The sequence below is a fragment of the Platichthys flesus genome, chromosome 6 (genome assembly GCF_949316205.1).
Source record: "Platichthys flesus chromosome 6, fPlaFle2.1, whole genome shotgun sequence".
NCBI classification, from domain to species: Eukaryota; Metazoa; Chordata; class Actinopteri; order Pleuronectiformes; family Pleuronectidae; genus Platichthys; species Platichthys flesus.
In genome coordinates, this window is record NC_084950.1 from 6,859,284 (window position 1) to 7,432,250 (window position 572,967).

At 43.6% G+C, this 572,967-nt stretch overlaps 29 protein-coding genes and 1 long non-coding RNA gene across 51 annotated transcripts; 17 read left to right on the forward strand and 13 right to left on the reverse strand.

The window, feature by feature from the left end:
- The first annotated feature begins 10,966 nt into the window (after positions 1 to 10,966).
- Positions 10,967 to 19,182, forward strand: si:ch73-62b13.1 (Carbohydrate sulfotransferase 1-like). Its single transcript, XM_062390373.1, has 3 exons — positions 10,967 to 11,100; positions 15,704 to 15,875; positions 17,317 to 19,182. Exons 1-3 carry the CDS (start codon positions 11,098 to 11,100, stop codon positions 18,441 to 18,443), a joined length of 1,302 nt encoding a protein of 433 aa, XP_062246357.1. The 5' UTR covers positions 10,967 to 11,097; the 3' UTR covers positions 18,444 to 19,182.
- Positions 19,183 to 44,164: 24,982 nt separating this feature from the next.
- On the forward strand, positions 44,165 to 49,158 carry etfbkmt (electron transfer flavoprotein subunit beta lysine methyltransferase). Its single transcript, XM_062390829.1, has 3 exons — positions 44,165 to 44,501; positions 46,383 to 46,513; positions 47,335 to 49,158. Exons 1-3 carry the CDS (start codon positions 44,206 to 44,208, stop codon positions 47,682 to 47,684), a joined length of 777 nt encoding a protein of 258 aa, XP_062246813.1. The 5' UTR covers positions 44,165 to 44,205; the 3' UTR covers positions 47,685 to 49,158.
- Positions 49,159 to 49,414: 256 nt separating this feature from the next.
- On the reverse strand, positions 49,415 to 61,420 carry si:ch211-106e7.2 (uncharacterized). The gene is made up of 3 exons (XM_062390625.1): positions 61,156 to 61,420; positions 51,393 to 55,633; positions 49,415 to 49,912 (listed from the first exon to the last, which is right to left on the reverse strand). Exons 2-3 carry the CDS (start codon positions 55,585 to 55,587, stop codon positions 49,812 to 49,814), a joined length of 4,296 nt encoding a protein of 1,431 aa, XP_062246609.1. The 5' UTR covers positions 55,588 to 55,633; positions 61,156 to 61,420; the 3' UTR covers positions 49,415 to 49,811.
- A 7,581-nt stretch (positions 61,421 to 69,001) lies between these two features.
- Positions 69,002 to 76,143, reverse strand: slc41a2a (solute carrier family 41 member 2a). The gene is made up of 10 exons (XM_062389674.1): positions 75,781 to 76,143; positions 75,418 to 75,525; positions 74,344 to 74,415; positions 74,054 to 74,198; positions 72,757 to 72,903; positions 71,792 to 71,939; positions 70,998 to 71,077; positions 70,366 to 70,497; positions 69,758 to 69,906; positions 69,002 to 69,682 (listed from the first exon to the last, which is right to left on the reverse strand). Exons 1-10 carry the CDS (start codon positions 76,141 to 76,143, stop codon positions 69,518 to 69,520), a joined length of 1,509 nt encoding a protein of 502 aa, XP_062245658.1. The 3' UTR covers positions 69,002 to 69,517.
- A 2,781-nt stretch (positions 76,144 to 78,924) lies between these two features.
- Positions 78,925 to 90,299, forward strand: washc4 (WASH complex subunit 4). 2 transcript variants are annotated; one of them, XM_062389431.1, is made up of 33 exons: positions 78,925 to 79,062; positions 80,031 to 80,170; positions 80,278 to 80,331; positions 80,428 to 80,493; positions 81,166 to 81,211; positions 81,314 to 81,381; positions 81,464 to 81,546; positions 81,747 to 81,789; positions 81,886 to 81,989; positions 82,210 to 82,330; positions 82,909 to 83,032; positions 83,126 to 83,253; positions 83,529 to 83,689; positions 83,806 to 83,932; positions 84,119 to 84,244; positions 84,326 to 84,433; positions 84,548 to 84,694; positions 84,802 to 84,881; positions 85,187 to 85,292; positions 85,414 to 85,530; positions 85,735 to 85,903; positions 86,132 to 86,286; positions 86,464 to 86,538; positions 86,622 to 86,726; positions 86,822 to 86,956; positions 87,314 to 87,422; positions 87,500 to 87,566; positions 87,758 to 87,844; positions 88,059 to 88,206; positions 88,556 to 88,652; positions 88,735 to 88,931; positions 89,095 to 89,191; positions 89,352 to 90,299. In XM_062389431.1, exons 1-33 carry the CDS (start codon positions 79,002 to 79,004, stop codon positions 89,414 to 89,416), a joined length of 3,516 nt encoding a protein of 1,171 aa, XP_062245415.1. In that variant the 5' UTR covers positions 78,925 to 79,001; the 3' UTR covers positions 89,417 to 90,299. The 2 variants fall into 2 exon arrangements, with proteins under 2 accessions (XP_062245415.1, XP_062245416.1); XM_062389432.1 differs by having other exon boundaries at positions 89,355 to 90,299.
- Positions 90,300 to 90,491: 192 nt separating this feature from the next.
- cnot2 (CCR4-NOT transcription complex, subunit 2) lies at positions 90,492 to 97,460 on the reverse strand. 3 transcript variants are annotated; one of them, XM_062389434.1, is made up of 15 exons: positions 97,408 to 97,460; positions 95,884 to 96,012; positions 95,640 to 95,772; positions 95,341 to 95,488; positions 94,597 to 94,779; positions 94,421 to 94,500; positions 94,047 to 94,172; positions 93,703 to 93,827; positions 93,468 to 93,585; positions 92,949 to 93,105; positions 92,670 to 92,731; positions 92,528 to 92,577; positions 92,338 to 92,438; positions 92,061 to 92,205; positions 90,492 to 91,959 (listed from the first exon to the last, which is right to left on the reverse strand). In XM_062389434.1, the coding sequence occupies exons 2-15, from the start codon at positions 95,998 to 96,000 to the stop codon at positions 91,873 to 91,875; spliced, it is 1,632 nt and encodes a 543-aa protein (XP_062245418.1). In that variant the 5' UTR covers positions 96,001 to 96,012; positions 97,408 to 97,460; the 3' UTR covers positions 90,492 to 91,872. The 3 variants fall into 3 exon arrangements, with proteins under 3 accessions (XP_062245418.1, XP_062245417.1, XP_062245420.1); XM_062389433.1 differs by lacking the exon at positions 97,408 to 97,460 and adding an exon at positions 97,102 to 97,391; XM_062389436.1 differs by lacking the exon at positions 97,408 to 97,460 and adding an exon at positions 97,102 to 97,390 and having other exon boundaries at positions 95,700 to 95,772.
- Positions 97,461 to 100,606: 3,146 nt separating this feature from the next.
- Positions 100,607 to 102,641, forward strand: lrrc10 (leucine rich repeat containing 10). The gene is made up of 2 exons (XM_062390446.1): positions 100,607 to 100,794; positions 101,024 to 102,641. Exon 2 carries the CDS (start codon positions 101,166 to 101,168, stop codon positions 101,988 to 101,990), a length of 825 nt encoding a protein of 274 aa, XP_062246430.1. The 5' UTR covers positions 100,607 to 100,794; positions 101,024 to 101,165; the 3' UTR covers positions 101,991 to 102,641.
- Positions 102,642 to 104,672: 2,031 nt separating this feature from the next.
- Positions 104,673 to 107,467, reverse strand: LOC133955689 (seipin-like). Its single transcript, XM_062390663.1, has one exon. It carries the CDS (start codon positions 107,191 to 107,193, stop codon positions 105,922 to 105,924), a length of 1,272 nt encoding a protein of 423 aa, XP_062246647.1. The 5' UTR covers positions 107,194 to 107,467; the 3' UTR covers positions 104,673 to 105,921.
- A 13-nt stretch (positions 107,468 to 107,480) lies between these two features.
- On the forward strand, positions 107,481 to 115,522 carry fnbp4 (formin binding protein 4). Of its 4 annotated transcripts, none has more exons than XM_062390659.1 (17): positions 107,481 to 107,590; positions 108,197 to 108,271; positions 109,014 to 109,147; positions 109,819 to 109,993; positions 110,254 to 110,401; positions 110,513 to 110,612; positions 110,706 to 111,062; positions 111,191 to 111,383; positions 111,524 to 111,717; positions 111,802 to 111,906; positions 112,228 to 112,361; positions 113,400 to 113,563; positions 113,712 to 114,004; positions 114,095 to 114,209; positions 114,419 to 114,618; positions 114,725 to 114,882; positions 115,007 to 115,522. In XM_062390659.1, the coding sequence occupies exons 1-17, from the start codon at positions 107,578 to 107,580 to the stop codon at positions 115,092 to 115,094; spliced, it is 2,646 nt and encodes an 881-aa protein (XP_062246643.1). In that variant the 5' UTR covers positions 107,481 to 107,577; the 3' UTR covers positions 115,095 to 115,522. The 4 variants fall into 4 exon arrangements, with proteins under 4 accessions (XP_062246643.1, XP_062246640.1, XP_062246642.1 ...); XM_062390656.1 differs by having other exon boundaries at positions 107,514 to 107,710; XM_062390658.1 differs by having other exon boundaries at positions 107,514 to 107,710; positions 111,524 to 111,663.
- A 2,106-nt stretch (positions 115,523 to 117,628) lies between these two features.
- Positions 117,629 to 124,945, forward strand: agbl2 (AGBL carboxypeptidase 2). Its single transcript, XM_062390665.1, has 23 exons — positions 117,629 to 117,709; positions 117,896 to 118,013; positions 118,351 to 118,524; positions 118,717 to 118,824; positions 119,098 to 119,248; positions 119,353 to 119,608; positions 120,030 to 120,431; positions 120,588 to 120,730; positions 121,030 to 121,189; positions 121,433 to 121,559; positions 121,654 to 121,754; positions 121,914 to 122,014; positions 122,114 to 122,189; positions 122,269 to 122,388; positions 122,483 to 122,563; positions 122,684 to 122,734; positions 122,867 to 122,933; positions 123,154 to 123,303; positions 123,418 to 123,448; positions 123,528 to 123,748; positions 123,863 to 123,998; positions 124,496 to 124,696; positions 124,804 to 124,945. Exons 1-23 carry the CDS (start codon positions 117,674 to 117,676, stop codon positions 124,859 to 124,861), a joined length of 3,069 nt encoding a protein of 1,022 aa, XP_062246649.1. The 5' UTR covers positions 117,629 to 117,673; the 3' UTR covers positions 124,862 to 124,945.
- Positions 124,946 to 125,089: 144 nt separating this feature from the next.
- On the reverse strand, positions 125,090 to 126,637 carry tmem17 (transmembrane protein 17). Its single transcript, XM_062390664.1, has 3 exons — positions 125,749 to 126,637; positions 125,512 to 125,655; positions 125,090 to 125,422 (listed from the first exon to the last, which is right to left on the reverse strand). The coding sequence occupies exons 1-3, from the start codon at positions 125,806 to 125,808 to the stop codon at positions 125,345 to 125,347; spliced, it is 282 nt and encodes a 93-aa protein (XP_062246648.1). The 5' UTR covers positions 125,809 to 126,637; the 3' UTR covers positions 125,090 to 125,344.
- Positions 126,638 to 128,640: 2,003 nt separating this feature from the next.
- Positions 128,641 to 131,888, forward strand: LOC133955688 (E3 ubiquitin/ISG15 ligase TRIM25-like). The gene is made up of 6 exons (XM_062390660.1): positions 128,641 to 129,266; positions 130,139 to 130,234; positions 130,317 to 130,550; positions 130,639 to 130,795; positions 130,887 to 130,925; positions 131,008 to 131,888. The coding sequence occupies exons 1-6, from the start codon at positions 128,673 to 128,675 to the stop codon at positions 131,526 to 131,528; spliced, it is 1,641 nt and encodes a 546-aa protein (XP_062246644.1). The 5' UTR covers positions 128,641 to 128,672; the 3' UTR covers positions 131,529 to 131,888.
- Positions 131,889 to 132,191: 303 nt separating this feature from the next.
- slc15a5 (solute carrier family 15 member 5) lies at positions 132,192 to 136,206 on the reverse strand. Its single transcript, XM_062389241.1, has 9 exons — positions 136,020 to 136,206; positions 135,064 to 135,286; positions 134,203 to 134,372; positions 133,888 to 134,108; positions 133,626 to 133,812; positions 133,019 to 133,207; positions 132,750 to 132,881; positions 132,532 to 132,640; positions 132,192 to 132,333 (listed from the first exon to the last, which is right to left on the reverse strand). The coding sequence occupies exons 1-9, from the start codon at positions 136,189 to 136,191 to the stop codon at positions 132,192 to 132,194; spliced, it is 1,545 nt and encodes a 514-aa protein (XP_062245225.1). The 5' UTR covers positions 136,192 to 136,206.
- Positions 136,207 to 137,966: 1,760 nt separating this feature from the next.
- Positions 137,967 to 141,452, forward strand: ccdc34 (coiled-coil domain containing 34). Of its 2 annotated transcripts, none has more exons than XM_062390797.1 (7): positions 137,967 to 138,243; positions 138,374 to 138,667; positions 139,398 to 139,542; positions 139,681 to 139,788; positions 139,906 to 140,064; positions 140,151 to 140,280; positions 140,839 to 141,452. In XM_062390797.1, the coding sequence occupies exons 2-7, from the start codon at positions 138,390 to 138,392 to the stop codon at positions 141,039 to 141,041; spliced, it is 1,023 nt and encodes a 340-aa protein (XP_062246781.1). In that variant the 5' UTR covers positions 137,967 to 138,243; positions 138,374 to 138,389; the 3' UTR covers positions 141,042 to 141,452. The 2 variants fall into 2 exon arrangements, with proteins under 2 accessions (XP_062246781.1, XP_062246782.1); XM_062390798.1 differs by having other exon boundaries at positions 138,377 to 138,667.
- A 176-nt stretch (positions 141,453 to 141,628) lies between these two features.
- LOC133955250 (ras-related protein Rab-19) lies at positions 141,629 to 145,062 on the forward strand. 2 transcript variants are annotated; one of them, XM_062389988.1, is made up of 5 exons: positions 141,629 to 141,749; positions 142,157 to 142,257; positions 142,772 to 142,960; positions 143,443 to 143,626; positions 144,471 to 145,062. In XM_062389988.1, the coding sequence occupies exons 2-5, from the start codon at positions 142,207 to 142,209 to the stop codon at positions 144,743 to 144,745; spliced, it is 699 nt and encodes a 232-aa protein (XP_062245972.1). In that variant the 5' UTR covers positions 141,629 to 141,749; positions 142,157 to 142,206; the 3' UTR covers positions 144,746 to 145,062. The 2 variants fall into 2 exon arrangements, with proteins under 2 accessions (XP_062245972.1, XP_062245973.1); XM_062389989.1 differs by having other exon boundaries at positions 142,850 to 142,960.
- A 4-nt stretch (positions 145,063 to 145,066) lies between these two features.
- On the reverse strand, positions 145,067 to 149,195 carry hdhd5 (haloacid dehalogenase like hydrolase domain containing 5). Its single transcript, XM_062389987.1, has 8 exons — positions 148,887 to 149,195; positions 148,055 to 148,270; positions 147,855 to 147,967; positions 147,305 to 147,398; positions 147,193 to 147,226; positions 146,926 to 147,100; positions 146,612 to 146,800; positions 145,067 to 146,513 (listed from the first exon to the last, which is right to left on the reverse strand). The coding sequence occupies exons 1-8, from the start codon at positions 148,995 to 148,997 to the stop codon at positions 146,090 to 146,092; spliced, it is 1,356 nt and encodes a 451-aa protein (XP_062245971.1). The 5' UTR covers positions 148,998 to 149,195; the 3' UTR covers positions 145,067 to 146,089.
- On the forward strand, positions 148,190 to 149,514 carry LOC133955251 (uncharacterized). The gene is made up of 2 exons (XR_009920865.1): positions 148,190 to 148,695; positions 148,865 to 149,514. It is a non-coding gene; the product is annotated as an uncharacterized LOC133955251 (long non-coding RNA).
- A 357-nt stretch (positions 149,515 to 149,871) lies between these two features.
- ccdc77 (coiled-coil domain containing 77) lies at positions 149,872 to 154,224 on the reverse strand. The gene is made up of 12 exons (XM_062390134.1): positions 154,129 to 154,224; positions 153,199 to 153,247; positions 152,614 to 152,800; positions 152,385 to 152,527; positions 152,109 to 152,205; positions 151,909 to 151,999; positions 151,601 to 151,689; positions 151,340 to 151,488; positions 150,930 to 151,194; positions 150,637 to 150,762; positions 150,392 to 150,544; positions 149,872 to 150,139 (listed from the first exon to the last, which is right to left on the reverse strand). The coding sequence occupies exons 2-12, from the start codon at positions 153,231 to 153,233 to the stop codon at positions 149,993 to 149,995; spliced, it is 1,482 nt and encodes a 493-aa protein (XP_062246118.1). The 5' UTR covers positions 153,234 to 153,247; positions 154,129 to 154,224; the 3' UTR covers positions 149,872 to 149,992.
- A 510-nt stretch (positions 154,225 to 154,734) lies between these two features.
- On the forward strand, positions 154,735 to 173,491 carry ush1c (Usher syndrome 1C). Of its 2 annotated transcripts, XM_062390766.1 has the most exons (20): positions 154,735 to 154,870; positions 157,335 to 157,402; positions 158,645 to 158,788; positions 158,918 to 159,056; positions 160,015 to 160,123; positions 160,224 to 160,248; positions 160,351 to 160,408; positions 160,716 to 160,904; positions 160,989 to 161,048; positions 161,293 to 161,349; positions 161,960 to 162,102; positions 162,562 to 162,627; positions 162,717 to 162,850; positions 162,993 to 163,069; positions 168,765 to 168,806; positions 169,312 to 169,365; positions 169,452 to 169,551; positions 170,397 to 170,506; positions 171,360 to 171,415; positions 172,693 to 173,491. In XM_062390766.1, the coding sequence occupies exons 1-20, from the start codon at positions 154,835 to 154,837 to the stop codon at positions 172,703 to 172,705; spliced, it is 1,680 nt and encodes a 559-aa protein (XP_062246750.1). In that variant the 5' UTR covers positions 154,735 to 154,834; the 3' UTR covers positions 172,706 to 173,491. The 2 variants fall into 2 exon arrangements, with proteins under 2 accessions (XP_062246750.1, XP_062246751.1); XM_062390767.1 differs by lacking the exons at positions 154,735 to 154,870; positions 157,335 to 157,402; positions 158,645 to 158,788; ... (9 more) ...; positions 162,717 to 162,850; positions 162,993 to 163,069 and adding exons at positions 163,793 to 164,416; positions 164,751 to 165,536; positions 166,087 to 166,140; positions 166,271 to 166,399; positions 167,402 to 167,467.
- Positions 173,492 to 177,387: 3,896 nt separating this feature from the next.
- abcc8 (ATP-binding cassette, sub-family C (CFTR/MRP), member 8) lies at positions 177,388 to 220,730 on the forward strand. Its single transcript, XM_062390280.1, has 38 exons — positions 177,388 to 177,987; positions 180,146 to 180,287; positions 181,399 to 181,520; positions 183,405 to 183,571; positions 184,854 to 185,096; positions 188,825 to 189,013; positions 189,918 to 190,082; positions 190,184 to 190,339; positions 192,651 to 192,785; positions 193,343 to 193,505; positions 194,277 to 194,317; positions 194,806 to 194,951; positions 197,160 to 197,274; positions 197,544 to 197,663; positions 198,155 to 198,227; positions 198,351 to 198,456; positions 203,212 to 203,244; positions 203,710 to 203,748; positions 204,086 to 204,184; positions 206,321 to 206,405; positions 206,705 to 206,785; positions 207,416 to 207,553; positions 208,021 to 208,146; positions 208,279 to 208,375; positions 210,061 to 210,305; positions 212,585 to 212,751; positions 213,422 to 213,649; positions 214,195 to 214,287; positions 215,014 to 215,116; positions 215,463 to 215,567; positions 215,934 to 216,054; positions 216,602 to 216,732; positions 216,826 to 216,904; positions 217,001 to 217,109; positions 217,710 to 217,813; positions 218,981 to 219,114; positions 220,019 to 220,081; positions 220,443 to 220,730. Exons 1-38 carry the CDS (start codon positions 177,840 to 177,842, stop codon positions 220,578 to 220,580), a joined length of 4,749 nt encoding a protein of 1,582 aa, XP_062246264.1. The 5' UTR covers positions 177,388 to 177,839; the 3' UTR covers positions 220,581 to 220,730.
- A 1,150-nt stretch (positions 220,731 to 221,880) lies between these two features.
- On the forward strand, positions 221,881 to 223,803 carry kcnj11 (potassium inwardly rectifying channel subfamily J member 11). Its single transcript, XM_062390281.1, has one exon. The coding sequence runs from the start codon at positions 222,374 to 222,376 to the stop codon at positions 223,529 to 223,531; it is 1,158 nt and encodes a 385-aa protein (XP_062246265.1). The 5' UTR covers positions 221,881 to 222,373; the 3' UTR covers positions 223,532 to 223,803.
- Positions 223,804 to 224,736: 933 nt separating this feature from the next.
- On the reverse strand, positions 224,737 to 282,803 carry mob2a (MOB kinase activator 2a). 6 transcript variants are annotated; one of them, XM_062389504.1, is made up of 6 exons: positions 256,536 to 256,961; positions 233,183 to 233,312; positions 232,004 to 232,164; positions 230,221 to 230,314; positions 226,769 to 226,893; positions 224,737 to 226,557 (listed from the first exon to the last, which is right to left on the reverse strand). In XM_062389504.1, exons 2-6 carry the CDS (start codon positions 233,191 to 233,193, stop codon positions 226,238 to 226,240), a joined length of 711 nt encoding a protein of 236 aa, XP_062245488.1. In that variant the 5' UTR covers positions 233,194 to 233,312; positions 256,536 to 256,961; the 3' UTR covers positions 224,737 to 226,237. The 6 variants fall into 6 exon arrangements, with proteins under 6 accessions (XP_062245488.1, XP_062245489.1, XP_062245487.1 ...); XM_062389505.1 differs by lacking the exon at positions 256,536 to 256,961 and adding an exon at positions 239,838 to 239,979; XM_062389503.1 differs by lacking the exons at positions 233,183 to 233,312; positions 256,536 to 256,961 and adding an exon at positions 282,277 to 282,803.
- Positions 282,804 to 296,394: 13,591 nt separating this feature from the next.
- dusp8a (dual specificity phosphatase 8a) lies at positions 296,395 to 339,400 on the reverse strand. Of its 3 annotated transcripts, none has more exons than XM_062390074.1 (7): positions 339,145 to 339,400; positions 332,435 to 332,832; positions 322,709 to 322,847; positions 301,318 to 301,484; positions 301,048 to 301,207; positions 300,566 to 300,689; positions 296,395 to 300,179 (listed from the first exon to the last, which is right to left on the reverse strand). In XM_062390074.1, the coding sequence occupies exons 2-7, from the start codon at positions 332,669 to 332,671 to the stop codon at positions 298,955 to 298,957; spliced, it is 2,052 nt and encodes a 683-aa protein (XP_062246058.1). In that variant the 5' UTR covers positions 332,672 to 332,832; positions 339,145 to 339,400; the 3' UTR covers positions 296,395 to 298,954. The 3 variants fall into 3 exon arrangements, with proteins under 3 accessions (XP_062246058.1, XP_062246059.1, XP_062246060.1); XM_062390075.1 differs by lacking the exon at positions 339,145 to 339,400 and adding an exon at positions 338,818 to 338,936; XM_062390076.1 differs by lacking the exons at positions 322,709 to 322,847; positions 332,435 to 332,832; positions 339,145 to 339,400 and adding an exon at positions 306,982 to 307,676.
- Positions 339,401 to 341,286: 1,886 nt separating this feature from the next.
- ptpn5 (protein tyrosine phosphatase non-receptor type 5) lies at positions 341,287 to 357,204 on the reverse strand. 2 transcript variants are annotated; one of them, XM_062390460.1, is made up of 15 exons: positions 357,084 to 357,204; positions 353,715 to 354,117; positions 350,882 to 350,991; positions 349,693 to 349,968; positions 348,615 to 348,737; positions 348,385 to 348,480; positions 348,005 to 348,261; positions 347,694 to 347,886; positions 347,265 to 347,349; positions 346,897 to 346,976; positions 346,573 to 346,710; positions 346,334 to 346,444; positions 344,913 to 345,073; positions 344,450 to 344,563; positions 341,287 to 343,754 (listed from the first exon to the last, which is right to left on the reverse strand). In XM_062390460.1, exons 4-15 carry the CDS (start codon positions 349,960 to 349,962, stop codon positions 343,661 to 343,663), a joined length of 1,722 nt encoding a protein of 573 aa, XP_062246444.1. In that variant the 5' UTR covers positions 349,963 to 349,968; positions 350,882 to 350,991; positions 353,715 to 354,117; positions 357,084 to 357,204; the 3' UTR covers positions 341,287 to 343,660. The 2 variants fall into 2 exon arrangements, with proteins under 2 accessions (XP_062246444.1, XP_062246445.1); XM_062390461.1 differs by lacking the exon at positions 357,084 to 357,204 and having other exon boundaries at positions 353,715 to 354,846.
- Positions 357,205 to 365,179: 7,975 nt separating this feature from the next.
- ptprja (protein tyrosine phosphatase receptor type Ja) lies at positions 365,180 to 399,355 on the forward strand. 3 transcript variants are annotated; one of them, XM_062389336.1, is made up of 42 exons: positions 365,180 to 365,430; positions 377,184 to 377,205; positions 377,575 to 377,763; positions 378,010 to 378,270; positions 379,426 to 379,686; positions 380,823 to 381,083; positions 381,922 to 382,176; positions 382,289 to 382,546; positions 383,283 to 383,549; positions 383,686 to 383,949; positions 384,364 to 384,627; positions 384,872 to 385,132; positions 385,224 to 385,487; positions 385,941 to 386,207; positions 386,434 to 386,694; positions 386,786 to 387,049; positions 387,543 to 387,809; positions 388,036 to 388,296; positions 388,388 to 388,651; positions 389,123 to 389,389; positions 389,616 to 389,876; positions 389,968 to 390,231; positions 390,699 to 390,974; positions 391,201 to 391,461; positions 391,552 to 391,815; positions 392,145 to 392,420; positions 392,508 to 392,768; positions 393,037 to 393,303; positions 394,049 to 394,198; positions 394,390 to 394,594; positions 395,123 to 395,241; positions 395,344 to 395,431; positions 395,537 to 395,581; positions 395,682 to 395,690; positions 395,826 to 395,913; positions 396,138 to 396,228; positions 396,422 to 396,498; positions 396,677 to 396,811; positions 397,147 to 397,263; positions 397,371 to 397,531; positions 397,690 to 397,825; positions 397,942 to 399,355. In XM_062389336.1, the coding sequence occupies exons 1-42, from the start codon at positions 365,362 to 365,364 to the stop codon at positions 398,083 to 398,085; spliced, it is 8,442 nt and encodes a 2,813-aa protein (XP_062245320.1). In that variant the 5' UTR covers positions 365,180 to 365,361; the 3' UTR covers positions 398,086 to 399,355. The 3 variants fall into 3 exon arrangements, with proteins under 3 accessions (XP_062245320.1, XP_062245321.1, XP_062245322.1); XM_062389337.1 differs by lacking the exon at positions 395,682 to 395,690; XM_062389338.1 differs by lacking the exons at positions 391,201 to 391,461; positions 391,552 to 391,815; positions 392,145 to 392,420.
- A 3,289-nt stretch (positions 399,356 to 402,644) lies between these two features.
- On the forward strand, positions 402,645 to 438,726 carry osbpl5 (oxysterol binding protein-like 5). Its single transcript, XM_062389861.1, has 23 exons — positions 402,645 to 402,890; positions 412,169 to 412,230; positions 425,475 to 425,630; positions 425,874 to 425,947; positions 427,100 to 427,180; positions 427,509 to 427,610; positions 427,853 to 428,056; positions 428,679 to 428,763; positions 428,862 to 429,024; positions 431,657 to 431,870; positions 432,087 to 432,271; positions 432,398 to 432,479; positions 433,292 to 433,390; positions 433,561 to 433,657; positions 433,777 to 433,875; positions 434,386 to 434,483; positions 434,616 to 434,705; positions 434,874 to 435,010; positions 435,409 to 435,588; positions 435,724 to 435,853; positions 436,150 to 436,264; positions 436,561 to 436,663; positions 436,985 to 438,726. Exons 3-23 carry the CDS (start codon positions 425,495 to 425,497, stop codon positions 437,118 to 437,120), a joined length of 2,610 nt encoding a protein of 869 aa, XP_062245845.1. The 5' UTR covers positions 402,645 to 402,890; positions 412,169 to 412,230; positions 425,475 to 425,494; the 3' UTR covers positions 437,121 to 438,726.
- Positions 438,727 to 457,476: 18,750 nt separating this feature from the next.
- On the reverse strand, positions 457,477 to 458,706 carry phlda2 (pleckstrin homology-like domain, family A, member 2). The gene is made up of 2 exons (XM_062390762.1): positions 457,966 to 458,706; positions 457,477 to 457,844 (listed from the first exon to the last, which is right to left on the reverse strand). The coding sequence occupies exon 1, from the start codon at positions 458,421 to 458,423 to the stop codon at positions 458,007 to 458,009; it is 417 nt and encodes a 138-aa protein (XP_062246746.1). The 5' UTR covers positions 458,424 to 458,706; the 3' UTR covers positions 457,477 to 457,844; positions 457,966 to 458,006.
- An 11,049-nt stretch (positions 458,707 to 469,755) lies between these two features.
- nap1l4a (nucleosome assembly protein 1-like 4a) lies at positions 469,756 to 479,207 on the reverse strand. Of its 3 annotated transcripts, XM_062389547.1 has the most exons (15): positions 479,117 to 479,194; positions 478,163 to 478,200; positions 477,737 to 477,809; positions 477,257 to 477,401; positions 476,631 to 476,717; positions 476,277 to 476,411; positions 476,107 to 476,178; positions 475,872 to 476,011; positions 475,535 to 475,680; positions 473,578 to 473,597; positions 473,370 to 473,489; positions 473,189 to 473,224; positions 472,981 to 473,037; positions 471,872 to 471,906; positions 469,756 to 471,491 (listed from the first exon to the last, which is right to left on the reverse strand). In XM_062389547.1, exons 2-14 carry the CDS (start codon positions 478,176 to 478,178, stop codon positions 471,901 to 471,903), a joined length of 1,053 nt encoding a protein of 350 aa, XP_062245531.1. In that variant the 5' UTR covers positions 478,179 to 478,200; positions 479,117 to 479,194; the 3' UTR covers positions 469,756 to 471,491; positions 471,872 to 471,900. The 3 variants fall into 3 exon arrangements, with proteins under 3 accessions (XP_062245531.1, XP_062245528.1, XP_062245529.1); XM_062389544.1 differs by lacking the exon at positions 471,872 to 471,906 and having other exon boundaries at positions 479,117 to 479,207; XM_062389545.1 differs by lacking the exons at positions 471,872 to 471,906; positions 479,117 to 479,194 and adding an exon at positions 479,024 to 479,088.
- A 12,716-nt stretch (positions 479,208 to 491,923) lies between these two features.
- Positions 491,924 to 498,569, forward strand: th (tyrosine hydroxylase). Its single transcript, XM_062390099.1, has 13 exons — positions 491,924 to 492,095; positions 492,530 to 492,733; positions 493,426 to 493,600; positions 493,709 to 493,797; positions 493,910 to 493,977; positions 494,081 to 494,131; positions 494,715 to 494,860; positions 494,980 to 495,115; positions 496,280 to 496,349; positions 496,436 to 496,492; positions 496,987 to 497,082; positions 497,199 to 497,332; positions 498,257 to 498,569. The coding sequence occupies exons 1-13, from the start codon at positions 492,012 to 492,014 to the stop codon at positions 498,414 to 498,416; spliced, it is 1,470 nt and encodes a 489-aa protein (XP_062246083.1). The 5' UTR covers positions 491,924 to 492,011; the 3' UTR covers positions 498,417 to 498,569.
- Positions 498,570 to 500,998: 2,429 nt separating this feature from the next.
- On the forward strand, positions 500,999 to 509,415 carry igf2b (insulin-like growth factor 2b). The gene is made up of 4 exons (XM_062389365.1): positions 500,999 to 501,268; positions 502,231 to 502,381; positions 504,082 to 504,263; positions 505,756 to 509,415. Exons 1-4 carry the CDS (start codon positions 501,194 to 501,196, stop codon positions 505,993 to 505,995), a joined length of 648 nt encoding a protein of 215 aa, XP_062245349.1. The 5' UTR covers positions 500,999 to 501,193; the 3' UTR covers positions 505,996 to 509,415.
- The last annotated feature ends 63,552 nt before the right edge of the window (positions 509,416 to 572,967 follow it).

Below are 572,967 nucleotides of genomic sequence, written 5' to 3' on the forward strand. Positions count from 1 at the left end.
GGAGGAGATGAAGGGTCTCGTGGAGGTCAGAGACCGAGGGGCCAGTCTCGTGATTGACACGAGCTTGTTGAAGAGTTCGCAGCACTTTCACTGTCTTGTGATTAAAGGTAAGAAATGCCTCAGTTTCCAAGACATGTCCTTTCAAGACCACAGCGAGAGCATTGCAATATTTGTGTCACACGGGGACAGAGTGGTGCTGAAGTGCCCCTCTGAGGGAAAGAACCAGCAATGGGATACACCACTGGAAAAGATCAACAGCAGCAGCACGAGGAGCAGTGAGATGTATATATCAACTGGTGATAGGTCAGAGGACTTTTCGTTGATAATTCCTGCCGTCACTGATGAACACGTTGGGGATTATTCATGCGTCTCCACCTCATCTGAGCTGCAGTTTTCGCTGATGCTCTGTCCCAAAGAGAAACCCCAAGAAAAAAAGGACTTTGGAGGCAGGAACATCACTTTGGAATGTAAAGTTATCTACAGCGATTCCCAGAGAGTGCTGTGGTACCGCACTGAGACGTCAGGGGAATATAACCTCATCCTTGACTCAGAAGACAAGACGGCTCCCAGCCTGGAGGATCTGAACGGCAGGGTGACTCTGTCTGACAACGGCTCCACGCTGATAATCTCCGGCGTGCAGATAGACGATGCAGGCGTGTACTGGTGTGCTGTTTTAAAAGGCCCTGACTTCCTGGATGATGATGATGATTTCACATATGATTATGATGCGGATGATGCAGATGATCCAGATGAATATGGTGAGGTCCATTTCTGGAACAGGTGCATTTTGAAACAGGAGACCATCCTGACATTAATCAATCCTGTGACCTCTAATCCGAAGACCAGAAAACTTGATGCCAACCCCACTGCTGACCCGCCGCCGGCCTCTAACGTTACTGCTTACGCAGCGGGGGCAGGGGTGGCGGCGCTGCTGGTGGTTGGAGCGATTGCTGCATTCGTTGTAATCAGGAAAAAAAAAGAGGCAAAAACTCGTTCTGGAATAAATAAGGCAAGCGAAATAAAAATGACTGAGGATCCTGGTTGTACTAGGAGATTAACTGGTGATGAATGTGGCGCTTAACAGCTTCTGTAAAGTAGCTCCGAGGTATTTTACATCCAACTGACATTAACTGTGCGATGAAATATGTCCATAAATCATATCTTTATTGAAATGTTTTCCATTATGAAATGGTTGTTTTTATACTCTATGGTTGTTTTTGTACTATAGTTAAATCTGCGAAAATGCGATTTTGCTTTTTAAAACAACCCATGAGTGAAAATGTCCATATTCCATCCTGTTACAAAGTGTCTCTTCAGTTTTAATCACATAGTTCTCGTAAACAGTGATTTTGACTTATCTGATGGACGGAGAATGTCGTTGGGCTGTAGGCTGTGATTAAGTGATGACTTAAAACCAGTCAGGCTGCTCAGCTGTCAACAGATTGTTTGGTGGCAATAAGGTGGAGCGACAGAGAAAGTACCTAAAGCTCCACTGCCTAAAGAATTATATCATTGTACCGTGTTGCATATTAAAGGAATGTGACTGTTAACAGCTCAGGAGATGTTTGTTCAGTTAGAATTGGGTTTCTATGACCCTGCCAACATTTGCTCCTTTTTGGTCTCCACCATTTCCTGGAAGACCTATCTGCTTCTTTATATACAAAACAGTTTGCTCGATGCCAACTGGGTTAAATCTGATTTTTTGGCACCTGGTGGTTTGTTAAAGCTTTTGAGCTCAAAACAGCTGAGTGAACAATGAGTGAATCTGTGCCTAAACAAATCTGAAGATGCCAAAATGTACTGTAAAGCTCAGAGGAACAAAAGGCTGATGCTAAATGTCTGCATTCAACATTATAAGCAAACGCTTCACATTACAAACTTTGATTTGATCCAGTGTGAATATAAAGATATTGATTAGTGCAGCTTGGAAGGAGCAAAGTGGATTTTACCAGAAAGATGGCAGACTATCGTGCAAAAAATTAGCAAAAGATGAAAGTCATTATTGCATATTCATATACTGTGTAAATATAATGTATGTATTTAAACTTTCAAATGATCTCCCCTTCTGTAAGTGCTCGTTTTAAATGCTTTATTCCCCAAATCAGGAACCTTGTTGCTGCATGTATATAGATATTTTTATAATGATTGAGGGGGGAAAAAGTGCCACTAATACTTAGGTCTTTCCAAAAGGCTGAAATGTCCATTTTGAATGTGAAATGCAGGCTTAACAGATAAACACTGGACATGACACATGTTAAAGTATCTTACATCTCTGTGTGTGGGATCTATACCTGAGGCCGTCTCATCCAACACTACACACATTAACTGTGATATTCAATCAATATGTGCTGTAGCTGAGTACTGAGCGAGTTAAGCAGCACACTGCTGCAGAGCCAAGCGTATCGATCCCAGATTGCAGTTTATGTTTGCAAAACACAAAATGGGATATAGAGTATAAAGTGATTATAAGTATTACCGACTAGCTGACTGTGTTCTTATCGATTATCTTGTGCATTTTATTGTACGCGACAATGTACAGAGGGATGTGCAGTTTATGGTTTAAGAAAATATGAGCGGCTGCCTCAGGGTCTCATGGTGTCACGCTCAGGAAACTGAAACGCTCCAGGTGTCTTTTGTAACAAGCTCACATGAATTTGAATAAAGGTTTTTAAAGCAGAATCTGAAAAATGTCTCCTCGTCATCTAATCTGAATTGGATTTGTGTGGCTGGAGAAGATGTTTCTTTTTCATTCTTGCATTTGGACAAGAGTGTAATTATCCATTTGTTTAGTGCTGTTACGCAGGTTGTTGAGCTGCTGAAGGTGAGCATGTCCACCCTCCCACACACACACACACACTTTGTCTGTAATAACAAGGTGTGGAGAGGCTCCGATTCTCTTCTCACCCCCTGACCTCACTTCACATCAAACATGAATAAGTCACAGTGTCTTGAATTACGCTATTTATGAGTCAGGAAAAAGCTAAATATGCCAGAATAAACCAATGCCCATAACAGTCACCTTATGAAACCACATTTAAAATCTGGATCTGCAGCAAATTAACACAGTCATCAATATCAGTTCACTGAATAATCCTTAAACCCGCGAACCCTATATCTAGATCCATGAATTATTCTTTAAGGAATCAAGAAAAAAGGGGAGTGAAAACATAACTAAACAGATGATTCAGATTTTTCATCTACAACAAGTGGAAAAGATGTGACTTTGTGAGAATTAGCTGCAGACAGTAAAAACCGAGTCATCTGCCTCTAGATCTCCGGTAAAGACGTCAGCAAACAGAAAATGTTCCACAGCACACACTTGATGCTGGTGTGTTGGTGCGACGGGGGACAGGAAAAAGTGAGGAGAAGCTGAGAATGTCAATTAAGTACATGATCAGACTGTGTCAGCAGGAACAATCAGTTGACTATCTGCAAGAGAGGGATGTTACAGCAGTGGGGATGTGGTCAGATGAGTCATCCTTCAGAACATTCTCCAGTGGCGGGCGAGTGCATATGTGTGGAGCAACGACAAGGGAGCGGTGCCAGCCTGAATGCTTGACCCGAGTGACCTGAAAGGGGACAAGTGGACCATGGTTTCAAGTCCACTTGTCCCCTTTCAGGCCATGTCACTGCAAATCAACACGTTTTAATTCTACCCTGACGGGAGCTGCCTCTTCCAGGATGACAATGCCTCCATCCCACAGGGCACATAGAATTCCTCGATGGTTTTGAGAAGGATAAAAATGATGTGGATCATAAGATGTGGCCTCCCCAGTCACCAGCAGTGGATTGAACAGGTCTGGGAGGTTTGATTTCACATCTCCAATAGAATTCTGAAGGCTCATCTCACCAGAGTCTGCAGAAACTGCTGCTGATTTACAGCTGTAGGTTGTTCTATGTTGTGTAATTATACGGCCATAAGGTCTTTATTCACTGAGCAGTGAATAATGAATCTTGCACATGCTGCACAGTCATATAAAATGAAATGAAAGGTGTTTCAAATATTTATCAAGCCTTTAGAGTGAGTCACTTGATTTCTATGCTGCTTATGTCACCTGGAATGTGGCTTTACAGTTTATCCATGGAACTGCAAAATGAGGAAATATCAGACTGTGTTTCTCTGTCTGAACAAATGCATTGCATTGAATGCATTGAGGAATAGTGCATTTTGGGAGATGTGATATTTCGCTTTATTACTCACAGTAAAAAGTAAAAACGTATAGTACTCTCATGTCCGTACAGCAGGTATGAAGCTTTGCAGGGAGATTGGAAACAGGAGGGAAAGTTTGTGAATTCTAATAACATTTATGTCGCTTTTGTTTGATCCATACAAGAATCCACATGTAAAAAGTATTTTGGGGGGGTTTCGAGTTAGGGTTGGATGTGACTGTTAACTGTAGACATATAATATAACAGTATACATTAGACAATACCTTACTGAAAATAAATAACGTAGCATAAACTCACTTGTGGAATGAGAGTGAATAAATGTCCCAATAGAGACTTTGCCGCTGCCTCCACCATCTTGAATCAACAACACGGCTTCTGATGGTGTTTCTGGTGTCCCCCCCCCGAGCCGCAACATCAGCCTGGAAACAATTGTTTTCAGTGTCACTGCTTTAAAAAGACATGTTTACATTTGTCATTTTTATTTCCATGGTTGTCGTTGCTCAACATTTTCACACTATGAGCCAAGAAAAAAAAGCAGAAACACATCTTAGTGATGTTTGATGATGCGAGGGCCATTAGGTGGCACCGTGGATTTATGAAGCTATTCCATCATGTAAAACAATCCGGAGATGTTGTGCTTCAGCAGTATTTTCAGCTGCCAGATTCTATCACTCCCACACACTTAACCTTTGGAGCCCTGATAAATATTTATGAACAGTGCCAGTGCGTCCTAAGAGGAAATATGGCTTCCGTTAGGAAATATTTGCTCAGCTGCTACAAATAAAACATTAAATCACACTCCATATTTGTTTTTAAATTGATGCAGAGCCAATATGTGATGTGGAAGCGGCTTCAAACGGATGAACCGGAAGACCGAAGATCAAATTCTAAACTGATTGCTTTTCTTTAGCTGATGTTATGTCATTTTGCTTTATATTTCTTCAAAGCTGATGTATTAAAAAAAATAGATAATGTGGTGTCCTTTACAAATCATGTATTTTTCTGAATTACCCTCTTTATGTGTTGTCTGCTTTCAAAACCCTGAGATTCCGATGAGTACAAAAGAAGAAGGGGAGGAGGAAGCAAAGAAGGTTTTCCATATTTTCCATTTAGCTCCAAACAGCAAGCTCCTCTTCATTCGCTTTGATTGATGGCGACACAGATGTGGAAGAGGAGCAGCTGTTACTCTCAGGTGTAATTAAGAAAGGGCTCGGTCACAGCCCGAGTGGCCCCAGGAGGGCCGACACGGCGCCGAACAATCAGAGCACCTCGGAGAACACCGGGATCCAGCAGCAGGCTTCTTTCGGCTTATTACGGCGAGAGACTTTAAATGGATCTTCTTAATTGTCGAGGCATCTCCAGACCATCTGTGTTGTGTGGGAGGGCGTGTTTGAGCTGCAAGTGCATGTCTGTGTCGGCCCCGAGCTGCACGCGGGTTCAAGTTTAACCAAACTGAGGCGAAGAAAAAGTTACGGAAATAATCAATGAAATCAGGCAGGAAATTGTGTTTCAGACCAGTTGTTCCTCAGAGTCTCCCGTGTTCACTTGGGCTAGCGCAACTTCTGCAGAACACACGTGTGACCAGACTTCCAAATTGAAGATTATCAGAAGTTCTCTCTCTCTCTCTCTCTCTCTCCCTCAAGCTGACACACAAACACACACACACATACAAAGATCCTACTTCTTGCGCCCATGCTAAAATCAAAATCCCAGAGAGTGGATATGTCAGCACACTGCCTCTCTCTGTGCGATCAGGGGGCCGTGCTCGGTGGAATCAGCTCGTCTGCTGCATGCTCCCTGGCGGCTGCGGGGTTGAGCCTGCCGAGTCCCAATCTGCTGTAATTTGCCAGGCCTATTACTCCCACAAATGTGATGGCTGTGCGCCCTGTGAGTGTGAAGCAGTTGGTGGGGATAAAGAGCTAGAAGGACTGAAAGAGAGAGAAAGAGAGAGAGAGAGAGAGACACTCACTGTTGCTTCCGTCTAGCCACAGTGTCTGGGAGCGTGTGATGTGTTCTGCTAATGGCCCCAATTATGCACCAGAGAGCTCCGCTGATGGTTTTACAGTGAAGGTGCAGGGGGATGAAACAGTAGCAGCAGGAGGCCTCTGGGTAAAAAACAACAGCAACAAACAGAATGTTAGAGACAAGCCACTTGGGGCTTTTTCTCCACTAATAGCGGTCTGCTCGCTCTATACCCCGACATGTGGACGTGTCTGATCGGATCGCAGCCATGCAGGAATTTATGTCTGTTATTTTCAGAGGGCCACTCCAAGCAGGACTGGGACCAATCAAATGCTCCCAATAAAAAAAACGGCTTCCCTCCGGACTTCCTGTCCAGCAGATTTGATTTGAAGACTACAGCGTGGAATCCAGAGGGCGTGAGGCGGAGACGCTGTGATAGTCGATAAAACTTCGGCTCCCCTGTGTGATGAAACCGTCGGAGAACAGAAGGAGCATCGCAAATACTCGGTCTGGTTTTTTAATCCCCTGCTCAATTTGTGACGTTTACAAGCAGAATTTAGTTTATCCGCCTTTTTATTAGTCGGTGTGATGTATCATGAGGGAAACATTTTGTGAAGAGGAGCTATCAACCGGTTGGACCAGAAAATACCTCATTATGTAATCGGTTCTCTCTGGTATGTAAGAAGCAGAAAAGGAGTCCTCTGTGGAACTCCTGATGGAGGCAAGGAGGAAAGTAAAAAAACAGGAAAAAGTTTTAATTTCATTGAAGAGGGACCTGCATGTTTATTGCAGATAATTACAAGTCTTTTTTTTTTCTGTACATGGCAGGGATCCCCGATGCAAGCCGAGGCGACTTGTTCACTCATGTGCAGAGTCTGTTGGATAAAAGCTGAAATAAAAAATCTCAGCTGACAGGAGGGTGAAAATGAGACCATCTATATTCAAGAGATCTCTCGTTCATAAACAATCACTCCGACGTGCGTCGCCAGGCGGCACAGCCACACCCATGTCGCACAGATGGAGTGTGTAAACTTTCTCGCTCGCCCCCTACTCCCCAACACTCTTCCTTCCCCTCATCATCCCCCATGTCACTCAGCGGAACTCTCCCATCCTGCCAGCAGTGAAGCACCTCACCGCCGGTCCCGTCAAAATTTAATAAATGGAGCCCCGCGAAATTGGCAAGCCGGGTGGGAACGAGGCGGCAGGGTAAATGTTAGCTGAGAGATTTGGTTTGTGAAAATGGTCGGCCGGAGTTTTCATCGAAAGCCGACGGGTGAGACACCAGGCGGCGGAGAGGCGCTTCGGGTCAGGAGGTCTGTGAGCTTCAGGATAACAAGCAATCAAACCCACTCAGACACCGAGTCTAATTGGGGTCAGAATCACCGATTCATCATTACCCCCCATTACGAGTCGGGACATGTTAGGGGGGAAAAAACATTGGGGAAAGAAACCTGTCATTCAACTAAGCTAACGCCATTAGCTCATGTTTCGTTAAATTGTTTTATATTCCATCTGGTTACTTTTGGTTTCACATTGTAATTCATGGAACAAACTACAGAAGTTAGTTCGAGATACATCCGTCCATTCGTCACTGCCTACATGGGCAGCGTCTGCCTATACCTGACATTGATTGGTTTGTAGACGAGGCGTGTGTCTGACCTTAGCGTATTGTCAATGTGTCAGGTGGTCTGACAGGAGACAATGAATGAACTATGCACCGAGCATCTCCAGCTTCAGGTGCAGAACTAGTTTGAATGCACAAAATTAACGTCCTTGCTGGACCAAACAACATGGGTGTGATATTCAGGATCCATGCCCCAATGCTCACTGTGCTTAATGTCTGTTTAACTCTTAATGGGACCATCTTGTTTAATTGAAGAGGCTTGAAAATAGAGAATGAGACTATAAACTTTGTATGATAATGTAAAAAAGTAGGGTCATGCTCTAGTAGACTTCAATAGAAACTGAGTTATTTTTGTAGCAAGTTGCATTGCCCTCTGCTGGTCATTTGAGGGATAACAGGTTTCAGGCACTTCCTCGTTGGCTTCACTTTCTGGACCCACGATCGACGTCTCCATGGATCTTTTCACCATTGGACAGAGCGAGGCTGTTCCCCCTGTTTTCATTGTTTTCCTCAGCTACGAGCTAAACGCCTCTTTCCTCTATTATCATATCAATCTTCTCACCAAACCCTCAACGAGAAAGGAAATGAGCGCATTTTCCAAAGTGTCAAACTCTTGCTTTAGATTAAATAACTGCTATTACTGAACAAGCAACAATAACTGCGGAGAAGTTCTCAGAAGTTGGCTTTGCAATACCACTGAGCATAGACCAAGTGTGTCGGGTGGTTGTTTGGTGAATTAAATTTAGCTGTCTCTGCTGGCATACCAGTGGGTGAAATGAGATTTCTTTTCACCTGCTTATTGCACTTATAGCGAGGGAGGGCTGGAATAAGCCTCTTGCCTTTCTTCCCCCTCACTCCTTCAAATGAGATGTTGTATATAGAAACACACTGACTTTCCTCCACAGGCAAAAATGCCTCCCTTAGATAACTTCTGCGAGACGTGCTTTCCCTCGTGACAAGCTGCCTGAAGGATTGCATCTTTACAAGAGAAGTGGAAGGTGTAGAAGTTGCCCAACGAGGTATACAGAGACAAGGTTATTCAAAAACAGAAGTGAATGTTTTTCATCCACGTTGTGATAAAAGACAGCTGTCATGCTACAAATCAGATATGGGGTGGATCACTGAGACATGGGGAAGAAAGCGTGCGGAGTGACGATGCATTTGTTACGAGCCCGATGGTTCTGGGAAAACAACAAAGGGAGGCACTGAGTCCCTCACAGGTTTGATTCTGTGCTCTTTGCATTTGTGCGTGGTGGAGGAACCAGTGTGGGTATAGCTAAACAGGGAGGTCCTTGGAGGACTCAGATTCCGCTCTCTGAAAATTCAACTTCTTCTTATTGCCTGTTTCCATTCTCACCAAGAAGGTGTGGGGGCGTTTGGCTCCCCAGAGCCGGGGAATCGATGCTGTGGGCGGGCGGAGCGAGGGCTCGGCGCAGGGAGGCGTGGAGCACAGGACGCTCTTGTATCACTCACCGGGAGTTCTTGGCAACTTATCGTCGTTTGTCGGGTAAAGCCTTTTGCTGGTATTGTCCCTCAGTGCCTCTGGTGAGACAATTGTTGTCTGCTTTTGAATTTGTGTATTCTGCTGTAGCCAACACTGCCCGAGTTTAAACACAAGTTAAGCCATTCTGCTCAAAAACAATGCTTATGCCCCCTAGCTTGTGGAGGCTTTTGTCTTCGTGCTAATTTCGTCTTCATCTTCATTATTTTATGAGTCTAGACGCTGACAATGAACTTTTTCTGGGACACAACATTCCACACGTTAAACTTCCAGGCATGGTGCGAAAAAATCGCCAGAAATGTTTGTGTGTTTATTGTTTTTTTACATATTGGAAAAGCAACAAAATGTTTGTATCTTGCAAGACGCAACAAGCACGAGAAAGAAAAAGTGAGAGAGTGTCTCTTACCCCAAAAAATTAGAGAGTATACACAGGTTGTTTAAACATAAGTGAAACTGCTTTAAAAAAGTATATCAACTGAATTTTCACTGCAGCCGTTTACCTTTCTGTCTTTTTGCCCCAGGTGAGTTATGTTCGACATCTCAAACGCACCAACAACTGAGGCGCTCTCTCACCTCGCTATCAAGATAAGCACGTTCACCTGGGAATCACGTTTCCATCACTGCTCCTCAAAACCCCCTGTCGGCTGCCGAGTCGCCAATCAAGTCCATTCACATTGCAGACAAAAGCCAGATGTTATTGGGTGTTTCGTGGAAAAAGGATTCAGCTTCCGGCAAATTTGTGACAGAGAGTCAGACTCCTCTTGAAATGGGGCAGGGGTCAACTGCCTTTTTTAGCGGGTTTATTCCTGTTTGAAATAATCTTGCGTATACTTGGTAATTTTGGTGTGAAAGAGGTTTTAGCTAGCTGGGAAGACTAATGCCACTCTGGAGCTTTACGGCAGCATCTCAGGTCTCATCTCAGGTCTCATCTCAGGTCTAGATGAGCTGCTGCCGCCACATTATTTCACCAATCCCTCATGTGAATCTCAGTGAAGACACTCTTTTAGCCGGCGTCACTCTGCCTCAGGGGATGGAGGGTGGCTGGGGGGGGATAAATTCCGTTCCCATTCCCAGGAGTAATGCAGCTGTCAGTGGGTAAAACTGACCCCACGGTAACCCCCAAGGGGCAATGATATGGCACACATCCCTCCTCACTGGGGGAGTCATCTGCGAGTAAGGGGTGACAGCAGCCATCCTCGGTGGAATGAGCCGAGGTAGAGGTCAGTGTGTGTTGCTGTTATCTCAGGGGACAAGTGTGTGGTTGAGTTGTGACTGTGTGTGTGTGTGCAGAGCCCCATTTGAAGGTATATGGAGAGGCTCCCTGCAGGGACAGTGACAGAGGAGGAGGCTGGTGCGCTCGTGGTGGGATGCTGAGATGATTGTTGATGCCTGGATGGAGCTGGTGACACCCGCACGCATGAATCACGTGGCTTCTCTCGGCTCCTCTGCCGCGTCTGCAAGCAAATCAAATAAGTGACGGCAACAGAAATGTAGGTCCTGGTTTTTATTTACTGCCTGTGCAGATCACATGCATTACTCATACGTAATCAAAAACACACGTACCCCCTGCGGCGTGAACGCGTAACGCACGGCGAGCCAATCTTTCGCATCCAATCTGGAGTGTGGGCTCCAGCAGCCTGTGTGGTCTCGGGAGGGTGTAATGCCTCCTCCTCACTCAGCCTCGCGCCTCGCTCCGTCCGTGGCGCATCTCCATCCCTGAGAGCACGGATCCCTCCGCCTCACCGTCACACGCACGCACACACACGCTCGCAAACTTTTACACATGCAGGCAGGAGGAGCGGAGCCGCCGGAGGAATCCTGCAGCTGATGGACAGCGTTGATGGTGAGGCAGGATTTCCCTTTTATTGCTATCTTCTTGATTTGCGTTTTTACGCGCAGCGAGTCGCAGCTGAACTGAACTGGGATCTAACGAGGAGGCGTCTGTAAATATATACCAGTTATTTCTCTTTACAGCGACTTACAGTCTCTGAACCTGCACGTACTACATGGAGGCAGTTTTCTATTGAAGTTTATTTCATCCTTATAACGCATTTATTATAACCACACAGCAGGTGTTTATTCAATTAGAATCTCATAGTAAAGGATTGTTTTTAATATTAGTATCCAGTCATTGCTTCATTATTATCAATGGTTTTAGTTACACCTTACAAAAGTTGCAGCTCCCTCACTCATCCACCTTCTACAGCCCATATGAACATATCATACCTGAATTTCATCATCACTTCACTTTGCATCATCTTTTCCAATCCATTCATCTTTAATTTTGGACTTACACAACTGTGTGTTTGTGTGTGTGTGCGTGTGTGTGTGTGCGTGTGTATGTGTGCGTGTGTGTGTGTGTGTGTGTGTGTGTGTGGTCCAGGTGTTACTCATGTTGTGTGGATCTAAATCTGTTTACATTGTGACATTATGGAGAAAAAAAGCAAGTCCCCAAAAATTTAAATCATTACATTTAAGGTGATGACATGTTTTAAGGTTATGTGTATGTTAAGATTGGGTTTAGATTGTAATGCCCTGATGTCATGGAGACAAATCTGTGTGTGTGTGTGTGTTTGTGTGTGTGTGAGAGTGTGTGTGTGTGTCGGTGTGTGTGTGAGCTCCGTGTTACTTAACTTAACAGTTAGAACCAAACTCACAAGCCTGTAAAATAATTATATTCTCCAATGGACAAGATCCGATCAGTTAGGGTGAAGCATTGACCCGTCTCTTCATTTTTCATTCCTCTGCTCTCAGGGCTTTGTGTGTGTGTGTGTGTGAGAGATAGAGAGCTTGTTTGCTTGTGTGTGTATGTGTGTGCTGGAGGAATCATGTAGGACAAGATTCATCTTCTCCGCTATCATAGGAGCTCCTCGTGTAGCCCCAGGTCAGATGCAGCTCCTCTGCACGCTGCAGCGCTCTGCTGCTCTGCACTCAGCCTGTGGCACTGTTTGTGTCGGTGTGTGCGTTTGTGTATGTGTGTGTGTGTGTGTGTGTGTGTGTGTGTGTGTGTGTGCATGTGTGTGTGTGTGTGCGCATGTGTGTGTTGGTTTAGACAGAGAAAGAGAAGCAAGGACAGAAGACTCCTCCCGTTGCTACTGTTGCTCAACTCTTTGTGTTTTTGCAGGATTGATCTTCAGACTTTGCCAACAAACAGCTTCCCTCCGAGGATCAGCGAACACGCCGAGGTGTCTTAATAGAAAAATCTTTGGCTGTGTCACATCCCTCAGTCACTTCCATCCCAAATCCCTCAGTCCCACTCTCATCACTAACTTCATTTGTTGCCTTTCTTTTCCACTGAGGAAATTGCCTTTCCTGCACCCTGCACAAATGTCATTACCTCCAATACTTTTGCTGCTAGCTGTTTTATCTCAGCAGCAGCGATTCCTGTGCTCGCAGAATTTACAACTCAAACCTTCCAGAGGAGCATGCACCGCACAGCGTAATCTTCTCTTGATCCTGTCCCCGAGGCTTTTATCCCCTCTAAGCACTGTTATTGTTTGAGGGATCCAAAAGCTGAGGCCATCTGAAGCCTGCAGTCCCCTTCCAGCTGTTGACATAGGGTGTTTCACTCCTGCTGTGAGTCCCGGTGCGGGGAGGACTTATGAGCCGGAGACAAAGGAGGACTTGCAAATCAAATTGGTTTAATCCATTGAAGCATCTGTTTCCATTCTCCAGAGGGCGGCAGTGTGCACAGCAGAGCTTTCTGATCACGACTGGAAAGGAAAACAAAACCACGTGACGTGTGTTGGTCAGCCAGCTGTGCGGGGAGCATGCATGCAGAACTGTCAGGCTACGTCCTCTGTGATTTTGTCTGGAAACACATCAACACTTCCACGGGTTTACGCCTGACGTCTTCACTGCCTGGAAACACTGCTGGCCCCGTTTTAGTTTGAACAGTTCAGGGCTGTAGTTTGGTGGACGGGCCGAAGCATAGACACACTCAACTGCTTGATTGTCTTTCCATCAGGACTTAGATTCATCAGGTTCCCTTTAACATGACCCTCTGCCGGAAAATACAACCGGCATCAACCTCGGCTGATCCAACAGAGATAATCTATAAGAAGGCGAGGACTCTTTGTTTTTACTCTACGTCGTTGCTGCTTCTTGTTTAGTTTTTTTGCCCTTTAGCTGTTTCTGCCACTGGCAACCAAGCGTCACCTGTGCTCACCGGCAGGAACTTGGCCATTGTTTTTGAGTGGTCACGTGATATGTATGTAGGTATGTCTGCCAATATCAAAAAACGCAATCGTGTGAATGCAACCTCAAATCAACATAATCTTGATGAAATGAATCATGCACATGTAGGGAACTGATATCTATAAGTGTGTGAGAGCGTTGGTGGAGCTTGAGTGAATTGAAGGCGACTGTTGGGCTTTGGCTGGGTTATGAACTCAACTGAGTGACAGTCAAGTTCTCTGTTGTGATAAGAAGCTCGGTCAGAGTTTATTATTTTCAGCTGTCAGTCACGCTAACATTTCTCTGCCTTTTCCTTTTGTCTCTTGTCTCCTTCACCAGCTGCACATGCAGATCAAGCAGCTTTTAAAGGGTCTCTGAATCGAAACACAAGCAGTTCCCTGTCCTCGTTTTTGTCATCCTGCCTGAAACCAACAATCTTAACACACAAAGTTTGTGTGTTAAGATTGTTGGTTTGATGAGTTCATTATGTGATCGGTGTTTCAGCCCCACTCAAACAGAATGGCACATGATGTAAGCCCAGCTCCTTCTCCCCTCTCACCCGTGGAGTAAACGTCTTTGGTGCTGTACCGTTAGTGATTAATGGAACATCAAAAGCTGATCTGAGCTCAGTGTGACGCATTCCTGAGGATGTGAGTCTGCCAGGGACACATAGACATCATTAATGAACAAGACGCCGACTGGAGCGAGGCGGAGTGACAGAAAGAGGCTGAGGAAGCAAACGGGAAGGCGATATTTATTTTTGTCAGTAACGTGATGTATATTTACCTGTGGCTCTGATGGTGATTGCCTCCGTGCAGCCACTTTGAGTGATGGACAGACGGTCTGCGCCCGGGGATCTCATGTGATTACCGTCCATCAGTTTGGCGAATAGGGACCAATGCGTGGCAGCACCTATTTTTCCCCCTCTGAATCCATTATTACTAGAATCACATTTCCCTCTCATGCCCAGTGGCAAAGAACTCCGGAGAGAACAGAGGAAACTTTCCACTCATCTATGTGAAGACATCTATATTTATCTGGGTAGGCAGCTCTCTGCTAGAGGCTAATTACCCAGAAGAAAGGAAAGCAAAAATGAAATGCAATTATGCAACTGTGTGTGAGCGCGGTGTCCTGACTAGAGGAGCTACTGTAGATGGGGACATTACTGCTGCCATTCTCCGCCTAAGGTCAGAGCGTTGAGTCGTGTTTTAGTGCTGGATTCTTTTGGGACAAACATCCCAAACCTTCAAACTCTTTTTTCAGAGAATTGAAGCTCCTCATGTTCGAAATGTCTTGTTGTCTGTTTACTCTCAAAAAGAGCAACCTTTCCTGGAGTCTGTATTTCTATTATGAAAGAGTGTATATGTTTATGGGAAGAGTCTAACATGTTGCTTATTTTAGCACAAACAGGACCGAACAGATTGCCAAAACTTATATAAAATGTATATAGCTCCTTTCATGTAGGTTTTGTAGTTCAAAGTGCTAAGATATGATAGTAAGATAAATAAGATAAATAAGACTTTATTTATCCAGAAAGAAACTATTGTGCTAGCTTGCACCAAGATTACACTACATGAAGTAGAATAAAATACAGTAAAACAGAATTATGTCTAATATACAAGTTAAGATAAAGGTAAAAGTAAATTATTGAAACTAAGTGTATGAGAGTAATGCAGAACCAATGTATTGAAGTAAAATATAAACAGTAATGTTACACATACTGCACGTAAATGGCATGGATAATGTGTGATTGACAGGTAGCAACGTCCAATGGGTGCAGATCGCAGGTGTAGGTGGGCGTGCTGGGTCCTCGAGCTCTCAGTCAGGCTCCTCCCCCCACTCCTCCAAATATGGTTGCAGAACTCAAGAATTAAACCAGCAGCTCACCAACTGGTGGATGACGTCATGTTGAGATGCCACTTGGACGAGAGTGGCATCAATCTTTCCATCTCACTCTTGTCGATAAAGCAAATTATTAACTATTTCCTTTGTTCTCGCAAATTACTAGTTGATTTCACTAGAAAATGCTCCCACACAAATTGAAGGACAAAGTTGTTGAATGTCGATGGAACAAGTCAACGACAAATACTTCACTTTCAGCTGTTGACACAGCCCAGAGCAAAAACTGCTTCTGTAGGAGCCTCTCACTGGATTTCGGTATCAGGCTGCAGGCGTTAGACGATTTGAAGCTGCACTTGTATGAATCTGGAAGAAAAAAAAAAGAGCATTAATATGAAATCTCATCGTGTGTCTCTGTGCCTTCCTGGCAGCGTGAAGGATGTAGAGCCAGAGGGGGGCGCAGGATGGAGTGTTCCTGGAAGACGGTGCTGCTGCTGGTGTGCGCCTCTCTGGGCGTCCAGTACACGGCCATCCGCACGCTGAGGGACTCGCTGTCTGGACCCTGCCAGGGAGCTTACCGCTGTCAGACCAGACATCTGAGAGGTACTCTCCAAACACCGGATCGTCCCACACGCTGTACTGCCTCGAAAACAACAGAGCATGTAGTGCTGCAGCTATGGATATATGGGCACTCATGTTTAATGCAAAGATGATGTAAATAATGAAAAATCCACTTGTTTTGTTCCAGAATTTAGCTCTTCATGGATTTTCTTAACCCATCTTTATTCAACAGCGTGCCCCCTCAGTAGTTAGAGCGGGACTTATTGATCTCACCTTTCAATGCTCTCACTCAAAACTCTGCCCTTGCACTCAAATAACCTCTGCTTGTGCTCGGCTGCAGCTCTGCCCCATCGTGCATGCTCGGATTCCGTGTGCGTTTGAAATGTCTGCACTTGCATTTCTCCTCCGCCTTCTGATGTTTCCTTCTGCTGTTGGATGATGAATGAACTTGCCCTGCCCTTGTTTTGGCTACTTTTGCCATTGATGCACTGCAAATTGGGAAAGCACATCACATGCTCTTGCGTAAAAAATAGAGGGAAAGAAACAGGACGGCATTTATCTGGTTCCGTACAGGGGTGGAGGTTCCACGTGCAAACAGAAGCAGCGTGAGCACGAGGAGATGAGCTGAAGGCAGGACATCTGAGCACAAGCAGGGGATATTTGAGTGCAAGCGCAGGGCTTCGAGTGAAAGCATTACCCAATCTGAAGATGAAGTCTATAACTCCTGCTCTCAAACTGAACAAAACATTCTCTTTTGTAAAAAATAGGACAACAAACTATTGCTCTTAAGGACCGGCAGAGGGCGCTCACAGACACAATCAACACTTGATTGGTAATATTAGCTAAGAAAAACATTACAGACAGAAACAAAGTCAAAAATCGAGCGGCTGCAGCACGCCGAGGCTGAAGAGGAAGAAAAAAGTAAAGCGGTGCATTAAATTAGGGAATTCCCCAGAAGAGGCGAGGACGGAGAAATGAAATATGTGTGATCCGTTTTACAATTACCCTCCAATTTATCTCCATTAATCCCTCTCATAGCACAGCTGCAGCTTCGCCGACGCCGGGCTCCCGTGTACAAAAGCAACATCCCCTTTGCAATCAACTCCTCATCAGCAGTAATTACACGTTAGCTATTTGCACTATATTTAGAGATCCTCCATTTCATAAACCCCCCCCCCCGATAACCACCAGCAGACAAGCAACTTACTCATGCATGTTTACCCTCTGAATTATTCAAACCTTATTGGCTTGATTCGGGAGTTTACTTTCTCCTGGAGTCACGACAGAAAACAGGACTTTCTTTCACTCTTATCCGATGGAATGACTCGACTTTTAACAGATTTTAAAACTGGCAAACAGGTCAAATATGTTTTAAAAAGCTGTCCTCTGACAGGCTGTGCATTGGCCTTTTGTCTTTTGTGACAAATACACAATATATATCTGGCATCAGTTTGAGTCAAACACTTTCTTTTCCTTCTTCCAGACTCCAGATGGAGAGCGCTGTGTGACGACAGTTGGATTCCCGTGGCATTGCCTCGGAAACACATCCTTCTGTTTGCCACCACGCGCAGCGGCTCGTCCTTCACCGGCCAGCTCCTCAACCAGCACCCGGGGGTTTTCTACGTGTTCGAGCCTCTCTACCACGTCCAGCAGGCCTTCACTAATTCCAGCAGCAGGCTGCGTCGCACCCTGGACCGCCGGGCCCTGCTGGGAGCGTACAGGGACCTCCTCCTCAATCTCTACACCTGCGACCTTCACTTCATGGAGAATTACATCCGCCCCGAGCCCCAGGACCACGTCACGAACCTCTTCTTCCGCCGAAGCTCCAGCCACGCCCTGTGTTCCCCTCCCGTGTGCCTGGAAACAGGAGATGGGGGGGCCCCGGATCCGCCTGATGAAACCTGGTGTCCCAAGAAGTGTGGGGCCTTAAACCTCACTTTAGCTTCAATGTCGTGTCTGTCAAGAGGACACGTAGCCATAAAGACTGTGCGGGTCCCCGAGGTGGGGGATCTGCGGACCCTGACTGAAGATCCGCGCCTGGACCTGAAGATAATCCACCTGGTGCGGGACCCAAGAGCCATCCTCGCCTCCCGCATGATAGCGTTTTCAGATCAGTTCCGCGCTTGGAAAATATGGAACGCGACCGGACGGCAACCTCGATACGTGGACCTGTCGCAGATCACCAGCACCTGCAAGGACATGGTTGCCTCTGCAGAAACCGGCCTGCAGAGACCGGCCTGGCTGCGCGGACGCTACTTACTGGTGCGGTACGAGGACTTGGCCTTCAGACCAAAGGACAAGGCCACAGAGATCTACAGGTTTGCAGGGCTGGAGATGGAGGACAGGGTGAACCAGTGGATTTTAAGGAACACCAACAGCAACGTGTCCTCCCCGTCCGACTGGAGCTACAGGTACTCCACCGCCAGAGACTCCAGAGCCACGGCAGAGAGCTGGAGGCTGCGGCTCGGCTTCGACATTGTGAGGACGGTGCAGAATCTGTGCAACGACACCTTGGCCCTGCTGGGATACAGGCGGGTTCACTCCTTAGCAGAACTCAGAAACTTGTCCCACAGTTTAGTGGAGCACAGGACTTTTCCCCCAGTCACATGATGGATGTGGTTAAAGGTTTACAAAAATGTTATACACCGCTTTTATTTATTTATCATTCTGTTTATGTATTTACTCCTTTGTTCTATTTATTTAATAATGTATTATTTTGATTTCATTCACTGGACTTATTTATACATTCTGCACTTTTCCGATAGAATGAAAATTTTGCTTATTATGGTTTTGCTGAAGATATTAAAAGTGCCAAATTTCAATTGTGTGTGTGGTGCTGATTCAGAACAAAGTCAACAGTATACTGATGTATGTTTTGATTGAAAACATTATTAGGATATAGTTTATAGAGTGCGGCTTTTCACACACACACACACAAACACACACAAGAATCTCTGTACTATTTCAGGGCAAATCTGACCTTTAGCCAGACAAAGCGTAATATTCCTGAAGGTGAGACACACAGGAAGCAAAGGGGGGATTTATTTGTTAATAAAAGAAGAATGAAGTATAGGGCTCGGCTTCCGAGTGTCTCTAATGCATTTTGGTGGAGGATTAAAATGTCACATGTCGTCGGTAGAATATGTTTCCTGGTGCAATCTCCCTCAGAGCAGCTGTGTTTTCTACGTGAGGATGTTGGAAATATGAGAAAATATCTGTATGAGTTTTGTTGTTTTTCTTTATTGTAAATATTTAAATACTGTAAATACTGTGTAAGTGTCAGAATGCAAATGTGCACATGTCAGGTGCTGGATATGTTTGGCCATTTTTTGTCAGTGTACGGTTCAAATTTCTTAGACTTTTTTAAAAATAAATAATTTATAAGTAATATATATACATGGAGCTGCTGAAGTCGTGTTGCAACCAGTTTTGTTTGATGTGTTATTTCATTTCTTTAATCCTCAGAGGAAAGTGGATGAGTGAATGAGCTTTAGTGCTGAAAACAGAGGCTCATGGTACAAAATCATTGTCTCTTACGCTTTAAACCGTGCGTGCTCGGTTCAGTCTTTGCTTTTAAAGCCAGATGTCCGTTGTGCTGATGTTCCTGCAGTAACAGATATGTTTCTGACTCAGGAGAACACACGCTGCACATGCTGCGTTTCCTTCTCCGTTGATTGTGCACCTTTAGAAACACCGGGATCCTTCGGCGGCACCAGCTGTCTCTGGTGAGGTATAGTCGCAGATTACACAGCTGCACGTTTTCTGCCATTTCCACCATTTGAAATTGCTCTTTGTGTCTGAACAGAGAAAGGAAGCGTGCCATCTCCAGACACCAGCCCATTTACTTCCACGCGGAGCTGTTCTCTTGAGATAAATGCTGAAAGTAGTTTCTGAGGAAGAGCTCCTCGCATGAATCGCAGTCAAACCTCTGATTGACTGTGATTTTCTTGCTTTTCAACTGCGAGTGTTGCTCCTTCCTATGGAGGCTGCAGTGGCAGTCAACTGGGAGCTGTGAGCCTTCATTCTCACCCCTGCAAAGAAAGCCGGTCCACAGTGATGGAGTGGAACGGTCATGCTGCTCTGGGAGCACTGTTAGATATGAGGGGAAATGGTCCCTATAAAATGTATTTTTAGACACACACAGACAGACACACACTCCACCACCACAAAACAACCTTCTTGTAGCTGCCCTATAGCTGCTGACACCAGGGATATCTCAGCACAGCCCAAGGAATTGATCTACACATCCAGCGGAGGAGAAACAGGATTTAAGATGCATGGAGAAAAGAGTGGCCGTCTTTCTTTGAACTTAATCTGCGAGGCTACACAAACTGGCCATAAAGCAAAGCTTTATGACACCCGGGGAGATGCGCTTCATCGGTTTTTCCATCTCCACCCTGACACCCAAAGCTGCGAGTGGCCTGAGTCAGCTGTCGGCTAATTACCCATTTCTCCAGACTCAATACCGGCCACTCCTTTCTGTCTGCTTAACTGTGCTGACAAATTTACAGTAGGTCCTATAAATACTCGTAACAAATATGGGGCGCATGCTGATATTGGAAAATGCAAAATAGAACCGTTAATCTACACCAATGGTTCCCAACCTGCTTTTGTGCAATGTGTAACACTCCAGGCAGATGAACTCAAGTACCCCTCCCCTGACACCACACATAACTCATTCACTTTTTATTATATTTCAATTTTTTAATATTCAAGCTCTCAGCCAGCTCTTTCAACATTTCAACCACTGTGCTTGGTTACATTTGGACTCAGCTTGTTAACCTGCGTTCACATCGTCTGCAGACCCTCAGTGAAACCGATGACTCACTATGTGATTATTTTTGATTGTTTGTTAGCAGGATGACACGGTGACTCATCCGCCCAGTCACTGTGTCGTCCACAGACACCTGGTGGGAGGGTGCTGCGTGGGTCAGGGAGGAACCCTTTGGATTTTGGTGAGGATCTGGATCAGGGGGCAGATCCAGGAATATTGCTTTCACTTTCTTTCATGTTGCAAAATGCGAACATGTTTTCTCAATATTTTCATAAAGAGAATAATTCATGGATCAAACATTTTGAGGGAGCCGATATTTAAGAGTGTGTGAACATTTGGTGCAGATCCAAATAAAAATCTGGCTTTAGTTAATTTAAATGTAGCTTCATAAGGGGACTGTTGGGCCTTTGTGGCGGTCTATAATCTATTCAAGATTTATTCCATGAAGACCCGTATAACTGCAGATGTACTCCTGGTTTTTCATACTGTTCCGTCCTGACATTCAAATCAGACTGGAAGAGAAGAGGAGAGTGAGAGTATCACACACACACAAATGAAATATGCTCAGCCCGACATGTTAAAAAGGTGAAAATCAGCCTTTTATTCTGCAATTCGGTTGGTCATGTGGAGAGTGGACACGCTGACATCTGTCACACAGCTCCTGGGACGTAGCACTTTGACGTCCTCCTTCCTGCTGTGTCTGTGAAAGTGATGGCTCTCACTGTATTTATGTATTTTTGACCTGAATTTACATGGATGGATGGTTGAATGGATGAATTGGATCATTTTTATCAATTTATCTGAGTTTAATTATCTTTATATCACCATTTGTGCTTTAAGGTGCGAATCACATTCACTAATTTACATAAACATTCATACAACACTATTATACACCACTAGGACACTTCAAGCGCAGTGTGTTGCCCAAGGACACTTCCGCAACCCATTCAATTCAAGTGGTGTTGACTGCAACTGTAACCCAAAGATAATAAGACTACGATAAGATGATTAAAATAATCCTTCCATCCATCCATCCATCTCTTAATAAATCATGCATCCATCCATCCCTGCATTCATCCCCACGTGCATCCATTCATCCACCTCTGCATCTATCCATCTATCCCTGAATCTCTGAAACCTATAGCAAATCCAACCATCCATCCCTCCATCTATCAATCATGCATCCATCCATCCATCCATCCATCCGTTAATAAATCATGCATCCATCCATCCCTCCATTCATCCCAACATGCATCCATTCTTCCACCACTGCATCTATCCATCTATCCCGGAATCTCTGAAACCTATTGCAAATCCATCCCTCCATCTATCAATCATGCATCCATCCATCCATCCATCCATCCATTCATCCATTCATCCATCCATTTAATAGTTGAAGTACAAGTCAACAAGTGAAGAACAAGTGAAAGAAAACAAGTCCACATTTGACCTGTTACAGTTTCAGATGCATATCCCAGCTTCACCGTCACACACATCAAGCAGCACAGTGTGTGTGTGAACCAGCTTCCAACAGTATTTTGACAATCATCCTCTTGACCTTCCAATCGTCGTGTCACAGGAATCAGCTCGGTCACGTCGGGAGCCCTCCCCTCTTCGGCTCGGGCCCCTGTAATCACCGTCTCCGACCAGTCGTTGGTCATAATGAGATGTGGGAGCGAAGGAGGCCGTGAGACGTCCTTGGAGACGCTCCTCCAGCTGCAGGTGTGTCATCCAGGTTCATTATCCCACTGTCGATTTCTTTATGGTCCTCATCTGGGCGAGGGGCCAGAAAGTCGGCAAATTATGAGCCTCCTCCATGCTCACACGTAACCACACGCTTAGAGCAAACTCAATTTCCACAGGCGTACATGAATGCATATATAAGCACATGTGTGCTTGTATGTTCAGGGTATAATGTAGATATGGCTGTTAGAGACGGGGTAAAGGTGACGCCCAGCAGCAGAGAAGCAATTCCAGCTCTTGTGTGAGCTCCGTAAATTACCTTCTTTATAGGAAGGCGTTGGGTTACGAAAGGTTAGAGCATGATACACTGACATCTGACACTGTACAACATGTCTGGCCACCGGGGGGGCTCTCAATCAAAACGATAGGATGGATTTCAGGATGCATTGTGGGAAACAATGAGCTTTCAAAACTATCACTAAACATTCAGACAGCACTACAAAATCGCAAACTCACTATTTAGAGGATTACATTATGTAGAGTGATTAGTGAGTGATTTTTTATGAATAATTGATATATATTGTATCTAAAATAGTACTTGCTTTTACATAAGTTTATATACATATATATACAATTTAATTCATTATCTTTTAAAATTGCCTTCTACTTGCTTTTTCCTTTATTCAAACATCACCTATGGAACATTTGATCCTTTTAGCCAGATTAAACTTCATATAACTTCCACTCTTCATTCATTTAAGTATATGCTGTCATGTTTCTAAAATTCTATGCCTTCCAAGCTTTAATGGATTCATGATTCTATTCTCTCTATTCATCTTTGTGCTTAAACTCATATAATCAAAGCTCTGACCTTAAAGATAAATATCATGATTTGCTGGTTCTTAGCTTCACGGACAATTTCAATAAACGGCTTGTTGAAAAATGCCGTTGATGTCTGAGGACATTTCTTTTTCTTTTGGATCAGAACTACAGCAGTGTTTAAAAACAGTTTCCCACATCACACAACATTCATCATTTCTCTCAGCCTCTCAAGAGCAGCGAGGTGCAGAGGGCTGTAATTTCCACAAACCCACCACATGCAGTTCACTATATCTTTTATAGAAATGTGTTCAGAATGATGAGAAATACATCAGACTCTCCTGACGTCAAAAAGGCTCAGCTCATTTTTCTCTATTGACACAACCATTAAAATCCCAGTGGCACAGGCACATACAGGTTTCATTCTTCACTCTCCGTACTGGGAGCCACACGTGTCATTTATGGTGAGATGAAGGAACGTTTAAGACAGAATGAAACCACTTTGAGCCTTGGTATCTTTATTATTGGAGCCACTCTGGCCCTGAGCAGGCATCAGCCTCTGTCACACCCATCATTCAAATACTGTTATTTCCCTCCGCACACAGAAGACCTCTACGTGCACCCGGGCTCTTCATCGGTCACCTTTTCCTCCTCGTCTTTCTCTGTTCACAGAATCCAAAATGTTTTGCCTGTATTTCTTTTTTCTTTTTCAGCTCCTACGGCATTGGCTGTGATATCTTTTGTAGTGAAAGTTTGCATTTTTATGACAACTCTCCCCAGCGTTTGTTCCAGCACGAGTTCACTCACAGATTATTTATTGTGTTTTCCATTGATCCTAATAAGGGGCTTTCATGGCGAACATCAAAAGGCCAGCTGGCGGAGCTGCAACTGGGGTACGGCTCCTCGAAGTAAATACAAGCAAGCCTCCGATCGGACTTAGCATCGTCAGCAGTATCACACGCACACACACACACACACACACACACACACACACACACACACACACACACACACACACACACACACACATACACACAAACACACACGGGAACACTGCAGTTTAAAAGGACGCCAGTGAGTCTCAAAAATAAGAATTTCATATATCAATGAATAAGTTTCTACTGCAGTTTCAGTTTCAACTGCCACTGCACATTTGAAGCACTGTGCAGAGGCGGTTGGCATTAACCTGGGGCTCAGAGCTAACATTTTAGATAATGTAAGTAAACAAGTGAACAGAATATTCCAAAAGGTCTAAAGAGGAAATGTTCGATATTTTCATCTTGAAATTGCCGGATTCATCAGAACAACAGCCTGTTCCGTTACCATTTAGAGATTGGCTGCTCAAGGTTAGTTTTAATGACATGATGGGATCATTCTGAATGTCGCGATGACACATGAATACCTCCGACAAGAAGGTTCTGTTTTTAATGCTGCTGGTCTCTCTGCAACCAGGATTACCTCTACTACGGAATAGATTTTATTAAAATTCAGTGGATAGATACGAGGACGTTTTCCGTGTGAATTTCTCAAAATATTTATTCAGAGATCTTAATGAAAATAATCCAGCATGTTCAAAGGACTAATATTCACGAGACTGTGAAGTATGTTCTCCAGTGTGGCTCAGGGGAAAGAGCGGTTGTCCTCTGACCAGACAGAAACACCAAAATGACCCTTCTCATAAGTGCTGCACAGTGACACACTGTATGAATGTGTGGGTGATTGGCTGAAATTAAAGCTGTACTGTAAAAGGCTTTGAGTGGTCATCAGGACAGAAAAGCTCTACTGAGTGACACTCTAATTAGAAGCTGCTACACAATAAGTGGACTATTCATTAATATCAGAGTTTTTTATTGAAACTGTCTGTGAAGATTAGAGAGGAAATCATAACAAAGCAAATCCATCGCAGTTTCAGTCCAGTAAATGAAGAGGAGCAGAAAGTACTGACCATGTCAACTGTAGAGCACTGTACAATTTAGCAAAAACCTAATTTAGCAAGTAACCTCTCACACAAGTACGTTAATATAAAACAAACAACCACAACGGAACTGAGTGACAACAGATATTGATAACGAAATGAGTTGAGTTCGCTCAAATGAGCTGTCACTAGTGAAAACCCAGTCAAACCAGTTGCAGCTTAACATTTGTATCTTGGTTATTTTAGTTAACGGTACAGATGCATGGAGCCTATGTGAAACATCTGAGCCACCATAGTTAAAGGTTGAGTGAATAGAATTTAGTGACGTCTAGTGGTGAAGTTGTATATTGCAGCTGAATGCCCCCAGTCTGCGCTACAGTAAAAAAAAATGGTGGCCTCCGTAAAGAGGACCTGCTCCCGATGTAAATAAAAATAGTTTTTGAATAGAAATTGTATAAATATAAATGGCCCATTCTAGTGTAAAGAAAACAACCAAATGTACAATTAAGATGATCACACACTGGAAAATTATAACTAGGAATATTTGTATCCAATTTCTTTTCTGCCAATAGATCCCTCTCCCCTAAAAAATACACACTGAACCTTTAAGCCTAAAATCATACATAAGAACAAGAGATAAGCAAATGTACTTTATTACTTCACCCCACTGATGTGACACAAAGCCTCATGACTCTATTAGATAGATCAAGTATGTTTAAAGGAGATAACAGTGAGGGTGGAATCACTGCTTGTGCTGTAGCTTTTGTTTGAGAAGAGCAGTGTGTTCACTCGTGTTCCCGCTGATCCCCCCCCACCACCACCACCACCACCCCCCATCCCCCCCGCAGCCTGAGCTCCTCTGAAGGAACTCACCCCGAGGAGATTCTTTCCTCTGGAAGCTTTTTTATTTTTCTAAAACCCCAAATCCTCTTTCTTCAAGTGAGCAACACTCAGATGTTTTAGATATGGCTATGGTCCTCCACCCACTCCCCCCCCCCTCCCCCCAAAAAACTCTCCCTCTTCCTCCTCCTCCCCCGTTTGGCTTCTCTTCCCTTCTTTCATTTCCAGCTCTACTTTCAGAAAAACAGTAGGCGTGAAAAATGTCTGTGAGACTTTTATTATTTCATTTTATTTGGTTGTTCAGAGCGGGCGGACTGCAGTGTGAGGCGTGGGCCGCAGTATCACACAGGCAGCAGGAACAAGGTGCGATCGTGGCCCTGCAGGCTCGTTCTTTTCAGTCCTGCTCTGTATGAGCACGGTTTGGCTGCTGCGTTCCAGCCCACTCGTCTTAGCTCGCAGCGGCTGAGGGTTCGGTGTAAGTTTGAAGCACAAAGACAGACGGAGGTACACCTCCCCTCTGTCGGGCTTTTACCTAACACACTTTGCATTGAACCACCATCCCACCTGAACACCCACACACACAGACACAGACACACAAACACACAACTCTGTCTAGATTAAGGTATACCAACACTGTCAGCAGTTCCTCTGTGAATTCCCAACTAGCTTTAATTTTCAGACTCATCCATAATTCACCAACAGAGGGCACCGAACAGAGCGGCATCCAGCTGGATTAAAGGCCAGAGTACTGTATTTTTTCCTTTTGGTTTAATTTGAATAGATTTCTTATTCATTGAAACGGCATATGAGACGTCCAATTTCAATATGTTGAAAAGGAGAAGGAAACAGACGGGAAGGGAGACGGTGGGGGGGGGGGGGATGGACTCGGACTATAAACACATCAGCTCCTTCCAAGTGTCATGAGGCTGCGGCAAATATTGTAATATATCTGTTTCCCTTTAACCATTTTGTTATAGGAATATCTACTTGCAAAATATTTCATCTCAGCGTGAATGAAAAAGGTTTACAGTTAAAAAAGTTCGGAGAATTGCAAGAGAGAGAGACTGTCAAGATCAGATTGTTTCAGACGCCAAGAGATCCTGACTTTTAACCATGAGAATAAACCACTGTCATACTTTGAGTAGAAATACTTCTTAGAAGCCATGTGATGGTTCGAGATAAAACCTGGACAGAGTGACAATTATATAATATAATAAATTTTATGCATATAGCAATTTTTAGGGTTTAAGAACAAAAAAAGAGTGAGTAATCCCAAAACTCATGAAACCCTCTTTAAAGAACAAGTTTAGAACACGAGTACATCCAACTGCACTGCACCTATACTTTCACAAAAGGATGAACAAGTGTGGTTTTGTCATAAACAGAATAAAACTAACAGTTTGAAGAGCAAGATATTCACAAGATAAATATAAGATAAAATGCGGCTACAAGAATAATATGCTACTTTGGGGTTTAACACACAGAGATTGAGATTGCGACTCATTCTTTCCAACTATCCAATTTACACTCAGAAAGAAAGTCAATGTTAAACGGTTCAGTTAAATGACACCGGGGTCTTCGGCGCATCAGCCTAAGATCACCATTTCTCCTCTTGCCCTCCCTCTCTCTCTCTCTCTCTCTCCCTCCCTTCTTTTGTTTCCAGTCACACAGTCGTGCTCCCATCAGTACCCCAGGGCTGACATGCCGGCCTGATGCTAACAAATGACGAGCGTCCCCACTGACAGCAAGTCCATCTGTCTGTGTCAGAGTAATTGAATTTCATAAATATAATCAGAGGGGTCTGTTATGAAGGGACCCGTGAATCTGGTCTCCTCTGCATCATGGCTGCGTAATATTCCACACACAGCACACACGGGCTGCAGCCACGTCGTCGAGAGAAAGAGAGAGAGAGAGAGAGAGAGAAAGAGAGAGAAAGAGAGAGAGAGGGGGCAAGCATGGCTCCTGCAGAACCCAGGTAGACGTTTGGCGCGGCTACCGACGGGTAATGAACACAGAAGCTGCTGCACCATTTGTCTTGAAATCTAATGGGAAGAGGAAGTTGCCAGTGGCGTGCTGGCTTGATTGATCGGGTAATGGGGGGACATTGATGCTCGACTCCGGCGTCACCGTGATTTGCTTCGGCTTTAAAAAGAATTGAGCTCAAAAAACCGCGGCAGACCATTTGACATCACTCAACTGGATAAATATGCTGCAGGCGATCTGCCGTTATTGATCAAAACTAAAAATGAAACAGAAATTACTAAAGCGACTGAAGGAAACTGAAAAAAGGCTCGGGGCCACGGATCATACTGATTGTCAGCCCAGGCAGGCACGCAGTATTCCCACTGACCGGCGTGTGCAGATTCAGCGTTAACTGCATGTTGTGCTGAAACAGATGCTTTACAAGAACCATATGCTGAATAGAAGGCATCTAATTAGCTGTTAAATGAGCCGAGCGTTGACCTGAGAAGCTCTCTCTGAGGGCCAGCTAATCCCTCTTGATGCAGTTTGAGGAATCATCGATCCAAAGGCCCATCGAGCTTCGCTCCACCAGCGCGCCTTCGACCACAGCACCCGGAGGTTCAATCCCCTCCAACTACAAACTTACTACAGCGACTTAAAAAAAGCAGAAGAAGAGAAAAATAAAAGCTCTGCAGCAAGTAGACGATCACAACAAAGAACAAACTGACGAGGCCTTCAGGGGTTCTCAAAGACAGCAAACTAATTAGTGGCAATAAAGACCTCACAAACTCTTTGATGACGGCACTCTCGACAGACATTATCTGGCTCCCGAGCTGAGGAGACGACTGCAGCAGAGATCAGGACTTTTTTGATGCCACTGGAAGTAACTTTTGTGAGGCACATGTGCAATTACTCCATCCATGAATCAAATTAAAAGAATAAAGAACTTGCACTGATCCGTCAGAAGTTTGCTTTGATGCATCTTAAGCCGTCAGTTACCACCTGCAGCGAAAAACAATCCCCCCCAAACCATTATTTACTATTCATATGTATTCTCAATGACATTGCAATGCAAATATCAAAGCGACAAATAACAGGACAGACCACATGTCTCCCTTTGGCGTGTGTTCAGATAGAGGATCGTCTGCCAAGCTGTTAAAACCTATCTGGAGGAGGACGGAGGCAGCGATTGGCTGATTCAATCGCTCTCTCATGTTCAAGTCCTGATAGATTTCATTTCTGACACAACTGATAGTTTGTTGCATCTGCTGTGCCGTGGGACTCGCGATGTGAGGAGAGCGCCAACATATGGCAGATTTAATTAATGTGAAACGTCTCGTCTCCTGCCTCCCTGCGGACCTCGTGCGTTGCTGGGAATCGGCAACATTTTTTCCAGACCAGTTCACTCCGTTGGGTTCACTTCACTGGATTAATCGGTGTGATCTGCGAACCACCTGAGCCGGGCTGTCATGTGGTAACAACCCAAAGCCGCCAGCCTGGGCTCAACTCTTCAGTTTTGAGGTTTAAACTCGTGTGATATAACTTGTAAACAGGTTGACAGAAAAACAAGTCGAAATTTGATTTGTCTTTTCCAAGTTTCAATCACTGACCTTCAGCCGAGATGCAGAGGCTTATTTCTCAGATCCTTCAAAGCAATGAGCGTCTTTCGAGGATCAGTCATTTTTTATTTTCCGTCTGTTCTGCTGAGGAGAGTGCTCCTTTAATGGATTTGAACACTAAACTGATGAAGGAGCATTTATTGGCTTATCGGGACAAATTACATTTTTCAGGAGGCTCTCAGAATCAGAGCTCCTGTCGGTAATGGGATAAACAAGATGGCCTCATCTCAAATGGGAGAGTGTGTAAACCAAGCGCTGCCAATAGAAAACACATAGTTTAAAAGAGATAGCAAGAAGCATCAGCATCGTGCACATGGGTTTGTGAAAATTTGATTAGGATGATAGAGCCCTGTGCCTGGTGGGATTACAGATCACTGGATGTTAACCCTTTTATTTACACTGTGCTCTGAACACAGTTCTACTAACTTTCATTTATAAATGAAAAGCTGAGATGTGTAGGATAAATAACAGTTAATGTCTCTGAGTCAGAACATTAAATATTTAAGTGTACGTTTGGGCTGAATTGTCTCTCCCTGGATAAATCAAAAAATGGCTTTAGAATGAAACACACACACACACACACACACACAAACACACACACACAAGCACATTATCTAAGTGAGCGACGACCACGGTCATCTCGAGCAGTTTGAACCGTGCAGCCTTCCAGATTCCCACTAATGAGCGGGAACTGGTGGCAAATACACGTGAATGTCTTGACGAAGAGACGTGAGCATCAGCCAAAGATGGTTTAAAACCTTGAGTGGCATTTTGAGCCACGTTCAACCCATAAATAAAGTTTTTGTTCTAAATTACAAACGTTTTAGTTTATTCAAATTACTTTCTTTTCTTGTTTGTTGTGTCCCCACTGACACAAATAAAGCGTCCTTGGGTCTCTTGAAAGGTGCTATATAAATTCAAGCTAATATCGTTTTTATTAGTATTAAAACTAGTATCAATGCCTTTCACTGAAGAGTAGCCATATTATTTAGTTGACAACTCAAAAAAATACATTTAAGTTTGCAGTATCTCTTTAAAGCAACCCTATGTGTGAATGAGCAACAGCGCCCTCTGCAGCCACAAATGGTCATAAAGTGGTTTTCTTTCCATGTCGTCTCACTCGCTGAACTGAGACACAACTCAGCTTCACCAAACCTAGTTGAGAATTCATCATATTTTAAAAGTTTCCTCACCGCATATTGGAGATAAATGCTTTAACGTCTTCGAGGTCTTTTTAACTGGTCGACAGTTCCTGATTCTGGCTATTTGAGCTGGGACCTACACACCAGTTACACACAGTAGATGGTTCCTGCTCAGGTCAGTGAACCATCCAACTAATGTTGAAGCTACTACTTGAAGGTCATATGTTGCATATTGCTCGGTGACGCCTTTGGTTTGAACTAAACTGTGTGAACAACACTGAATAAACCATAAAACAAAAAAAACCTTCCTATCACTTTGCTCCTCTTAGAGCCGCTCCAGTGCTTCATCTGTCTGTGTCAACTGGATCGCAACCTCAAAAAGAGCAGAGGCGGTGTAGTGAGCTTAAGAAGTTTAAACAAATACCATCACTCACCGTCTGACACCTTGACGACTGTGTTTAAAGGCACAATCTGATATGCAACATCTTCGAGTTTTTTAAATCAGATCGCCCCGAGGAAGTGTGAGAAAAACAGCATCGATCCGGGGGCCGACACGGCGCTCCGTCATTATCGACTGACCCCGCTGACAGGAAATGACCTGACGAGCTGCTCACTGTGGAAACACAAAGAACAAAAGTGGATAATCCAGCCATCAAAGAGGTTTGAGATCATTCACCGGGGAATTTTTTAAAGATTACACATATATAGCTATAGTAAATGATGTGCATTCACCTTATATATTCAGATTTACAGACAGTTCCATTCTGCATAACAGAAACATGAGTGAATGAGACAATATGTGTTTCTTTTATCTTTCTTTCATAATGAACCTAAATCTCTTTTTTCATTAAGGACATAGTGAATTCCCACATCAGATCCAGGATGTTCAGTCGGGCAGCCTCTGACCATTTCCATAGAGCAGTATGCAATAATGAAAAAGGGTTTGAGGAAAGATGGAAGGAACCTTAAAAAATAAATCTTTTGTCCGTTAGAGCCGAAAGATGAATTCCAACCGTCTCAACCATGCAGCAGATGAAAGACTTTCCATTATAGTGATAAACACCAAGAACCCACCAGAAATTGCCTGAACGGGAGGCTGGTGTGGAGTGGACGAAGTGGGACACAACCATGGTGTGAAATCTCATATAGAATATCCCCTTTCTCATGAATAGGTGTAGCTTGGTTATAAAGAAAGCATAAAAACTGTGGGAAATGAAGTGAGGCAGAAATAATGTGATTATAATAACGGCGGAAAAAACATCCAGAGGCAGAACAGCACAGACACACATGTATGTCCAAAGAGAAAATACCTTTTTACTTGATGCATCTTAAAATATGTCAGAATACTGCAGGCGTCTATTGAAAGCTGAATTGACTACAACACTGATGTTATCACCTTTTAACACAAAGAAGGAAATGTGAACAATTTCAATCCCATTCTGGGTCTATTGAACAACATTCGTTTCCATTTGGAGAAAGAAATGTGAAGAAAACAGTTATTATTTCTTCACAGTTCTTGGAAAGTGGGTCACCACAAAACCGAAGCCAAACTTTCGGATACGGCTGTCACCAATTTGTGCCAATGACGTACTTTGGACCAGAGTCAGTGCAGGAGATGGAGCCATCTTATCGAGGTCCGACCGATACATACTCTCAACCAATCCATCATTTAATCCTGTTTGAATAGCATCAAACATCTAATTGATACCATACTTAATGGGAAAATTAACAATTGAACACTAACCGGTCTAATAAGAACGTGTGAAACCATCTTCAGGACAGTTATATTCAGTTTTTTATTCATGACCTCTACTGCAGCAAGCCACCAGAGGGCTATCAAGGTGGTCTGGCTTCACTTTTCGGGAGCTCTCATGGCATCCATCTTTATTTACAGTCTTGTCTCCACCGACTCTTGAGAGATGTTAAGCTGCCTAATGTTGTGAGACAGATTCATTCATCTGTTTTCGGACATGACCTACGGATAAAGTTTATCTTTCACACATGTTCCCAGTAAAGGCGCATTCAACACTGCAACAAATCCTGTGTCACTGCTTTTTCACCAGGAGATATATGTTTTCTCATAGATGCGTCTCAGTCTCAGTGTGACAAACAGTCGCTGTCTGAGCAGCTGTTCTTCACAGTCGTAGAATAAATAATTATAAAACTCCAAATACTCAGTTTTCCATATCTGTATTGATCTGTTGCTATGCTACCACAGCGCACTGAGCCTTTTTATCTGGGATCTGAGATCTCATCACATTCGTGGTTTGCAGGGTCTGATGACATGGCTAATGGGATCCCAACAATCGGCTCACTCAAGAGCTGGACTCCTGTTTACTACCTGGAGGCATTAGTGATGTTCCTAACATTAGACGAGCAGAGGCTTTTTCAGGAAAAACACATAATGCAAGAGACAGTCTTTTTGTTTGTGTCTGAGGCCTTGCAGGGTTTGAATTTGAGGACAACAGGGATGAACTTTGGAAAAAGCGCCAAATGTTCCCTTTAATAAGTAAAAAGTACAGTCAGTGTGACCTTCAGGATACTTTGACCATACTAAATCCGAAGTAAGTATAAACAGCAACCACACTAATGTTTAAAATGTCTGATTTCGATCCATGCCAAAATAATAAGGGTTTTAAGGGTGTCACAGAAATCCAGTAAGTACATTTGGAGCCATCCTGCCAACTAACAGACAGATAAACACAGACGGGAACATAAGCATCTACCTGGAGGTAATAGTGAAATATATAATTTCAAATTGTACCATAACATTACGGTGCAGTGCACCTGAATTAAACTCCGCCCCTTGCTAAAAATTTGATTTATGATCCGATGTTCTTCAAATCAAACGATCAATTGCTGCAGTTCTCGTTGCAGCTTCTACATCCATCACAGTAATGACACCTTCTTTAACCTAGTGTGTGTGTGTTTGTGTGTGTGTGTGTTTGTGTGTGTGTGATACTGTGTATGTCCTAAATAATTTCTGCTACAATAGAAAGTTTGATTACAGACAGTTTACTGAGCACAGCTGACCTGAGTTCACATGTTTCTCTCTCATTACTCCTCTATGGTCGCAGCTGATTTTCCTCCCTCGCCTCCCAGCACACATACCATGTAATCAATATCCCCATGGTCCCTCATCAGTCCTTTAGAGCTGCAGACCTGAGGCACTGACCTGAGTTAATCCGGTACACAGATCCAACGTGAGCTCACTGATTGGTTCACAGGAACAGGAGGTAAATGACGTTGTGCTTTATGACTGGATTGTAGCAGGTCCAGAAGGTCAAAGGTCAGATTTGCAGTCATTTTCTATTCTAATTATATTATCTCATTTTACCTCAAGGAGACTGAGGGAGAAAATGTGTACTATCTGAAATCAGTGTTCAGAATTACTTCAAGAGGAGTTTTCACAAACCCATCCTTGCTGTGGATTTATGTATTTAACTCTATTTGGGGGTCCGGATCCTTCTCCTTTTTGATTTCCTCCCCAACTCTTTTAACATTGACCTCGTTCTGCACATTTCTAATTCCCATCATAATCAAACATAAATTAATTACCTGTGTTTTGCTTCCTAAAGAGAATACAAGTTCAGTCTCTCTACCCTTGGTGATTAAAGGGGCTCCCAGAGAGACTGACACCAGTACCTGCAAAAGAAACCAGGCGGCACTGTCGCCTCACAGCAAAAAAGTTCAGGGTCAGACCTGTGGATCTCGGCCCAGGTGGTTCACCGCCTCTCCCCCTCAGCCCCTCCACCACCCTCTATGGATAAGCAGTGCATTCAATGGATGAACTTCTTTATAAATCCCTGCACTGTGTTGTGTGTCTTAAATCAAATGTAATGTGTATAAATGATGTCAATCAGAAAACAATGCAGCACCAGCTGTCTGAAGGAATTAAACACCAAAAACAAACACAAGGAAGAGCGAGTGATGACAGAGATAAGGAGATGAATGATACTGGAGATAAGAAGCACTAATCAAACCCACACACGTGCAGGATTCATGTGTCGAAAGACTCAGCGAGCAAATAAATACCTGAGAGCTCAAACAAAACCGAGCGGCTGTGACTCTTAGCGGCTCTATCACCATTTACGACCTTGGCAAAGAGCTGCCATAAAGCAAATATGTGCTGTGTTACATACTTGAATGAGATTGGAGGACAATGACGTATGAATGACGTCCACAGAATCATTTGTGCAGGGGTAAATATATATGAACAGTGGAGGCAGGTCCCTTTAAAGGAGTTGACATAATTTAATTAACTTAATTATTATTTGTTATTTATTATGTTTTCCATCATCAGCATTATGTTTTTCAGGTATTAGATGTTATAACCTCATGTGTTAAAATGTCACATACATTTTTGATGAAATAAACTTATTACAAAAAAGGCCTGATTAATTATGTTTTTACATTTTCTGAATCACACTTAAAATAAAAAGGCAAACAAAATAACTGACTGATATTTCCGTATGTATGGTTTTAATAATGTGGCACGACTGTTGCGCCTGTCAGATTGTATATATTTTGTTCTGTGGGCACATGCAGCGTGTCCTCTTCTTGATACGCACAACCAGACTGCCCCCTAAAGGTCATACAGGTGACTTCATGGACGCTCTTCATTATGTGCAGAGCAGTGGTGTCTGTTCACTCCTGAATCTGACACTTTTATTGAAAGGTGAGAAGTTCACCAGGGGGGCTTCTGAAAAGTTTAACTGTGGGAGTCGAGGTCTTGGCGTGATATATGTCCCGGGACCAGTCACAACAGAAGGATCGTTGTGCTCAGTACACGGCTTAAAGAAGATGGAGAGAATAAAATCTACTGGCTGCAGAAGGAGGGGGCAGACTGCGACGTTTTCTTTCCTCTGTTACATCTACAAGTTGCTTTATCGTCTCCGAGGGAAAGAGAACATACTTTCAGCTTGTGTAAATAAAGGGGCCTGTGTGTGTTATTGAGATTAATGGTGTATTTAAGTGTATCATTGGGAAGTGTCGGCTCCATGTGACAGTAGACTTATTAAAATCACAGAGCAAAACCACTGGAAGGAATTTCCCACGAGAGTGCAATTACGGTGTCAACCCTCGTCACAACAGAATCCTGTCTGCAGCCGCTCATCTCCGCATGTCGCCCGGGTTCTGCTTTGACCTTGAACTACCTTGAGAACCCCCCCCCCCCCCTCACCCACAACAAACAAAATCCTCTCATATCAAGTCGAGCGCCGAGCATTGACCCGCTCTCCACGGGCTCCCGGGGGGCCTACAACATGGCCGCCCGCTGCTGTTTCAAACTGGTTGACGCAGGGAGTGTTTAGAGAGATGAAATCCGCAGCCAGCGTGTGCACACTTTCTTCTGCTCCGACACCAAATCCCCTCCCCCTGATCGTCAGTAAGCGGTATCCACCAGGGAGCCCCGCTGCCTCCTCCGGCTTCACATCTCACAGCTGCCTTTGAAACCGTCTTTTCGGGGGAAACGGCCCATTTTGTTCTGTTTACCGTTGACATTCTGACGACGGAGCTGCTCTCAGGGGTGTAGTGCCAAAATAACTTTCTAATAGAGGTGGGTTTTCATGTCACTGATGAGAGCTAAAGACACACTCCATCTCTCTCTGTCTCTCTATGACTTAAATCACCCTCTTTCCTCTCCCACCGCCAATCTCCCCCCTGACCAAGACTGTTTATATCTCATTTTCTCATTTTCTCTCCATCTCCCAGTGAGCTGAGTCTCACACACACACACACACACATCCAGTTGTGTGTCCGTGACTTCTAGGACATAACATTGACTTATAGTATAATGTCCCGTAGTGTTATCATAGTTACGAGTTATAGTGAGTGTAGTTATAGAAACTAATCCTAAACCTAATCTAAATCTTGACCTAAACCCAAACCCAAACCCAAACCGAAAACTAAACTTAACCCTAAAGCTAATGTAGTATATCCCTGTAGCTAATGGATCTCCCTAGCACAGTAACAAACCATAAATGATATGTTAATATCGGCTAATGGATTTCTCTAGGATAGGTATAGATCATTATGACATGTTCATATCTTAAGGCGCCTTGCATCTTATGTTCAGACCTTTAAGAATTATTTCCAGATGTATTCTGTGTGTTTCTCCTTGTCTGAACTATCCTTGAACCGCCTGTGGAATAATAAGAGTAGAGATGGTTTTCAGCAGGTCCTTAAATCTTAAGGATGTGTGACGTCATTTTATCTCTAGGTTTGTGGTAAACAACTTCCCTTTAAAAGTACTTGACTTGCAGAGGCAAGTCAGATTTTACAATTATTCGCTTGTGTATAATCTCCAATTTTTCTAGAAGCTCGCACTAACCTGTAATACTCTTGTGTAATAAACATTATACTTGTAAGTTCTGGGTCCGCTGAGAATGTCTTCAATACCGACTTTGACAAGACTCTACTGCTGGAAAGACACAACACTAACCTTAACCTAATCTTAAAACAGGCACACAGACACAGGTTGTAGGATTGTCATTCATTGTGTGAAGCCTAATCAAAACGTTATCTCTAACCTCAACCATAACCAATTAATGTCTGTTGAGGAATTTATAGTGTATATTGCATTACATCTGTACACCAATAAGAGAAGAGTGTCTAATTCCACAGATATTTCCTTCTCTCTCCAAGTAATACCCAAGGACAGGTTATAGATAAAAGACCAAACCACAGATCATTGTAGCGTCTACTTTAAAATCTTCTGGATGAGACATCTGCAGCTGCCTGAGTTCTCCTTTCACCAGAACCCTTTTGTCAAATTGGAACTCTGCTCAGGTCCCCTTGATGTCAATTGGTGCTGTTTATGCTGGAAACAAGGTCATAAAGAGGGGACACAAATGAGAACATTAAACATTAAACTGATATGTGTTTTATCAGTGAAACTTTCCTCTTCTGACTGGGCTTGGTTTATCTTTACAGACGAGGACACGGACGACACGTCTCAGCGCTGGCGTCCCCTGGTTCAATGATATTTACATCCCATAATAACACTCAATGCTGTGATCTGCCTTCACTTAGTCTGGTAAATCCTTCTGCAGCGGCACAAACAAACACGCACTTCACACGCAGCTAAACGTGTGCGAGAATATTGATCATCTTGCGTTGATCCCATGAAAAGAAGAATAATGTGAAGTGTTGACACTTGACATTGACTTCATTTGTTTCATGAAGTCTTGTCTTTCAAGCAGCAGTGTCCTGTCGAAGTAGGTGTTTGAGGAAGGAGACCACAGACCCAGTACTTTCAGTATAATAAAGTTTATTACAAGAAATACAGATACCCAGAGACACACAAGCAAATAGTGAAATCTGACTTGCCAGGGTCTTACACACAGTTACCTCAAGTCATGGGTTCCGCCCATGACTTGAGGTAACATGCCGTCCCACATAGGGCCTTCTGCCTAAATAAGGACATGTTTTTGTACCTGAAGATGAAAACACATTGGTCAAGAACATTCCCTCTACACCCATCCATTAGCTGGTCAGAGATCATTCCCTAAGTCAAAGGTCCTTCCAAAGAGGGAGAGAACTACTAAAATAAACATCTGGAGGAATCTCTGAGAATGTCTGAGAGTCCAGAAGATAGGCTTCATAAATGTAAGCCTGTCATTATGTCGTTAACACATGCCAATATCATTTACTCTAGCGAATATGCGACGATGGCCTGACTGGTTTTACCATAAAGACTAGAAAGTCACTCAGTGGAACACATACATCCATCAAGGCCCAACAGCCGACTTGAATCCAATCAAGTTGCACCAAATTTCCCACACTTATAGATTATTTTCATCAAAATCCATGAATCAATAACTGGGAAATTGGTGAAAATATCAAATAAATACCATATATCACAAGGCATTCAAGCTAATTACTTAATTCTCTCTGACTCCACTGGAGGAATTTACAACCAACAGCTGATGTCTGCTTCTTTCCCCACCGACTGTGACAGGGTTCACATCTACTGTTTGGTTCCTGTACGTCATAAAGATTTTAACGTGTTTCTTTGACTAACATTAGGCCTGAAACCACCTATTTATATCAGTGGTTGACCTGAAGTTATGAGATATTTGAATATTGATGGCACCTGTGTAGAGAAGGTGTCGGCCTGTCTGTGTGTTTAGATAAAGCAAACCTTGAGAGTCTGTTGTGGGAGTGAGGCGACGCAGGCTAATATCTTTCTTCCTTCCACAGGGTATTCTCTGATTGGCTGCACGTCTGTTAACATATCCATATCAAACTCAAATACGCTCATCGAGTACTTCCTTTATTTAGCCATGGTCAACATCCTCATCAGACAACTGTGCAGAGGACATTTCTTCATCACAATGGCTCAAGTCATTGTGGCACAAGAAACAAAATAGGGAGCGAGCGCAGAAAAATAAAAATCAGAGCAAACTGTTCCTTGTTACTGTGAATCTTTGTCAACAAATTCATTAGAGAAAAAACCTACCCCCCCCTCCCCCTCCTTGTTCATCACAGCCTCATATGACAACAGAAGCACCACTCGTTCCTCAGATGCTATTACCGCGCTCACTCTTGCACAAAGCTCTATTCCTCAGAAGCATATTAATTGGTGCATTTGCATAACTGCAGAAATGATAGCTAGCCATTGTGTTGTCGTCTCTATCAGCATCTTTTGAACAGTGAAGCGTTGTGTTCTCGTTAACATGATCAGCCCCTTGTCATTGTGGATTAAAGCTGGAGCAAATATAAGATTGTTTGACTCCTCCCTCGGTCACACAGAGGGGTTATTTAAAAGGGTGGGGGGGATTCATTAACAGCTCATTGTGTTTATCAGTAGTGACCAAAGTGTCTATAAGATCGAATAAACCATGATTTTTAACGGTTTGTATTTCTGCCGGCTGTGACCAGTTGAAGCTGCTGCTCTGAAACCAAGGAAAAACACGTTGTGTGGGTTTAAAATGACTTCATAATTCAACTGTGACATCATTCTAGACAAAAGGTTGTAATCTCTCTTGCAATGTTAAATAAGCTAAAAATAAACCCTGGATGGGCCCCTTTGTCCAGATCTGTGCCAAAATTGAATGGATTCTTTCTTGCACCACGGCCATTGCTCATCTGTCCATTATATTGCGTGATAATCTATTAATAATGTTATAAGATAATACTTTTTTGAGTAATCCTGGTGACAAACTGTTTTAGAAAAACCTATGACAAGCATCTGACACTGTGTATGACCTTTTAAAATGTGTAATTGACAACAGTCCCTCTCAAAAGGAAATGCACTCATTCGGCTAAGCATATATATAACTAAATGATATGATTGCAGTTATTTCTCAATACTACCTCCCAGTTTCTCTCAGTGTGGATTCAAATGGTTCTTGTTTCAGTGCTTTTATTTTGAAAGTTAGAAAAGATACTGATGGCAAAAATCCCAAAGTGAAACACATCTGAAAGGTTTGTTGAACTGGCTGCTCTCCTGTCATCAGCCTGTTGTCACACACATAGATCAGGTTTGAAAAAAACATCAGAGTACTATTTTTCATGTGTTCAATATAAGCTGGTTTTTGAGCACCAGAGGGAGCCACAGCATCGGTTTAACATGTATGAGACTGTGCTGGCAGCTGTTTCCTCTGGAACTGTGAGGAATCAATGACATTTGGCGTTTGTGGGGATCCCTGTCGAGTTATATTTGTGGTGGGAATTTGTATTTAATTCCCTGTTGAAGAAATAAACCATGAGACTGACTGATCAATTCAATGATATCAAAGCATTTAATGTAACTATTAAGCCAAATAGGGAAGGAACTCTCAAAAGCTAAATGATTCATATGATGTGCTGGCTTTTCTGCACAGATCAAGGGGCTCCACGTCATCCTTCGATATCAGCCAGACAGGATGTGTCCAGCGCTCAGACATCAGCAGAGGATGGGTCAAATGCCCCCCCCCCCCCCCCCCCTCCTGAGTGTATAAACACTGGACAGAAAAACGAATAGTCACAGGGACGTCTAGGTCCAATGTAGAGAACATTTCCTGGAATCAGGCAGATGGAAACATTAAGTAGAATTATACAATGATTTTAAAGGTCAATCCAACTGAACTTTGAGCAAAGTCATGTCAGGACAGGAGGATCTGCAAATGTCCATAACAGGGCAGTTAGATTCAGTAAATTTCCATGACAATTATTATTTACTCAAAATATGTTTCCTGGCTCTGAGGTTAAAAATGTCCTCAGGTGTTTTTTTCTGTTTTGGGAAGTGGCCGAGGAGGAGAGAGAGAACAAAAGTACCGATGGAAAAGGGGGATTGGTTGCTTGATATACCCCTTTAACTAGGGTAGTAAATTAAATAGGCAGGAATACAGCAGAGCAGAGTTGAGGCGCGGGGGATGCAATGTATGTTGGGTGATTTATGAGCAGGGCATGTGGCTGCAAAAAACCTTCCCCCAACTCATGCAGCATCAACTCGGCCTTAACAAAAACCTTCTGAGAGAACCTCTGTATACTCACTGTGGAGAAGTGACTAATTCTGCCGAATCCAAGTTGTGGAGAAGTTTTCCTCCACTTTGTAAACATCATAACAACTTTACAGAAATGTTCTAGTAAGAAAAACGTTTCTGTTTGTTGCAGAATCCCAGAGCGGAGAGACACAGAGCTTTCAGAAAACAAATATATAAGGAAATGCAAAATGCAAAATAGATACTCTTTAGTTTAGGCTTTTATTGGCTTTATTTATTGACAGATAAGCATTAAAGGGGGAGAGAGAGCGGGGAAGACATGCAGCTGTGGAAGGACTCGAGCTACTGGGCAGCACAACATGCAAACTTTTAATGTTTTATCCTTGCCACTTAAACTCCTCCAATATGTGCATGAGAGAAACCTTGCTGGGTGAAAGACAGACGATTTTTGGAGATGGATGATGTGATAAGCATCATGGTGACGAATGAGAAGAGCCATAGTAAAGCTGTTTAGAAAAGGTAATTAGTGTATTTCACAGTTCGAGCAGATGTTTGTAAGTGGTTTTGCTCGTCCAAAAGGTTTAGCTTAACGACTAATAGTTAAACGCTTTAACTTTATGATCTCATGTTATATGGAAGGGATCTCACAACAGGAGAAGACAAGGAGGGTAATAAATACCTTTACATACCAAATTGGAGAGGGTTGGGGGATTTTACTGTGAGTCCATCTGAAGAAGCTAAATTAAACTTATTCAAAGTCTTTCAAGTGTTTGAGTCACAGAAATTCACAAGTGCATTAATCCTTATGATAGTAATGGACTTAACTAGACTTATTTCTGTAGCCCTTTTCAGAAGCAGACTTACAAGGTGCTTCACACAATAAAATATAAGTGCAAAGAGAGAAAATTACAGAAAAGCCAGATCATACTTGTGGTTCTTGGTGTGAGAAATGAAATAAGAATTCTCAGATTTTGTGAATTTATTGAAGCAGGAAATACAACAGAGAATACAACAAAAATAAGGTCTATCTAAGAATGTAAACAATAATCTATCTGAGTGTATCAGGGTCTCTATTCAGCTGAATGACAGAGTTCTCAACATCACATCGTGAGGCACAAACCGGACAAACGTCTCTAAAGACCAGCTGGCTTTTATTCACAATTTGAAACACACATCTGTCCTGTTATCGATCCGTGATAACGTGTCCTTCAACTTTGACCTCTCTTACCTCTGTGTACAGATACTGGGTACTTGATCAAACAGTTTCCATCAAACCAAAACAGTTCATAGAACACAAACATTAACTTGGAATTACACTTATGCAAAAAATAGAGCATAATGCTGATTCAGGCTATTTTAACTGAACTCGCATGTTCAGGTCAAACAGTTGGATCTAATCAACTCCTTTACAACACTCAGCACAAAACAATGATTCTATTGGACAAATCTATCTAGACCTTGGCTCGTGTCATCACACCCTTGCAATGTCTTTTGTCTCCAGAAATATGCACTTGAAGATATTTTGTATCTCCTCTGTTTGTTTCCTGCCTGGATTCCTAACTCGGCCTTGACTCGCTTAGATACTGCAGAAGAGAACAAGCCGCTCTAACTACAACGCAAATATATTGGAGACAGTGATGTTTTTTTTTTCTTACTACTCTGCACTGTGTCCTCCTGGGTAAGAGAGGCCTAACATTAAGAATAGAAATAAGTCAACAAAATACATCTAAATAATGAAAATCACCTTTAAATGTAAACTCAGCTTTTATGTTGTATAGTTTCAACACAAGTCACAGCAGATGTGAATAGATGTGTTTCATATTTACCAAGACGCTGTGTGGGCACCCACATCCTTCCTTCTACTCTCCTCTCCAAGTACGAGGCTTAAGTGTAGTTGGTAGATAACTTCTCCTCCATTTTTCAAGAATACTTGACTTTCTCTTCGAAGGATTGAGAGTCACAGAGACCATGTTTGGAGGTCTGCATGAGATCCTGTATATTCACCATCACCCTTTCTGTCACCAAATAATGTTCGTTTTGAGCCATATAGGACCAGTTGTACTGTTTTATCATTAGAGGCCAAAGGTTTACTCTCAGCAGCATTACCAGAAACGTTTCTATTTACACGTTTCTTTAAATTCTTCAATAATTGACACATATCTTCATCGCTGTGCAACTTTCAATTTAACACATTGACTGGAGGTGCTGTGGAGGCCAGCCACTGATCCGGTTTGAGTTGTTTTTTCCACTTCCAAGGAGGACCCTGCTACATCTGTGTATATCAGCTGAGCTTGTGGACAGTCAACCGCAGTGTCTGACATATGGCTTACAAGATTAATGACCTTCATGAATTCTCCCTTGCTTTTGTCTGAAGGATTTCACTGACCTCTTCCGAAAATCCTGTGCAAGCCAGAGAAGGAGAGATTTCTCTCACGGAGAGTGTATCAGCAGGTGTGACCCAGAGCTAACAAAGTTATCATAATATTAAGTAATCTGTGTTCTGACACACACAAGCTTTGTTCCAGACTCAGTGGGAGGGAACGGAATCTCTAATCTGTTTCATATAATTTATCAGGCTGGTGAAAGTCAAAGAACACAAATAACATTTTATGCAGCTGGGTGAAATCCCAGGAGACAGGAAACAGGCGGACACGTCCTCAGACAGGTGACCATTGCTCATGTTACCCTATTAAGGTTGAACACCGTCTAGATTTGTTGATGTTAATCAAACCTGCAATAAACTCGATCTGCTGCCTCCTGAGTTCTCCTCTCACTAGCAAACGTCCATCATAAAAAAACAAGTCTACAGCTACAACACTTTTCCACATATTTACTTAATATTTACAAAGCTACATCACCTTTTTACGCATTTTCTAAATACTTCTACAGCTAAAAAACCTTCATACACATGTTCTAAATATTTATACAGCTATGAAAACTTGGAACACAAATTTATTAAATATATCTACAGGTATAACAATTTAATCTGTCACATAAAATATGCACTCATGCACGGACCAATACAATATTTTTCATTTCATAATATAAGAAAACATCACCATCGATTAAAACTCCTCTCATTATCGGTAGGAACAATGTCAAGCGGTAACATGTTGGTGCTTGTTTCTTGAGGTGAATGGAACCTGTTGTCCGACACCTATTATGCGTCCGTGCGGAAACATGCAACGAATATGCTGGGACTGTTAACGCTAAACTCCAAACGTTCCCGTTACGTTAAAACATTATTGCGCGCGTTGAATCAGACCGATGGACTCCGGAGTCTCTCACACATCGGCCAGTCCGACCAAAACATCCGGAGTTTCATCCGAGAGAACACGGAAACATGTGGAGGGCAGAGTCTGACGCCGGAGATCCGACTGAGGCTCTTCACCCCAAACTGCCGGTTCTGGAGGGAGAGACCCGAGCTGTGGCCCTTCGAGGATCCGTACTGGGCCATCTACTGGCCCGGGGGTCAGGCAGTCACCCGGTGAGAAGAGCTGATAGTGCGGTGCGTCACGGAGAAGAATCTGGACCCCTATGGATTTGAATGAGTCGATGCCCGACACACAAAGCAGACCAGAATAACTGGAATATTAATAGAGAAGCTGCAGATATCAGTTCAACCGTCATGTCAGGTTGCACACACACAAAGGTTCTCACTGTGTTACAGGGTGTGAGGTGTATAACCAGGGTGGAGCACACTCACATGATGTAGATAAGGAGTGGGAGGGGCAAGGTAACTCACAATTCACGATACGTGACCCACGATGACGATATCATCACGATACAGCCATTCTGCCAAAATTGATGTATTGTATATTTTTATCCCAACCCCAAAGCAGAAAGCAAAAGGTAAAGCAATGCTAGAGTCACAAAGATAATTGCAGATTAGTGAGAGATTAGTGTTTTCATTTTTCCGATACAACCCATCGATAAATCCTGTTCATCATGTTTTATTTTTCAAACTTAAAAGTGGGTATTAAGCTATAAAACACATATTTACATCAGACACATTGGTATTGCCTGTAATCCAGGAGACTAATGTGATGCCTGGTGTCTTTGCCGGGAACTACGCTTGACCTCACCTCTGGCGATTGGACATATGTGTTTGTTGATCCAGGATTTAAGAAGGAATAATCAGACACTCTATACATGAAGTTCTGGAAATTGAATATTTATTGTAGATCAAGAAATGTACTGACAGAGTCTCTGGGTTTCTGACTGACACTTCAACAATCTTCTTGGATCATGTCTCAGGAGAAGCCTTGAGTAACCAATTTCAACACATTATATAGACAGAATTGGGTGCAGCCTGAGAGGAGAGAAGGTTTGAGTCCTCCAATGGGAGACGTGCACTCAAGCCCCAATCTTTTTGGCGTTGTTTTGTATGTCCGTTATTGGGCTTGTTAATCATCAGATTTGAACGTGGTGGGACAGGCAAACCTTTGAGAAACAACACTACCTACATGTAAACCCTGGAGTGAAAGTTCAACAGGTGTTTTCCTCTGTGGAAAAGAAGCAGCACCTGCCAGTGGAGTGACGACCACAAACGTTCAACTGTGGGTTCGCTGGCGGCTGCGCCTTCCTCTCAGGCCTGCAGAACCTATTTGCAGAGTACATGTTCTATTTTTCCATTAACTGACACCACAGATTTATGCAATGATAGCAGTTTGACAATTGTTTAGTTGTCGATAACACAGGTTTCTGCCCTATTGAGCAATACTAAAGGTCACATAAGTTCATTCCACATCCTGTATGTGGGTGTGTTATTGCAGCAGATATGAGCGCCCAAGCAAATTACATTTGATATAATCACAACACTGGTCACGCTCTAAACTGTGATTATTCAGTTAGAAATTTAATTGAATACAAACTTTTACTACTACCGAGAATATAAAGGTTAGGGTCACTCTTTACAACATTCTTTTCTCAGAGTGGACACTTTGCTAAAGCTTTAATAAAAACTCTCAAAATACAAACTTGAGGTCACAACCTTGATTTTTTTTCGATTTCCACCACACAGACGATCACTTGTTTTGCACAACCGCTGCGGCTCTCAGGTCCTCGAGCAGACTGAACCAGCAAGGGACACATACTGGTTCATACATGTGAAACAGCTGGCACAAGACCATAGAGTGCTTTAAAAAATAATGGAATCAAATATTAAATCCATAAAGAAACTAAGAGCTAGGCCTGTTTTTCTGGTCCTGGTCAGAAATCCAAGTGTAGAGCTCTGATTTCAGCTGTAGCTATTTTTCTTTCTTTTTTAGGGGGGGGGGGGGGGGGGGGGGGGTTGGGGTAGGACAAATAGAAGACTTCATGAGTACTTCTGTGCCTCAGAGACTCATTTTTTGCCTCGTCCCTGCAGGTATCTCTTGGACAATCCTGGCCTGTGTCTGGGTAAGAAGGTCCTGGATGTGGGGAGCGGCTGTGGAGCCTCTTCCATCGCTGCAAAACTCTGTGGTGCTGCTCATGTTGTTGCTAATGACATTGACCCCGGTATGCATCAATATCTATTGTTGTTTTTTGTTCCAGTCCATAACTTTTATTTATTTTTATAATGAAGACAAATTAATGAAATTAATAACATGCTATATGCATAACGTTTATGTTGAGCTGTAACCTTGATGGAAATATCTGCTATATGATCATAAATTAAGTAGTTATTAAGTTAAATAAGTAATTATTAACTAAATTTCTATTACACTCAACCCTGATTTTCATTATCAAATTCTGTGGATTATTCACTGAAAAACTTTCGTAAAAAATTTAAATAAAGAATTCTAGATTTGTCAGTTTGTTTGAATCCACTGCAAAGTTGTACAGGTTCTGTCTAGGGCATGTTTCGCCCTTCAACCAAGTTCTCTTCTTATATTGTTGGAGATAAAAAGTCCAGTAGTGTGCCAGACACTAGGTCTAGACTTCTTTACAAACACGTCTACTTCCCTATCACTGCAGTCTCAATAGTTGGTCAACATATTTCACAGGAGATGATCACACAGTATCAGATGCTTTCAAAGGGTTTTTCTACAACAATATCTGGTATCTGAGATTTTAGATCATTACAACAAAGATTGTTGTTGTTTATGAACCAAAGCAGACGTAGAGTCCATTGATTTGTGGATCAGATAGTTATGAAAACATTGTTATTATGTCAAAACATTTCCACATACTCTGTTTAAAGAAGGATAAGCTGCACTACATATCCTAAATGTGTAGATTTCACTTTATGCAGCCACTTATTCTGTTAATGTGATAATAATTAATACTAAGACAAACTGATGTAAATGAAGAACTAAATATGTCGGTTTGTTTGACAGTTGCAGCCGTTGCGTTCCACATGAACTGCGAGCTGAACGGCTTAGACCCGCCCATTTGCACGACAGACAACATGATTGGTTCGGAACCAGAGGACTTTGACCTGATCCTCCTGGGTGACATGTTCTACGACGAGGCCCTGGCCACCAGCCTTCACTGCTGGTTGAACCGTTGCATCAAAACCCACCGCACCCAGGTCCTGATCGGTGATCCCGGCAGAGAACAGTTTGAGGGACACAGCATCCGGCGGCTCCTGCGTCAACTGGCTCAGTTTGAGCTGCCGGAGTCTGTCAGAGAAGAAAACTACGGACTGACCTGCAGCAGTGTTTGGTGCTACACTCCTGAAGTCTGAGGCCAACAGAGGATCTCCTGCACCCTCTTACATGAATGTAATTAATACTTCTGCTATGAACATCTGCAAAGCACTGCGGACACTTTGTGGTTCCAGTTTTTTAATATATCCGGAATACTGTGTTGTAGTCATATACACAACTTGACTGAGGAGAATCTTTATATGTGGATGTTAAGGGTATAATGATAGAAAATAAATTCAAAAAACTAGTTTAAGTTGTTTATTTCATTTGCACTTTTTCAAATGTAATAAATACTGATGAAACAGAGTTGAGGAATTAAAGAGTGTTTTGGCAGCTTCTGTGAATCAAGCGGCAGTGAGGTCCAGACTCTTGTAACGGTTACCAGCCTAGCTATTTTGTAACGGCCTATTTCAACCTAGCACTTCCAAGGTCCTTAGCGTTCATAGCCCTATCGTCCACCGCAGAGTGTACATGGTCAAAGTATTTAGCCCGTTTGCTCAGAGGAGGATTTATGGTTGGAGACGCATTACAGGTGACAATCAAGAGAGTGATCAATTCTCTGAGTTGTCTAGGCAGAATCTGGTTTCCCTTAGGTCATGACTCTACACCGACAGATAAGCTATCACTCTTAAGGATCGTAGGGTTGTTATACTGGGCTAGTCCTTGCACAGTCCTAGGCTAGTAAGCGTCTAATTCCTAGTGTTTCACAATGTTCAATCCGCACCTCGTGGTGAAAGACTCCTAGTGAGCCCATCCCATACCTCAAAAACCACACTTAAGGTGACCACCTACCCGTGGAAACTCACCCTTCAGGCAGACATCTCTGACGTAGAAGCGTGGGTCCCAAAGTTTTGTGACTGTCACACGATGGGTAACAGCAAATTTATTCCTAAATTTACAAGATACCGATTGTCCGATGCTAATGAGCTCTTAAGTCGAGTTCTATTGCTTCCATCGTCATTGGGGCGCTCTGTAAAGTGAAGTAAAGTCAGTTGCTCTGTGAGGCTCTGATTGAATTCTCAATGTCTTGTTGAAAGATACAAAAGTATTTGAAAGGCACAGAGTGCGCACTGTGGCCTAAATAACATAGGGTTATATACTGTCTGCTGCCGGATGTTATGACCTTATGTGTTCTTGTGACTTCCTCAATACTATACAATGTTTTTACAGGATAGAGGACAGCATGCAAAGCAAAAGGTCAGGACACATCCTGTGCTTACATTGGTTTTACAGGATGTAAGATAGCGTGCAAGGCAAAAGTGCAGGTGAATAGAGCCGTGCCAGCGAGCTGATTCAGGCGGCCAACTCGAGCTGCGCTGCGGCAATCATGTGACATACAAGTGACGTATCTCACTCGCCACAGCCATCTGTTATACACACCCGCCTGGTCTACAAGTTATTGCTCATCACTCCCATTTTTCATGTGTTATCATATAGGTGAGTGATTAAGTTGGAGCCTAGACGACAAACACTAAACCTGTTCTACTGCTGCAAATAAATGTTCGAACGCGAGTTGTCTGACTGAACTCACTTAATGCTATACGATGGTTTTACAGGATTTAAGATACCGTGCAATGCAAAAGGCGTGAGACATCCTGTATATGCAAATATGCGTCACACAGCTGCCTGTGGTTTTAAGAATGCACGTTATGCAACATAGTTTCACACCTAGCTTAGCAACTTATTCAACACCCCCTAAAACAGACACATAGTATTAGTACACAAGCATGCAAAGAATAAATGCATACAGACAAAGGGTGTGTACATGATTACATTTCTTTATGCATGGTGCGGTTTATTTACACAAATAATACAAACAACTGCAAAACAGAATAAAAAAGTGTTTGTTTAGAAAAAGAAAACATTACAAAAATGTAAAAATAAAACACATATTTTTGATGTAAAAAAATATAAATATTGTAAATGAAATTTTACAGATACTCAAAGTTACATTTGCACTCAATACTTCTGTAAGGCATTCAAAATCTAACTTAACTTATAATATACAATATGACTTTTATGTGTGGCATGTGCAGTCGTAACTTGCTTGGTACTGTAAAGCAAATATACACGTACACAGAATGAAACATTTCACAAAATAATAATTTCCCAGAGAGGATGTTTAATCTGTCTCTGTTTTACACAAAACTATTGCTTGTATATTATTACTTTGAATGGCTGCTCCTTCGAAATGTTTTGCTATTGAAATTCTTGGAAGAGGCTGGAGGTCTTGGGAACGCAGGGCTGTTTCCTCCAGCAGAGTTACCTGGAAGAAAAGAAAAGTCAGAATTAGGTAAACAAAAGGACATTGGAACATCTGTTATAGAAAACAAAGCATGAGAGATTATATTAATCACACAAGTTACATAAAATTGATGGTAAATATTAAGCTTTCCTTTCTGGGACTAACAAGCAAGGTGGAGCTGTCACTGGCAGAAACATTACACAATGTTTTACACTCATCGCTGACAGATGAGTCTTGACTTTTAAGAACCAATCAGTCAACTGGGGGAATCGTACGTCTCATTTTCTGATGACCCATACTACAGAGATTTCAACCAAAAAAGTTCAACAGTTTCCAGACTTGGGAGCTCTGGAGTGGGCCGCATGTATAAATGTAGCATCAGTGTTGCTTTTTTATCCTGGGAGGGAACAGTGTGGATAAAGCCTTAGCGATCTGATCTTTCACTCCATCATAACAAATGCCCACAGACTTGGGCGGCTCTGGTGATTACGGGAATCATATGCAAAAAAATATTTAAAAGGCATTCAACCACAGTGTGCCAATTGTGTAACTTGAGCTCTAAATGACCGGTGTTCCACGTGCAGTTATATAACTTGTGTTGATGCAACTTGGCTGTACTACTGGAAATACCAATCCTCAGTTGTAACCTTTTATGCACAAAACACACCCAAACAGGGGCGCACACACAGTTGGCACGACAATGAGAAAGTCCCTCACATACACACTGATGAGAAGTTGCTGGAAATGTGGCTTGCACGTGCACATTTCAGAACTGCAAGCAATGCTGTTTATCAAAGAGTATAGAAGATGTTCATTCCTCATGAGCATCTTCTTCAACACGTCTCCTACAGTATATGGACAAATGATGTGTTTATGTGTGTTTGGTGTATTTGTGGGTGCTTTTGTTGGATTAACAACCGCTGCTCACATGGCCCACCCTCGTGTTCTATTTGGCCATCTCCTCTAATCAGGCGATGGGTTTCTCCATTTCCTTTTTATTTCAGACTATTCACCTCATCCTAAATATAATGGCACCACACCTTCCCAAATCTGGAGCCTGTCTGTCTCCCACTACTATTCCTTATGTGCCAATTTGAATGGTGTCAGAAGCAACCATGTTTGGTCTTGCTCCAGACATCATGTGTTCTTGGGGTTCCAGCGTCTATTTTGAATACATATATTCATTTGTAATACTAGGCCAGACTATAGTTATTGAGCGCATACCACGCAGAGTGAAAGGTCAACATCAATAAGGGCTTTTCAAACACAGAAGGAAAAGTTTGATTTGGGGTTAAACAATTCCTAGAAACAAACTGTATTTGATTATAGTTTGTTTTGTAAAAAAACAACCAATATGAGGACATATTCATAATAATAAAAATACAGGTAATAAAAGCTATAGACATCACATGATTTTTTAAAAAGATGAATCTTAAGTAGTGATATCTTAATAAAATTGCCAACATTGGAGAAACTCAATAGTGTTTAAATTATTATTTACCTGACACATCAGCAGTTGTTTGCTTTCTCCCATTGGGTCCATCTGCAAAGCGGAAAGTGTTGGGTAACACACTGAACTTCAAGATGTAGTTCTCTCGACCAGGTGTGTGGGTATGGCTTCCGTCGTCACTTCTCTCCTTATCAGACGGTAGCAGGTCACCCACATCATTCCTTCTACTCTCATCTCCAAGTACGAGTCTGGTACACACGAGTCGCCTCTTCTTTCGATTCACGCTGTAGTCGGTCTTTCCCTTTCTCTTCATTTCATTGCAAACTGGCAGCTCTTTGGTTTTGGAGGGGCAAGCTGTTTCGGCTTTCTTGAGATATGTCCGAGGTAAGGTACCGTGATGTGTTTTCAGTTTTTTTCTGAGCTTAAGTGTAGTTGGTAGATAACTTCTCCTCCATTTTTCAAGAATCCGTCCTTTGACAGAATATTCCGGTGTGGGAACACTTGACTTTCTCTTCAAAGGATTGAGAGTCACAGAGACCATGTTGGGAGGTCTGTGTGATGCATGAGATCCTGTATATTCACCATCACTCTTTCTGTCACCAAATAATGTTCGTTTTGAGCCATACAGGACCAGTTGTACTGTTTTATCATTAGAGGCCAAAGGTTTACTCTCAGCAGCATTACCAGAAACGTTCCTATTTACACGTTTCTTTAAATTCTTCAATAATTGAGACATATCTTCATCACTGTGCAACTTCCTCTTTCTTTCAACTGTTTCCAGTTTATCACATTGACTGGAGGTGTTGTGGAGGCCGTCCGCTGGTCCGGTTTGAGTTGGTTTTTCCACTTCCAAGGAGGACCCTGCTACATCTGTGGATGTCAGCTGAGCTTTTGGACAGCTCACCGCAGTGTCTGACATATGGCTTACAAGATTAATGACCTTCATGAATTCTCCCTTGCTTTTGTCTGAAGGGCTTGACTGACCTATTCCTTCTGACTTCGGCTGTTCTTGTACACATTTCTCCTCAGAGTCTGACATCCAAATACCATTTTGACGGATCTGGTTTGGAATTTCACTTCCACTGCAAGAGACATCTTCAACTTCACTGTCACTTAAGACTAAAGGGCTTAATTGGCTATCGTCTATTGTTGATGGGGACATGTTCTGTTTTTCCTGAGCAGAATGTGAGCGAAGTCTCTTCTCATCTTCGGTTAAGTCTACAGTTTGACTGATGTCATCAGTCGAACTACATGGTACAACTTGACTGTCACTGTTCTCCTCAGCACTCAGTTGATGGTCTGTTTCTATGGCAGAGTGGACATGGTCCAACCTGATCGCAAGTTGATTGCTATTTTGTACTTTCGTCTCCTTATCAAGTGTCTTTTCTGTACAGTCTTTGTGATCTTGTTTTTCCTTGCACGCACATTTCGAAGAAGTGTTTTTCCCATAAAACTTTTCTATCCACCCTGCGAGACAGCAAAATTCATCTATTAAAGAAACTTTCTTCTTGCTCTCCAGTTTTGAGTCCTTCAATGTGTCACCAACTTCAGTTAGCTCATTCTCCATAGAGCTTTTCGTGACACTCTGTCCAAAGTCAGGCAGCTCCTTCTCAACAGAGCTTTTCGTGACATTCTCTGGCTGACTCGGAGTGTCCATACTTTGTGGTAGATTACTTTGCATTTTCCCAAAGATAACTTTAGCTTCTTCTGGGGACAAAACTTGTATCTCAAACGAGTAGTGTTGGTCATTGGAATTCGCACTGTCTGGGTCTATGTCATTGGGTGAGGAAATTCGACTTGATGTATTTTCAACAGTGGGAGCTTCTTCAACTTGGACAACAGATCTGAGCTCTGTTTGAGACAAGGCGTCGTTGGACACGTCACTTAAATTGTCTGCAAAAATGCTGCTTGTGGCTTCAAATTCATCTAATTGGCTGTCACTCCCACGTGAGCTAACATGAGGCCTTAAATTCCGGGAAAAGCCAAACTCTTTGTCAATGTCATCTACCTGCTCATTTATATTCAACCATGATGATTGGTAGGGCGGCTCTGAATACATTTCATTATGTTTGAGGAAATGGTACTTTTGGAGTTGCTTCGAAAAGCTTCCTTTTATTTGTGATAGAATGACAGAGTCATTAGTCACATGTTCACAGCAGAATGTCGTAACATCCGTCATTAAATTTTTATACCAGCCTGACTTGAGCTTATTCTTGAAAATGTCAACCTTGCCCATCCAAAAGATTCTAATTATTTCTTGCACAGAATACAACTTTTTCGAACGTATTGTCTGGGCTTTTTCAGAATCCGTTATAAAATGCATTAATTTGTCAGTAGTCCACTGAGTTGTTGGGATCGAGGACAGGTCGAAATCACAGGTATTTTTATTAAGTGGCACCTGAGCTTTGTTCAAATCACGATGTGGGCCTTCTAGCCCCTCAGGGGTAACAGACTGTTGAACAGCTATTGGTATTCTCCGGTCACTAGATAATTCAGATCCTTGTTCATGTGCATATGACTGGTTTTGTATCTTGTCTTGAGGTCCATCTTGTAGGTGTTTATTCAATCCTTCACTCAAATGTATAGCTTGACTGTTTTTTGCTACAGACGGAGAAGTACTTATTTCTAAAGGGTTGCGTAAAGAGGAATATTTTGCAGTGCACTCTTCCAATTGTTTAATTGGGTTTGAAGAGTTTTGCTTGTTGAGCGCTGTGTAGTTTTCTTGTAACAGTGGTTGTACAACAGCAACAGCTCTCTTGCACATGCGACTGGGAGACGATTGGATTGAGCTGTCCATTTTTCCAACTGAACAGAGCATTTCGTTATTGTTTTCTACAGTCAACTTGGTCTCGGCTCTCTGGAGCAAAATGCCCTCAGGCAGCTGCATAAACTGAGATCCATCACTTGAAGATTCAACTACATTTACCGTAGAGATGCTGTCATTTTTGGGAAAAAATGCACTCCTCTCCCTATTTCCAGCTGTAAATCCATCTTCTGTTGTGACACGGTAGACATCTGGTGCAGAACTTTGCTGAGGTGATGTAACAATGGGTTGTGTTCTTGACAAAACACTTTGTTTAGCAATGAGCTGTAGGCGCTGGGTGGCAAATGAGTTAGATCTGTCAGCAGCTGATGTCCCAAGTTGCATTGTTTGATGACGCTCCATCATTCTGACCTCGCAGACCTGACTTGCCGGTGCGATGAGCCGCCACGTGGATGGTGAATTAGTTTTCACTGGATGACGTCCAACTTTGTCAGCTTGGTACGATTCACGAAGAGACTCAGCAATTTGTGAGATTATCTTTGCTTCCTCTTTTTGATTGGGAATTTGTTGTTGCGCTATTAGGGGAAGCCCATTTCTTTTTATGGAGCTGCAAGGTGGCCTGTAGGTGGCCTCTCTTGCATTGTTAGGTGTTGAGTTGAGTTGAGCAGTGTATTGTTGAGTTGTCGGACTCATGCTGGAATAACCCCAAATCTGTCCCCTTGGTGGGGGATTTGTTGTGATGCTGTTGCGTGTGCAGGACTCAGAGATAGCTTCACTGTAGTTTGGCGGGTTGCTAGTGGTAAATCTATGTTGAGAGACATTTTGTTGGTAATCCTGGTTGTTAGCAGGTGGTCTTGTTAGCTGTATTGTGCTGGCACAAACTGTCTGTTTACAAGGAGCCAAGGTAGCTGCGTTAATGTAGGTAGAGCAGGGATTAGACAGCTTGCCATTTACAACTTGATAACTTTTCTGCACCCCATTATTTTGTACATCTTGTGTCCTTATGGATTGGTTACCATGAAATGTAGCTGATCGGATCAAATATGCAGTTGTGTTTTGTTGAGAGTGTTCAGTGTTCATTGTGGGTAGAGTCTGCGTCTTTGAATTCTGAGCAGCGTTCTGATAAGGCATAGAAGTGACTTCACCTAGTATACCTGTCAAGTTGGGGTATTTCTGATATAAAACATAATGTTTATCATTCCTCCCAGCTGTTGACTGGGAGGAACTTGCCTGACGAGGAGCAGCTGAGGTTTGCCAATTTGCCATCTGACTGCTGGGCTGAGTTCCATCTTGAAAGGGTACATGGCCATTTTGTTGTGGCTGTATTCTGGGGTCTGCTGTCCAGAACTGACAAGAGATATTTGCTGTCCCAGGTTGCTGATTTCTCATTGTGTCGTAAGCAGGTGGAGTAGCAGCATGTACAGTTTGAGAGGGTTGTCCAACTGGTTGGTATTGTCCATTCATCTGTGTAGAATAATCCATTTTTGTCCTCTGCTATGCCTTGAAGTAGGTCCACATGGCAACTTTCCTAAAAGGAGACAAATTAACAGTTGTAAAGCATTACTTTAAACAGTTACAAGGATGGAAAGAACGTTACCGAATAAGGGCATACACACTGTTTGTGGTTGCATGTGTCGTGTATTCATTAGAACTAAAACATGTTGGTATGTGTGCTTAAAAGATAATGGAGTGTCTTTTGATTAACTTATCTTAGTCCTCAGACACAAAAATTTGCCCTTATAGTCAGAAATCCCATGTGGGATGTGTTTAACCTGAAGTCCTGGGTGGAACCAAACTCCCTATATATGTGTGGTTTCGACCACTGCTAATCAGATTTCACTATTCGGCTTGTGAATCTCCGGGTATCTAGATGCTCGTTTTGACCTGTAGTTTCTTGTAATAAATTCTATTATACTGAAAATACCCGGTCCTCGGACTCCTTCCTTCATCATCTACAAACTTCAACAACACTCTGCTACTTGAGAGATACGACACATGTAATCTGGTGGATGTCATGACAGTAGCACTGATCAGTGCCATTTTCCATTACAACAACAATATAAGCTTCACTACTTGTAGTTCTCATATTAACTTGCATTTAAATAAGCTGTGCAACCTCCAACAATTTCACATGAAGGGCAGGACATGATCGAAAATCTCAAAGAAGCCCACAATAATCACCCAGTTTGTTGCAAGGGAAGCAACTCAGTTAAACCGCACGACTCACACTGCTCTTCTTGAAATTCGTTCAGTTTTTTCAAGCGTAGCTTAACAGATAAAATGATCTTTCAGCACTTGCTTATTCGTCCAACCATTAAAAGGGATAGTTCACCAAAAAATGAGGAAAACCGCACACAATTTCTCAAAATGGCACGTGAGGGCTGTGCATTGGTGTGGCTTCATCCGCTAGCATAGCAAATTCCAGTAGTTAACTTTGAGGCTAAAAACAAGGTGTAAATTACATTGTTTTGAGTCACATATGAAGGTCAGGGTCAGACACCACACAAGCAGTATGGGGGCAAGTTATGTTTTTTTCTGTTGTTTTATCATGTCAGACGAAGGGGTCACGTTGGCTGAAACGCTGTTAATCTCTGCAGCTCATGCACTCAAACATTGTGGTGAGTAGATAATTATGATTTTGAACATTTACAGCATGAAGCAGAGCAAGGCATAGGCAAAACAATCGAAGGTGACAGCTTCGTACACTCTTCGACCTGCAAACCAACGTTTGCCGAGATCTCCTTCTAGGAATTGCAGGCCATCTGCACGCTAGGGGCACGCAAGGGGCTCTTGCGTTTGCGTGTCCTTGCGTGTCTCTGAAAAAGCAGAAGCATGTGCCGGCCGTTACACGTCGTGAATGAAGTACTACAGGATTCGCCAGACGATGTTCCAGATCATATGCTTCTCACTGATGTGCCACCTCGCGCTAAGTTTATTATGTGATTGACGTGTTCTGCTTTCTTTAGCATTTCATTAGCTGAAGGCAGTTGTTTGCATGCATATACGCGTGGCAGCATTCTGAGGGACAGCTGGCAGGTCAGGGGTGAGTTGGGCACCACCTAGTGTCTAAACTGAGAAGTGCAGTACAGTGGGCCACTGTACATTACATTACATTTAGCTGACGCTTTTATGCAAAGCGACTAAAGGCCGGCACATGCTTCTGCATTTTCAGGTACACGCAAGCACACAAGAGCCCCTTGCCTGCCTCTTGTGTGCTTGCGTACCCCTTCTTGCGTGCTTGCAAGAACAGTCGAAGACTGCCACACACAAAGAAGGCGTCTCTAATTGCTTTGCAAAACTCGCAACCCTTGGAGAACCATACATTTAAACGAGTACGTCGACACAGCATTCAACCCCGAGGGTACAATCCCAGAACGACAAGAATCCAGAAAGTACTATATCTTCAAAAATAGGGCAAAAGTAAAGAGTTCTATAAGTAAGAGCCTTTTAAGTGCAACTAAATTGATAGTTTAAAATGGTGACGGGGCGCAGTTAGCCCGCGGGCCTTAGTTTGGACATCCCTGATTTAGGGGTGGGCTGTCCTAATACCTGTTGGGACGAGGGATAGGGTGTAGGGCTCTATACCCCTCCAAATGGAGATTTTCTGACCCAAACTTTAAACCCAGGGGTACTCAGAATGATTTGCGAATCACTGGCAAGCTGGAAAAGAGACCAAAAAGTAGTACTTTCTACATTAATAAGGATTTAATAAGGATAAAGATTGTAACATCTTATTTTAGTATCATTTCAATATATTATTGTCACTTTTTTCACATCATTAAAACAATAGACTGCGATGTCGCGCCCATGACATCCACGGCAAAACTGTCTCGTCTCTTAACATCGACGACTACTGACGACGTGTCAGGAGTTCGCAATGACTACTGATGATGCAATGGCTTCTTGAAGTGCTGTCCCAATTCGAAGGGGAAGATTTCAACATCTGTCCCTTGTGACTCTGTTTCAAGGGCCAAGATAATCCTCGAAAACAAGGGGTAGGGCCAAGGGTCTAAATATTAAGCCAAAGCCTCCAAGACTAAATTACAGTGCTGCCAACAACAAGTTGAGTATCTAGAAGAGATTTATCCCTACGGGACAGATGATGACATTTTTAGGGATGACAGGGTTTGTTTCAGACTGGATAGAGGACTATGGAGTTAACACTGCTCCAAGGTTCAAGATTTTTATTGTCAAATGCACAACAATAACATTAAGCAGTCGCTGGCAATGAAATGCTTGAGTCACAGCTCTCTTCCAGCAATGCTCAAGTTATTACAACCAAATTACCCTCCTTTACTTTCCACTCAGGGAAATCATGAGAGAGGCAGGGACTAAAAATCGCAGCACTATCAACCCGTGATCATGCGTTTTTTAACCTGATGGATGGTAGAGGTGGACTTTGATCTCTCTTAAATGTACAGATTATATAGGTCTGCAGATTCTTATCTTATCAGACAGTTCTCTCTACATAGACATTTTCGATTAACCCATATGGGTCTAACCTGTATGGTGGGGGCTTGTCATCAATTAGTGTAACAAATTTAAATTAAAATGCTTAGCTGAGTGAGTGCATTTGCTTTATGCATGTTTATAATTAGACATTTTCAAAGGCCATACACAGTATCTGCTATATGCTTGTGAAAGGTTTTTCTACAACAGGGTTTCTAAAAAATGACAAGGGTCAAGTAGATGGATATCCGATCTGCAAAATGTGCTGGTGAAACATGTTGCAGCATCTTCAAGATCATCATCCAACCCTGTATGTTGTAGCGAGTTGTGTCGCTTTCCAGAATTCAACGACAAATGATTCTATTAGGCGACGGTTTTAATTAAAAGCTTATTATTATACTGATTACAGGGTTTTCCTAACCCTAACTAAGGGGTTTCGAACCCGCATCTCTTTAACGGTGGAAAAGTAAACAAATCGTTCTTTCGCCGTAGCCAGGGGTTGGCCACCCGCGGCTCTGCAGCGGCACCCTGTACAGTGCAACTTGCGTTCACTTGTTAAATCATCATCGTATCAGGCCAGCATGAAATACCAGGAGCGGCAAATGTGTGTGTCCCCAGACAGCACAGAGGACCACCTATTTTAAAGGTTTATTGGACATACTAGCTTCATGTGCTATATTTAATCGGAAAGTGTTTAGTGGTCAGCATCCACCGCTTGTGGCTTTGGTGGTGGGGGGAAAAATCTATTCTGTTCACGATCGCAACATTTTGCGCACGCAATTATATCGATACAGTTACGGGAATATTTGCATTTGACCTTGCAGGCAACTGGACTGGACTCTAGCAGTAAACATTTTTGTTTCTTTTTCTCAATTTGATTGAAGCTCTAAGTTATTCTTATTTATCTGATTATTCTCAGGTTTATTGTCTATTCTGTCTGCTTTATGTTACTGTGTTGTATTTAAATAATTTGAACGTATGTGCTGGGAGCTCTGCATTCATGTGAGAGGTCTCCTATTCAGAAAATAATTACAACGGGCCTGTGTCCTGAATGTTCAAAGACAAACTTTTTTGCACTGCCCTTTCTTAGCTTTTGCACTTCAGTTAATGTGTAGAAGACAATGTTGTTCACAGAATTAAACGTGTCATTTGAAGTGAGTTGAGCAGTCTTATTTTCGTCATTTTTTGTAAAGCCTTTGAATTGTATGGGGGACATGAATCGGAATATATCGCAGAATCTAATCGAAATACTTGCTGTATCGCAATATGTTAAGAATCGCAATTATATTGAATCGGGCTCAAATATCGCAATACTATCGAATCGTCACATTTTTGTCAATTCCCACCCCTACTTTGAGGTAGGCAGAAACCCACGCGCATGTTAACGTCTCTCATACGATAAATAGGGGCGGTCTTGAATCAAACCCACTAAATCTAAACTACCCTGGCCCAAAAGGAGGAGTGTACAGAAAGAAGAGACATTTTTGTTCCCTTTCAGTTTCCGACCAGCTCCGAAGCAGGGGCTGACATACTGACACACACACACACTATATAGAGAGGTTGCCTATACCCATGCCCCATGGCAAAACAAAGTCCTACACCCAGTGGTTTAGAAGAATTCAGTGGGGACAAGCCTCGTGCCTAGAGATGAGGTACCAAGATTCTACACTCATCCATTAACAGTTCAGAGATCATTCCCTAGGGGTAGAGAACTTTTCGATAAACAAATGCGGCCCTTCTTCTGAGAATCCAAAGAAGGGCATGTGATTCTGGCTTATACTCATGTTAAAAGGATTGACCCTAGCGAAAATACTACAAATGCCAAAGATAAGGAACTTAAAAGAATGTCAGATACATTATTTCCCCAAATCCTTAAGCCCTAATCAAAAACATGGCCAATTATATCTATTAGTCAGTAATCGCTGTCTGTGACAGCATCAAACAATGGAGTCTGTTGCCAATACAGATAACAGAAGTCGGAATGTTAACACTTCATGCTGATAGTTTTAACAAACAAATCAACTCCCGTTTCTATGATCTGGCTTTTATTTCTCATCTTTCTCATTTTTTTTTTTACACCAGTTGCTTTCATTCAGTTTATTTTGTAATTCTTTATATTCCTTTTACTACTTCTAAGTCATTGCTAACGTGTTCTTGTGGATGTCTTTGAGTTTATTGCAAAGCACTTTGAGCTGAATTTCATGCATGAAAGCGGCTGTATAAATACAATCAATCAGATGTGATATTATCTATTGTCAGACATTCGGCATCTCAGGGTTTTCTAGTTGAGCTCTGCAGACTTGGACTCAAACAGGGCAGACACAGATTGGGTCGCCATGTAAATATGTGAAATCACTTATTCAAACACACGTGCATTCCTTATCGTTGTCACACTGCACATTTGAATGAATATAGTTTTGGTTTTGTGTTGCATTGGACTTTTACCTATCTTGCTTTTGTTTTAATTGAATTATTGTCCCGCTGCCTCTCGTCCCGCACATTCCATTGTGCTGTGGACCAGGTTAACACCAGGTTCACTCGTGACAAATCAAACGTGGAAACACATCGCTGTTGATCGGTTGCTAAAGCTGGCGAACTTACCTTTTCTCTCGACGATCTCCTCCTTCATCCGGAGTCCGACAAAAGTTACTGTCTTCGTGTTAACGATCCTTACTCAATGTTTACATCCGCTGTGATTCAGAAGTTCCGAGCCCACGTTCTACACGTAGTTCTGTGCAGTCCTCCTCTCGTCAGTGCTCCTCTCCACAGTGCTCCTCTCCACAATGCTCCACTCCTTAATCCGTCTCTCGTCTGTCCTCTGCCTGTCCTCCTATCTTCAATCCTCTTCTCCGCTGTCCTCCTCTGCACAGCCCTCCTCTCTTCTGCTCTGCTGTCCATTCCCCACGTGTAATGTGTGACGTCACTTGCAGGAGGAGAATCTGCACGTGAGCGTCCACGCCCATCGGGTCCCGCCACACGTTCCTCAAATACAGTCTGTGGTTCCTCCCCAGGAATCGTGGTGACTCCTCCATCTGATCTTTAAGAACAGCACAGATCTTAAAGTTGGTCTCCCTGTGAGTTTTAGTCCTTAGCTGCGGGAGCCTGAGTGTCCCCCCTGAGTGTCCCCTCTAAGTGTCCCCCCTGAATGACCCATATCAGTCATAGACTACAGAGGCCACTCAGAAGGTAACTACACAGATGACAACTGCCTACAGCTGCATTGGGCTTGTCGTGCATTACAGGGATCCTCAGGCGTCTTTGTGAACTTTTATTCATACAAATTATCATTATAGCTATATGCATCGTCATTCTCAATGTTCGTGATTGCGTTGTGTAAGAATTGTTATTCTAGAGTGCTGTGCGTGTTGTCTACCTGCCTTTGCAGCGTGTGGGGCAGCGATTGTAAACCAGCACTTTTAGATTTACATTTGAATTGAACGTTTAGATTTCACATTTCAATTTAAAGTGTAAAATTAGCATTTCCAATTACCATTTGATTTAAAATTTAGATTCAACATTTAGATGTGGATCAAAGATTTTATATTTCATTTGAAATGTTATCTTTAGATTTCACTAACCTCATTTCCGATTTTAAAATCTATGTTTGTCTGTGTGTGTGTGTGTGTGTGTGTGTGTGTGTGTGTCTGTGAAGATGGCATTGTAACTGAACTCTAAACAAAAGAAGGAGGATGGGGGCAGGAGCACTCTCCCTCGGGGATGCTTTTTTACCTGTTGATGGAGGAGCTTGCATTCCTAGGTACGAGGCATGTCTTTACCATAGAGCATCCCTCAGGGGATGCCCTTTGACCTGTTGATGGAGGGGCTTGCATTCCTAGGTACGAGGCATGTCTTTACCATAGAGCATCCCTCAGGGGATGCCCTTTGACCTGTTGATGGAGGAGCTAGCATTCCTAGGTACTTAGCATGTTTTTACCATCGACTAAAATGGAAGGAGGGTCCATGACATCAGCCGGAGCCATCTTGCCGGTGCTGACTCCTCCTATTTCATGGCTAATCGATAAATGGGCAAGGAGCCGGAGCGCTTGAAGACTGACACGCCTGCAGAGATCAATGTTTCCTGGTTAGCTCAGGCTAAGGAGCTAGGCTACCAGGGACATGCTACCGCGATCTTTATAACGAACTCACTAGAGGTAAGTAACCTTGAAACTACACTACAACAAATCGTATTGTTTTATCTATCAATATAATCATATGCTTACATGCCTCAAGTGGTTTTAAATATGTAATTGTTATAAAAGTTACCTTTTATTTAACATGACTAATTATGAACAGATTGAAGCAAGTTAACTACATTACTACAGAGTCATGTGTTTGGTTGTGACTTGATTTGAATTTGAATAAGTTAATATAAATACGCTAAATGTTGCATGTGATAGTAACTAAATGTTTCACAAATATTCTGATACCATTGCCACCTCGTTTATTAAGCCTGTTATGGAATTTAAGAGTGAAATAGACAGTTTAGATTCAACAGTTCTCATATTAATTATATAATAATGTTTTCACAGAGAGAAGTGGAGAGACTTGATGTGGACTGTTATCAACAGCTCTGTGGGAGATTATCCCCTTTGATACCTTTTCATTGCTTCTTAATAAAATATATTTGATTGAACCAAACCGTGACCGGCTCTTCTCATATTTGGGATAAAAGAACATGCAACACATCTGTTATATTCTTTTTTGTGTGCTGAGCATTTTATACAGTCAGTCTACAGAGCAGAGGGAAGTTTATACTTTACATTCATCCTACTTGGTTTGTCTGCAAGGAATACTTTAGTCAATGACTTTAATAACATGAAACTGAATTAGCTTTATTATGTTGTGTATTCGTTAGAGTAAAACATGTTGAGATAGGCTTAAAAACACAAAGACAGGCTTACAATTATGGTGCTTGCCCTCTGGACACTCAGACATTCTCAGAGAGTCCACCAGATGTTTGTCTTATTTACTTTACCTTTTGGGGACGACCTTTGACCTAGGGAATCATCTCTGACCAGTTAACAGATGGGCTCAAAAGGAATGTTCTTGACCCGTGTGTCTTCATGTTCGGACACAAAAATGTGCCCTTATTTAGTCAGAAATCCCATGTGGGATGTGTTTTACCTGAAGTCATGGGTGGAACCAAACTCCCTATATACTGTGTATAACTGTGTGTAAGACCCCAGCACGTCAGATTTTCACCATTTGGCTGTGTGATGTCTCCGATTCTCTAGAGCTCGTCCCGACCTGTTATTTCTTGTAATAAACTTTGTTACACTGAAACTACTGGGTCCTCGGAATCCTTCCTTCATCATCAACAACTTCTACAACATCATTGACCTCTCGGCTGCATCAAATATACGATAATTACTTTTAAGATTAAGATTAAGATGCATTTATTAGTCCCAAACACATGCAAAGACACACACAGGCACACTCATGCAGGTAGGGAAATGTAATCTCTGCTTTTGTCCCATCTGGTGCAGGACACACAGAGCAGTGAGCGACTATATACGGCGCTCGGGAGCAGATGTTGGGGGAGTAAGGTGCCTTGCTCAGGGGCACAAGACTCTTGGATTTTTGGACAGATCAAACCAGGTTCGTCTTTTGTTGTCTCTCCGTGGAGTCGAACCAGAGACGAACCAGAGACTTTCTCTGCTCATAGTCCAAGTTTCTGCCACTAGACCACCGCCTCTCGCCATCACCCTATTCCTATGTGCGTGGATTATATACTAGTTTGAAAGATTAACTTACCTGTGACAAGTTTCTTTCTTAAACTCGTCACACAATCCTTAATGACAATTGCAAATATCTGTAGTTCTGCTTTTAACTATTCACAATGATAACTTACGTCGATATGAGTTGTAATTCGAGGCATCCCATTGTACTGCCAAGGCACCATCCAGAGGGTTAGATTGTTTCTTGACATTGATATTTAAATTAACCAGACTTTAAAGGGTTAGGAATTTAACACAACCCTGCCGCCCACACCTCTTTACATCAGTGTAAACCTTTATGACATGGGTAACTCTGGATTGAGGGGGATGTAAACAAAATGTGAGCTTTGATCATGCACCATACTAACCATGTTTATTTTTCCCATGTATTGATCTTGTTGAATCCTGTTCAACCTAACCTTTGTTGACTGAATGAATCTTGGCCTGTTGTCCTAAACTAAGGCATTGTTCATAATCAGAAGATCCTGATCTTGGCTTAAGAAACAACCTTGGGGGGAGGGGAACGAGCCAACAGCTTCCCATTGGGGTGAATTTTACAAACCAGATTCAGGGGTAAACTTTGCTGCAGCAGAATCCAATACAATTGAAGTCAATGAATGGTGTGTCCTTCTTCAGACGTAATTAAACAACAGAAAAAACTAAAATGCGTCCATATTGCTCCTGTGGTGTCATCCAAGTGTCAACAAGCCCCAACATTCAAATTCGTCTCGAAATGACATCATTTACACCACGTTTTTAGCCTAAATGTGTGCTGATATCTTCCTACGAGGTGCGTTCACGGACCCTCGGACACACTTTCATGTGGCTCGGGCCGCTAGCTTAGCTTCTTCCTATTTAGGCATAAAGGTGTTTTGTGAGCACTACGCCAACCCCTCCATCAGCATCGTGGTCAGTAGATAATTAGTGAATTAAACTTTGCTATAACTATCCCTTTTAAATATCATTTCATATTTTAGCCAACAATTTTGCTGGACCATAGTTGCTAGTGATTGAAGATCTTTTCAATACACACAAATCGTTGGACCGTTCCTATCTCTGGTCTGAACCATGTTGCTGATTCTAGTTCCTCATTTACACAGAACTGCTTATCTTTTTCAGAAGAGGGGTATTCCACAGCCACCGATCTAGCAGTGTTTGGAAATAATGTTGACGCACATTGTTGAGCCAACCCTTTGTGCGGCCTTGTATGTTTGTTTTTTGCATATAAGGTAACAACTGAGGATTGGTATTTCCTGTACTACAGCCAAGTTTGATCCACACAAGTTATATAACTAGTCATAGAACACTTGTCATGTAGAGGTCAAGCTTTGAACTGAATTTACCTCATCCATTTACCCTCATTAAAGGGACAGTTCGCAGAAAAATGAAAATTCCCTCATTAATTACTCACCACTATGCCGATCGAGGGGTGGGTGAAGTGTTTGAGTTGACAAAACACTTGAGGAGTTAAAGTGGTAAACAGCGTTTAGACCAGAGGAATTCTTCTTCAGATGTATGTAAACATCACAAAAAACATACCATGCTCCATACTGCTCGTGTTGTCTCATCTAAGTGTCGGCAAGCTACAACATTCATATTCGACTCGAAACAAGGTCATTTACACTGTGTATTAAGCCTAAATATAGGCTCCTCAAGTGTTACAGAGCTAGCATATGTAGGCACGCAATTCAATATTTTTTTGCAAGTGGATTTTCTGTATTTCCAAGTGGTGATACAAGGAACTCAAAGCATGGGATCCCAAGCTCCCAATGCATTCATCTTATGGAAATATTTATAACAATAACACAGAGAGTCTGGCCTTTTTTAGAGTGTACAAATTACATGAGGTCATCCTAAAAACCTGTGTGGTGGACATTTATCTCAAGATGTGAAATATAGAGTTTCTCAGACTGGAATTGTCTTTGAGTTTTTAATAGTAAGCTCTGCAGAGGGTTACACGGTCAGCATGAATGCTCAGAGTGGAACCTCGAACAGTTGAAGAAGAAGGTTTGTATACATTGTGGTAAACAGGAACCAATGCAGACAGGAAACGTCTATTTTTGCTGCTGCAGAAAGAGGAATCAATCCATCACCCTTTCTTTCAGTACATTACATTTAGCTGACGCTTTTGTCCAAAGTGTCTTACATTTCTAGTACACTTAACAATTAGGAGGGGCCACTTAGGGGTTCATTATCTTGCCAAGGACACTTTGGCAGGAAGATGGGGAAGAGTGGGGTTTGAACTGGCAACCTTCATGCTGGAGAACGCCCGCTCTACCCCCTTGGCCACACCGCCCCCAGATCGACAGGATGGCATGAAATCTGAAGATGCATCAGCCACTGTCAGCAAGGCCATAACAGCAGATAAACATTGATCAGTGGAGTTTTTCATTTTCACCTGAACAAGCGTATTGAGGCACATTACCGGTTAAAGCCGAAACATCCCACATGTTCCCATCAGCCCCTTCATCAAAGCTACGGCCCCAAAAACTATGAACCCACACTGACAAGGTGTTAGAAGGTGACTTTTCTGTGACTCTAACTTCTGGCTATCGCCTCCTATCAGCTGTGTTCCGACTGGTCATGTGCTGCGAGATCAAAAGCAGGGTGCATGCAGGCGGGCAGGTCGATAGGTGACTGACAGGTAGGCCGGTTAATCGTTTCATTCGGTCCGAGTTAGATTATTATTAAAATATCAACAAATAAGATTAGAGTGTTTCTGAAACAACCCTAACTTCAAGACTAATTATACCAATAGGAGGAGTAGTAAAGGATTTTTCAGTCAGTATTGAGCACACACCCAGTGTATTCCTACGCAGGCGCACTGATGAGGGTTGTAGTTGGCTCAAAATGTGAAGTGAAATTCTGCTCAAGTGATGGTTGAGCCGTCCAAGACACACATCTGACAGAAAGGATCTACAAAGTGAGTCACAGGGTTCTCAGAGGGAAGATGGGCGGATCTTATATAGGAGGAACAGGCTTGTTGTCTGAGCCAGTTCAGACTGGTTCTATAGGCGCAGTTTGAGACAGAAATCATAACAGTGAAACTGGTTTTCATTTGTTTACCTTTGGAGATAGATAGAGTAGACTGAAATAAAGTAATTTAGAGAGTAAATAAGTTATAAAAAGGTCATAAAAGTTCAGATCATAAACAGTTCAGGTAATAAAAGAATATAAACAGGTTATTCATTTAACAGTGTGAATGCTAATGTCTTGTGGGCCATATGTTAAGGACCCTCTATTGAGCTAAAGCCCTCTGGACATGGCCACAATCTGAACCCAGACCTCCAGTGATCTGAGAGATGATAGCGAAAAATATCGACTCTCTCTGCTCTTGTTTTTATCATTTTACCACCACATGATATCTTGTGTTATATTTGTTCTCAGACATTGTCTTGCTTGAGCTCATACACTGCCTGGGTCACTAATGCACCACAGCATGAGGGAGGTGTGATGGAAAACTGAAAATACAAGAGGCTTGATTACCAAATTGTCATTGTGTATTTTATTAAGAGCTTTCTGCAGAAAGGATGAACGCAGAGTCCCAGGATCTCAGAATGTTGGTTAATAAGTCATCTAAGGGTGTCAAGAGGCTCAGGGCACAAAGTAAAACATTTACTTTTCCACAAAATGAAAAGGAGGAGATAGTAATCCGCTAAGTAGCAGTTTTTCGATAAATACCCCTACACCCCTTATAAATATATAACTCAAAAGCAAATAGAAGAATATTGTTTGGGTGCTGGACTCATTTGTGCATCTCATGTGTTTGATTGTGCTGTGAGTCCGTCTGCAGATGATCAGTTACACTTATAGAAAGACATGTATGCCCTCTATAAAGTAACCTGAGATTAAAAAACTAAATGGACTGAAGGTTCTTGGCAAATATTGTGCTTCCTCTGTTGTATTTCTTATATCAATCAATAAAAATTGTAATGACTAATCACAATTTGTCTCATAGGGCTTAACAAGGTGGAACACCCCCCCGTCCCTACCCTCAACAAGATAACTTAAATCAAAATTATGTTACAAAATACTAAAATATTGACTTGAAAGACAAAAAAATATTTTGAACGAGAGGTGTGCTACAATTAATAGTCTTTATATACTGAGTGTGGTTTTTTCTTTTGCCTGAATAATGCAATATTCTAAAGATACTCTTGTAGTTGTATGAATATTTTCATGTATACTTGTTTCAAGGGCTCCTCATTCCATGTGCAGTGACATGATGAATATATGTTCCAGGAATCTTTTAGGAATGTGCAATTGGTCCCAGAGCGAAGGTCCATTGGCCGGAGGAGAGAGGAGAAGTGTCAGGTTCAAGTTGAGCCAGAATTGAAGAGAACATCTAGTTATTGTCCAAGGTTGAGGAGGATTTCAAGGTCCGCTGACTTCTTGAAAAAAGGAAAACATTTGGTCCATCCAATCCTGAGAGGCCGACAGGAATTTCGTCCTGGGATCAGAGCGCTGCAAAATGATCCTGATTGCTTCTAAGTCCATTTCAGGATGTCAGATCAAACTTCACGTGTGCATGTAAGTGTTTGAGCCATGAGTTGTGTAGCTGTGCGCATCTGTGTTTCAAGCCCCCTTGTGAATATCCCGCTTGGACTCAGTAGAGCAAATACATTGGACAGGGCCAAACAGTCCCTTTAAATTCAATCAAGTTGGACCAAAATGCACACACTCATAGATATCAGTCCTGAAAGAAAGACTGACATTCTACATCAAGATCTTGACATTTTATTCTTGAGAGATTCATAAAATTGTTGCAATGTTTAAAAAGAGAAATCCTCATTTGTCCCCTAAATTGAAACTGCTCCTTAAGGTCCTGGGTTCTTTCTTGGAAAGTACCTCATCATGTAGTATTTTGTGAAATACTGTTAACATGGTGTTTGGGATAATGTTTTCACCATGTAGGTGTTTGCTTTTGCTCACTTGCTACAGCTGTTTCGGAATCAGACATGTGCGTTTTTGATTCACTTCCCAAAAGCCCAGGAAGGTTTACTGTTATTGTGCAAAGATAAAAGCAGCGGGTGTGTCTTCCATAGAATCAGGAGGTGAAATTATAGAAACCGGGAAACAGCAATAATATGATTAGGACAAACATGACGAGTCCAAGAAATGAAGGAATGGATGATCGTCTTTGATCAATAAATATTTGCTTTCTCTGTCCTTTAAAAAAAATCATTTCACAAGCCCATGTAATTCTCCGTTGTATTTTTTCCTCCTCCTGGTATGAGCTCACTGCCTTAGTCACCAATGCACCACAGCATGAGGAAGGCAAGAGCGAGGAGCGAGGTCCCGAGAAGGTCTCCCAGGGATGTGAGGTAGGGTATCGAGTAACTATCGGGGTCTTTCCGCCTCCGCCACAGCCAGTGGACCATACAGTCGGCTGTACACAGCAGAGAGAAGACCTACGAGACAAGGAGGATGAGATTTATTTTTTACAGCAGGCCGCGGAGGGAAGCTGAACCCAGCCTCTGACTCACCTGAATCAGGGAAGCAGACAAGAAGGCGACCGTCAGGAGAGGACCTGGTATCCTGGGGTCTCCTTTCATTAGGTTGATAGTGTATAAGAAGAGAAACTGACCAGGGATGACCAAGACAAGCAGGATCCGGGCAGAGCGGTTGTTTGCTCCTGCCAAGACAAAGCTGAACATCAGATTTCACATGTTCATTTGAAAGGCCACTTATTTATTGACTAATTTCTACCTTTTATTAGTCTCATGCTGTTGTGTTTGACTGATGATGTGAGATCCCAACCATTTGCAAAGAGACACCATAAAGTTCAGGCTTCAAGAGGCCATGAAGTAAATGTCTCTGAGCAATAATCGTAAACCTAAAGTTGCCATTTAAGATAAACAATCTGGTCAATCTTCCACATGCACGTCTGCTCATGCATCAGCACTTCCACAAATTACCCATTACACGATCTATATATCTGTCTATGTATCTACTGCACTGGATTTTTCCATTCTGGATTCTCTAATCTAATTTTTTTTAACATCATAGTCAAGAAGTTTTGTTTTTTTCTAACTTTTACAGTATGTGTGTAGAGAGAAAGGGCAATTCAACAGCTTTAAAGACCATTTATCACCTGAGCCAAAGAAGGTGCGACAAGGGTTGTAGCAGCCCCGTCGCTCCTCTGGAAGATCCCCAGGTGGGAAATTCAAATGCAGATAAGTAGACAACCGACTCGCCTGTATGGAGACAAGGTTTCCTCCAATTCCTGAGAAGAAAAGAAATATCGGGGGCAGGGGTCACCAGCTGTAACAGGTGATTTTACCTACTATTCGACAGCAAAGAGGGCCGCATTTATATGATCACAACATATTTAAATGTGATGACCGCCTTTGAAATCAAACTCGTGATAGCCTGGGCTCAATCTCACCTCTGGTCTAAACAAAAGAGAAAGACAAAGCCTGTGGAGGAACTCAACAACTGCATCGTTCACACATGAACAATGAAGATCTGAGATACTTTTCTCATGCAGACAACTTCACAACATCATATACTACAATGACCCTAGTGAGGAACCACCAAATACAGTATGTACCATCCTTTAATCCATCCACCACTGATCCTTTGAGAGGATGACAATACATAGTGTAGGTTCAGAGGTGGACTATCATGATCGAATGAGTTTAAACCTGTATCATTCCACACACACACACACACACACAAACACAAAGCAGCCCATTTAATGCACAATTTCAGAAGACAACTCACCATTTATGACTGGAGCATAAATTATTAGTCCTGCCAAGTTTGGATTTGACATAGATTTGTCTAGAATTAGTCCTCCAATACTAAAAGAAGAAAAACAAACAATTTTCAGAAGATCTTTATGATCAGTACATTATTGGCACTTTAACACATCAGCACCACGATATTCAGGTTTTGGTCTCTGTTTATAAACACTGATAACTGTGTCATGATAGAACCTCAATCTTTTCATCAATCATCAAAAGAGTGTTGTGATGATTGTAAGTTCATTTAAATTATAGGTTACGGTTGTACACACACAAAAAAGATTAAAGCTGCAGGGGTTTATAAGGAAGACGGTGATAAAAAAAATAGCAAAGAAATAAAATAACAATATTGATTAAAACTTTAAATTTGTGTATTTCAAATAAATAAATACACCAAGCTACAGAAATCTAAATGAAGAATTAGATAATAAAACAACTCTTAGTAACATGACGATTAAAGCCAGAGCCCTAATAGCTGGTAACATGTTCATTAAGGCTGAGCTTTAAACCCCTCAGCAAGTGAAAATGTGTTTATATCAGCATATCTAACCCTTTTTTCCCCAAGTCTTGACTCAGACCCTGATGTCAGTTTAATTAACACATGTGTAGTGTAGCCTTGTATGTGAATATGTGGATTACAGTGATTGGAGAGTTGTGAGGTTTTTCCGACTCATACTCATACTTAATGTATTTCTAAAGGTATTACTGATAAATATTGTGATTAAATGTCTAAGCTGGGGAAAGAGTCGGGTAGAATGTTGAGGTAAGTACCTGCTGATGACCATTGCAGTAATGATTGGTTCCCAGCCTGTGCGCAGCAGGAGTCGACTGGCTGGATGTCTGGAGGAGATCATCACCCACAGAGGGATCAGGCACAAAATCAACAGATCCACCAGGTACAGAACGTAGGGCTGCAGCTCTGTCCAGAGAAAAGAGTCTTTATTTAGACTTTCATTTCCATACTAATACATGATGGCTCTATGCTGTTTGTGAAACATGTGCAGCAGGAGGCATCTGCTGGTCAAAAGTGGAAACTGCTTGGGAGCGTGCTCAGAGAAAGACCAAGTGTTTAAAACGTTATCTGATCCTGAGCTTGTGTTACAGAATCAAATTGTCCTTGCTGTTACCTTCTCTTCAAGTTTCTGAAGAGAAGGTAACGTACGTCAGCCACGTGCCACTTTCATACTTTACTCAGGCTTTCATTTAGTTTATCTTTTTAACAACAATCAGTTTATATGCAATCTCAATGTCTTATATGTGCAATACTGTTACACTTTGTACATTCTTGAGGAATGAGGATCAGGGGTGGAACCACAATTATTTTTCTTCAATCGATTTGAATGTTGTATAGAGTAGTAGATTGCCAATTTCTCACACCATTATAAATCTTTTCGATCATGCCCTCAGTTCCAGGCTTTACTGTATTTCAAAGGCTCTGTTTCGGACTCCATTAGAATATACATTTCTTTATGCTGAATAGACGATGCTGTCATGTGAAGGCGTAGAGTTGCAAAATGAAATCTACATTGCCTGGTCCCGACCTGTATGGTGGGCTTCTGTCATCCCTTAAACTAAGATATAATCAGTGTTTAACATGCGTGCCAACTAACTACATGAGAGAAAAGCCCCTTTGTGAATTATATATGTCTTGTGTGTATCTTGTCTTATCTTGTCTTATCTTGTCTTATCTTGTCTTATCTTGTCTTATCTTATCTTGTCTTATCGTCATCTTTTACCTGAGATAGAGTAGAACCACCAACTGCTGCAGGCCAGCAAGGCCAGAGTGATGAGATCTCCAAAGCTGGCGGCCATGGGTGTGGCCACATTGTCAGGGTTGATCCCCAGTCGCATGCAGCCGAGGATCACTGCCACCATGATGATGCCTGGGCATGGTTAAAGACAGGGGGGAGTTCTCTATGTATTACGTGACTCTGAAGTCAGAACACGGATAAACTTTACTTTTACCATTTACATCCTTTTCAACAATGAAAATAAGACTATGTATCATGTCTTTATTCAAGTGTAACTCTAATGTTTTACTTGTAAACAGAAAACAATTTGATTTGGAGAGACGAACTGTTTAAACTCTCCTTTTGTTAATAACTTCTGAACCAAGAGGATTTTTAATGTCATAGAGGGAAAGAAAATCTGGACATTCAAAATGAGGATTTTAAATCCACCAAGGCTCAGACCATGCATGACGCCTGCTACTTTACTGAATGTAATGGGAAATTCTGTATTCAGATATGTTTAATGAAACAAATGACTTGTATGTAGAGGAATATTATTACAGATATATTTCTGTAGATAGACTTGTAACTTGTGGGGGTTTTGGAAGGGAACTAAGAAGTTTAGTGACTTCCTCTACTGCCACTCAGGTGTGTATTGCTGTAGTCTCCTGCCTGTTGCTAAACAAAAGGTTTCACAGCAGGGGCCAATCGGCAGATGGAGCAGAGGGGCTTTTAGGTGTGACTGACCAGAAGATGGGGATCTCTGGGAAACATGCTTTCACACTAAAGAGTCTCTCCTAGAGTCTGAGCAGAATCCTCATGTAATTGTGTTGTAAAACTTCAAAGAAGATCCCTTTGACATTGATGGAGACAGAATGTCACAACATCCAGAGAGCTGATTGGATAACTTTCTGCCTCTGTGATAAGGAGGGGCTTGTTTAGTATAAATTAAGTGGACTTTTGATGGTGCAGGGCCATTGTGTGAAAGACTGTCACAGTGACCTAACCATTGAGCCACCATCCTTAGACGGTTGAATTAAAACACCAGAAGAGAATTGTTTGCTCCGTCATGTATTGAAATTCCTATAACAGACCTTACAAACTTTTTATTTCAAGCTCTTACCCGTATTTTGTATTTCTAATCATTGCAATTGTCTTGGTCTATATAGTTTTCTTTTCTCTACTGCAGCAACTGTGACAAAACCTAATTTCCACCCGAGAGATCAATAACGTATTTCTGATTCTGCTTCTGATTTTCACACTGACAGAAGGTCAGGGACAGCTGAACAGTTTGTGTTGTTACCTTGCAGCATTGAAGCAATGAAGGCAGTAGAGACACTGGTTGAACACAAAAGCACAATGTGATTGAAGGGTATCGTCCCTTCTGCCATCCAGCCCAGAAGAGTCGCCATCACAGAGGCCAGCAGACCCAGCACTGTGGCCTGCAGCTGGGAAGTAAGAAAATATGAAAAATATTTACTGGAGTGGAATTCACTTTTTCAGATAAATAGATAAGGATTCAAAGATGCTTGACTTGAATTAAGATGTCATAAGCAAATAATGATATAAAACAAATGAAAAATAATAATGTACCTGCTTGAGTGCCAGGTTCCCAACGATCATCATCCACTTTTCTCCGGCAGATTCCATTTTCCCTGCATTTACCTTATTAAAATACAGTACAACGTATAATACATCACACTACATGTGTGTAGATCATTGAATGAATTGTACAGTGCAGCTGTAATCGGATTATGAGCTCAGTGTTGTGTCAGATGATAATCCCAAGGAGATAGACTGTTATTCGTTTTACTTTTAAAAACAATTGTCGTGTATTCGTTAGAGTAAAACATGTTGATACATGCTTAAAAACACAAAGACAGGTTTACATTTATGAGGCTTGCCCTCTGGACACTCAGACATTCTCAGAGAGTCCACCAGATGTTTGTCTTATTTACTCTGACCTTTTGGGGACGACCTTTGACCTAGGGAACCATCTCTGACCAGTTAACAGATGGGCTCAGAAGGAATGTTCTTGACCAGTGTGTCTTCATGTTCGGACACAAAAACGTGCCCTTATTTAGTCAGAAATCCCATGTGGGATGTGTTTTACCTGAAGTCATGGGTGGAACCAAACTCCCTATATAACTCTGTGCTTTCATCCCCTGCAAGTCAGATTTCACTTTTGGCTGTGTGTCTCCGGGTATCTAAATGCCCGTCCCGACCTGTAATTTCTTGTAATTAACTTTGTTACACTGAAACTACTGGGTCCTCGGAATCCTTCCTTCATCATCAACAACTTCTACAACATCATTGACCTCTCGGCTGCATCAAATAATAGATCTTTATGAAAACATTACATGGTTATATTATTTGATTTTCCAGGAACACATCATTCCAGGCTAACCGAGTTGTTGGACTATTTTTAGTAAATTGTTTTGCTGCAGAGGACTTCACAGGCCCGTGAGGACTTTCACACCCATGATACAAAAGAGCAACGTATATCCTGAGAGTCTGTGTTTCTTTGTCACTCAGATTTAGTTTTCTTAAACTTTGCCTTTGTTCATAGTTTACATTTCACTGCACAGGTAATTTTATTATGTTTACTGTTCTCTTACACTGAATGCAATCTACTGCTCATGTGTGAGTGCGTGTGTGCTCACTCACAGCAGTGGAGAGTCTCGAGGCCAGAGTCATTTCTAAGTTCCCCTTCATGCCTAAGACAGCAGTGACCAAGATGAAGATTTCTTTGACTTCCCGGAACACATCCCAGTCCTGCCAACACAACATTTCAGAGATAAGTGAGCTTCAGTTAACACCAACACCACAAACACACACTACCCACGCAGAAAAAATACACAGATTTTTGAATTGGAATTAGTTTCCTCTTCTCTGTCTTTCTTCCGTACCTGTTTCCTCTTTAAGGAGAATGTCTTTGGTCATACAGTTTCCTTGATTCAGCAACCAGGCATTGTAAACCAAATGATGACCTCACCGTTGACCTCATCTTAAGGATTTCTGTTTCCTCACCTTAACAAAGTTTAGAAGCATCCCGGCCGAGACTGTCCCGAACCCGGCCAAAAGAAACGGCACCAGGATCTGCAGCACCAAGGAACACACCGACTCCGCAGGTGCACTCGTGATGACTGCATCCCTTTCTGCCGTGGATTCGGTGACCCTTGAACTTCCGTAGAGTTTATCGGGGAGCAGGTAGTCCGTCTCGGTTAACTCCCGAGGCTTGATCCGCAAACTGGTATCAACCGGTAAAAGGTTCTCCTTGGAGCTGTGTGGTTGTGGACTACCAGAGTGTTGGGATGAGGAGGGATTCGATCTGGATGGTTGACTTTGGCTTCTTGTGGGTGGTTGATCGTCCTGGGACCTCGAGACAACCATGGTGTGCAGTGAGGTTTGTGGCAGGATGTTACTCCCGCTGCTCCGGCTACTAAGAAATCCTTTTACTGGTCAGACACAGTTTGCTAAAACAGGAGATATGTTTATTTTAATGGTAAAGATAGAATAAACTAGAACGGCACTAAGTAGAGTTCAAACCTTCATAACAGTCCCCTGATGAAACCGCAGTTAAATTCAGTTGATCCATATATTCATTGGATAAATCCCCCATAAATGCTTGCTTTCTTTCATAAAGGTTCATGAATTATTCTCAAAAAAGTCTATTGCAAAGCTTAAGATATTGAAAAAGAGAACTGGATCCCCTGATCTGTATCAGTGCCAAAATGTAACGAGTCAGTGGATGGTTTCAGTGTCATCTGATGGTGGAAATTGCCATGATTATCATTCTTCATGCCTGCCTCAGCAACACTGAGGCCATGTTGTCTGACAGAGACAATGCACTTCATTCTAAAAAATTCCTAAGAGATGATCAGGTATGAAAAAATCTATGGTCATCAAGTTATGAGAGAGGAGATTTACAAAATGCAAAAATAAGTGTAACATAATGGATACACTTAACATGTAACACTGGAACAAAATGTATCAAAGATGCCTCATATGTTTAAAAAACTAGAGTTTGAACTGTAACTTTATTGGAAATAAGCATTTTTGCATGATGTTAAATATTGAGTCGGATGATAATCCAAGCAACAGCTGGATTATCATCTGACTCCGTGGGAGGCAAGGACAGGTTATTCAAGGTGTTTAATGTTTTCTATGTGGAAACCTGCTGTGATGTCCTTGAGTAAGGCGGTGCTAGTAGATGCCCAAAGGTACGTGAAATAATATCAGGAAATATCAACCTGACGTCAAGGAGACTCAGTCGAATGAGGGTATTTCCACCATCAGCCACAAACCTGACATAGTTTTAATTCTCGTGTCAAATTAATTTGCTACACTCTCTGAGAGCGTCTCTCTCTCTTCCCAGCAACTTTGCGAACACAGATAAAGCCCAGTAAAGAACAGTAAATTTAAAAGTCAGTTTATTTTGACAGCAGCACTTGGTCTTTTCTTGAGAGTCGAAAAAGTAAAGAGTAAACAAGTGCCTTACCCTTAATGTCAGACCATGGGAGGAGAAGAGACATCTGTTCTTCTCACAGTCCACTGCTGATGACACAGACTCGTCCTTGTGGCCTCTGTCGTCGTCTGATTGGTGTGCCGAGTCTTCACTGTGGAATTACCCGAACCCTCCTACACACACACATACACACACACACACACACACACACACACACACACACACACACACACACACACACACACACACACTTACACATAACTCACACTCTCACCTCATGTATCACGTCTCGTGCTTGCACAGCCTGTGTAAAACCTGTATATGACAGGCAGCACTAAACACAAAGTGTAGTTCTGGCTTCTGACTTTATCATTGTGCCACTGTTTGATGATCCTTACAATTTCAATAGGGCCTCCCAATGTCCCCTACTGTTCGATGCTCAGGTCCGTTGTGACCGTGGCGTGGGTTCAAAGTTTGATTACACGCCATCAAAACACTTTGGTAATGATTTGAGCATGTTAAACCCCTCGGACACACATGGACCATGAATCCTTTGATGCTGATAATGCAGGAGTGGATTTTTTTGTTGACAGATCTGCATCAGAGGCTACGACCAAAAACAAAGGACGCTGGACTTCAAACCTGTCTCAGAGCTGTGGCAGTTGCTGATGTATATATATATTTTTTTTCAGGCAAATTAATTGGAATTTTGAGGGATTTAACATGCTCAAATCATTACCAAAGTTTGCAGAAAATTAGAAAGTGGTGAAAAATGGAACTAGCACCAGATTTCACATTAACCGATCTTCACACAAATCGATACAAAGGTGTATCATGATCAGACCAACAAAAACGTCTCAAGGAGCATTTTGAAGAACGCAACAGAAAGCCCGCCATTTTGTATTGACATTTTGAGGGTTAATTGATCAGCATCAATGATTAATGATACATGAAATAATAGCTCGACAACTTCACACACTAGTATTGAAAAGACAGCATCACTTATCAAGTCAATCAATAAAAGTGTATTTGCATTGCTCGAACCGTTCCCTTGATTTGGTTTTGATGCGCTGCCAGCTGTGACATTTGCAGTTTCTCTGTCAGCTGCGCCCTCCTTCTCTTTCTCTTTTTCTTGATGTTCAAGAGTTTCTCAGCACGGATAGCATGTAATTCAACTGTCCCAAAGATTTGCAGACTCCCAAGCAAATGCAGCTTGCTTGCACCATCTCACTGATCTCCATCAGCAGTCTCTGCAGTTCAGTTCAAAGTTCAAATTGCACTGCTTTCTGCACTCCCCAACTCAACACTTGTTTGTGAAATGAAGTGGTAGATTCTTCCTTATCAGTGAATGTCAATGGTCTGCAAAGCTGCAGACCCTTATTATTATTATAGTTATTATGTAATTTTTTCATACTACTCATAGTAATAGTATAATTTGTATTTATATCTATCTATCTATCTATCTATCTATCTATCTATCTATCTATCTATCTATCTATCTATCTATCGATCTCTCTATCTATCTATCAATCTATCTATCTATCTATCTATCTATCTATCTATCTATCTATCTATCTATCTATCTATCTATCCATCCATCCATCCGTCTTTCCAATTATCTTTCCATCCCTCTATCCATCTTTCTATTTATCTATTCATCAACCTCCGCGGACTCCACTTCCCATGAGCCCTAGCGACCATTCACAGAATCATGAGACCCATCATGGGACCGTGTCTCTCCTCAGTGTAGCAGCGGGCTCTCAGGGTCTCCTCTCCAGGCAGAATGGCGGTGGAAACCATCGCACCGGACTGGGAGTTTGACCGTTTTGACGACGGTTCACAGAGTAAGTGACGAATCCTGACATGTAGACATAAACAAGAAACAGACATGGCGACACGCTGCAGCTAGCCACGTTAGCCTCCTGTGCTAGCTTGCGCTGCTGGCTAGATGCCCTGCCGCCGGGCTCCGTCTATTTACTGGATCAATAAAGATATGTCCACTCATCTCGCTTTATATTTACTGACAGGACTTCATTAGCACAGCCCGGTTCGCTCAAGTTTAAAGTGTAAACTCGTCTAACAGCAGGCAGGGACGTGTTAGCTGTCACTACTAGCCGGCTACCTGTCAAATAAGGCTAATCACAGTGTATGACAGTACACAAACATTAACTTCACTGAAGATTAAATCATCTTACGTTACTGTCATTCACCTACAAAAAACACAGGGTTAAAGGGCAACAGTTTAAAGTTCAAATATCAACGTTGGCGTTTGAGGGTTTTCTGTTTTTGTGCTGGTTCCTCTTTCTGACTCGTATGCAAATACAAAGCTAGGTAGTTGTGCAGGAAGTGATCCTCATCCAATCCTCTATAAAACAATGTATTTATCCCTGTTTAATCATCAGTAGCAATATAAAAAAGGTCAAATACACATGAGGTATCGAACACGTAATTGATCTACCTCCGATTTGTCATCCTCTGTCCATGAAGACAAGTTTAAAACGACAACCTTCACTTTAAAGAGTCTTTAAACTTATAATACATAATGGGCCATTTATCTTGGGGATTATTTGTTATCAACTGATGTAATCGTTTTTATCTCAAATTAATTTTCGGCGATGTGGTCAAACTCTAATGTTGAAGGATGCAGTGTTTGGCCTTGGTAGAGTTATGTGCTCTACTGAGTTCCATTAACATAAGGGAGTAGAAGCAGAAAATAGCCACAGGGTGACGTAAAGTTCAGGAACATAACAATAATGATTACACTCCAGCTCCCGACAATGTCCTTCATCTTACTCTCCCTCCCATCATACAGAAATACACACAGAGGTCCAGCTGAAGAACTACAATAAGTTCCTGGAGGAGTACACCTCTCAGCTGAGGGGCATCGAGGAGGCGCTGGATGACTCCATCGGAGACGTGTGGGACTTCACTCTGGACCCCATCGCCCTGAAGGTAAAACCCCGTTGGCCGAACATCAACCTGAGCGTTCACACAGTTGAGTTCACACAGTTGGAACTTGCACAATTTCCTTGCCAATACGTTGTGTTACTCTCTTTCAGCTCATCCCATACGAGCAGTCGTCTTTACTGGAGTTAATTAAAACAGACAACAAGGTAAGAGAAGAGCACGTGTCTGGAACAGTTGAAGTTTCAGATCCACAAAGTTGTTTTTGCTTTTCAATGATCCGCCTTGTTTTCTTTGGTGTTCAGGTTCTAAATAAAGTCATCACAGTTTATGCTGCACTCTGTAGTGAAGTGAAGAAACTCAAGTATGAGGTAAGTACTGTCTAAACGTGCACTCTTCACTTTGTTGGAGATACAAAGTTTAAAACTGGGCCAGATTCTACTCTCTCCTCACCTTCTTTCTAGTTCAAAACTTCTGACTCATCCACTGGTGTCATATTTCCTTTTAGTGAGTTTTGGCATTAGTTCACTGGTTTTTAATGGTTTCATTAAATTACTGGTTATCAGTCCAACTCGGACACCATTATACATCTTAGTCATCGGAGGCCTTTGAACTGAACCTCTAGCAGGTATGTCTTCTTTCACCATTAGACTTAACGAGGGTCGATTCTTCGTCCCTCACATATTACAAAGGGCTTTTTTATGGATAATTTAACTTTTAAGCATGATATATAGTGCTGTCATTTGAGTGTCCAACTGCAATTAGAACTGCAGCCTGATGCTGAGCTAGGGCCTTTCTTATCTCCTCAGTATATCACATAGACATTTATAGCCTCATTAGCCGGCCACTACAACTGTTTGACTTGAATCGCCTGCAGCTCTGGTGCTCTCTGTACACAGACACATAGTATAAGTACAATTTCTTGCAAAGTATAAATGTATACAGAGTTTTCTACAACACACTCTGTAATTGTTGTGCTTATGAAATGCAAATTCAGATTTTGTGTCCTGACTGCCCTGCTTGATATTTATGTTCACCTACAGGCAGAAACCAAGTTCTACAATGGCTTGTTGTATTACGGAGAAGGAGGTAAGCAGTCAGCCAGCAGTGCTTCCTCATTTTCCCAACTTTTCTTACTTTCAACCTTCTGCTTTTTAAAGAATTGATGCATGATGTACTTTTTCGTTACAGTGTCTGACACCGGTGTGGTTGAAGGAGAGTCACAGATTCAGATGGGTAGATTCATCTCATTACTGCAAGTGAGTAATCAGTCATTTGTTTTATGATAAGATCATTAACTAGAGAAAACGCTGAGAACTTCTCTCTTTGCTCTTTGTACAGGAACTGTCGTGTTTTGTGTCCAGATGTTATGAAGTGGTGGTCAACATTGTTCACCAGCTGGCTGCCCTCTACAACAGCAACAAGTGAGACGCATGAACAGAAGCCAGTCAGTGTTGCACAGTGGATATACTGTCTGTGGTTGGATGGTTTAAATACCCTCGTTGTGAAGAGTCTTCACCCACTTAACATGGAGGCAAAAACAGAATGTGCACAATGCAGTTCTGGTTTAAACATCCACATAATGTTTCTGCTCTGTTACAACATTTCTCTTCCCTTATCTTAGGGGTGCAACGAAGATCATTGAGTCATCAGGCGTCCATTTCCAGGTTGGTTTATGATGTAATGATTCTTTTTTTGTGTGTGTCTGTGTCTTGAGTATTAAATATGTCTCACTGTGTCTGTTTTGTGTTTTCCTGCTGCAGACTGTGTACGAACACCTCGGAGAGTTGTTAGTGGTGCTGCTCACGCTGGATGAGATTCTGGAGAATCATGGCACACTGAAAGATCACTGGAAGATGTATAAAAGGTGAACACACACACACACACACACACATACACATATCCTGTTACCGTCTGTCTTCTCCTCTCTCCCTCCCACACACACCACACACATACCAGTTTGCAACCAGGAAGATAAAATATAGACAGAAGTGCTATTTTGTATTCACCTTTTACCCTCAAAGCTAATGCATTTTAATGATCATTCATTGTTTGTTGCCTTCAATAACTGCATCATTTTATCACAGGTTATTGAAATCAGTGCACCATAACCCTGGGAAATTTTCCATCCCTGAAGAGAAGCTGAAACCGTTTGAGAAGCTCCTGCTCAAGCTGGAGGGGCAGCTGCTGGATGGCATGATACTGCAGGTAACTTCAAAGTCCTGTTTTTAGTTTTAGTTTTGAGTCTTTTAATCAATTTAACGAGGTTCCACAGGATGATTTTAGTCTTTGAACAGTAAGGAATTTAATCAAGTTAACTAAAAGCAATTATAAAATAATATTAAACAAACTACAGAAACATAATCTCACTTAGCTTCTGACCTTCAATAAAATGAGCTGGTTTGTAGTTCAGAATGGAATGTGGTTTTATTGCCTCTGTCTGTTATCACCTGATAGGAAGCATCCCCCCTCTGAGAAGGGAGAAAGGAAGCACTTTCTTATGGGGGGTTGCTCGTCAGTATTGGGCATCATTATTTGTTGACCTCCTTCAGCCTGTTACATCTGACTAATCCATAGTGTTAGTCTTTTGCTAATTATTAGGTTTAGGCAGATTGTTTGGAAGAACAGCATCCTTTTTTTTTGTTTCTTGCCTGAAATGGAGGTTTTATGAGATGAAGGTTAGCTGGAGTTCAACCTCCAGGTCACAGTTACGACGGAGGCCAGGAACGTCCACTACAACCAAATACGTGATCACTGATCTCCTAATCTTTACAATTGTGTGACAGGCCTGCGTGGAACAGAGATTTGACGACCATGGGGAAGGAGTAGCTGTTGCCAAAAACAGCGTCTTTGCTGAGGAATTTGCGATCAACATTCGAACCATATTCACCAACGTTGAGTCAAAGATTGGTCAGTTTCTTCTCCCAGGGAAACTTAGTTTGACAGGTGGTACCCTTCGCTTGCAACTTTGAAATATCTTCTTTGTGTTCATGTGGTTTTCAGGTGAACCTACAGAAATTGACCAGAGGGACAAATATGCTGGCGTCTGTGGTCTCTTTGTGCTTCACTTTCACATCTTCAGGAGTGTGGACAAAAAGCTGTTCAAGGCCCTGCTCGATGTCTGTAAAAAGGTACTGTTGTCTTTTGTAATGGAAAATTCTCCTGTTTGAGACGTGTCCAGACAAACTGTTTGTTTGATTCACTCTTTATTCCTGATGACGACGTCAAATTTCCATAACACTTTCTATCTTTAGTTGAGACTCCCTTTCCTGATCCTGGTTTCAAACTGGATCTAGCGGATTTAAATGTGGTTTCATAGAGTGACTGTTGGGCCTTGGTAGACGTGCATACTTCCTGAGAGCCTTTCTAGTTTTCATGTGTGTTTGTGTCTGCCTCCTTCCTCCAGGTTCCCGCTGTCACTTTGATTGCAAACATCATCTGGTTTCCTGACACGTTCCTCATTGCTAAAGTCCCAGCTGCAGCTAAACTGATGGATAAGAAGAATCTACAGGGCATCAGAGGGCAGAGAGACACCTACCTGCAGCAGAGAGCTCAGACGCTAACAAAGTCAGTAGATATGTAAACAGAAACAGCACTGGTTGGCAGCGGCATACAACCGCAAAGCAGTATTTCTTGTTAGATTTAAAAAAAATCGAACAGTTTCTGTTGTCATTTCTCTTCAGGGATGTTCAGTCCTACTACGTGTTTGTAACCTCATGGATGATGAAGATGGAGTCCATCTTGTCCAAAGAACATAAAGGGGACAAGTTGGCAGAGGACCTTAACAGCAGGTGTAATGTGTTTGTACAGGTAAAGACAGCACAACAGAAACTACAGTGACGCATACGAACATCGCTTTTATGTTTTTTTAGTCTCCATGAACCAAGAGAAATAAGTGTATTATGGTCATTTATTTATTTGTTAACTGAAAAGCTTTCTGTATCCTTTCATAAAATACCACTCTGAAAATACCCTCTTTTGTCCCGGGCCTCACAGGGAATCCTGTATGCGTACGGCATCGGCACTATTATCAAGACCACCATGAACATGTACATGTCAATGCAGAGGCCCATGACCAAGACCTCGGTCAAAGCGCTCTGTCGACTGGTTGAATTGCTCAAGGTGTGTGGGTGTGTGCACCAGAGACTTTTTCCATGCTTCATACCAGTTCCTTTATTAAAATGAGGTTTAATTTCCCTTCAGGCTGTGGAGCACACGTTTCACAGGCGTTCTATGGTTGTAGCCGACTCTGTGTCTCACATCACTCAGCAGCTGCAGTCACAGGCCCTGAATGCCATCGGCACGGCCAAGGTAAACACAAGCCCAAAAATATCTATTCAAATGCTTAGTATTTACCGAAGGAGTTCATAAAGTTTATACGTTCATTTTATTTGACACTTAATGTGTTAATGTGTTTCCCTGAAGAAACGGGTGATCTCTGACAAGAAGTACAGTGAGCAGCGACTGGATGTGCTGTCCTCTCTGGTGCTGGCAGAAAATGCCCTCAGCGGACCCAGCACAAAAGAGCGCCGCCTTGTGGTGTCTCTGGCTCTGTGCGTCGGCACTCAGCTGGTACGTCGGGGAAACCAAACGGTTCATGGGATACAGACACTTCTGTTTCATTCTTATTTCATTTGACTCTTAGCTTGACACTGAAATCAATCTCTCGCTCCTTCCAGAAAACGTTCAAAGACGAGGAGCTGCTCCCGCTGCAGCTTGTGCTGAAGAAGCTGGATCTGATCAATGAGCTGCGTGAGAGGTGGGTTGTCTTTCTTCTTCTTTTGATTAGCAGCAAAGTTTCCAGTGCTAGATTTATAATTGGTGTATGACGAAATCTGTGTCGGGGAAGAAAACCTTGAGAAGTTGAGATGCTACTTGGTGGGGGGGATGGGCAATGTCACGGGCGGCTTCGACTTCTTTCTTAAGTAGGATCAAAGAGTTTTGTACTGATCTCACTGGCTAACAGTCAGACGGCTCAAATCAACCACTGTTCATCTACATTTGAAATGTCCTTAAGGACGGTTAATGTCTGAGCTTATCCGAAATGTGTTTTTTTTTTTTCAGGGTCAAGATACAGTGCGACTGTAGTTTCCTCTACTGGCACCGAGCTGTGTTTCCCATCTACTTAGATGACGTGTATGACAATGCGGTGGATGCAGCAAGAATACACGTACAAGATTTAAAACATTGTATATGCAAATTCAAGAATATAGTTTTCGCCTTGTTTTGATTTTGTTTTAATCGTCACCTCTTCTTCTGTCCCCTTGATGTCGTCTGATTGGCCGGAGCAGTACATGTTTAGCGCGCTGAGGGACAGTGTACCGTCCATGTTACATGCCAAACACATGGAGTCATGTGACCAGCTACTGGAGAGCTATGACAAGGAGATCATGGATGTTTTCAACGAGGTGAGAGCAGATGAGATGTTGCAGAAAGAGGAAATGTACAGGAATCAAATCATCACAACACAGTGTTGATTTAGAAGATAGTGTTTCAACATGGTGGTTGAGGATGTGATTGTACATATATGGACTCTGTGGTGTCGTAGCCTAAGTTATTAGGTTTTTTGGTTGTAGCTTTACTCTGGATTTTGTTTTATTTTTCCTGTGCAGCACCTCCTGGACAAGCTCTGTAAGGAGATAGAGAAGGACCTGCGTCTCTCCGTTCACACTCACCTGAAGCTGGACGACAGGAACCCTTTCAAAGTTGGCATGAAGGATCTGGCTCACTTCTTCTCCCTCAAACCCGTCCGCTTCTTCAACCGCTTCATTCATATCAAAGGTGCTGGGAAACCTTTTTTCGTACATCCACACAGATTGTTTGTTCTTGTTGGATGTTGGAGCAACTTTAGCTGTTTATTCAGAAACTTTCTAAAAGATTTCTTCTCATCCTTACATCTATAAAGTTGATGTTTTATTAAAAACTGAATCATGTCAGTGAAACAGAGTGGAGTGTGTGTTGTGTAATGCTGACCCCTGCTGGTAAACTAACTCGTTGTTGACATTGCAGCCTACGTGACTCACTACCTGGACAAAACCTTCTACAACCTGACCACCGTGGCTCTGCATGACTGGGCCACCTACAGCGAGATGAGGAACCTCGCCACACAGCGTTACGGACTCACGATGACAGAGGCTCACCTGCCCAGTCAGACACTGGAACAGGTCTGTGTGAAGGCACCTTGCACATCGTCCCTATGTCAGGAAACTTAAATCTTGAATGTTGGCTGGTTACTTGACTGGGGAAATTGTGAATTTAATCTGTATTAGAAGTGGATGTTTTAATATAGAAGTGTAGCAGATAAATGGATGATTAACTGTTTCCTCTGTGTTCGCCCTCAGGGTTTAGACGTCCTGGAGATAATGAGGAACATTCATGTTTTTGTCTCCCGTTACCTTTACAACCTCAACAACCAGGTGAGACTATGAGCCTCCTCGCTCTCCTTCTGTATGCTGAACCCAGTGGATATCGAGTCTTACATTTAATCCCTCTCCGACAGATCTTCATAGAGAAGGCAAGTAATAACAAGCACTTGAACACCATCAACATCCGCCACATTGCCAACTCCATCCGAACCCACGGCACCGGCATCATGAACACCACGGTGAGCTCCCAGGAGACGCAGAGGAGTTTGAGAACTTTTCCACTTAAGTATTTTTTTTTCTCACCTGTTGCACATCTCTCCTCCACTTTCATCAGGTGAATTTCACCTACCAGTTCCTGCGTAAGAAGTTTTACATCTTCAGCCAGTTTATGTACGACGAACACATCAAGTCCAGACTCATCAAAGACATCCGCTTCTTCAGAGAGACAAAGGACCAGTCTGATCAGAAGGTGAGAGACGACTCGTGATGAGCTTTCTCCTCAAAGCTCATCACTTTATTTCACCAGTTTCACTAACACAGCAAAGTGTACTCCAGTCAGAAAGTTGTCACACCAGTTTAATGATCATGCATGAGAGCTGCAGAGCCTGTCATCAGTGATTAAGACAAAACTAATCAACCATAGAGGAGGTTAATGTGTCACATCAGTAATCAATTCTCTGGAACAAGGTCTAGATTTTCGGTTCTTGGAACCAGTTGGATTCCAGTAATAACTCTGAAGTCTGTTGTAACAAATGTATATTACATCTCCAGGGACATGGACATGATTTCCCCCAAGCTGCTGTTTAACTGTTTGTTTCTGTCTCAGTATCCGTTTGAGCGCGCGGAGAAGTTCAACCGTGGCATCAGGAAGCTGGGAATCAGTCCTGATGGACAGAGCTACCTGGACCAGTTCCGACAGCTCATCAGCCAAATCGGTGAGAAAATACCATTCAACTCGTTCATCATAGAAATTCGGTCAGCCAACACCAATTTGACCCTGTTTCCCTCTCAGGTAACGCCATGGGCTACGTTCGCATGATCCGCTCTGGAGGCCTCCACTGTTGCAGCAGTGCCATCAGGTGGGTAGACGGTTGTTGCAGCACTGTGTAATAAACAATGCTCCCTTTGATTGAACATGAATATGATTGAATAGGAAATGAAAAAGTCTTCATAACGGTAGCTAGGCTCAAAAACCTTTTACAAGAGTTCTCCCTTTTATTCTGGCATTTCTTTCTATTATGTTTAATGTTTTATGTCCGTGTCGTTGCAGGTTTGTTCCTGACCTGGAGGACATTGTGAACTTTGAGGAGCTGGTGAAGGAGGAGGGACTTTCAGAGGAGACTCTGAAAGCTGCTAGGTGGGCACAACCTCAAAATAGAAGTGTTGTAGGTTATTGTTATTATTGCAACTCCAGTGGATGTTGACAGCGACGGTTTATGATACGATATCTGCGCTGCATTTCCATTTTTAAACCTCAAGGTGGCACCCTAGTTCCACCACAAGAATGTGAATGACACGTCACCTGCTATTTGGACAGTTAATCTTAAAACTCTCTGTGTTTTTATTCCCAGTGTCTTAGATTCGGTGCTGGGGGATCTAACCAGCAACTCTGCCGAGGGGACGGAGTACTTCAAGATGCTGGTGGCGGTGTTTGCAGCGGAGTTTCGCAGTGCCAAGAATATGCACCTGAGGAACTTCTACATGATTGTACCCCCCCTGGTCAGTACTGAGACTTTTTTCATTTGTGTGTCAGCTTTGTTCTTATTCCTCCGCACCAACAACAGCCAGTGGCCGGTGGCAACTGGTTTTCGAGTTGTTCTTCCACCTGTCCCATTTTGATAAAACACCATATCTCAACAACACCCCTGGGCAACTTCTGGTTCACTTGGACTCACAGATGAATTAATTATATGTACTGGGACAGGAAAGACACCTGGACCTTTATAAAACATGTCTTTGTCTTCTTGAACATGTCAAATCTGCCTTTGGGAAGGTTTTCAAATTTTTTAAAATGTTCAAAAAGGGCAGCACTTTTAATAATTGATGCACAAACAAATCTCTCTTGTAGACCGTGAATTTTGTGGAGCACTCGATCAGCTGCAAAGAGAAACTCAACAAGAAAAACAAAAGTGGAGCAGCTTTCACAGACGACGGCTTTGCTATGGGTAAAAAATCACATTGAAACAGCTTCATGATTACCTGCCTCTGTGCAGTTTCATGACTGTCTCCATCTGACTCGCTCTCTAGGTGTGGCGTACATCCTGAAGCTGCTGGACCAGTATCTGGAGTTCGACTCGCTGCACTGGTTCCAGGCCGTAAGAGATAAGTACAAGAAAGAGATGAACGCGGTGGTGAAGGAGCAGAACGTCCAGTCGGCCAGTCAGGATGAAAAACTGCTGCAAACTATGAACCTCACCCAGAAGAGGCTGGACATCTACCTGCAGGTATATTCTTAAGGCTTCAGCCTTTTCAGTGTCTCTCCGTGGATTCTGCTGTCTGTCTTTGAAATGCAGAGTTATAAAGCAACAAGGAAATCCACGAAGTGTTGTGATCATGTTTGCGGGATGCTTCCCACTGAACCCTTTGTCTTCCTCTCTCTCCCTGCAGGAGTTTGAACTGCTCCACTTCTCCCTGAGCAGCGCCAGGATCTTCTTCAGAGCGGACAAGACCGCGGCCGAAGAGACTCAAGAGAAGAAGGACAGAGGTCGGCTGGTGTTGTGATGATTAATGAAGCCTTGAATTATGCACATCTGACCCTGTTACATGGGCTTTTTGTAGATGATGTTTCATGATTAATGAATGAGGAGGTCTGTGCCTTCATCCTTTTAGATTTCACTAGTAACTTGAAACATTTACTCCACCAGAAGAAGCTTCCAAAGCAGGAGGCGCTTCAGACGACTCCAGCACGACTGAACTGGCCTCAAAGTGAAGCCAGCGGACGATGATGTCCTGTTGGATTGTAAAGTCTGAGAGGACTGTAAAAAATAAGCAGAGCGTGCACCTGTCGAGCAGAAGAGTGGAGAGAAGATCTCAGAGAAAAGAGACTTGAAACAACAGGCGATGCTCTTCAGACTCTTTGTGTCCCACGACAAAGGGATTATCTTCATCAGAGAATGAATGTTTATCATCAAGTGCTACGGCAGCAAGTGTCTGTTTCTTTGTTTCCGTTTTACAGAAACAACCGAGTGTCGCCCTTCATCTGTCGGCTTCTCATCGATTCACTTTGAATTCGTAGCGTTTAAACAAGCAAGTGCAGTTTGAAATGTGCTGCAGTGAGATGAGCGTGAGGTGGAGGTGAATCAGTTCCAGTGCAAAAAGCCTTTTGCTACTTATGCACTTCAAGAACTGGATTGTTTTTTACTACAGTAGAAGCCTCAGCTGCTCCGCCGACCAGAGTTCAATCATCGACTAGTTTGCATGTGATCTCATTTCAGTGCTGTTGTGATTGTGTGTGGCCTTCGATAGCAGCTCTGTGCGCTGCAGCACACGAGCGAGGACTCTTTAGAATGTTTTTCCATTTAAACCCTTTATTGTTAAGTGTGCCATATTTCTCAACTACTTATTTTTGTTAGTTTTATACATTGTATGTACTAAGGTGTGTGAGCGCCTTTCTAAATTGTGGATAATCCTAATTAATTACACCAACACACATCAGGTTCTTGATCTGAGTGTTAATTTCTCTGCAGCGCATTTATATTTTATATGTCAAAATGTGGAAATGAGGCCAGTTTGGTCAAAGACTACATTCCATGAATTAGCCTGCTTGAAGAGAAAAGTCTGTTAAGACTAATAAAACGTGCACTTTCAATAGACTTCACTGTGTCAGTCTTGACTTTGTACTGAAGGTCTTGCTGCACAGAAAACAAGGTGAATGTCTGTGTGAACATTTAACCTGTCATGTAGAGGAAACAATTCTACATGTGAATGTCTTACAGAACAAATAAAACTGACCCTATGACAATTCATGAGGGCTCATTGAGCTGAAAAAACAACACACACAGTGGTTCAACAAAAGCCTTTTCTGCTTTAATACAAAGAAAAGAAGCTTTTCACTTCAGAAAATACAAGATTGGTCTGCTATTTTTTTTTAATCTCTTTAAATTTACGTTTTTTCCCCGTTTCTTATGAAATGCTGCTGTTCACCGCTGCTCAAACAGCTTGAATCCAAATACATCCCTTCTTGATTTTTGCTCAATTTTGACTTTTCTTGTTTTGTTTTTTTTTGGTGAGAATCAGGCCTTTCCTTGAATGACATTTAAATTTGTATCATTGTTGTTCCAAGTGCCCACGGTGCCATGTGACACCCTGTCCAGCAGATCCAGAAATGTCCTGTTGCGTCCACATATTGCATCCATGCTCCCCTCATTAAAACGAGGTACAAGGCAGGGCAAAAGTTCTTCCAAAATAGATGTCATATATATATATATACATACATATATATATATATAGCAATCATATATACACATTCGTACATACATATACTAATTTATGTGATGCAAAGAAACAAAAAATGTACACATTTCTTACAAAATTGTAACAAAGACTGGAAAGTGTTTTGTTTGCTCCGGAGCGACGACGTGTCGCCGTTTAGCTTCTGCGAGGTTTCGTCCACGTTTCGCAGACGCCAAAGTCTTCTCTCAGATTTGTGTCCAAGTTCAACTGGCACAGAATTCACAGAGAGACGGACAGAGTGGGAGACGGAAACAAATTGGAGTTAAAGAAACAGAGGTTAAAGAAATCAAAGTTAATGGAAGGAAGAAAAAGAGAAACGGTGAAATGAAAAGTGATGCATGTGGAAAAGTTGCATGACCCCCCCCATCCAACCCCTCCCTTGAGCCAAAACAAAGATATTGAGAAGGGAAAAAAGAAGGGAGTGTTCACATAAAAAAGCACAAACAAATTTTGTGTTCTTTTATTACTAAATATAGTGCAACAATAAACATTGCATTTTCTTTCACCCTTTCACTTGAGTCTGACGAAGTTAACTTTGCTTTCCCCGCTCTTTTCTCTGGTCTTAACACTTGCTGTAAATATGAGGCGTTAACCCTTGTTCTGTCACTGTCCTGCGCCACAAGGTCAGTCCTCCTCTCCGGGAGAAAAACAGGCTTCAGATTCAGAGACGTAAACATAACACAGACCCTGCTCGAAACAAGACAAAAAAAACAACAACAGGATGAACATAAAGAATAAAAACAGAACAAGTGTTGGTGTTTTGGGCAGCATGTAAATTTTGGAAAGGCAGGGCAGTTTTGATGGTGGCGATGACCCCCGCAGTCATTTAGCCAAATCCTCGAGGAATAAAAACCAAGCTGTGAGAACCACAGCGACCCCCCCCCTGCATCGTTGTGCTTCGGGAGCAGCTGCAGCCTTTGGACTGGTCGGGCCTTAGAAGGCCTGCTGGGCTGGGTTGTAGTTGAACGTTGTCGGCACGTGAGGCCTCTCTTCCAGCTTCTCGTACTCCAGGTGAAACTCCTTGGAGACGCAGACACAGTTTCAACGATGTGAAAATCTCTCCTCCACAATTAAAGCCGGTAAAAACTTTCTCCAGATGAATTGAGCGGACGGATCCTTACCTTTGCTACTTTTCTCCAGTTGAGACAATCAAAAAAGTAGTAGGTGCCCCTCTCATAGTTGTTGGTCTTCAGTGTAGGCTCCATGCCCGGCGCCCTCGTAATCCAAACCCGCTCTTCTTTGTGGTACCTCCAGTCCCGGTTAAAGCTGGAGAGTGAGGTTGTGAAAGAGGAATAAGAGAAAGTGGAGAAACCCTGTGAGCTTCTCTCTGAACAGACAACAGACACATGGAGACATCATTTCTGCACCAGTGCCCAGTGAAAGGGTGAAAATACTCACAGCTCTACTGCTGCCAAAAGCTGTAGCAGGTCTCCACCGTTCATGTAGTACAGGTAGAACAACAGGTCTTCACCGTATCGAGCCAGTTTGATCGCAGCCAACTACAAGCAGAGAACAAGGAGTCAGTTTTCCACTCTTACTGTAGACACATCTTTTAAAAATGAGGCCAATTGCTGTGGCCCTGCTTTACCTTGTCCCTTATGTGGATATTGGTTAGATACTCCGAGGGAACATGGAAGTCTGAGAAGCCAAGTACAGAGAGGAGTGAGCAGATCCCAGAAGAGTCATTGGGACACATGTGGCCTCATGTTAACTGAATGTTAATGTCTTACCGATGTCTTGAGGTCGACAAGGTGCTGAGGCCCACGGAGAGGCGAACTTGGGGTATAAGTTTCTGTCAGAGAATAAAGTTGCCATAAGTTTTTCGTCTCTTATGCAAACAGAAAATGCCATTGGAACCATGGTTATCATATCTGTCTGCAGTATTTCCTATAACTGTATTTAAATAAGCTTCTGATTTTGATTCCTGAAGCAGTGATTTACTAATCCTATTTGTATTTGTTGTTTTACCACCTAATATAAATGTTAATATATTAGGGCAACCTTCTTACTCTGGTGAGTTTAAGTTGAGTCCCAGTGTCGTGAGGTCGCTCCCCAGCGCCAGATGGACCATCCCAGGATCCGTCTCTGCCGCCCGGATAAACGTCAACAGGCCGATCATGCCGAATTGGTCTGTCACCATCCCTGAGGGAATGTTCGTCACCCGACCTGCAGCGGCACGACACACTCAGAGCTCAGCAAAGATACTGAAACTGGGAACTACAGTTAATTCTTAGAGTCAATACATTACCTCCATATTTCTAAACCACACTTTGTGCACGCATCGGAGAGCAAACCAAGCTAATTATTTATTTTAATAAGTTATGGTCACAGACAAGTGCACGTAAAGTCTTAATGATGGTCTGTATCATAGCAAAACATAATGTTTTGGTTTCCTCTATGTCCCTTATCCAATAATTATCTAAACCCAAAATACAGGGTAGAGAGCCCAACTGCCTCACCCAAGTTGTGCGATTAAGAAGGGATGTCTCAGTGGAATTGGAGCGATACGATTGGCTGAGAGGTCTCACCATCGGGCAACACCTGGATCCCTTTCTTCTGGTTGTTGTTCTGTGCTGAGGTCGTCTTGTCTCCGGGAAACTTGGGCCCATCTGCATTGGATGTGCTCTTGCTTGTGGCGTTCAAGTTCTAAACAACAGAAAAGCAGTTTTATAGAGTGTAAACTTGTGATCATTTTCTTTTCTCTTTCATGTGCTGCCTTGACGAATAACAGCCACAGTAAAGTCATCAGTCGCTCCCACTCACAGGTTTGCTGTCGTCACTGTTCAACGTGGGGTCCTTGTAGTTGGGGCCAGGCAGTGCGGGGAAGTCCTCGTTGTGGATGGAGAAGTCCTGTGTCGATTCTGTCGTTGGCTTTGTCACCATGCCAACTTGATGATCACAGTGAAGTACAGATTACACACGTTCTAATGTAAGTAACACACATTCAACGATATTCCTACAATTCTTTCTACAATCTCACATGGTCACTGAAACAAACCTTCGACTACGAAGTCAGGAAGCTAAAGCCACTTCCTCTCCTCTGCCAACCTACTGCCTTTGGCTTAAATTTGTAAAAATAAGACACTTCACTCCGTCTAATGGCCTACCATAGGGAGCCCTTCCAGCCAGAGGGTTGAGCACCGGTGTTGGGTTTCCAGTCCCTTCTCTTCGACTCCTGTCTGCTAACGCAGGGAAGTCTGACAGATCCAGTCCCGTTAGGTTTTCACTCCCATCTGCACAAAGGTTAGGAACATTCGATCAAATGTATTCATATTATTTATGGTCATATATTCAATCATTTAATTCAAATTTTAAAAATGTAAGTATTTATGAAATGCACATCTCTCTGCACTGTATTTGTATAACTTTTTTTTAAATCAGATTGCTTTCTCAATATTCTATATACACAGATGTGTTTCAGGAGTGTTTCTATAAAACCTAATTATACTGATCACTAGGTTGATTGATTACGGATTCTAACCTGTGCCATTGAAGATGTTGCTCGATAACGAGTTGTTCAACCCAAAACCCTGGTTGCGGTTCATACCGAATCCTGACATGCTGCAGAGAGAGAGAGAGAAACCAAAACCAAAAGATAACATTCACTTCTAATAAAAAATATAGTGAAATGAATAACAACTGTTCAGCTGTGTCTACCTGTTTATGGTGAAGGGCTGCCGTGCTGGCTGCTGTTTGGGCATACAGATGATGCTGGGTGAGCTGCGGTTGGGGCTGCCCAGCCCCGAGCTGCCCATGCTATTGGTCCTGCCGCTCATCCCAATGCTTTGACTGACCTGAGAGTGGTTCAGCATGTTCCTCGTGTTCATTGGCAACGTCCCCCTGTGAACACAAGATCAGATCTGATCAGTTTTGGCTCATTTCAGGGCAAACTTGTGCAACGGATAAGTTTGGAGTTTGTTTTGAGATCTATACTGTTTGACGTGATTATTGCGAAGGAAGTTTAAGAGGTTTGAGTTGTTTGAGCCTGTTTCATTCAAACTTAACGTCCACGGCCCACGACTGTGAAGCAGAAGTAACTTCTCTTTTAGGTCCAGGCTCTTTGTTTTGTCTTGGCTGGCTGGAGTCCATCTTTCCCTCAGAATGACTCTGTTCTGTATCAAATTCACTCTCCTCAATGTTTGTTTGTGTTGCCTTGATGCACATTTCCTGTCTGCATCAGTGCCATGAGTTACGGAAGGCAAAGTGCCGTCCAAATGACTGTCAATAGCCGTAAAGATTGATTTGCGACACAGTGAAATACACAATGGTGCATTGATATGAAACAATACACATTTTTCACCATCACATTATATAAATGATCACATCCCACAGCCCTTTAGTTATAAACCGGTCTGTTCAACCTTTGTCTTCAAACACACAAATGAGCCCCTTCACACTGACCTGCTTGGTGACGTAGGGGTGTGGAGGGACATGGTGGAGACTCCTGTTGTGGGAGTGATGTGACTTGGTAGCTGCGTGCCTTGTGTGAGATTTCGGTTTAACTGAGGTGTGCTGTTTCCCATGCCCCTGACTGAAAAGCCCAGTGCACCTACAGTAAGGCAGAAAGACAAACAGACGCTCTCAGGCAACCAAACATATCAGTCCAATGTCAATCATTACAACAGTTAGTAACTCTTGTCCTACTCTAAAAATATTGAAAAATACAAGCTTCATGTTTCAAAAAGCATAGAATATCTTACCACTCCAGGTTTGTGACATGGGAAAACTGTGGTGATTGTCTGTATTTGAAACAAACTCACTTTGTGGACCATACAGACTCGCACCGAGCTGCGATAGCTGACCCGACGACGATGGCGAGGGGGAGGAGAGCATCTGAAGGAAAAACATTTGAGGAGAGGACGGAGTAAGACAACGGGAGAACGGCTCCTCTGGTGAGAACTCTAGAAATAAGACAATAAGTGCAGAGCTGAAGGCAAAACTCACGTCTTTGTCCGATCGATGTGGGAACATCGACGGCTGATTGTAGTACATGCTTTCATCAGAGAAGTCGTTATCGACCACCTCGACGAACTCTGCAAATTTCTTTCTAGCACCAAACATGCCTTTTGCCACCTGGAGAGAGAGAAGAGTGGTGGTATTAAAGATGACCTGAATAAAAAAAGTTAGGGAGGTCATGCACTAAACTAATACATATAAGATTTCTAATCTAAATACACTTAACGAGAGATGTCCTAACATCAGCATCGCAAAAGCCTCAGATAGTGTGACATAAAGTGCCGGGACGGGCATCAGCGAGTAGACAATGCCCTGTACTGATCTGATACCATGTCTTTAATTGTATATTAGTTTCACCCTGATAACACTGCCGTTTCCTTTTCCTGGAAATCACTTCTTCTGCATCGTTTTCAGAGCGGTGAAGAAGCGGTGATTTCCTGTGATGCTGCACGAGCCAGATCTATCTAAAATGCCAGCAATGTTGTACAATGTTGTCGGATTTTCTGTATCGTCCAATACAGAAAGTCCTGATATCGGAATTATGTCAGGAAGGGAACAATTATATTGAAAATCTCCCACACTGACTTATTTGAACCTGAATGTTCCCCATACAAACTTTGTAATGTGCAAGATTCGCCATAATAGGTTAAATGATAAAAAATCGTCTAATGGTGAACCTCTGCTTTCATTTGACAGATTAATCCTTTTGTTGTTGATCCTTTTGTTTCAGCTCGTCACTGACAACACAAAGACATAACGTGAAATTTACTTTACCTGTGTATAACAGGACATTTTTCTGTATGAGTGCAAGAAACCCCAGATGCATCGTTATTCTCGTTTCTATGTGAATGCACAAAGACATATTTTGGCATCAAATCGCTGTTGAGATAAAGTTTGGAACAGTGTGTGTGTGTGTGTGTTTGTGTGTGTGTGTGTGTGTCTGGTTTCAATGGGAACAAGATGATGAACTTCCATTACAAAGTAGAGTTGTTTTTTTTACAGCCCAGCTAACAGGTAAGTAGCTTCTTGTAGCTCTTTAATGACTTGTATGTTTAATTGATGCACATGTATCTAATTCAACACAGTTGAGAAAAAGGAGCAGCAGCAGTGCTAACAGGCTAGTTAGCCAACAGTACAGCAGCTAGCGTTAGCATGCTAACTGTAATCACTCTGTGTTAGCACGGCTAGCTAAGCGGCTACCCTCACCGGAGCTAACACACCGACACCTTTCAACCGCGAATCCCCCAGGCTTGGTTGCAGAGCCGCGGTCAGAATCGGACGGTGACACGGGCCCTCTCTGCCTCTGTGTGCCCGCACAGCTGTCCCGTTTTCTCGCTTTACTTTACGCTCCGTCCGCAGCAGCAGCAGCTTGGCTCAGCTGGAGCTTCAAGCTAACGAGCTGCTTCCGTGTGGAAACTGAAGGAAACCTCGGGGGGACTGGCTCATGCTGCCGGGTTGAATTCTGCCAAGAGACCCTTTTAATGCGGCGAAAAATAAGTAAAGGAGCCTCACCGCATCAATTTCCCTTCGCTTCGTTAGATCCAAGATGGCTGTGTGTATTCTAAATCGAAACAGGGATAGCCTTTACCCTCTGACCTCACAACCTGCTGACCACTTCCGTACACAAAACCGCTCAGCTCTTTTTTTATTAAGTTATTTAACCTAGCACAGATACTACGAAGAAGAACACACGTGGTATTCTCCTCACATCTGTCATGAAAATAATTATAATAATAATCACAATAATGATTGTTGTTGTTGTTAACAATAATGTTATTATTATCATCATCACTCATAGAATTCAATCAGGATGTATGTGTATAGTCGATATTCACAAATCACAGTTTCTCAGGGCTTAACAAGGTGCCACATCCTCTGTCCTTAAAGGTTCAGCGTGTAGGATTTAGTGACATCTAGTGGTGAAGTTGCATGTTGCAGCTGAACACCCCTCACCTGATCGTCCCCTTCCAAACAGAAGGGGAACCTGTGGTAGCCTTCAGTTGTTATAAAAACTCACAAGATGTTTAGTTTGTCCAGTCTGGGCTACTGTAAAGAAAAAAACATGGCGGCCTCCGTAGAGAGGAGCCGTTCCAGATGTCAATTTTAAGTATTTAAATTTAAAGGGCTTGTTCTAGGGCCTCGGTTCCCAAACTGGGGTACATGTACCCCCAGGGGTACGCGAAGTGGTTCAGGGGGTACATGGGGAGAAAAATGTATTTGCGTTTTCAAAGTGAAAAAGACCATTTACATTTTCAAACTGAGTTATAAATAATCATGCAATATTAAATAGTCTAAATAGCCAAGTCGCATTGCCAAAAATACTCATGTATACCCATATTCAGGAAAATAATTACACTGCCAATAAAAGTTACAGGTAGGTTAGTGACTGTTAGTAAAAACGAGGGATGGGCATAATCAATCGATTAATTGATCCTTAAGAATTTCCTAGATGACATTTTGTCATAGACTTAATTCTGTTGCGTTCACTGCCAACAATGCGAAGCTATACGTCTCCATGAGCACCTGAGGAGTCCACTGCTCTCTTCAAGTAGGAGGTCTAGCTCCAAAGCTAGCCCCTTCGGACCCAGACAGAGCTGGCTCTGAGTGAGGGGTGACAACCACCGGACTGAGAGGTCGAGAACCGTCAAATCCAGCTAGCTCACAGCGGCTAGCTGCACTCTCATCGGGGCTCAAGAGAACAGCAGCGCATATTTTCAAGTGTAACCAGTGAGCGGATCCCGTTTAACTGCCACAAGAGTTGTTCACCTTGTAATAAAGATTTATATTTTCACTGCATTTTAACAGAGCCTATAAATAGTGCATTTTAATATAAAATATTAACGATTAATCAAAAATCGATTGTTAATTCTCCCGCCAGCGATTAGGAACTGACAATCATGGTTAACAACTGATTGATAACTGACAATTGATAGATAAACTCTGTTTGATCTAAACTTCCATCCGAGTCCTGAAATCCCTGACAATTTCAAAGTTTCAAGTGTTATATGCTGTATACGTGCGTCGGGGGGGGGGGGGGGGTGGTACGTAGCTGGAGATTGAATGTCTGAAGGGGTACGAGACTGTAAAAAGTTTGGGAACCACTGTTCTAGGGTACAGAAAAAATTAAATCATAACCCTTCATACAATTTATATACAATATTTGCTAATAGATTCCTATCACCTAAATCTCACACACTGAATCTCTAAAGCTTCATTTAAAGTATGAAAACGCTTCCAAAAATAAACAATTAACAGGGGATATACACATAGAAACCTCAGGGAGCCACATTCGAGGGATCCCGTTCCCAGAACAGAGAGAAGTCTGATAGCTGCGTGAGTATCAGAGCACATCAATAGAATAACAATATTTACAACATTGATGAGAGAATAAGTGTTTTGAGTTATTGTAGAGCAGAAATTGTTCGACACTGATGAAGGGAGCAATCCAGTGAGAAGTACGTGGGGTTCGTTAGGCTCTAATAAAGTGCTATTAGACCTCACCTGAACACATGCAAATCATCATCAATGCATAAATCATCCCTAATGATGTGACCCAGATATTTTCCTTTGTTCTCTACATTTAAGACTCGGTCCAACTTCAAAATGAGGAGAAAACTTGGCTTTTGATCCTCCCTGGTTTTAACAATCATGACAAAGCCGTTTTAGTGATCAGATTTAGATTCTGTGTTGCATGGACCTCTTTCACTGCAGATGTTTTATTGTTATAGCAGGAAAAGTGCAGCGTATTTGAAAAGGCTATGACACACCATAGTCCATTAATACATGATGGGACAATCAATTACACTTGAGCTTTTTTGATATGACATATTAGTATATCTCTCCGATGAACGGGGTATATAATGCAGTGACGTGTTTCTCTGTGTTCCGTCTGTTGGCTCTTTGAGGCGCCCCCCCCCCCCCCCCCCCCCCCCCCCCAATGCAGCGAATGGATAAGGAGAGGCACAAGTGCTAAAAACAGTCTGTCAGTGAGTGAAAACAGATTGGAGGGGGGAGGGGGGGGTCGACCATTGCCTCTCATGATAAGGAAAATGAAATTCCTCCCCAGTTTTATCAGGCTGGAAAATAGCACTAATGAAGGTATGTAGACAACATGGGCAAATCACACCTCTGGCTGGCATGGATGACCTGCGACTTCCCACAGTTCAGGAGCAAAACTGAACTGAAACTTCGGTTGGACTTGGATTTGGAGAATTGGAATGTTTACGGCACTGAGGTATCGACGCCACAATGACCCCACATGTCCGAGCAATTCAAAAAGACACGTACAATGTGGCACTGACAAAACACAGAGCTAGAGAACCACACTCCCATGATCACACTTCAATAGGCCTCCCATAGTTTTTAACCTGTGACTTAATTTCTCCTCCCTGCAGAATCATTTAAAAAATATTGCAATGATTCAACACAACCTCCTTCTTTTTTCTTGCTGTGAGAATTGAGAAATTCCTAACATTATCCCTCTGCGGGGGGGGCCCACTTGTCCGGCCCGGTGGCACAGATCCAGGACAGCATCTGGGACGATTAAAACAGAATGTAAATGACCTTTGCTGCTCTTTAATCACAGAGCACTTCTCGAGCTTATCCCTGGCACCCTGCTCCTCCCTGTCTCTCTCTCGCTCCACCACCTCCGTCATCTTGAAGAAGAAGAGGGGGGGGGGGGTCATTAGGCACAAATGGGGAGGAGAGCGCAGCCAGTGGTTGCCATCGCCATGAAAGTCAGGGCAAAGCTCAGAGCCACGAGGAGATAGCGAGAGGAGTGCGCTGGGGAATAACTGTCCAGGGAGTACAATCGGTTTTCAGCCCATTAAGTTGCATAAACAAATGGCTTTCTGTTGGAGATGCTGAGAGTCGTGGAAAGCAGCAGGACAACACTGGAAAGTAAGTGTTATCTTCAAACGTATAATGATCGCCTTCATGCTCATTATGTTATCTGTTTTCTTCTTGATGACTAATGATGATACTGTCTTAAATTGCTCACCGTTGTGGCTTTTGTCACATGAAAGATTGCAATTCGGCATTATAATCATGTAATAACTGCTGCGTACAAGTACATTTTCACAAATATGTATTAAATAGTTATAAACTTTGGTTTTTCATGTTTTTCAAGATCAATAACTCCAGAGCGGAGGAGCCTTATTTGGACGCCATGAAATTCTCTAAAAGATGCCAACAGCCTGCGTAAGTTCAAGCCTTGCCTGGCCCTATTGTGGTGTGAAGGACCAGGGGTGTGTCAGAGACCATCTAGGAAGATGGGTAATGTCATGCGAGGTGTCATCGCCTTGATTCCATCAGAGCGCTGTCAACGCTTCTTAGTGGGGGACCTGAAAGAGATGCCTCTCGATCGGACCCTGGACCTGAGCAGCCGGCAGCTGCGTCGGCTGCCTCTTGCTGCGTGTGTCTTTGGTGAGCTGGTGAAGCTCTACCTGAGCGACAACAACCTCAGCACTTTACCTGCTGATCTGCAGGGGTTGAGGAAGCTGCAGCTGCTGGCCCTCGACTTTAACTGCTTCGAAGAGCTGCCAGCAGCTGTCTGCAAACTGCCTCAGCTCAGCATCCTTTACCTAGGTAACAACAGGCTTTACTACCTCCCCAGTGAACTGAGAGTGCTCAAGGAACTCAATACTCTGTGGCTGGAGACTAACTGTTTCACTGTTTTTCCTGAGGTGGTTTGTGAGCTTTCCAATCTCAAGACCCTGCACCTCGGGTATAATCAGATAAAGAGTTTACCACAAGAACTTGGACAACTGGAAGAGCTTAGAAGCATCTGGCTTGCTGGGAACCAGCTGACAGAGTTCCCGTCAGTGTTGCTGGAAATGCACTTTCTAGCGGTCATTGATGTTGATCGGAACAAAATACGTCGCTTCCCAGCCCTGTCTCACATGCAGGGGTTGAAACTTGTCATTTACGACCACAACCCCTGTGCTAACGCCCCGGTGGTAGGCGAGGGAGTGAGGCGGGTGGGGCGTTGGGCGGATTGCGCAAATGAGGCGCAGGACGAAGAAGTGTCAAAGGCAGCCAGTGAGACCACAGCCGAGGTTGTGGAGCTACAACCGGAGGAGGAGCACAACATTTAGGGTCAAGGAACAAAATGACCTTCAGCCTTGGTGGCGGCTGCCAGCACAGGATGGCATTCAAGTGGAGCACTTAGAGCAGAGAGGTGTGTTGTACATCAGGCTGATGGTCTGTGGTCCATATACGGCAAAGTGAGTCATATGTGTTTTAATGTGAGACACTGATTGATAAGTAGTCTAAAAACGTGGCCTGTGTGAACAGCGACACTTGAACCTTGAAATAAAAACATATCAATATGTTTGATTACTGCTACATGTGAAATGTCTTTTATTGGAATTTATACATTGGTAAATACCTTCATATGATTGGTGTAAACAGCAGTGACATTGTTATTTGAAAGCAGGGGTATTCCACAACAATTTAAAGAGGTCCAGGTAGAACACTTTCTTGGAGCAAAGGTCCGTAAGATCATAATAACTATTTAGTGTGATATATATTTAAGTAGCCTGGTAGTTGTATCAACATCTGCATGTACTCACTACCAGACTGTCAAATCAAATTAATTCAGTATGATTATAAAACTTTTTATATAAACAATATTTATTGTCACGTAATGTAGAACTGAACATATATGTATGATTCAGATATGTATAATGTTCTCTCATTAACTTGATAACAGAAGGGTTGCATTTCAAAATAAGAGAAAATAAATAAAATGTGAAAATTGTGCATGTTCAAATAAAGGGCTTAACTTCAGAAAAATAAAGGGAGCAAAAGCTATAATTTAAATATTTCTGTTTCACATCTTGACTCAAAAGTTTCAACCAATTTTACAGATAATAAATCTCAACACATTTAAGAAGCCCTTTCATCCCTTCTTATATCTCACTCATCCGCTTTTTTCGTCTGTTTCTCGCCCTTTCCCCGTCTCACTCCTGTTTCTCTAGTTTTCTCCATCTCACTCCTCTGTTTCTCTCCCTTTTTCCGGCTCAGTCGTCTGCATCTCTCCCTTTGTTTTCTCCACCTGTATCGCTAGATCTGCACCAAAACCTAATGAGCTCTTCTGTGACCTGCTTCACCCGTCCACCAAGTTTCATGGAACTCCATCCAGTTGGTTTTGCATAAACTTGCTTACATGCAAACGTATAAACTAACCAACAAACTAAAAACTAAAAAAATGCATGGATGAAAGCGTAAAATCCTTGGTGGGAGAGACAACATTAGACTGTTTATTTTGTCACAAAGGTTCTTACCATTGCATCTTATGGTACAAAATAACTAAACTTGACAATTTAAATATAGTAAAGAATGTGTTTGTGGGAATGTAATTCCTGCATTCATAGTTTTCCATTAATTTGAATACACAGTTACTTGTGGCTGAGGCTGCAGATCATATCTTGGTTGCTTATTTTCAAATATCCCTGATGCATATTACACAATTTAATCATTAAATCAACAACAGTGAGATGGCACCAAACTCAATGTTTATTTGTAAGTTCGTACTTTATACTGTAGAGACGGAGAAGAAGCTTTTCTTGTTCCAGAGGAGTCTGAGATAATATCTGTACCTGCTGAGGCTTAATGTGAGGTTTTTAATGTACGTGATTGATGGTTTGAGTCAATTAGAGCACTTCTTATCCAGACCAATGCATAATTCATCTGACAGATTGGGGCTGTGGCTTTGAATAAAGGCTGCTCCTGGGGCCTAATATCATTGCCACACGGCTCTGGTTAGAGACAGATCATGAAGGCAGCTTTCTAATGCCGCAATGTACCAGGAAAATGTTCTGTAAACAAGATTAAATGTCAAGGCACAATTTATCATTTTGAATCCTTTTCAGCAATACTGGAAAAAAAGATGGAATTAAATTGGCTGTATACCAACTACTTTACTGAAAATGTAATTATTTAAAATTAGTTGCATAAATTGAGCTAGTGTATTCTCAGCTAACACTTAGGCTCATACAGGCTTAAGGACAATTTCATTGTTTGTTGGAGTTATCTCACAAGCTCAGTATATAAAGGCGTATTTTTGTTACATTCTCTATGTCAAAGATAAACTACTTGAAGGAGCTGGTGCAGGACTCAGAGACAGTGGCCTCTGTCATTCTTAAATGGAAATAGTGTGGAATATATAGATATATCTCATTTATATACAGTACACGTGTCGTATATGATCACCTAGCTTCATTTAGCGGCCTCCACCCCCCTTAATCCCATTCATACACACATGTAACATGGGTGAAAGACAGGTCATGGAGTTTCAGCAACCATAGGAGCTCCATGAGGACCCCAGGATTCACACAGGGACTGGGTAGGACAAGGGCCGAAACTTATCCAAGGTGTTCTGACCAAAGGATGCCTCGGTAGAGGTCTCACCTCCAGTCCCTCCCCATGAAGCAGCTCCAGCGAAACAAGCTGTGCTTCCACTGGCATTAGATACTGTCAAGCTACAACTGTTCTGTGACCAGAAATAGCAGCAGGCAGACAACTGAACAGCAACCTGAGGGATGGACTGATAATCAGGCGATAAAGACGAGTGGGTTTGTAGTGACTGTGGATGTGGATGTGGATGCAGAAGTGGTTTTGCACTGTGGCATGCCGACTGATAATATATAATGTTGTTATAATAAAGAAATTAAAAGATTTGACACAAATATCACTTTGCTGTAAACATCACTTAAGAGTTATGTCCCAGAAGCAAATTTGTAAATAAAGACAAGACAGAAGAAGATGTGCAGCACTGCATTTTTACTTGTTTAATTTAGTATCAGTGCATAAATAACAGACTCATGTAACATCAGAGGAATTGAGCAGAATATTCTGAAGAACAGAAAAGCAAGATGAACAAGTGATGCATATCAATATCTTTGATACTAACTTCTACATCGACACAACTTCGAACAACAGTCGCTTCACTTAACCTTCTCACACTGTACGGTCATCAATCTTCAATCATCAGACCCATTAACAAACTTCTCTTTCTTAGAAGACCCATTTAAAACAGTTGGTTCTTTGACGTAATGAGAACACAATAAATACCATGTTCTTACAACATGTAAGTGCAGAATAAAGACTCCACTGTAACGGTGTAGCACTGTGTGACCCTGACCCCAGAACACATAGATCAGTTGGAATGAAAAGCAACTCTGTAAAAGCATTAAGCGTTAACTTCATCTGTCACGGCAGAGAAAACAGAGGAAGAACATCTCTATTAGTATCATGAAAAATATGAGTACATACAGACACATTCCTTGTATCCCTCAGGCTGGGACATTTGCAAGGGTTCCTAAAAGGTTCTTTGAAAACAAAGGAACTTTTTGGGGCCAATTTTCCAAATCGAATTGGTCTGAACGAGTCTCTGAGAAAGAAACCATCACGAGGCATGTTCGTGGGTTTCCTCTAAAAGGGTGTGAAGTTCTGGATGGTCAAATTTCTAGTTAAAAAATGTAGCTGAAAGTTCATAGCGGCAACATTGTAATCAAAAACTGAGAGGGAAACTTTCCCCCGTCAAGGGAGGATCGTCAAGAATCTGTGCGTCCCATATTTTTGGCTAAGCGAAAAAAATAAAGCATAAGCAGGTTCAACAGACTTAAAATGAATCACAGGATTAATACTGACAACACCGTTGGACAAGACTGCATTGGAATGTAGCTCCTCATGCTACGGACACACCCTAAACACAAACATAACACTGTTGTATAATGCGGTTTAGGACAGTCTGTCCACTCAGAAGACAATAAGCAGAAATACATTAGCAGAGGTCTAAGTTACAATGAGGTAAACTTTTCTTTTAAGACAAGGCAATCAACTTTAGTTTGTTAGCTTAAATGACACAGGTAATATATTATCATGCATCTGTTCTTGTGCGAACTGTAACAGGAGATCTATCAGTAGCATCTGCCAGATAACTTCCCATCTTCTATAGAGTGACGGGACATTATTTGACATAAGAACATACTATAGGTTCTCTCGCTCTGTGCCATGCATGATTCACAGGCTCATCCAGGGTCCAGGTCTTTGACGGAGTGTTGTCTCAATCTGTGGCTCAGGCTGCGGGAATCCACCCGGGGCGTCCAAGTCTTCTTTCTCATCGGGCCCCTCAGAGTCATGAGACCCTTCTTCCTTGGTATCAGGCGCATTAGCCTCACAGGCATCAGGGACCAAGGAGGCCTTCTTTGACGGCTCCTCCGCCACCGTGTCAGTTCCCTGGAAATCAGTCGGGTCAGTCACAGCACCGATCACCTTAGGAGCGTTAAGTTCTTTGTTGGAGTTTTCTCGATCCATGCGCTTTCGGGCCTCCTCTCTCCGCTGCGTGATGCGGGTGTTGTCTCCAATCATCACCCGGACTCTCACTTGGTCTGGAGGCCAGAGCCCCCCCCATATGAACTGCAGATAGCTGAAGAGCACGATGACACTGAGGAAGGCAAAGTTGGAGGCCACGCCGACGACTGCAGACGTCAGGGGGAAGTTGTAGAGGAGGTAACGTATGCCAGTGAAGTAGGCATGGATCCGGAGCTGAGAGGAGTAGATCTGCACCTGTGTGGAGTGGACCTCGATGACGGCACCCACCGTGGGTTGATTGGCATTGGTTTTGTAGTCAGAGTAGAGCTCCACTTCTATGAGCTGCTTCTGTTCAGCCATCCCGGTCACGAGTAAGGGCGCGTAGAGGAGAGTACTCAGGGTCTGCAGCAGGCTGGAGCGGTAGTGCAGCATCGTAGATCTCCCCACCGAAGCGACCGTCTGCCCACTCTTGGCATAGGCAGACATCTTGACCATGAACATCCCCAGATGCTCATTCACTGGAGACTCGGGCATCTCCAGCTCCAAGGACACCCTGTAAGGCTGTCCGAACGCCATCACCTGGTCTTTGTTGTTCTTCATGAAGGAGATGTTGGCCATGGGGAACGAGCAGAGCCCTGGCCTCGAGGCGTCACAGCCCGAGGAGTAGCTGAAGTGCACCGGGGTGGAGAAGCTCACGGTGGGCATGTAGGAGTAGTAGAAGCTCCCGTAGAGGAAGATTGACACCCAGAGCAGCAGACCCAGGACGCAGAACATGATGGCCGCCTGGAACAGAGTCCTCCGGGCCTTGAGGAGAGTCCCTACGCCAACATCGTGCAGCCAGCTCAGCGCGGGTCCCATCGTCGCCCCCATTGAGTTTGGTACGGAAGACACAGGCCTGCTTCTGCTCCCGGTTTGGCCGCCTGTTCCTCCGCCGCCTCCCGCTGACTGCTGCCTCTGAGGTGGGTCTTTATGTTCATACATGAGTGGGTTGTCCCAGGGAGCGTGTGGCGAATTGTTTCTCCTCACTCCTCCATGTCATGTGTGTTCAGCTACAAACTCCAGTGTTGGCGTCGATCCCCAGGCTCGCTAAACATTAAAGACACAACTATCCCCGGGTTGTTAAAGGTTGTTTAGTGTCGTCGTCAGCTCCGGACGGAGGGGTTGTAAGCTCGTTAACAACTTAAAGGTGCTCTCACCATTGAGCCGCTGCAACGAAAACAAAACACCGTGTTCCTCCTCCTCCTCCTTCTTCTTCTTCTTCCTCCCCGGTAGACACCGTGACCCGGAAGTCGATGCTCTCTTGTGTTTTGTGGCAGCTCCAAAAAAACCCACCGCGACTCAGACGCCAGCGAAGCGCAGGCCTTCATGCCAGGGATGGGTAAGAAAACTCGCCTCACGGGTGGAACGGTCGGTCGGAGAACGATCCTTCAGCTTTCACCACCCGGGCTACGCAGTGGGAATATCGGGGAGAGGGAGGAAGCAGCCTCGGGATCTGATGGTAAAACATCTCGGAGCTTTGTTAGCTTCAGGATAGCTAGCGGCTAAATGCTATAGGGTTTGCTGGACGATTAATGCTAGCAGTCCGGTTAGTTATTATATTTGATATATTTAATATGCATATATTTACAACTAAAATGTGTATTAGTGCATTAAATCAAGTAAGAACTGCGTTATCCTGGTTCCATTCAGTTGTAGCAGCTAAGAGCTAGTTGACTAGCGGGTAGCAAGCTAGCAGGTTTTGACGGTTGGCCAAAAACAAGCTTATTGCAAACGAGTGGGTGAATTAACTAGAACCCAATTAAACAACGTGACGATTAAACACATAGGCGTGTTATTGTCTGCATGAAGGAGTGTGAGGAGCGTGCGGGTGATCCATGGAGGTTGTTAGCAGGATGTGGGTGCGTGCAGCGGAGCGACCAGTCAGCTCTGTCCAAGTTTACTGTGGAAGATCCGCTCTGAACGTTATGGCTGTTGTGCTTTGCAGATGAGCAGGAGGGCGACGGACACAGATTTACGAAGAACCGCACAATCATGAAGCTGCCCGTAGTGAAGGCCACAGGTAAAGTGTGTGTGTGTGTACTCGTTTTCTCATGTGTTTTTGCACGTTTTCCAGTATCTACACTGACATTGTCTCACAGGTTCCAAATTAGAGAAACTTAATCTCTGGGGTCCTTGTTAAGGTTTTGGAGTAACATCTGAATTGTGTTTGAAGGGATAGTTCACCCCCAAAAAACTAACAAAAACAACGTGCCTCCATGTGGTGACCTCCAAGTGTACTTAAACCCAGACAGGACCAATTTGACTTGAAACGCTGTCATTTACGTTTTTAATTTTTTTAATGACCACTGTTACCCTCCTTCAAACATAACAGCTGACATTTGGGCTGAAAACATGGTGTAAATGATGCCGTTTTGAGTCAAATTTGAATTATCCCTTCAAGCTTGGATAGGTTAAGGTTTGGGATACAGATTTAATAAGGCTGTAAAGTTAGGATAGCTTGGATATCTGTTTGTTTACTGTTTTTTCTTACCTTAGCTTAAACACTGACCTTGTGATGGACAGTAGACGTGATAATGAAAAAATCCCTGTCCCTAATGCAGCAAAAAGATTATTAGGCTAAGTCTAGGTTTAGGCATTTATTGATTATGGATAATGTTTTGTTCAGACTGTTGGACCACAAAGAGTGGATGTCAATGCTTAGTCCTAATATCGTTGAACAAACCTGTGTGTCTGTCAGGGAGTGGCAAAACGAGAAATAAATGCAGTTTGATTGAGCAGGGTTGTTTTGTGTCCACATGTAGAAGGCTTGTCTCTGCTCGGAGCCTACGAGGACAGTGATGATGACGACGATGCAGGAGACTCTCTACGCTTGACTGCAAATTCTCAACACAACCAGTCAGCTGACATCGACAGTACACTGGCCAATTTCATGGCTGTGAGTATATACTGTTATATATCTGATGCGTCCCTTGTTTTGAAACAGTGTTTATGTTGATCTCATGTTATCGTTTCAGAACAATACTCATAGTATAATGACGGCAGTGTTCAAAATAATTAGTTGATTGTGTAGTTAAGGCTGTAAGCTACTGCATTTGTTTGTATGTTTCACTGTAGGAAGAAGCATGGCTCTAAACCAGTTCTCTTATATGCAGTTGCAACTGATATTTGCCCTTTTATCAGGATTCTGGATTCAGTTATACGCGATCGAAATTAAATAGTAGTACTCAAGTAGTTCAGTCTAAAAAACACAATGAAACAAATGGAGAATTATAATACTCTTTGTCCATCGAACACTGGTTTGAGGGCAACATTTTATGCCAATAAGACTATTCTACAAAGTGATCAAGATGAGAAACTGGAAAAAATTATCTCAAACAGCATCAGAGATTAGAACAAAGTAGTTATTAGATCTGTGGGCCTTATTAATATTGAATCATTATATGTGAGTAGCAGTTTTCAGTAAAACGTAGTCGCAGGCTTTGGCTTTTCTGATTTATAATTGATTTTCTCTTGGTATCTAACTCATAAATAATTCACAGTATTTATGTTAAGTTTTTTTCATTCTTGGGACTCAAAACATTCCTTTTTGTGTTTTTTTCACCACAGGAAATTGATGCAATCACCACTCAGCCAATTTCAGAGGAGGCAGCATCTCATCCTTCAGTCCCGACTAACATCCCTCCTAAACCCGAGGCTGATGCTCAGCAGCCCTCTGCCGGTGACGGACAGAATCATCAAAGCACAGCTTTTGAGTACAATACTCAGTATACACTAGCTGGAGGTAAATGTCTCTATTCGTTTTTAAATCGAATGAGCAAATATGTGTGGTCTAATTTCCTGTGTTAAAACACATACACAAAGCAAATTAATCGTAATAACTGTTGTCTTCATAAAATAAGGAAAGCAATTTTTGCCAGCTACACTTTTAGTATATTGCAGAATTTTCATGACAAATTGTTCAGGGTATAGAGATATTGTGTAAAATATATCAACAAAGTATGCTTTCGTTTCGTAGCATCTCATTTATGCCCTTTTTTGCAGTGGGTTTGGAGATGGGAGACTGGCAGGAGGTGTGGGAAGAGAACCCTGGTTGTTATTACTACTGGAACACTGTGACCAACGAGGTGTCCTGGGAGCTACCACACTATCTTGCTGATCAGGTGCAAAGCCTGGGGCAGCGTGCCAACAGGTAGGATTCACTAATGCCTGATATCTACATTATCTGAAGCACAGTTTTATTTATTTTGTCACCTGTACAGAAATTAAATTGTGTGTTTTGTATATTTATTTGTATCTCTAGTGTTAATGGCAATGGTACCGCCCATGAAGCCTATTATACAGAGAAAGAGAAATCTGCATCTGCTGCAGTCCCGACAGCGCCTAAAGAGAACAAGGTGAAGGCAAGTTTCATTCATGTCCACACAAATATGAATCACCAGGAATCACCTGTGTTTTTTAAGGGTTGTAATTTTGATTTTAATATTTGACTTAAGGTTGTACCAAAGGAGGTTATCGAGAGTGTTGTAGGACTCACAAGTCAAGAGGAAGAGCGTCATGGAGTAGCTGCATCTCTGCTTGGTCCACTGATCCCCTCTGAAGTAAAAGAAGCAGAAGAAAAATGGAGAAAAAGACTCATTAAAGGTTTAGATGACACAGACAACAGTGTGGATTCTGATGGAGAGGGTGTACGTCCAGCAGGATCCCCAGCTCTCCCCCTGTGTGAATCGGACTCTGTTCCCACTCCCCATAAAGAGAATTGTGCAAAGAAGCAGTCAAGAGACAATTCTGATGCTGAGGAGGAGACAGAGGAAGACACAATGGATCTGGAACTGGCTCTTGAGAGGAAAAAGGTTTGGAATTAATGCTTTTTCAGGGAGAAGTCCTCTTTTAGCGCACAGCAGTGAGATTCGGACATTCGTGTTAAATGTTAAAGTCCATATGGACGTGTTTTAAATTGACTCAAACCTCTGACTTCTAGGCTGAGCTGCGAGCACTGGAGGAGGGCGATGGGAGCACAGAGGCTTCCAGTCCCTGTTCTGAGACGAGCCAAGATGCCTCTGGAACTCGTGGTATTCCACTAAAGAAAAATCGGTGGAAGACTGCCTTCCCCTCTGCTTCCAGCCCTGACTCTAACAGCAGAGGTTCAGACCAGCAGGACAACACAGACACCAGTGAGTTCAAATATGTACACATGTGCTAGTAAAGGGTGCCATTCACGACAAGGGTGTGTAAACAACAAATGAAATCCTACCTGTTAATGTGCTCATCCCACAACTCCTTCTGATTTGTTTTCCTCTGTTGTGTCCTTTAGCACTTCTTAAAGTCCTGGAGAATGTTGCAGAAGAAGAGGAAGAGGAAGAGGAAGAAGACGAAGAAGAGGGAGAAGAAGACGAAGAAGAAGAAAAAAAGGAAAGCGATGATCCTGAAGACAAAGCGGTTTCAAAAGCTCCGGTAAAAGAAGAATCAGAATCCCCTGAGCTCAAAGTGGAAACGCCTGAGCTCAAGGTAACAACAATCTTGTTACTATCACTAAGCATAATAATTGTAACAATCTATTTTAATACATTATTTTTATGCTGAAATATACAGTTTCAGATTGGAGAGCTGGCAAACACCTTAACCAGCAAGATGGAGTTCCTCGGGATAAACAAAAAAACAATCTCTAACTTCCAGTTGCTTCTTCTACAAACAGAGGTGAGCGGACAGTTGAGTAACAAAGCAGTACAACCCTAGTTTTCAGTTTTAGCTGAACCAGTGCGACGTGTAAAATATTTATTGCATAATTCTATTTCATGTAATTATTGCAGAAAGCCACGTGGTGGCATTTAATATTTAATATTCTCATTATACTCCATCACAATCTGTCATTCTGGAAACTTACTGTAATTACTTTTCTGTGTTTCTCATCTATCTTCTCTGTCTTTCTATCTCTTAGTTCCTTTATCTCTGCTCTATGGATTTTTATCTCACCTTTTATCTCACTACTGTCTCTTTGCTTTGTCCTTTTTCTTCCAGACACGGATTGCTGACTGGAGGGAGGGCGCTCTGAATGGAGTCTATCTTCGCCGCAGGCTGCAGGAAGCTGCTGAACACATAAAATTTTACGAACTTAACGCCGCCCCTAAAGGCTGGTCCTGCCACTGGGACAGGTACGCGCTCCTTACCTTTCACATCTCTAAACTCCTTCGTCTCCCAAAAATCTTACCGTGTGACTACACCCCCTTCACTGCTGAGTCACAGACTGTGTAACATGACTTGGGGAGAAGCTTAACCAGTTCAAGTGGATTAAGATACTTACCAGAAACAGACTCTTCAGGTTTATGTGATGCAGTCCTGGCACTCTGCCTTGCACGCAATAAGGGAACATCCACTCTGGGCCAGCCTGCCTCCTGTAAAATGTACCAACCACAGACAGGACTCCCTGTCCCATAACAGACTGATGCGCCCTGTGTTGTCAGGGCAGATGTAGACTGATTATCGGACGAGTCAGTGGAAAATTTAGGGGTGGGATGGCGGGTACGGTAGGAAGGTTTGTTTGCGTGGGGGAGCTTTGAACTTTACAGGACTACAACACCCAGAATGCAATGCAGACAGAGTGATGCCCAGGAAGCGCCGAGTGTCACGCATCAGTTAAAAGGTGAAGATGGAGCAATGACGGGAATCCAGCAGGTCAGACCAACTCTATTTCATGTCTTACTGTTTTTTAATTTTCTGCTTCTGATGTGAAATGCATTGATTGTGTGCTTGTAATTTTCTGAAATATGGTGGTTGATGATGACGATGATGATGTTGATGATGATGTTGATGATGAAGTTGTTGATGATTATGATGACAAGGATGATGCTTTTTCCCTGGCGTCTACCTGTGTCTGGGTTAGTTGTCAAAAAAAAAAAAAAGTGTGACAACCATGGTGTGAGCTGCTGAATCCTACTCTCAGGACCCTAGAGATGATTTATTTTGCTTTAGTTATCTTTGAGAGCAAGGTGGGTTCCCTGTCCACATCCATAACCACACTCTAATTGGGCCCCTTCCTCTAGACAGCTTAAAGAGGCTGTTCTTGCCAACACCCCTGTGGCAATAGTGTCCATTCCCTTGCCCCACTCTGCCAGGGTATCATGCCAATCAAGCCAGTTGCTAGACCAGTTGTTGAGACTATTGCCTTCTATCTCTGTTGTCCCACTCTCTAGAGAACACAGGCGGTATTTCTATGTGAAGGACCGGACCGGTACCTCCCAGTGGGATTTCCCTTCAGAGGAGGACGAGGAGCTGAAAGGCAGCGAAGGAGCTGAGACACAGTCTTCCAGCCAAGGAGATACAAAAACAGTTAGTGCACCTACTGGTGAGATCCCAGGTCAGTCTCCTACAACATTTTTCTTTTGTCTTTAGTGTATTCAAAAAATCATAGATAATATTCATTAACTTGATTTACTAAAGGAAACCTAATTCAACAATTTACTGTCCCTCACTAACACCCCATGCTTTGTTTTTGGTTTTTACAGGATCCACTTTTGCTGTTGCCCCACCAGCCCCCCCTCAGCCCAGTGCATTCTGGTCCCCATCCCAACCTCCTCCTCCCGACAGCCCCCCGCCTCCACCTTCCAACTATCCCCCGCCTCCGCCTCTCCCCCCAGGCTCGCCTCCTCCACCGCCTCCTCCCCCTGACAGTGATGGGGACATCATGGAGGTGGAGATGGAGATGGATGATGACAATGACGGAGAGCCTCCAGCCCCTGGAACTGAGGAGGACGGCAGTGGGAGGCCTCCTTTACCACCAGGCGCTGCCAGCATGAAGGTGTGTATAATATAGTTTGCTGTACATGACAATTTGACATTCGTTAATTAATAGAGGGCAGAAGCGTTAAACCTTTATTGCATTTTACAGATTGTGGAGTCACCGGGCCCCTTGGTGAAGGGTCAGAAACGTAAGGCTGGTCAGCTGAATAAAGCCATCATTGGCAGCAGTGCCATTCTCTACACTCAGCCGGTTGTCGCTGCAGGTAAACACATCACTACTTATCTGCAGTTTGTTATGACCTTTGTTCCTAATATGATTGTCTGCTGAACCTTCTTCCACTGTTAAATAAGGAACAGATATGCACACTGGTTTAGGGACAGCAGACTACCAGCTCACTAAGGCAGTGCTTAACGAAAGAGTGCAAACACTAAATCAAATGAAACTGAACCGTAGCTTTACTTTTGTCTGCAGCTCCTATTATGTCAGCAACTGCCTACTGGGGCATGTCGGCTGTCGCAGTAGCTGCCCCCTTGGCTCCTTGTGAACCTCCGCTCCCACCAGCCCCAGCCTTACCTCCTCTACCGCCTCTGCCACCATCACAGCCTCCTTTGGAGCCTCCTGCAGCCAAAGATCTGCCCACTGACAAAACCAAGAAGGTCAAAAAGGATAAGGTTTGTACGGAAGTTAATATTTTACCCAATATGTTTAAAAATGGGTGAAATCAAGGCATTCATGTTATCCTTTTTTTTCCTTTCCTTTCAAATTCTCGCTCTATAGTCGAAGAAGAGTAAGACCAAAATGCCTTCTCTGGTGATGAAATGGCAGAGCATCCAAAAAGAGTTGGTCGAGGAAGAGAAAAGCAGCTCCAGTGACGAGGACAGAGACCAGATGAACAAAAAGAACATAGAGGACTGGAGGAAGCAGCAGCTCCAGACGTATGCTACCCCTTGATATCCAATCACCTCCTTTTGAAGGGGTTCAGAAAAACTGTTTAACCTCAAGTTGTCTTCTGCCCTTTTCTGTCTTGCCCTAACTGTTGTACTGTTTTCATCTCCTCAGAGGAAAAGCGTCAAAGAACGCCAACTTCGAGGCCCTTCCTGACGACTGGCGGCAGCGACTGAAGAAGCGGAAGTTGAACAGCACGTAACATCTGGCCTCGGTTGTACACCACCCATCTTAACAAAATGTATTTTCCAAATCCACTCCTACCGGCCCCACAAGGTCATCCTCCCCCAGTTAACGTTTTGCTAAGTGGGCTCATGGAGACTGTAAACCTTTGTACAGGGAGACATTTAAAGGTTCAAACACGGCCATGTTGTTTTGTGGGGTTGTTTTTGTAGCTACGTTTGTGCCAAATGTCTTGAGTTCGTTACTTTATGAAGACTTCACCACCAACTAGATGACCACCCCAGTTTAAATGGAGGAGATTGTGTATTTTATTGAGCATTTTTACAACTGTGTACATAAGCTGTCTCATGGGTCAAGCTGTGTTGTTTTTTGGGGGGGGGGGAAGAAAAGTGAATGTCACTGAACTTGTATATTTTGTAAAAAGTTATTAAACGTTTTTTTTCCAAATGCCTTGCCTTGATTTGTTTACATCTTAATCAATCTGAAAGTAAACATAGTAAGTACATGTGTGCTCCTCGTGTTTATTAAGCACTTCCTGGTGTGTGGGTGGGGGGGGGGGGGGGGTGCATGGCAACCGCGATGTTGGTGTCGCCGCCTGTTGCTTGGTGACATGCACTTCCACAGATTGTTCCTCTCGCAGTGGAAGTTGTTTTTAATCGTAATGAGTGTTTTCGTCATCATGTCAAGCGGTGCAATTAAAACGGGATGGAGGTGAGTGGCTCTCAGATATTTGAGATGACTCGTAGGAGACATTGTGCTGGTAGATGAGAATGAAGCTAAATGACGTTAGCAGCGGGGGAAAGGCTTTTTACTGCATGTATCGGTATGTTGGTGACAGACTTCTTTAAAACGGTTTTTAAAACAGACTTTGTCAAGTGAAACTAACGGAAGAAAAGCGGCAGGAAGTCTGTGCTGAAGGTTGAACGTTGTGTTGTGTGAACAGTTCCAGGTAGCTTAAGAACAGGCGCAAGGTATGGGGATACCATTATTGCCTAGAGAAATAAAATAAAGTTCAAACCAGAGGTATTATATATATATATATATATTTGCACATATTTAAAGTTTTTGGGGGAGGTATATTTATATTCATTGTGTTAACTCTGTTTTGTTGTAAAACAACTTAAAATATGATTCGCTAAAAATATTCAGTTTTAATTTTGCCTGTTATTTCAGTTTGCAGAATGTGTTGCTGTGATTTCTCCGTCTTCAGTTTGCACAATCTCCCAACAACACTGTTCGTGCAGCAAAAGGAAGAGTTCCCTTGTAGCTGAAACAGATTTGATTGCACCAACTTATCTGCACAAGGCATGTTGTGTAGAGGCAGTTGTGTGTGCCCTAATGCTAATCGCTTGTGCAGGAGCTGTTTCATTAGTTTTAATATTGTGATTATTCTTATTTTCTATTTTTGCATTTATATATTTAGACACCAGGGGGCCCTAAGCACCGGATCAGGTAGGACCATAGAATGGGTAGGACTCAAGGTGTGTTAATTAGGACAAGCACCACGAAGGGAAATGTTTATTTACTAGACTCTAGTAAATAAACATTTCTAGTAACAAGAGGATTTGGAGAATAACATGACATCAATCTACCAAACCGTGAGTTCAGCGTGGACACTGGACTTCTTCAATGCCTGAGTACAAACCCAACTACACTGGGGCCTCAGTGGCTTTTTAATGTCAAGTGTATATTGACAGCAACATATTGTGGACAAATAGCCTAACCCTAACCCTAAAGTACATAAAGTAAAAAGAATAACATCCTTTGGAACATAAAAGTAAAAAAAAAAAAAATCCTTTGGAACATTAAAGTAAACATAACCTCCTTTGGTACATCAAAAAAAACACCCTTTGAACAAAGAACTTTGGAATAAGAAAAACTGGAAATGGGCATTTTTAGATTTTGTGAAGTTAATGTGGATGTGCAATCTTTATAAATACGTTATTAAAAGCTAATCTGACACTGACGCGAACAAACCACGGAGAAGGACAGCCGAGCCAGAGCAGGAGCGCGTAGCACCAAGCGGAGAGCGCTGCGACATGGTACCTGTAACACACACAGTGACTGTGAAGCTGTTTGGGAAAACCACACGACGCACAGTGTGAATTGTCCCATTTCCTCAAGTTCAAGTGTTTTGGAAGCAAGGAAGCAAGAAATGAGAGTGAATCTTATCCAACACGTACCCACACCCCGGGATGAAGTTGAAAGACAAGAAGCAGTGGTTTCACACCTAAATAACACCGTGCTGTGCGGTGGAAAGATGGTCAACATAATATTAAGAGTCCTGAACATGTTGATATCCTGGGAAGTTGGACCTGGGGATAGTGTCTCCAATGTCTCAGGCTCGAGATCCAGCCAACTGGTGCCTTGGTGGCTTTTATTTTGACAGGGATATCTTTTGGACAAATAGACACTAAAGCTTGATATGTAGTTAAAAAGTTAATTTTTTTTCTTTTGATACAAAATTCAAAAAATATATATATATATTTAGACTACATTATTAGTTTTTACGGTTTCTCATAACCTCCCAATACAACTTTACTAAATGGCTAATTAAATTCTTTGGCATTTCCCCTTTTAGCAGAAATACAGCTGAAGATGCCGAAGAGAGACTCCTGCCTTAACATCTCACTTGTGAGTTTAAACCTTACTTGTCTTTTTGTTGTTGTTGTTCCTCTGTCACTCAAAATAATATTTGAGACTCTCTCTGTTCATGATAATAACTCTGTATTATCCTGATACAGGGGTCAAGCCATTACACCTCTGATCTAGTCTTGTGTTTAATACAACACTGATGTACTATATATTTTTTCCAATCAGGCCACCATGGCCGTCTCTGCCATCAAGAATTGGTGGAACACCTTCCAGTTGGACAAACCGGACACCAACAACTCCAGCACAGAGGAAGATGAGGGGGAGTTGGCGGAGATGAGGCAGTGTAAGTGTGTTTTCACTCAGGCGGCATTTACTATCATGTGCATATCTCACTGTTTCTAATATGGGAGCACAACAATGTTTACATATATCACCCATGTTTAGCCGTGATAGTGAGTTCCTGTGTTGGAGAAGATCTCGTCCTTAATTCCACATCATTATTTATTAAACAAGAGCTCTTTTGTGAATGAGACAATTAGAGGAATCGGGTGCAGCATATTCTCTTTTAGTTGGGTTCGTGTGGGTGAGGCAGACCTGATGAAAAATGCAATCATCCAGAGTGGAAGAAAATGAGCTTGAAAGAACAGGTAGTGAATGTTGTTGTTCATGTTCTCACCCAGTGTCCACAAACCTGAAAAAGACTCTGCGGACGAGGCAGCTGGAAATAGATTTCAATGGTGGCAGACCAGTTCTGAGTCTGAGGGCACCGCAGGACCTGGTGAGCTTTCCATCAATCTGCCGCCCCCGGTGGCCCATAGAGTGTGAGGTCATCAGCGACATTATCCATCACATAGGTAAGTTTGGATATTATTAAACCTTTAAATCACCAGGTATGAATGTTAATCATTAGTGTGTATCAGCCCAAGCAAAGGTTATGAGTACAATTTGTGAGGAGACGCTTTTCTCTGGACATATCGATTCTTCAGTTGTATAAAAAAAACAGTTGATCTTAACGTGTAATGATATAGAGAGAGTGTATTTTGCAGAATGGGATCCACCAGAGCCAGAGACTTTTTATCAGCCCACCGGACATGAGAGGACACCGATGCCTATTGGAGAAGAAAGAGGAAAAGTGGTTTACTGCATTGACCAAGGTGACATTTAACCAAAGGGCATCTTACTCCATAAATGTATTTATTATTGCACAACAAAATAAAAAAATAACTCAAGGTGTGGATTCTGAGATATTCTATTAGTCCCACTACGGGGACTAATGGCTAACTAATGCCCTGGTACAGAACATATCAATGTCACCACCCTCACATGTAATTCCTGCTTTTCGATGAGTATGCATCATCAAAATATTTTACCACTGCTCCAAGAAGCTGTCCTCACAATACAGACTTTCTTCTTCTCCCTCCTTTAAGCCACTAAACGTCCCTTTTTCACCTGCTCTCGTGTGGGAGGGAGCATGGGGCCCATCAAGGGCGCCATCCCCTGTGACATCGATCCGACAGACTTCACCCTGGAGTTTGAGTCCCGCTTTGAGAGTGGGAACCTCCAGAAAGTTGTTCAAGTGTGAGTCTCCACAGGAGTAATCCACTGAGTAGTTTTTACTGCATCTCTGGCATTATATGTTTTCCCATCACCTTTAAGTTAAGTGAATCTCCCTCTGTTTCCAGGGGGGACTACGACTATGAGCTCACCCTTTGCACAGACACGTACACCAAGAAGCACACACAGTGGTTTTACTTCAGGGTCAGGAACATGGAGGCTGGAGTCACCTACCGCTTCACTATAGTCAACCTGATGAAAAGGAGCTGCCTGTACTCTGTGGGTATGAGACCGCTCTTCTACTCTGAGAGGGCGGCCATGGAGGAAGGCGTTGGATGGCAACGCACCGGCTCCAACATCAGATACTATCGCAACTGCAGTCAGGTCAGTGAACCGTCCGACTCCGGACTGTCTTTAGTCAGCACACTCTGATTTAGGAGCAGCAGCATCGATCGTTCACATTTCTCTACTTTTTATTTATGCTCTGTTGTCGACTAGAAGTTTTAAGAAAACAATGTGTATGTGAAAGGCTCATATTTCTTTGGGAGCCACTTGTCACCACATTTTGCATAAACTTGTTAAAAGTGCAAGTTGATGTTTGTACTTGTACTGCTTCCACAAGCTGAACCTTGGTAAAAGGCTGTCAGTAAGTCTGAGTCTGAGATCTGTAAGTTGATTAAAACATGCACAAACTTCTGTCGTCTGTCGTGTTGCCAGAATTAAAGAAGGAGGATTTTACAAAATTGAATTTACACTCATAGAAGCAGCAACTCTCTTGAAAACCAGTATCTGTGTCTCTCTGTAGGATTCAAATGAAAACGACAGCGACACCATCACCCTGTACTCACTGACCTGGACTCTCCGGTTCCCTCATGACTCAGACACCTGCTACCTGGCCCACTGCTACCCCTACACCTACTCACACCTGCAGAGCTACCTGCAGCGGGTTTCCTCCGACCCAGCCGTGGCGTCCTACTGTAAATTGCGGGTGCTGTGCCACAGCCTCGCTGGGAACGCTGTGTACGTGATGAACATAACATCCCAGGGGGATGGGAAGGGGAAGGGCAGGACCAAGAAGGCTGTGGTGGTGACGGCCCGAGTGCATCCAGGGGAAACCAACAGCTCCTGGATGATGGAGGGGTTGCTGGACTTTCTGCTCGGGGACTCGTCGGATGCTCAGCTGCTCAGGGACACTTTTGTTTTTAAGGTGAGGGATGTCAAACTTGTTGTGTCACATCTGAATGATTTTCACAATTATTTCTACAATACAATATCAATTTTCTATGACTTAATAGCAATTTAGAGATTGAATGTCGTCTGTGTTGCAATGCTATCACACACAGTTTTGCGTGATGTGCTGCAGGTGGTGCCGATGCTGAACCCTGATGGTGTGGTGGTGGGGAATTACCGCTGCTCTCTGGCCGGCAGGGACCTCAACAGAAACTACAAGACATTGCTCAGGGACTCTTTTCCCTGTGTGTGGCACATCCGCAACATGGTGGAGAGGTAAAGACACAACGACAATAATAATATGAAATGACAATATTCATGTCAAATAACTTGCATTTATGGCTCACATGCAATGGAACTATGAGAGAAAAGACCAAAGTCTCGCTGCACGTCTTCTAACAATAAGCGTAGATTTTTTTCCAGAGTTTGCAGGAGCTTCACAAACATGGAACATACTTTATTTGCCTGCTCAGTATTACTCCCTACATATTGTCAATTTAAGCACTAACCCTAATTTCAATCTACTCTTCACCATATCCTTCATTCCGCTCCTTGTTGTGTTGTATCTTCTCCAGGTTAATGGCAGAGACAGATGTAGCTCTTTACTGTGACTTTCATGGCCACAACCGCAAAAATAATGTCTTCATGTACGGCTGCAACAACCGAGATGGAGGTTCTCCGAAGCTTTACGAAAGAGTTTTTCCTCTAATGATGAGCAAGAACGCCAATAACAAGGTAGAGTCACTTTAAAGCCTTTAATATATTTAAGCTGCGAAATCAAACAAATAATTATTGGGAGTTATGGTACCATTTTATTAGTCCTTGTCATATAGACAAAATGCTTTTTCTACAGTTACCATGCATCACCACTCTTACAATATATGAATTATGTTTCAGAGGCACTGATTTTCTTTGGTATTCATTTGTGTATAATCAGCATTCAGCTACAAGCTCTAAACTACACTGGCTTCCTCTCAGTTCTCCTTCAAGAGCTGTAAATTCAAGGTGCAGAAGAGCAAAGAGGGAACAGGACGAATCGCCATGTGGAGACTTGGCATCAGGAACAGCTACACGATGGAGGCCACGTTCGGAGGCTCCACTCTGGGTGAGCTCAGATCTCCTGACTGTGAGCGTTAATGTTCAGTGATGTGAGCTTGTACGCCTGATGTATGAGCAGCTGTCGTCTGTTCGATTGTCAGGTGACAGGGGGGGGACACATTTTACGACTCTGGACCTAAAGTCAATGGGCTTTTCCTTTTGCGACACCCTGCTGGACTTCTGTGACCCCGATCCAACGAAGGTGAGAGTCTTTCATTTTTATATGAAGAACTGTAGACTCTTTCCATTATTGAAGTAAGGATATATAACGGGATCCGGATTTTTCAAGCTTGGATTTTGTGAGTTTAGTATTTAAATTTCAAATTTTGTGTCATTTTATATTTCACATTGATTATTTCAGACCACTTATTGTCTGACGGAGCTGGCAGCATTGTTGAGAAAGGACACCCGAGAGAGGCTGGGCAAAGATTGTAACAACTCTGACTCTGACCAAGAAACCAGGTGATATAATCATTTATGTTACACCTGGGTGATGTGGGATATGTGTAAAATGAGTCCTCGTTCAGCGAGGAAGTGAATATTTTCATTTTCCTTCTACAGCACCAGTGGATCAAACAGTTCAGATTCAGATGGACTCCCGGCTCATTTACTGAACCAGCAAACTGTCCATCTAGAGGTATAAAGAAAACTGTGTTTACCCACTTTTGCCTTTTTTCTAAAGTTCATATCACATCTGGATCCTCTTGCTTCCGCAGTTTGCCACAAACTGTTCACATCCAAAACTAAATCCTGTGAAGAAAAAGAAGAGGAAACTCTTAAAGAGTCGTAAAGAGAGGAACCAGCAGCGGCCGGAGAAGAACGATACACAGCCACAGGTCCTGCAAAGCAACATCAACAGTACTGTGAGATTAAAAGGTCCATCACCCTCCTGTCTGATTAACCTATTCATATTTATTGATTGGTGAACAGAATTTGCAGGAGTCCGGTGAGACCACAGTTAAAGAGAGTGTCACAGAGAGGCCTGTCGGGCGACACCGGACTAAATGGCTGGTATGTAGCACAGACAGTGATAGATAGATAGATAGATGGAAACTTTATTAATCTTGTTGGAATTTCAGAGCAACATAGAAGTGAGAGGTTTCTGTTTAAGATCTCTCTTTCTTGGTGAAGGTCAACAGTGTGATGAAAAAAGCTGCGATGCCTCCAACCGACACTGGAGAGGTCAGTCAGGTGACTCTGTGGCCGGGCTGCGAACCGAACAGCCGTGAACATAGACAAATTACACAATGTTTTAATTGATACACGGTGAAACTTTAGGAAAGGGAACTCACTGTAGTTTTTTCTGTGCTTCAGGACGCTGGTCTGGAAAACACGAGGGTCGCACACTCACCTCAGAGGGCAAACTCATCACCTCACACAGGTAACTTTTATTTTTAGACGTTCAGCCTCTCTAAAAGATTCTCCTGGATCTTTTGATCAATACACAGTCAGCCAGCGGATTTGCATCGGCTGTTTTTGGACCTGTCCACAGAAACTGCAGCCCTGCACTGAAAACGTAATAAAAACAGCAGGGTTGAGATATCATTGCCTCCTTTGAAATGGTATTGTGCAGCACATATAGTTCGTTTTGTTTTCTCCAGGTGACCTGGCGATAGATACCAGAAAGTGGCGATGTTCCTCTCAGCTGCTGCACCTCAGTGCTCTCATACCTTCAGCTAAACTCCTGCATCCCAACCGGCGACAGCCTCACTACCCCCGACAATCCCTAGTGTCCTACAAACTCTACGGAGGTTTGTCTACACGTGCACCTCAGCTCCGGATGAAAACTAAGTTTCTCCATCAGTTGATACATGTCTGCTTCTGATTTGAAATCTGCTTGATTAAAACCTATCTCCACTTTTCAGGGCTGCTGCCTCCCCTTAAAATAGCAAACAGGTAAACCTCAATGTGCAGAATCTTATCAGACAGACAAGCGATAACTCCTTGCTGAGCAGTGATCATATGTCTGTTTCAGTTCTCCCTCGCCAACGTGCGTCAATATGGTTCCAGATATGGTTCAAACAAAGCGCCTGCTGTCAAGTTTCACCAGGGACAACAGACGGTTTCTTTTCGGAGCCAGAGGTTCTTTACGTGTTTCAGCAGATTACTCTGTGCTGGAGGATGCCTTCACCTCCGCCACAGATGAGACGACCATCAAATGGCCGAACGGGGAGCAGGAAGACGACCCCACAGAAGGTTGTTCTTTGATATGAACAGACATTATACTGATGCAGTTTGTACAGATTCTTGTTTGTGAGGATACCGTCACAATCTTCCCTCTGACCTCTTCTCTACCTGTCGTTCATTCAGTGGGGTTGTCCCTGTGGGGATGTAAACCACTGGAGGAGCAGAAGCAGAGGGATATGAGGTCTAATGTCCCGCTGAGAGAAACTGAACCAGGCAGCAGTTCATCTGGGTTGAGAGCCACAAACCTGAGAGGGAAAAGGTAAATTCTTATCCTCTCGAGTACTCCCTCTTCTCTTCTTCTGCTTTCTTTTCTTGTCTATAAAATATTTAGGTTAAGCATTTCATTTTAAAGTTTGTGACTCGCATGCCAGATGATGTTAGACACTGTCTTTTCTCTCTTTTCTCAGGAATGTTATAAATAGTTAATGTGTTACATCTATTTCACTTCTGTCCTTCCTGGGAGAGGGAGAGACTTTCCCTCTCGAGGGACTTTCTCTGAGGTTTCTGTTCTTTCCCTTTTAAATGTTAAATCAAACTCTCTAATTAAGGGTTAAAGTCAGAGGATGTTGCGGCTTTTAGTTATTGTTCAGCCTAATGAGGCAAATTGTAATTAGTGGAAATGGGCTATACAAATAAAATTTGTTAACCAGACAATATTTGTGCAGTGACAATAAGACACACAGTTTACACCTTTTTGACGGGCTATTTTAAAGGACTTCATGTGCTTCCTATCCCTTTTTTTCCCAATTTCCTCAGACTGTGTAAAGATGCTCAGGAGAACAAAAGGCAGTTGGATGTTTCTTGCCTTGTGTCAAAGCCTCCAAACGTTATGAAGGTGAAACATCCACAGAGAGAAACACTCAGTCGGCTTCAGGCTCAGGGCAGCACTGGAAGAAAAAGCACGGCTCCACAAGCGGAGATGGTCGCCATCAGAAAACCATCACAGTCCGCACCACAGTAGGATGCTCTATTCAAAGATCTGAGAACTACAGATTTTACTGTTTTATTAAGTCCACAAAATCTGTTGTTTTAATCTGCCTATGTTTGTTTGTTTTTATTTACAGGATTACGCCAAAACGACAGGAAAGCCATTTGCACAAAACCCTTTGGAAGGGTGTCTAGCTCAGGGAAGAACTCTTTACATTTAGGTCCAGATCAGGGAGCTGTTCCAGGAGTGTTCTTTTTCACTTTGTTCAAAATTGTGAGAACAACATTCCGTCCCCTCACCTCAAACTATTCACATTTGGATAAGAGAGAAGTGACACCCCTAAGTAACAGCTACTATCCGACGTCAATCTTTGCTTGATATTTAATTATACCTGCATTTCTAATAAATGATGTACAGGGAACATGTTATCTGGATTTTATTTATTGCCACCCTACAAAAAATAACAACAAGGCAAAAATATAATGTGAGTTAAATATAAAAATAAATATGGTACAAAAGTTTTTCTCTTCAGCCAACAACTGTGCTCAGCAAGTGTCCCGTGTAAAATGTCATTCAAAAAGATAGGACGCATCATTTTTGTTAGACCCTTGAGTATCAGAGGCGATGTCATGTCCAGGTGTGTCCAGATGTGGCATGAGACATCTGAGCTTCAGAAATCAGTCAAACTGTCGGAGGTGAAATTGGCTTTCTGTGTGTTTAACCATGTCCCGCAGCGCCACAAAGCCAGAGAGGGCCTGGAGGAAAAAACACATGAAGATCATATAACAGCCTGTACATACATTGCTTAAAATGGAAATGGTACAAGTAAAAAATGTATTCATACCTGTGAGAGTACAAATATAGCAAGAACTATGTGAACTCCTCTCTCCAGGGGCTGTATGAGAATGGCTTCATTAAAGAGCTGAAACAGGATGAGAGGAGACTGCAGCAGGATGCTCAGCAGCCAGAATCCAGCCAACTCTGGGACCTTCCGCAAACACAAGCACGACATCAGTTAACACTCCCAGTACAACTGTGTGTCAACTGCAGTATCTCATTTATGTTTGCTTGATGCACCAACCTTTTCTTGCAGGTTCCCGACATAACCCAGATAAAGTCTGATGGCCTCGATCAGAGTCATCAGGATGAGAAGGGTCACGAGGATGAACTTGTAGTAGTCTGGCAAGGCAGGATACTGGGAGGGAGGCCAATCACAGCAGTGCAGTTTTAATTAAGTTAGTAGTAAAAAAATAACCCCTGTGTAGTAGGAGTCAGGTTTCGTCTGTGTTATTGTTGGCGTCAGTGGCTGAAGCATAAGGTTTGTCACCTGTTCACTGTTTAGTTGTGAATGAATGGAGACATGGTGACGGGGGAAGCCTTATTTTTTTGCTGTTTTAAATGAAATACTTGGATTTGTTGGATAATGGGAGCCACAAGTTTTACAGACTAGTTTCAGGACTTCAGAACCAATATTGGATTTCCATTTGTGAGTTATCAACCAGAGCAGGTTAGTTTCCGCTACTTTGGTCGACAAAAATTTGTTGCAGATAGTCGCCTGTAACCTGCTTCAGCCAATGAGCCATTTCGATTTCAATAGTAAGGATTAAAATTAAGTTTCTGGTGACAGACAGCAGAGTTATACTGTTCAACTTCAAATATATATAAGAAATTGTGATTTTTTCACTTTGCATTTGCTTTACACATGCTTTTTGTATAGTGTGTATCAAATATGCAGGAAAATGGGAGTTGCTCTTTTAAAACGACATTTGTGCAAGAAAACTTGATAAACTTAATTTCCCCCAAACTCTGCTTTGTTGTCCTCCTTTTTAATTCATTGATCTGACTTATATTTGTTTCACATTAGTATTTACTTCCTTTGGCCAAAGAGGATCAGAACCCTGGTGCTCATACTATCGCAGTGTTGTAATAATGAATCAGTGATTAATTAAATATTCACATTCTTTCACATCACTTTCCCTGTTCCTCTGCCTCACCTTGAGTTGCAGCATCACAATTTCACTGATCCACCACCAGGGGAAGAACCACATGTTAAAGTACAGAGACATCTGGAGCTGGAGACTGGACAGGACCCGCTTGTCTGGAAGAGACATCATAGAACCATCAATGAACAGATCAGCTTCAGCGGCTGCAGCTGTAAAAAACGACACCTCTCGGCTGCTAGCTACGTTAGCATGTTAGCAACAGCAGCGGGTTTTCGAGTTCTGGGACTCACCGGGAAGCGAAAACCCGTCGTTCCGCTTCGAGAGCGTCTCAGTTCGGCTCCGGTCGAATAAAACGTTCCGGGAGAAATCCTCCAAATGCCTGCGGATCGTCTCCGGCAGCTCCATCGCTCTCTGCGCAAAAAACAAACATCTGCGGAGGAAGTGAAAAGCTCTTCCGCTGCCCGGACGCTGTCCTCCGCTCCCTGGCAACCCGAAGACAGGAAGTAGAATTCAACTCACGGTGCGAATAGAGCCTTGTGTCTTAAAGGTGGTGCTTCCTGATCCTGTTATATATCAAGTAAAGGTGTAAACTGATGTTATATAAGATATCCAGAAGATTTTGTAAAAATTATATTAAATATGAGCAATTCATGAGTGTCACAATGACAAAGTAGTCAACTTTGCCTTTGATTTTGCCTTTGATTGACCTCAACCTTCTGACAGTGGGAGTCACTATGAACAAGAGTGATGGGAAATATATGGGTCACCTCTCAAGGATCTCTTTTAAATTATATTTAATATTAGCAAGTTATGTAGCACAATCAAGGTGGCCAACTTTGCCTTTGATTTTGCCTTTGATTGACCTCGACCTTCTGACAGTGGGAGTCACTATGAACAAGAGTGATGTGAAATATGGGTCATCTCTCAAGGATCTCTTTTTAAATTATATTCAATACGAGCAAGTTATGAGCAACAATCAAAGTTGGCCCGCAAGTGCTACAACGTAGCCCTAGTTTTAATTGTATTCCACACACACAAAGCCAAATCCTCAAGGTATTTCCCAACTTTTGAGTTATTTAGAATTGATTTTATGAATAATGTTGATTATAAACAATCCTATTGAAATCCTATTGAAATTGAAGGCATGTTTAGGGCCCGAGCACCGAACCATCAACCAGCGGACGAGTCTTCCTCTGCAGCTCTGTCAAACCTGCCACCAGGACGGACAGAGTGGCACATGCATGGCCCAGAGCTGGAGGGGGGGAGGATGGACAGGGTGGGATGATAAGAGAGGGGGCTGAGGAATGGAGGGGGAGCGGGGTTGGGGTGGTGATTACAGGAGAGAAGATGGAGGATGACACAGAGATAGAAGAGCGAGAAAGTCATTCCCAAATTTCCTCTTCTGAGGATCCTCTAGAGATGTTCTTGAAAGACACGTTCACAAGGCAAAGAGGGGAACTGTGAGGTCCCAGCTATATTAGCCTTTGACATTTAACCACCCAAATCTAGCTGTTCATGCTCAGATGGACGGACAACCTAAACACGAACTGCATCTATTTGGTTTGTTTCTTAACATGTGCTCCTAGAATTTACACAGACTATCAGACTGTATTTCATTATTTATTATGTTTCAAGACACTTTCTCATAATGTAGCTGTACTCTTGTATTTTCTGTAATTCATAACTGCTTGTTGTGATCCCCCAAATCATATATTTATCTTAGCTATTTACTGTTGAATCCATTTTTTAATAATAAATATGTATTCGAGTTGTGCAGGTGTCGTTTTATGTGAATTCTCCCACTCAGAAAAAAACATTTCCTGATAGTTCTGACACCACGTGAACGCACCAAAATTAATTCCTTTGGTAGATTCTCCTTTTTTTAAATGTGACACCACACCAATCTAATGAGCTTCAAAGAGCGACGCATTTATAAAATACGTCCTGTAATCAGCCCTGACAGGTTCATTATTGAACTCCAGCACAATAAGACCATAACCACTCCCACTTTACAGACAGTTTCACTTTCAGAGAAAACGAAAGTTAGCTGGAGCAGCAGACGATGGCAGAAAGCTGCGAGTCAGACCTTTTCCTGTGCTCCATCTGTTTGGATGGACTGATCCACCCGGTGACCCTTCACTGCGGACACAGCTACTGTCAGGTGTGTGTGAACGCCTTCTGGGACCAGGGCAACCAGAAGGGAGTTTACACATGTCCCCAGTGTGTCCACTCCTTCAACCCAAGACCCGTCCTGGGCAGGAACATAGTGCTGGCGGATGCGATGGGTAAAATGTCAAAAGAAGAATCCAAAGCTGCTGCTGCTGCTGCGGAGGAGGAGGAGGACGAGGTTGTCCCCGGGGACGTGGCGTGTGATGTCTGCACCGGGAGGAGGCTGAAGGCCGTCAAGTCCTGCCTGGTGTGTCTGGCCTCGTACTGCTCCACCCACCTGCAACCTCACTACCAGTCTGCAGCTTTTAAGAGGCACAAGCTGGTGGAGGTGTCCGCCTCCCTGCAAGACAAGATCTGCCCCAAGCACGACAAGCTGCTGGAGGTCTTCTGCCGCAGCGACGGCCACTGCATCTGTCTGCTGTGTGTGATGGACGAGCACAGAAGTCATGACACCGTCTCGGCTGCAGCGGAGAGGGAAGACAGACAGGTCAGGCTGTTTAATGTCGGCCAGCCCTTGTAGGTTTACAAAGGATTATATAGAGAATATCACTTTGACATTTGTACACTAAATGTCAACGATTCATGTGCAATTCATTCCCTGTACATATTCTCCCACTTCCCTGCCTTTACACTGTATTGATTAGTTTAATTACATTCATCTTTTTCTATATTACTTAATTTAATTATAGTTGTTACACAACAAGTATTGCATGTTACTTATTTGATGCCTATTTTGACTCTTGCTGCTGTAATCTCCCCAAATCGTGACTGATGAAGTTTTATCTTATCTCAGTTCTTAATAGTGTTATTAAACTAAAGATTTAAGAGGAGACAGAAATACTGTTTTTACCTGCAAACGTGCAAATATACAAATCTGTCCAGGTAAAGTTTATTTATATCCCCATTAGCCACTTCCGGAGCCCCTGAAGTCCAAAATTGTGCTATTTTTTTTTAATGGAATAAGATATTTACAAGGTGTGTCAGATGCACACAGCCACCAGAGCCAGATTTGTACCAAAGCAGTGAAATCAAGGCTTATTTACAGCTGTAAATGTCCTGTAATTAAACTTTTGTTGCTCCTGCACAGAGACACTGGAACGTCAGGAATCAATTGCATCACATACTGAAGGAAAACAGGCTCAGCAGACAGAAGGACTGCATTTCAATCATAAAATATTTCGAAAATGTTTATGAGTGTTAATATTTTTGCGTATTCCTGATGACAAACGAACAAACGGATATTTGTGAAAACATAACATTCTTGGTGGGGTTTTTAATCTATTCCATTCTAATAAAGTGTAAATATATGTTACCGATCAACAACGAACAAATGTGTTAACAATAGGTTTTTATTTTCAGAAACAATTTGGAAAGAAGAAACATAGGTATCAGCGGGGAATTCACGAGAAAGAGAAGAAGCTGCAGCAACTGAGACAGAAGATCGATTCCCTCAAGGTGAATGTTCTTGTTCTTTTAACTTGCAACCATTTCCTGCACAGGAACTGAGATTATTCCCAATGTCTTTGCACCATATCAGAGCTCTGGAGATGCAGCGGTGCAGGAGGCAGACCGGGTCTACACTGAAATTGTTCGGACGGCAGATATGAAGCTGCGCGCTGTGAAGCAGGGTATCAGAGTTGAGGAGAAGGCTGGGGTGAGCCGAGCCGGGGCCCTGATGGATCGGCTGGAGAGGGAGATCTCTGAGCTGAGGAAGGGAGAGGACGCACTGAAGCAGCTGTCGCTCACTGAGGATCACATTCATTTCCTGCAGGTACAGCGCCACAGAGCAGGTGGGATCCAACTATTTGGTGTTCAGGACTGCAGCTTATAACGTGTGTCTGTCTTTTTTACGTGTGTAGAGCTCCCAGACCATTTTCAACTGTCCAGAACCTGATGAGTCCCCAGATTTCAACATCCACCTGGACACATCTTTTGACTTTATGACAAAGGCCATCTGTACTTTGAAAGATCAAATGGAAAACATCACACAGGGAATTGCGGAAATAACTGAGACAAGTAAGAAAAGAAGTTTATTTTTTCGAAGCATATGAGATTGTGTAAATATTCTGTTTTCTAAGGATGCTGAGATTATGTTTGTTGGTTTTAGTTCAAGCTGATCCGATGAAAAGAGAAGAGTTCCTCCTGTGTGAGTTGTTCACTGTATCCTGGCAAAACACATTTGGGTTAAGCCCGCCCGGAATAATAATTTCTAACATTCTACATTTCAGATCTCTGCAGCCTCAGTTTGGATCCCAACACAGCATTTGAAAACCTAATGCTTTCTGATGGAAACCGCAAGGTAACCTGGATTAAAAGGGCTCAGCACCGCCCCGACCATCCAGAGAGATTCACAGAATATGATCAAGTGTTGTGCACTGAAGGTTTATCCGGCGTGTGCTACTGGGAAGTTGAGTGGAAGGGGCCCAGGGTTGAGGTCGCCATGTGCTACAAAGGGCCAGAGCTGCAAGAGAATTGCTTTGGATACACAGACCAGTCCTGGAGCGTTTCCCTCTCAACTTCTAGTTGCACCTTCTGGCACAATGAAGTCAAAACTAAGATATCTGTGCCCTGCTCCGTTACTGTAGGAGTGTATCTGAACCACGAGGCCGGGAGCCTGTCCTTCTACAGCGTCTCTGATTCTGGTCAAATGATGCTCCTTCACAGAGTTCAGACCACATTCTCCAAGCCTCTGTACCCCGGGTTCATGGTGTCCAGAGGTTCGTCTGTTACAATACGTGCACCAAAGTAAAGGGCTGCTTGAGGGAAATAACTTTGAGAATACTTTCTTTTTGCTTCGTGCAGTTTTTTTACTGTCAGAATTGACTGTTGAATATTTTCGTTTCACCTTATTCCTACTTTAAACGTTTCCTCACTGAATATGTGGTTGTAACGGAACTACAGTTCAGCATTTCTCTTGCTGGACCTGAGTTGATTGTTTTTCTTTTACATGCAAAGAAAAGATGATAGAGACGTGACATGTTTATTTTCAAGTCCTTTTGTTAATCATACACATTTCTCTTCAAGTGTAACCCCTTCATTTCAAATGTAAAACAAATATAAATAGAGATCAAACATTACATGGGAACATGTTTACTAATAAAAATAAAATGTGAAAAAGTTCAGTGTTGTTTCTGGACCTCTCCTGCCGCGCGATCGACGGCTCATATGCCTGATGATGTGTGTGGTGGACGAGCACCAAGGTCACGACACAGTGGAAGCTGCAGCAGAGATGTGTGACATGCAAGTAACTCGGTTCAACCTTATGGAATAAAATAATCGGAAAGCAACAAAAAAAGTACATTCCACATATTTAATTCCTTCATTTCAAGCTACATTATCCAAAGTGACACATTTTGACATACAGTAGTAACAGCGCCAGCGCCGCTTAGAGTGGAGGTCGTAACGGAGACGGTCATAGAACAGAGTCGACGGAGGTGTTTGTGTAGGAGCGATCCACGGTGTCGTAGAAACTCAGACAGGCCTTGTAACGCAGCAGCTTCTCGGTCAGAGGGCTGATGGTCAGTGCTTTGCCCTGCACACTCAGGTCTATGTACCTGGGCAGGACAACAGGAAGATGCACAACTTTTGAATTATAGTCTTATATTCAACTATGTAGCAGCTGTTGAAAAGCACCTCAAATGAGCTGTACTGGACCTGGACCAGGGTAACTCACAGAAATCAACGTATGGCAGTGTTTATCGTGTATAATTAATAAAATAATTTAGACAAAATTGTTGGAAATAATACTGTACCTGTAAGATACTCTCCAAAAGACAAGGGTATTAATAGCCATCAGTGAGGCCAGGAGGAAGAAGTACCTCTCCAGATTCCCATCATGCAGTATGTTTGGGTAGAAGTTACCTGTCGTCAAATATAACCGCGACCATATCAGCATCAGCTTTCTAATCAAATCACTGTGCCACTGTCATGTCTTAGAGGAAGGAAACAAAACATTTCACTTTTTTTTTACCTCCAGAGATAAAGTACGCCAGCTGGACGATAAAGGCTCCAAGAAAACAGCCCCCTCCATAGGACAGAGTGAGAAAGTGCAGGGAGATGCCTCTGATGTGGCTCGGGGTCAGCTGGAAAGATATGAGGGAACCTGCCAGGGAGGACGTGACAGCAGAAGCTTCTATTTGTGACATGTCAGCACCGCCCCTGCACCCTCCTATCATGTGTAAATCTGAGTAATCTGATCAATTCACAATAGCTTCCAGTCCCGCGTGAACCCTCACTCACATGCAGGGGTGACGAGAGCCTCGGCCAGACCCAGCAGGATGTACTGGGGAGCCAGCTGGAAATAGGGCATGGACGACACCTGCAGGACCTTCCCTGACAGCGTCTGCTCCACCAGCGGATGAGTCTTCCTCTGCAGCTCCGTCAAACCTGCCACCAGGACTGACAGAGTGGCACATGCATGGCCCAGAGCTGGAGGGGGGAGGATGGAGAGGGTGGGATGATAAGAGAGGGGGCTGCGGAATGGAGGGGGTGCGGGTGGGGGTTGTGATTATAGGAGAGAAGATTGAGAATGACACAGAGATAGAAGAGCGAGAAAGTCATTACAGAATTTCCTCTTCTAAGGCTCCTCTAGAGATGTTATTGAATGACACGTTCACAAGGCAAAGAGGGGAACTGTGAGGTCCCAGCTATATTAGCCCTTGACATTTAACCACCCAAATCTAATCAGTTAATCTATGAGTCCAACTCAACCCTTTGTACTGAATCTGATTAAATTCCCAAAACTGTTCTTGAGTGGCCATGCTCGGATGGACAGACAACCCAAATTAGATAGTTAAATAGACAGTGAAAACAAATAGTGGAGGAGAATATATTCAGATATACTCACTGATGACTTTTGCAGGGGCCATAGGAGCTTTGTCCATGGAGAGGTAGCAGGTAGTGACGCACTCGATCAGCGGGGCCAAGAGCAGCAGAGGCAGGATGCTGATCACATTCATGGCTCCAATGGGCAACAGCAGGTTGTTCAGGTGAAGGTTGGAGTTCATCGTCTGTATGTAGTAACCAGAGGGAATCTGTGGGGAACATGTTCTTTAACATTATGGAAATGATCCGGATGAGTAACCAAAGGAAAAGTTGGGTTGACCTGCCTGTGTGATGCAGGCTCTGTACAGCAGCTGGAGGCCATACAGAGGGAAGAGCTTTGCCAGGACTTTAACGTTCTCCACGTGCGTCTCACTGTATCGACCACCGTTGTTCTCCTTGGCCCGGTCCAACCAAGACACCACGTCTCCACTCAGGTGCCGATAGTGGAGGCAGCACATCTTGAGAGAGTTCAGGAAAACGCCCAGTGTGGTCAGTAAGGATCCACCTGGGACATAAACATGAAATTGTGAGGTTGTACACGTCATAGACTAGAAGTAACAGTACTGTGAGCCAGATTGACTTTTCTCTATGTACGTTACCTTTCTTGGGTTTGTAGGTGAGCTTGTTGCGCATCATGTGTATGGCGATTAGCGCCAGCAGCACCGAGGTGAAGGGGATGAGGAAACCCAGATTTTTGGCCACAGACTGCTGGATGTACGCAATACCCAGAAACACAACAGTGGAATTCAGGTTCACCAACCAGTAGAACCTGAACACAAGGACATCAATTCTAAATGAAACTCCTTCATTTCTTTAAACATGAAGTTTAACATGGGTACATAGCGAAAATTTGCTTTGTGGAATAGTTTGATTTGTTGAATCCCCTAGGAATGTTGCCATTGTTTGATTGGTTTGACAAGAAAGAGATTCTGTTCAAACTGTTTGCATTATTTTCTTTTTATTTGATAAACCTATTGCATCGTTTTAATTTCTCTTTATCTAATACCAGGATCAGACTCTTAGAGGAGGTTTGTGTTGTGTTTGTAGTGTATAACAGCTGTATTTGTCTGTTGTATTGTTTTTATTGTTGTAACAATGTTTCATACATGCCCGTCTGGAGGATTTATTGAATAAATAATATAGATATACATACATCTAGAAAACCAATTATACAATTGCTAGTCTGCTGAGCATGGTCACTTTCCCCAGAGGATGAACCCCTCTATTATCTACTCCACTTCATAAACTCTTCGCAAGCATTACCATAGGAGCTTGGTGCTCTACAGGGACATTTTAACGTCATACAAAAGGTTTCAGAATGTATCAGAAGCACTGATCTCTACAGAACTTCATAAAGACGATTTCTCAAATGATCCTAAACTTATCACAGTAGTAACAGCAGTGGATTGTGGAGGATTTGCTGAACTAGTAAATGACGGCTCTCAGATAGCGACACCCACCAGTTGAAGAAGGACAGGAGCTGGTGCTGGTTGTAGCCCTGCAGGCTGTAGGCGCCCATGGGGCAGAGGATGGCCCGGATGCCGCCAATGCCCAGAGCAGCAGCCAGGAGGCCGATGTAGAACAAGATCTGCTGCTCTCGGGGCTCCAGCTGGTGGGTCATGTGATGAGTGTCGATGTAGAAATCCTCGAAGGGAAAGGCCACCACGGGCAGCATGGCTGTACCTAGAATTTTACAAAGACATGTGAAGTCCTCGTCATCCGTTCCATTTCAAACTGGATTCCACTGGAGTGGGGCCATGACCAAGCACTTTTACAGAATTAGACTCTTGAAACTAGCCACACTAACAATCTGGTAGATTTATGCACATCAATAATACAGTTCAATAAAAGTAAAGGGTCGAATGATGGTGCAGTGATTAGCAATGTCGTTTCAAAGAGAAATAGGTTTGAATCCTGGTTTGGCCAGCAGGCCCTCTGTGGAGCTGGCATGTCCTGCCTGCATTTAAAGGTTTTTTCTGTATGTACTGTGGCTTCCTGGCACAGTCCAAATACATTGAGATCCAGGTCAGGTTAATTGGAGAATCTAAAAAGAGAATCGACGTATTAATGGCTCTTTGTCTCTGTATGTCGGGTTGTACCCTGCCTCTCAGCCAATGTCAGCTGGGATTAGCTCCCCCCCCGCTACCCTCAGATGATAATAGGTATTGATAAAGGATAATGGATAATGAATGATGGATGGATGGATGAACAGAGGTATAAGAGGAACAATTCAAACTTTTTTCCAGGCTTTGAAAAATATCTAGATATTGTATCATCAAGGAAAAGTGAGAAAAGACTCATCACAGCTGATCTTTGTGTCATCAATCCCAACCCTTATCTTACATTATTACAGAAATACACTTTCCAATTTCTCACATCAGACAACAGGTATCAAACTGAAATCATTGTGTCTCACCGAAGACGTGTAGAACAGCACACATGTAGAGCACTTTGGTCCTTCCTAAGAAGGTTTCTGCAAACCACCCCACCAGAACAGGGGTCAGGGTGCTGGCTCCTATGAAGCACAGGTTGACCGTCGCAGCTGAATAGTTGTCATAGCCAAGCTTCACAGTGCAGAAGAGAATCATGTTGCACACAATCCCAAAGAAAGCAAATCTTTCACACAGCTCCACAAGCAGCACGCAGATGATGACTTGGTACTTCTTGCGGGACTTCCTCGGCCGCCCCGGGTCTGGACGAGGCGTCCGGGAGACTCGTCGCCGTTGGCTCCTGCCCTCTGGGAGTCTCTGAGGGTCCCCAGCCACCATGGCACCTGGCCTGCGAGCTGGCTGCCGGGCTGCTGGGTTGAATGGGAACTCTTGCACGTTCGAGGATGGCACCAGCTGTGGATTGCGCTTGAATCCGTCGCTCTGGTGCGACTGTGGAGCTGGACCTGAGACACGCAGGATGAGACACACCTTCTTGCATTCTGCAAGTGCGGGTGATTGTTCCTCCTGTGTCATGATCTTACTCAGAACTGTGGACGTCTTACAAGGATGTGACATAGATCTGGAGATGGCACCCGTCAGGAGTAATGAACGGATTATATTTAGAGAGCATCCCAGAAATATTTCTATTATTACCAGTAAGACGCAAACATGATGTTTGTTGTTTTTACTCCCTCAATCGTTTTAGAATTGTTGAACACTGTTAGCTCTGGATTTTAAAATCTAATTATGCCATTGAAATTCTGCTAAATTCTGTTTGCAATGAATATAGTCATAGATGAAATGACAACTCAAGAAAGCATGATGTTGCCTTAGCTGTAGACTTTAGCATTATGAAACACAAAACAAAACATAAGAAAATAATTTAGTGCTGCAGGTTATAACAAACACTCCCAAAATGTCACATATCCCTGTGGAAGCAGCCTGCTGATAATTAGACGGATGATGTTAAGTGAGAGTCATCGGCAGTTTAAATTCAACTGGGCCCGTGCGTTTAGAAAACCACAGCCTGTTTATAGAGGAGACAGTTAGCTGACTTCCCAAAGCACAGTCCAGGCCACGTCCGCCATGAAGGGAGGTTAACGACAGCTGATTCAGCAGTTTACAAGCTGTTTTGAATGGAGGGATCAACAGTTTTGCTAATTTTATACACCAGGCTTTTGCCATTGCGAATCGAGGCTCTGAAATTGCTTAAAACATATTTGTCATAGGAAATCCTTAACTGGATACTACATATGTTGTTTGTTTTGTAATACGTCATTTCATGTTATATTTCTTATTACCCTCTGTAATATTCTTTTTGGTTTTGTCCCCCCTTTCTATGAAAACCACTTTGTATCCTTCTTTGGATTAATGCTATAATAAAGTTTTATAATTTATTTTTTTGTAACAAAGTTTTTTTCCCAGGCAACTTAGGGCATGTCAGGTATTTGCAGTATAATTGATAGATGGATGGATAAGTACTTTATTGATCTAAAATTGTGAAATTATTGTGTTACAGCAGCATGTCAAGGGCATTGTACAGAGAACGATGTAGCAATAAAATATACAAAGAATTAAAATAGCTCAGATAGAACGTAATAAACATACAATGTACTAAAAACTGCACATACTCCCTAAGTAAGTGATACACAATAAAGTGCTAGAATACAGAGTATAAGGTAATAAATATAATAGAACAACGATAGATGTGAAAATGTGAACTGTATATATGTCACAGTCAATATATACAAGTCAATCGTATTTGGAGAGGTCAGCATTTATCGAGCTACAGACATGTTCATGTATATTTATGTTTATGTTGCTAATATATTTATAAACAATTAAATGTCTGTGATTGAAAACATGATGAGATCTCCATGGTTACGGAGGCAGAGTCCAGTTGAGCGTGGGGGCGTGGCGTATCATGGGAAGCGGAGTTGTTTACAAAGCACTTGGAAGAAAGAAAGAGACGCGAAGTACAGCCACGCTTTTCTACACAAACACACACACACAAACACTCACACACACAAAGGTAAACTACTTGTTGTTCTATGTTGTTACACACTGAGCCAAGGACACTGCGGAGTTAGCACTGATGTAGCATCAGACGTTTGGCTATGCTTTAGCTAAGTTAGCTCACTAATGCTAACGCTAGCCCCGCTCTGCCAACCGCCGAAACGAGCTGTAAACACGATTGTGTAACGTCAGCGGGTGAGTTTTGTTTGCATTGTGTTGTTACACACTGAACGCTGCGTGTGTGTTTATTTGACTTAACTTCAAAGACGGAAGTTACTCACAACTACATGATAACGTGTGTTGTGTGACGACATGTGCTCCTCAGCAGACATCGGCTAGTGATGTCTGGAGCTGGAGGGAAGATGCCGAGCTTTCCCGGCTCTGCCTCGGAGGTCTTCAGCTCGACCCCTCTGAAGAGCAGCGGCCGTGGGAAAGATGTCCACACACCCGGGGGCCTGGAAATCGGAGTCCTGTCCGACGACGAGGACACGTTCTCCCTGCTCTCCCCCATCTACCATGACAGTTTTGATAGTGAGGATGAGGATCTGGAGCTAAGTCCGGGAGAGGAGGACTCACCCCGGCAGAGCCTCCGGTCCGGACTCAGCGTCTCTCCAGTCAGGTACAGTTCCGTTTTAAAAGCGGTTCACACTTTCTGAACCGACTCAAACACCATCAGGCTCAAGGCTGGTAACATGTCTGTGTATAATGGACAATGTTTTAAAGTAAATTTGTTTGGAATGTGTTTCAATATCGTGTATGTGCAGTGAAAAATTATATTGTTCCTTCTTCTCTTGGACCTTAAAGGTTCAGTGTGTACAATTTAAGTGAAAGGGATATATTGCCGGAAATGAAATATATAATAATACTAGTGTGTGATAGAATGGGTCTTTTATATTTAGATATTTAACATTTAAATACTATTTGCATCGGGAGAGGGTCCTCTCTACGGAGGCGACCATGTATTTTACAGTAGCTCAGACTGGACAAACTAAACACTAAAACTTAAGGTACCACAGGTTCTCTTTCATGTTTGGGAGGCGATTGCGAGATTAGGGGTATTAGATTGCAACATGCGACTTCACCACTAGATGTCAGTAAATCATACACACTGAACCTATAAGTGCCAATCACACAACTATTCTCAAAACACAACAACAATGAGGAAAACACACAGATAATATCCTTACGTGTGTTCTTCCAATCAGTGACGAGCCGTGTCAATATTTCACTACCTACATTCACTATTACAATTTAAGGCCATTGTGTGTTCTTTATGTTATTTTTTTTTTTTGTCATAGTGTTTTTGAACTTCAGGCCCACCATACTCATCTTGTTTGGTTTGATTATAGGTGTGAGCTTCCAAAAAGACCTGTCGCGCAGAGGTTCAGTTCGGCGGTGCAGCCTGCAGCCTCACCCACACTGAGTGCATGGGAGATGTGGCTGGTGAACAAAGCCAAAGAGGATCGACTCAAACTGGAAAAGAAAGCAGAGGAGGTAAGCCACTGGTTCACATCATCTCTGTCACTGTAATGGAACAGCAGCGTTTGCCTCTGTTTGTAGTAGTGTTTACCATCTTTATTCCTTCAGACCATCTGAATGTTTGAGTCAAACTTTTTGTACACTATTCATTAGGAGGGCTTACTCAAAGAAAAACAACAACAAGAAGAAAGGGAGCGTGAACGGAAAAAGATGGTCATGGAAGAGAAGATCCAAGAATGGCTTAAGATCAAATCAGAACAGGTACACAGTTTTCTTTAAACTCAACACAATCACAGTATCTCTTAAAGGTTCTCAACAGTATACCACAGTTATCTACGTTTGTCGTTTCTCTAATCTTTTCTCTTCTTACAATTCCAGGAGAAACATGAGCAGCTCGTGAAACAGGGGAAGGAGGAGGAGGAGATGCAGAGGCGGCTGGAAAAACAGAGGGAGATTGAACAGAAGGCTCAGCTGAAGTACAGAGACTGGCTGCAGAAGAAGAACCGAGAAAAAATAGAAAAAGAAAAGAAGGAGAAAGTAATGCAGAACTTTAGTAGTCATTTTACTGGTTATAAATAAAGTCTGATGATGTGAGAGATGATGGATTTTTTTTCTTTTTACAGGAGGAAGCTGCCCTGAAGGAGGAGCAGGAAAAAGAACGCCGCAAGAGGGCAGAGGAGAAGTTTAAGGAATGGGTGACGACGACCAATGAAAAGAGCAGAACAGTTCCCAAATCACCTTGCTGCCCTACAAGTAAGATCATTTCAGTCATTTTGGAATAAGCATTTGGGATTAATCATTTAAAATGTTTTAAAACCCTACATTTGATACAAATGTATCTTTGGGTTTTTACATGCAGTTTATCATTAGCGGCAAAATACATTTTCTGTGTTGGTTTCAGACAGTAAATGTGATCCTTGCTTGTCAGTTTCTGACAAGTGGCAGAAACTTGGACTATGGGCAGAGAAGGTTTCTGGTTCGCCTCTGGTTCAACTCCACGGAGAGACAACAAAAGACGAACCTGGATTGACCTGTCCAAAAATCCAAGAGTCTCCCTACCCTTTCTAGTGCCCCTGAGCAAGGCACCTTACTCCCCCAACATCTGCTCCCCGAGCGCCATACATGGTCACTCACTGCTCTGTGTGTCCTGCACACAGATGGGTTAAATGCAGAGGTTGATTTTGCCTGCCATTGCATGGGTGTGTTGTGCATGTCTGTGCATGTGTTTGGTATGAATAAACATATCATAATCTTAATCTTAATCCCCTTGTGGGTCCTTGGTATTTATGTTATCGGTTTGATTCCCTCCAGGTCCCTATGACAAATCCTACCCATCACCCAGCTTCTTCAATCCCATCCCATGGAAGCCGATTCACACACCACCTCCAGAGACATCACTGAAGGAGACCTCTGGGAATAAACCTGAGAAACAGAGAAAAAACCAGCAAAGCTCCAGGACGACTTATAGACTTAGAAATGTGGTGAGTGCTGCACAGATGCTGCCGGGGAGATGACACAGCAGAGTCTGTGACACTGCAGCTTTGTTTGGGTTCAACCACAGCTCCTGAACTGACACCATGATGAGTCACAGCAGGATTTCTGTTCTCTAATATGGTAATCGAGACATGGTCCATCGTGTCCTGTTGACGTTTTTCATTATTGTCATTGATTTATACACCGGAGCAATTTGTTGAATGAATTTAATGTAAACTTTAACAAATTAAATTAATAAATATAAAGGTTTTAGTATGTTTACATGATTTAAACATGATCTAACCCAAAATATGTTAATTGTTGTTCTGATACTTTAATCAGCTTTCATATTCTAAGATGGCTTCACCCACATCACCCTGTTTTTTCTGTCTTATTCTCGCACTTTGTAAATTAACTCAGCTTGTTATTGCAATAAATAGTGTATAAACATCTCCCCCGGGCTTGTGTCCTCTTCTTCTTTTGTTCTGTCACTGGGTGGTCAGCAGAACCACATGTCAACCACGCCACACAAAGACGCTGGCTCTCGGTCACAGCCAAAGATAGATAAACCCGGCGTGGCCAAGAGCCCCTCACACTCACACATTGTTCTGTTGTGCCTTGCTCTTCAGTGGGCTGAGATGACGACAGAAACAAGTGAGGGGGTGGAGGGAGAGGGAAGCAGAGGAGAGAGGTTCGATTCAAAGCAGTACGCTCGCTCTGTGTTTAAGCATCTCGCGCTGAAGCCGGAGGTAACATTTTTCCTTATTCCTCAATGACTGTGTTTAACTGCTTCCCTTGTATTTCCTTTTTGTCTTTTGTGTGATGGACATTCCTCTGGGTCCCTACTGCTGCTGTGGAATGTGTTGACAGGAGTCAGTGAGTGGGCTCATAATGAGGACGCCAGGTGTTTACGTTCTGCCGGCAGTACTTTGACTGTGGGAGGGGTTTGAGATGTTTGCTCAGGAGAGTTTGCACATTGAGTCTTGTAAGCAGAACCGTGCATAAAGAGTTAAGCTTCTGTTCCAGCAACGCCTCCAGCCTTTTGGCTCTCTGTTCACAATTCAACCAGCTAAAAACAAGTGTAGGTCCATCTTGTCTCCATGTATCTGCCACTACATGCTTTCAAATAATTACATCTTGTGTCCACCTCTTCCAGGTATTGTGTCCCTTTCCGCAGCCTGAAGAGACACACATCCATATCCCAAGATGCAGTGGTGCAGGTGGGCCGGCAGCTGGAGATCACACCTACCAGGACAGGTAAGAGGCGTGGCTTACACAGTCGCAGAATGAAAGTGAGAGGTGTAGAGGGCAGTGTGACTGATAGTCTAAAGGGCAGAAATAGAGATTACACTTGTTAGGACTTGAACATTGTGGTGGATAGTGTAACGTAGACATGGAAACGAAGATGCCGGTTTTTACTTGTTTTTTGAATCCTCTGTTATGAGATAAGTATGGTTATTTGTAACTGATAGAACCGACTGCAGCTGTAGCAGTTTGAATTATTCATCATATAGTTTTTTTTATTTTTTTACGTCTGACCTGGATACCTTTCACCTGACAATCACCTTTTCGAGCCTCATGGACTGTCCAGCTCCAGCTGCTTCTTTTTCTAACAAGGATGTGACTTCTGTCTCTGTAAATAGTCTAATTTGTTATTGACACAACTTGGAAGGAACCCGTTCTGTTGCATACAGGCAGAGAGGTCCTGGATCCAGAGTTTCAGCCTCAGTTTTGTGTGTGTTTGTGCATATTCCTCCTTTCAACCATGCAGTCTGCAGGACCGGAGATTGAGGATTCCTTTGACTTTCTTTTTAAAATCATCCTCATTGGGGACTCGGATGTGGGGAAGACGTGCGTGGTTCAGAGATTCAAATCTGGCATTTTCATCGAAAAGCAGCAAAACACCATCGGGGTCGACTTCACTGTTCGTACCTTGGACATCGATGGCAAGAAAATCAAGGTATGTTGGTGTGTGTGTTAGTACATATGTTTGCTGAGTCCAGTTTGCATCAGACATATGGTGCTACTGCACAATTATTTTTGCAGGTATAAAGTCATTAAAATGGGCATTTTTATAAATATATAGTACGAAAACATGTGCATGTGAGATGTATATGTACTTGCTTTAGTCTATAGTAAATAGTGTGTCTGCTTGTTTCAGTTAATCAATATTTTTCCTACTTTAGTAAGAGGAGTGGCTGCTCCTTTAACTGACACCGTCTCTGTGTTAGCTTTCTGGGTGTGTTAACTTGTTACCTGCTTGTCATGTTAATGAGGGGTTCTGTTGACATGAGCACTGTTCACATAAATGGAGCAATTTCACATTTCTTCTTATATAATATAATAACTGTATATGAATTATAATTAGTTGCTATTAGACCCACAGTTTGTAGCCACTTTAGTTACACTGGATTGGTGTGTTCTATTTGTGTGTTCTCACAGATGCAGGTGTGGGACACAGCCGGACAGGAGCGTTTCCGCACCATAACTCAGAGCTACTACCGCAGCGCACATGGGGCGATGGTGGCCTACGACATCAGCCGCCGCAACACGTTTGAATCCGTCCCCCACTGGATAAGAGAGGTGGAGCAGTACGGAGCTTCCAGCGTGGTCCTGATACTCATAGGTGAGAAGAAATACAGTTTGTCAGTCAGTGTGGTTCCTCCTCAGCCCTGTCAGGTGAGCCCTAGTGACCGTTCACTGACCCACCCATCATGCTCTATGTGCTCCGTCACTACACAGCACACAGGGATCTCAGAACGGACAGGCCCTCGGCTGGGTTTAGTTTGGAAGTTTGCATTTGTACTGACTGTGCACGTTTAAAGCTGAACCTCTCATTCACTAATTTCACTGATGCACTCTGCGCTCCAGCAGATGGCGGTGTTCAGGTGTTACCGCTGCGGTTGGAAGTTTACAGGCTATGGTTGCAGTAAATAATACAAAAGATCAGACTCTTGTGATGCTAGTGGTTCCTTCACTGTTCTCCCAAACACACTATATTGAGTTTTAGCTATTTTAATAATTGTTTAGACAAATCTTTCGTACTCTTTGAGGGACATGTGCCCATTGTTGTAATTCCCTGCAATACACCAAAAACACATCAATGACACGCAGCACAAATATTTTTGAACTTCAGTGTTTTATTTGAAAGTTTTGGTTTGCCCTGTTGAGATGTGTTTATATCAGCTGTACTTGCTCCCCACGATACAGTTAATTTTTCAAGTCAAAATTCTAAACACTGTTTGGTGCCAGTTTCTAAAATATGTCAATTTGATGCTTTTCTTTGTATATGATAATAAAGTGACCTATAAATTCATTGTTTTGGGGTTTTTGTACAATTTAATCAGCAGATTCTCTAAAACGTTTTTTATACGCAGGGCTTTTTTGTAGAACAGCAATCTCCTACTTGTAACCACAAACCTCTATATCCACTGGGTTTTCAACATTTGCTGCTCTGTTCACCTCTGCAGGTAACAAGTCCGACCTCGTGGATCAGCGGCAGGTGTTGTTCGAGGACGCCTGCACTCTGGCAGAAAACAACGGTGTCCTCGCTGCTCTAGAAACCTCGGCCAAGGAGGCCCAGAATGTGGATACGGCATTCAAACTCATGGCCCGGGAGCTGCTGGCACGCAACGGCATGCCGATGGTAGACGAGGCTTCTCAAGACCAGTCTCAGTTCATGCTGAATAACAGCTCTCACCCTGTCTATGGTACCGTGTCTTCAGATAAAAAGTGTGGGTGCTGAGCGGACTGAAGCAGGAATGTGTAGATTAAGAATTGTCTGAAAAAAATAGTGACGGCAGCCTGAAAACTAAATGTATGTTTAAAACAAAAAGAGCAGGGAGGTTATTTACGTGATTTTTTATAAAGAAGTGCATCTGTTGTATTGTGTGTGAATCAATTTAGGTTTTGTTCTTATTTATATGGCTAAAAAACCTCCATCGAAGGTTTAAAATGAGAAGTGTATATGTAATATTCTCCTGAGTGTAACTGCTGCTGAATGTGATGACTTTACAAACCACACCTTTGCCAGAGGACTCTGTAAACACACGGATTTCTCTTGATGTGCAGTTTTTTGTGCCTTTTTAATTGTCCTCTCACACAGTATGGCTATTACAGTACATTCCCAGTGTTTACCGGTTTCAACCTGTAATTGAAGTCAAATACCAATCATACATTTGCATAGCTGTCACTTACAGAGAGGACAAACGGCACTATGACATTTTGACTAGTGCTGGTGATGTAATTAAATAATTTCTCCACAAGAAAATACAGAAATTCACATAAATCCTTCATAAAATTTTCACAACTAAAACTAATGACAGAAAAATAGCACCCTTTTCATCGCTGTGAACTATCTGGTTATTGCAGATCCTCTATTAAATAAAACATAAGGCTAAAAAATCTAGTCTGGTGAGGTACTAAACTGAAACCGGGCAACTTAATCTCATCAGCATAAGTGGTTACATGGTTATCCTAGTTTAAAAACAAATCCAGCTGCAATGTGAGAGCAGTGCAAACAAGCAGCAGGTCGGCTCTACATGAGCCCTGCTGGGGTCTGTGTATCTGGGAAGGCAGGATGACCTAGTTTGGCAGACTGTTGAGAAAATAACAAGATCCATCTTTATCTGCGACACAGTCAACAGATCTTTTCTGGATCAGCCTAGACTTAAAAGATTTCTCAGCTCTGGTCGTTGAACATACAGATATTTCATTTCAAGTCTTTGAGTTTCGCAAAAAAAGAAAGTCACTATCTGTAAAGGACCTCTGATATTATTGTGTACAAAGTTAAGAAAGGGCAGACGTCAGCCTCTACAGTGAAGTTTAAGCGATTAGAAACAGTGAGGCGTGTATTGTTTTGTGTAAAAATATATTAATTTAAAAACAAATGACGCATTAAAACATCTATAGCCTTTATACTTTTGGTGTTAAAACTGGTTTTTGCAGCAGATTCTAGGGCACTTGATGAAAATCTTTAAGAATAAGATACAGTAACAGCTACATCTACCCTGTGGATAATCTTATGTTAAAACAGAATACACAGCCTCAAGCTTCTGCTACAATTGGTTAGGAGGTGTTAGATCTGGTCCTACTCCAGGGGCCAGCCCTCCTGCTGGAACACCAGCTCCACGGCCTCCTTTACATCCTGCACAATGAAGGACGGCTGCGTGAGGCTGGGGTCGAAGCGGAAGTCCCGGTGGCCGTGGAAGATGTGCTGCTCGGTGACAGTCTGCGTTGTGTCCGAGGGCAGCTCCTGCTGGTCTCTGCTGTACACACCAGTGCACACCAGGATGGAGCTACAGTTGTCTGGAAGATCTTCCTCTGCCCCGTACACACTGGACGCTCCACCGAGCTCAGCTGATGTCAACTTAGGGCCATCGTCCACAGTTTCTGCCGAGGGCTCGAGACCAGCTCCCCCGATCTTAGCCTGCTTCTGGGCCTTGGAAGACCGAGAAGCATGGAGGTAGCTGTTGTAGAGGTTGGCGCCGTATATGTCTGCCATGGGATTGTCGCTATAGATGGAGACAATAAAAAGGAAAAGTCAAAGTTTTTCTTCGAAAAGTAAAAGGGAAAATCAAAATGATTCAAAGTCAGGAGATAACTGGCTCACCCTATAGCATACAGCCTCTTCACCGGTGTGGTCCAGCCGAGTCTCTCCGCCTGCTGTCTGATCAGCAGCTCTGCGTAGTTGTACGTGACGACGCTGGGTTTACCGATCAGAGCCTCGTACTTCAGATCATAGCCTGTGATCTTCTTGTACAGGCTTTCCAAGCACACCAGAAACATACCGTGACCAAACCTATAACACAGAAATAAAAAAAGCATTCACGTTAGTAACTCTGTGGTACCCCAGAACCTCTATTTGTGTCTTTGGGTTTGATGTACATAATAATGTGTGTATTTTTTAATGCACGTGCACCGTACCTGGGATCCTTGGCCTCAGCCATCCACAGCAGGTCCATGTTACAGGCCAGGACCGGGATGTGAGGGTACTGTACGGAACTCCAGTCATTGTCTGGGTTCCCGTTTGTCAGGAGCACATCAACAATAAGCTGCAGGTTTGTCTCCCATCTGATTGGCTCACCGAATAAAATAACAGCTGTGCAAACAAACGGGGGAGAGGAGAGAAGTTTTATAAAATACAGTCATAAATGGTAAGAGCTCCAGCGGTCACCGTCAGCGGTAACATACCGTCTATCGGCCGTAAGCCTTTGGTGGGTGGAATCTGTAAGACATACGCAACCGGTGAGATACTCATCCATCAACATCCACAACATTTACTGGCTTTAGTGGGAATGCTTACATTGCTTTTGGGCCGGCGGTTTAGATCGACGATATCGAGAAGAGGATATGCGTCTCTGAGCATATCAATGGTAACAACATCCTGAAAGCCCAGACTGAAGTTTGGGGAGTTAAAGTCAAACACAAACATGTGGAGGTAAGAGCCACAAGGCACATGTTAAAAACCTTGATATTACCGTGATTGGTCCTTGGATAATTTGTTCTTCAAGAATAATTTACTTTAAAGCAACACAATGTCGCTTTTACTGAGCAACAGCGCCCCCTGCAGCCACAAGAAGTGATTTATTCTTCTTAACTGATTCCTATTCCAAATGAGAAAAAGAAACAAACCACCCATCAATTCTCCATTAGAAATAATAAACAATAATAATAATGAGTAAAAGAAATCAGCGACAACTCTTCGCTGTGACAGTCAGGAAGCAAAGGGAACAAAGGGCACAAAGAATAAACACTGATAACAAAGTAGGACGTAAGTGCACTGAACAAACAGAGCAGGTTGTAAAGTCAACATCCAGAGGTACTGCAGGAACCGCAGTGTTAAGACAGGATACTTGTGAGCGACCTCCTCCACCGGACCCTGCCCAGACACCAGCACGCGCATTTTGTGGAGCTGGGTGAACATTCGCAAAGGACTGTGGGACAGCATCACCTGGTCAGGAGACACCTGAGATGAACAGAGGAAGAAAAGAAGTAAAAAACTGAGACAATAAAACCGAGGAAGCTTCAAGAGAAAATCAACCAGTGTTTTTACCTCCACCTCCAGCAGATGTGACAGATGTTCTGCTTTTGTCTGCCTCATGCAGTTCCCGGCATTGGTGACAAACACCACGGGCACTTTGTATTTCCCGTCGCGGTCCACCAGGTTCTTGAAGCACTGCTTGGCGGCAGGGATGAGCGTCCTGCCCCGCACCAGCACCCCATCGATATCGAAGAGGAGCCCGAAGGAGCCAGGGCCCTGAGGATGGACCTGGGGGTCGGGGAGGGGGGGCAGAGAGCAGAGAAGAAGCAAAGCTGTTAAAAGTTATTGATTGGCCGTGATGTATGGCATCTTGGTTGCGTATAGTATAGATAGAGGGAGCTGGCTGGGATTTACTCTCAGGCTGTAAGAATCACACAGCAGAGATTTAATGGAGGAGATAAATCACTAATGAGTGAAGTGGGAAAATGAGATCATAATAACTGTAGGTCAGAGTGTGTGATGTAATCAACTCTTTGTGTGTGTGTGTACTTGTACAGATAGATGTCTTTGTGAGGACCCTTTGGACCCTAGAACCTACAGAGTGAGGACATCTTGGGAAAGTGGGGACACTTTGGCCAGTGCTCACTTTCTGACTCACTTTCAATGGGCTGGTTTGGAACTTAAGACTTGGTTAGGGTTAGAACCAGGTCAGGGTAAGGGGCTATGAAGTACACGGAGTACTCAGAAGTACAAAGTTGGGGGTGTATGTGCTCCGTACATTTCTTAATCTTGCATTTTTGCGCACAGCAGCCATTAGTTTAGTGTTAAAGGACAGAAGGGTCGTGTCATTCGTCTCACCTCGTCTTCTTCATGTGTGTAAAGTCTGAGTGAAGCCTCCACTTACATGGCTGTAGGGTCTCGAGGTGGAGGACGCGCCGGGGACATGTCGGGCTGCTCCCTCGCAGCTGAACCTCAGCAGCTTCAGGACTCTGCTCATAGAGCCGAGTTTCTGCATCGCTCCAGGCAGCGGTGAGTTTAACAACGAGACACGAGGCTCCACTAAAGCTAAAGTGACCGTCAGTGAACGTGTGTCATGACGCCACAGACAGAGTCGGTGCTGAACTCTTCTTCTTCTTCTACTTCTTCTTCTTCCTCGCGGTGTCAGTGGAGCTGTCTCCCTTCACAACAGCAGCGCTGCTCAATGGAGGCGCATGCGCAGAGGAGCCGGGACCGCAAAACTTCCTGCACTACCACGTCACGAAATACCCCCCCGGAAGTTTCTTTTATTTGTGTATTGTTATTCTTGTACGCAGATGTTTGTTGTTATCTGTTTGATTTATGAATAGTAAAACAATATACAGTGTGTTTTCTTTGTATGCTTATATTCGACTTGTTCTTTTTTTAGATGTTACATTTATTTGTCTATATATTTTCTTTAATTTTAAAGGAATTATATATGTATTCTTTAAATATATATATATAAACATTTTTTGTAAATGCTTCTAAATATTAAAAATTCGTAATATACACTTTTTAAGTTTATTTTATATTTTCATTGATTTACAGCAAAAGATTCACCAATTCACTGTTGAAAGTGATGCCAGTGTGTATATGTATCTAGTAGTAAAAACAGATAAAAGTATTAGCAGTTACTACCATGATATAACACTGTGTCTATCAGGTTCATTTGGGGTCATATTAAGTTGTAGTAAAACTCACCACATAAAGGATTATAAAAAAGATATAGGTGTAAAATATAGAATGGCTTTCTTCCATTTAGGCGATTAGTTACAGGGTCCTTGTATTGTGGAAATTGTCTCTCTCTCATGTCTCAGAACTCAAACTCTCAATAACCGTGGATGTTCATTTATTTAAAATCATTGTAAAAACATCTTTATTGGTCCGACACACAGTATAGGAAAATCAATCGTAACAAACACAGTAGCACAAACACACATGACTGGTAGAAGCCACACAGAGATTCAGGCACTAGACATTACAGTAAATTCATCAGCTGAATCTCAGCTCATTTTCCAGCCCATAGATTTTAGCTTTCAGCGTCATCAGCTCGGTCTGAACCTTTTTTGTTCTGGCATTGGTCTGACGTACTTCATGGAGAACAGCTAGGTCCTGGTTGGGCCCGATGTTCAGAGTAACCTTCAAACACAAATAAAGATATTAGTAGAGATTATATACGTGCATGCACACTTATTTAAGCAGTTTAAATGTTTTTTTTTTCTATATCGGCAGTATACGCAAAGTTTTGCCATTAAAATTAAAATATATATTTGTGATCTCAACAAATCAAGCACGTTATCATCAAATCACATACATTTTCTTGTGAAACTTTCAATTAAAAGATATAAAAGATAAAGATATGACTCCTTCAAAACTCCACACACTGTTTACCTTGAAAAGCTGTTTTTCAACATCTTTGAATTTCTGTCTGAGGTGCTTCAGGTCATTCTTGAAGCCCTCCACCTCCATGACCCTCCTCTTCTCCAGTGCCTCATAGCGCTGAGTCATCAGCTGCAGTCGCTTGGCCATTTTTTCTGAACGCTCCTGCACACATGAAACCAGCAGGTAAGAAAATTAAGAACAGTCAATCAGAGATGTGCATTCATTTTCACAGATTATCATTCCAACTTTAGCACCTTAAATATTTCCTTGCCAACAGCTCCCTCCTCTCGGATTTGGGACAGTTCTGTCTCCAGAGTAATACACTGCTCCCTGTACATCTCTGCCAGACGGTGGGCTTGTTTCAGGTTCTCCTGCATTGCCTGATAAAAAGCACAAAGTAAAGGACAACAAACCTTCAAAACCAGAGCTACTGACTTTCTTCATCAAGGACACAAGTTAAAAATACTTATTCTACTATGAAAAAGACAGATAGGTTACTGGGAACTTCTTAAATCTACGCTCAATGTATACTGATAATTAATGTCACCTTCCGCCCTTCTTTGTTTGTCTGCTGTGACTCTGACTGAGGCCTTGGGAGTGGTACAGCCTTGCTGCTGCCGCTGGGCTGCCATGTCCACCCCGGCTCAGGGCCAGCTAACCCGGCTTTCCCTAAACGGTTGTGACAGGAGTCCAACTCCCTCAGCAGCCGGTCCTTCTCCACCATCCAGCTCTTCTCCTGAGCCCGTGTGGCAAACTTTAGCTGCAAGAAATCTTTGGTGCTCTCATACAACAGGTTCTGCGTTCGCTGGAGCCTAAGGTGTCAAATGTGAGGGAACACGACAGAGATTTAAGTCGGTAAGAAGATTTATTATCATCCAGAGTCAAGACAAAATCCAGGGCCATCTTTGACAATTTAGCAGAAAGGTTTTGATAATTCCAGAAATACAAAAGACCCACTTGTCAGTCAGAGCTGGGATTCGATCCTGGTCTCTCTGCTGTTGTGCATACGCCTCCTCGGTTTTGATCCGTCTATCCTCCATCAGAGACTCCACCTGTTCTTTGGCCAGACGAGTCTGTTCCGCCATCTGAGCTTGCAGTGCCTCCACCTGGAAATGTGAGAGACAAAATAACTGCATTAAAAGCAGGATTCTGTGGCGTGGTTGCATGAGGAAACATCACCTACATCCCATTTGATGGATCCATAGAGTGGGCCTGTACCTGCAGTAACAAAGTCTGGTTGTCGTTCTTGTATTGTTCCAGGCTCTCTCCATTCGACCCGTCAGCTGTTTTTGTTCTCCTGCCACTCTCTAATTGAATAGTGACATGGTCAGGAGGATAAGCAGAAACATTTATCAGATTTTCTTACTTGAAAAATTAAAAATAAAACATTAACCAGTTCTTTACTATTATTATTCATCATAATATACAATTATATTGTTATTGATTTGATCAAAGAATGCAAATAACATTTATATTCATTTTTTAAATTATTATAAACATTTGAAATAACATTATACGTATCAAACCTTTCCTGTTCACAGAAGGTCTGACTGTTGTCATTCTGAGACTGAGATTTTCCTCCATTCTGGATTCAGGGTGTCTCTGAGTGATAGTCACCTGAAATATATTCACACATAAAGTTTTTTGTCTCAACCAAGCTGATTCCTTTCCTGCCTTTTCTTTTAAGTGCAACATCTAAAAACCTTTGCTGTGAGGAGGTGTGCACCTTGTGAGGAGGTTCTCGATGGAAATATGTGATCTCTCCTGCATCAGGACCCACCAGGGCGAGAAGGTGGTGGATTTTCTTCCTGTCCTCTAGCTCTCTGTATGGAAAGTGAACAGGTGATTAGATGTATAAGTGCCATTGAAGAATAATGGCAATTCAGTAAGAAAAGGCAGATATTTAATTCCCATGCTCACACTAAACAGTTACTCAAGCATGCAAGTTAAAACACATGTGTAGATGTACCATGGGTGTGACGATACTAATGGTTTCCCCCACCTGATCTTTAGTCGGTCATTTTCTGCATAAAGCCGGAGAGACTGCTCCCTCTCTTGAAAAAGATAGACCTGCATGTCGCTCAGAGCGTTTTGCAGCTCAGCGATCTCTCCCTCACGCTGTCGTACCTCACGCTGTAGCTTGTGCTACCAAGACAGAGAGTAGATCAGTTACTACAGGCATAAACTCATGAAGCAAAAGCACATAAGGTGACTCCCTAGTTGTGTCTCACCTGGTCATCTGTGATGCCTCTGTACTTCTCCATCATCTGCAGCAGCTCCTCGTGTTCTGTGTCAAACTGGGCGATCTTCTCTCTGTAGAACTCCAGTAGCTCCCTGGATGGTCGTAGGTACGCCAAGCGCTCATGGATGGGCGGTAGCGGGGAGTCAGGTTCCCGACCAGGGGTTTTAATGTTGGTTCTGTGGGAAGAAAATAGACCAGTAGGACAATCTGGAAGGGGACGGTTGTGTATACCAGTCCAGCAGCATGTCACATGTCACATGAACACTATCTGCTGACCCTGTGTTTGCTCTGGACCTGCAGTATCAGTTTTAAGCTGTACATGTCTGCAGAAAAAACAACAAGCAAGGAAAATCAATGATTACCCTGCAGTTTTAAACCTACTTAAAGAGTAAGACTAATCTCATGCAGGATTGAGGTTTGTAACAGTGGGAGACCAGACTGACAAAATAAATCCAAGTATCCTTCGGGGAGATTTCAATTAAAAGTATTACATCCTTTTCACACTGGACTCTATCAGGGCTACAGAAACATTTCTTCAAAAATGTCTCTCCTTCCGTGTGTTAAATGATCTTACCTGTGTGGCGTTGCATTTTTAGTTGGAGATCCCATTCTGCCACAAAACACTGCAAACAAGAGTTAAAGAAATTAGGTTTGTTTGTAAACGTTGATATCTGAAAAACAAACCACAAATACAACCAGATAAATAGAACTTGAATTAAGAATAACATGATTTCTCTACATAAAATGCACATCTTTTCTGCCTTGTTACTTTAATAAAACAGAAGGTTTCATATCGCTGCATACCCACATACGACAATGCTGAATCTGTGAATGGCTAATGTTGATATACTCACACATCCAGACTCTTTAAGTCCCTTTAGAGAACTAATATTACGATAAAGAAGTCTGTTTGAGACAGTTGCCATAATCAAACAACCAGTAACAACAATTATGGTTGTTATAAGCACTTATTATAGAATTTGTTTGTCTTTTGAGTTAATTAGAATATCAACATATAAATGATGAATATAATATCACATTTGTACACAAACTAATAGAAACAAGTGATTAGAGTTATTGACCCTTAAAATATATTAGATGACACGTGCTGCTTTGTTTGTAGAGCTAAAAAAACCAAGTGCATCATAGAACCCGAACAGGAAAAGATGGATGAAGATGATTAAAACATCAACAGTTGGTCAGTACAGTGAGTTACTCTGAATGACGTGGTCTGGACGCCAGGGGGAGGGGGACGACTGTAAATAGAAAACCGTGATCATTTAGAAACATTAATGTTGGATCAGTTTTATCTGAACAATATGGAGTATTGTGTGATAATAACAGTCTCTCCTGTTGTCTTAAACGGAATGAAATCAACGTGATCTGGCAGGAATTACACGTTGTGAAACTATAAAATGGGCTGAAGTATATAAACGTATATAACAGTATTATATTCAAGCATCCTTAGCATTTAAACAAACATTTATAAGATATATTGACTCACCTGACACAGTTTAGAGAACTCGCAGCCACTCTGGTGTTGTTCGTTGCTACCAAGCTTTTGAAATCCGGAAGTGCACGCCTCTTCGTCTTCTTCGCGGGATAAGTAACGGAAGCTGTGTTATGTCGCCAACTACCGAGCGTGGTGAAGTATGATGATTTTTATTAAATAACGTTTCAGATGGATTTTATACGTTTTACTCATTTTATTAAAGTTGTTATATATTTTTTTTAATCATTATTTTAGTTTCCAAGTTTGTAAGCTAATTGAAGATGAATGATGAAGTATTTAAATACAAATCTGAAACAATGGACAAAGATGAAGACCAGTATGATGTAATAACTTTTGGAGAAATGTAATTCAGTGTCTAAATCTCTGTTGAGTTATTAAAACTGTAATTATATAATAATTAGTGGCAAAAAAAGAATACAAAAAAAAGAATAAAGTTAAACGTTTGTGTTTTTAGAATGAAGGATGAAATGTGTAATGATGGAATAACATATATTTGCCCTGTGCTTTCCTAATGATTCGTCACACGTCAAATGAATCACCGGAACAACTGCTCTTACTTTGTAATTCTTCTTTTACTATGGAAATCCAAAGCGGAAGCTCTGGTTGAACTCGGTCTATCTTGACACCGAGCCTCCGATCCTGTCCAACTCTCAGACTCTGGATCTGTCCTCCGCCTGTTTGTCTCTGTCTCTTCACCATGGAGCGGAAAGTTGCTCGGGAATTTCGACACAAGGTGAGAAAACGACATTTGCCTCTTCGGGCGATGATAATACCTCAAATGTAAAGAGCTGCTTGTTTACCTGGGGGACAGTGAACCGGCTCAGGTGTCTTCACCTGCGGACAGCGGGATGTTGAACAGGCCTCAAGAAACAAGACAACACAAAACAAGTAGCAGCTAAAATGATCAAAGACTTCGTTTTCAAATAGTGCGGGTGATACTTTATAAATAATTTATATTACTACAACCAATAATATTAATAATAATAATAATAACTTTATTAATATAGAACCATTAAAAACACCCATACTAGTGTATCACTTACTATTAAGTCCAAGGGAAACATACAGAGCTGTTAGAGTTGCTTATATATTGTAATTATAACTATTAATATTAACATAATTTTAGAATTAACCTCAATTACTTAACTGCTTTTCTCAGTGAACTTTTCCATGAGATGGCAAAGAACAACTCTTTTGAGACGTATGAGCATTATTTCACTTACAATGAATCTTCATAGTCTATTTTAGATCTTAAACATATGTTGTTAAGTATTTATATTCTAGGACATCAATTCTGTATACGTCTGAGGTCACCACCAGAACAACACAACGATACATATTATGTGGATTCCTGAATTTAGATTGAAATGCAGAATGTTTTATTGGTTTGTAAAACATTTCCAGCCCTGAAATGTTAAAAGTGTGAGAAAGATATCAGAGGGAACTTGATATGTTCAGGGTTGTTTTTCAGCCCCGCAGCAGGTACAGGGATCACCACCGACACAGCCACACACAGCCATCTGTGGTGCAGGCAGGCTTGGTGCCATATTGTGGACTCTTCACAAAGGGCATCCTCGCATTAGGTAATGTAGGCCGTCCCAGAGATGAGCAGCCGAGCGGAAGAGATGGGACAATTTACAGGTTTTAATCAGAGGCAGTGGGGAGTTCAGGGCACAATCAGGCTTTGTTTCTCTGTGGGGACATGGTCATAGTCATCTCTGGTTGTTTGGCTGAGTGTGTGTCAAAGCAACAGTCCAGATTCAAACTGAAGAACTGTATTATCATGTGCGTCTTCTTTGTTAAATTGCCATTTAAAGGTTGATATCCTCTCAGTAGGTTTAAGTCTATACACTGCAGGCAGGACATCATAGTAGAGCAAACTTACACAGGATCTTAGTGTGTGAAAAAAGTCACACTCTCTAAAACACAGTGTGCTTTTCTAAATCAATATGTGATGAGCTCTTATTTTATTGGACTATGGTGCCAAAGTCTGCATGTAGTGCTGGATGACTGTGTGTTACCGCCCTGAGCAGGAGAAATTTACGAGAGTCGTAAACACCATGTCACACACCCCCTCCCAAGGACCTCACAAGCACGGCCATCAGAGCGTGCAGTTAACACTCATTAAACCACTGTGCAGCCCAGTTGATCTGCATTAAACCCAAAAATAAAATTTGTTCAGACAGCAAGGCAAAGTGTGTGTGTGTGTGTGTGTGTGTGTGTGTGTGTGTGTGTGTGTGTGTGTGTGTGTGTGTGTGCGCGTGTGTGTGTGTGTGCGTGTGTGCGTGTGTGTGTGGTCAAGGTATTAGTCATGTTGTGTGGACCTAAATCTGTCTATACCTAACCCAGCAGATTATGGAGACTTGTCGTCCCCATAATGTAAATTATTACATTTTAAGGTAAAGACATGTTTTAAGGTTACGATATAGATGGATGGGATGCATAGATATTATTTTCAGATGTCCGGGTAGCTCATTCACACACAACGCAGCAAAGACAAATTCCTATAGATATATAATTATTTAAATGAAATGTTTTTTAAATACAAATATTACTAAATGACACATAAATCATATACATGGCAAGCCATCACATACATATAAATATACAGAATTATTCAATAGAAGTCAATGTAAAGTCCTCTGAAATGATGAAGTCCTGTGTGTGTGCTCGCGTGTGGGTGAACATTGGGTGTGAATGTGGACCTCTGTGTGTGTCTACTGTAAGAGGATACTGCTGACCTTCCCGCTGCAGCCTCTCCTCAGCTGTTATGCCATTATACCATTATTCCCTCCCTGGGGTTTGATAGTCAGGCAAGGGCAACTCATTAGACCTGCTTAAACTCTGAGGAGCCTCAGCATCTGAACGCCTGGAGCTTAAACTGAACTCAAAGGAATAAGAAAACCAACCGCTCAGGATCAGGGCTGAAGCTGAGTTTTGGACAGGTTCGATGAGAAAGACAGAAATGTGTTACATCAGTGATTGGCCGAAGCGGTTCCTCAAAACCCTCCTGCTGCATCTGAGCCGCCATCAGGTTTGTACGACTCCTACACACACACACACACACAGCGACGCACACGACTCACCCCCTGTGGCGTTGACAGGACCACAGGAGAGCGGTACAGTGTGTGTCTGTTGTTTCCTCTGAACCAGCAGTGAGTCGAACGATGGTGCCTGATGTGTGTCTCTTCTTGCAGGTGGAGTTGCTGATTGAAAATGAAGCGGAGAAGGATTACCTGTACGACGTCCTCCGCATGTATCACACGTGAGTACCACTCGTCTCACACACATCTGTATATTCACACCTGTATTTTCCTACATAAATAACCTGTTGATGGTCATTGGGTAGACTGGGCGGGTAAATAATTGCCACGTTGAACCAGTGCTGTATTGTTTCTGTCTATGCAAATATAAAATGTCACTGAAATCTAGGGTAAAAGCTTCATTTATTCCCATTTGCCTCACATGCAGCTATAATGTCTTCTTGTCGTTCTTAGCTGCAGGTGAAATTATGCTAAAATGCTTTTTCCGACTTCGATTGATTCCTCTGTAACTTATTAATGTTAAATGATCAAAATCTCTCAATCCCGCCTCAGTCCGTTCTGATGCACACACACTCACGCCTGCAGTTCAAACGGTCTTTATCCATCCTGGTTTCTGGTAACAGCCTGGTCCCACAGGGCCGATGGGGGCTACAGGTCCAATTCATCTTTGTGCAGAGGCCTGAGACTCCGCTGGTTTAAGGCTCTGATCAGTTTCCACTGTGCCCTGACAAGCCTGGCCAGTTATTCACAAAAGCTCTTTTTATGTTCATCCTCCAAACAGAGCTGAGTTTCACCTATTAATAATTCAAGGAGGAGACCAGGTGGACACATTTTATACAGTAGCTTTTACTTTGCTGCTTTAATGGATGTTCCAGTTACCATGTCTTTCTTTGATCAGCAAGAGACCGAATACTGGACTCTGCAGGGCATCATCATTTTTATAATATGGTCATTTTAAGTAAATTACAAATGTAAGATTAGGAAGATCTTTTGGCTGATGAGATCCTCTGCAGGCAGCAATGAGATCATTGAGCTAATGTAGTCATTGCATATTCAGAAGAAACCTGATTAGATACTTTAAAACAAATAAAATCGCAAATCAGGAAAGGAAAAATCCTATAAAATCATCTCTAATAATTTACAATGTCTTTGTTTCATATTTTATTGTCTTTTCCCGGCCCAATAACGTTTCAGTTCTGGATCTGATGTGAGGAGTGTACATCATATTAACATTTAATACTTGAAATATTTTCCTTTCCTTATTCTTGCTTTAGTGCAGCTTAGGTTCACATTTCTATAGTTTGTGTCTTGTACCCAAAGTCCATTACAAATACATTCTTGCCTCTCTGTCTTTCCCTGAAGAGCCTTCATTATTTCATTATTCAATATTTAAATTGACTCAGAATCTAGAAATCGTGGTACAGTGATGCAAATCTCCAGTTATCCTGCTCTTGCTCCCTCAGGTCGATGGATCTACCGGTGCTGGTTGGGGACCTGAAGCTGGTGATCAACGAACCAAAGCGTTTGCCCCTTTTCGACGCCATCCGACCTCTCATCCCACTCAAACACCAGGTGGAGTACGACCTCCTCACACCCAAGAGGTCACGGTGAGTACTGCCTTACCTTGTGCTAGTTTGTTTTCATATTGAAACCGTCCTCTTTCTCCCTTGCTCACTTTGATGTGGCTCACACATCCTGGCTCTTATCTCTGGTTTATTTCTCGCCTGGCTGAGCAGGAAGCTCAAAGAGGTGCGTTTGGACCGGACTCATCGTGACGGACTTGGCCTGAGTGTCCGAGGAGGCCTGGAGTTTGGCAGCGGCCTCTACATATCACAGATCGTCAAAGACGGTCAGGCCGGGAACGTCGGCCTTCAGGTGCTGTATGTACTTACGTATGAGCGCACTGTGATACCTTAATGCCACTAAAGGTTTAAACAGTAGATTCTAACTTATATTAAAGTACCATTTATAGAGGCATATATGCATGTAAAACAATAATTTTTTCAATAAGTTGCATAGTTGACTTTTTGTGTCCCTTGTCATAATTGCATGATCCACTAGGTGGTGTAAAGAACCATGTTTGTTAAACTCTACAGAGCCTGAATGTCTGTCACTGATGTTTTACATTCACTCAGATGTCAGTAACTGTCTGTGACACATTTACAACACGCCTTATAACCACTGCATGGTCTCTTGTCTAATATCTAGATTTATACAGCATCAAGACTGTCAGTAGAGGACAGTCGATTGTCTGTCAGTACCTGTTGGGAAACTGTCATCATTTAAATAATTCCCTCCTTTCTCTATGCTTTTAATCTGTTTCTTCTATAGTTCAAGTAATATTGTCAGAAGTCTATGTATTTTAGCTGCTTTAAAATTAAAGTTTTGAAGGCTTTTTAAAATGATGTTCCATTGCCTATTAATTATATTGAATCAACTGTCTGGAGATACATTAAAACTGTTCAGGTCCTGCAGTCCTGCAGTGTCAGCAGTTCAGTTGTGTACCAGCGTCCACCTCTACTATATGCCCCCTGCAGCTGCCCCTATTATCCTGGGATTTGCACAAGCAAACTAAGGTCAGGGAGACTGAGGTGGATAAGCTTACTCAGCGGTTTTGACTCTAGATTGTAAGTCACCACCACAAAGTGCATCACAAAGATGGAATCAATTAAAAGAATGTATACAAATTATGAAGACTAGTAGATTATATAGTGTCTGGTTTAATTAGCTGGCAGAGTTATATTATAAAAGAATCAATGGCTTCATCTGTGATCTGATGTGATGAATTTACAGAGCCTTTCTTCCTAATATCCCGTCCTGTGTGGATTTATAGCTCGGTGACGAGATCGTGCGTATAAATGGATACTCCATTTCCTCCTGCATCCACGAGGAGGTCATCAGTCTCATCAAGACCAAGAAGATCGTGTCGCTCAAAGTTCGACGTACGTAAAACACAAACTCATTTTACAACATCAGGATTGGATTGATGATAATCAGTGGAATCTTTCATTTTGTTATATATTTTTTTCCTCATATTTACAGACGTGGGGATGATCCCAGTGAAAAGGTGAGATGCAGTATTGTGTGATAAGATTATTCACTTGTTTATTCATCACTATCTAAGATTCTGCTCTCTTCTGTTCTCATTTGTTTTTCTCGTCTTCTCCAGTTCCTCAGATGAGCCGCTGAAGTGGCAGTTCGTTGACCAGTTTGTGTCTGAGTCAGGGGTAAGAACCAGAGTTTACTGTTATGGTTCCACTCCAACCAGTACGAGTTGTTGGTCTTTTCCCATTCTTGTGAACAAAATATCTCAAAAAAATCGAGATGAACGGATTTGATTTCAGTGTTCAAAGGTCTCAGTGATTTCGAATGAGGCTGGGAAAAAGAAAATCTATATTGACAGAAAGTGCACTGGATGGATGGTGGTGACATAAAACTTCAGGACTGTAATTCTACTTATCTCATGACCTTTGTAAGTTTGACACCAGATCAATATAGAATAGCTTTGTTTCTTTTATTCTCTCTTCCTTCCAGGAGAAAAAAAACAGCATTGCCGGCTTGGCATCGATGGGAGGGAAGGAGATCAAGGAGAAGAAGGTCTTCCTCAGCCTCGTGGGCACAAAGGGAATGGGCATCAGCATCTCCAGCGGCCCCACACAGAAACCTGGTATCTACATCAGTAACGTCAAACCTGGCTCTCTCTCTGCAGAAGTCGGACTTCAGGTGATTTCTCAGAAACATGAAATACTCACAATGGGATGTTCCTGCCTGCTGTGAACTGTGTCTATGTCTCATGGCAAAATGTAGATTGGAGACCAGATTGTGGAGGTGAATGGCGTCGATTTCACCATCACGGACCACAAAGAGGTGGGTTCAAATCCCCCGCAGCTCATGAGCCTCATGTATTAACAGACACCCTTCATCCCTATTCACTTGAAGATGTAATTTGTTTGGAGCCAGCGTCGATTTCTCACTCTGATGAAGCATGTACTTCACACAAGCAAAGAGCCGTGTTAATGGATTCCCAATAATCGTATTCATTAAAAACACTTTTAAAAATGAATGGTTATTGAAGTGTTATTATAATTTTCTGTTTTTCTCTTCTCCTCAGGCTGTGAGAGTCTTGAAGAGCAGCAGGAGTCTGACTATTACTGTTCTGACAGGAGCTGTAAGTATACTAGCAACTTTATTGTACATATGGTATTCACCACCATAGAAAACTTTTCCCAGAGTTTTACTTTCACATTTGAAGAAGGCAGCGGGAGAACGTCCAGTTCAGACACTTTGTCAGAAGCTTTTCTGGAAAATCTCAGGTAAATGTCTAGAGGTCAGAAAATGGAAATGAAATAAAAGTAAAAAATGGTTCGCCACTTTGCATTCCAGCTACGCACAGGTTAATGTGTCATTCTGTTTGGGAGACATGTCATTACAAGCCTGTGCCTCTGCCCGGCCCTCTGCAAGAGGAATATGGATCATCAGTCAAGTCCCTCGGCAGACTGTTTGCCTCAGGACTTATTGATGATGACTGTGTTTTCCTTGCGGCCTGTCTGATGCATTTATATACGCTAGTGTTTTTTTTTTCATTTTCAATATGCATGACAGAGGCTAGCGGTATTTTTTTTGTGATTTAACAAATATTTACCTGACATTTTGGTCCTCCTGTTCCTCCCATGCAGGTATTATTCTAATAAAACATAAATGAATACCAGAGGCTGTAATCAAAGCTTCAAAGTTTTGACCTGACAAAAACAGATTTCTTTCCCTCATTATCGTCTCAGGGCAGCGAGCTGTTCATGACAGACGAGGAGCGGCTGGCCGTGGAGTCTCGCCGGGAGCTGGACAGGCAGGAGCTGATGCACCAGAAGAGGGTGGCACTGGAGACCAACAAAATCCTCAAAGATCAGCAGGAGAAGGAGAAGCAGTGAGTGAACGGCGGAAACCTTTGACTCCACTTTCTTTAGCAATCAAAACTCCTCCGTCATCCTGAATTCTACCACCTGTAATGTCATTCAGGGCATGGCATTGTGTGGCCTGTGTACACCTGCAGCAGTACAGGCAGTACACTGAGTTTCCAAAATTTTTAACAGAGGAATCAATCATTTCAACATATGCTGCTCATTGACACGTCTGCATAAATCAGGTAGTTCCAGTAAAGTAAACACGAGCCGTGATGGTTTTCTGTCTATACCCGGAGCTTTACTTAATTGCTCTGCAGCTCCATCACCAGATAGATTCAGGCTCACTTGCAATTTGTCTATGGCCTTTATAAACTGCTCGCTATATCTGCTTACCATGGGCTGGAGGGTTTTCAACAGCAATATATTCTATCTTTTTTATAGTCCTGCACTGTAGCATGATGTGTTTATGTTGTGTTCACCAGGAGGAAGATGGAAAATTCTCAGAAAGCTGCAGAAGAAGAGGAGCGCTATCAGCAGGAGATGGAGAAGTACGCCACTCATTTGCCATAAAGAGCCAAATCAATATTGTTATAATAATAAATCTCATATTGCTTGTTTGTTATGTTGTCCTGTGCAGGATTGATGCAGAGGAGAAGAAGCACAGCAGAGACTGGGAGGAGGACTGGGGCAACAAAAACAGGCCGAAGAGCCCGAGGAGCCCGTCACCTGCTCCACCGGAACTAAAAACCACCACGAAGACGAAGAGCTCTCGTAAGGCCGCCTGGTTGAACCTTCTCTTTTTAAAATGCATGAATCTTCTAGTCCCTCTCACCTTATTCCCTCTCTCTGTGTGCACGGTCTCTTTCTGTCACTGTCGTGTGCCGTGCTGCTTTTAATGGCCTCTCCTTCTAAGCTGACGAAGGCAGAGAGGAAGACGAGGAGGAGGAGGAGGAGGAGGAGGAGGAGGAGGAGGAGGAGGAGGGCAGACAAGTAAGTCCCAAGCCTCAGCTGTGCATTGTCCCAGCTGCTTTCAGAGGATGTTTGTGCAAACACGCTGAGATTAGTGCTAGATCTCCTTTGGCAACCAGAATGTAGCTATAGGTGACACGTTTTTTGCCAGCGGCCGGAGACATCATGTTCTTTTTGAATGTGGAGGTCAAATGTCAAATATCAAGGTCACAGTGGCCTCTCAAAACATCCTTTTGGCCTCTTCAGCAAATCATCTCAAGTCTTTAGAGAATCCTTTCAAATTGGACCAGTTGTCACTTAGATTTGATTTCATGCTCAAAGGTCAATAGAACTGCGGGGCAGCAACTGTAGCTTATATAATTTATGTATTGTTAAATTCACAATGAAAGCCAAAATCAAGCTCAACATGAAAACTCCTCATTTGGTTTTACAGAAGAGTTTTTCTGAAGAACAGGACCAAACACAACTTCTTCTTGAATGCTGTGATTCTTCAACGCCTTGTTTTTCAAATGGACACCCTGCTTGGGGTTTGCTGAGATTTTGTTTGCAAAGTTTGGTTTTGATTTGATGTAACTATGAGGTTGACCTGTGCTCATGTCCGTCCTTAGCTTTCGGTTGGTTTTATCGATATGAGGGGAAACTGCCATCACTCCGCAAGGTACTGTCCGCTGTGTGAGCTCAGTGTGGTGTTCAGGTTAACTTTGACTCTGTCTTCATGACAAGGTGCTGGTCACATAACTTTAACTTTGCCTGCTGTGGCTCATTTAAAGTGTTTTCTTGTCCGTAGCTGTTTGATGTGTGGTTTGGAGTGGAAGATTTTGTCTGTCCCCCTCTGTTTATGCTGACTAACTGCTGGCATCTCAGAAGGGAGAGAAGAAGAAGAAAAAGAAGAAGGTGTCCAACACAGACACGCTCCAGGAGCAGAGGAAAAACAAGAAGGAGATGGAGTTTGAGCTGAAACTCGCTAAGGAGAAAGAAGGGATGCACGAGCGAGAGAAGCAGCTGAAGATCAATAGGCTGGTGCAGGAGGTATGAAAAGAAAGAGGGAGTTCACCCAAGTTAATTAGACTTTCATGACCTAATATTTATGATGCACATTATGTCAAAGTCACCTTCGCTTGTTTTGGCTTCAACTCAAATGCCACCGAGTTGTACATCCTGGTCCTTTGAGACCTGAGCAGCTGTGTTTGCATGTGCGTGAGGGTTTGACGCTTGTTGTCTGATGCTGCCCGGGCGATGCCTCTGCACCAGGTTTCAGAGACGGAGAGAGAAGACCTGGAGGAGTCTGAGAAGGTGCAGCACTGGGTTGAGCGTCTCTGTCAAACTCGGTTGGAGCAGATCTCCTGTGTGGAGAACGAATCCCCAGAGGTACAGAGTGAGACCTCTGTCCAACCCGCTCTTTGTTCAATGATGTATTGTCTGTACATGTAGGTTTATATTTACTGTTACATAGAGATGAGTAAAGCTCTGATACTTTGGCAGCAGTGGACCCTTCACAAATCCAGAAATCAATAAGAGGCAACTGTTCCCCAGCACGTTTAGCAAATGACTTGCCTCAATTTAATGTTTATCTCCGCCATATCATTTTCCATAGATTGGAAGGGACGGGGGGGAACAGGAATGTAAAAATGTGAATTATTATTTAGGCTGAAAGGAGAATCGACCTGAGCTGAAACGTTTTTCATGTCACTGTGACTTTAAGCTCTCCCCGCCACGCTCTCCTGCCTCCGAGCCCAAGGTGAGGCGTTTCCCTGGCGGCCTCCATCTGGCCACCACCGACCTGGACGACATCAACCTGGATGATGTTGATCAGAGCCTGAGGGGCCCACTGAGGAGACTGGCCCCCACTCAGCCCAGCACCAGCCATCCTCCCCCTCCCTTACCTCTCCCTCCCCCTTCAGCCAAACTGAACCCCACCATCCCCAACTACTCTCCTCCTCCCTCTCGAGCACCGGCTCAGCGCAGACCGCCGTCTCCACCTCTTAGCAGGAAACCTCCCGTCTCCCCGTCTACCTTGACCAACAAGGGGCGCAGGCCACACCCACAGTCCCACCCACACTCCCACCAACAGTCCCACCCACAGTCCCACCGACAGTCCCACCCACAGTCCCACCCACAGTCCCACGCTCAGCCTCACCCAACGCAAACCCATCTCGCTAGCCACCCCTCCTCCCACTACCCCCCCCAGTTTCAGTCCTCGAGGCCTCCATCCTCGCCTCAGCCTACTCCCCGGCCTCCTCCTCCGCCGCCACCCCCTCCTCCTCCGCCACCTCCGCCTCCCCCTCCACCGCCACCTCCGCAGCACTCTGAAGACAGGATGGGCAACCTTGGTTTGTACCGCCAGCATCCTCACCATCCTCACCATCACCTCCAACACCCACCCAGTCCGCCAGAGCACAGGAGTGAGTGGGAGACGGGCGGCTATCTCCCGAGAGGAGGGCTATACTCGTCTAACGCCAGTGAAATGTCCTACCCCTCTAGTCCAAAGGTTAGAGAATCTCATTTGAGAGGGATGGTGTGGCCGAATGGCTTTAACTGGTTGTTGGAGTGTTGGATTTATAGATGGAAATTTGAGTCAGCACTTTGATATGTAGCAATTTCTCAGAGTTGATAAGTTTTCACTGCTGCAGGATTCAATTTCCCTTTAATGCACAGGTCAGTGCATTAAAGCGTTTTTCGGTGTTATGGAATGTTTTATGCATGAAGAGAGTGATACACCTTATTAGCACGACTGAATTGGAGAGTCATTGATTTAAACTTTTCTTTGATCCTAAGAAAATACATCCAGAGAAGCCTTTGATATGCATGTTTTCTCAAAGCTGTGTGATTTGTTCTGGTTTCACCTGGTGTGTGGTGTGTAGTCCCGATGAAAGCAGCAAAATGTAAAGCTCATGAGAGGAACTGATTAGAAAATGAATCCTTTTGAATCCTCGCCCTGGGTAAGGTGTGTGAGTCTGGGTGTTTGTTGGCACCAGTATTCCTGCTGTGCTGCATGTGCCAGAGGTCTGAAGCATTCCTTTTATTTCACTGTGGCTCAGGTAATGAGAAATACGTCGCATGCCAGTCACGTTTCCACCTCCAGCGGTCCCCTGGTGAGTCGCTAAGGGAAGCAGGTCATGTTTTGCAAACATCCCCTGCTTTTTGAGTCATGAGCCTGAAAAATGATCAAATGAACCTGTGCTCAGCTGCTGCTTGTCGAAACACGATCTCTTCCCCCAATAGCAACTCGCTCCTAGCCCCCCCAACCAGAGGCGTCAGATGGCCCCTGTCATGTCGAAGCCCGTCATGCTGCCTCAGGCGCAGACGCACCGACCAGATCCTCACAAAGCTGCAGTCCGATCGGATGCCCTGGTATGGAACGCACCACATTACAGTAATCTAGTTCCTGTATTAAAACCTTGCTCCATCTAAATAGGGCCATAAAGCATTCAGGCGTCTGACACATTTTGTCATCATCGAGCCAAAGTATTAATCTCTGCCTCTTTCTCAACTCCTGGGGAGTCGGTCCAGACGCTCCAGCTGTTTCACAGAATCCCAGTGTGTGGTTTTAAGATTACACCAGGAAGACATTTATCCTTCCTGTCAAATTAGCTCTAGTGGAAAGGGGTAGATTATTGAAACTGCCAGTGGGACCAGTGAGCCGAGCAATCGTCTTTTCCACACACCTTCTTCCTCTATTTGATGGAGTCCCACGTTCATTCGTGAGAGTAGAAGGGTATCACTTCCACAAGCAGTCACTGGAGGAGACATGCTCTGGTGAAGGGCACCTTTATTGTGGAAGCTCGAGTGGGAGGGCACTATAAATCATATTCTACTCCAGATGTCTGAAAGTATGTGCTGGCAAACTGCCGCTGCACCCAACATCTTTATTCTATTGATGTTTTGAGATACAGTTTTTCTGGGTTTTATTTCATGAAATTGAAAATATTGATTTAAAAGAAAATAGCTCCTGAGTACAGTTGTGTTTACTGTCCCCTCTTGTTCAGTCCCCAAAGACTGTGGTTGTGTAATCGGATCTTGTTTGTAACTGGGTCTCAAAATGTGGAATCCTGTAATCTTTTGAACGACCATCATTTTGTTTCTACAGAAATCTACGAGAAAATGACCCTTTACTAACTTGATTTATATTATCATTAAACATTTCCGTACATAGTTTATTATCTCACACAGTAGTATCACATCTTCAGTACACCTAGATGCTCATTTTGTGAATTATGGTCCCATTTAGAGTCAAATATATGATAAAACACGATATGTATTGGAGCGATGGCTAAAAAAAATTAAACATGATGTCACTGGAGAAAATCACAAACTCATGGGTGATGTCATGCTGGGTGTTATTTTGTGTTTCAGCCTCAAGAAATGCTGAAACGGATGGTGCCTTTCAACTCGTCTTTTAAATCGAAGAACAAACGACAAGTAATCCATATATAACCACCACCCTCCCCCTTTTATTCCTTGAGTGCTGCTGCTCTGTTCTTTGTTCTGTCTCCATGCTCACACATCCGGTTGCCTCACGGTTCACTGGAGGCCCATTGGTGGCTCCTCCTTTATTTTTTCCATTATGTCCGCTGCTTCTCTTCCTTTAGGTCCAGTTGTGGAGCATCTGCATGGCCGCACTTTCATTGATTTGATGTTTGCTGTGAACATGCATGAGTGTGAATGCACATCACAATGATTTTTGCTGCAGTGATTTAATCTTTACCGGCATCAGATGGTTTATTTATTAAGGGCCTTCTTAAACAAGTTGTTATCTGTGTACAACACCTTCATGGAACATTTCTAGATGAGAATAGATTCACATTTGTTATTATTGCACAAAGTTAAAGCACAGAGAACTTGGTCCAACTTGACAACCGAGGGTTGTAGGTTGTTTCAGGTCTATTCTCTACTGACACCCTCCCCTGGGCGACCCAGCTGGGGGGACATCATTTAAAGGTTTGTGCCTAAGTTGCGTACAACCCAGCTCTGGTGATGTTTGTTGGTGGCTTTTTGTTTCTTGCATTCCTCTAATGGCAAAGAGAGACAGATCTGGGTGTGAGGACTGTGCCGCTGAGCCCCTGCAGCCGTCTCCGTGGGCTCGCAGCGGGCCAGATTCTGCCACCAGCTCTAGATATTTACGTATTCCTTGCGCCTGTAGACCTCCTCTGTCTGTCTACACAGGGATGCAGTTTTGCATCTAATCAGTAGTCTACAAAGTAAAGGTCAGAGGTTGTATCAGGTTGACAGTGTTGGAGGAAGCACTCAGACGTGCCACATTAACTTTTCCACTTGGACAAAAGTTACTTAATACTTGTTTTCAAATATAATGAAAGTATTACAATTTAAAGTTGCAGGTTGACCTCAGGAAGCGAAGGGAGTGACTGTCACCTGATAGTCTCATTAGATTCATCCATTATACCAAATGAGCCCTATTTGTTTTAAGTTTCCTCCGCCCTCCATGAAATTAAATAGCTGTCGCCTTTGTGAGGAATGATTAGAGATGATTTTGTTGTGTTTTGTAAGTACAGTCTCCGTCTCGTTGGTTCCATTTATTCAGTGTGGCGTTAAAACTTAAACACGGAGCTGGTTGCCAAAGGAAATCTGACGTGCACTTGATGCATCGACACGTTACACTGTTCACATTCACAGAGATTTAATCTGTGGTCTGTCTCTTTACTTGTTATCGATTCGTATTGATCCGTTTTTAATGAGCTGCATGTTGATTCTCTTTCAGGGATTTCAGAAATACGAGGACGGTTTTGATCCCTACTCAATGGTATCGTATGCCTGATCTTCTGAACACCACAACAAAGCAGAACATTTCATAAATATGCAGCTTTACATTTACAGATCTCTGCTCCGGCTTGTACGGAGACAGAACATTTCCTTGACTTATTGAGTTAATAAAATCACAGGAACAAAAGACGTACCCAAATCTAAATAACAAATTTGTTGCTTTGTTTGTGAGAAACGTCTGTTGTTTTTCCTACATACAATATTAATGGCACACACAGGTTATCTCCACTTTGGAGTTAGAAGGGAAGTTGGATTGACAACATAATAAACATACCTTTCATTGCTTCCCCTAGAAACTCATAGATATCGTAAGAGATGAAGGTCCAGCTGTAATAACTGAAACCAGCATCGACTTCAGATTCATGTTCAGAGTGTTATGACTCATTCTTCATGTTCTCTCCTCTGTTTATCATTTTACTTCCTTCTATATTACCGCTGTGCCCCTTTCCCTCTACTTTTTAAATCCTTATCCCGTTTGTCAATAGTTTTCCTCGGAGCAGGTAGACGGACGAGAAGTGAGGCTGCTGAGAATCAAAAAGGTAGAGACTGCATTCACGTAAAGAAGAACTGAGGTAAAGAGTTTCTACAACGGGACTGATGTTGTTTTTTGTCTGTTGCTCCGAAGACCGGACAGCTGGACCTGGCTCTGGAGGGTGGAGCAGACTCTCCTCTGGGAAAGCTGGTGGTGTGCTCTGTGTATGAGGGTGGAGCTGCAGATAGGCACGGTCAGTTCGGGTTTTTGATAACGTTCATGCTTTGACTTCATGTCAATTTCTAATCCGTATAAAAACACTTGGCAGCTTCCAGACAAAGACTCAAATATTGTCTGTTTTCCTTTAGGTTTAAGAAGTAGCAGGCTTAGCTGTATCTGTTTATTTATCATGGACAACAGCAGCTACACTGTCCACAGAAGCATTGTTTGGATGTGTGTGTAAATTTGTGAATGTGACTTAAGCGCTGTGTAAACACAGTCCATTTGCTGTTTAACACCTCTTTAATAACACAATCCAGAAACTGAACACTATAAACATTGATCCTGGGATTTATGATGGGGGCAGTTTTATAAGACTGTATTAATGTACTTAAGTAAACACAGGTTGTTAAATACGTCAATAAACTGGCAACTGAGCGTAGATCTCATCAGACAATGTCCCCGTTCAGGCTCTGAAAGCTAAATCTCATATTTGAGCTGCAAACACGTTAAACACTGAACACAAAAGTCCTTTGTGTGAACCAAACCTCGGAGAACAGAGTCGTTTTGTATTGTGTGAACTCACTGGGCTTAAATGCGTACATATTCATCACTGTTTCCATGGTGAACTGTGGCGAGGGGCGTGGCACAGCATCAGAAAAAATGACACCTGCTCTGAGAGCTCAGTCCAGACATGTTGCCCCAGCTCTGCACCACTGTCGAGGACAAGGGGCTAACACCAGTCAGTTGAGAGAGCCAAGTGCTTGAGAGCTTTTAAATGACAACTGTATTCATGTGTGCCGCTGGAGCTGGCACCTACTCTGCGTCTGTGTGTGTAAATATGTTTGGCAGTTTAATGTCGGATGTCTCTATTCGCAGGGGGCATCGTACCAGGGGATGAACTCATGGCCGTGAACGGGAAAATCCTGATCGATGCCACGTTGACCGAGGGACAGAACTCTCTTGCTCGAGCCTGGAATAGTGGAGGGGTATGACTCAGACTAGATTCCAATGAAATTTCATGAACCATTGATACAAATAAATGTTACCACAGCAGGGAGGGCTATTGGTTCTAGTCAAACCACATGAAACCACATTGATTGTTTGTACTTTGTGTTGACAGACTCTTTACCTACTGATTCCTTTTTTATTTATAAATATGTTTACTTTCCTCTGTCTTTTCAACAGTGTGGTCTTTTAGTTTTAGGGCGGCACATATTGATTTTTTCATTCACCCGGCACTCACACTCAAAAAGCCCCAACTGTGCTCTGATTGTGCTCAAATTGTTGCTTGGACAAAACATCTGCTCTCAGACATCCCCCAAACTCCCCAACCAAAAGAATAACGGTCTAGAGTTGATAATTTAAAGAATATTATTTTTGTTGTGGGTGCATTAGCTCTACTTCTTTGAGTGTCCTATGCGGGCGGTTATTTTAACTGGGTTCATGCTCTCCCGCCTTTCATGGCTTTATTAAAACATAGTAAGTAAAGCCAATGCACCCAGAACAAGGAGCGAGACGGTATAATTTGTCAACCCTAGACCTGGAATTCTGTCGGTTTGAGAATCTTGACACATACAGAAGATCAGTAGAGCAGAGGTTTCACACATTCACAGGAGGAGTGTGACTGTGAGGAGAAGAGGTGACGGCAGAGCGCAAGAAAATCTGTCCAAGCAACAAATTATCTGAGTGTGAGCAGAGAAAATTCAAGCCCAAGCAGTGGGTGAGTGAAAGCATCAGAAAATCGGAACAGGAAATCAATAGGTCTTGCTCTCAAACTGAAAGACCACACTCTTAAGTAAAACCAGACAAAAAACTCCTATTTACCGTTGGCTTTTTCAGGACTGGATCGATGTTGTTATCGCTGTTTCTCCTCCGAAGGACTATGAAGATGAAGTGTAAGAGTTCCTTTCGAGTCTTTTATCATTTTTTCTGGTCTACACATGTATAACCACGATCACCTTTGTTTCTATTTAATGGCAATTATGTGTGTGCACGTGTATGCAGCCCTAAATCAGCATCAGTCAGTCCCACTGTGAACAGAAAGGTGTTTGAAGGCAGTGCAACACTGTACAGACACGGCTACCTGCTTCAGCACTAGCTCAGCCTCGTCCTGGTAATCCTCGTAGCCTTCACACCTCCTCTTCTTCACTGCACGTCTCTGAGAGGATGTTTGGTGTGTCCTTTGTTTTTGTTTGCCCCCGTTTTTGTTTTATGTTCTCGAGTCTCCCTGTCAATCAGAAGAGTATTTTGGTATTGATTTCCCATCGCTGTTGTCAAACTGTCAGATTTATGCATCTCCTTTAAAGCGTGACTGTTTTCCTGAGAAGCTAGCGTGAGAGTGGATGTACACACAGTGTGCAGGTTTTCTTCCCCTGTTTGAAAACCGCCTCAGGGCGTTGTTTATTTATTGCTGTAGCATGTGGTGGACTGTGACACAGCCAGGCTATATAAGTGAAGACATTCATGACTAATGCGATCGGTGGACCATCCCACCATATATCTGTCAATTCCTGACCCAGTGAGCCGGATATATAAACATTCATACATGAAGGGCTCGTGTGGTATTGTCCGGTGTCGTCAGGTCACGGACGCTCATAAAAAGCAGCCAAGGACTCCTGCCAGCCTTCAGCAGTTGTTCTGATTGATGTTGTTCCACGGGACTGTGACATGTTAGGACATACACAGACATAAAGTGACACTGCTCTGGTAAAGTTAGAGCGAACATGTTACCAGACTTTGTCTCAAGCAAAAATCAATATTAACGACAAAAGGCTCACTGCTCATCCAATATCAGGCTTGGCTGAGGAGCTGGAGCTCAGAGAAATTAAACTGGATTAGGAAAAACATTTGCAGTCAAATCTGTGCAAATAACTTCTGGTTTTATAATCCATTTGTGTAGATTTGAGCAGGCGGCGGCTTTGTTTCCTGTTTCAGTTTAATTCCTCAGTCAAAAAACGAAAGATCAGTTGAGCCCTGAGTATGTTTTACTTCTTTGTTTGTCACCCGCATGTGTGTTGCTCTGTTGTGCTTAATGTGCAGTGACTAAAGCAAACGGTAAACAGAAGAAACATCCAATGCATACATCACCTAGAGGTCCAGTTAATAAATGACTTTACCCAACTCCTCTTAATTAACTCATTATTGATCCTTTCCTGTCTCTCTTCTCCTGCAGGACGTTCTTCTAATCTTTCACAACCTGCCAAGAAAACCAGACTGATTGAGAGGAAGTTTTTTTTTCTATTGATGATTCCTTCAAGATGCACAATCTAATTTTATCTCAATAAAAAATGACTGTTTCTGCTTTATCTTCACACACATCTGTACAAGTCTTTTTGTTCTTGACATTACTCGAATCTCTTTGAGAATCAGCCTTGTGTCATATTTTGAGATGTTAACAAAAGTTGATGTATATTGTCATTGTCACTGGCTTGCTCTAGTTAAGAGACAAATGACCATCCATCTTTCAGGAGGCAAACTGTGATCAATAGCACGTCTGTAGTCTGCCTTTTCCCAAAGCCCCACAGAGGACTGCAGCTCCTAAGCAGAAAGAGTTTCTGTATCTGTATTCTCTGCTTTGTGGCGGTGGCTCAGGAGGTAGAACGGATCGAAGGCTGATGGTTCGATCCCCGTCTCCACCATTCCTCGTGTCCAAGTCTCCTTGAACAAGAAACTGAGCCTTAAATTGCATTATGTTTGTCATATTAAAACGCAGGACTTTATATCTTCCTTTCACACGTTATTTGGAACTGTTGAATTTCTCTATATTATACAGTGTCGACCACACTATGTAAATTGCCTTGAGATAATGAATGTTGTGATTTGGCAGTATGCAAATAAGATTGAATTCCACATAAAATTTCTTGAAAAATGTAAATGTCTCCGTTTTGATTATTTGAAATATTAATAAACATCATTCTACATATAATAAATTAGATTTTATTTGAAGAAAGAAGTTTCTCTCCTGTTGCACACCCTGACCTGTGGGTTTTATTCGTCTTCTACATCTGTCTTCTGCATCGATTTCTTCTAACCACGTGCAGGCAGCTGTGCCGATTGGTAATTAAACGTTAAATGTCCACAGGGGGCAACAGCGCTCCTTCTTGAATATCAAGCTGCTGTGTGAACGAGGGATTCCTCACTGTATGAATAATTCTGCCTTTAATAAACCTACATGTTATGATCAGTTGACATATAGTGAGACTTCAAATGAGATTTAATCGTGGTAAATGGAAATTTGATGTAGTAGAGAACACAGGTCAGTGTATTATGCGATGTTCTTGCTTCGGGCATCAACCCACTTTACTGTTATATAACCGCTCGGTCAGCCTGTGTCGGTTGATCGCATGTACGTGACTACTGTCCGCAGCTGAAACCCGCCGCTCCACGGTTCATGTGGGACACCAGAGGAGGCCTCGTTAGAACATCTACCTCCTTCTTCCTCCTTATATTTTGTCCACCACCTCCTCCCTTCTTCTTCTTCTTCTTCTTCTTCCTCCTCCTCCTCCTCGGTACCCGGGTTCAGCACCGTGGACAGCTCCTCGCGCGCTGATGGTCAGACTGAAGTTGGGCACAGAGGAGTCGGCTGCGACCTGAGCGCAGGAGAGACGACGGTTTCCAGTGGTTTCCAGTGGTTTCCAGTGGTTTTATAAGCCAAGCGACGGATGTGACATTACTGAGTCTCAGAGTTTGTAGAGTCCGAGGCTGAAGCGCGATGATCTCACGGTATAAACCGGTAAGTGCTGCTGCTGCTGCGGCTCAGCTCGTCTCACCTGCTCCCTCACCTCGATCCATACTTTCACTTTGAATCGTGAGGGCTGCCCTGCTCACTTGCACCTGTGCATATACACAGAACATGCACTGGCTGCAGGGTCAGTCTGTGTAAATATGTTGTAAGTCACATTAGGTTATATTTACTCAATGAGTCCCTGTGTAATGGCCTCATGCACCACTGAGATTCATTCTCATTTCTAGAGGTGGGTTATGGGGTGTGAATTATTGGATGTGCTTATGTCACTATGGGAGGGAGGGCTGTTCCATTATGTTTTTACAGCTTTTTGTAAAAGAAGGTTCTTCTTTTTTTTTGGACATAAGATGTAAGATGGACAACCCACAGTGAGACAGAGGCCTACAGAACAGATTCACATAGAGGCTAAAATAAAATAATACATCATTCATCATCATCATCATTCACCTCATACAATCAGTTTGATCCCACTGACAAATTAACATCACTGCTACGCTCTCTCTCCCTCACACACACACACACACACACATACACACACACACACATACAAACACACACACACACTTCTAGCCTAGTGAGGAGAGGACCCTCACTGGCAAGTCTCCCTCTAAATGGTCCTCAAAGATATAAATACATACAGAGTCGTGTCTCCGTGGCTTATAAGGACATTTCATAGACTTCCATTGTCTTCCTTGAGACTTACTCTAACCATATGGTAACTTAAACCCAAACCTAACCTTAAATCTGAATTTACACCGTGGGGACTTCCTGTGTGTCCCCAGGGTAAATACAAGGCTCCATAATGTGACTGTAACCGGTTTTGGACACCACAATATGATTAATAACCTGGAACCCACATTCATACAAACATCTATCCTTATTAGGACTCTGCATTGAGTTCCATCCAATTTGAACAGTCTAACCAAACCGCCTCATTACACACACACACACACACACACACACACACACACACACACACACACACACACACACACACACACATCTGTCTGTATCTGTGGTAATCTGATAAAGTAGTATTGGTTTGCACCACAGGACTATAACCCAGACAGTTATCCCCATGCAGCTGGTGGTAAGAATAACAACACAGTCAGTGCGTGATGCAAGTGTGGTTTCTCTGGTTTGTGAACCTCCCACCTGACATCTGGCTGGTCTGTGTTCTCCTCAGTCACTTTTTTAATAATTCAGTTGCTTGGTAAAATATCAGTTCAGTTTCCATCTATCCACTGGATTAAGACTTTCCATGAGATGTATGACAGGAAGTGAGAGGGCTGCAGGTGCTGTGACCTCCGCATCTCAGTTGTTAAAATGATAGACAGCAGGGATATCTTCACTTTGAGCTGCACCCAGTCTGCATGGCTTCCCTTTCCCGTACAGTTCATTGCTTTCCCAAATGCCATTTGACTTTCTGGACCTCCCTACTAGCCAGTCCTGTCACCGTTATGTGTTTGCAGAGAAAAGCCACTGGTGTCTGTTCTGCTGCAGGTCTGCTCGCTCTCCATGAGGAGCCAGGCTCACACTGGTTTGAGCTCCACTTAGAGCAGCTTGCAAAAACCTATGGCAGCATTCACACAAACAATCCAGCATTTTAAACATTCATCGTGTTTTTCATTGGCCTTTGTTTATTTGTATGTGTGAGTTTGCAAGATTATGTTGAAACTCTTTGATGGACTACCACCAAACTTGTTGTTCAGGATGTGGTGTGGGTCAGGAAAGAGTTCAATAAATATTGGTGCAAAAATGGATCTGGGAAGCGGATCCAAGGAATTTTTTTTCCTTGTAAGATTGTGAGATAATGTGGTATGTAAATATTTACGAGTGTATGCAATTTGGTGCAGATCCAAACAGAATTCTGTATCTAGCAATTTAATTGTGGTTTCAGAAAGAGATTGTTGGGTTTGAAATGATTTTTCTTCCAGTTTATACAGTTAGACATTTTTATGTTTTCATTTCATTTCAACCTTCACTGCCAGGTGAGAACAAGAGATCCCTGCAGTGGTTGTACGGCTTAGAGTTTGTAGGAGAAAGAACTCTGACAGCTTGGTAGTTTTTTCCCTCTCTCTTGTTGAGGCTTAAGAACAGCGGTCGTCTTGGTTGCCCTAGGAGACAAATTATAATTTGGTAACAAGGGCTATTCCAATAACATGTTATGTTTCAACAGGAATGTAAACTGCCCATTTAAACTCATCTCCTGGCTGTTATGAAGTGAAGGTCAACATTGGCATGGATTACACTTACCATAAATCATATTAAAGACTAAGAAAAGGCTACAAATTCGACCTGGTTGATACACAGATTATCAAAATCTGCTCCCGTTTGGGTCTTTGCTGATCCCTGAGCACGAGTCCGCTGGCAGTGGCTGCAGCCTGATCCCTCCCTGCTCAATCCATCCGTACCAGGAAGGCATTAATATTTCATAACATTATTTTTCATGTGTGCAGACTGGTTATTCATATTCCATGCATTTGCTCCTTTTTGGTTTATTAGTTAGTAGAATACGAACTATGATAGAATAAAGGACTAAGGGATATTTCAGAGTGTTATGCAATTCCTGAAAGTGTGCTGTTGCCTCACATGTACCTTTGTATGACGTTTGCACGGCTCTCTGAGGAGCCATAACACCCATCTCTCTCTCTCTCTCTCTCTCTCTCTCTCTCTCTCCTTCCTCTCTCTCTCTCTCTTTCTATCTCTCTCCCTCTTTCCTTCCTCTCTTTCTCTCTCCCTCCCTCTCCCTCTCCCTCTCTCTGCTCGCTCTCGCTCTTGCTTTTGTTCTTGCTCTCGTTCTCGCTTTCTTTCTCTCTCTCTCTTGCCCCCCTCCCTCTCCCCCTCCCTCTCTCTCTCTCCCTCCCTCCCTCTCTCTCTCTTTCTTCATCAGTCACTCTTCCCCCCCAACCTCTCCCTCCTACCTTCAGAGGCTCAGACCTCCAGCTCGCCTGCACACTGTGCCCGCTCTGCTCTCGTCTTTCAAGGTCGACGTCGAGCTCTCATTTGCCAAGAGACAGGAATAGCAGGTGCACAGCAGAATGCCGCTGCTGCTCTGAGAGTAGAGCCGGTGTGAGTGTGTGTGTGTGTGTGTGGATGTGGGAGATGTGTGTTTGATTGCAATCCAGTGGAGCTGTGCAGAGCTGTGTGCGGGTGAAGCAGTTTTAAAGGATGTCTGAGGACTGTGGGCAGAAGGGATGCAGATGTCTCTCACCAGCATGGCTGAGAAAGCTGCTTAGACAGCCAGAGAGGGGAGGAAGCTGCTGCGCTGGACTGTGACTGCCTCTGACCCTCTTCTCCCTCCTCCTCCCTCCCTCTTCTGCTCTCTTCTGCCGGATCCGATATTTGGAAGCTGGATTTGTGAGGACGGCAGGAAGGAGGTCACTTTGGGAATTACCAGGATCTACTGAAGACGCCGTCAGTCTTCCCTTTGAAAAGACGAAATGCTCTGAGAGCCTCTAGTTTAAATCTCTTTGTCTCTCCTCTCTCTCTGGTCCCACTCCTCCTTCCCTCCTCCTCCTCCTCTTCTTTCTCCCTTTGCTCCGGCCGGTTCCCTGCAGAGTCCCGGTTCCACCATGTCCTTGGCATTTTGTGGGAACGAGAATAACTCGGTGGCCTACAACGTGGATGGGGGGGTCCTGAACAATGGCTGTTTCCTGGACGCGCTCAACGTGGTGCCACATGTATTCCTCCTCTTCATCACCTTTCCCATCCTCTTTATTGGTGAGTGTCACTTGTGGGGTGAGATCCTCAACCTCTTCAAAACTCACACACAAACAGACACACTCACATTTGTCCTCAGATAAGGTGACAAAACACGGATCTAAGACTTTGAAATGTCCTTCTCGGCTTCTTTTTTTACTTTTGCATGTGATGAATGAACCATTACACAATATGTTATGTCAAATATTAAATAACACCCTATATTTTTTACTCTAAGATTTTGTAGCCCAGTGAGTCTCCTGTGATGAATTGTTACTGTACAGAGGCAAACAGATGCCATCGTGCCAGGATTAGGTTACACCTCCCCTGCTCCCCTTCCTGGCTGCCTGCCATTCCATTAGAGTCATCATCAGCTTGTAACAGATGAGTCGCTGTGCACCGGCCACTGCCATGGTCGCACACATGCTCTGGCTTCATCGTGCGCTCTGTCATGTCAGTGTGTGTCTGTCTGAAAGCACTTCATCCCTCCATGTGCTGCCCCTGTGTTCCTGTTGTCTCAAGAATATTAAAACTCTCTACAGCAATCACACAACATTCTCCTCTCTTTAGTTTCACGTTGCACTTTTGTCCTTTAAACTAATTCATCCACATTTCTTTGTGTTTATATTTGGATGCTTCTGTAAAAAGACAGTCTGATCTTTTTCAGAATCCACAGTTATTTCTGTCACTGTATTGCATCATTAGCTTTCAACATTTTTGTCTTTGATTCTTCTCTAAACAATGTTGACATCCGTAAATGTTTTTTTATGTATTTATTAACCCTTCAAATCAAATTTCGCTAACCTATGCTAATGAACAAGGGGAAAGAGGGATGACAAAACACAAAAACGTTGGTAAGGATTTTTTAAAGATCCAGTTTGGTTCAGACCTCAATTTTTTAGCCTCACCTCAGTTTTATTTTTTCCCCACTTTGACGACTTAAATTAGTGATATCCATTATCCTATTGTCCAGCTTGAGCTAATTGAACCAGCCCTGGGGGGAAGTCAGAAGTCACCTCCCTAAATGTCACGAGCATCCATTGTTAGGATAACTCATAAGTTGCAGTGATTCCTCTCACACAGCTGTGCCAAAGAAAGAACTCAGGGGTGTGAAAGACACATCCGGTAAGTGAGCTTCCTCATTATGTATCTAACATTCTGCCCTCGTCCTGCCCTGCAGTTATGTGATGCTTTGGAGAGCAAACTTGAGAGTTCACCTTGTCACATCGAGGGCAGTTAGGGCTGTGGATTCATGCACCACACCCTTATGAAATAGTCTTCAGTAAACCAGCGGTCAGGGATAAGGATTATTTTACGTTAGCCTTCTGATGAATTCATGCTTTTGTCAGCTCAACATTTCTGAGGGGCCACTTAGGGGTTAAGTATCTTGCCAAGGAAACTTCGGCATGCAGATGGGGAAGAGTGGGGCTTGAACCGGCAACCTTCATGTTGGAGAACACCTGCTCTATCCCCTTGGCCACACTGCCCATAACACCACAGTAATTGAGCAAATTATATATTTGTGTGTTCGCATGTGTGAAAACGAGAAGGAGGAAGATCAAGGAAACCATTCAGCGGGTCTGTGATTTCTGGCTTTTCGCCAACTCCTTTAATAAATGAACTATCCCGCAGCTTCAGGGCCAACAGCAGAGGAGTCATCATCGCACTTTGATCGGCAGAGATGGGTTTTCAAGATAGCAGCGTCTCACATTAATATTAAAAATTACTCTTAGATGACCAGATTATTGTAATTTCCTTGTCTGCCCTGAGACGGGGTAAAGCTGTGGCCCCAGGAAAGAGATTGATAATTGGGTGAAGGATCTCAGGCCAGCAGCCTTGCATCCAATCTCATTGCTTTGTCTGCCAAGAATGAGTCAACGCAGCAGGCAGGAAGCCCTTTTACCCAGCAGGTTTCTGTTCTTATTTTTCCGGCTGCTATCATCCAGCCTTGCTCTGATAACGTTCCCACTTGTCATGTTCTGTAGCTCGTGATGTTCAAGGCTGCACAGGGAATACAAAGCAGCACATCAAGTCAAGGTTGTGCACAGTTAAATTGTTCATCCAACTCACTTAGAAATTCTTTTCTGGTTCCAGTCTCTGTTTAGGTCATCTGCATTTCTGCAGGAGATTTCTTCTGTTTCTGTTTGTCTAAATTCTAGTTTCTTGTCTCCTGCTCCAGGCTGGGGCAGCCAGAGCTCAAAGGTCCACATCCACCACAGCACCTGGCTTCACTTCCCTGGTCACAACCTGCGCTGGCTCCTCACCTTCATCCTGCTCTTCGTCCTCGTCTGTGAAATCGCAGAGGGCATCGTCTCAGATGGGTATGTGAGATTAACTCGTGTTACTCTTTATCCTCATTGTGATCTCAGCTCGGGTGCATGTGGGAATTTCTGAAAATGCTGACAACTCTATCAATAAAAGTTATCTTTTTAACATTTACCGTATTTATTGGTGGCATATTTATGCTGAACTTACAGTCAACCAACAGTGAGATAATTGTGTTTTGTACTGTGCACCCCATGGTTCATTGTTGTGGTCGTCGTCCTCGCTGTTTCATTTTTGATTGAAACATTTAATTGAGCTATAGTTAGCATTTCTTTGTGATGTAGAGCGCAGCTGAGTAAGTGCTTATGTGACATATACATTTTTCATATCAGAAATGTAGCAACGCATAATTTTCTGTTTCTGTGGTTTCTAAAGTCACTGACACAGATGTTTATTATAGCTTCTTAGCATCTGTGTCGGCTGCAGCTTCATTTTGACACACAAAAAAGCCTCAACAGCCACACGAGCGCTAACCATTTAGCACGCGCTCCAATTACACTCTGACGTGAGCACAAGTAAACAAACAAACAAACAAAGCTGGGCCAGGTTTTCCATCCTGTGTTTGTGAGAATATGTTGCATTTATTTATTACGTGCTCACGGTTTTAATATTTTAGTTTTTTCACTGAGAACAGATAGAATTCAAGTCTGCCCTCTCCATCTCTAAATGTTCTTGTTGTTTGTTTTACTCTGCCGGTTTCTAGTGCATCCCCTCAGGATGACTGTTTATCAGCATTACTGCAGACTGTAGGCGGGTAACCACATTTGTGTGATTGCCACTGACGTGAATGGAGGCGCTCTCCATCTGCTTGCCACTTCACTGATCTCTTTAGACTGAATTCAGCGCGGTGCTGAAAATCCCTGGATGGTTGTTCAGGACTCATATTAACGTGAACCTGTGTGTTTGTGCACCAGAGAAAATATGGCAAAAGTGATGAGGTGAATCAAACGTGCTTCAACCGAATATTCTGGGTTATCGAGGGGCAGATACGTTGCTTTGTGAGTCTAACATTTCTCACCCTGATGTTCCTGGTTGCCTCCTGGATATAAATGTGTGTCATTTTGTGCTCTAATCCCTTTTTCTCCTCTATCTGACACTCATTTGCAGATTCAGCAAATCTCTCCATCTCCACCTGTACATGCCTGCAGCACTGGCCTTCATGGCCGGCATCACCTCAATTGTCTACTATCACAACATCGAGACCTCCAACTTTCCAAAACTACTATTAGGTACCATGATTTTTTAATTATTTATTAATCATCTACATGTTTTATTTGTATCAACTGAGCAGAATCGTGTCCCTTCAGTGTTGTTGTTCGTGCAGCTCTGGCTGTAAACACCCACAGTTTGATGAGGTCAAGTAAAAACATCACTGAATAATGATCAGGGCTTGTTAGTCCAGGATTAACTAAACAGTCTAATTGAGAACTGACCTTTGTCAACAGCCGCGGGTCCATAATTGAAGGAGCATTTTGGGATGATGTAATTATAATTCACAGCGCCGGGGCCAGTGCAGCCATTTGCAGATGTATGGTTCATTACCTTCAGGTTGAAAAATAACTGCAATATCATTTGTGTAACTGTACTGCACTGGGTTAATGTTAATTGTCACTTTTCATTAACAAAATTAGATTTACTCGATTCTTGGCGTTAATGGTTCGGAATATTTCTTGCTTGCATTATATTCATTACATTTCATTCTGGCCTGTGAGAATTTATACAATGGAACAAAATATCCCTGTGGCAATGAATAAATACATAAACAAATTCATAAATAAATACAGGAGAGCACTGTGCAATCCTCAGCTCATCCTTATATGGTGAAATGCATCAATATTCAAACTATTCTCCTTCGTGCATCTATAACATGATACACATGTTTCCTCTTGTAATGAAGCCCCTGTTCCTGCTCTGTGACTGTTCACACAGTTTGACTCTCTTCACACATCATTGCCTCTTCTGTGTTCGGCTCTGAACGCTTTACTCGCCCCTCGCATCACACTTGTCGCCTTTAGGTCTCCATGTCACAGTCGGCCTCCAGAGGAGAAGTGACTGAGCGATGCTGGGTTCATCGTCGAATGAACAGGAATTATTCTTCTAAATGGAAAAGCCATTTTGTCGGCTGATACCATTGTCACTTTTATAAATGTTCATCATTACGAACAAGTTAACGCTTTAAATGAGTCTGCAGCAGAATGGGAGATAATGATCTTGTTTCCCTGCGGGGGAATTATTCCCCAACAACACTCATCTTTTATCATTATTCACTCTAGTCAGTCTGCAGGAAGATAATATGAAGCTGTGTGGATGGAAGACGATCACTGGTTAAAGGTGCTGACCTGGACAGCTGATGTTGATGATGATGACACACATGTTGTTGACAGGTTCTGATACAGCTCAAATCTAATAAGTCTGTAAAGATTCACTTCAATCTCACACAAGAGGAGGTTTAACTGAAGGTGATGCAGAAACTAGAAGTTTCACTTGGTGACCAAATATGCTTGAAGCTTGATTCAGACAATGATTAAATTCATTTTTATTAGTATTTTGTTATCGCCACTCATGTTCATTGATATGAAAGAATTCATAATAATTCAAGAAGATATCGGAGCACATTCAATAATACAAAATAATGAAATATGTAATCGAATTAAATGGAACATTTGCATAAACCAAATAAAAGAGACATATATACAATATAAATCTCTATCTTAGAATGTGACCAGAGCATTCATTTCTCATTTGTATTTTCTCCTTTTGTCTCCAATATCCTGGAAAATCTCTTTTGTTTCCTATTGCTCTTTTTTAACACTTATTAGAAAAAAATCTGTGTGGGTGGCGTGACGTGAAAGTTTGTAAATAATACATAGTTGTGGGAGTTTTCCGCTTGTGACAGTAGCAGCATTTTGGAGATAAGAACCTTTGTTTCCCTCACGACATAGAAAGTAATTATTTTTTGCTGTGTTGAGGCAGAAAGAGAGGAGTAGTTGTTTGGCTTTGGTGACATCAATGACATCTTTAATTCAGCTCTAATATAATTTACTTAGGCTTGTCCGGTGGATTGCTATACATCTCTCTGACGCCTTCCTCCCCCCCCCCCCCCCCCCCCTCAGCCCTGCTGATCTACTGGGTGCTGGCCTTCATCATGAAGACCATCAAGTTTGCCAAATACACTGAGCATGGCATCGGCCCCAGGCAGCTACGCTACTGCATAACCAGTCTGCTGATGCTGCTTTATGGACTACTACTATCTGTGGAGATCAATGTCATCCTGGGCAGGGTAAGTGTGTCCATGTGTGTGCGTGTGTGTGTGTGTGTGTGTGTGTGTGTGTGTGTGTGTGTGTCAAATTTGTGAAGGCTTTAGTTTTCCCTATGTCCCATCCGCTAACATGGAGAAGGCAAGATGTATGACCCATACAGCATCAAGCCATGCTAGGTATCTTGGTATATTGTGTTATCATGGTAACTCCTGCAGATTAGCACTTAACATTAGGCACAGACAAGGCTCTTGGGAATTCTTATCTTTATTATATTTAATTATTTTTTGGCAGGAATTTTCATATGAACCAAAGTGAAATGTTGATCTGATGATGCTGTTAGGAGAGACGCTAAGAGGGGCACATGACTGTCTGCAATAAATGTCAGAGTTATCCATTCAAACCAATTTCAGAAGTGAAAGTAGCACAAAAGATGAAGGCCAGCTCCTTTCAGCTTTATGAAAAATGTAATGCCTGTGGCTGCCGTCTGGCTTCTACGTGGTTCAAAGTTGTCGCACAGAACACAGACTGAAATGTGGCAAATGACAATTTCATAGAAATCAGGTCTGAAAGTAGAAAAAAACGTTGTTCTCTGACCATCTCTTATTGTGTTTCAATTTGTTTTTCACTGGGCACAAAATTATTATTGTAATTTCATAGTCAAAACCTCTTTTCATCTTTTCCATGAACATTTCACACTGGGTTTTTTTGTGTCAGTTTTCAGGGATCTGGGTGAAGAGCGAAGCAAATTGATTCTTATGTAACAGTACATTTTATTTTAGGAGCTATCATAGAAAATTATAGGATCTCATCTGTTCTTGTATTGCCTTTATATTAATCATTATTTTGCCTCTCATTTGTTCACTCCAATTCTTCAGTCCAATATATCCAATTACAGCAATAAAACACACATTTGAAAGATTCTTTTTTAATTCTAATTGTAAAAACTCCCCTTCGATGGTTTTAAAAGAACGAAGATAGAATCCGAATTGTTACGCTTTGCCAAGACTCAACGTTTTCTATAGTGATGTCAGACAACCTTTAATTACTGTGAATTATAGACAGTTTAGCTTTGAACAGCTTTAATCAAACCCACAAATGAAAGTGTGTTCAGCTTCCATTATGTTGCTGCTCTCGCATACAGAACAAAGAAAATCTACAACTCCCTACAAGTCGTGACAGATGAGTAAATGTATCAGCCGCGAGTTTCTATATTCACTCTTGGTTTTCAGCTCACTGAGGAAGACACAGTGGGTTAATTGGAAAATCCAACCTGTCCTCCTCTACTTTTCTTTCCCATCACAGCGCTACATGTGTTTTGATGACCCCATGGAGGTGAAGCCCCCTGAGGACCTTCAGGACTTGGGCGTTCGATTCCTCCAGCCCTTCGTTAACCTGCTGTCCAAATGCACCTACTGGTGGATGAACACTTTCATCACCTCCGCCCATAGAAGACCCATTGACCTCAAGGTCATCGGCAAACTCCCCATCGCCATGAGAGCGCTCACAAACTATATAAAGCTACGCACGGCCTTCGAAGACCAGAAGGTAAGTGCACTGCCTGACCGGCTCGTATTTAATATGAGATTGCTGTATAGTGCTAGAAAAATACAAAAAGAAAAATCACAGCTCACATGAAACATTAATTGAAGCAACGTGAGGTGTTATGAATAAATATTTCATGAAGTTGCTGTGCTACTTTCCACCACGTGCACTGCAGTGGCGAAACTACCGGGGTGGCAAGGGGTGGCAGCTGCCACCCCCCAAAAAATGCTTGCCACCCCACTTGCCACCCAGGTTGTTAGAAGTGTCTCCAATATACATTTATTGAATGGTATTATATTTTTTGCTACTGAAGCTGTTGATCTCATTGGTAACTTGTTTAAGTTTAAGAACTAAAATCTTTATGTCCCCCCTCCCCTGTAAAATGGTTGAGTCCATGAATCCTATTTGCTCTCTTCTCACCGTGCGCATCTGCCGCTTCATTCAAATGAAGACAGAAACGGTTTGAAAGCCAAAGAACTGGAGACAAGCCAACTTTACGCTTGCAGTGATGAAAAAGGGTACAGTACAGCTGAAACTTGAATCAAGAAAATGTGATGGGTGGTCATATGTGATAGACAATTCCGTTGTAATTTCATCGTTTATTTAATTGCTAGCTTGCAAAAGTCGATAGGACTAGTAGCTAGCTCGCTATACAGCTGCATTAAAATGTGAGAGGATGACTCGGTTATATGCTATAGACCCTATTGTGTATGTGGTATAAAGGCTGGGAGGAATTTCGAATTATAAATATGTTAACTGTTTTCATTAGCGATTGGTATAAATAAATACATATAGACACCAGGCATGTGTGTTTCCAACAATAAAAATACTTGACTTGACTTTGTGTGTGTGATTTGCCACCCTTGAATTTAACTTGCCACCCTTCTGCCACCCCATGTAAAATTTTCTAGAATCGCCACTGGTGCACTGGCAAAGCAGATTGTGTGCTCCTGTAAATTCTCATTTCCCTGCAATTCCATGAGAAAAAAGTCAGCAGCGTCACTTTCTGCTTTTTGTCACTGAATAAATAATGGTGAACATAGCGACGCAAAGTGACAGAGGAAATCTGCAAATAATGGAGCAATGATAACCAGATGTTTTTCCATTGAGTCTCAGTCAGAAGCAAAATATTGAACCGTTTTGTCCACAAATACCAAACAAAATGCAAGCTGAGGGTCTTTATCTTATTTATAACAAACCACAGTCTTTTTCTAAATGTAATGATTATCATCAATGGATCAACTTTAAATTAGGTTTATAGATTTTTTTAAGTAGGAGCTTATTGTGCAGCTTGTTTATTTTATAAAGCTGTTGACCTCTGTCCTGTGAAGACTCGTCTGGCTGGACCAGGACAGTATCAGACGTCACAGAGAAGATGAGTCTCCAATACAGTGTAAACACCGAAATGTCACACTGCTGCATAATATAAACATGTTCACAAGCTCAGGCTCTGTAGTAGAACATACAGAAATAGAACAGCATGAAGTAAGAGTGTATTACTTAACCAAGACAGTTTCCATATGAAACCCTTTCAATTCAATAAATCAATTTTGTTTTGAATACACACATGAACATCAGTCCCCCAAACATGTCTGATAATTGTTCTTAATCAAGAACCCGAAATTATTCTCTATTCTCTAATTTACGAAAATTATGAAAAAGTATTCCTGGATCTGCCCCCAGATCCAGATTCACACCTAAGAGGTTCTTCCCTGGTAGACTTGTCTGTGTAGTTTTTGTGTAATCTTGCTAACAGACAAGCAGCTGTGGGGAATGGCAAATAACTCTGATAAGAGTTCTGAATGGCCTGTCCAAAGTGCCTGCCATAGATGCACTGTATGAATGTGTGTGCGAATGTGTGTGTGAATGTGTGTATTAACGTGTGTGTGAATGAGTGTGTGAATGGGTGTATGGCATTACTGTACTGTAAAGTTCTTTGAGTGCTCATCAACACCAGAGAAGCTTCTATTTAAACACAGAAGATTCACCATTTCTGCATAATCCTGCCGACAATTTTACAAACACCCTAACAAACACAACCTCTGTGGTGGATCACAATAATGAACATGGTTCACAGACTGAAGTTGCTCAGACTTCTGTTTTGCTGGTGTTGTGTGTTGGACGTGTTTTCCAGGTCCCATTTCTCTTTTCTAAAGACGAGATTTCATTATAGATACTTTAAACCAGGTGTCTGGAAAGTTGAAGGTGTAAAATGAAATAGAAATGTTCCATTTATCAAGATAATGTCATCTGTGTGGTGGAGAATTGAATCGGCGGATGAAATGGAGTTTTGGTCTTTTACGCTTTAATATCACGGCTGTCACCCTGAGGTCTTCGTCAAAGCTGAGGATATCTCCTCGTTATGCTTCCTCTTCCTCTTCCTCTCTCGTGAGCACGTGTCAGGGTCCGAGGTGAAGGGCCTCCTCTGCAGGGTCGCCGTTTTCCAGTGTTTGGAAGGTCACGCAGATTCGTCATTGCTGCGTGTGCGTCCGGTGTGAACGCAAACTCCACTTCCTTCCGGCAGGAGCGAAGGGATGAGAGAGAATGAGAGATCCCAGTGGAGAGGTGGGGGTGGGGCCCTTAGAAGAGGGCCCGGAGGCGCAGGGTCAATCCCATTCTACTGTGAACGAGGCGACATCCCGACCCCTGGGGGGGGGGGAGCACTGCACTTCATGGGAAGCTAGTCTCACTCCGTGGTGTGTGAGAATGAAACATGAAACATCTACCCTTCCCTGTTGTTCCAACCAACTGTTAGGTAGAAAGAGAGGATCATGTGTTTCTGTATATTTATTTATATGTGTGTGATGTGCAGCGTTTGTATTTGGAGGCTGAGGTGAGGTTCACAAACTTCAACAGACAGGGATGCATGACAATGGCCACGTATGTTCTCACAGCTCTGAGATCACACACACACACATGATGCAGTGTTCTGGGAGTGTTTACTGCACCTTGACAGTCCAGATGTTTTCCTCTGGTCATTGCAAATGGACTCACTGAACCGAGCAGTTGTGCTGTCTGGGAAGTCGTTGTGTTTTATCAATGAATATAAATGGACGTGAGAGGCTCCTCCAGGCTCTCCTGGAACTCTATTTAACTCCCAAAGTGATTTTTAGCGTCTTAACATCCTCTGACACCTCTCAGCGCTCTCCCCTCTCACTGTCAAGGCTCTCCAACCTCATTAGTTACAGAGCAGTTACACCTGACTGACTGTAGCTTCCCTGTGAAAGTCATCATTACTCACCACATCCAACGATGCAGCAGCAGCAGCAGAGAGGACGGAAAGAGCCTGACCTCCTTTTGCTGGTTTCTGTTACAGTGGTGGACAGAGTCTGAAGTAAATGGTGTCGATTCAGCTGTTGTGTTCAACCGATTACCTCCTCTTGCTCTGTTAGCAGCCTTGTTTCCTCCAGCCCAGTTTCATCCTTTTTCCTTTGTTGTGCTGCCAGTTCTGTTCCGCAGAGAACTAACTGCAGTGTTCAGTGTTATGAGTCATCTTCCCGTGGAAGGAACCATCCAATTAACTTTTAACCTCCACAGGAGCTGTTCATTTCACTTATGGAACAGTGTGAATCTTGTAATCTATATTTTAAATCAGACAACATTGTTATTCAGTCTCTGCGGCTTAGCTGAATTCAGTAAATTACATTTAGCTGCTCACCTCTGCTCAGCGTAATCACTCTGCTGATATTTCTTTCTACGTCTGCTCCTCCTGTTTTCCCCTTTTCCCCCAGCGGCCTCAGGGCACAGCCCCCCAGGGACCAAAGTCGATCTGGCGGGCCTTGAGAAAAGCGTTCGGCAGACCTGTCATCCTCAGCATCACATTCCGTTTCATGGCCGACCTGCTGGGCTTCGCCGGTCCGCTCTGCATCTCCGGCATCGTCCACCACATCAGCAAGGACAACCGCACCATTCAACAGCCGGTGAGGGGGTCAACCACTCTGCCACAGCAGCGGACAAGGCTGACTCATGTGTTATTGGTTTTTGAAAAGCATATATTTTTCCTCAGCTGCTGTTTTTTGGAATCTTCTGCTCAAAGAAACAGAATAAAACGGCCTGAGCGGACAAACGTTGTCCGATGGCTTCGTCCCGACTCTCAGCTGTCGCACCTGATCAGTTTATGAAAGCCTTTCTCTCCTGTACGTCGGCCCTGAGGGTGATCTAATTTAAGCCTGGTAAAATATTCATGAGACTTATTGAGGAGCTGTCTCAGTTTCTTAGATTCCTCACAGGACACAGTCCCACATCAGGCAATCACCCAGGCATCTCATCTATTCGAATAACTGTGGGACTTTTTTTTTTTTAAAGTCACACTCATGTCAGGCAGATACAAAATACTCCACAGTACCCCATGATTGTTCTCGAGATTGTTTCAGTTTGGAGTGATTACTGAAAATAGGCCTTTTAGTAAAATAGCAGTAAACAGGTCTGTGGCTGGATGTTTCTTCGTTCACAGAGAGTCCGAAATATAAAGTGGGATTAGGATGAAGTGAGGTCCCTGCTGCAGAATTAATTAATCTCTGAGGGAGATGGTGTGTCCGTCACCGCAGCTGATCCACATTCTTCTTCGGTTTCCAGCTGCATCACACACTCTGCAGGCTCCTCTTTACATGATACCAGAAGTCCCTGGTATCATGTAAATTAATATGTAAAAATGTATGCAGGAGCCAATATCAGTTGAGAATTATTCATTGACAGAAGTCGATTGCAGCCATGCCGCGCTCAGTCTGTGCGAGTGACCTTGCCGAGGCTCCTCGCTGACTAACTGTGATAAACCGGGTCGATATCTCCCTCTCTGTCCCTCTCCCCACCTGTGTGTGCTTCCAGATGAAGTTGCTCGGTATCTATTTCATTTCGTCCAAGGAGTTTCTGGAGAATGCGTACGTGCTGGCTGTGCTGCTCTTCTTCGCTCTGCTCCTGCAGAGGACCTTCCTCCAGGCCTCCTACTACGTGGCCATTGAAACAGGCATCAACCTGCGTGGGGCCATACAGGTGAGATTTGAGGCCAATTCTCCGCTTCTAGCCACGAGTTTATACGTTTATTGTGGTTCTTTGTGTTTACATGAATCACAATGTGGCTTTTCTCTCCCCAGACGAAAATCTACAACAAGATCATGCGTCTGTGTACGTCCAACATGTCTATGGGCGAGCTAACCGTCGCTCAGATCTGCAACCTGGTCGCCATCGACACCAACCAGCTCATGTGGTTCTTCTTTCTCTGTCCTAACCTGTGGGCCATGCCAGTACAGGTAGGAAACACGTCTGACACAATCAGTCAGAGATATAGTGAGGTAACACAGAGGTTCACTTGAATTGTCCTCATACCTACATCTGTGTTTGGATCTATGCTTTGGTTTGGAACCGCAATCAAATATCCCTCCGCCAAGGCCCAACAATAAATTCAATCCAGCTGCCTGTTATTACACACACTCATACACACCAGTCTTCTAAATTGGGCTTTTTTTCATCAAGATCCATGAATGATTTCCTCGGAAATTCGTGAAAATGTCTAAAAATCCTAAATTAACAACAGTGATAAACAAAATCTTGGAGCCGCCCCCTGATCTGGATCCACGCCAAAATGTAATGAGTTCTTCTTTGGGCCACGTCCCATCGCATCCTTCCACCAAGTTACGTGGAAATCGTTTTTGCGGAATCCCGCTGACAAACAAACAAACTGGGGTGAAAACGTGAACACTGGGTTAGTCACCAGTATTTCTGTTTAAACCAAATCAAACTGTGACCCCGGAATAGAGGATAGGCTCGGTTCTCTCATTGTTGATTGTCTCTGTAATGGTTATAGGTCCGATTCACAGTTTTCATTCTGCTACAGTTCATTATATTGTATTACTTTGTGTTATGAACAGGGTTCCTCCTCTGCCATTTTGCCGCCCCTCTGTTATTGGATTGCTTTTTTATTGCATTGTTTCACATCGCAGTGTTTTCTTCTCGCTGAGGTTGTGTTTGTCTTTTCCCATTAGAATCTTAGTATAGAGGGCAAAGCTTTCCTCATGCTAAAGTGGGACATAAATAATCGTAAACAGAGATGTACGGGTAGACAACAGTGTCAGGTGTAACAGCTCCTGTGGGATTTAGATTAGATTTACTGCAAATGTGTGCATTCGATTGTCGGCATGTGACCTTTGTGTGTTGAAGTCTCCAATTAATGAGATCCACATCAATTAGTTTCCCATGGATATTTAGTATGATGGGAAATCTGCGTGTATAAACGTTTCGGTGTGTGACTCAACATGCGACTTTAAAGAACAGATCATTCCAGCAAAATTGAAAAACACAAGCATGATGAAATACAACCTGCATGATGTGTTTAACACAAAGTTGCACATGCAATACATTTACAACCAGATTTTAGTGTGAGTTGACAGTATTTTGTTCATATTTCAGTTCTTCTGCGTGAAGTATTATCTTCATGCCAATCTTTGCTTTGTTGTGTTTTCCGTGGTATAGTTTCTGCAGACAGTTTTGAGGCATAAACACATCAGGCAGTCCTTCAGCATTTCGATGACACAACACAACGTTGTGTCAGGCTACAGAAAAACAATCGTCTAAAGGGAAAGTATAGAAAAAAAGTCTCAGCAAATGAGTCTGTTATTTATGGATAAAGAAAACAGAGGCGACAGCAGGTCTGTCCTTCAGGCTGTTATAGCCTGCTGGCTCCGCTGAGGTCTGAGCCATATCAGTATTCTCTGTCTGTCTGACAGAGTGACAGAAACTGTGTGGGTTCTGGCGGTGCCACAACTTGAGTCAAACCTTAGGAGACAACTGTTCTGTAAAAAGGTGCCACTTTTAATAAAGGTACTACAAAGTCAAGTAACTCTTACCCTGCTGTTGCTTTGCCCATCACCCACCTCGTCCCCAGTGGTACTTATTATCCGGTGAGGGGTGAAGGAGGAGGGGGGAAATGTCACATCCATCTCCATCTCCATCTGCTTCTGAGCGTCCTGTGGATTTCTGAGGCCGGCATGTGTTTAGTGTGTTGCCAAAGATGGTCGCTGTTTGGAAATGGGCCAAGGAGGGATGTAAACATGACTCATGCCAGCAGTGAACTGGTGCAGAGAGAGATAATTACCGTATGTGCAGGATGCTGAATGACCCGAGCAGTGGTGGATGAAGAGAGCTTCATTTTCCTAAATATTTCAGCTTGATCATTCTTAATTCATGATGAAACTACCGAGTGATATTGGATTAAAGAGTTGTGTCTCTGAAACCCCAGAAGGGTGTAGAATTTATGCTGCTTTGTTTGTAAGCATGTGGGTATGAATGTCAGTGTAAATGTCTTTTTTAAATAATAATGTCATTTTTCAAAATTAGATTTCAGTGTTTTGAGCTGTGTGTTACATAATTACCATTTCCTGGTGTGTAGGCTGATGTCCTCATAAAGCTCAATGTCACCACATCTCACTAACTGGTGTAATGTGTTAATACGTTTTTATATCCTGTATTTCTCCTCACAATATATGAATATGAGTAAATATGATATAATATAAAGTAGTATGAATATCTTACCTTTCTTTCCATCTGTCTATCCTCCGCCCTCAGATTATTGTGGGAGTGATCCTGCTCTACTACCTCTTGGGAATCAGTGCCTTGATTGGAGCGACCGTCATCGCTGTGTTGGCTCCTGTACAATACTTTGTGGCCACGAAGCTGTCCCTGACGCAAAAGAGCACCCTGGTGTGTATTGAGACTCACAACGTTGGTTACACAAGTATCTGAATGACATAAGTATAGATTGACGATAACCGTTTTTTTAAGGTGTGCATTGTCCCTAAGAGATAAAGCCTTAATCACCCATTAATCTCTCAATTTGGTGAGTTGTCTGATGTCACATGGTAGTCATGGTGATGCTTTGTGCAGCAGGTTTAAGACAAAATACCTTGATGTTAATTCTGAAGTATCATCAGGCCCTCAAAACGATAGAAAGACAAGTACACACTCACAGACACACTTCACACAGGTGAAGGTCAAATGTCAACCACACAAAACGAGCTCCTCAAGCCTTTTGTCCAGTTGCTACAAAGCTGCTCTTCATTTAAGGTTGTTTTCCCCCTGATGGTGTGGAGGTGGATTTTATATCCGAGAAAACATGTTTGCTTTGTGGTTTTGAAGTTGTTTCTGCTGACACTAGCACAAATCAGTACGATCGTGTTTCGCCCCTCGGCCGTAACCTTATACAGTCCTCCCTGTCCGCAGTGAGTCAAATTATCAATGTCTCCCCTCTCTGCTTTCAGGAATACTCCAGCCAGCGACTGAAGAAGACCAACGAGCTGCTGCGGGGCATCAAGCTGCTGAAGCTGTACGCCTGGGAGCACATCTTCAGTGACAGTGTGGAGGAGACCAGGGGCAAGGAGCTCACCAGCCTGCGGGCATTCGCTCTTTACACATCCATATCCAGTGAGACCCTTTGTTTCCTCTGCACACGCTTTCAACTCTGACACTGATGACATTTGAAATAGAAGAAATGGGGGGGGGGGGGGGGGGGTATATTTCTCCCTTAGGCAAACACAGGTACAAGAATTAAGCTTTAAACTTCACCGCTGTGACCACAACTCATGTATGTCTATTATAATCTCTTATTTGCATTCCAGTGAGCATCTTTATTTTAACATAGAACTCTAAAGAAACTGGGTGTAAAGATAACCGATGTTTGACCAGCAGGGGTTATTATACCTCCATTCACTTCCCATTTAAAGAAGACTCTGGGAGTGTTTGCTTTCCTCTTTATCTTCCTCCGCTCACTGGCTGCAGTCCACATGGCCCCGGTCCTGTAATAGACCCTTGACAGTTTTACAGGGAGCTGATCAGAAACCAAGATGTGTTTGCCCTCCACACAGTGCCAACACTACTCGACTGCAGTAACCCCTTTGTGTTTTATCATGGAAAACGTACATGGGTTTAGATACTACAGGAAAATGTCCACACAATGCTCCAGCGCAGGGTGTTGTAATGACCTTGGATGCATTTGCAGACCGTGAAAGACTCATCAGCAGTTTTTCAATCGACCAATCGATGAATCAGTCAGGCTCTAAAAACTGTCTGACTTCCTGCAAGCAAACACCACGTAGAAATAGTATTTCTCTACATTACAGCTTTTATTTAACAGCGTGTGGAATTTAACCGTGAGTCAGTGATTCACATTTTCATGTCTTTCTGTTCTGCTTTCAGTTTTCATGAATGCGGCTATCCCCATCGTAGCCGTGTTGACGGTGAGTTCCACTTCCTTTAGTGTCATTCATTCAAAATGTACCAAGGTTTTGTCTCGTTAGAGCCGACAACTCCTGTTGACACTCTGCCGGTGTGAAGGACAGAGCCAGACAGTGGTGCCAGTAAGATGTCCTGTGACATTTCACAGTGTCACACCGGAAGATCTCTGACAGCACCACACTCAATCCCGTCTGTATTTATAGAAGTCCTTCTTTGTAGTTGGTCGGAGCGGTGACACATTATTAAAGTCAGACAGATACTAGAGGACAGGGACGACCCGGGAGGACAAATGTAGACAAACTGTTTCTCTTAGGATCTGATTTGATCTGAGAGCTCCAGTTCGACTGTTCTGTTCATCTGTGACTGTTGTTTTTACCTTGAACCGGCCATGGCTGATTGTCAGCTCATCAAAACCTAAGAGCTCCGGGGCTTAAGGGCTCAGGCTGTTGAGACTAACCTCTGCTGTTCTGTGCTCTGTCTCCTCCCTCAGACATTCGTGGTTCACGTTCACATCTCCGACGACGCGGATCTGTCTCCAGCTGTGGCCTTTGCCTCTTTGTCCCTTTTCCACATCCTGGTCACCCCCCTCTTCCTGCTCTCCAGCGTGGTGCGCTCCACCGTCAAGGCTCTTGTTAGGTGAGGACATAAAACAATAGGTGGATGACCCAATGTCAAATCTGACTGTCTTCAGATAATCTTCATGCAAACGTTATCGATATTTACTTGAAATGTCAGAAAAAAGTTGAGCGAAAGGAGATTTGAGCTGAAACAGCAGAACCAGCACTGAGAGCGAGCAGTGGAGAAGAGCGATGTGATTAAATGGAGCACCTGACCTTTTTTCTGCAGTGGATGGATCAGCTGCTTCCCTGGATCAACCTTTGTTCATGTAACAAGGTGCTTAATGTCCCAGTTGCTTTGGTTCTGTGCTCTCTGACACTGATTGCATCTATTTATCTCAGCAATTAGCTTCACAAAATCGTCAGTGGAGAAATCAGGCGCCTGCAGCCACAGATTTCTCTCCCTCAGCTGATAATTCTGCACAACCGGGCGGCTGTGGCTGAGGGGTAGAGTGGTCGTCCTCCAACCCGAATGTCGGCAGTTCGATCCCCAGTACGATCTTTCAAATCTGCATGCCGAAGTGTCCTTGGGCAAGATGCTGAACTAGAAAAGCGCTATATAAATACAAAACCATTTACCATTTGCAACCGTGGAATTATCTGCTCTAGTCATCCTCTCTCCGGCCATACTGCCTTCTTATTTTCATAGATCAATGCAGGTAGGCTGGAAATGATCAAGCCGTTTTTTCATTGCACACTCAGATCTCGATGTTTTGACTTTAGCCTTACATTGCAAAATACCAGGACGACCTTGGAATGATGTTTATACAGAGGAGAGTAGATTTACTTAAAGGTTTGCTGTGCGGGAATCCTCACATGAATAATTCTCGCTCCGGTAAGCAAAAAAATGAATGAATCAGCTGAGACGGTATAAATTAAAAGTCAATTTGTTCATGTATAATTAACCATTGGAAATTATAATAATTAGTCTCTTCTGCAAGTGACAAAATCACTTTTATCGGATGTCGTTTATCATCATAAAAATTGATTTTATGATTCATAGATCTTGTTCCAGTTGTAGATTACTTATTCCAACCACGGCAGCGTTTCTCTCGTGTTTGAACGTAGACGCTGCCCCCCCGATCCTTTGAGACTGAGATTATTTCGGGACCAAGTCGATCTGACACAGTTTCTCAGACGCCAGCAAAGACTGTGGCTTCAGCACCTCAGCTACTCTTCATTCTTCTACTTGGGAAAATGCTCAGTTGAAGAGGAAAGAATAATCAAACAATACAAAATCAATGTGCAGCTTTAAACCTATTTCATTATCTTATTCATTAGAGTCGAGATTTGCTTTATAATCTTTTTTTTTTTTTCTTGTTGACTGAAGCTCTCACTTATATTAACATGCCCTATGCAGCTTAATTTCTTCACCACACAGAGTTCACAGTAGCATGTTACCTGTGTATGTTTTAATTCATAAAAACATATAGATTAAATGGCACAAGGTATTAGAGTGTAAAAGAAGGAAATCAATCCCAGTTAAGATGATTTCAACCTGTCATATCTGTTCTGAAGCACAAACTGAAGCTGTTTTCAGACAGAGCATTGAGTGTAGGTGAGGGTAGAGAACACAGGAGACAGAACAATCCGGCATCGACCTTCTTCTCCTAAATCTCTCGACTGTCATTGGCTTTCCAGGTTGACGTCTGCGTTGGCATTTTCCTGATTTATTCTCACATGGACTCATTTTTTTTTTTGCAAGAGGGTTACAGGAAAAAATTCATAAAAATGTCAAGGACAACCGACTTGGAGATTTACCATCTCACATACCGCCTTTCTAGAAAATCCTGGGAGTATCTGAAAGCAGCTAGGATATAGCAGAGGGGAGGATTTGCACTTAGAAAGGAAATGTAGGAGATAAATTATTCAACTAAGGTATGTAGTAGCGTTTTGTGTGTGTGTGTGTGTGTGTGTGTGTGTGTGTGTGTGTGTGTGTGTGTGTGTGTGTGTGTGTGTTTGTGAGAGAGAGATAAAATGAAGCTCATTACTACTGAACCATGATCCATAGATTTTCCAATCTGTTTGACTGAATGAAGGATGGGACAGTGAATGAAGTGAGGCTGTTATCTTAGCACGAATGAGAAACTACCTAATTTCAAGTCCATGTTGCTTGTGTAGTTCACTGCAGGTATTTCGGCTGTCGTAGTCGAACACAAAGGATCGGTCATTTGTTATGGTGTTTTTATAACTTGGTTGATTTCACATGTTTCTCTTTGCACTGCAGCGTTCAGAAGCTCAGCGAGTTTTTCTCAAGTGACGAGATCGGAGAAGAACAGGAGCCCAAAGCAGTGTTTACCTCCGGCTCCAGTAATCACAACCAAAAGAGGTACCAGGCTGTGGTGAGTACAATAAGATACATGTGTGAGAAATACATATATCTGTGTTGAGCTTATTTGAACCTAAACCTGGTTTGTTTCTCACTGACTTGGCTTTGCTGCATCCAGTCTGTCTCACATTGTTGTCTTCCTCCCCCCTTAATGTCTTCCTGTTCAAATCTCCACGACCCCTTTGAATCCTTTGTGCCGGATATTATCTTATCCTCCTCTAGTCATCCTCAAAATCTCTCTCCTCCTCATCGTCCTCCTCCTCTTTGTCCCGGCACCTCCAGCCCCTGAAGGTGGTGAACCGGAAGCGCTCTCCGAGGGACGACTGGCACAACTACAGCTCGCAGGGGGACCATGTAGGTGACGGACCGACCCAGGACATGGACCAAGACCTATGTATCAAGGTGAGAGGAGAGGAGTAGAGAAAGAGACTGAGACGTGCAGAAGACTTCTTCAGGCTGCATGTCAAACACATTGCCCCCAATTGTTTGATCTTAATTATAACAACGTTTTTAACATTTTACCTTTGATTAAGGTCAGTCAGAGAGAACTACACTGACCTGACCCTCCATAATTAGAGGGGAAATACACTTTCCCTCCAGGTTTAGTCACCTCATCATCCTCATCAATATTCTGTTACTTAACTTGTAGCTAATTCTTTTCAAATTGATGTTCCAGACGAAGAGACACAGCTTTCTCACTCAGAGAATTATCCGTTTTTTCCAATTTTATCCTGAGCTTAATAAGATATTAAACACAATATTTTGGACCCCACCAATCATATTTCGGCTTAAACTGGCAATGATGATTTGTCTAAATTCTATTATCTGCATCATTCAGGGTTGAAGACATCCTCACTGTTTACTTTCTAAAGGGGGAATGAATGTCTTTGCAGATAACCAGCGGTTACTTCACCTGGACCGATGGACCGCCAACACTCACCAACGTGGACATCAATGTTCCTTTTGGTGAGCGTCAGGCAACGTGATGCACATGTCTACCTTCTCATTTCCGCTTCTTTATCCCTCCATCGAGTTTCTATTCTTTACTCACTGTGCTCTTCGCTCCCTCCTCCTCATGAAATCAATCAGGTAAGCTCACTATGATTGTCGGCCAGGTGGGCTGTGGGAAATCGTCTCTGCTGCTGGCCGCGCTGGGGGAGGTGCAGCGAGTGTCGGGAACAGTCACTTGGAACAGGTCAGTTTCAGCTTCACCCGTTATTTACTTTTTGCCTGAATCCGTCTGTGCTAATCAATTCTGACGGGGCTGTTCTTCAGAATCACTGGAACACTCGGAGGTAGCACTCATTTCATTATGACATAATGAGACCGAGAAAACAAGGTCCCAATAGAAAAACAATTGTGAATCTACTCTAAAAATCAAGTTGCAAAATAGGTGCAGAGTGATTTCCACTGTGACTAATCGTGTGCGTCAATGAAGGAAGCTCTCTGTGCTTGGAGCTGTTGGTCTCATAAACATAACAGTACATAAAGGAAAGTCGCAGCAGTATATCAACCATGACAATTAGAAATGCCCTCAGGGAAACCTGTGTACTTTAGGTGATGTAGTTCATTCTTAAAGTGAGATTCAATCCCGAGGTGGAAGATGAATTCGAAGTGAATTGCTTCCCCACTGACACACGATCGATATCAAGGTTGACTTACTCGCGCGCAGCCCGACTGGAGCTTTTCCAACCTCTCTGGTAATGGCCTGTCGGGGAGGTTGTGTGCTTTTATTTATGTGTGTGGGCAGATATATGTTCTAAGTCTCTGACAGGAAAATATGACTAATAACATTATCAACTTCAAGCAACCTGCAAGCCCCCACTTAATGTGACACGAGCAATAACACTAATATGGATTAAGAGGTCGGAGGGAAAGTGCTTATATGTCAGCTTTTCTTTTTTATGGCTGAGACCTGGAGTGTGTAGGAGGAGAGGATCCTCTCCTGCGCCACTGACCCAGATTGACTTTAATGCAAATGGGGAAACATCCAAACTGACTTGCTGCAGCTTAAGGCTTTGGAACCTACCTTTTCAAATCAGATGTGCTTGCTCATTCAGTCTCCTGCTGCTGTGTCATTCCCTTAACAAACAACATCTAGCTCATATTTCTATGGCGGTTGAATGAATTTGCTGTTGGTCGCTTTTGACAAATCAATGATATCAGACTCTGTTGGGCCCGAGAGCCTTGAAAGCAAAGCAGTGTTTGCTGGCCTACATTCAATAAGATTGTTAATGTGTGAGCTGTGAGCTTTCAATGGGGCTCGACCGTATTCCTCTGCAAACTGAATGTGTTGATTTGTTTACCCATGTATAGAGCCGTGTGCGCTCACTGAAGAAAAGAGTGGGACAATAATAAAAGCTTGGAAAAGGACAGTTGGTGGAAAAAGTTTAAAGTTAGCGTTGAAAGGTGATGTTTCCATCCGACCTTCCATTATTTAAAGCTGGTATCCTTTAAAGGTAGCTGGAGCCAATCCTACCTGCCATTTGACAAGAGGTGGGGAACATCCTTTGGATACTATTTAGAGTCTCCAAAAAAAGACCATCCCAATGTTGGACTGTGGGAGGAAGCCAGAGTATTTAGCAGAAACAGGGAAAAAATGTGAATTTCACACAGACAGGCCCTGGTTGGGACCAGGATTCAAACCTAGAACCTTCTTGCTGTGTGGCAACAGCTCTAACCACCGTGTTGATCGGGTGTAACGTGATGTCCCTGTTTTTGCTGTGAATAGTCTCATTGCTATATTAGCTTTATATTTAGCTTGTGATCTAGTTGTCATGTCCATGAGTCACACAACACAAGTAGCACAAGAGCATCTGTTTTTAATGTCTTGTCTTGAAGTCCTTAATCCTGCTGCTTAATTAAATGACTTAAGTTTCAGCAAAAGTCCTCCCAGCGGATCTGAAAATCACAGCGCATGTGAAATACAGCTGAATCTGATTCCTAGTGTTGCGACAGATGTATTCTGAAAGCCGTTATCCCCGTGTCTGATCGTTTCATCACCCACCCAGGATAGCAGCGCTATCACCTTCTATTTGTCAACAAAGTCTAAGTCCCCAGATTGTCACAGTTTTTCCTGGCAGACAAGGTTGTGCTGGCGCTCCCTCTTACTTTTGAGGTTGGACTGTGCACCATGCCAGGAGCCAAATCCCTGTACTGCTAATGTGTCACAGGGAGAGTGTCTTGAGTTGGACCTGCCTGTGTACTGACTGGGACATAGTCACACTGACCATACTGAACACATGTGTTTCCACCCTGTTTGATGCTGTTATTGTTGTGCTGAGTTTAAGTTTGTGGACATAGCTACACATGGGACGATGGTGTCTGGGAGGGGAAGGGTCTGCTTTTTAGGAATAAACATAAACAAATCTTGTACAGCATGAAACAAAGTCAACACAGAAGAGAGGCAGACGAGGAGGCTGTGATGAGTGAATGATTTTATTTTTGGTAAGTCAGCTGTTACTGAACAGGTGATGGTGACTTCACTGTTTGGCCTGAGCTCAACGTGCTCCATGTGTTCAAGTAATCAAGAAAATAACTCTTTTCATTACTTACAAGATTCTGGGGGGGCTTCTTCTTTCTGTTTCTAGTTTGACCAATCTCGTTTGGGTGGACTTTGTTTGCCTGCAGGTAATCAGTCCAAGTGGAGAGTGATATACGGCGAAACCAATGCCGGCCTCTTGACATAGATATCTGCTGTCTACACTGGACACCACAAATTATAGGCCATTGCCGCAGAGGGCAATTTGCCATCAGACGACAGCCTCCAGGATTACTTGTCAAAACATTCTCAATACAGGAGTCGTACTGAGGCTGTCCTGTACCCTTTTGATCAGATGTCATGATCTTCCTCAGCAGAATGAGTTCCCAAGTTGTCAATGAAGTTTAGAAATGTTTTTATCTGCACTTTTTTACCGTTGGGAATTTAACTGAAAAGTCGAGCTTTGGAAACAGCAGTTGGCAAAAAACTGTTTCACCACAAAGTCCATTATTTTGTCTCCTGCTAGAGAACTAGAATTGATTTTGTTTTTCTTCTGAGCTTTAGGGCAATGCGAGCCAGGAAACTACATCATTTTTACAGACTTTTTTTCAGGGCATTTAAGATATTCAACGAAGGAAGCGATAAAGATTTGTGGTTGATGATTTTATGCTGTTAATATCTCTATTCTTTCCTTCCGTTGCTTTGCTTTAAACTGACTCTGATTCAACTTTGATTTAATACAATTTTCTAGAGGGTTGAATTAAAGGCATCGGAAGGTTTCCTACATGATCGTACGTTTCCACTGGTGGGATCCCCCCCCCCCCCCCCCCCCCCCCCCGGGCTCCTCCCTGGCTCCTGTTGTCCTCGTCCTTCAATTTTCCAAATCCAAATATGGCACAGAGCAAGGACTGTCTAGGATTTCTCTGACGTTGAGGCGGGGGACTATTTGTATCCTGACGTCAGCGTCAAGCCAAACTGGTGCTGGTTGGATATCATATGTGCAGAGAAGGTCCAGTGTCTGGGCTTCGTAGCCAGATGGAGAGTTTTCATGTCATAACACTAAAGCATACCTGCTGAAGTACTAAACTGCAACACATTCAGGAGTTGACCCCATGTCCCTTATTACAGGACAAAAGAGCCCTTGACTGTAGAGGACCGGTGAAGTGGATAGTTTGTTGCCTGGTAACAGCTATTGATGAAAGCAAGTGGACATTGTGTGAGACAAAGACTGTTTGCTGACAAATGAGGACGTGTTATCAGTCGCTAAGAGGCGTAGGTTTGCAAGGTTCTACTTTGCTGAAAGACTCTATTCTGTCCGACTCCTTCAGACGTTCTCCTCCAACACCACCTCGACTCCTTCAAGGTGCTGAAGGGGGAATAGGTGGCTCAGTCAAAGATGACAGCTGAAAGTTGTCACTTGCTGAATCATTAGGGGATGAGGTTTCATGTGGTTGAAGGGGAAATCAACCCTGTGAAATTATCAACATATTTGCTCAGTTTGTTCACATGTGCACATCCGGTCCCACATCAGATATGCAAATGTTTTCTGAAATCTACGAAATGTAAAAAAAAATGCCCTAAAACATTGTAGTAACGACGATCTGCCCATTTATATGGATCAGCTCCCAAACCTGATTGGCTCTTACTCAGGGTTTGCTGGTTGGGTAGTTTTTTAATCTGCTATCGGCTATGAAAAAAAAACATCCGTGGTAGAAGTTTGAATGACTTGTTTAAAGGGGAAAAATCACAATATAGCCAGTTTCTATATCTGTATTTGTTTACAAAAATAAAAAGGACACACTATGATAAATACATAGATGTTTGGCTAAACAACTTACACAGTCTGTGTGTAAACTGTTTTCCGAATACATCGTAAATCTTTTTGCATAAAATCTACATTTCTGACATTCATGGTCTTAGTTTCAACTCCTCCTGAAAAGAGCTGCTGACCTTGTTTGCTTCAGTTGCTTTTTCCTGATGTCACGCAGTCAGTGACGGGCGTGTTTACGTGTGTGCGTGCCGTATGTTAGAGTCTAGAGAGTATTAAATGTCAGGCACTGGTTCACTTCCTGGCAGCTGTGGTGGACTGTGGTAAGTGTTTTCAAGCCGCTGCAGTGAACTGGTGTAAATCGGCTCATGCTCATCTTCTCAGGACGAGTTGAGCAGGTGTCAACTCTTCGAAGCTAAAAATACACGGTAGCCTCAACTGAACAAGTTGTCAAGCTACAACCAGCCAATCAGATCTTAATTAATTTTGAGGGTGGGAGTCAGCATGGGTAAAGTTTATGTACTTGTGTGTGTCAAGGCTTTTCTTTACATTTATAATAAATAACTGCCAAATGTAGTCTGGGCCCTTGAGAATTTGAATTGCCCTTAACAACTTTCGGTGAGAAGCAGTTATTGGCAGAGTTCTTAAGAATGTCTCCACCTAAAGTTTGTGTTTTCTTTTTTTTAATCTTTCTTCTGCAGCCTTCCGAACCCGGAGATAGAGAAAGATGAGAGGTGAGTAAAGAGGGAAATGGCCTTGGGTCAGATGGTTAGTTAGTTCAATGGAAGTGAACTTTCTGTGATGACAGTGTAAAGACATTTGATTCAGCTGTTGCACAGAAAAAATAGTGGTCGCTATAAATACCCATCATAAAGCGCTGGAAAGTTTACTGTAAACGGGTTGAGGCTGATTTCCATATCAGCAAATTACAGGAAGAAAATCTGGGAGGGGCCGGGGTGGCGGGGATCTTATTTTTAGGAGGGATAAGATCACAGCTAATGGGAGGCGAGTTCATGTAAGACCGTGATAGGCCTGTTTGAGTTTAGGCTGCCACATAGTTGTCATAGGGAAAGTATATGGATCTTGTCTGTGTGTGGGCGCCTGTTTTTTCGTTAGTCATTACAGGTGAAGGGGAAGTGAGCGATTATTCTGCTCATCTAATGTTTTTCTGTGTGTGTGTTTGACCTTTTGTTCTGCAGTCCCACAGAAAGAGACGCAGCAAGCGATGGAGACATCAGGTGAGCTCAGACAACAGGTCGTCTCCATAGAGATGCATCACCGTTATCAGCAGGACAGCAATTCATCCACTTATGGAAACAGAGAACTAGATATTCCCTCCACTCGCCTAGCTGAGCCTCAGTTACATATTGACTTCACAAATACACAACGGCCTCTAATGATCCCTGAAACATGTTTTTATACACTGGAGTCATTTTTATGCATCATCAGCTTTTGAGGCTGAGGAGTCCCTTTGGTCCAGAGGTTAAACTGTTTCTTCATCTTCACCAATGTGTGAAGCAATAAGAGATGAAATGAGAGATTGAATCCTTTTGTCTGTTTTAAAACCTCTGGTAGGAAGAGAAGTGCTGTGGCCTATGCTTCCCAGAAGCCCTGGCTGCTGAACGCCACACTGGTGGAGAACATCACCTTTGAGATGCCCATGATAAAACCGAGGTAAGAGCTCAGGTCAGTGGCTGTTTGCTTTGATAGAGTCCAGAATCACAGACCATTGAATCAACAGCTCTCTAAAGCAGTTTCTATCCAAAGCAGCAGAGGAGCGATGCATGTTAACACGACCTAGTTACATCTACAAATCTAACTTTGTGTTTTGCACTAGCTGTGTGCAGTGCTCTATTCCCTGCTGCTGCTGTCACTCACTCTCCTTCTTTCACACAAATGCACCTCCATCAGCAGCACCAGGAGAAATCCTACCAGCGTCGTTGGCAAGTTAAAACATCCATAAAACTTTTACTATCCTTGGCATGCAGGCAGGCAGGATTCAGCATAGATATTTATTTTACTGAGCACGTACACACGACAAGGCATAGTGGTCTCAGCAGGAATTACATCAGCTTATCTCTGACTCTCCACTGTAAGAGTATGAGTTTGAGTATGAATCAGTCATCTCCTTCTACCGCCTTCATGACCAATCAGCTCTAAGCGTCTATCACCTGGAGAAATCCTCCCAGGTAAAAGTTTGGTGCGATATTGAGTTTCGTACAAACAAGAGCAACTTGGTAGACTGTACATTTGCATTACTGACCACTGTGTAGAAGTTTACTTATTAATTATTAAACCTAGTGATTCCCAATATCCCAATGAAGCTCACTGTTTATTGACATTCTCCTTTTAAATGACCCGGAGAGCTGTTAATTAAAACAGACTAATTATCAAGTTGTTAGGCCGAGTCGTTAAGCACAAATAGAGCCAATCACCTCGCTGCTCCCCGAGGCCACTGTGGTGAATTGGAAGTGATTATTGCCCGATGAATGATACAAAAGCTCTGCAGTTCCGATTTTCTTTTGTCTCCGTGGAGCATCTCCATGTTCGCTCCCTCCTGCAGTAACAACATTTGGATATATGCGTGGGCCTCATCAAAGCATGCACGCTTCCTCGCGTTCACACACACAAACACATCCTCACAGCAAAGTGCCTTCCTGAAAGGTCAGTTAAATTTGTACGACTAATGGACCATTGTGGTTTGTTGCCCTGGTTATGCAGATGTTTGTCCTTGTTGTGCCTCCATCCTCACTGTCTCATCAGTCCTCCTCTTTACTCATCTACCTCCATCCTTCCTTCCGGTTCCCGCTCATTCAATGGACCCAGTTTTTTGTCGAGCGGGAGCGACTGGGCTTTACAAAAAATTATGCGAGATCAAGGCCATTACGACCTGATTACTTTGTCCCTAATTTGCTTTTGTGAGCAAAATGTCCTCGTTGCACACAGGTTCAAGTGCACACTACTCTCAGTCTCGTCCTGATGAATGATGAATTTAGTTTATGAACAAAAACCTGAAAAAAAAGCAACTTTATCCTGATTAACATAGAGCACGCATACAGAGCACTTAACTTTTTAAAGTTCTTTAGTGTTAAGCTTTCAACATTGCACTTAACTTCTAGGAAGCAGGGGCTAATATGACGATTTTGGGTGAGGGTGTAGGGCTAGGGATAGATTTTTGGTTTTGTCTTTGTATACCTTTTTGAAAAGGTTTGTAATAGTATATCAATAGTATATATAATTCCTCAACAATGTGAATCTGGTGAAAAGTCTAGAAAAATACTTATTTAAAGCAGCGTAGTGTGATATTTTCTGGGCCATGGCCTCGTTTAATGTGGGGTCACGAGGCCCCTGCGGTGACAGAGGTGGTGAAACTGTCATGAGAACCTGAGTGTGTGGAACTTTGGTTTCAGGACTGTGTGGGTTGCCCTAAATTGGCGCTATAGAGATGATGATGAGGATTAATGAGGCATGTGCTCACCATTTAGATCTGAACATGAATGGAGGGCTGAATTTGTTCCCTGTCTGTTTCTGGATCTGGCTCCCGTCCCTCTATTCTGTCTGTTGTTGAAGTGAGTCAGCTTGTCCTCCCGGGGGTAAAGTCTTTCAAGTGAAACCACAGAGGCTGTTGAGATGCTTCTGTTAGACAGGGGTCTGTTTAGAGACTTTAATGTGTAACAGTAGATATCTTTCATTTACATGAATTTTATATCTATATCAGCCAACAGGGTAAGCGGCATGGTTTCCTCCTGGCTACAATCAGCAGCTGCTCTATGTCCTCATCTGTATTCTGTCTCTGTTTGTGCCTCCCAGGTACCAAGCCGTCATCGACGCCTGCTCTCTGCAGCCTGACATTGACATCCTTCCACAGGGGGACCAGACGGAGATCGGAGAGCGGGTTGGTATTACAGAAAAATAAAAATTAGATTGGACCACAGATCCTGCTGGGTATAACATGATTGTTTGTCATCGTTCTTGTGCAGCAAGCTTTTGATGTTTGTGTGTCGGGGAGCTGGTCTGATGTTGTTCAGCCAGAGTGCTGTCATGTTGGATTTGGTCATGAACCAGTAATGCAGGAAGTAAACCACCATTTGCTTTGTTGCTCTGGGGGCAGACCTAATCATGTTGTTTGCTCCTCTTCGTGGGGAAACCCTTCAGTCATGTCTTCCTCACATGCTGCGTTATCCTCTGGTGCAGGGCGTCATCCTCTCTGGTGGACAGAGGCAGCGGATCAGTGTGGCCAGAGCCTTGTACCAGCAGACCAACGTGGTCTTTCTGGTAAGTCGGGACACAAACGTTTTGTTCCAAGCTGTCGGACTGCACCTTTAGTTGACCCGATCAGCAGACTGACAGCATATCAGCATTCACCGTGTGAAGGTTTTCCCTTTAGACTCGGATGGGATTCTATTCCTGACGTGACTAAAATAGCAACATTCTCTTGATCCCAGCTGCTGAAAACGCAACTTTCAAACGCAGCTTGAAAACATGAGCCTCATTTGACTGACTCTCAGTTCATAAACATCACTTGTGTTTGTATTAAGGGCTGAAACTAACAAAAATTTGCGTTATTAATTAATCTGCACTTTTTTATGCGCTTCATTGTTTTATTGTTTTGTTTCTATGTTAAAAATAATGAAAAAAAGACACGGTATCATCATTTTAATTTGCTGTTTTATTTAAAAAAATGTATTGACAGTCTGAATGTAACAATTTAACATATTTTATTTATTAATATAGAAAAGAATTAAGGACAAATAAGATGTGGTGACTTCAATAAATCATGTTTTAGAGTTATTACCTTATAATACAAAGTTATATGGGATATTGTCAAAGCTCACGTTTTCAAAGCCTTTAAACTTTCTCATTGATTCTTGCATTAATCTGAGTCGGTCCATATTGTTCTTTTAGGACGACCCCTTCTCGGCCTTAGACATCCACCTGAGTGACCACCTGATGCAGGACGGCATCCTGAAGATGCTGAGGGAGGAGAAGAGGACCGTGGTGCTGGTGACACACAAACTTCCGTATCTACTACGCGCAGACTGGGTAAGGGGGGGGGGGACCATACATTTGTGAGGACCATTATGAGCATAGACCCTACACAGTGGAAAGTGAGGACATTTTGACCGGCCCTACTTCCTCAAAGGGCTGCTCGAGGGTTAAGACTTGGTTTTAGGGTTAGGCATTTAGTCGGGATGGTTAAGGTTGGGTAAGGGTCAAGGTAATGTATTTTGACGATGGGTGTCCTCACTAAAATAGAATTTCACACGCTTGTGCGTGTGTCTGTGTTCAAAAGAGAGATTTACTGTTTTTATCTTTGCCAGCTGTACAGACTGTAAATACACATTTACAGCAGTCAGTGATAAGACCGTCCATTTGCGATGCTGTTACATCGTTCATGAAGCAAACTTTATTGTCTCCTGTGTGATGCCGTTTATCTCTGAAAGATCCAAGCACACATTACCTTTCATTTTTATTTGCTAATACTGAACACTGCTCTGGGTTTTTTTCAGATTATTGCCATGAAGGACGGCACCATCCAGACGGAGGGGACACTGAAGGACATCCAGAACACTGAGCCTGAACTCTTTGAGCAGTGGAAGACCCTGATGCACAGGCAGGACCAGGAGTTTGAGACGGTGATTAATGACTACCGGGCTAATGAAGTTTCAAGTCGCACACATTCTAGCACCGCCTGGAATGAACGTTTGATTACTTGCGTGTTTCACATGCTGATGAGAATCGAATGCTTTTCTCTACTTCTCTGCCAGGAGACGGTGGCAGCTAGTATGACCGACCTGGAGAGGAAGAACCTGCGGCGGGCCATGTACTCCAGAGAGGCAGCCAGGACTGAAGACGACGAGGAAGGTGAGAGGTCACGGGTCTCAGTAAATATCTGCCTGATTACATAATGATTGCAGTCAGTGCCTTAACAGTTTAAGCCTGATTATAATGTGTATGTGTGTAAACTGACTACAATGATATGGAGAGGTTGTCAGATTCTGTTTATTTGCAGAGCAGTGGAACTTGCTACATTGAAGCTGAAGCTCTTCAGCTTATATAAATGCTCACACGTTCTTTATATTTCATGTTCATCATTTGTTTTATTCTGTCTGATCAGTGCTAACATTGCATTAAACAGTCCGGACCTTCTCGTTCTCTCTGGTTCTGGTGCTTGGTGTCTCGGCTTCTCTTCTGACTTTCTCAGCCATCGGATATGACCCGATCTGCTCTCCAGTTCTGGCTAGACACTGAATCTGATCCTTTATGAGCCTGTCTCTGTGTGTGTGTGTGTGTGTGTGTGTGTGTGTGTGTCTGTCTTGGCTGTTGAACATGCAACTGTATTGGAAGTGGCTAATGTGCAGTGGCTGTACTCGTTTTCTGTGCTCTGTGTTGTCTCCTGTGTGCTGATGGCTATCCAGGGTGGACTTGTACGATGGCTCCAGCACCAGAAATTGCCCCCTTTCTGGATGAAGCAGGTGTGACCAGAAAGAATGTGGTTTGAAAACAACAACAGCAACAAAAGCCCAAACGCCTGAGCTTCTCCCACCACCTCAGAGTCTCATCCTCCATTTATAGTCTTTTCTTTATCTCACTTTATCCCCGAGCATGTCTCGCTACTGCTCCTGAAAAGAGACGTAGCGTCAGCATGACTGTAGGTGATGCTCCCAGTAGTCTGTTTATCCTGCCACTCATTTTGCCTGCTGCACGGGGGGATGCAACATATTTACCTCAGGGGTGTGGAGGCCGGAGGCCGGAGGTCGGAGGTCATGAAAAGTAGCTCCTCACCCCCCAATTTTGTCCCTGAACAAAAGAGAAAACACCATTCATGGGAATGAGCATCTGCTTGGCTTCGTAGAACATAGACACTGTCATTCCCTTCTCTCACTGTGGGTTCTCCTCTCTTGTGACCCTTGTCCTCCATTAGATTCTTCTCTTCTCTCCTGTCCTGTGTCAGCAGTGGTTCCTCAGACACGTGGAGAGAAAAAGATGAGCAAATGTGTCCAGAAATGAAAGAGAAAAGAGTTAGAAATTGAAGATAATGAGACATCTGGTAAGGAGAGTAGGAGGAGAAACATCTGAAATGTCAAGAGAGTGTATGAGCACTGAGTCACAGCAGAGGAGAACACAGTGTGATACAGAAATTAAGCCGTTTTCCAGAGGCAAGAAAGATAATTGAAAGGTCACAGTTTTTTTTTCCAAAGGATTATTATGTTGTAACTTCTTCCTTAAATAAATGAAGGATTCGACCTGAACAAATCCTGTTTATAAAGATGGACAACACATTTCCACTTCCTCCTGTTGGTTAAAAATGAAGCCACATGTTCCTGGATACAGGGGCCACCATCTTGCTTTTTTATTTAAATGTTTACAGTTAAACAATCATCAGTTTGAAGAACATCCTAAAAATTACAGAAACCGTCTTTTTGGTTTTGCCCTTGTCCCATCCACCAACATGGAGGAGTTAGATGATTTGGCTTCACTTTTGCTGCCTTGTCGTCTAAATCTGCCAAATCAAGAGTTTTAACCTTGGTCTCTCTTTGTCCCTCAAGAATCCCTGGAGAGTGACGATGACGATGACCTGTCGCAGTCGATGCGTCAGCGAGCCACCATCCCCTGGCGCTCCTGTGGCACCTACCTGTCCTCTGCCGGGCTCCTCCTGCTCACCCTGCTCCTCCTGTCCCAGCTCCTCAAACACTCCCTCATGGTCGCCATAGACTACTGGCTGGCCCACTGGACGTCACAGGTCATCGCAGCCAAGATAAACGCCACGGCTCGAAACTGTACCATCGTTAAGGTGGGACACTGAATGGTTTTTCATCTTTATTCATGGCTGTAGAGCCAAAAATATCTTTGTTTCTTAATTGATCTGCACTTTTCAGGCTGATTGGTTTGGTTTCTAAGTCTTATGGCGGTCATGACTCTGTAAGAGGATAAACTTGAGTTTAAAACTTTCGTTTTATGACTTTGAAAGCAAAAGAATGTGAGAGATTAAGACGTCAAAATTTAGATTTGATTTGAATGCTGTCAGCGTTGCCTAATGTGAGTAAACTGAATATCTTTCGATTTTGTTGTGTTGGTCCGACCAAATAATATGATGCCACTACATCGGGCTTCAGGAAATGACCACAGGCATTTCTTACTAAGTGATTGTTATAAACAAAATTAAAGTCGGGGACCCAACGGCTCAGCTTGTTGGTGTGGTTTTTCATTAATCTGTATAAACAGCCCTTACAGTTGCTCTTTAAAAACAACACATTTAAAGGTAGAAAAAAAACAACATAAAATCACATCTATATCTCCATGAAGAACATACCAAAGAGAAATTACATAAAACATTTTTCTCTCTATTGTTGTGAATGTCAACGAGGCGGCGCTGGGTGAAGAAACACGAACACAGACGCTGGCGGCTCCAGACGGAGCGCTCGCTCACGCTCCCTGAAGCGACGGCAGCTCGGCCTCATCTGCATATCAGAGCAGAACTAATGCACATGAGAAGCATTAGGTGAAAGGAGGTTTGAGCAAGGCACACGTTTGACGACATGTCAGCGTTTACAATATGGTGGAGGGAGTTTCATTTTAAACACTTCACAACTGGTTTGACCTGAAGTGAACCTTCATCCCAACATAAACAGAAGTATGTGTGTAAATGAAAGACAATTTGTCACCTATTGCTTTAGATTTTCATTTAGGTTTAAGCCCTCTATTCCCACAAAACCAATACAGTCTGTAACTGGAACACACTACAAGAAACACACGGAAAACACATTCACACGCGAGCTCAAAATAATCATTAACCTGCAAATAGCAGCAACGGTTAAGCTGCATCGTTCACATGTTGAGGCCTCACCAGCTGTTGTCAGGTGATCATGTTCCAGGACTAAAAAAGCAGCTCAATTATCGTGCGAGTGTGTGTGTGTGTGTGTCTTCTTGAGTTCTGCTTGCGTGAGTATGTATTCGTGTGTGTGTGTGTGTGTGTGTGTGTGTGTCCATCCAGTGAACCAAACATGCCAGGTCACATTTCACACATTCACGTGGCCAATAAAGACCGAGTCAGCCGGGGGACAGGGAGTTGTTTTGAAGTGCACCTTGTCCTCCTGACTGCTGAGGACGTCTCTTCCTCAGTTCCCTTCCAACACGTTCACTGAGTCCCTGAATGTGCAGTTAAGAGTAGACAGACTGTCGCCTGCATGTCCAGGACATCTTGGCCGGCCGAGCCTCAAAGTGTGTCTCTGCCAGGTTTATCTGTCCTCTGCTGTACTCTGCACTAATCCACTGGTGGGCGCGGAGGTCCTGATCTGTTGTCCAACCCTGTCTCTGGCACTTTATGTGACTGCAGGCAGCTCTCTGGAGTATGTTTTAAAACTGAATAATCACTTCACTTTAAATACACTGAGTGATTCTGTTCATCTATGTGTTGGAAGGGAAAGGAGCATTAAGAGGATTACACAAGAAAACTCTTGATATCTCTCATAAGGATTGTGTCTGTGTTGAAAAGTGTATTTTATAATTTAACACTTATGATTTTCTATCGAGAGTCGAGTGCACGCGGACGCAACTCCACATCCTGAGTTATCATATCCATCTGTACAACAAAAAGAAGTGGAGACATTATACTTTACATTTCATATGAATTAACACACATGACTAAAGATTTTCAGCTGTTAGCGAAGGACCTGTGTTAACATAATGTTCTGATATTTATTTATATATTTTATTTATTTATTTATTCAGCATAAAGTGATATGTAATGGGTGAAATGATAATTTTTTTTAAAAGAAGCTTGAGATTGAATGAGTCAAAATGTGAAATGAAGTGAAAGATAAACTGAGAAAAGAGCAGCGTCTCTTTCTGTTTGGTGTTGACAGATCCGCTTTGAAAGCTTCACTGCTTTTTGTCTCTGAAAGGCTAATTTTTAACCAGCCAGAGTTAAATTATGCTTATAATCACAGTGCAAGCAAACTGAGTGACAGCGACGGCCCTGCTCTCTCTCACACTCTCTGCACAAAACCACGTCCTTAGTAACCCTCTCCTTCTCTTTCTGTGTGTGTGTGTTTGTGTGTGCTTGTGTTGCAGCACTGTGGTTTCAGTCACTCGTGGTACCTGTCGGTGTTCAGCGTGTTGTGCTGCCTCGGCATCATCCTGTGTATGGCCACCTCTGTCGCGGTGGAGTGGACCGGACTCAAAGTGGCCAAGGCGCTCCACCACAACCTGCTCAACAAGATCATACTGGCCCCCATGAGGTACAGTGCTCAGTGACTGGTGTGTGTTTGTATGTGTGTGTGTGTGTGTGTGTGCTGCAGCCTTACCTTAGGGCAACTGAAAGAGATGTGTACAATGTGTGTGTGCTCTCATCTGTGTGTGTGTTTGTGTTAAAACAGATCATTTGAAAGAGGAAATGCCGTTAAAAGCACCTTTTTTCCGCCCCATTACTCAGCAGAACATCTGCTTTCTGTACACAACACCCAGGAGAAACTACTTACATTAAGAAGCTCACATGCACATGACACAGCTGCACATACTGTAATTATACACTCACTTAAGAGGTCTGAATAATTACATGTCAATCAGACGGAAGAATGTACACTGACCCAGCTGCACAGCATAATATTTCTCATTATTTAAATCCCCAAAAATAATATGCATTATAAAATATATTTAAGTGATTGACGTAGTTTGTAGATTAAAAGAACAAGCTGTCCATTTCAATTCAATCAAGCTGTTCCAGATTTCACTCACTTACAGATATCAGATCCCTAACGTGGCTCAATTCTTTTCCACGATTTGTTCCCTGGGAAAAACAGTGAAAATGCTGAAAATGTTGAAAAATAAATGAAGTGCAAAACGATTCCTGGATTTTGTGAGAATCCTCATGATTTCAGAATCACTTCAGCTCTGTTTTGGCTCCTCCAGGCTGTTTGAGACGACTCCGCTCGGCAGTATCCTCAACAGGTTTTCCACCGACACAAACACCATCGACCAGCACATCCCCACCACCCTGGAGTGCCTCTCCCGCTCCACCCTGCTGTGTCTGTCCGCCCTCGGTGTCATCTCCTACGTGACCCCCGTCTTCCTCTTCGCCCTCCTGCCACTCGCCGTCACCTGCTACTTCATCCAGAAATACTTCCGCGTGGCGTCCAGGTGAGTCAGGCCGGACAGACCGATGGATCTCAGCCACATGTCGCTGACACACATTCTCCTCATTTAGATGTTAGAGATTTAAATCAAACGGGGAGGTTTTCCATCGGGAACAGAACGTTGAACTCTTTGGTGAATAATCGTCTTGTTCCTGTTTACATCAGGATTTTATTTTACTTTAAATTATTTGTTGCCAATATTTTATCCTTCATTTAATACGTAAATTTACAATTGCGAAATCATTAAAGTTGCATTTTGGACAGGATTTCATTTTTTAAGTAATGCTTTTATTTTGAAGTGCTACCTAAGTTACCTGGGAGTCTTGTTAGAACGATTTTATGTTGGTATCACCAGTAATTGAAGAACTATGGGGACATTCGATATGAAAATAAGGAAATAACACCCACTTGCACACACACACACACACACACACACACACACACACACACACACACAAACCCACACACAGCGTTGTGACCGATATCATTTGAACGTTGCTTCAGTTGACAGTTCTCTCTCTCTCTGCTGGGTTTGTAACATCTGGTCAGGGACCTGCACCAGCTGGAGGACAGCACCCAGCTCCCTCTGCTGTCCCACTTCTCTGAGACAGTGGAAGGTCTCACCACCATCAGGGCCCTCAGGTCAGTGCTAACGTGCAGAGTCTCCCACTGTGGCTACTCTGCGTCCTGGGGTCCAGTGGCTGAAACAGCCGAGTTGAATGATGTTGATATTGTTTCCTCATAGTGATTCAAACTTATCTGATTCTTTTTCTTTACTATCAGCTTATGATGAAACTTGCTGTGGAAATTTTACTGAGGGTTTTTGGACAAGTAGGGACTAAAAGTTTCAAAAGTTTTCTTAAAAATCTGTTTCTAAAAAAGCAAAACTTTTTTATGAAAGCATGATTTTGAGTTGCTTCACACACTTTAAACGTTTTTCTAATTCAAAGGGAACTAAAGTCTGAAACAGAGAAGCTCAGTCTCTTGTTTGATTTTTCAGAATTAAAAAGTCACTCATCTTACAAACTTTGCACATGTGGCTTTCTGACTCTCATGTAGTTGAATAGTTACACAGGGAAAGGATTATACATTTACGGTCATTTTTATTTAATTCCCTCTAACCTCCTCAGACTTCGCAAATTCGTCTCCCGCCATGGTTTTAAATCAAGAGAGGTGGGATAATGGATTTCAATTGCAGTCATTATCTCTATTTAAAGAACAGGTCCTGAAGCTAAATGTATAAAATAATTTGTCTTTCTCCTGTAATTGGCTTTCTATTTAATTGGTGGATGTTTACACCGAACCAGACTGGAGGGAGAACGGTTAATGTTTCTGTAACTTAATGAAATGATCTTTTCCATCCAACAGGTACGAGCCCAGATTCAGACAGAGGCTACTGCAGTACACCGACGCCAACAACATCGCCTCGCTCTTCCTCACAGCCGCCAACCGGTGGCTGGAGGTCCGCATGGTAACCACCTCCGGCCTCTGGAACATGGATCAGTGCTGGCGACTGTTTCACTGTTAGGCAGCCGCTGGTTTCGCTTTTTACTGCAGAGGCTGCTGGGACACAGATTCCTCCATCCTCTTGTTCACTTCATGTGATATGTTCAGCTTGAGTGTTTCCCAGCATAAGAACTTAGAGATGTTTACAGACACATTGATATGCACAGGACTTCTTGTTGACACTTTCGTAATTCTTAATTCTTGACACTAAATTTAGGTCTTTTTTTAAAATGATTTAGTGATGCTCTCTCTCCGTCGTGCTGCCACAATGACATCTCTCTCTCTCTCTCTCTCTCTCTCTCTCTCTGCAGGAGTATATTGGCGCGTGTGTGGTGCTGGTGGCAGCTGTGGCCTCCATCACTAACAACCAGCAGTCCACTGGTCTGGTGGGGCTGGGACTGACGTACGCACTCATGGTGAGAATATGTGTGTATGTGGTGTGTGTTTACCAATGTACCAAAAGTGGTTTCATATATTTATCTATTTGAAAATAATACATCCTGTGTGTTTATTATCAATTTACACATAAATATATATATATATATATATATATATGTGTGTATATATATATATATATATATATATAATGAAGTGCCTATTAAAAGTGATCCTGTAAAAGAAAACAAATTCTTCACAGCCGGTTCAGCAGCGACAGTGTCTTTAGCCTGAGATGACTCTGTGTGTGTGTGTGTGTGTGTGTGTGTGTGTGTGTGTGTGTGTGTGTGTGTGTGTGTGTGTGTGTGCGGGGGACATTTGCCCACCTCCTCCCCTCCCTGTATCAGGTGTCCAACTACATGAACTGGATGGTTCGAAACTTGGCAGACATGGAGGTGCAGCTTGGCTCGGTCAAGAGAATCAACGGTCTGCTCCACACTGAACCAGAGAATTTCGAGGGACTGCTCAGTGAGTGCAGCAACACACTTTCACTGTGTCTTAAATCAAACTTTCACTAATTCAGCTGCAATAAATCACATCTGTTCTCTGCGGGAGCGTTCTTCGAATCTTGATGATTTTCTTCGTCTCTCAGTATGAAGTTTAAATTTAGCACGGGCAACTCAAGCAGGGAAACATAATGCCGGGGGGATTAGGATTGATTTAGTATTGATTTATCTTCCTTCAGCTAATGCAAGTACATCCCTCAAGAATCTGTACAGCATCCACATTGCCTCGAAGCCAAAAATGATTTTTTACAAAGAGTCCTTACCAAACCAGACTTATCAACAAACACATGAGTGCGATAAGAACTAGCTAAAGTGACCTCAAACAATCTTCAAGATAAATGTACTCGACATGGGCTTGTATTTCTTAGTTTGGTCCCATCTGCTAACATGGAGGAGTCAGGGTTTATGACCATATTGCAGCCCGCCACCAGGGGGTGATCGCGTTGATTTGGCTTTACTTTTGAAAAGTTGAGATCTTCCCTCCACTGACGTGTCTGTGTCCGTCTCAGATGTGTCTCAGGTTCCTGAGGGCTGGCCCCGGCAGGGAGAGATCAAGATCCAGAACCTGAGCGTCCGATACGACGCCTCGCTGAAGCCGGTGCTCAAAAATGTCAACGCAAACATCAGCCCCGGAGAGAAGGTAAACAAACAGCTGACTTAACAAAAACAAAGTAAACGTTCTGTGAGTTTACGATGTTTATTAGCTGATTGGTTGATTATTGGCTTTTTTCAGGTGGGGATCTGTGGCAGGACAGGCAGCGGCAAATCCTCCTTCTCCCTGGCCTTCTTCCGCATGGTCGACATGTTTGAGGGTAAAACATTTAAAAGCAGCTTTGTACCTAATGTCTTAAATACTGAGAACCCGATCGATGTGTCTGAGTGTGATGGGTGTTTTCCTCCTTTCACAGGGAGGATCGTGATCGATGACATCGACATCGCCAAGCTGCCGCTGCAGACCCTCAGGTCTCGCCTGTCCATCATCCTCCAGGACCCCATCCTGTTCAGCGGCACCATCCGGTACAGTGCACTTTCACGTCACCTTCAGTTCCACCAACAGGAAAGACTCCCCAAAGCAGTTTAGATGTGGTCACAGAGACTGAGATGGATTCAGGAGGCAGAGGGGAAACGGTTCCAGGAGCTGTTGTGCCGAATGTGCTCCACTTCAGAGACACTTATTAGAAGCACAAGTGGAGCAGAGAGGGGGTTTGAGATAAGAGGACATTCCTCTGAAAACGCTTCTGTGGGACAAGGTTATTTTTAGACTCCAGCAGCAGTGACCATAAAAGCTTAGTCATGTCAGAGAAGAGGAGATGAGCAGAGATCTCATGGAGCGGTGTGACGCTGTCTATAGAATCAAGTAAAAGTATATTCAAAGACAGGTAAAGGTTTACATGAGGATCATGATGAATTCTGTTCTGTACTTTACCTTTACTTTAACTTTGATCCTGTCTTCATATTAACCTGAATATCTTTCAGGTTTGGACTGTCGGTGCAAAACAAACCCACTGACCACCGTGGGCAGTTCTTTTTCACATTTTTATGATGTTTTATAGATCAAACTGGGAAAAACAATTAAAGGATTCACTGATCAAAGTGTGTTGTGTGTTGTGTGTGTAGGTTCAACCTGGATCCTGAGATGAAGGCTACAGATGAGATGCTGTGGGAAGCTCTGGAGATTGCTCAGCTGAAGCCCGTCGTTCAATCCCTTCCTGGAGGCCTGGGTGAGGAAATCCGTCTTTGTTCACAAGATCCAGATTTGTTTGTTTGGATCTGCACTGAAATTCACAAACCCGTTAATATCAGTGATCCTTTTTTTCCCATCAAGATCTGTTAATTATTCCCAGAGAAATCAAGGAAATGCTGAAAACTCCTTGTCTCACAATGTTAAAGAAGGTTAAAAACTAATTATTGGATCCACCCCCTGATCCGGATCTGCACCAAAATGAAATGTGACCCACAAAACGTCCTTCCACCAAGACTCTTAATAATCTTTCCAGTAGCTTTCGTGTTATCCTGCTAACTGACAGACAAAGAGGAGAACAACCTCCTCAGTGTAGGTAACATAAATCTAAGCTCATTGTGTATCGCTGATGTGTGCGAGGGAAACGATTCTTCCTTCTTCTCTCATCACATCTGTCATCTGCTCGTGTGACTCCGCACAAAGATCCAGCGTCTGTATCACAATACAGGAGCATTCATTTTTTAGCCGAGCTGTATCATGTGTTTGGCTGCTCCGCCCTGCACAGACCCGACAGCTGCACACTGCAGCAGACTCAGGATCAGATCCGATAGAAGCCGAGTGGCCACGTGCCTCATCGACAGACGTCACGTGCTCTGTACATGATGAATGTTCGGCACGCTGATGCACTTGGCCTCCGGGCTGGTCGTTTATCATTACAGTCGATGCTGCCGCTCAACTCACCTGATGTGTTTCTGCCTCAGCAGACACGGAGCTACTTTCACTCGTCCTGTGTGACAAATGTGTGTGTTATTGTAGGTGTGTGACATGTTGACACTGAGCTACTCACTGTGTTAATTTATGTTCAGAGCAGCTGCGTGTTTCACAATGGATATTGTTCTGTCATCCAGGAGTTAATGATTCATTAGTTTAGTAACAGCGCAGTGACAACATAGTGTTCTTTGTTGCTGGGAGGCTCCTCATTGCTGCGGCCATGATGAGACAGTTGATGCAGTTTCTGAAATTAATGAATGTCATTGTATTTTGAAGCTTTTATTATGTAACAGGAAGAAAAAACAAATAATCCAGTTAAGGATGATTATGTTGTCAAGCCGGATTGATGGGGATGTTTTCCGAACTTCGAAGATCATTGTTGTTGTATTATATTCGATTTAAAGTATTAAAGATACGTCTGTTGTTTGTCTTTCAGATGCCATGGTGACGGAGGGAGGGGAGAACTTCAGTCAGGGTCAGAGGCAGCTGTTCTGTTTGGCCCGAGCCTTCGTCAGGAAGAGCAGCATCCTCATCATGGACGAGGCCACGGCGTCCATCGACATGGCCACGGTCAGTGTGTGCTTTGAGAGAGCTGCATCCTTGAGTCAGGAGAGGTGATGATGGAGGGAGGAAACAGTTGGAGGAGATGAAGCAGGAGGAGGTGGAGGAGAGAAGGTTTAGCAGCTGATTTTCATCTGGAGACTTGAGAACAAAAGAAAAGCAGAAAAAAAGAAGATTTTATAGATGGAACTAAACTTGTTTAAGGTGTCTTCACCTTATAAACTCTGAAAGTACATATATACATTTTTAAAAGTAAAAATTTCTCTTGAAAATTAAAATATAAGATGCAACTTTTATGTTGTTTTCTCATTTCTATCTGTTGGTGATGATCACATGTTCTGATCGGGGCTGGTTCAGTTTAGTTTGTTTATTTCAGTGTAATCCAACAACAACTTTACAAAATAGAACAATCAAAGTGTACTTACACATTCCCACATATGAAAAAGGAGCAGGAAGATGAGGAAAGTTTGGATCATGGATTTAACTTTTAACTTTTTTGCATAGAGAAAGGGAAGAGAGAATGATTATAGAAGGATAAAAACAAAAGTCAGAGTGGGGGAGGAGGAGGAGGAAGAGGAGGAGGAGGACGAGGAAGTGTGCACGTGAGGCAGAAAGCGAGAGGGACTGAAATGGAGGGAGGATACTGAGTGCAGTGCAGAGCCTGGGGGGGAAACTGTGTCTGTGAATGACAGCTTCTTACTTAAGACCCGCTGCGTAATGATGGGTCACAAAGAGGCAACGTTCCTGGTTTACATTAAACCAGGAACCGATCTGCCCTGGAGGAAACAGTTGGATAATGAAGCTTCAAGAGAATGAGCGACTTTTGATGTCATATATTCGACATGTTCTTTTATTCATGAAAGTAAGTGTGTTTGTGTCGCCCTCCTCTTTCCCTCTCTCTCCCTCTTCACAGGAGAGCATCCTGCAGAAAGTGGTGATGACTGCATTCGCTGACCGCACAGTGGTAACTATAGCAGTGAGTATCTCCCCCCCCCCCACTCACGATGCTATTCATCTAAACTGGTTCAGCGAACACAGAACAGATGCTGCAGGATGAAGGTGAAAGTTAAAAAAAGATTAGAGCCCAGAGAGGAAAGTTGAAATCACAGGAGATACTGGACTTCCTGGAGGAAACTGTAAACGTCCATGTTAAAAGACTCAAAGTAATGATTTTCTGTTATTTAAAGCAACACATACCATAGCAGCTTCAAAAATTAGTTTGATGGTTCACCAATAAGAAGAATGTTAAAACTTTCCTGAACCTTGCACCTTGCTCTTTGTAACTTTAGTGGCTCTGATGTAGTAATCGTTCTCTCCTCCCACTCTCTTCCTCGCAGCATCGTGTCCACACCATCCTGAATGCCGACCTGGTGATTGTGATGAAGCGGGGCATCATCCTGGAGTACGACAAACCCCAGGCCCTGCTGGACGCGGAGGACAGCGTCTTCGCCTCCTTTGTGCGCGCAGACAAATAGCACCAAAAAAAAAAGAGACGCAGTGAAGGAAGACATTCAAAGTGCAATTGCCCCATGGAATATATTCCTTTACATTTTTTATCACGTTGTATAATATTTGTACATTAAAAAATACGAAATCTTTGTTAATAAAACATAAATTATCATTCACTTTAGTGTTTTCTCTTGGTTATGATCACAATAGTGAGTGTTTTTTGTGTGTGAGTGTGTGTGATGTGTTGAGCTGGGCAATAGGCCAAAAAACTATATCATGATTAACAGCCAAAACTCCAAAATCAAACACACAAAAAAGACAAATAAATATATCGTCACAACCGTATTAACAGGCCAAACAACCTAATTAGGCAACAAAGGAAAACTAAATAAGTTTAAACAATAATTTAAATAAATTGATAAATAAATTGATTCTCTTTTTGGTATTAAATAAAAGTTGTATTCCAGTTCTATGCTTTTGAAGTGCATCATTTCTTTTTGCAACACATCCTTCCAAGCTCGGTTACGTTTATCAAAGATTCTAAGTTGATCAACATTCAAAGAATCCATGTCCTTCTTTTTCCCAACAAAATGATCAAATAAAAAATGTTACATAAAATCTGGTTTTAGACATAATTTCATTGCTTTCCTCAAACCTCCCTCCAGAAACTGACAGTACCAGAAAGGATCCTCAGATAAAATAAAAACGTCTTTTATCCAACTCAGGTTTTAAGACATGATGCTTTCTTGCTTCAGAGTGAAAGTTGTAGTTTAAAACTCGTCTTCACAGAATGACAACACTTGATAAGCAACAAAACATGTAATAAAACTGAAACAGGAGTAAAAAAAACAGGAAAAGTAGGATTAAAATGATGCTTCCTGGAAACTGCAGCTCACAGATCAGTGATGGTGTCAGTGGGATGAGAGCGTGCAGCTGCTGGACTCCGGACTGACACGTGACAGAAAGTTATGTGGATGCCAGAGAAGCCCAGTGGTCTGTAAAATAAAATCTGTCATGAAAAGAACAAGGGAGTAAAACCCAGGACTTGAATCTGTCTCATGTGAATGAGCTGCCTATTTTTATGTTCAGGCTTTAAAGCTGCTGGAGATAGAACTTAACCGCCTCAGGGTGAGTTACAGAAAGTGCCCTTTATTTCTAATGTATATTCACAGTGTGAGCTGCCAGCTGCACCACTGAACTGCTTCTAACGCGTAATGGTTCCTCACTGATGATCACAGGAAGGGTATCAGCGAGCGGAGGGAGGGTCTCTCCACCAGCTCACGTTACCAGGCTGAAGTCAGCGCTGAGCCAAATGCGCCACACGAATGTCTCCTCATCCAAAGGTGATAAACCTCCGCTCGGCAGCTCGCAGGGCTTCGACCTCAACGTTTAACATCTCGCTGGGTTTCCTCTGCGCACAGGCTCCGGTGCGTCGGTGCGCGATGGGACGGCGAGGCGCGGCGCAGCAGCAACGTCCGGACGGTCGGTCGGTGCGCTGAGTGACGGCGGCAGCTGCGGAGCTGGACGAAAACTCTTCTCATGGGACGTGGCCGCGGCTGTGAAGCGCCTGATCTGGAGGCAACGTGAGGAGCGCGCATATCTCCAGTGAACGGGCCACACGGAGACACTGCCTCCTGCGCACGACAGCGACCGAGGAGCTGACACCGGTGAGAAAAGGCCCCGAGAGAGAGAGAGAGAGAGAGAGAGCGAGAGAGAGCGAAAAAGAGAGAGGGGCGAAGAATTCCTCTTCCAGCCTCCTGCCTGGCAGATAGAGATCCCTCAGAGCCACACGCCGGTGGCACCGTAGTATGGGATAGCTATGTTGTCCAGGAAAGGACTCATTCCTGAGGATTACCTGCTGACGCGTCTGGCTGAGGGGGTAGTGCAGCCCAAGTTCATAGCGAAACCGGGGAAAGCTCGGTTCGTCGCAAAGAACGGCACCTGCAATGTTGCGCATACCAACATTCGAGAGCAGGGCCGCTTCCTGCAGGACGTCTTCACCACCCTGGTCGATTTAAAATGGCTCCACACGCTCGTCATCTTCACCATGTCCTTCCTGTGCAGCTGGCTCCTCTTCGGGATGATCTGGTGGCTCGTCGCCTTTGCGCACGGCGACTTGGACCAAAGGGGAAACGACTTTGTCCCGTGCGTAACGGGCATCCACTCCTTCTCCTCCGCGTTCCTCTTCTCCATAGAGGTGCAGGTGACCATCGGCTTCGGCGCCCGCATGATCACGGAGGAGTGCGTGTCCGCCATCATCATCCTGATCGTGCAGAACATCGTCGGCCTGGTCATCAACGCCATCATGCTCGGCTGCATCTTCATGAAGACGGCGCAGGCCAACCGGCGCGCGGAGACGCTCATCTTCAGCAAGCACGCGGTAATCTCCGTGCGCAACAACAAACTGTGCTTCATGGTCCGCATCGGCGACCTGAGGAAGAGCATGATCATCAGCGCCAGCGTGCGGATGCAGGTGGTCCGGAAAACCACGACGGAGGAGGGCGAGGTGGTGCCGCTGGACCAGATCGACATCCACATGGACAACCCGGTGGGCACCAACGGCATCTTCCTGGTGTCCCCCCTCATCATCTGCCACGTGATCGACAAGGACAGCCCCCTGTACGATATGTGCGCCTCCGACCTGCAGCACGAAGACCTCGAGGTGGTGGTGGTGCTGGAGGGGGTGGTGGAGACCACCGGCATCACCACGCAGGCCCGGACCTCGTACGTGGCGGATGAGATCTTGTGGGGCCAGCGCTTCGTGCCCACGGTGGCCGCGGAGGACGGCATGTACGCGGTGGACTACTCGAAGTTCGGCAACACGGTGAAGGTGCCGACCCCGTGCTGCAGCGCCAAGAAGCTGGACGCGGCGGGGGGCATCGCCCGGTTCAAGCTGAGCGAGGGCGTCACCTTGCGGCCGTCCGTGAGAAGGCGCCAGGCCTCCTCGGGTATGCGCAGGTCCCGGATGGACGTTTGACAAACTGATGACTCGTGTAAAACCAGCATTTTGTGTGTGAACCAATCAAGTATGAAGCTGTTGTTTTTTTATCGTCAAATATACGCACATGATTTTATACTCAGGGTCTGTGATGAAGCACAAAGTCGGGCTACACATAGAAGCCACACCTGTGCATGAAGAGGATGAAGAGGACGAAGAGGAGGTCCAGTTTGACGTGCCTGATATTTTTGTATGCTTACAAGTTGCCTGCATGTACCTAAGAGAAATAAATAATAAGGAGAAGTGCTATGTAGATACATGTGATTTAAGGGTTTTTGCATTTCCATGGAGTTTCAGACGAGCAACACTCGCATCCCCTCTCGGTGGTCCGTCACTTCTCCTATAAACACACTTTTAACGTATTTTTCCCACAATACCCTGGTGCACTACGTCACACACTACAAACTTTCCTTAAAGGGGCAGGCCATACCTGCGACACAGCAGCTCTCGGTCTCATATACAGAGGGCAAGAGAAAGCAGAGACGCAGACTCAGCAACTACATCCGAGATCCGATGCACCTTATTATTATCTGAGGGATTTTTACACACTGTCTGATAAACACTGACAGTAAAGGCAAGGGGTAGTGATGGATAAGGTTTTCTTTAACAAGTCTTTCATTCTCAGTTTCCACCTAAAAACCATGAAATGAACTGAACTATGAACTAGTTCAGAATTTAAATGGTGAACTATGAACGTGAACTATTCATGTTTACTTGTATGAACTGAACTTTGAACTAGTTCATGAGGTGTGAACTTGCACAACACTGATGCCACTATATATCCTCATCCCTTATCGTTTGTTAGATTAGACTAACTGGTGTTATGTTTTTTTATCAGTAAAATCACATATTTATTATTATATTTTTTGTAATCTTTTCTTAAGGGCTGAAATCCAAGTATCATCAGCCGACTTACCCTTGACTTTTCCTTTCATATTTAATGACCTCAGTGTAACGCAGTCTTATTTTTTCTTTGTTATAATTCTGTTCTCTCCACACAAAAAGTGAGATAAGCCTGATGACATCACTCAGACACAATGTGTTCCTCCTCAGACATGACACATCTCCTCCAGAGTCACAAGAGTCAAAACTGTTGAGGAGTAAAATCTGTTCAATTAAAATGTTTCTTTCCTCTCAAATCACTCACACAAACAAATTCTTTCAAAAAGACACTGAGACACGGCGGCATTTCTCTCTTTTATTAGATTATAATCCGCAGAGCTTAAAATATTAAATCGCTTTTAACTTAGTTAATAATTAAAATACATAAAAACGAGAGCCAGAACTGAAGAACCCTGCAAAAAAAAGAATTAAAATAAATAAAAAAGGAGAATTATAAACCCATCCTCCTCCATACAGAGGCTATGTTCGACAGAACCCGCTTGCGATTCTTTGTACAGTAAAGTCCAAGCAGACTGTGCGTTTTTCTATACATGTGTAATGACTTCTTTATTGTTATTATTTCTGACCTAATTCTCCTCTGATAATCTTAACAGCAAATTTAAAGGGACAGGTAAAAAAAAAAAAAGTTTTACACCGTGAGCACTGGTGTCTGTTAAACAGCAGAGCAGCTCCACTCCCATCACTCTCACCCCTCTCCCCCTCTGTGGGCCTGCAGACATTACCTCATGTCTTTGTCCTCCTGTGCTGCTGCAGTGTGTGGTAGCGGTGGCGTTTTTAAGCGGCGGCGGCTGCTGAGCGAAACGCCATGAAACGGCTCTGACTCGGCTGCAGACGGGCACCAGTCTGTCTCACAAAGCTTTCTCACTCTGATCAGATCAGAAATCTATCATACAATCTTAATATTTTCTTCTCCGTTTCCCTGTTTCTGTGGTTTTTCTCTATGAGTTTGCTGCCCTCTACAGGTAGGCTGAGGGACACACCATTGTTGGGGGGTGGGGGGGGAAATAAACCAGGTGCTATTATGTGACTGTGGTTAAACACGATTTGTCTTACAGAGGAGTCTGGAGAACGAGGGACAGAGAATTGAAACAAAAACAACAAAAAGAGAAAGAGAGCAACTTCTCTCTGGCAGCAGTGACGTATTCTCTCAGGTCCTGAGTAGGAAGCGCTTTAATCATCCCCGGCACAAACAACCCAAACAGTGATTGGCTAGTATCGCCCCATCAGGCAGTAACATGGCTCCCTACCGGCCAGCGCAGTGGCCATGGGTGAGCAGAGACTCCTCTTCTCCACACATCAGCACTGTACAATAGTAGGTCAAAGCAAAGCAGAGCCCCCTTCCTGTACTGTATGTCAGGCAGAGGACAGAGGGGACGTGAAGGGCCAACAGACGCACCTCCCCCTCCACCCTCCCCCACAACACAAAATAAAACTTGAAAAAAATGAAATTAAAATAAAATAAAAACAAAAAAAATAACATACACATACTTTTTGTTCCTATTTTAAATTGCAGAGAAGATGGGAGGGGTTTGCCCCTGGGAGGAACGCTCACGCCAATTCCTGTTGGCGTGACAAACCCCTCCCCGCCACCCCAAACTCCCCCCTCCCCGGAAACCCTCCCCCCTTCCTTGCAGCTGGTTGGTAGATGTCATAGCGAAATATAAGGGTAGTGGAAGGTCTCTTAAGTCCTGCTGGCACCGAGGAGGGGGGCCAGACTGTTTCCTTCTCTCCTCTATCTTCTATCACCCCGGGGCTGTCGTCTCACCGCCGCCTCCTCCCTGCTCATCTCTCTGTCACGTGGTTTTGTGAGGAAGGGGCGGGCGTTGAGGTTGGGCTGGAGGGGGCCGGGGCGGGCGCAGGCGGCGGGGCGGGCGCACAGAGGATTTCGGACAGGTCGTCCATGATACAGGTCTCCTTGGGGTCGACCAGGTTGAATTCCCTTACGAAAACGATGAAATGTGCATACAGAGTGTTCAAGTGGCCCTGCAGGTCCAGGGCCACCGTCTCTTTAAAGTGCGCCCAGTAGAGGTGAGCCAGCACGTGGTACAGGTACCGGCAGATCTTCTTCACCAAGGACTCAAAGGAGTTGGGGAACTCTTTGCCTGAAAAGAGAGAAGGAAACAAAACCAGAAATGATCAATTCATTATCTGATAAATCATTTCAGTCACTGTTCAAGCAACAACAACTACAAATTACTGACATTACAGACTTAATTGTTGGACCATCAGTTATTTACAGTATCCTAAAGTATGCAGCAGAGGGCAGCAGCACCTCACATGTCGCCCAATCGGCCTGTTATCAGAGACACTCACCATATTTTGTAGGAAAGATTTCCTCGTCTGTGACCAGTTTCTGACAAAGACTCATTACGAAGTCGACATATTGTGGAGCAGTGCACTTCGTCTTCTTCCCCCTCTCGTCATACCAGTAGTATATTCTAGAACAGAGACAGAGGAAGAAAACATGTCAGTGCTTGTTGTCCCTGAGTCATAACAAAATAACAAAAGACAAATTACTGAGGAGTAGGGAGTAATTACATAACTCAAGTGGTTCTTAATGAATCACAACAAATCTAAATAAATATTTTCGAATGAATAGTTGAAGCTAAGGCAGCAGCAGCTCAGACACGAGCAGGAGTATTTCCTGGAATAAAACAGAAAAGGGAAAGCAGATGACGTATATGAGACATCACCTGCTTTATTTCCTCATGCAGCAGAGATAAAACCTGTTAAGATCCATTATGGCTCAGCGACACTCCATAACATCTCAGTTATTATGTGATCGTGTTGTCATTTCAGTGAACCTGCTGAACCCCTGTGCCCTGATGCTACAATTTCCTGATTGGGTCAAATTCCCTGCAGTCATGGGAGTTAACAGGACGCCCACCGCCCCCTCAGTCCTCCAGCTTGAACCACCGCTGGTCAAATATTTCCGGAGGCAGATAGATAGCTGACGCAGATAGCTGGAGTGCAGGCACAAAGCAACGGTTAACAAAAAGTAAAATGGCCGATCAGTAGACGATCAAGCACCAGGCGGGTGGGATGAGACAGGACCGGTGAGGAGGCCACAGACTAAAGAAAGGTCTCAGTGACCTGGAGATGTCAATAAAAAGCTGAATATAAATGTGTTTTTATTAGCGTGGGAGAGCGAGTCAGTGGTGCAGACGTTACGAATCGTGAGGAATGTAAAGCGATCGCAGAGGTTACCCTGCAGGAGGAGACCTACTGACCACAGCACCGGCTGCAGACTCTTACTCACACAGGATTAGCCTTTGTGTTTATGTGTGGGAGAGACAGTGGCTGAACTACAAACATGTCTCCTTCACTTTCACATACACACAGACGAGATTTATCTACAGACATACATATTATTATATAGTAAAAAAAAAATGCTACACAAGGTGGTGTCAGGTCTGTGATTCGTTGGAGGCCTGTCTTGAGTGTGCCCCGCCTCTCGCCCAGTGACAGATGGACATTCAGCCCCTGTGATCGTACACACATCAAAGGGAACCAAACCTGCGGCCACTCCAGGAGTTACCGGATAAGCTAGCGGGCTCAGTACCATTGTGGTAAATATGAGTCTTCACAAATTCCTTGTGACATTAGTGCAGTTCTCACTTAATTAAAAAAAAAAAAAAAAAAAAAAAATGTAATTTCCCTCAACGTTTCAATTGGGTTAATTGGGTTCATTGCTGACTTTAGCGACGAGTGTTTTATCTCCTTTAATGCTATGTCAAATGTATTTATCATTTAATTTCTCCTAGAGTAGAGAGAGCTTTTTACACGATAACACATATCTAATTATTTTCGTTTATAGCCATTAATTTGACCACCTTAATCATTTATACATATTTATCTTGATGTTCTTCATCCATTTCTGTTTGTTTGTGGACATGTGCTTTTTGACACGTATCACATTGGATGTTGTTTATGTGATCATGAACGGGGGTAAGCTTAATGTGCTTATTTATTTTACCAACAAAATCCAGCTAATAAAGAGTGAAAATCCACCCACCCATATAAAATGGGTCTAAATAGCTACCAAATGGTTCCGTTCCCTCATAGCTCATGGAAACATTTTCTTCCAAAAATAGTGCTGAGCTCTGCCTTCGGGCCAGGGCACTGTCGCGGCTGTGGCTCAGTCAGGCTTTCACCACAGAGGAGGTGGGGGTGCCAGGTCCTGCCAGGAAAGGGTGGGGTTCTCGGTAGTGGGCCTTGGAGTAGGCTACAATTGTAAATGGTGGGCCTTGTCTTAGAAACACAGCTTTGACAGTGAGTTTGAATCAAATTAAATGAATTAAACATTTTAGTCAAATCTGAGGAGACGCCTGAGAAAAACAGGCCTAACTCTGTTTTTCCCCTTCATTAATTACCACATTAACTGTGTTTTCCACAGATCAACACAGACAGTGCAAACAAAAAACTTGTTAATCTGCTCTGCTGCCTCCTCTCTCCACATACCGCAGGCAGAGCACCTTCGCTTCTTCCATTTTTCAGGGTGTGGGTTAGTGGCAGTAGCTTATGGTAACAGCAGTGGAAAAATCCTCTGTTGACTAAGAGGTTAACGTGTGACAAGTGTCTTTCTCTCAGCAGATATGTCACATGTCATCTCTCAATGGTTGTGTTGTTTGGCGTGGATGACACTGACACATCTCTTTCCACAGTGAGCATGTGGGTAAGTTTGCTTGCTTGTTGTATGTGTTAAGAGCCGTGTAGTGGGATATCAAGTTTGTCCAGCCTCGAGTATACACAGGGGGAATGAAGGGCTCACGTATAAAAGACGGCACCACTCCCCGAGCAAACTAGTTAGATAAACACTTAGTTAGTCACCTCCCCAATGTTAACGTGAACAGCCTTCCGTGTCATGATTATCTTCAAACTACTGCGAAGGTATTATTGCTCACAGTAGCGTTTAAACACCTTTGCAGAAAAACGCAGCTACAACTAGCTTCTAAAAACTTCACAGACACTTTAATAATAATTTTTCTCATGAGTTTTCTTCTGCAGAGCCAGTTTCAGCCCAGAAACATAGTCCAAACTTTAAAACATGAACTCTTTCGGTGACATATGGATTGATAAAATTGATCCATCTTGGAAATGTGTGTGATGTGAATGTAATGACCGATTTATCAACTGGTAAATAATATCAGCTGAAATTCACAGCAATTTGCGTTTTTGTTTGACGATATGCAAACTTTTATTTGACAAAATAGAACAATGCAGATGCTAATCATTTAATTTGTTCAAGCTCTATATATTTCAATTGTATTGTGTTTTCTTTTAATTTGACCTGTCATCCAGTTGATTTCCTAAAGTCTCACGATAGCTCCAGCTGAGCTTCAAACCACCTACTGTGGATTTTGTCCTGCATCACATCTACTGGAATTGCATTTAAACCGGATTTCATTCTAAAACTCAAAGTCAGGAAACAAAGTCGTGAACCATCCTTTAAAATACAGTAATAGACGTTTCAAGCATGCAGACGCAGATATGCAGGGCTCGCTGTCCAGCAGCTCTTATGAAAATATACGGGTTGCTGCAGTGCATTAAAGCTGCATAATGCACATTCCTAGATGGACTGTGCAGATTGTACAAAGACCTAAATTAATGCAAGTGCACTCTGCGGGTTGTGTGTCGCTCGTCGCTGACCGGGGAAGACATCCCCTGATGAATTAACCAATGGGAAACTGGATTTCTGATGAATAAACCAATGGGGCTGAGCAGGTGAGAGATAAATAAACCAAAACGTGGCAGAGGTAACTTACGTGTTGCAGGCCGTCATGGCTTGACAGGTATCCCCAGTGCAGAACTCTGAGATGGTGCTGTACTGCAGGTTGATAAGGTTGAAGAAAGTTGTCGCTGTAGAGAAAATGAGAGGGAGAGATCACAGCGTTATTCAATGCATGTTGTCTGCTGCTCACATGAATACCCACCTATGTGAGAATGACGTTAATGAATGACTAAAACCCTGTGAGAATATATCAGTGAACCATTTGTGTCAGGTCACGTAGTATGTATGATGAGGAAACGCCTATAGTAATACTTTCTGCCTATTTAACCATCGCAGCGATGCATGGAACAGTCACAGTCATATGCAATACTCCGTAAAGTCACGACATCCTTCAACGGTGTGTCTGTGCATGTGAACTTCAGGAAAAATACAAACAGACAAGTAGGAGGTGGCTGCTCCAGTCACTTAAGACACGTACAGGTATTTGTGCCACGGGGGAAACTCCCTCGCAACTCGTTTTACTGCAAACAAAGCATTAGCATTGGCTCTGTTAGATGTATGCTGATATGTGGGAACTTTCTGGTATGGTCACATTCTGTAAAATGTATGTGTTCGTCAGAAGACGTTAATTTACTTGAAGCTTGCAGTAGCATGTCTGGGGAAACTCCTCTATTGTGCCATACTTTTTATTATATAAATACTTTCTTACGTTGATTGGCTGCTACACCTACAGAACGTTGGGAGGTCTGAACACCACAGGCAAAACCCCTTTAAAAACATTTAACACAAAATTGTTTCGGCTTCTGCACTGAGCATCTCTGAGCAGCAGCTCTGCTGGTCTGGCTCCAATATGTGAGAACAGGCCTGTGATTTTCTTGACGTCATGTTGAGGAAATAATCATATATCATATTGAAATGGTTGCGGTGCATTCAATGACTTTGATTCCTCCCCCATCCAGTCTTAGTTTTCATTAATGGAACAAATCCATCCACAGGAATCATCTGGTCTTTTCCGGCTAGAAAAAATAGGCACGAGAGGCAAAGCATTCAGTGAAAGTACGGCTGGTTTATGCTTATCGCCAGAATTAAATTAAATGACTTCGGTCATTACTGATTTGATTAAAAAATGATTATATCAAAATATTTCAGCCCTAGCGATTGTGTTCCAGTGAGAGGTTGACAGAAGCCAGCTTATGTAACTTAACATTTTTGAAAAATGTCCCATCTGTTTCATAACACCGTTCCCAAAGCCTTAAATAAAAATAAAAGTAGAAAGCTTGTTGTGTTCCTTTTCCCTTAGAAGCACCTGGATGTTTTGGACACAAAATCAAAACAGAGTCAGGGAGACATAATAAAGAGCCTCGTGAGAAGGGACACCGTCGGTTTATCAAACTCTAGAATGGATCCTCAGAAGGACAAATATGAGAGCTGTTCCGCTGCACCCAGACAAAATCGATGATGTTTAAAGAAGCTGTGTGTGTGTGTGTGTGTGTGTGTGTGTGTGTGTGTGTGTGTGTGTGTGTGTGTTATTGGAACAGGCTCAGCGTTGTGCCATGCCTGGATTTTGTTAACGGCTTGGCTCTGCAGCACCACTGGAACATCTCGTTGTCTCCAGATGACATGTGCATACCAACTTGGAAAAACAATTCCTAACTCCTGAGGACAGTAAGATTTAGGAGTTTTTATGGCTCAAGTATGATGATAAATCCTTTGATTATTCTAAAAAAGAGACTAAGTTAACAACTTTTTCCGGTTGAGTAAAAGCAAAAGTGCTTTGTGTTCATCATCCACAACTACCACCACTGTCAGTCACTCACTGTTGCTGGCTAGCCATTCGTTGAGGTCTATCTCTCTTGGCAGCACCACCAGCTCCTTGAGGTCAAAGTCCACCACACGGATTTTCGTGAACTCTGTCTCAAGGTACTGCTTCTTCTCTTCTGCCGGAGGCTTCTTTCCATTTGGCTTCGTCTTCGACTTCCTGCAACACAGAAGAAAAGAGGAAAGGTTAAGGAGATGCAAAGGACTCGACAAGGGTGTCAATAAAAACAAAAAAAGAAGAAGGGAAAAGCAAGGTTTTTAAAAAGCACCCATGGACAACAATAATGCCAGATTTTACCAGTTAGTTGGATCCTGTAAAGCATGAAAGACGAGCATAGCAATTTTTCCAGACAGGCTTACATGATGCCACTGGGAAAACATCTTGTATCCAAACAGATACTGACGGAGTGACAAGAAAATGCTGAGCCAAGACCGACCCTGGAGTACGATCAGCAAAAGATGGTTGTGCAATAAAATACTTGATGAAAAAGAAAGTTAATGTGCTGTGAATAGAAAAAGCTTTTTGCAGACAGAATGTTATAAATGTTTTGTGGCCTGAACCCTTAACCCAGATATCTGTACACCAGAGAAAACAGAATCGGCGCAAAGAAACACAGATCAAAGCAAACAAAGACTCCTCTGTTCCTGTACCTGACCCCTAAATATGACCTCTGACCCAACGCTAGGTCTATAGCTTCCACCCAGACAGCCGTCCCCTGCGCCTTGTACTTCCACTGCTAGTTTTAGCATAGGGATGTCATATCACACTCCTCCTGCACTTCCAGGGGCTGTAACCTCTCCCTCCCACCCCAACCCCCTCTGCTCCAAGTCTGTATCAGTGGAGGCAGTGCAATCTGGGGTCAACAGTCGGAAGGCTTGATACAAGAGGCAAATAAATACCAGACGATTGAGAGTGAGTCGGGAACAAAATATAGCCTAATGTGATCGGCAGCTTCGACAAGTTAGAGCTATAAAGAGTCAAAGAATTTTGTCAGGCCTCATCCTCATCTTGTAACGACTCTATTCCCCTTCACAGATTGTCCACTACATCTTCATTTAGCTCCTTCTTTTCCTCTGCTGCTGTTGTTTAAGTTTGCTTAAGGACAGGGGAGTTTCAGTTTGCTCCCTGAATTTATCGTAGCCCTGTTGACCCTCATTTCCGCTTGTCTCGCACTCACCTCCCGCCCATCTCCTGTCCTCAAGCCTCCTCTCTCCAAACACCAGCTCCAGCTCCTGGACCGAACGAAGCTGTTTTAACAGCAGCAGCCAAGAACCCTCTCATTTTCACTTGGACTTTGCGGCAAGTAACTGATGAATTTACAAAAAATAGGTTGTTTTACTTCAGGTTTTCATGGAGCCAGAGATATTGGAAGGACTAGAAAACAGAGGGGTGAGTGGGGACAGCGGGGGGAGAAAGGAATGAGGAGAGGAGGTAGATTGACACAGGCCCAGCTGATATCCATGGGAACTAATAAACACTTACAAAACATGACAGGACTGTGGAGCACGAGGCCTCTTGGCCAGAACAGTGTTCAAAAGCCCTCTGCAGTTTAATTCCCCTTTCCAGGAAGCGTCGCCCTGCTTTCCTCCTCAGCAAACAAGGGAAGGCGAGTCAACAGGCGGATGCACACAGAGCCCTATACTTTGTAAATGTTTAAAGCTGCCCCCCCTCCCCTCCTTTCGGCTGTCGTCTTAATCTATCCATCAGGAGAAATGCTGACTTTGAGACACTTATAGAAGTGATACAATCTGAACGAGACACTCGCAGAATCACGCTCACGGACGCACTCGACACGGCTCAAGTTCTCATTTGTAGGGGTAATGACTCATCGAGGTATTTGACTCTTCCTATCTTGCAGTACCTGAGCTTCTTTAGGCCTCATTTAAAAAAAGCGAGGACACTGCAGATTGCACTTCTGTCGAATTATTAATGACCACTTTCTGTTTCACCTCCTGTTGCTCTGCCTTCTTTCTGTCCCTTGCTCAGACATTCCCTTTCCCTCTCTCCTCCTAATGGCTGCTGGCTCACCTGTCCAAACACTCTGTTGTTCAGGGTCAAAACCTCAGGCCTCTCAGTCTCATACTCCCCCTCTTCTTTATCTTTCTGCCCTTAACTATACCCCTGCCCTGTCAGCTCCGTACTCAACTCCCTCCATGAACTCTACTCAGGCTCACTTATTAATTACGGCTTCTTTCATTTCTCCTTATCGCCGTCCGCTTCCTGTCCTCCTCCAAAAACAAACCCTCCTTCCTGCTCATAAGGGCACAGACAGATTCTTGAGGTCTGTGTAGTTGAGCGCTGTGAGCTACATGTTCCATCATGTGAAAGAGCTTTACCCGGGGAAAGCGCCTCATCCACAGACACCGTCAGCTCTCACAAGTTTTCAAAGGCTTCGCTAAGCACTTCAGAAAACTGTTCCGTTCCCGTGAAAGGTTCAAGTCAGTTCTTACTCGCCCTCGCCCCCCCCCCCCCCTGCCCACCCCTTCCTTTTGAAAACATTCTGTTGCACTGAGCCATTTCCTGCGACTCTCCCTCCCTCTGTAATTTCATAATTTTCCATAGAAATGCCTCCTCTGCTTCTTGCGAACACTTGTGTGGTAAGGGGAGGTGAAATTCTGGAGCCATTGGTTTATTTTAGGATAAAGAAAACTTCCTCTATGCCAACACTCCTCCCCTCATACGTACATAGTCTGCCTTCACTACAACACACACACACACACACACACACACACACAGATTTGTCTGTTCTTGGTAAAGTTCTCCACAGCAAGTCTTCACCATAAAAGGCAACAGATGCTTCTTTCTCCTCACCAGATCAGGGGCAGATCATGGCAGGCCAGAAGGCACGAGTGTAGGGGAAGTGAGGCAAGGGCCAGGCACATGTCTCCGGGCTGGGGGTGGGGGGGGGGGCTGCTGCCACAGCCTGTCTGGCACCAATAGGAACCAGTCCGTGTGATTCAGGCTCACAATCCAGAAAACCCTGGTCGGGCTTGGTGGAATAAAACATTGCATGTGCAAAACTGATGCCATTTTAACCTCTCAAGCTCACGTGAGGGCTTAGGAGCAGGAAGACACACAGCCTGATGTTTATCTGCAATAAAACATAATAAGGAAATGGGGCTGTATAGTCGGGTGACATGGAGGTCAGCGGCACTGAGTTGAGGAGTGACTTACCTGACAGCTGTTCAACCCCGTCTGTTAGCCACTCTATTACCCCTTTCACTTTTCCCGGCAACACAACCCCCACCACCCCACTGTCAGGCCTTCTTCACTCACTCCTCTTGTACAATGCCACCAGTATCCCACTTACACACTCTGCCACACACATATACACCTAAACACACGCAAACACACATAGCCCCCTCTCCCTTTTCATGGCCAACCCAGCTGGTCCAACAACAGCTGTGTCACGAGCCTGATCCAAGCAGAGACCTCGAGAAAATCCAGAATAAGCGAGTCCTGTCTGGTCCGAGACAGTGTGTGTTCGGGCGAGCACGTGACTTCACCAAGATTTGATTTGCGTGCGTGAAAAACACATCGTTTGGCTTCAAACTGCAGAATACTGAATGTAGACTTGGTTCTAAAATACACGTGAAAAGAAGAGCAGGGCCTCTGGCAGGTACACCCTAATACCATCTCATTACCAGAACCTGGTTCCAATTAATCCTGGAAACACTCGGGGCCACATTACAGAGCTCTGCTGGAGAAGAATCTCTAAAATACGATAATTTACTACTACAAGAGCTCCCTCTCTCTCTCTCTGTCATGTGCACACACACACACACACACACACTCCAATGCTTCTGCAAAGGAAATGATCAAACCACGTTGACTGATTTTTTTTCCACATTGTTATCACCTAAACACCAAATCATGGACTGATTCCATTAATGTGGTCCTGGACTTTTTTATTGGGTCTTTCTGAGATTTGAACAAAACTCAACAGTGAAACCTCTTTATATAAAACCCATGTAATGACTTTCCCCTTTAGGCTGCAGCTCCTGCCAAGTCACATATTGCACAAGTGGTGCCTTCTGGATCATAAAGGAATCTAACTATTGGCATATGGATGCAGTTAATACGATCTGCAAGGGTGCAAATGAAACCATCCAGCTGCTACTCATGTACGATCTGTTCTCAGTAAAGTATCTGTACAACATGAACCGTTTAGCTGGTGCTAAATGATCCCAGATCTAAACTCAAACGAGGCGAATACGCTCAAGCTACAGACAGAAAAGAGCCTAATTTTCAAAGAACACTGAAAACATCCTTACAATAGAGGACATTTTCTCAATCACTCAGAAACAAGAAGAGGAAGTCCAAGGTGCAAAGATATACTCTTCTAGTCCCAACCTGTTTCCAATTCAGTCCAGTTTTACTGGAAAACAGAGCCAGCGTCTTTGATAAAGATATGAGAGATAAGAACCACCACAGACAATCAGAGGTCTTCTACTCAGGAACCGCAGAGAAATCAAACACCGTATCCTGAACTGACTTTCAAACAAATAGCTGATAAGTTAGAAACAGAATCAATCGAATGTCAGGAAGTTGCTCGCGCCACTTTAGCAAAAAAATCAATAGCAAGAGGATATCTCACCATTCCTGAGCCAAAAAACTAGAACTGAGTGACTGAGGTTTCAGCTTCAGTCAGGAGGATCAGTTTTCTCCAAGGCCTGGCCTCCTGATCTATTTCAGGACTCAAATTAAATAGACGCAATGGCTCTTTCCCCCCCCAAAAAAAAACCACAGACGGAGGAGCGCAGGCAGTCTACGCACACCAAAGCTAAACCACAGCAGCTATTACAGGGCTAAAAAGGGGACCGAGTTAAGGATGGACTAAACCAGAGGTTCGACTTTGCAATGCTTTAGTGCACAAAGTAAGTGCTCTGTTGAAGTTGCTCCCTATTTTTATATTTAAAGCAATAAAACACAAATACTCGTCACTTTTTAGATCGGGAGAGATAAGAGGATAAGAAAAACAAAGAACATCCAGCTGCCACCACTTAATCAGGAGCATCACCGGGGGCTGCAGCGGAACTGTGAATCAGTAAATGAGAGTCAGAGCACGCACACAAACAGACACACACACACCTTAACAACTGACCCTATCCTAGGAGTTCTGGCTACCTCATCTCCTTCTCCCCTTGTCATCCTGTGCTAAACCCCATTGAGTGGCTCTCAGGCCTGCAGAGTAGGTAAGGACCCCCTGCCAGCATTATAATGGAGCCTCATCAACATCACAACGCACATGTGACGAGGACAGGAAAAACAGGAGGAGTGGGGGGATAAGGCCGAGCTACTGGTTTAACACTTGGCAAACGTAACATTGTTGGAAGTGGGTTGGCTCCTACATTGATTTTGGTTCAAACAGGAAGCGAATGATGTGGATCATGTGACTGAGGAGCTGAATGAGATTTCTGCCGAATGGTTACTGGATCAAATAGTAAGCGAGGCGTTGTGTGTGTGTGTGTGTGTGTGACCATAATAGTGAAGCAGCCAATGAGAGCAAAAAGCAGCTTTGGCTATAAAAAAAAGGAGTTAAGATTATATACCCACTCTCAGGGGACTAGGCTGCCGATGGCTATTTCCGCTATCTTTATTTACAGTATAGTCTGTCGTATTAATATCTGCTTCCAAGCTTAAGGAACTCAACCCTTCACTGAAGGAGGAAACAGTTTTAAAGTCAAGCTATAAACAGGTCTACATCGCCCCCATAAAACCCCAAACTATGCATCCTTGTTAACTTTGATGAAGTGATCTTTGTTCAGTGTTTCCTCAGGATGTAAGATTTGTGAAAATCCCCTTTTGTCCCCCCCCCCACAAATTAAAGGTGTATTTCTTTATAACCAGCCGATTTCTTAAATAAGATGAGTCCCTGGTAAAAAAAAAATTAAATCCAGGAGCAGCAGGACTTGTCTTTACCTGTCACAGCTCTTGCAACAGACATAACAACATACAATAACACTCTCCTCTTCACATCCTGCTTACAGTCTGTTAAGAGATCCTCAGATGGTGGACATTCTCCCCCACTATCAACCCCCACATCTTCACACACACACACCACAATAGGTTTTTCAAGAGGCATGTGCCCTATGGGGTGCTGCCTCTTGAAGACACACCTGTCCCCAGACTTGAAAGGTAAGCAGAAACTCTGAGCAGAGCATTAACAAGACGCCCTGTCCCCTGGAGGAACACACTCAAAAGCCGGCCACACAGGAACTCCGGGTAAAATCCGGAGAATTTGCGAAAGCTTTCCCAGACTTTGCTTTTCACACATGCACAATACAGCGGGAGGTTTTCTGCACAGACGTGTTCACAGCAGCATTAAGTCCACTGCGTTATTCAGTTGAGAGGTGGAGCAGCCGGGTGCAGAGATGGGAAGTGACGCATTAACTCTGCTGCTGAGATCATGTGATCATATCTAGGTCAGCTCCTATCCCCAAAAACTCTCTCTAGACATCTTTGTTTGTGTCTTCTATGTGTATGGCACCGCTTTTTCACCGGGAGGTATACTTTTTCTTTTATTTCATGTTTGTGTCTGTCGTGTATTAAAAACTACCCTACTAATCAACCCTACTACTTGCTCGTGGTGAATCCCCTGCTGCTATTTCACTTCGACTTCTCCAGGATTTCTATGGACTTTAGGCCAGAAGAAACTACAGAGCTTCTCACTCGGTCTTCACAGTCCAGTGTGTTTTTTACATGACACAGTTAACGCACTATTGCAAAATGCAGATGTATTTCAACTTGCATCAGTTCTCCACGCAGGTTAATCACGACTGTTTTTTTTTTGTTTGTGACCATTTCTATAACACAAACACAGTTAACACTCCTGTTAGGGTCATACATTCTTTAAGTCTTACGTCTGCTCGCTCATAGCAAGGCCTTTGGATAATCGCTTAAATGGTCCTCAATCAAATGCCTGCTGATTACTATGTAAAGTGATTTAGGTATGTTAAATTTGATTGAATTAAAAAAGGAAGCAAATAGAGAATCACACCCATTTTGACTTGTATTCCTAATGTTGAAATATAGCCTCTGTGTAAAGTTAGGACTGAGAGGTTAACCCTGAAACCAACATGCTCTTATCTTAAACTTAAATAATCTTTACTTTGATATTTCTCATATCCCCTTCTTTATATTTTCCAACTTACAGATTCATTCACAAGGGCTTACAATATTCACAATCTGAAACTTTTCTTCTGTTTCTAATAATAAAGTTTTTTATAAATTTAAATCCCAGTGATTTGAAATAATGTCCTTACAGGCGTCTTGCATGATTTATTAGACCGAGGATGAGAAGTAAGTGTCACATTTCTCTTCCTCCTGTTGAGTCTTGTTACCGAAGAGCTGCAGGAAGAGGAATGAGGAATCCGGGCGACACGTCCCCATCACCACCGGCTGCTAAATTGCTGTGACCCCGGAACCTGCGGGTCCTCAAGCGGACTCGTGTAATTACCACGACCGAGGAGGAGACAATGACTGAACCCTCGTGCGGCTGCGGAGGTGTGGAACCGCAGATTGGAACATAAACCAGAGCGCTTCAGAAAACAGACGGGACGTGAACGCAGCAATTTATAATTTAAGTGAGCAGACGTTTGAAAAAAACTTTTAAAATATGTGTCGAGGATCAAACGTGACGTCGGGAACATCACACAAATACACAGAGGACGAAGTTTTAAGTCTATGACACATTCATAACAGTAAAACACCATTTACTCTGACTATTAAGTTAGTAATAAACTGGTTATTGGGGATATTTTAGTCGCATTTACAGTACAGACAAAGTTTTAAGCTGATATGAGTTACCACTAGGTTACAAGAAGTTTTACCTGAGCACTTTCCCGACCGCCTGAAGAACCATTTTGCAACTTAGTCCGTTTTTGGAGTTCCTCTGAGAGTGCATGTCCGTCTTATCTCCAGAGAAGGAGCAGTAATCTCCCACCATAGTTTAAAACATGAAGACGAGACGCCACGTCCGGACGCAGCAGAGTTTCAGTGTCTCTGAACTCCGCGAGCGAAAAAAAAGAAAAGAGTCAAACTTAGTGGAGATTTTACCCGATGGCCCGCCCCCCACCAGACCGGCTAGTCCAATCGGAGGAGGGGATGGGGTCGAGTGGGCGGGGCGTGCCGGCGTCACAGCCTGCCCATGTGGACGTGGTTTGTGCTTTTTTCACCTCATGTGTTGTTACAATGCAGCAACAGGTGGTCGAGCGCGTGACTGTGCACGACGGTGCATTTGAAAAGGGTTTTACACTTCAGCTGCACCAGAACAAGTCCTAACAGACACACGCGCACACACACACACAGACCCACACACACAACTCAATGAGCAGACGAGACAATACCAATACACCACCAATAAGTGAATTTGGTGTGTATTCAAATAAAGCAAAATAACGCATCATCTGTATCTATACTCACAATGAATACTTACAGTAATTATCAAACTGAGTAAATTTTATCTATGGATATTTTGGGGGCCAATGGAGAAATTTGGGAGCTAAGATTTTCTGATGCAAATAAATGCCCCCAAAAACCTGGCAATGATTCCTACCATGTTATTATCAAGCTCTTATGAAAAAGTAATTTAATTGCTATAAATAAAAAAAACGTAATTAACTAAATATGTTAGCTTAATTCAAGTACATAAACATGCACATCATGACTGTATATCTGCTCTGCATTGTTAAAACGGATTAAAAAGATTTTATGTTGCCAACTGCAAACATAAAAGGCTGCATACATCTGTGAAAGGCTCATATTGTCAAGTTTTTATCATCCAACCGATAAATCTGTGCAAATCTTTATTTTCAATTGTAAATGTTGAACTAGGCATTAAAGCAAATAATTAAATTCAAAAGAGAATCAAGGCAAAATCTATATAAAATCATTCTTATTGTACTTTAAGGATTTGGAAGTCAGCCTCAAAAGCTGGCCTGTGTGTTTCAGCGGGTTTATTTATTACTTCGCCGCACCTTACACACGACCTTCAGTAAAAAAAGAAAAAAGTTTGCATAGTGTCGTTTCTTTCAGTTGTGGGACACGGTGCCAGGTGATGGGACCGTGGGGCGACATTCCTGCTGCAGATTCTAAACTTCACCTGCACTCCAACTATGACAGGCTGGCAGCGGTCAGGCATGTTCTAACATGAGTGTCAGAGCGGGAGAGACGGAGGAGGGAATCAAACAAAGCCTGTTTCAGAGTCACTGCCAGGTTCATTAAAATATCTGGAGATTATTTTAACGACTCTGTGGGGCAAGGCTACACCCGGGTGAAATTCGTTGAAACAAATCAATTTGTCAAGGTTCACATCATGGACTTGACTTAAAGATCCAATTTGTTGTAAATTCTAATAAAATGGTCAACAGAAAGCTGAGGCAGCAACACTTGAGCACAGAGTGAACAAGAGGAAATGAACAGTGGATGGTGGGAGTCGTGCAACTCATGAGATGATTACAGCGGGTGTTAAGGAAGCTCCTTCCCTCGCACGTCTGCCCTCTAATTATTGCCTCTTATTCTCTTCTTCACAGGTTTCTCCTGCCTTTCTTTTTTTGTTTTGTTTACTCATCTTCTCTTGAACAAGTCTGCTTTTCCTCTCTGCCTCCCAAGACAAACTGGTGGGGCCCAGGCAATGTTGGAAAACACAGGACCACTGCAGCGTGGACGCACTGATCTAAGGGGACCCGCGGAGCTACAGTATGTGCACTCTGGGTATATGGGTGGGGGGTAAGCAGTCAGGAGAGAGAGATAAAAGAGATTGTGAGGGTGTGTGAAGACTGTGTATGGTAGTGTGTAATTTGCGTGTGCAGAGGTATGTGTGTGGAGTCTGCACGCAGGCCAGTGGAGCATGTTTACTGTGGGACCTTCTGAGGCGCCGCCTGTTTGTGTTTAAAAAGACCCCTGTGTGATCTGAGGAAACCATCTAAGAGAATCACAGGGAGAGAGGGTCCGACAGGCGCCTACCCTGCACCCTCACCCAGCGTGACCGACCGCCCTTCTGCCCACCACATGCACTGGGACTGCACACTGGACTCTGGCTGGCTGGCTGGGTGGTGGGTGGAGTCGGGCGATGCAGAGGCCCCTGTGAGTGGCTCCTGCTGTGGTGGCGGTGGTGAGGAGCAGAGGAGAGGGGAGAGGCACCAGAACAGAGCACTGACTTTTCCCCCCCTCGCGCTAAATATAGCATCAGCCTGCCATAAAGAATAGAGAGTGCAACGGGAGGGGGCGTTAGGGTGAACGTGCAGAGTGTGTGTGTGTGTGTGTGTGTGTGTGTGTGTGTGTGTGTGTGTGTGTGTATGTGTGTGCATAAATGAGTTGCCGACTTAATCAGACACTGTCTCAGCGGGTGAAGAATTCTGGGAAGGGGATGAAAGGACCTGTAACCGGATAGAAATGTGTGTGTTATTTTAGTGACACATCTAAAAAGCTTATTTTGGTGTTTGGTATTAAATACTCTCACACGGACATTGTGTTTTTACGACACTGAAGAAAGCCTGCTTGTATAAACTATTGTACATAATATATACTGTATATAAGCTGATATGTGATATACTACAGTGTAACATTGCCGATACATGTTCTCTGCCTGTGATACTTGTGACCACTCAAAAGTTGCTGTAATGGAAAACTTGTGCTCAGGGAACTTTCCATTAGTTTGTGTCTTAACTATTGGATCCGTGCGGTCACTGGAAATAGAAGACATCCATTCAAGATCACTGGGGCTTGGCCTGGACCCCGGCCTCTGCGCTCCCTGCTGTGTTACTGTGGACAAAGTGCTTTAATGAATCAGGCGTGAAAGTTAAAGAGCAGGTGGCGTTCACCATAAAGTGGCCTTCTCCTTGGTGGAACAGGTCATACGCAGGCACGCCTCTAGATTTACGAGCTTCACCCGAACAGAGCAGGTGGAGACAGTGACGGTGCCATCCGGCCACGCAAGTTAGACCCCTCTTACGCAACATCTGACGCGGATGGAAACCAACGGTCGCATTCCATCGTCTGGCGGACAGAGGTTTACTCTTTCTTCCCTGCGAACGTCACAGTCACCTTCCCTAACACTGTGCACACAATACATCACTCAACCGCCACCTGCTCTCGACAAACCAGATGTTGATGCAGGGCAAAGATTACTGGCAGAAATTATACCCAGCGTTTAACAGGGAGCCCAGCAAAGACAGGATGTGTGCTGTGTTAAAACAGACAGAGGCAAATTTTGTGTTACAGTAAGGTTTATGTAAAAAATCAAACCATTTTCATTAGACCGAACCACGTGGAGCCTGAGTTTTTAATCAGGACTGATTCAAGTATGCAAACCTCATCAAAAAGCAACCACCCGGGAGATACAACCAGTAAAAGCTCAGATTTAATTAGAAAACACATCAAAAGGAAATACAGGCAGTTTATGGAAACTGTGACGTCACAGACCTTGTGGCGATGCGTTACGTATTAATCAGATAAGTGAAGGAATAAAATAAATCACAATAACTAAAGCAAACCGACCAGAGCGACAGATAAGACGGCATTGGGTAAAAATTCATGCTATATTCAATCTATTAGACCTTTGACGTTATAACGCAAGAGGTAGGAAGCATTCGATAAAGAAATGTGGTGTATTAATGTTTTAAAACTCAAGAACGAGATACACTGGATTGTTAAACTACAACCGACTTGAAATGAAAACATTCAAACTGAGTGGGACATTTTGGCGTGTTCGCCTGCAGAGCGCTCCTCACTGCTCAGAGAGATACATTGCTGGCCCAACAGGTTGGGTCTGAAAGTCGGTCGACATTCCACCTATTTGAGACAAAGAAAACACTGATCCTAGGCCAGCAGTAAATGACTCACAACCACAGCAGATGTGCCTCGGGGCTGGCAACAGCTCATGCCGGAGTGAAATCTAAAGCCTATCACAGCCGAGATGAAAATGGCAGACAGGTCTGGCGTCCAAACGCGTTAAAACCAAAAATGACAGCACAGACATTAAGTTGCTGTTTGAGTCCCTCAGTCGGGTGTTGCGTTCTGGGTGTGTGGGAGTGTGTAGTGTGTTTAGGTAAGGTCTTAGCCAGTGAAAACAGAGCACACGGAAGGTCTTTGGAACCAGGGGGTTTCCTACTGGCCCGGATAAAGGTCAGCAGGGCCAGGAGACACTCGGCACACTGAACCCAGCCACCTGCAATACCAACCTCTTCAGACGGACAAAGGAGTCCTATGTTTGCTGACACAGCGAGAAAAGAGTAAATACAACAAAAATGCATCATCGGTCTAACACGCTCTCCGACTAAAAAAAGAACTCCGTCTAGAACAACAAAATCAGTTAACCTAACTCCACCTTCCATTTCTACTGCACAGCATGAAACACGGAGAGTGTAGGGCCTGTGAGTGAGTGTTAGTGTGTGTGTGCATGTGCAGACAAAGTTAGATAGGCAGCATTGAACCTGTCAAAGATAGCAGGAGTCTACCTCTGTGTTTACTGACTTTTCAAAAGACAGAGTTTGGTAACATTGTGAAGTAATGTGGGATCATGGGAGGTGACGTCTTCACCACCATCACTGCAGTCAGCTTGTTCCCAGTTAGGATTCCTTTAGTGTACATCGTCCAGGAGGTTTTTTACAGTGAACCCAATTAATCGCAAAACCTCCTCCTCTCCAAAACAAATGGACCATTTGTTTAAATCCATTAAAAACACTGAATGAAGCAGTTTCGCTTTAAAAAAAAAATCTGCGTTTTTCTGATGCTGCTCAGTGGACAAAGGAGGTTTTCAAGGGTCTGTGATCAAACCTGTCGTTAAACTGTTCTCCCCTTATTTCTCAGATGACGTCCAATGACAAATCCTTAATTCGCTTAAATTATAACAACAATGAAGATCTAAAAAGTGTATTGTCTGGCCTAAAACTGGATGAAAAGTAAATTTAGTCTCTGGCACATACTCCACACACAGGCGACTAAATGCAAGTGATTATTGTCGTGATACATTTTTTGGAATTGTCCAAGTTTGAACATTTGTGAAAATATGTGATAATGAAAGAACACAAATCAATCATTACATATGTCTTGTCGAATTAAACTCTAGTGAGGAAATGTAGGTATTATATATATGTTATTATTACCGGCGTCATAGTTTTCTTGAAAGGCATTATATAACACTTAAGATGTCACAATAATATATCAAGCCTAACTATTTCTTTCCCATCAGTTCATTCTATCCTTTCCACCTTTAAGGCCTTGAAGTCCTCTTTCTCTCTCTCTCTGCGTGCGCGCTCTGTTTCTCCCTGGCTTCATATCTTCTTTGCATTCCTGTAGGGGAAGGGCTGCATGCAAAGACATGCCACTGCTCTCTGTACACACAGCCTGGCTAAACAAAGACGAGAGGAGGAAAGCCGAGGAGGAGAAACAGTAACACGAACAGTGAACCGAAGGAGATCAAGAGCAGCAGATCTTAGAAGTATCATCTTCAGCTTGGATTGAAGCGGCTTTTCTTGTTTTGCGAGGCAGACGCGTGAACCTGACGAGCAAATATATTAGGGTTCGTCTTCATGCTGCATTAAACAGCAGCAATGGCACAAAGAGAAAATACAAGCCTGCTTGATTTGTCACATCAGTGTTAATCCAATTAGAAGTGAAGTTAGTTTGGATTTGCAAATGTTTAAAAACTTCCAGGCAATGGTTCGTGTGAAGGAAGTTTGGAAGGAAGGAATTATATTTGCTGTGTTCTAACTAGTCGATGACCGATGGACGAGAGGACTTGAGCAAGATGGATGACAGGAGATGAGAACTACCAGACCCGCATCCAGACATTTATAAATCACCATCTCCATGGACACGTGCTTAGATTAACCACGTATCGCATTAGCGGGAATAGGCCAGAATGAAAATATGGAGAGAGATAAAATGGGAGAAGATACGGGAAGGGAGGAAGGAAGGAAGTGAGTGCATGGGAGATGAGATTAGTTAATGGAGAGGGGTGTGCAGCAGGAGGGCAGGGACGTGAAAAACAGAGCAGATAAAAAGAAGCAATCGTAATAACAGAACTTTTGGACAAGACGAGAGAGGAGTGAAAGAGTTTGGCTCGATGTGGGAGGCTGTCTCAGCATGCCCCGGCCGACTGCCCGCTACACTCCTCCTCCCAACATTCCTTCACAGTGGAGTCTCCATCCATCCCAACCTGGCCAGCTAAACACCTGTCTCTCACACAGGGTAGAAGCCCCGGGGCTCAGGTGCAAGGTCAAGGATTGATATAGTGCTCAACGAACAAATAAGGCAACAACGTTTTGAGTTAGTGAACAGGGGGGAGGAGGAGACAGGTGAGCCTGCTGACCTTGGGAATAACCGTTGACATGTTGCCGAATAGCAGGTGTTCACGTAGCTTGTCCCGGGGGCCTGCAGCTAACAGGGGAATGGTAATGAGGTCGGACGTCCTCTTAATAACTCCAGCTGAGCGGCAGAGTCACTCCGTCATCCATGTCACGAGATAAATCACACGACAAAGGCAGCGAGGCACCGACTCAGTGCGAGAGAGTGGATGTTCTGCTCGGTTACATCCTGTGACGGAGGAGCGAGAGATCCCATCACTGAACGGACAAGAATGTGAGTACAGCCTGAAGCTAACTGCGGTGATGGCGCTTATAGCTCTCATAATAATAAAAGGAGTAAAAGGATAAAAGGAGCTGCACTTGCACAGTAAAGGTGTGTGTGCATTAGTCACGTCTTGTGCTGCACTGAAAGAATCCCTGAGGCTACACGTCTTCCCAGAACTCTAATAAGCCTCACAAAAGGAAAAGAATGTGTCTTTTTCTTGGAAGACTGTGATAACCTTGGCACTGAGGCAAGGACACACACCCACCGACACAACCTGTTGATCTCCCAACTGCAGATCAAATTCAAAACATCTCTCAACCAAACCAAAATTATTACCTAGATTACAGCTCTAGTGGAACAACATTGCGTAGCGTGGTTTGGCTCTAGTTCTTCTGGACAGGAGAGAGGAACATTCCTTGTTATTCACACACTGGGGTAGGAACTATAGGTGTGAATACAACACTGCCATCTGCTGGCAGAGAAAATGAAGGTGTGCACAGCTTTCACATCAGGTAGGTGGAGTCCCTGCATAAATGAAACATTGTGGAGGAAAGATGTTACTGGGGAAAACTTACTTTCTCACTTTACCTACAAATTGATCTACAAAGTCATGGTCAAGATGGGACTCCTGTCAGCCACATTTTAACTGACTCTACAAATTAATATTTCTTTTGCTGTTAGGTTTTTCTGTTTGCTTGTCTTTTATCTTCTTTTCTCTCACTCTCTAGAAAAAAGTTGCATGGTCTCTGAGCTGAATAAGTGTTGCTTTGTTTTATGAAAGGAAACAATTCTAACACAACAACCAAGGGTCGACAAGTCACCAAATGTGTTTTGTAATCGGAGATAATGCAAAAAAAAGGACAAAATGGAAAAACAAACACTTTTCATAACTGGAGGGCAGGAATGTGACTCCGGAGAGAACGTCAGATACAATTACAGCATTTTTCTTTAATGTCATCAGAGTAAGAAGAAATCGGAGAGTGGGCGACATTATGAAACAGTCCACACCCTTAGGACACATGTCTGACTGCAGCCATTGTGTGAAACTTACACAAATTTACAGCTGTACAGAGTTTTTCCATCCTACTTCTCCTTTTCAGGTTTTATAGGAAGGGTGTGGATGCTGTGTGTGTGTGTGTGTGTGTGTGCACATGTGTGTGAGAGACTTGAAAGCGAGCTAGGACTGTGCCAACACTGTAAAAAAATGACAGGTTTCTTTCCCCTACTTCTGGTGCTGCAGAGTTATATAAAGAACAGAAACTAGTATTAAGTGTGAAAAATAAAAAAAACACTGAACGAGGGTTTGGGAGGTTTGGAGGGAAGAAGGAGGGGGGAGGGGGGGGGGGGCTTGTGACGTAAAGACGAGGTGCAAGGAGAAAAGGGGGAAGGCTGTGGTCCAATATATGGCTACTGTTTGCTCTGGAGCACAAGAGGCCGCCTGTGTTTTTGCATGTGAGCATGTGTGGGATATAAGGTTGAGGGGGCTGGACAGAGGAGAAAGAGCGTCATGGAATAGAGGTAAAGATGGAGGAGGCGAAGATGAGGTGGCGGGAAAAAGGTTAAGGTTTGTGCCCCGTGTTTACACAGGATGCATATATATGTGGCAGAGCATTATAGGAGAGGCCCAGGGGCTTCACAGGGAACAGAGTACTCTTTTCATGGTTGAAAGAAAAATAAGCAAATAGAATAAAACAAGACAGCAGCGGCAGCATGGACCTTCAGGTCTGCATGACGGAAAGAAGAAGCCCTCAGTTAAAGCAGCAGAGTCAAACTCGGACTGTACATCAGCTCCGACTGGACAGTGAAGCAGGCGCAACCAACACAAAATGGGCACCAGCACAGTTGAGCCGGGGAGTGTACTGGCAGGCTCTCTGCGGGGTGGGACTGAAGGACGGCTCAATGGGGACAGTTAGGTCTTAAATGCAAATGATGCAGAGATAAATAAAGGGTGTGGGGTTCACATACAGAGTTTGGGTGGCTCTCTTTTCTGCTCAGAGGCTGTACATACCAGCTCCAGCTCATTAACTCCTAACTGAGGACATTTAGTCACAGATTTTCTACCAAGGGGAATGTGGCTGCATATAATGTATACTGCTTTCCCACAACAGACACACACAGGCAGACTTAAATGTACAGAATGTTCCTTTAACATGGAAATATAGGCCGGAGTAATTGGTGCCGACGGCCTGACAAACCACTCTGCTGTACGACCACAAGGAATGAGGGAGTGATCAGTGTCGAGCAGCCACTTCATCACTGCTCCAGGGACCGTGTCAACATATCGTACATATCACCGACACAAGCAGAGCGTGAAACCGTGAGAAAAATGTGTAAAGTATGTACAACATAAAGACGGGTCATGTCAGCAGAAATGATAATGAGGTAAAACCCAGCTGATAAGATCTACATGCTGCAGTCAAATCACATTAGCACACACACAAGCGCATCCGGCTGTTTCTAGGTATATTTCATAACTCGTGCGAAGAGTCCGCATTCCCTCGGCCGGTGAGACGCGAAAAAATAACAAACAGACGTTAGAGATGAAAGTAGAGGTTTATGGGGGGGGGGACCCCTTTCCCAGGGGAACATGTCTCCATTTCCTGCATCAGCAATAACGGAGCACAGCTCCACCAGACTGTCTGGCATGTGAGCGAACGGCAACACTGGAGTTTGATTTGTTATTTCAGTCCGGCTGATGCCCTCTTTGCTCTCTAACCCTGAGAACATGGACTTAACTGACAAGGTCTAAACTCGCTGAGCTCAAAGATCTACGGCTGCGATGTACCATCCATTTTGAAAATTATTTTGAATAACGGGTAGTTTTAATTCATTTCCATCTTTAGGTAAATCTTAATTTAGAAAATTGATCTGGTTGTATTTACAAAAGGTGAAAAGTTATGACTTAAAAACAAGAAATAGTTATACAAGGTCAGTACTAATTAGTAAACGTTTGCTCTTCTTTCCTTGACCCTTTGTTAGATGTCACTTTAATCAGCTCCATTGATGACGTGGGCAGTGACTCTCTGTTTCTTCCACTGTCCTCCACAGATGTGACTGATTACAGGAACATTATGCATCCATCAGCTCCAGTTTGTTTTGTACAGTAGCCGTTATCTCGGGAGAGAATTGCCAGAGAGACGTCACAGCAGGAGCAGCAGCAGAAGGTCTTTGAGAATCTGGCTGGCTTTCAAACAGCCGACTCACATCTGCTCTTCCGCTTATCACAACAACCACACGGTCAGACACAGCAGGACAAGGACATTTTCAAAGAAGAGTACAGCAAGTGCGACCCCCGCCCACCACACAAAGACACAAAAGCCTAAGTGGTTTATTTTAAAAATACAAAAGTAGCTGTTTACGCATTCAGTCCAAGTACACAGTTCTTACACAAGGTGCTTCAATGAAACACTAGCGTTGTGCAAAGAAACAGGATTTGCAGAGATCTAACCAGTGCATTGACTTTTGCACCTGACCAATGAATCTCTTATTTTCCAAACAGAAAAAAAAAGACGAAAAATTCACCCTCCATTGAGCAGATGACAGATCTTGACCATGTGAGAGCAGAGGAAACTCTGGTCCATTGTGTGAGTTTGATTAACAATGGGAGTGGATGAAGGCGGAGGAAGTGGTAACACCCAGGATTGGGCAAAGAGGTGATGAGAGGCATGTGACTGAGGGAGGCCGACCGATTAACAAACCAAAAAGCAAGTCGGTGGAAAATGTGAGCAAATGAGAGCTCCCTTAGAGGTGTGTGTGTGTGTGTGTGTGTGTGTGTGTGTGTGTGTGTGTGTGAGAGGCAAGAAGCAACAGCTCTCCTTCCCAGGGAGGGGGTCTGATCTCTCCCTGGGAAGATACTTGGAAAAGAGGCAGACATTATCTAATCACCTGCACCACCTCTCGTGAACATCCACCCGTAACAACAGCCGCTCAACAACAAGACGGAGTGATGGTTAGCCCACAGGGGGTCCCATAACCCAGAGCTGTTACAGCTGAAATCATATTTTAGACAGAAGCCATGCTCCACCCATAGACTTGTTTTCCGGTAATTAGCTACGACAGCACATCATGTCGGGATGTCAGCGGATATCAGTCTCTAGGGCCTAATCGGGAGGAAACACAACCAGTGTGTAGCCTGCATGCTAGGCAAGACACAGCAATGTCATCATGTGTTTCTGTGTTATGGCCACAAACAGGGGAGAGGAAGAGGCGGACTGGGGAGGGGGTGGGGGGGCTTGGAGACAAAGCGAAAAGCTAGCAAATGTTATGGAAATTCCTTGAAAAAGCCACGCCGGGTTTTGCTTCTTGGGGGAATTGCTAGGATGTCGGTGAACCCACAGCGAAGCCCTGCCCTTTGTCAGCGACTGGCATGGAGGAAGTATCACAGTGTGTCTGTGTCAGTCCGCTGAGACAAACACAGGAGTCACCAAAACACTTAACGCAGGGGAAACAATTACTATAATGTCTACATTACACCCCCATTTGTAACATCCTCACCGACACATGTGCTACTGAATAAAAAGCATGCCTGCCGTCTACAGATGGTGCGTCAATGAGTGAGGGAAGGAAGTGGGCGGAGGCAGCTGCTGCCAGAGTCAGAAAATAAAGGAGAGCTGGATAGAAAGGAGACACAAAAGGGGTCAAATCAATAGATGTCCTTGGAGCAGAGAGAGCGTGACCGTGCACGCTCCCTCCTCTGCTGCTGTCGCACAGCGTCACCCTTTCCTCCGCCCTCCCCAGATAACATCCTATAGGTAAAGGATGAGCTGTGGTGAGGACACTATAACCTGATCCTTTTACGAGCCGATGAGATCAACGGCGGTTCCTGCATGTGTGGCCAGGGGATTCAGGTGCAAAGTCCGGGATTGGCTGCGTGTAGAGGAGTAACTGGAAGATGAGCTTATGCAGTGACATCATCGCTCCTGGGGGGGAAGGAGGAGTAGAAGATGGGAGGGTTGCTAATGCAGAGTGCACATCTGTCTGCCACTGTAAAAAAAAACTTAAAAACAAAACAATACCGCTGGCACAAGGCAGAAGAACAAGATGATACAAGAGGACATTTAAGGTTATTTCTGGTTTGGCCCTCTGAGCTCCGGCAGTTTGCGTAATAAATGTTACGGCGTCACTTCAGAACCAACTGGAGTCAGCACTCTGCAGCATCCCACTCACCCCGCTGCAGCCTCTCCTCCACAGCTCCTCTCCGATTAAATATAGGGAGCTGAGTGAGCTTATGCGACTCTGAACATGATGCATGTGAAGATAGATCATTTTAAAGGTGTAACGCGAAATCTGTACATATAAAAAAATTTATTTCAGAAGCTGTTTAAAACTTTCCTGGTCTGTTCTTTCCCCGTCTTCCTCTCCGCCATGCATGTCAGATGGTAGATAATTGAAACAAATGAGGGGGCACAGCTGCCAAAGGCACTGCAGCACAGAGGCAATTACACAGCTATGCAGGCAAGTGTGTGTGTGTGTGTGTGTGTGTGTGTGTGTGTGTGTGTGTGTGTGTGTGTTTCAGCTTGAGATGGAGAGCATAGAAGGAAGTCTAACCTACCACTACCATCTCTGTTCAATTAGACTGCACCAGACCTTCCCTCTCTCACTCTCGCCCCGGGACAAGCTCGATAAACAGGAAGTGAGGCGCCCAAGCACTTCCTGTCTCCCTCCCAAATGGGTTTCTTGTTCCCACAGGCAGGGCAGAGAAGCCATGAGCTTCTGCAACAACTGCTATAACCAATTTGCCACCTTCACAAAGCCTCCAGGGCCGTTTGCTTTTGGTCCTGAATTCTGTCTAACCCTTTTCCTGCCACCTGACCACCCGTCAAACTGAGCCAAACACAATGAAGCCATTATCTACTTGCCAATTGGGCCACCAAGCAGCTGGAATGAGTTTGTCCATGCCTACGGGGCACCTGCTGTCACACACTGACAGCTGACACACTGCAGAGAATATTGGTCCGATCAGCTCAGATCAAGGTATTTCCAGCATGAAGCGTGTTAAAGAACATCCTCTGGGTTCCTTGGTTACCTTCTTATAGTTTTACACTTTAAGATCTTAGATTTAAGTAATTTCAGGTGGGGTTGTTTTTCCTTTTAATCAGGCGTGTGCATGACTGCAAGCGCAAGTGCTGACCGTGTGGATCTAAATGCGGAGGTGAGGTTAGTGCAAGGCCATCTCTTTCTCCCTCTCCTGAGCCAGCAGGACTCATTTGCTCCTGAACACAAACACACACACATACACAGACCTGTGTGTGAGGTCTGTCCTCTGCATTGACTGGAGGGCAGGTGAAAGTTGAGAAGGACAGTCGGTCAAGTCAAGACTGACCGACTTGTTACCTCCCTCAAGGAGGTTATGTTTTAATCTTTTGTCTGTTAACAGGATTACACAACTACTACTGGACAGATACGCTCAAAATTTGATGTAAGGGTTTGGCATGGGTTGGGGAAGAGCCAGTACATTTTGTCTAATCTCAAGATTTTAGATTAAAAAAAATGTAAAACAGGCAAATTCCGGTGACTATCTCTGAGTGTGTAAGATTTGAAGCAGCCTTATCAAATTTAAAAAGGGACTTTGGGACTGGATGTATCCGCTATACTGAGTCCCATTCTGGTTAGATCGACACTGAACAGCCAGTGTGTCTCCCATCCGAGTGTAACACAACACATGCCCTGCTTGGATTAAGTTATCTTAAGCACCTCTGTATATTTAGCAAACATTGCTAGTATCCGCAAGCTCTTTCCTAGAAACACATTTTCAACAGACCATCACACCATATTTAAAATTCTCGTTGTTTAGTTAGATGTCTGGTATTTTTTCTCCAAACCAGAATGACAAAGCAGCTCTGTTGTTCAGTGCAAGAGCCGCAAGAAATAATCCCATCCAACTTCTCCAAGCAGAACGTTGAATATATAATGATTCCATTGGATTTCTATGGACTAATTGTAACTTAATCCCATTTTTTCTTAAACTAAACTTTCCGCTAAGACTGATTCAATTCAGCCCAATGCGAGTGGCAGGCGGCGGTCGTGGTAGTAGGGAGTCTGGCGGGCTGAGGAGGGGGAAAGAGCGCGGTGGGGTTTGTTGGTGGAGAACGGCGCCCTTGTTGAGCTGCACGTCTCAGCTCTGTGGAAGCAGCCAGGCCTGCCAAAGATGGCGTAATGAGAGACACATGGCAAACAGTATGGCCTAGCCTGCTGATACAACACACCCACACTACGATCATACAATCAAAGCTATTGTCCCACAGCATACATTATAAAAGTTACCACATGATCCACTGGCAACAAACACACACATGTGCTTTTGTCATGTGACAGAGACTCCGGGTCTGTGTGTTTGTGTGTGTCTGCTTTCCTGCAGCACATCAGCAACGATGATCCGTCACAGGCGGAGAGGAACAATTAACCTCATAACAGAGAGGAGAATTTGATTTTCTGTTTCATTCATACTGCAATTGTGTATGATGAAATGATGAGCACAACTTCAACCTCTGCTGTTACTGTGTGTGTGTGTGTGTGTGTGTGTGTGTGTGTGTGTGTGTGTGTGTGTGTTGGGGGGGAAAGAAAAGACACAAAATTGACTAAAAGCTGAATGAAAACTTGACCCAGGATTCAACTCAAACAACAGTCCTCAGGCACCTACCACAGTTAGAGGAGGCCTTGGAAAACTGATCCGGTTTGTGTGTGTGTGTGTGACACACACATGTGACAATGTGCATACGGCACACAGCGATTACAGTTAGGACAAAATTCAATGACGCTCAAAAGGTAAAACCTGGAAGCTTCTCTTATTATCGAGTGTAAAATGGTTCATAATAGCTCTGACTAAAAATAATTACCTCTTCCTGCTCTCTTGGTTACAGATAAGTGCTTAGAGCTTCTACAAGATTTCCATAATCAAGAAACATTAAGTATATTCAGGCCACTGAACCTTAAATCCCAACCAGATTGGTTTGAGTGTCAACAACAAACACTTGAGATTAAAACAAAGTTTAACAACACAAACAATATTATCCCTACATCTCTTCGCAAGCTCAAAAGTGGGGTTATGAACTTTGACTATTTAACAGCCGCAATGATCTTTATCATTTCCAGTCGAAAAGATATATATATATATGGTTACAAATATTAAATCACACTCGGATATGATAGAGTAGGGTTCAGTCATTCTCTGATGTACTTGGCTTTAGTGCTTCTCCTCAAGTTCACAGTATAAATAATGAGGTCTCTGCTCCAGTCTGTACAAAAACTCAAGGTCGATTCCAATCTATGGTAGCGCTTCATCATTCAGCAATTGAACAGTCATTGCTGAATGACTGTTCAATTGCTCCACTCTACACATTAAACATGGAGTCTGTTTTGGAGCGTGCTCGCAGGAGGGCACTTTCTGCTCCACACAATGCTACTGTTGAAAACCAAAACATCGGAGCCCAGGGTTAGGAGGGCTAGCCGGGGCTGAGGTCATCAAGGACCTGTTCGGATGGGTGTGCCTCCAAAAACACACATCAATCAAGCCATATAACATCATCACCGAGCCACCTGATTGGCTGATGGCGACGAGGAGGGAGAAGAAACTGCTAAAAATAGACGTGACGGCCCATTTTGGCTTAATGAGCCCATGAGACACCACTGCGTAGGTCCCAGCCCTGCCTTGATCATGAAGGCAAGTACCTTTGGCACAAGCCCTGCCTTCATAAGGCTTCTGTGTGTATTTGGCCAGCAGTATATGACATGTGGTGCCTCCCAAATACATGAAACACACACACACACACACACACACACACACACACACACACACACACACACACACACACACACACACACACACACACACACACACACACACACACACACACACACACACACACACACACACACACACACACACACACACACACACACACACACACACACACACACACACACACACGGCTGTTATTCATACTAAGAGCAGCAGTGAAGTGCAAACAAAGTCCTGAATCACATCGAGGCCTAATCTAATCCAGCTGTGCTCCGCGAGTCTGTGTTAAAGCTACAATTTTACCCTCACCATCAAAATGCTCCTTAGAGAACTAGGAAGTTATATTTAGACTTTATACAGCAGTTAGGACGTGCCCTGGCTCGCCAACCCCACAACCACAAGAGAGGGGGACCAGAGCCTTTCTGCTCCAACTGCCAGAGCAAGAGACTTCACCTTCCTCTCAAGCACAACAACCACATGCATGAGGGCCGGCAAGTCATCGGGTCTTAGAAATTGCTACTCTCCAAAACAGCTGCTGTACCGCGTACATCTGAAGGGAGCTAAATCTAAAAAAGTGAATTCAGAAAAAAGTGCAAAGTCTATGCAGTGCAATGCTCTGCAAATAACAGAGCCTCACAAAAAGGGAAAACACACACCCTTGACCTCTTCGAAGGGAACTGTGTGTCCGAACAAACAGTGCTGCAGAGCCAAAGAGGCAAACGGGAGGATGGGAGCAGAGGCTGCAGGGCAAGCCTGACTGATCATCTGCCTCCTGGCTTCACGCCATTTCATTCCAACTAGTCGTGACCTGCCATCCCAGCAAACCCTGTTACCAGGAACATCCAACTCGTCACCATCGCTTCGCTACAGGAGACGGGCTGTATGCCAACGCGGTCCGTCTGTCCTCAGCTCCCTCCCTTCCTCTTCCCCTCCCACAAGTCAAGACATCCCGTCCATTTGACTACAGCACTATCTCTTCCCTGCTACAGCACCACTGTCCTCAAATGTCTCAGCAAAACCTGCAGCAATACAACAGAGAAGTGAATGGGCAGCACAGGGAGAGGGGAGGAGGGAGGGATCAGATGGAGAAGTTAGTGAAAGTCTAAAATAAATACACAGAAGTGCTGATCAGCCAAGTACGATGATGTCAACAGCAGAAGAGAGGAAGGGAGGAAGGGTCATGAGAGGAAATAAGGGTATCGGTGACTCGGTTAACTACCTATAGAAGAAGCAGTCGCAGCACACCAGAACCCCCATCCAGTCGTCGGTGAAGCAGAGCCGGGCTGACGAGGTTCCGAACCACAGCACCCTCCTTCCTCCCTCTCACCTCCCCGTCTCTGCTCGGCTATGGGTGCACCGGGACGGCAGTTCCCAGCTCCAGCATAGCACCTTGCGTAATAATGTGGCTGCTCAAACGGCCTTCGACTGTAAGGCAGGTGGTGCAGGACGGACGGATGCACACACATGAAGGCCTTTTGACGATTCAGTCAAACAAACGAGCACTTTTCAAAACAACTTTTCTCCAAAAGGATTCACGATGCCAGACTCACTTCTCTGAGCATGTTTCTCTTTCTCGCTCTCGCTTCCAACTACTGCAACTGCCTGCCTGCCTCACTTTCACACTCTGGTCCTCTCTCTCGCTTCCTCCCTCCCCTCTGTCTCTCCCTCTACCTCCCTCTCTGTCTCTCCCTCCCTCTCTCCCTCCCTCTCACTTTTTCTGGCTGACTCCCACTTGAAAGGCGGGAAGATTAGCTTGGCAAACAGGGTCCCATAAACAAACTGCTGACGGCTGGGCAGCATAGGGTGGACTGCAGGGGAGAGAGATGGACGAAGAGATGGCAAGACATAGAGGGAGCGCGAGAGAGAGAGAGAGAGAGAGAGAGAGAGATAGGAAACAATCCCCGGGAGGCCACAATCTCAGCCATCTGTATACATCCTAAACAAGGTCTAAACATCCCATCTCCACCCGTCGCTCACAGAGACCAGACACACTCCCTGTTTGTTAAACCCCAACAAATCCCAATTCCCATCACACCTCTGTGGAAGGTTAATGATTGCAGCAGGTTGACAGCTTAACCACCGTCGGTTATATGTAACAGCAGATTGCTAACCGTCAACTCTTGTGTCAACACAGAGGGGGGGATCAAATTGTGTATAGGCAGGAGGACGTCCATATGCCACTCGTACACAATGACGGGGACTCTTCATTCACACAAACGATGCAAAGGTACGGGACGGGAGGGGCTAGCGCGGAGACAGGCCCCCAGGAAGCCAGCCAATCACTGCAGAGTACTGTGGCAATGGTGTGGGGCAAATAAGGCGAAGGACACAAGGTGAAATATGGAGCTCGTTACGTCTCTCTCTCTCTCTCTCCCCCCTTCATCACTCAATACAGGCAATCACTTTCTCTTGCCCTTTGCCTCGTTACAGATCAAAACACAAAGACCGGGACACAAACACACACACACACACACACACTCTTGGGAGGACTGCGGTAGGCAGGTGAAAGTGTGTGTGTGTGAGAGGCTGTAACTAAAGTCTGCAGGACTCGACAGACACGGACACAGGATTAACTGACCAGGAAAAAGGCAGCAACTGAATACCCAATGCTTGACGTCACGGCAGGCCGACCGTCTGCAGTTCAGAGAGAACAAATCACTGCAGTCGGCCAAGAAAGACAAGAGACAGCCGAGCCAGTCACCTTCAGAGGACAACAGTTACGCAACAACTGCAGGGGGGGGACGCTTCTGCTTGTTCTGTCCCTGACTCATCAAAATGAGCCCCGGACATGGACATGGGTTTAACAATAACAAGTTGATATTTTCACCTATATCACTGCTGCACTGAACGTCCTACAGGACAAATTCAACTCCCTCTCTGCTTCGTCTCTTCTTTCTGGATATAAAGAGATGACAAAGGAGAACTGCAGCAGCTCCCAGCGAAGCAGTTTCCTATCCACTGACGTCATCCCTCCTTCTCCACCGCCACAGCCGGCTCCTCCTGCAGCTCCCTGGAGACCTGTCACCAGGAGCTGCAGCTACCAGTCCTACGCTTTAACGGTTTAATCACCTCATCCTGCTTACCTGCACACGCACATGTGGGCGGATGCTTTCAACAGAGCAGAGGGGATGGTAACACAAACACATGCTTCCGAAGCTATATATCATAAAGAAGTGGAGAATGGGTGGATGGCTAAAGCAGTTCTCACACTTTCAGCTGTGTGGTGAGGTGGGCGTTCGGTGCTCATTAGCTCCCTTTGTGTTTTCGGTTCCCGAGAGTCAGGATGTGGGTTCTGTGTGTGTCAGGTACAGCAGAACGCCATGTGCCCCTTAACAAACCAAATGGGAAAAGGAGCAGCAGAGGGAAAATGGAAGAAACGAAACTGGCTCTAAATCATCTGTCACTTTCAACAATATGAGTGTGTGTGTGTTTCCTCAAACTTTACGGCCTTATCATGAAATCCAGACAAACAACAAAAGCAAGACATCCGGTGAAACAGGCACACAGGATGAATGTGAGAAAGCTGTGCAACACTATTGGTGGAAGACATTTTTTTCAGATTTTTTTTTTCTAACAAACTTGTGACTTGGACAGATTGCACAACGGGGAGAGAGAGAGAGAAAGAAAGAGGGAAAGAGACATAGAGGGATGGAACCACTGGGCAGGGGAAAGACCCAACTCGTGACCGGGTTTAGAAACGCCTGGTTATGAATAGAGGCCGTTGCAATCACGTCAAATGAAAAGTGGGCTAGGGGGAGAGAGGCAGACACACTTCATGCACATACAAAGTTGCTAGGTGATGGGACTCAATGATGGAGTATTTCAGTGGTGTGTGTGGGGGGGGGGGGGTAGAGATCGTTTTTCTTAATGGGAGCAGGAGGACAAAAGAGAAAAAGCCCACCCCCTCCACCCACCTCAAAGCAAGTCAGACAGGTTTCTCCTCATGGAGCTGAGCAGACTGAAACCCACGTGGGTGAAATCTGGGCGCCCAGGATGTGACATTACAACGACCACTGCCCGAAATCACACGCCGTCATCAAAACGGAGAAAGACATACGGCAATGTGAGTCTATATGAAGTCCTTCACAGACTTTAATATCCATCACAATGAAGAACAAGCCTTCAGAGGTGCAGCTGCAGCTGAATGAGAGTGATGCTGCTACTGTAGCAATACAAAAGTCACTTTAGCAATATTAAGGGTCATTGTGGGAAATTAAAAGAAATGCAATAAAATGCAATAGAGTGAGTTCTACGCTGAAAACAGCAGGGAAAGTGATTTAGAAGCTGAGGGTGTATTGAAACATGCTCCCTCCTCTTCCTCATCATCTTCATCCTCCTCCTCCTCCATAAGGCTAACACACCACGAGCTTCTGCTTTATACATCACGTTACACCAGCCTGGTTCTTACCTATTCAACGTGTAGGATCCGTTCCGTTTAAACCTCATCCTGGACGAAAGGAAGCGGATAAAGAAATCCAGAATTGACGAGCTTTCTTTTTCTTCTCGCACCTCGAAAGAACCGAACCCCACCGAGAGTGTGTGTGAGGGAGAGAGAGAGTGTGTGTGTGCTCGAGCGAGAGAGCGACAAAGACGGAGAGAGAATTTGTGTGTTCAGAAAAAACAAACGTGGAACAATAAGGAGTTGCTCCTTGCAGTCCTCCCTCACTCTTCCTACACCCTCTTCCTCTGTGTCTCTCGCTTCCTCCTCCTCCTCCTCGCGTGTTGTAGTTTCCGTGGGGCTGGGTTAACGAGTCTTCACACACACACACACACACACACACACACTGCAGCCGTTTCGATTCAACCCAAATCACACCTCGTATCGGTGCACATGCGCGTGGTTAAAGTTAGAACGTGTAGAGGCGATCATGGAGTCTGGAGAAGGCTGCAGCTCCGCTTTGTTTTCCACAGACTCGCTGACGCAAACCAGCGGTTTTTTTTCCTCCCTCAGAAAAAAAGAAAAAACCCGGATGAAACTTGAACCTTGCTTTCTTCTCAACTTCTCCTCGTTGGCATCTTCCTCGTGATGTCAACCCGAGAAATGCTCCACGTTGAAACACACAAAAGAACCGCAACACAAAAAAAAAAAAAAAAGAAGAGGAAGCGTGCGCGGTCCCTTTATGGAAACGGTGATCGATGCGAGGCAGCGCATCCACGCTCCTGTGGAGGCTCGTGTTTCAGCCTTTTTTCCTATCGGAGCCGCTATATATACACACACATACACACATCCACACTTTTCTACTCGTCCATAGGCGGAACACAAACCAGACTCCAGCAGTAGAACTCGGCTCCCGTCAGCGCCTGAAGGGTGAGACAGATTTAAGGCTAAGAATAGGGCTGAGGAGCCATTAATGCCGTTTAAATCCAAGTGTGTCTCTTCTGATGGACACACACATGCACACACCACACACGTTAGATTTCATTACACAGGAAGCTGGCCAACATGATGCAAGTGCAGGGGCAGATTCAAGGCTTTTATATTGATCAATTAACAGCATGCAGCCCAGGATTTGCAGCTTAATAAAGAGAAAGGTGATTATTTTGTGGCAACTACTCTATCATTATGATAAAACTGAGTATTTGTGTCTTTCTGGTTGACACACACACACGCTCACTTTATATTTCATTAGACAGGAAGCGGAAAACATGATGCAAGTGCACAGGCACATTTAGAGCTTTTATATTGATCAAATATCAGCATGTTTCCCTGAATTTGCAGCTTAATAAAGAGAAAAACAAGATGGTTTCATTCCAATTACTCTAGAATGATGATAAAACTGAATTTGTCTTTCTGGTGGACACACGCACTCATACTCACTTTATATTGCACTACACCGGAAGCTGAAAAGACACTGAAACAGCAGGAGCAGATTCAAGGCTTTTAGATTGATGCATCCCTGGATCTGCAGCTTATTAAAGAGAAAAACTAGATTAGCACTCAGTAGAGCGCATACATCTGCCAAGGCCCAACAGTCCCCTTAAATTCAATCAGGCTGCACCAAACTGCACACACTCATAGATGCCAGGCTCTTAAATGTGCATGATTTTTCATATTAAAATCCATTAATTATTCCCTTGGAAATGCCCTACCTCCCAATAATTAAGGAAAAAAATCCTGACTCCACACCAAAATTAGATAGCCTTCTTCCTTGACCTCTACCACATCCTTTAACCATGTTTCGTAGAACTCTTGCGTAATCTTGCTTAGAATCAAGCCAACAAACACACAAACAGACAATGGTATGAAGAAAACACTGGCTTAAACTCCAGCTCATCGGCTGGTGAATGATATCTATGCTATGCCGATGTTTCAGCATCATCTCTGACAACCACCTCGAGAAGTGACGGTGAGGGGGAAGTTCCAGGAATGTTCAAATGTAGAGCAATGACAGACTGAGTCGCTCACTGTGACTTTGAACAGACGTGAAGAGGTGACACTGGAATGATGTCGTCTGATCTTTGTCGTTGCACCAGCAGCAGCCGCCTCACTGAAGTGTGTCTCCATGCCCTTGGGCAAGGAAGGACTGTCCCTAATGGTTGTGTTTGTGTGTGTGTGTGTGAGTGTGAGTCAACACCAACTCCAGCTGCAAAGCTGTTATTTTGTCAACTTTGGATTTAAAGAAACATGTTCGTATATTTGGAGACTAAACAAGATGGATGGAGAGAGAGAGAGGGGGGATGTTTTGAGAGGAAGTTCAGACCACACTGCCAGTTGAGGAAGCTTTGACAGGTGAAGATGAGAAACAAATAGGGGTCCCATATTTTAATACACTATGTTAGACATGTTTACATGGACAACAATATTCTGATATTAAAGACAAATACAGACAAATAACTTACTCTGAATCGTCAAAAATCGAATTGAAATGTATGCTGACCTTAGTTGCATCATGTAGAAGCTATGACTTAATCACTTTGTTACATCCTATTGGTGTTTTTACACAACATTTTGCAACATTGCAGTCAGTTACTAACAGCTTGACAAGTAGAAGTATGTAATGTTCAGACAAGCCCAAGCATCATGCCCCCCCCCTCCCCCCCAAACATCTTTAAAAGCAAAAATGAAATGCCTCATTAACTCAGGTGTAGAGGGACTAAATCAAGGACAGGCACAAAATGATGAATCCAGGAAAGTCATAATGTTTAAGAGCACTCAGGATTAGTCAGCATCACATCGCAGGAGTGTGGTGCAGTGGATGTGTGAGCGGGAGCACGTGCACGATTCCCGGGCTCCCGCGGAAGGCACTCGGGTCGGTCTCGACGGCTTCGAGCTCGTTTATTACAACGAGAGCAGCCTGGCAACAGAACTGCTGATCAATTGCACAGCCACTGCTGCCGAAGCTCAGTCCATCACTGCAGCGTTACAGCAGCCACAGATATGAGGAGGAGGAAAAATGGGAGGAGGAGGGTTAAGAGAAGATGAGAAGACAGGGATATAGGAGGCTTGGAGTGAAAAAAAAAAATGGGATGGAGAGGGGAGGATGGGGGAAAGGAAAGAAGGAGACCACTGCGGACCACAGAGGCACAATTAGTCCGGGCTTTATTGATGAACTTAAAAAACAGCCCCCTCCATTCTCACCCTCCTCCTTTTCAGTCTGAATCCATTCCTCCTTCCTGCACTCATTCCTCGTCTACACCTTCACCACCCCAGATTTTATTGCTCGCTTTGCAGCCCCTTCATTAAGCTAATTTGTGCTTCTTTCGCAATCCTTATTTCTATTGAAGCCTCTATTTTCCACTAACACACACACACACAGACATTTCCCTCGCATCATGGACGCCCCCTTATTACCCTTTCTACATTCCTCTTCCTGGTGCATGTTGTGTAAGAACGACTCAAAGTGTGTGTCAGTGCATACTAATGGTGTCAGTGTGTGGTGCCTTCAGGAGAAAGCTGCAGATTTTCTCAGAAGGTGTTAATATAAAAGAAAAAGGACAAAATAAAAAGCAATGTGAAAACAATAAACTTCTCTTTTCTCTGCTTTGTTCCCAGTGATGTGGGACGTGGGAACACAGTGGCTGCTGGCTGCTGCTGGGGATTCGCCCTGGACCCTGGACTCCTACACAGGCTTTCCAGGAACACATCGAACAGAGTCAAATTCAGGATCACAGAGCGCACACACACACACACACACACACACACCACTGCTCCAGAAACTTGAGTGCATGTATGAGAGGAGACGCCAACTAGAAAGACTGTGCCACTACATGTGCCAAGATTTACACACACACACACACACACACACACACACACACACACACACACACACACACACACACACACACACACACACACACACACACACACACACACACACACACACACACACAAACACACACACTCCTGCCAACAACAACAAAAAACATTTCTTATGAAACTCACCACATGTGTATTAAGCAAATTAATTCAAAGGGATTTTGCTGCAAAGATCCGAGCACAAGCTAGTTTTTCACCCTGAATACTTTTCAGCACACACAAACACACACTGAGCACAGTTAGGAGTATATGTGAGCTGGGGCCCAGCCAAACAGTGCAGTATGAAAGGGCCTATATATACAGCAGGCAGGCAGGGCGACGCCAGGAGCCGGTCAGTCTGTCACATACAGTCTGGTGTATAGTGAGAGGACACCACTGTAACTCACACTTTACAGTCTGTCCTATAGGATCCTGCTACCCGTCTCTGTGTCTGACTGTTAGCAGCAAGCTGAGGGACATTTCAGTTTGGGCTGGACGATGGCGACAAACATTTTAGATATATTAGATATTAGATTTTTAAAAGATTGCCATTGAGGGAAATTAGATAATTACTGAAAAAGTTGTGTTAGCTTGCTCTACTTCCTGCATGAAGGTTACCATGTGATAGAGAATTGGAGCAAAAATGACAGTGATGTGGGCATTTTCTCACATTTCACGTCCATGCCCCGCAAAAGCCAAATGTCTGAATACTTCTGGACTTCTGAACTCAATCCGTGTTATCTTTCTAATTAAGGAGGGCTTCGGTTTCAGTTCAAATTTTAACCCGATGGGAGGAAATGAGACGCAGCCTTGGACCGTGCGGCGATCGCTGCTCAGGCATTCAGAGAACGTGAAGCTCGGAATCAACAATGAAAAACAAATTTTATTAATTATTATGCAGCTGTGAGAAGTCCCGGAACACATTTTTTTAGGGCAGGGAACTATTCTGGAAACTGATTATTACTTGAAGTTAACTTCAAGTTTAAATTCAAACCAGGGGTCAGCTAAATAAATACAGGGGTTTGATTCCTGGAAGGGTGGAGAAGCCTTTAAACACTATTCAGACTTTCATGTGTAAAAATAGCATTTTGTTTTTTTCTTTGCCTCCTAAAAATAAATAATCACATCTAACGATCTGAACAGAGAAAACCATTCACTTGTTACACTGAGAGTTGCTTCATTTTAATGACTGAAGAACTGATATGTGGGAGCTTCTGCTGATTGTGGAACTATGATGCCACCTACTGTCTCACACAGAGACCAGCACCATCACTCGCTCATCCTTTCTCTATGGCAGGCAGGGAAGAGGACCTGCAGCCAGAGGTGGAGCCAGTCACTGAAGACTGGTATGCAGTCAGGCATTACTGGAATGTGAATAAAGGGGCTCTACACACATGATAGGAGGGAAGAGGTGAGGACAGATGATTAAAAAATACGATGAAACATACAAAAGGAAGAAGGAGGGGAGGGCAGCAGCTGATTCCTCAGTGACATCTGGTATTGCTGGTATGTGGCAGAATGTAAATAACTGAGGAAGACGAGAAGAAGGATGGTAACAAAGCTACGAGGGCGAGTTGTCGGCTGCTTTCAACAGTCTGTGTGGCAAGAGCATTAAATCAGCCATATGTTACAGTATATGTCCAACATCTGCACACAATGACACAAATCCTATCGTTATGTCAGGATCTGGTGCGGATTCAAGATTTCAACATCTTGAGATAGGACTTTTATCAACATTTGCATTGGTAGTTCATAGATCTTGATTGAAAAATGAATAGAATACTAATAAAATATAGAAGTGCCAGAGTTGGTGATATTTACTCATTGGTCATGTGACAGGACAGGAAAACTCTAGGGGCCAATCACATGTAAACCGCGCCTGACCTGGATCCACCCATGCTCAAAAGATTTTATCGCTCCTCAGCTTTTTCCTTCGGTGGAGAAACATAAATGCTGACGACAGGTTTCCCACATTGATAAATTCCTTTAACTAAAATGAAACCGTTGGATGAAGACATAAACCACCAGTGTTTCCCTAACACTGAGAAACTAGAGTGTGCAACCACAAATAAATCACAATTTGAACATCTAAATATTACAACTAGGGTTATCAGCTCAGAGAAGAACAGAACTATTGATCTCTGCGTCTGCCTCTGGCTGGTGGCGGGCCATCAGCGCTGGTTCAATGCTGCAGCTCCGCCAGATGACGTCATGTGATAGTGGGCTGGAAAGAGCGGACAGAACCCGACGCACACTGGGAAGACCCGCGAGCCACGATCATGCAACCAGATATGATTTCATGCTCAATGGACAGATCGCTCCCTCTTTCTCTTCCCTTCTCCTCTTTCTACTCTCTTAGTCGTTCTGCTTTTCTCCTTATGTCACCAGAGTGTCGTCAACATCTTGTGTCCTTTTGAATTTATTCCTCTGTGTCAACAATAAACACACACACACACAGAATTAATATAATTTGCTTTAAGTAATATGTGTGACCAAACAAATGACACTTAACTGCTGACAGGGGGTTCCTTTTCACCCAGTAAAACAAATGAATTGGACTGGACAGGTGCTGCCACCTTGTGGTTTGAAGAGAAACAACAGCCACATTCTGCCTTAAGAGACCAATGAATTGATCTTGAAATCAAGTTGGTAATGTTGGTGGATTTTTATGTTTTAACCAAGTGATTTGTGGGTTTTACACAATGAAGAAAGAGTTACTGTGTTGTGGCTTATCTCTTATTGAGGTGGTAACGTTAGCAGCTATAGAGACAGAGGAAAGAGGATAAAACACCAGGGAGACAGAAAAGATGGGAGAATGATTCCCTCTTTCAATGTCAATACATAATTACTCAAAACAAACAAGGACTTTTTAGTTTAAAGACTTTAAGGTCATATTTATATCTTCTGTCCTTGAGGCTGCATAACGGTGAGAAAGTGTTTTCTAGTGCTTGTTATAGCAAAATTCAACAGTGGTATTATATAAGCTTTTCTTTATGCAGCTAAGCCATTTAAGTCGTGAATCACAACAAACTGTGGTGTCAAAACTACAACAACAGTTTCTAAATCCCTGTGACCACAGCCCCACTCCGTATGAGAGATGTAGAATGATATACGGTCAATGAGAATAAACAAACAACAAGACATCTTCCTGTTGAATTATTTCTTTTATTTGCACAGCAGTGTTAAGGTGATCCAAATCCAAAGGAAGATATCACCCCCAAAAGATGTGCAGTGAAATTCCTCATTACATATTCAAATTTTTAAATCTCCAGATTCTGGGTTTGTTTGAGCATGAGAGAGGAAGCGGTGTGATGAGGGAATGCAGCTCTGAGCTGATGATAGAAAAGGCCTTGCCCGGGTATGTAATCTATCTACACACAGTTAACAGCTCCTTGCAAACACAAACACACACACATACACAAACAGGGGTTAGTACACTCAATGCTTCCACAGCCGCCAGTGGTTATGTAACAGCTGGTATGAGCAATGCGGCGTATGTGTGTGAACTTCTGTATTATCTATGTCACGTTCCCTGGGTTTGAACGTTGTTGGAAGCATTTTGGATTATGTAAGATCACAAGTCAACAAAGTATATAACGGAGTGGTTTTCAGACATTTAAATGAAGATTTGTGACATATTTGATCCATAAGTGGCTGCGTTATTCTGCGTTTATGGGGGTATGCACTGTACTAGTGCCACTTTAGGTCAAGAGTTAGGTCTTCATTTTGAGTGTATTATTTCTTGACTTAAAAATTCCCCAAATCAAAAAGAACACTCAAGCTGAAGCAGACGCACAGTTAGAGCAGGAGCGGAGCAAATCTGCATGCCGGTGCTATTAGAGAGCGAGGGCAGGGTTTTTAGTGAGAGGATTACAAAATCTGAACGTGAAATGAAGAAGTAATGCTCTCTGAATGAAACCCCCAAGCTCTTCAATAAAGACGGGGAAGAAACTCCAAATGAGAGATGCTATCCAGATAGATATCTCTAATATAGTAGCTTCGGTGGAGGTTCACTGTAATATACGAAGAAAGGAAGTAATATAGCGAGGTAAGCTGCTCCGAGCAAGACAGAGAGGAGGCTCGATGAATAATTTGTGTCTTAATAACGTTTCTAGGATATGGACGCATACTGACCCACTGAGACGTTTCAATAAAAGTATTAAAGGAGAATTCCATGGGAGATTTTTTTTTAAATTCCTATTAATAGCCACCCAACCTATGAAAGCACATGGCACGGCATCACAGCTACTGCCCAGAGTCCACTTCAATACACTGTAAAGTTAATATATATGACAAAGGCTAATTATGAGCATTCAGAGACATGCAGTGCAGCTGCACAGAGCGGTTATCGCTGAAAGTAGCAGGGACACGTAGACCGAAAGACGAACAGAGACATTTGCGGTTAGAGACGAAACTTATGTGGCTGTTTTTTGATATGAATGAGCACGGTGACATGAAGCCCAGCCACAGCCAATGGAAGGAAAACGGCAACTTCCTGTGTTTGTGCATCTCACTGTTTGCTCTCCCTTCAGCGCTACAGTGACAAAGACTTCCTGTGAGCTTCTGCTCCAGACTCCCTGGCCTGTCGGAGGAGTTGAACAATGAGGCGCAGGGTGCGGCAGGGAAGGAGGTGTAAAGGAGCAATATGCATGGGAACACACAAATTGAGCCAAGCACGCAGCCGTATGCAAACATGAGGACGCACACCCAGGTTGAACAAGCACACATACTCAGAGATAACAGATAATGTCAAGTACGACATGAAATCAGGGAAAAGAGAAAGTGAAAAGAAAAGTTGGATACAGGAGGAGAAAAATGTGAAAAAGTAGAGAAGCACAAAACCACCTCGCTCAGATACACCAAACCTCACTAAAAACCTATGACAACAACCAGGTGTAAAACTTTTCATGAAACAGAAAACTCCCTGTCTTTAACCCCGAGCTCGACATGAACACAGCGGAACAAACCCCCGGCCTACTGCTCCTCTTTGAGAGGAAACGGATGTGGAGATGAGTGTTTCTCACATACACATGAACCAAAACGTGCAAACTGACACATCATAACCCACAGAAACTTCTTACGGAGCGGATATTCAGCCCACCACAGTTTGGACGCATATAGCCTCGTCCAGAGCCAAAGATTGACCTTTACAATTCGTCGCTCCTTTCAATTGGTTATGTTTGAAGTAGATTCCATCATGATGAATCAAGGCAGTGGCAATGAAATCAACAAAATGAAAAAGGTTCATTCATTTTCCCCAGTCAAGCAGAAAGACGGATTTTCAGGTTTGAAATAAGGGTTGTTTGTAGCATCGTAATGGTAATGGTAAGAGCTCTTTAGGCAATAAGACACTATTAGAATACTGACTTAATAAATGTTTAAAATTTCCCACAACTCAAGGTCATGCATTAAAAAAGCAAGTTGTATTTGAGGCAGAATCTAATGATATTCAGTTTGTTGCAAAAAAGAGCATCAAGTCCTCACATTTAAGAAGCTACAGTAAACGATTCATCAAGCAACTGATCGTAGAAGCTCCGCAAAAAATAACCAGAAGAAACACGAGATACTTGTGGAGAAGATACAAAGATAAACGAAAGGCGAGAAGCAGAGGCGCAGGAGAGGGGAGGGATGAGAGTGAAGATAAAAAAAGAAAGAGGAAGGAAGAGACTGGAGGTCAGGAGTCTCCTTTTGCTTCACAGATATTTTCGCTCCATCACTCTTTATGTAGGCTAATCTCTTCCATCTCACCTCCCTGAGCTGACCAGCTCACTTAGCCTCATTTAACCAGCTAACGGCCAGTAATAAATCAGCAGCACACTCCTCTCCCATCTAATCTGTAGCAGTCTCCACACACTCCCGCTGATATATGACTTGGTCCACTCCGGTTTCCACAGTGAGGCTGAGATTAGATCGGGTAGAAAACCTGTGATGGGAGGATGAGCTAGACATCAACCAAAAAACAAAGCTAGATTCAATTTAAGGATGACAGTGGAGAGGCAGAACAGACTTAGAAGCGTTTCCTTGGTCTCCTTAGAAGCATATTTTGTAATTACAGAAACAGTAGGAAGTTTCGATATTTGCAAAACTACAATAGCTATGTCCTTGTAATAATATAAAAATGCTATTTTCTTTATTTCTAAGGTTAAAAAAAAACAAAACATACAGCTTTGTTAAATAAAGAACTCTCCCTAACTAAATATTACCTTAACTTGGAAAAAACGTTCCCAGTTCAAACAATGAAATCTCAAGTATTATCATTAGTAAATATTAAAGTAAACATTCATGCCAACTCGTGACTTCTGCTGGTGAGCTGCTGGCCCAAAATATCTGCGTGTTAACAGCCAGACTTTAGCACAGCTACTTCGTAACCTGGCCCCTAATAACACCAAGCTATTGGCTCAGTGTTCCCATTTACCATGAGCCGTCCGGCCCCGGGACCACCGGTGATTAAAAAGGCTTTATAAAAGGTCACGTTTAGCAGGTCTACCACTGGAAGCACACAACTGAGAGGAAAAGGCCAGTGTTGTGACATCATGCCAGACAGCTGTGTGTGCATGACCTTGACTGTGGTGCAGTGTGTGTTTGTGTATGAGTGAGTGTGTGTGTGCGTGTGTGTGCGTGTGTGTGTGTGTGTGAAGAGGACAGCCCACAGCCAGAGCATGCTCCCCTACGTGCGTCTCTGTAAACCCTCAGTCAGTTGGACTTATCAGTGTTTACACACACTCACTTCCTCGAGGGGATATGAGAGGCCTTACAGGGGTCAAATACCCAGTTGGGTGTCCTGTGTCCAGCCTCGAGCTCTGTTGCCCAAATCCTGGGAGGCCCAGTCTGCAGCTCCCAAACAGTGACCCTTACCCGGCAGCGTAAGCCAGACAACCCAGAGCGCCTGCTCCCTCTCTGTTCTCTCCTTTTGCTTTCATTCCAAATTCAAAAAAACATGTCCCTCCTCCATAACCCTTTTTTTTTTAGAAGTGAAGCACCTTGTTAAGCTGGACTGTAGCACTCTAAAACTCACAGGCTCATGTTTAGCAGACTTGATCATCCTCGAGGGAGCCGGTGTTTGATCTGCAGATGTAGACATGTTGATGTGCGAGACAAGAAAACGCTGCTTCACTGTTAACACCTTCTAACACCTCCACCAATCCAACAGTCCCTATTCAAATTCAATCAAGACGCAGCAAATGGCACAAAACCGCAGATATCAATCCACTAAACATACTGGATTTCTTTCTATTCAGGTCAATGAATTATTCTAAGAGAAAATTATTTCTTATTTCATCTTGTTACTATAAAACACACAGATTATGTAATTGTATGCCTAAAATCTGAAACACTTGCAGTTATTTCCCTTGCTGAGAGGTGGAGTCGTCTTGAACCCCCCCCCCCCCTCCCTCCATGTCCCCATGCTGTCTGCTCTGTACCTTCACTGTCATGAAGGTACGGTACAGGCCATATGGGCAGATCAGAATCATGCAACAGGACTGTCAGCGGACACATATGAAACATATGGCCGCCACCGCCGCCGGCCTGTCAGCTTTTAGGCGACCTCCATCCCTGTCTCCCTCTAATCTTTACTGACTGCCTCCCTGCTTTAACTTCTCCCACCAACCGCACGCAGCCACATGGACTCCATGAGTGTTAATGCACATGTGCTTGCACTAAAACACATGCAAGACAATTCAAGACTCAACCAGTCCGGGGAAAATGCTTGTTCTCTTGTTTCTCTTCTTGCTCGCTGCTGAACTCTGGTCCCCTCACTTCCTTCGTGCCTCATCTTAAGTGACATCAGCCTCTTGCTTAAACCTGTCGCACACACTTCAGCACGTCCTGCTCGAGTGTTTCAGAGATCAGTAACACCATGACATCCTTCAGTAAATAATGTCTTCCTTGGCAGAGAAATGAAGGCCATTTTTCACTGTAGCTTTTGTTTTTATTTCATTTCCTGTTTACTGGCAATGTCGATGACCTGGGAACTGAGCTTCCCCCCCGCTCTTTCACTCACAAAGAGAGTATCAGTTGAATCACACACGAGTGAAACAGACAAACAGGAATAAGCCACACGCTGTGTCCAGTTCAGATTGGAGTTGAAACAAATTAGCACAACTCGTCACAAGCTTTATTCCAGTTCTTGGTAAAGTGAAGGAAACTTTTCACCAGTTAAGTCTTTGCACACCGATTTGGAAGAACATCTCCCATTACATCACCATCTTCTTCTTGTCTGAAGCTGCTAAACAGGAAGCTCACACTTGAAAAGGAGGTCAAGAGCAGCTCTCTCACTCCGGGCACATCAAATTCACATCCATCATGTGGAGTACAGGGGCTCACATCATCAACTGCACGTTTCTCCTGCTCTCTTTCTCCTGGGTGTTGTCAGCACGGCCTCCGCTGCAACTCCTGTAATCCCATTTAGAGAGGGTACCATGTTACAGGGCTGATCCAGAAACACGCACATGTGTTCACACACCTACACATACACAACCCAGCTGAGAGGGAAAGGAGGCCGGTCCCTGATTAAATGGGGGATATAGAAAATAGCAGAATGCTGAGGAGCGGAGAAAGTACAGGAGTTGAGGCGGGTGGAGGTAGAGAGCCTTAAGCGCCGTGATGAATTTGGTTCTCGAAGGTGTGTGTGCGTATACTTGGCTTCAATTGCCTGATGCAGAGATCTCTAATCCAATTACAGTTCAGACCGGCCAAGTGGCCCAGCCTCAGCCACCAAGGACAAACCTAGCTAGCTTATAGCGGTGCCAGCAGCCCACCGGCTCTGCACAGATTTACCAGCTCACTGGAAGCCTTGCCCAGCAGTGCCAGCCACATATAAATAAAATCACCAAGAATGAAGGCGTCCTCCTCCAAAACAAATTAAGGCCTCTTATCTCAGTGGTTAAATGAGGAGCTAATGATGTGATGGGCATTCATTCAAATCTTGGTTTAAAGGCTTTGGGAATCAAAAGAATTGACGCAGGATCTCAAGAGGGAATTCCAAGTGTTTGTATTTCTCTATCCTTCAGTTGAATTTTTCTTTTCTGACCAGCACACGGCACCAAACCCAATCTCCCTCTCTGCCACCAGTGTCCCAGGCCCCTGCTGTTCAACCACCCTCTCTGTCTGCCGTTGCAGACCTCTGCCGTTTTTAATCTAGCTCTCTGACCCACGCTGCTGCTTCCCATTTATCTCCATATCTCATCCGTCGCCTCGGTGCCAACATCATTTTCCTCCGTCCCTATATCCTCACCCACACTTTCTACATTCTCCCGTTGCTCTTCCTCCTCATCAGCTGCCCTCGCCTCCTCTGTCCCTCTTTTCCTTCTTCTCGGCTGCTTTCAATATCGCTGCTCCAGTTCCCCATCTTCACAAGTGAACTGTTCTACGGGAGAATTCAAAAACGTTTTAAACTATTTTCAGTGAAAAATGTCATATGCTGCCATAGGCCTGATGCGGTCATGAAGGTGACCAGCCCTGCCTGAAATAAAGAGAAAATCATTTCCACTGAATTTCAATTTGTGAAATATATAGATTCAGGAGTTTCACATATTTACAAGCCAGTTACAGCAATTTGGGGATGTCAGAAGAAAAATATGCATAGCCCATCAGAAGCCAGATAAACATTGTATTAAGTTGACATTAGTTCAGGTTTGGATATTTAACAGCTGGACTCCAATCAATAGTAATTATGTTTCTTTACTCATGAGAATTATTTGTGTGATTAGAATGTGCCCATTTCATGATGAAATAAAATGGCAGAAAAATCATAAAATAATAATAAAATACATGAGGAACATATAAATCTATTGAAAGCCTCCATGTAAACCAACAGATTAAACATTATTTTGTTTTAAAAGACGAGCGGTACCATCACATGTAATTTGCAGCTTAAACTGAATAAAAAAAAAAAAGAATGCAGCCAACTGTTCTGCAGGGCGTCCTGTGTGGGTGGAGGGCAACAACAACAACCCCAAATCCCTCTGCAGGGGGTTGCAACTTATTTTAGCTGATCTTAAGACAGCTCTAGCCCGCAGCGCTGCATGACTCTGATACTCTCTGACAGAAAAGCACTTGCTCCCAGGCCTGTGACAGCCAGTCCAGCCACTGGAGAACACAGTGGAGTCCAGGATCAGTGTGGAAACATTGGGCTGAGATTAAATAACATGTTTAGGGATAAAATATTCTGTTTTGACCCATAACAAGAGACAAGAATTTGAGAGAGGGACAGAGACAGAGACGGTGGGAAAGAGCAGCTGATTAGTCATGACTGTTCCTGCTCTCTGTCTGTCTTTTCTTCAACCCCCTCCCCCCTCCTTCATCCTGCTCTCTCCATCCGATGGCAGTGCCAGTTGTTTGCAGTGGGCAGGGCTGCCCGGAGCGTTACGAAACAGTGAACACAGCCACAGCATGGTGCCGCTCTCCTCCCATGTGAGAGAGGAAACACACTCACTGACGACCTTGGCCATGCCAGCAGTAACACGACAGTGTGGCCAGGACGAGCAGAACATCTTGTGAAAGGGAGAGCAACAAAATAAATGTGGAGATCAATATATTTTTCAACCAGAATGGCCTTAAGTAGAGCAAATAGCTCCACGAAGGCCCAACAACCCCTTTCAAATCTCACTGAATTGTACAAAGTAATAGATATCGGTCCCCTAAATATGCCAGATTTTTTTTATTAAGGGTAGTTTCTTGTTTAATGGGGGAAAATGTCTAACAAAACTCCCCTCTACAGAAATTGGAAAGTCTTTCTGAATCTGTACTAAACTAACACGTCCCATCCTTCCACCGAGTTTTATGGAAATCAGTTTAGTGGCTTTTGCATAATCCTGCTGACAAACCAATCAACGATCAACAAACTGAGGCAGACTCAACACCTCCTTGGCAGATAATATTATATGGTCACATTGTATAAAAAGGAGATTGACTGTGCATCTCAGTGATTTCAACATCATGTGTATCAAAGGCTGTGGGTTAAATGGCATCCATCTATGCTGTTGACACAGGAGCGCAGGCTGTTCAAGCTTTTGAACGGGTCAAGACGAGTGGGCGAGGAAGCTTCACAAGCACAGCCAGCTCCAGGTATTAAGTTTGGTTGCATTTGCAGCCTCTTGATCCACCACAGTATTAGGTTGCACCACCCTCATACAGAGTGCACTGTACGGGGGCTTCTGAAGCCTCATCCCCACCTAAACATGCTGGTTAAAAAGACACCCAAAAAAACACCACACCTAGTTCTCATCTCCAGTGTTGAGGATAAGTGCTTAATACAGCCACGCATGCATTTAGGTTCTCCAATTATCCACTTATGCATATTCAGTGAAAGCAGAATGCTGAGTCACTATGGCATCACGTTCATTTCTGGGCCTCTCTCTGTCGCTGCCTCGGAGAATCGGAAGGCGAGACATGGAAGTAGAGCGGCGTCTTGGGAGACAAACCCCAGAGAACAGCAGTATTTACTCAGGAGTTTTTCTGTGTATGTTCTTGTACCCAGGCTATTTGCCTCCCAAAAGGTTCTCAATAGAGCCTTTATATCTCCCTGAATGATGCACTCTGAAACCCTCCATGATACAGTTTTGTGACTTCAGGTGCGAGAAAGGCTTTCAAAGCTTTTCTTTAGATGCCAGCAATTTCAAAAGAGGTGTATAGCTGAATGATCTGTCTGTGTCGACTTCTTCGTGCCCTGTCAGGGCTGCTGGTCCTGGCTGTTACCAGATCGCCGAAGGTGTCCCCTTCATGTGAAACCCAAACTCATTGATACTGCTGAACTATGACAGCTGAGCTTTTACAGTGTGGCTGTGGCCCTGTCGCTCACGTTCTGCTCTCTTTGCTTCTGAAGGAGCAGAAGAATCTGCTACTGTTGCTCCAAAACGACGACACAGGGGCAGAGGTCAAAGAGGGGAGCTAAGGACGTGTTTGTTTAGACTCAGCTCTGCTTTCCATGGTCCCTAACCCAAAGACAAGAGGCCAGTACACAAAAATTGCATGCTTGTGCAATGTTAAGCTACTTTCAGACATTCCGTTTTTTCTCTGGAGGTAGGATGTGTGGACTTTCTCTGCCTAGCCTCCGAGTATAAAGTCCGTAGAAATCCATGAGAAGTCGATGTGAGAGCACTGCAGGGATCCCGCGCTGGATTCACTGTGAGCTAGTGGGGGGGAACCGATGCAACACTAACGAAGATGACAATAGAGTTTGTGGTGATAAGAGCCGACACCGGTGTTGTCAAGAAAATCATGTGATCTCCGCAGCGGAGTTAACTCTTCACTTTTTCAGGCATGACCTACGGGTAAAATACGGATTTCATGCGGAGTAGAACCTCCTGCTGCGTTGTACATTACATGAGTAAAAGGCAAGCTGTGGATAAACTCTGTAGCCAATTCTCCGCATTTTAACCGTATGTCACGTCTGAAATACCGGCTTTACTCAGCGTAAACCGGCCCTCTTACATACACAGCTCCTAATATGCAGCTACCACCCGGCTAGAGCCTCTGTAGTGAAACATCTCTCTGAGAGGGCTGAGGCTCAACGGTCCAACTCAGGCAGCAGCCAAGCACGCAAACGTCTCTGCACATCAGCTTCCCATAGGGGGAGAGAGAGAGAGGATGATCTTGTGTGTGTGTGTGTGTCTGTGGAGGAGGGGGGGGGGCGACACAAACTGAGGAGTCAGGAGGGTGGAAAGTGACTAAAATGGCCTTTTCTGGGGAGTAAACAAACCAACTAGCCTCTCTGTCATCCAGCCAATCCCTCAGCACGGCAGAATGGCCTGAAGCCTGCAGTTGAAACCCCAGGCCACGGCCCAGCTCCATCAAAGCAGGGCAGAGTTTATCTCAGCTACAACTGGAAACTGAGGCGTGTGAACAAGTGAGGAGAAATATATGTATATTAATCCCTGTAGAGATAGAAGCGATGCATTATAAATGTCCTGCAGCACATGAAGATGTGACATTGTTATGTTCACAAATGAAACAAAAAGCTGAGACACTCATTTCTCAGCAGGTACAGGGCAACCACACCCGTTCAGTGCTGGAGTGTATTGTATTTATTGTGTTTGTATGATTGTTTTTATGTTCTATGTTCGTTGTATGCACCAATAACCAGAGCAAATTCCTCGAAGGGGTAAACCTACTTGGCAATAAATACATACTGGTTCTGATTCTGATTTACAGTTTCAGGAAACATCTGCAAATTTAACAATTCGTCACCTTTAAGAAACTAGATGCAGACATTTTGTTGACTCTTGTTGCTTCATCGATTATAAAGCAATAAAGTTCTTATCAGCTCTCTGTGTTTTATTAACCAATTAAATCAACTAACACAGCTCTTTAGGCACTGCTGAGGACCAAAGCTCAGGCTCACAGAAAGTTGGATTCCAGTTTAATAACGACGTCAGCTCCAGCGCCGACACAGACGTCCTTTACTGACTGAAAACCTAAACTGTTTATGAATAAGTTATGTACCTAACTCCATCAGTCAAAGGACGTCACTTTTGCAAAACAACTGATGTGAGCCATGGAGTCATTTTTCCCTGGGTCGGGTGCCATGTGTGTTTGATGTGTGTTGAGGTGCTGGGCTTTCTGCCGCTCACAACACAGGGTGAATTTGTGAAAACACGCCACATTACAGCTCATTGACGGTTCGGCTGGATCAAATGGCTTTAAAAATCTTGGCCTGCGCTGCATTGAGTGTTTAGTCATAAAGAAACTTTAGTGCCTGATAATAAATTGATTGTTAATAGAGAGGTGGTTCTCACCGTCGGCTCTGAAACACAGGAAGCCAACAGAGGCTCTTCTTGGCATCACAGTAATGAGGTAGTTAATGGTTGTTTCACTGCTGGTCAGACGGCTGCCCGGCTCTCAGGTCAGGCCCAAAAAACAAACACCGTAGCAGAGCCACACTGTGAGGGATTACAAAGCCCCCCCCACACAGTCTAGATCTAGTAAACACACTGACAGCACTGGTTAGTTTCTATTCTGCAGCAGGTGACTGGTTTGAGATGAGGTCTGCTCATGTGTCACAGTCTATTATCAGCCCTGCTTCTGCAGAGCGGCCAAAGGAGGCAACCATCTGGGCTGAGACTAAGTGCAGGAGATGGAAATAAGGCACTGGGGTTGTGTTAGGACACAGTTGCAGTATGCAAAATCCCCATTTGGAATAAACAAACACACAAACTATAGCTGCTTTAAGACAGGCACTGAACTCCGCAGTTCCTCTGACTTTACTCAAGAGATACTCTGAAGTTTCTAAAGACTTTCTCCACCTGACCTCCTGGTGTAATGTCCGTAGAAATCCAGGAGAAGTTGAAGAGTGATAGTAGAAAGGGACGATGTCAAGAGAGTTTGTGATGTTAAGAGCCGACGTCGGTGTCAGGCAGTTGTAAACATGATCACATGAACTCTGCAGTGGAGTTAATACATCACTTCCTGCCTCTGCCTGCTGCACTTGGCTTCACCACCTCTCGCCTGAATAATGTGGATGATTGGATGCTGTGGTGAACGCGTCTGTGCAGAGCTCCTGCTGCATTATGCATGTGTGAAAGGTTAAACTGTCTCTTCAACCATCATCACCTGAGTGTCCCATGTTCGGGCTGCGGCACTTTGACATCAGTTCAAATCTAAAAAGGGTAATAGGACATTTCTAAGAATGACGTACTGAAATGTGTGGATATATTTATAGATTCTGTTTGAGAGACATCCTTTTTGGTGGATAGCATTTTCTTAACTAGAGGTGTAGTGTTCTTTGTATCAGATAAGATACAAATATTTCATCCCACAGTAAACTCAAGTGTGAAAGGTCCTGACGGATATATCACAATGTGAGAACACTCACACCTGTAAGACACCAGAACACACTTCTGTTTGAGTTATGAGCCCCGGTGGTAACAATGCAAATAAACGTTTCCCACCGAGGAGGAAGTTCAGCCTATATGCGATTCTTGTGAATTCCCCTTCTCTAGCCACCATCAAACCGGTCACCTGACACTGCGGAGAGAGATGAGGGAGAAAAATATATCAGATTTCAACTTTATACTTTGTTTGCAAGCGACCGGCTCTGACACCACTGACAGCTGAGATATCTGGCACTCCACTTTTTATGGAGACGTCTTCATAAGTTAATTCAGACGCAAGGAGACCAAAGTGTCATGTCTGCTTTCTTCCAGACGTGAAGCCACAAGGTTTAATGTCACCAGACCACAGAATCTTGTTTCTTATGATCTGGATGCTTAACTTTCACTTCTTCCGTCAGCCTCGCGCTTCTGCCCTGGTTTCTCAGATTTGGCTCATGCAGGCAGCCAGCTCAAGAAAGATTCCTGGTTTTGCCACACCTCTTAGCACTTAGCACTAGCAGACTGGTGGACTTCACGGCCGTGTTCCCTTTAAGTCTGTGAATGCCAACAGCTGTCCAAAACCATAAAACAAAACTTATATCTTCTAATACAATAGATGAAACTGAAAACCACTGTAAAGATCATTCCCAAAAATCAGTTCTCCACAAAATGAGACGATAGAAGGCCCCTCATTACTGGAAACGTCCATACTATTACTAGCATTACTCCAAAGATGCAGGATAATGATACTCTGCCTATATACCATTAGGTCTCAGGTGATGCAGTGCGAGATAAGTGTACATTAGATCTCAGGTCGGGTCGGGCAGACGAAAAACAACACTCCACTTAGCTGCTGCAGTTTCCATTCTGTCTCCCTCTCTCGCTCTTCGTTCGGCATTACCAATCCATCACTCAAAAGCAAAAGGGGATTAAACATCTGTCAAAGCCTGCTCATTTCACCCAGCAGGAAGAAACGCAGTTAGGCGTCGCACATCTCCCCAGTGATGTAGCATCCTGTCTGATTCTGAGTCCGGACAGATGAGGTCACTGAGCTCTGAAATAATGCGCCCCATCCAAAATAAACACACAGGCCGGGCTGTGTGCGGTGCACTAACACATTCTGACTTGCATTGTTTCAGGCAAGCACACGGGTCATACACACCAATGGCGAGAAGTGTTCTTCTGTAGCCTCTTGCAGAAAGACATATTGCTGCTTATCGCTGTCTCCACATCTTCTCCCTCCATCCACCATAAGCAAGTCATCATGGGCTTTTCATCTACTATAGACCTCAGGCAACATCATCACAACTACAGTTTTAAAAGGTGCTAAAACAGAGAAGTTTCTATAAACTACACCACAATCGTTCCCCAACCTGCTAATATCCTCTGTTTTCATCTAAAGCCAACCATTCCATTAAGAGCATTTTTATCCCCTTCCTAACCCCTCTTTTCCATATATTGGTCAAAATCATGTCCCATTCCTCCTCATGTTCCATCTCTCCTCTTTCATTCACCTTCTTCCATCCTCTTTCTCCCTCTCTGTCTCCCTCTCTCTCTCCCTCTCTCTCCCTCTCTCTCTCCATACGTCCATACGTCCAGGCAGCGGCCGTCCTTCAGAGTGGGTCTGTATTCAGTTATTACACGGTTGGTTAACTCATTCATGGCGTCCTCTTTGTCAGTGGATGCATGTCTGTTTGCTCCCAACGCATTAACTTCACATACAAACCACACCCGGTACACAACGTGCTCCTTTAAGATGCAGGTAAACACAAACTCTCCACACACACAAGCGCCATCGATGGGTGACAGTTAGATGGACGGACATGACAGTAGTAACACGGCATACCTGTCTGTCCTTGTCATGATTGAGCACGTTTCCTGTGGGAGCTTTTAGGAAATGACACCGATTTAGTGAGAGGGTTTTAGTTCATAAAAAGCTGATTTCCTATGGTGGAGATTTGCTACTTAATACCGACTTCATTCAATAACATTAATGGTTATCCTGGCTGTTGTCAAACTCAGGCATACAGGGGCCTCCTCTTTTTACTCAGACGTGGTTCTTCAATCTCGTCGGCTCCTTTAATGCCGAGAAGTAACTGGGTGTTGCTCTCGAATTCCAAACAGATCACTGAGCAAACCAGTTTAGATCTGACGCCGCCAACTGTTGGGGCAAAGACATCATTATTTCATGTGGGTGACTCAGTGAAAATGGCAGAGGAGGTGAAGACATACTGATCCCATTTACAACGGAGAGAACTGATGCAACTTGAGACAAGTCAATGCAAGAACCAGTTACCAAAACCAGGAAAACAAGTGTCAGCATTAGTGGGGTATTAAAAGTAAGGAAGAACAAGGAAGAACTCGTGGTGTTACACATAAAGCAAACATGCATAGAAATAGAAAACGTGTTACAATTTTTCAGGTTCATCTTGATATCTCATACAGAGATATATTTAGGGTTAAAGACTGTTGTGTAAATACGATGAAAGATCCGTGTGAGCAAAACACTGGATAACTCTTACACCTTGCATATATAATTAAGAGTTTTCTAATCAAACTTCAATTTTAAGTTTGTAGAGTAGTTTCTCAGATATCCTGCGAATCAACAGACCAGCCGCTGGGGCCATGTCCGCCACCTCCTTGCTCGTAGCCTGGTTGGGGCCTGCTTGGTTATCTCTCAGCCAAAATGTCACGATGTGAAGCAACACCCCCGACGACAGGCCTCCACCCTTCCTAAACCCCGAACTGCTTTTTAAAGTGCGACCTGATAAGGAGCCAGGAAAAATAACATAATAATGTCACAGAGACACACCTGTCTATGGGTGAAATTAAAGCTTAAAGGGAAAGTTCACCCAAACAATGAAAACTATCCCTTTAAAGCACCCGTGCATGAGAAAACACTGTGATTCCTTTCATGCAAACTCGGGTTTTCTTTCTGACAAGACAATCCAGTGGCTTCAATGTTTGCATGGCAAATGCTTCGATAACTCATGTGAGGTCTACGATTCCAGACTACGCTGTTGGGAGGTTACTGATGTCATGGCTGCACCCACAGGCCTCGAACTTTGGCTTCACAGCAGGTGTCATTCTGAGACATGTTCCCCCTCATCCACTGGGGACGGCCACCAAACTCCTGACATGGACCACAACATAATAAATTGAGGAAACAGCATCATGAGCTTGTGTCACCTGCAACATCAGGGCCAGACTATCACAAAGATTAAGCTCTAACCACATTGCACCCAGAGATACTGTGTGTGTATGTTTGTGTGTGTGTGTGTGTGTGTGTGTGTGTGTGTAGTCACATAGCATGTGACTGTGTGTAACCTGTTTTCATCCTTCAGGTGTGACAGACATGTTCTCCATCAGTGATCTCTCTCTGACAAAGGAGCTGTTGTCATTTCCCCAAATGTGGCTCATTAGCCGGTTAGCATGTCGGCTAATGCTAGTTCCAGGACCAAGGCGCACCTTGCAAAGGAAATAAACTCTAACCGGGCAGAGCCGCGTTAGCCACATTGACAGGCAGGTACCGTCAGCCCAGCTGCTGTGCAACCAGTCTCATGAATAAGCCCCTCAATACATAAATGTTGTACTGCTGGACAGCTACCCGCGGTCCACACAGGTGCCCCAGGAAAGCCGCCTGCTCTGGGGGTAACACTGGGTCGCTCTGCCGCTGCCAGCTTCGCTCCCGAGCTAGCATCGCATATGCTAAAGCTACGCTAGGCAACACGCTACCCGCTTAAGAGGCAGATTAACGCGTCAAAGTGGGAATCGAACGGTGTCCAACGCGATGGTGCACCCGTCTCCCGCTGACCCCGGAGGTGTCAGCCCCGGGGCGGTGGATTTGAGGGCTACGCACTTGGACCTGTCAGACGGGAGCACGCTAGCTCAGCAAGTTAGCCGTGTGTACTCACCCCATCAGCCAGTCCATGGTGCTGTGTGCTGCTAGCGGAGCTAACGTTAGCCGGCAGGGGATAAATCCAGCAGGAGCTGGAGGCGAGCCCCGAGTCTATCCGGCCACCACACTCGCTGTCCTGGCCGCCTGGACCCCCCGAGTCCCGTCGCTGTCCCTCCGGGGCCCGTGTCTCTCTCCCAGATGCCGGATCCCGGGTCGGTCGAATGCAAAACGCCGCTTAAACTTTGAGCGATCGTCCTTGTTTTGATCCGCGGCTAGCGGGGATCATGGAGCGGCAGGAGCGCAGTCCGGTCGGCTTGGTAGCTGGAAGCGGGAGCGCAGCATCGGGTGACTTTGAGGCGCGGAGGGGAGCGGAGGGGCGAGCGGTGCTGGTCCGCCCGGAGTCGCGTTGTCCGGTCTGCAGAGGCGCCGAGCGAGGCTGGTCTGTCGGTGGGGAGCCGCCGGTCAACCCTGTAACCTCTGTCATGCAGCCTTGTATGGCTACCGTGCTAGCTGACAGCCTGAACCACCACTGGGGCTGCTGCTCTCTGAGCGGAGTCTAAATCCGAGTCCGGAAGTAAACACAGATCCGACCCACTCCGTCTCTCCCGTGCGTAAAATGCGTGTCACGCAGGGTGGGCTGTGGACACGGAGGCGTTGGGAGATGTAGTGAGACAGAACCCGGGGAGAGGAGAAGAGATCCGTGCTCATGCTTCAAGCAGACGTCCACGAGTGAGCACCTTCATGGAGCTGGTTACATCTGCACTTTACCTCACATGGAGTCTGGATGTAAATCTGTAATCACATGTCGTGTTCTTCTACTGCAGCTAATTGATCCGACCAAGAAAGATCATCTGATCGTTTAGGGGGATAAACAAAACAATATGTCTCTGTGTCGTTCGGTATTTTCTTGTGAAATCCCACAAACTTCCACCTTCAAATGAGACAAATCCATTAAGGGAAAGAAAAATGCACATAGTGAGTTCAGGGGTTACAAATAAATGGTTTATCTTAAAGGAATACAAGAACATATGTACGCATTCATTGGAAAATCCTTCTAAAAACCCCATTCATAACTTAACAACAAGGCTTCAGAATCAGAATCAGAATTCTTTTTATTGCCTTGTATATTTTCACATACAGGAAATTGCCTTGGTGTGGTTGGTGCACTTTACAAACAACAATATAAAAACAACAATATAGAGCAATATAAACATCAATATAAAAAACAACAATATCGAAAAAATAATATATACAGTAAATGTGTTGTGTGCGGTTTTAAGGTGCAAAGATTGGTGGTAGTGCCAATAATGTAGTGTTATAAATTATGTGCGAGGGTGGGGGGGGGGGGGGGGTCAGCAGAGTCAGTGTGATGGGGGGGGCTTGTTTGTGAGCCCCACTGCCATGGGGAAAAAGCTGTTCAGGTGACGCGAGGTTTTAGTCCTGACGGCCCGGAACCTTTTCCCAGATGGAAGTCTCTGGAACAGGTGGTGACCGGGATGGGAAGGATCAGCGATGATCTTGCCTGCTCTCTTTCTGGTCCTGGAGTGGAACAGGTCTAGGAGAGCCGGCAGGTCACAGCCGATGACCTTCTCAGCTGACCGAATGATCCGCTGCAGTCTGCCCTTGTCCTTGGCAGTGGAGGCAGCGAACCAAACGGTGATGGATGAGGTGAGGATGGACTCAATGATGGCTGTGTAGAACTCAACCATCACTTTCCGCGGCATGCTGAATTTCCTCAGTTGCCGCAGGAAGAACATCCTCTGCTGGGCCTTCTTGGTGATGGAGGTGATGTTCTCCGTCCACCTCAGGTCCTGTGCTATGATCGTCCCCAGGAATCTGAATGACTCCACTGTTTTAACTGGGGAGTCGCACATGGTGAGGGGGGCGGTTTGGGCTGGGCTCCTCCTGAAGTCTGCCACCATCTCTACAGTTTTTGAAGCGTTCAGCTCCAGGTGGTTCTGGCTGCACCAGGAAGCCAGGCTGTTAACTTCCTCTCTGTAGGCGGCCTCGTCCCCATTGGAAATTAATCCAATAAGGGTGGTGTCGTCGGCAAACTTCAGGAGTTTGACAGAGGGATGGCTGGAGGTGCAGTTGTTGGTGTAGAGGGAGAAGAGGAGAGGAGAGAGCACACAACCTTGAGGGGCTCCAGTGCTGATGGTCCGGGTGTCAGAGACAAGCTTCCCCAGCCTCACGCGCTGCTTCCTGTCGGTCAGGAAGTTGGTGATCCACCTGCAGGTGGGGTCAGGCACGCTCAGCTGGGTCAGCTTGTCCCGGAGAAGAGCTGGAGAGATGGTGTTGAATGCGGAGCTGAAGTCCACAAACAAGATCCTGGCGTAGGTGCTGGGGGAGTCGAGGTGCTGGAGGATGAAGTGGAGTCCCATGTTGACTGCATCGTCTACGGACCTGTTGGCTCTGTAGGCAAACTGCAGCGGGTCGAGGAGGTGGTTGGTTATAGTTTTGAGGTGGGTCAGCACGAGTCGCTCGAAGGTCTTCATTACTACAGAGGTCAGGGCGACTGGTCTGTAGTCATTAAGGCCTGTGATCCTCTGCTTCTTGGGAACGGGGATGATGGTGGATGTTTTCAGGCAGGCGGGTACAACACATTCAGCCAGTGAGGTGTTGAAAATGTCCGTGAACAATGGAGAAAGCTGATCCGCACAGTGCCTCAGTGTAGAGGGGGAGACAGCGTCTGGTCCAGCTGCCTTGCGGGGGTTCAGTTTCTTCAGGAGCTTATTTACATCTCTCTCCTGAATTGAGAGAGGTGTGAAGGGGGGGATGGAGGTGATGGGGCAGTCTGGGGCCATTTTGTGGGGGGGGCTAGTGTCTTTGTCCAGGCTGGGGAGAAGAGGTGTGATAGATGCGGGGGGGGTTTGAGAGGGTCTATCGAATCTACAATAAAAGTCATTCAGATCGTTGGCAAGTCTCAAGTCTTCCACAGAGTGGGGGGATTTGGTCTTGCAGCCGGTGATCACCCGAAGGCCTTTCCAGACTGACGAGGAGTCGTTGGCTGCAAACTGTTGTTCCAGCTTCTTTGAATACAGTCGTTTGGCCTCCTTAATCTCCTTGCCAAACGAGTATTTAATTAGTCTGAACCTATCCATGTCCCCACTCTTGAAGGCCACCTCTTTCTTAATAGCTTTTCTGTCAGTCATCAACTATTTTTTCACCTGAACCTTTGAGTTTATACGACTGGACAATCTACTTCGGTGCAAATATCATCTTCAGGCACCAAATGACCTGGTTTTACTGTATATTTTGCAGCTTTCTCTAAATTCAATGATTGAAAATGTTGCAGGGATTCATGCAATGTTGGCTAAATCACATCCTACATCGACTTGTACAGTGCTATGTGCAAAAAATCTAATTTCAAGAGTTTTATAATTTAAGCTCAACAACTCACTGGCCCAGAGAAACCTTCGGGCCCTGGTGGAATCATCCGGGCACACGAGTCATTTGATTTCACAGTTGGATGCCATGTGCAGTCTGCTACAGGCCATTGTACTTAATGGAAACTTAAGAGATGACATACGCGGTATAGGTTGGCGAGGGTGGTGGTTCTGATGAGGTCAATGGGGCCAGGGTCCCCCAGTTAATTCAGCCTCCTTTAATTTTCCCCACCAGAAGACACAAAACATAAATAAGGCCTCAAACGAAACCCAGGGGGCGACTTCATCGGGGGCCATAGATCTCAACAGAAAAGGCGTTCATGTGCACTGACCCCTCTCTGCGAGGCTGTGCAGGCACGGCAGTTACAGCAATGAACAATATATCACTGGTGGAATTAAAACACAGTGTCGGCCATTGTTCTACCTCTCATAAAACCACTGTCCTCATGCAGAAGGAACTGCACTTTACGTTTGGTTATTTGTTTCATTGCGTCCGCTCTCAGGTTCACTGATGACCTCACTGCTACTCCACCTTCAGTGAGAGAGAGAAGATGGCGTTTGATCAGTTAAGGTGATGATTGATTGATTTGATTATTGTGTCGTGCACAACACGCTTACCAGACACCATTATTTAGAAAAAATATCAAAAACTAGCAGAGCCAATAAGAGTTCTACACAAATTAACCCTCCTGATGTTTTTCTACGAGATTTGGATACAAAGTTTTTATAATCCAGTTGATTGATTAGGAGAAAGTTAATCATCAAGTATTTTGATTTAGATAGATGGATGGAAGGATAGATAGATAGATAGATAGATAGATAGATAGATAGATAGATAGATAGATAGATAGATAGATAGATAGATAGTATAGACTAAGATATAAGTGTAAAAATAGAGGATGGTATAACGTATCATGAACTTCGTGTTAGTCGTGGCCCTAAAGAGAAACATGTCGAAATATTTCTAAAATAACTGCAAGTAAAAAAATACAAAGTGTGTTTTAGTGTCTGTATCATTTGCCTTCTTTCTAATCTGTGAGTTTTATCTTGGTACAGGACGACACTGAATCATATAATTCCTGGAGTACCCTCCTGCTGTCCATTCCCTCTGTATACAGGGACTTTAAATAGCTCTGTCCCTCCTCTCTCTTCAGCCTCTTATAGAAGAGCATCAATCAGGCGGATGCAGTTGGAAAGATGAGATCAATATGAAAAGGGTCCTGAGAAAATGACTGCTCTCCTCTTTTTTCTCTCTCTCTCTCTCGCTCTCTCTCAGCTCCTATCATCCTCCCCCTTCCCTTTCTGTCTCTCTTTTACTCCCCCCTCTCTCTCTGCTCCCTCCTCCTCGCCCCCCCAGGCTTCTATAAATAACTCCACCACACAGGGCACGCGGAAGAGGAGCCCTGTTAACAGGAGGCAGAGCCACGCGATTGGCTCGTTGACAAACCTGCCTCCAATCAGCTCGCGGAGAGGCGGAGTCACGGTGATGATTGACAGGGGGCTAGTGGGATCGATTGGAATTGGTCAAAAGTGATGTGATGCCCGTGTCAGCCACCCGGGGGCAGTGTGGGATGATTGTTGACAGCAGGCCTGTGCAGACACTGCACTGAATGTACTGTGGTCTCAGTTTTACACTCACTACTGTTTATGATACTAAATATGTTCTAAAAAATAAACCCATTTCTGAAGATAGAGGATATCCCTGTTACAAACATGATTCAATTCATCTCCATTTGATTGGGACCTTTTAAAAGACATCTGGATAAGACCTCAGGTGACAGAGTAAATATATATATTTGTCTAGTTGTGTTGATATGTGGACAAGTGGTTTGTGAAGCCTTTTTCAGTTGGAAAACAGCTCCAGAGCAAATTAAAATTAAATGACAACTTAGGTCCAGCTATGTGTTTCACTTTCAGGGTCCTGGTACATGTTGACTCTATGTCTAAACAACAAAGGGAGACTGGAATTGAACTGTGTCATTGATAACTTCATTAGTGACACCAGAGCCATGCAAAGTCAATGTGTGCTGTCAAAAACTCCCCCTCACAGCTTCATGACTGCATTTTAGGGATGACGACAGCGACTTATGATCACACTGCAGCGACCACAGTTTGAACACAAAGCTGCTGTGTGTTGTCAGAGCTGGTGCCAGAGACGAGCTGTGTGGGAAAAACGAGCCGGCCTCAGGTCAGGTGTTCGCCTGAGTTAGCCAAGGTCACTTCCTGAAATCCACCCAGTCGTCAATACTGAGCCACCCAGGGGTCGATATGTTCCCATTCCACTTTAGCCCAGCCAGTGCAGTGCACGAGAGAGAGGGGGGGAGGGGGGGGGGGATCTGCATGACGTCAGTGGCGGAAATAAAAACAGAGACAAAAATCGGATAGCTTTATTTCCTAATGGTGAAAACATTATAATATGTGTATTCAAATATGTTTTCTTAGCACACAAAGCATATGTCAGAATATCTGACGTCTCAACATTGTGTTACTTATTATGTGAACATGGATGATTTGCTAAACACACAAACACACACACACTGTGTATGTGTAGAATCATCACACTTATGATCCTCCATCAAGATCTGTGTGCACCTCAGTGTTTGATGTTGTTAAAGGTGACTTTTAACCTGCTGACACACAAACACACACACACTCACACTTTCATACACTTTACACGTGTTGCGTTATCAAGATAAGAACACCAAAGCAGAACCTCAGGCTTTTTTTAAATTCTCAAACCCCTTTAAAGTTGATTTTTTAATCAGAAAGACATTATAATGCGTAAACGTACACACACAATTACCCCCTACACACACACACACACACCCACAGACACACCACATACCTATAGATCAGCTCAGTGCTGCCAGGGGGAGTGAGGTATTGGCTGCAGCATGACTGATATGATTTATTCATTGCTGGCAGCAGTAACACAAAAAGCCATTAGGAGGCATTCAAATGGAGACACCTCACATTACTCTTGCATAAATAATAAATGCTTAATAAACGCAGTGAGGAGATTATATTTGTGAATGTCTGTCTGTGTTTGTGTTTTTTGCATAAACCGCACAATAACTACTAATTAAGTGTAGATCATGTTTATTAACTTACACTTAAATATCATTCATTGTAGATTTCAGCTGAACTGACGATAATTCAAAAAATTTAAATGTTCATGTTCTGCAAAATATAAAAAAAGAGAAAACTATGAGTTGTCAACTGGCATTTTGTTGCATATTTTTATGTCAAATCCCAACAGTCTCCAGACACACAGGCAGATATAAGTGTGTGCATGTGTGTGTGTCTGTGTGTGTTGTGTCACAGACCTGTTTACTGTTAACAGTCTGATCTCATCACTGCTGGCTTCATTTTAAGTTTCTCAATAATGATCACACGATATAAGGTGATGATAATGGAAAATTGCGTGACTGGGTTTCATATTGTCGGCACCAACAAGTCTGCCTGTGTGTCGATGCAGTATATAACGTGTGTGTATGTGTGTGTGTTTTCTTCTTGTGCTTGTGTCATTTCTGGCTCCACACTGACGGCTGATGTCTTGCTGTATGAGTCAGTCTGAGCCATTACTCATGTCTGCAGACCTACCTGTCTCCAGTGACTCCAGTCATATGGAGGAGGAGGAGGGAAGATGAATCTGAAACTACGGAGAACGAGTACACTAATGTTGTTTAGTGGGGTGAAGGGGAGAGAAGGAAAGAGGGGGGGGGGGCTGAGGGGAGATGAAACTGATAAAAACAAGAGAGGGAAGTGAAACCAGAATGATTGGCTGATCTAAGACCCTGAGAAATACCCATTTGGGATTTCCCCCCAAAAACAAGAGGGGAAGTTGGAGACGAGATGCAGAACAGTCCTGACTCAGGTGCATCAAACCCCTAAATGGCCCAGTGAGCAGTCAAAGCATGTTGTGTCATTGCACTGCATGTTCCATGAATACAAGTGATACAGAGCGCCCCCCCCCCCCGCCCCACTGTTTCAAACAAAATCAGACATGAAGTCATTTTCAGCCAGAAGCAACTGAACAGAAATAGCTTGCATGTGGCTCTGAGGTCATAGACACAGGGAGGGGAAAAGATAACCGAAGAGAAGACACTGTGTGTGTGTGTGTGTGTGTGTGTGTGTGTGTCAGCGTTAGTCTGCTGTGTGACAGATATTTGTCTCTCTTATTTTAAACATAAATCACCATCAAAATGAATGGTTTGATGAGAGGCACCACATTGGCAGGGTGTATTTCAGATGTGAGTATATACAGATATATGTAGGTTTCATTAAGACAAGCTCAAATAAAATAAATCCCCTAATCCAGACAACTGGTCTGCTGCTCTCTAAAGTGTTGATTCAGTCTTGAACACATATCTCACAACTGATAATGTCAACTGATCACTTTCATTTTAAGAGAAAAAAGGGGAATATTAAACCGGATCAAATATAAAAGTCAGGGGCATTGAAATACTGCAAAGCAGCAGCTGTGGTTCTTAATTCAATTTGTCGTTGGTTCAAAAACTTCTGCAGCCTCTGCAACCTGAAGGGAAACTCTTCACACATACGTGTGTGTCACCACCACAGACCAACAATTACGGTCGACTACCTCTTCCCTCACTCGCCGCCATCATTCAGAGGGATGAGGCAGTGTCTGAGCTTGAGTTAGCCGAGCCACATCCACCTGAAGCACTGTCTTCTTCTGTGCTGGTCCAGGATGTGGTTTTTTGGAGGTGGAGACGCTGGGATATGGGATATGCGCTGACAGTAGCAGCAGGGACAGTGTGTTTGTGTGTGTGTGTGTGTGTTTGTGTGTGTGTGTGTGTGTGTGTGTGTGTGTGTGTGTGTGTGTGTGTGTGTGAGTGTGAGTGTGAGTGTGAGTGTGAGTGTGAGTGTGAGTGTGAATGTGTGTGTGTGTGTGTGTGTGTGTGTTGATGCATTGATGGGGTTTTGGACCTGAGCAGAGAGTGCTGATGGGGCTGACGCTGAGAGAGAGGCAGTTTGTTCCACCATTAGAAAGACAGAGACAGATGTCAGCACCAACAGCTGCTTTTGTCAGCACTTTGTGTGAGTACACACACACACCCAAACACACTATCACACTAACAACCACACAAGCACACAGTGGCTGACAGTAAAGAGGGTGTGCCTCACTCATACACAGAGAAAAAAGAAGTTAGAAACCCCCCCTTCTCTCATTTTTCTCTCATTTTTTCATTCATTTAGTTTGATTCCTGAAATGAAACCAGAGGACGGACAGCCTGATGTGTGTTCACTCTGCTGCCGGCCTGGCTGCTGAGTCTGAAGCATTGATCGCCTCTCACCTTCCTGTCGAGAGGACGAACCCGAGCTGCTGGGTTTGACTGGGAGCCAGCAGTAGGTGGCAGCAGTCAGTTATGCAGAGAGTTCTCAGGATGACAGCGTCTGTTTCCTGGTGCAAACCTCTGTGTTGGAGCTTCATCACCTTCATCCTTGGGAGATAAAATAAATCGGCCTTTGTGGTTTAATAGAAATCAACAGGGTGAACCTGTAATTGCTACTTTGACCCATTTCTGTGAGCTCTGTTGTTGTTGTTCATGTAAGAGGCCCCGGGCCGCACGGTTTCGCCTCTTGCAGCATTTCTTTGTTTTCCACTGATTTGCCCGTCTAGCCACCCCCCCCCCCCCCCCCTACTTGCTGTACCGCTGCAGTGGGTAACACACAGGTGGCCATGACAACGCTAACTGCATTAAGCTGGATTACCTGAGGCCTGGTGAGCCCCAGAGCCGGGCAGGGATTCCTCCTCACCACACGCACACACTCCACAGCCTGCTGCTGCACAGAATGCACTAATTATCTCCCTGCGTTTGTTTCAACACAAGTTACAACTCAGTCGGACTTATGAATGCACTGATGAGTGCACAAGGCCAGCAGGAGGAGGAGAGAATTGGACACATGTGTTTGTACCAAGGCTCCTCTCGGCCTTAGCGTGGAGGAGAGAGGAGCTACCTCGGGCCCTCAGCTAGCAGAGCTCGACTTTTTCGACCGCTTGCGTGAGAGATGGATAGGGATGCAAGAAAGGGAGACAGACACTAGAAGGAGCAGGCCTGCAGACAACACGGTTATATAAGGACAAGTGTTTTCCATGGAAAAAAAAGGGCAAGAAATGCTGTTTGGAGTCAGCCATCCTTGGTGACGCGTGGAAAAGAGTGGAATGCTGCGCTGACGCAACTTTCGAGCAGCGATGGTGTGTAATGAGTGTGCGTTTGAGATGAAAGTGTGTGAGAAAACGGGGGCAACACTGGGAGAGAAGAAAGAGGGAAAGAGAGAAGGGGAATGTTCTGTGAAAAATATGTGCTTGTAGCGTGTGTGAGTGCACTTTAGATGTGTTTGTGTGTGAGTGGAAAAGTGGAGAGAGAGAGAGAGAGAGAGAGAGAGTGCCGCAGCCTGCTGACGTAACGGCTCCTAACTGTTTCCATATAGAAGGCCTGGGACCAGGCGCCAGGCAGCCCCTCAGCATGTGTCTGGTACCCATCAGCCACCAGGAGGAGGAGGAGGAGGAGGAGGAGGATACACAGTCGTGCGTTTACACACATGCAACCTACATTCATGCAACTCACTGCATGTGTGTATGCATGAGCTCTGATCCACGCAGGAAGAGAAACATACACCTACTTAAATGCCACATGCATGCACGAATACAGATGCCAAGCATTCATGCATACATGCACGTAGAGTTCACACAGACATGAGATATATCAAAGGAAAAACCTGAATAAATGAGTGGAGAAACAAAACAAATGCAGATGCTGGAGTATTAAAGGTGAGGCCTAGGACTCACCAGATTTCAGAGTGAAGACCCACAGTGCTGTCCACCATCCACAATCCATCCATCCATCCATTCATCCTTCCCTCTGTCTATCAATCTACTGTCCATCCATCCATCCATCCATCCTTCCCTCTGTCTTTCAATCTACCGTCCATCCATCCATCCATCCATCCTTCCCTCTGTCTTTCAATCTACCATCCATCCATCCATCCATCCATCCATCCTTCCCTCTGTCTTTCAATCTACCATCCATCCATCCATCCATTCATCCTTCCCTCTGTCTTTCAATCTACCGTCCATCCATCCATCCATTCATCCTTCCCTCTGTCTATCATTCTACCGTCCATCCATCCACCCATCCTCTACCACTTTTCCTTTAAGGGTCGTGAGGAGAGCTGGAGCCAATCCCAGCTGACATTGGGTGAGAGGCGTGGTCTTCACCTGCAGGTCAGCAGCGCATCACAGAGACAAACAACCATTCACCCTCTCATTTACCATTCTGCATGTCTTTGGACTGTGGGAGGAAACTGGAGTTCCTCAGAGACCTAAGTTATGTGAAGTACATTTACATGTGCACTAATGTCCCATGTGGTTTGGAGGGTATGTTCATGTTCTCATTATGTCCAATAAAGTCATAGAAACTTACTGTGCGGTCATCATGTCTTCAAAATACTTCACTGCAATAAGCAGCATTTCATTTTTTCTGTGTATTTTCCAGACAACTCATTCTGACTTGAGCGGTCTGTGCCAAGCCATACATAAAACTCACACTCATATACACACACGTACATACACTAACACAATAAACATGTGCAAGTAAATATATGATGTCAGAGAAATGCACACATCCTATATCTGCTCACACACACAAACACACACACACACACACACCACACACCACACACACACACACACACACACAACACACACACACACACACACACACACACACACACTCCTTTGTATCCAAAAACAAACATTTACTTTCTTGCTGGCTGACCGTTTGACCTTGACTCACCCATATATTTGTTTTAATGAAAAAAACACGTCAGGCAGAGCTGCGTTCAGGAACTTCATTCAGAAGGAACCGGAGGAAATATATGAAACATTGCATCGGAAAGGTATTTGAGGAGGGAGAACAGAACAATGGCAACAGGAAACCTGCGGAGAAGTGCAGACTTCAGCACAGCGGAGGGGAGACTGCAGACGGACAGGTTACCCGAGATACGGATCCATATAATACAAGCTGAGGGCACCTTGAAACAGACAAACACACACAGAGACAGAGACACACACACACACACACACACACACACACACACACACACACACACACACACACACACACACACACACACACACACACACACACACACACACACACACACACACACACACACACACACACACACACATATATATATAGTGTATACACTGAGGGAGCATATTGTGATGGGATTATCCGTTATGATCCAGGTGATAAATACAGACAACAACATGCCGAGCAGGCCGGTCATTACAGGGACAATGAAAGTGAGAAGGTGGGATTTGCTATATATTCCATTACCTTGGTGGTCTTGTCAGGGAGAATTCCCTTGATGACCATAAAATAAACACACACACACAAACACACACACGTATGCATGCACATGAAAAGCAGGGGGACTCAGCTGGAGATGTTGGTAATGCCATTACCTCCGCCGGTGTCCTTTCGGATGCAGTGAAACTCTCATTAAGACAGTATTGTGCTCACTGAAAAAGGCTGAGTGCCATCTGGTTTTGCATGTGTATATTTGAGTGTGTGTGTGTGTGTGTGTGTATGTGTGTGCAAGTGTGTGTGTCTGTTGAAAGGATTTGTTCCTGCTCCTCCTTACCTCACTCGTCAGTCCCAGAACAACACACTGGTTCTCCTGGCTACATTGAACCGAACAGAGGGGCTTTGGGAGGGATGCTTTGTTTGTGGAGTTGTGGATGAACTTTGATTGCATGAGGTGAAATTCCACCATGACATCATGAAACCAAAACTGCCTTTGTAGTCAAGCCCCCATTGAGAGGAGTCGATGAATTGGCCCCCCGCTGGATTTGGACGCAGTTTTTTTTGTAACATCGGTGTACACTGTGTTCTCTGGGGGGGGGGGGCAAATACCTCTCTTTGTCTTTCTCGTTCTCACAAACCCACATGCAAATGCACACATGCACACGCACATGCACACACGCATACACACAGACACAAACACACACACCACAACGTCATCTCATTCTCTGATACCCTGGAGGTAAGCACTGTTCAAACACATCACATCATCGGCAAACACCACACCCTCACCAACCGCCCTCCTTCGCCTGTGCCCACAGACACAGTCAGATAAGGAAGAGGTGGAGCGGGTGAGACGGAGGGTAAACCCGTGGTGTGTGTGTGTGTGTGTGTTGGCAAGAGAAGAGGAAGCAGACGGATAATGTGTCAGTCTGACAGAAGACAGGGAACAAGTGTGTGATGCTCATTTGAGGCGTGGTTGTACATGTCCTTTTCCTATTGTCACACACACACACACACACACACACACACACACACACACACACACACACACACACACACACACACACACACACACACACACACACACACACACACACACACACACACACACACAGTTATATTCTTCCATAACCAAGGCTGAAAGTGAACATTTTGTGAGAAACGGAGTAAATTCTATGATTGGCCTTGACACCCTGGTTGGAAACCCCCTACCAAGGCCCCATGCCGCTAGCTGACAGCCAAAAGCTTAGTAATTTTAGAGGTTGAGTTGAAGACTAGCACGTCTACAAGTGCCTGGGACGACTGGGGGGGGGGGTTCTCTGTGCACTTTGTGTGGAATTTTGTTGAAAATTTTTTTGAAGCCTGGAATGATGTGGTCTGGAGTCGGTGCAGTTTGCTGTAGGGCCGCCGCCCCCCCAGGTTCCTTTTGACTTAGGCCCTTTAAAGTCCTTTGGAACCTTCCTGTCCATAATGTCTTGCAGGTCCTCCTCCTCATGGTGCTTTAAAACCACCCACCTCTCCTTTCCTCACCATTTGTCTCCGCTCACTCCAGCTGGTCGAGGCAGAAGGTCGACCACACTTACTCTTGTTGTGTGGAGGTTTCTTCCAGTTCACGATGGAGTTTTTTCTCTCCAGTCTCAAGTGCTGCTCATGGAGGGAACTGCTGGGTTTCTCAATAATTCTTTATTATGTAAAGTGCCTTGAGATAAGGTTTGTTATGATTTGATGCTACACAATTAAAATTGAATTGAATTGGCCGAGGCATAGAAAAATCACCAACCCGTGTTGTGTACTAGCATATCTTCAGCAGTAGCTAGCATGCTAACAATGTCAGAAGTCTAACCCAAACCATTGAAGTTGTTGTTGACCCTCTAACCAATGCAAAAAAAGGTAATAATTCTATTAATATACTACTGTAAGCATTAGACCTTTATATTTTTTAGTTACTATTTAGATTTGACTATAATGTATCTATGCCACAGCTAGCAACATTTAAATTGCTATCTTTAGTTACTATCTCTACCATTACTATATTCACGTTGATTTGTCGTCCAAGCTTTGGGCATCATTAGCAATATCTAGTTGTTGATTTCATAACAAGGTGGGCGTGTGTTTCTAGGAAGTTTTTGAAAACGCATCTTCTCTGCTAAATAATTCACCAGCCCATCAGCGTAGAGAAGCATGTGGCAATGCCAGTGTCTGGAAGAGGAAAATCAATAAAGCTGTGTTGTGTGGTCGGAGTGGACTTTGTTTAACACAAAATCAATAGCAAGACTCCAGGACTCGGGATGTTGTAATGTTGTTGTTCATCTGTTGGGTGGATTTCCCTTCCCGGGCCCTGTTCACCCCGCATGCATGCACACAAGAAGAAGAAGATGAAGAAGAAGACGAAGAAGAAGCAGAGAGGAGTTTGTATTTTGTCATGTCTGTATTTTTGTCTCATTTTCACAAAACATGTACAGGGGAAGGAAAAGCCTTTCAATAGAACCTGAGGTATTTTTGCGTCAAGCAGCCTAAGGTATCAGGATTTTCTTTTAAAAACTCATCTAAATTCATCAGTGTTCTTAGATGCGTTGCTATTTACACTTAATAATAATAATAATAATAATAATAATTCAATAACAGCAATTTTAGCAAATGGGACAGCCTGCATCATCTTTGTTACATGTCATAAATAATTCTAACAACATTTCTTAAAAATATAGGGATGAGGGGAGAGGAGCGGAGAGGCTGCTCGAGCCTCATGGGAACACAGGAATCTATCCGAACTTACTGTAGCTGCAGCAGCACAAGGTCAAAGGTCAAAGATCGCTAGAGAGAATGGGGTCAAAGGAAAAACTAAACACATTTTACATTATAAATAAATAACCAACTCTCACCAGAAGCGCAAAAGTTTTCATTTCTTCCCCCTCAGGATGCGAACATCCTCTTCCCCCCCCCCCCCCTTTCTATTTGTTATGCTGTTGTCGTTTTTTTTTAATCAAAGCTTTGGAAAATAGGAAATAAGAATAAAAAAGAAAAAGAAAGAGAAAGCGAGGGAGCTTTACGGACATGCATTGTGCTGATGTACCAGCAGCTATGTGCCCTGTGTCGGGCTTGGCTCACTGAAAGATCCCCTGAGAATGAAAAAAGGGCGTGTGTGTGTAGGGCCTATGCTTTATATGTGTGAATATAAGTGCATAATGTATGTGTGTGTGTTGGTTTCAGCTTTGGTGGGACGCACTGTGATGATGACTGATGAACTGGTGCTTGCTGGGAGAGGTGCAAGTGTTTAAATCGTATATACCTGTGAAAGAGCATGTGTCTGTTTGCATATAGTTGTTGTAATGCCAGACTTCCTGGAAGTGGCAGAAGAGGATTGGCTGTGTAAGAGCGATCGTTGTGTGTTTGGCTGCTCTGTCGTTCTCTGCACGATCAAAAAAAAGGTGTTTTTAATCAACGCCTGAGCCCTCTATCGTGACAAATGGATGAATCCCCTCTGCAGACGAGCCAAATTGCAGAAACACCCGCTCTTACAGATCAGATCTCACCGCAAGGACGTCTGTACCATGCTCCGGCAAAATATGATTGTGCACTGTCGAACACTCGGCTTTCTGAGTATCTTGTTGCTTGAGTGTCAATGAAAATCAAATTATTCATCGGAAACCAGAAAAGTGCATTTCAAAGATCATACATCACTCTCCCCAAAGAAGGAACAAAACATATTGCTTTCTTGAATTTGTTGAATGTGTGTATTTGTATGAGGGTGTGTTCATAAATACCATACAGCAAATAATAATAATAATAATAATAATAATAATAATAATAATAATTCAACAAAAGGAAAAAAAAGGAAATAAATCCACAAAACATTATATTATTTCTCATTACCAGAATGAACCAGTACAATAAATTAAAAACGATAACAACAAAAGAAGTCCATTAGAAGTCCATTAAAATTGCTATATATATATATCCGTATTGTATATATAGTATTTTGTCTGTCAGCCTTTCTGCTGCATGCTCAGTGGTGACCATAGGGGGCGGGGTGGGGCCTGAAGAGGAGCTGCAGGGCCTTTAAACTGGACCCTTGTCACCGTCCCAAAAAATCTCAGTCCCAACACACCGTTAACACTGGAAACAAGGGAGCCAAAGTCAGGAAAGACACACTGTGCTTTGTAGGGTGGGTGGGGGGGGGGGGAGACATGACACCGCCTGTCACTGCTTAAAAGTCTTTTCTTCAATAAAAAAAGTTGAGGATCCTTCATTGTTTGGATGCAGTACCGCCGTTCCATCAAGTCCCTGGGATCTCTCTCTGCATTGTGCTGTGAGCGATGTGATGAGACGGTGCCGTTCAGGAGTCTGTTATCGTCGTAATGCAGAGGCTGCAGCGGGCAGAGCCACTGGGGAAGGGGGGGGGGGGGGGTGGATGCTGTCCGTGCGAAGGTTTCGAGGCGTTACGACATTGGGGTGAAGCTTTTGGGAGGAAACACGGGGCTTGGTTTCAAATCACAAGCTATACACCCACTGAAGCACACAACATTTGACCACAGGCAAGCAGTTTGTGTGTGAACTCTGTCAAAACAGGGGTTTTCTATATAATAAGGATGCAAATGTCACATTCCCCAGAGTCTGGGACAGAGCTCAGAAACGTTAAGATTTTCAGTACCTACAGTATAGTCAGCCCCCCCCTTGTACCCGAGCTTTCTTCAGATCTGTACGAGAGTTCAGGATGGTTATGGTCAGCTAAGCACCACATCTTAGGCTCTGTCTGTCCAGGTGCAAATGCTAGTTAGCTTGCTAACCTTTTCACATTAACTCTCTGCTTGTGTAGCTACTGGTCCTTCTCTTAGTTGGAGTCTTTAACACTGTCTGAGAGGGGAGCACACAAAACTCTCTTCTGCTCTTCCTCATTTGTCCTCTTCTTGAACTCCATCTAACAGGTCCATTTTTGTCCCCAGGGGACAGCTCTGCTCATGTCCATTATCTGTCAGGATACCTCAATGATCTCCATGCTTCCAGAGAAGCTTGACTGCTTCCCAATCTTCCCCAGCTCTTCTCTGGACCGTGTCTCAGAGATGCCCTCCTCGAACTCCATCTGACAGCTGCGTCGCTTGAACTGCTTCTCTGACGCAGCTCCGCTGATGTTTGAGCTGTTGGACATGGACACCATGGACGACGAGGTGGACTCCCGGTGGTCTCTCTGTATCTGTGGCGGTGAGGGCTTCTCCCTCTGGGATTTGTCTCGTAACCGCACACCTTCGCTACACCCAAACGCCACATACGCCGAGCTTCTCCCAAATCTCACAGACGATTCCTCTCCTCCTCCATCTCCGCCACCTCCCAGCTCCATCGCTCCCACACCGCCCACCTCTGCCCCAAAATGCCAGGGAGCATCTGTGGGGGGGGTGACAGGCGTGACAGGAGTGGTGGCCTGGACAGTGTCTCTGTGTTTGGTCCACATGACCCCAGACCCTGCAGTGGGCACGGATGGTAGTGTGAGGAGCAGGGAGCCTTTTAGGTTCTCGTCCAGGGTGGGGTTCTTGTGGTCCAGCGACAAGCTGAGGGACTGAGGAGGTTGGTGTGGTTGGGAGTGGACTGGTGAAGTGCTGGAGCTGTGCTTAGCTTTCCTTCTGGGTCTGGATGAGGAAGAACTCGACCGATGGACTTCACTTCCTCCGAACCCCAAACCTCCGATGCTGCCCCCGCTGCCTGGTGAGGGGAATGGTGAATCAGAGGAGCTGGGGCTGTCTAGGACGGGCGACTGGGAGCAGACACCATTGGAAGTGCCTGTTCCTGGGCTGTCAAGCTTACACAGCTTAGGGACGTCTTCAGAGTGTGTGGGGGCCAGGCTAGGGCAGCGGGGACTGTTGGGGGAGTAGACAGATTTAATGTCCAGGGAGAAGGAGCGTTTGAGCCGGTTAGTGTCCATGATCCTCTCTGCAGAGAGGTGCAGGCCGTTGAAGCCTTGCTGGAGGGAGGTGGGTGACGGTAGCTTGGGCTCGGCTGGGATGTGTGGCTCTGCCACCGATGAATCATATTTGCTGTGGTGACCGTTCATTTCAAAACCTGTATCAACTCCATTAACCTCTGAGATTTGGTCGTCAGTGGTGGAAGTTAAAGCTTGGAGTAGCTGCAGGCCCTTTTCAAACTCCAGCAGCTGACCAAGGAAGTTGAAGTTGGGGGATATTGACGGCCTCCGGTCCTTTACAAACCTGTTAGGAGGAAAAAATAAAAAATATGAAAAATATTAGTGACAACAAATGCTTTTTAAGGCAACTGTTGTGTGATAAGTAAACTGAACTGTATGAATCATGACAACAGTTTCAAGGGGAGAATTACTTTCAATGCATTAGACATAGTGTTCGAACAGATTTACTGATGCACAATGCCTAATCCTGTGCTAGTGTTGTTCAGACAAGGCAACTCAAAGCCTTTTGTACACGCTCTGTTCCCTAGCAGCCATCTAACAATTTCATTTCTCACGACTGGAGGGGTGGGGGTTAAGAAAATGTCTAGCATTTCCTTTAACCTTGAGTTGCCTTTTTACTCTGGCTGACACCTTAGCTCAGCTGGTGGTGGATGGGAGGAGCGAGCGTACCTGTAGGCGTCGTCTGACGACAAGCCCATTGTCTTCATGATGTATGCAATGGCGATGGTTGCTGAACGCGAGATTCCAGCCAGGCAGTGCACAATGACTCTGCAGTTTGACACCTTAGCTTTGTCTGTTGAAGGGAGGAGAAACGAGAAAAGATATGAATACACACAATCGTACACAAATGTGCACAACACTGCATATCCCTGACAGGTCTCATCTTTAGCACAAAGTCTCTATTGAAAGCAAACTGACATTTCCTGGACTAGCACAGGGGGTCATCGGATGTGTTCTACCTGACGCTATTGTTGCTTAAGCTGCACGTGAGCGTTTAGTAACTGTGACAATGAGCGGATGTGTCGTATTGAGTATCGTGCATTCTTTCACACATAACTTGAGCTGAATTTACTTTGTTGAAAAGATAGTCGTCTTCGAGGCTATTGTTCTAAACTTCACCAACACATTATGTTATTTTTCTATCGTCTTACCTATGAATTCATTGGTTTTGTCCAGCCAGGGAAGCAGTTTCTCACAGTAGTTGTCGTTGACCGGGATTCGCATGAAGTGGCTCTCACTGATGAAGTCCGGCTTGGGGCAGGTGTTGCTGGCATTCAGCACATAGGTGATACCATTCTGAGCCATCAGATCCTGCAGAAGAAGAGATACAAGGGTTTATTTATATATATATGTATGTTTATTTTTTTATGTCAGTTGTTTCCTTGATGGCAATTAAACTTATAAATAAATTGTAAACCTACCTTGTTGAGGACGTCCTTCTGTGAGCCCAGGTAGAGGTGTGGCAGGATTCGAGTGAGCCCTACGTTAGCCACAGTCAAGCAGGGCTGGGACAAGCTCATAGGCAGAGCAGTGGCAGGCTTCACTTCACACAGGCCGGGGAAACAGGAGGAGAAGGCAGCAAAACCTCCTGCAGAGAGAGAGAGAGCAGGCAGAGAGGGGTTTAGGTCCACTAATGGTTTTCCACACAGCAGTTACAAAACAAACTGGGAACTCTGCAAACACTCCCATGCGCTCACAGAGACTATTGACAAAAAAAACGTTTCACCACCATTAGCAGAGCAAACAGACGCTCTTTTGACTTTCAGAGTTGAATCTGGGCTACAGCGTCTGGGTCCTGCTTAGTGCAACAGGAACAAAAAAGAGGCTCTCTAGGCTTCTGTGTGCGAGTTAGGTTAAATGTTGGGCGGCTAGGAATGCGTGTCTGGCCCTTTAAGAGGCGGGCGGCTCCACTTTTGGCATATGTGTACATGAGTGTGTGTGTGTGTATGGGGCTCTGTTTCCTGCATGAGCTCATGTCCTGTAGCAGAGCATTGCGTCAGGCTGAGGGAATGAAAGAGGCCACAGGTGCAGGGCCAGGACAGAGGCCCAGTAACATCCCCCTGACAACAGCATAGTGCACGCACACACACACACACACACAAATACAGACACACTCACACTAACAAGATGATATACTCCAAGCCTCAATCTGATGACAAGATCACATAATCTTGCAGTCAACATATGCTCAATATTCACTCTCACTAACTATAACTCTCATGCACAGTGACACACATCATAGGAGCACTGCACTGCTCGTGCACACACATACACACACACACAAATAGCCAAACTCATCTGTAGTACAGCGGTTGTATAACTACAGAGTGGGGGCCAATGAGGGGAGGTGGAGGTGGGGGTGTGTGTTGAGGAGGGTAATGACCTCGCTCAGGAGCAGTGAGGAAGGAGGGAAGTGCTTCAAGGAAACACTGAGCCCCAGAAAGAAGATTAGAACCTAATCTACCATCAGCCATGCCTGACCCAACATGGGACGCAGTGCATGCACGCGCACACACGCACGCACACACACTGGGCGATCACAGAGTGAGAGTAAGTGAGACATGACATCACTGTTCTAAAGTAGCACACACAGCACAGTGCAGGCAGGACATTGCCTTCCGTTGTAACACACACCCAGCTGCACCGATCATGTGGCAACGGCTGGCCAACACAACCACACACACACACGTACTGCAGTGTGTCTTCTACAGATAAGAGATCAGGAACAAATAATGAGAAGCTGCAAAATAGAAGAGGAGAGCAGCTCTGGCGTTTGGAGCTATTTGTGAAGAACGCAGCTTCTGAAGCTGGATGCTTCCTCATGACCCAGTGCTATTCTGGGTGCACTGTCCCTTTAAGAGCAAAGCGAAGAAGGCCTGTCTGTTTCCAGCTATTAATGGCTACCAGCGGAGCGATGACATCAGCGCTCCACATGGGGGGTGGAGTGGAGGGAAGGATAGATGGATAGATGCAGAGAGAGCGATCAGATAACTTAGAAGGTACAAGAGGGAAAGCTTAACGCAGAGAGCGAGACGTTGAGGGATCGCTGCTGTGTGAGCGTGACTCTGTGCTCTAACCTTTTAGGCCTCTAATAGAGCAGACTAAACACATTTGTAGTTTGGGCTTTAGACAGCACTGGCACTGTAAATCTCCTACAGAGCCTCTTTCTAGTGATCCTCTGGGCGGTGCTACAGTGTCACTGATTGATAAAACAGAGGGAGGAAGGGTAGTTCTTGAAGGTTTTCTTCCTGGTTCCCAAGCTGCTGGTATGGAGCCTGCACGCACACAACACACACACACACACACACATGCAGAGAAAATAAATGGAGCTACATATATACTGTATCTCTGCGAGGAGGAAGCCGTTAAATCAACAGGAAAAGCCTCACGTCACACTTCAACCATTTCCCTTTGGATGCGAGGACATTGTTAGAGAGTTGTTAGAAGGGCCGAAGACAGGATGTTCCACGGTAGAGTCGCTGTTTGTGTGTTTAACGCTGAGGAGAAAGTGTGTTTGTTCGTAACGAGGGGGGAAGTGAACACATGAATGAAAATAATCTCTTAAAGATATTCTCGCCCGTTAAATCTCCTGTGTACGTCTGTATTAATAATCATATGCGTGATTACTGTAGCTTATCTTGTGTTAAATAAATAGTGAAACGGGCAGGAAGGCTGCGGAGCCAGTGTGCGACTGGGAGAGTGAGTAAGGGGTTACTGGTATAAAGGGTAGACTGGAGTCAGAGATAAGAGTGTGTGCCTGTTTTTTCAGGGCCATTTACATTACAGTCACATTACGTCAATGCAATTACAAACACCTACTGTGAAGTCAGAGGTTTGCCCAGCAACCGCTAATAGACGTTAGTCACACAGGAGATAGCATGTTATTGTCACCTTGTCAACTGACCCCGCTCTACTTAGGGCTGTCAGGAAGACGAGGACGGGCAGTGATGTTGATGACAGTTGGCTCATTGCGTCCCCGAGTGATGTCAAGAGTGAATAAAACACAAATGCTGAGCGTCCAAAGGGCAGATGAACACACAGACACACAGAGAGCACTAAATAAACCCATAGCCTCACATTCTCAAAAAGAAAAACGATGACACAGCCCGTCCATTCCAATCTAGGCGCACAAAGAACACACATAAACCGACACAGTGTGTACATTCACACTGAGGTCACCGAAAATACCCTGTGACACACACGCCAGCCCAGCTGTCCGCCGAGATGACATCAGAAAGTCAACTGGGAGAGATGAGTTCACCTTCAGTGCGGCGTGATAATCAGCGGGGACTTAACACGCCGCTGCATTAAACTCAAGGTATAAACAGAACCACTTGGAAAAAGTGGCTACGAAGCTGAAGCCTCCACTGCGGTTGTGATTCAAAAATGAACTTGTGCAGAAATAAGAGCTCCTGTGGGGAAGAGCCGTCACACTGAAGTCATGAGTTTGCGCCGCGTAACTTTAACTTCTGGGCGACTGCATCCCGTCTCTTGCACTTCGCGACGTCATGTATCTCCCACTTCTGGAAAAATGTACTTGGACAGGATGTGACTAACCCGATTTTGAACACATGCTCTTGAAGAAGAAAAAAAGTACCTCGGGGTTGAAAGAAAACACACAACCGGGAAGGAGGGCACTGTGTCGCCAGCAGCAGTGCTCGCCAGCGGTGACTTCCTTTTTCCGTTTTCCTCTGCCCACTTCATCACTTATACAACTGCTTATTTTCCTCTCTCGCCCCATCACAGCCGAGCACTCAGGCCTCCTTTGTTTGCTGCTATAGCAAGCCGGCGGTCTCTCTCTCTCTCTCTCTCTCTCCTCATCAATCACTTCCTCCCACTGATCTAATATTCACGTTCCATTGTATAGGAGATTTACAGGTTATTATTCTAACACACATGAAACACAGGCGCGTGTTGAGCAGAAGACGTTTGAATCAAATTCTGTTCTTTTCTTGGAGCCATGCCCGTGAAGCAGATCGATGTGGGGGAGCTTGAAGATGAATGGAAGTGGGATCCCGGAGATATTGACCAGATGGACGGAGACACACAACACCTGCCTGGCTGTTGTGGTTAATGGGAGCTGTGTGGTTACATCACTCCTGTTGCTACAATTGACTGCCTCATCAATATCAGCCCACCCCCCCATCCATCCCACCTCTGTGTGGTTTTCAGTTGGCCTCTTTAACTTGTCTGTTAATGGCGAGGACACACACAACAGCACGCACACAAACACACACACACACAGACACACATAAAGGCAGGCAGGCATGTACAACCGTCCACAGCCTGGGGGCATTGATCTGCTTGAATAACTACCCCACACCCCTCAATCGCTCCCTCTCTCCCTCTGTGGTTCATATCAGGGGAGACATGACGCCATCCTCTGTGCCCCTCCAGCTGTCCCCCTCTACTATGAGGGGGACATTAGCATCTCAATGTGAGCCCCCCCACCCCACCCCCCGCGCCCACCACCTCCCAACATGACATCATTGCACACATGTCCCCACCCAGCCTCACAAAGGCTGCGCTGCAGCCTGGAGAGACGATAGGAGAGGGTCTGCTTCAGGGCAGCGTCTGTCAGGAACACGCAGATTGACAGGCCATAGATGAGCTAGTGGGATGAGGTCATTGCTTTTCAATGGCCGTGAACAACTGTGATGTGTCATCCTGGCTGATGGTTAAACCGTTTATTGTTCCCCTTATCTCACAGAGGCAGATAGCAGGAATATGTCACTTTGATCAGATGCTGTTTCAGCAGTGTCACGTGACTGCAACATGGGACTATAAACCCTCCTGTAATTTAGCCTGCGTTCACACATCTATTTCAAAAATAACATGTGACAGACGCTGTTCTATTTTCATCTGCTGAAGGCAAATGTGTGATTTTTTTTTGTTCTTTTGGTTGTTGCTAGCTTTCTCTTCACTTCAAGCAGCAAAACCTTGCTGCGCGGAGGGGAACTGCACAAACACTCTCACACACACACACCTAACAGTGTGAAGGGTGGCAGGTGTGGAGATCTGCTCTGCTAACTGCTTTGAACAGGCTCTGATGTGCCCTGGTGTGTGCATATAGCTTCTTAAATAACATGCAAACTTCACTCTCACATCTTCACACATTTATGACCCCATAGGATCCAACTATAAAACCAGATAATACACATTTGAATGAATGAGTAGATATTATGTGCAGGTATCTGCACTGGTGTGTTTTCTGCTTCGGATTGCCTCATCGCTCTGTGTGAAGAGGTGTTGAGTTAAACACCTGCAGTGCACGCTGCACACATATTGATAACAGAGTCTCCACAAGACGCCATTCTGCAGAGAGAAAGTGTGCAGGGGCGAGAGAGAAAAAGCCAAGAGCAGAGGAAGAGAAAGAGAGAGAGAGAAAGCGCCTTTGTGATGGTTTTACATCTCAATGACCACAGGCTGAGAGAGCATGAACACTATGTCATACGGCTCTCATGCCCCCCCCCCCTTTCTCTTTCCTCTTCATCGCTTCTTGTCTTCATGATGTCATCCTCCTAATCCCCCTTCTTACTATTCTGCGTCTCTAAACACATCAATTGCAGGAAAAAAAAGGAGGGAGAACAATTAATGGCTCTGGCCGGGGTCCCTGTGATGTTTTCTTCTATAGTGCGCTGTGGCCGTAAATAATATTGATCCGGTACATGTCTTTAAAATTCACTTCACATCTATCCCTCATTTGCAGCGTGCCTGGACTGGAATACCTCAATACCTGTGTGGCCGCTGAGTCTTTGTGCTCATCTGCACAAGACGTTATCAGGGGCTTCCCCACCTTCTCATCTTCTACACCTGTATTTAACAAAGGTGCATTTTACAGTTTAATCCCCAGCAAACACACTTTCATGTTTTTACAGCCTGACAAATTCATAATGAATCATCTTTTCCCTCCTCACTATTCATGGTAGCTCTCTAGCCCCAATCCACCAAGGCCTACATCCTCAACATATTACTCTCCAGAAAGGAATGTTCTCATGAACTTGCCCACACGCACAAACGCACACACACACACACAAACACAGGCCACATCACTTCTTCTCCTTTGTGTCCAGGTGGATACACACCTCGTAGTTCTCTTCCCTCTTTCATTCGGCGGACCCTGATCTTCAGCCTCATGTCTGTGTCCTGGAGGTCCGGCCAAAAGCAGTCCTCTGCTGGGGCAATCACCACATCCAGCGGCATCCCCCAGAACACACGCTCGTCTCACCCAAATGCACACAGATGGAAATGCTCTGGTGCTCCTTTTCTTCAGGGATGGAGCTATCAAAGCCCCCTCCCCTCACTTGGCTGCACAAAAAATGTCAGAGCAAACAAACAGAAGTTCTCCTCAAAGGGGCTGACGGAGGTGAACCCACAGTTGACCAAAACTCCCACTGGCGCCAAAGTGCACGTCAGCTGTTCCAATGTCCAGGCGGTGACCCTCAGAGAATTCACCCGAGCACAGCAAAAACTAGTCCAAAAATTTCTCTGGACAAGCTCTTCAAGTCCAACTGAGGCCAAAATCCCTTGCAATGACCACAAAAATCTGTGAAATGCTCCCGTGTCAATATTTAGCAATTCTGTGGTTTTTGCAGAAGAATGGCTGCCACAGAGCGAGCCAGCAGAAAAAACAAAAGTGAGTATCCTGTATCTTGTATGCCACCGCCAGCTGTAATCTGCCTGCAGCTGGTTCACGGAGCGTCGGTGTGTCTCTCTGAGCCCTCTATCTGTCTCTGAGCGCACAGCCAGAAGAGCAGCCCACTATTGTTGTGCTGCTTCCCTCTCCTCGTCTCTCATTCGCTCAGTTGCTGGTTAACGCTCCTCCCTCTCCCTCCCTGCCACCTCCTCCCTCCCTCCCTCTCTCTCTCTCTCTCTCTCTCTCTGTGTGCAAAAGAGGATGACGGAGCTGCACTCTCTCTCCTCGAGCTCTGGGGGTGAATGAGCTCACTTGCCGTGAGCTCAGACTCAGCCCTCCCTCCCTCCCTCCTGCTCCTCTGCTTCCACCCTTGCACCCTCCCTCTCTTGCGGAGCCAGCACTCCGTCATAGCTAATGTCTAAGGCATGTAACCACATTCCTTACTCACTCAACAAATATGCGGCCACCTCAGGGGCCTAGCTGCAAAGCAGGGATCTATCAGCAGCTATCGTTATACATAACACTGCTGCAGGACGGATTAGTCTCCGTTTTCTGTTTCTTACAGAGAAGTAAAATGCTTAGCTTGATAACAAGAGACTAGTGTTGACATTATGCTCCTCAGCATGAACCAGTGTTTCCATGTTTGGGAACTGGATGTTTCGAAGCAACACGAGACACAGAATCTTGTTTTTCAGATAGGTGTCAGTGAGCGGATCCTTAGGTGGATTTGCCGTGGCTGTGAAGCTCATCATATTTCCGGTTCAAGTGTGTTGAAAGCTTACTTGTCTCTGAAGATGAAGGATCGTGAGCAACCTCACCACGTTTCCTGCACTGGTTCATGTCTAACGCGCCTGTGTTTGGACAATGTGTTCTCATTGTTTCGGATGAAAAGGTCGCGAGGAGAGGAGAAGAGGAGCTAAAGAAAGTGAAGCTGTGGAAGAGGGAGGAGACGGGAAAAGAAACAAAAAGCAGACAAAGGGAAGACTAGAGATGATGAGAGGACCAAACAAGCTTGTGGTTGGCAGCCATCATCCATTTGACAGGCCACAGACTCATGGTACTTTACTATGGAATGACAAACATGTCGGTCACAAGTCCGGCTATGGGAACAAAGCAGCACTCAACTTAACATAACCGCTGGGGGAGACTCGATGGTAACTGAATGTTAACTAGTTTTATTGCAAAACCAGAGGCTGTAAAAACATTTTAAAGACGCAAATGCAATAATAACCTTGAAAACAAAAGAGAATTCTCTTAATTTGAAAAATGTTTATGCACTAAGCCCAAAAAGACCGAAAAATATTTGCAGACTTGTATAATTTATGTATGTAGATTGAATTGAATTTATTGTGTTTATTTATTATAATTAGTCCATGAAAGCTTTAGTTATAGCCAAAGTTTTGTGAAGTCACAGTGACCTTGACCTTTATCCACTTATATCTATATATCAGTTCTTCCCCGAGTTCAAGAGAACATTTGCTCCAAATTTAAAGAACTTTCCTCAAAGATTTCCTGAAATATCACAAGGTCCATGACAGGGGGGCAAAACTATAATGTCCCTGTTCAGGGCTGTCACTGGAACAGAGAGTGAAAAGGCACCGTTAGTAGGTCAAACGTCTGACCGGCTGCTCAGTCTAAGGTTGAGAGATCACAGTACGCTGATTACATTCAAACCAGGTCAGATGAGCTGCGAGTGAATCGAGTCATCGTGCAGCCGGCCCCCTGCATGCTCCAAAAAAGGCAAATAAGCTCACACAAGTTGTCTAGTTAGGGGGCCAGCTGCATGCTGACAGACTGACCTCATCCCATCGCCACAGACCCCTGGATGATCACACACGGGTGAGAACAGCCTTACGTCACCCTTCTGTTTGACTACGGGTCACTGAGAGCGGCAGCGAGAGGAAATAGGTCACTTTTGTGAAGATGGGCTTTGTAGAAAAAAAAAAATACAAATCCAGACTTTGGCTTTGGGAGCGAGTTGTGACTGAGAGCAAACACACACGCACATGCACACACACACCCAGACAAACATACACATTGTTCCTCCTCTGCAACTGCTGGTTGCAGCAGGTGTGGCACTCCATAGTGGTCAACTTGGGTTACTGCGCTTCAAAAACAAAAATTGTCGCCCTGGTTTGTGTCCACACTTTGTTTGCTCTATGTGTGCGTCAGTGTGTGTGTGTGTGTGTGTTTGTGTGCGGTCCTGAAGCAGGTTTTAAAAACACAGGACTTCCTCACACCAGCCAACAGCAACAGAACAAAGTAGCTGTTGGTTTATGTTTTAATGGTCAAACTCCAAAAGTAAATACCCCGCCCCCCCAGTCTCTTTCTACACCTCTCCTCCTCCTCTAATCCTCAGCAGGGTAACAAGACTCAGAATAGTAGGTGTGTTAATTAGAGGATTACAGCCAAGACGCTATAAATGACAGCCAGGCCTTCTTTATTGACGGCACATGTGTGCTTTGCTGTGACAGAAATAGGTGGGACTGTCACTTTGGACACCCCCCACCTCTGACATCTCTTAGATTTACAGCGTGTTTTTATGGTAGAGGGCTTGTTACTGGGACGACGGGGAGTGTACACACACATACACACACATAGTGACCAGCCAAAACAGACACGGAGATGAGCATGAGATAGAGGTGCCTGACGGGCCTTAGAGACCAGAAAATCATGGCGCAGCTCTCCGAACAAGGTGTGTTTTAAATGGTTTAAACAGGGACTGGACGCGGCTCGTGCACAAGGCAATGGAAGTTGAAGCTTTTAGATGTTAGAAAGTCCGTCTCTCTTTCAAAGTCAGTGTTAATCTCTGCACCAGACAACTGCTGGGTTCAAAGAGCATCTACTTACGTGTGTTTATTAGATCATTGTGCAAGTATCATGAATGTAAATCTTCTATATACTGAAACAGCAGGTGAGCTATGGAAACTGTATGATTTATTTATCTGTATACCCCTTATAAGTATCTGTGTGTACTTAAAGGTATTTAGTATTATGTTTTGTACATTAGTAACACAAATATATGATGAATAAACATCACACACCTTCTCTATAGTAGAGTGGGAAGAGCGACTCCAATCAATGTAATCATCAATACTGTTTGTAATCTAACACGGAAATCACATGTTGTTGTATAGAGGACTATAATTAAATTAATATCTTTACTATCGATTAATCTGATGAATATATGCTTATAACATCTACTCTCAACGCTAGTGACACTATTAGTTCTGATTTCAAGAAATGTTCCCGATCAAATGAAGCTAATCCGACCAATGCAAATAATTATTCCTAACAAAAACCCTATACAGATACTTATTAGAAGTCAAATCTGCCAGGTGTGTTTGCACTAGTGTCATAAAATAATTCAAACATTGTAATCAGGGCATTTCCCCACTTCCTTCCCGAGTGAGACAGGCAGCGACAGGAGCGCCATCCTACACCACAGATCATCTGTCAGGACACCATGGGAAAGAGAGACGTCATTCTCCGGATAGGGCAGGTTAGAGTGATGAAGACTGAGTCAATGTGTGTGTGTGTGTGTTCATCTTGTGTGTGTGTTGCAACCATGTGTGAGGAGGATGATCCCTAAAAGGTGAGATGAAGACATAAAGGAGATTGCTGCGGGCGTTATCTGCACTAATATGCATAAACACAAGCAAATGTGCCCGTGCACAAGTGTGTGTCTATCTCTGTAGGTACATGCATATTGGTGGTGTGTGTGTGTGTGTGTGTGTGTTGATAATGCTGGTTGTCAGGGGATCAGTAACAAGGCTGCTCTTGCAGTGATGTAATGCCCACAGGCGAACACAGCTGCCATGCCTGGGGGGTGAGGTAGTCACGAGGGGAGAGACAGAGCGGAGGATGGATGGAGGGGATGGAGCAAATCAGTGTGGGGGGAGGCACAGAGGAGGGTGAGATGGTGGGTGATGGGTGCTGGAGGGGAGAGGGGGTTGATTGAATCCATGGGGGAACTGTAGCTGAAATGATGTGGGTCAATTCTCAAGGGGACATTAGTCGGGATGTGTCACATGCACATACACTACATACAAGATCAATAGTTAATTTATTGTCGGATTTGATATTTATTGCTCTAAAACAGAGAACCTTTGCAACACAAAGGTTATAAAATGCACCAAAATGAAGTATTGCACTGACATTTAACTGACGGAGTGGTGTGAATATTTTGTCCGACTTCCCTCCCCCCCTACAGAGCTTCCTACTCCCCTTTCACCATATTTTCAGACACATAACAGGAGCTCTGATTGAGAGATAAGGTCAAAGAGAAAGGTCAAGGAGGTGTAGACAAGGAAGAAATCTGAGGACGACTGAGGAAAGAGCTTTTCAGATCTAAAGATTATACCGGAGGGAGGTTTAATGCGATTTAAGGCAGCAACTACTTGGTGATGTGTGTGCGCGTGTGTGCGTGTGTGTGCGTGTGTGTGCGTGTGTGTGTGTGTGTGTGTGTGTGTGTGTGTGTGTGTGTGTGTGTGTGTGTGTGTGTGTGTGTGTGTGTGTGTGTGTGCTCATGCAGGAGATAGTTTCATCTCTATCCGTGCAGCCTGGAGGGAGGCTTGCTTGCATCAGTAATGCAGCAGACCCCCTGCCCTCCACGCAACTTAACCCCCCCGGAGGAGCTCAGCACTCGGGGCTACTGCACCAGTAAATCTGCGTCACTGGCAAGAAATTGGTTTACACTACAAAGAAATATATACACTCAGTCGAGCAGACCCACACACACACACACCCACTAACACACACATTGAGAGGGAAGAAGAGGGTGAGCTATCAAACACACCAAGGGGGGTTTTCAGGACCAGACGGGCATTCATAAACCAGATGAACTACTTAAAAATCCCAGTTGAATATGTTCAGTAGTAGTGTGTGTGTGTGTGTGTGTGTGTGTGTGTGTGTGTGTGTGTGTGTACTGTAGGGGCACGGTTAAGATGAATATGAAATGCTGCTGGTTACCTCAGGCATGTATATGAGGCCTTTTCATTGCCGATGAGCATATGGAATGAAAGTTCATTTTCATCCATAACAGAGGTTGTGTATATTGTGTATATACTCAGTTTGTACTACATTGTGATCCTGTGTTGCACTTTGCAGGAACCATGTGTATTAGCGTGCGGAAATGATCACTCTGCTCTCGTCTGATTTCCCCAGAGGCGAGTTTGTCTTCACAGGTTCACTTGAGCAGAATGGATGAACGGTTGTTTCAATCTGAATGCTAATCGCTCAAATTGGCTTCACCGGGTCCCTTGCAGCACTTGAATGCAGCGACACACTAGAAACACATCTTGCATCTTTCATTGTTTCTCGCATGCTGGAAACTCTGACACACACACACACACACACACACACACACACACACACACACACACACACACACACACACACACACACACACACACACACACACACACACACACACACACACACACACACACACACACACACACACACACACACACACACACACACACACACTGTGCGGCAACCATGATGCTCTGACAGAGAGAAGCTGACTGCAGATCAGTTTGTGTCTAATGAGCTTGTGCCGCTGCGACACACGGAACGACAGGCAGGTCTCAGATCAGTACAGTGTTAATTAGCTCCTATCAGCGCAGCAGGCAGGCTGACAGACACGCTGCCCGCGCAACAGTGCTAGAGGCCGAGCCATCTGGTCCGCTGTTAGTTACACACACACACACACACACACACAGAACCACACAACACACTCCTCAGTGTCTACCAGCATCCTGTCTACCTGTCTCACAATTAGCTCAGCCTGTCTCAGACAGTACCAGGGTGTTTCTCTGTCCTCTGCATGGCGTCTGTCTGCGCCTGTGGCTGAGCATCATGATGAGCTTCCCCAAATATTCTTTTACACGACACATATTATCGCATCTGGAGAAGAAAATATGACTCAGAAGTGACGGACTCAGTTTTTCCACTTCCCTCAACTGGATATTGTTACTATTATTACATTTTTTCCTTAAAAAAGGAAGATTCATTTCAAGATTTGTGCTCATTTTCCAGCAAGATAAAATATAAAAAAATATACAATAAGATTTTGGTGAATAACATTATTAAAAAAATCTATTTAAAGAAAAACCACATTACAACAACACATTACTGAACTTGAAGTCATTCAGCAGCGTCCTCTCACACACTCTGCAGATGAAAGGCGTTACACCCGGAGGGCCAGCATTTAGGCATACAAGACATGGTGACAGCGGCTATCGCTACACTGGATCAGCTTTCCTGCCATTACAGGCTCTTGGGACCGAGTATGTGTGTGTGTATGTGAGCATGTTTGTGTGTGTGTGTGAATGTGTCACATCCACAACCCGACAGTGACATCACTCCCACAGCTACAGAAGAACAATAGAGAAGGAATTACGTGATGCTATGAGAGGAACTGGACAAGCTGCTGCTCTGTGCGCCTGGCCAACTCCTTCACGATGATTTAATATGATTTTTTAAAGCCTTTTGAAATATAAAGAAACAAAACACATGCTCACGACTCATGTTTGTACACATGCTGAAATCCCTGGGCATCTCCTCCGTTCAACCCAGGGAGCCCTGATGTCACTTTTATCAGAAACAGGAAATGATTGCACAACACAAAAGGGAAACAGCCTCACTCTGCGCTGCCTTCATCTGTGTATCTGTTTGTGTTGGACAGACTCTTCAGTGTGTGTTAATGTGTGTGCAGAGGGGGGGAGGACATCAGAAATTACCGGGAACGATCACAAACTGTTACGATCCTTAATTTGGGGCCTTGGGCCGGCCTGGAATCTCCCGCCTTTATCAGGAAGCGGCAGCGGCCCCTGAGGTTCAGTCCAAAAGTCTGTGTGTGGTCAGCACGTATTTACGGTAATAGGGCCTCGGTTACAAGTCTGTGTACATACCAGGGAAAAGTGTAAAAACTGGCGAAGATCAGAACTTCTTCGCTCTGCTACAGGAAACTAGTCCCCCCCCCCCACATTAACCAGCCAGCCTGGAAAAGAAAATCCCCTTCTTGTTTGGGGGAAAAATAATTAGTAAACTGCACATTTAAATAGATTTCCTCAGACTGTAACACACTTCAAATGGCTGCCAAGACACACAACCTCATCCACATGCCGGTGGTGGAGTCTATATCAGATGAAAGAGAAGAAAAAAAACATGGCAACCAAAGGAGGTAACTAAGGAAGCAGCGCGACGGCATACCAGAGATAAAGTGCATCAAAGACGACACAGCGATAAACAGGAATCCACCATTGTTCCCGGGAATGACGGTATGACAGGAGTGGCAGTGGGCAGTCCGAGCATTAATGGAATCTGGTGGATGCGGGCCAGCTCCGAGTAGGATAAACCAGCATAGTTGCGAGCTGCTCCGATTCCCCTTTCTTCTGCCTTTGGAAATTTCCACTCCACATGTGTGTGTCAAGAGACATCAGGAGAAAATGCCTCCGTTGTAAACTGTCGGCGCTGCAACCAAACTACCGTGCCCTTGGCCCAAATCCATGGTGAGGTTCGAGTTATGAGGTGCTGATGGGGGTGTAGCACGGATAGGGGTGGTGGGGGGGTGGAAACGGCCTGGGATAGCACGCTGCTCAGCTTCAGCTCCTGTTGACCCGATGTGTTGACACTGCCTAGGTAACAGTTTAAACAATCTATTTTTATTCCATCCTGCATGAATGCATGACAGGGGTGGGTCGGGATCTTCAAAAGGTCTCTAGATAGATTCCGAATGCAGCAGGAGCCCGGAGGTATGCACTGTGAATGCACTGTATACACAAAGCAGCTTAAACAACTGTGGATTTAGGGCAGTGTGGAACAAGCGCTCTCCCACAGGAGTTTTCAACCAAATTCACTCTCCATAAAACTGCATCTCGAATGAAAGGAGATGAAAGGTTGTCGTGCATGTTCTGGATTAAAGCCTAAGGTCTATATTTAAGGCTTCTCACAATGCACCATGTGTGTTTGTATCCAACAACAAACAAATACTTCACATTTTATGGATTATTTTATGAGCCTGAGCCTCATAGTTATATATATATCAACTAAATTTGCAAATGCTGTGAAAAAGTGTCACTTGACAACTTTTTCAGGGAACTACACCCTCTTACTGAGATTTAATTTTCTTCACCAGAGACTTAAGATCACTTACACTAAGTTACAATTTTATATAATGCTTAAACATGCTTGTTCTTTCTTCTGTCTGCATACAGTACTTGTAAAATATGGTGCGCACTTTGCCTTTAAGTACGTCTAAGCTTAAATTTCAAGTGTGTTTGTCTTCGCTGACGTCTCGAGCCCTCATCTCCGTCCGCACTACTTAGATTGTGCACATATCACATATGCACGGTCCTGGGAGAACATTTCATCCTGCTTATAAATACTATGTTTCACTTTGTGTTTGTGTGCGTGTGTGTGTGTGGGGCCTTAAGGTGTTTGGTTTACACATTATGGGATTTGTCTTCACTATGGGGACAAAAAGCCTACATCATAAAAAATCCTTACATTTTAAGGTGAAGCAGGTTTTAAGGTTAGGTTATGGATATGATTAGGTTTAGACTTCGGTTAAGGTTAGAGTAAGTGTGTGTGTGTGTGTGTGTGGGTGTGTCTGTGTGTGTGTGTGGGGGTTTGTGGGTGTGTGGGCCCTCAGATTCAGCAAGGGATTCTTAGTGATGGAGGAGAAGGGAAAGAGGAGCATGAGCATTGAGATCACATCATGCTGGAAACATTTGGCAATGGCTCACATAAACACACACGCAAGCACAAGCATGCACGCACACAGATGCACGCATGCACATACACACAATCGCTGGGCCTGTTTTTGTTCTCCGGTTTTGAGGGAAAGAAGGGGAAAATGACATCAAGCTCATCATGTGAGGCCGGTGAGACAGACGGAGGGGGTGAGAACACTGGCAAAAACAGAACATTGTTACATAAAAAAATCATCTCCGTTCAGGCTGCGTCTGGACCCTGTTACTTTACTCTGTGTGTGTATGTGTGACTGAGTGAGACTGTCCGTATGGGCATGCATTTCCTCGCATGCTGGACTGTGCGTGTGCAAGTTTAAACATTTACACACCACCTCATCAAGGTGTGCGGAGGAAATCTGAGCTCGTTAAATACCTGCCGAGTGACTGTCTGCAGAAAACAGAGCATTAGGTCACTGTGCGTCTCCGTGGCTTCTTAACGTCTGCAGCACTTTGCAGAGCACGGAGGTGATGTCATAAATATTTTTGTGGGGCCATTTTCTTTGACCTTTGTCCTCCCTCCGTGCTGGCTGGGGTGGGGTAGGGTGGGGTGCGGTGGGCCTGGTGTGAGTGTGTATGTGTGTGTGTTTGTGTATCTACAAGCCAGGGTGAGAGCACCGAGGCCACTGGCGCCAGATGTGACGACCGCAGGAGTCTGGGCCTAAAAATAGAGCTCTGTTCTCAGCACCGTGAAACAGAAGAGGAGAGAGGAGAGAGGGAGGAGGAGGAGGAGGAAAGAAGGGGAAATGGAGGAATAAGGATGGTGGGGGTTAAAAGAGGCTGAAGGAGAAGTGGAAGGAGGGATGGACAGGAAGGCGAGGTCATTGAGAATAATGTGTCAGAACTCCCCTGGGAAGGTGAGCTCACCTCCTAATGGCACCACTGGCTCCTTCTCAATGAAATCATTGATCTGCCGGACCTCCCCACAGCGTAATGGAGAGAGTTCAGGTGGAAGGTAACAGGGGAGAAGAGGGGGGGGGGGGGGGGGGGGCAAGGAGGTGCAGAAAGGGCAGGCTGGGAGGTTACAGACGCAGGAGGTAAGAGGAAAGGCAACGAATGGAGGAGGGACCGTGCATGGACCTCAGGCACGCACGTCCATTATTATTGTGCAACCTCTCTGACCTGCACTGAGGCGAAACACAACACCTGGAGGCAGGACTATGCTAAATAATCGCAAATTATTAATTGCAAATTATTTACAGCTCGATTAAAAACTTCAAACCTGATCACAAGGCCGAAACTCAAGATGCAGATGCACAGGCAGCACATCTGGGTGTCTAGTTAATGCAGGACACTGAAAAATTCAGGATGTCGATGTAAATTGTGTGGAGCAATATGCAGGTGTGTGCGTTTGTAATGGTAGAGTTGTGTCTCTCCTGTCGAACTGGTTCAGAGGATGTGGAGACGTTCAGCTTGGATGAGGCTGACAAACACTGCACAGGTCGGCATGACCGTCTGTCTCACAGAAAAACCTCTTCGACCACACACAACTCCGACTGACACACACACAAGTGAACATGAATAAGCAGCCAACTGAACGCCTCCTTACAAACACAAGTGAATGTGTTACCTCATCTCCAAAGCTCTCCTCAGGCTATTTTGTCTTTGTTTGTTTCCTCCTAAATGCACTTTCAAACTCTGCTTCATGCACGCGCTACTTCATATGCACATATTCATGCAGACATGCGCATGCAGACAAAAACATGAATACACACAAACGCACACTGACACAAAAAGACCTCCTCATGGCAGCTCATTGGAATGTGTCTGTGAACGGCCGCATTGTGAGATTCTGTCTCCCACCATTACCTCACCTCCTCAGCTTCTCTCGGATGCACGCGCACACGCACAGTGTGCACACACACACACACACACAATGTGCACACACACACACACGCACAGTCTCCCTGTTGTATAACTGCACAGAAGAATGACACATAACTAAATTGACCTTTGTACCTCTGTCTGTGCAGTCACACCCTAACCTGATCTCATCAAAGCCCCAGGGTACACAGCAGCTTCTGTGTGTTTTGAGTGCGAGGATGTGTGTTTTTGTGTTTGTGTGTGTAGGGGTAGGTGAGAGAGAACGAGAGGCACCTTTCATCTCCTAATACCTCTCATCAGTGTGTCATCGCCATGTCTCGTCCTGTGTTCTTATGATTGAGCTGGAGGCCTGACAGCCTGAGAGTGAACATGCTGATCCATATAATAACAAAACAGTGTCCCGGTTACGTTCGACACACAAACACAACGCAGTAAAGACAATTTACTGCTCCTCATAATGTACCTGGACAATAAATGATACAACTATTAAACTGAATCTCCTCCCTCTTCATCACCCTTGTCCATAAAGTATTTCCAGATGTTTGCATCTGCCACTCTTTAGCATAATGAGACGTCGGCAGTATGTAGTATGGAATGTGGAACTGCTCAATTGTTACTGAACCTGTTACGAGTGACGCAGGAGAGGTGGAGGTCAGAGGTCACAACTAAGCACCTATCTGTCTATCTGGATTACACATAGTGGACATGTAGTTTGGTTGATTGCTAACTAGTTTTACTGTTAATTATTCTATGGGTTTTTTGAGACAACTGATTCATCATTTGGTCTTTAAATGTCAGGAAGTTCTGCATACTTCCTTCCAACAATAAATCCTTTAAAAATAAATTTGTGGATCAAATGCTCGTTTCAGCTCTAATAATTAAAGATAAAGCTGGAGTGTATGTAAAGTCACTTGAGTTCAGATGTCCTGTTCATGCCGCCTTCCAACTCTGCCAAGAGGAGACTCATCCTGGCTCGTGCCTTCATCGCTGCCTCCTCATCTCTATCTCATTTCCTTGTGCGTCGCCTTTTTCCCCACTCGCTGCGTCTCTGTGACCCACCGCTGTGACACTTTGGTGGTAATCCTGTGAAAAGCACTGGCAGATGGTGCTAGAGAAGATTGGGTGCAGTGTTGCACATCTGCAAACACACACGCACACACAAACACACAAGCAAGCACAAGCACACAAAAACCTTTTATACTTGTTTTTCATTAGTTTCTTTTTAATTCTCGGCTGTCAGCTTACAGCACTTTGACAAAAATATGTGTGCTATGAATAAAATGGTATTTTTATCACCACCTCCCGTCCTCTTCAAACTATTATCCAACTTTCTCTTCATCTGAAGAACGTCACAACATTTTCCACTCTTTCTCCTTCTCTCTTTTCTCTGATTATTATACTTTCTTTTCGGTCACCGCAGTTTCCTCTGCTACACGACTTTCGTATGCCAGCATCAAAAAGTTTTGTCTTGGAAGGAACACATCAGAGCTGATGTGACGCATTTCAAAGCTAAACGGTTGTCACCAGCTAACATACCACCTAGCTAAACACAAGCACACAGTGTTGTCTTTATTTGGGGGGACTGTGTGCTGCAGATTGGTGGGAAACACGCAAACTTTAGAGCCACTGGGGAGGCAGCTGGCTCCAACCAAGAGATGTTCTTCTCCTCTGCAAATCACACACACACACACAAGCACACAAAAAGTCAGAGCTCTGAAAAAGGCAAGACACATCAGCCTGATCTCCAACTGGGTGAGATCATTGCTGTGGTAAAAAAATAAAAACCTCCTTCATGTCCTTGGAGAACCACGTTTCTCACAAACACTTTCACACAGTTCATGAGGAAGTAACACAAACAAACACACATGCAAACACGCATGATCCCAGCGTGCACATCATTTCATATGCACATCAATTATTTCCAACAGCCAGCACTGCCACATCCGGTGTGAATATATATATGTTTTTATTTTTATACTAAACACAGAGGGAGAGTCATTGGTCACACACATTACTTGAGTCATTCACAAAACAACAATGGCTCTATTGGGACGCAGCTCCATGACATCATCTCCATGTTGGAAGTGGCGTGCTCAGCCTGACTTATTGATTATCGTTGAATGGAGAGAAATCTTAGAGGAGCCAGTGATTGTTTTTTGGATCAATACATTCCCAGTACATGCACTTAGGTCGTGTAACATGCTACTCAAAAGCCTTATCTGCCAATCTCCGCTTGATTAATTGTCCCAGTTTACACTGGTTGAATTCATTATAAATCGCTGTAATACAAGAAAACAGATGAAAATCAAAAGTCCACATTAGTAATACATTTTGTATTCATGCTATCCATCCCATTTATGGATTCTTTTCTTTTCTCCACTCTATCTGACCCGCTCCCCTTCCCCGTCCCCACTGTGTTATCCCTTGCATGATTTGCAGTGTGAGTGTACTGTGTGTCTGAGTGTGTGTGTGTGGTCTGCATGTGTGAGGCTGAAAATAAGTCGTCAGTCAGATATGAAGTCATCACAGGAATTATTAGCATCATAAATCAGAGGCTCGGTAGAGGGGGGTGGAAAAGAGGGCGGTAGGGGAGGAGGGGGAAGAGGGAGGGTAAAGAAAAGAGATATTTTATGGTACCTTGAAACTTTAACGACGTGAGAGGAGGAATAAAAACCAAATTAAGCCAGGGATGAGGGGACAGAGAACTCAATAAGTGATATTTTTGAATCAGTTAATCTATCTGGCTTTTTGTTGCCCATAGAATGTCAGAAAATAGTGAAATATGACCATTAGAACATTTTTTAAATAATTATAAAAAATATCCTCCTTGCACGTTTGAGGTGGTTGGTCTGTGGACACGACCCCGACCTCAACGCCTGCTCGTTTCCGGAACCTGACGTGTGTTACCCTGGACCATCAGGGAAAACTTCATTGGAAACAGATTGCAAAAGAGCAGGTGCCTTCAAAGAATATCTGGTAGGTGACTGCATGGAGTGCCATCGTCTACCACAGTTGCTGAAAGCAGTCGGGGGGGGAAGAGCGAGAAGCGTTCACCTGTCGTCACATAAGACGCACATTGGTCTGAGTCACCATGTGCCTGCTCCCTTGCAAAACAGATTATTGGTTGCAAGTAATCCAGACCGGACGAGGAAACTGTTCGAAATACCTCATACATAATTTCCCCCTTACATAACTTACATCATCCCGTGAAAACTCTGCATTGCACAAGCAGATCCTGCAGCACTCATCCACATGACGTCATGATGCACGAACGCATGCATGCAAGCCAGCGAGCGTGCAGACATGTACACGCAACACCCTCCATCTGCCCACCCGCACACACACACACACACACACACACACACACACATACACAAATAAAGTATCACGTTTGCACAGACACTGGCTGCTAGCTCCACTGACCCCAATATTACAACAACACAAACAGCCAACGCCATTGGCTGAGTCCTCTCAGGGAATATTCTCTGCCACTGTTGTCCTGGAAACAGCAGAAAAGCAGGGACAGGAATGGAAGAAAAAAAAATGTAGCATGAGTGAGCGGAGGAGAGTGATGAAGAGGAGGAGGAGGTAATCGCTGACAAAGGGTCTTTCATTAAGAAGGGAATGATATCCGATAGGAAAAAAAATCCAGGATTTAAGAGACAATCAGAGTATGTGTGTGTGTGTGTGACACTGAACATGGTTGTGTGTGTGCATACAGTATGTGTAGGTGTGCCCAAGCCGAAGCATGTGATTTGTACATCTCTGTGACTGCGACTAATTGTGGAGCCTGGGTGCTTTGAGGCAACCCTCCTCAGCATCTATGAATGACTCATGAAAAACGCGCTAATCTCCACGGCAGAGGGAGAAGGCTGAGAGGAGCGGCAGAAGAATGGGGATGTGGGGGATGCGGAGAAGGGAGCAGAGATTTGCCCGAGCGGTGTGCCCCTGCCGTCTTATTTCCAATCTTGACTGAGGCAGATTAGGCTCTCCTTTCTGCAATGACACATTTGCGGTGGATTCATAAGCCTCCGCTGGTGACTGTGTGGGTAATGTCATCCCTCAAAAAGCTGCAGCCGCCGAAATCGAGATGTTATTAACTCAACGAGGCTATTAACAAGTCTTGCCGGGGCTCAATTATAAGTCTTAGAGTGCTTAGTGGACGCCATGACAGGATAATAACTGTGGTAAATAAGTCCAGAGGATTGAAGTTAAGCTTCAGCATCATTTCAGTGACGACGGGGTAAGAGAAAGACTCCGGGGAAGCTTAAACATCAAAGAGTCATCAGAGAGGCTTTGTATCCATGCAGCGTGATTTCATACTTGCTCCTCTTCCTCCTGTCTCAACAAATACCTGTGAACCTGTGAAAGTCTGACGTCTGCAGATTAAAGACACGAGAAACAACAATGATGTGACTGAGGAGAGGAACGCTTTGTCGAGCTCATCAGCGACATCTGCTGACCAAACTATGCCACGACACACAACTCCATTCAAACCAGCACAGGGATGAAGAACACACACACACAACACAACTTCTGCTCACATCACCATCATCATCATCATCATCATCATCATCCACACACACGCTCTCGTACCAGTGAGCAGGGAGACTTTGTGGAAGGTGGCCTCCAGCTTCCCCATGAGAATGTGCACGAAGCCGTCTTTGGACAGATGCCCCGCCTCTTTGGAACTCTGGTCATAAACCACCACTTCCTGCTTCCTGCCCAGCTCCACCTGCACAAAAGGATAAACAACAAGGAAGAGAATCACGTTGATTATTCATAAGCGGAAAACATGTCATGCATCCTGCACCGACAGGGATCTAACATCTATCTGGCATTTATGTTCTTGAAGTTCATCATAGGAACTGGAACATATCTTGTCTTGGCTGAGTGAGGCAATGAAATTGTTACAAGACGTTCCGGCAATAAACACAATTGACCTGCTGCAGGGATCAGACATGAAGTTTTCCAACCCTGGGAAAGTTTCTCTGAACATGTGACCACTTTGCTGCATTAGCACACGGATGCAGCAACAAGGAAAAGAAAATGAACTTATAAACACACCTATGGGATTTTTGAGAAAAAACACCGGCTCTGCTGATGTCTGTGATTAGAACCGTCAGCACGAGGAAGTAGAGGAGATTTTTTTGAGTCAGATTAAGATTCATGAATAATCAATGAGCGCTGTGTAGTGTACTGCACCATGCAGCTGTGACTCTAAGGTTTAAGGTGGAGATACTGCAAAGAGAATTGTTTGCTGTAACAGTAAAATCATAAAAAGTGTATTCACTGAACGTTTGTCCATCCCTGCATCAGTGTGATGCTGTTTGTATCAGCTTCTGAGAGAAATGAGAGGATATGAGCATGCGCCGTTGTGATGAATGAGTGTGTGTTTGCAAGAAACAGTGCGTGCATGTGCTAGTGCGTCCAGGCCTGTGTGTGTGCGTGTGTGTTGTTCCCCCATGTTGTCAGGCAGGCTTTGGTCACATGACCATGAGGCAGCGCCTACTGCAGCTATGAATCACTGCATCATTGAACCGCCACTGGACAGGAGAGGAGAGGGGAGGGGAGGGTGGGCAGGAGGGTGGGAGGGATGGATCGAGAGGGTGGGGGGTAGTGGTGTAGTGGGGCAGGGGAAGATGGAGATGAGATGGAGAAAGATACAAGAGGGAATTGAAGAAAAGGATAAAGAAAGACCTGAGGTGGGGAAAAGGGGCAGGTGGAGCAGGGGAGACATGATGAGACAGGACGACCCACTGTCTGTGTTTACCTCAACAACCACCCTCCTCTAAAAAACGGCCATTAGCTTCGAGGCAAAAATCGAAACTCTTCCCAGCTCGTTCCTCACCCTCTGTGTGATGGAAGACACATCGGGGACGAGAGCTCTTGGTATACGTGGCGACACAGTATGCATGGAATACGACTGATTACGCTTTCTGCCTATAGAGCAGCAGTAGCAGAGTGCCTTGGCAGACAGCCATGCAGGTAATTCAGACATTCAGCCTCTAAAGTCTGAATGGAAGCAACTCGGGTCCAACCTAACCCGACTTATCTGCCTGTGTCAAACCCAAATCTGACAAGATAACATAAAAAGCAGAGGAGGGAAACTCTGATCTGCACCATCAGGCACCATGTACGTATAAGATATGGATAATTTCACTGTGTAATATCAATGAAAGGTATCAATGATTAGCTAATTTAAATACAAATAGTTTACCCTTTGTTTTCATTCTTTCTTTGTTATTAAATATTCATCTTAGTGTCTTTGTTTAAAGTCCCATCCATCTTTACTAACCCTGGATAATTTGGGCTAATAATCCTAATGGGATCAGAACGAGTGTGAGAGCTTGATGTCAAAGTGTGAGGATAACCGGCTGCACATACAACACAGCACATACTCATGTTAAAATGGAAAAGTTAATAACTCTGTTACTCACAGTCGAACAAGTTCAGGTTCAAAAGTGAGTCATTCTTTCCTGCTTTACATTTTCAAAACGTATGCTATGTTAAGTATATGTTATGTATCACTTCTCCTTTGTCTCTCCTCAACAGCAGTTGCGCTGTACTGCCACCAGAAATGGGAAGAACGTATTTCCGGCAGTGTAGCAATATTTCATGCTGGAAAGTCCCACAAGTGAAACATTGAAGTTTACCACCTGGAAGGTTTCAGTTTCAAGAGGAGAGATCTACATCTAATTCTCTGAAAAGGGTTTAATCTCAGCCAGGCCTCACAACAATGATAGCAATCGCCACTTTTGACATTTCTGTCATAATGAAATTAAACATCTCTCATCCTCTTTGAATACAAAAAAAATAGCAGCCTATAAATAGCAATCTATATTTAAGTGTGTGTATGAATACAGATAGTAGGAGATGAGCTTCACTTATGATTTTGTGTGAATGCTGCTGGACTAAAGCTAAGACTATGATGCAGTGTTAGAGGTCAATGACCCGGGGGAGCATGGGACTGGCTCTCAGACTGCAGCAGTGCCTCTCTGCAGTGCTGCAGCATCACCACTGTTACTACCCTACTGGCCCCACCGCTCTGATGCATGCACATTGCAGGTAAAGCAAGGAATGGCCCTGGGAAAGAGAGAGAGAGGCGATGGAGAGAAACAGAGGTGAACGAATGGGAGAGAAGGGGATCATGGAGGAAGGTTGAGGATCTGGAGGGAGGGGTAAGGAGGAGGAGGAGGGTGCAGAGAGGGACAGAAGGTGGCACTGCAAGACCAACTGCGACCATCCCACTGCAGCCAAGATTTACTTTTAACAATGTGAAGGCTGGCATCTCAGCGGGTCATTAACAAGGAGCGGTCAGAGGAGGGAGAGGTTATTTTTCTCCTGTCATTTGCAAAGGGAGTCAACGAGAAACTGCAAGGAACGTAGGAGACAGAGCAGACGAGATACTGGAGGACAAGGGCCTTTCGGTTTCATGTTGATTATGTGAAGTTAGAAAAGAGGGAAAATATGAAAAAATGGACGTGTTACACAAGAAACAGTGAGAAGTCCCCGCAGCTTTCTCACTGACCCCGTGTCATAAAACATAAAAGTCAAGGCTCTTCTGTAGGGACACACATAAACACTCCATGACAGGCACCCTGAAGGATGACTGAACAAAGAACACACATATCTGGCCCTGATAGTAAATGATGGCTAGCCTGGCAACAAAAGCTATCTGTGGAATCGTGGTAGCCCGCAGCCTCCGCATACAGTAAGTGCTTGTGTAAGAGGGAGAAACATGGTTTCCCCTGACCCCAGCAATATCTACTGACCAGTGACAAGGTCATGTGCTGAGCAGGCCAGTGTGTGTGTGTGCGTGTGTGTGTGTGTGAGTGTGTGTGTGTGTTTGTGATCTGTGTCACAATATCAGCACAAACAATCTAAAAATGGCCCAGCACATTCATTAAGTGCAGCCTGGGACCTCTCAGTGCGTCCTCTCCGGGAAGTCCCGCTGAAAACGAGTGGAGTGCAGTTTGAACTCTCGTTGACCAACGGGCGTTTTCCAGCTCAAACTATGCATATAAAACTGTGCAGAGCCGGACAATAAACACGAGAGGAAAATACCGTGAATTTTGTTGTCACAATCGTTTTTTTAACGGGGGTCACAAGGTGCCGCACCTCCCGCTACATACAGTACATTGCATACTGATAGAGGACCTGCTGCAACAGGCAGTGACCTCCCAGAGCAGTTCATGTTTCGGTTTAAGACGGAGTGCGACATATACGACTCGCCACTGTAAAGATACCGCCTCGGGGCCAGATGATGTCATTGACTGGCACTGGCAGCTGCCACTTCCATGCATGCTTCGGTAGGTGTGATGTGTGTCATGGAGCTCCTGTCCTCCTACCCTTATGAGGACCAACTACAAAATGAGGGTTAGGTTACAGGTTTAGCAGCAAGTTGAGGATTCGGATGAACGGGTAAAGGAATGAAGGCCATCAGTGGAAAGTACAGTATTACAATCGTGTGTGTGTGTGTGTTTGTGGGGGGGGGGGGTTTCAGACAAGGATGTGAAGATGTGGCAGGGTGGTGAAAGTCCCTGATGTGTGTGCAGTGTGAGGTCACCACGGATCATTTAGGAGACGTGGTCACCTGATCTGGTCACACCCTCTCACCGCTGAATGTCAGAGGACCTTTAACACACACATGTACACACCAGGTCCCACACAGGTTACACACTCAGACTCAAGTAACGCCTCCATACATTTACATAGAAGTATTAAATATCTCAGTGCTCCTCAGCCGTCCTGTCCCGGGCTCACACACACACAGTCTGAAGTAAAAGGGCACATGCATGCTGCAGATCCGGTTCTACCGCGCTAATTCTCCTCGCCTTTGAATGGAATCAAAACCACATTTTATATCTGCAAATCATCTCAAAGACTCTTTTTCCGTCTTTCCTCAACATCCTAAAAATGTTTTTATACACATGTCACTCCCGCTTCACGGTGCTGCACGTTACGTCTGAAACTATACACACAGTGTGAGTGTGTGTCTATAATCAAACAGGCGGATCTTTAAAACAAACAATGATTCATGTCATGACCTCATCAGAGCAAACACATGACATATCCGGCTCTGGAGAAAAATCACCAGCAGCTACAGTGTTTTTGTTTGAAGTTGGCGAAAGGAAAAAAAATGTGAATGAAACAGACCAAAAGAAAAGTTCCCTTGAGTTTTCCCTCCGGGTAATCTGGAAAACAATCCACACAGTGAGTCATCAGGTTCCCAGTTCTGCAGCTACTGTCAAGGCCGATGACACATGAAAGACTTGTGTGCTGTCCTTTATTTTGAAATACTGTACTGCAATTACTGGAAACTTCTGTATTCAGAACAATACTATTGCGGAAACTGCTTTGTGTTTTCCACGACACATGAACAGTGTCTATACCGTGTCTGACAGACATTTAATCATCGTTTCCTTCGACATTGTCGCAGCAGGGACACTGACACTCGATTCTTCAAAGCCATCTGTGAATTTCCCAACGTGAAAACTTATCATTACAGATGGTCTGAAATGAGGGTAAACACAATGGTGCATCATAATTGCATAAATGCTCCAGTTGGTCAAATGGAGTTTCCTCCTGTGCTCGTTCAATCCTGACAGTTAATATCACAGTCGAGATCACAGGCCCGTCGTCTGGCTCGCTTTATTTATAAGTGGCCATTAAACCAGATAATGGCTGCACTTTATTATCATGACAATTAAGTTGTAACACAACACTTGAAGACAAAGTACAGTGTAATTACGAGTGCAAGACTTTAAGACTTGAAAAGCACAAAACTTAAATGTGCAAGTATATATAATATAGTTTCATTTTAAATCTAGAAAAGCACTCAAAGAACATATATCCACCAAGAAACATTCACAGATATCAATCCTCTAAATATACCAGATTATTTCCATCTAGATCCATAAATTATTTTCTGAGTGAAAATGTCGATAAATAAATAAATAAAATGAGAAGGCTTTTACTCCGACTGCATCATTACACCAAGTTTCATGCTAATCTGTCCTGTAGTTAGTGTGAAATCATATCTTCCTTGAGGTAAAAACAGAGAAAAATGTGAAAACAGCTGTTTTCTCTCCATCTTAAAGATTGATTCTTTTTTTGAATTGCTCTCGATCCATTTCCCTGTCAGTCAGATTATTGATTTGTTGAGTACTGTTCTCTGCTAAATAAGTGGAATTGATTCATGACTTTTAATTCATGTTTTTCATCAATTACCCAAAAAATAAATAAACAGCCCTGTTTAAACTTCTTCTTTCTTGATGATGATTTCAGCATCAGACTGATTCCAGATTTAATTAACAGTATTGCGTCACATCTGGATGATACCCAGTCCATTTAATTAGGTCAGTATGTTTATCAAGGCCGTTTTTGAGTTTAGGGCCAAGCAATTTGTGTCCTCCAAGTAGGTTGATGTATTCTCTCGACTATTCTGGGTCCCATTCATCACTTGCTTGCCTCCATGTCTCCATACAGGAGGAAGGGGGCTTCCCCGGGCTGACTGCTAGTAGTAAAAACCTCTGGTCCATCTGTCAGGGCCTGCCTGGCCCACTGTCCCCGTCACAGCAGCAGGGATTAGCAGGGCTTAAGCCAAGAAACCAGCCACCTGCCCTGCAGCCTGTCAGAAGAGGCATAAGGAAGCCCGGCTAAGCCTGCGCCATCCCGCTCCCATCAGAGATCCCCTACCACCTCACCTACTGTATCCAGCTGCCTCTGACCTACATGAATACACAGCTTTAATAAAGACATTATGAAGGGGATGGGAATGAAAGGCAAGAAGAAAGAGGCCACCAATTTGATCGCCGCTGCGCTGGTCATGGATGTTCATTGAGCTCGGTTAACTGAAGCGTTGGGAGCTTCTATGAAAGGGTGAGTGCAGCGCCTTGGGGGATGCAGGCTATTAGTGCTCAATGGGAAGTGAGGCGGGAGGCGGCAGGGGAGGAGGGAGGCAGCAGCCCATCCATGAATACCCTCAGTGCTGCTCTCCCGCTTCCTGCATTCACTTCCCCAACAAAGAGCCACAATGGTGTCCTTTGCTGTCTTGGCTGGCTGAAGCTTCTCCTGGCGTTGCTCAGAGCCATGTGGGGGGTAAAGTGTGTGTGGTGTGTGTGTCTGTGTGTGTGTGCACGAGGGGTTAGCTGGGAGTCGGCTTTAACACCACGCAGCCTGTCTGCACGTGCCCAGCCCGCAGCCTGCCAGTGGACGCACAAAAGGGATGATGTCATGCTTAGCCAATAACAAAGGAGTCTGGCTCTGCTGGGCCCTCCTCTTTCACCCAGCTAGTTCCAGCTTTATCCAGCCTAGCATTAATCGCACGCCTTATCCTCTTTACTGGGGGTGGGAAATGGATAATAACAAACCAGCCATGGGGCAACATAGAGGAAGAGGAGAGGAATAAATGATGAAGAAGGGGCCAGTGCAAGGAAGGCTTTAGGCTATGCATGTGGGAGATAGACAGACACGCAGACAGAGCTGTCATGAGACTGAAAGCGAGAGAAGTCAGAAGGAAGCTGGGCTCTACAGGGTGCCGCAGTGTGAGATCTGCCAACCACAGGCCCCCACATTGAGATTTACCCAATGGACCCAGTATAGAAACCTGCTTGAGCTTGCTGCGCTGACAGAAGTAATGAAACGCTCACACATCACAGCTCCTCCAGCTCCAACTTTTTCAGGTTCTCCAGCTTTTCTTTTGTTGTTGTTTTTTCTGCTGTCTAATTCTGCATACGGCAAGAGGAGGTCATGCACCATCATAAGCCAGCATAAAACCATTATCTGAGCTGAGCTGCATCGTCTGGTCGGGGGCAATCACACAGTCTCTGCAGGACGTCCCGTGTGGCCTTCAGCCTCAGCAGCTTCTTTTGTATCCAGGTACATGCGGCAATACAAGAGGCTTTTACACAAGATCCTTGTCCAGCGAACAGTGGTAAACTTTAGGTGAGAAGAACGGTGCCAGAAGTCCTCGCAGTAATGCAGAATTAAAACTAATTGGAATAACAGTCTGTGAGAAACAGCAGGCGCATGGGGACTCTCAGCCAATGTTGCAATTATACAGACGTTATTAGCTGAGCTGAAGGTGGTTTGACTTGAGAAAGTAACAATAATCCACAGTTCTCATTCATTTTACCATCTGACCATGTGGAAAGTGTCCGTCACCTACAAGCGTTAACTGTAATCCAACAGGAGTGGCAAAGCAATAATCTGCAGCAATAATGTATAATTATTTGCCATTTGATGGTCAGGGCGTGTTTTGGGGTTGATTAAAGTTCTCATGCCGCGAACCAGATGGAAACACAGACTCAGTTTGTCAGCTACAACTCCAGAGCTGATATTTCAGTGTATAAATACACACAGCAGCTCATAATTCAGTCTCATAAGTAGGTTTAACAGAATAAGATGCGAGGCATGTCAGACTCTCCGACCTGCTCCTGGCAACCAGGAAGTGAAACAAAAACAAAAGCAATGGTGTTTTATAGCTGATGCTATTCAAACCCAGTGAGTCACACCTCAGGGAAGAATTTCACTCAACTTTTGTGTGTCATCAGCGTTTTATTGTATTGGGTGTGTTGTGGTTAAAAGTAAGAGGTTCAACAAATACCTAAATATAAAATCTGGAGAGAGAGCGCAGACAGGACGAGAGATCTCATCTGCAGCAGCTGCAGTTTGTCTTCTGTTGTGTTTCTGTGCATTCACGAGATGCACGGAAAGTCTCTGTGACGTCTCCGCTCCGACTTCGTTTGTTTTGATGTCGGAATGTGGAAGAACATGGACGCTGTCAACTAAATGGGTTGCATTCATGTATTTAAACGTTTAAACAACACCTTGACATCTCTTTCGATTATTTGCATGATATCAAAGAGCAGAAAAAAGGACAATCATGATAATAAAACCTGTGCATGTTAATAATGAAAACGTCTGTATTTGCCGTAAAGTTTGGTGTTGCTTGTGAGAGCTTAATATACAGTGACATTTGACAAGTTCACATTAAAAGTTCAATTTAGAGCTGATTGTAAAATCAAGTAACAACTTCGCAACGACTTTTCCGACATATTGTTCCTGAACTTTTCCAATGGGGGAACTTTGTGATTATTCCGACACCACATAAAACGCACAATTTGTCCAGTCATGTAAATCTGTTGAGTGATGAGGGCACAACACACATCGCATACATAGTCCCATACACCCCCACCGCCCTCCGCTTAGGTTTCCCCTCTCAGAGTTCCTTCAGTTTCACACAGCGACTAAAAATACAGGAGTCAGCATGCCACAGGTGGACGGGCCATGGAAAAAATGGCTGTCATATTCAGAGGAGAAGTCATGGAAAACGGGAGGATCCGATTTCAGGGCCACTGATAAGCAACAAACCTACAGTAAGCCGCTCTGTCTGCCAAATATAGCGCCAGCTAATGTTGTACAGGCATGGGCTCTAGTGCAAAAAGAGATCGATCCAGAACCACATCGGTGCCTGGACCAGACTGTGGGAAAGGTTCTGAGAAAGAGGTGGAGATGTTGGGGGGATGCAGGGTGAGAACACCTGCTGACAGAAGAACTGGAATCTGAGACGTCTGGTTCAAGGAAAATCTTATTGTGACTAATTGCTGCATCTGCTGAATAATACTGAACATGCATGATATAAAAAGCCTTAGTATACTCCAGTAGTACCTATTGAATAAAAAAAGAAAAACCTCTGTGTCCTTTTAAAGGAAGAATTAGTCAACATGATATTTTGTCACATTGGTACTTTCTGCAGTCATTTTTTTTGTGCTCCAGCGCTGATTCTGCTGAAACCAGCACGATTATGCTGACTTGTCCTAACGCACTGCACTGTAAAGGCAGCAGTTATAATTTCCCACCCTCATCTGCAGAAGAACTCGCTATATTTTCTCTTTATATGTCAAAGGTCAGATTTTTACTTGGCACAGATGTACAATTGAAGTCAAACAATCAGCTTTTGAATCCGGTTTTGTTGGTCTGTGGAATCAGGGAACACATTTTGATGATCAAAGTGGGTTAAGAAGATCAATATTATATATTTATATATATATACATATATATCAATATGAAGATTAATATTCCCTGGATCCCTTAATGGATGTTGATAATTCATCCGTCGCTCTCACAAGACGGAGAGAGATGCAAAACTAGCTCTGAAGCTCCATCCGCTGTTTGCCTTTATCGGCGAGGTGGACGTTTGCTACACACCCTCTGAATCCAGTCATGCACTTTGATAAAGAGGCTCTTTAATCACTCGCCTCACATCTTATCGCCCTGAAGAGCGTCACCCCTCAGGTCCTCTGAGCTTTAACTCACCTTCACCTTGCCGTTGAGTTGCAGCAGCTCGGTGACAGACACCTTGTCCTGCTGCAGTCGCCTCTTCACCAGCTTGGAGCAGCAGACGTTGACGGCCCCTTGCACGTGTGACGCGTTGTACTCAGAGAAGGTTCGGCTGTCGATCACCAGCAGGCGGCCCGTTCCCCTCTGGATGAGGCTCGCCAGGCGCTTGATGTCCATGGCGCTGCGCTTTGTCGGCCCTTTCTCTCCGGCCATGATGGTGTAGGAGAGGCGGAGTGATAACCCTGGGTCACAGACGTGGGGGTGTTAAGGGTTGGGTTGAGGAGGACGAGGGGGTAGATGAAAGAGGCGGAGGAGGAGGCGAGGTCAGCGGAGGAGGGCTACCACCGGAGCAGGCGCTGAGAGATCCATGGTGCCTGCAAAGAGAAGGAGAAGTTAAAACGCCGTCCCATTGCGACTACAGTCTTCTTCTTGGCGGCATTTGTTGGATTATTGAAGCGACATTACAGCTGCGATATTCATAACTACCACAGTCATTTGCTGATCATGAGACATCGAGGGCATGATCACCTCTCGTCCTCCGCTTCACTCCAATCATTCCACAACTTTCCAGCCACTGAAACAATTCAGACCCCACCGCTAAGCGACAGTGATGGAGTAGGTGCATGCATTTCCAGACCAAAGCTGCGTGCGCGGTGTATTTTGGGACATTTGTATTATCTTTTATTGACAGACCTTGGATATTAAAATAGCTGCAATGCTAAACATGAAAAGAAAAAGTTATTTAAAGACTGAAAAGCCAACTGGGATTCATCAGTACAGAGATCTGACGGAACATCACACGTCCAAACACAAAGCCAAAGACTTAACTCAGACATGCGTGAGTATTAAACAGTAGTGTATGTGTGTACGTGTGTGTGTGTGTGTGTGTGTGTGTGTGTGTGTCTGTAGAAGTGTGTGTGAAGGTTGGTTGTTGTTGATCGAGGGGGTCTCTTGCGCGGCAGCTCTTGAAACAGGAAACTGAGGGCGTGAGATAAATTAAGCCAGGGGAATTCAGAGAGCAGGTCTGGACAGAGGCGACCGGCCTGTGCGATATCCTGTGCATGTGTGTGTGTGAATGTGTGAATGTGTGTGTTGCGGAGAGCTGTCCATAAACTTGATGAACTGCCTCCTCCCATCTATCACCAGTAATCACTCTGATCTTCTTGGTGCTCGTGTTCTCCAAAGCACTTGTACATTTAACATGAGACACACACACAATTGTTTATCAGAGTTAGAGGATCAATGACAGCGAATGTGTGTGTGTGTGTGTGTGTGTGTTTGTGTGTGTATGGGAGGAAAGTTTTGCTACCAAAACCACAGCACGGTTTGTTTGTGAGAACGTGACAAAAACGAACACATGTAGGTTGACGACCACTTTCTCAGTCAACCAGGTGTCAAGCCACAAGTGAGAAGGTCAGAATGTGAACGCAGTCATGTTGTTTTATTCATCTCCAGGCACATGGTGTCATGAAAAATGAATGGGCCTCTTCTCATTTACCCCGAAGCCTAAACGGAGGTTTAAACGGCGGTTGAAAAGGGAGAGTACAAGATGGCTGGATAGTGGAGAGGGGTTTAAGTTTAAAAGTCACAAAAACTTTGAATGTCTAATGTGTCATTATAAGTAGTTATGAAAGCAGAGAAATATATAAATATGCAGCTGAACAAGAAACCCTTTTGCACACCAGAAAAGTGGTGAGCAGGTGGGGAAGAAAGCTGAGACAGAAAGGGAGAGGTGGAGAGACTGGTGTCTTCTGATCTGATCGTGTTGTCCAGGTAGCCCTGCACCTCTGCTTTTGTCCTCTGTTCTGACACAGGAGAGAGAGGAGAGAAGATGGAGCGGGGGGGGGGGGGGGGGGGGGGGGGTGATGGATGTTATTCAACCAGGATCTCTCCAGCCTAGCAACTCAGCCAGTTCAAGGCAAGGGAGGGAACAGTTGTGAAGATGGAGCAGGGAGGACAAGAGATGATGAGAACGTCACTGGTTGCAAGAATGAGGGAGGAGTGGAGTGACCGAGGAAAAAGGGAATGATAAAATCGCTTTAAGTCCTCACAAAACATTTTCTAATCACAAAAACTTGCAGACAGAAGCATCACTTTAGAAACACAGATGCGGAGTGGATGATGTGGAATGAAATGTGACAAACAGCGTCATTTCTCCACAGATTCTCAAAATAGTCCTGTTCTCACAAACACTGCGTCCTACAGGCTGCTGGGCAAACCTGCACATACACGTACACATGCTCCTGCTGCCTGGCAACGTGCCTGATGCAAGGGAAGCAGCACAGAAACATGGAGGAAGGTCTGGATGGAGAGGAGCCACTAACTAGCAAATGTAAACACAGCCACACTGCTGCTGTATCAGGAAAACACACAGGTGTGTGCAAGACACGAGCAACCAGACAAAATAAACAAAGGATTGTTTACATAAATACAGAATTATATTAAAAAGCAATGATAAATGAAGGACTTGTACACGTCTCTTAAATTCCATCTTAAAAAAAGATAACAGACAAATAAAAAAATTAAAAAAAACACACATCACGCTAACTTGGTGACATTCCTTCACTTTTCCCATCATGCACACCCCAGCAGCCCTTCTGCACAAGTACTAAGCCTTGCTGCAATGTCAGCGCTCCCCCAACACAAACAGCGGCTGCCACATTACGACCTGCCCCATCACCTGTTATACCATACCTTATATGGTGCCGAGCCCTTTAGCCGAGTGGCTAACAACACAGCTTCCAGGGGTCTGAATCTTTCTCTCCCTCTTATACGTTGCCCCTCTCCTTGGAGCCGAGCACAACATCTGACACTGCAAATGTCTAATGGCGACTGCTCCGCCACTCGCCCTGCCTCTCGCACGTTTTCTCTCTCAATCCTTCCCCTCTCTATCACTCTCTTTCTTTGCAGTGAGCAGGGATGGGAAGGGGAGGGGTGTGCAGGTTTACATGTGCGGTGGTGGTGCTGGTGGTAGTGAGAAGGGGGTGGGGGGGGGGGGTGCTGGTGCTCTGCATCTTTCTGCGCCGCCAGACAATAATAATCCTACGGTAACCTCGCTCGGTGGAACCTGTTTGTGCGCAGAAGAGGGGGGGATATGGAAGAGAGGCGACAGGGGGAGAGGGACATGATGGATAGGAGAGACAGAGAGAAGCAGCAGCCACAGAGAGTTTACTCAGCACAAACCGTCCCCTTACACAGAAACCATCCGTCTTCCTCCATCTTGCATCCAGGCAGGAACAACAAGGAGCAAAAACAAACAACTAGAACAGGCAGCAGCCAGGAGCTCGCTGTGAGGCTCCGGCTGCAAGGCTCCGGCTGCAAGGAGGAAAAACAAGTCGAGAAGGAGAGAGAGCAGAGAGAGACAGAGACGCCATGGCAAGAACAGGCCCGGAGCAGATTCTGTTGTTACCATAGAAACAGCACTGTTGGGGCGATCAGGGGGCACTGGGAGGCTGATGAGATGCTACTGGTGCTGATGCTGGATGGAGGAGGAAAAAGTGGAGAGAGCTAAAACTGACAATGGTACAGACACATGAGCAATAGATTGTGACAACCTGAGCTGAGTGGCTGGGCTGAAGTTATCATGCTGCCCTCAGGAGATATTATTTTGTTTAAGTTATGTAAAAGATAAAAAATACTGATTTGTTCTGCTGTCTCGGTTTGGCCCATTTTTTCTCTCTCGTCTGTGTCAGTCACTTTTTCCGTCTATGTCCTGAGATGGTTGGAAAACTACATCTTTCTGATCTCTATTTCAAAAATCGAGTGATTACATACAGGGTCAAAGGTGTAGCCGAACAAGGTTGGGCGCCTCTTTCAAGTCGAAAAAAGGCAGTTACACCTTGACTACTGGAGGAAGGCAGGAGAACCAGATTGACTGGTCAATTTTTTAAAGGATATTTTGATCATCTTGTTGGGAAGGCTACTGCAAATTTAATTTGTGTGTAATTAAAAACCAGAAGAGCCATGTATGCAAAGGCACCTGGTGAATAAACCCCCGTTTATACAGATTGTAAAAGCAGATGAAATTAAAGAATAAGTACAAATTATCTCATGTCTACTCTGCCCATAACTACAATAAAAGCAGGTTTAAACAATAGCTGATTAGATGATTGTTATCATATTATACGATTAGCAAAATGATTCAACAGATACATTAATAATCAACATGAATACCGTTAATGTAGAGATATACAGGCCTGTTGAAGCCTGACCTCAGCACTGGGCTTCCCAGGAAAGAGGAAATCCCAGAGCTACCCCTGCAGGGGGTGTTGAGTAAAAAACAGACACGCTAATCATCTACAGACTTTACTCTCTTTTCAGCTGATAACAAACATTCTACCCATAAAAAAGCTTCTCTGTAATGCATCACTAATATAAATCTGAAGAAGTAACTACTCTTTTATTCATAAAGCAGATAATCCACACAGACACGTTCATGAGCCCCTTCATATAAAACCATGAGCAAAGCATGATGGGCCAGCTCAATAACGCCATATCAGGCAAACACAAAGGGAGCAACTGGAGGGCGACCAACGCTGATGTAATACCATACAGGTTATTCCTTAACTCTGTGCATAACGTCACCTGTGGCCACAGCCTCGACTGGGCCGACATAAAAAACCGTCTCTCAGCTCCATACAATGAGAGGCAGGGGAGGTTTTGTTTAGATCACAAACAATGACATCATCGGAGCGTCCCACAGCCGCTCGTCTGCAGCTCCGACACAAACCGTTATCATCCGCTCCGCCGGCCTCTTCAGAGAGTTCATGTGTCATTCACACTTTAAGACACAACAGAAAGGTTCAGTGCTGGGGGAGGACAGCGTCGCTGATTCCTGAATATCAGATAACAAGTCGGATCCAATTATGTCTAACCCACTTCCCTCACACTTCCCTTCATTTCAAAACAAATGATGTCATATCCCTAGTTGCAACTAGGTCTGGGCATTAAAATAATAAAAATAATAAGCATTATATTGTAAGTAAGTCAACATATATCGCTAATGCATTGTACAACCAAATGAATGATATAGAACATGATATAGAGTTTTCAACCACAACTGTCACCGAACAAATAATAAATAACATGAGAATTTTTTATAATGCCTGAAATGAATATTTTTGTCCTTATCTTCCAGACCTTTTTACTAAAGATAATTTAAAATTACAAATTATTTCCTATTGCCTATCTATATGTCTATTTTTTCATGACTATGTTATGCTTCCTATGAATTGTGTATTGCCATAAGTTTCCACTCTGTTTTGTACACATATACATATATATTCTACAGTCTGTTTAAAGGAATGCATCTGGCGAAAATATATTTACTTAAAGCTTTGAAAAGCAAGTTAGAAACAGGAACAAGAAAATTCTTTGTAATTTGTGCTCTAAAAAAATAAACAACACCTATTGTGGCCCATCCTTCCAGATCTACTCACATGTCTCATCACTTACTGGTATCATTACAGTTTAGGTCTCAAGATAATAACACCTTAACCCAGTGTTTACCAGACTCAAACTCATGCATTACCCTTAAAAACAACTGTTTATGGATTCTAATGAATATGTGAGCACATGGATATATATATATATATATAAATGTGTTTGTACTTTGTAGACAAGCCCGGTGTTTCTTACAACACTGGCAGACAGTGAACCCCACTGTGCACACAGAAATAAACAATGCAACGTGAGTGGTGATCACGTAATTTTGAAAAGAAAAGAAAATCAATTCCTGATTGGCCCTGGTGGAGCAGAAGCTTAATCACACTGTAAATAACATTACCAGGTATAAAGCCTTGTGTTGTCCTCTGCATGATCAATACTCTGCTGCACACTCTGGGCTCATATAACAACATGGGACTACCCCATAACAACAATGACATACTTAACACAATAATCATAAAATATAAATGTGTATTAAATGAACACAAATCATTCCACAGAAGCTGAGCGTGGCCGGGGGAAGCGATGCTGCACACAAAGACATGGACGTGACACCGCGGCCTGTTGTGATAACGTTCATAACAATGATGGAGGCGGAGCGGCCGCAGCGCACTAGAATAAACCGACCTGGATTAGAAATAAGAAAGAGAAGGAACGCGCTGAACACGAGATCAGCATCGAGCAACGTTAACAGCACAAAGTCACCGGAAGAAAGGGGGGGGGGTCGCGTTGCTTTAGTGGGAAACCTGCCCCCCCACCCCCCCCCCCCGTGTTGTTGTGACGCGAGGATGTGACCGCATGCGAAAATGAAAACTCTCCATTGATCGCGATGATTATAGAATAATAAAAAAATTAAAGAAAGACCGCAGCGGCGCAAAGGCACGAGGAGAGGAGCGCGTGTTCTCTGTACGTACCTTTCAAACGGCTGCACGGACACGGGAGCGACGTGTGCACGGAAATCAAATAAAACACATAAATATAAAAAAAGAGGATGGATGCGTTCAGCTCGGACGGGTTTTAATTCCCATAGGACGAGCGCGCACCACGGAGCGAGGGTGGGGGTGGATGAGGGGGGGGGGGAGTGCGCGCCTGACAAGTCTCGCTGCCGCAGCGGGGCACGAGGGGGGGTTGGGGGTTAGCTAAAGTGAGCTAGCTCCGTGGATAGCAACGCACTTGATTAAAAGGCAACGCTACGAATCGATAACACACTCACACACACAGACACACACTCACCCACTCACCTAGGGCTCCACGCGGCTGCTGCGTGTTATTCAGCGGGCCTCCATGAGTGTGTGGAGGGAGGGGGGCGGGGGGGTCTTCATGAGCCCGGTGTTTACCTGGGGTCGAGGAGGGGGGGCGGTGCAGCTGACGGACGGTGACAGGAACTGAACACACACACACACAAGACACATGAACGCGCGGCTACAAACACACTAACACACACACACTCCGGGTCCTCTTTGGTTTGGCTCGTGCAGGGTCGAGTTAGCTTAGAGTTAGCTCGTGCTAAATTAAAGTTAAAGTTAAACCGGGATAGAGTGTCTGAAGAAAGGGAGGGGGGGGGGGGGACAACAGAAGGTGCACTTTGATGAACTGAAGCGATGAGGTCATAGAGAGAGAGAGAGAGAGGGAGGGAGGGAGGGAGAGAGAGGGGTTGACGTCACCTTCACCCAATCAGCGCACACGGCTCAGGGGCTTGGTGACGTCAGCGCTCTGATCCTGCAGATTAAAGGGACAGTTTTTTTCTTTAAAGGAGACGCTCTCGGAATTGAAAATGGCCCAGATAACTCTTCTGAATGTAGTATTAAATATTATTATTATACAGCCTATCTATCTATCTATCTATCTATCTATCTATCTATCTATCTATCTATCTATCTATCTATCTATCTATCTATCTATCTATCTATCTATATATGTATCTATCTATCTATCTATCTATCTATCTATCTATCTATCTATCTGCTTTGGATTTCTACCCGTTTCACAAAGATTACTTTAAAGATATCAGAAGTCATATTTTTCTCACCAATATTGCAACAAAGCCTTTGCAGTCCAGCAACTTGGTGATTTAAATCAAATGAAATGTTCAGTGTGTCAGATTTAGGGATATCTAGTGGTGATATTGCTCGTTGCAGCTGAATATCCCATCACTTCAGTTCATTCTAGAGTAAAGAAAACGATATCTTACAATTTAGATGATCACAAACTCGTGAAAACATATAGGATTATTTTATATTGAATTTATGCCAGTAGATCTCTTTCGCCTAAATCTAACACAATGAACTTTTAGGTTATTTGTCTTTTAATTGAATGACATTTAGTATGTTTTATATGAAAATCTATTATGTTTTGTACCCAAAATCACCATATGGCTAAATAAAAAATCATATTTGTCAAAAGTAGTAAGATTACATATTGTGATCGCAGCTGCTGCACAGTTTAAATACAAAAGGTAAGAAAGAAATAATAAATATTAAAACGAGACCCACTGCTTGTTTCAGACTGTGAATTTGCAAGCTGGGGCAGACATGCTGACAATGATTGATATTTATGATAAATAATATTATTAATTAGAGGCTCTGCATGCCCACACAGTATTTTCAGTTAGCCTGGCTATTAGGTATAAATTGGGAAAGCCGTCACCAAAGACAAATACATATCATTTCAAACAAAAGAACCAACAGGGGGGCAAGAAAGATGCCAGTCAAGCTTCGACTGTGCAGCTCACACAGTCCTGAGAAGTAACATAAGTGAAAACATCGTATGAGGCTGGACTATGGAGGTTTCAAAAGAAATATATGTTTCAAGTCATACAGTGGAAAACATTGATTCATCACTATCCTATTCTTACTACCCACTGGATAATAAAAGCTGTAGTAAGTTGGTGTTTGACTTCAGCGTCATCAGTTGTCTTTTGTTTGATTGGAAGCCTTTGTTCTGCTGCTGTGCATCAGTGTGATAGTGTGTGTGTGGGCAGATAAATGCAGGGTGATGGAGCTGTGTGTGATAAGGTCGTATATACTGACACCTAGTGGGACAGATGTTGAACTGCACTCTGTTCTGCAAGAAGGATTTGTTTTTATAGCAGAGTGATCGTGGGGTAGATGTCATTCATAATAATCATGTGTGGGCGTTCATAGATGGCTAATGGCTGTATTTGGACAATTTAACCCTATTATCCACCACTCAAAGTGCTGTACGAGTCATATTCACCCATTCACACTCCCATTGGTGCTTCTGTACGCAGTTCTACTCCACACCATTCACCCTGCAGGCAATTTGGGGTTCCGTATCTTGCCCAAAGGCAGGGAATCGAACCACTGACCCACTGGATAATGGGTGAACAGCCTCCCCAGAGTAAGTTGAGACAACAACACAGATTTCATGAAAATCTACTTTTATTTGGATGCAAAAACTCACAACGTAAAGCAATACTGTAGCAGAGGAGAGGAATACTGATTGCTGGTTGGTTGTATGTCTGCCTGTTTGTCGTGTGTCGTCGCCCCCAGTTCGAGTGTCAGAGGAGGATCAGGTAAGCACTGAGAACAAGCACTCAAAGTAAAAGCTTCACAGTCAAAGTACACTGGACATTATCAGAGGATTGCGTCAAATATCTGACAATAGTTTTCAGCTTTTCGTCTTGATCTCAGTTCTGGAGAAGGTAATTTTGGCAGTTTAATTTGCTAGTGGATTTGATGTTTGTAAATTGGTCCGAGCCAACACAGTCAATTCCATCCTCTGATAATGTCCACAACTGTTGTATCTGATGCATTTTAAAGTCTAAGATAGAAGTTGTTCGATTTGTGTTACATAGAAAACTGTTTTCACTGTTTTAGCTGCCTTACACATAGCAATTATTTCTTGTGTCGTCAACTGAGAGTGGCCTACAGTCACAGGTGGACTCGAGTTGGGACCGCGTAGGAACTCAGTCTGAGGTAAAATTCTCCAAGAAAAACGACAAAAACATACACAGAAAGCAAAGCATATTAAAGCAAAGCCTGACGTCGAAAAATAAATAATACTGAGGACTGAACGTAACCCACTTATTCTCCGTACTGTAAGGTAACTTAGGTAGTCGTCACATTTTGTTCTGTCAAATGCTGCAATAGAAACCAATGGTTTGATCCACAGTATGAGCTACATTCCATCATGGTGTAAACGGAAATATACACAAGGCATCTACTCGAAAGGATTGTATCAAAATGTTCTAAAAATATCTCTGGTTGGTTTCACAAAAGCAAACTGTATCAAAAGCATTGGCCGAGAGCAAGCAATCATAATAATATTAGGCAATTAAACCCTTTTACACGACGAAAAGCAGGACAACCAATCACGTCGCTTTGATTGTGGACCTATGGAGTCCCATACAGCACATGCATTTCCATTAAAACTCAACACAACCGAAAACACGACACAGATAAAAATAACTTTTACAGCTGAACATCAGAGAGACAACCTTAGGTGGTCTATTGTGCTTCATCCAGAGGAGGCCTGGCCTGTCTATACAACAATCATGGGCTTCGTACGTCACGGATGGGTTCAAGCTACTGTTGGAAGCAGAGGGGTCACAGAGCGTGGTTACTTAGAGGATGGGAAGCGTCTTGATAGTCATGGAAAATGTACAAGAAAGTTAAATTGTATAAGGAAAATCCATTTGTTGTGCCTATTTTTAATGCACCGTTTCGCTGTTTGTGTGTGTGTGTGCATGTGTGAGAGTCTCCAGAGGTCGGCATTGATTTTTCTGATGGCCTGATTCTATTCCTGGCCTCTGCCCCCCCCCCCCCTCGGAGTCACCGGCTCTGTGAGGCCTCTGGATGTACATCTATGAGGCCTTGATGCAGGAGTTGTTGACTGTAAACATCATGGGCCTTGAGGACTGCACAGGCAGAATGGAAAAAAACTGTAATATCTTAGATTGCACAGATATCCTGATGAGTTAATCAATAACCTAATTGTTATACATTCCTATGTTCCATAACATTGCACATGCCTTTAATGAACACTTAGCACCATGCAACCTTAAGATGAGGCGGCTCCTGAATGCATCAAAAGTTCAAACGGGCCTTGTGTGATGATTTTTTTACATTAAAATTCAATGAGTCATGAAGTCGAGTTCGTGAAGAAAAAGCCAGATGTCACATAACCTATATCTAAAATCAACTTTTGAATATGTATGGAGATAAATATAGGGCTGGCGTTTGATAATTTCCCTATACCTAGTTTATGCTGGCACTTGTACAGTGAAGGGCCCTTTTTACTGACATAACTTTGGGCAACTGAAACTTGAATTTACGCCACTGCAGGTGATCTCCAGCTCCAGTTGAACCAGTTGATATCTGTACATACAGTGTGTGAGGGGCTGAATCACACAAAGTACTAAACAAGGCCTTGATGTCTGAGACTCATGTACAGTGATATGATTAATAAATCAGCAGTACAGATGAAATGATGTCATGAGCGCAGGCTTTGATTATGGGCCTGACTGCTGTGACCCTCCAGGACTGCGTTGATCAATAACACTGAAGTGTGTGATTAGAAATGTTTGGAGGACCTTCCTAATGTCCGTCCTGCTCAAAGACAAACAACAAGATTTCCTGTCAGCCTTTCAGTCCTGCGTGGGGGTGAAGAGATTACCATGGTTTGGACCTGTTAAAGGGTGAGATTGAGATGACGCTATAGGTACAGTGGTGCATACCACCAGAGGCGGTACAGTGTACAGTGGTGTGTCTCGGTCTGGCTGTAGCGCTCACTCCTCTACTCCTCAGCAGTGTGAGGCAGCTGCTTCTCGTACAGGCTGAGGACATGATGCACGAACTGGTACTGCTCACACGTCTGGATCATCCCGCCCCTGTGATGGAAAGACAAATACAATCATTGAGATGGAAAGAGAGTCCACCGATTTAGTCCAGGCTGTACCAATACATTTTGCAAAGACATTCATGTCCCCCCACCCAAAAGAATGAATTAACCTTTAGGATCCTCTGACTTTTCCTTTAATGTGATCCTGGGGCTGATGTGTAAACATTCGGATGGATTTCAAATTAAAGGTCAATTAAGGTCGCAGATCCTGGATTTATTTATAATTTTTTAACCTTCAAAACTTCGCATTTCTTTTTGGACTGAGCCTTTCTCTTTCTAACAAGCTGCTTATCTTAATTTGAGTTTAAACTGCACCAATGCATCATGCACTGAATGTGCTCTAAAGATTTTGTACCTACATAGAAATAAAACGGGGTCACCAGCTGCAGCGAAGAATAGAATGTTTATCACATGTTCTCAAACAGGTCATGCAACACAATAGATGTTGTGACTCAGCAAACACGCGTGTTAGGAACATTAGTAATGGCCGCTCTCCACGCTCTGCACGTGTCAGGGGAAAGCCACTGTGCATGATGGCCCCGTGGAGTAATATCCTTACATTATGCTATTCAGGTGAACCTGTGCCTTTTTAATTTGGAAGAAAATAATCTCAAATAACGTCACATGGGCTTTTACACCAAGAGCTATAGACGTCAGAATGTAAACGGGCTGTCGATATCTCACCTGTCCAGACGGAGCTGGCAGGTGGTTCTCAGGATGTCGACCACACCCTCGGTCCTCAGCTGCTTGCACAGGATGGAGGTGGCGATGAAGCATCCAGTTCGACCAATTCCAGCACTGTTGTGGGGGGGGGGGATGTGGAGGGGTGACGGGATGGAGGAGGGCGGAGTAAAAAAGAAGAAAATGGATGGATCAGTGTATTGATTAGCACCGATAGCACCAATCAGATTGGTGCCAAATCCTCCCTGGGGCAATCAGGCCGCGGAGGATTGGAAGTGGCCAAATGCTTTGCTTGCAAAAAGAATGCCAAGTGGTTTATATCGTAAAAACAGCAGCAATTTCCCCTTATGTACTCTTATATATTATCAACAAAGGTTTATTAGATGCCTTTTGACTCAAGCCACATATCAAATGTATTTAACAGGAACTATTGCACCTTAAATCACATTATGAGCCATTTTCATACCTGCAGTGGACAATTATAGGGCCGCTGGAGGGCGGGGCTTCCTCTCTGGCCCTTTCCACCTCTTGTACCAGCTCCAGCAGCGGTGGAGCCTTGTCCGGGGTCTTCTGATCAGGCCACGACGTGTACCAGTACTGCCGCAGGCTGCGCTCCTCCCCGTCACACTGGTGCCAAACACACAGTCAGGCATGAGACGCAGACGCCATCATGTTGTGCACACATGACACAAACAGACAGAGGGTGCGTTTTGATTAGCCTGTTGCTCTGCGTTTACACCTAAATATAAATCCATCATCTGCCTCCGTTCCCTGAGAGTCCCTCTGACAATAATCATTAATGCCACTGATAAACAACATAAACCAGTGGAGTTGAATAAACAACAAGCTTTTAACTCACAGTAATGTAATGATCCCCTAGTGCTTAGTAATCAGTCGCAGGCTGCATTTACTGAATTATCATGTTTGGCTCGCTGAGTGCCAATGTCTCCATGACCCCGAATTAAATATGAAGCAGCCATCATGAACACATGAATGGAACTGGAAAATGGAGCCGGATCAGAACATTGAGTCAACATCACGCTGAGGCTGTCAATGCGCCTCAACAGCCTGATGAAAAAGTCTTGTAAGTAACATTTACTTTGGCGATAAAAACCCAGTTGTGTTTTCTTTGTATCTTGAGAACCTAAGATCACAATCTTGAGTGATGGCAGACAAATCTTCCCGTCATGTTTTCTTTATTTGGTTTCATATTTGTGTTGAGCTCAGTTGTGTGGACGATGGTGTGAACAGATAAACTGCAAATGACAGCAGCTGACCCAATGTGTGTTAAAGTTTTGGTTCACACACTTTTTGAGAGATGTGAAGGGTTTTCACATATTTCATGGTAAAGGTTTTGAGATATCTGGTTTCTGTGATCTACACTTTCAACCAAGTACAATGGAAGTTAAAGGAATTGAATTTCCCTGGCTCATAGCATTACAAATTAAAGAAATATTTATATAGGACTATTGTATAAACTATATTTATATATAAAATGACTGTTAATCTCATGTCTTTCTCTCCATCACTAACTGTAGGTTTTGAGAAAAATGTCTGAGCCATTATTGAGTGGATTCACATGAACTTTGGTGACACATGCCACTTCCTGTCAGAACTTTTCTTCGAGCGCCATCACCAGGTCACATTTATATGTTTATTTATTTGTGCAGTGCTTTGACTTATGAACAAAACTACTGACAGTTCTTTGAACAAATGTCCTTTCTGATTAGGACAGTAGGATAAAATACACCTGTAGATGTCAACAAGATAAATATTACACCTGCTAGATATCAGTATATTGCCAAATGTTGATTTTATCTTTAACTTATTGATTTGAACAATAAATAAACAATCATTGTATGACACTGAACTGATTTCATGTTTTACCTTCAGTGTGAACACCCTCAGACTGTAGTCATCCTCCTGGGTAACCGTGAGGACAGTGATCTCAATGCCCTCATGGCTCACGGTGTCCTCTGGCCAGTACTCCGCACATTTCTGCAAGACAATGGACACACAAGTCGATGTTTATACTCAAACCATTATCTTTATTAATATGTACATTTATTCAATAATGCATCATCATCATCATCATCCTCATCTTAACTGATTTTCAACACACTGACCTCATTCTTCTCCTCCAGGTTGGTGATCATCACAATGATCGGAGTTCTCTCTTGCCACACCATCCGCCAGAAATCCCCCACTGTGTTCACGGTGGGACCCTGGGTGGCAATGTATGCACGCTCCTCACCCCCATATCCCTGCACACACACACACACACACAAACAAACACACCTATGAGATTGTGATATAGAGTTATGCTTTATGTCTCCAGTGTGTGTGAGCAGGAGAATCTGTGAACATGAGGTCAGAGCCATTGAGAATAAATAGAGTGATAGCGTCTGCAGAGCTGGGGCATGGGGCAAGACACACATGGTTTCACTTACCTTGAGATAATTAGCATTTATGTAGGTTGTGAGGAAATCCTCTTCATCCAGTGAATTCAGTTTCACTCTGCTGTGCGTATCTGCAGATGGAGAGTACGAGATTACCATGAGAAATGGAGATGGATTGTAATTTTATAAGGATAATGGAACAATTATTATTGTGTCACAGCTTCGTTTTATAACAAAGTTGATTTATGTACTTTTGCGTGAATGTCAATAATCTGGTGTACACACACCGACCATTCCCAAACACATCTGGAATAAATAGAAGATGAGTGTGTGATATGATTAAATAGTAGCAGCCTTAAAAATCATCATCATGATCTCTTTTTAGTGGTTGGTGGTGGTGGTGCCACAGCTTTACTCACTGGGTAAGATGGTTTTGTAGCGATTCTTTCTCACCAGCCCTGGGTAGTTGTACTCCTTTGGGTCCACAAAGTTCATGGGAGTTTCCTGCCGATGGACACAGAACAATGGGTGCAACAACAATCAGTCCTTGCAGAAATGGAGGGGAACTTCTCGCCAAGGCGAGGGGACATTATGAAATTATATCCAAAGACATGAAGTCACTGCTGCCCTTCACTCTAAACAGCAGACACTGGTATTCTCTGTAGGTTTATGTATGCATATATGCCTGCACCTTTCCTTCCTTCGCCCACTGACATGCAGGCTTAAAGGATTGTGCAGAGTTCTACTGGGTGTTTTGTGTGCCTGTGCAGTTGTGGCCGTGTCTAGGTGTGTCAGAGTTTATCTTCTCTGGTGAGTAGGCGTGATGTAACTTTTGTTGCTGCGCTCACATAAAACTCAGCCTGCAGGTTCTCGTCATCCATGGCCCGTGTGTGTAGCATGGCGGGGGTCAGGCTGTTCGTTCCCTGTCGCAGATACTCCTTGGCCGTTTGGTCTCTCGGGGACAGCTGAGCTCCGTAGCCATAGGGCTCGGTGCAGCCCGGCGTGCACATGTCCAAGGTCAGGGAGACGTTGGAGCCTCTCCTGTGTGATACATGCAGAATCAGACAGGATGAACAAATATGGGTTTAAGATGGATGAATATGGAAAACCTGGAGATACGGAATTAAAATGTGAATGTTAAGATGTTCTCTTTTCTTACCTCTCTTGAAGCCCGACAGGTGTGACAGTGAGGGTGGCGGCATCCCCCTCCATCTTGGTGTCAATGCCGAATTCAAAGACCGGCGTCTGGGGGCTAAGGTCGAGGTCCAGCAGATCCTCCTGAGCGTCCGTCCACTCAGACAGGGTGAAGGAGGGCTGGCGGCTCACCGACTGGCGCCGATCACCAATGTCCCTCGATACTGTACCAGATGACCACAAGCCGGTGCCATAACACCACTTACACACCATGTGGATGACCTGAGGAGATGAGCAGACATCAAATCAAGTAAATAAACAAGCAAGTAGCCAATCTGCAAGTTAAGATTTGAATGATCCTGACTGAGAGACTTCAATCCGACTTTAACATAAGAAGAGTTTTACCATGATAACACAGATGGCCACACCGACGGCGCTAGTGCCCTGGATGATCCAGTTGTGCTGTTGGGTGTTCAACACCTCACTCACCAGCACCATGGACTGGCCACAGGGAGACACAGAGAGGAAAAGGTAAATAGACGGAGACAACACCATATGCATAACATCCTTGGTATTCTTTTCTTTGGGGTCATCCTTTGAAAACTAACTGAAACGTCTCCAGGAGCGACACTTACATCCATTCCAAAGATTGGGTGAAAGGGCAAGATGAAGCCAAGGTAGAAGTCAATGACCTGCAGGGCTTTGTAGATGGAGGAGAACGGCCCGTTTCCCTCCAGCACAAAAAATACCAAGTACCCCTGGAAGGAGAGAGGAAGGCAGATTGTCACAGACGGTCACCCGGTCATTTCTGCTATGGTAATCAGGCGGCGCTGCGGCTGCTCTCAGGTTAAAAGCAAACAGGAGACGAAGAAAGAAAAAGATGGCCTACTGCGCTCGCATAGAAAGATATGTAAATTGGCCAAACGCACTCTGTTGTCATAATCATGGCTGCATTTACGGCGCTGTATTATCTTACATATGGTAATACTGCACCTGTTCTTTTTCTCTGGAATGAATCACACATGTAGTCAACAGAGACTGCGAAGAAAAGATCTTGTGAATTTGAATTATGTGTCCAACTTAGCCCAAAACAATGTAATGACGCACATTCAAAAATAAAATCTATGTAAGAGTAAGGGAGATGTTGGCCTAAAAGTCTAAAACTGTCTTTTGAATGGCTAATGTTGCACTCTGGATTTTTAGTTATAGTCATCATGCTGCGCTCGAAACCAAAGCAGGTGCAAGGCAAAAAAAACAACACACATAGTCTAATTTAAAGGTTCAGTGTGTAGAATTCAAGGACTTCTAGTGGTGAAGTTTTAATTTGCAGCTGAACACCCCTCACCTCACCCTCCTCTTCCAAACATGAAAGAGAACCTGTGGTAGCCTCAGTTGTCATAAAAACTCAAAAGGTGTTTAGTGTGTCCAGTTTGGGCTACTGTAAAAAAACATGGCGGCCTCCGTAGAGAGGATCCGCTCCCGATGTAAATATAAAGTATTTAAAATGAAGGGCTCATTCTAGGGTAAAGAAAACAACAGTTCGTACAATTGAAATGAAACACACAAATGAAAACATCACTAGGATTATATAATATTAAATGTCTGCCCTAGATCCCTTTCACCCAAATCTAATACACTGAACCTTTGAAGCAGATTTCCACAAATGATATAAGAGTTTTCACTTCACACTTTAGTTTCTGTCCATTCACATACCGTGACTTGGGAGACCACAAACAGTGCAGCCCAGCAGTGGATCTCGATCAAGAGTGTGTACACCTTGTGCATGAACACCTCCTGTCCCTGTGGGCTCTGGCCCCCCGCAGGTCCATCCCTGCGCCCTGGGAGTCTGTCTCTTTTCGGAGCACCGTCACCTATTTTCTCAGTCTTGGTGGGCTCATCGAGCCATACCGGGTCCTCGTCGGGCCTCAGGAAGATGGAGTCCTCAGTGTGGGAACGGGTGGAGCTGCTCAGCCGGCGGGTCATGATCCCCTGTTAAAGACGAAAGGATTCTGCTTTTTATTTATTTTTTACATAATTGTACATTTGCCGTCAGGGATAGTTTGAGGTGGTCTTGCTCGAGGACACTTCACCATGTGGAATGGAGGAGCCGGGATAGAACCAGCGACCTTCTGGGTTAGTGGACAAACCGCTCTGTCTTCTGAGCCACAACCGCCTTCACGACCATATTGATCGACAGTTCATGATGTGCTAGTTGTGTTTGACAGAGGGTTATGTTTATTCCACAGGTCTATTCAGATGTATAGCTCAGCGGCTTGAAGTGGCCCTCATCTCCGGATACTCTTGTCCCTCTCAGATTGGAGTCTGTTGTGTGAATGCATGTGTGTGTGTGTGTGCACGTGTCTGTTTGAAAGAGTGCAAGAGAGAGAGAGAGAGAGAGAGAGAGAGAGAGAGAGAGAGAGAGAGAGAGGCTCTATTGTGAGGAGATGAGTCAGGGGTAGCTTGTTTACAGCCCTGTCCGTCGCCTTGGCAACAGAGTGGCTCTCATCCCTCTCATCCGTCCTGAGCATTATCATCTAACAACACACACACACACACACACACACACACACACACACACACACACACACACACTCCCTCTCTCTATCAGTCAGCAGTGTATTCAAAGCCCTTTTCCTCCCCGCTCTTTTGTCCTTCAACCATTAATAAAGGTGTTTTGTACATTGGCTGATTACGGCCACATGGTTTGTGCGGATGTGTGAATGCGGGGGTCTTATGTGAGTGGTGCTGTGCTGTTTGTGCACATATCTCGTTTTGTCTGAATGTGTTTTGCGATTGCTTTGGCAGATGACTTTGGCTTGATTTTTCCTCAATGACTTCCAACCCACACGGCACAAGACAGTGATTTCCCAGTTGGCTTACTGGTATGTCAAAAAGAACTCACCTATGATAGATGGCAGGGAACTGGGGGACACAGTCAGATCACATAATCAAGGTATATCCTACATCGTGTGGCAACCAGCCGTTTTCAGCCATTGTGCCGCAGAGTCGAATCTGAAGGACAAGAAACGAACACATCTCGTCTGTTCAGGAGTAAAACCAGGAGCTGCAGGATATTCAAACACCAAGTCGGTCCCCAAATGCTCCATCAGTGACACCTTGTGATTAAAATTCAACTGGTCACACTAAGACAACGTTAGTAAACCAGTTTCATCTAATGATGGATCAGAGCAGCACCCTAGTCAGTCCCCAGCTGTGCTCCCATCAGAGGAGGATGGTGATTTGAGGTGAAACAGTAAACTCCCCCCTCTCTCTCCTTCCCTCGGAGGCACAGGGATGATTCGAACCAGACTAAGCAGACACCCTCAGAAATACATTCAGATTGCCTCAGTCGAATCAGTATGCATGAAGTCAAGCGTTAGCTGCTCTCTTCTCCCTCGCGTCTCCTCTCGTCTCCTCTCTTCCTCTTCCACTGGACCCTGTTGAACGAGTGGGGTGAGCTCAGAGGAATATGAGACCACACCAGTAGCCTCTGTGTGGGTGTGTGTGTGTGTGTGTGTGTGTGTGTGTGTGTGTGTGTGTGTGTCTATGTGTGTGAGTGCAGGTGTTGAACAGAGGAGAGCTGCTTTGACTCCTTTTCTATCTCTTTGCTCGCTGCGAAGGTGGTTTTGAAGTGATGACGCCAGTTAGCCTGGCCCCTAGCCATGGCAACGTGCATACATACGATGTACACACACACAGACACAAACACACATACACACACACACACACACAAACACACACACACACACACTGTTGTATAAGACAAAACAGAGAAAGTTCAATGTACTTCCTCTTTTTCAGTGTTGGATGGACATGCAGGTAGAGGAGTGGATGGAGGGATGAATGGGAGGAAAAGCAGCTCTTTTTTATGTGAAGGTCTGAAGCAATGACGCAGTGAGGTCGGCGTTTTGGTTACTGTGGCAACGGACATACTGTAGTGTACGCAGGCACACACACACACACACATACATACACACACACACACACATACACATACACAAACAGCAGGAAAAAGGAAAAACACAAACATACATCTGCACTGGGAGAGCAGTGACAATATTCACCTTTGTCTAAAAAAAATCTGCCCCTCTTTGTTTTTATTCTTTGAAGCAAATAGGTTTGTTTGTGAGTCGCTTCCCTCTGCAGCTTCGTGCTGGTTTCCAAACTCCCTCACATTTACCCAGGGCTAAAGCTCAGGTTTAAAAAATACTAAGGTCATGTGCCCGGACAAAGTGAGGAAATACTGAGTAGACACAAGAATTAGATATTTTTCCAACTGTAAATCCATCAGTTTTCAGTCGAACTCCCAGAAATTCTAGTGGGGGAATATGCTAAATAGTTTTAGATTTATTAATAATATTTTTCAGGCCTAAAGGTCGCACAGGTTATAAATAAGGGGTAAAAGAGTTCAAACAGACGACAAACCTGTGGCCTCCGTCCCAGGACCAGGAGCGGCTGTTATCACTCACAGTTGTGGAAAAGCTCTCAGTTATAGGGACAAGGGAGAATTAACGTGTTGTGTTCTTTTTGGCAACAGCTGGCTCCCGAGTTAATGCTTATTCCTAATGTCTTCACTGTCCAGTCTGGAGAGTTAATGTGTCCAAATCTGCTTTTCCATACTCTGACTCTATATTCTCGGCATTTACTTTGCAGTTCCTGTTTCCAGGTGGACAGAAGTGCACGAGGAGTGAGGTATCGAGCGTGCTGCCGCTGCAAGGGCTCATGTGGCAGGGAGACGAGGAAAGAGGAAGCTCTTACTGAAAGTGATGATGGGACGGTAACGTGAGATAAAGTCACGGGGGCCGGGACCTGCCTCATCAGCCTTCCTCTCCAACACACACACAAATTAGATAAAACCTTGACATTAATACACACACAGGCTCAAAATGACCTTAAAATGAAACACCCAGCGAGCCTGCAGCTTCCTCCAGTATATCACACAGACGGATAATCAATCAGCTCCATTGTTTACATACACTCGTACAATCTCTAGCAGCAGCTCCAGGGCCATTTCAGAGAGAAATCTCATTAACACACGTATAAACGTAGAATTCAGCCTTTGTTGTGTTGTGTAAATAATTGAGATATGCTGCAGAGCGAATTGATTTACAGGCTACTGGAGATAAATCTGGATTCCCCTTGACAAAGGCTTGTGTTACACGATTGCACTGCATCAAAAACATCAGTGCAGGAATGGCACTCTCTGGCAGTCATTCATGCTATAAGACAAAACACCATTCATATCACGTACATGGCTACGGTGAGCTAGAGGGACCACACAGCGCAGAGCTGGATGGATTAGTAATGAATCACCCAGGGAGGTGGACTGTTGCATCTCTCTCTGGTGACTCCCACACTGTCACACAGGCATGATACAACGCTGAGGAAATCAGGCTTGGAATAATAATAGATTAAAGTGTTATTACCAGCATCAAAGAACCAACCTGTTGGAAAATGATCTGTTTTCATATTCTGAGGGAAAAACCACACACACACACACACACACACACACGTATACACACATACAGAGCCTACATCACACATCCCTACCTTTTTACAGCCAGAGAAGCGCAGCAGCCATATGAACCGTGGGTGCTTTGCTGAGGAATTGGTATTCACCTCATGTCGCACAGCCGCGGAGGGGGGAGACGAGGGAGAGACATGAGGGAGGAGAGGGAGGCTGGAACAGTCACTCGCCCATGAGCCTTAAGTCTGGTTAGGATAAGTCCTCTTACCTGGCTGAGCCCGTCTTCACACCGCCATCTGCCGCTCTGCACCCTCGCAGCCAAAAACCCAGGAGCCAAGCGCCAAGCACCACGCCAATCCCTTTACTGCTCCGGTGTCTGGGAGCGTGTGTGCATGGGCGAACGAGGCAGACTGACAGTGAGGGACAACGACGGGCAAAAGGATGGTGCGAGGTTTGGAAAGGCAGGGTCTACAAATTTGTGTGTGTTTTAAAATGTGTGTGTGTTTGGAAGAGAGGTAAAGGCATTAAAGTCTGATGTTTTTTTTTTCTTTTGTTAGTATCCTGGAGGAGAGAGAGAGATCCACAGGCGGCAGCTTCGTCTATATATGCAGCAAGAGGCTGTGCGGTAGCCTTGGCAACAGAGCCAGGATGAGGGAGAGCGAGCACGGGACCTGGAGAGAGAGAGAGAGAGAGAGTGAGAGAAAGAGAGAGAGAGAGAGAGAGAGAGAGAGGAGAGGGAGAGGACGAGAGACTCTGCGTGTGTATTAATCACATTGTGGGGACTCAGCTCCAAAAGATGCTTTTCACAATGTAAACCATTATGTTTTAAGGATTTAAGGCTAAAGATGGAGATATTCTATTTTGTAATAATTGACAACAAACTAAAATGCGAAAAAAACAGCAACAAATGTATCACTGAACAATTACTGTGCCGCCAATAGGTTAATATAGCAAATTCAAAGTTGTGCCCAAAAGCTAATAAAAACACCAATGAACCACATTGAATCCATTATCACAATCAACACAGGCACTTTGTTTTCAGTCAATCCCTCTGATAGGCTCCTGTCCTCCAGCCTTGAATAGTCATCACTGTGTATTCATCCAAACATACAACTACACAATTTACTCCTGTGTTTGACACATTTGCTTGAAGGTGTTTTTTTACAAAATCAAAACGCTGTTTTCTAAATGATAGATTGCTGCACCACAAACCAATGTGTGTTGGCCCAAGGTCTTGGTAAAGATATCATAAAGTACGGCTGTATTATGAAAAAATACAGAAGAGAACATTACCAACTTTGAGAGTCCCCAAGTCAATGCAGTGTCCTCCTAAGTGACACAAATATGTGTGTGTGTGTTTGTGGAGTCGGATCATAACACATCACTGAGCAGTCACCTCCTCTGCCTCTCAGTCCCCCCCCCCCCCCCCCCCCCCCTCGACCGTCTCAGCCACCCTTGTAACTCATCATCACCACGGTCTACACTCCTGTTTCCATTCTGGATTGTTTTTGTCATCCCCATGTTCTCACTAGTCCAGATTATTCTCACGTGTTATCCCTCTCACGTCCTACGTTCTCTTACCTCCCACTCTCTCTCTCTCTCTCTCTCTCTCTCTCTCTCGCTCTCTCTCTCTCTCTGTCTCTCTCTCATGCTCTCTCGCTCTCTCTCTTACAACCACCCCTCATTTCTTGTCTCTCTCCCCTTTAGTGTGTCCCGCTCTCTCTCTCTCCCTCCCTCCTTCCTGTCTTGCCATATGGTAGCCTTTCCCTGTCAGCTCTCTGAACTGACCAGCAGAACACAGCCCAATCTGATCAACATAAATCCGGGGAGGTGGGTGTTGGGGAATGTCACATTCATATTTTCATGGTAATGCTGCATTGCTGAAGCAGATTGCGCAAGCTTCATAATGGAGCTTCACTATAATAGTTCTGATGGTAAAAACAAGGGGAAATGAATGGAATGCACAGTACCACACAACACCCGTTGTTAGCCACTTGGGGGCAGCAGAAACAACCCGCAAACACCACAAACACACGTCTTTACTTTTTATGTTAAACTGCTTAGTTGTTTAGCCACAATTTACTTATTTACACCTCCCCCAGACACAGAGCAAAGTAATCAATCATCGGGAGGAATGTTTTTGTGTCCACCTGAAGAGGGTAAGCCACATATTCTGCCTCCTTTTACCTCTGGGTTTGGCCTCCACCAACAGCTGATGGACATATCAGACTCAGCTGCTGAACGTTAGAGGTCCAAGAAGCAAGATGTTTCTATCATCCAGTCTTCATGCTGAGTTATGCTTGAGTCTGTGCTAGCATCCTATCTAACACCAATTTCAAGAGATCACACCAGTCGATACCACGTGATGCTCACATCCATGAGTACTTACTAGTCATAACTATATTATTAGCTCTTAATAGTCGTTATAACATGATTACTCAGTAGTCATTACTTCATTATTCCATGAGTACTCAGTAGTCATTACTACATTGTTACTTAAGTTCTCTGTAGTCATTCCTACATAATTACATGAGTACTCAGTAGTTATTACAACTTTATTAAATTACCACTTTGTCGTTATCGGTTTACACATCCATCTTTTAATCTCTGCTACATCTGTAACATGTTTTGACTTCTACAGGCACAGTTGATGCCATCATGGTGATAAAGTTTGTCCAGACACAGAAACATAAGCTCCTGTATACCTACATGTAAAACCGTACATGCCCACATCCATCTGAATAGCACTGGAAAAAAAATACTGACACAGATGAAACAAGAGCACGTTGCTGGGTTTAGTATATTTCCATAAAAGCCAATGGAAAAACTACGTCTTGTCTAACTGTTCACTCGTTTTCTCTCTCCCTCTCTCTCTCCCATCTTTCTTCACTATTTATGACCCACTTCCCTATTTATGAGTCCAATCCTCTCTGCTTATTTATCTCTCCCACACATCCTCGCCTTCCCCACCGCACTCCAATCAACTAAATGAACTCCCCTGTACTTCCTTATCTTCTCCTCCTCGTCCCTTTTAAAAATGATCTCACCTCTACGCGTGCGCGTGCGCACACACACACACACACACACACACAAGGTCATTGTCACTCAGTATAAACGGTGAGAGGGAAAGCATCATGTAACCAAATTAATGATACAAGCCAGTGGCCTTGAGCTGTCCATTTCACTGACAGCTACACTGGGAACTGACTGTTACATCACTTCCTCATACCCGGCGAGACTCACTCACAGCCCAATTTCCCCAAAAACATTTCACACTGATGTGACATTGGAATTTGAATGTTCATTAAGTATGGGCCTGTAAATGAATATAAGTGTAATAGCAGTTATTTTCTTTATAGGTAGAGTGACTCAGATACAGTAAAAATCACCAACACTGTAAGTTGAGAAGTTATGCACAGGAGCAACATTCCTCTGGTAACAAATAGAGGCCTCTAGTGGTACTGATAGCTCACTGCGGGCCACTTTATGAATGACTATTGCCCGATTGAGTCTGTCTCATTGATACACACTTATGGATACACACCTGTGAAGTGATATTTAGAGCAGTGACCTCTAACTCGAAGCCTTCCTGTCTGTTACAGAACCGATGCCGATCTCAGATTTGACTGTGACTCACCTCGTCACATTCAGATGCCGGCCGCAGCTTCTTTCCATGCCCGGCTGTCAGGATCCATGACACAGTCTAACACAGATAGGCAGCTGATCCCTTCTGTGCAGTGGGGGGGGGGGGGGGTAAGGGGCCTGTAAAGTGTAAAGTGCTCATCTGATGTCCGCTGGCTGCCGCAGTCAGCAGGTGTCCATGTGATGCTATATAGCATTAGGTCTGAAGAGGGAGACTATCTGCTGGACTGATAAATGAAACAAGTGTTCAGGTGTCAGGAATCAAAATGAAACGGAGAATGATAACATGGCCCTGACACAATGGTGACCGGTTATGTGCAAACAACTTGGGAACTAGTTAAAGAGGAACTCTACAACTGATTAACACATAACACACAGAGGGAACTTGTTGTGGTTGTGGAAAAACATATATTTCTGTCAGGGAGTGAGCGCCGAGGGAAGGTCTGGATTTTTAAGCTTGATCCGCACTATAGGGACGAATCCAATGCCGGCCTCTGCTGCATTTAATGTCTAGTTTAAATCTATCTTGTGTGACCCCCTCTGACCTCATGTTGGCAATATGCTGAATTGCTGGAGTAGGCTTCTCTTAATGAATAGCTGACAAGCCCTTCTTGAATACCTAATGATGCATCTCATTCACAGGAGTGGCTGCTTTTTAGTTTGGTTGAATAATAACCTCCACTTTACAAGAGCAGACAGAAAATATCAAGTATTATGTGATATGATCCTGATTATTATTAATTGATTATAAGCTGTGTTAAAGTGACAGTTTCATTCGTACAGTATCAGGACATCAGCTGTTAAACTCATCACTATCTAATAGTCGACTGTATGCAGGTATTGATTCAGTTATTTAGTAACTCTGGTGCTTGTTGGGTATTCATTACATTCTGATTAACTGTCTCTAACCACTCAGACGTCTGTGTCCCTGATGTTAAAATCTTATCAATAAAACCAGATAAGATGTTGCATGTGAACCAGACATGTGGCTGTGGTGGGAAACAGTCATTTATTAACCTGCTGTGTTATGTCATTTGTGGGGACCTCAGGGATGAAAGCAACCTGCTCTCTTTACTGTAACCAAGTGGTCTTTGTGTAGCCTACTTGTATCGGTACTTTAAAAAAAAATAACTCTATACAGAGTAAAAGCAAAAGTCAAACATTGAAGTAAAATCGCAACAAATGAAAGAGGAAAGTGTGCAGCTGCAGCAGAGAAGATACTGCCGGTGGCCTGCTTTTATTTTAGCGTGAACGTGAAGAGACTTGAGCATTTTTGTATATTTTAACTTAATGACATTAACTAGAGGGTCTGTGTAGAGAGATGGACGACATGACAGCTCCCCTAAAGTGAATCCAAAATGTCTTTATTGCCCCCTGGTGGCTGCCGTGTAGTACAGGTCATCAGCCATGCCTTCCCATGTTAGTGGATGGGACACGAGCCAGATCAAAAGGTCAAAACATGTGAAATCAATTCTTCTCATAGATGGTTTCTGTTATTTAGGGTTAGGTTTGTTCAAGTTTCCATAAGTTTGGTTTGAATTATTTCTTCATGCGTAAAAAAAATAAGCAATTGGTCAAGAGCAGGACGTCAATACCACGACTCCATCCTCTGACAGTAGATCGCTCCATCTTCGGCACAAAATGGCCACATTAGTAATAGGTATATTTTTCGCTCCATTTCGGCACAGCAGGAGGAAGTGGAGACTTAGCATCCATCTTTATATTCAAACTATGGTTATAACTGTTTAAACTGTGGAGTGAATGTTAACTTGTGTGAGACTGCTCGGCCAGACCGATGACAATTCGTGGGCCAGATTTAGACTCTGTCACAATCTGATCTGGGAAGCATACAATTCTGGGGAATCAGATGTTTTTAAAAGAGTTTGTAAAGGAGTGTGCAAAGATAACGTCTCTCTGTTGCATTTCCTCCCCTCGCTGGAGGGCTCTGTCACAGCGACCTCGCCACGCCAGTGCTGTTACTAACCTCTTCTCAGCCTTGTACGATCCCCACGAGGGACTTCGGACTGGACAGTTTCAGATGCTAGATTAGAAATCCCTGTTTACTCCAGTGTCCAACTCTAAACAAGAAGCTCTGACAGTGAGGATGTATCAACATGTTCATGGGTCACAGCGGCGATTATGGTCATTTACCCAGAATAAACAACGACAGGAGAGTCACGAAGATGAAGAGATGAGAGCAGAGTTACAGAGGGAGGATTCTGATCTGATAAGTGGCTGTGACCATCATTTGTTGTTTTTTTTAACTCAAACATTATCAGAAACTTTCTGTTCGGACCAGAAGTGCACAGACATGTAAAGGGGGACATCCCAGTTCACACAGACAAACTGAGAGTGTGGTTCGTGCTCCTGTGATGTGTAAAGGCTCTGTATGTTCTCTAGAGTTAATAATCGGAGTGAGCCTGTTTCGCTCGTGGAAGCAACGGAAAGAAAAGAGAATTAAAGCTTGAGAGCGGATGGTGGTGGAGGGGGAAGTGCAAAAGGAGGCCTACAGCTGTAAGAGGCGTGGGTTCACTGGTGGGGCGGGAGCAATATGGACAGGTCTCTACATCAGCTCTTACCAAGCTTAGAGCAATATAATGTTTATATTCAAGCCCCTACAAAGAGATTTTACTTGGTTTTGAAACAGTCTGATTTTAATATTGCTGCATCATTATGAGCTACAGCAGCAGGTCAGAGGAAAGATTTACTGCAGTCTTTTTTCTTCCAAGGGAATTCTTATAAAAATAGCCTTTTTGGAAGTATTCACCACAAGCTAAGGCTGAGGCGTAATTGAAAATCTGCATGACGTCAACAAACAGCTGACGATAATCATAGCAGGGGAATTTAAGCATTTATCTCATCATTCTCATCTCATTTTCGTCCGCTTATCCGGGGTCGGGTCGCGGGGGGAGCAGCTCAAGCAGGGGGCCCCAGACTTCCCTTTCCCGGGCCACATTGACCAACTCTGACGGGGGGATCCCGAGGCGTTCCCAGGCCAGTGTTGAGATATAATCTCTCCACCTAGTCCTGGGTCTTCCCCGAGATCTCCTCCCCACTGGACGTGCCTGAAAAACCTCCCCAAGGGAGGCGCCCAGTGGGCATCCTTACCAGATGCCCGAACCACCTCAGCTGACTCCTTTCTAAGTAAAGGAGCAGCGGCTCTAATCCGAGTTCCTCACGGATGACTGAGCTTCTCACCTTATCCCTAAGGGAGACGCACGCCACCCTTCTGAGAAAACTCATCTCGGCAGCTTGTACCCGCGATCTCGTCCTTTCGGTCATCACCCAGCCCTCATGACCATAGGTGAGGATAGGAACGAAGATCGACCGGTAGATCGAGAGCTTTGCCTTGCGGCTCAGCTCTCTTTTCGTTACAACGGTGCGGTAAAGCGAACGCAATACCGCCCCTGCTGCTCCGATTCTCCGGCCAATCTCACGCTCCATAGTACCCTCACTCGCGAACAAGACCCCAAGGTACTTGAACTCCTTCACTTGGGCTAAGGACTCATTTCCTACCCGGAGTTAGCGATCCATCGGTTTCCTGCTAAGAGTCATGGCCTCAGATTTAGCGGTGCTGATCCTCATCCCAGCCGCTTCACACTCGGCCGCCAGCCGATCCAGTGAGTGTCGAAGGTCACAGGTCGATGATCCAATGAGGACCACATCATCTGCAAAAAGCAGTGACGAGATCCTCAGACCACCGAACTGCAACCCATCCCCACCACGACTACGCCTCGATATCCTGTCCATGTATATCACAAACAGGATTGGTGACAAGGCGCAGCCCTGGCGGAGACCAGCATCCACTGAGAACGAAACTGACTGGCTGCCAAGGACGCGAACACAGCTCTCGCTTTGGGAGTACAGGGATTGGATGGCCCTGAGGATAGACCCCCTTACCCCATACTCCCGCAGCACCTCCCACAGTTTCTCCCTGGGGACCCGGTCATACGCCTTCTCCAGATCCACAAAACACATGTAGACCGGATGGGCATACTCCCAGGCCCCCTCCAGGATCCTTGTGAGAGTGAAGAGCTGGTCCGTAGTTCCACGTCCGGGGGGAAAACCGCATTGTTCCTCTTCAATCTGAGGTTCGAATTTAAGCATGCAGATCTCAAATGGTGGAAACATGCTTTTGTCCACAGTGGCGCCAAAATCAACCAAAATGAAAAGTTTCTTGTAGGAGCTTCAAATTGACCTAATGTTGAAGTAAACTTCCCCCAACCACTTAGCTAGCTATTGGAACTTTAAATATTTATGTTTGCCATTATTCTCATATTATAACTATTAATTTTGTATATTGTATAGTTATTTATTATTTTTCATCACTCTTGGTTGATTGATTCCCATCAGTTATTTTTTTCTTTTCACTGCTCCGATGACAGATGAGATTAATTGTGTTAATATCTGTGTCGAGCGCATCTGTGTTGTGAAACTGGTCTTTCCTGCACAAAGGGAATAACACAAAGCTTTTTGTTTGGAGCATTCTGCACCCAGCGACTGAATCTCCATGGAAGCTCCATCACAGCTCTCCATAAACTCCCAGCGTGAATCCCTGTCAGACTGTCGCCCATGATCCGTGATGAATTTACAATCAGAGTGACGATCCCTCCTCCCACTCTGGCTGCTAGATCCAGTCACAGCTGGAGGATGGTTGAATATACGCGTATATTTCATGGTCAACCACAGCCTAGAGCAGAAAAAGAACAATACAAATAAACATCCGTGCATTTTACATAACCATAACCCTGGTCACTAGGGGTATCTCAATCAAAACAACAGCAAAACACTGTTTGTATGTAAAGCAGTGTGGAATCATTGGAGCCATTGTCTTCACCATTATTGAACATAATGCAAATCTACCTGACGTGACTCTGTCACATATGATGCTCATGGATGAAGTATTGTGTTCAATGGGAGTAAGTTTTACTCCCATTGTGCAGAACTGAATCACTGTTATCTATCACGAGTGACTAATACAAACTGAAAATGCACCATATGCAGTTTGCCCCAAACGGTTACAGCTGAGACGGTTAAAACAAATATTACGTAATTAAAAGTCGATCGAAATGAAAGAACCTCCAAATAGGTTTATAAAATTAATTATTTGACACTTTCATCAACTGAAATCACACCTACAGTTTGTGGATGCTGGACAATATGTATACACTTTATCCTGATAATAGGAATCTTCTCCGTTGTCTTCAGGATTCCATCAGGAACTTTGGTTTTCCTGCTTCTAACTTCTCTCAGGCAGAACAAACACCGAGAGGAACATCTTTTCAGATTGATGTTTGAACTTGAACCGGGTCTATTTGTGTCTGCTTGCTCTCGTCTTTGAAGCCGGGTCCAGCTACACAGAGAAGATATGTAATCACATAACACAGTCGATCATCACAGGGACAGAACACCGTTTTATTTTCCTTTTCTCTTTCCATTCGCTCTGTTTGTTCTTCAAATATAACAGATTCTAATGTGGCAAATCTTCAGATGGGTAAAAAGAGACTCTGTTCACTATAATGGGCCTGGCTGTGACTTTATGTCTCCTGCACTTTGCCATTAAACCAGGTATTAGTCTCTTTGTAGAATCGAATGACTCTGTGACTGATTTCCATTGTAACTTGCTTGACGGGTGAAATAGTTTGCACTCAGGCCTTCATCAGACTCAGGCACGTCTAACACTGGAAAACGATTTAATCAGTCGTTTTCATTTGATTTGCATTGCCTGAGAGTAAACAAAATTCCTTCTACGTTCGTGTTAGCACTGCTAATATGAGGGCTTTAGGCAAATTAAATACATCCCTTACATCCATGACAAAAGCATTTAAGTCGTCCTTATAAAACCTTTATATCTATACGATGAACGATAAAATTACACTTCAGCATGGTAAGAAAAATAAACAGATTTTTTTGGTTTGGAGAAGTGGAGCTAGGCTAACGGCTCCATCTGTTCTTTGGCCAAAATGCCACAGTTCACAGGTTGGTTTACGGCACTTTATAGAACAATATAATATAAGCCAGCTGCGTGTGAGTGGCACATGTATTACAGCGCCTTTAACCTTTCTTTAGTCAGGCTTCGAGGTTAAAGTCTCATGTTGAAATGATGTTTAGATGTTTATGACTTCATGCAGATAAGATAAAATCCCCTCTGCCTGCACACTATCAGCCTCATCTCCATTCACTCTTGAGCCAGACTGCACCCGACAAACAATAGTAGTAGATATAGTTGACTAAATGAATATAAACTGTGTACAGCAACAAAAGCATTAATGTGCAGAGCAGGCCTTGGGGGAAATAATGGAAAAAACGGACAAACACGCTGCAACATTCCCAGAGAGGATTACATAACATTTCCTGGGGAATGGTTAGTCATAGTGACCAGTTCAAATCCTCTCTATCTCCATTAGCCATCATCAGCAGGCCTCTGTTAACAGCCATTATGAAACTGTCCGTCACAAAGCCGTGGCAGCTTCGGTGTCCTGTGCTCTATTTAAAGGTCGAGGAATCAGCCGCTGAACACAGCACATCTTCAGCAAAGCAACACGAGTATTCAGAGGTGTTAATTCTGCGTGATCAGTACGAACACGAGGAAGCACAACCTGTTACCATATATGGATTCGGGCTGATTGTTTTAAGACATGATCGACAAATTGTGTACTCATCCTTTAAGATCTATATCTGTGATGCAGAGACAAAGACTGTATATAAAGAAGGATGACTGCGCCCCCAAAATGAAACATTGGGGGCCCTATCGCCCCCTGGTGGCTGGCTGCAATACAGGTCATAAACCCTGCCTCCTCCATATTAGTGGATGGGACATAAGCCCAACTAAAAAGTCAAAACAAGTGTTTCTAAAAGTTGGTTTATCTCATTTTAAGTTGTTCTTATCACACGGATGTAAGCGGTGATATGGACACATTTAAAGCTTTAACATGGACTCATATAGTGTTTTAAACAAATAAACAAATAAATAATAAACCTGAAGGTATCAGGGGAAAGAGGAATCAAACCCGGGAGATAAAGGAAAGGAGACAAATCTTGATAATGGTGCCTCAGTTTAGAAATATCTGTACATATTTATTATTATTATAAGACATCCTACCATGATTCCCTGTTTTCACAGCCATCCATCCACATTGCTGCTTCCTGAACAGCGCTCTGTGACAAAACTGATAATTTTGTTTCTATATATACACTTTACATGACTAGCCGTTGTCATGCACCCTCCCATATTGTAGTGTTTTTCCTGATTCAGCCATTCAACGACACTGAAATGTCCTTTGATATGTTTTGTGGACTCGATCATTAGTCCTTCTTGACTTAATGTTGTTGTTTGACGTAACTCAAACATGTTTGTCAACAGACTCTACTGTGTCCTTGACCTTATACCCTTATTTGGATTTGCATACCACAAACATGGGTCTTTTTATATCACTTTTATTTGAATATGTTTGCCTGGGGGGGAAAACATGTGACGACCATTTTGCCATTGAAACAACTAGTGGAGTTCTCGTTCTAATCCTGCCTGTTTGGAATGGGCAGTTTGTTTGTCCTGTGGTAATGCGGACAGACAGACAGATAGAAATACAGATGGACAGAAGGACAAACAGACACACACACACACACAAACGGTTGGACAGACATACAATGAGACAGACACATTTCTGGAATAGAGATCAACTTATAAATTGAAAAAGTGATTATGAATCACTGAATGATGACAATACTCATCAGCCAAACTCAGCCACTGAACTTCACGTAAGTTTCCTAAAAAACATGACAACTTATTAACTGCTCGTCTTTGCGGGGAGTTGCTACACAGACAGATGAATTCCTTCACCCTGATTGGCCAAGTTATGTCAGGAATGTGGGATGACTCCTTTCTCTTTTTTAATTTCTGCTTGACCGGACAGCCCTCTCCTCCTCCTCATAGTCCCCCCCCCCCCCCCCCCGATCGGACTGGGACCCTCGGGCTGAGGCTGGGACTCCTCGGGTGGTGATAACTGGGACAGAGCTGCTGGGCTGAGGAGGAGGAGTGGCACACTTCACCAAAACTTCCCCGAACTCGCCGCCACCGCTCCTCCCCGTTACCCGCGCGTAAAACTCATCGTTCTCAACTTTCTCCCCCCACTGAGTTCTCGCGAAGTAGCGGCAGTTTACCACAGAAGTGAGACTTTTCGCATTTCGTTTGAAGCAGGAACTAAGTTTGGACAATGATAGGACTCAGCGGATAGAACACAAAGCGCTTCCAGTCGTGTCCCTGACCGCGCGTCATGATGCAGCCACTGCGGCGCTCCGGCGTCTCTCTGTGGACTCTGCTGCTCCTCTGCGCGCTCCCCGAGGTGAGAACAACCTCCATTCACAGGCACTGGGATCAGACTTTAAACCAGGTGTTGCTGAGGCGTCATTCAGGGCGAACAGGCCGCTTTGCTTGGATGGTAATGGTCCGTGTGGGACTGCACCTGTTGCGCAGGTTGCTGCTGCTGAAGCCTGCAAAGTGAACAACCTCTGTGAAGTCTGGGAGATAGAGTTGGCCTTTGCTTATTATATAAATTAATAAAATTCAATGTATATCAGCAACAACTTGAAACAACTATTTCCTTTTTCTTTACAATCGTGTCCAATTTAGAGGAAGATGTTTTAATTAAAGTGTACTTACTGTTGCACATTTTCCCACATAAAGAAAATAGTCAGTGGAGATTCCTAACATTTCAAATTGGTTTATTGGTTATTTATTATATCTGGATTGTACGGGTCAGTGTCAAGTGTGTGAGGCGAGTGTGCTGCTCATCCATCAGAGCAACAGGTAACATACAGTCACAGAAACTCTGAGCCACCTGTCCTTGTCCCACTGGTCTTTCTCGTCTGTCTTGAGAGAGAGGGATAGATAGATAGATAGATAGATAGATAGATTGATAGAGAGAGAGAGAGAGAGAGAGAGAGAGAGAGAGAGAGTGGCTGAGGGAGGTTGAGAATGGCATGTGAGGATGTGTGTGGCCAACACAAAGGGGTCAGGAATGGAATGAGGTGCAGCCCAGTGTCCCTGTCCGTCCTGCAGCCACAAGGGACGACCTCAAACACAGGGACTTGGTTGTACCTTTGAGGGTTTAGTTTGTCATGTGCAGGTTCTTTGGTCCAGATAGATTGACTGGTGGAACAGAAATTCAGGACACAACCCTCACCATTCAACCGATACAAATTCAATGGGCCTCTTGCTCTCTAGATTTTGTACCTTGAAGTCTGTAAATGTGGACGTCTTGGTGAATATTAGTAGTATTTATTAAATAAAATGGGGACACATTCATTCTACATTAGGGAACATGTTTGAATATCTTTCTTAATGATTCATGTACAGGCTGCTCACTTCCAACCTGGTACCCACAACCTTTCAGATATCGGATTATAATCCACTTTAAACGCCATTAAGTAATTATAACTCAAATAAAATCATCTGCATCGCTAATACTCCACATCCTATCAGCTATTAAGTACATTTTGTAGATGGGAGCGGATTTGAATTAACTTTATTTCACAAAAAATTGGTACAGATGATCAAAAGCACGTTCTATTCAGATGATCCTATGTTGGTTTGTCCTGTCGAAATGAGACAGTAAATGCTGATAACTGTGACGCCCTTTTTTATCAAGTAGGGAAGTTCATGCTTGACCTTGCAGAGTAGGTTATACAGTGGAGTGCTCCGTGAAGTGAGCTGAGAGTCGGCATTTAACTGATCAGCATGTGCAAATGTGAGTCGGCCAACATCCCCCTGGTTTCAATACTGTGGAGAACGGCTCGTACACGGACTGACGAGAACTCACATCACAAACTGTCTATTATTGAATGATTGAAAATTGTATTGAACACATTTTTAAGGCAAAAATGAAAGATCTCATGTTGTTTTCATGAATTTGAGATAATTGGATTTAGACTTTTGATTAGAAGAGAAGACAGACGAGACAGTCGGATACTGATCTCAGGACTTTCTTGTTCCAAACCTGCTGCCCAATCAAGAGTCTTGTGATGGAGTGAGAGATAAGACATCTGATCGATGACACATGTTTTAGGGAACTTTTTTGAATGAACTGGCAGAAAACAAGTGCATGTATTCACACCTTTGAAACTGTTTATTTTCACACATCCGTAAGCTGGAACAGGGCGACAGAAAACACCCTGAATAAGAGGAACGAAACATAGTTGTGATTTTTCTTTATTTCTTCTTTCTCTCTTCGTCTCCCCCTTGTTTTCTTTTCCTCTCCTTTCGAGCAGCGTCATTGAAGTTGTTTGAGGCCACATCAGATACTACTAGTTTTCATCTGAAACTGAAATGATCTCTGTCCATACTAACAAACCTGAAAACATATTTCACGTGACCACGCACATACACTGGACATGATTTCAGGTGTGCCAGTATGGACAGAGTTTATTTAAGTTTCAGATGAAAAAGAGATTGTCTCACGCATGTTTTTCACTGGTGCCTAAGCTACCGCCGGTTGTTTTCTTCTGGAAAGGGGCAGATAGGAGCCTGAGGAATCAGTGAAGGCCCAAAAAAGACCCTATCAGAAAGCAGTCGTGCCCAAGTCATCGTTTCCATCCATCCCTGTCTCTGTTAGTCCAGACTGAAACACTAACCCTTAACTAAAGCCGAAGCACCTTCCACCTTAAACTCTGGAGAAGTGTGGACGCCATGTGTATCCGGAGGAGGGTTGTTGTGTTTTGAAAATGAAATGTAGTAGTACGGATGTAGCGTTACTCTTTGAACCATTTCTCTTTCTCATCACTCTCCCTTTTCCTCGCAGCTGTCATTTTGACACGCGTCACTGAGTCTGGGCGTCTTTCGCACATTAACATGAAGCTGATGAGGCTCAGGCGTCACACCTTTATTCTCCTGTGTACTGAAGGAAACAAGTCAGAGAGATGCATATTAAAAATGTGTCAATAAATGACAGAAATTTAGGATCTTTCTTTTCCTTCAGGACCAGTACTTAGATCAGGGTCGTCATATGGATTTGAGTCTTCAGGGTACATCAGATGTAAATTCTTTACTTCCAACGTTGAGATTTTCAAAGAAGAAACACGGTTCGACTAGAATCACAAAGGAAGTTAAAGTAGAAAAATGGGAAATACTTTACTTCCCTGAAATGAACCTTTATCACATTTTGAAGAGTACTATTTCTCATGTTTTCCTTTAATTAGACACCAGGGTCAGGGTGTTAACTGCTGGTCTGTAGTGCTTATATCTAGTAAAGGCGCTCTGTTTATTCTATTCAAATTTCAGTTCCTCTTAAAAAGGGCTGTGGCTGATCAGGCCGACTGCACAATGGAGAACAGTGAGAAACAGAACAACTTACATAACCACACTGATTGTTTCCACATGATCAGGATCGATGCACCTCTGATCAGGTTGCAATCGAATGGATCTGTGAGTGAATAACGTGATGTCATCAAACCCCATAAACCACCAAGATCTCTATAAAGGTCTCGGACAAAACATTTTAATCACCAGTAAGTTAAGTTATAAAGTACTTTTGATGTGGTCTGCAGCACATCAGAGAACCACAGTTATTAATTAGATTGAATGGATTTCCTGGTTAAGTGAAATTGTGTGGAACCAGTTTGATTACATAGAAATTATCGTTCCATATATCATCGACTACCTGTGGGGACCATTAAAGTCTGATATGAAAGTTTTTTTTGTCTTAATAAATATATAACACAAATTAAACATAGCTGTCTTAACTATAGATCCATTCAGTGGTTCTAATTGGATTAATAGTTGTTTTCGTGTGTATTTTGTTACAAAATGTTGCAAATAACTTGGGATTGCAATGAGTTGCAAGTTCAGAAGGAGTGCATGCAAAGTTACGGCAGCTCAGTCCTTTATTAATGAACAAGGAAAAGTACAACACTTTGCATGTGTTTATCATTCTATGCCGTCTTTCTGTCTCTCCATTCATCCGTACATTTCTCTTTCTGTCTGTGCGAAATGAGAGGGTGGTGAAGTGGCTATCAGTGGGAAACATCTCGGGAACAAGGAAATGTGACGTTTTAAAATAAATGTCCCGTCTGTGGCTGCGGAACAGTAACTTCTCGACTAGCTGCTGTTTAAAATGTGGATGACGTGCGATACTCGTCAGAGCACAAGTTCCTCTCTCAAAAATGTATTTGTCTCACACTGTATTCACATTTGAAAGCGTAAGACTCCTTGTTTTGCATCCAATTATTGGGGCAAAAGCCGAAAATCAAGTCCTCCTTTGTGGAAGACTGCACCTTCTACCCACTAGCAATCCCCCACCCCCCCATTATTCAACCATATCAAGACAGTTCACTTTCAAATTAACATCCCCAAACACGCTGCCCTCAGCCAGGGCTGCAGCTGGAAGTTCAGCGTGTACAAGCTGAATCACAAAGAGTCACAGTTCCCCAGTCCATGTAAATGAGACACAGGCTCCTCTCTCAGCCTCAAAGGCCTTATTGTCAGCAGACAGCTATCGTTTTATCAGTGGCCTCTGAGCAAATCATGGCCAGGCAAGGCTTTAGAGGGGATGAGAGGTCTTGATTTTTCTCTTACTTGTCTCTCTATCGCTCGCTCTTACAGCCTTTCCTAATGGAGTGCTGGAATTCGTCTTTTAAATGGCCCATCGGTACAAAATGACCATAATGTACAGACGGGGTGGTTTCACTGGGTTGTTGTTGGTCAGTGAGCTGCTGACAGCCAGGTGCTGAGGTATTTGGTTTGAAAAAAACTCACCGGCCCATATGTACTACTGTTTTTAGCCACTCGTGCGATGAGGCGTATCTGAAAATTCCTCAGATCCGGCCCTGTCATCTTTTATTTAATGTCATTTGGAGACAGCATTAACACAATTGTGATCATGGAGTGTAGATGCAGTATCAAGGTCACATTGATACATGCACTTGACCAATCACGAGTCAATGTCAGCTGTCAATCATGACTAAAACGAAATTCATCTGCAATCTAAATACTTAGGCATGCAAACAGAGGGATGAGAACTAGATGTAATGATGAAAACCTTTGAGAAAAAAGTACTTAAATGGTACTTTGACTTCTTCGTTTGACTCATGTCCAATCTACTAACATGGATGTGAGGTGCATGACCTATACTGCAGTGAACCTCCAGATAATGTAACTTCCCTTTTTAGAGCAGTCAAGTCTAGGGACACAACACGTAATGCTGGTCCAGGCTTAAATAATAATTCAATGTGATATTGAGACCTAACGTCTTTAATACATAATTACTTATAAATAGGTTTCATGTTTGCTGTTATTGATAGTGGCTAATAAAGTGAATGATTTCATGTTTCCTTTAGGACAAAATCTATGCCGTCAACACATCCGTTTTTTATATTTACATTGTAAATATGAGAGAGGCAAAGATTATGAACCGCTGCAGGCGAGGACACACAAATATAACCTTACAAATAAAAGGTAAGGATTGTTAAAAGGCCTAAAATATATTTACTGTCGGAGTTCGCAGACGAGCACACATCACAGCCCACGCTCCACTTCGACACACACATCAAGAGGAAGCTCTAATGGCAAGTGTGATGCGTATCAGCAGCAGTGGATACTGCGTCACTCATTTCCATAGCCTCAGATGTGGCCCACGATAGCAGCAGCAGGACTGTGGTGTGGGAGGCTAGTACCTGGAGACAATCCGCTGAAGCCGTCATCCGCAGCTTTTGGAGCCAGTGGATATTTTTAGATGTGGCTTTTGGCATTGTTTTATGATTCATGTTCCATATAGCATTCAACAGAAGGACTCTCGTGGAGAGATGTGCCATTTGTATTCCCACATGCTATGGCCTTCAAAAGCTGTATAGCTTCTATATGGAATGCAAATATAAATTGCAATATAAACACAATAAATAACACTAATATATAGTGTATTTATTGACTTGAAATCAGGTACTGCAGAGTAAATCTATAGTTATATATTGAGTAGTAATCACTTAATAGATTTATATAAAAACTGTGTATGTTCATTAGGGTTTTTTTATTTAATAGAGCAAGAAATTAATAATGTCACAATAAAAATCTGGTCAAAGAGAAGTATTTTATTTAAGTACTTTAGTATCATTTTCTCAAGTAATTTGATCAGACAATGCAGCCTCTCTTAAAGGGATAGTTCTCCGGAAAATAAATGAATCACTCATGATCTATTCACCACTATGCGGATGGAGGTGGGGGGTGAACTGTTTGAGTCCACAAAACAAAAAAAGAAATGTGAGCGTTCCTTGGCAGAATCCCTCCGTCACATATCATAAGATACAGTTAGAAACAAACTTCAATACATCACCAGTTGTAGTTTAGTTTAGTGAAGTTCACATCACATATGCACAGGTCCAAATATCAACAAGAAAAGATAGAGGAACAAAAGAACCTGGTGGCCTTAGGTAGAGTAACGTCCATAGACGAAGGCAGAGGAGAGGACTGCTTTGTGTGTTTAATGGCTATTAGCTGCTAGCTGCTAGCTGCTGAGCTAGTGCTACCTCACTGGTTTAGAAGTCAAGCACGATCATGGATTTCTGTCCATGTAGCTGTTGCGTGTGGATTGACAAGGACCTTCATTCACACTGGTGGTAAATGTGGTCACGATGCCTCCCCCGACATCCGTCCCTGACCAGCTCCAGGGGGGGGGCTCGGCCGGTTACATCACAATCCAAAGTACAGGTGTAAATACATAATCTACACCTGTAGGTTTATGTGGTCAAATGGCTTCCTATAACAATCTGATCCCCTGAAGGTCTAGGGTTCAAATGGGGAACAAGTGAACCTGAGCCTGGCCCTGTCGTGTGGCTCTCGTCTTCCTGAGTGAAGTGCAACAAATTAACCGCAGCGAGTGAACTTAAAAGTCCTTTATGTTTTTCTGACATGTTATCAGGGGTCTGTGGGTGGGCTCAGCAAGAGCCAGGAAGTTATGTTAGAGCAGAAACAATGAGCAGGTCGCCCATGAGAAACCCCTGAGGTAATGACCTTTAAATAAAGAGCAAGCTGTTGATTTATCAGGGGCTTCGAGGAAACAGTGAGAGTTGCAACCCTGACAAATCTCATCACACAGAACATCCATGTTAGTAATGTTCTTATGTGAAAGAGAAATTAAATATGATTGATCACACACGATTGTCACACACACACACACCGCACACACTCTAGTGGGTATAGGTATTATTGGGCAATTAAATAGGCTAATAGGAAAAATAAATAAAGTTTTTTGTTTTTATTAAGAAGTGTTTTCTCAGCCACCGTGCGGTAACAAAATGGACTACAAACCTGTAACCACCAGCGATAAGATGATAAGATTATTAAAATCTTATTAAAATGAACATACCCAATTATCACTGTCACTAATATCAATGTCATATTCTAGCTCACTGATATGTGTAGGCAACGGGTGTCACAAACAAATGTTTTTACGCCGTTAGGACCAGGAGATGTTAACACACAAAATGATAACAAGTAGGAAAAAGTAAATACATGAAGAATATAGAGAAGAGTCATCAGTACTGAAAAACTTGATGACTGGAATAAAGCTGCAAAAAAAGAAGTGCACGAAAAATCAATAAATGAAAGGTGACAACTGCCAACAGTATGCATTCTCAAATTCTTCCACACACACACACACACACACACACACACACACACACACACACACACTGGTTTGAGTCAGATAACTCAGTTTTTGCAGACTTTACAGCTGCAGAGGAATCCACTTTCTCCACTCAGCAAAGTCAACGCGGTCACCAGCACAAGCCCCTCAACCCTTGTGCGACTTTGCGTAATTCAAGGAGCAGAAATGCTTTATTGTGCAACTTTCTTCCTCCTGTTTTGGTTCCAAGTTTATCAGATTTTCAGACGCTGGGAGGTTAAGTAGTCTGATCCGTGGGCGAGCGTTTTTTTTTTTTATTGTCTTTGGGTTTGAGTGTTATTATTGAGGAAGGAACTGGGTGCGTTATCAGGTGATGAGGGAATGAGGTGGAATCATTGAGTGGCAGGCGGCCGGACTTTAGAGTTGATGTAATGTTTATGTAGCGGTCAGAACACCCATTTCCTCCTCTGCCTGCAGACAGGCTCAGTCGAGGGGCACAGATACAGTACACAGGGCATGAAGGTCAATCGGCTGAATCACATCTTCTAGTTTATTAAAAAAAATTAACTTGTGCTGCTCCTCCTGAAAGACTAATGGCTTTTTTCTGCTGAAAACAGCAACAATTTGTTTAATCTTTTTCTTTCAGTGGCTTATTATAATAATATATAATGTCCCTGCTGAGATATATCAAGCCCAAACCCAAAAGCAGATCTAAGACAAGGGATCCACAGCGAGAGTAGAGCCAGTGGTGCAGCCGGCGGAGCAGTGCGGCTGGAGAGAGTTCGGATATCGGCTCAGAACGAGGCGATGAGACTGGAAAACAGCCGGGATTGACAAACCTGTGGCTCTGTGGCTCAGGGGTAAGAGTGGTCGTCCTTTCACCAGAATGTCGGCAGCTCGATCCCTGTCTTCCCTAGTCAGCATGCCGAAGTGTCCTTGGACAGACAGCCACCAGGGGGCGATCAGGAAACTTTGGCAAGACACATGTCGTCAATCTTTATGTGTGAAGTTAACAGTTTGGCAAATAATCATATGGAGCTGGGGTCAATATAGTGCAGCAGGAGGGAACTGCATTACCAGGTCCCGACAAACAAATCACGTCATTTACACAAACACAACATATATGCATCCAAATCGAGGTAAAAAAGAAAATGAATAGGTAGCGCAATAAGCTAGAGTAGGAATTTAGGGATGAAAAGCAGGGAGGGAGGACGTTAACATGGATGGAGCTGAAAAAAATACTGCCTTTTATTTGTATTTCTGGAGCAGTATTTCCCAGATGGGACTTTGGGACTTGGGTTGCTGCTGCTCTCTGAGGCCGTGCCAAAGCATAATGGCTTGAGATGTTGTTTTGTTTATTTAGTCAAGACGAAATAAGTGATTCTTAGGACGAGGGCCAACGGAAATAAAACATTTGGGAGTCATGGCTCAGAGAAGTCGTATCCCCAGAGGTCAGTTCAACATTTTTGTCAATTTGTATGAAAACATGAGGTTTGTCATAGTCAAGAGGCGGCTTTCACATACTGGTATTTGACCTTTAGCATATTTTTTTCTTTGAGCTGGGAAATATTGATTGATTATGAATCTATCCGGACACAGGCAGTTTAGTTTTCTGAAAGATTCTAAATTAAGAACATCTTTTTTTGTGGTTCAAAGGTCATTGTTGTGCTTTGTAACACCAGTTGAGAAACAGTCTCACCACAGGGTCCATTTAGTGTCCGACATGAACTTCATCAGCATCATGCATCTTTTCAGATTTCTAATTTTCTTTCCTTGCAAATTAAGGACTTATTCTCGTCTTTGTTGCCACCTAGGTTCAAAGGTGAAGTTGTCTGTGGTTGTGTAGTTACAAAAGAAAAACTTCTCTGATTTTTTAACTAAATCCAATTAAACTCACCCACTGAATCACCATTCAGGACACCCTCATGTGAACCATTCACTTTAATAGTGAAAAATAGTAAATGTTTAGAATACTACAAAAACCTATAAAAAAGTGTCCTTTTAACATTGCACATTTACAAAGCATTGACTTTAAACCCCTTTAAACTAACTTAATAATTACTTTCAACAAGTGACAAAAGTTACAGATATATTATTATTTTCTGGAACTAATTCTTAATAAAGCTTTTGATTCTTATCGATTTGTTGTACTAGGATTTTGACTAGTACTCATCTATTAAAGTGACCAGACCCTGATAGCGTAGATCATTACCACTGCTCTGTTATCGCCTAAAAACATTTACTATTTGGGGAAAAGTGTCTGAATAAATTACAGATATAGTGAGAAAGTCTCAAGCAGCAATTCACACTGGCTCTGTTAGGGTGTTAGTGTGAATCAAGCTTTGCCAACGTGTTGCACAACCGGCAGAAGACTAGTCATCCAGATATACACTTCCTCATACGAGCTCTTCCTCCTGTTAAGGTCAGACATCCACCTCCAGTGACAATTCATAAGAGATAATCTACAAGCCTTTAAGAAATTTAAAAGATACATATATTCAATTGTTTTTCCCGATATGACTCTTACAAATGCTTCTTAAAGGACCTAGTTTTCCCCTTTCTTCCTGAGTGTTAAAGTTTTTTTGTGTAAGTATCACTGACGGACAACATTACTCCTCCTCAAAAGTGAAGCCAAAGCGTCTTGATCAACCCCTGGTGGCTGTCCACATTATTGGTCACAAACCCTACCTCCTCCATGTTAAGGGATGGAGCATGGACTAATAAATGAAAACTGACATCTAATACTCAAAGAAGCTTTCAGTCATTTTAGTTATTGTTCTAATCACACTCATGTTATTTAGCTTGTTTTTTTTCTGGTTTCTTTGGTTTTAATTCGATACTTGATAATATAAAACCACAGTGAAAGCTGAGATGGACTCAAAATATACGGGACAGCATTTAACCAATCACATCAGAGTGGGCTGCTGCAATGGACAGTCTGAGGAAAGTGACCTGTTTTCTGAAAATTAGAGCACGTAAACCTTTTCAAGTTATAACACAAAGTAAAATTATGAACCAGAAAATGAGCAGAAATGTCCCATTTAACACACAGTATATACTGCACCGACATTCATACACTTTGTAAACATTGTCCAAAGAAGACTGTTTGGCACCCCTTGTGCCTCAGAAAGAAGAAAGGACCCTCAGAGGATTTGGAGGAAGGGCAGGGTCCCTGCTCTGAATAGAAAAGATAAAATTATCTTTTCTATATCTTTTCTAAAGATAAAATTATCTTTTCTATTCTCCAGGGATAAGTGGGTGTGTGGGGCAGCGTAAAATACAGAATGGACGAACCCTGGTCTCACGATTTTTGAGTTGTGAGGTCTGTGTCTTTTCTGCTCTATTTCATATCAAATTACAAAGTAAAACAATATTACAATTGACACAAATATGTACAGTTTTGCAAAAGCAGGTTGGACAATCCCTGACATTTTAAGAATTAGAGCAGAATATCTATTGCACAATAATCAATGACTGTGAAGTCTGGTTTTTTCTTTGTTGTTAGTTAATGGCTGACCGTGTGTGAGATCTTTGTGTGAGAGGGAGAATTTTGCAGGTTTAAGCAATGATGTCATGTATTTAATGTTTAGCTTGTGTGGTTAACAGAGTGAAAGCCGACATGTCAACCAGGGGCTCTGGGCTGTTTAAGTTTGGGCTAATAAGTAATGGGGAGCTGTGTGTTTAGTCTTGAAACCAGAACACCAGTAAACCTCAGGAGTACGTCGATTTAGTTTGAGTCAAATGGACGCGAGGTTGTGTGTTAGGTGCATGCGTGTCTGATATTGTGTTTTTGCTTTGATCAGGATTTTTTGAGAAGTGAGTTATTCAGGATACAGTTATATTCCCAACATCCCAGTTTAGGTCACACAATGATTACCCACAGGAGGGAATTACCAGTTTCTACTTCCTACTCTGTAACTGTCACACAAACATGACTTTTTCTTCAGGTGAATTAGGATTTTTATTGAGCTTTTATATTTGTATTTGCACAATTGACAAAAATTTGTTTTAATGAAAGAGCAAAAAACTTTCTCAGAAAAGTGTTCCTCTCTGAAGTTGTTGGTTTAGAAACTAGGTGTTTTTTTCTATTAGAAGTGTTTAACAGACTTCAACCGTCGGTAAAGATGCTTCAAATTCAACAATGGACCAATAAAAAAGGTTTGGATATCACTGCCTAAAAGAACTGAAACATACACTAAACTATTCAGTACATCGGTGTTAAAGTAAATGTATTGAAGGATTTTACACTCAGTTTACAATAGGTTAGTTTTGTTAATATTCAAACAGTGACAGAATAAATGACTTCTGACTAAAGCCTTTTGCAAATCTAGCTTAATGATCCTGCATTATCACAAACGATCTGAATACATTGACGTGCAGTGATAGTGAACCTCCATCAGATACTTTAGTGCGCTTCACAACTCACTGCTGACCTCTGCTGGTGCAAAAATTATATATTTTTCTTTTCTCTGTTTTCATCTCCTCAGAACTCGAGTACAGAATGTGTTGGTGAGTATGGACTTACTGTGTCCTTAACGTTCTCACATGATTCCTAATTTAATTTAATATAAACATTTTATTAGCCAAAACACACTGTTGTGATAGAACTATGGCATGCAGTAGTCTGGTAATATACAGATGTACAGTGGATATAAAGATGTACCACTTTTGACATCGTTGTGACTCAATAAGCAGTTTCTTATAAAAAATAAAGTTGCTTTTTAATTGTCACATTTGTCTGTTAACATATTTATTCGGAATAGTAACACAAGTAACATAATAAATCGGTTTTCTTGCCATACATTTATATTTTCTTTACATCTATTTGTGCTCATGTTTGTTCTTTTATTTTGTTGTTCTTCTTGTTCTGTGTCTTAGTGTGTCACAATAATGGAACAGGAACATTTACAATATCAACAACAACAGTCAGCCTTGTATCGAGACCAAACTGTACTTTATCCACTGTGGATAAAATCCATGGAAATGGTTCACTGACTGGTCTGACTTCTGGAGTTGTCTATCAGATCTTCATCGAATGTTTCAACTGCTGTAAAGAGATCACAACAAGTAAGTCTGTTAACTTGGTTGAATCTGAATTTTTACTTTTATTCTGAACATGAACGGAACGTCTACAGTTTTGCTAGAGTTCCAGCATGTCTGACAGTTGTTTTTATGACTGTGGATAAGAGTGCTTGGTATTTATACACCGCAGATACAGTATCTAACACAAAGTCACATTTTGTTATATTGATGACGACTTACAATAGTCTGAATCCTGAATTCTTCCCCCCAACACTGCTCATTCACTAACAGAGCCTGAAGTTATCAGAAACCTCACAGTCATGAACGTCACCACATCCACTGTGTCTCTGAACTGGATTGAACCAGTGGGAAACAGCTCCCTCTACAGAGTACACTGGACAGATGGACGTTTAAATGGGACTTTAAATGTGAATGAAACATATGTTCACATTACTAACCTGACTGCTGGAGTCCAGAATGAAATAAGTGTCACTGCAGTGGCAGATGACGGCCTCACTGGTGGACAGAGCTTCACTGTTGTCCGATACACAAGTAAGTAGCGTTTATGAGCCATTAGCTGAGGACAAGTGGGGAGAAGACTGTGTAGTGCTCACAAGCAGGATTAAAGTAAAATAAAATTAAAATTCACTCATTATCCTCTAACCACTATGCAGTTGGAGCGGTGGGTGAAGAGTGTGAGTCCACAAAACATGTTTGAGGTTTCAGCGTAAACAGCTTTGCAGCCAAATCAAAAACAATTGAATTAAATGGTGACCACTTCTTCAAATCGAGAAAAACAAGAAAATCCACATGTTTCTCCATACTGCTCCTTTGGTGTCATCCAAGTGTTCTTATGCCCCGACATCCAAATTTGACCAAAACGGCGTCGATTAAACACAATTCGTATCAGAAAAACCATCCGATATTCTTCAATGCAACCGTGTTCACGTTCACACACACAAATTGAACAAACACATAAACACAAGGGCACGCCCAATGGCTTGCAAGGGGTGCGTGTTAGCATCGCTACATCAGCTAGCTTCGCTACATCCGCTAGCATTGCAACATCGGCTAGCATCACCAATTCCGCTAGAGGACTTTTAGACTTAACCACGCGTAAATGACATTGTTTAAAGTCGGGGCTGTCAGACACTTGGGGTGTTAGGATTATTACCTCGTCTTGAATGTCTCACCTCTCACAAATGCTGATCAGTATGGAGGCATGTTATGTTTTTTTTTTTTTTTTATTACGTCTGTAGAAGTGGTCACCAGCTACTTTAATTAATTTGGTTTAGGCTGCTACGCTGTTTACCTCTGAGATTCCAAAACTGGTTTGTGGACTCAAACACTCACCCTGCCCTCCATCTGCATAGTGGTGAGTAGATAAATAATTACATTTAGTTTTTCTGTGAACTCTGCATTTCAATACAGGCTGATATGTTTACTTGGTTGAATATGAATTTGTAATTTTATTCTGCACTTGAACGGAACATCTACAGCAATTACTTTAGTAGGTATAACACCTACAGCTTTGCTAGAGATCCAGCATGTCTGACGGTTGTTTTTATGGCTGTGGAGAAGAGTGCTTGATATTTATACACCTCAGATACAGTATCTAACACAAAGACTCATTGTGTTATACTGATGACGACTAACGATAGTCTGAATCCTGAATTCTTCCCCCTAACACTGCTTATTCACTAACAGAGCCTGAAGTTATCAGAAACCTCACAGTCATGAACGTCACCACGTCCACTGTGTCTCTGACCTGGACTCAACCAGTGGGAAACAGCTCCCTCTACAGAGTACACTGGACAGATGGACGTTTAAATGGGACTTTAAATGTGAATGAAACATATGTTCACATTACTAACCTGACTGCTGGAGTCAAGAATGAAATAAGTGTCACTGCAGTGGCAGATGACGGCCTCACTGGTGGACAGAGCTTCACTGTTGTCCGATACACAAGTAAGTAGCGTTTATGAGCCATTGGCTGAGGACAAATGGGGAGAAGACTTTGTAGTGATCACAAGCAGGATGAAGGGATAGTTCACCCAAAAATGAAAATTCACTCGTTATCCAATCCCCACTCTGCAGACGGAGGGCTGGTTGAAGTATTTGAGTGCATAAAACTTTTGGGAGTTTCAGGGGTAGACAGTTTTGCAGACAAATCAAATACAATTGAAGTAAATGGTGACCACTTCTTCAAATGGAAAAAACTGAAACAGCATAACACATCTCTATACTGCTCCTGTGGTGGCATCCAAGTGTCCTTAAGCCCCGACATTTAACTTTGACTGAATCAGCATCATTTACACCCTATCTTTTTCCTCAAAGTCCTCTGTTTTCCTCTACTTTAGCCGTGGTCACATTCGCACACACACCCTGGAAACACACATGCCCAAGGGCAAGCAAGGGGCTGACGTTAGCATTGCTACATCAGCTAGCATCACCACGTCCGCTAGCATTACAACTCCTGCTAGCGGACGTTTAGTCTTAAAACACGTTGTAAATGACACTGTTTCAAGTCGGGGCTTACCAACACTTGGGATGTTAGGATAATTAATACACGTCCTGGAACTCTCACCTCTCACAAATCTTGATTAGTATGGAGGCATGTTATGTTTTTTTCTGTTGTTTTATTACGTCTGAAGATGTGGTCACCATCTACTTCAATTTATTCAGCTTTTGCTGAAACGCTGTTTACCTATGAGACTCCAAAACTGGTTTGTGGACTCAAACTCTTCACCCTGCCCTCCATCTGCATAGTGGTCAGTGGATAATGAGTGAGATTTTGTTTTTCTGTGAACTTTGCCTTTAAATTCAGAGGCTGATATGTTCACTTGGTTGAATCCTAATTTGTCTTTTAGTCTGCACTTGAACGGAACATCTACAGCAATGACTTTAGAAAGCATAACACCTACAGCTTTGCTAGAGATCCAGCATGTCTGACGGTTGTGTTTATGGCTGTGGATAAGAGTGCTTGTTATTTATACACCTCAGATACAGTATCTAACACAAAGTCACATTGTGTTATACTGATGACGACTAACGATAGTCTGAATCCTGAATTCTTCCCCCTAACACTGCTCATTCACTAACAGAGCCTGAAGTTATCAGAAACCTCACAGTCATGAACGTCACCACGTCCACTGTGTCTCTGACCTGGACTCAACCAGTGGGAAACAGCTCCCTCTACAGAGTACACTGGACAGATGGACGTTTAAATGGGACTTTAAATGTGAATGAAACATATGTTCACATTACTAACCTGACTGCTGGAGTCAAGAATGAAATAAGTGTCACTGCAGTGGCAGATGACGGCCTCACTGGTGGACAGAGCTTCACTGTTGTCCGATACACAAGTAAGTAGCGTTTATGAGCCATTAGCTGAGGACAAGTGGTGGAGAAGACTTTGCATTGATTACAAGCAGGATTAAAGGCATAGTTCACACAAAAATCTAAATTCACTCATAATCTACTCACCCTTAAGCGGAAGGGGGGGGGGGGGGGGGGTGAAGAGTATGCGTCCACAAAACACTATTAGAGTTTTTGGGGTCATTTACACCCAATTTATACCCTAAAATTCCTCTGATATCCTCCACTGCTGGCGTTTTCACGTTTCCATTTACACACTGAAACACCCACATACAATTGCACGCCCAATGGCAAGCAAGGGGTGCGCATTAGCATCGCTAAATCCGCTAATATTGCTACATCCGCTAGCGTCACCATTTCTGCTGGCGGACTTTGTAAATGTGTAAATGACATTGTTTTGAGTCGGGTTTACTGACAATTGGGATGTAGACATTTTTCCACGTCCTGGATATTTCACCTCTCACAAATGCCGGGGGTCAGCATTTCCAACAAAAAAATCACCGGGAAAGCAGTTAAAGTTGTTCAAGTTGATTGCAACATGTGTCTTGTTTGCACTGTTGCTATCATTGCATTTTGCGCATGTTCAGTGTGTACGATTTAGCTGAAAGGGATCTTTTGGCTGAAATTGAATACAACATAATCCTAGTTATGTTTTCACTAGTGTGCGATCATCTTAACTGAAGACGATCACAGGTTCTCTTCAACTTCGACTTCACCTCTAGATGTGGTTGATTTCTACACACTAAACCTTTACTAGATTTTCAAAGCAGATGCAGGATAAAATCTCCACTTCATTCACCCATTCTACACATTTTCCCCTCACAGAGCCTGGAGTAGTGTGGCCCCTCAATGTGACTGGCATCACAACATCCTCCATGCATGTGATGTGGAGTGAACCAATGGGAGAACACTCCTTCTATAGAGTCAATTGGACTGGCGGGACCAGGAGAGTCCCTGTGACTGACACAAAAATAAATGTCACTGGTCTGACTGCTGGGGTGCACTACAGTTTTACTGTCGTAGCAGTGGCTAAAGATAACTCAACCGAAAGTGACACAGCAGAGATCTCTCATTACACAAGTAAGTTAATGAACATGTTTTTTCCAAATTATGTTTTATGTTGATGGTTTTTGTGTTTTGATCAATTTTACATTGTTTCCTCCCTCTCCTCTACTCGCCTCTCCTCCATTAGAGCCAGGTATAATCGGGCTGCATAATGTGTCCTCAAACACCTCCTCCATCTCTCTAAGGTGGCCCGCGCCTCCTGGTCAGGTGTTCATGTACAGGTTGGAGTGGCACGATGGTGGGGGGCTTACGTTGACCACGGTCCCAAACACCTTTGCTATGTTGTCAGAGCTGACCTCTGGTACTAACCACAACATCACAATCTTCGCTGTAGCTGGAGACAATAAGACACAAGGAGACCCTTACACTTTCACTTCATTCACAAGTAAGCTCCACTACCTGTTGTCTACATCTGCCGATTAAACATACACAGTTGCGGTTTCCTGATTCATTTTGAGAAAACCCATGTTTATAGCAGATAAAGTTATTCCAGCAAACAAAAAGTTAATCATTGTCAACATCTACAACTAAAAAGATTCTGAATCTATCAGCAGTACATGTAAATATAGTTTATAACGCACCAAAATGTAAGAATCAAGACATTTTTGAGAGGTTATGAATGTACAGTATTTATATTTGTGTGGTATTTTAATGTTAGTTTATGTGTCTTTATTTTCCATTAATTATCCGTGTATAGAGACCATTCTCCAGTTATTGTTGCCCTGTTTAATACTAATTCATATCAATAAACCCCTAAATATCCTTACAATATATATAAACCTTTTGTTAATTGTTTATATACGCATCTGACCATTACTACTGTCAAACATTAGTAACCATATTATCTGCCCTACCTGAGGATAGTGAAGTACAATAAAAAAATCCTCAGGTCCCTCGAAACAGGGCGCCACAAAAGGACAAACTTCTCTTTCTCTTGATGTGATTTACTTGATTTTGTACTGTAATAGTATTTTTCATAATGTATTACTTTGTCTGCTTAGCACAGACAAAAACTGCATATCATATAACATATACATGATGCATCATTAAAAATGTGATGGACATCTCTTACTCTCACTTTCACTAACATTTCCATCATCTTCTCCACGATATCATTCTAGAGCCCAATCCTGTGCTGAACGTTACAGCCAGCCCACGATCCACCACCTCAGTCACAGTGACATGGTCGTCCCCAGTTGAAGCCAAGCCATATTACAAATATGTGATTAAAACCTACACCACCACAGGGGAGCTTGTTAACACAACAGTTAACAGCAACAGCGCTGATATACCTGACCTGGAGCCAGGAAATAAATACAATATCAGTGTCAGAGCAATAGTGGAGTCAGGAAGTGAATCTACGGAGGAGCATACAATGAGTTTCACAAGTAAGAGCTACCATTTTTACACGCAGAAAACTCAATGGTTTCTCTGCAACAATTTAGTCAAACTCAAAATTGTGAGACACTGTTTTCTACTGTGGCATTTCTTTTATTACATACACCTTTGCTGTATTTGCCGCAGTGCCCAAAGCAGTGACTAACCTCACGGTGAGCGATGTGAACACAACCGCGATCCGACTTACGTGGCTCAGACAAAGTGATTATAAGCCTACCTACTCCTACCTGGTCATGGCGCTCCAGAATGCCACAGAGGTTCAGGAGAATCGAACAGGGTCGGAGTCTTACACCTTCTCCGATCTGAGGCCTGGAAATCTGTACACCTTTTATGTGTTTACATATGTGGAAGAAGTGAAGTCTTCAGGGGAAAACACATCAAATTATACAAGTATGTCTTCAAAGTTTCTGATATGTGTCAATATACATATTTGAATGCATTTGATCTTCCATAGTGTTCGTGGACCCATATGAAAAAAACATTAAAATCCAAAGGCAGCCGATGGATTTGAATCTCCAAAAACACAGGATCCTACAATTTTCTACAAAGATGGATGATGCCTTTCTATTTCCAACTGCTATACAAATATTAAGCCTAAAAATCCCTGATTCAGGGGCTGACACCTTGTTCATGTTATGAAGTACAAAGTCACATATTGAGCACAAAACGAATATTGACAACACATTGACACCCCTGTTCTTATTTGTTTTCCCCTTATGTGTGGAAGGTGTCATTCCGACAATTTCACATGAAAACAGACTTATTTTGCATATCGTCAGTGTCTCATCTGTTTTATTTTCTCAGGACCGGACTCTGTGACCAGGCTGAGACAGTCAGGAATCACCACAAACGCAGTGACCTTGGTGTGGGAGCAGCCGAACAGCAAAACTGGCCAATCATTTGTGGTTCTTGTGACCCAAAACTACTCCTCTTTTCCTGAAGCTCAAGTTTTCCACACCACATTCACAAGCATCGGACTTTCATCAGGGAGCAACACCAGCTTCACTGTCACGACTCAGACAACTGATGGCACTCCAGCAGCTCCTGTGACAGTTTACTACTTCACACGTGTGTACTGTGTATTAGTACTCTCTCACAATGACTGTCTATGACTGAAAATGTACATAAATCTGCCTAAGAAAGGAAAATAAGAAAATTTCAATAACTTATTTTAACTTATTTAGTTTAACATTATTCCTTTAGCTTCTTATCTCTTTAACGGGCACAAAAATGAGCACAGCTAATTTGAGAGTATTAAAGGTGATATAAGTAACTGTTTTCAAATGCTCTCTTTCTATTTTTCTGTTTTTAGGGCCTTACAGCATTACTGGGTTGAAGGTTGAAACCTTAAACACGACCACTGGACGTCTGGTTTGGAGTGAACCTCCGGAGTACAATAGTGAATATAAGTATCGTGTTCAGACGACAGGCTGCAGCTCCCAAAACCAAACCGTTCAAGTAAACGCTGCAAATATCTCAGCGCTCACCCCTGGGACAAACTGCACCTTCTGTGTTTTCGTCATTGCAGTGGATGGCACTGAAGGAGAGGAAAACTGCACCTCACAGTACACTGGTAAGAATCCCACCTGTAACTTCTCGTTCTTTATTTCACATTGTCAAAGTGTTTGGTTATCTTTAATCTCTCCTTCTCTATATATGAACAGAACCTGAGACAGTACAAGTCAGTCTCTCCAGTCGAGGCTCCAGTAGTTCAGTCCTGGTGTCGTGGACCAAACCTCCTGGGAAGGTGGAATATTTTAAGGTTTATCTAAACAGCACGTCTTCAGAATTCAAAGAAGAAGTGCTGAACTCTACCAGCAACTCCTTTCGGTTTGAGGGCCTGTCTGCAGGGACACTTTACAGTGCCAGAGTCTTCACATATAGTGGACCCTTCAATGCATCATCTGAATACATCCGTAATGCAACTGGTGAGTATGATATATATTTAAGATTTGACCATGCAAAGCGTTTTATTGTACAGGTTTGCCCTGTCCCATTCACACTTTAGTATTAGGAATGGGGAACACTGGGTTCGAACCTCGGTCCCACTGTTTAGTGGACAAGCCCCTATCTCCTGAGCCATAGCTTTCTCATTTACTTCACAGTAGGAACAACAGAGACATATTCTTGGACTATTGTTATTGGTCACTTTTACATGTGTGATATAAATGTGTCATCTTTTAGTAACACATGATGACACAAGTATTGATTGTGCATTTAAGGACATGATGCACAATGACCTGCGTCACTTCTCTAGCATAACACAGGCTCTACCAGCACTTGGGTTTGGATGGAAAATAATATTAAACATGTTTCAGTTTGGCGAACAAGAACATGACTCTCCGTGTTGAAGTTAACATGCTTCACCTCCACCCCCACAGTCCCAAACCCCCCCGGGTCAGTCGAGGTCCTGAGAAAAACAACCAGCTCCATTGAAGTCAGGTGGGGGGAAGCTCCTCTGATGACAGCTCCATCGTTCTTCTACAAACTGACTCACACTCCATCTCAGGGAGGAGGATACAACACCTCCAACACCAGCCACACTCTTGACTCCCTTCATTCTGGGACGTCCTACAACATCTCCATTGCCACCGTGGGTCCCATGGATTTTGAGAGTGAGAAGGTTCACATCTACATGGTTACTACAAGTAAGGATTTTATTTCTATACCCAAGCCCTGTCAACTTTCACCTTTACTATCTGGAGTAAAGTTTACATCTCTCCAGTTCTTTCAAAGAATCAGGACCCAGAACTAAAACCCAATATGCAGAACAACCAAAAACCTTTTACATAAGGCAGCACAGCTAATTTGACAGGATATGAAATTAAAGTTGCTCTAATGTTGCTGTTTTTCTCTTCATTTTTCTGTTTTTAGGGCCTTGCAGCATTACTGGGTTGAAGGTTGAAACCTTAAACACGACCACTGGACGTCTGGTTTGGAGTGAACCTCTGGGGAACAATAGTGAATATAAGTATCGTGTTCAGACGACAGGCTGCAGCTCCCAAAACCAAACCGTTCAAGTAGAAGCTGCAAATATCTCAGCGCTCACCCCTGGGACAAACTGCACCTTCTGTGTTTTCGTCATTGCAGTGGATGGCACTGAAGGAGAGGAAAACTGCACTTCACAGTACACTAGTAAGAATCCCACCTGTAACTTCTCGTTCTTTATTTCACATTGTCAAAGTGTTTGGTTATCTTTAATCTCTCCTTCTCTATATATGAACAGAACCTGAGACAGTACAAGTCAGTCTCTCCAGTCAAGGCTCCAATAGTTCAGTCCTGGTGTCGTGGACCAAACCTCCTGGGAATGTGGAACATTTTAAGGTTTATCTAAACAGCACGTCTTCAACTTTAGAGGAAAAAGAGCTGAGCTCTACCAGCAACTCCTCTCGGTTTGAGGGCCTTTCTGCAGGGACACTTTACAGTGCCAGAGTCTCCACATGTAGTGGACCCTTCAATGCATCATCTGAATACATCCGTAATGCAACTTGTGAGTATGATATATATATATATATATATATATATATATATATATATATATATAAGATTTTACCATTTAAAGCGCTTCATTTTACAGGTTTGCTTTGTCCCATTCACACTTCAGTATTAGGAATGGGGGACACTGGGTTCGAACCTAGGTCCCACTGTTTAGTGGACAAGCCTCTATCTCCTGAGCCATAGCTGCTTCATTTATTTCACAGTAGGACCGACAGAGACATATTCTTGGACTTTTGTTATTCGTCACTTTTACATGTGTACTATAAACGTGTGATCTCGGAGTCGTAGCAACACATGATGACACAAGTGTTGATGGTGCATTTAAGGACATGATTCACAATGACAGGCGTCACTTCTCTAGCATAACACAGGCTCTACCAGCACTTGGGTTTGGATGGAAAATAATATAAAACATGTTTCAGTTTGATGAACGAGAACATGACTCTCCCTGTTGAAGTTAACATGCCTCACCTCCACCCCCACAGTCCCAAACCCCCCCGGGTCAGTCAAGGTCCTGAGAAAAACAACCAGCTCCATTGAAGTCAGGTGGGAGGAAGCTCCTCTGATGAAAGCGCCATCGTTCTTCTACAAACTGACTCACACTCCATCTCAGGGAGGAGGATACAACACCTCCAACACCAGCCACACTCTTGACTCCCTTCATTCTGGGACGTCCTACAACATCTCCATCGCCACCGTGGGTCCCATGGATTTTGAGAGTGAGAAGGTTCACATCTACATGGTTACTACAAGTAAGGATTTTATTTCTATACCCAAGCCCTGTCAACTTTCACCTTTACTATCTGGAGTAAAGTTTACATCTCTCCAGTTCTTTCAAAGAATCAGGACCCAGAACTAAAACCCAATATGCAGAACAACCAAAAACCTTTTACATAAGGCAGCACAGCTAATTTGACAGGATATGAAATTAAAGTTGCTCTAATGTTGCTGTTTTTCTCTTCATTTTTCTGTTTTTAGGGCCTTGCAGCATTACTGGGTTGAAGGTTGAAACCTTAAACACGACCACTGGACGTCTGGTTTGGAGTAAACCTCTGGGGAACAATAGTGAATATAAGTATCGTGTTCAGACGACAGGCTGCAGCTCCCAAAACCAAACCGTTCAAGTAGAAGCTGCAAATATCTCAGCGCTCACCCCTGGGACAAACTGCACCTTCTGTGTTTTCGTCATTGCAGTGGATGGCACTGAAGGAGAGGAAAACTGCACTTCACAGTACACTAGTAAGAATCCCACCTGTAACTTCTCGTTCTTTATTTCACATTGTCAAAGTGTTTGGTTATCTTTAATCTCTCCTTCTCTATATATGAACAGAACCTGAGACAGTACAAGTCAGTCTCTCCAGTCAAGGCTCCAATAGTTCAGTCCTGGTGTCGTGGACCAAACCTCCTGGGAATGTGGAACATTTTAAGGTTTATCTAAACAGCACGTCTTCAACTTTAGAGGAAAAAGAGCTGAACTCTACCAGCAACTCCTTTCGGTTTGAGGGCCTGTCTGCAGGGACACTTTACAGTGCCAGAGTCTTCACATGTAGTGGACCCTTCAATGCATCATCTGAATACATCCGTAATGCAACTTGTGAGTATGATATATATATATATATATATATAAGATTTTACCATTTAAAGCGCTTCATTTTACAGGTTTGCTTTGTCCCATTCACACTTCAGTATTAGGAATGGGGGACACTGGGTTCGAACCTAGGTCCCACTGTTTAGTGGACAAGCCTCTATCTCCTGAGCCATAGCTGCTTCATTTATTTCACAGTAGGAACGACAGACACATATTCTTGGACTTTTGTTATTCGTCACTTTTACATGTGTGATATAAACGTGTGATCTCGGAGTCGTAGCAACACATGATGACACAAGTGTTGATGGTGCATTTAAGGACATGATTCACAATGACAGGCGTCACTTCTCTAGCATAACACAGGCTCTACCAGCACTTGGGTTTGGATGGAAAATAATATAAAACATGTTTCAGTTTGATGAACGAGAACATGACTCTCCGTGTTGAAGTTAACATGCCTCACCTCCACCCCCACAGTCCCAAACCCCCCCGGGTCAGTCAAGGTCCTGAGAAAAACAACCAGCTCCATTGAAGTCAGGTGGGAGGAAGCTCCTCTGATGAAAGCTCCATCGTTCTTCTACAAACTGACTCACACTCCATCTCAGGGAGGAGGATACAACACCTCCAACACCAGCCACACTCTTGACTCCCTTCATTCTGGGACGTCCTACAACATCTCCATCGCCACCGTGGGTCCCATGGATTTTGAGAGTGAGAAGGTTCACATCTACATGGTTACTACAAGTAAGGATTTTATTTCTATACCCAAGCCCTGTCAACTTTCACCTTTACTATCTGGAGTAAAGTTTACATCTCTCCAGTTCTTTCAAATAATCAGGACCCAGAACTAAAACCCAATATGCAGAACAACCAAAAACCTTTTACATAAGGCAGCACAGCTAATTTGACAGGATATGAAATTAAAGTTGCTCTAATGTTGCTGTTTTTCTCTTCATTTTCCTGTTTTTAGGGCCTTGCAGCATTACTGGGTTGAAGGTTGAAACCTTAAACACGACCACTGGACGTCTGGTTTGGAGTAAACCTCTGGGGAACAATAGTGAATATAAGTATCGTGTTCAGACGACAGGCTGCAGCTCCCAAAACCAAACCGTTCAAGTAGAAGCTGCAAATATCTCAGCGCTCACCCCTGGGACAAACTGCACCTTCTGTGTTTTCGTCATTGCAGTGGATGGCACTGAAGGAGAGGAAAACTGCACTTCACAGTACACTAGTAAGAATCCCACCTGTAACTTCTCGTTCTTTATTTCACATTGTCAAAGTGTTTGGTTATCTTTAATCTCTCCTTCTCTATATATGAACAGAACCTGAGACAGTACAAGTCAGTCTCTCCAGTCAAGGCTCCAATAGTTCAGTCCTGGTGTCGTGGACCAAACCTCCTGGGAATGTGGAACATTTTAAGGTTTATCTAAACAGCACGTCTTCAACTTTAGAGGAAAAAGAGCTGAACTCTACCAGCAACTCCTCTCGGTTTGAGGGCCTGTCTGCAGGGACACTTTACAGTGCCAGAGTCTCCACATGTAGTGGACCCTTCAATGCATCATCTGAATACATCCGTAATGCAACTTGTGAGTATGATATATATATATATATATAAGATTTTACCATTTAAAGCGCTTCATTTTACAGGTTTGCTTTGTCCCATTCACACTTCAGTATTAGGAATGGGGGACACTGGGTTCGAACCTAGGTCCCACTGTTTAGTGGACAAGCCTCTATCTCCTGAGCCATAGCTGCTTCATTTATTTCACAGTAGGAACGACAGAGACATATTCTTGGACTTTTGTTATTCGTCACTTTTACATGTGTACTATAAACGTGTGATCTCGGAGTCGTAGCAACACATGATGACACAAGTGTTGATGGTGCATTTAAGGACATGATTCACAATGACAGGCGTCACTTCTCTAGCATAACACAGGCTCTACCAGCACTTGGGTTTGGATGGAAAATAATATAAAACATGTTTCAGTTTGATGAACGAGAACATGACTCTCCGTGTTGAAGTTAACATGCCTCACCTCCACCCCCACAGTCCCAAACCCCCCCGGGTCAGTCAAGGTCCTGAGAAAAACAACCAGCTCCATTGAAGTCAGGTGGGAGGAAGCTCCTCTGATGAAAGCTCCATCGTTCTTCTACAAACTGACTCACACTCCATCTCAGGGAGGAGGATACAACACCTCCAACACCTCCAACACCAGCCACACTCTTGACTCCCTTCATTCTGGGACGTCCTACAACATCTCCATCGCCACCGTGGGTCCCATGGATTTTGAGAGTGAGAAGGTTCACATCTACATGGTTACTACAAGTAAGGATTTTATTTCTATACCCAAGCCCTGTCAACTTTCACCTTTACTATCTGGAGTAAAGTTTACATCTCTCCAGTTCTTTCAAATAATCAGGACCCAGAACTAAAACCCAATATGCAGAACAACCAAAAACCTTTTACATAAGGCAGCACAGCTAATTTGACAGGATATGAAATTAAATTTGCTCTAATGTTGCTGTTTTTCTCTTCATTTTTCTGTTTTTAGGGCCTTGCAGCATTACTGGGTTGAAGGTTGAAGCCTTAAACACGACCACTGGACATCTGGTTTGGAGTGAACCTCTGGGGTACAATAGTGAATATAAGTATCGTGTTCAGACGACAGGCTGCAGCTCCCAAAACCAAACCGTTCAAGTAAAAGCTGCAAATATCTCAGCGCTCACCCCTGGGACAAACTGCACCTTCTGTGTTTTCGTCATTGCAGTGGATGGCACTGAAGGAGAGGAAAACTGCACTTCACAGTACACTAGTAAGATCCCACCTGTAACTTCTCGTTCTTTATTTCACATTGTCAAAGTGTTTGGTTATCTTTAATCTCTCCTTCTCTATATATGAACAGAACCTGAGACAGTACAAGTCAGTCTCTCCAGTCAAGGCTCCAATAGTTCAGTCCTGGTGTCGTGGACCAAACCTCCTGGGAAGGTGGAATATTTTAAGGTTTATCTAAACAGCACGTCTTCAACTTTAGAAGAAAAAGAGCTGAGCTCTACCAGCAACTCCTCTCGGTTTGAGGGCCTGTCTGCGGGGACACTTTACAGTGCCAGAGTCTTCACATGTAGTGGACCCTTCAATGCATCATCTGAATACATCCATAATGCAACTTGTGAGTATGATATATATATGTATGATTTGTTCGACAGTAATGTGATGCATCAAAGGAAGGTTTTGTGTTATTTCCCTAACAATTGAATTTACACAAATCATGTTAATGTTGATGTTTTTGAAAAAATGCCGTTTTAGTTTCCAGCTTTTTGTTAGTTTAAATATACTAGCTCAAAATCTTGATGGTGCATTTAAGGACAGGATGCACAATGTCTTGATGATGTGCACAAGAACTCATGTGGAGAGGCAATATAAAACATGTTTCAGTTTGATGAATGAGAACATGACTCTCCGTGTTGTAGTCAACATGCTTCACCTCCACCCCCACAGTCCCAAACCCCCCCGGGTCAGTCGAGGTCCTGAGAAGAACAACCAGCTCCATTGAAGTCAGGTGGGGGGAAGCTCCTCTGATGACAGCTCGATCGTTCTTCTACAAACTGACTCACACTCCATCTCAGGGAGCAGGATCCAATCCCTCCAACACCTCCAACACCAGCCAAACATTTGACTCCCTGCTTCCTGGGACGTCCTACAACATCTCCATCGCCACAGTCGGAGTCATGGGTTTTGAGAGCGAGAAGATTCACATCTACATGGTTACTACAAGTAAGTTTTATTTCTCTAACCAAGCACTGTCACCTTTCACCTTTACTGTCTGGAGTAACATCTACCAAATGTCTTTTACACCATCAGTCGAGTTGCGTGTGGAGTCTGTTGTGGCTTGTATGACTCAAGAGGACAACATCACAGTCAAATGGGATCCTGTTGAATACACAGGAAGCTTTCATTACCGTTTCACGTGGACAAACCGCCATGGGCTCCAAAATATCACAACACAGAAAACCAATTATACGATATACGACCTGGATCCTGGCAGCCGACATAACTTTAGTGTCACCCCGGAGAACTCTGATGGGAAGCCGGGCATCACAACAATGAATTCCAGCTGCACAAGTACGGTCATAACTGCTTTTTTAAATTTACGTCTTTTTAAAGTTTTAAATAATTATGTATTTCATCAGTGCATGTATGAAAAACTGTGTGTTGTCGTTTTGTTTTAGGTGTGATGATGATTAAAAAGTGTTTAATTCTATTTTGAAGCTTACGTTGCTGACAGTGATCTCTGAATCATCAGAATAATATGCTTTCATGTAATTGTCTGTTTAACTAAGGCATTATTGGTGCTACTCTAACATACACACATTTCTGTTTGATTCTGCAGATGCAAGCCCAGTGAACAACTTAAAATGTGAAGGTCCAAACGAACCCGAGCCAAAAATCATCCTGTCCTGGAACAAACCCAGGGGCCAGCACTCCGGCTTACGGGTCACTGCCAATGACAGCCTCTTCGAAATCTTAACAAACACCACATATAATTATACTGTGCTCTACCCTCATCACAATATGAAATACTTGCATACTGTGGAGACACTGAGCTGTGGACTGCCCAGCCCTCCTGTGCCTTGTGTAAGCTCCACAGGCATTACAGGTAGGACGTTATGCATTATGAGAGCACAGCTTTAGAATACAAAAGCTAATGCAAGGTTTTTTTAGAATTTGTGACACATACAACAAACGTTTTTAAAGCCCTGCACCTCTGTGACAGCCATTGTTAACACGTTGACTAAAGAACTCCAAGGGTGAATTTCTTCAAATTTGGTATAAACATTCAGTCTGGCTCAAAGATGAACTGATTCGATTTCAGTATCCAAAGGTCAAGTTCACTTTAACCTCACAGAGCACGTGGTTTGCCTTGTGAATGCAACATGTCAGAAACACCCCAGGGGAATCCTCACACATTTTCTTCAAACATTCACATTGATCTCACACATGAGCTTGACCTGAATTTGGTGGTCAAAGGTTAAGGTCACTGTGACCTTGTGATCGCAAGTTTTTAGCAATATTGCCAGTGAATTTCTTCGGATTTGTTAAAAAACGTTCACTTGAACTCGAGCATGAACTGATTTGGTTCAAGGTGATAGAACCCTTCCACATTAGCCTCACAGAACATGCGTTGGGCCTCTTGAAAGTGATGACTCAGGTCTGTCTTCAGGGAATCTCTTAAAACGTTAGTAGATTTCAGAGGTTAAAGGTCAAAGATCACAGTGACCTCATATGAGTCTGGACAAAATGTAGGTGGTTAGCGTATCATTTGTTTTTTATTTGCTGAATTCTCTTTGCAGCTTTTCTTTAATATTTTTACGGGATATTTTCTCTTTTGTAATTTTCAAAAGTTCCTCCAATCCCACCCAACTATGAGAAACTGTTGACATTGACTGGGAAGACACACAACCAGTTCTCCCTTCAGATCAACAGAGAACTGCTGAATGACACCAAAGGGCCAGTCACACATGTTGGCGTGCTGGTGGCAAATAATCCTGTTGGTGGGTTTCTTTTTTTTTTCTTTAATGTCAGGATATTAAAATTGAAAGGCTTCTGACTTGTATCCTGGATATCAATTTGTTAGGTCCTAAGTGTTTCTCACTGTAACCTTTATTCTTTTCATATATTCAAAACAAAAACTTTCAAAGGCCAGTTACTGTATTTGCTCATTTCTTAATTTCTGTCCTTTCAGGTGTTGACACTTCAAATTTGAATAAGTACATAGGGAACACTTATGATCAGTGGAAGAAGGGGGAAACTCAAATATACCTGGCAACAGTCAAAGAGACCAACCCCCAGTCCCGCAGTGGAGAGAACCATCTGAATATAGAAGTAGGAGATCAAACTAAATGGAATGGCTACACTAATGGTGCTCTTGAAGCCACTGGACACTACCAGTAAGGACTAAATATGACACTGTGTACAATACCGTAACTTCTTAATTATTGCTGTGAGACTTTTTCATCAAAATGTAAAATTATAAAATGACAAAGGGCTGAATGAGTAACACATAGCTCTATTATTATTATTATATATTATTATGCATCTGGTGTCGGTGGTGAAACTCCTGCACCGACACTGTCCAGTAGATCAGAAATATTTTGGAATGCACAGACTCATAGATCAGTCACCTAAATAGGTCCGATTTTTGTTCATGAAGATCAGTGTAGTTCCTGCTCAACCAGATGTGCTAGCAAGCCATCCATATAGGGAGTCCAGAGGCCTCCTGCAGTGTGCAGATTCTGTTCCGACATGGCCTGTAGCTTCATTTCCCCTACTCTCTCCTCATGTCCTGCTTAAGCTGTCCTTTCAATAAAGGCAAAAAGAAAAGGCCAAAGTAGATTTGGCATTTGAGAGTCAAAGTGTAAAATCACAGAGTGATAAGATAAATGTTAAAGTTGGATTTTAAATCTCTTATCCTGCAGATATGCCATCGTGTTGTTCACCAATGTGACTCTGACTCCGGGTGAGCTTGTGAACTTTGAGAAGTCTCTGGCCTCAGTAACAGAGCTCTTCCTCTCTGTTATACTCCCACAAAACCCAGGTACAATCATACAACCTTGTTTTCTGTCTTAGTTTTTTATTCTCCATGAAACTGTCTTTTTCTGAAATTTCCTTTGTCTCTCTGATGAACCTTTGATTCCAGCTGTCATTGGCGTTGCTGTCGGAGCAACGCTTGGAATTTTTTGTATTCTTTTCATCATCCTCATTGGCTTCATAATCTACTGGAAAAGGTTGGCAGCTGCCATCACTGATATAAATAATGTATTATATAATAATTTACCATTATGTCCGTATGATTAAAAATCAATTCTAAACTCACCGTTTATGTTTTGTAGGTTTAACAGAAAAGAGCCGTCAGACATCCAGATTCAATCCATGAGGTAAGGGGTTTCATCGTTTCCAGTTAACTTCAAGTTTAAAGTAAATTGACAAGAGGAGTGGTTGTCAGTCAATGTTTCTTTTTCCTCTTTCCTTTTCCAGAGCCAAAGTGTAAGTAAAAAATCCTATAAATAAGAAAAGGTGGTCATGTCTATCAAGTATCTCACACAATTTAGAACAGTGTGAACTGTACTAAAGTGGTTCTTAGAACATCTCTCCCTTTATCTCTGGTGTCCGTGTGAGCAGGAGTGTGGCTGTGAGGATCGAGGACTACGAGCGGTACTACAAGAAGCAGAGGGCAGATTCCAACTGTGGCTTCGCTGAAGAGTTTGAGGTAAAACATAAATGCAGTCAGCCAGGGCTCCTGATATATGCAGCTATTCAAAGCACACAAACAAATATTTAGTCAGTTAGTAATTCTCTTATTTTTTTTAAACCTCTGTTAAATGATTTTGAACAGTTTTATAGCCTACCGCCCAAAAAAGCACACGACAGATACACAATATGGCATCCATCCATCCAATCATTAACCATTCATTTCTCCCGTCCTTTCTAAAGGACCTGAAGGCCGTTGGTACTGGTCAGTCGAGGACGAGCGCTCTGACCATAGAGAACAAGTCCAAGAACCGCTACAACAACGTGCTTCCATGTGAGTCACCTGCTCTCAACAGTAACACTGCTTAAATCATCGCCTGACATAGGTGTACCTGCTGCTATAATCATATTTAAGTTTGGACATTTAAAAACTGTCATCATGCATCTTGTAGTTCAGAGTTTATAGGGAATAGTCTGAAATCATTTCTATTTATTTCCATTCATTAACCTCCTTTGTCGCCTCCTAGACGACTTTTCTCGGGTGAAACTCTCGATCATCCATGGAAGTCCATTCGATGACTACATCAATGCTAACTACATGCCGGTGCGTACTGACACTCTCTGCCTCGGTCATCGCTTCAGAATTTAACAACATAACTGCTCATTATTTTGCTTCATGCAGTGATGTTCAAACTATTCCACCTTTGTCCACATTGAATTCGAGAGAAAGCTGAACGGGACGAATGTGTCGTGTTCTGTGATGATGTTTTTTTGTCTGGCAGGGTTACAACTCCAGGAAGGAGTTTATTGCAGCTCAGGGTCCTTTGCCCATCACAGTCAGCGATTTCTGGAGGATGATATGGGAGAAGAATGTACTGACCCTGGTGATGCTGACACGCTGTAACGAACAGGGACGAGTGAGTACAGACACAAACTTATACCCGCATACCTGTGCAGAGGCCCAACAAGGCCCTTGAATTCAATCACCAAATTGCACACCCTCATGGATATCAGTTATCAGATCCCTCAATATGCCTGAAAAGCACTATCTCACGATACTAAATAGGGTTAAGAAAAAATCCTAGAGCTGCATCTTTGTCCAGATTCGTTCTAAAATCGAAAATGCTGTTTCAAATCGACTAGAATGAGCTCATACCGCCACCAGGGCCGTGTTATGTAAGCTCCATGGCCAAAGCCCAACAGTCCCCGTACATTAAATGCAGGCACATGAGGGACTGTTTTCTCCTTCCAGGTAAAATGTGAGCAGTACTGGGGTTTTGACACCAAGAACTGTGAAAACATCACTGTGACAACAACCTCTGACATACCACTGGACGACTGGACCATCAGAGACTTTGACATAAAAAATGTAAGTGGCGACATGTTATACTATATATATGCAAAGAAACACACCTTTTAATCCATCACCTACCAGTGGTTATTTGGGATCTGTTTTGAGTTTGTGTTGTTCCTCAGGTTAAAACCGCAGAGACACGCTCTGTGCGTCAGTTCCACTTCACGGCCTGGCCGGATCACGGGGTGCCAGAAACCACTGAGCTCCTCATCGACTTCAGACATCTGGTCAGAGAGCATATGGACCAGTACTCCAGACACTCTCCTACAGTGGTCCACTGCAGGTCTGACTGAACACACACACTCACACACACACACACACACACACACACACACACACACACACACAAGCATCTGCCTTCAATCCTGTGTAACGTTCTTAGAAACATGAATCTGATGCTCCCCTTCTCTCTCCTGTGTTGTCTACCTTGTCTCCTCTCAGTGCTGGTGTTGGTCGTACAGGGACCTTCATAGCCATTGACCGTCTGATCTTCCAGATTGAAAGGGACGATAGCGTGGACATTTATGGCATCGTCCATGATCAGCGCATGCACCGGACCCTTATGGTGCAGACCGAGGTAGGACACGCTCATGTTCACTGTGGTTTGGATTGCACGTGTCTTCTTGTGCATGTTGTTTGGAATGATCCGTGTGCCGCAGCTCAGAAAACATTTTGTATTTGTCGCTCCTGCAGGATCAGTATGTGTTCCTAAACCAGTGCGCCATGGACATCATCAGGTCAAGAACTGGAACCAATGTCGATCTAATCTACCAAAACGTCGCTGCGCTTTCTGAATACGAGAACATTAAACCCAAGAAAGGTGGTCCCAAAGACTGATACAGCAATGAATAGGCAAGAGAAGCTGCTCAGGTCTCTCTTCATTCTCTTAGCAATGAGCTGAGCAGACATTGGTAAAAGGGAAGGCTTTAAATAGATTGTGCTGTATTTATTTTTATACCCGTGTCGTTCTCGTTGAGGAACTTGTAACTTTTCTGGATTTAAATGTGTTTCTTCTGATATTTATTTTCTCAAAAATGTTGAATGTCTGACAATAGGGAAGAATGGTCGTTGAGATTTGATGGTGGACATAGTCACAAAATCACCACATTTTTTCAGACCGTGTGTAAAACATCGGTCTTGGATTAGTTTGTACAAGTGATTTATTATTTTCTGCTTGCTTACTACTGTACATGACTTAATGTTGATTGCATTTTCAGCTCAGGTTATTTGTTGTATGCTTGTCAAGGCATTTTACATTGATGTGTGAAAAATTCTGAATGAGAAAAACTTGGACTGTTCATAGGAAACAATGTTTTCTGCATCATATCTTTTTGAAGATTGTCTGATGCTTTTACCAATTTAAACAATGTCTTTGAATAAAGTTGTGTTGTTGTTTGTTGTAGAATACGTTTTATTTGTATGTCCTGTAGTAAATGCACTGGATGCATTAGATTTTCTATACTTTCCACATTTTTACGATTGTACAACTTTTTGGTTGTCAGAGATTATATTTATGCCTGTGCTTTGTGAAACTTTTAAGAACATTTTGGTGTTCATCCTGCATCTGACTGTTGCAGATTAATTTTTAAGATTATGGGTGACATCATTAAACAAAAACTCAGGAACTCAAACAATGGAAAAGGACGTTTTATTGGTTAATGTGCTGTTAAGAAAACCCTTACTGCAAGAGTGTGTGTTTTGCATTGTTTTGTCCGTCTTTTCTACATTGTTAATTCCTAATAGAAACAACAGGGTTACATCACTTCCTGCTGCATATCTGTTCTCTCAGGGGAAACATCCTGTGATGTTGAAACCAGCAAAAGAGCAGAAGCTTAATTTTTTTCGTTCTTAAGGGCAGAATTTTCCACAAAGCGGGTTATGTATTTCTTCTTCTAAGGATAAATGATGTGGGCAGTTACGCAGCACCTTATAGAAATTGTTATTAAAATGATTGAAACGCCAAAAACAAGAGTAGCATATAGTCGTTAGGATGTCTTTGAGATGCTTTATGAAATGCTTGCTGGTACAATGCAAAATTAAAAATATTTTAGTAAGGTTTAAATATGTGTATACTGTTCAATTGTGGAATAAAATGGTATTAACAGATGTTACTACATTTTTTTATGTGTGTGGCTTGAATCTGTGTAAGTTTTGCATCGATCTCCTCTTGAAAATAATTAATTTGATTCAATATATATGGGCAATATATATAATTTCCCCCCTCCTCATTTGCTGTAAGCTGATGTCACAGAATACAGACAGTTGTGGTTCTGGATAAAATTGAACAAGCCGACGATTCCTCCACCAAGAAGGTTATGTTTTTACATGTGTCCATTTGATTTATGATTAAGACTACGCAAAACCTACTGGACCGATTCTCATGAAACTCATCATCACATGTCAATATCAGGAAATCTGGATCAGGGGACAAATCCACTTTCACTGATTGAAAAAAGCAAGACTGACAAAAATAAGTGTGCAATTTGATTCAGCTTGTTTAAATCTAAGGAAGCTGTTAGACCTTGGGGGGTGGTGTGCCCTCCACTGAGAGCCACTCTAGGTGAACGCCTGTCATAGAAGCTCTGTGCCAGCTGTGTTTGACATTACACTCTAGGGTTACACATTAACCAGGCACGTGCACAGATAGATCCCTAGTGATGCTCAAGCACAGGCCCTTTGGCCCTGGATGAGAAAAGTGCCCTTCTGCAGGAGCCCAATTTTTTCTTCATTCATCAATATTTAAGAATACAAATTACTGCCATCAACTTGTGAAACAGATGAGGGAGAATCAGTAACCCTACCTGGTCCAGAGGAGCCCATCACATCACTAACCCTAACATCAACATATTATTTGGTTATTCAATATGGCCTTGTTTTGTCTGTTTTTGCCTGTTATTCATTTATTTATTCAAATTGATAATTTGAGTTAGTTTGTTAACAAAATTAAATATATAAGTTGAAAATATCCTACCGTGTTTTTTTATTAATTTATTATTATTATTTTAATTTCATAAACAATTTTGGCGATGGGTGCCCTTTTTTTGGTTTGAGAACCCGCCCCCCAAAATGTCTCTGCAAGTGCCTGAAATTAACCCTAGCACCCTGACCCCTAACCCCTAACCCTAACTGAAGAATTCATTCTGCAAATAGTTTCTGAGTTGTGTCAGTCAAATGGAAGATATCAGAGGGATTCTGTGCTGCGTGCTGCAGAGGAGGATCGAGAGGTGGTGTGCTGCACCTCTGCATTATTCAGAGCTCCATTAAGTTTGCAGGTAGCTAAGTGCAGCCCCAGAGGATGAATAAATGATGCCATTTCAGTTTTTTATTTCATGAGGAAAACCACAGAGCGTCTTATGCATATTTCCAAAAGTTCTTGTTCCACAGCTCTTCCCTCCCATCAGACCTACACTCTGGACAACACAATGGTGTATTCACAGCAATCATTGTCCCATGGTTCAGCAGATGATCCCCACAAGGGGGTAATGTGAGATTTGTCAACATGTTGTTTTCATTAAAAACCTGATGTTTCCCACATGCTCCACCCCCCCACTCCTCATCCTTGCTTCATGTCTGTGATCCACAAGTTGAAAATAGATTTGGCATTTGACCCCCTCTGTTTCGTTTCCTAGTAGTACACTGAGAGTAGAGGCCATTATGACGGGAACCTAACCTGTAACCTGGGAAATTTAAATAGGACAGAAACTGCTGGAATTAAATGAGCCTGTAAATCCACGGTAATGGATTAGCTTCTGATTGAAGTGGTAATTTTTTTGTTTTTTAGCTGTTTCTGGAAATATAAATGATAAATATATGAGGGTTTGTGCTCACAGATAGATTTCCTGAGTGTTCTGTAAATGTGGCCGTTTATGTTTGGCCTGTAGCATAATATCAGCTTTGGTTGTGTCACTTTATCTCATTTGACCAAAGTAGGTTTAGGTCGGTAAAGCTGAGATGGACATTCAGTTTGCAGGAAGACACGGTGCAGTCACAATGGTCCCGCAATTCAAGGTAAGAAGACATGAACAACAGAGGAATCCGAGAAGAAGCTGTGGAACTTTGGTGTGGATGCAGATCAGATTTTCTCTGTTACAAATTTTGACAGGAGACAAAAGTCAAAGATCAGCTGCTTGTTTGGTAACAGAGCTGCTACTGGACCAGATGCTGTGCGGCCATCTCTCCACAGTGAGGCGCCATCATGCCTTCTACTCCTTCGTATTTAAAGGCGGAAAGGCGGGATCAACGATTCACACAGATTAAAAAGTGTTAAAAGAAAAGATGCAAGCATGTGATATTATTTTTCACATCTATCTATATATCTATCTATCTATCTATCTATCTATCTATCTATCTATCTATCTATCTATCTATCTATCTATCTATCTATCTATTTAAAAAAAATTCTGTATGTTTACTTCTGCAACAAACTGTCTCTTGTACTGTTTGCACTTTATCACTTAAATCACTACGTTCGATCTATCTATCTATCTATCTATCTATCTATCTATCTATCTATCTATCTATCTATCTATCTATCTATCTATCTATCTATCTATCTATCTATCACTGTCTGTCTGTCTGCATCTATCGACCAATATTTCTATCTATATATCTATCTATCTATCTATCTATCTATCTATCTATCTATCTATCTATCTATCTATCTATCTATCTATCTATCTATCTATCTATCTATCTATCTATCTATCTATCTATCTATTTAAAAAAATTCTGTATGTTTACTTCTGCAACAAACTGTCTCTTGTACTGTTTGCACTTTATCACTTAAATCACTACGTTTACACTTTTAGAGAACCTTATGCTGCTGTACTTTAAAAATTCTGTATGTTTACTTCTGCAACAAACTGTCTCTTGTACTGTTTGCACTTTATCACTTAAATCACTACGTTAACACTTTTAGAAAACCTTATGCTGCTGTACTTAAAAAATTATGTATGTTTACTTAGTATTAGGACATGTCTTGTGTTATCTGTTGTGCCTGTGCACTTTATATGTTTTACTGTGGGAGAGTGGGAAACGTCGTATCGATTCCTTGTATGTTCTGAACATGTTAAGAAATTGACAATAAAGCTACTTTAACTATCTAACCCTAAATAGGATTTCAAATGTAATTCAAATAATTGGAGACTTTTCAAATACTTGATGAATCAACTTCATTTTGGCCCATTAACAAACTTCAAGTCATAATTATGAGATACTAAGTCATCATTTTCAGTTCGTCATTCAAATGGATCTTAATTCCTTCTCATTCCAGTGGCGGAAATGGGTTTTCCATGATGTACGTCACACAAACAACTGGATGTCGACACTCGGTGTCTCCGCCATTCAAGCAGTGCAGTGCGCTGCTGCGGCCACAGGTGTCGCCAGAATCTCCCGATGCGGCGGCCACACAGGCGGGCAGCAGCGGGGCAGATGAGCCGCAGCAGCAGCAGCAGAGGCAGCGGGAGGATCCAGTCGGTCCAGCCTCCACACTCTCCATGTTGAAACACCGCAACTTCTCCTCCAGCCGACTCTGAACCGTCCAGCACAGCCACTGCCCCCGCCGGCTAACAGTCCCGTGCTATGCCCGCTGGACTCGGGAGGAAGCCCGGAAACAACCGCAGGAGCGCCGCTGCCTACGCCGAGTGAGTTGGGTGTTGTAGCCGCTTGTCTTTCCCTCCAGCAGCCGAAAGATAACTTGCTCCTATTCGAGCTACTTCAACTAAAGTCTGCTCTACGTGCTAACTCGCGCTAACTAGCATATATAGCACGGACTTGTCGATAAGGGGAGGGTGTGTTTTGTGTCGTATTTCAGAGGCTTTGTGGACATTTTAACGACGCGCTGTTCGGAGGAATGTCTTCAGCCATCGTAGTAACGTTATCTGTGTGTTAGCTGTCTAGCCCGGTTAGTGGCTAGCGGTACTAGCTAGCTGCATAAAGTAAAAAATCCCATCTCCACGTTAGCGGGTCACGCATGCTGATGCAGCCGGGGCTGGCACTTGTTTTCACTGCGAACCTAAACGATGTGTAGGAGACGAGGTTTCACTTTCATTTCCTCGTATTTGGTCCGATCCTGTCGCGAGTGCACCGGCGGAAAGATGTGCACCGGCGGACCGATGTGTGGGGGAGATCGGACCCCCTGAATAACGGCGCAAGTGGCGGAGCAGCAATCGCATCGGAATAACCACCAGACACGCATTGCTGTCAGCGGTGCATACAAAACATCCCCCCCATTACTCAAAACACTCAGTTGTTGTGTCACGGAACGCACGACGTGTTGCACATCGTGTGCATGTGTATAACGTGAAGACACAATGCCGGTGTGAAAGGTGATTTGCAGGAGACCAAGGGAGGTGGGCAGACATTTAAAGGTCAAACAGGATATGCGGTGCAGGCCTAGACATCTTGAGGTTCAACTGGTGTTGCTGGTTTGATGCCAAAGCTGCAACCTTTTGTCGTGTTCACCTCCAGTACCAGCGTTATGACTGTCAACAGGCAGACACATCTCTCCTTAGGACACTGGGTGATGTTGAGCATTGTTATTAATGGTTTGTAAGATTATACACAGGATGTTTTTGTCCAAAGTTCAGCTTCAAGAATGAACCAGATAGATAAGCTGCCAATATTGGCTTGTAGCTGTGTGTGTGCATACATTTTAGCCAGGGAGAAGAAGACATTACAATACATTCATTGCCTGATGAATGGCAAACAGAAAACGTGATGTAAATACTCACAACACTACCAAATACTCACAGCATGAACAAATACTTGCAATACGATTAAATACTCGCAACACAACCAAATACTAAAAACAAAACCAAATGCTCACAATATGGTAAAATGCTCAAAACACAAAATAATGCATACAACATTACCAAATACTCACAACACAAATAAATGCTCACAATACTTCTAAACACTAACAACAGCCCCAATTACTCACAACACAACCAAATACTCACAACACCACAAGTGCCACTTCACCTCATTTACCTCGGCCTATTCTCAGTGCAGACAAATATAGAGGAGCTCATCATCTTTAACGGTGTGGCATTGTGTGGCGTTGTGCTTTGCCAGACATGACAGTAACACAGAAGTGCACTATAGTTAATAGTTAAAAAAGACTACTGGAACGTGTCCCCCAAGAGAAGGCAATCCAAGCACAAGAGGAAATGATTACCAGACTGCTGGAAGTGAAGTGTTAGGTGATATCCGGGAAATTGCTGCAGACTGAGAAAAGACGGTTTAACAGGCCATCTCTCGTTCCTGACTTTGTCTTTTTCTCTCAAAGCTCTGCAATGTCCTAATTTGCTTTTGCTTTAGCCTCTCTGTGACCTGTAGGCACCTTTAGTCGACTCAATCCTTCAGATTAGGTTATACGGAACATTAACGGGATAATGTCCAGTATTAGGATTCTCTGTCAGACTCACGTTGGAGGACAAAAATTGATCTGATATTGATGACTGCGAGTGGTGCCAATAGCACAGATGATAACATGTTATACATTTGAAGGTCATTGATGCTGAGTGGCAATCGGAAGTGGGTCATAAGATCAATAATGACTGACACTACTTGCATTTGCCTCTGGTTTTGAAAAAGTCTGCTTCAAATAGTCAACAGCTAATTATGTGTGTAACATTTTAATAACAACCCTAGTTATATATGACACTAGTGGCCGAAGAGTGAACTGTACTCAGCATCCAGTTGCATGTGCATGTGCTTGAACTGTATAATAAACATATTCTTTCTAATGATGGGAGGTTTTCAGTGGTGATGTGTCAACACCCACGCATGTCTGGTCATGCCACGTGACAGTCTACCTTGGACTAATCAGGCGGGGATATTTAATGGCATTGGTCCCTAAGCCTATCAACTTCAACTGTGGCATTGCCCTGTCATGACTGACGAATGGCGAGAGAGTGTTTTGTCAGTGAAGGGGTAAGAGCATGGTGAGAATCTGAAGTGATGTTTGACTCACATGCTGTGGGTTGTTAGTGCAGTTTCATCCCTGCTTTTTAGAGCAGGGAAGACACAGCAACAGATGTCCCAACTTCCATGCTGTGCTGTGAGGAATTCTCAGAAAATGTCCAACCACATACCGTACATGTGGCTCTACAGAAGAAAACACTCAGGGGGGTCCTGGTAGTGTAGAGGATGAAGACACTGATTGTGTAGCGAAGGTCGTCCTCCCCTCTCTCCCTTATTTACATTAAAATCTCTAATATCCATTAAAAGAATACAAGGATAATAAAAGAAAGATTGTTGATGAAAAGTAGCCACCTTGTGCCAGGATGTCAAAACTGGGGAAGGGGTGTTCTTACTTTTTCTAAATTCAGTCGAGCAGTTTCAGGATTGTTTGTCATCAGAAATGATCAGCTTGATCTTTCTTCTAGCTTTTATTTCAACCTGTGACACTATGGAAAGACAGGCCATGTGAGGGAGAGTTGTCTGTTGTTATTCTGGTCTATTTAAGCTGCATTTTTGCATGTGAAGTGCTTTATTCGACTTGTTGCTTCATGCTGAAAATGGATCTAAGCTTTCCCCAACATCTAGTGGGGGAATCTAGGTTAATACTGCCCCATATTGAATCGGTCTCTCTGCCCCCAGAGAGCAAATGCACTTTTAGCAGCTTTTATTGTGCCAAGATTCCCCTCCCTTGGTCCTGCAAAATGTTTTCGCCTGAGTTACTTTACAGCTGTACGTTGCCCTTTATGTCTAAAAACAGGCTCCTCTCTCTCAGAATGTCACTATGCCAGTGCCAACATTTTCATTTTATGACTGTATCATTAAATGGATAAAAAGGCACACAATGTGACATATGCTGTACGCTCCCATATAAAGTATCCAAATGCAAACATTGTTCATAGAGACATCACACTTGACAAGCAACATTACATCACTGTGAATTTTGTCATCCCAAACCCACTCTGGACCAAAATATAGCTGTTTTAATATGAGCTATTCCTTATGTTAATGACGGTGCTTTAACACCCTGTAATGTATGGATACAGCCGTCCTTTTGTGACGGTCCCACATTGATCTTGGGAAGCAGCGTCTTCTTTTCTCATTACAGCTGTGAGACAAAGACAAGCTGTTACCCTTTTTAAAGACCTCGGAAACTGGAAACTCTTTTTCTATTATTAGATTTCATGTTGGTTGCAGTGTGACTTTAATGCTACCTTATGTAATGTATCTCGGTGATCAGCGACAAGCGATTTCAAGTCTACGTCTGCTACGTAAAGGTCACTAGTTCTATGTTTTTCCTTCGAAAACAGTGGATAACACAACAATAACAATGATGCTGTACCAAAATCATAATATTTTAGGTCAACAGCCGCCTGATCTCAAACTGAGCCCAACAGACTCCTCTCAATAGCTTCTGGAGCAGTGACATATTGTGTCTAAATGGACTAAGGAGCCTTTTTTCTACTGCATAATAAAGGTTTTGTTTATACCTTTTCTACCTTTTTTACACTCCAATGAAGCGTCCATAGAGAGCCAGTCAAAACTAGATTTTGTGAATATTAAACATTATTTGGACGCAGAGGTCAGTGACTTGGAGCTCAGGCAAATTAAGACATGTTGGTTATTATCATTAACAGATCATTTGAGACAACATTCACCTGCAGCTCCTCGGGTTTAGCCGGTGCTCAGTGTTGCTGTCACCCTTTAAATAAACAAACATTTCCAGCAGTTCGCCATATCAGCTTTTACTAATTAAAACGTGTCCCCTGTTGGTTGTGTACTCTCTGCACACTGTTGTCAGTGTTCGTCAAAGAGAGTTTGTGAGGGAAGAACTGCCACTCTGTCACCATTGTACAAGCAGGAGGGATTTGAGTGATTCCAACAATTCTAGCATTTGATTGAGACATCTTTTGTTATTGAGGATCATGTCGTATCACTGTCATGGATTTGATTCTCTCAACTAAACTTTCATTAATATTTATGATATTTTACTTGCTATATAAACCCATGATGCTGACATGTGTTGTTACACCTTTGTTACATCTCTTCTTAAGGTCGATAATATATATATATATATATATATATATATATATATATATTGTGTGTTCCTCACCTCATCCTGCCTCTTGCTTACATACCTATGTCACACACACAAATTTAGGGTTTGCTATTCACCCCGTGACCCTGTGACCGTTGTTCTTAGTCTGCTGTGTATGGTGCGTGTATTTATAGAGCAGGTTTAACACCATAGATCCACTGCACTTCTTTTCACAGAGGCAGTTACTGCCGGAGCATTCTCACGGTAGCTAGTGCCTCTGCAATCAATATCCACCTCTCACTCATCTCAAGCTGAACGTATGGAGCTGCTGCTTGTGTGAAACCTTCCAATTTTACTCTGGACCCTGTGTTTTTACTTTGCTGGTATAGTTTTCTAAACCCCCCCAAAACAGTGATCCATTATTCTACAAATTACCTTTTGCGAGGCCTCAACGCACATGTCGATCTTCATATCCTGATTTGTTTCATATCCTTATCTTCCTGGCCGACCTTGCAGAGCGATTTTGTAATGTACACAATCCCAGAAAATGATTGGCACTGTGAGGCACACACCACACGTCAAATGCCTATCTTCAGTTGCAAGGGGTAAGCTGCATTATCTGTGTTGCGTTAGCAGCAGGTTTGTTGTAGTTTTATCACATTCTTTTATCAGAGTTTTTATTATGAAAGAGGTGATACTGAGAGGCTTGATTACGTCATGGTTTTAACATCATCCTGTTAAAGCCCTCTTTGGAGGGTCATCTTGTTGCTCTGTGGAGACAGAATCAGCTTGGCTCCAATTTTTGGCATCTGGCTACTGATGGTTTCTTGTCCTGACATTTTATAAGCTTCAAACAAATCAGTTAATCACCATTAATGTAGGGTCACAATGTTGTTGACTTAGAGAATGAGCACTCAAGTTTCAGCGTTGTATTTGTGTGTCTCTCCGTGGAGTAGTCAGGTGAGGGGCAGAAACTGCACTAAACCACACGCTAAGGAAACTTGTGCTCAAATGTAGCCATCCTTGCCAAGCAGCTTTAAGAAACCAAGCATCAACTTAACCTTTAAGAAAGACCTTGAATTTCCCAGCATGGACGGATCATTGTCTCATTTCAGTTTTAAATTTATACTCTGAAAATCTATAAGGCTCACCGTGTGTATGGGAAAAGCTGGCTTTAAAAGGCTTGCAGTGGCCATAAACAGTTTGAATTATGTTTTTACAATGATTTTCTAATGGTATCACTCAGATAAAAAAAACCTTCATTGAAACTTCTTCAGCTTTTATCTCTCCACTCTCCATCTCTCTCTTATTCCTCTCCTTTCTTCCAGCCATCTGCTTTTGCTCTTTTGTAATCAGGCAGACAAGACCGGATCTGAATTTTCTGCTGAACGCACACAGATAAAATTAATATTGATCCTCTAATCTTTCTCCCAATATGTGAGCAAACGAGTGTATTTTTCTAAAATGTCAGAGAATTCCTTTAAATGCCAAGTTATGTTATCTACTTCACCCAGATAGACGCAGTGAAGTGCACTGATGGTCGATCTGATTGGATTCACAGTCTTTTTCCTGTCCTGGGTTGATGTTACTCTGCTTTAGTGAACAGACATCTCTTTCAGGGGGATGGAGACTTAATTGACTGCTATTGATTTTTAAGTCTTCGATTAACTCCCATTGGGGAGTGACAGAGAATTGAGGTTAAGCATAAACGTGAATGGAGCAAACAGAAACTTATGTAATGTTTAGTATAACCACACCATAGTATTGGCATTTTAAGACACATTGTCCTCGCTCTCCATGCACCGAACTCTTATAAAAGCTGCTTTGCTATTATTCTTCACTAACATTTGATGATAAACCTGGTGATCACATACTTGTTTAAAAACCTTATCCGCAAACATAAATGTAAATAGTCATTATATTTACAGCAAAATGCTTTTTTTATACTTGAAAATGGCTGAGCCAGTGCTAAAAAAAACGCTGCTGATATAATGAGTGTACAGCAGTACAGTACATTATCTAGAGTAAAGGCCAGTGTGACATTTACTCACAGTATGTGGCTCCTCAGGCTGCACAGGGCATACTTGTCCCGGTAAATGACATTGTCGTTGTTCACTTGAAGTTAGGGTTTTACTTGAACTTGCGACATTAACTTCATAAATATCTGTCATAATGTGTTATTGCTATATTAGGTCACATTTTCTTGTCTAGAATAAAGTATTGGGATGTCGGACCTTGCTGTTGTTTACTGTTTGGCTCATTTAGCTGGATCCTGTTCAACAGTTGTTGTTAGTTTTAGTGTATCAACTCAGAGTAGAACCCTCAGTTGAAAGACAACAGGACTGCAGAGTAGGAGGGTGTTTTATGTCTGGAAGGCATTTGAGTGTACCTAATAGTGGTTTCCCAAGACCCAGTGGCTTTCCTGTAAAGTCTGTGTCTCAGGCGTCAAATTTGTCTGCATCCATGCAGGGAGAGTGATTCATTTTATGGTCTGCTTTGTCTTGGATTGGAGTAGTGGTGTGGAGCTTCCCTCTATAAAGGGTCATTTCAATTTATAATGTCTGTTTTGGGGCCATGTTGAATTACTGAACACATATATCACACTCACCTCTCTAATGCTATTGCTGGAACTGCTGTTCTCTTTGGTGAAGCGTCTCATGTCAGATGGAATGATGAGGCTACTCATGGCTGGTTTCCGCAAAAACAAGTTGCTCCAAAGACCTCCCAGTTTTGGTAGTGCCACATGAGGCTAACAAATACAGTAATTCAGCCCTAGTATCAAACTCTGTGCTAACTTTGGTCAGTTGGTTGGTATATATGACTTAGATTTTTCTAATGCACAACATAACATTGGACAATGAGATGCGATGAAAATATGTATGTAGCTCGAAACCACATTAACATTATATGCATCCTTACAAAGTACAAGTATATCTGCAACTCATAGCAAAAATCTGTAGCCCAAAGATTATTAGTCATTAGTTAGTATCCATTTTGCCTGACTTTCTCACCACTACAATTGTCTCAGTTGAAGCACATGGCCTTTGTGTTGTTTTCCCTAATTGAGCCAGAGACACAACTGCAAATCGGTGGGAAAGGCACTGGCCTGGACTCCTGGGAGTCAGTCCTGGCTCTCTGCAGGGAAAGTTGGCGAGCTGACAGTTCTCTGATGTAAATGTGACTTGGTTGTATGTTTGGAGAGTAGCTCGCAGAGCACTGGTTATGCAATATGCATGTGGCAGTGTTTCACCCCGTATAGATTTCAATATGCAGAGCTAGTGTGGCTAATTGTCCCCTTTCGGAGTTTAATCTGGCTCCTTTGCTATTAGCTACAAGAAAAAATGTAAAAGTAAAAGACGGCGCCACAGGTCTCTTAACCAAATTATAGTTCTGAACACTGACTCTCTTGAGCCAATGCTGTGCACTTTTCCTCCGGTCTTCAGTTCTGTATTGAATGAAAGGTTTCTAAATGGCATGTGGTTCATCCCTTATGAACAGTTACTTAAACATCTGGTCTCAGTGAGGGAATGTAGGGCAGTGTGTGTATGAAAATTTGGACAAAGTTCATTCATCCAAATCATGCCACACCCTGGGTCATATTGTCTTCCTTCAGATTTCTCTCTTTTTTCCTGCACCAATTTTACATTTTATATACATTCTTGTATGTGTGTCATGTCATAAAAATCTGTCTTCTCTTATTTTGATAATGCCATGCCCTCTGGGACCATCCTCACCTCCCCTATCCCCCTCTCCTCCATGTCTTTATATTTTCCTCTTGTTGCTGTCTCCGTTTGGCTCCGTCTCCTCAGCACCGCCTCTCCTCTTTGTCTTTGTCCCTCAAACGCCGTCAACTCTAGGATTCTCTCTCAGCTCACTTCTGATTTAGGTTAGACATACTCAAGTGTTGTGGCTTCCTCCTTTTCTTAGCGATAGGATTTAAAGGCAAAGGTTCCTCCAAGATACCCAACCCATTTAACACTTGTTGGCTTCTTGTCGGGGAAGCTGAGGGGTTTGCCACAGAGATACAAGTTTTTTTTTTACTACTATTATAACTCATTTCATATTGGTACATGACTGAAATAAAGTTGTGACTATGTAATGTGTATGTTGTGTATTAGGGGTATATGTGTTTGTGTGCATACTGTTGTATGATTTGATGTGCTTTATGTTTTGGAATTTGATGATTATCTCACACTCCAGCTGTTGGAGAATGCATTGTTCTCTCTCTCAAGAGGCATTTTAAGGAAAAACAAAAGGCCACAATGGGATGATGAATTCACAATTATTAAATCTAACAATATATTTCAAGTACTGATTAGAATGACAGACCACATTTAAATGAACAATCATGATCTTTTAATATGAACGTTATACTGTCACGCAGGAGTCAGATACCTCCAGTAACTCTGGATACATATCGTACCAAGGTGTGTATTTGTTTAGTGTTACCCTTTGCAGTAATGTTGTGTAAATGTGGTAGTGTGTCTTAGCTCTCATTGTTTGGATATGGTTATTTGTAATCATTGGTGTGTTTCTGTTGACTTAACAAACACACAATGAATAGAATCCTGTTTCTTACCACGTAATATAATTTCACATGCTACCAGCTAAACTGTTTTTTCTTCTTCATTTATTTGGATTCATGATCGTTCAAGTCATTCTTTTGCCCCAAATCTCCAGTAGCTGGTGACTAGCTGCTACTATCTGAGGGTGGTGTGTGTGTCAGGTGGCAAACAGATTATGCACTTGGCCCAGGGTGACGTCAGCGGCTCCCTTAGGACTGGGAATGGGTGGGGTCCTGCTCTCCTTAGCATAGTGGTGTGAACAGGAGGAGCATGGGAAGAGGAGACACTGGGAGTAAGGCGGTTTGTACTGTGTCAGTAAGAGTGAAACCTTTCTCCTACTTTTGTACCTCTGCAGGTGAGACAGGCTGCACCCACAAAGGATCCTGGATGCGGTGTCTCCTGCGGCTCATGTGAAAGGTAAGCTGAGCTTTCACCTGTTGGCCCCCTCTTTAATGTCTTAATAATACATATGCTTAATTAAATGGGTTAGCTGTCTGCAAGCTTCAATTAATTAAAAGGCTTGTGTCACTCATATGCTAGAGTTAGAGGTTAAGATTGGATTTGTAGACCTGTTTAATCAGTCTAATTTCAAACTGACATAAATAAGAGCACATTTTCACCTAGGGCTGCCAGGAGGCATAACTCACTTTCTGAGCAGAAGAGAGAATTAGAGCATGTCTCTTAAGGTGTGAAATAGATGTACTTTGTGTTTATGCCAGGTTTTATTAGATTTTAACATAGGTGCTTAGAGCTGTTTGATTAAGTGCTGCACCGCAAGGCTGTTTTAGTGTCTTTTGCTTGTCCGTGTGAGTTGCAGTTGTGTGCTGCCGGTCCGACAGACCTCTGCAGCTTACAGGGTGTGTCAGGTTCATTTGGGTTAGAAGGGAGTAAATGTTTGAGGTTGCACAACGACAGTTGGCTACAGAATTATACTTCAGAGAGATCCTCAAAGCTGCATACCCAGCAGTTTGCCTGGACTACGTGTTGATCTTTTATACAGTGGCAGAAAAAGGGTAATGACTAGTTGCTGTTCCTTTTTTGAGCCCACCATCCTTATTACGCTGTGCGTTTTTGGTCTCTGCTGGAAGGATAAGTGAACCAGTCTTTTTTTGTATGTCGGCCAGTACTAGACAGTCAGCTGCTAAGCACATCTGTCCACATGGCATGAAGATGGAAACTTAGTCAGATGGATTTATCCTTCTTACTGTTGGTAAGGAGGAATCAGAGTGACACAGTTATCAAACGGTCTGTTCTTTAGGTATAACCTTGTGCTAACGTCAGTACTTCACTATTCCTTCCAACCCTGAGATGGTAGCTGGCTGTACTGTGGCAGTTGTGAAAAAGAGAACCACTTGCCTGCTTATATCAGTCAGGAAGCGTTTGAAAACCGCCTTGCTCAAGCTGTTTATCTTGGCATATGGGCGTAGGAATAGACGTATTAGGTTTAACAGCAAATTACTCATTAACCAGGTTATACGTCTCAACCTGCAGCGAGTAGCTTTAACCCAGGCTACTCTCATCAGGTTATTCCAACTATTTGATTTACTATGATAGTAAAATAACAGACATAAATGCCTGACAGTTTATCTCCTTGTCGACTGGTTACATAGCTCCCTTATCTTGTTTTACATTCCATGAATAAGCCTCCACATTGTCCACACACTGTTGTGTCCAGTCACTAGGAATAGAATTTTAAAAAAAGTATATCCTCTGGCACAGCATGGGTCTTATATTCTCTCATGTCCACTCTCCGACATCAGCAGTGAATCACTCTGGCTGTGCTTTGTTTGTGTCAGCTATTCAACCCTAAGTTTTGCTGCTAGGTACACACACACACACCAACCATCACCTGAATGTCTGTTCCTTTGTCTTGAGCTTCTGTTTGACTGTAGCCGTTTTCAGTATTTTTTCTTCTACGCTGTAATGTTAAAACTGTAGTAGCCAAATAGTGGATACTTATAGCTAAAAGCTTGATTTCCGTGTCCTTGGTTTGCTGTACAAAGGAATAACAATATAAATAGATATATATCAATTGTGTTTATTAGCTCTTCAACAAGGACATTTTCCTACTTGCAGCAACAAAAAGGATAAATTCAGGAAATATGAAATAGCAACACTGTAAACACAAAGAGTTATAAAAAGAGCAATTAAATATACAATACATTACTCAATATAAGATGGAACAATGAGATCTATGGGTCATACCCTATATTAGCTGAGGTCCATATGGTCTTACATAATGTTAGCCTCGAGCCACTTGATGAAATAGTATTCATACATTCAGAGCCTGAACAGTAATCCAAATTGGTTGTCAGGCAGAATACATTATGGGGAATGTTACTGATGCTGAATATCCCCTATAATGAGTTAAGTATAACTCCAGTCTCCAGCTTCCTCTTTTGATCAGAAAAGCAAATTGTAATTTTATGAGGTCAATTCTGAGGGAGCCAGAGTGATATTTATGTTTATTTATGTTGGACAGGCTTTGTGAAATGTTGACCAAAACTATTAATTATCGTTACTTGAAGACAGACAGTGACACAAATTTCCCTTTCTTGCTGTTAAAAACACATCCTATGCTTGTTTTTGACTTCTTTCAAACATACCAGTCCTTATGAATTGTTATAATCTATGGTAACTATTTGAAATATATTATTCTTTATATTTATATTATATTATATTCCTTATAGAAAAAAAGATTTAATATATGAATTAAAATCTGCTTCAAAGTGCTAACAGACTCCTGGTGATGAGAGGCAGTACAACTTAACCCTCATACAACTAATTCCATTAATTAGTTCACACTTCTCTGTGCATTTTTATTTATGGTATAAATGGCGGCTGTTTGTTTTAATGAAGATAAAACGCTGGAGGAACAATGAGAACAGTTCAGTCATTAGATCTTCAGAAGAAGTCTAGCCACATTACATTAGGTTAATTTAGCTCCTTTAGCAGGCTTGTGACAGGACTATCAAGTGGCTGCTGGGACAAAGAGCAGAACTTGCACTCCTAGCAGGTTGACCCAATTACTTTCCATTAAATGCTTTACAATTCGAGTCTCGATGTGGCAGTATCAATTCATGCCGGGTATGAGAGCACCCAGCAGTCCGCTGCACAGCCAACTTTTAGTTTTTAAAGAGTTTCTTTATCCAGGATAAGTGAGGCCGGGCAGGCAGTGGAGCTGGTGTGAAGCTAAATCTGTTCCATCTTTCACCGTCCCTCACTGGGAAGGAGACCCATGCTGAGATCGCAGGTGGGAGGAGGTTGTCAACTTGTGGATGACACCAGTTTCATTGAGGTGATTCTAGTCGATACAATTCAAAGTTTTGGTAATTTGCATCTGCCTGCTCATGCTGCATTGACAAGGTGCAATCTCTTTTGCTGTACTTTTCTTAATAATGGCATGCATTTCTTTCCATTCAAAATGTGTCTGACTGTAAGCTTTAAGGTTTTTTGTTCAGGGGGACATGTTTTAAGTGTTTTGCCTTTCACAGGGACTTGAAAACTATCTTTTAAATCTTTTGAATTTTAAATTAACAACTTTTCTTATGATATTGAAATGTATTTTCTATAACCTAAAATGAAAATGCAGCAGAAAATATACAGTAGATGTTATCTCTATCTAGACGCCAACTTCCACCAACCTTGTGTGAAAAAAACTGTATGTTTGTATAATAGCTCAGACTTGAATACAATTCAAAACTTAAAAGGAACTCTAGCCTTTTGCTTATTTTCCTCTTGATCTTGTTTTTTCCCTAGATTGTTTATTCATAAGGTTGTATAGCTTCGGTGTAGGCTACGTTGTTTGTTCAAGATTAATACCTCTTATATATAGAGGGCCGCAGGATTTCTATTCCAATTTGAACGGTGTGCAGGATGAATGACAGACAGGATATTGATCATAGAAGTCATAATTTGTAAATATCTGGCAGCTGGTCATTGATTAAATGGGATATCACAGCCTGAGGAGTCTGTAATGAGCATCAACCCCATGCCTCCCACTTGGCTGCTCTTTGCTTTAGCATCATTAATTAAAATAATTTATTCGACACCTTGTCATCTATTATCCTTTGCTTAATGACCTTCTGTCTGTCCAGTGAGGACAGGCAGCCTCACGGCCTCTGCTGGCAGACATCTTCCTCACAGCGCCTGTCTCATATCAGACAGAGGAGCGCCTGCCCTGTCCTCACTCAGTACCCTAGGGACCACATTTTATCCATTCTCTAACCTGTGTTGGTGTAATCAGACAAAAGCTAATTTTCTCTTCCTTTCTTCTACATCTGTTGCTCTTCCTCTGCAAACACTGCAGCTTATTCTTTCCCTCTCTGCCACAGAGCTTTTCAGCTCTATAAAAAGGCCATGTCAGGGTGGAACAGGGCCTTTAAATCACTGCTGTTACTTGAAGTGTAGCCGAGAATCCAATTTGCATAGCCCTTATGTATAATTGATACGTTGCTTTTTTGCCCTAACTTTTTCAGCTTTGGGAGTGGACATGCAGTGGTGGCATTTAGAGCTGACGGCGAGGTAGACGAGGCACTGGGCACTGCTCGAGCATTAAATCTCTTAGATTAGTAAGTTTTACTGTTTCAGTGACATACTGCCATGTTCTCAAACATACACAGACAATGAAAACTGACAGTAAATCGCTGTTGACCATGACGGTTGGGTTTGCTATGATGGGGTTACTTTTTAATAAAAAATCCGATGCTTATAATCTTTAGCAAAAATAATTAGCATTGTTTGTCTAAGCGGACACAAGCTAATTTTTTCTCTTCCTGTCTTTCATTAATTAGCCTTAGTAAAGCAGTGTAGAAAGTATTCAGCCTCAGTCTCACATTTTTATCTGGTCTTCAGCATCGTCTGGTGAAATAACAAATAGGCTAGTTTGTTGTTTCAGCTACAACTAATTAACTTGATGGTGCGTCTGAATCAAACACGACTCCTCAGTTTGTGGCCTCTCTGCTTGCTGTTGTTCATAAAAATGTTTTTTAGAAAATAACTACCGCTGTACAACTATGAGTAAACAGAGCGTGTTTGCAATGAACTGTCATTCATTTCAAAAACCTTCAGACTTGTTATTTGTGTGAGTTTACCTAGTCTATGACCTTGATGTTAATTTGTTAGATGCGTGTGCTTTTTTTAATTGCACCGCAGTCCATGAATGTGCTGTACTTCGAAATCACTATGAAGATGCTGACATTCGTACATCAAGAGCTTTAAGATGTGTTTCTGTTCAGGTTCACTCCACTGACACTGAGAGAGTGTCCTTAAGTGTGTTAAAGTGGTGCCGTACTTTGTGTGCTTAATGCTCCATGAGGAGAAGCAACATGAAAAAAAGAAACCAGAAGAGAGGAGGTGTCAGTGCAAGTGAAAGTCATGGCTACAGCCTCTCAAAGTAAAGAGCTGAGGTCCTCTGATGTTTAGTTATCTTCTCTCTCTGTGTGTATATATAAATGTGTCAGTGTGTCCTTGTCCGTTGTTACATTTGGATGTAAACAAAGAGGGCATGCTTGGCACCACTTCTCGGCCAATAGCTCAGCCTAGCTCGGCTTGCCTAAGGCTGGTTCTCACACATAGCTACCCCTGGCCTGGATCCAGCCATATAGACAGCCAGCTGGCTTGATCTGTCAGGTCAAACTCCACTCCAGTGTGTGGCTGGGGACTTACTCTCTAATTCAAAGGTTTTCTGTGAAACCAAATGTGAACAAATCATTCATGAGGTTTATAATCACAAATCTGAAGTCTGTCAAAAGAAATAAGAGCTGCATTCGTGATTTTTAAGACTTTTCTTCAGATAATGTGGCTGCTTTTGTATAGTGATTTTTTTCTTGAGTTATTTTGCAACGAAAAGAAGGTCCATGTATTAAAGAGGCAGAGGTAATAAGCTGCCTTAATGGGTGGTCATTTTTAAAAAGCGATGTTGCAGTCTATTTATTGAAAGGGTGACATGTCTGCTTCATCAGAACAGTAATGAAGACATCTGAACTTGGTTGTTTTTTGTCTGACTAGCTTGATTCTCTATCAGGTATTAGTCTGTGGATTTGTGAGGATTAGATATGAAAACAGATATAGATGGATAGATATATTTTATTGATCCCAATTTGGGAAATTATTTAATGTAAATTAAATAAATGTCTTGTGAAAGAATATAAACAAATTATACTGTTACATTTTAAATGAAAACTGCTGCGAATTAAGCAGTGAGTTTGATGTATTTATGAACAGATTATAGCATGTGTGCATGGTCAACATTTGTTCATTGGAATTATTTGTAACAGAAAGCGAAGGCCTTAATGTAGGAACGTGACCAGGTTACATGGACACATGCACTAGAGGCTAAGGTTGACAGTGAGAGATCCAAGAAGGGAATCCTGTTTGGTATTTGCATAATAACATACATAAGCTGCTTTCAAACATGCACTGGACCCTGCAGTTCCTTCTTATTTTTACACATGTGAACGCAAACATCCAAGTGGGATGCTCCATCGTTTCTAAAGACTTAATCCGCCTGACCTCTTAGTGTAAAGTCCGTAGAAATCCGGTCAATGTGAGAGCACAGAAGGGAATCCCCTGTTGTGCTCGAGCGAGTGGGGGGTTGATGGGGCTTCTAATACACGACAGACACAAAAATAAAGAAAACAAATACAGTATCTTCTGGTGAAAAAGCAGTGTAAGACGTCGAAGACACCAATGAGGATGTCAAGAGAGTTTGTGATGATAAGAGCCGACAGCGGTGTTCTGGTGCTGTAAACACACGATCACGTGATTTCTGCAGTGGAGTTATTAATACGTCATGTCCGTCTGACGCATCCAGCTCCTCCACCTCTCGCCTGAATAATGCAGAGGATTTTTTTTCGAGCACGTCTATGAACACGGCTATAGTGTTCTGATGTAGTTCTTTCTCTGGCTCTTTTTTCACATACAATTCGGAAAGTCTTTGCAACCCCTTCTTTTCACCCTCTGCCTTGAACCAGGATCTCTTCCAGCCCTTGTAGGGAACCCAATGTCTCATTTACAGCAATTGTTTACATTGCTCCTTCCAGAAGCCTCTGTGTACAGAGGGAGGTTGTGTCTCCTCAAGCTCAAAGTAAAGTGAAGGCACTCGTCTGAATTGAAAAAGCTGTGGACCATCATACTCGGGTTGCAGTTGGGCAAGAACTTGGGATAACCTCTTCAAATGTTCGTGGACTACTTAGAAGCTGAAGTGCTCCACTGGGTGAGTAAAAACTTGAGGGCAGGAACAAAATACGGACATATAATAGCAGCATGCAGGGCAGTTGCATGAATTACTCCAGTCTTATGCAGGGGCACTCTAGTTGTAACAGGGTGGATGTTGACCACCACAGCTCCCACAGAACAAAGGTGTTTCCTATTTAAAGGAAGATCAAATGGGATGTCTGGCTGGAAGGCATTTTCTCCATCTGAGGTCCTTAAAATACACATGCACCCCTCCACATGACTCAGAATAGAACTAAACCACACGTCCTCCCACAGAGTCACAGAATTAGACCACGTGTCTCTTTTTTTAAAACAGTAACAGCAGACCTAGTTCTGTCTACTTCATGTCCTCACATTAGTTTTGGTCTTTTCATTTGTTTCTTTGAAGATTTATAGATCTTATCGATAACAAACATCTTCAAAATAGTAGTCATTAACAGTTTTCAAGGCTACCGCTCCCATTTTTTTTATAGGTTGTAACACATGTTGATATGTAACCGTTGTGATTTTTTTTTTTATTGCTTCAGTTTAGTCAAAGTAGTTGTGTATATATTTGCTGGAACTGACCTTTGGCCAGTGTTATAAAAGTTTTATGATCTAACGCGAGGTGAATGAACACACTTGCCCTGGTTGACTGTGCCAATGTGTTGACCCATATTCTTAATGTAATGCTTCTATTCTTACGCATAGTGCTTCAATGTGCTATACACACGTTTTCTCTGCTGCTAAACATGGTTTATTGCTGGAGCGGATGATGGTTGCGGTCGCAGACCAAGAGCTTTAGACATTGTTGAGTCTACAAAGCAAGAAGTTATACATTCACTGAACAGGGCTACTTGGAATGTGATGTGATAGGTCGCCGGGGCTAGCGGGTTATCGCTACAGAGAGTTCTTGGCAAAAAGGATTAAACTTTGATGCTGAAGCCACAAGGTTTCTGGCTGGATTGATAAATTTACCATCGTTTAGTCTAATGTTGGCTCTGTAGCAAAAGCAAAAACTTACATAGCCTCTATAAACATTACACATACAATGGCAACCCCAGGTTCAGCTTGTGTTAAAGGATGGAATTTTAATGCATTTTCACAGTGTTTTCATACTTTGGCATAATTGATTTGGCACCAAAATTAATAATTGTCTTTCTCACTTTTCTTTGATGATTAATTTGCACAAAACCATAATTTTCAACTAACTTCTGTGGAATTCTTATTTTAAAGGGAAATTGTACCAGCAAACAGAAGAGGTGAACATTGCGATGATAAAAACATTGTCTTGAAATAACCTGCCACAGCAGCAGCGTAGGCAGAGTTTGAAATGCACTGGACTTGAGCGAATGGGAGAATAAATATCTTGTTTTCATGCAGATACCCACTGTCCCCATTGAACTGTTATTTTTCAGTAGTCTACAGCAGGTTGCTTTCTTCATCACTGATTTACACACTGTACATGGCAGCAGCCTATTGGTGTAAATCTAGGTCATATGGCAGTCCATTAGTCCTGTCGTCACTGGAGACAGGGGGCTAACAGGGTTGGGGGTGCTGAAGGGAGGATAGAGGGAGCGATGGAAAGATGGAGGGAGTGTCTGGACTTAATCTGTGTCATCATATTAGCAACAGCTGGCTTGATGCTGCAAGGCTCTTACACTCTCACACATAAGCCAAACACATACTGCTGCATGTACATGAAGATAAACACGTACACACGTCGGGGAGGTTCTTTGAGTCGAAGCCACATTCACGCCCAGCTGTCACTTAATGTATTTGTCAGGTATGTGTTTGTGTGTCAGAGCGGCATTTTTTGTTCTTTCTTTTCTTGTTATATATAATTTAGCTCGAGGGAACTGCTCAGTTACAAGTTATAATGAAAAAAGTGAGGTGGGTAAAGAATGTTAATTTTCAAATTTTAATCAGATGCCTCCACATCAATTTAAAAGCTAAATATCCTGATTTTACTCATTATAAATAGATCCATAGCCTGGAAGATAACAGGCAACCATGAGCACTGAGAAGTCGTCCACATTCTTTACATACAAAAAATAGGGTTTGGTCTTTTATATTTTCTTTCTTTCTTTTTTTAAAGAAAGTTTTTCACTCTGATGTCACAAATGCAGAATACCACACTAATTAAAGAGACGCTGAACATGAGAAACCGGTAAAGCAGCATAGTCTGTATAAATAGACTGGCCGTTGTGTTGACTGAAAAAGCTGCACTGATGTTAGTGTAAGTTTTTATGAGGAGAAAAGTTTGTCCACACCAGGTCAATCTGAAAGGATCCTCTTTTCCTCTCTGGGGCTGTGTCGGTGCAGAAACGGGGTCATGGAGTTAAGGGCTACTGCCAAAACCAGATTTCCCCAAGGCTCCAGTGTCACATGTATGTGTACTCAATCAATTAAGTACACTGTGTCTCAGCCAGAGTCTCATACAGTGGTTGACTGTTTGTGGAAATGTTTATGTGAAGCCAATCCTTGTATCCCAGAGAGACTTGATCAAGTTAGATCAGTCAAGCATGTCACCAATGTACAGGTTAGAACATGTTTATTTCCAGACACGTCATCTGTTTTCCCTTCCTCCCGTCTTTTAGAGAATACTAAGAAACAAGTGTGTGCCATGTGACAGCAGGTCTCATGGTGTTATTGTTGTTGTTTTATCTGTCCTTCCTTCGAAAGATCAAGGTTAATGTTTGACACAGGAATGCGTGTTGTTGACCGCTCTGATGCTGCTACCTCACTATTATCTTTTCCACAAGAGGTTCCTATCACAGGGTAAATATTAGCCTAGCACCTGTGTAGCACGGATGAAGTTAATGTTGGCGTAGCTGGGCAAACTTGATGTGCTGTGAGCACGTAGGTCTGAAAGTTGAGGTGGAGAACGATTGCCTGCTGTGTTTCCATGTTGAAATAAGGTCGGGCAAGGTTAATGACTTTAAGCAAAATCATGTGTTAGTTCTCCTAAGATTCCCATTCTCACATTTTCTTCTTGATTTAAAATGTGTCCCTACAAACCTTATCTTCTTACTCACAGAGAAAATAACAGAGGTTCCTTTTATTTCAGTTTTCCTCCCAAACACGTCACAAAAAGTTATTCTATTATTTCCATTTTATTATTTGAACTCAATATTTCCCGAATAATTCATTAAATTTATTGCGGTTTCGGGGTTCAACATTCCGGATTGCCACAGCTATGCAATGGAGCGAAATACAAAGTCACAGATCTCTTCCATGAAAAACATTTCAGTGGGTGACAATGAAACCGGGGCAAGACAAATTTGAATATGGTAGTCCGCCACAGTCTAGATAATTAATGGGAAACACTGATACTTATTATGGCCACACTAATAAGGTTCCGAATCATCTATCTCTGTGGAATTTTGATATCAAAGATAAGTTTCCATTCCCACTGATTCCTTCCAGATTAAACACACTGCATCTCTGACTTCACAGCAGCCAAAGATGGATCTCTAGACATGAAAAAGCACTCAGTGTGTCCTCATTTAATTTTGATCATGCCGTGTTAATATTTTAACTATTGATCTCCTGTAAGAAGAACATCGTGTTCATGCACCCAGCATATATTTAGCATCACAAACAGATTATTTTATTGCAGATTGTTACTTGAATGAATGACTTGAAAGGAGTGTTGCTGTGGCTGTTGCTGAGTGTGGGAATTACACAGCACTGAACACTGAACTCAGTCGGGCAGTGCTTTGCAGTGAGAGGCAGACTGTTACGCACACATTTACACACCCACAGATGTGAATGAATGTGATGCTTTCTCTCTCACACACGTAACTATTTTGGTGCGGTCTCTAATTAAAGCACAACTTCTAATGTGTGTGTGTTCTGTGCATTTATCCGCATGTGTTTGTGTGTAATGCGCACTGAATGCGGCCTGCTCCAACCGCTGCTGCAGGGATTGGCTATTTGGAGAGAAGCATATTTTTCTCTCCTCCTTGGCGCTACATCATGTGCATGTGTAATCCTCCTGGTTTGCAGCAACACGGCAGATAATGCAGAGTTTGGGTGTGTGTGTGTTCTGTGCATACAGAACACACACACACCCAAACACTACTGTCAGGTCCTCTATATCCTTAACTAACAGGCCCACACACAACACAAGTCGGCAATGGATGCCACACCCGTGCTCAGTCTAGACTGCGTAATGTGCTCATCCCATACACAGTCTTTTTCCCTGCAGCTGTGAGAACCAGCTGTGGTTGGTTTGTCCTGTCAGGTTGTGTGTCTGCCCACATTTTGACCAGCCTGTATTGTAGCTGATATATGGATTTTGTGTGTACGTGTGCGTCCGTCTGTACAGTTTGGCGGTCCATTGTGCGCACTGATGTGTAATGCTAATGCCTCAAGCAATTTTCCATGCAGCCTGCACCCCACTCAGGGTTCAGCCCTGTGCTACACATACACGCATGCACTGCAGCAATAGAAGGCTATTTATAGACCTGCCCCTCAAGGACAAATAAGGCTCCTTTTTTCGAAGAGAAATAAATTTACCTTTTCAGACTCATATCTTGGTTTTCCATTGCTAGAGCTCTTTGAAAGGACAAAAGAGCAGAGGGCAAGAAGAAGAAATGCACAGAGGAGATTGCAAGATCAGAAAAGAGAGGAGAGTGTGGCGGTTGAGAGAATGAGTCACAGAGGGAAGCAGGGAGTGGTGTGACGAGTACACGGATGTGAGTGTTCCGTGTATTTTTAATACGAACATGTTCATACTTCTAGAGGGAGGGTACCATTTTCTAACCACTGCAGCTCCTGCAGCACCACATGCGGTTTCCAATTTCGGTTTCAGGTCATTGTCAACCCACATGTTTCATCTCTATCACTTACTGGCATAAACACTTCACTTGCACCTTTGTAATCACAGCTGAAAAATGTGGGAGAGTTAAAAAGATGAATCAGTCTGTGAACACTCCTCCTATGAATGAATTTTATGTAACACGCTGTTCTCTGATGTTGTAATTGAGGACTTGTAGGCAAGACTGGTCTGTAGGCTGCGAGTCAGAGGGTCTCCACTGCTGTGTGTGTGTTTTTGTTCTGAGAGAAAATGAACAGGATTATATTGATCAGAGCAGAGCACATTGTGTGCGTCAAGACAGTCCCCAGGTGATAACAGTGTTTGGCCGTCAGCTCTGATTTTCAATGATCAGCTCACCACCTGTTTGAAAAAGCATAATCATCTGTCCGGAAAAAGCTGTGATGCAGTTGTATGGATAGTTCAAAAGTTGTTAGTAGGTAAAAACTGGAATATAGGGGCGAAGTGTGCCTCATGAAAAAAAATAAAACATGTTAACAACACATCCTCACAGAAGACTTGTAAAGCTCTGAATGAGCATGCAGTCTCAAGTAAAGTATGTGTTTTCCTGCTTGGTTTCAGTGTTTACACAGCTGAAAAGAGGGATTGATCTAAGCTGCGATATGATGGTCAAAAAGGGCGAAGGTCATTTGCAGCAGGACACACGCTTGACCTTTTGTGGAAGCTTTTGATTCATGTACAACGTGATGATTTCCTGTGAAGTTTTTCTCAGTTTGTAGATCAGTTTTGATGATGAAAATTGACTCTCTGTTGCTTGATGTTGAAGACATTTAGACTGGTCTGCAGGCTGCAAGTCAGAGGGTCTTGTCTGTCTGTCTGTCTGTCTGTCTGTCTGTCTGTCTGTCTGTCTGTCTGTCTGTCTGTCTGTCTGTCTGTCTGTGTGTGTGCGTGCGTGCGTGCGTGCGTGCGTGCGTGCGTGCGTGTGTGTGAACATGAACATGTTTTTTTCCACTTGATGTGGGCAGGGTGACCTTAAAATATGACTCATGCACTCACCTCTGCAAATTGACCACAGCACGGTGGAAGCTGCAGAGCCACAGCTTCATCATGCACACGTCTGCAGTGGCTGCGTTTCCCCCTTTTGTTGAGTGCTTTATTTGTGGACTGGCTCCTCGTCGAGTGAAGACGAACATTATTTGTCTTTTGAGTGAAGTCATTTAGCAGAGGATGTGGAGGATGGACAAGTAGTGGTAAAGTCGGTGGGTGTCGATCTTGGACAGTGAGTCTCTGTGGACACTGGGACTTGGTGGGGCCTCTGTGTGTCATATACTCTAACAATGTGCAGTCTGAACCGCCTGTCACTGCCACGCACAGCGCCATTATGTTGACAGGCTGACATGTCCTCATACAGTCGGGGTCTTTGTTAGTGTAGGAGTGAAGAGAGAAGGTGGGGGTCCAGATTCACAGATCTAGGATGGCATTTGAGAGCCCAGAGTCTGAGATAGAAAACAACAACAATCAGATTCAGGAGAGAAAACACGATTAGAGGATGAATTACATCATTGAAATGTTTATAAACTCTAATATTTGAACATATCAGAATAATATTTGAAATATTTTGGTTTTTGATCTGAATTTTCTTCTTCCCTCCTCTCTTCCCCTTGTGCTTCTCCCCCTGCAGAGGACGAGCAGGTTGTCAGGATGAAGGAGGAGAATTTGTTCCATCGGAGGTTTTCTCTGTGCCCCAACGCCACCTCCCCACCCAAAATTGACCCCCGCACCCTCACCCGGAACTTGTCTTATGGAGGAGACAACGATCTCTATGACCTCAGCCCAGGTAAACAACCCAAGAGGTCAAAGCAGACACGTGGGATGTGAATAGGAAAAAATCAGATATTTTAATGACATATGCTGGTGGATCCCAGCAGACTTTGTTTCACTGTACTGATTCGGATGAAAATCCACCAACCTCAGCTGCTGCTTATTAGGTGCTTCTTGGGCTGCCATGCTTTAACTGTCTGTCAGCAGGTTGATTCACTGAGTTCATTTGTATGTGATGTGTGTTGTGGGTTCCCACCAGGCAGTGAGACAGACAGGAACGGCCTCTCCATGCTGAGTAATGAACTTAGTCCTGCCCAATCACCAGGCAGCACGGTAAGAACACAGTACGTGGTTGGTTGGCTCCTAAACACTTCTCTGTAGCACGGAGCCTTCACCCTTTGTATACTGTGATCATTCCTTTTCTTCTCATCGACCAGAGTATGAACAACCTAAAACACAAACAGGACTTTTAAATGAACTGACCTAAAATTGTTGATGCCTTAATTTTAGAGGAAGTCATTTAACATCAGGGCAACTTTTCTTTGATTTGGTAAAAATAGAACTCTTACGAAAATAGGAGTAACTAACCTTTTTATGACACAACAACACATTGTTATATGTTAGGGCCATGGTGGGAGCTGTGTCTGTAGCACCACAAGCCATTTATTTGGCAGCTCAGGCATTTATTGTCCCAGCGCTGCCTAACTTGCTTATGCTGTGTTAGTCCTAACAATCTGTTTCCAGTCTTTAATCATACTTATTATGACTGGTCAATAAAGGTTTCCACTGGCAACCTGTGTAATCTCATTTTGTCTCGTCTCTTATCCTCTCGTCGCTTTGTCTCCATCTTGCAGTTTTTCCTATTTATACGTATACATGTGCAACTGCATCCGTGGCCTTTTGCCCTATTTTCCATCATGGAAGCCCTGATAAGACAAAAGGAGACTGAGATCGCATTGGTTTACTAAGCTTAAAGAATGACGTCTATTAACACAAACAGATCAGCCTAAGTGCCTATGTGGGCTCACCAAATAATATTGAGTCATTTTGTTTATGGGCACACAGAAAAGGTGGTTTTGTAAATTCATATTAGACAGTGAAAACACATACCGAGTGAGATTCTGATCTGTGATCAGTGGAGACCCTAAAGCAGTCATTTCCCTTTGCTCTCTAACCAAGGAAGTCGGTGGGTTTGTGGTCACAACAGCAGAACTGACTTCCAGCTAAGTGGCTTTACTGAGGGGCCGCCCACCTGCTTCACTCAAAGCACAAATGTGCTCTGTGGCAAAGGGAACAATTAAATAATATTCTACCTATAATGCAAGCAAATCAAACAAGTTAACACTTATTGCAGGACACTTAATTTATCATAATCATCATTAAACTACTTTTAAATCAGATTTATACAGCAAATGTTTCTTTGTTTTATATCCTATCTCCCCCCTCTTCATCCCATCTGATCATCTTCTCTGCTCTCTCCTGAAGTCTGAGTCCAGGATGTTTAATGGTGTTGAGAAGGAGTGTCCCTCCCCCACAGAGAAGCTGGCTCGGAAGGAGTCTCTCAAGGTACATGACACGTCCCTTCCTCGCTTGGTATGACTGTGAGAAATGTTGAGCATCAACGTGTGTTTAGTTTAGCTCACTCTGCGCTCAGTGGGTCGAATGTACACAAGCCATTTGGGATCTTTTATTTAAACATGGCCATGAATAATATTTTTACTGTGTACCCCTTTATACAGCATAAAATAATGAATCATGTTACTGAAAACCAGAGGCAACAGGATGTCTGTATGAATGCAAGTATTGTGTTTGACTCTGCCTCCACCTAGTGGCCCTTTCACACCAGTCACCACTGAGACTGATGACTCATTCATGTGTGTCTTTTGTCTCTCAGGTCCAAAAGCAGAATTACAGGACGGAGAAGAAACGGGCAGCTAAAGAACTGTTCACTGCACTAAAGGACCCCAGTGTTGTCATCATGGCAAACTGGCTTAAGGTGCGTGGATTTTGTCAAACAAGACAAACTGTTATGACATTTATCTATCATCTGTCATTTAGACATTTTCATCACAACCTTATTTGTTACAAACACTTGTGCAACACTTGAACAGTTCTGCTGCTTGGAAGATTTTTGTTTTCCAATTTACATTTTATTCCCATTGTGTTTTGTGCATCATATTTCTTTCCTACGTGTTATTATCCTAAAATGATCTCTTCTCATCCCTCATCATTCTTTAGATCCGAGGCTCTTTAAAGAGTTGGACCAAGTTGTGGTGTGCCCTGAAGCCTGGAGTTCTCTTGATTTATAAGACCCCCAAAACAGACCACTGGGTGGGCACCATCCTCCTCAGTGCATGCAAGCTGATCGAGAGACCTTCAAAGAAGGACGGTTTCTGTTTCAAGCTCTACCATCCGCTGGACAAATCTGTCTGGGCTATTAAGGTCAGACATGGCTGCAGGCTCACTGACCTACTGGGAACACAGTGGTGAAAAATGATCAAGAGAAACATATTACTGAGACAGACTAAGATATAAATTAAATTGATGCAATGTTTAGATGTTAGTATCAATCAAATCAGTTTTTTTTAATTCTTATACTAATGCCTCTACAACCCGAGATTGGGAAAATTCTTGAGTGCCTCCTAATGGGAGTATCAAAAAGAGACATGGCTGATATGCTAGGTAGTTAAGAAATGATTGTACTGTTACTAATAAGGACTTCATTAATAGCTGCTCATGAAATTGTTCTGCACTGAAGCTATAAACATTTTTTTCATGACTGGAGCTTTTAGTTAAAATATACTAAAGTAATACAAAAGCATTGAATTATGAAAACGAGTAATTGTGTTTTCTTCTGTTTTGTTAGCAGTTTTTTTTTTAACCCCCATTTTTAATTTCTAGGTAATAATTCTTCAGTTCAGTTCTCTACAAGTGATATTCCCCTTCCTGTCCTATTTTCTATTACATTCTAAAATATGGCCCTTAAGAGAGGCATTTAGTTCTGTTGGTAAAACAAAGCTGAAGCAATGTGACGCATGAGTCACCATTTTATCCATATGCTCAGGGTCCCAAAGGAGAGACCGTTGGCTCCATTACGCAGCCTCTACCCAGCAACTACCTAATCTTCAGAGCTGCCTCAGAGTCGGATGGTGAGTCTAGTGTGGTGTTGTTGTTTTGGTTGGACGCGTTCGCTCTTGCATTATTGGAGGTACTCCTTCCCCTCTCTAAAATATGTCCGTCTCTCCAGGCCGATGCTGGATGGATGCCTTGGAGCTGGCTCTCAGCTGCTCCAGTCTCTACAAGCTGACAGCCAAAGCAGGGAGAGAAGGAGATATCTGCACGTCTTCAGAGTCCTCCCATATACTCCAGCTGCTGCAGTCTACCGCACTCACTGAGACAGAGTTGCTACAGTGAGTAAAATATTAAATGTATTGCCTGTTATTGGAGGATCTATATTTCCTGTAATAACTATCAAGTTGTTATTGTTTGCCAATTCATGCACTTGACTGTTGGCATTGCTACCAACCATATTAATGGTGTCCAGATGGTCCCCCAATTCAGCAGACAACATTAGGTGTGTTAGCTCTGTAGTGCGTAGCACTTTCAAATATAGATCTACCTTTGTAATTATTGTATTTGGAAGTCGGCGTATCAAACCTAATCTCCGCATTTTTGAAATGGATGTTTTAAACACAGCAACACATTGAATATAGACATTAGACAAACACTTTTCCAGTTGGTCTTACAACCGAAATTACAACTGCAAATCACGTCTGCATTATTCCATGTCTGGTTCAGTTGAGATTGTAATCATTGAGGCAGGTATGCATATTTTTAAAACATAATTTTAGCATAATTGTCTTCTGTGCTGTGATATCAACAAAGACATGAAGGAGAAACAGATCCCCCTGTAATAACTAGCTGCTCAGTTGCCCCAGGCAACCGGCTCTGGATCATAAGTAGAGTATTCATTCAGTCTAATGGTCAATTTTAAAAACCACGTGTCCTGGCTAAAAATATTAGCTCTATTCCCTGACTTCACTTTAGAATAGAAAAACAGACCAGTCTAATATTAGATGGTAGAGACTCTGTTCTCATACAACTTGCTGGGATTTCAAAGCCTTCCAGAACTTGTCAGGCCCCTTATTTTCAGCTGACATTTATATTGTCTCTATCATAATCTGTTTTATCAGCAGACTTTAAATGTAAATAAATGTATTAGTTACTGAATTAGTAGTATCAGAATGTTGACTGGGAAAGTGAATGACTGAATCAGTAGTTTTCCCACATCAACTGCTTTAAATGTGGTGGTAAACAGGGCCATCAACCCCCACACTGTAGCTGTACTGACCTGTGAATGTTAAATTAACTATTTGTTGTTTTTCAAAAAGCACCAAATTTAAAACACAATGTACAACCTGCCCACGTTGTGTTTAGTTTCTCTTACTGGCGCTGTTTATAGAAAGTCATACCCTGTTTGCTTTTGTGGTGATTGCATTATTTGTCTGGGATACAGTTTACAAGTGTCTGTTTTTTTTAAGTGATTCAGTCGTTTCATGAGCAATGTCAGCATTGCTGTCCTACATTACACGTCCATTTCCTCCTCCCCCTTTATTCCCTCCTCCATGGCTCAACCGCCCTCTGGCCATATATTGTAGCTCTCCCTCCTCTCCTGCTCCTCTCTCAGCCAATCACAGGAGCCTGTACGATCACATGACTGACAGAGGAGCAGGAAGATGGAGTAGAATGTGAAACATACACCACCCAGAAAGGGACGGCAGAAACACAGCCGTTGCCAGCCTTAATCGACACACACACACACACACACTCGCGTGCACACACACTCACACAGATAGAAAACTGCACACGCACATTCAGGAAGCAGGTGTGCCGGTGTCGAGGAAGCGACAGAGCACATTTTTAGTCTGTAGATTAAGAATCCTTTCCAGCGGAGAGCAGAGGAGATAAGGAGCGGCTTCGTCTGTGTTTGGATTTACTGCTGACATCACTGGTGGTGTTTTGATTCCTGGGAGAGAGTTTGTCCGTGTGCTCTATGTCTCTGAGGTAAGGAAAGCTGTTCCTGTTCAAAGGCGTGCTTGAGTTAATAAATAACGTTACTGGTCGGTTGGTAATTCACACCGTGTGCAGGAATGTGACTCTTCAGGTCTGTCGAGCCCTCGGGCATTTTGACAAATTAACACTCTGCCATTTGTTGTTTGGATAAACAGGCTGATTCCTGTGGGGTTCTGCACACATTTGACACACACGACACGTCCTAAACTGTCATAATGTTTGACTGTTTTCATTTGGACTGAAACTGTGGAGCATTTAGGAAATATCTGAGTTTAAACCTTTGAGTAAATCATATGACAAAGACCTGTTTTTCATTTCTTCATGTTTGCCCTTCTCTGAAGGTCCCTGAGAGCGTTTTGTGATGTGCGCTGTGCACCCAGGTGTCCATTTTCTGGCCTTGTATAATGGCTGTAGGATTTGAATAATCATGTTCCCTTTTAGCAATCACATCTATCTTCCTGTCTTCCTCTCCCCTCTCATTTTCACTTCTCTTTTCTTTGACCATTCAGAATCAGTTTTCATCTCTATTTCTCTTTTTGTAAACTTTGTTCTCTTTGTCAAATCGCTGACACATCTGTGGTCTGGGTCTGTGTTTGTGTGCATGATTTGAAAATGATAACTTGTGTGTTTGGCACAAATCTAATCAAAGGATGCATGTGAGTGTGTTTGTGTATGTGAGCAAAATAAAATACTGCAAATCCCGCCTGTGTATCAACCTCATTCAGACCAGGTAAGTGGGAGATGTAAAAGGAGGGAGAATGAGGTTGTAGGGCTGTGCTGGAAACCAGTCAGGTCATATTTATCACATTCAGACCCTCCAGGTCAACCAGGTTTTTATTGTGGATGGTGTCTAATGCAGTGAACGTGCTCATCATGAGGAGGTGGATACAAGATAACATCACAGATTCAATATCAGGATTGCTTGACACTGCTCTAACCTTCTGTTCACCTGTTCTCTCTCACTATTAGGTTGAATGACGCCGTGCTTCTGGGCAATCACCACATGGAGCATGACGGCTTTTCAGACAAATCAGAGCGCGAGGCTCACGACGACTGGGACACCACGCCCAATGAGAACGGTGGTCGGCTGACAGAGGAGAGTGACATGGACCAATCGGATGAGCTGTCCCCCGGGCCACAGGCCACAGCCTATGTAGAGCAGAGCGCAGAGGAGATGGCTGAGGTGAGGCACCAGGTTTACTGTGACAGTACATACGTAGAGAGTTCTCCCTTAGTTTGAGTTGTAAGTCTTTAGTTCTGTAGATCAGCACCCTTTCCCCAGTAGGCATATATAAGTATTAAATATAATTGCTTGAACCCTGGTCTCTGAGCAGAGAACCAGCCATGCGACCACAAGGCTTTTATGCAACCCTCCCTCCATTTGTATGAACTACCTCAGGCTGGGGAGGCGTCCCAGGTTGAAACTGTATCCGAGGAGAACAAGGGCCTGATCTGGACCCTGCTGAAGCAGCTGCGCCCGGGAATGGACCTGTCCAAGGTGGTTCTGCCCACCTTCATCCTGGAGCCACGTTCCTTCCTGGACAAGCTGTCTGACTACTACTACCACGCTGATCTGCTCTCACAGTCAGTAACTGTATACTGTGTGTGTGCGTGTGTCTGTGTGTTTGTTAGTGTGCACATTTAGTATTTTCATCAAAGACAGATGGAAGACTCTTTTTTATAATCGTGTCTGACGTCTCGTCACCACAGAGCTGCGCTGGAGGAGAGTGCATATGGTCGGATCAAGCAGGTGTTGAGATGGTACTTGTCTGGTTTCTACAAGAAGCCTAAGGTAAGATTAATTCACACCGACTTGGCTTGTGTGTTTAATCATAATGGATTTTAAATATTCCAACCCTGTTCACAGGATGAGTCCTCATTTTGCAACAGCTGTTTTGGGATAATGATGATGAACAAGTCGGCCATCTTCATAGTATTTAAAATCTTCTAGCTGCTTCCCATTCCTGTGTCTGGCTGGATCTGTCAGAAAGGTTACTCTGATAACTACAGTTTGTAACTAGAAATAAATCAATGTCCTGTACACAGCTTAACAGCATTTAGCTTCCTGTAAGTGTTTCCCATATGTTGATTTATCTCGAGTGGTCCTACACAGTATCAACATTGATCGCCACATATTGATAAAATCTCACCACATTATTGAGCTGTGTGCAGCACAGTGATTCGCTCAGCTCCACCTGTTTGCCCATGAGAGCATGCAGCGTGAGTGTTGGCTCACCGGCCAATCACAGTTTGCCTTCAACCCCCACAGCAAAACATCCCACAAGTACCTATGACAACTAATGATGTTGTCTGACTACTGCTAACAGACTCACTGTGGAGGGATGGGTAGAATATTGATAACCTCTCATTAGAGCAACATTAATCAATACTGTGGTTTACCTGCTGAATTATTGAGGCCAATGAAGGAGTCATTATTTCCATTGTGACGCTTATTTGATTTAACTAGTTAAAGTGTCATCAGTGAAGCCTCTTTTGTCCTGTGATTACCTGCAGGGTAATTGGTCCTCAGCATCGTTTAACTAGAGATAGAAAACAGTTTGTGGCAGATGATTCTCACATCTGTCTGTCTTTTGGATTTTCCAGGGTTTGAAGAAGCCTTACAACCCAATCCTGGGGGAGACCTTCCGCTGCTGCTGGCTTCACCCTGACACCGACAGCTGCACTTTCTACATAGCTGAACAGGTGAAACCACATTCTTAGCTAGAAAGAATGTAAATACACCTTACAAGACTCTTCCCTTTTGTGAAATATTTTTGCACAATTTGGCAAACCCACACCTATTAAATGCAGCAAATCTTAGATGTAGTACATGCCAGGGGGTATCTGACACCTCTCTCCCTTTTCTCTGCCAGGTGTCCCACCATCCGCCCATCTCTGCTTTTTACATCTGCAATAGGAAAGATGGTTTTCATATTAATGGAAGCATCCTGGCCAAGTCGAAGTTCTATGGTACGTAGCTAATAGAAGATCCAAGCATTCCTTCAGAGGAACAGTAACTGTCTGTCAGTGGAAGCTTTTTAAGGAGGCTCTTTTCTTGAACTCTGATTTTCTCTGTCCCTCTGCTGTAGGAAACTCTCTGTCTGCTATTCTTGATGGAAAAGCGAAGCTGCTGTTCTTCAGCAGAGATGAGGAGTATGTCATCACAATGCCCTATGCTCACTGCAAAGGTAACAGGGATTGTCATTCATATTTACTGTTGACCTATCATCTGTTTATGTTCTTGTTGCTGAACCACAGGGCTTCAGTGTCCCTGTGTTAACATGATCTGCTTCATATAGGATCATCTCTTTAGATATAATAATCATGTAGGGGTTTGTCTGCCTAAGACATTAAACAATCCTCAATGGCACACGTACATTCTCAAACATAGCTTCAGGACAGAGAGTATAGGAGGTCAATCTTCAAACTCATCGACTGCAGATTGAATAACATCTATCTACTCTGACAAATCATATGTGGGCTGTTTGCATATGTCTGAGCTTCTGAAAATCAAATTACATCAGGCGGCCAAAATCAGACATGTATGATCTGTGGAATCTAAATCAGGTCAAATGTCTTTATTCACAGAGTGTGGACTCTGAGGATATTTGAAAAGTATCTTGTTTTCCTATCCAATCAAACAAACCCGCTCACATATCAACACTGTGGATCTGATGCTGTGATTCTGCCACCTGCAGGTATCCTGTATGGCACCATGACACTGGAGCTGGGAGGGAAGGTCACCATCGAGTGTGAGAAAACCAAATGTTTCACAGAGCTGGAGTTCAAACTAAAGGTACAATTTGTATTCCTTAACCAAACTTACTTTGACTAGCTGTTTTTCTTACATCATATTAGTTGCTTGACAATTTAGAAGCTGGTGCCTCACAGTAATTGGAATAAAGGTGTATGATCACTTTGACCGCAGCCTTTCCTTGGAGGCTCCTGCTCCGTGAATCAGATCAGCGGGAAGATCGTTGTCGGAGAGGAGCTGGTGGCCACTGTTGATGGACATTGGGTGAGAGCTTTAAACTCTGTTATAGCCTGCAGCAGCAGAAAGGAGACTCATGAACTACAGGAGCCTCACAGGGAGCCTGTAACCTGTAACATTGATTGGCACGTTCAAGTAGCGATGAGCTGATTTGTGTAACATGTCTGAGATTCTTTCCATCTTTGTTATAATCAGGACAGTGAGGTGTTCATTCATGAAAAGCGCTCCGGCCAGCAGGAGTCGCTGTGGAACCCGAGTGCAGACATCCGCAACAGTCGGCTCAAGAGACAAGTGGTACAATTCGACCAGCAGGGAGAGTTCGAGTCTGAAAGGTGAACCGCATATTTTATCATCCATGTATTGAATTAATCCTCAATTTGAACTCGAAAGACATTTTCACAGTCAAATATTTTGACTTGTCATTTCAGCTTAAGCACATTGTATCTACTACCATTAATACTGTCTTTTATGTGTCAGCTTAGACAATACCAGAGTTCTGACGCTCCTAAAAGAAATGCTGTCGTTATTGATATTAATTACACATGTGTTTGACAAGGTAAAATTAACTCTCTGGTCTATAACCACTCTAGTCTGAGATTAATAAGTTAATTCTTCTCAAGAAAAACTATTTTTCTTTTTCCATATTATCATGTAAACAGTTACAAATATACTGCTAAATTATTACCTTTGGATCTAATGTCATTGTGTGTGTGTGTGTGTGTGTTTATAGACTGTGGCAGCATGTGACCAGTGCCATTGGGGATCGGGACCAGATGCGGGCCACCCAGGAAAAGTTTGTGCTGGAGGAGGCTCAGCGGCGAGAGGCCAGGGAGAGAGGAGACAAAGCCTATACCTCACGACTTTTCCATCAGGACCCCATCACCTCCGACTGGACCTACAGTCACATGGAGTAAGAACACACACACACTCAAACACATAAAACACAGCCAATCTCAGAAACGTTGTTTAACATTTCATGTCACCAAAACAAGGGATGAGCTGTGAAGTAGTGACTGGAGAGGTAATGTATTGTCATGTTTGGCAGCACGCGGCCGTGGGACCCTGAGCGCTGCCTGGTTCAGTTCGAGAAGGACGGAGTGATTCAGACGCACAAGAAACGCCAGAGGCAACACAGTGAGCTGTCGTACAGCCACAGCTGGACCAGCCAACAGAAGGTCAGACCAATCACACGCACCTCAGCTGGAGCCGAACTACTGTACTATCGATCCTGGGTCACAGACACTTAATCAAATGAAGGCTGCTTCACTTCCTGTCATATCAAACTGTCCCTGATATTTAGATGCTCTAAAAATGCAGGAGTAGTTTGAGAAGCCATTTTATTCCTCACTTTCTCATATACAGTATTTGCTTGAGTGATATTCAGAGTGTTGAACCAGTAGTTCACTATCAATTTGTCAGCTATGAAGTTTGAACGAGTTAACAATGCTGAGCCTCCTCCTCGTTTCCTCAGGCTGAGGTGAACGGGAAGCACAGGAAGGCGAGCAGCCAACCGTCCAGCTGCAGCCAGAACACAGAGAGCAGCAGCACCACACCTGAACCCACACAGGAGTCCTCAGACAATGAAGGTGGGTACACACTCCCACATTTGTACTGAGAAGGCATACGTTGATATAATGAATCCTCTAGCCCTTTAGCGTAAACCTTTAACCATCACACCTAAATGACTAACCTCAACTCTACCTGTAAACTTAATTCTAACTCTAACCATAAAACAAGGTCTTAACCCTCAATCAGCCGGTTGAAGTTGTGACCACGAACTAAAATATCTCCAAGTTCCCAAAATGTAATTGACGCACTTCAATTTGTTTTATTTTTTTACTGCTTGAACCTAACTGCATTTTTCCACACGTCTTGTGTCCAGGATTTTCAAACCAGTGTGCACGCTGCAGTAAAGACGTAAAAGACATGGCCCTGATGGAAGCCTCCATCACATCCATACAGAAGACGCAGCAGGATATTCAGAGGTGAAAGCAACACACACACACACATTGTGTTTTCTACTGGGCTGATTTTGATAGATTTTGTTATTGTGGTGATTTTACTGCAGGTTCTAGACTCGTTGCCAATATTTTTGTTTCACGATTCTTAAACAATTAAACTGTTAACTTGATACTCTTCATCTGGGGGCACAGCTGTAGATCACTATAACTGGAAATTTCTCTAAACCTGCCAAAGCTCATAAAATAACCTCATCTTGAGAGTTTAATCCTGGGGCTCCAACAGGATTCCTGTCCCCCAGGTTGTGAACACTTGAGTCTGACCCTTCTCTCTCTCTCTCCCTGCAGGAACCTGGTGGTCCTGAGTCGTCAGCTGGCTCGTCAGAGGGAGACAGAGGACGGCGTGTCGTTAACAGGCCGCCACTGTCTCATCCTCTGTGTTCTGCTCCTCTCTCAGCTCCTCCTCAACTACGTCTTCACCTGAGCCTGCCCCTCAGGGAGGGAGTTTTCTTCCAGCACTGATTTGACAAGAGACCTTCCAGAAAGCACAGACTCTAATCACCAGTGGGGGCAAAGACCTCAGATCAGTGTCAGGAGGGCAACTTTGTCCCGTTTGCTTCCTCCACGAAGGGAGGAGCACAGACATTATAGCAATAAACACAGCCACCGCCTGTCACTCATCTGCTGAGAGAAACAGCACCCCCTAGTGTAGCCAGACTGAAACAGCACCGGCACCCACGCACTTTGGACAGGAAAGGAGGGATGAGAGACAAGCACGGCTGAAAAGATTTCGAATATGAAGATGAAATGTATGATGAAGAATGATTTCACTAAAAGAAATGACAGAGAGGATGTTTCACCATTCCTTAGTGTCTTTTTATATCGCCCTGTAATACTGTGTATCTGTGAGTGTGCTTGTATGTGTGTTGTACGTGTCCACAGTAGGGCCCTATGGGCGCAGGCAGAACACCTCTTGGACTTCTCCTTCTCCCCTTCCACTCCAGATTTTTGGGCCTTAACGCTGAAGCCAAAAAAGAAGAAGATGATGAAGAGGAAGAAAAAACGCAACCTATATAAACGAAGAAGGAAAAATCTTCCAACAGTGCAATTCTGTGTTTTGTATCGATATGCGCTCAAATACACTCTGTCTCGTCTTTTAATGATGATGATGATTTTACCAAAACAGTATTTATAATCTGACAGAACAAAGAGTACTTGTTTACAGGGAGCACTGTGTGCGTTCGTTGCGAGAAGGAAGGATCATGGGAGCGAGGCGGGGCATAGAGCCAAACAGTGTCTTTGAATTTGTGTGCCTGTAGAGCCGTAGCTGAAGGGATGATAGTAAAGCAAAAGGCTTTGGTCTAGACCACGACACTCGTGTGTACAATCAGTTACGTAAAGAAGCAGAATGTGGCGGAAGAAAGGGCGAGAACAAGTGGAGACAAATAAATTGGATACTTGGGCCTAATAGAAGGAGATTGTGTGTGTGTGTGTGTGTGCATCTCGGTCCACGCTATGTTCATGTTCACTGTTTTATGATGTAAACACTTAGTAATGAGTTACTTTTATCTTTTAATCACTTTGTATATATTTGTCAAGCGGTCTGTGTTTAAAAAAAATGAGATTTCAGAATGTATTTATTGGGTGATTAACCTAGACTTTCCTAATCTAATTCAGTTTGGAGGACTGAGACCAGGGGTGACAATCGCTCTCCCATGGATGGATGTGTGTGTTTCTGTGTGTGTAGGTCAGTTTGAGGGAGCACATGTGTGCAAGTAAGCCATTATAAGTTGTGCTAAAAGAGGCCAGGTCTGTGCGCTTGCTTCTCCAACGTTGAATTGCCAGTAGAATCAGAGAGCACATGAAGAATTTCGACTCTTTGAATGCTTTTATTTACACCTTTTATTTGTATATTCTTTTTTTTTTCTTTCATTTCCCTGTTTTCTACTCTACTGCCATGCCGTGGGGATTCTACCTGCCAGATACTTTTGTTATATGGAATCAAACTACAGAGAACATGACGTCGCCCGATGTTTTCATGCATACCTGTTGCGTACTGTAGCACTACAGTAAAAATACTTAAAGCCTGACACTGACTGGACTCATTAATGTCTTAATAAAGAAAATCTGCTGGTGTTCAAAACATCGAGAAATCTTTCAGTTTACAGATGAAATGTATTGTCATTCACCACTAGAGGGAGACACTAATGTGGTTAATTTAAGGTCTTTACACTGGGACTGTCAACCAAGGTATGTTATCTTACAACTAGATAACCTAACACCATCAAGGCCCAACAGTCCACTTCAATTCAATCAAGCTGCACCCAATTTCACTTCCTTGTAGATATTACAACCCTAAAAATACCAGATGTCTTTCATCAAATTCCAAGAATTATTTTCTTGAGAAATAAAGGAACTTTATAAAAAATGCTCACAGGATCTGCACCTTAAAGTGAATGTGTTCAATTCTAACCAATACCACATTGCTGTAACAAGTTTCAAACCATTGAGCTGTTTTTGTTTAATCTTGTGTGTGAACCTCTGACAAGGCTCAACTGTTGTTAGGTTTAATCAAGCTGCTCCTCAGTTCCCTAAATCTATCAGATTTTCTTCATCAAGATCCATGATTATTCCTTTGGGAAAACAGTTAAAATGTGGAATATTATAACAGCAAATAAAATCCTGAGTCCGCCCCCTGATCCAGATCTGCACAAATATTGAATGGCTCCCTCCTTGACCCACAACACATCCTTCCACCAAGTTTCATGAAAATGTGCTAAGTTGTTTTTGTGTAATCATAATAATTCATGAAATGTTGGATTAGACTGGAAGCAGCAAAGATCAAGACAACAGCTGAGACTCCATGTCCTGAACAACTACATGAAAACTGCGATGAGTGTTTGTCTGACACGGAAACTGTGTGGAGCCTCGAGCCCTGCAGGGTTAAACCTGAGCAGGTGAAAATCTCTCGGTAGACACGGGGATCAACATATCTGCCACACACAGTTTAATCCCCAGTGTAGTGTTCCGGAGGCCCGCCCCCCCCCCCCCCCCCCCCCACCCCCAGTGTCGGGGGCCTGCATACTGCCTCAAGTACTGTCAACAAACAACTTTGAGCTACTCTAATAAGTTGTGGCTTAGAAAAGAGCAACAATCAAATTAAAGTCAGTAGCTGGACATTGTACAGAACTTAATACTGGATTTAACATGGAACAGCTGCCGGGTTTATGATGCTTAATGGGAAGCTGACAACACATTTGGAAATATGTCTCTATGAGTAAAGTGAACTTATAAATTTAAGAGATTATCGATGCAGTTTTGTGAATATCGATATGGCAGCAAATTACTGTTTTCTATGTAAAGATATAGTGGAAAAAAACGAGTGTTTTGGACCAAGCATGCATGTTAGTGTATGTGCATCCCAACCTGTGAAACCAAGGTTCCTACCCATGTTTATAAAACCATCCGGAAATCTAGAGCTCACAAACACTGCAAACACACCAGTCTCCTGCCCAACACATTGAAACCAACAGAAGCTTCACCTACACTTGGATGACACCACAGGAGCAGTATGGAGGAAAAGAAGGACTCACCAATTACTTCAAATGTTTTGGATTTGGCTGCAACACTGTTTAACCCAAAGACTCCAAAAGTGTTTTATGGACTTATTTAGTACCAATTACACAGATTAAGCAGAGTCACACACACACAACTGCTGTCACGCACCACTATCTTATTTGTCAGTTGAGCAAAGCAAGTTTTGTTTTCATTGCTGTTTGATTGATAATTTGCACGATCACTCAAAAACATCAAACCCTTTGACATGGTGAAATAGGGTGTTGGTATTTTTATCACAAATTAAAATGAGTCCTGTTTGGCTTCACTTAAAGCTTTTGGATCCGATGTGTGTCATGTGTGTCATCAAGGCACATTTCTCACTTCCTCTTGCTGCATGTGGGGGTTTGATGGTGATAACAGACATTGATTGTGTCCTTTTTTTGTCTTTGAAGTGGGATCAGGTTAATACCTGGCATTTCAAAGTGTCAGGTCGATCCAAACAGAGATTAATGTGCTGCAGACGGACGGGTTTGTGGTTGAGTATCGACACTGTGGCTGCATGAGTCCTGTGGTGTGGTGTGGCCCGACCTGATCGGAATTCCCCTTTTGTCACTTCACACAGTTAAGGGTTAGAAGTTGCTCACTCTGCATTAAAGGATTTAGTGATAGTTCAGATATTCAGCCTGTAGCGATGCTGCTGATTCATAGAACCCTTGTAGATTCTTAATTCTTTCTTTCTCCACTTTGATTGAAAGGTCTATGGAGGCAACAGACTTAACGACAGGTGACGTGACAGCTCCTCGAAAAGTGAAGCCAGCTGCAGTATACGTCATAAATCCCTGTCTCCTTCATGTTGACAGATGGGACATGGACCAAACTAAAAAAGTCAAAGCACACACGTCAAATAGATTTTTCTCAAACATGGATTCGATCATTTAAGTTTTGATTGCATGTCAGTTATTTGATGCCATAAAACCGTTGCGAAATGTCATGTTTGATAACTGAGACTGACATCTGATTGGTCGAACCTATACTGCAGCTCCTTCCCCTGATTGCTTCGGCTCAAACTCTGGCTCCAAATGAGCAAGATGTTCATATCCACTGTATTTTGGCTTCATTTCTGGATAGTGGGAGGAATTGGATACGTGTCGTCCATCTTTATTTACAGTCTATGGTCTATTTTACTAATCCACTGAACCAAAGCTGGTCAATCAACTGGGCACCAATGTTTCTACCTCAAGCCACGTTTTGTCGTGTTTTCTTAAACCGAGGAGCTTGTGGTGAGAAGATGATTGGGTAGTTTTAGTAGCAGGGTAAAGATCAAGAGGGGGATCTCCTCCTCCATAGCTTGGTTCTACTCTCTGGAGTTAGCTGGATGTTTGGAGTGGGTGCACACTGGACCATTGTGTTGTCCCACAGTTGTGTGTTCGGGGCTGACGGAAGGAGTGACACTCCAAAGTAGGTCAGTGGAGAATGTGTGTGTTTATTTTCCAAGGAGTAAGTAACTGAATCAAAGGAGGCTCCTTTCAGCTTGTGTGTGACATCTTGAGTTTGTAACACTTTCCTTGGCCTTTGTGTGTGTGTGTGTGTGTGTGTGTGTGTGTGTGTGTGTGTGTGTGTGTGTGTGTGTGTGTGTGTGTGTGTGTGTGTTGGAATCTGTTTATGTCTCCTGGCACTGGATGAACGAAGGGTGTAAACTACTCTCTGGCAAAATCCACCATCCCACTCACAGCCGGCATCAACGGACACAGTGCAGGGATCATCCAGACATTATCAAGTCAGATGGAAATAGAGGAATAAAGGAACTCTGCTTATGCATTTCTTTCTTTCATTATTTCTGTTACATGTTGACGAGGCTGGTCATGACCTCCCTTGACCCTTGTCCCATGCACGACCCATTTAATCCCATGTTTAATGGGATGTTCGATCAGGACTGACTGTTAGGAAACCCGGTGAGACTCCAGGGAGATACTGCCCCTGGCCAGGAAGTAGACAGGGCAGACACCAAAGCCTCACCTTAAACCACAAAATGATTAAATTACATAGGAAAACATGATGTAATACATATATTATAGTGAATGTATTTATAGTGCACTTTACCGCCGTCAGAGGCAATTTGCTCGGGCATGTGAAATGTGGAATACTTGGATCGAACCACTGACTTTCTGGCGAGTGGGCGACCCGCTCTATCTCCTGAGCCACATCAACTCTTTGCAGGAGTATTTCAATTGTTGGGCTAATGCAGTGAATTTGAAACAAACCAGATACGCCATGTACTTTAATTTAACAGACAAAGATGTCTTACACATGTTTTTTTATTAATAGACTTTTTTTTAGCTCTTAATCCTTCACCTGTGTTTTCACTCAGCCACACTTTGACCCTTCCACATAAGTAGTTTCTCCACAGGTAAGCAGCTGCTCCTGGGTGTGTCCTGCTTGTTTTGGCTGTAGAGCAGCAGCAGCAGCAGCAGGAGTGAGGTCGGGTGTTTCCTCTGTGGTGTCGCTGCTCTGCTGCAGCTCAGGCCTGGTCCTTGTGCTGAGAGGCAGGAGGGAGACAGACACAGCGAGAGAACGTGTCTGGACCTGTCTGCCTGAGGACAGACGAGAGGAGGCAGAGGGAGTGTGTGTGTGTCTGTGTGTGTCTGTGTCTCGTGACTGTTTGTTTGTCTCTGCTGCGCATGGTGCTGAGTTAAACCTGTGATGTGAGTGACAAGTTTATTTGGTTCATGGTAACTTTAAAGTACAGTAACTAAATGAAGTATTGGAATGTTCAGTTACTTTACTTGACCAAAACATCTGGTTATCATCAGATGGCGTTTGATCCATTGCCATGGAAACGCAGATGTTCAAACTTAACACTATTCAGAGGAAGTTGACTCAAAAGTTAAAGTTCAAACTTCCAGACAAAATCTCTCCGCTCACAGTCTATGGTTGGGTCCGGTTCTGGAGCTTTGGACAGTGACGATGATGATGATGATGATGATGATCATGATGATGATGATGATGATGATGATAGTGATGATGCTGATGATGATGAAGACTGTGATGATGCTGAACTTTATTGTATTGCATCAACTTCGACTAAAATCCAATAAATATTTCTCCCATGGGAGACAATAAGGGAACCTCACCCACAACTTTCCAGAACAATTTTTCTTCATTTGGGATTAAAACTTTTAATCAATGCTCAGGATAAATATTGAAGTAATCAAAAATAATAATAAAGTCTGCCTGAGGGTAGAAAGAGTTGTAATCCAGTTTATAGCTTTAAAGGTCATATAAAGTAAAAGTGGTCCATTTTATTTACCACTACTACATTTTAAGTTTGTATTCTTCGAGGAAAGTCTGTTCAAACAGATTAGATTATTAAGTGTTACCACAACTAGGCCATTGATGTAACTACCAGGTAACTACAGAGTATTAGTTAAGAGTTTGTGAGTGAGCTTCTGTGACGGATCATTTCAGAAAGTGATATGTTCTTTTTACCAAGTCGTTCTCTAATGACTCATTTGGGTCACGGTGATCTGAGCCTAGCTGGATTGACCTTGATGTTGGAGCATGTGATTCTGAGTATTTACTCACCAGCTCGGTTTCCTTGGAGGAAATAACGAAACCAAAATGTGTCTCCACGTAAATAGACTCATTGAAATTTACTTTAAATCATTGGGAGGATGACTCACGACGTCTCAATTTAAAAGGGAAACACAGGCGAGTACTGATTTGTTGGGATGTCTGTAGCCATGCCCTTCTGTTGCCGTGCCACGTGAAGTACGTGAGGTAGTTTCGAGGAGAGACCGGAGTGATCGTCTTGTGCCGGCAGGCTCACATGACCTGCCTCGTTTCCATAGTGGAAACTGTTTGTTTCACCGTGGAGGAGACAACAATCAAACATATTGAGGTGTTATAAATGTCAGTCTCTCACTAAGTTATAATGTCGGTAAATCAATCATTGCACAACTCGCACATTAAGCTATTACCAGTGTCATTCTTTGGTTTGTTTCCACGGTAGAGGAGCTGCCTTACTGGGAGGCTTCCGTGTCGAACTGCTGCTCTTGTCGAGTCTTGTCCCTGGGCACTCAACCCGCCCGCCTGCCCCCCCTCTCCGACGGCCCCCCCCCCCCCCCCCGCTCAGCCCGCCCGCCCGCTCGCCCGCCCGCCCCACAGTTTTACGAGACAGCAGGGATTTATCACCACAACCTCATTCCCCCTTCGAAAATATGTAGGCCATCAGGTTCTGTCTGTTCAAACTCAAAATGATATGACACATATATCATATATACACTCAAAGTGGAAAAAGTAATAGTATATTTTTTATCATGTCTCTTATTTTTATAAACATCACCAGTGTCACCATGAAGTGTGACCTTTGACCTCTACAGTGTGCATGAGGTACTGCAGCCGCACAAGGTGAAATGATGTCTAAAAAAAGGTCTCCTCTCCTCTGCACCTGCCTCCTCTCGGCTGTGACTCAGGAGGTAGAGCGGGTCATCCGCTTCTCTGAAAAGTATCGGTTCGATCCTATTCTCTAAAGTGATTTGAGTGGTCATCTAGGCAAGACATATAAATACCCATTTCTCTCCTCTTCTTCCTCCCCTCTTCTTCCTCCCTTCTTCTTCCTCCCTTCTTCTTCCTCCCTTCTCATTTCCGTCTGTCAGTCAAACAGTTGCTTGAGATCTAATAAGCAGGGGAGAGAAAGCTTTGACGTGAGGTCACAGCTGGTGTATTTGTGTGTGTGTGTGTGTGTGTGTGTGTGTTTGTGTTTGAAATCCTATACAGTCGTCACACTTGCTACCGGGCTCATCGTCAGCATTAACACAAAGATGTGACACATGGGAGTTTGTTGCCAGCAGGTTGTTGTTGTTTTTTCGCACAAACACACCCGTGTCTCTCGGTCAAATTTGAAGACCATTACATGACAGGGTGTGAGTGTGTGTGTGTGTGTGTTTGTGTGTGTGTGTGTGTGCGCAAACAGGATGTAAATTAATTAAGCCAAAGAAAATTACATTAACAACTTACAGCTGCACAAAAACTCCAAGTATCTTACGTCTTGTCGTCCGTCCACACACACACACAGTCGCACATTGTGTACACCGGCTCACTATGGAAAGATAATAAATTGCATTGCACTTACACTTGGTACCGACAGCCTCACACTGTATATGCTCCCCTCACATTTTCTACAGTAGGAGCCTTTGTTGCAGAGGCCGCATCCTCTGTGGCGAGATTCTGACCCTAGTCAGAGACAAGGGGTGTGTGTGTGTGTGTGTGTGAGTGAGTGAGAGCGAGTGTGTGAGTGCATGCTGCTGTCATCCTGGTGTGTGTGCACTGTAGTTGGCCTGCCCACTCAGCTCTTCAACACTCAGGGCCCAGATTCCAGCGGACCTCCCTGCTCGGGTGTTGGAGGGCGGGTGGTGCCGGGGGTTTGGGAGAGCTGAGGCTTTGAAGGAGGCTCCAGTGACTCATTACCCAATAATCCACCCACCCTCCGAGTCCTCTGCACCCCCCAAACATCTCCATCCTCGTCCCTGCCCCTTGTCCTCTGGCTCGGATAGCTGACACACAGCCTTAACCCCCCCCTTCACCACCCCACACACACATGAACACACAGTCGGTGGTAACTGAGCGAAGAAAAGAGATTCTGTTTCAGTGGAATGGGGATTGTGTGGATCAAACTGCTGTGAAAGAGTCTCTCTGTGTGTGTGTGTGTGTGTGTGTGTGTGTGTGTGTGTGTGTGTAGATGTGGTACTGCACAGCCACTGCACTCGGTCATCCCATATTTCTCAGCATGTGGAGCCAGTTTTTTTTGCCAGGATCTCATCTTTCATATTTAATGGTCCAACATTTCATGTAAAAACCTGAATTTCTGGCTCCGTCTCTGCTGCTCGAGTCATTTCTCCACGTTTCCTTGGGGGTTGTGTAAACCCACACCTCCTTCTCCTGTTCCCACAGCTCACATGGGTCCCACACTCATCTTTAACTGGTGTGAGCACAAATCTGAGCACCTCATGGGGACAGGACGAGACATCTGCGCCCCGTGTTTTAGCAATCGGTCCGGGGGTTGTGTGTGTTTTTGACATAGACGGCCGGGTGTCGGTCTCCGGTGTGTTCACTGAATAAGACATCCATGGGAGATGACATCATTAAGAACTCTGTCTGGAGCACAGGGAGCAAAATTACATTTTCAAACACAAACTGACTCACACACCATTAGAAGCGTTTTGTCTCTGCCGTCATGGGAAAGTTTTTCCATTAAACTCGAATGGATTTTGAAATGAGTATGAGGAGCAACACACAGGTTGCAGCCTGTGCCCAGTCTACACACTGATCCGATGTGAAATGTGAAACAGGGTGGAGAAGCGGAGGAGGCTGCTGGCACAGAGAGGGGAACGGCCTGGAAACAGCCTCACTGGGACTCGCAGGACTTTAAGACTCTACTGCATGTTTTTCCTTCGTGAACACTATCACCACAGCTCATAATTATAATAACAATAAAATAAATTATGAGATATAAATACACTTTATCGAAAAATCTCAGGATTAAACACATCCCATTATTCTTGATAAATTTTGTGATGTCCCATATTTAGCATTTGAATGTTTCCCTTACGAAACCGCACTTAAACTGAGATTTATATTTGCACAAAATTACTCATATTCATAAATATCAGTCTTTTTAACAAGCCTGATATTTTTCATCAAGACCTTCGGAAGTTAAAAATATATTCCTGGATCCAAGGCCTGATCCAGATCTCCAAAAAATCCTATAGGAATAAGATGTTTTCTAATGACAAACAAACAAACAAACAAACAAACAAAGAAGAACACAAAACCTCCTCTGCAGAAGTAATAACCATCCTCATAGACTTCCCATAGGTGAAAATGTAAGTTTACATTAGTGAAGTGTGATTGCGCTGCATTTTAAATGTGCTGTCCCATTTGATTAATGTTAACCTCCACTACAGCCGGAGTCTATTTGGCTAAAGGTTGCCACTGTGCTCCGTCAGAGGCCCGGTCCGGACAGAGGGGAGCATTGTGGAAACCCCCCTGCTTCTCGGGAAAGACCCTTGAGCCATGACAAACAGGATTTCCTCTTATTTTACGCCTCAGTCTTCACATACCCGTCTTCTATAGGGGATTTACACAAGCAGCCAGTCTCCGCTTTGTGATGTCAGTGACATCCAGCCTCAGGCCGGTTTGATGAGGCCTCAGTGTCAACGTATCATGTGATTAACCAGACTGAGCTTTTATTAGAAATGTCATAAAACGTTTTAGGTTTTCAAAAGTATAACAGACCTTCTGAAATGAAATGATTCCACCTGTGCATTTCCTGCTGTGATTTACATCATGAAATGGGTTGTTTCATTTATTGAATCCCATTTATTTTATTCTATTTGTTTATCTGTTTTCCTTTTTCTATTTCTGCACGGGAGAATCATCACCACAAGTTCTATTCAGCTCTATGGACGGGTTTACCATCTTTCAGCTCATTGTTTAGCTCTTATAGTTTTCCCTTTAGAGTGATTTTTAGCTTGATGTCCAAAAACCACTGGGTTTGAGTGCAGCCTGGGTTTGGTGAGCCATGTCCCTCTGGTGCTCTTCAGTTTGAGGATTCAAAAGGTTGAAGGAGCCTGAGGCACTGGAGAAGGTGGTAAGTGAAATATCTGAATGAATCATATCAACTGTGACAAACTGGGCCGGAGCATCTTCTGCTTGGATCGACCTGTCCTTCAAGAAAGACAAATATTTCTTGTTGCCCATCTGTTGACTTTTAGATTTAAAGTTTAAACATTAAATCTCTCTGGATTGTCTAGTTTGAGTTCAAACTGTATATTCTAATCATTAACCTTCATTTTCAGATTCCTGTATTTGCACGGATTTCTTTCCATGGAATAAAAAAAAAAATTGGAATAACACAAATGAAAATTTGATGTCTTCCTGTCTGCTTCCTGCGTGTCAGACAAGAGCCTCCTCCCTCCCTCAATCCCTCCATCCTTCCATCCGTCCATCCGTCCATCCATCCATCCCTCTACAGATCCACCCACAGAGCAGGCATCCTGGGTGGCTGCTGATGGGTCCCCGCCCCACACAGCGGAGGTATGCAGACACGGAAACACAAGCCTACACCCTGATCAGCGCTGATTAAAGTCCCTCCGCTGTGTCTTTGAACAATACACCTCCGCTCTGCTCTGCTGTGATTGATGGAGACATTTGTTGCCGTAGTCAATACCACACTGCTGAAGTGATCAGGGAGCTGGAGCCAAGCGCTGAAACAATATGTCCGACCTGGGACGGCAGGAATGCATTGTGTGAGAACCTGTCCTCTTATAAAGGGACTTTCCAGCCTGCTCTGTCATTCTACCACGTTAAGAGACGTCTGCAGAGGAGCAGCTTTCATTTCCCTGTTGCACAGCACTAAATATCATGTTAAATATAATATGTTTTTAATCATTTGTGTTTCAAATGATACTGTCACTAAAAAAAACCTGCTCTGGAATCAATAAGTATATTGTGTAACCAGGATTACTTTTTTTTTTATTACATGTTGGCAGACGCTTTTGTCCAAAGCGACTTACATTTTTAGTACACTCAACATTTATGAGGGGCCATTTTGGGGGGTTCAGTGTCTTTGCCAAAGACACTTAGGCATGCAGATGGGAAAGAGTGGGATTCGAACCAGCAACCCTCTTGTTGCAGAACACCCACTCTATCCCCTAGGCCATGCTCTCCCCACTACACAACTTAACTGATTCCTAGGAATGGATGGGGCATGACCAAAATCATTTGTATTTCATTTTCTTTAATGTTGCATGAAATGGGCCTTTTTCAACATGTCCGCGGATTTCTCAGAGATCAAGAATGACGCTCAGTGGAGCTGCTTAGACTCTCCCACACACATTGATGTCACTTGTCTGAATGTGCCTGATTTCTTTCATCAAGATCCATGAATTTTTCCTGGGGAAATTCAGTGAAAAAGAAACAAAAAGAAAAACAGCCTCTCTCCCAATGTTAAAGAAAGTGAAAACCAAAAAAAAAATCCTGGATGACTCAGGTCCACACTAAGATCAAATGGATCCTTTCCTGATTCACGTCCTTTCACCAAGTTTTGTGTTAATCTGTCCAGTACGTTTTTTGTGTAATCAGACAAATAAACCAACCCACAAACAAACAGACCGGGGTGAAAGCATAAACATCCGGGATGAAGGTAACGATTTCACGGATCTTGATGAAAAAATCAGTTTTGTATAGAGGACTGATGTCATGTCATAAAAACTCAAAAGGTGTTAGTTTGTCCAGTTTGGGCTACTGTAAAACAAACACGGTGTCCTCCGTAAAGAGGACCTGCAGCCGATGTAAATATAAAGTATTTAAATAGGGTAAAGAAAAGCACAATGTACAGTTTGAGAACACACTAGAGAAAACATCACTAGGATTAATATATATTCAATTACTGCCAATAGATCCCTTTCACCTGAATCGTACGCACTGAACCTTTAAATGCAAATGGAATGGGTTTATCTTTTCTCCATTGTAGGCGTTGTGTTTGCTCACGTCAAACCATTTCCTAAAAGTGAAAAGATGGAGAGATAGACTGATAGAAAAGCCTCCAGCAGCCTGTTTGTGCAGGGCGTTGTGTAGCTCGGACCTGGTGTGTTGTTGGCTTTGGTGCGGCACCGGGGAATTCCTGCATCCATTTATTTCCCTCTTGGCAAATCACGCGGTTACAAGTAATATTCTCTTTGCTGAAAATTCCCCCCCTCTCTCTCTTTATGCGCTCGTTTATCTTCCTTTCTATCGCGCTCTCGTTCCGCTTGTGTAATATCGGAGCTGAGCTAATTCCTCAGCTCTGGACCCAGGGTCATGATTACAGGTTATCACAGGAATTCATTCCACCTTCAGTTTCACGTCAGGCTGCGGCTGCTCACGTGGCTGCACCGGCAGCCGGGTGTAACTTACTGTAACTCACGTGGGTGACGATCGGCTGCAGGTATTTGGTGGCACCTTAAAGAATCTCACGGCGTCACCTGAACTTCGCCCTCAGGCTTCGAGTTGATCGTCACTTCTGACTTTCATTTCTGTTCGAGTCCCTGCTCCACTTTCCTCTTCTGCTCGTTTTTCGCTGCTCATGAATTCTCCCTGTTCATTTCCTTCTCCAAGGACCTGGGACTTTCACTGTCGTTCGTCCGGATGACTCAAAAAGAACTAAATCAATCTGTATGACATTGTGTGAAGGGTGGTGGAGTGGGATCCAAGGCAGAACCCATTACAATTTGGAGCAGATCTTTTTCTTCACATTCTTTAATAAAGGGTGAGATTGGCCCGTTTAGCCATTAGCAGAGCCCTGCGCCCTCTCAATGCTCTTCGCTGCAGTAATTGTTTATCACACCACAGAGAGATGTGTTGTTAACCACCTCAAAAGAGTTAAATATATTACATTAGGCTCCAAAATCGTAATAAAGACTTAATATTCTCTTGAGGGGAGCGTGTCTGCTGGAGGCTCTGATAGTGGCTTTCTTTTGATTAACAGTTTTCACACAGGGCCAAGTGAATGGTTCTGTCTGAAGAAAGTTAACCAAATTAATTGAGATTTATTATCAAATCACTTGCCTCTTAAAAAGCCACTGCAGCGATCCGGGTTCAAACCCGATCTCCTTTGCTGCTTGGGAACCCCCCCCCCCCCCCCCCCCCCCCCCCCCTCTCTCTCTGTGCCCCTAAAGGCCTGAAAAAGCCCAAAAATATACAAAGAAAAAGGATTTGACTTAAGAAAGCTAAATGCATGTATATACATTCAGGTTCTGTGAGTAACATGTGACTTGTGATGAATAAGATGTGAGTAATGTCCATGATCAGCAGGTTTTTTCCTTCTTGTTCTGTCACTTCATCTGTCATTCGGATTGTTTTATTTAAACTATAAACATATTTTCTCCGTCTCGTCCTGTGATTTGGGTTCATCAGCCGTTTCCTAACATAACAATGTTTTGACTGAAGAATGTCTCACATGAGACTTCCTGGGAAATGTAATGTTATTCTGATCTGTTCATGCTCATCTCCTCACACACCCACTCAGGCAGGTGCTGGAAACTGAAGCTCCCCCTCTGGAGCCCAGTTAGAACCAGGACCAGACTCCTGAACCCCAGCTGCTCCGCTCCGCCGCTCACAGGACCTGTTAAAGGAGCAGTCCCATTAACAGCACTTTATGGTTGTATCCAGCTGCACTGATAGTTTAACAAAACAAGACCCCATAGACAGTAGATAAAGATGGACGACGCATCTCCACTTACTTTCCAAAATGAAGCCAGTATATCCTGGTAGTGAGGTTTTTGAGGTGTATATAGTTTGGTCCATGTCCCATCCATTAACATGAGGGAGGATTTATAACCTACGCTGCAGCCAGCCAGCAGGGGGCAACCAAGATGCTTTGGCTTCATTTTTTGGAAAGCTGTCATGTCGTCCATCTTTATGCACAGTAAATGGAGATTATGATTTCAGATGAAACATTCCGTACTCTGGATAATTGTCAGAACAAAATGTCATAACTGTTCGTGAGGACAATTAGTTTTATGTTAAAAAGAAATGAAAGATTAGAGTTATTATTATTGTGTTGGAGTTCCTGGCAATCGATCATGCCTCTCCACTTTAAATGTCTCACAAATTATTGAATCAATTAGTGTGAAACAAACATTCATGGTATCCAGGAGTTGTATTTCAATGACTTTGGTGATCTCAAAGAATTCTGTGTTTATAAAGTTTGACAACGCGTCTCCACTTCAAACAATATGACAAAAAATTAAATATATATATCTCCATCATACTGCAGAAGTGATTGTGGAGAGGAACTGTGGATCCAGGTTCCATCGAAACACAAACTGCACCATTCACAAGTCATTCTCAGGTGTCAATCATTGATGTAAATAAATAATTTAAACCAAACTTACCTGAAAAGATAATACTTGAACAACCATTAGTGTAATAAAAATGTATTAAACGTGTACTATGAGTTTTTTATTTCAGCCAATGTCCCATCTACTAACATGTCACATACATAAAGTCAAAGAGTGACCTCTTGTCTCTTCCTCCATCGTCACCTTGCAGATTTGACTTATCCTGTTAAATATTTCCACACATATCAGATGGAGACATTCATGGTTCCCACATGATACATCCTCCACAATATCGTGATCCTCTTCCAGAACCCACCGTGAGGTTCACATTTATAGTTTGAGGTTAAATTTCAACTGGAATGATCATCAGTCGATTTGCTCTGACTTTTCATCCATCCGTCTTACAGCAGCTTTAATATGTCCAGCAGGCTACTTGAGTTTATCATAAACCTCGGCTGTATAAGTTGTGTAAGTTCCTAATTAGCAAATGTTATACCATATGGGGCCTATAACGGAAAAAGTCTGAACCAGAGACCGGACTGATGATTCAGTGAATTCAATCGAAGCTCAGTTTCCTTTTGACCAAAGTCTAAAGTTTTAAGTCTCCGTCTGATACTAATCTTTTTGTTGCCATGTGTGTGGAGCTCTCTCTCCCTCGGACGTCCGCCCCCTCACCGACTTGTAGACATTCCTGACAGCGTCTCCTCTCTCTGTCTGAAGCTTCTCTGCCGACAGCTGGGTCTTAGGCAACATGATCCCCGCTGGAGCGCTGCAGGCCCTGACGACACTGTGTGTGGATATATACAGCATATGTCTGTATGTGTGTGTGTGTGTGTGTCTGTGTGTGTGTGTGTGTGTGGGGGTGTTTTTTGTACATCCAATACACACGCATGTCTTCTCTATGAGAGGTGCCACATTCATGAGATTCTCTGTGAAAAACAGGCGTAAACCAAGAGATGCACTCGGCCTATTCGGGAAAATATCAGCTTACTGGGACGTGTTTAGAGTTTGCTGGTTGTTGTGGTCTTTTGCTTTCTATATTTACAGCATAGCGGATGTGGTCTGGTCGTCTGGGACTATTAAGGAATGTGTCACAAACAGACAACAACAAATCATCGTTCCTGTTTTTACTCCGTTAATACCTGTGTTATCTGTTTTTATTTATTGTGCTTTCCCTGCCTGAGATTATTTGTGTCTTTGAATTGAATTGAATTACAGCGAGTGGGCAGCTCGAGCCCCAAGATCTGCTGAGTTCTCTCCCTCCGTGACTCAGCAGACAGGATTGGATGTTTGATAAAAAAAATATAACAAAATAAATGGTCGTCAAGGCTTCAGACGATTAGGAGAATGACGCCTTTGTGGATTTGATGGTGGGGGGGAGAGGAGTTTGGTCCAATCTATCCAGACTCCCAGATCTGGGAAGCAGATGACCTTTATTTGGATGGAGGCATGATTAATGTCGAGCAGCAGTGAACCATTGAGATCTGGATTCAGGTCAAACCCTCTTTTTCCAGCCCAACTTTAACTTTCACTGAAGTTCAGTCCATCATAGAAACCTGGCGACGCTGCGTCACCTGAGCCGTGACCTGAGGGTGTGTGGGTCTGCTGAGGTATGCTGGGCATTCACTCACCTGAGCCCTGCGTCACCGGCTGAAATACCTTCTTTGTGAAACGAAACAGTGAATGAGCTAATCCCATTCCAACGCTTTAGAAGAATAATTACACAGTGCACCGTATTCACAGGGAAACCTTAAGACGCTGTGATATTATAAACGACACCGATCTCAGAAGGTTGTTAGTCATCAAACTGGGATCACTGGGCCCTTGCTTAACATCCTGCCTCTGCTGTTTGGGTTTTAGGAGGTTTTTTATTTACATGAAGCAGTAGTGTTGTGTCCGGCTGGCGTCAGATCGCACGCTGACGGGAAGAGCGAGCGGGGAAATGACACAACGGGTTGAAGTGGAACAAAGGATCGAGCTTCCGACGGGCTTACAGGAAGTAGAGAGACGCCCTGGTCCGGCAAGGGGAGCTGCGCTGAGTCACGAGGCATACCTGAGCAAACCCGTAAGCTACGCAGACACGTGAAGTGGTTGTCGGGCTCTCAGACTCGACAGGCTCAGGATCAGGTCAAACAAGGTTAAGATTTTAAAAGAAAACAGAATTGGAACCACTTCTATTCAGCAGCCGAGCCTCCAGCTGTAACTAATCTTTCCCTGTTTCAAACTCTCATGACAAATCAAATGGATCACATCTAAGCTCCCTTTCAAAGAGATTTATCTTCTTCATTAAATGGAGCTGGCACAGTAAACTGAGAGTGTAACTTCAGTAAGACGATAACACGACTGTGGAGAGTGAAGAAGGCTGATGACACGTGGCTGAGAGCTCTGAAGAGCAGCAAGTGGAATCTTAGAACATCTAGTTTCACGTGTTGTTCCCGAAGGTTTTGAATAAACATCCACAGTTAAAAGAAAACATTCATATGAGCTAGACAAGGATTTTTTGAAATGATCAAGTGTTCAATACCAACTCCTGCCCCAAAAAACAAACTCCTTGAAGTGGAAACTTTCAGGTTATTAACCTCAGTGAAGGAGGTTTTGTTTTGATCTGCATTTATTCATTTGTTTATTTGGCAAGATTAAGCAAGAAACAAGGGGCATGACCAAGGGGAGAATCAATTAACGTTTTGGTGATGTGGCTCAGAGGTCAAGGATTTCCCCCCCACCTTCTTTAAAATTTCGTGAGCGATTTTCTGTATTTTCTGTTGATTTCTAAGATGATTCATTTATTCATATTTATGAGTTTGTGCCAAATGGGTTCAGATCCATTTAAAAATCCTAATGGAATTATTTCATATTTGGTTTCAATAGGTTTGTTTATGGCGTTTTTAAAATAAATCTCTGAATGCTTTTTCAAAACCTCCTTCTCCAAACTGTCAGGGGAGAATCTGGGGAAAATGAGCTATTCATCGCTTCATTGTTCTTTCCTCTAAATCACTAGTTTTAAACACATTCCCAATACAAATTGATCATAATGTAAATAGAATGTAAACTTGAACCCAATGACCTCAGTTTGATCTGTGGCCCTGCCTGTGGAGGAAATGAATCACCAAAATGTTGTTTGTGCTTAATTACATCAAATTGTCTCAAATTTGATCCAATCTTCATTCTGTTCTATAATTTCTTTCGTGGCCTCGGCTGTTTTTCATGTTGAGGCAAACTTCTACTTTAAGGGGAACGATAGGAATCGTAACCATCTGCAAAGTGTGCGTGGGAGGGCCGTGATGATGAGGCAGACTCAGACTTGTTTCTTCTGGCCACCGAGCTTCACCTGACAGCACCCCCCCGCTCAGCCGTGACTCCACACGCCGGTTCTAGTGTTTACCATCGACGCCTCACTCCACGGTACAGAGACACACTGAAGATGTGTGTACAAGTCACGGCGCTGCACACACTTGTCTTACATCCTCCCCCGTTTTACTGCTTTTTCTTTTTTCTCTTTCTTAAGAATCTAACAATGAACTCACTGTTGCGCAGCTCTGCTCCGTCCACATAATGACGGCCTATGGGGCGATGACGCCAGGGCTGCAAGTTTGGCCTGAGTGTGTGCCGGTGCTGCGTCAGAGGATGTTTATGCAGCCCGGGATCAGAGAGGAAGAGTTAGTGTGTGTGTGTGTGTGTGTGTGTGAGTCCTTCTGGTTGATCCTGAGCGTCGTGAGGAAGTAGAGAAGATGACTTTACACTCTGCAGCCAGATCGAGGGAAGATTGTGACGCCGGCTGACGACCTCTGAAACCACCGCCGCGGTTTCTCATGAGGAGCTGAAGCATTTAATGTCCTATAAAAGTTCTCTTGGGAGCAGTGGTGCCAAAAAAAATCCCCCATGTGGCCTTTGGCTCAGAGACCAAAGGTGTGTGTGTGTGTGTGTCTGTGTGTGTATGTGTGTGAGATTTAACCGTTGCCAATTTGTGAAGCAGTATTTTTAGAGAGGAGGCCCATCCGCTCTCCGGTAATACTCCTCAGATCAGTCGAGTCCTTTGATGCGTTCATTGTAGTGCGATCCCACTTCAAAGCCGCACACTGGGACGGGATGGGACGACCACAGATTCTGCATTCTGTCACCTCTGACCTTTGGCCACTTGTACTCGCCACACTTCCAATCCACCAGACCCACAGCTCCAGTGAGCGGGGGGTGAACCCGCGGCTTTGTTTGTTTGTTGCAGCTCCAATGTTATCGGTTTCATTCCCACCTGTTGATTTTATATCTTTAGCTGAGGTTTGTCATCGTATTAATCAAGTCCTTGTTGTGTTGCTTTTGTTTTTTAAATCCTTATTGTGTTGGAGTTATACACTGATTGTGTGTCTGTCCAGATTAAATAAAATATTGAAAAACTTTGTACATGTGCACCTTTAATCCAGCTTGTTACTTGTTTTTGTTTGTGCCAATGAAATAAACTTTACTTCTAAGGGGCTCCTTACGAATGTGTGTCCTTGTCACAGATGGATGTAATGTGTGGTGTTCTGATTTCTATGATTGCATTATACAAATCAAGTTTTAAAGTCTGGGGATTGCAAATAAAAGACAACTTCATAGGAAGTATATGAGAAGTATTCATCTATAAGAAATCCTAAAACACTCTTACACACGAAACATCTGACTTATTAAATGTGCCTATCACCCACATCTATCTAAAATCAATATCTACATAAACTTTATAAGCTGCGTGTTTTTACAACCTCCATTCTGAAGTTCTTGCGCTGGTTTTTCAGAATATGACTCAAGCTTCTCTCTTGGTTTATAACAGTAATTAAATGGGCGTGTGCCCACAGCTTCACATTTGATCCACTGACACAGCCCTTATTCCATGATAACAGGGCAGCGAAACACACATCCTGTGTAATCAGTGACTGATAAGGAGAACCCAAGAATCTGTCATGAGAACACATGTTAGAAAGCCGCTTCGATATCATCTAAAACCAAATCTCTCAGGTATCGAGCCACATGTATGGGTGACTCACTAATGAATGTTTCTGTGTAACCTTTGAGCGTTTCCGTTCCCTTTCTACAACCCGACCACACCTCAGAGGCAGTGAGGTGTGTTCAAAGGCCCCGGATTCTTTCAAGTGTCCCGACCTTCCGACCAAATCTGCTCTCATATCAGTCATGACCTCAGCCTGCAAGACTCCAGCGACAATTATGAGTCACATTCCACCTGACAGCAGAGCGGAAAGGGACTTTCCTGCCCCCCCCCCCCCCACCCCTCCCTTCTCACTCACACATGAGTCTTTTCAATTCAAGTGTCACCAACTGTCAGATATGTCACACTGTTGTAATAGTAAAATACTCAGACCTTGACAGCAATTGAAAATACACTTTAAAAAGTAAAAAATCAAGGACAGAGTGAGGTTATGTCAAAAATGCATGAATATTTATTCAAATAAATACACTGACACACTCAGCACACTTTGAAAAAGTAAATAATTTAAACAACACAAGCTGATCGCCAGTAACACCATATCGTGGAAAACAAATAAATTAACGTCATGTAATGTTGGGAGTCATTCCTCCCGGGAGAGCAAACTTGAAATAGTTTTGACAATTCAAGGGTTCAGTCCTGCGTGTGGAGCTTTTCAAACTCTGTCTGTCTCTGGGTTTGGTTCAGTTGTCCCCTCTCTCTCTCTCAAAGCTCAGTCCGGGACAATCCTTCATCTCTGGACCGGATACCTCGTCTTCCTTTTGGTCCGCGTATTATTTCTTTATGGTCCACAGTGACGCTGGAGGAAGACAGAAGAAATAAACCACGTGATTAGTTTTGAGATTCTCCCACATAATGATTATTCTTACAAGTTTTCATTCATACAGTATGAGAGCTGTGCGTCACGGTGCGTCTCTCACCATATTAGGAGTGGTTAAGTGCCAGATTTCCCCTCGGCGGCTCAGGGAGCCCTCGCCATGCGCCTCTCCTGCTGTCCGGGGGACGCGCTCTCGTTGTCCTGCAGTGTTTTAAAGTCCTGGATGGCTTTTCTGTTCTGGAAATCGATCAGTGCCATCGTGATCACCGCGTTCCAGCAGTTCTCCTCGCCGGGGCACCGGAAATCGATCTCCTTATTGTCCGTGGTCACGATGGTGAAATAGACGAACTTGCCGGTGCGCTCCACGCAGTCCACCTTCTTGATGGCCTGCAGCTTCAGCTCCTTGCCCCTGGTGCGCTTCTGCGTGTCCGGGTAAATGTTGAGGCTGTCCGTGGTCAGGACGCACGTCTTCCTCTTCCAGAACTGGAGCAGGCTGTCGCTCCTCTTCTCCAGCTCTCCCTCCTTGAGGACCTCGCTGATCTCCGCCGCTGACATTTTCATTTTATGTTCTCGAGTTGGGCAGGTCTGCTGATCCCGCGCTGTGTCGTTCCGAGTAGCCCGAGGAAGGAGCTTCTCCACAAGGTCTTTGATAATCCAGAGTTGCGTTGTGTCTGAGCGAAGGTGGCACAGGAGCTTTATAGTTTCCTCTGGCCCGGGCCCGTCCCACTTGACGTCAGATGCTTTGGGAATGCATCAACAGTTGCCAGTGGAGTAATTCAAGGCTGCGTGTGGGCGGAAGCTGCGGCGCGGGAGGGGGCGAGGGCAGAGGAAGTCCTAACGTGGACCTAATTACACAGCCAACATGTTAATTAGTAATCCACATCCTACTGCGGAGATTAGTCCAAATATTTGCCCACTCTTCACTAAGTCAGTCGGTTTGATCTGGTTAATTACGCACAGTGCCCACATGGCCGAGGATGTGCGTAAAAGTCAGCCTGGCCCTATAACAATTATTATCAGATGTGAAATCAGAGGGATTTTTGAATTCCCTGGAAAACCTTTTATCCTCCATAGCCTCCCACCCCCCTGCCTCCATATAGTTGGTAATTCATTCCTTTTAAACCCTTCATCTGTGCCACCCTGCTCTCCAGTGGTTATTTTAAAGAATAACCCTTTTTTTCAGACTGAACAGGGACTCACATCAGTGCTGTTTTAAATACTGCTCTGCTATTCCTGTCAAACCACTGAGTTTCCCTCCAGACACACAAGCTGCAGTTTCCATTCAGGGAGCAGAGGATTCATCAGACAGCTCCAGAAAGACACTGGGTCACAATGTCTGGAACGCACCGATAGTTATGAAGCTCAGCAGTTACGAAGTCCAAAACATTTTCCAGCTCAGCGGAAATACACACAAACAGTCTGCTGCCTTAAAGGATTGGGTGGAATTAGTTCAAAGTCGTCTCATGGGTTGTGAAATTGTAAATCCAGATCGTTTACAAAGAGGGTTGGAACTGGAGTGGATGTGAAATGTCATTGGGTTTGTCTCATTTTCATCTTATGACTAAAGGTGTCTAAGACTAAGAGTGAACTCTCAGCAGCCCATTTAAACACATTATCATCATCATCATCATCATCATCATCATCATCATCCGTAGTTTAAACTCTGAAGACTTCCTGTCGGGTAAACGTTTTTGTCTCCAAACATAGAAATTCCCGTGTTATTAAAAGATGACACATAAAACGGATAGTTCACCAGAAGACGAAAACTCACTCATTATCCACTCACCACCACCTTCAGGCTGTCCTGTCTGGAGGTGGTGGGTGAAGTGTTTGAGTCAACAAAACCCTTTTAGGAGTCTCAGGCGTAAACAGCGTTGGAGCCAAACTATTGAAGTAGCTGGTGACTCCTTCTCCAGATGAAATAAAACAACAGATGAAAACATAAAATGTCTCCATACAGCCACCGTGTTTGACCCCCTGGTTACCACAGAAACTCCAACAGCGTTTTGCAGACTCCAACACTTCTCCCACCACCTCCATCAGCATAGTGGTGAGCGAATAATGAGTGAATTTAAATTTTTCGGTGAACTATCCCTTTAGTATTGATAATGGGAATTACCTTTATTTAAATTGCACTTTTCATCGCATAAAATGCAGCTCTGTTTCACATTGAATAGAGATTTTATTATAAATGGAACATCATAAGCTTAAAAACAGAACAAATAAGGATAATAAAGGATTTTAAAGTCGAGCTGCACAAATTACACACACTCATAGACTACAGCCCCTTAAATGTGTGTGTGTTTTTTCCATCAAGAACCAAATGATTCAGTGGGAAATCGGTGAAAATGTCATAAAACAAACAAACAAACCCCCTATCATAATGTCCTCGGTAATAGATAATAAAGCAATATCAGTGGCTAAAACAAGATTGTGATGAAAGAAAAAACAGGTTTGAAATAGTTTATCAACTATAAAATTATGTTTTCAACATTTCGATGATAATGAAAGAAGAAACATAATCTGTGAAATGACATTTTACAGCCGTCACATGATTGGGGCTCAGCTCACGGTGACTTCAAATGAAAGCTACACATTGACCTTGATATCAGTCTACAGGTGTGTTCAGTGTGTTTCACCCTCATGTCCGCCGCGCCCGAGGCTGAGCTCCTTCACACACACACACACACACCGACCACAGAGCGACTCACCCAGGCCTGGTTACTCATTACACACTGACAGCAGCCGCTCGCATGTGTTCCACTGAGCTCCTGGAGCTGCTGTGAATCAGCAGGAGGAGGTCATAAGGAGGCAGATGTCATCAAGTCTTTACTCTGCAGCCTGTCCCACCCCGTCCTGTCCTGTCCTGGCCTGTCCTGGCCTGCTGCCGGCGGCGGCCAATCAGGCACCACGCTGACCTCGTGTCCAGTTCAAATAGACACATCACATGAGAGCTAACAGTGGTGACCAAGTATCAAGGACCCACTTCAGGCTGTCCTGTCTGCTTCTATATCAGTCTGCACTCACAGACGTTTTGGAACCATCTGCCCCCAGTTTCCTTCAGGAAGTCATTCTCTCCCCTCGTCTCCCCCCACAACACACACACAAATATTTACAGACACACATACACACACTGTTTTCCAGCTATTATCCAAATTACCAGGTGACCTTGAGGGACAAAAATTACCCCGTGTCCCGTGGACCACCCATCAAAGTTCACACATCAACACCCCAGTGATCCCACAGGCACAGACAGCACCCAAGGTTGCGGTGAATCGGCTCGATAACCAGTCTGCAAAGTAGCCACCTGCAGGGGGGTGGGGTGGGGGGTGGGTGGGATGTGGTGCCTTGTTAATCCTCTGGGCTCAAAGGAAAAGGAAACCACATGTGTGCACTGAGTCAAATCAACTTCCTGCACTCACTTCCTTACCCCCCTTTTTTTTTTGCAGCAGGGGCTTTTCTTTAGGTTGCCTGGCAGCGTGTGTGTGACGCGCCTGTCTGTGATTGTGTACATGTGCACACACTGTATGTGGGTTTTTGTATGAATGGTATTGCGGCGGAGCCTCGACGCAGATTTACCCGCAGGCGGTGGCTGAACGTGTGGTGAGGCGCCTTGCTGTGGAGGAGTGTGCTTGCCAAAGGAGGGCCAGGTGTGTGAGTCAGAGGGTTGTGCATGTGGGTGTGTGTGTGTGTATTCACTGGTTCAATATGTTGTGTCTGTTTGTGTGTGTTTAAGGATGATCGTTTAGTTCAATGGAGAACAGTGTTGGGGAATAATGAATAAATGCATATAAAAAATATATATTATTACTGTACAGGAGGTTAAGAGTTCACTCGTCTGTGAGTTTGTGTGTTTGTTTGTTTGTTTGTAAGCATAAATGCACAAAAACAACTGGGTGGATTTCCCCCCCAACTTGGTGATTTGATGCAGTTAGAGTCAGGGAAGAGTTTTGACTCCAAAACACAGGAAGTTTCACGGATTTTTCATCGAATAATTCATGGATCTTGACTCATATCTATGCAATCCGGTGCAGGTGGATTGAATGTCAGGGACTGTTGGGCCTTGGTGGATGGACAGTGTGCCCTCCACTCAGTGCCGCTCTAGTTTTTAATGCATTTTGATGTGTTTCTGTGCCGTGTTGTGCATCTTTAGTAACCGCTCCACTTTATAGGCGGCAGACAGTCACAGTGGTGGCTGAACCGACATGCTCAAAACATCACAAGACGGATATTGTGACCACATAGTTACAGTTGCAGTAAAACTCACTGTTTTTTTCCCATTACTCTGGCTTGTGGGAAAGTACATGTATCTCCGGAGGGGGAATCAAACCTGTGTGATGTATCAGTGGAGGTGCGTGACAACCCTGGCTTCATATCAGCGGCCCTGCTGTTTTTCACTGTCTCCACACAGACATAACAACAGCTCCAGAGAGGAAATAACACAACGTGTCAGCGACGGCAGCAGGGGAGGTGTTTTTAATCTGTGCAAAAGAACAGATCGACTGTGAGGAACTGAACACAAAGAGAGTCACAGCTGCTCTTCTCTTTTACCTTGTTGACTTCAGTGTGAGGGAGCCTCGCGGCCATGGGGCATGAAGGTGTGACAAGGAGACAGCAGGTGGAAGGACCAGAAAGACCCGGAGGTTGGCGGGCATGTCGAGGCAAGAAGCCGCCGAGTGTTTACTCTGAGTCACAGCAGACTGGAGAACAGGAGAGGTCAACTCACTGAGCAGAATTATTTTGTTTTATACAGGAAGTAAATAAGAGATTGGAGGTGTTGTTTTGACTGTATTACAGGACATTGGATAATACAAAGGAACTATATGGTCAGTAGAAAGAGCTGACACCTCTCCCAAGGCCCAACAGTCTCTGAGAATGAAATCAAGCTGCATTAAATTACAGATATCTTTTAAAAATAGTTGTATATTGTTCAAAATGTACAAAACAAGACTTGGAGCAATGAAACAACTATAAATTCATTCTATGATGGTGGAGATTACATTTTGGTAAAATAATATTTAAGAAATAAAGAAGGTACCAACAACTGGGTGGAACAAATGGAAGGAGGTGAAAACGTAACCTCCTTGGCGAATGAAATAAGTTTAATAAGTTACAGGAGCCGACAGTTTGTAGTAACTGGTAAAGGTCATTATCGTTCATCTTGATTAACCCATTATATAAATGACTGTCATAAGGATTAAAATCTATGAAGAGGGTAAGACCTGTTCCGGACGGCAGCAATTAAATATGACAAATGTGTGGACTTTGTCACACCCAGCTGTTACACCCCCCCCACACGCACAACGAACTGGCATATCCTGCACACGAATGTTTGCAATAACCTCAAAATGCAAAAAAAAAGTTAAATATAAATTGCTTTGTATTCAGGATAAATATGACCAGAGAAAATGATAAAGTGGAAAGTGTTGTTATCCTGGCTTTGACATTTACGTGCTTATCAGGTAATTGTGTGCTTGTGTGTGTGAGTGTTTTTGTGTGTGAGTGTTTGCGTGTTAGCCGGTGAAAGCCCCCCCTCAGACACTGATCTATACATAGTCCCTCTAACAATGAGGAGCAGTATGGATGAGCTGCTGTGATGTGCTGCTGACAAGTACAGCAGAGCCTGCAGGTAACAGCTGCGCACTGTGACACGTTTACGACTTTGGCCTGTGTGTCTCTCTCTCTCTTTCTCTCACACACACACACACACACACACACACACACACACGCATACACACACACACTCGCAGTCATCCTCTTCGGCCCTTCTGCTCTTTGGTGACATGCCCTTGTGATGAGACTCCGGAGCTATTTGAGGCATTGTTCTGATAAGCCCCGTGTGTGTGTCTGTGGTCACGCTGGCATTCAGCAGCGTGGGAAAAAGAACAAATGGCTGATGAGGGCAGCGTGCACACAGTCCAACGCAGGGCTGCAGGAAGCACCATTGAAGAACAATGAAAACATCCAGTCCTGAACGATGGCAGAGATGAAGATGGCAGAGAGTCCACAAGGCATTCTTCATAATCAATCAAGCAAATGTTTTCTTGTTATGTTACAGAAATACACGTGCGTTCTTTGTGTGTTGGTTCGTTTAAACAAAATCTACTAAACGGATTTCCATGAAGCTTGAATGAATGATGTCAATAAAGTTTTTGGTCCTATTCAGTCATTCATTCACTTCATTCACTGGATTATATCTGAGTGACATTCTAGTTTACAGATGGAATAGTTAAAAGTAACAACAGAAATATAAATTTACACATAAAAGTCCTTATATTATAAATCACAAGATTATTGTTTTTGCATTGATATATTCATTATAATTCCTTACTTTATTTGTGGATTGATTCACCTATAGACTAAAATGCATCATAATTTACGAGATGATCATATCTCCATCCATCCATCCATCAAGTATCTATTCCACTTGTCTTCTTGAGGGTCACTGGGAGCTGGGTCCAGTCCCAGCTGACACTGGGTGAGAGGCCTGGTTACAACCTGGACAGATCACAAGCGTATATCACAAGTTACAAACATGGATCCTCACATTCTCACGGAGAGGGCGGAAGCCGGAACATGTAAAGTATGGCTCTAACAGGGAAGTAGAACCAAAGAATTGCACAAACTAGAAAAGTACCTAAACTTTACTGTGAACAAAAGTACTTTCTTTCATTCCCTCATTCCCATTTAGTAGTTCTGGCCGGATGAATAGGTGTCACTGCTTATTAAACACAGTAATTGGTGTGTTCCACTAACACGTGCACTTCAACACAAAGGTGTGTGAACCATGCATTCTGCGATAAGCACACTTCTTTCTCACGCCCCCGCGAGTTATGGGATGTGACCCAGCGAGTTGCTCCGAGAGTCCGGCTCCTCATTCCTGCCAATTGACTCTGAAGAAGAATGGCAGGTATGCAGGTCTGCAATTCTTCTCCCTGCCGGGAATGCAGCGTTCACTTTGCTGTCTCCATAGCTTAACCGCGGCTTAAGTGATAAACTGAGAGTCTTTCCATGGAACTAAAAACTAATCTGTGGTGGGCCCGGAGCCATGGTGGAAAAGAAAAAGTCAATTTAATTGATGGTTTATCTATTGTTACGTCCACTTGAACACAGACAAGGCCTCGCTGTCAGATATTCTGCATAAAGGAAAACAGATGATGAACTAGTCGGTAAATTCTCCAGAATTTCTGCTCATTTTCACAACAGCAGTGTTTGAACAAGTCCAAATTTCACTGGAGGTCGTCAATCGAACTCACATCATTCACACTCAATTACTTTTTCAACAGAAAAATGTGGTGCAACAATTTTGGAGTCCGTGACTCGTTCAAGTCCATGAAGTGACTCATCCTGTCAAAACCATTTATCTTTAAATATAGCAGAGAATTGTGCAACGAGCAGACCTGATATTCATTCACAGCAGCTTTTTATAAGATGATAAATGCTTCAGTCGTCCAGGTTCTGACTGATTTATCTGTGCCCGGAAGTCAAGCAGCTTGATTCAGGTTAAACCTGCCACACCCGGCTCGCCGTCCATTCACCGATCCATTCATTAATCCAGACAGAGGCGTGCGGCCCATGTGATTGGGCGTGAAGCTCACTTTCCCACACATACCAGGCAGAAAGGAAGCCGGTGACAATACAGCAGGGCAAATAAGATTAGCTTGGTTATAGTGGCCGTTGTTTATTATCATGAAAGCTCACACAGATAGTTAAAAGAACAAAGTGTGCCCGGTTCACAGCTGTAACGACAGCAGGACGTTCTGATAACTCCGGTTCGAACGTTATTTCCTTCGTCTCCACAGAAACTGTTTGTTTCCTCAAATGTAGTTTTACTTAAACAAAGACTTATAGTCAACTCTAATACAAAGAGCTTTAACATTCTCCTTGTTCTGTTTTTCCTCCCACGTGCAGTCAGAGAGGCTTGACATGCCCAGTGCATGCTGGGATAGAGTCCAGCCCAAAATAAACACATACATATAATTAGAAAATAATAATAATAAGGCATGATTGTGCATGATTGGCCAACGTTGGTCAAAGTCTTTCCATATTTCCATCATCTGACGCCCACGTTCGAACCCTCAGAACAAGAGGTCATGAGGGATTTGAAGGAGCACGTTGGCCCGAGACGATGGAAAAGGTTTGTTGTGGAACCCGATGTTAGTCACAGCCATGTTTGGTCTCAGTCATGGAGGAAATCGTGCCCTCGCTCTCCCCAAGGACGCTGTCCTGCCTCTACCAGGGTTTCCCATGAGCCCCTTGAACTGCTCCCATCATTCCTCCTCAAGGTTCGTCTGTGTTCTGTTTATGTGACCGAAACGAGAGTGAGAGAGTGAGAGAGTGAGAGCGTGACAGAGTGAGAGTGTGAGTGGTTAAATAGTAAGGTCACACAATGTTAATACTAAAGTTACTTTTGCAGATAGTCTTTGGAAATTAATCTGAAAGGAATCCCTATCTGCACCATACAGGCAAAGATTAAAAGTTAAAGTTGGAAGGAGCACCAAATATAAATAGGAGTAACCATTACTTTAATGACTGAGTCAGCTGTGTTGACCTTTCATTTTCAAAATGCAAATTACAATAGAATATAAATACAATACAAATTTGGTAAATTGACTTAAATCAAACAAACTTTCATGTATCCCGAGGACAACCTCATGAGATCAGCAAAGTCCTCAGGATTCATCATCTGGGGATAATGAATGTTTGTAAAAAACTGTTAATGTGAATTCCCATATAGTTGTTGTGATATTTGGATCTGGACCACAGTGTTTCCATCCGGCCGTTACATTAAAGATAATCAAGGCGGCTTTGTGCTTCAAGCAGCAGCTGATAAACTCAGAGAAATATTCAGAATTTGAGAAATCCATAATCAGTCGGAGGTCGGTGTGTGCGAAGCTGAGAGTCCTTCTGTCAACGCCACCAGTAGCATTATCAGATCTGAGAGGTAATGGGCTCTTTATCACGCTGCCAGTTCAGCTCATTCAGCCCCGAGCACCAACCCGGCGTCAGCTGCATAAAGCCGCTCTCTATTCCCTCCGTTCTCTGGAACTTAATCTGGCTCGCATCACTTCCGACCGGGAGGGGACGACACAAAAGACCCCACACAGGCACACTCATTCACACACACACACTCACGTAGAGAAGCTGCCAAACGCACCTTGGGGCCAAGAGTGGGATGGTGGGTGCAGCTGCGCCTGGGAGGAAGGCCTGAGGAAGACTGTGGCCTTCACTCTGCTGCTGGATGAAGATGAGAGGACGGCACACAGCATCATTCAGGGACGATCCGGCAGTTTGAATACGTTCCTTTGTTCCGCTGCTCTGGACGTGTGCACGTGGCATTCATCTCCTATAACTGCTTTCTTCAACATGTGATGCTGATACAGTCGAACATCTCCTCTGCACACTCACACGTGTCAAAACATCAAGCAGCCGAGGAGAGAGCATCAGAGAGGATAAAGTCTCTATTCACTCTTTTCATTCTCTTGTTCTTCAACTGGATCAAATGATTTCTATTATGAGTTGACTTCTGAATGTCTTTTCTCACTGTAATGTGTGTTAGTCAGACTAAAGTTGCCCATCAATCAACACTTGAAAGATAATCTTCATAAGAGTTAATTAAGAATCACTTGATTTGACGTTCACACAGAACATGTCAGGACAGAAACTAAGAGGTTGAGTCCAAAGACCTGGGCCATAGCCAGATCAAACAAACAAAAAACAAGCTAGTGGGGCCTTGGGCAAGGACGTGTCACAGAGCTTCAGAAATCCTCTGAAGACTTGATAAGAACCTTCCAGAAGAATGATGATGTCAGCAGCTCTCCATCAACCAGGCCTTCATGGAGGCGTGGCTCCACACAGGCCTTCTTGGTTAAGAGTCATGATTTTCTGGTTGGAGTTTACCAAACAGCATTTCACTAGCATGGACCAAAACCTTGAGGAGGTATCATTTGAGTCTTTTAATGGAAATTCAGGCTGTAAGAAGTAATAAGAAGGGTTGATGGGGAAATTAGAGGAGTGGTTGAGTAATGGTTATGAACTTCATTTACCAGACTCTGAGAGCATCTATCTAGCTACTAATCCCACCAATTGGGCTTCACACTCGAGATGTGTATTGTTACAGGCCCAAGGACGGGCAATGTTGAATATGATGAGATTCTTGATACATTCAATCTTAATGAACAATCAGGCTACGAGCGCTCAGTGACGACTGGGACTCATCAACATGACAACCGATTCTCCCGTTTCGAGGCCCCTGAGCTTCACTGAACTTTAGGAGATCGTCTCTTTGTTCAGCGGCACAGCTGGACAGTTCTGTGGGACCAGAGGTTTTGCCATTTCAAATCAAATTCTTAACCAAAATGCCGTTGTATGAAGGTCACACAGCAAAATTTAGACTGGCATTTTCAGTGCAAACCAGAGGCAAGTTGGTGCAATGCTCCATTTCCCTGGCCTTTACGCTAATAGCACAGAAATGAGAGCTCGGACACAATCGTTGTCCTTGTTACAGTGAGGCAACACCCCCCCACACACACACACAAACACAGCCTCGGCATGAATAAAGTCTTGTTTACAGCAAAATCCCCAAAGTTACAGAAAGAGAAAGATTTCAGTCTGCGTTGTACAATTGGATCAGAATTCACTGCTGCCAGCTCCCTGTTTGGTTGGGATTTTATGAATATTAAATGCAGTATTTTTTTTAAATTAGTGTCGACAGTGATTATGTGTCATGAGCTTGACAAGTTGTCACCTCTGGTCCTATGACGATAGAGGTACAGGCACACACGCAGATGTGAAGTGTCACTGGACAAGGTGACAGGATAAGAAAGCACCCGTCTTTCAGCACTCAGCAGAAAACCTTGGTTGCAGCGTCACCTTCCCACTCCAGAAACTTGAGTGCGCTGAGCGTTTATCTCCCACAATGCATCACAAGGGTTCCCACAGAGAAGCGTACATGTGCTTCATTTTATCTGCAAGACAGGATTCCAGACATTCTGGTCGCCTTTCCTGATGCTGGACCGACCGTAAGCAGATTCCTCTGGCCTGGATTCCACCAGACGGGTCCTCTGCTCTCAGGTCAGCTCACTGAGGCTGCTCTTGTTAAACATTGGCGAATTGTCACCTGATGTCTAATTAGAAAGTCAGTGCATGTGGCTTTTCAGCTTCCTGTCACATTGGGTCATCAGCATGTGCATCAAACTGAGGAAAGTGAACAGAACGCAATCTGTCAACAGTCTGTTGATGAAGAGTCAGTTTCTTGCAGCTCTACTTGGGCAGCTCAGGACTAAGTGCCTTGCTCAATAGGTCTATCTCAAAGTAGAGATGATGCAATATCACAGAAGGGAAAAATAAGTGAAAAAAACAAAAATAATCATGGCTGAGTTTTATTCCAGCTTCAGTTTCTGGATCCAGGTTTGTGTGGTTGCTCAAATAAAACAGAACTAATGTTAGTTAGTAAAATGTGCCTTTATCGTCATTCTAAGTAAAAATTTAAATAAGTTCACCCACTTACTTTTAAAGCCATCCATCTTTCCGCCGTGGATTGAAAAATCACATAAGTGACTTAAATAGTAAATTATATTTCCCTAGATGAACTAAAAACGTCCCCGGACATTTTTCTATTTGAGGAATTCAAACAGTTTCTGCTTTTCATGGTTGTAAATTAAACCATCAGCCCAAAACAAAAGTTAAAGCCTGATAGTTAAATCAAGAGAAATGATTTCGGAGTTGATGAACTGATTTACGTCAATTCTTAATGATTATCAGTCAGTTAGTTTATGTTTACTATAAAACAAAACCTTGATCGATTTAAAATCTACAAGTCCCAAGACGGTTGGGGAACAACTCCACACTTCAGGTAAACCCACACACGAGAAAAACACACACACACACGACATTTCCATGTCGCACAACTTTAATAGAATATTTTAACTAACTCTGTACAAATTGAAAAGAAATATTGCGCAAGTAACAAATTGTGAATAAGAACCAGTTAAGGCCATTGCTAGCACACGGTCGGATGTGGTAGATTTGAAGATGTCAACCGCGGCTGAAAGATCTGTTCAACAAGATCTACAATCGTTCTTTGTAAAAAGAGAAGGGGGAGGGGGTGGTTTTTATTTTGCTGCTGCTATCGATGACCAGCCACCAGGCGAAGGGGTCCAACCAAACGACCGAAATCCAAGAGCAGGTTTATAAAATACATTGGCAACCTTTGCTATTTGTTTTTCCACAGACATTCTACTGAATCATCAGACAATAACAGAAATAGTTATATATTCTTAAACAACTTTAAAATGCTGATTAAACTTTGTTAATGACAATTGGCAAACATTTGGATAAAAGTTGAGGTTAAGTCTTTTTTGGCAAAGGAATTTATATTTGATCCAAACCTTCTACACCCTGTCAGAAGGTTTGGACCCCATCACCTGCACTCAAAGATGTGTGAAGAACTTCTTTCGCACAGTGGGAGCCTTTTGGACACTGCATCTTATTTAAGGTTGAGCATCAACCAGTGTATATGCTTGAATTTAATCCGAGGAAAATATCCACGCGACTACATGTGATGCTGAGGTTTGGGAAATCTGTATCTTTATTAAATTCCTTCTGTCCTTGTTAGATAAGTTAAAAGAGCATTTGGGGCAAACAGAGAAGTAGTAATATAGGAGGTTATATGTGAGGTATAACCACACACACCCGTCACGTGATATTAGTGTTTACGTGTCCACTCGGGCGCTCAGTTTAAATGCTTGTTAAACCCACCGGGGCAGAGGTGAGCAGTATTAAGGGAGATCACAACTCCTCAATGTTTGAAATGAGTCAACAATTAAAGAAAACGATAAACATGTACTTGGCAGTTTTCACCTTGCGTTGACCTGCTAAGCCCAACATAATGATTGAGCCAATGAGAAGGAGCATTTTGAATTGTGGCTGGTTCTTAAAGAGATCCCAGAATGCACCACTTCATTCAGCTGCATGACACTAGAATAAATAATCCAATGACATGATAATGAACATAAAAAAAAAAGTAAATTGAAAATTATACATGTATGTCTCTTAGAAAAAAGTAAAAATAAACAATAACCCTTCAGACACCCCAGTGAAAGATTAAGTCAAACTTGTTCAGCAGTTTCCTGGTTAACTATCACTTCTCTAGTTGGCGTTAAAAAACCCTGAGTAACTGATTTATTTCCATTAAGCCAAAGTTAGGATTCCATTTCCCATCTTTTTTATTTTGTCCTTTTACACATGATGATGTTCTGAGTTTTTTTTTGGCAATAGCAACTTACTCCACTTAACCAAGGAAGAAGAGGAAGACTGCCTCTGTGTGACGCCTTTATATTAAATTTTGACTAAAGTCACTTCCTGCTTTGAGTTAGAATGACGCCAAATAAAAAACGGGGTGAGATGGGCGCAAGACAAAAAGAAAAGGAAGTCATGCACAGAGTAAAACGCAGTATGGTGTGCGTTCTATTGCATTCGGGTGAGAGTTCATAAAAAGAGCGGAGCCTGTAAGAGTAGTAGGACTCTTCAATTGGAAAGGATCTGAATTGACTGACAGCAGGTCTCCACCTCCTCCTCCGATCACTGCGGTTACTGCTGTTTGCATTCGGCAGGCTGGGGCTGTTCTTTCTGCGAGGAGACCAGAGGGAGAAACCAGATTAGGAAATATGACGACAGAGAGCTAATGAAGCCACTGGGCATTTACTGGCAAGTAGTAGGAGGAGCTCAAATAAGAAAGTAGACACTAGAGGATGAAAGCATCTGGTTTGGTACAGCAAAGGGAACAATGTTAGAAACCTGGGGTGGGACTACAGGAGGAAAAACAAAATCGATGGAAAGAGGAAAAGAACAAAAGCATGTTTTGTCTACCCAAGATGTGAGTTAAGTGTCTTTAACACCTTGGACTACTGGAGATGAGGGAGGTAGAAGAAAAGAGAGGCAGCCAGAGTAATAAATCACAGTCAACAGTGTATAGTGTATGTGGGACGCCGTCCTTATTTCTCCCTTACCTAGAAATGCATGGGGTGAGAATGATTGATTATGCCTGTAATGGAGGGGAGGCCAGGGGAGGGAGAGACAACAGTACACACAAGATTAATAATAGTCACACAGAAAATGAAAGTGAGCACAGAGAAACATCTGTGAAGTGGAGGAATCAGCAACATGAATTCCTAAGGCAGAGTGAATAACTGACAGCAGCTACCACGAGGATAAAACCTGAAGGAAACTCATCCACAGACACAGCAGCATTGTTGTTGACTCCCGAGAAACTGCTGACAGGACGTGATGTGAACACTAACTCACTATTTGACAAGATTACCTCGTAATGGAGGATTGTCATTGCATTAAAATTGTATCCTGAGAAAGTGACAATAGAAAACACCAACCGCCCTTTAAAAATATTCTACCCGCTAGAATGTGAAGCCTTTTTATGTCTATGAAACCATGTTGTACTGACCATGTTTGAATGGAGTGTGACACAACCTAAACATGTCTTTCCCCAGCAGAGTGTGGACTGATTAATGGACTATGTGCAACGACTTGGGACAAAGTTTCTGGGAAATTCCAAAAGATGTGACGTTCCTGCTCGCTCCACTTTAAGTCGCTCTTCCACTCGTCCAACATAAAAACAAACAACTGGCTCCCAGCAAAACACGAAATAGTTTCTCATTACCAAACCTCCAATCTTTATTTTAGTGCTGTGCCAGCTCCGGAGGATCAAATATATTCTATAACCCCAAATAAACTTAAACTATAATAATGGTATAACTTGAAGGACGTCATATATTAACATCAGTTTTGGCCGATGCACAGGATGCTCACTGAGAAAGTGACAAATAGAACTATCATGAGCAGAATGGTTTGTGTGTCAGAGGTTTATTGAATGAAAATGTGAAGCAATATACACATTCTCACCTCTGACAGGAACTACTGGAAGTCTAGCTAAATAAAACGTTAATTTAATTTTAACATAGTTCTTGATACAAGTGTATAAGATAATGTTTATATGTTCACAACTGTATTTCATAAAAGTTTAATAAATTTGGTTTTAGAGAAAATGCCAATGATATATATATATATATATATTTATTTTTATAAGTAGTGGATGCAAACTGACCTTGGGGTCGCAGTCTCCCTCATCATCATCGTCGTCATCGCCTTCATCGTCTTGCTCCTGAGACACAAAAACAAGATCATTGTAAGACACAAAACACATAAGAGGGTCTGGTGTAAGTTTACAGTTAAGCAATGATAGCCTTGATGTCTGAATGTCTGGTATTTCAGATCAAATGCAGTGTTTGAGAGTGTAGAGTTGTTGCACTAACCTCTTCATCTCCCTCTTCCCCCTCCTCCTCTTCAAACTGCAATGACAATAATATGAAAACACAACTGTCATGACAAGTTTAGCTTAAAAACCCTCAAACGAGTCACTTTAAAAAACATGCCATCTTGTTACTAGAACACAGGAATGAGTGTGTGTGAGTGTTTTGGAGGAAAATCTCTTACGCTGTCGTCATCTTCCAGGGCCTCTCCAGTGAAATACAGAACAGCTCTGGGAACTATTCTCTCACGGAAGAAATGACCGATCTCAAAGTCTGTGGCTAGAGTGATCTCAGAGTCTTCATCCTGTAGAAAAGAAGACCTTATTAAACACAATCTCCAGTGGAATAACCTGGGTGGTGGTTGTATGAAGAACAAGGTACTTTTTACTCACCATTTCTCCACCTGGTGAAGCTACAGGGGAAAACACACAGAGAAGTTAGCACCAAATCACTATATATGGTGTGTAAAGTGGAAAATGGGATTTCAATTAGTACAATCATTATTTAATTAACAGTTAACCCTATAGTCACAGTCTGACGTTGTATTTGTTTCAGCACTGAGTCATCTTGTGCATTAGCTGTAACATGTGAAACCCTTTTACGGCAAAGACTCTGGTTATTAGAAGTGAGGTCAGAGCACGGAGGGAGTGACGGGCTCTTAGCAAACAGCTGTCACTGAACTGACTGAAGGTGACATCATCCCGTCCTTCCTCCACTGCATCAGGATCTTAAGCATCAGTGTAAGATCCATATGAGATTAAAATGTATCTACAATTTTTGAACAGTCTGAGATTCAAATAACTTCACTTGTATTCGTGTCCAATCAATCCAAACAAATACACGTCAGTCAAAAACATAATTTCTTTACTGGCAAGTGAAATTACCGACCTACAAATTACATTCTTGAGGCGGATATGAATTTAGAAAAAGTTTCCTCTCAGTGAGATTAAAATGTATTTCCTCAGAAGGTAGAGATGGGTATAAAGAGTTGTGTTAGTAAATTCAGCCAGAGTTGCCATGGTGAAAGAAAAACAACCTTTTACTTTAATAGTTCTGTGGTGACTCATCAAAACCAGTTTTTGCGGTGACATCTTGAAGTTCTTATCTGATTTTTAATCTCTGCCCAATTAAGAAATACACAATAAATATTGTTGACACGTCTGTATATATTATAATTCGTACGTTCATTCAATATATTAGAACATATATTAGGTTCAAATTATAACAAGTGACAGCTCAACCTCTTAGACACCTAAGCCCTGGAGCTCCACACCTTAAACCACTCGACAAAGAGTTATTTATATTCACCAGTCAAAGATCAAGACTATGACAGAACCAGTAAGACAAACATTTGCTCAACCAATCAGTGTTTAGGTCAACTACTCATAGTCAGAATGAGCCCAGGCATGTCTGATAGGTATGTTGACTGTACAGGAAAGACAATATTGTCATTAAAGGTGTATCTTGTCTAACATACTGATCCCATAATAAAACACTCATTTGATGATACTTTTCTATTTAATGGATCAGTCACTGTATTATTCATCTATTATTTGTAGATATTACGATACAATCTACTAAGAATGAACAACTGCAATCAAACCGCCTTACCTTACTCACTTTTAAGGAAGGTAGATCAAGCATGGGAGTGTTAAACTGAGAACGTTGGGGATTTCCGCCACCATTTTTCAGTCAATGATTTAAACACTGCTATAATTACTCCATTTATTTGAGATGCTTAATCTTAAAAGATTAGCAATTAATTTATAGGCTGATCAGTAATTTGCATAATGGTTACGGTTATGACCAGAAAGGCTGATTCCTGCAACTTTGCCTAATATCTTAGATCTGTCATATATCCCAGTTATCACTAATTTAAATGTCCAAGCTGGAAAATAATGGTAAAACTCAAGTTTCATGTGCATAGTCCAACATCAGTATCAAACGAACATGCTGCTTAACCCGTCGACTGCAGAGTGACTCTGCATCTGACACAGTGGGAGTGTGGCGCCACCTGCTGCTGAAGAGGGTTCAATGCAGTGCTGAGGAACCCACATTGCATGCACGTTAACATATTACCACAGTCCCTGCAGGTTTAACTGAAACATGTTGACTGTCAGTGTCAGTGTGTGGTTTAGCTGTGATGTATGTTTGCAACTCTCCCTCTCAGAAATCTCAATAAATCTGAGTTTGCTCGAGGCCTCTATAAACATGTACAAATTTAACAAAGCTTTAAATATTAAATGGATACTTGTATGCAAGACACATGCAGAAATTGATAACAATAAATTGGTGTAAATGACATTTAAACCTGCAGAAAAAACCTCTGCTTCTCATGTGTGTTCTCACCTTTAACTGGATTAAAGAAGTTGAAGAAAGAGTCGTTGGGGACCTGTTTGGTAACAGTGCGAACGGTGCCACGGCCTTTATGCTTCTGCTTCTTCTTTATAGTTTTCACTGTCACATCCTTGCCCTTATGCCAATCTATCTGACAGCTAGAGCGAGGAGGTGTTAAGAGAAGAGACCGCAAGAAGCAAGAGAAGAAAAATCTAAAGTTAGAAACAATGCTAAGAGGAGGCTGATACATGTGGGATGTAAATACAGAAAGATAGAGATGTTTCTCAAACCACGCAACAGCTGTTTTTCTTAACTTTACAACTTAATGTTAATTTGCTCTGGAACTTACCCTTCACAGTCAATGATCTCTGGGCCCTCAAATGAGAAAGGGTCTGGGGCATCGGGCTCTGACTTCATCTTGTAGACTTTAGTGAGGACTGCATTGTTGAAGTAACCATTGGACTCAAAGTGGAACTCTAATGTGAAACTCTGAGGGCAAGAACACGACAGAATAAGCTCCTCAGCATTCTAACACTAGTTAGTTAATGTATACATTAATTATATGACATGATGGTGACACTGACCATCGGCTGACCAGGTTCAGAAAACTTGACTTGAATATCTTTCAGGTGCTTTAGGATGGGCTCATCGTGCTCCTGGTGGACATGAACAGGACGGGTCAGAGATTTAAGGACACTGTTCAGAAAAGTAAAGTCTATGAGGCACAAATGAGAGATGACCCATTTAAATGTACCTGTAGCATGTCACTGAGCATGTCCACACTCTTGAATATGGTGAGCCAGAACTCAGGAATGCCTTTGGGGTCTTCCTCTGGCTTGGCTTCCTCTTTCTTTGCATCCTCAATGGCAGCTTTTTCCTTTACTTCCTGCTGCAAACAGCGAACAGAGGGACGAATCAAAATCCAAACAGTCATAAGTTTCTTAGTCCATGTTGATCTCATTAAAAGCACATTTCCCAAAACCATCTTTGGGTCTGTTAGATATTAACCAATTCGTTGATATTTTTTAATGTGTTTGTTTTCTTTTTGCTTTGGAAAACGGCAAGATGACAGTTTTGGATAGAAAAACAAAATCAAATGTGTACTTACAGCTAGCTCTTCCTCTTCCTCTCTGTCGCTGTGCCACTCACACTCAGCTTCTGTGGGTTCCACTGTTCCTGTGACAATATCTCGTCTCTGTGAAGCACACATTATAAGAACATTAATCAATTTCAGAGAAGGCTTTGATAATAATAGGGTGAAATATCTGAATATGACCAAGTATAAATTTGACAAGGCTGAATTATTTTAGCTAGCAAGCATGTTGAAATCCACACCACTTGAGACACGCACACACACACACGCGCAAGCACCCACAGTGAAACAGGTGCAGCAGGATTACAGCTGTCAGTCTTCAGGGTAACTAAGAATGGCTGTCACTGGCCCTGGAAATAGCCTTAACTGACAAAAGAACAGTTGACTACTCGTAGTGGCAGTTTTCAATTTAGCACCAAGGTTTTGTACTCACTGACCTCAGGTCTGACCAGCGAGACATACCACCCATTAGTGCAGGGAATGACAGAAGTGATTCTTAAATATTGTTTCTACCAATAAATTGTCTGTTTTTAGTGCGTGCTCTTTTGCATGAACACTAGAGAAGAAGATTCTATACGTCAAGTGCTACAGTCAGACTTCAGTCAAATATGGTGAAGAAAAGTAAAAGTTCTTAACATTACCTTGTCAAACAGTGGTTGGTAGAGGGCAGCATACTTCCTCTCTAGCTCGTGGACTTCCTCGTAGAATTTGGCCTCTATGTTGGCGCACTGCACCTGTAGCCTTTTCAAGGCATGCACTCGCCGCCTCACTACCTTGGGAAGCATGCTATGAGAGAAACATGTTTGGTTGGTAGCTGGCAATTGTATCAATATTGCAACTTGCATGATCATAAAGTTCTCATTCTATCCAATGTACTGACACTGGTAGGAATAACATTATAGCTTCGAGGGAAGAATGTCAACACTTTATATATAAACAATTCAATTTATTCTGAAAAAATGTCAACACGTGAATAAGATTACAGGCTGAAGCAGTCACTCCTTTGAACCAGGTAACTAACGTGTGTGTCAGCATGTTGAAACATGTCAACCTGTCCACCTTTCCCCTCTTATCAGCCAGAGTAGAAAGTTAGAAACACAGTGAAAACCATCTGCACTGACCTTTCCAAGAAGTGGAAGCTGACAGGTCTGTCCATCTGTCCGACAGGGTTTTGCATCCCTGGCTCCCCTTTACCTGGCAAACCAACAAGGAACAAAGATTTGCATTTATCAAATGTTTATTTGATAAATTAAACGTAAAAATTACACACACTGTGGATTGCCCCATTCTTATCAATGGAGGTTAGAGTTGAAAACCCTTGCAGCGTTGTTTTCAGTCGTGTCTCGCCATACAAGATATAGACATGTTGAGTTTAAGTTTAGGCTAATTTTTTTGATGATATTCAACAAAACATGTTTGTCTTTCTACTTATCGTTGCAATTTCATGGATATAAACATGAATATCTATCAGCTAGAGCTGTGGATCGAGTTAAATCACATGAACAAACATTTCTCACAGTCAATAGCTACATAAATTGAGTCTTTACCTTTACTGGCGTCCATTACCGAGTGGCAACTCCTTCCTCTGTTAGAAGCAGATCAATTACATTAGTCACACATTGACCAAGAAAGACATTGAGATACTGTTGATATGGAGGAAGACATCTAACAACGTGAATGTCAAGTGCATTTTCGTTTAGCGCAGCTATTGTTAAAGGTCTTTCATCACGACGTCACCACAGATCTTCAGTGGTTCATTCTTTAAATGTAAAGGTTCAAGCTGAGACAAGTGTCAGAACAACTGATCCAGCACCGACAGGGGTGTTGAGCAAGCGCAGGCCGGTGACGCACTGACATGCTAGCGGCAGCTGAGCTAGTAAAGGTAGCATCGGCTCCCCGCTAATACAGAGTGAAAGCGGCCGTCCCGCCCGGTGACAGTAACCAGGGACCACGGACAACACAGCAGCTCGTGGATCCACTCGCTAACGTCGTGTTACCGACACGCTCGTCCGGATTCCCACCCAGTATGGGCGGTACCAGCGATCTGACAGCGGCTAGCCCGAGCTAGCTAGACGAGCTAGCAAGAAAATAGGAGACAACGTGCTATGAACAAAGCTCAAGCTAACAGCGAAAATGAGGGTTTAACGTTTAAACACCGGCTGTCCCCCACCCCGCTGCGCAGAGAAGACACTTGAACTAAACGAGTCAAGAGCAGCGACGGAAGCATCGACGCTGCGCGCTTTGTGGATAAAAACAAGCAGTTAGCGTCACGGCTGTTAGCCCCGCTGCTAGCCGCAGTAACACGCTAGTGTGTGTGGGGGGAGCTAGCTGTCGTTAGCTAGCGCGTTGACAGCGGGTGGAGGCAGTGTCGGAGAGACAGCTCGGCAGCGGCCAGGCGGGACACGCACACGGGTCGTACGGTTCGTGGTTCCTGTCCCGACCGGTGCAGAAGCGCTCGGATTCGCGGTTTCGCTGCGGTTAGTCTCCGGCGGAGCTCTCACCTCTGCTGAGCGGAACTCTGCTGCTCACGCGCCTCCGCTTCACTCACCACGCGCGACACACACACACGCGCGCCGCAGCATCCCGGCCTCCGATTGGTCGGCCGCTGAAGGAGGGCACGGTGCTGCGTTCAAGTGCCGCGTTGAAAAGAAAGAAAAAAAATCCAGTGTTGCTCAATCACATCTATCTGTTAAATAAACCCTAATAACGTATCCCATAAACATAAACTCCCATACAACATTGTTTCTGTCTTGTCCAATTTGCTCTGACTGTCCAGTAGGTAAACCTAAGAGGTACTTAAGCGCCAGTGCAGCTCCACCAAGTGGTCTTCCAGTCGGCGAATGTATTTGGTAAGCTCCAGTGCCTTTGTGTGCCCAGTTGGGGTCTGTTTGAAATTGAATGAACACATAACCCCATCTTATCCCCTGCCTACACATTCTGGAAATTGACAGAATTTGTTAAAGTGACATCACCAAACACAGGTAGGAAGGACATCAGCATTCGGCACTCTGAAAGGTGCCATTGTAATCGTACCAGCTGTCTTGTATGCACCTCTAATGGTATCTTAATCTTACCATCTCTAAATGGGAACTGTCACATTTCAGATCACATCTAAAATTTGTGTTTGGCTAATGATACTATAATTAAAGCCTGCACCAAAAAAGAGTCGAGTCATATCTCAAATTTTTGAGCCGTATTGGGTGTTGTTTGTTTGGTCCAGAATCTGTCTTACTATTTTTTAAAGCTTTGTTAGATTTCAGGTGGGTGAGTTGCAATTAAATAAATATTTAGTCTTATTGTATGTGATTCACACTTTAACTTGAAGTAGATTTACAGTCTATTGACGCATGTTGTGAGTACTGACTTTTTACACCACAAGAGGGCTTCATACACCTGTACTTCATAGGAGACGATGACTATCTGTGCAAGGAAAGAGGTTTTCAGACATTGTTTTAGAAATGTAAATAATTCAATATCTGATTGACTTATTTTCTATCAAATCTGTCCTCACAGGTCTGTGATTTAAGAGCGAGGAATATAATTTATACACAGCTGATTAAACCTATACATCTTTAGCTGAGAAATGTCTTGGGATAATTTTTGGGGGATTTGGGAATTGCTATTGTAACAGTCCTATGCCCCTGTGTTGGATTAATGTCACTTCTAAAACAAAACAGAAATAATTTCAACAACACATTAATCAACATCTCTGACTTCAAATCTTCTTAAAATTAATTCGGTTTTAGGAAGTTTTTTCTCTCTTTTACAGGAAAAAAAGAACTTTACAGCTTTCATTCAACATTAATTTCAGCTTCATAACATCTTTAAAACAAGTTATTTCCTCCAGAACAACACCATCAAATGAGTCTCGTACCCAGATAATAAAACACCTAAGTCAATTACCCATATTTTGAAGACTTTGAAAAGAATACACACACCTAATACTGTGGTTCTGTAGCTAACCCTATTTCTCTTTATTTACTTGCGACTGCAATTTACTAATTTTATTCCAAAATATACAAATATGTTGGACATTATATTGGTATAAGAAATATATATATACATCATTATCCAACAATTATGACTTGGTACGGCTTGATAGTTCACAGTTTGACGATTAACTACAACAAATAAGAAGAAAGCCTCCACATGACGGCTTGCTGACCCTCTTAGGTAATGTAAGGCATATTAATGTGGCTTTTAGGAATGGTTGGATGTGCCACTTTATAGATGGAGTGAGTAAAGCTCAAACCTCTTTAAATACAGGAAACAGTAAGAGAAAAATAATTTGTGGGTTACCCATTCAATAACTGATTATGAATGACTTTGCTTACATGACGTCAAGATGATGATAATTAAAACTGATCCCCAGAAAATAGCAAAACAACATGTAATTATAAAACAAAAAGCTGTATTTGAAGCGAGGCGTCAGCGAGCACTGGCAGTGAGCGTTTGCATGAATTAGACAGTAGGACAGAGCTATCATTTACCTGCTCTGTCACTTAACATCACTGTTTCCGTTGGATCCGAGAGACGTCGCAGAGGGAAATTTAAAATGTGTGTGACAGAAATGTTTCAAAATGGAAAATAGTGATAGCTTTGAGTCATTTTCTGTCACCATCCACAAATGGACACACTCATATGCTTTTCTCCTCCTGTCATTAGGAATCACATCTCAAATAAGAGAATCCACAGCCTTTTGAAATCACATTTATTTAGAAATACAGAGTTCACTTTATTTCTATTTTTACTCTGTCCTGAGGACACAGAGCGTATCACAGGACTAAATCAGTAATGATCTGTTCCACCATTTATACTGATCCACCATTTTCCTGATGGAAATGGGCTTTTTTCTGAAACAGTATAGAGTACCAGACATATAAAACGCTAAAATTGTGTTTGCTATCAACCATGATGTAGTCTACACACTTGAGAGGAAGTGACAGAACCGGGGCCCCTCGGGGTCTGATTGTGGTGACCAGGCTTTGTGGCTGTCACAGTGTGACATTTACCAGAAGGGTCTGTACTCACAGAGGAAATCAATTGTGATTGTGTAGCATTTGGGATGATCCAGAGACCTAGAAACAAGTGTGCGGTAAACTCAGATTTACGAATTGAAACGTTGAGCTGGAGTCATTTGAATGGTTTTTTGCTCTGTATTTATGCAGCACGTTTCTAGTCTTGATGACCACTCAAAAGCTTAATATTTGAATTTAACAATTCACTCATTCACAAAAACATTCATAGAGCTCATCTATGTGCAGGACTTATCACTCTCACACGGTCGGCACGGTCAGCAGAGGCAATTTGGGATTCAGTGTCTTGCCCTAGGACACTTCGGCATGAAGAATGGGGGAGACTGGGATTTAATCCCAGATACTGGTTAGTGGACAACCCGTTCTTTCTCTTTAACCACAGCTTCTCCATTTGAACCTGTGGTTAAATGAGCAGAGCAGCTCATTGTGCACATCACCTCAATGTACCTTTGAAGTTTGAGTTAAAACAAACACATTCATATCGTCCATCGATGTAAGACAAATTCTACATCACTCATACAATGTTGGTACTGTTGAAAGATGGGGTGAAGGGAAGACAGGAATTGAACTCCCAACCTTCTGGTTAATGTACGACACGCCCCATTTCCTGAGGTTGAGCCAGGAAGTATCTGGCCACAGTGTCTAAATGTGCAGAGAAGCTCATCACCTCGATCTAACATGGACCTTTGAGTCAAAACAAATCCATAGAAGAACATAAATTACTTCTAATTTGGGTGTTTGACTTTTTTATTGTTTTGCGACCCTCCATCGATGAAGAGTCTTTGTTGAACGTGACTCTGATGTTGCTGAGACAATAGCTACACCTGCAGCCCTCACACAAAGCTCTACTTTACAGCCTCAGCCCACCGGCAAGTCAACTCCAAAATAACAACCTCCTGTTGTATGATAGCATGAGTATTTGCTCCGTACACATAAAGGACACAAGATCAATTCCTATCACACGTCTGTCAGATTGGCTGATAGCGACCAGACCTTCAAACACCCTGTGTCTCTCTGTGCAGCAAATATCACATCTGCGAGTCACTGAAAAAGCAATACAGACAGCATGAGGGCTCAGAAGTGAAATGCATTGATTCACGTGTTCAATAATACATCATTTGTTGTCTTGAAGACCCCGGTTGTTAGAGCAGGAGAAATCAGAAAGAACATCACAGAATTTGCCGTATTCTAGTTTTTGAATCCTGTCGGGATACTGCTAGCTTTTACTGACTCGATTTTTCTTCTCAGTTGGCTGCACTGGTTTGTTTTCCAAACTTCAGAGGGTGTGTTTGGTTCGTCAGTTTCGCTCTTGGCTGGGTAACCATCTGGCGACCAGGTTGTCTTCTTGCCTTGTGCCAGGTACATGCTCGTACAGGTACCCCGTGACGGTGAACAGAAATCCCTTTGGAACTAATTGTCTTCACATTTTCACACATTGATTAGTCAGTTACTCTGCATTGATTGCTCTAATGTGGAAATGGGTGGCGCAGACAGATGTGGAGACTCTGTTTATCATTTTAAAAACCTTTAATCAATATTTTGTTGGCTTTTGAAAGAAAAACGCACATTTCCTTGCCTTTATTGGGCTCAATCTGGAATCAGAAAGGCTTAGATTCTACCAAGATACTTTTTTCACTTCTACCAACACACGCACAAACAGAAAAAAAAAGAGTGAAGAAAAGAATTGACCTGCTCCTGAAAGCGGATGTCATGATAGCTCTTGTCTCTCCGTTGATTGGACACGTGGCCACAGGGTCTCCGCTGGCACTTCTCATCCCACTGGGGTATTGGTTTTGTGAATGAAGTGGCCAAACTCCCCAGATGCCACTATTGATATGTCCGGGACGTCAGGGCCGGTGTTTACGAGCCGCCCTGCCCCTGCATCCTCAGTCGTCCATTAAGCCCCTCTCCCCCTAACGCATGGGTAATGGCCTATCTGTACGCCATAATCAGACAGACACACACATTGACTGTAAAAAGCCATCAAAATAAAACACACAAACAAGCGCACAAACACACAAGGCTAGCCGCCGGATTGACACAGCTGCAGTCATTATTCACAGGAGGAAGTCTCAGGTTTTGGGGGGGGGGGGGTTGAAGAATGGCAAGCGGAACTGCCAAATCTCGTCTGAGTCGGCTGCGACAGACGGCCCCTGCATGCGTAACAAATTCAACGATCCATCCGTCCAATTTGCGGCAGGCCCGGGTTCTGTGTTCATGCTTTATGCGATCTGAACGCAATTTGCCTTCATCTGCACCAATAAGCAATTTCAATCACGCCATCTCGGTTGTTATTTGTGTGTTTGTCGTCTTCCGAGATCACTCATGTCAATTTTGATTCTGCAACGACAGCTAAACCTTTTAGCCACCAGCTAAAACAGACCGTAACACAGACTATCACACGTATACACACACACACACACACAAAAGGGACGATTTTTTGTGCGTTGACAATATGTAAATAAATGTGACTGTTGTTTCTCCCAATAATTTCAGTATCAAAATTGGGCATTGACAGCAAATATGTAAAAGGATTTCCTGCCAAGGTCACAATCACTTTCACGCTTGATCATTTTTGAGGATTTGCAAATGTACCGATTATTATTTAGAATAAGTTATGTTTCATTTGTTTTTGAAATTGTCCTCTTCAGTGGTTCAGTAACTTTATTCAACAGTGGTTGGCTCATTCTCTGACGTTCTGAAACATGACACGCTTTCCTTATCAAGGGCTAACAAGATCTGTATATTGGTTGCAAAGTCGTTATCTTTAGATAATTGAATATAATTTGATGAGTTTCTCTATCCTGCAGCTTACCCACTTCCCATGCACACACTCGCCCCCATATTGGAGAGTTAATCAAGTTTTCCCAGTCCTTTGGTTCCCTGTGTTAATTGCTCTGGCACATTAACACATGATTGTACTCAATAGAAATCATGTACTATGTATTTAGTAGGATAATAAACATAGCCTTTCGAAGGACTACATCGTTCTTTAAACTGCCATACTTGGTGATCTGGGTCCTGAAGATTAAACAAAGACAGTTACAACTTCACCAGAGACAGAACCCAAGCATATATGCATTTTCCAATATGAAGACACAATCTTTTGGTGTGTTGATCAAAGTTTTGACAGCTTATGACTGTCCCCAACTTCTGGAGTCTTAATTTCTGACTCTTTAAAGTAAATAAAACAGGAGAAAACTCCACTGAATACCAATTATTTTGTATCAGGTTCCTTACATAGACTTGAATAAAGACAACGTCAAACATATTGTCTTTTGTGCCGGGAGAGATCTCCTACACCTGAGGACAGTGGAGTTCGACCTTCCTCAGCGCTGGCTGCCTGTTGCAGGGATGATCACAATATGTGAGTCACTAGTCAAGGAGGCAATTTTTCAACAGCATTTAATGGTCTTCAAATTGTAAAATCCATCCTGAAAATGCATGAGCAAACCCTACATTTTAAGAATAACCAAAGAAACAAAGAAACAAAAAAGCCAATAAGTGGATTTTGAGTCGAGATAAATTAGTCACTGTAGAATGACTTCTTTTGTCTTTATCACTTATTTGATGGTTTATGTAAACCATCCATGTGAAGATAATAGAGTACAACATCAGTAAGGCCTTTAATTTAGTGCTGGCTTGAAGGCAGTCTTTTGCTGTGCTATGACATATTGTTCATTTTGACCATTTGACATTTTGAGTCCTGTGCAAAGGGGCAGAGGTGAAGTATTAATACTGTACTTTGGGGTTTTGTACAGTGTGTTTAGAACTAATGTCAAACATCAGATCAGGTCTACACAGAGCAGCATGAGATACAACCAGTGACCTGTGGCAAAACAACAACACACATTACACACAAAACAAACTGGTTTATTATGACAATTTAAATCTTGGTATGTAGAAGATGGCTCAATTTCTCTGGACAATCGTGTGAATGTGATTACCACGAACAAATAAACAAGCAAATACAGTTAGCATGCGTTTGTCAGAACATGCAGCGACACCCCAGGTGGGGTTTATCTGAGGCTCCAGCTTGATGTTTGTCATGACCTGCAATAGCTTGGGCCTGCAGGCTGCTGAATGACAAGGGCCCATTAAGGAAAGGTAAATCTAATTTGGAGTCTCTCCAGCCTCAGTGCTGTGTGTCACTGCCGGAGGGCGAATGGGCAGCGTTATAGCGTCATTATGCTGTTTCTGTGACTCCAACATTGGGACAACGATTGGATGAGCTTTAAACATGGGGCTTAGACTACTGATCTGCAAACAGGTTTGTGGGCACACAGGGAGGTCAGAGATGAGAGGAAAAGCAGCGTGAACAGAGCGTATCCTGTTTTCAAGGCCAACGAAAAAAAGTGACACAAACGTATATTTTTCTCTGACTCTATCTCTTGCCCGAGAGTCAGAGAAAAACGTATCTGTGCTATTTGTGACCAGTTAGCTCCAAGACCACTTACAGTGATTGATGGAAATGGCTTTTGAACAATAACTCATGTGAGTTTTTAACCTATTGGGCAAATTCAACATGACACACACAGTAGATATGTGGGAGCATCCGGGCCACAATCAAGAGTTATCAGATATGACATTTAGAAAAGCACAAGCTGCTGGAGAAACAAAGAGCAAGAGAGAGAGAGAGAGAGGCGCAGCACGTGTAGCCTGAGGATATGTGGCAGACACGCTTCGGAGAAACCGCTTAGAAAACGCTCAAGACGCTGCCTCTTGTTGACTGCCCTTGAAATGAACTGGTGGGGATTTTTAAATACACAATTACATTCTAATTTGATGTGTCAAATTCTTTCCTAGACGCTTCTGACGACCCACACTTGAAAGAAAGGATTTTGTCTGGAGGAAACACTTTAGAAATCAATCAACTCTCCCTGATTCACGTTGGCACAAATTTAAACGGCCATTTCTTTTCACACGGTGCGGATGTTTGTTCCTTTGGGTGTGAGGGTGCAGTCACACACCGAAACTAAAAACAGGTTGTTTGAAAAAAGCATGAATGGGAGAACTGCCAGACTTTTGGCTTGTTTCGTGTGGCGACGCGGTCGTGTCACACAGCTGTACTCAGCGGACGCCATGGCACCGGCGTGATGACGGCAGTTGACATTGACCACTGAGCATCGAGTCCCTCAGCCACTCGCCCGCCCCAGCAGCACTTTATGCCACTGTGCGCCGTCAAATTACACGAGGGAGAAGCGCTGGAGGAGCACTCTGTGTGATTAGTCATTCCGCTTGGCAGCTGTATTTTGACACATGCAAAAACAATCACAGTCATCGTCAGTCACAGATGCTCAGGAGGGAGGGAGGGAGGGAGGGAGGGAGGGAGGGAGGGAGAGAGAGAGAGAGAGAGAGAGAGACCAGGAAACAATCAAGTTAAATTCTGTTTGAGATTCATATCTGACTTAAATAGTTTTGTCTCAGAATTCACATGTTTTGTAATTGGGCTCAACCTGATCAACCTTCCTCACAGGAGAAACTGTGACTGAGGGGGTATAGCGGTCATCCTCCAACCAGAACGTTCGATCCCAGTCTTACCCAGTCTGCATGCCGAAGTGTTCTTGGGTAAGATACTGAACCCCGAACTGCCCCTCATAGAAAAAAGTGCTGCCGATAGAAGCACTGTATGAATCAGTGTAGGAATGGGTGGACAGCAATTACCTGACTGTAAAAAATTTGAGTGACCAGCAAATACAGACCATGACCTTGTGCTTGTTGAACCACGATCCATCTACGGATGGGGAGTAAATAAGAAAAACACCATCATGAATAATGGTAGTGGAGGATCAGGACATCACAAATCTTATTTTTTTTAATTCTAAAACTGTTGACAGGATGGACACAGTTCTTCCAAAAAGGTATCTCCTTACTTATGTATGTTGATGATGTCACTGAATAATGATTTTAAACATGAAAGGCTAATATCACCACTAGATTGATGCTGAACTGGGGGGGGGGGGGGGGGGGTTCTGGTGACCCTGAAGGCTTTAATATACATTATGCTTCATGCTATATCATTTACTGTGAGCACTCAGGTATGGAGGCGTCTGTAACAATTTCATCATAGGTTGATATATTGTTCAATTCTATTTGAATGCATTAGTTTTCCATTCATGAATACATTCAATGGCAGAAACAATAAGTATAGGTCCATTAGCAAAGGAGTCCTGGGAGTAGCATTAAAATGTGGATGTAAACCATGCAGGTATTAGAAACTGGCTGGTTTTATTAGAATAGAAACACAATGTGCTTTTGCTGCTTGTCATTCTGAGTGTTAATCATACATATTTTATTATATTATATACATTATGTGGACGTACAGTACACGTATGCACAAGCTGAGGTGCATATCTAAGAGTAATGCAATTTGATCTTAATCACAAGCGACAATCAGTCACAGTTAATCAGACATCGTATGGACAGGCTGACTGAAGCATCACCGCTGCAGCTTCCTTTTCTGATGAATGAAACCCCCTGAATTTAATTTATCCAATAAACTTTGTATCCATCATCAAAGCAAGAGTTGTGTGCAGGTTGCTGGATGAATAATTTGTGACAAGCAGACAGTTTAGCCTATTTATGCATATGTCTGCATACACACACATAAGCACACACACACATACAGTTTGTGAGGGTATGGCTAATCATGTGCTACAACCTGATATGTTCATTTCGAGTCTGTTTACACAACATTATCGCAATTAATAAGACACTTATTTTGTGTGTCCTCTCCTCTTCATCAACTGGATGAGTCTAATGACCCCAACAAAGGTGAGCGACATTGTGCCTCAGCGGGAGGGAGCAAAAGAACGAGGGGGATGAGGGATAATGGCCCAGCTGGTCGCGTTAGCTGCAATTAGCCTGTCTGAAGTCCCACAATCATGAAGGGAAAAGCTGACGCTCACAAAGCCACAATGCTGCTGCTGAATCAATACATAATTGTTATAATTATCATCCCGGTGTCATTGGTGGACACGTCCGACTCTTCCAGAAAAGACGATGGAATTGGATAAACATTGGATGAATGGCGGAGAGATATCGCCTCTTCAAGTGCAACATTTCTAACAAAAGGTAGCCTTGATAGCTGCTATGAGCAATGGTGGGGGTGGGCTCAGTGGTGATGAGTCAGCCTAACTGCATAGAAACGTAATGGACACGGCAGTTGAGCTACAGGGATTGGAGTAGGACAGGGTGTGTATGTCACGATCTTCCATGTTAACGGATGGGATATGGACCAAAATGAAAAGTTGAAGCACACGTCATATGATTTTTCTCAAAGATGGTTTCTGTCTTTTTAGATTGTTCTTATCACACATATTTAAAGTCAAATGTTCATTTTTCTGGTGAGTCAATCCAGCCATCAATCCGTCAATCCATCATTCTATACATCCTTCCTTCCATCCTTCCATCCATCCGTCCATCCATCCATCCATCATTCCATCCATCCTTCCATCCATTTATTCCAGCTTATCCAAGACAGGGTCACAGAGGTAGCTTGCAAAGTAGGGTATTCCAGACATCCCTTGCCCTCCTCTCCTCCTGTTGGATGCCAAGGTGTTATCAGGCCAGATGGGATTTGTAGTCCCTTCAGCCAGGTCTGGGTCTGCCCCTGGTTCTCACTCCAGCTTGGGCGTTCCTAGTATACCTCCAACAGAAGGCGCCTGAGAGGCTTCCTATCCGAATCACTTCAACTGGTCCCTTTGATATGAAGAAGCAATGGTTCTACCCCAAGGTCCCTCTGGATGTCTGAACTCCTCACCCTGTCTCCATGGATGAGCTCCCCCCACCCCATGGAAAAAAAAACATATTCACACTGCTTGTATTTATTCATTCTTTCACTAACTACCAAAAGCTTGTGACCATAGAAGAGGGCTGGAACATAGATTGACTGGTAAATTGAACGCTTTGCCTTGCGACTCAGCTCCTTCTTCACAAATATCCGTTACGATGACTGTGTTACTGCTGACATCATGATTGACAGCTCCATCCCCCCAACCTCTGCTGTGCAGACTCCAAATGTGAAAGATGGCAGCGTTTGTATCCTGGATATTTTTGACTTCACTTCTGGATAGTTTGAGGAAGTAGAGATGCATCATCCATCTGTAAGGTCTATGCTTAAAACGATTAAAACACTTTAAACCTGCAACCAGAACTTTTGTAACTGGTCCCAGACCTGAAGCATCCCAGATTGTGGCAGTTTCCAGAACTTCACGTGTTGAATCATCTATTACATCTTTTGGTGACAATCTTTTAGTGCAGTTGGATTCTCATTTGCCAGAAAAACAGTCTTATCGAGCATCCAGGTTCACTGGATCTCACTGGTGTGCGGGCTCCGGTCTTCAGGTGTCAGGCCCCTAATTGTCTACCTTGTTTGACAGGGAGATTGAGACCGAATCCAACCGTGGATGGTCTTTATTCTCAGGGCTGAGTTCCAGATGTCCTGTCCTGATCCTACCGCCAAAAAACCAAAGGTAAAGAGAGGAGAACTCAAGCCTTTTCTGTGGTGAGTTCAAATAACCAGTAAAAGACTATAGTCTTGATAAACTGGGCTGAAACAGGAAAGCAGACACTTGGACAGAGAAGGAGGGACAGTAGTTTATCTTGATTTAGATTCAGCCTGTAGCTCCCCAGACTAAATCTCCTGGGCTGCTGTACAATTACTACGTCTCTTGTGGTCCGGAATACAATTATTTTTTTATCGGTATTCTTTTTTCCTGGAATCACATTTTGAGGGGAAATTATCTCAAATGGATGTTGTATTTGGTCACAGAGGTATTTTTTAAAAGGCAAATCACTGTATCTGCTAAACTTCAATAACTTCAAGAAATCAGACCTTCTGTCTCTTATCATTTACTTTGAACAGGCAAGTCTTTTGAAAAACATCGTCTTTGAAAATCCTTAGAAGATGTGGATGGAACCAACCATGAAATTGATAATTTTTTCCACTGTCTGAATAAATGTCAAACATCTGCCTGTTGCTCAGTATTTTTTTTTAATGTTGTACCACTTTCAAATAAGGTCAAACTAAAGTGGAAAAACAAGAATAACGCTTCATTTCTAAAGATAAACGGATTTATTCTGTGTCCATGGAGAAAAGTCCTGAACAAGGTTGAAAGGTGGTTTCTATCTTATTGTCTGCTTGTTTTATCTTTGTTTTCATCACACTCACTCTATCAACCCCCCTCTTACAAAAGAGGGACCTGCAGTTCTCTGTGCCGGAGGCTACATCAGTGCTCTTTAGCATTTTCATCTCATGTGTTCAGGTTGGAGGACGAGTCACACTGGGGCCCATTTGTCGTCTCCACAACCCTCGCGAGGTTGCTGCTGTGGCAGCGTGTGGCCAGAGGTCCGCAGATAATCCTTTTACCTCAGCTCGCCCGCGGGCACCATACATCACTCCACCCTCATGTGATTGTGGATGATAACCACCTACGTCCCAAAAGTGGTACACATTCAGTTAATGTGGTTGTAGCAGAGGTAAGAAACAGACACGGTGGGCCAAACAAGAAAACAATGTGATGTTCTCTTTCACCTCATTGTGTGTGTTTTTTGTACCTGTGTGTGTGTGTGTGTGTGTGTGTGTGTGTGTGCGTGTGTGTGTTTTCACAATCAAATTGAATGTTGTGAGGATCCGTGGAGATTAGATTGAGCTGATAAAGTGACTTAATTTTCCACAGTTGACTTTTCTCAGGTCTAACCTTTATGTAAAGCCCTGGGGGTCAAGGCGGTGATTATTGTCTAAAGCTGCACTAGTGAGTCCAGCTGCTGCTTCTAAATAAAGAACGTTACTTTGTATGTAAATATTGATTAAATAAACACTAAATGGGAAAATTTTGTATTAATTGAGTTCACATTAAATTATTGTTGAGAATGTTTAGACAGGGATTAAAGGGTAGCCTACAAGAACTTCGCTTAAGAAAAAAAAAATATATATAATAATATATATAATATAATATAATATATGTTTAAATTAATTCAAGATTTTGAATTATGATGTAAGTTCAAAAATCTTAACATTTTTGATGAAGTAAAACTAAATAATCTGTTTGCAAATCTGGCTGCAAATAACAGAACAAAATGTCATATGTTTTTATTGATGTACTCTAAATATGCTGATCCGAGTTGAGCTGTGACTGATGGATTCTGCGCATTGATCGATCGAAGCGACATTAGCGTGCTTGACGTCAGAAAGTGCAAACAAATGACCCCATAAAAAGAGGGAACCTGTCTGAAAAAAACCGGAGAGGTCTGAGCGCACAGCAGCTGGAGAGGTCTGAGCGCGCCACCGCTTCTCCGTCACTCCAGTCACACTTTGACACGCAGACACAGCGCAGGACACTTGTGACAATAAGTAAATATGCCGCTTTCCAGCAGCTCCACGTCCTCCACGAAGAGCCTCCGCCGAGCAGCATCCGAGCTGGAGCGGTCTGACTCCATCACGGTGAGAGATGTCAAGTTCATACTGGCAAATCTGTGATATAATTCAGTGTGTGGTGGTGTTCCAAGTGTTATGTGTGGATTTTATTTAGAGGATCACTGAAAACTGCTGTGTTGCGCGTAAAGAGCTTGGAGAGGTGCCCATTACGCACCGGCTCTGCCTGATACGCACAAGATTGTTACATGAAATAAAATGCAATTTAAAGCTAAATCCATTTGAAGTGTGAGCTTTGGGAGCTACAGGTCTTTAGCGAGTGCATTACTTTTATATTTTCATTTGGAGATTGTAAATCCTCCCACTTCCATCTCTATATCCAAGAGGTAAGAGAAGCCCAGTTACCACCTTCTGTTGTGTTTTGGTTGGTGCTCGGTCACAGGGTTGAATCTTCAATATTCGCCGCACGTGAGACTTCAATATAATTTCTCTAATTTCAACAGTCTCAAAGATTCCTCGGAAGAAGGCAGAGCTTGATCGAGGACGCGCGCAAGGAGCGTGAAGCCGCGGCTGCAGCGGCGGAGGCTGCAGAGGTCACTGAGCAAATCGTGTTCGAGGAAGACGATGGAAAAGCGCTGCTCAACATCTTCTTCACGCTGAGGAACTCCAAGACACCTGCGCTGTCCCGGGCACTGAAGGTTTTCGAGGTATCACGATAGATGCGTAAAGAAAGTTTTCAACAATGTCTGTAAAAATATATTTAAAACACGGTGTATTTGAAACTGAAATATTGTCTTAAAAACGTTTTACATATTGGTTTATAACGTTGTAAAACATTTGTAAATATTTAGTGCTAAGAATCATGTATAATCCATTAACGAGGATAAATATAGGGTTGCCAGGTCGTTAAGTGATCCATTGTAATGCTGGATACGCACCTTTGGATCAAATTAAATTCATCCAGATCATCTGCAGCCCTTCTCGGTTAAACACAATATCAAAGGGATTTTTGTTCTGTCAATGGTTTACATATTTTCTGGAATTAATTTCTGAATAATGAATCGACTCAGTTAAAACATTGGCTCTTTTTATAAATGTTTCATTGGTACTAATAGGGTTTTAGAAGATGAATATGTGAAATCAAGTCTTTTGATAATCAAATTATATCCCATATACTGGGTCACTAAATAAACATTAACCAATGATGAGCTTAATCAGATTTAAATTTGGAAGTGATGTGGTCTGTTGCTCTTTATGTGCTTTAATCATCTTTTTTGTATTAGTGAAGTGTTTAGCTTGCAAATATACAAAACCCACAGATAGAATATCCACCTCTCAACATCCAATGCTCTGCAACATAACTGCTCCAGCACATTTCAGCGTGTTGATCGTATTTCAGACATTCGAAGCAAAGATTCGTCATTTGGAGACGCGACCAAAGAGAAAGCCCAGGGACAGCGTGGAGGGTCTGGAGTACTTGGTGCGCTGCGAGGTGCATCTCTCAGACGTCAGCACTCTCATCAGCTCCATCAAGAGGAACGCAGAGGATGTGAAAACCACCAAAGAAGTCAAATGTAACTCCCTCCCACTGCTTTCACGTTTGTACATTTGACATTTTCCAGATAAACAGAATATCAGCTCAATTGATTTTTGAACCATCTCCTGTTTCTTTACTCTGTTAGTTCATTGGTTCCCAAAGAGAATAGCTGATTTGGACAGGTGTCATCATCTGGTCACTAAATTTGATCCGGACTTGGATCAGGACCATCCTGTGAGTAGCAACTCCACCAGCAAACAACTGTTGTCGTTACACAAGTCCGTTGTGTGTTTGTCCAATATGCTGCAGAAATGTGATCAGTGTTTTATATATTGGATTTGAACAGGGCTTCACAGACCTGGCCTACAGACAGAGGAGGAAGATGATTGGTGACATTGCCTACAGATACAGACAGTGAGATAAAGTCTTTCCCTTAATGTGGCCCAGCACTGCAGCCATTAAAAGACAAAGTATAAATGTGATTATTCCTGATGCACTTCTTTATGTTAATCCTCAGTGGGGAGTCGATTCCCAAAGTGGAATACACCGAGGATGAGATCGGCACATGGTAAGAACTGCTGCTCCACGCTCATGTATGATGATGATTGCCTACGTTTCATGCACTGGGGGCTGAAGATTTAACATGAAATCAAAATGAACTCCGAATACAAAGAGTTTGTTGAGTCTTTTCAGCAGCCACTAAGTCCGATTCATCTCACTGCCTAGTTTGTTGAGTCTTTCATGGCTGTTTTGGCATGTTATTCACAGATGAGGGGGGGTTGTCAAAGCATTTGTGGCAGGTTGAGCTCACCGGAGCAAGAAACACATCAGTGGGCTGCAGGAACACATGATTTGACAGGAAGAGATCCCAAGACAATGGATTTTCACTTGAAGCCTTAATTTCAGTTGGACAGTTTCCGTGAAAAGAAAAATACATATCTTGAGATTCGTGATTCCAACAAATACCAGTTACTGAAGATTCTTGTCTGATGGTTTGTCCCGGCCTTTGGATTTATACAGCAGATTTATTGTCTTATCTTATCTTATCTTATCCTATCTTATCTTATCTTATCTTATTTTATGAAGAACACAAGATAGTAAGTTTGTTAAAAATTAATTAAAATGTTTTATTGAATTATATCCTTGATCAGGCGAGAAGTCTACTCAACCTTGAGGGACTTGTACAGCACCCACGCCTGCAGTGAATACGTGGAGGCCTTCCGCCTGCTGGAGAGGCATTGTGGGTACAGTCCTGACAACATCCCCCAGCTGGAAGACGTGTCACGCTTCCTCAAAGGTAAACGATGGGAAAAGACACCAAAAGAGGTGTGACACTTGAACACCAGCATTCATTTTCCCTCTCTCACTCTTTATCTCCCTTTTTCTGAACACACACACACACACGCACACACACAGAGCGCACAGGCTTCCAGCTGCGTCCAGTTGCAGGTCTGCTCTCAGCCAGAGATTTCTTGGCCAGTTTGGCGTTCCGGGTGTTCCAGTGCACCCAGTACATCCGACACGCCTCCTCTCCCATGCACTCACCAGAGCCGTAAGTACAACCGGGACTTCTCCAGCTTTCCTCCTCACATATCTGTACTGGACATGCCGACAGTGTCTCTGTCACGTTGATTAAATCTCTCTCACTCTGATCTTTGGTTGAGGATTTCTTAGACTCAAATTCAGTTCATTTCATTGGCATCTTATTTAGATCAGAATCATGAAGCTGAAACACAAAGAGACAGTTCAAAAGATGGATTGTAAATATAATAAAAGCAAAACACAGAGAACACAGGTACTTCGTTCAGGAAACTTTGCAATAACTTACACACACATATCCTTGATATACACTTTTTTATATTTATATTGATAATTTTTTAATAGAGCTTTCATAAATTGAGGTCTCTTTATTTTATTTTATTTTAATTTAGTCATTGCTCTCATAGTATTGCTGAGCGGACTTGTGCTTCTTGTCCAACACTGTTAAATGTGTTAAAATACATATGTTGAAAACAACCAGTTACCGACAAGTAATAAAGACTAAATGAGACTGTTGAATTAGATAAATAATTACATATTATTATTTATTGTATTAAAATATAGCAAAGGCCATATACTTTTAATATATATACTAATGCAATTTAAATGGTGTATTAAATATATGATTTTAAATTGAATTAAGTGTAGTGTGTCATGAATAGCATATTAGTCATTTTTGGCCAGGTTTAGTGAGGTAACTTTGACATTTGACCTTTGACCTTAATGATTAATCCTTGAGTCCAAGTGACTGTTTTTGCCAAATTTGAAGAAATTCCCTCAAGTTGTCCTTGAGAAATCGTTTTCACAGGAAAAGGGCGGACGAAAATATAATGCCTCCGGCCACAGCTGTCGAAGGCACAGAGGCATAAACAGGGATGAAAAATTAAACTGAAGAAGTCGTCCTATATACAAGCGTTCTCGGTTTTCTCTTTCTTTCTTTCTTTCTTTCTTGCTTTCTTTCTTGCTTTCTTTCATCATTCTGTATTGAATTGAACTTCTGTCTTCACTTTTCCTGCCTCGCACTGGGCACAGAATCGCTCTGTGACCGCAGCTCTGTGATTCAGCCATGCTGAGCTGCCAGTTTGTGATAACAGTCTGTATTTGGTTAAATCGATCTGGGTTGGGATTCAGTTCGGATCAAACCCGGTCACAGCTGACGTTCTTTCTTTCTCCTCAGAGACTGTGTCCACGAGCTCCTGGGACACGTCCCAATGCTGGCCGACCGCACCTTTGCCCAGTTTTCACAGGTTAATGACAGATGATCCTTCAGATATATATCGATAATAAATTCCAGATTACATTTTGATGACAATTTGTTGATTGTTTGTTGCAGAACCTCGGTCTGGCATCAGTCGGGGCTTCAGATGAAGACATTGAGAAACTGTCCACAGTAAGAATCAAGTCCTCCAACTCCAGCAGATACTAGAACTATTCACAAATCATTGAGGTGGAGAGAGGGGCTGAACCTTGTGTTTGACTTTTAAAATGCCAGACCCCTCTGGGCTTTTGATATTGTGCTTGAACTCAGGGTGTTTGCTTCTCAGAGAAAATATCATTTCTCAGAATCGCACAAAAAACACTGTTTGGTCTGCGGCTCACCCAAAAGTCATTTTCTGGAAATAAATATTTTGACGGAACTTTTTGTTTTTCAGTTAATCTGGCAACAAAATGAAAGAGGAAAAAAAAAACATAGATCTGGAGCAAGATCCCCCGCAAGATCCCCCGCTCTCCCAAAACAATCAGAATACCCTACCCCCTTTTCTCCGAGCCCACCTCTCCTCCCCAAGCACCATGTCTAAAATGTGACATATAAACAAGTGGTTTGTCTGACCTGTTATTGTTCTTTTTCTCAGTCACTCTCTTAATTTGTTTTTGTCCCATCAGCTCTACTGGTTCACCGTCGAGTATGGTTTATGTAAACAGAATGGTGAGGTGAAGGCTTACGGTGCTGGGCTGCTCTCCTCATACGGAGAACTTGTGGTGCGTTCCCCCCATGTTTACTGTGCTCTCTGCTCAATGTCAACATCATCCACTGGATAATAAAGCTGCATCCATCACAGCTAATTCTCCACCTTTTCGTTTTACCGTCAACGCAGCACTCTCTGTCTGACGAGCCAGAGACGAGGGAGTTCGAACCCGAGGCTGCGGCGGTGCAGCCTTATCAAGACCAGACCTACCAGCCCGTCTACTTTGTCTCCGAGAGCTTTTCAGATGCCAAGGAGAAATTCAGGTACTTTTCTTTTTTGGCACAAACAAAAACAAAGAGAGAGAGCGAGAGAAAAAAAAGAAGAAGAAAAAACCCCAAAAAACAAAGAGAAGAGGGGGTTACGCTAGGACAAGGTCAGAGAACAGCCAGCCAGCCCCTAAGGCCACAAGTGTTTGTGGGTCAGCCATAGCAGCCAGAAGACAGCTGTTACTAATGTAGTGTTTCTTACCAAGGCAAAACTCTGGAGTTTTATTTGGCAAACACTTCAAATGTTGAGCAGCAAAACAAGTAGCTTTGGTGGGTGTTTTGACAGTATTTGGTCTCTGGTAGAATATAGCATATGACATCCCCCCCAACACACTAGATGAGAGGGGATCAGCACGGGAATGTTTGTGCAAAAACATGAAAATTAAAGATTACGAAACTCACACCGGTGATAAGCAGGATATCCCCGACTCTGTAAAGAGCCATAACCGGAGGGAGGAAATATTCGGGTTGATAAACCTCAGACAGGGAAGCATCATGAAGTGCTCCTGGAAGACCTAACCTTTAGGTATTACTTTATTACCTCCAGCGAGGAGGTTATGTTCTCACCATTTGTGCTTTTGTTTATTGGTTTGTTTGTAAGCAAGAGTTCACAAAAACAACTCGACCTAATGTGCTTTAGGGATGTGGTTTGAGTCAAGGAGGAACCCTTTAAAATGCTGCAGATCCTGATCAGGGAAGAGATTCATGAGGTCTGTTATCACTTTCTTAAACATTGTGAAATAAGGTGTTTTTCTAAACGTTGCCAGCTAGTAATTCATGGAACATGGAACATTTTGGGAACTATTAGGTGCAGCTTGATTGAATTTAAGGGGACTGGTAATTGGGCCTTGGCGGGGGTGTGCGCTCCAGCGAGTGCCAGTCTAGTTTTGTTTTTCTAACTCCCTCACTGTCTTCCACCAGGACTTACGTGGCCGGTATCAAGCGTCCCTTCTCGGTGAGATTCGACCCCTTCACCAGCAGCATCGAGGTCCTGGACGACCCGCTGAAGATCCAGGGAGGCCTAGAGGGGGTGAAGGACGAGCTGAAGATGCTGACAGACGCCCTCAGCGTCTTGTCATGATGACGCCCCACTGCTGTCTGCTTCCTCTCCGCTGTGCTCTGCGACGTCCGATGTGTCAACAAGACCACTGTGTCCATCTCTCTCTCTCTCTCTGTGCTGTACCTCCAGTCTGATGCTGTCTCTGATGGGTTGTTGCTTGTTGTGGGACACCGTTTGGCACGGGGAAGGTGATGTTTCCAAAGATGTTTGGCGCCTCGCTGGCTGTGGATTTTGTGAAATGACTCGGCTTTACCCACTTGGCCATTCCTGCTTTTAAAGCAAGTTGTGTTGTTTAAGAAATATGTCAAAATGTAACCAAATTCATAGGGAGCTGTGATCATGAATGTATCAAAATCAAACTAAATGGATATGGTATAATTATTTTAGAAATATAATCCTATAATAAGGTGTATATTGACATCTTGTTTGTTTTGTTTAGAAAAAAATATGTCTGCTGTAATACAGGCTTTATTTTCCATATGTGAATCCAGTATCAATATTTGCTGAATTATTTGGTTTTATGTTGTCTGTGCAAACGAGTTGAAAAAATGAATAATGAAATATGCTTCCCATGTTATATGTTGTTGAAATGCTTCAGAAAAAAAGCCAAATAATAAAGAAATAGAAATCTAAATGACTCTTTTGTTGTCATGTTTACAAGGTTTAGTTCCACAACTACAGTAGTTATTATATAACCTATCATTTTGTGATAATCTTTTTCTCTCAGGTCTAAACATGGATCACATAAGACTCATAATTTTAAGTAGATTTGTCAGATTTAAAGATTAGACATAAATCTGCTGTGATAAAAAAATTAGTTTCAACACACAGATTATTTGAGTAATAACTCTGCATTTGCAGATTAGTTTGATTTGAAGTTGTTTTTGTTTTGCAGTGTTTTATAAATATTCCACCCATGATATGAAAAGTAATTTACGCTTCAGTAAAAACGTCTGTAGAATATTGATTACGTACAAATTAAAATCACCATCAAAGCTTCAGTTCCAAAACTCAAAATATTTTCAAAATCTATGTAACCCTATCAAATTCTCTAGGTTTGTAGTTTCCTCTCAGGTCTGACCAGAGAAGCAGAAATCACTCAGTCATCTCAGTAATCATGATTTCATGATGCTCGACTACACGACAGTTCACACGTGTCTGCCACAAGAGGGGGCACTGCTGCACTTTGTGTTCTCCTGATGATCAAATCACAGCGGATTTTTATTGAGCTTATTAAAGGACTTAACATTCTTAATTCTCCCCTCCTGCCTTTAATCACAGTGGGATGTTTTGCAATGCGACTCGATGCTAAAAACAAGCTTATAGTGACAAATCGAGCTCATGGACAAGTGGAGAGGGGGATACAGCTTAAGAATAAACACATGTATATCAAATACAGTAAGGTTTTTATTATAACAACTAATTAATATGTCGTTTAACTTCAACATGACCGTGGGACTTTATTGATTGAACTAAAATTCTTCAAATAAAATTTTGATTCACACAGCCTCCTGCTCACCCAGGAGGCTGTGTGAATCAGATCCTGGACCAGCAGCTCAATTACAAACCAGTGAACCTTCCTCCCAACCTGCAGAGAGCCGAGACAAACAAATGGAGGTGCGGCACCACTAGGTGTCAGTGTGAGTCTGAAGACGTGCTCAGCTCCTCACCTTCTACAGGAGCACTCGCTTACATAAAGGAGCAGCTTTATAACGAAACAGAGGTGAAGGTGCTTATATGTCAAATATGTTCTAGCTCTATGTATGCAAACTATTTATTGTTGGTCTAATACAGCTGTGCATGTAACATCTGGACAGTGCTTTGTTGAGAGAAACATCTGCAATGCTTGAGTAATGCTCAAGCATTTCTTCTTTTTTTTTGGGGGGGGGGGGGGAGCTGCATCCATCCTGACCCGCACCAACAATGACATCACTCTGTGCACATCAGTCACTGCTGCATCATCTCTCCTCCTCCGCCCCACCGCTCCACGCCGCCTCCCCTCAGGTAGGACCACAGCCTCACTAATCAACCTCCTCCCTCCTTCCCCTCATCCACCCTCCTCCTTCCCCTCATCCACCATCCTCCTCATCCACCCTCCTCCTCCTCCCCCCTGCTCTGTCACTCACTGTTTGACCCCGGTGACTTCATCCGCACCTGAGTCAGAGGGAGAAAAGCCGCAGACCTCGGGCCGCGCACGCCGTCGCCGCCGCTGCCGCCTCATCTCCTCCTCCTCTTAAGCGTTCATCTTAATTACAGCAGGGCGGAGACATTGACATTTTTTTCTTTTTTTGGAGTCTGAGGAATTGCGTCTATTCTTGCTCCCAGTCTGCGCACTGTGTGTAAACACTGTGATTGCAGGTTTGCGCCGCGCGTAAACGTGGAAAATACCTATGGAACCGGTCTGCGCGGTGGCGACTCTCTCTCTCCCCCTCTCTCCTTTTCTATTTCTTGGGCTTTTTCTCCGTTTAAGCACTTTTCCATAAAACGTCTGTGGACCTTTTTCTTTTCCTTTTTCCTTTTTTTTTTTACCAGCCGTGAGGAGGAGGAGCGAGGGGGTGGGGTGTGGATGCAAGGGGCGTGTTTTGGTATATAACACTTCTCACTGAGAAGTTTTGCCTGTCGCCTTGTCTTTGGGACAGCCTGTCACACATCATCCCTATAGCCTCACCAACTGGGAAACTAACTCACCTGCAATCCCTGCAACCAAATACCCCTCCACCGCCACCATCACCACCACAACGCTGTCTTCCTCTTTTTCTTTATTTTTTCAATTTTTATTTTGACTACTGCCATCTGACATGGAGACCCAGCAAAGACACGGACAGCACTCACTTTGCCACACCTGCCGGAGAGCGGAGAGCAGCCGACTGAAGGTAACCAGGGGGGGGGGGGGGGGGGGGGTGCTGTGCATGTAATCTAACAGACTCTGGCTCTGAGCTGGAACTGCGGCTTCCTCAGCTCATGCATTGCTCGCTTTTTCTTTAATTTGTCTCTTTTTCTTTTGTGCACTGTGAGCAATGTGGCATATTCATTGACATGCAACGGGGAGAAACTTCAGCGTGGAGACCTGCTTCGGATGAAGCCCCTTCGGGGGGGGGGGGGGGGACTCTGCAACAGGTTATGTGATAAGGACGATGAAGGGAGAAAGAAGGAGTTGAGGGGTGTTTTTTATTCTCCTTGTGTCTCTGCTCTTGGGTTTGGATGTTGCCGGGGGGGGGGGGACTCGCATCAAACAGCTGGTCCTCTCGCCGGCGATAGGGGGCGGTGCAAGCAGGTCTGCAGGGTCAGTGAGCTCGTTACAGGGTGAGCAAGGGGGGGAAGAATATATGCTGAGTCTGTCTTTTTCAGATAGTTAACTATCGAGCAGCCGGTCTTGCAACTTCTGCTGGGGGGGTGGGGGGAGTTGTGTAAGAGAGTGAAGCGCAGAGATACGCGTCTCCTTCGTTTTTTTCCTGCAGAATAAGCACTTCTCTCAGGAGCCACATGGTGACAACAGATAACTGTGGAGGTGGAGGGGAAAACTTCACATTTGGCACCTTGTGTTCCGTGGGGTGAGGCGCTTTTCTTCCCGAGCTAGTGGGTCAATGCATGAGCCAGACACTTAAACCCCCTGGAAGTCGCACATCTTGAGCGCAAATGGGAGCGCGCAAAAGAGAGTGGATCCTCTTACAGCTGTATCACTCCCAACATCTGGCTGTCATCTGAGAATTTCCTCACAGGCTTTCATGTGCACGACTCGTGGGAGTCGGCCCGGTTGCGTTTGTTTGAGCCGTTGTCTGTTCACGCTGAAAATGTCTGATTTGTCTCATGTCCTTGTGTTCTCGTTCTCGTGCAGGTCAAGAAGATGTCTTCGTCCAGTCGCGCGCTGCTGTTTGCACTGGCCCTGACGCTCTACGCGGTGGAAATGGCCTCGGCGGAGACGCTGTGTGGGGGAGAGCTGGTGGATGCGCTGCAGTTTGTCTGTGAAGACCGAGGCTTCTATTTCAGTAGGTTTCAAAAGCATTACACCATTTCCTCCTTTTTTTTTACAACACGAGCTGCACGAATGTTGATTCTTTTTTCTTTTTTTTGTCCTCCTCTCTGTGGAGTCTTTCTGTTGTTCGTTAGCGCACATCTGTTTGGATAGCTGAGACTATCTCGCTCTTGTCTTCTGTGGCTGTGGTATGCGTGTATGGTGTTTTTCTTTCTCTCTCTCTCTCTCTCCCTCACACACACACACACACACACACACACACACACTGAGTGGGAGACAGAAAGGAGAGTGAGAGGGAGATTATAGCCAGCTGTGAGTCTCCAAGACCTCGTCCAGGCCGCTCCTCTGCTGAGCGTGCGCATTCTGCCCCGCAGCCCGCACCTCTCATTGCATATGAAAGGCCGGCGAGCTGTGTGAAGGCACACACGACCCAGCGCGACACAATGGGCCGCTTGTTTACCAGTAAAGTAATAGCACCCCAAGAGGCATACCAGTCACCTCAGCACCAGTGTTCCCAGGCCAGGCGACCACACTGATGAGTAGCAGAGAGGGGGAGGAGGAGGGGAGAGGGAGAGGGAGAGAGAAGGGGAGGGGAGGGTGGGGGGGGTTTTTGATGTCAGGTTAAGAGGAAAGATCATTAACATCAATTCTGATCATTGCTTCCATTGTGGCAATGATGGGAATAGCTGTAAAGCATTGTGTGAACGCACTGTTGTGGCTGCTAATCCTCCCGGTGGATAATCTGCTGTTTGCACAGAGTCCAGAGTTTGCCACAAGCACAACTTCACCTCTGGTGTCGTCTCTGCAGCAGAAGAGACACTTCCCCCCCCCACCAACCCACCCTTTCCTCTTTTTTCTTCAAAATGATATTAGCCCACGTCCCACCCTCGGCTGTCTCGCCTTTGTGAGACAGGCGGGCTTCTTTGTGCGCCGCTTGCCACAGAAGCTTCTCTCCCAATCAGAAAGATCATTATCCAATTTGGGCCAACATAGATGTACCTCCCCCTTCCTCCACCTCCTCGCTTTGCCTTCTCCTCCCCCTGGGTCACCCTCTCTTTCCTCTCTCATGTTCCTCTTCCTTCAATCAAATCTAGCCTCCCCTCTCATGAGATTTCTCCAACATTGTGTGTGGGGAGCGGGACTTCAAACAAATCCTGTATTGATTGCGGAGAGTGTTCCCCTGTGCCCTCACCTTGTTCTCTACCTTTTACTCTCATGCCTCTTCTCTCCCCCTTTTGTTTTGTATTCTTCCCCTCTGTTTTGACCCTCTCTCTATGCTGATCCCTGTTTTCTCTCTACCTCGCGGCCCCTCCTCTCCTCGCTCCCTCCTCATCCTCTTTATCTCTTCTGACTTGATAAAGGACAAGGTCACAGAAGAGTTTCCATTTTACTTATTTGCTCACCCAAAGGTCTGTCTGAGAGCTTAGCAGGCTCTGTCACACTCTCTCAGTGTCCACAGCTCAGGGTGTTTACTCGTGTATTCACTCATTAAAGGACTTCCAGATAGCCTTAATCAGATTATCCTCTACAAACAAAAAGATTTGTTGCTGTTGGTCATAGATTTCCTTTTATCCTCTTTGCCCCCGTGGACTGCTATGTTTGTTGAAGTAATCCTGCAAAAACAACCTAGATTCATTACTGATGCCAGTGTTGTGTGCTCAGGCCTTAACCTCACCCTGCTCACCGCCTATCTCTATCTGCGTTTCTCCTCAGGTAGGCCAACCAGCAGGGGCGGCAACCGGCGCCCCCAGAACCGTGGGATTGTAGAGGAATGTTGTTTCCGTAGCTGTGACCTCAAACTGCTGGAGCAGTACTGTGCCAAACCCGCCAAGTCCGAAAGGGACGTGTCGGCCACCTCTCTACAGGTCATACCCGTGATGCCCGCACTAAAACAGGTACATCTCATCAACAACAGCAACACACCAGTATGGGAAACAATGCTCATTCAGTCCATATCTGACCTCCCATCTCCTGTGCCTCTATTCATCTCTGAGCCTTGCCCCCATGTCACTGACACCGAGTACAGACTGAAACCCATGCAAGAACAGGTTTATCATGTTAAATGGTCACTGGTAAGCAGTTACCTTCCATGCAAAGTGCTGATCATCGTGGAAAACAGTCCCGGAGACAGTCACAGCAAATTAGAGACAGGAAAAGGCAGAGTCATTCTCAGAGACCAGAGTGCGTGCGTGCGTGTGTGCGTGCATGTGTGAGAGAAAAAGAAAAACCTGTTAGATGGTGAAGACTGTTGGTCCGGAACATAACAGTGTGTTCTGTGAGTGTGTGATTATTAGTCACGGAACAGCAAGCTCCCCGAAACTGGCCTGTGTTGTGATCCTTGCGGTCAAAAACACCTGAGCTGGCCAGCAGAGGTCGTCTGAAATATGTCACAAACATGAAGAAGGCGATCGTCAAAGCATTTCAGGGCCTTTCACAAGACTGAGCCGAAGGCTGGTCACAAGACTGAGCTATGGCTGCTTTCCAGACCTCTTAAAAAGTCCCTTCAGCCTTTCTCTCGGACCAGAAGAGAAGGACGTTTGTAGTGATTCTGCTTCGACTTTTTAGAAAATCAGTGTCCGTGGCGTGAGATTGCTTGTGATGTAAATAAAAAAGAAAAACTGGATGAATATGACAAATGGAGAAGCAAAGCAATGGACCTTCTGTCCGAAATGCGATAAAGAGGCTGCGAGGGAATTAGTTGGGACATGTCCCTAGTTTGTCTGGGCAGGGAGAGTTGATGGGTACAGGCTGCTCCAAGGGCCAGCTGTGTTTAGCCTATTGAGCAGGCCTGAAGTGAATGAAGGGGGATAAACACTCTTCAAGTGGCAGGACCAAAACAAGCCATTCACATGGAGCACTTGCTACTCGCGCATAAATTCTAGCTGCGTTCCGCCACTCCCACTGTGTCTCCGTCTGCGGTGGCCAGCACAACACCTCGTGTTGTTCAGACGACTTTACTGTGCACGAATAGAGGTTTCGAGATGACAATGTGTCGATTGGTTGGGTCGGTTGAGGTTAGTCAGTTTGGCGGGTCGTTGGGTGAAACAACGACGTGCTCCTCATATGTATATGAGGCGAGTGACCTCCCTTCCTTTTGACAGTATGCTAAAGAGGCTGAGCTAAGCACTTGTTGACAGCTTCTCTCAGTCAAGGAAACCAAAACAAGGGCAAGTCAGAGGCGAGGCGAGTCTGTTATGACGCTCGACGCTATAAGAATGACATTTGATTTCCATTCGAGCGGCCCAACAATGACCGAATCTTTTCAGAAAGTAAACAAAGCTTTTGCTCCATTGTAATAACTTCTCGCACCGTATCTTATCAACCCCAATGAACTGACATCCTCTTTTCCCCTTTTTCCTCTATTTTTCGCCCGGCACGCCACAATAGGAAGTCCCGAGGAAGCAGCATGTGACCGTCAAGTATTCCAAATACGAGGTGTGGCAGAGGAAGGCGGCCCAGCGGCTCCGGAGGGGTGTCCCCGCCATCCTGAGGGCCAAAAAGTTTCGGAGGCAGGCGGACAAGATCAAAGCACAGGAGCAGGCAGTCTTCCACCGGCCCCTGATCAGCCTGCCCAGCAAACTGCCGCCCGTCTTGCTCGCCACGGACGACTATGTCAACCACAAATGAGCCCGCCGCCAGCCCTTTGCACAGACAAGAGTTTGGAGGGAGAAAAAAAAGACTAGGGGATTATAGCTTTGTCTCTGACGTCATTTCTGTGGCAGTCCTCTCTGACCTCCCCTGCCCTGTCCGAGCCCACCAATCCCTCCCCCTGCTCTCATCCACTACTTCTTGACCCTCTGGCCCTTTTCTATTGCCCCCGTCAAACCCACCCACCCACCCTCCTCCGGCACACAAACATGCCTTCACATTCTTCCTGTCTGAAGTCTTTCGCCCTCTCTTTCAGTCACTGACACAAAAGGCACAAACACAAATGATGAACAAAAAGTTAACAATTCGGCTGAATGCAATTCAGGTGGATCCTTAAGCAACAGAGAAAAGGGAAGGGAGAAAAGAAGATGAAAGAGATCCGTGGTTCGCAAGTGTCAAGAGGACACCCAGCGGAATGTTTTTTTGTCCCTGTGGAAGACAACTGAAAGTGAAGAGCAGCTTGCATGAAAGAACCCATTCCACATCATTTTTCCTGAGGCAAAAAGAAAATCTCTGTTAGTTCTTTTTCTTATTAGTTTGCACCTCTACCTATAAAGGGACTTCCACACTGTAAGGAATTATTTTGTAAAATTAGATTCCTGTTCCAGCACCTTTTGATCACAAACAAAAAGCAGAAAAGAGTCTGCAAAATTGCACATTGCCACGGATTACGTCAAAGTAAAGAAAAAAATGGCACTATTTTTTTATGAACAATGAACGTGTAGCTTAAAAAAATGTCATGGTGCTAGCTTTGGGAATGGACTCAAAGAAGAGGTTGAAAAGCACGTTTTTTTTTTTTCTTTGAATGAATATTAAAACTTTCCGTTTTAAGGAAAGTGTGACTTTTAAAAAAACGGAAAATAAAGGATCTGGGGGCGCTCCTGGCAGTGGCAATGTCAAGGGGGAAGTGTCACTGAGAAAAGATATGGGCTGTGTTGGCGTCTGGGCTCGCAGCGAGTGCTAGCGGCTGCTCATCACTAGCTTGCTAGCATAAGCGGCAAGAGGGACCTGAGACCCGGTCCCCGTTTCCTCCCGTCCCTTTGAGGCTGCCGGACACAGGGAGCAGCGTGGGGACACATAAGGGACACTGTGGACCGCCTGGATTGGGACAGGACTTCAGTTCTGGGACAGTACGTCCTGTTTCGCCATGGCTTTGCAGACTGCTCTGACAGGAAGTTTCATGGCATGGACAAAGAGCAAGTGGGATAATGATGATTATATTTTATTTTGTCTTTTTTTTTTCTGTTTTCTTTTCACATCAATGTTTGAATGAAAAAAAAGGAAAACCCCGTCAGTTTCTGGTACCGTGACATTCCTGTTTTTGCAAGTTAGGCATTTTTTTTTCTGTTTCCATGGTAATTATTATGATGTTATTTTACAGTTCTAAAGAAAGGCACAACATTTCAATTCAAAGGGAAAAAAACAGCAATAATGTCAACTAACATTTTATTTTGTATTGTATATCAGTAGTATTCACATGCTTTTGCCTGAAAACAAATACTTGAATATATATATATATAAACATCTATATATATATGGATATATACATACTGTATATATCCATATATATAAATATAGATATATAATTAGTTTCCAGGGACGTTGTGTTATTTTCCTTTAGTCTGAGCTGTATCTTGCGTAATGAGCCGCCAAGCTTTTTTGTTTGTTTGTTGAAATACAAATAAGGGCACTGTATAAAGGCATTATTTATTTTATTATAAAATATATTTGAAAAATTGGTCCAAATAATATACGTAGCACTGATGCTCAACTGACGGATTTATTTTGTATGATCTCTGTTTTCCAATTGGAGTTGTAAGGCTTTTTTGTAGATGCTTTGTACCAAAAATAATGTCTCTTGTTTTGTTTTTTTCCTTTTTTTTGGTTTTCCATAGTTACTATAAATTAATATTTTAACAGCAGCATAGCCTGGATTGCTTAGGCATCTTATGTCACAGAAATAGGCACATACTCTGAATATGTTGGGTCTGCATGGATTTCCAGAAGCCTGTCAGGGTCGTCTGTGAAAAAGGAAAGCATCGATGAGTGATTTTATCATTGGAAAAAAAAATAACTGTTCAACATTGATTGTACTCAAACCCACTATGTTTTTTTTTTGTTTTTTTTAAAGCCACTTTAGTATTGATGGCGGGGAGAATGATCAGTCCTTCATTAAATCATGTCTTTGTAATTATGCATGGTGTCCTATGGTCTTCTAAGGAGCATCTTGCATGTGTGCCAGTGCCACGGCCGTGTGTTGGTTTGGGTCATGGGGCCGTAAATGTCCAGTCAGCTGCAGAGTAGAGTTAGGGGTTCAGCTTACATGTGACTCGCACGTGTCCATGCCCTAATTGGGGGTAATGATGTCGTTAGTTTGACGTTAGCAGCCATCAGAGGTCAACTAAAGGTCATTGTCTAATCAGGAGATCTTATCTTCCATCTATCTGTCCCTCTTTCTATCTATCTATCTATCTTCTGTCTACCTGTCCGTGTGTCCGTCTACCTCTGTCTATCTGTCCTTCACCTATCTTATATATGTCTTTTACTAATCTTACATCTATCCTATCTCCTCTCCTCTGTTTGTAGAAGACATTGTCCCCGATCGTACACCATCAGTATGTATGTGTGTCTGCGGCGGTGGAGCCGTCGTGCGTTTTGATGAAGGGCTAACATGCTGAACCATTTGTGAAGCACTCAGGAACAAAAAAACACAATCTACGCTCTCCGAGGGAGAAGTGGAGTTAGTCTCCGAGTGTCTAAGAGATATCGAGTTGTGGAAGGGCAGCTGAGGTTGTCACCTGTTACCTGGCCACAATGATACAGCTCTCTGCAACTAACCACTGAAGCCCATGTCAGAAACAAGGTCATCCTGTGCCACATCATAGTCTCCTCCTCCGTTGTGTCATGCGTCACCCCCACGAGATGGAGACTTAATGGATACTCGCCATCCTGCGGTGAAGAGTCAACCCAATACTTTCTATCTTCTTTCTGTCAGAGAGATCTCAATTATCAAGGCTACGTCCTGTCTCTAATTATATTCTACTTCAGTTGTGCAACAAAGCAGGCAGTGCAATTATTATTGTTATTATTATTGATATTATTATTATATTTTCTATTTTATTCTATATTTTCCTGCTAGGACTGCATTCATTCACTATTGTAATGTTCAAACAGGCTACTCTAGTGTTCTTATGAATGGCGTGAAAGACAACCACTTCTTTTCGCTGAATATGAAGAGATACATTGCCGAGCAATGGCAACTTTTTCTGTGTCAGTAGCTCACTCAGCCTGTGTGTATTTTATTGATTTAACCTCTGCACGCTAGAACGTCCGAAATGCACAATTCATGTACTTTCATTTTTAATATCAATAAAAAAAAACATTTTATCAAACGTACAACGTCTAAAAGATTTACTGCTTTGTTCAGTGTATCTGCCTGTCCTGGATGTGTGTTAACACTGCTCGGTGTGTGTTGAGCTCCAGGGCCACTTTTGAAATCTTTTTATATAAATTAAACCGTATGTACCCTGTAAATGATTTATTACATCTTAAGGCCTTGCAAAGAATCTCCAGCTGCTTTTAGCACCCTCTCTCTTCCTCTCAACCACCCACCATCCCCCTCGCTCCCTCCCTCCCTACCCTCTCCTTTTCTCTGCCTATCTCTCCGCCTGCCTCCACGTCCGTCTGTCTGTCTGTCTCTCTCCTGCTCCATGATTGTGCAAAGTGTGCCAAAGTGGAAATCAGCACTCACAGAGTGGCAAGCCGGATGGCCGCAACTCCTCAGTCCTCTCTCTGCTGCATGCCACACTAAACCTGACCTGTTCTCACTGCCTCCGACACACCATCCCAACATCCATCCCTCCATCCTCCAGCGGCTTGCTAACTACTGGAGCAGGCTGCACCTCAGCGGCTAAGTATAGTAACCAACTTGTCTCAAATTATCACATGCATGTTGCTGAAAATGGCACGACCTTTCATTGTTGACGTTCATGCACACACCCACCCATGGGATGTCTGTTGAGGGGCAGATTTAGAGTAAATCTGTTCCCAGATGGGAACTGTTTTAGTCACTGAGGTTATCTTGGTGCAGCGCATTATGAGAGAGTTGGAGCTGGACAGCCGGGAGAGGCAGAAATCTCCATTTTTTTCTCTGGCTGCAGTGTAAAGTCCTGCCTCACAGTGATGTGTTACCCATGTGTTGCTTCCGGGAAAAAGTGCAAGATCTGCTCAGTTATCAATGCAGAGGAGCTTGTGTTCTAGGTTTTATGGTCATAAATCACTCAATTAAATCCCCTCTGCCTGTTCTCATGAAACCTCATTGCCCCACTGAGGAGTCCACCTTCCTGCAAAAAGAGGGAGAAACTCAGCTGGAAGTGCACGCTGTCAAAAGTAGTTCATCTCTGAAAGATGGCTAGAGGCTGCACAAGTTCACACACAATCATGCGCATACTGAACTTGCATGCAAACACATGCAGATGTTCACATATTTTCTCTCTCGGCAAGTGAGTCCTGCAGCATTACTCAATTCCCTGTATTGATTCATGCATTATGAGTGCAGTGTTACTCATTCCCATTACAACACTTTATTCTCACACTTTCTTTAACCTTTCGACAGGTGTGTGTGTGTGTGTGTGTGTGTGTGTGTGTTTGTGCGTGTGTGTGTGTGTACCCGCCCTGGGACTCTCCTGTTCCCTGCAGGTGTTTATACAGAGTGGGAGTCTTTCGAGCTAGGAGATGAGAACAGGGACTCTCAGGTCCTCAGGGCTTGTCACGTCACCGCTGTGCCTGGCAGGGCAGCATCTGGCACAGCATAAGTCAACCAAAACAAGCTAAACTGGGCCAGCGTGAGCCAAGACACACACTTGTTTTCATGACCGTTGAGATTGATGGTTGTGTTGGTTTGATCTTATTAAGATCGTTAAAGCTGATAGTTCAGTGGTGTGGGAGTTTAGTGTAGATAGATGGAGGGAAATAACAATGCAATTTATTAAATATTTATTTCTGCCAAAACATCCGCAGCGCTGAGCGGTGTAAAAGGCTGGGAGGGATTTGACTCGCGTCGCAGGAATGCATGTAATTTGGGAAGGTGCATTTTAACTTGTTGTCGAATTTAAATTTGTCTAAATCCGGAACCGAGACTTGAAATCCCTGTAACATTATCCTAAATAAGTAAACAATAGAAAGGAACGCAAGAAATGCCACCTCAACCTAAACTGGTGTTGCCAAATAAACCATAAACCCCAAAGCCGTGCATCCATCCCCATCAGAGAGGCCTCCTGAACTGTGGAGCGGAGTGTAGATGTGGGTGGCACAACTCTCCCAGGCCTGACATTGGAAACTGCCAAAGAGCACACTAGAGTTAGTTGTGGTTGGCCGGATGCACGGGATGCATGTAAGGCCAGGCCAACTATTGAGGCACAGGGTTTGGCAAGCCCAGACCATCACAGCCCAGCGTGGCCACACAGGCCAATTAAGACAGGCCTTCTCCTCTCCTTCTTCTCCTCCCCTCTTCTGTCTCTCTTTCATCTCTCGCTCTCTCTTTATCTCTCACTTTCTCTCTTGTACTCCCTCTCTCTTTCTCCCGATCCTCACAAAGCGTGCTCACACATTCCTCCTCTCCCACTTTTCCTCCCTAATTGCCATGGACTGAAAAGAGGGATGGAGAGAGGGGAATGAGATTGAGAGAAAGAGACAGAGAGAGGGAGAATCGGAGGGAAAGGGGGTCATACCACAAAACATCTATGGCCAGAACAAACTGTACTGGCCCCTTGAAATAGTCAAAACTCTTATGTGTGGTGTGTATGGCCTCGAGCATCCACCTCTCCGTCTCTCTTTAATCACACAGAAACACAACTATTTGGCTAATTTCCCCAAAGAGCGAAATTCCATAATGCAAAACATAATTCAATCTACATCCTTGCATGGACTCTGAGGTGGTTACGGCAGAGCCAGAGTATAAAGAGGTGATTGTGTTTCTTCAGCGCCCCACAAAACTATCTAATTGTTGATTCCTAATCAACCAGGAGCTGCGAGGAGGTTTTTCTAATTATGTAACCGTAGGTTCTGACATATGAACAATGAAGCGAAAGTGTTAGTGGCTTTTCTGCAAAGTAAAACTATGCGTGGAGAGGAAAAGAGGGTCAGATGTATTGAATTTTGCTCCTGAACAAGTTGGTTTGCTTATGTTGTTTACATGTCGTCGTAATCCAGATTTTTGGGATATTATTCTCTTTAAAAAACAGTCTGAACTAAGTTCTAACGTGCAAAATACACCGTTTCGAATTCAAGAGTATGTGGACGAGACAAAAACAAACTATTTCAGCGCACAAAAACAACTGCACAATGTCGGTGTTTGTTTTTGGTTGATGGCTGACCGTCTCCCTGCAGCCCACTCACGCACTAAACATAGAGCGCTTGGGACGCTACGTTTGTAGAGTATCGCAATTTTTGAGGATTCTGGTGCCTTTGTCAACACAGCAGTGAAAAGGTCAGAGAAACAGCAGGAGAAATAAGGATGTGACAAAATGTGTGGGGCAGACTCGTTTTCTGCAGGACCAGAACATGGGAAATGAGGTGGTTGAGCCATACAAAAATCATAACAAAGGGGGAAGTGGTTTCCAGTGTGGTCACTGGGTCACTGCATGACAATTTCCTCTTACTGGAAAACAAGGGGGTCACAGCTTCACACTGAAAAATACTCTGTGTGTGGTGCACAGACCACCGGGGCTATACTTACTCACGGGGGTCAAAAGTTACACTCTGTCGTCGATCACTTTTTTAACGTTTAAAACTATTTGTGTCTTTCGTACAAGCAGCCGATTAAAAACATCAGTGCTCTCCGTCTCCTTTTTTATCTGCAGCGGTGACCTCCATCACTTTTGGCTTTCCTGAAAGACTCGTGGATTTGTTAAAGGCTAAATTTAATTGGAGGTGTTGCAGGAAGAGTGAAGTGGGTGGCAGTAAATGTTTAAAAGCAAAACGCTGCACTTAATTAAACAAGGAGGTCAGCATCTTGTAACGTTTAAGGTTTCGCAGTTTTTAACTTTAACATTATCCAGGTGGGTCCTTACTTCACTCTCTCAGGGAATTCATCATTGTTGCACGTCAGTGTCACTATGTGGAGGTCAATGGGGCACTACCTGGTACCACACACACACACACACACACTCTCACACACACACGTACGCACGGCCTTTCTGCCATGATCCATTAGGCAAGGGAAAGGCAAGAAAAGCAAAGGAAGCAAACGTGCCGCAGTTAAACTAATTCCGCTGCAAACACACACTTTATTGTTTGGTGAGAAACTAAAAAAAGAATTGAAACTTTAAGGATCAAGGCAGACAATCAGTTATGCCGGCACTTGTGGTGTTGCAGGCAGAATAAAGCCGGCTGCACAATCACCAGGGACACTCCCCTCTATGTTTGAACAACATATAATTACAGATCAGGATAGGAGAGCCCATTCTAAGGGGAAAATAGCAATCTCTCTTAATTACAAGGCAGGCCATGATCCATACCTAGCCGTCACTTCAAATAACTCTGTTGGATGACTCTGTGGAGTGGCTGGCAATATTTCGGTATAAGTGGAGATGAACAACACATGCAGCGCTCAGAGAACTGACAGTAAAAACTGAAGTCAGCACTAAAATCATCTGGCACGTTTCTGTCCACAACAAGATTTCGATGATTCTCTTTTTTTTTTTGCAATCTTTTAAATCTCACACTTAAAAAAAAAAAAGAACACTTGATTGATTTAGAGGGAAAAGAAGGAGCCGTGTGGATCACATGCACCGACTCCTGCACGTTGTTTCCATTTTTAGAAAAACCATACACACATCCCTGTGGATGTTATTATGTGCCTTTGACTGACAAGTGTTGAGTTAGACTTTTATGCAACAGTTGAGTTAGTGCCAGCGTGTGTGTCCAGCTGTCATGATCCCACGCACACATAAACAGGCCCCAGTCTCCAGTGAACAGTGTGAGCATGTGCAGCTTTGTCGGAGGTTCCTCGCTCCCTGGCTGCATTCTGGTTATCTTCCCCACATTAACCAGATAAGCTCCATGTCTTTGGCCCATGCCAGGGCCCAAGGGTTACAGGGTTTATTCCTGCTATTGCTCCCGGTCTCCTCCTCCCCTTGACCTTTTTTCCTCCTTGTTATTCTGCAACTGCTGTTTTCGGCGTTCTAAAGATTCCAGATTCAAAAGCTGGTATTGTGTGCAAACCCCCACGGCTCATTAAAAAATTAATATCTGATAATGAATGAATAAAATCCTCTTGACATTTCCCCTGTGAAAAAAAAAGCATATCAGATCCCCCCCCTCCCCCGCCCTCCCTGAAAGCCTGCTCTTCTCCTAAGAATGACAGACATTTCAGATATTGCCGTAGCCCCTGCACAGACACTAGCAGACAAAAAAACAAAACACACACAGACAGAAGAAGTGTGAATATTTGTGTGGAAATTGCTTGAGAAGGACGTTGCAGCCGTGCCATTTGGCCGCTGCAAACTATTGTCCGTTGAGACCATGGAAGCTGGCATCGGCTGTTTGTGTCTACTGTGCCATCCCTCTGCCCGAGACTGTCAATTTCATTCTCATGCTTCAGTAATGCGGATGGGAAGACGTCCAAAAATGCCACAACTGAAAGACTATGTATGTAGTATGTGTGTGTGTGAGCGTGTGTGTGTGTGTGTGTGTGTGTGAGAGCGTGCACCGTAACATAATGGATGCCACATACAAGTGGCGACAACGTTTTTCTCTGTGCAAACCGCACACAGATAATCAGATGTACACAAACACAAACAAACAAGCACGCTCAAACAAACATATATGAAAGCGCATATGCGTACATTGAAGTGTGCAACATGTGACACAATGCACACACTTATATCAAAACACACACACTTGCGCTCACGGAGCCCTGCTAATGATGGGTGGCAGTATGATGTTTGTGTGTGTTCCAAAAGAATTGGCATTACTACTTGGGCTAAATCAGCAGCCAACAGCAGCAGGCTATTAACAAAACTGTTTCTTTGTTTGCTTTTTTTCCTGTTTTTTTCTTGAGAGGCGCCAAGCAATTAATGGTCTGCCTATGGGAGCCCAGTAAACTGTGCCACAGTGGGGAACATATGCACAGTGATGCAAGACATGATGGAAAAGAAAAGTTGATATTATGACTGGAGTGAATTCATCGTTCGGATCTTCAAGATGAGACGGATCAAAGAAAAATGGTCTGTGGCCGGACACACATTTAACCATCCTGGCCGGTGTTACAGAGTTCAAAGCCTACAGACAAGTTCAGGGATGAGATGTGTGTGTGTGTGTGTGTGTGTGTGGTGTGAGGAAGGTTAACCATGTTGAATTCATTCTCCCTCAACCCATGGTAGAAAAAGAGGCAACTTGTGGAGCAAACAGTTTGTTGCTTCTTGTCTCCACCTGGTCTTTCTATAGGAAAAGAGCAATTTGTTATATTTTTTTTTCTTCTCACTGGTGCAACACAATTTTTACAATAGTGCAATGACAGGAAGGTAAACGTGGACGACAAGTTACGTGATAAACCTCAGCGTTCAAATGTAAACAACTTCTGTGGAGGAGCGTTTATCTGCTGTTATATTGTACCACTTAAACAAAGCTGATAAGCAGTGTAGATTAACCAGGAGGGGGGGGGGGTGGGGGGGGGGGGAAATAACAATTCTTTATGAAAAGGCTCTTTGAATAAACACTTCGTGTTACTTTTTAAATTTTCAATATAATAATGTTAACGCTTTTCTGATGAATAAGTCAAATGCAGTTTTAAGTTAAGCTGCTGCAGTTTGAGAATTTCCTCTTGTTTCACTTTTCGTTTAGATTGTGTTCCTCTTGTGTCTGTGTGTGTTGTTTGTCTGTTTGTGTGTGCAGCCTGCCCACACTGCAGCAGTCAGTGCTAAAGGTGATCGGCAGCTGCCAGCGACCACACTGGACACCGGTCCACAGTTTGCTAGAACCCCCCCCCCCCCGCTCTACCCAGTGGTACAGAAATCACGTCCGATAATTTAAATCTATCGGAAATGACGGCGCCATAAAATAAAGGGAGATAATGATGTGGATTTACGACCCGGAGGTGGCTCTGAGGAAACTGGCTCATCTGATTATTAAATAACTTTCCATCTTTTGCCACTGACACTTGAGAGAGATCTCCATGCAGAGCGTGCAGTGTTCGGCCGACCAGAGGAAAGAAACGTGTGACAATTCAAACAAATACCACATCAAACCACTACTCTCAGTGTCCTGTCACAGCCCTATCATCTCTGCAGTGTCAACTTCTCATTAACCAAGGAGAACAGGCGTTGGTGTGCCAGGGACTGAGCGGTCGCAGGCAGAGATGTGTCCTAAAGGAGAAATAATGCTGCAAACAAACTGCCTTTGTTTTTATTGTCAATTAACACAGAGCGTTGTCAGTGTCTTTTCCCGTTCCTCAATAAAAGCAGATGCTTTCTGGGGTTTAAATGACCCTGAGAGATAACAGCTGCGGTTTAACCATAACAAGACGTTTTTTTTTTTTCGACTTGAAAATAAGCTGCTAATCCACGGTTTGGCTCCCGGGTTACATCTTCGTCTAATTCCCATGTGGGATGTTTGCGTATTCCTGAAAAGCGTGTCTGTGCATATGTGTTCACGACCAAAGTTTTTTTTTCTTTTTTTTTCTATTTGTGTGTTAAGTGTGTTTGTGAGGTGGTGGTTGTGACAGGTAACCAGGAATTATCCGGTGGCTTGCTCCCCAGACAGACTGTGTGCGTACGCAGTGTGCCAGGCCAGTAATTGTGGGCTCAGAGGGAGAGAGGCTACATGTTAGCCGTATCATTACAATTAAAGCGAGAGTTAGCTCGACGTCTGAGGCCATGGTCAAACAGGGAGATGCTCCTCCAGACAAACTGCTGCTTGCAGACCTCCTGTTTGTCCCACGTGTGCCTGTGTGAATCAACTGCTGCCTGGTAGCAATTACCGCCGGTCCATCACTGCAAATAACAATTTGTCTTCATTTGACCGCCACGGTGAAACTAATTCTGTTTTTCTAACATTTTTTAAATGAAAGGTTGTGCTGATTCGCTCAGACCTCCCTCCCTCTCTCTCTCTCTCTCTCTGTTTCTCTCTCTTTCTCTCGTGCAGCACTGTGCTGTGTGTTAATTAATAATGTCGGTTATTAGCCCTGTAGGTTTGACCACCTGCAGCCCCCCCGTCCAACAGAAAGAGCCGCTCAGCTCAGAGCGTGCGCAGCCAACTGTGGGTTTCAGTGTTTGCCTGTACCTGAACATGAAGTCTGGATAAACACCTGTTTCTGCTCCGACAGCTGCTCGGCTGTGACTGCAGCACTGAGAGAGATGGATTTATGTTTCTTTGTTTTTTAGCCAGCAGTAATACAAAAACAACTCAAATTTCCTGGAAAGGTTCTGGGTGTGGGGGCACGACTCGAGGAAGAGCTCATTTAATTTTGGCGCAGACCGGGATCAGGGGATGGATCCAGGGGCTTTTCTCCCCCTTCTTTTAAACATTGTGAGATTGTGAGTCTCATATTTATGAGTGTGTGCAATTTGGAGCAGATCCAAATAACAATCTGGATCTAGTAAATGTCTATGTGGTTCCATAAGGTTTAAGGTTTAATAGACCTTGTTCATCCTCTGTCTTAAGCCCCAATGAGATCACATACCCTTTATGTGAAGGAAGTCTGTCCAAGATGACAGCAAAACAAAGTTGACAAGACAACATGAAATAGGACAAATGATTTATTTAATGCTTATTACATTCTACTGATGTCTATTGCTGCTGTAACACGATTGACTTTGTGATTTTACCTGAAATAACAGATTTACAAATTCACACTAATTACATTTTTTGTTTCAGGAGAAGTTAGTGAAAGTCTTTCTTTCCCATCTTTCCTTTTATTCAGCAACAAACATAAAAGTTAAAAGGGGGCAGATCAGGTTCCTCAAAATATGCCAACAATTCTCATTTCACAACCAAAACTCTGGAGCCTCACGTAGTATTTGTTTCTTTTGTGTTTTCTAATAATTGCACAGGTCATTCGTGCTGTTTGTGTGTTCGTCACAAGTCCGGAGGGCGACAGGGTTCTCGCCAGGCGCTGGCAAAACCAAACAACAGAGCCGGACAACAGACACGAGTTTTATCAATAAAGATGTTCTTTCTGTGAAAATAGTGGCAGTTGCCAAACCAAACACCGCTCTGGATCCAGAGTTGTTGTCGGGGATTTGCCAGCAGATGCTCCTGAAGGAAATTGTGCAGCAGAGGGGACAGGGATGACGCCACAGTGCCTGTTTTCCCCTGAAAGCCCGCCCACCCCTCCCTCCCCTCCCTCCCCACCTGTCCCAGTGCACATTCCAGCGGTCTCACCTGCACAGCCGAGCCCCCCCCCCACCCCCCAGAGGGAGTCCCCCGGAGGGTACCGGGTTCCTGGGCTCTCCAGCAGTCTGATAATAAGGGATTGATGTGTCTGCCAGCTCAACTCTCACATGAAGGTTTTTGTGGAGTGGGGGGAGGGGTGAGGCGGACAGCAGCAGAAAAACATTGAGATTAAAGAGCACAATAACACTTTTTTAATCACTCACTACGTCCACGTGTGAAAACGAGCCTGGCGAGACCCAAAGACTCACAGAAACAACACCTAAAGACCTAAAACACAAAGGGGGGGGGGGGGGTTGTGTAGTGTCCAACTGTATGCCTGATGTGCCTCTTCCTCCTCCTCCTCTTCCTCTACAAATTTGAAATATAAAGGAAATCATGACTTTATACATCATCATTTTTGTGCTTTGTCAAAGTCTCAAGGACATTTTTTTAGATACTGAGCCCAGCAGCTAGAATTCCAGTGATAAAGACGAGTAGTGACATCGCACGTATAGAATCAACGGACATGAAAGAGGCCATCAGAGAGGAATGGAAAGAATTTTAGATTCATTTTTGACTTTATTAATAGCACATGGCAAAGAAGTAGTGTGCGGGACTGTGTGTGAGTGTGTGTGTGTGTGTGTGTGTGCATGTTGAGCCGACAACAGGTGCCAAACATAACAGAGGAAACGAGAAAAACACGATGGGGTTAGCTCACAGCCGGGCTTCCCGCTAACGCAGAGTCACAAACAAAAAATGGGGCGGTGCGGACGTTTGAGCGAGACCGTGCGATTTTGTGACTATGTGTGATCTTATGTGTGTGTGTGTTTGTTTGATAGATAGCGTGTCTGAGAGGATGCACGTGTGGTTGTGTGTGTGTGTGTGTGTGAGAGTCTGCAGCTGTATGTGTACAATGAGCAATAACAGTATGGGGAAATGAATGAGGTATGTGTAATGGCTCGCTGCTCTGCTATGTTCATTAGGCTACAGAGTGTGTTGATGCGTGTGTGTGTGTGTGTGTGTGTGTGTGTTTGTGTGCATTTGTCTGTGTGTGTGTGTGTGTGTGTCTGTGTGCTGGGGTGTGTTTGCTTTGCTCAAACCCAAATTCCTGGGAAACAGTAGGAGGTATATGGAGAGTGTTCCCTGTGCAGCTTTTGAGGTTTGGTTGTCAATATTGTCGGCGCAGCATCACCGGCAGTAACACGGGAGACAGATGCTGACAGTGCAGCAGGATTACCCTACATTTGTTTGGCCGCATCCACCCATAGATCATATTTCTTATTTCCCTGCTGCCTCGGCGGAGAGTGACATCAACTTTTTTTGGGGGGCCTTGCATGTTGCAAAGGTTTTTTCAGAGAGGAATTACTTAAACATCCACTTGGCCATAGTTCTGTATTTTGTATTTTTAACGTGTGTATCACCCGTCACTCGTTAAATACACATGTCCAAGCACATGTTGCACATAACCACCTGCTGTGTCACGTCCTTGACTGCACCGCCCACTTAATGTTTATATATTTCACTCATTGCTGTGTCCCAACACCTCTTTCTCATTGTATGTAGACATTTTATAGAGTCACTGGATTGTACATAATGTTAAATGTTTATTTATCCCTGCTCAGTTTCTTCCTTTTTTGGCTCTATGTCCACATGTGTCTCTCTGCATGCACCTCCATCATTACCTCTAACAGTGTCCATTTGTTTTTACAGCAGGATTATGCAAAAGCTACATTCCGAATTTTTGGGAAACTTGGTTGAAGGATGGGACATGGGCCAGAGAGAACCTGTTAAATCTTGGCAAAGGAGTGGTTCCAGGAATATTATACTTTTCTTAACATTGCCATTTTTTTTATTTGTTACTGATTTATAAGGGAATAATGTTTGAATCTTCTTGGAGAAAAACATATAAAGGAGACCAAGTAAAAATCTGGATCTGTTGAATTTAAATTCCTGGAGGGGCTGTTGGGCCTTGATAGAGGTGTGCGCTCTACCGAGTGCCAAAAGTGGAGATCCCATTTGCACAAACATACTTGGACAATAAAGCTAAACATGTCCCTTCAAGGCGTGCAGTGACGTGTTAGAACACCATATGCTGCACATCATGTCTGCAGCACAGTGGGCTTTACAGTACCCTGGTGCGGTACAGTGCGCTGAGGTGCTTAAGTGACTCCAGGCGGTACCGTTCTGCTCTTTGGACCCGGAAAGCTCTGCGCAAACTGATCTTCTAGCTCCTCGTACATCATCTCTCTCTCATCCTATTATCTGTTCGTTTGTTTAATCACCCAGTTATGTTTTTCTCTGGGTTGCTGTGGTAACCGACACACACCGTCCATATGCTCAGGAGAGCAGGGAAACATTGGGGCAGAACAATGCATAAAATATAATTCATAACAGAGTGAGATTTTTTCCCACAGGATTAAGTGGATATAAATAAGACCCTAATGGTCTGTGACACATTTGGCAAGCTCAGTTACATACTCAGTACATCCATTTCAATAGAATACGCCGAGACACACTCTTTGAATTACCCCTAAAGAAAAACTCATCATGTGTGCCAGATCATATAATAAACACCGGTTTTACAGCCTCAAAGCCAGCTTGTCCCAATATCATTAAATGTATGGTCCTTGTTAGAGAAGCCATTACGCTGAAGTCGTTTTCCATATGAGGCCCGTACGTTTCCCCGATGTACACTTTGCTGTCCTCATATGGCAGGGCCGAGCTGGCTGACCCCCAGCACAGTTTACTGGGAGTTTCACTTCTACAGCGGTTTCCCAAAAAGCTCCCCGGCACAGACAGCGGCGCAGCTGGCCGTCCGCTAGCTGACATTTACAACCGGCTCTCATCTGACAGTGATTCACTGCACACACACTGAAGATGTGTATCAGGCCGGCGGAGCTGCGCATCAACAACAACTGAGACATCGATGGTGATGAACTGTTTATGTGTTTTGGGCGGACAGCTTGCTCAAAAACAAAATCTAAAACGGGGTCTTTCCAAAGTGACGTTGACGGGTAAATGCCAAAGTGATCATCGAGTCTTGAGCTCTGTTTGTTTAATGTCATCCGTGTTGGTCGAACTCACAAGTCGGAGCAGGAGGAGAAACAATCTTGATGTTGTGCAGAAAAATATCTCAATGTAATTAACAATGAAAGTCATGTAACTGTAATGAGGAGCACGGAATGAGCTGCAACCCATCGCTGTGTTTAAGGAAAGATAAATGATTCTGCAAGTCACGGCCTGCAGCCAGATTTGCATATCCAGTGTCGACTCTGGTCCCTGAGAGGTTCTGCCTGTGCAGACACAGAAGAATCGATCTCTCTAAGAGTCACCTGCCAGCGCCAGTCTGAAGTTTGGCTCTTCAGCCTTCGGGCAGCGCTATCAGTGAATTCAGAAAAATCCACATTTTTCACATTTTCCGTTTCTTGCCTTCTGACCCCTTGGCACCACCATTTGCATGAGAGAACTTGCTCATCTTTATCTGATTGTGCTGTATCAGTACGTGTGATTGGCCGCAGAGGTTGTTGCTGGCAGCAAATTCTTTTTGGTCCCGCCATAGCATATGAGTAAATACCTCAGTTACAGAAGCTATTTCTCTCCCCTGGCCTGTGGATTATCTGTGTGTGTGTGTGTGTTGTTTGTGTGTGTGTGTTTTGGGGAACAGTGTAAGGTGGGACTGCAAATAAAAGTCTTGACCCCGGGCCGTGGAATTCCAGGGTCGGCATTCAAGGAACATGCCCAGCCCTAAGAGCAGGCGAGCCCGAACCCCCCCTCTGGGCAACTTCAACCTTACTCTGCAACACAAACAAACACACATACACACACATACACACACACACACGCACACAATACACATACACATACACACAACAAGCAGACAGTCCCCCTACCCCCTTCCTTTTGTTGTTGTTGTTTTCTCTTCTCCCCCCCCTCACAATAGAAAGGCATCTCCACTCTCTCAGAGGCCACAGCGAGAGATCGGCTCAGTAGCGGAACAATAAACAGAATCTATACCGGCTACTCTCTGCGTCTACCTTGGACTTTAGCCGGCCACCTGATTCTCACTTACCAGGCCCAGATAAGAAACAGGCCTGCACGCTGCTGGACGAGCAGCAGAAACACACACAATCGCTCCCTTTCTGCTGTGGATAAAGCCACTCGGAGGCGCTTTCAAAGAGCGACAACCTCTTGGGACAGGGACCTTCTGTGGCTGAGGCCCCGGTGGCATCGAGACACTCGGTGAGTCGCTGTCAACACAAAGCTCCTTTGAGCATGAGCATTGTCTCCCCCCCTGGCTTGTTCTCTATGATTAGTCAGCAATCTGCTATCATAGAGGGCCCTGGCCTACTTCTGCGCAGGAATTCGACCTATGACATCAGTCTGTTACAAAGAGGCCAAAGTCTGTCTGGCGCGGGCCCTTATAAAGTCCAGGTGGAACAATTCGAAGATTCGGGCCGTTATTAAATCTCCCGTTCGAGCGATCGGCCCTCGTTCATTGTCACAGTGATAAATAACATCTTCTCAAATGTTTGTAGATAAGCACAAAAGACAGAGAATGGAAGAAAAGATGACATAACAGGAACATAACCAGAAACAGGCACAAGGTGGACGTGATATTTTTTTTTTGTGGTCAGTGTATCTTATTTAACCATGACCGGAGGCTTTCAAACACAAACCACAAGCATAAACCTAAAACACACACTGAAACTGTTTGAGTTTCTCCACCTCAACCAAACCTTTGACTGCCTAAACTTCAGGTTAACCTTCACCGCCGGCTAACCTTCCCATGTGATGAGCGCCGGACGTCAAAGCTGCACCGCCACATCTGCAACGTGTAATTTGGATTTCAGCGTTATTTTCCGGATTTTTACGAGGTTTTTTAATGATGCAACACATACACACACAGACTCACACACACACACACAGACAGAATTGTGGATTCACACATGGACACACACATGTGAGGATGAAAAAGACACTGATGGAGGGGCGGGCTGGAGGGAAAGAAAACAAAACAAAACGTGAGAACAGAAACTGGGGAAGAAAGACGGATTAATCCCTTTGGCGGGTGCTCTCAAGATGTTTGAATCAGCTGCGCGACCCCCCCCCCCCCCCCCCCTCGACCGCCTGTCTCCTCCTCTGTGAGGTGGTTTGATGTTTCATTCTTTCTTATCAATAGCACCTTTGCATCAATTACCCAACAAAAACATCCTTCAGAGGGAAAGGGGATGGGGGTGAGCCAAGGGGGAGGGGGATTTCTTCTTCTTTTTTTTTCCAGAGGGAGTGTGAGAGACAGCCTCCTTGTAGCGCATTCCAAGCTTTTGTCATCCCTGGGAATTTGTTTCCTGTCAACATCTTAAGCCAATAGATAATATGTTATCAGGGATGAGAGGAGCCTCGAGCCCCCTCCACCCCCAGCACCCCCCCAGCACTGCGATGAGAGAAGAAAATACCTTTTAAGTGAGACTTCTTCCTCAGTGATAAATGTCTGCTGGCTTAGGTCCACGCTAGTAATCATTACAACAGAACTTCTTCGGGACAACCTCTCCCCCCCCACACACCTAAACTCACCACAAAAGAATCATCAGGAGAGCTGATAATGACGGGACGCTGCCAGGTTCTTACTCCAAGTGGCATAAAAGATGTTTACAGATTTCTCTCTAATGTGGATGTTTTGGGGTATTGTTTCATGACTTTTGGGCTTAATTTACGAGGTGCTCCACACATGAGCTTGTTCGCTTTTATGGTCCTGTGTTTCCCAGTGTCTGCAAAGAGATGTGTTTGCCCTCTAGACAGCCGGCCTGGGGCCAGTAAACCTCTCTGTGTAGAGGCAACCGCAACCATTCCCTCTAAATTACATCACCTTTCCAGATCCCACCGGTGAAACCCAGGCTCAGCTGCTGCCGGGTTCACTCTCACATTTTGTGCCGTTACGAGTGTAACGAGTGCAGCGCTCGTTTCTGAACCTGCCTGTCTGGAGTGGGCTGTTTGTTTTGGCCTGTGGTGATGCTGGATGCAGCTTTCGTCTTGAAACCGTAAAAGTCAGCTGCAGAAATTGAGTCAAAGCAAGAGAACCACGTCACACAGAAAACTCTGAGCTGCTCACTTGTTTATTCAAAGTTCTGTGAAGCTCGTCTAAGTTTGCAGAACTCCGACCTGGAGAATCCCTTGTTGTTGTATTTCTCCTTTATCGCTACAGTTTGTCCTGGTGTCCAATATCAGCTTCTTCTTTTTTTCTTTTCTCCCTTCTCTCATCCCTCTGCATCTCTGGGACCGACTTGGAAGGAAGTGACTGTGGGTCAGTGGTATGTCTGCAGAGTAAACAGTGGTTATAACAGAGGCCTGGACCAGGCTTATCAGGTCGCGTCTGTGTGATTGACCCTCCACTCCCTCTTTGTTTAGACGTCCTGACAGGCGGGTCAGCACTCCACATCCTCCTTCACCTCTGCTGCGCCATTCCCACAATTTCATGTTGTAAAAGTGAAAGGCCATGTTTTACTTCTTTACGTGAAGGGCAAACAAGTAGCCGGAGGTGCATTTGGGGAAACCAAACACTGCAATAAAGGGACCGGGGCCACCACCTGAGACACTGCAGGTCATGATGCTCAGACAAGCCTCTCTGATATGTGGCCCGCTCCACAGAGACAGTAGGGAACGGTGAAGGCGTGTTGGTGGCTGTTGACAAATATTTACAGCTCTCTTGGACAACAGGAGGAATGTAGGGGGAACGTCTCTACCAGAGGTTACCACCCCCCACCACTTTCCTCCTTCCCCTCTGTGTGTGGTACCGCTGTGTTTTTCAGCTGTTCCCCGGGTCTGTCTGAGGCCGCTGTGGCCTGTCAGCCTGTCAGATTAAAGCCTCGGTCTCCCCTCTTTTTCCTTAAATGCCACACGCTTTGTTTTCATTGAGGAGGGGTGCAGAATGCGTGTGATCTCTTGTCGGCCTCCTTCTCATCCATCTCTGCCAGAAGCCGAGGGGGCAGAGGGGGAAAAGGGGGTTCAGGCGGGGGCAAGGGGCAGGGTCACACAGGGGGAAGAGCAGGGTCAGAGGTTAAGCTAGGTTACCCACAGCCTTTGCACTCGGAGTGGTGAGGACCTGAAGGGAGGCCTACCAGACACACACACACACACACACACACACACACACACACAACCACACAACCACGCTCCTCTGCCCACCACTAATAAAGCCTTCCACTGACATTTCACTCATGTCTGCAACACTGCAGTTATTCATGGAGAGTGTGGCTGTTATTGAGTGCAGATGTGCTGCTGTAATGAGCAGTAGTTTGTGCACTGACTACCCAGTGACGAACAGAGGGCTGCGCTGTGCCCAAACGAGGAAGACGAGAGGAAGAGATGGATGAAGAGACTGTAATGGATGAGGTGAATGACATGAGTCTGTTGTTCGCGGGAGGAGTACAGGGGAAAGTCGTGAGGAGTTTCAGGGCCTTGTGCAGGTGCAGGTTGTTCACAGTCACCTGTGAGCGCTCAGTGCAGCTGTGTTACTGCAGCGTCTGCTCTAATACCTGCTTTAGAGTGATTGTGTAGCTGGAAGCCCATCAGCCAAAATGTCCCCAGTTCACATCCAGGTGGGGACTCTGTTGCATGTTGTTTGCCATCTATCTCTAGATTGTGCAAGTTTGGCTGGAACAGTGGATGTGGAAATGAACTGTCTGGATCATTACAGATGTGTGAATATACAGTATAAACAGTAAATATTAGCATTGTTATGTTTTTCCTGTCAGAGCCAGGGAAGGATTTATCATGAGCTTCCGAGAGCAACAATAAACACGCCTTAAAAAAGGTATAATCTTTGTCAGTGAAAGCTTAAAACAAATAAAATGGACAAATGAAGGAGAAAAGTGCAGAAATCAATAATCTGAGAGTTTGTTGTAACTATGTGCTTTTCACACGAGAGCTTTGAGTGAACTTTGGTCCACTGGTCTTACCTAATCTGCTGGTATCAAGTTCTGGGGTTCAAAGACCATTTCACATATGATTTATACATATATATATATTTATTTATTGCTCAAACACACACACACACACACAAAGATCTGCACAGATGTCTTTATTAGGACTTTGAATTGACTTCCATTCCTTGTGTGAACCTAACCAAAGCCTTATCGCTAACCTTAACCACAACCAATTAATGCTTAACCCTAACCTTACATTTTAAACAGGACCTCAGAAATGCTATTTGCCTCATGAGGACAGAGCTATGGTCCCCACGAGGTCCACTGGTCCTGACAAAGTCAGTGTTTATGCTGGAAAGGGTCCTGCAGAGGTAACTAAAAGAGTAAACACACACACATACACACACACACACACACACACACATACACACATGATTTACTGGGAGCACGTGAGACAAGACATATTTTCTTCATAAATCCACTTCGCTGTGCAGCTGCTCTTTTAAATTGTGAGCTCAGCAAAGTTGTCGGAGAATTTCTTCAGCGGAGTGAAACTATTGAGAAACGAGTGACCATCAGAAAATGTTCTCACTTCCTAAAAGTGGTGAACTCAGTGGCCCACTGGTGCAAGTGACCGAGCTAAAGATAGCTTGCATCACGCAGTGACTAATCATCCGCGAGACCGACATTCAACACTCACTTGAAACCAAATCCTACTGTGCAAAACAACAATCTATGGACTCATTTTTTTTTATTTAGATTTGGAAAAATAAATTCACTTTTCAGGCAAGTGTCAGTTAAGGCAAATGAAAACAGTCTGGGTCACAGACGTTGGTTCGGTGTGGTGCTGATCAAACAGAACACTGGGACTCACTGGGGCCCAGGGCATAGATCTTATTTAGGTCTGATCCAATTTTAAACTGTCTGACTGACTGACTGACAGTCTGTCTGAGAAGATGTGAACTTTATGCTCCCTGGCGCCATGACACAGACACAGACACACACACACACACACACACACACATACACACACACACACACACACACACACACACACACACACACACACACACACACTTCCAGCAGAAAGCAAAGGACTCAGGTTATACTTGGTCCTATATTATCACATAGATCCTGATGTATGGAACACATTATACAAGAGATTTTGAACTCAAACCTTTGTAAAAGAAAGTTTGTCTCTCATGTGTACGGCATCCTTTCTAGATAGAGCTGCTCTTCTAGTTGATATATTAATCACCTGCTATGGCTTTAGTGATGATGACGATGATAAGAGGAGAGAGGGAGGCTACAGAGGCAGAACATCCAATACATGACCGTGCACTTGTCTGAGCCTCTGTCCATGGTCCTGAAGCACTCATCTACTCCCATAGACCTAGAGCAAGTAGAACAGACTGACCAGGTTTTTATCAAGAGGAAACCCAAACAGAGATTATGTCCAAGAAAGAAATCTGCAGCAAAACTGATAAACATGTGTTTATATTTTTTTGGGGGGCTCCGGTAAAATTGTAGTCATATTGCATTAGTTTGTCAGAACTCGTATGTTAAAGAATATCTCATATACAGAGCGTCCATATTACGCCGCTGTGCAAAAAATGTGTCACTTACAGTGTTTAAGTCTGACGATTTAAAGTGAGCAGGAAATATTTGCTGAGACACGGCCGCTCTGCCTAAGAGCAGCCCTCAGTACAGAGTTGTTGAGATTCACTTCAAATCTCATGAAAAATTTAAAAGCTATTAAAAGTTTTAAAAGTTGAAAGTCTAATGTAAACAGAGCAAGCTATCCGCTAGACAACTTCCCACCGTCGTCTGTCCTCTTCCCCTCGCCTGAGCATGCCATCTTCCTTTGTTTCAACCTCCTCTCGCTCTCTCCTGAGGAGTCAAAGAAGTAAGTGTGCCGGGAAGAACAGAGCACTCTCCTCAAATGGCGCACATAATGCATGAGGAGACGTCCTCGGTAAACATCACAACAGGAAGTGTTTGAATCCACGAAACATCCTGCTTTCTGAAAGTTAAATGACGTGTTGTAAATAAAAAGTTGTCTGGCTGGTTGGGTCCTCTCTGTGTGTGTCTGTGTGTGTCTGTGTGTGTGTGTGTGTGTCTGTCTGTCTGTGACTAATACTGTAAAATCACTAATTCCGTGCTGCACACAGCTATAGACCAAAAAGTAACCCTGGATCTGTTAATTAGACAAATTTTCACAGTTTTTAAAGAGTGTGGATGTTAACAGGGCGCCTGTGACTCGCTGCGGATGTGCGTACGTGTCTTACTCACCTCGAGCAACAGACCATAAACCCAGAGGGATCCCGCTGAGAGCTGCTGACCTTCCACCCTAATAATGTCCACCTCACTCAGACTCACTCCTCATGTCCAACACACACAGACACACACACTTCAACATCATTTGATCTACTTTGTAAAAAAACGTATAACTATCGTAGACCCAACATTTAATAAAACATTTTCATAATATTGTATGCAGGTGGAACAGTGGTCAAGTGGTTTGCACTGTTGCATAACAGCAGAGGGGTTTGTGTGTTCTATCTGTGGTTGTTTGTCTCTGTGTGTTGGCCGTGTGGCACATTGGCGACCTGATCAGGGGTCACATCCTTCTGAGCCTGCAGTTCAAGACCGATTGTGTCACAAAGGCTTTTTTAAAGTTCTGACAAATGTGTCCCAGGATTTCTGAGAAACGAAGGCTCCAAAGGGGCGATCCTTCCGAACCCTACCTGACCACAGAGTCCTTGCACTTTGGTGACAAAATGCGGCAGCAAGCGACAAGATGTCTGATGCCTGATGCCTATAACGCAACCAAACAGATAGAGGGGGGTTACACACAAACTTTCTCATTGTGTCCAACTGGAGTTCTGTTGCAATGTGACAGCAGTAAAGGCGGGACAACCAAAGAAATCCAATGATGACCAGACTTATTTTGGCTTGCCTTCCTTTGTGACAGCATGCATTGGGACAGAGCTAATAGCAGCTGGTATTGGCTCCCGACCCTTAGACGATAAGTGGTAAAGATAATGGATTGATGGATATTGTGTGCACAAGAGAAAAAGTTGAAAAAAGATTTCTGCTGAAATCTCCAAGTAGAATGAGAGAATCAGTAATTTCCCAAATCATGGCTATCCTAGTTATTATGGCACACCCCCCCCCCCCCCCCCCAAATATTTTTCTACCATTATAAAATAGTGAAGCGAGTAAAACTCTAAATCTAAAGTGTTTGGAGGGTGGGGTTGTTTAAAAAAAATCGGCTATATAATTGGAAATTAAGAAACAGTTTGTGTATCTGCTCTAAGCTGCAAACATTAGCGGGCCCGGTTATCTAGCTTACATCGGAAAGTGGCTTACGTTCCAGTGTCAGAGTTTACATGTAGCCAACATGTGCCTATTTAAGCCTCTTTTCCAGACTTCTCCTTGAAATCCAATCAGCTGGAATCATTAAAAAGTCAGCTGGAGACAGCTTCATCCGACTCATTCGTCTCTTCAGCCAAAAGAACTCATAGGTCACCGGTCAGAAATGAGACTTCTGTCTTTGTTTACCACCGTGTGACATTTAAGATCCTTTATTAAAAAAAATAAAACATTCTGAGGGATTCAGGGATAAATGGGCCCTTTTTTGTGAGATTCAACAAATTAGGGTTCTTCTGATGTTCCACTCTATTGCTTATAAGATTATCCATTACAATGGCTCTAGAGATCCAGCGTGTAATGCAGATACATTATGTTTGGAGGACAGGAAGCGACAGGATGCCCTCAAATCTGAGTGTTTTCCATCTATCTTTTCATGGCCCGGCCCTCCTCTTGCTCTTTTAGCGTTCTTGTCCGTAAATGCACACACAAGTGCACATTTATCCACAACGGAAACTTGAAGAAGGGAGAAGCTCTCAGCTCAGACGGAGGCCCATGCTGTACACACACACACTCACAGGATTTTCTCAGGAACAACCAAACATTTCCTCTAAACCTGAACGAATGGGAGCCCTCTCTGAATTGTCTCCTTTCACAAACAAAGCGACAGGGGATACAGGCGCTCAGCATTGACCCTTCCTGTATCACCAGCTCCAGCTGGCGTGCGGCTGGTCACTCATTGACCAGAACCTTGATAAGATCTGTTGGCTGAGTTGATAAGGCCTCTCGTCTCAAACACAGGGGGAGATCATTGACACTCGCGCAGTATTATGAAACGCCGATGCTTCGGCAGCGACCCGTCTTTTCCTAGAAGTTGGAGGTTGATTGATGGATTTCTGCTCGCCCTTTCTGTGAGATGTTCTTCCCCGACCATTGCTCCTGTCGTGCAACCCTTTTCCAGAATATGGATGGTGGCGGGACTCACGTGAAAACTCTGCTAAATAAATAAGTGCAGGGAGCTGAAGATTACGTGAAACCAATTCATGTTTGCTTTTAATCAAAAAGAAGCAAAAGAAGCAGGAAAGAAAGAAAGTCTTCACGGAGTCCATTTTGTATTACTGCTAAAGTATTGTGTAATATTATAACACAACAAATATATAAATAGTGAACCCTTTTGTATACTAAAGCAGTGCTTTATATTAATAATAAAATGATTGAAGGACAGGTCCCAAGTCTGGAAGAGTCATAATTTGCCAATAATTGTGCCATTAGGGTTGCGTTGATGCCCCTGTAAGTTAAATAAACAAATCACTGTCAAAGTAACTGTCTTTTTACCACAACATTCTCATTGTGCTTCTGTGCAAACAGTGAAAACAAAGAGTGAGTTGAATGACTGTGGAGTCCCCTCTGTCCCCATCTGTATCTAACCCTCTGAGGTTGACACCAGAAGCCTGGCTGTGATTCCTGGGAACAGGACGTGTGGCGGAACAGGAAGTTCAAACACCAAGATGCTGTCTGTGGGAGCTGATGATTAACAGGGAGCCAACCATTAGAATGAAAGCCAAACTCCACCCTGACTGGGATTGGTGCAGAGGGTGGATGACATTGTCATAAACTCCACGAACTCATTATGCCAACCTCCAACCCTGCCCACAGCGAAACCAGCTCCAACCACTCACATGCCACCGTCCAACTTTCACCTCCTTCACTGACAGACTTTGAGCTTTGATCAGATCTTTAAAGCCTTCATTCAGAAATTCTACACGTGTTCATTGATACGAAATGAAGAAATAAGAATCTCTTATATCTTTGTAGAATTGCTTATTTATCCCAAATCATGTTTTAATACATGGAAAACAGATTTGAGCATCTCAACACAAAAACATAATACCTATTTAGACAGTCATTTAAAATGACCATGACAACTTCCGCAAAGTTGAACTGTTCTTGATTTAACATTCAGTATATTTGTACTGCTTTGATCACAAACTCAAGTTCATGTAGAATAAAAGTCTTTAATAAAAGAGTAAAGTTGTAACATTATAGGAATAAATATGTAACATTGCGAAAACAAAGACCTAATTCAGAATAAGCTCTTTATATTTATATATTTGACTTTATCCTCACATATTCACGGAAAATTGCAAATTTGTTCTCAAAGTCATTTAGTTTTTTCTTCAACATGGCCGTAACTACACTGTAAAACTAATATTGAATGAATAGACTGTAACTTTTTATTCATATTTCATAGTTTCCACCTCGTTCTTTAGGTTGCTTCAGACCAGAACGTTGTATAGTTGCACCAGATCTATAATACTAATAAAATAAAATCTGTCGAGTTAAATGATTTTTCTGACAGCAGGCGTCCTTCAGGTCAAATTCATACTGATCCATTCATTAACATTTTGCCTGAGGAAGTCTTTTTTCAGTTCAGTGTAACATAGGTGAGTGTGTCGAAGTTTGTTTTTCTTTACCCCTCATTCATTGAAATCATCCATGAATCGCTCCCTCCTCCTTCACACCTCCACCTGCCTCTCTCCTTCAAGTGTCTTGTTCTAACGCTCACGTTCACACACGCACAAAGTCACGCACTCCGACAGAAACGCCTCAAATACCTGCACACGGCCCACTCGCATGTATGCACAAACATACAGCTCCTGCACATGTTTCCACTGCAAACAGTGGTTTTCATGTGAATCATACTTCCAGGCAGGGAGCAAAAACCTTTGCTTAGCACAGGCTGTCCTTGAGCAGATAAGTCTGTTTGATTTGCCAGATTTTGGACTTTAGGTTCAGAGTTGTCCTGGGAAAGGAATGTTCACAAATCACGTGGATCAACAGACTAATTTCATCATGATGTCATGTAGGGCTGTCGAAATTCACAGAATAACACATAGGCTCTAACGATTTGAATATCTATCTTTGTGTCTATGACCCAGCAAACGGATAAAAAGAGACTTAACTGGTCGTATAGATGTATTTATTTCACGTAAAAACGTTTGTTAAAGATGTTCACACGTGCTCATTACTGTATTAAATATGAGTGGTTGCTGGGATTGAGCTCGAGACATCAGGCCACGCTTGTCTTTTCAAACGTGCTGGTGCTGGCATAGTCGGCTCATTGTATCTCACAAAGCTTTAACTTCATCTCAATGGTCCAGCGACCGTCTGCTAATGATCAGCGTTTCCAAACAGAAGTTGTTATAAGGCTCCGGGTGCAAAGTTGGGTGATGAACTCTCTGCCATCATTACCACACACTTGTTGTTGAATTATTCACTCATTTTTGGCTTGACCTACATTTCACTCTCGATCAATGAAAGTGACATTGTGTGAATCGTCATGAGAGATTTCGTGAGGCCGACCACAGCAGCAGAAGCGCTCCTTTTTTTTTAAGGAACAATTGAATATCATTTTTTTTTCCTATTTGCATTATAACCAGATGCTGATCCCTGTAGAAAAGTAAATGGATTTCAAAGTTAAAGTTATTGCAAAATTTTGAAGGGGAAATATTGTGCTATTTATTTGTTTAACTTTTGGACTCCACAAGAGTAAATCTGCATGAAGCACAGTTGGAAAAATATCTCAAACTGCCTGTGATCCGGCCCCTTAAGTTGAGCCTCTGACTGAAATATTTACTCAGGCCCCTTTAAAAGCCCACTTTCTTATTATTAGCTAAACATCCAGAAGCCTGCTCGGGGACAGGAAACCCAGCACTGGTGACCACTGCCTCATCTCCCTATACTGGCAGGATGTTTTAAAAGAAAAGTGGAAAATTTCACAAATCCATCCATCCGAATCTGATCTGAAAAAGACCATTCCATCAGCGGGATGTTCTTTTTCATGCCTGAAAATACGTTATGGTTAATCTGCTCTGTAGGTTATTTGTGTGCTAGAGATCATTAACTGCCTGTAATACTACTCAAGTACAATATTTTGGGATTTTTCACCCCAAAAATAACAAGACTTCTTTGGAAAAATAAGTTGAAACCTCTGGTTCAGAACAGTCTAATACTTTTTGTCTCAAAGGGATAACTTCTATACATCATGGCCTCTTCATCTGGAACCCTGGTCAGGTTTTCTAGGGACATTCAACAATATAACAACAATTAAAATAGGGCAGACAATAAGGGAAATGATGGGTCGCCTCTAAATGAAATCATGGAGACTGTTTACCGCGGATTCAAAGAAAGTTGCAGTTCTGCAAAATAACAGGAACCGTCCACAGTCTGGAAGAGCGGAGGAAAGAGCCAGAGGGTCACCTGTGGTTTTGTGGTATTCCCAGTCCATTGATGGCCTGGTTCTTTTATGGAGTGAATTACAACAATATTTAGAGATGAAGTCATCCTCCCCCCCCCCCCCCCCCCCCCCAAATAATACTTGAGGATATTTGTTCAGTGAGGGGATCATAATACCGTGATGTCAAACAGGATGTGACCTCAAGTGGCTCGGATGACATAATTGCTATCACCTGATAGCAATTCCCGAGGCCAGTCACCGTTGAGACGGCGATAATCACCACCATCATCAAAACAAAAATTGCATGATACAAAGATGTTTTCGTAAAGCACTGGAGACTGGATTTCATCTTACTATGAACGTGTGACAGAGTTTCCTACCACCAGAGACTTCCACGCCGCTGCCAGAGGATTTTCATGCAGTCTGTGTCTTCCTTGGCCGCCTCCGGGGATATTGTCTGGGTCACGGTGACCTCGAGTCTTGTGGGAGCTGAACAAGCAGCAGCAGTGAAGAGAGTAGTAGGAGTTCTACTGGTAACAGCGGCAGTTACAGACCTCGAGCTTCGGCTGTGAGGAGACGTTTATCCTTTGTCAGCGGAGTCATTGACGGCATTCCTGTTGATGCACGCTTACAGACTGCTGGAGGGATGCCGCCTGGATTTCAAAGGACGCAGTGGTATGCTGCCATCTGCAGTTGCCCACATGGGACAAAGCTCACTCTCTCACAATCTCTCTATCTCTCTCTCTCTCTCTCTCTCCGTCTCTCTCTCCCTGCCTCCCTCCCTCTATCTCCCTCTCTCTCTCTCTTGCCCTTTTGGCTGGAACCACCTGACTGGTCACAGTACAGTTAATCATGATCAGACATTATAATCGCATTGATACCAGACAAGTAAATCGAATGAAATTAACAAAATAATACTTGCCTAAACTGGCCTAAAGGTAATTTGAATACTTTTCTTATTCTTGAGTTTCGATACCATCGAGCCAGAGTTGACCGACGCTGTTTCGTGGGAGTGAACGCGGGCTAGACGTTCAACAGTCAGAAGAATCTGGGAGAAATTTGGCTACGTTCTGGTCCCTGTGGAGCCGTGAGATTTACATTCTGAAACAGACTGTGTGAGTTTTTCTAAAACTCTGTTTGCATGTGCTGAGGGATTTATGGCCATTTGTCTTGACAGATAAAATATACATGTTAAAAACTTTAAAAAAAAAAACTGTCTGAGACCTGAGCCAAAATGTTTCTTCCTCTTCAAGTCATTAGTATTGTGTTGCTAAATGGCAGCCTGACCTCACATAGAGCAACCTGAAGATTTACTGTCTTGCTGAAATCTCCCTCGCTGTAAACTTTGACCCAAAGACAGCGGATGGTTATCTTTTCTTTCTGTTTCAGTCAAGATTCAAATGCTGTGTCGACATTTTATTTAACTGTAGCCATGAGGACGCATCGCAGATTTTTTGCCTAACAAGGAGGTGCTTTCACGATTAACCACAGGCCACATTGAGTGTGTGTAATAGGTCAATAAGAAGAATAAAAGAGGGGTATATCTTTCTGTTAAATGTGTGAAACTGTGGGAGAACTGGTAAGGAAATCAGTGACTGACCAGTTAAACCACAGATAAACATCAATTTAAACGATACTGAAAATGCTCTCCGTACTTAACTGGTATTACCCCAGAGATATCCCATTATCACACAATATGTGCCTTTATTCAAACTAATTTGCCGTCTGAAATTCCTCCACTTGAAGTTACCTTAGGTCAATATTATCAGCTGCATTTAAGAAACAGCCTTCAACACATTTGTGTTTGTCTAAGCCAGGTTTTAAATATCTGGATATCAAGATCAATCTCCTTTTTTATTCCACCAGTGCATTAAGACAAACTTAGCCACGTTTCTCTATGTTTATCAATGCTCGACTTTTTCTTAACAGGACTGGTTTTTGCTCACTAGATTAAATTATGTTGTTCACCTCTGGTGCAGCTCATCAGAACTCAAAATGAGATCTGAAGTCTCCTGAAGCTTCATGGTTGCAGTTGGGACGATAAGCCATGAAAGGTTAAAAATGCTGAGGCAGGGAAATACAACATTCTTCTTATGACTCTTTGACACGGTCAGTTAATGGTCAGTTCATTTCCTGAACCTCACCATAGAGCTGATTTTATGTAGTTTGTTTTCCTTAAACACCATGACAAGCAGGGAGAGCGGTGCCGGTTAAAAATAGACATAAATTATAGAACAATACCAAAGTGCAAGCAATACCTCTTCCTCCTTTTGGCAGACGTAGGATGTTTTCTTTGGAAACTGGGTTCACGACCAGCCATTGTATCAACTGTTTTTGTCCTATAATAGATGAATAAAATACTACTACTGCTCACATGCAAAGGTATGTTGTAATCTGGTTCGTATTTTATTTTGTGTGGGTGGGTAGTTGATTGTTTTGCTCTGTACAAGTGAATTCACTCGACTGGGATATAATTCATTCAGCCAGTTTTCCTAAAACATTTTAAAAGCACAAATCCTTCTCCTTAGTTGTAGACTTGAGAGAGCCCACAGAGAAAGTGGAAAACAAATACTAAAATGCTGATATGGCCTGGAACAATAAGAAGAAAACACCAAACACACCCGGGAGTGGTCACGTATACCCCCCCCCCCCCCCCACCCCACCCCGTGGCCTCCGCAAAGGTCAAGTGTAGGTTACATGGAACTGGCTAACCACAGTTATCCTGCCCTTACAAGTCAGACAGATTTATTAGGTCAGAGCAGAAGGCCACAGCCCACAGAAAGCGAAGCAGCGTTCATTGAGTGAAAAAAAAAAAAAAAAAGCGGGAACGTTCTGTTTCACTCAACTCTATTTCGGAGGTCCGAGGCTTCGTTTGTGTTGATAAGGAGAATGCTTTACTCTCCAGAGAAATTTGCTGAGATATTGGGGTTTGTCCAAGAGGGAAACTGACGAGTACGACCGAGTTCACGGGGACATTGTGTCCACGGGACAAAAAGTCAGGCAGGTTTCAGCAAGCCCCCTTCAAACGAAAAGGGAAAACAAAGAGGATGAACCAAACAGACTGAACGTAAACAAACATGTTGTGTCCGAAGTCACCGTGAACCAGAGCAGAAGTCGGGATCACCCCAAAATGTCCCAGAGCCTTCACCAAGCGAGGACAACCATAAAAAAGTTCACTCACTAGCCGGGCTCCTTCAGTGATGGGTTCACTGCTCTTTTTTATGTGATCTCAAATACTGATGGTTTAACAATAGAATAATAGCAAAACAGCTCAGTCCACACAAGGATCAGTAGTAGACGTGTCTAAACATGTGCCATCTAATCCATGTAATGGGATGATGGTGAACGGGGGGGGAGAGCACTCAGATGTTTTTATGGGACACGCAGCATTAGCATACGAAAGCCCATTTGCAGATGGAACAACTGAATTCAGCTGTGCACAAGTATTTCCTGAATGTCTCTATGAATAAAATCGTCCACCACATTACAATTGCAGCCGACTCGCAAGCAGTGGAATCCTGGCCGCATGAAGTTACCATTATAGAGCGGAGGACCTCTCTCATCCCCGCTGGATGGAGAGGAATAACATGAGCCATTAGCCACAATGCCACAGCAGCCGGGCTACTGTAGGCTGCGTGTGTCAGTCTTCATTTCACAGTTGCACGACTGCAGAACCCTTTCTATCACTCAGGCCGGCTGCGATCATTAAAGCGGCAGCTCGCAGGCTGAAAACTACCTGCACTGTAAAAAAAAAAGAACGACTCAAAGGATGACTCAAACATTCCTCCCACTCTCCTCCTCACACGTCATCGAAACGTGCTAAAAGAAAAGGTCCAAATCGGACTTTTCTAAACCCTTTTCAAAACCCTAACCCTAAAAAGCCACATGCTTTATAAGCACTAACAGTCGAGTGTTGGACCGTTGCAACGAGTCGTGACATGATGACGTCTCCTTATTTTGACAGTTGCCCCATTTCATGTGGAAACGATTAAAGAAGAAGACAAAAGAGGGATTTCACCCATTACCCATTAAAGTTAACCAACCAATTACATGGGATTTTATAGGCCATAAATAAGAACATACTGCTGAATGTTGCCCTCCTCGAGCCACTGTAGAGCCTCCTGTGTGTGTGTCTGTGTACGTGTGTGTGTGTACGTGTGTATGGGTGTGTGCCAAGCTCAGGGGTGAGACCTCTCCATGGGACTCACGCACCAGCATTGTTAGTAGAGACTGGGACAGTAGGCACAGGATATAACACACACACACACACGCTCACACACACACACGAAAGCAAACACACACATTCACTCTGCCCATTCACTTTCAACATATTGAACTAAATTCAAGCCTATCGAATTACAGTCCTTTCTTAGCCGGCCGCCCGTGACAGGCATCATGTTAACAGCACCGACTGCTGAATGCTATGATTCCTGGAAAGCGACGGGCAAGCTTTTTGCAGTTTATTATCTCACACAGCTCCCTCTCATTCATCCATGCAGCCATCGCAGCGATGGATCTCTCAGCGCTTTCACCACTGCTCCGCTCACTCTCTGGGCCATTTGGTTGCGATTTACTACCAAAGGAGTTTACAGCAAATTGTTCCTTCCTCTGCCCCCTTTTTTTCTTCATCTCTTCTTTCCCCCTGTATTCCCTTTCCCCATTCTGATCTGTATTATGGCATTTCATTGTGTTTTGTTTGTTTCCCCATGACTCCTTTCATCTCCCGTCTGTCTGGCCTCATATCATTTTTAAAGTGGACCCAAATGCTTTCCCTGGCACTTGCCGGCGTGCGCTTCCAGTAAGTCTGAGACATAAATCGAATATTTGAAAAAAGACAAATAAATACAAGTGTAAATACCCTTTTGGAAATGGCCTTAGCAACTTCTGTGTATAATTATGCTGTCGTCTGTGAGTGTGCGCACATGTGTCCACTTGTGTGTGTGTGTGTGTGTGCCTGTAGGTCTGCGTGTGTGAGGAGAGGGAGGGGTAGCAAGATGCAAGATGTTAGCAACTGTGTAACCATTAGTGTGCGAGTGAGTAAATGCCCTTTTAAACCGACGTGTAAAATGTTCCTCTCGGGCTGGAAAACGACTGAGAGCCCCCGAGGTGATGGTAAAAAGGTCTTTTCCGTGCTGACAGACATCATAGCGATGACCCCCTTAGCCCCCCCACTCCTCCGGCTACCGGCAACATTTGACCAGCTGAAACACCACTATGTGTCGGCGTTTATCGTACGGCTTGAGAGTCTCACTGATTCACTGTCGTCTGGCCGTCGGCTTCCAGGAACACAAGAAGACAGAGCAGCAAAGACAAAGAGAAGGAATGTCACAGTTGGCATTGTGGAGGGTGATTCAGAGAAACCGATACATGTCTGGCATGTGTGAATGTCATAATCATGATGAGATGATGGGGCAACCCCTCTGTTTTTCCTTCTGTTGTTTGTTTGTGCATACATAAATGTGTGTTTGTGTGTGTGTGAGTGTGTTTCATGCCAGTGTCGCCAGTGAGTTGGCGTGTTTTGCCATGTTTATGTGTGGTTATTGTGTCTGCACTGAGTGGTTATTGTATTCCAGACATGTGGTATATGCCGTGCTGTGAATCACTCCTGCCAGCATCTGTTGTCTACCTCTGCCGTCTCCGAGAGGTCTGATTAACACCGCCACCACTGACCCACGCAGAACTGACCGGACCTGACCGGACCTGACCGGTTCTGACCGCGACTCCAGGAAAATAACACCAAGAGACAAACGGGATGAAACCAAGACAGAGGAAGCAATGACCTCCTGCTACAAATGACAAACATCCACAAACACATGGAACAAGTAGTGTTTACTGGTGGCGCTCCTGGGAACACCATGATCCTGACCTTACCAGTGTGCCAAACCATGACGCCAAAACCTAATTACCAGGATGTCATTGTCGCCATTGTTTGGAGGAATGCTGCTACAATTGGGTTGTGCTTGAGATTACGGGTTAGGAGCCCTTAAATGTAATTTGAAGGCATTACTTCGTAGTCCAAACATATTTTAGATACTTTTTAATACTTGGATTACCTCAACATTGTCTGGCTTTAGTATTATTATTACACATAACAGAAGATTAAATGTGGCATTGAAACAATACCACTACCGACAGTAAACTGAAGCCTGGAGTCACTCAGATGATGATGCTCACACTCAAATGGACGAAGGCCCAGATCGACCTTGACACAGCATCATGTTAGAATGAAAACCAACAAACAAGATGAAAGTACAACGATGTGTATTTACAGTTTTGTAGAATATCTAGTTTTCACTTTGTTGCCTGAGAAAGGCAGTTTTTAACCTCCCCCTGTTTTCTCATGGTATTAAATGGGTGAACAGGGGGTTAGATAACAATGATATAGATCTGCAATGATGAGCAGGGAAGCTAGAAAGTGTAGTGTGATTTCCACCATCTGATTTAACTTTAAACAGTCACTCAAAGTTGTTATCCATTATACCCAAACACTACTGAGAACGGACGGTAGTCAGAAGCGAGAGGAAGCTGAGTCATGAAACGCATCGAGATCAAAAGATATTTATAAAATACATTTTTAAACTTAAATGTCCAGTAAAAAGAAATTGTATTGTTTTTTTGTACGTGGGGATACATGTGCAAATCAAAAGCCTGTATTGTGCAATTTTAGTTTTGGTATCGCAGTTGCATTTCCTATTTCAACTTCCCACAATGCCACTCTAAGAGGGAAATGGAAAAACAACCTTCCTCTATTGGTGAAATCATCATTTTGACTGAAATGAACTAATCGTTTTATTCATCACAAAAGAGTTTCTTAAACCCTGCGCTCACCTCACACAGAGGTTGTGTCGTCAGGTACACAGAGGTGAGCGAGCGAGGCCAGGTTTGAGTCTCTCTCTCTCTCTCTCTCTCTCTCTCTCTCCCTCTCTCTCTCTCTCATCCTCCTCTTTCCGTGCGCCGTGCTTTCACTTCCATCATTTCGTTGCGGGTACATAAAGTTCCACATTGTGAAGGACTTCAAGAAGAGACATTGCATCAAAACCATGTGAGACGCACAATGTGATGCAGCCAGGAGGAGGTTATGACATTAACAGGCATAAACACTTTTGCTTTGATGACATGTCATGCAAAACAGTTTGGATCCAGCACAGTGTAGCCTTTGTAGTACATCAACTACGGGGAGGACCAGACTATTTTCAGCCGGAGACCATTAATAACATCCCATGTCTTTTGTGTCTTTGTAAGAATCCCTCTCCCTGTTTTCTGACTTTCTCCCATTTGCTCTGTTACTTTGAATTACTTTGAATTGTTGCTGTGGTTTTTGGTGTTAATACAAACTGAACACTTCCCTTCATCTGTTTCACATTAAAACCCCTTGCAGTGGTTGACGACACATAATCCCTTCCTGTCCCTGGAGGGCTTTTATTGTGAAATATCTTCAGGAAAGTTTGTGTTAACAGCAGCCTGCGGAAAGGACAAAATAGCACACAGACAAAAAGGTTTTTTGTTTAAAATATTATGACATGATTATGTTGTTGCTATGATGGAGCTAAATACTGTGGAAATACAGCCATGGACCCGCAAGCCACTATAGTCCATGCACAATTCCCCCTGGCTTCTTTTGTTGCCAGCTTTTATTTGTTTGAAGCTAACTGTTGTTGAAGATGATCTTAAGTAGACACAAAAAACAAAGAAAGAGGCTTTAACACACCTCTGTTACATTCAAGTCAGAATTTCTTAAGCAAAGTTGATTTTTTTTTGTCCATTTCCTTAACATTGGGATTTCAACTGAATGGTAGTATGCACTCTCCGAATGACCTCCCTTCATTCCAAACAAAGCACATGCTATTTGCACCTGTAGGTGTTTAGCCGATGTGGCTGTTCACCCTTCTCCTACACAATTTTTTTTTCAATGAAAACACAGCAGATGAACACGGGGCGCCATGTTTTTAGCAGCTCTCATTTTTTATCTAGAGCGTGGCCTAAGGGATAGAGCGGGTGCTCTGCAACAAGCGGGTGCTCTGCAACAAGAAGGTTGCTGGTTCAAATCCCACTCTATCCCATCTGCATGCCTAACTGTCCTTGGCAAGATACTGAATCCCTAAATGGCCCCTCATAAATGCTGAGCGTTCTAAAAATGTAAGTCGCTTTGGATAAAAGCGGCAGCTAAATAACATGTAATGTAATGTAATAAATCTCAAAATACCACACATGTTCACTCAGCTGTGTCCAAACTCTCTTCAAATGTTACACAGATGATTCTAGTTCAGCCTTTATTGTAGTAGGTAACCAATATATGGGCGTGATCAATCACAGAGATGCTGCCCCCATGAGATCTGGGTAAGATCAGTCACAAGCCCACGCAGATGTGAGTCCTTGAAGAGGCCGTGAAAAAAAGGCAGCAGTATTTATCCCACTTGTGGCTGTTTCCTATTTTTTTGTCGGACGAGGAACAATGCTGTCTTTATGGTGAGGTTTTATCTCTCTCCGGCCACAGCTTAGAATGGTTGCTGTCTTGTGATGGCCACTGCATAAATCAGTTTTGGTCCTCTCACTTGGCAGCGGAGCTGGTTGAGAGTTAGATAAGAGGAGGACAAGGAGGGAGAGGGGAGCCATGGGCTCAGGGGAGGTCATGAACACAGACAGAGGGGTTTCGGGCGAAGAAATGATAGAGGCATAAAGAAGAGGAGAGTAAAGGAAAGGGGGGGGGGGGGGGGGGGGGGGCTACAGGAAAGAGGAGGAGGCCCGGCTATTAAACACCCAGTACAGTGTGTGCTTTTAAGAACAACTCATCCAACTAACCGCCTAAGCCCCTTTTGAATAACTTACCATAAATAGAGGTTTCTAATCGACTTATTCATCAAAGGGGGGTTTCATTACATGGGCCTGTGAATGAGACGGAATGAGGTGTTCCTACAGATTACAACTCCTCAACTTGGTCTTTGAGGATTAAGGGCAGCACAATAGAGTACAATGGAGTCAGCCAGGGTGGATGCTGCACAGATAAGCACTCGTAGGAATCAGCGGCAGGGGCAGATGAAAACAACATGTCTTCCTGCCCGTGGATTTCTCGAAAGCCGCTCCAAAACCAAAGCCGAATATTACCGTCTGAAAATGTGAACAGAGATATATTTAACTTGGCTAAGGAGATTACTTTCCTAAACGACACTAAGTGGCTCAGTCAACCGTCTGACAAACCTCACCTACTCAGATAATAGCCGTTGATTAACATCCAGGATCCGACCGACGCGCGGTTCATCAGGTTCATTCACAGAAACGCGGATCATAACCTGGGCGCATGCTTGTCTTGAGGTGCGCACATGTGTGTTTATGCACACAAGCCCTTGATGCCTCGGTAACCCCTCATTACGGCTGGAAAACACAGGCAAAGTGAGGAGACAGGCCGTGCTTTGTTAAGCTGCCGAGGGAGTTAAGTGATGCTGCCGAGCGTGTGTGCTCAGTGGATTAGCCGTAACTGTCGTTGGCGTTGATGAGCTTTATCATGAAGGCGTAATGTCATAACCATATCATCAACACAATGGCTCCTCAGCCGCGATTAAAGGTGATTTGGTGCGTCGGGATCTTTGAAGTCTCAGACGAGGTACACAAACACTGAAACGTTATCCTGACGCGAGTGAGACGGAAAAACACAGAGATTCACAAGCGGTTGAACAAAACACACAAAAACAATAGAGAGGAAGGCATGAGGTGTGATGTGTGCGTGTCTGTTTGGTGTCATGTCGCAAAAATGTCAGGTAAATGCGGTTGTATTAGCGGCGGCGTTATCGCAACCTGCTACAAAGTGCTCCGAGGAAACAACAGCTCCTTTGTGACCGTGTTTATGCGAGGTAGAGAGAGAGAGAGAGAGAGAGAGAGACTTTTTGGCAGGTCTTATTATCATACAGCCCCTCTCTAATCCTGGCCTTCCTCTCTCCACCTATAATATGGCTGCATATCCGTTATCCAGGCTGCAGACGGAGAGGAATCTGCAGCGGAGGAGAGGGCGATCAGAGGGCGCGTAATTGAAAACACACACTGAGCACTGACTCAGAGAGCCCCGGCTACCAAGGGAAGGTGCCGTGCGTGTGTGTGCGTGTGCGTGTGCGTGTGCGTGTGCATGTGAGTGCGCGTTAATGCAACGCAGCGAGCGAGAAAGCCCTGATGAATAAAAGTTTGAATTGCACAAGAGACAAACTCACTCTGCGTGACATCTGACTAAATACTTTCATTGTTTCTCCTGCCGAAAACAAGTATCGAGTATCGCAGCTTGGAGAGACGCTGCTCTGAGACCTGCCTTGTTAACTTGTGCTCACTGCAAAAAACACACACACACACACACCTACACACACTGCAATAAGTCAATTCAGGTGATACTACATCTTGACATTTGCCAGTGAACACACTGCCACCGGGCTGAGAGGACACTTTCTTCTTTCGGCTGGACTCTCGCTTTTGGTTTGCTTTGTTTTGAAAGAGACACTCGGGGAAAATTCCTTAATTTTCTCAAAACATTACTGAAAAACCTGGACTTCGCTCAACTGGTTGCGTAAACAGAGATTCTCAGAATAAGGTGGAAGTGGAGGTTAATAGGTTTTTTTGCAGTATTCCTGCACTCGTTCACTGATGCTTTAGCTGTTTATAGTTGGGGAAAAGTTTTTCCTTTTACATTCAACACTCAGCTGAGGAGCGTTTGGCTGGAGGGCGTGGAGGCGGGGGGGACACCATGTTTAAATACCGCTGCAGAAATCACAGGTTTTTGATTTAAAGCAACACATCGGCTCCTTTTACCAAAAGCTCTGAAAAGTTGGTGTCTGTCCAACTCGACATCAACGTCGAATGTTCCTGATGTTATCTCACACAGGTCCACTCATAACAATTTACTACGAGGTTGGCAGGAAAGGTTCTGTAAACTGTCCGGAGCAAATGATTTGGACATTTGCGTTCTCACGTTTAGATCCGCCGCAAAATATCTGTATAGACTCTGGATTTCAGTGCAAACCTGAAAACAACTTTACAGCAGTTTGGCAGGAGATTGAAACTAAAAGTAAAGTATAATTTAATCCATGGTAAGAGACGTCCTGTTGTTATCTTTGTCGCTGCCGATTGATGAAGCTGCCAACATTCATATTTTGGATCAAATTCAGCCCCATACAAGTGTGGATGGATGAATAATCTCCGAAAAATGTCAGAATTCGCGATTCAATCCCGTAGAGGACGTCTGAAAGTAGCTCATGATTCAGCGTGCAGCGGGAAGAGAAAGTTGTAGCTGAAGCCTGTTTAGTCATCGAAAAAGGATAAAACAATGTAACCTTGTGCACCACTTGGAAGCCACTTGGAAAGACTGAGCATTCAAGAGAAAATGCGATTGATACCGGGGGAGAACTTGAGGTTTTTCTTCCACCGAGCTCTGAAATACGCTCGGGGCGCTCGGGCCGCGACGATGAAAAGCCACCGGACCGGGGAGCTAATTTAAATCTAAAAATCTGTGGCTATATGGTTGAATACTGTACTCCCTGTATCACATTCCCAATGATTCCAGTGCTTGAGTGCAATTCAGCGTTTGGATTGTCTGATTGTTTGGGGCTGTCTGGGCTCGCAGTCATGTGGCAGTGCTCTTCGGGACACGGGCCAAACTCATAGCATATGTTGGAAGGGTATGACAGGAGTTCAGTGAGTATGTGTTTTTGAAGTGTACACACACAGACACCCACACACTGAGAAATGGCCTTTGTTTGAACGATATGATTTTGGCAAGCGTTTGCACATGAGGGATGGATGTGTGCGTGCATAGTTGTGTGTGTGTGAGTGTGTGTGTGTGTGTTAGTGCGTGCTGCAAGCTTTACACACATGCAAGAAATATTCATCGCACAAACACTGAGGGCAATTTGTCTTGATTTTTGTGCTCGCCTCTGTTATCTGTGATTAGAAAGGTCAAAGATTTCTGATAGGTTGACGAGGCTGATATCGTGTGTCTGCATCATTCGTGTGAGTGGGGCTCTAGATGTGTGTGTTTGTCTGTCTCCGTCCCACGTTGTTGCGGATTTTCTCCCAAACACACATCCATGTAAGGCAATTCACCCCATCCTGGACGTGTGTGACATTAATATCTCAAACATCTGTACATGTCTGTGGTCGTGAGTTGGCAAACTCTCCAAAGTTTGCCGTGGACCCTGCAACATGATCACAAACACATTTGTGCCAACCTTATCTTAAGACTGGCTTTTATCCGCCATGCTGACTGCTGCTCTGGTATTTTTTCTGGTTCTCATTCCTTCTTTCCCTCCCTCCTTCCTCCTATTTTCCCTCCATCACCGGTCTCAAGGATTTCCTCTATTATTCAGCCCCCCCAACCCCCTTTTCCCTGCTTTCACTCTTGCCCTATCTCTCCCTTTCTTCATCTTCTTCTTCTTCTTGCACCCTGTTCTGCGTCAGGATGTGTAGGTTTTGGTGGTGAGAATGGAGGCTCCTCAGACCCTGGAGAGGTATAGGAGCCGGAGGAACATTGGTCTCCTCCTCTCCATGCGTTGGCATTGTGAGTGCGGCCTAATCGTTAGAGCGAGGCCTCAAAGAGGGAGGACAAAAGGTCACAATGGGTCACTTTGTCGTCCTAACATGAAAGGAGCTCCCACTTTCAATGAGGATTAGGCAAAAAATTCCATTGACTGCAACACTATAGGAGCTGCCAGCATCTTATACATGTGAATTCCCAACCCATAAGAGTGAAGAAAGTACCCTCTCTCCTCTCCTCTCCTCCTCCTCTCCTCTCCTCTCCTCTCCTCTCCTCTCCTCTCCTCTCCTCTCCTCTCCTCTCCTCTCCTCTCCTCTCCTCTCCTCTCCTCTCCTGTCCTCTCCACTCCTCTCCTCCTCCTCTCCTCTCGTCACGCACATCCAATCACAACCACGCAGATACATGCACAAAGACAAACACACAATGCCCACATCATTCAGCGGGGAGTTAAATGAGTTTGGTGTCTGCAGCACTAACAGTCAAACGCTGCCCCTTGACCCCTCGGCTGCCTTTCACCAAATGTGTGTGTGTGTGTGTGCGTGTGTGTGCATGCGCGTTTGTGTGTGTTTGTTTCTAAGCGCGTGTGTGGGAACTAAAGTGTCTGTGTGGCCAAAGACAGATTAAGATCCCCACAGCAGAGCTCATTTAGAGGTTAATGTGTCAGTGAATGAGCTGAGTGAGGACACTGGCATACTCGCTCCGGCACATCGCAGCCTTGTTTGCTCCATCGCTGAGGAGAATCAAAAATGTGTGGCTTTTTATATGTGAGATAATTACGAATGAGATGAGAGAATGACAGGATGAAAGGGTTACTGAACCGTGGCCGTGCCTTTGTGACCCCGGGACCGCGACACACAATGTATACACAGTTCCAGTCATCTCTCCTGCAGGCGGGCGCTGCTTGAGTGGCTTGGCACCCCCGCTTCATGTCATAGGGCAACGCTTAATACAGTAGCTACATTCCTGCCCCAGCAGTGAAGCTTTATGTGCCCATACAGCCGGTGGGTCATTAGGGTTTGACAGAGGCAGGGTCCTTATTATCTTCCACGTCATAATTCCCCAACGTGAACTTCAAACACGTTCCTCTGATTCGATGGGTCGATCATGCAGAACCGAGCCCTATTCAGGTCCACTCCTTGAGCTCCATTGTTAATGACATGTTTTCTCATACTTGGTGTCAAAGAAAACCTTCGAGCATCCGATGGAGTGCTGACTAATGACAAACCCTCTCATCAAAGACTCAATGGGCTGCGCGCTCATCTCTTCATGTGGTTGGATGTTCATTATCGGTAAAAGGTCACGTCAGGGTCACGTGTTTTGGTTTGAATGGGAAAATTCGAATTTTTAGGTCCCACAAGTGAAATGATGTGTAGTGACAAAACAAGTAATAACTTCCTCACCAGCCCCCTTATGAAACCAGATTTAAATTCACTAGATCCATTATTTGGATCTGCACCAAACTGCAAACACTCATAAATATCAGCTTTCTTAATATGTCAGATTTTTTTTACATCAAGGTTCATGAATTATTCTCTGAGAAATCAAGGAAAATGTGGAAAAACACATTATCTAGCATTCCTGGATCCTCCCCCTGATCTGGAGCCGTTCCAAAAGTGGATTCTTCCCTCACCAAACTGCATCTATGCACAACATTTCATGGTAGTTCGTCCAGTAGTTCTTCTCTTAAACCTGCTAACAGCAGGGTTACAAAATTAGTTTATACTTTCACAACAATGTTTATCAGTGATTTGTATCTTAACTACAACTTCATTTTTAACATTTAGACACATAGAGGGGGGGGGGGGCCCAAAGGTCACCTGTCAGACGCGTTGTATTAAAGATGAAGGGTTGGGTCTTCTGGAGAATCTCGAAACAGCGATTGATTGTTTTCCTCTAAATCTCCATGATAATGAGAATGAAATCTGGAAATTCTTTGTTCAGTCTGTTGAACTAAAGGCTCTGGGGAGCCCGGTGCACATGTGTGTCCCTGATTAATACTGCAGGCTTTCCCAAAAAATGTGAGGCAGAGGAAAAAAGAAAACACAAACTATCAAAAGGAAAACACAGATTTCCCATCATCATCCTCTGATTCACAGGCCAATGGTGACATTTCTGGGAGGCAAGTAGCAGTAAAGCTGGTAGTCATAACTCTGCAATGTCAGATAAAGATTCATCGGCGGCCACGCACTCATTCACTATCGCGAGGGCGCCGTGCATAAACAACGGCAATAAAGAGGATGATAATGAGCTTTAATTGTGATCGCAAAAGCTGTTGTGAATAAAAAGCGGGAATGGAGCATACCAGCGTGCAGTGTCACAGAAATTGAGGGAAATGTGTGTGTGTGTGTGGGGGGGGGGGGACCAGAGCGCCAGCGTATGATTATCACCACCAGCCTGTGATCATCAGGGTTGGGCTTTGATTACTGACATTCTAACAGTGTTGTCTGTGAGTGATGTATTATAACATACATGCCGTGTGTTATCAGAGGGCTTAAGGTGCTGGTGCTTACACTGCAGCGCTATTGATGCATACATACTGCTCTGTTTTTTCTAGCTTGAATTTGAATGGTGTTCATGAGGATCTTGGTGCCATCGCTCACTCAAATATACCAGATCCCTGACATATTGGTTCTTGTATTTCCTGTTCCTCCACTGCAGGTTTTGAATGCAAAATGCAGTTTGTTACCTCACTGCCATTGTGTTGCTACGTTGTAATGCTCTCTTAATACAAAAACCATACAAACAAACTGATAAAAGATGACTGGATGGCACACAAATAATAAGGAACCAACTAATTTGCGCAGAATTTCAGACGAAAAATTAGCAAGGATATAAAATTGAATTGAATGTCTTTTATCCAGTCATGACTGGGCGGTCAAACGTCATGTGTCACTGAAACAAGATAAGAAACTTCTCAAGAAACCTCTCAGTGTTTGTTGAGCAAACAGAGATAAAGGAATACGGGAATGGAAGACACACAAACGCACACACAAACACACACACACACACACACACACATACACACACACACAGACACATCCAATCGCCAAAAGGACAAAAAGCTTTTGTTTCTGTCATGCGAGGCGGAGAGCGGCTTCACTGGAAAAAGTGCTGTGGTGTTTTCCTCTTTAAAATCCCTTGGGCTCATTAGAGAAGACTTTTAAGAGCTGGACCACATGACACATCACACGTCAGACAGTTGACCAATTTACCCATTGACATATAGCATATCTTTAAAACACATATAGCGACCCGTCGCCAGGGACCAGTCCATACAACCGGGGGAAAATATGAACTAATCGTCTTCTGAGATTACATCCAGGGAGAGTGGGGGGGAGGAGAGGGGTGGTTTAGCTGTCAGAGAGATAATAACAGGAGCAACACTCACACACACATCAAGAAACACCTAAAAAACAAATGATGCACACATTCACACCCGGCCGCACAAACACACACTGTCGCTTGCGCACTGCATATCCTCTGTTTCCATAATTGTTGATATATCAATGTGTGTAGGAGTCTGCGGGCTCCTGCTTACAGTCTCCACACCACAAGCTTCCAGTCACGGCTGATGGCTTCCATGTGTTGTGTATCAGTGGTGAAAATGTACCTTTTCCATGAGGCAGGAAGGGCAACCCGACATCGTGGCATCCCCCAAAAATGTATCCTGTCGAAAGCCGCCATAGAAAAAGAAATCAAAAACCACTCAGTTAGATGTGGTCGCACATTTTTAGTGTGCATTACCTCAGCGGGAAACAAACTATTTCTTTGGATCATACAACTGCGTACTATACATCATTACTCAAGGATGATGATTGGACACGGCAGTACCCAGTATTTGCAAAAGCGAAATAGTCTTTAATCGAAAGGAAAGAATCTGGTGATGTTCCAATTATTGTTATTTTTAACAACGTTGGGTTGGTGTGTCCACTGTCCCGCGCCTCGCCGACCTCGAAAACCCATCAATTTTCTCCTGAACCTGATATTTTAAAAACAGGGCAAAAAATGCAATGTATACTTTTATTCATTAAAGATAACTGGGTGATGTAGTTTTTACTATAGACAAACCCTTTTCCCACAGGGGTAACTAGTGGATTTTCTGGGGACTATTTCTAGCTGCGGATATGTGCACATATACAGCAACAGGACAGCGTCAATGGAACTGACTCAAAAAAAGGAAAAACTTTCTCAGAGTTTTGAGATAACAGAAAAGACAAGTTACAGACGGATAAGCTGTATCAGGCTCTGAATTCACAATCCGGATTTGCTAGAAGGATCAATTGACTGTAGGTTTTAGTGTCTATTTTAGTGTCTTAGATAGAAAACACATATCCTTTAATAACTATCGCTGTGGTGCCTTTGAGTTACAACATTAGCCTCGAATTTCTCTACAGGAGCTGCTCCAGTGGCCAACGGAGAGAGACTGTGAATCCAGCCCTCTTAGTGGGTAAAGGTACGATCGGAAGTCACTCCTGGGTCTGCAGCTGGGTGGACATGTCAATCTATCGGTCTTTGTCCATCATAATGCTATGACGTGGTTCAAACTATGCAGATGTTATTTATAACCAGGGAATAGTCTATGGGAACAACGTGAAGTGGTGATTTTGTATGCAACACTGCAAGCGGCTTTTAGATGACCGAAGTAAAAGTAGCCACTTAAACAGAGTCACTGGCCTCAATGTTCTTTTTTACCCAGGTAAAAGGTAAAGTCATCTACCGGCAAGAGGAAAGGATTAAATCCCCTTTTTCTTTATCCGTGTTTAAAAAACCTGTGCTTACTTTGGTGTAAAACATGTGAAGGGAACTGCCATAAAGAGTTTGCATGACCAAACCTTTCTCAGAAGAATAGGTATGTTCCCACAGCACAGAAGCAAGTACTATATTTTCTTATCTTTCCTTGTATCAGCAGTGAAACTCCATCCCTTCCTTCTGTCTCGTTCCCACCTATCCACTTCAGTTCAGTTGTGTTTTGAAAGGGTGGTTAAATTCACTGTTATTGTATGATTTCACAGAACCTCTCCTCCCAGCCTTTGAAGCGGGGAAGAGCTGACCGAAGCTGAGCAATCCCTGCTGTAAGCCCCAGTCTGGGCAAGACCGAAAGCTGGTCCCACCACCAGAACTCCCTCTCTCTCTCTCTCTCTCTCTCTCTCTCTCTCTCTCTCTCTCTCTCTCTCTCTCTCTCTCTCTCTCTCTCTCTCTCTCTCTCTCTCTCTCTCTCTCTCTCTCTCTCTCTCTCTCTCTCTCTCGCTCTCTCTCTCTCTCACACACACACACACACACACACACACACACACACACACACACACACCCATCCACATTCTTCCTGCTTCTTCATGCAACTGGAACAAATTTACTGTATGTCAGCTCAACAGATTTTCAGGGCACTTTTGAGGCGCACACAAGACCGCTAGCCTGTTGTGGTTGACCTGAGGCTATTTGTCCTGGTTGAGGCTTTTGAAAATAAACAAGAGGACAGAGGGGCTTAGTCCTGTGAAGCGGTGATATTTCAGGGGCAGAGGAAAACAACAATTACCGAAGGCGTTATGGACATTAAGTGCTGAATGAGAGCTGTCCAGAGGTAGGGCTCTCTGAGCAAATAAGCAAAGTGGGGATACTATCTGCTGTGCCACGGGCATCGATGAAAGGGAGTAATAGAAAAACATAAATAAACTTTATCTGACTCGGCATTGACCTCTTCTGTCAAAGTGCTACCACTGGGCTGGAGGTGTTGGGTTTCCATCAGCTCGGCTCTCTCTCTTGCTCCATACCTAGTTCTCGTTCTATGAGTAAGGCCTAAAAGTCTTGTGGTAAAACAAAGGTCCAAAATGATCTGAAGGAGGGAAAATACAATAGTGTGTGTGTTTATAAGACGGAGCAGATGCAAGGGGATGATGTATCAGAGCAACAATGTGCAACAGGGTTGCAAAACGCAGTGTTTACTCTTCATCCGCCCACTCCTCTTGGCTGTTTAGCTCCTCGACTCTTTCGAGGATTTGGCAAAGGGACTGATGGGCTTTCCAGTCTAACCTTGAATGTTCCAATGACCTTCGACTGATGAGCTCACGAAGGCTTCGGATCTCCTGCAACTCAGAAAAGATTGAGTGCAGTTCATGTGCCTCTCCTCACTGTAACGCTCTTGTCCTCAAATTATTTACTTTTTCCCTCCCCTGTGTTTATGCAGTATCAGAGCTCACTAAAACACCCCTCACCCCACTCCCTCTTCATCAACATACTCCAGAATAAACATGGGATATTCTGTGTTACTGAATCGGGTTCAGATACTAAATGGTGAAATGTAAAAATTTACTTTGAGGATACAGGAAACAACTAAATCAACGATGTTTTCAGTCCTTATCAACGCCACAGTTAATGACCTCACAAAGTGTGTTTACTGTAAAAGACAACAAAGCTATTATTTACCCCTTAGTGCTCCGTGACCTTGTAAAAAATGCCTGCCACTGCAAGATGCCTGATACCAAGAGTGATTAAGATGGCCTACATTTTGACGTATTTGGCTTATTTTACAACAACCACTTACAGCGTGCCATTTCGGGTTTCCTCCATGAACGTAAGCACCAAACACAAATTCTGCCCATCAGCATCAAACTGCCTCCGCTCTGGCTCCCGTTTGGTGTCTGAGGCCATGCAAACAATGTGATTCTAGGAACTGGGGATATCAGTGCAGGCCAGTTGGCCCTGCACAGACACGCACAGTTAGCAGAGCAAGGAAGAGCCTTGGCCTTGTCACTGCTATAATGTTGTGGCTTACTGGGTCACCATGAGTTACTAATGACCCAAACAAATACATCCTCTATCCCTGTGTGGTTCATCTGCCTGGCTTTGCTGCTACTGATGCTATTCTCCTCGTTCGTGCGATCGCATGTGCCAGTGTTGATAGGGGATGTTTATGAGCAATTACCAACAATTACGACTGTTGGGTGCGCTCAATTTGCATGAGAATGTTTTTTTAATTGTGTTTGTGCTAGCACCCAAGCATGAGAAAGCTTTTGTCACCAGAAGACGGCCTGTGGCACTCAAGCATGCTCACCAGAGGAAGTTTCGATGAGTATGTGACCTTGAATACCCCAAGGTCAGTGTGTGTGTGTCCCACACATAGAAACACAAAGCTACAAATCATTATTAATTAATATGGTTATTATTCATTAAATATTTAAATTATGCTTTATGTAATACAATTATTAACGCGACAAGACATTTTAACGCGTCAGAATAATACATTTTGATGTTTTTCATTATTCAGCTATCACCAGTTTGTTTAATCATTGAAGGGACAGATATTTCCAGTGTTCTGTGTAGTGAAGTCCCGAAGCGGCTCTCTGCCTCTCCGCAGCAGAGTTGTCACAGCCCTCAGTGCCAACGAAGGGAGACTGCTGTAGACATAATATCACAGTGTGTGTCTTGGCCAGTTACTATGGACATACTGATTGATAATGAAAACAACATAAATTAGGTCAGGAATTTACTACAAATTCCTCCTCAAATAGAGTATTCATTTTAATTTAAGTACGTTTTTCTATTCCCCCAAAAAATACTCCTGGTGCATCCATAAGAGTTTTATATGAAAACTCTGCCCTGACTCTGGAAAGACTGCACACAATGTTCAAAATGCCAAGGATAACACACTAAACTCAGACCAGGTGACCAGGGAACATTGCAAAATCATAACTGCCACAAACCTGATTAATACCTGCAGTATAGTACAGCACCAATTCCAAATTCTACAGAACCTGAAATAACCCCTGGAACAGTAATTGGCACGACGGCCTATAGTCTGGTGTTTATTATGGTTCCACCGATGATGGTTGCATACTTGTCACTAAATGGTAATTTGATGAGTGACTGGTAACATTGGATATTTGCTGTCAAAGCATGCAGTTACATACTGGTGAGCAGGTCAGCGCCGCTGGCAACTCTTGAAACCATCATGTCAAAATACTGCAGCTAGCTAGTGTGCAGTGTGTTGGCTTGGCCCGGTCCCCCCTGATCTACCTGTCAGTATTTCTTCCACTGTTTCTTTTCTCTGCTGGAATGAAACCAGGTTTTTCTGCTCAATGGCTGCCAACCGCTGCTGCTATTTCAGAGGAGTGCAATCCAAGTGAAGCAACTCACCCTAGGCCATGCACAGTCCCACATTCGCACACACACACACAAACACACACTCAGACCTGCTCTTAAATATATAGATAACTAGTTATACGTATACACCAACTTGGATACGCACACACACGCACGCTCACAGGAACCCACTCACCTTAGCTGGCAGGACTGTGAGTTCCCCTCCAGAGCACGCACATTGTTGCCTGGTGGAGGAGCTGAGAAGGAAGGGCAGACATGCTCTGGCCCCATCTCCAGTCGCCCTCAATATTTCATAAGGAACCTTTCTCCTGTCCCCTGGAGCCTAGCGGCATTCCCCTGCATGGAGCATCAATTCTTTATTCCTCCACAGCAAACAGCTGTCAGTCGTAAGTCAAGGAAGTTCCAAAAACCCTTTTGCACACTTTTTCTAAACTATTTACCCTGATCATTAATTTCCTGTGGACTTCGCAGGGTGCTACAGTACACTTTGTGCTGCCTTGGAGCTTGGATGAACGGGTGAGATTTATGTTTGGCATTCTAGCAGCGAGGGTTGTGGCAACTAAACCGGCACAGTGAGCCCGATAGCTTCATACAAACAGGCTTCATGTGAATACAGATTTAGGGGTGAAATCATTCAAAAAGTTAATCTTATGCAACTCAGAAACATCGCAACCTATCAGGGAAATTAAATCAAGAAACAGTTAGCATATTGACTCACCATATTTATACAGAAACGAAGGATTGGATTTGCAGAACAGTTCAAGTAGTGTTATATAGTTGTCTAAACACAAGCTCAAAGCCCATTGCTCAAAGGCTATAGGTCCCTAAAAGGCTGGAAAAGGATGTTGAGGCTCTGAGGACAACGCTTAGGGAAAAAAAAACATTTCCCCAAATCACTGAATGAATGAATGGATGAACAGACATAAAACACATAACGTGGTAATTTATACTATTTCGCGCCTTCGGGTTCTATAAACAATGACGTCAGCCAGCTCATTCATGTTCTTCAGTGCCTCAAGAACAGTGTTCTGTATTAAATCTTAAATTTAGACTCAGAACCCGCCACCACAGGTGAGTCGAGCTCAGTTCTCCACAAACGTTTAGCTCGCAACCCGTCATCTAGTTTTGAGAATGCTGCTCCTGGTGTCATAAATATTTTTTTTCATTTTTTTCTGTAGAGGTATTTATTCCATTTGTGTGGTAAACAGACTGTTGAGTATTGGTTATTATTTTATTGTTTAATACTTAGAAAATCAAATATATATTTCCTAATGTGGACGTCAGGCGAAAATGAAGAAAAGTTCAGGGGTTTTAAAACATATTGGTGTGGACATAGCCTTAAATGGAGCACAGTGACTCGGCAGTAAGTGCTGTGTCCTCTGAACAGTGAGTGAGCATTTGCACTGTCTCTCTTTGGGTTAGACCTGCAATGGACTGGCTGCCTGTTTCCCTGACATCTAACTGTCTTTCTGTTGCTGAGATGCCTGTGAATGTGAATATGAATAATCAGTAATAGGAAACAGAGAGAGGATTGACCTTGCCCTACCACGAAAGGAAAGCCACTTGTCACATATTCTGTGAAAAATAAAAGTTATTTTATTTGCTGACAGAGTGAGAGAACATTATATTTATGATGCACTTATGACAAACATCTAATGGTCTGAAATTGCTGTATGGTTTTGGCAGAAGGCAGAAAGCTTTATGACACCCGGGTTGAAGTCAAATGTCAGCAGACATATTTCACTCGATGCAAAAAGCAACCTCGATTGGCCTCTGCCTAATTATTTTGAAGTTTTTCATAAACCTCCTTGACTATGTTTGTGTTTCTAACAGCTCCCTCTATTTTTTTGTAACTGGAGTTGAGTGTGGGATTATATGTGTCAGGTGGGGATTTAAGACCGACAGTCATAATTTTTTGTTAAAGTTGCCTTATGTGATTTATGACCACTAGAGAGCAGAAAAACAGTGTCTGCATCATTCAATGTCAGATCATAGTTTTCCAAGAAAATTTGAAGTGGGTACAGCTGTACTTGGTGGAAGATACATGGTGAGATTTGACTTGAGTTCTGACTGACTTGTGTGGAGACCCAGGTATTTAAACTCTGTGGGGTCAATACGAAGGCCATTGGCCTCTTAGCTGGTTAATGCTCCTGGCTGGTGTAACAACAGTGGTTAGAGTGGTTGGAGTCACCTGAGACGGCTGTCCTTGGAGTCACATGAGGCCAAAAAACAATAGTCTTCAAGCCGCCTGGGAACGGACAAAAGTATAACCTTAATGTTGGCATAGACCTCCTCCTCAATTACCACATGATTTCTCTACTTGACGTAGTCTCCCACCTTAACTCCTCTTGTTGTCATTAAAAGAGAGTCCTGTATCCTTCATTGGTTGACCAGAGTTTTGATCTAAGGAGGTGGATCTTTTGTTTGAATGATTATTCATGTTTCACCAATATATAGACAGGCTACATTAGAGATGGACATTAATATGCAGGATAGTTGAAGGTTAGCGGAAGGATTGCATATGAGACCAAAAGACACCAGCTTTAGCTGAGACGGGTAGGGTGTAGGGTGGATTCTCTTGGAAGTGGGCAGTTAAGTATCATAATGGATGAATAGATAATAAGTGGGAAAATGTTGGATTCAGTTTTTAAAGAATTTTTTTTTCCAGAAGGCTGTTCTTGTTGGCCGAGCAAAGCTTAGGGAGTGTCCTTCTGGATTTTCCTTGATGGATGGGGATGTGGACAGTGGGTACAGAAATGACCCTTTCTTAAGAGGGGAACAATGTTGGCAGATAACTCAAACAGGTTTTGAAGAAACCAAATCTTTGGCAGAGGTGGTGAGGGAATCATGAGTATACGCAGTACAGAGCAAGTGGGTGCTCCAAGATGATGAGTTGGGGGCAGTGACACATCATTTGGTAGCCACAAGATTTGAATTGGCCATCTCCATCCGAACATTAGTCTGAGGATGGAAAACAGAAATTAAACTAACTTTGCCCCTGGAGTCTGGCAGAAACAGTTCCCACACCTGAGAGGTGAACTGAGGACCTCTATCAGAGACAACATCAACCGGTATAAGGGTATCAACAAGTTTCCCAATCAGATAACATTAGGAAGAGCAACAGAGTAGGAAGGATTTCGAAAAACTGTTTTTATGTTTTTAGAATGGTGGAAATAAGTCTGTTACCTCAAGAAAGAGGCTAACCAGTGAGTAAGTGGAGGTCTACGTGAGACTAGTGGGGAGTAGGGACTGGAAATTGTCAGAAAAATCTGAAGTTCAACAATGGCATGACTTCCCCCAAGCATACAGACACTGCATGCAGATGTCAGATAGACTTTTATCTTGGTAGTATTTGTAGTGCTTCACTTATTACTGACTAAATGTCCCAAGATACAGCTGTCACATTTGGAGCACAGAATAGTGTCACCACTGGTTAAGGACTCCCATTAACCGTACTGGCAGAAGAGAGAATCAAGTTCAACATTTACAGGAATTCAGACATTTTGCAGCCTAAATGAAGCTAGGTTTGGGATCCGATCCAAATGTTGGCTCAACTCTTTCCAACCAATATCTAGAGCCAGTTCGTTTGCTTGGACCTCCTTGCTTGGGTATTGGTCAACCCAAATGCCATGACTCAAAATGTCCAATTGGTGAGTTGAATCCTGTTTTGTCTTTAGTCCTTTTCTCAAATCAGAATTTCTGACAAAATCCACTTTACTAAACACTGAAGCTCCCAAGAAAGGCTCCAAAGCAGCGATTAAAGGATAATTTGATGGAGATATCATTCAAGCCATGGAAGTCGGATAGATGTTGGTCTTGTCTTCTTTGGACACAAAGAAAACTCTACACCAGTGAGAAAAGTGGAGCAAGCGCCCGATTGTCTGATCTGCTGATAGTCGGAGATGCTCCCAGTTTAAAATTACAACAACAATAAGAACAACAAGGGTGGCCATACACCTTTCTGGAATCATTATATACCTCAGGTATAGAGGGCAAATCTGTAGGTTCAGGGCTGGCTTAAGTGATGGCACCCTCAGGTTGGCAGACAGAAGGAGATGCAATTGAATATTTCCTATGTAGACCTGACAATGTGTTGGTTATGTTGTTTTGGCCAAAACACAATTCGTCTTTCGAGCCAAGATCACACTTAACTGAATCTTTCCTCAATGAATTACAGAAAATACCAGAGATACTGGAATGGTATGGATATTAACGATAGCCAGAAATCTTGCATCTGAAGCATTAGCACTTCTACACAAGACTCAACGAAAGTAAGGAGAGGCAAGCTGACTAGATCACAGAGTATCTTAGAACCTTGTTACATTTATATGGGACTGAAGACACTTTGAGAACCAGCGATACCCCCCAATCCTAATGGCAAGTCAAATTTTTGGCAACACAGAGAACGCAGCAACGAAACGAGCACTCTTTCAACAGTATATGTATAAAACCATTCTCATCCTACAAATGCGATCAGCTGGAATAAGACAAAGATGACTGCATGGCTTCCTCTTCTGCAGTGGTGGAGGCAGATTGTGGGAAGGCGGAACTCTCACAAGAGTGGAAGGAGTGGGGTGAATGTTGGAACTGTGGGATCGAATCTCGCTTGACTTTGCTCATACATGAGGTTCTCTGTTCTGACTACAGGAGAAATCCGAGAGCCAAGATTAGCAAGTTCATCCTTCAACTTGATTTAGTCCTTTAACACCTCCAGAATGTTTTCTCATTCCAAAGAGAGTCAGCAGCCGATGAAGATAGTTATCAAGAGAGTTATAATATACATTTCTCAGGCCCCTGGCCGAGATTCAAGAGTTGACCTTCATGTTCTCCACGAAATTATTGTAAGACAAACTTGATACTGCTTGACATACATTTACTGCGTCTTCCCAAGCCAAAGGAGCAAGCCTCATAACAATCCCATAACATGATGTTGGAACACTAGGGAGCATTGCATGAGGGAAACTGCACTTGTTCAGCTTCCTGGCAGAAGGCCCTGGCTCTAGAGCGTGGGATTCACGGAACAGCGGAGGCACAGGTGGATGCACTGGAGCATATGGTGGCGGTGGCTGAACTCCAGAAGCTGGAGAGATGAGTACAGAGGTTCGCACCGAAACTTGATTTGAAGGTTGAGTGAGTTACTAGTCTGAGAGTGTCCTGAAAAGCCTTGGGTGGTGTTTGGAACAGGCTCGGAGACTAATTTAGCTCCATGTTCAAGCAGAAGTTCGGGCAAACATGAGGAAAAAACAAAAGTTTACAAGACTTGGAGTTCTGGGCGTAGTGTTGTTACAACAATGGTGAATGGACAAATATGATGGAGAACCGAGCGATGAGCCTGCTCTTTATACTTAAACTGTTATTACTTGATGAGCTTCAGGTGTGTGGGATGATTTGGAACAGGTGGAAAGGGCACTGGTCGTGCCCAACAGACAGACACACAAACAGAGAACAGATGAACTGGGGACAAACATGTAACGCTAGGAAGTGGGTAAACAAAGCAAAACAAAGGGAATGGGTGGGTTAGGGTTAGGGGACACACTAACCACATCAGAAATGAGAACGATCTTTTCACACTTCATCATGTTTTGCATTTAATGTTTAAAAACATTTACAATTTAAAAATTTGCAGCATACTTTTAAATTGTTTTCTTTTTACACAATAGATCTCACGCATCTTCAGAAAATACTTTTACTAAGTCTATCAGATGGGGTCCATCTGTGTATTTGTCATCATTATGTTTTTCTGGCCCGACTCTGCAGGCTTCCTCTCCTTTGAGGCAGAAGGGGATGGGACACAGACATGCACAGGTCCATAGAGGACCTGATCACAGAGATGAAGGAGGCAGAGACAAGCAAAGATAAGGGAATAAAAGAGATGAAAAGATGAAAGGAGGTTATCCCTGCGTCACCAGCTGAATCGCACATTAGTTCAGACCACAGTTTCAGAAACGCCCAGCATTATAAGAGGGCTGGGTGCCGTGAGTCTCTCCCCTCCGGTTTCTCTCTCGGTATTTTGGCACCACTCACTTTATGCATCCTTGCACTCTCGGTGACCAATGCATCTCTATGAATCTCACGCTGGCCAAGTCACAGTGTGAAAGGCACACTTGCGGCTTCCGGAGAATTTGGTGATGTGGGTGACAGCACAGAGGCATACATTATGTTGTTACCGTCTGTCAATCACCCAGTTCCCCTCTCCCCAATCTAGACACTTGATGCGGAAGAGCCCTCTCATACTCAGCATGAGCAACAGGGACTACTTGTTTCATGTCAGCATCCGTGTTTAGAATCTATCTTGAATTTGAACTTACTTTGAGTGTCACAGACCTAAGATAAGAGGTAGTGCTCTTGTAAATACCGTTGGTCTCAAGATGAGGGATGAGGTGGCTGAGAGGAGAAGAGAGGAAGCCAATGGTTCAACATCAAATCACAGAAAGACGTCCCCCTTCTCTGGAATAAACCCTCCACCCCTCAGAGCGGAAACATGAGTCTGTTTCTACTGGGACATGCTGGATTCACAGGAATCCTCACAGAGCGAGAGCGAGGTGAAAAAGCAAGCAGAGAATAAGAAAAAAGTGCAGAAATGAAATGGATAAAGAAGTGTTAGGGGAGAGGGATTGATTTCATAAACTCTTTAGCCCCTACCCCATCACCCTGTGCAACCCTCCAAGGTTAGGTATGTCCATCTGTTATTTGGGCTATATAGGCCAGAAAGAAGGAAGCAGAGGAGAGAGGATGAGTTTGATACCTTCCCCGCTCGCCTATTATTCTTTGTTAACCAGTTTTTAGCACTGCTCAGCCTCTCTGGTGGTTTTCATTTAGAGAGGAATCACCTTGGTTTTGCTAGGACCGATAATCAAGACCAGACGCGTTGGAGTTTTTAATTGAAACAAGATGGACCTCCATGTTGTACACAACTGGCTTAATGTGACAACTTATCCCATCTCTACAACAGTGCTTCCCAACGGACTGGGGGGGAAAAACATCCCCTCAATGAGAGGTTTTGTTAATATCACTCTGATTTCAGGGGGGTTGTTATTGTTGAAACATCTCCAGACTGCTATTTTCTACAACAACAGCCTTTCCTTCTGCTTTACATTATTTGCATCGCGTTGGAGCCTTGTCTTCTCCTCATTGAGTAATGTTATGACCATTAGTATAGTACCGTGGCGGCATGTGTCTGGTTCTGGCTGTTTTTTTTTTTTCAAGGCCAGAGCAGAGAGTGAAGCTTGGCAGTGGGAGAGCGAGGAACACATTGTGTGACTGTGTGTCCAGGACTAGCCAGCTCTCTGGGCAGGGGAGCTTGCTTTTAGCTGAAAGAAAACAAGAGTCTGAATGAAAACGACAAGCTCAGAGCTGAGGATGTTTTTTTAGCTACAGCCAAAGCACCAGTTCCAGTTCGTGCTGTAACCCTGCCATAAAGATAATGTTTCATTCAGCTTTCAGTCTTTGTATAACCACTACTGAGTTTTTTTTTTCCTCCTCTCTCACATGTTGACAGTTCAGTTGAACCAAAAAATTGCACCGGGACAGATAATCTACCTGCTTCGTTCTCTTGCCCTGCCCCCTTCTCCTAATCCCCGGAGAGTGTTTGGATTTCTCTGAAAAACAATATTAATAATTTGGAAATGTGGCTTCTCTCGTCTCCTGCTGTGTACTTTTCTCTCTCTGCTCATTTCCCTCTCAAAGCTCCCTTGATGTGGGGCTTGTTGTGCTGTTTCCTGAGAAGTGTGAGACCTCGGTGAGTTATTACCCAGGACCCTCACCATACACTCTCTGTAACCCCTGAGTCCAACACACACTCACTTCCAAGAACACCTGGCTTGCATTGAATGACCATTGCATTAGGTCCACGCTGATGGTAAAATTCCCCCATGAAGCCGTAAAGTACCACTTTGTACGTGTTGCTTTGTTAAGTTTCGAGATGTAACGAGAGAAAAAAGCTGAATGAAGTTGGTTTATCTTAATACAGCAGCGCCAAATGTGTGCAATGAACGCGAGAAACCTGTCATCCATCACGCCTCCCTTCCCACCCAGGCAGATTAACATGGGCAGTGTCTAGAATTCAAAACCAAAGTCACCAAAGCCATGACCACAGGCATGAGCAGCATCCTTAAGGGCACGGAGATAAGCAGAAGTCAGCTTGGCTCTGTATATGAACAGCAAACCCTCCGTATCAGTGCATATTTTATAGAAACAATAATCATAAATCAGAGGGGCAGTTCGCCTTGTCATCAAATAGCAATATTTAATATGTTTTCCATAAACGTGCTGCATGCACTTTCTCCTCCCAGCCATCGTCCCTGTATGTTTTCAGCCTGAAATCTCTTACACCCTTACTGCTACATATCTATCTACGTACAGTATCTATCTCTGTATGCCCTTGCTCACCTACTCTCACGCTCTGCCCCCCCCCCTCCCCCCTTGCGTGCTGCAGTGCAGCTGTGTGGGAGCAGGGGCAGTGACGGAGGGAGTGTAGTGGAAGGGAGGCCCAGAAAAGAGGGTCAGGGAATTTGCTGATTATTAGCGAGACAGAGGGAAAACTAAAGGCTTCAACATGTCCCCTAGCATTTTCGGGGTTGGACGGATGAGTCGGGGGAGCCAATTTAGTTTGACCGCAAGGAGCGAGTGTTTGCGTTCGCTGCGTTCACGGACTGTTATTCTAACCACCCACTCTCACTTGCATCCTCAGACCCTCCTCAGTCTCCTCTGTGCTCACCATCCCATTCCCCTGCCTCAAATATTAAACCCTCGAGGGTACAGCTGCTGCTTGTGAGATGAAACAGGAGAGTTATTTTTCAAGAGAGGTTTTGTGATTTACCAACAGAACTTAACTGGAAGCAGAGCATGTGGGGAAATATTTAATAAGACCTCCGTGTCTACACATAGCATGCGAGCGGACGATCCTTCAAGGTACTGACGGTTTCAAAGGCAGCTGAGATAGTGCAAACTCTCACTCTGTGACTCACGCAAGACATGCAACTACCGAACATGCTTGCACCACACACAGTAGCTTCTGGTCCTCCAGATGACACCAGGCACAATTCTCCATAATGCGTGTGTGTGTGTGTGTGTTTGTTTGTTTTAAAACATCTGTCTGCTGCTTCCTTCGGGGATGGGAGGATGAGAGGCCCATGACACAGTCAGAGGGGAAGAGGGCTACCACCACAACGCCCCAACATCATCGAGTGGTCCACTCCGACGTGACACCGCTGGACCGCTCGGTGCCAAACCACGTCCACGGTGATCAGCACCAAACAGTGATAATTCGTTTGTGCAGCCGCATTCGTCTTCAGCCTTTGTTAGATCTGGATCAAAACAGGGAGTGGAGGAGGAGGCTTGTTGATGGCCTGGCCTCCCTGTGAAGTGGATAGGCCTAAAACAAATAAATCCTAATATAATCCTAGTTGTGGTGAGACGCAGCATGAGGAGACTTTTGATCTACCCCTGAAATAAAACACTACTGTACATCTGCCTCAGCGAATGATCAAAACCGCTCGGTGTTGAACGAATGCCAGAGATATCATGCTGACCACAATAACGCGTTGTAGGGCTTTTGGACTCCCGTGTTATCCACAGTGCAAGAAGCAGACGGGACGGGCTGCAATTTGGACAACTTCTCGTGACATGAAACACCCACTTAAACGTAGGGAATATGTCTTGTTAGCCCAGATTACCTCTGCGGCAAGAGAGACCCTTGCTAACTCTGAACCGTTAAAACAAACAAGGAGGTCCCTGAGCACAGTGCTTTGGACAAAGGTTAAAGCAATATCCCCCAGCACTATTCATTTCAGAGAATCCATCCCACTCACTGGCTTTGATCCCCTCTCTCTCTCTCTCCCTCTCTCTACCCCTCTTTCTCTGTGTGTGTGAGATGAGAAGCGGAGTTCATCATGAATCCGCGAGAACATCATCGCACCGTCAGCAACAGCCGCCGGTGCCTGCTGGGACCTTTCAGCGCAGAGAAGAGCCCCGAGCTGAGGAGTGCAAAACAGACGTGTGCACCCAGATTCAGTGGCGTATGTGCATGCACGGGCAAGTGCACGTGTGCGTGTGTGTGTGTGTGTGTGTGTTAGAAGTTCAGCTGCTGAAGGCCCCAGAGGAAAGCCTATCCCTCAGGCTGTTTACCTCCACCAGAGCTGTTTACTTGACCCCCGATGATTTAGATGCACAACCAAATAAAAACAGCCAGGAAAGTTCAAACAGCTGGTGACGCATAAAGGGTGCACGAGGTGGGACAGCGCTGTGTTCGATGATGGCTCACAGCTGGACCTCCCCACGTCACCTACAACTTTCGAGATGAGCTTACGTCAAGTCCCCTTTTCAAACACCCTCGAACTACTTGAGGTCTTTTATAAATCTTTGGAGCAAATAACTCTTCCATGTGTTCCGTGGAAGTCTGAGGGTGCCGGCCAAAAATGTGAATTCATCAAACGTTTCAAGGGAGCAGACAACGATTCATAAATGTGCAAAGAGGAGCAGTTCATAAACTAGTGCAATCTTCCCTAATGTGTGTGCATATAATCGTGTCTACCACCACTGGGCTGGATTTCATCATGTTTTATCATTGTTAGCATTTGGACATTTGTGCGATGTTGTTTATGTTTTGACAGGAGGCGCATTGTTGTGTAGCAACGGAGTCATTTACATAATTTCTCTATGTTGCAAGCACTTACATAACCTCCCCATTCATTTGGATTGAACTGCAGCTCCCCTCAAGGCCCCCGGACCTGCGGACTACAGGATACACGCCCATGCACTCACTCAGGTCTGTGGTGGCCTCACACAGCTTCTCACTTATAAACATTTCAAAAAACCCGGTGCGCAGTAAAATGCAGGGACTTAAATCTAACAATCCACAGCTTCTGATTTAAAAAACATAATTTCAACAATAAATCAAACCCGTGTAGAAATGATTGTGAGTTGTCTGATATGTGTCCACAGCTTCAGACGCACACAGATCAGGTCATGGATTGTGTGACGTACTGTAGACTCAGGTTTCTGAACGTAACCCATGAAGCATGTGCCAAGGCGTAATTTAGTTGTGGCGACTTCTGCAGCGAGGGAAATATCTGAGAGGCCAGAGTTTAGATCGTATTCTCACATAGGATGAGGTCACCCCTTTTAAATAAGCAGGCTTCACTTTGCTCAAGTCACATTCACGTTTGACCACACACCCACGCGGGCTCCCACACAGTTGATCCAGTCGTACTGGAGCACAAATCATCACATTTAAACTTGCCTTTATCAAGATTTGTTATTGTTCTGTGGTATGAATTGATTTATAGTCCAAGTAAGATTTGGGTAAATGCTTTAGAACGACCTTAACACTAGGTGGGTGCATCATAATCAGGGCATAAGCCTGCGTACAGGAAATTCAGAGATTTATACACATAAGAAAATGATTGCTGTAACAATGTTTTGTTGAACTGAATGGTGGCATTAGACATTCAAACCCTTTTATCATGATGTGTTTAGGATATCTTAACAACAAAGCCTTCAAAAAACTAAAAAGCTTATTAATGTTGATGATGCTCTATTTCTAGTCCTACTGTGGCCCACAGTTTGCTGCACCATTATCCCACAAAGGCATCCTCCCTTGGTGCCAGGATTTGCGGAACAGCTCTCCTCTTGTACATTTTATGTTTAGCTGAGGATAACAACCAGCTCCCACCTCTGCAGTGACCATTTTACGACAGTTGATTTAGCTAACTTTCTTTGGAGGCAACTAGGTTTAACAGATGACCTGCAGCTAAATCCTCCTGCTCAACCTCCTGAGTGGAAGATACCATGTGTGCATATGATTTTACGTTTGTGCAGAAGGGCCAACGCCAACTGAGGGACACCTCACCTTACCAGGAGGGTGTCAAATTCCCATCGGCACCCACCACCCACCAATTGTTTGTTTTGCTTTGGCATGCGACGGTACAATTACCGAGCCCTCCGGCCACATTAGCGAGTTGTCGGGTTGGGAGTTCATGTTGTCATTTCACACCTCACCTGTTTGGTTTGGTTCCCATGAACTCAGGTCTGCTAACCTAGTTAGTACGGTTCATTTGAGCTGGTGTGAAAACTGCTAATCGAACCCTGGTGTGGACCTTCAACCAAACCAGGAGCCACTTTAAAAAGGGTTTAGACGTGGCTTCCGTGCCAGAATGCTGCTCTTCTCTGATCATTCTGTGTCATGGCATTAGGGTTAGACTTCACTGTGTTGTGACAGTGACACATACCTATCACTGCTTCACAGGGACTTTGTTTTATACCTAAAGTAACCGTGTTCACACTGGAAAAAAACGTTCGGCAGAAGATTGAATGTGACAGCAGGTATGACACCGAATCTCTTTCAGGTGAGAATCAGGTTAGTCGAGTTGCTGTGGAAAACAGAAACGGAGCGAGAACAATACAATTGGATTCAGATAAAAAAAAATTTCACATGAAATGTGTGTTTATTGGTCTTAATCTTTCATAATGCTGTTGCTACATCCTGTTTGCTTACAATGAACGGCTGATGAGGGGGGGGGACTGGAGCCAATCCCAGCTGACATCGCGTGGGAGGCAGGGTCCAGCCCTGGACCGGTCACCGGGGAAATGCAGGGCCAGTATACAGAGGGAAACAGCCATTCACATTCTCACCTATGGTAAATTTAGAGAAAGTGTTTTATGTGCCAAATTGAATTGGAGTGTCAACCACGCCCACTGAGTCAGCCACCGCTCACACTTCTTCTAAATTCCCTTTTATGATCGACCCTGGGTTTTCTTCCACTGAATCTAAAAACAACTTGGCTAAAGGCGCTGAGCTAATGAGATAAGGATTCTTTACGTACTTCTGCTCAGTCACTTTGTGATGAAGAGCAATGATAAAACAGTTCACAAAATAAAAGCATGTCTTCAATTTTGAAGAAGCATAAAATGGGCAATCTCCCTGTTCAACCTGCTAAAAATACAAGAGGAAAAGCACAAAGAAATCTAACTTCACAAGTCAAATATTTTGCGACCACCATGTCTTGTCTCCACAGCCCCTTCATGTGGCCGTATATCTGACGGGATGCTCGACATCAGCTCCAGCAGCACTTCACACGTGGCCTCTGCAACACCCTGACACAGACATATAAACCCGGCCTGACACTTATCCGGCGTTTCTCTCCCAGTAATGGGCGCAGGCTGTGGTGAGCCGCTGGAAATAGAAGAAGGAAAGAAGAGAAACGAGAGGAGAGGAACGACAAGCACGTAGCTACAGACGCATTTACCAGCCCAAGGCAGCGTTTCTTTACTCTGATAGTCGCCCACCCTCAGGAACAAAGCCCCATCAAAAATGATCAGCCAACCGTAGCAGGTGGCTAAATTTGGACATGCGTGCAGTGGCCACTGCCACAGTGAGAACCATCTTCACAGATACGTCAGGTAGAGGAGACAGGCTGCGCACATCATGAATATGAATCCTCACAATCCCGCTGTGGACCTCACGAAAAACACTCACATGGCGAGTGATGAAAACCATGTGAAAATTGATATACAGGCAATGCTCCGCCATTTTTAATGTGGTGACAGGAATATGAGGAGGGGGGAAGAGACACTAAAAGGGGTTTGAGCCCAACGTGCGCAGAGCTCTGTTCCATGACGGAGGCGGTGACTTTCCAGCTGGGTCCTGTGTAAGAAGCTGTCTGACATCACTCACCGAAGCTTTTCCATCTCACACTTGGAGCCGGGGTTTTATTTGGAGAATGTGATGGTCTCGCACTCTATTTTACTTCCACACACTCACTCTTTTAGACCTTAATGTGCAATCACTCAGACGCGTGGACACTCGTGCGCACTCACCCTGACACACACACACACACACACACACACACACACAGAGTGAGTGTCCTCAGACGCGGCGAGTGAGTGATATTCCTGGTGTGGTTGAAGGGCGGAGTGGGAAACAGTGGACCAAACCTGGTTTAAAGTTAGAATCATGTTGCCATATGAAGATGACCTCATTTCTAAATTGAGGGAAACCCTGATGGATACTCTGGAACACAATACAGTGGCAGGACACCCCCGCATTTCTGTCATCCACGATAATAATCTCATTACACACGAGTGATACGACTCTAGGAAGACTTGGTAGTGAGATACTCCGCATGACGTCAGCTCATGACTCCATGTCTCCCTGTTGGTGCCAGTGATTCCGCTAATCCCCCCCGACACTGACGGATTTGAGCGGATGGGTTTCACAGCCGGGCTCCATCAGAACCCATATCTCACAGTGCGGTAGAATGCAGTTGTCTCGTCGTTGTTTTTTTGCAGAAAACTATACGATGAAGAAAGAAAACAACTCTGGAGTGGCTGTCATGGAATAAACCAAGTGTAATCAACCAGATTACTTGGCTCTATATGTTCTCGGCCTTGCCAGCGGTGCGGCTTTGGTGCTGGTAAATATTTGCTGTGAGTTGAGTGGCATGGCATCATCACAAGGACATTTTGTGTTTCCCAAACATTAGGCCGGTGACGTCAGGAGGCCCTAATGATGTTTAACAAGCCCACCCAGTCCAGCTTCACCCCATAAACAACCCTGATATACCCTTAGCCCCCCCCCCCCCCCCCCCGAACCCGTCTAACTACTTCAGAGAGCAATAGAATCAAACACCCACTTAACCTGGCCGTCCATGTTGTTCTAAGGTAACGAAAACAGACACTCGGCTCGGTGCAACCTTTCGTAACCTCCTGTTGACGGCCACACCTTCCCCAGGTTGCAGGCTGAGAGGGGCTGTTCAGTGTTGGGCTGCCAAAGGACATGGCTCAGATGTTTCGACGTGGGGAAGCCCTGCTTGATAATTACCAAAGAAGGAAAACAACCCCTTAGGATTACCGCTCCAGATGTGTGAGAGAGAGAGAGAGGACCCTTCGAGAAGGAGCCGCGCGGAGGAGAATAGGCAGGAGGGGAAGGAGAATGGAAAAGTGACAGTAAAAAGTCATACTTTGTGACTGATTAGCAACCGTTTCCAATTAGACCAGCAGAGGACAGGAAAACCGTGAGGGAGGGAGCGACGGGGTCGGTGGGGATTCATTTCCATCCGGCCGGCCTCACGAGCGCACGCACGCCAACAAACAAGAGCTCGCATGGAGTCGAGTTTTCCAGCAGAAGCCCAATTTGTGTTTGGGCTCACTTACACTATTATGTGGGTCCGGTATGATCTCAGCTCAGACTGAGGCTAAATGTGTGCGTCTGTCTGTTTGCAGGTCGGATGTTGTGTTTGTGTGCGTCTGACTCAACAAGCTTGCATTGACGTGCGTGTGTGCATGCATGCTTGCAAAAAATGTGCAACAGCCGCAGATGCATGTGTGCCGCGCATATACTGTACGTGGGCGCGCCTGTGTGTGTTTGTGTCTGAGTGCGTGGGGCTGCCAGTGTGTCTGACAGGAGAGCAGAGGTCATGCTAAGGTTGGGATGAAGTCAGAATGTAATTATGCTTCAATGAACCAAAGGGGAAGTAATAAAGACCAGCTGCGTGTTGTGTGACTCTTAAAGTTCCACTTAAAGCAGGCTGCACATTCACTCTGCTCTCCCGCACTGTGCCCGAGAAGGGAAACACACGGTAGGTTGATGCCGCTGCCTCGACAAAAAAGGGGGGATGCAAGGAGAAAAAATACACACATGCACGTGCACACAAACACACTCAGACGTTATTAAAAAGCACAGCGTCAGCGGCAAATAAAGAGATAATAAAAATGGGCAAAATATTTCCTCTCACATTCTAATGGGGCAGGGTTGCCAAGGTGACCTGGCGTGCAGCCAGGGACAGAGATGGTCACTGAGTGCATTATGGGAGGAAAAGGGGGGGGGGGGTAAGAAGGGAGGGCAACGCACCAGGTGGTTTCACTCGGGTGATCCAATCTCGACTGCTCGTGTCAAAAAAAAAAGAGGGAAAGAAAAGAAAAAACATCAACGGGCCTGTCAAAAACAAGAGGGAAAAAAGGGAGAACTTTATCTTCCCCTGAATGAGCCTCCCTCGTTTCTCTTCACCTCCTGTGCTTTTTCCCTCTCTTTTTCTCTTCTCTTTCTACCCTAAATCTTTCTCTTTCCCTTCTTCTTCTTTTTCTTCCCCCCCTCTTTCTCTGTCATCATCCTCTCCCCATCTGTCTTACTCAGACATGTTTTCCAAGGGCCTGCCATCCGTCGATACCGTATCCACCAACAGTAGCCCGCCGGTGCCTGGAGGAGAGCCCCTGAGGGAAAGGGAAAAGCCGGGCGGGGGGGGCTCCAGGGAAGGCCTGCTGGGTACAGGGTGATACGGGAGAGTTGGAGGGGAGGTCATAAGCCAAACTACCTGATAACCACGGCGGCTTTATCTGCAGAGCCGCGGTGAGTCGCCCCCATGCAGTGCAACAACAGACAGCGAGGAAATGGGTCAGGAGTGGTTGACTCTCAAACATACGTGCGGTAATAACAACAATCATAAATCATGTTTATTTGGCAATTTTCTTTTTTTACAACAGAGAGGGAGAGAAAAACCCGGCAGGAATGGTAAAGTCAGAAGTAACCTGTTTTTATCTGCTTTCAAACATCTGCTGTACATCACTCGACTTTGCATTAAAAAAATAACCGCGCCGTCTGACCGCGAGATAAAAGATCAAATAAAAAGTGAGTTGCTGCACACTTTACTTCAATGGTTACTCGTTATTTGTTTTGTTGTTTCACATTTTATTGTCATGATATAATTCTATAAACAACGGATGAACAATAACTCCTGATGTCTGCCATTACCTTTCGGCTTTCATGAAAGTAACATGGAGAAACAACGGCCCTGAGACTATATGTGCGGGTGCATACATGTGTTTACATCGTGGTGTAAAATCTGCTCGTAACGCCTGGATTGCAGGGAGTCATATGAAAGAAAGCGAGAGGTACGGCTTGGCTCGGAAAGCTCAGCTTGCTGGAAAGGGAAAAAAAACAACTGTCTGGATTCCATGAAGCTTCCCCGGGAAAAACAAGCAGGTCTTTATCAGGGAAAGTAGAAGTCACCAGGTCCCCATGTGGCAACTGGAGGCTGCTGTCAGGAGGCAGCGTCGTGAACAGATACTCAGCAGTCACCAGTCATCCCCCGAAACATGTGGTTCCTGTAAAAACAACCCGCAGCCCCCCCCTCCCCTCCACCTCCGCGATGAACCCCTTCCTACAGTCACACTGCCCGGAGAGGGATGTGTTTTTTCCTAAGTGTGTCCCCCTCGGGTATGATGCATGCGAGGCTGTGCGTTTGAGTGTGTGCACGCGTGGGACGGGGACCCGGCATATTTCGGTGTTAAAGTCGTCACCACCACACCGCGAGGGGGGGGGCTCATTTGGACGAGACCCGCACTCGGCGAGCGGTGGCAGTTTCTCGGACAGGGGTTTTGTGCCAGCCTCAGCTATTAAATGGAATAGTCCAAACATTTACATTATGGTTTTGATATTATTTTTTTTTTCAGGCATTTTCCCCTTTTGTTGTAGATCCTTTGCAGAAAAACAGGGATGACTGGAAATGAGGGGGATTGCATGCAGCGAATGCCCTACATGGGACTCGCAGTGCACAGACCCACCAGGAAGATCAGTCACTAAACATTTTCCTCTTTGTTTTTGAGCTAATAAAATAAAAAGGGATCGCACAGTGATTGGTACAGAGAAATATAATTTTAGCCTTTCGGTCGAAACATTAAAATCAACTAACCACGTCATCCTACGTCTGTTTGTGTCTCTTATGAATTATCATCGCACGACCATTAACTTTTCTGTTTTCCGGGAAAAACAAAAACACAAATCTCTTCAATAAAAGAGAAGCATATGACATCTTAAAACAATATTGTGTCTGAAAATGTAAGGTGACACAAAACAACACATGAATATAACGTGATAAAACCTTTGGCATATGGTCGAGGTCACATGTGAGTGTCCTCCTCACCAGAACAACAGCGTCACTTGTTTCAACAAGTGACAAGTGCAACTTCCTTTCATTTAAACAGACTAAATATTTTTTTCCCTTCATCCAGATGGTTAGAAGAGTCCTCGAGGATTCTGGAAAGTCCTTCACAACAGCTGTAAGTTTTCTTCAACAACCTTCAGAGGTTTTCAAGGATAGCCCTGCTATTTATTTTTCAGAAATCCTTAGCTGTGTAATTTACAGTGCTAATACAAATCAAAGGGGTTTAGCGGGCCACCAAATATACCAAATAACCCTGGGACAATTTTACTACGAAATATGTGCAATATACAGTAATTGTATTATTTGATATGTAGCATATTTGATTTGTAATTAATATAAATGGAAATATATAACATACTTAGTTTTAAGCTCAGATGCAACAATGAGTAAACTATTTAACAAAATGCACATTAGTCATTATAAAGGTGCTGTTATGTTGTGAACAACTTTAAAGTATACAATGTGTATTATAACATCAATGTAACCGCCAGACACATAAAGACAGTTGGTTTT

Coding starts and splice junctions, on each gene's coding strand:
- si:ch73-62b13.1 (XM_062390373.1), top strand. Junction 15,876..17,316: donor TCAGACCAGACATCTGAGAG/GTACTCTCCAAA, acceptor TCCTTCTTCCAG/ACTCCAGATGGAGAGCGCTG.
- etfbkmt (XM_062390829.1), top strand. CDS start 44,206: ATGCTGGGACTGTTAACGCTAAACTCCAAACGTTCCCGTTACGTTAAA. Junction 44,502..46,382: donor GGGGGTCAGGCAGTCACCCG/GTGAGAAGAGCT, acceptor TCGTCCCTGCAG/GTATCTCTTGGACAATCCTG. Junction 46,514..47,334: donor TGCTAATGACATTGACCCCG/GTATGCATCAAT, acceptor TTTGTTTGACAG/TTGCAGCCGTTGCGTTCCAC.
- si:ch211-106e7.2 (XM_062390625.1), bottom strand. CDS start 55,587: ATGGATTATTCTACACAGATGAATGGACAATACCAACCAGTTGGACAA. Junction 49,913..51,392: donor AACAACTGCTGATGTGTCAG/GTAAATAATAAT, acceptor CTTTTCTTCCAG/GTAACTCTGCTGGAGGAAAC.
- slc41a2a (XM_062389674.1), bottom strand. CDS start 76,143: ATGGTTGTCTCGAGGTCCCAGGACGATCAACCACCCACAAGAAGCCAA. Junction 71,078..71,791: donor ACTGCAATGGTCATCAGCAG/GTACTTACCTCA, acceptor TTCTTCTTTTAG/TATTGGAGGACTAATTCTAG. Junction 70,498..70,997: donor TTATGCTCCAGTCATAAATG/GTGAGTTGTCTT, acceptor TTTTCTTCTCAG/GAATTGGAGGAAACCTTGTC.
- washc4 (XM_062389431.1), top strand. CDS start 79,002: ATGGCGGTGGAAACCATCGCACCGGACTGGGAGTTTGACCGTTTTGAC. Junction 84,434..84,547: donor ATGCCATCGGCACGGCCAAG/GTAAACACAAGC, acceptor GTTTCCCTGAAG/AAACGGGTGATCTCTGACAA. Junction 84,695..84,801: donor TGTGCGTCGGCACTCAGCTG/GTACGTCGGGGA, acceptor CGCTCCTTCCAG/AAAACGTTCAAAGACGAGGA.
- cnot2 (XM_062389434.1), bottom strand. CDS start 96,000: ATGTTTGGTGCTAGAAAGAAATTTGCAGAGTTCGTCGAGGTGGTCGAT. Junction 92,732..92,948: donor CTCAACTTAAACTCACCAGA/GTAAGAAGGTTG, acceptor ATTCTCTGACAG/AAACTTATACCCCAAGTTCG. Junction 92,578..92,669: donor TTGTCGACCTCAAGACATCG/GTAAGACATTAA, acceptor TTGGCTTCTCAG/ACTTCCATGTTCCCTCGGAG.
- lrrc10 (XM_062390446.1), top strand. CDS start 101,166: ATGGGTAATGTCATGCGAGGTGTCATCGCCTTGATTCCATCAGAGCGC.
- LOC133955689 (XM_062390663.1), bottom strand. CDS start 107,193: ATGTATGAACATAAAGACCCACCTCAGAGGCAGCAGTCAGCGGGAGGC.
- fnbp4 (XM_062390656.1), top strand. CDS start 107,578: ATGCCAGGGATGGGTAAGAAAACTCGCCTCACGGGTGGAACGGTCGGT. Junction 110,613..110,705: donor CTAAAGAGAACAAGGTGAAG/GCAAGTTTCATT, acceptor ATTTGACTTAAG/GTTGTACCAAAGGAGGTTAT. Junction 111,063..111,190: donor TGGCTCTTGAGAGGAAAAAG/GTTTGGAATTAA, acceptor TCTGACTTCTAG/GCTGAGCTGCGAGCACTGGA.
- agbl2 (XM_062390665.1), top strand. CDS start 117,674: ATGCCGAAGAGAGACTCCTGCCTTAACATCTCACTT. Junction 118,825..119,097: donor GGTTTACTGCATTGACCAAG/GTGACATTTAAC, acceptor CCCTCCTTTAAG/CCACTAAACGTCCCTTTTTC. Junction 121,560..121,653: donor GTTCGGAGGCTCCACTCTGG/GTGAGCTCAGAT, acceptor TTCGATTGTCAG/GTGACAGGGGGGGGACACAT.
- tmem17 (XM_062390664.1), bottom strand. CDS start 125,808: ATGACTCTGATCGAGGCCATCAGACTTTATCTGGGTTATGTCGGGAAC. Junction 125,656..125,748: donor TCGGGAACCTGCAAGAAAAG/GTTGGTGCATCA, acceptor TGTTTGCGGAAG/GTCCCAGAGTTGGCTGGATT. Junction 125,423..125,511: donor CTATATTTGTACTCTCACAG/GTATGAATACAT, acceptor TTTTTCCTCCAG/GCCCTCTCTGGCTTTGTGGC.
- LOC133955688 (XM_062390660.1), top strand. CDS start 128,673: ATGGCAGAAAGCTGCGAGTCAGACCTTTTCCTGTGCTCCATCTGTTTG. Junction 130,796..130,886: donor TGCGGAAATAACTGAGACAA/GTAAGAAAAGAA, acceptor TGTTGGTTTTAG/TTCAAGCTGATCCGATGAAA. Junction 130,926..131,007: donor AAGAGAAGAGTTCCTCCTGT/GTGAGTTGTTCA, acceptor TCTACATTTCAG/ATCTCTGCAGCCTCAGTTTG.
- slc15a5 (XM_062389241.1), bottom strand. CDS start 136,191: ATGATTCTCTTCTGCACTGTGAAGCTTGGCTATGACAACTATTCAGCT. Junction 134,373..135,063: donor CTCCTGTCCTTCTTCAACTG/GTGGGTGTCGCT, acceptor CCTTGTGTTCAG/GTTCTACTGGTTGGTGAACC. Junction 132,641..132,749: donor GGCGTACTTTATCTCTGGAG/GTAAAAAAAAAG, acceptor ATTTGACGACAG/GTAACTTCTACCCAAACATA.
- ccdc34 (XM_062390797.1), top strand. CDS start 138,390: ATGTCTGGAGCTGGAGGGAAGATGCCGAGCTTTCCCGGCTCTGCCTCG. Junction 138,668..139,397: donor CTCAGCGTCTCTCCAGTCAG/GTACAGTTCCGT, acceptor GTTTGATTATAG/GTGTGAGCTTCCAAAAAGAC. Junction 140,065..140,150: donor AAAAAGAAAAGAAGGAGAAA/GTAATGCAGAAC, acceptor TTCTTTTTACAG/GAGGAAGCTGCCCTGAAGGA.
- LOC133955250 (XM_062389988.1), top strand. CDS start 142,207: ATGCAGTGGTGCAGGTGGGCCGGCAGCTGGAGATCACACCTACCAGGA. Junction 142,258..142,771: donor GATCACACCTACCAGGACAG/GTAAGAGGCGTG, acceptor TCAACCATGCAG/TCTGCAGGACCGGAGATTGA. Junction 142,961..143,442: donor TCGATGGCAAGAAAATCAAG/GTATGTTGGTGT, acceptor GTGTTCTCACAG/ATGCAGGTGTGGGACACAGC.
- hdhd5 (XM_062389987.1), bottom strand. CDS start 148,997: ATGCAGAAACTCGGCTCTATGAGCAGAGTCCTGAAGCTGCTGAGGTTC. Junction 148,271..148,886: donor CCTCGAGACCCTACAGCCAT/GTAAGTGGAGGC, acceptor CCCGACCCCCAG/GTCCATCCTCAGGGCCCTGG. Junction 146,514..146,611: donor AAGAGGCTGTATGCTATAGG/GTGAGCCAGTTA, acceptor CTCCATCTATAG/CGACAATCCCATGGCAGACA.
- ccdc77 (XM_062390134.1), bottom strand. CDS start 153,233: ATGGGATCTCCAACTAAAAATGCAACGCCACACAG. Junction 152,206..152,384: donor AATGACCGACTAAAGATCAG/GTGGGGGAAACC, acceptor CTTTCCATACAG/AGAGCTAGAGGACAGGAAGA. Junction 151,690..151,908: donor ACCTTCTGTGAACAGGAAAG/GTTTGATACGTA, acceptor CTATTCAATTAG/AGAGTGGCAGGAGAACAAAA.
- ush1c (XM_062390766.1), top strand. CDS start 154,835: ATGGAGCGGAAAGTTGCTCGGGAATTTCGACACAAG. Junction 158,789..158,917: donor CTCACACCCAAGAGGTCACG/GTGAGTACTGCC, acceptor CTGGCTGAGCAG/GAAGCTCAAAGAGGTGCGTT. Junction 160,249..160,350: donor GGGATGATCCCAGTGAAAAG/GTGAGATGCAGT, acceptor CGTCTTCTCCAG/TTCCTCAGATGAGCCGCTGA.
- abcc8 (XM_062390280.1), top strand. CDS start 177,840: ATGTCCTTGGCATTTTGTGGGAACGAGAATAACTCGGTGGCCTACAAC. Junction 192,786..193,342: donor TGACGCAAAAGAGCACCCTG/GTGTGTATTGAG, acceptor CTCTGCTTTCAG/GAATACTCCAGCCAGCGACT. Junction 197,664..198,154: donor ACCAAGACCTATGTATCAAG/GTGAGAGGAGAG, acceptor ATGTCTTTGCAG/ATAACCAGCGGTTACTTCAC.
- kcnj11 (XM_062390281.1), top strand. CDS start 222,374: ATGTTGTCCAGGAAAGGACTCATTCCTGAGGATTACCTGCTGACGCGT.
- mob2a (XM_062389500.1), bottom strand. CDS start 239,953: ATGGTGGGAGATTACTGCTCCTTCTCTGGAGATAAGACGGACATGCAC. Junction 232,165..239,837: donor GCGGTCGGGAAAGTGCTCAG/GTAAAACTTCTT, acceptor TCTGTGTTGCAG/GAAGTCGAAGACGAAGCCAA. Junction 226,558..226,768: donor AATCTTTCCTACAAAATATG/GTGAGTGTCTCT, acceptor CTCTCTTTTCAG/GCAAAGAGTTCCCCAACTCC.
- dusp8a (XM_062390074.1), bottom strand. CDS start 332,671: ATGGCCGGAGAGAAAGGGCCGACAAAGCGCAGCGCCATGGACATCAAG. Junction 322,848..332,434: donor AACTCAACGGCAAGGTGAAG/GTGAGTTAAAGC, acceptor CCTTTTGTGCAG/GTGGAGCTGGGCAGGAAGCA. Junction 301,208..301,317: donor AGAAGGACGTCCTCAACAAG/GTAGGTTTACAA, acceptor CTTCTTCTGCAG/GATCTGATGGCTCAGAATGG.
- ptpn5 (XM_062390460.1), bottom strand. CDS start 349,962: ATGACCCGCCGGCTGAGCAGCTCCACCCGTTCCCACACTGAGGACTCC. Junction 348,481..348,614: donor ACCCAATCTTTGGAATGGAT/GTAAGTGTCGCT, acceptor CCCTGTGGCCAG/TCCATGGTGCTGGTGAGTGA. Junction 347,350..347,693: donor ACCTGCAGGCTGAGTTTTAT/GTGAGCGCAGCA, acceptor GTCCATCGGCAG/GAAACTCCCATGAACTTTGT.
- ptprja (XM_062389336.1), top strand. CDS start 365,362: ATGATGCAGCCACTGCGGCGCTCCGGCGTCTCTCTGTGGACTCTGCTG. Junction 377,206..377,574: donor CTCGAGTACAGAATGTGTTG/GTGAGTATGGAC, acceptor TCTGTGTCTTAG/TGTGTCACAATAATGGAACA. Junction 382,177..382,288: donor AGAGATCTCTCATTACACAA/GTAAGTTAATGA, acceptor CTCCTCCATTAG/AGCCAGGTATAATCGGGCTG.
- osbpl5 (XM_062389861.1), top strand. CDS start 425,495: ATGAAGGAGGAGAATTTGTTCCATCGGAGGTTTTCTCTGTGCCCCAAC. Junction 427,181..427,508: donor CTCGGAAGGAGTCTCTCAAG/GTACATGACACG, acceptor TTTGTCTCTCAG/GTCCAAAAGCAGAATTACAG. Junction 428,764..428,861: donor AGCTGCCTCAGAGTCGGATG/GTGAGTCTAGTG, acceptor CCGTCTCTCCAG/GCCGATGCTGGATGGATGCC.
- phlda2 (XM_062390762.1), bottom strand. CDS start 458,423: ATGAAAATGTCAGCGGCGGAGATCAGCGAGGTCCTCAAGGAGGGAGAG.
- nap1l4a (XM_062389544.1), bottom strand. Junction 477,402..477,736: donor AGCTTCCACTTCTTGGAAAG/GTCAGTGCAGAT, acceptor TTTCTCTCATAG/CATGCTTCCCAAGGTAGTGA. Junction 473,038..473,188: donor GGGAAGAGGGAGATGAAGAG/GTTAGTGCAACA, acceptor TTTGTGTCTCAG/GAGCAAGACGATGAAGGCGA.
- th (XM_062390099.1), top strand. CDS start 492,012: ATGCCGCTTTCCAGCAGCTCCACGTCCTCCACGAAGAGCCTCCGCCGA. Junction 493,798..493,909: donor ACTTGGATCAGGACCATCCT/GTGAGTAGCAAC, acceptor GGATTTGAACAG/GGCTTCACAGACCTGGCCTA. Junction 496,493..496,986: donor ACATTGAGAAACTGTCCACA/GTAAGAATCAAG, acceptor TTGTCCCATCAG/CTCTACTGGTTCACCGTCGA.
- igf2b (XM_062389365.1), top strand. CDS start 501,194: ATGGAGACCCAGCAAAGACACGGACAGCACTCACTTTGCCACACCTGC. Junction 502,382..504,081: donor AGACCGAGGCTTCTATTTCA/GTAGGTTTCAAA, acceptor GTTTCTCCTCAG/GTAGGCCAACCAGCAGGGGC. Junction 504,264..505,755: donor TGATGCCCGCACTAAAACAG/GTACATCTCATC, acceptor ACGCCACAATAG/GAAGTCCCGAGGAAGCAGCA.